This window comes from Camelus ferus, chromosome 3 (assembly GCF_009834535.1).
Source record: "Camelus ferus isolate YT-003-E chromosome 3, BCGSAC_Cfer_1.0, whole genome shotgun sequence".
Taxonomy (NCBI): Eukaryota; Metazoa; Chordata; class Mammalia; order Artiodactyla; family Camelidae; genus Camelus; species Camelus ferus.
Window position 1 is genome coordinate 73,722,827 of NC_045698.1, and position 576,716 is coordinate 74,299,542.

Sequence of the window (576,716 nt, forward strand, 5' to 3'; positions counted from 1 at the left end):
TCTTATTCTTGTTGTTCAAGGAGACAGATGATAATTAAAATGTCAGAGCCCTTCATGCTTCCTTGATCAAGATAACTACTTTACCACAGGTGATAGAAAGGCAAGGAGGAAAATATCTGCTGTGGGGGAAGGTGGGCGATGATTCTGAGAAGGGAGCAAAGCTGGGGAGACCAACACCACTGAGCTCCAGGGAGCGCTGCCTGCAGTTCCAGCAGATCCCAGGTGAGCACTCATTCATAGGGTCTTCAGGGAGCTTCCCACCCCAGCCCTCCTCCCCAAATCCTCATCCCTACCAGCTCAAAGGGAGCCAATTCCCAGCGGATCCGTCCAACAGCTTGCTAATTCTATCCAGTCTCTCCAACTCAGTTAATTCCCAGGTTCAGTGACAGAAGCAGCAGCTGTCATGCTCAGCAGCTGTGTTCTTTGTGTCTCTAGAGCTGCCTCTCCCCCTTCTCTCTCTCCGAGTTAACTGAGTGGATCACATACAACCTTCTAGCAGAAAAAGAGAATAAAGGTCCTGGATAAAATGAGAGAAGAAAGGAGAAATAAACTTGTTGGTGCTTGAAATTGTCAGGTCAGCTGGAGACAATGGAACAAATTCTTTCCCAACCTCCAGGTCCCAGCTTAACACTGAACAGTCTCCTCAACACTCATGAGCTCTCTAGGACAGTCAGTTCCTCTCAAACTTCCTGTGACAGGGAAGTAGCTTTTTAGATTCTGATCTGTTGGGTCTACTGTGCATGACTAGGGAGCAAGCTCGTATCACATGTGACTTTCTCCCAAGCGTAGCGATACCCAGGCTGCCCTAAACCCTGCTCAAGAGACCATGCATGGATGTCAGGGCCGTGACAAGCTGCTCTAAAAATTCCTATACACTGTAAATTTCTGTGTTTATCTCATTGACTAAGCTGCACTGTCCTAGAGGCCTCATGGAGAAAGTGTGATCTGTACAAGGATTTCAGGCATTTTAGTTAGTTTTGTGAATTTTGGGAGAAAGAGTATTTCAGGCAGAGGGAAACGGCCAGAACAAAGGTGGGAGACAGGATGGCTAGAACTGAAGGGATGAGGGTGGATTTAAAAAGATGAGATCTATCAGGTAAGAGATGGTAGTAGGTCATGTTGTATCATGTTGTAGGATTTTGATTTTTTTTTTTTAATCTCTGAGTGAAATGATGTACATTTAGGGTTTAAAAAAAATTAATGGAGGTACCAGGGGTTGAACCCAGGACCTTGTGCATGCTAAGCATGCACTCTACCACTGAGCTATACCTACCCGCCAACCCTGCCTCTGAATTGTAGGATTTTGAACAAAGGGGTGGCATGGTTTGGAAAAAAAAAAAAAAAGGTTTCCTGAAATCAAAACTGAAGTAGATGGAAAAATTGTGAAGAACAACTTGTCACAGAGCCGTTGAAGTGATAATAATGATTTTTCTAGCTACAGTGTTAGGATCAAGGCTAGAGGCAGGGGGAACAGTAGCTGCTACTATGATTCAGGCAAGAGATAATGATGGCTCAGATCAGGGTGTCAAAATTGGAGGACTGACAAGAAGTCCCAAATCAGGTATATTTGAAGATAGAGGATGGGCAGACTGCAAGAGAAAGAGAGGAGCCAGAGATGGTGCATTGTTCTTGGCCTGAGCTACAGGAAGGGTGGAGTTGCCCTCACTGAGTTGGGTTGGGCATCACATGAAGTAGATTTGGTAGAGGAGAATCGGGACTTTAATTTTCAACATATTGAGATCGAAATATCTAAAAGACCTCCAAACAGAGACAAGAAATGCCGAACAGCAGTTGGAGATACAAGTCTGGAGTGTGGGAGGGACATCTGGTCTGGAAATAGAAATGAGGGAGTTGTCAGTATTTCAAGCCATGGGGTTCAATGAGATTAACAATGGAGTAAATTTAGAAAAGGAGGTTCTCCCAAATTAAGAGATCAGGGAGAAGAGGAGGAACGGGTGAAGGAGGGGGAGGATGGCAACCAAGACTGCGGTGATGTGAAAGCCAAGGGAAGAAGGCGGCTGAAGCCAGGGCTCAAGCAAATTGCCAAGCTTCATTTTCCACATCTGCTAAATGGGAATATGAATGCCTCCTGTGAGGTTATCGTGAGGGTTATAAATGAGTTAATCCAGTTAATAAATATGTACTAAGTGTAGTCACTGTACTGGGTACTTAGATTTGAGTAACATATGGTTCCCGACCTCAGGTGGGAGGTTATCTATTTGTAAAACAGCCGGCCCAGTGCCTGACCCCAGAAGGTGCTCAAACAGATCACACGACTGCTCTGGTAAGAGCAGCCCTCGCCCGTGTGTGGCCTACGTGTATTCACACTCTCCTCTGCTTCTTGAGACCAATTAAAATTATTTAGTGCTAATTAGTGAGTACGAGTAAGCAAGGGAATCTTTCCTTTCCCCTCAACTCCAACCATCTCAGTCTAATGCTCGGATGCTCCGCAGAACACACAGATTTCTCTCTCGGTGAGGGAATAAGAAGGGACCACGTCGGGAATCAGTAACTAGCCTCAGCTGGGCTGTCCCCACAGCCTTCCGGGCCTGAGGCCACTCGAGGGAGGCTGGCAGCCCAGTCTCACTGTGTATACAACTCAGCCCAAGCCCCACCTCCCAAGCCTGGAAGGAGGTGAAATAAGGCAAAGGGCAATTTCCAAAGAGGAAAGATATCAACGAAGGGGAGCCCGAAGCACGTGGCCTGGAAACCAGGCCCAGGGAGGGGCTACAGCGCGTTCACGGCATGCACCTTCTCAGAAAGTGCACATGGGTTTATGAGCTAAGACTCACTTTTATTTCCCCACAAGCCAAGCAGCTGCCTCCTTCACCTGTTCGCTTGGCTACTTCAGCAGCCGCGGCCTCCCCTCTACAGGCTGGAGCTGACACCAGGGCTCCACGGGCCAGGTAGCCAAGGTAGCCAGAGGCCCCTGGAGCCCAGGAGGCCTCCCTGAGGACCATCCCAGGACCACGGCTGCAGGCAGGCAGTGCGGGGCGAGCTCCCCCGATGTGCCCTGCCCTCCCCCCCCCCCACCCCCGCCTTCTGCTGAGGGAGGCTCCTCAGGTGGCCTTTTTCTTCATGACTGTGGGTGACATTGCACAGGGGCTCCAGTTTCTTTCACTGTGTCTTTGTTTCGATCTACCCAAGTCTGCTGAGTTTCTTTTGGGCCTTGTCATGTTAACCAAAACAAATGTAATAATATGCACTTGAAAAGATTCGCATGTCTTGATATTTTAATAAGCTTTTGATTCTACAGGGACCTCTGAGGCTTTTAAAAGTTTAAAGTTAATAAAGAGAGTAAAAGAAAAAAATATGAATTGTTTTTAATTATTATTATACAGGATTAACCAAGCCAGTTGTGTATAATTAGACAGTAGCTACCTTGCGTCATCAAGGCAGTAAATAGGCCCACAGAGGGGCTGCCAGAAGGCTGAGGTGTTTACAAGGCACTGGAGATGTTTTCACCATGCACATAATCCCCATTGCAGTTACTATTGCTTTTATAATGGATGTGTTCATTACAACCAGAGACTAATATGCGTATCCATCATCTTTCTAGCACAGATGACTCTGGAGTGGGGGATGGTAGTGGAGTGCGTGATATAATTGGGAGGTAAAATCATTAAGAGAGCCCATTAGTATGCAGCTTTTTTTGTGTGGTTTTATTTTTGTTGCCATTGCTGAGAGGAATTTAGAGTTAAATAAACAATTGCCAAAAGAGTGATGATGAAGAGATTGCTAAGAAAGTTCTTTTTTTTTTTTTTTTTTCTTTTTTTTTGGTAAATATCTCCAGCAGTGAAAGCAATGGCTCAGGAGGTGTTCTAGGGCTTTGTTATAAACCAGTCTATGACTTTGGGGAATTCATTCACTAACATTTATTGAGTGCTGCCATGTGCTGCCAGGCATTGTTGTAGGTGCTGGGGGACAATAATGAGTAAGAAACACTGGACCTTTCTTTCCAGGTATTCTCAGACAAGGACATCCCTTAGAGTCACCAGGGAAGCTTTTCAAAATATATTCATTGAGATCGCAGTCCAGTGTCAATAGAGCTGGGTAGCATCTCAAGGGTATGACCCTGGGTATACGAATTTTGATAGAGTGTTTCAGTGATTCTGCAAGTTGTTGATTGGCATGGGAGAGAGAGATAATTAAACAATAAAATACGATTAGTGCTATGAAAGGCGAAAGGTTTGTATGCTTTGAGCGTCCAGTCCTGTATTTTTATTATGGGGATAGTAACATCTGTCCTACATGGATATCTAGCTTAGGTCAGGTTACCCAGGAAGTAGACTGAAACGGAGCACATAGGGAGTTTATTGGGGAGTGCTCTCAGGATAAGCCATTTTGGGGAGTGAAATGGCTCAGTCATTATCTCCTCCCAGGCAGGGATGTGACCTGGGGCAAGGCCGCTCTCTCCAGCCCTAGGCTAATTCCTGGAGTGAGTCAGCTGCCAGCTATCAACCACCACCTCCACCCACATTCCTGCTGGCTGGACAAATGAGGCCCTCAGTCCTAAAGTGGGATGGGAGTGGCATGTCACCACCCCCTACAGTATAAAGTTCCTCAAAATACCAACAAAGCTGGAATAAGACTTTTCTCCATGCAGCTTCTCCAGTGCCATCTCTTCCTTGTCTACACTGCAGTAGGCAGATCAACATACGGTTATACACAACAGCAGGAGGGGGGCAAATAGGAAGACACTACAAATGGGAAGAAAAAAACTGACAACTGCATAAAAAGTTGGAATCTCCCCCATTCTCTTGGCTGGACACGTATTACACATCATCCTCATCCTCATCCTCATCCTCAGATCATGTTTACCCATGTTCCTGACGTAGTCAAGCAGTCTGATTAGGTGTCAGTTTTTTAAAGAATTTTACATGTATTTAAAGAGCTATCTCTCATCAAAGCTGCTCCTTCTCTCAGCTCGTTCAGGAATATTTTAAACAACAAGAAATGCTCCATGCAACTTCACTAGGACCTAGAACTCCCTGCTCTGGGAATTGAAACCTGCAAACCAGTTCACCGGGGGAGATTAAGCTAAAACACAAATAGAGCTGGACAAATACTTGAAACTTGAGAACCTAGATGGCAAGTTGGAAATGTAAATTTCAATATAGTGACTTGGCAAACATGGTTTCTAGGACCTGAACTTTGACCACAGGCCATTGCATTGGACAGATATACAAATAGGTATTTGCATAAATACAGGTTTGGATAAAATTTCCATAATTTTCTTCCCTCTGGAGTTGGAGACGGGGCCATCAGAACAACTTGCCAGGACTGGAACCAGACTACTTTGGGGATCTGAAAGGGAAATTAGGAGCTGGGGTAGCCACCAGGATCTGGGGACTAGGAAAAATGAATAATGACAAAATCGTTTAAGAAAAGATAAAAGAAATACTTTGGAGCAGAAATTGCTAGGAGAAATGTTAATGGTCTGCTTTTATTGTGCTGTATAGAAAGTGAAATACTGAGATCCAACAAAGAGTACTCATTCGCATGGGCTAGCTGTTAGGTGTAATAGACGGAATTTAAAAAGAAAAATTTGAGATAGGCATTAGGGAAGAGACTGAACTTCCATGTTCCCAGGGGAAGGGGAGTGCACTCAAGGCATTTAAAACTTGAGGTTGAATTAAACTGTAAGAAATAGTTTCTATTGTCAGCAACAATTCTCTGCTGGCCCACTGGGATGGAGTACATCATCTAACAAGACGTTTTCATTTCTAATTTCTTTAACTCCATGGAAAAGCCTTCCTGAATTCTCCATAACTCTCTGCGGTGTTTACTAAGTGAAATAACTTAGTGCCCTCCACAGCTTTCACTAACTTACTATCCACTTGCTCCTGCAAATCAATAATAAACACATTAAATAACATTGGTCTCCAAACAGACCCCAAATGCACCACACTATTAACCTCCCTCCACTCCAAGAGACCAACCGACACTCTGTTTCCTGCTGCTTAGCTGGTTTTGTAAAAATCTTGTCTTTGATTGCTCCTGCCCAGCTGAAAGAAGAGTCTTAACTCCACTTTTGTTCTTTCCTGTCTAATGCTGCATGACCATCAGGTTGGGGGCCGGCACTCCTGGGCCCAGGGGTTGTGGGTAACACCAGTCGCTTTGATGGGAGGCCCCAAAGATTGAGCAAGGGAGAAAAAGAAGGTAGAAAAAGTTTATTGCTCTTGCTGAAAACTCAATTGCACTGCCATTTTTCAATTCCATTGAGAAATGTCAATGTTCTTTCCCACCGTCTGGCGGAGGCAGATTTGACCAGGTGTCTCCACCCAGAGCGGGTTCTCACAGTTGGGCTGCGTGTGTGTCATAAAGCTAAATAAGGAGCCAGTTCAGTCCGCCACCCCCCTTTGCTTCTGCCGGCCAGACACACTCCCCCATATGACAGTCTTATAAATAGCTATAAGCAGCTGGTCCTCCTCTCACCTCCTGACTCCATCAGATTCCCCCACCAGAAGCCCCTGACAGTCATGCAGCTGGGAGCTCCCCCTTTCCCTTCTTCTCCACCCCCCACCTCTGACACGTGGCCACCACCTCAGCTATGTCCATTACAACAATTCAGAGTTTGGCTTGTGCAGGAGAAGGGCTCAAGGAGGTGGGGGATGGATTTGACCACTGAAGCAAGCTGTCACCCAACGAAACGAGGGGATGGAAGGTTGGGAGACACCGCAGTGAGACACCAGACAGCCCACAGTATAGGAGCCAGATGGCTGACCCAGCAAAAATCCCAGGAATCATTCTGAAGTGAGTCAAATGTTATAAATATCTCTGGCACTCTGCTATGCCTCTCTCTATATGTCCATATTCAAGAACAGTTTTTGGACAAATAAATATAAGATAAAATGCATTATTATTTACTTCTACAAAGTACCAAGAATGTATTCAGAGTTTAAAAGAGGGTAGGATTTAGGATAAGGAAAATACATGAAAGAATTAGAGATTTGGAAGCCAATATGTAATAAGGAGGTAATATAATAGAAGTGTTATTTTCTTCCTAAATACTATTACTTTTTAATGAAAACTCAGGCTTTATTTTATAGGATGTCAGAGCTGCAGGGATGGCCAAAGAGGTCTAGTCATTTTACAGGAATTAATTGAGTGCCACTATGTGCCGGGCACAGGGCATGCAGACATATCTCCTAGCCTTGATCAGCCCCTGGGCTGGTGATAGCCAGACAGGTAGAGGGCCAGTGGATGATGTAGAAGATGGAGCGGCCAATTTTGCTTTTGGTAAAGAGAGTTGGCAAAGTATCCACAGAGGACATAGTACAGTCGAGGCTGTAGAGAGAGCAGGAGTTCGGGCAGGAGGCTGTGCATTTCCAGCAGGTTTAGGAAAATGGGGAGTGAATCCACCACTGCACAGAGTACCTGATGGGGACTGGCTCACATGCACTGGGGTGGAGACCGTCACCATCGGAAGAGGATCCCAAATGTGTGAAAATGAAGTCTTTGGACAAAGTGTATGGTAATCACAAGTTAACGCTGAGATTACAGATCCTGACTGTCACCTGAAGAATCCCTCCACCTTCTGGTTCACCTCCTGTAGGCTAACCTGAACGTTTACATCTCTCAGAGTTTAAATCTCCCATCAAGGAGCCATCCTTGAATCATGGCCTCATCAAGATGGTCTTCCCCAAAACTCACACATTCACTGGAAGCGCATAGGCGCGCCTCCACTGAGGGACCCTTGGTGGAGTGAACAAAAGTTCTGGCCCAGCTGGTGCTGGACCTGGGCTCCCTCGGGGGTTAACACACGCCAGGTTGTCACGTGCTGTGGGGAGCGCTCCCAGCCCTTCCATGTACCTTCTAGTAGCACCGGGTATCTGCCCTTCGCATCGCCGTTGTTGTCACTATTTGATTATGAGTGCTGTCTGGTCCTTCCTCCCAGAGGACAGTCGCCAGGATGGCTTTCCTCCCTGCTGGGTCTCCTGCCTGGCACACACTAGATGTTCAAGAAGTAACTATTTCTTGAAGTTTTACAAGGGCAAGTATTTACTGAGAAGTTTATATTTCATCTTCCATAACCACTTGTGAGATAAACAGTATTCATCCATCCCATCTTACAGATGAGGACACGGAGACTCAAAGGATGAGGTCACCTGCCAAACCCTAACGAGTGGCTGAGCTGGGATTGGAACTCTGGAAGTCTGACTCTAGAGCCCATGCTCTACCAGCTTGCATGGCCTGGGAGAGGCCACAGAGAGGGCCTGGTGGCAGAAAAGGAAGGCAGCGTGGCCTAGAGGCAGGGAGGTAGAGAAAGCAGTCGATAAGCAGTGGGAGGCAGGGGGCAGGATGGAAATCCTTTCTTCCTATTAGGCTCAAGGGACCCAGATTTCCGGCTTTGTCACTAGCTCACTTCCATCTCAGCTGTTTAGAGAGCATTTTAGTCAGTGAATGAGGCTGTTCATCCTCAGCAGACGCTGCCCACCCACCCGGCTGCCCTCCCCAGCTATGCACTGCTGAATTCAAGCTGCTGCCTGCTTCCTCGGGTGTCCCCTCAGCAGCAGGTCCCTTCCAGTTCCCCATACAGCCTCCCTTGCTGTCACTCCTGACCTACGCCCTGTTCTTGGGCGCTTCTCCACAACAAGTGAGAGGCCAGACGGCTGTCAGTTCAAGGGTCACCTAGTTCCTGGGAAATACAGGAGATGACACTAAGACTGCCACCACGAAAAACTGTGCTCTACGCTGGAATTAGACACAACATTGTAAAATGATTATAAATCAATAAAAAAAAACAGTTAAAAACAAAAAGACTGTCATCACATGCTTGAATCTGAAGTGTCCCCTAACCTCCCTGAGACTGGGATTTACATGGTCTCCTGCAAGCCTGACTCCTTGTCTGTTTCAAGGCTATTTCATTACCTGCAAGTCTTAATCTGATGCCAAGTAGACAATATTTTGTCCTGTCCTGAAAGTCGAGCCGGCTTCCTCAGAGTAGTTTTCTTAAATAAACTGAACCCTGACCTCTGCTAAGTGCTCTTCATTTATTGCCTCATTTCATCCTCACATTAGCTGGTGAGTAGGTGTTAGTATCTCATGTTTATAGATGAAGGAACCAAGGCTCAGAGTGATGAAGGCACTTACTCAATGTCACCAGGGAGGGAACAGTGGAGCTGGGATCAGAACCCAGATCTTTCTAAATGACAACTAGGGTTCTATGGGCTAACAGCCCATCATGGCTGCCAGGATATTATGTGTGTAAGTTTTTCTATTTTGGGCTCTTGAAAATAAGATTTTTGAGCAGTCAAACTATTACCTGAAGTATTGTATGGAGTCAATGTGAAGATTTCTTTCTTAATCAATAATTTGATGGTTTAAAAATTTTTTTAAAGAAAATGAGCAGCCAGATTAAAAGTCACATCTTGATCTGTAGTTCCAATTCTAGGAGGCCTAATCCTTATCGTCTTAGAGCAAAATACAATGGGGAAAAGGGTGCAGGGTGTAGCATTGTCTTAATGGTTTCATTTGGAGATGAAATTTTTTTGAACAACAGCTTTTGTCTAAAAAATTAAATGTGACAAGAAATTAATCTATATTGTGATCTAATTATTTTTTAGAATTATGAGAAAAATGTAAGGTGTCTCAACTATTTAATTTTGAAAAGTGTCTATGGAAATTAACTTTTATTACCTTTCATAAAAATTTTGGTTTTTTTTTTTTTGCCATCCTTAAATGGCATTTTCTACTGTCACCAATGCTGCTACTGTTGTCAGGGAAGGTCACCAGCATAGAAGGTAGGGTTTCTTATAAAGTCTCACATTAAAGAACATGTAGATACGATGATCTATGCGTGTCCAAGTATAATTGATCAAATTCATGCATCAGGATGTGGGGGCCAATCAAAGACTCAGCCATTTTCACGACTTCCTTTACGTCCCTGAAGGATCAACTGTTAAGCTGGAAGGAACCCCAAACGTGGGGAGCTTCCCTGTGAGGTGTTAAAAGCAGTATCAATCTGACTTTTGAAAACTGGACTAAAGTAATACCAATAATAATAAAGTGGTTAATAGGGATGGAATTAGTTAACATAATTAAAAATATTTGAATTAGGAAAGAAATCACAATTGTGACATTTAATAAACCACAGATGTTTTGGAGATGTTAAGTCCCACCTATCTTTCCCAAAATTTGTCCCCCAATTGCAGGATTCAGTGACTCAGATTCTGAATATGCAAGATGACCTTCAGGGGAAAAAGGCATGGGATCCAGAAGACACCAATCAAACTCAAGCGTGTACTCTGGGAAGGAATTTGCCCCAATCATCTACTCTCAGGGAAAGTGGGTTTTCACAGCATTTGGTAGAGAACAAGTCACAGGTGAAGTACACGAAGTTCTGCTGAGGGGAAGACTGAGGGGAAAATAATGAGAAAGGGGAAACTGCGGGCCCCCCCAACAAGAGAAGGTCTACAGTGGTGGAGGAACCCTCAGGGCTGCAGGAAGGAGCTCCAGAGGTGGGAAAAGTCTTTTTACTCACATAATAATTCTGGAGGCCCCCCAGTCTTGTGCCATCCTAACCTCAGTGCTAGTACCTGGGTATCTGTAATCTCAAACATCCGTTCTCCTGAATACCACCTTTAAGCCCCAGAGAAACTTGTGTTCACTTCTCTTGTCTTAGACCCTCAATACACTTGGCAACCACATCCACATGCCAAGCAAGTCTGCAGCTAAGGTGGGAGCTGCAGGGTATGGACCCTGCCTCAGAGTACAGGGAGGATTTCATCAGCAGAAGTGCTTAGGTTAGAGAAATGACAAATTAATTAATTTGTCAAATTCTTCCTTTCACAAAGTTTGAGGCATATATCCAGAGAAAACTCTAATTCAAAGATACACGCACCCCAATGTTCACAAAAGCACTATTTACAATAGCCAAGACATGGAAGCAACCTAAGTGTCCATCAACACTTGACTGGATAAAGCAGACGTGATGTGTACACACACACACACACACACACACACACACACACACACAATGGAATACTACTCAGCCATTGAAAAGAATGAAATAAAGCCATTAACGTGGATGGACCTAGAGACTATCATACTAAGTGAATTAAGTCAGACAGAGAAAGACAAATATCATATGATATCACTTATATGTGTAATCTTAAAAAAATGACACAAATGAACTTATTTATAAAACAGAATCAGACTCACAGACATAGAAAACAAACTTATGGTTACCAAAGGGGAAAGTGGCAGAGGGGTAAATTAGGATTTTAGGATTAGCAGATACCAACTACTATATACAAAATAGATAAACAACAGAGTCATACTGTATATCACAGGGAACTATATTCAATAGCTTGCAATAACCTATAATGAAAAAGAATATATGTATATGCATAACCAAAACACTATGCTGTACAACAGAAACTAACACAACATTGTAAATCAACTAAAAAAAAAAAAAAAAAAAAAAACACAAAGCTTGAATGCAATGGATTCTTACATAACAAAGTACCATTTCCCAGCAGTGCCAAGTGTCCATTTACTTGCTTCTCTTCTTTTTCCAACTGGGGATTCCAAGAGTACTCACTCACTAACATGGCATTTATAACATTTACACATGGCTGCTAATGTGTGTCATTCTGAAATTTGTATATAGACATAGGTCTTCACATAACCTGAGTGAAGTATGATACATTACAGCTAGATGGACACTTAATAATGGACTACATTAGGTTTTTTTCTTAATATTAAAAAAAATTTTATTGACATGTAGTTGATTTAGCATTAGTTTTTTACTCCAAAATTTTTTTAACAAAAATATATGTTAAGATCTTATATTTCAAAAGTTAAGTTAAAATCTAGCCTTTAAATAAAATATATTTAAAATTTAAAAATTTTAATAGATTTTGACTATTTTAAAAGAAAAATACTTTTTATTATAAAAAATACATAACATAAAATTTACCATCTTAATCATTTTTAAGGGTACAGTACAATATTGCTATCTCCATCTGTTTTGTTGTACAACTGATCTCTAGAAATTTTTCATCTTGAAAAACTGAATCTCTGTGCCCACTGAACAATAACACTCCCTTTTACCCTCTCCCCAGCCCCTGGCAACCACCATTCTACTTTTTGCTAAAGGAAAAATTGTTTTGAAAATATGACAATTTTAACTTCTTTCATTTTTAAGCTTTAGTTTCATTTATATTTTTATAAAAATAAATTCAAAAAATAAATAAATAAAAATAAATTCAAGTTGTACATACTTTAATACAATTGAATCTTAATACTTTAATTCTTTAAGCATTACTTTCAATAGAGTACATATTATATGAAAAAATCTTGACCATAACATCTTAATCAGTGATTTTGTTGAAATGAAGGCAAAAAAATAAGTTTTATGGAATAAATATATGATCTTTTTTGAATTATGTATGTCTTTATTATTTATTCAACTATCTCCAGCTCATCAACAGTACTCGGGAATCTGCAATAACGATTAATTCAGTAGTTTTTGATATTTTGCCAACTTCACATCATATAAAGGCTATAATTTTACTCATCTTTTTCAATTTTGTCTCTATGAAATATGTTTTTCAAGGAAGGAAAATAGAACATGTTTTGTTTAACAGTTTATTAGCTTTAAATATTTAGACATATGGTATGTGGGCCTCTATTTGTACTCTTGTCTGGCCCCCAAAATATCAGCCTGCCTGATTGCAATTGCATGTGTAATTATCTGTCTTCACCATGTTACCACAAATTTTGAAGGGGCAATTATTTGTTGTGTTTATCACTCTATCTCCAGTGTTTGGTATAAACCTGGTGTACGGTTGATCCTCCTAGAAATGTGTTGAATTACATTGAAGTCACCTTCATTGATGACACCTTATTGAGCTACTGAGTGTGAGCCATTGAATTAAAAATTCACATAGGTACATACTAAGTGCTGCGGACAGTGAGTCTTGCTAAATCCCAGAACCCATCTGAAATACAGGGATAATAAAATTACCTACCTCTCAGGGTTGTTGTGAAGATTAAAAAGATAATGCACATAAGGCACTTAGCCCAGGGCTGGCGCAGGGTAGCCACCCAGTAAACGGTGGCGGTAGAACAAACGGTAGTTTTATGAGAGTGGTGGTGGTCCTGGCAGTGGTCGTAGTGAGAGTTGCACTGGTAGTGATGGTGACTTCCTGATGTGGAAGTTCAGGAACAAACTGTGTATAGGCTCAGATGGTTAGGAAAGACATCATGAAGGAGAACATAGAGGTTTTAGAGAGTTGACGGTACTTCAAAGAATGTATTCTTGAAAAGATGTGTCAAGGAGTCTGAGCTGGATAAAAGTGAATTGAAGACAGGTAAAGCGGAGGAGTGCATAAATCAGTAGATGAAAGCAGCTGGAAAGGGGACAGGGTGACCTCGCTGAATGGTTATTGTTCACAATAGAACTGGCTTGTAGAGAAAGAAGGTCAGGGGCTTACAGTCAAGGAGTAGAGGCAAGAAGCAAAGAGGACTGACTCTGAACGCTCTTGCCAGCCTTGAGGTTTACTGGATGGGAAAAGGTTAAGAGCCACAGTGCAAAAGAGCTTCAGGAGATGCAAAACTAGGGGGAAAGATACAAGTTTCAATGAAGGCAACAAGTTAAAAGGAACACCCTGAGAAAAGATTACAGACCTGGTTTTCTGGAATACGGCAATTCCAGAGAGCAAGGCAGAAGTACTGACAGTGTCACATTGAGGACTGGGTCAGGAACAAGGAAGAAAACATGTGATGGAGCATTTCAGTGGGATACGAAGAATACATCAGCCCAGTCCTGTCACCAAATGTGTGTGAATTTCCATGTGACTCAACTTTCTGTGCCCATCTCTTCACTTAAAAGCTAAACTCAGTAATACTTGTTCGGTGTAAAAGTGAAAAACTGTTTTAACATATAAATATTTGGAGGCTTGAAAAAGTAAAAACTGCTTTAAAAATATAAGGTGTGATGACGATACTCATTTTTCAAGTCAGATTGGGTTCTCAGTTCAAATAGTTCAAATACACTAGTGTTGTAAACACATAGATATAGACGGGACACTGGCTTCAACTACTTGATGGGTTTCTGTGAGTCAACACAAGTGATCCTTTGCATTGGTGGTAACAATAACCTCAACCATTGGCATGTTGCAAGTCAAGCTGGAGGAATAGGTACACAAAGAAAGAAGAGAACAGACTAGGAGACAAAGAAGCAATGCCAGCCATCTGGATGTCTCCTTGAAGCCAGAGAACAGGTGTGGCGAGAGGAGCCCTCCATAGACACGGTTCCCACTGCCCCACTGGAGCCTCGGCTCCATTACATTACATGCCGCACAACTCAGCAGTCTTGAGTTGGGAAACAAAGAAGAACTTAGCAGGATACACATTAAATTAGCAGTATGGAAGAACTTGAGTCATATTTGAGTAGAACAGTGATATTGCCTCTCTGGCTCTAGCAATATTTTTTCCCCAAAGCTTGGCTGTGTATAGCTTTAGTCATACATCTCTCCAGAAAGTTGTAATCCACTGTAGTTTCTCACGTGTTAATATATCACATTGAGTGTAGACAGACTGGGCATTTAATTATCTGAGGGTTGCTGTACTTTCATTGCTTCTTGAGTAATAAATGGAATTCTGTACTAAAGTGTGAGGTACTTACAGCTTCTCTGAGACACCAGGGACTCTTCCTTAAGTTGCCCAGGGATTCAGGTATTCACATGTACCCCAGGAGGGTAAGTGAAGCAATTATCGGGAGATTTCAGGAAAACCACTGACTCACCTTAATTATCTGGATGTAAGTAAAACCCAGTTTCAACAAACTTGAAGACACTGTCCTAATTACTCTGAATATTGAATACTGTTTACAAGAAGTGACTCATCATGTGGTCATTACATCTCTGTTGTATAGGCTGTTATTATTGTAACGGTGTCTGTGATCATTAGACTTAACCTGCTTGAATTACCTAGAAAATGGCCTTAAATTATCACTTCATTTTTGCAAAAGTATGTAATCTACCTTGAGTAGAGACAAGCAGAAAATGCCCCTATCAGTAATGTACTTGGATTTGCAGACCATGAACTCTGCCACAGTCAGATGATGCTTCTTACAAAAGCATTGATTCTGAGTTCACTGAAATGAAGGCAGCAATGGGTTTAGGCTCCCTGTCCTACTCAGTTTTGCGTTCGGGGATCTTGTTTAGATCAGTTTGCACATGGTGTAGTTCAGTTGTTTCTGAATATTGCCTTTCCTTAGCCTGACCCCTCATGTGGGCTGGTTATGTGAGCTGCTTCATTTGCCAAGGTCTTCACTCCCTGGCCCTGTTTAGGCAATACTGCAGGAGGGTATGAGGTCTTGTAACCATACATTTTCACACCGTTATAAAGGCTTAAAGTATTACAAGGCCACAAGAAGTTAAGCCTCATCAAGAAATGGAAGAGCAACACACCAAAGTATTACCTGAAGGCTTGGCAGAGTGTCTTACATGCAGAGGGTGCGTGAATATTTACTAAGTAAGTGAGAACATGGTGTGCCCCGTATTCAAACAGCTGCCATAGAGCTATCTAAAAAATCGTTTCATACATGATTATAATTTTGACCCAACTTTTACCACTATTACAGTTTGATCCAACTTTCCTTTTCAACTTTAAATCTGTATTTTCTACTACCCAATTGACATCAGCATCTTAAGGCACCAAAGGCAGCTCAAAACCAACATTCTGAAAGGCCAGTGGTAGGCAGCCCCCAAAATGATTCCCAGTGACCCTGCCCCCTGGTATTCACACCCTGTGTAATCCCCTCCACTGAGCAGGCTGAACTTGGTGACTCATCCTAACAACTCGGATGGAGCCAAAGTTCTGGGATGTTCACTGTAAGGCTAGGTTCCCTGAAGACTCTGGCATTTGTCTGGATGGCCTCTCTTGCTCTCTCACCCTCTCCACCTCTCCCTTGTTCTCTCACTCAGAGCCCTGGCTCTGGGGGAAGCGAGCTGCCCTCTTGTGAGCAGCCCTGTGGAGAGGCCCATGCAGCAACCACTTGATGTCTTGGTCAACAACCATGAGGGTCTGTGGCCTGCCACAGCCACATGAGTGAGTTCGGAAGTGGGTTCCAACAGCCACATGAGTGAGCTTAGACACGGATCCTCCCTCAGTCAAGCCTCGAGATGCTTGTAGCCCTGCTGACACCTTGATTGCAGCCTTGTGACAGACCCTAAGTCACAGATAGCCAGCTAAGCCAGGCATGGATTCCTAACCTATAATATCTATAAGATAATAAATGTTTATGGTTTTAAGCTGCTAAGTTTGGGGGTAATTTGTTACACAGCACAGATGACTAACACAGCCAGTCCTGTATTTTCTAGTATATTAGAACAATCTGATAAATGGTATCCTTGCTCTACACTCTACTTTTTCCAACCACAAATCCAGTCACACTCACCTTACTAAAAATATTTTATGGGCCATTATTGCTCCAAAAGAAAAATTCTGGAAGTCTAGCACAGAACATCCTAGGTCCTTTGTAATCTGGCATTTACCCGCAGCTTTCTCTGACTCCTAAGTGTCTCTGCACCAACAACACCAAATTACTTGCAATTCCCAAGCACCTTACGTATTTTTATGTTCCTCAGTCCTGCACTGGCCATTCTCTCTGCCTGGAATGCCCTCCCCACCTCACCACTTACCCTCCTGGAGAACTGCTACCCATTCTACAGGCTCCAGGCCCCAAGCTTCCTCTCTGCAGAGTGTTCTCCATTCCAGGCAACGTGAGGCACTTCCTCATAGTGTCCCCATAACTCTCTGCTCCCACTACACCATTCTCTCTCTCTGAATACACCGTGGGTTTCTCACAGTTAGAAAACGTGATTCTGAAAGCATGATCATTAAAACAAAGGACTGAGAGCCAAACTGACTGGGTTCAAAATCCTGACCCTACCTCTTGACTTAGCTGCAAGCCTTGGACAAATTTTTTAACCTAAATCTCTATATCCTAATCTGTAAAATGAAGATAATAATGGAACCTACCTATTGAGTTGTTCTATAGTGAAATGAGATAGGGAAAGTCGCTGAGCATAGTGCCTCATGGTATTAAGAGTTCAATCCATATTATTATTGTTTACGTCCATAGTCACAGAGACTAGCTGATCGTAAAACGTCAATGAAAGTTTCATGATTCTTTGAGAATTATTTGCATTTCTATGGGGGACAAAGATTGTTAAAGAAATAAATGTTACAATGGTAGAATTTCAGGCATTATGGACATCTGTTTTGCCTCCTCCTACGGTTGGTCCTGGATATCAATAAGAAAATAGATAATAAATTAGCAGGTAGCAGAGAGAAAAGGATTCATTTATTCACTGAGAACTATTTGTCAAGAGTCTGGAAATGAGAAGATTTTTCCTATTAATGTGAAGTGATTGTAGTTTAAGGAAAAAGAAACAATTTCCATTTTTTTGGAAAGAAAAAGTGCCAGGGAATCAATCTGAGAAGTCCACAGGCTTTGACAAGCTCTTTCAAACACCAGGATACAGTAGAAGGGGCCTGGGCTGAGGAGTCTGGAGACCTGGGTTCTAGATTCAACTCTGCATTTACCAGTAGTGCCTCAGGGTGGGGCACGCCCATGCTATCTGTAAATGGAGGTGGTATTTCCCATTCTTCCTAAGTCACAGCACTCTAGGGAGGAGCATATGAGATCATGCATATGGAGACAATGTTTGAAAGTTTAAGAAAACAGAAATGTACGATGTGTATACTTCTGTGGTTTCCTATTTAAATAAGAAATAGTCAAGCACGTGTAAGGACAGGAATGAACGACATAATTGATTCTGCTTATGTAAATGTGGTGTTTTTCTTATACACTTTCCAAAAAAGTCAAAGGAAGTCATAAGACTAAAAGTCATTTTAAGGAACTTTTGTTTTTTAATTGGAGTAAAAGTGATTTTTCTTTTTTGGAACTAACAGAACACGACTTAAAAAAAAAAAAAAAGAAAGAAAGAAGCCCTGATGGGTCCAATATTTAACACAAAGGAACTCAACATTGAGAGCCAGCAACTAGCTTCTCTACTCAATGCTTGAGTTCTCGCAGATGACCTTGGGTCAGGTAGATCAGCTCCTAAATATTAGTAAGTCTCTGTATTTCTCAGGGTCTATTGGAACTTGGTCACGGTTACTTAACAACTTGTCTTGAAAGGGCCAACACATCTGATCTCCTTCAAATCCATTGTTGTAAGTAAGTATTTGAAAACTCCAAATGCAAAAGATGACTCTAGGTAAACTAGCTAAGCATGATTTTCCTTAAAGAGTGATTCTTTCCAATGGAAAAAAAAAAAAAAAAAAAGAAAAATGAAGGAAAATGGTAGACAACACCATGGTCTACATACTTAACAGGGGTTCCAATTCCAGAGGTTTCTCCTTTGATTATCTCTCAGAGATCAAAATCACTCTTCACCATTTGAAACAAAAGTAAATGAAAGTTTGCATTGCTAAGAACCCCTGTGGAAATAAGGCGAAATAAGACAAGGCCTTTAGACCTGTGAGAAAAATCAATCTGATGGAAAATTGACAAACTTGTTTAACGTGAGGCACAAGAGCTGAGGGCTGACCCCAGAGACCTCCACTGAGACACCCGTGAAGTTCCCGTCAGTTGCCTTAATCCATTCAATTACACAACAGCATCTCAAAGGGAACCTTTTTTTTTTTTAAACCAAACATCACTTTAAATTAACTTTTTTGCCATTGTGCTTTAAATTCCAATTTCTTTCTCTTCATTCTCTCCTCTACACTAAATTATTAAAATCACCAACTGCTCTACAATCAAAAATATTTCAGAAAGCAGTGATGCCAAATTTGGATTGACTAAAGTGAAATCAGACAGAAGGAAAGATATTTTGAACACTTCCACGCTTGGTGCATTGTTTAAGGATACAGCAACAAGTAATTAAAATTGACTACTTGGCTTTTCTTCACGGAACCAATGCTAAGCTTCGTGTTTGGCCCCATTACAGCCTAATTCAGACCAGGGAGGCATCTGAGTGAAGTGAAACACATTAATATATTTATAAATAGGCTGATTTTTTTTCTTCAACTCTAACTTGTTCCTTTTTTAATATATTTATAAGCCACGGTAAGATGATAAAATAAGTAAAATTACATTTTGATTGGAAAGCCAAATAGGAAAGTCAGAATGAAAAGACGAGGTCTTTTGCAATTAGAGAAAGGAAGAGGTCTTTGATTGCTTTTGAAGAACAGATTTTACTCACATGTCACTTCAGTGGACTTGCATGTGCAGCCAGCCATCGCAATTCTGACCTGTACACTTTTCATTTACCATCATTTCCTGACTACACACTTCCACAAATAAAAGAGGATAGACAATCTCACAGAGGAAGCAGAATTGCATTTCGCCTTCACACACAGATCACACACACTAGTGATGCAAAATTGGTCTCTGTTCTCAACAAATTTATGGAATAGGGAGTCCCTTAAAGTTCTTTCATAAAAGGGCCCTGTATTCCAGATAGCACGGGACAGATAAAAATAGGTGAATCCCAAACTGACAATTAGGTTTTGTTTAAAAAGAAAAAAAAGGGTGTACTTATTTAACTGGAAATAAATTCATATTTTTTTTTCCTATGAAAAAACAGTATTTACAACAGTGGTGGTGGTTACATGGCTAAACATATGGCAGCTTATTAACTCCTAATGTGGTTCCCTAGGATGCCAAAGACGAGTGCAATGAAAGGAAACTGCACTGCTGTAAATGTGAACCATTTCAGATATGAGTTTCATATTTAAAAAAAAAAATCTGCACTAAATTTCAGAGTATAGAAACCACTTTCAAATAGCACCTCGTTTGACCCAATGAGATCAAAGGCTTATTGATCTTAGTTGTTATAAATGAGGAAACCAGGCTCGGTGAGGCCCAGGGACTCACTACAGATCACGTGGTTAGGAAGTGGTGGTTCCAGGACCCAGAGCCTCCTGATGCAAGAGCCCGTGTTCTTCCTTCTACTTGAGACAGTCCCGGGAGATCTCCGAGGGTAATAGAAGCAATTGCATCAAAACATTGAGTTGTATTTAAAATTAGAAGTAAACTCTTCACCTAGAATGTTCCCGTGCTCCTGGTATATTTGATTTATTCCTCGAGACTTCAAAGAGTAAATATACCTTGGGGAAGAATGAATTTATCCTGAGGCAGGCTTTCTGGCTGTGGGTGAGCAGCTGGTTAACCGCATATTACTTGGTTTACTAGTTCTTAGTTCCATTTCTAGATAATGACAGTCTTCAAAAAATGTTCCCCTCCAGTGTTCAGGTTTGGAAATCAACATAATTAATTAGAAAAGAGAGAAAGGAGCTGCTGCGAAAATAAAAGGAAATGCTTGTGAAGACTGTTTGGTTTGGACAGGGGTCATCTAAATTTTTTGTTTGTTTCTTAAATGAAGGAGTAAAAAAAAAAAAAAATCTCGAGTCAGTTATCCCGGCAATAGCTATACAAAGATTGCATATTTTATCAAAAACTTTATGCAAAAGAAAATCAGACATAGTAGCTTTTCTTTCTTTCCTAAGGGACAAAAAGTGTCACCAAATGAGTGACACTTGTAAATACTGATTTTAAAATTAGAACGTCTAAATCCTAGTCCTGTGCTGAAGATAAGGAAACAAAGATATTTAGCCCACAAATTGCTAGGCTAAGTATCAGAAGTGAATCTGTTTTGAGAAATGCGGCTCTCCCGCTATTTTTGAGTTCACAATACATCTTCTGTATGAAGACTTGCTCTTGCCCCCTCCACCCAATTCCATTTCACTTATAATACACACGTAGTTTATTACTGTACCATGCAATAGTGACATACTGCTTTTACTTTGTAAGTAGAATATTGCACTTTCCCACATGTGACCAAGCTGCAAGCTTTTGTTAGCCCTCGTGGGAAATTTGTGATGGTGTGAAGTGAACTCCTGTCACCACTCAATGGATTGCAAACATAGTGTAGTTCTTGCTAAAGACCTGGATCATATCTTGAAAGATTGCACCGATCAAATCAATACCTTCAACAAGACTTGTTGTAGCCAGCCTCATTTCAATGTGTGAAATGGATAGAGTGTGCTTAAGAACATAGAGCTGGCTATCTCCTTCCATTGTACTCCTTCTAGCTAATCCTTTGGCATGGATTTTTATAAGTATTAAAAAACCAAGGTAAGTATACCCAAACACTAATATTGGCACTCTGTGAAAAGAGAATGTTTTGGAATTTCACAGACCTAGATTCAAAGCCAAGCTCTGTTGCTAAGTAGCCATGGAAACTTGGGCAAGTTTCCTAACCCTCTGGAGCCTTGGTTTCCTTTTCTGCAAAATGGAGGTGATGGTGTCTGCATCACAGGCTTGAGTAGTACCAGGCACAAAGCAGTACCCCCATGTGCTAATTTACTTCCCTTTCTTCCCTACTAGGCACCATTCTCCTGTTTGCTCCCTGATTCACCCACTTATCATCTCTATATTACCCCACTCTTGAGTATTTCTGTACATTTATAGGTGTTCATGCATGTGTGGATTTATGCCTTTATATTCATGCCATTGAATATTGAGCCAAATAGTGATTTTTCCCCCCCATATTACCTTCAGGAATTTCAAAATAAGTTTCTTTTTAATATTACATAACATAAGCCATTTTCAATTTTTAATAGTTATTTTTATTTCTAATTGGTCCAATCAATAAAAAGAAATATTCCTTTAAAAAAATGGAATTCCTGGCCCCCAAATATGTAAAAGGGACTTGTATTAAAAAGGAGTGTCTAAATGAGTTCTATTTACTTGAAGCTTATCTGACAACAAGCTGAAAAATTAAGCATATAATAAAGGGCGTACATTACAACATTACTTACATATTAAAGAAAATACTGAATTCTGAATGGGAGAAATTTAAAGTAAAATACTAGAAGAGCTATTAGAGTAAGGAAAGAGAGCACGATCTTACTGAGGGCCACACACTCCATTTTCACATGAATTTGCCCTCAGGATACATCAGGAGGAACAAAGGCAGGTGAAGAACAAGACAGATCTCGTTGGAAAGAATCCTGGCAATATGGCCTTAGAATGGGTCAACAGTTCTTTGCTTAAGCCAGGACTTTAGAACACAACTATTTCAGAAAGTAGGGACAAACATTAGCATGTGGAAAGCAGCCACGTTTGAACACCTAGCACCAAAATTCAGAGTGTTTGCCCGGGGCCTTCATCCCAGTACTTTACGCTTCGTCCTTTAGCAAGTGGACCTTAGGAGCTGCATCCAAGGGACCCTCTCAGGAGAGACTTTTGCTTCTTAAGCTATTTATCCTTGAGGCAGAATAATATTTTTGAAGTTTTAATCAATCAATCTTAATCAACCCTTTCAAGCAGCTGGGCCACCTCAGGGTCATTGCTTCAAGGGAAGGATGCTACAAGAGGGTGAAAACCAAAATCGTGTCCCCAGATTTTGTTGTCTGTAAGCCGGAGCCCCAGTGTCCTGAGATGAAGTGACAGCAAGTTTGAGAGCTGAGGATTCGAGTGGTAAAATGTAGAAATGTGTCCATCCCCTCCTTTAACTCCTCAGACTAGAAAAATTTCCCTGGGCTGGAAAAGATGGAAGAAAGACAGGAAGAAAGAAAGACAGGAAGAAAGAAAGACAGGAAGAAAGACAGGAAGGAAGGAAGGAAGGAAGGAAGGAAGGAAGGAAGGAAGGAAGGAAGGAAGGAAGAAAGAAAGAAAGAAAGAAAGAAAGAAAGAAAGAAAGAAAGAAAAATTTTAAAATAAAAATAAATTAATTAATTTAAAAAGAGAGACAGGAAGGAATCATAAGAATAGAGATGATGGTGGCTCCTGGGTAGAAGGGTCTTTGGTCCCTGCCTCCTGGGCTGAGCCCTGTGCAAGCAGGAAAACCCGAGGCACTTTCCAAAATCGAAGACCGGAGGGCAGCTGTGCCTTTATCCAAGGAGTGAAATGGCTGTGCAGTGAATCTCCGTAGACAGGGCAGGACCTACAAAGGTCTTGCAGAGATTTTCATGTCCTGACACTTGGCATGAAAAGAGCAAAATGATGACTCCGACCACAAGCTTGCCCCGAGAAGCAGAGAGAGAGAGATTGACCTCAGGTGAACAGGAGCAAAAGGGTGATAGACTACCAAACAGAAACCTGAGTGGCAGGCACGCCAAGTACCAAGTGTCCCTTCTCACCCTCTTTCTGCACAGCCCCTCTGTGCCTTCAGATGCCGCCCTAGAGGGAAAGGCAGGGTGGAAATTTAGAGACAGAGGGTAACTTTCCTCCACCTCAGCAGAGCCAGGGCTTAATATAAAATTAACCAGAGGTAAAGAAAAGTAAACTACGATGACTCCTGCATACCTGACTTGAGATGTGCAGTCTTATCAAAACCTAATAAAAAAAAAAGTCAAGAGATGAAACTGGATAGATAGCCTGCCGGAGAGAGAAAGCAGGTGGGGGGCGGGTAGCCGGAACATGGTTGGGACGAGAACGTCTCCGAGGGTCAGAAGAGCATCCCTTCCACTCCCTTCACGACTCTGACTTACAGTTCTGTTTAAGTTTTGCAGCTGAGAGAAGAGAAGGCATGTCAGAGGGAATTGGGGCTTTAATACTGCGCACTGCAGTTAGTTCTTGAAGCGAGCGTCTCTGCAGAGGTGCTTATAGATGAAGCGCAGCTCCCACCTCCCAGCGCCTCGCATTCAGGAACTTCAGTCAGCACACAGCCCTTTCACATTTGTTCCAAAGGTTCCCCTTACACCTGAGGGTGAAGCTCTGGGTTTTTCAACTGTTCAAATGCTGAGTTTGGAGACAGGCACGGAGTTTCCATTCCAGAGCAGTAGCGCTGGAAAATGGAGCCCGGGGCACATCAAGGCTTCCTGGCCAGGTCCTGGGTGGTGCCGGCGCCTCCGCAAGGCAGCCTCCGAGGAGCTGCGGACTCAGACCCTCCACCCTGGGCCAGAAAGAGCCTGAGTCCACAGAGGAGGCTGCGTGCATTAAAACAATGAACAGCTAAGCCGAGAAGACTTCGGGTCACCTCATCACAATAAAGCGGGCTTTATTTTACAATCCGGCGTGGGTGTCGGTCACTCACGCTGAAGGAAGCTGACGGATGAGCCATCTATATCCCAGGAAGGAAACAGCACTGGCTGAATTTTAAGCAAAAACCTTGGACCGACAAAAACAAATACGTTAAGGGCTGGCCAAGGGCAAGTCAATAAATAAAAAAGGGAAAGACAGGCTCCCTGGTGTGGCTGCCAGAGGTTGAGATTGATTACTTTGCATGTGTTATAGGAGAAGTTGCATGTAATGCACTTCATATTTTGCCTTCTAATCACACCATTTCGGGCTCACAGTGGAGTGCTCAGGTCCCCCAGGGCACTCTGCCAGGCCTGCCAGATACGGGGAATTTATTCTCTCTGGGTACCTGCCTGTAATTTGTGGTCACAATGAAATCACTTGTACGGTCTCAGGATTCCTCTCAGGGTGTGGGCAGGAAGATGATAAGAGCATTTCCTGGGGCTGCAGAGTCCTCTTAAGCCTGAAAGAGAGGGCCTCAGAAGGTGCAGATCTACCTGGTAATATTTCAGTGACACCAGGAAGGCTATTGGCCTGCCTCCTGCAGTTGCTCCCAGGTGCTCAGAACTCTTCTAAATAAATACAAACTTTCTTCCCACTGTTAGATAGAAAGAATTTCATAATAAGGTGTAAATGACTGATATAAGATTCTTCCCCAAGGATGGGTTTTGAGAAAAGGAAAATAAGAGGGAACATGGAGTTATTATGGGTCGCAGGAGCAGTGCCTTGAGGAAAGGAAGAAACACTGTGTTGGCAGCAATGATGAAAAATGGGAAAAGCGAGGTTGCCAAAAGTTGATCACTTCACAGTTTTCCAGAGGGCAAGTCTTAGCCAAAAGTAATGAAATGGCTTAGCTGAGCTAGGTGGAGGTGTCATTTAGAATAACCTACCAGTTGAGAGATCTTGTATGTTCCACATTATTAACATTGAGGTAGGTAGAACTCCCACTAGAACACCCTACACACACTTGGCCTTCTCCAGCTCTGGCTTTCTGGGTCATGCAGCCTTTGAGTGAAACAGAGTCCTGCTATCTGTCCAGCAGAGCGCACTGCAGCGCCCGGAGGGCAGTGGTCAGAAACCATCAGAATCCCCTTGGGCCCTTCACAAATGAGGGCCCCAGGGTGTCCTTGATCAAGAAGTCTTTTCATTACAAATACCTCAGTGCTTCCTAAGCTAAGTTATGAATTTGACATAACCTCACTAGAAGTACTAAGACTTCTTTTCTGGACCTAAATTACCTGTTTTTAGAGGGCAGGGGGCATTAGAGACCAGCCCTAGTAGGTATTAGAACATAATAAATTAAGCCTCAGTATTGAAAACGCGTGGCAATGCCATGTAAAAAGACAGACCTTGGGAACAGGAAAGAAAGTACAGAAGAATGAAATCTGTATAGAATATAGTACGTGATAGAGACTTTTTATACAGGATGTTGGGACAACCAAGTATCATGTGTAAAAGGATAAAATTGGATCCATACTTCACACTATACATACAGCAAAACTAATGATTTAAATGTACAAAGTGAAACCATAAAAGTACTAGCAGGAAACATGGGAGAATTCTTTTATAATCTTGGTATAGAACAGACCTTTTTAACTATGACTAAAAATTTAGATTCCATTAAAAAAAGAGATTGATAAATTCAGCCACATTTAAAAAAAAAAAAAAGCCTTTTCCATGCAAAGTAACATCAAGTCAAAGAGAAAAAATAATTGCAACTCCTATGCAGACAACGTGCTAAATTCTCTATATAAAGAGCTCCTAGAAAAGAAAAACCGGCTAACAACCCAAAATAGAAAAATGAACAAATGACATGAGCTGACAGTTTGTAGAAAAAGAAACACGAATGTAAGACTTACATCAAGATTATCAGTGTTACTCATTACAAGAGAAAAGCAAATTAAAACTATACAGAGATGCTATTTTCCCTACAAGACTGACAAAAATCGCAAAGTAGGACAACACATGCTGTTGGTGAGGCAGGAAGAGAGAAGCTCTCGTTCGCTGCTGGTCAGCGTGCAAAATAGTCAATTCCAGAGGTAGATAATTTGGCAATAACCTTCAAAATAACAATGCGTCTGACAGACCTCTGTTTTCAGCCATGATAGAGTAAGAAAAACCATGTTTACTTTCACGTCTTAAACAACAACAGCAACAAAAAGGAAGAAATATTTGAAGCAAAAGTTTTCAGACATAAGACAACATGCAGCTCAGGACAATTCTGATGGTTAATTTTATGTGTCAACCAGACTGGGCCATGGGTGCCCAGATACGCAGTCAAACATTATTCTGGGTGTGTCAGTTTCTGGATGGGATTAGCATCTGATTGATAGACTCAGTCAGGCAGCTTGCCCTCCCTAGTGGGGTGGGCCTCATTCAATCAGTATTGAAGAGCCCAAGAAGAATCAAAATGCTGACCCTCCTGTAGGGGTGAGGGAATTCCTCTTTATTGGCTGCCTTCAAGATGCAATGTTAGTTTGGGTTTTTTTTTTCTTTCCTGTTTTCAGACACAAACTGAAACTTTGGCTCTTCCTGGATCTCGAGTCTGCAGACTAGAATTATACCGTCCTGGTTCTCAGGTACTTTGTCTTAGACCAAAACTACATATTCAGCTCTGCTGGGGCTCTAGTTTGCTGACTACAGATCATGGGACATGTCAGTCTCCATAACTGCATGAGTCAATTCCTTATAATAAATCTCTTATATATATTCTGTTGGTTCTGTTTTTTTCTGGAGAACCCTGACTAATACAACGGTGAACCCTGAAAGAAGAAAAACAAGTCAGGTGGTTGTTAAGGTTGCCACAGCCTAGTGCCTGGAGAGAGTCCTCAGGTTCCCCCAGTGACGGGGATCCCCAAGAGCCCACAACGTTGCTAAGTTGAGGAGACAGAGTTCAGAATTCTCAGAGGACAGGGAGGCTAGAATCCACAGGGCACAGTACCCGAGACGTGAGAGCTCACAGGGTGTTCAGAGCCGGCAGTGTTCCCCTTGGGGCTTTGCTAAGGTAAGGACTCTTTTGATCCATGAATTGGTCCCAGTTCTAGGCTCTAATGGTGGGAGCATCTTTACAAATTATGATCCTTGACCTCAAAAGACCTATCTTCTACACAACAGGACCTCGAAGCCCCAGCTCACTACTTCATTTGGTGCATAACTTAAGAACGACCTACTCTGAAGGAAAACTTGGCTGCATTGGACTCAGTGGAAGGCACGTGTTTGTTTCCAGCATGGTGCCTCTCTAAGAGCCGTTCAGAGGCTATTTTAACCATCTGCTATTTTCACCTGATGTAGACTTCATCTCTGTGCAAAATGCAAATCAAATGAAATGGCAAGAGTGCTGGGGTTTGCGTCCGGAGGCTTGTTGCAGGCTTTTAGTCTGTCATATGACCTCTCTCGGTTTTCTCTCATCTTTATAAAAGGAAATCGCTCCACTTTGTGATCTCTAAAGCCCTTCGAGTTCTAGAATTCTATGAAAATTTCTGATAATACATCACAGTCACAAAGAATTTACAATGCTCCAAGATAGGGAATAATTGCACTAGTTCTAAAATATATAGTAATGCTATTTAATTTTACAATGAGATTTAATTAACTCTCCTTTCCCGCCGTCAAAAGCCTCGGTGGAATAATTGTCTTTGCAAATCGTGCAGAGCTTTGGTGTCCTGATTGGACACTCCAGATACCCAATTTGCTCTCAGAGCAGCAGGAAAAACCTTGGAAAGCAGCAATGCTTTATGCCCTGGAGAAAAAGACAGTGTAGTTGCCACAGGAAAGCCACCTCCACCCTCCTCTCCGCAGCCCCGGAAAACCTGTGGTACCAGCAGCCGGCTAGGTGCCATGAGAAGGATTTAGCCCAATGGATAAATTTTGTTCCTCAGCTGCCTTGAGCAGGTGGATCTGTCTGAAGCAAATGTTAGGAATTGGACTTTTTCATATAGCCTTGTTGAAATAACCAGTGCCCCTAGGCCCCCAGAGCCACCAGGGAACGTCTGACTTAACCACAGTTTTACTCATCTTTCAGCTGAGGCAGACCTTCAAACATAAACCTGAGTCGTCCGGGGCACCGGGGGGATTTGTGACCCTCCCTGGAGGCGGTTGGCTCCAAACCTCGGGAATGTGTTATATGAAAAAATAAATGCCTTTTTTTTTTTTAACCATCTGTGAATGAAAAACATTCTTCATATGTTTAACTGTTTCAAATTGCCATATGTCACACAACGCGTGCACACTCGCACCACGCACCACGCATGCCTGTTCGGGGGCTGGGATCGAGCCGGTGCTAGAGACTTGGGGCCCCTCTTCCGAGCCTCTGCTTTTTCTTTCAAGGAGGCTCTGGTAAAAAGCTTCCCGGTTTGCACCCACCCAGAAATAGCACAATTTAAATCTTAGTGGGGGTGCTGTGGCTGGCTTTTCTGGAATTTCAACCATCTGCTGCAATTCTCCCCTCCCCTTTCAACCATTCACTTAAACTGCCCCCATGCTGCCCCAGAATCATAAACATCTGAGGACTAAAACCATGGCAGAATAGGGTAAGGCACTTTTCGTTGCTTTATTTTATAAGGGGGATGGGTGGGTAGAGAGAAAGGGACAAGGAAGATACTAGAGGACCTTCTGAATTCAACTGTCCCTCGTTAAGTGAACAAGAGGACTAATTAGCGTCTTTCAAAGATTGTTTGCTTGTTTGCTTGAATTAAGTTTTCTGGAAAAACTAATAAACCAGAGCTTTTCTTATTGTTTTAAGTTCATCACTCATCCCTCAAAGCTGTTAAGGGATAATGGCAAAATCCTTAACAGTGCCTTTTGCAGGTTCTGTTTCGGTCTGATTCCACCATGATGATTAAAGGCGGTCAGTGAGCACGGTGGTGACCCATGGAAGCCACGATTCTCTAAATCTAAACAGAAACCTTCTCATGAAGCACCTTTTAAATTGACTCACAGGTATTGCCAAATACATCCTTTGATAGTAAGCAGTGGGTCCTGAGGTTTGCCTACCTGTATCAACCCCCTTCCTGACTTAGTGGCACAAATGTTTCTTTGCCCCAGAGGGTTGACACTGTTCCATTTCCCCTGGATAGAGTTTTTATTTAGTTGTGATCATGTGACCCAATTCTGGACAAATAGATGTAAGAGGCTCAGAACTTCTGGAAAAAGCTGTTCTGGAAGGCAGGTAATGTTCACTAATATCTGGTTCTCCTTTACTTCTGGGTATATGGAAAATTGTCCCTCCCTACCCTCTAGAAGTGACACAGGGCCATGGTAGAGTTCCGGCCAATGAAATCTAAGAGCAAGTCACTTCAGGCCAAAAGATTTAACAGCAGCCTTCACTTCCCTTGCCATCACAAAATCTGAAGTTCTCTTTAAGATGAGAACCTCAATCAGTCTGGGTCCATTATGGTGAATGGACCAGCAAAGCTGTGCAAGACCTGGAGCATGAGCAAGCAATGTACTTTTATCATTTTTAAGCCGCTAAGATTTGGAGGTGATTTGTTACTGCAGTGCAATCTATTTCATCATGACTGATACAGGTCTTCTCGCTCTTGTGAAACAGACATAAGATGCAAGAAGGAAGAGCTTCTTTTCCCACCCTGGAGACCACTTTGTAAGAATATGACACTTGGGGCTGCTGCTGCCATCTTGCAACCATGAGGTGCTGGTGGTGGATCCATTCATTTCGGAGGAAGATGCCAGCACATTAAGACAAAAAGAAACCGGCCCCTTGACAACATCATTGAACCACAGAATGAAACTGGAAGAGTCTGTCACCAGACTTCTAATGTGAGACAAGAAACCTCTCATCCTTATGCCACTTTCAGTCAGATATTCTCTTATTTGCAGCCAAAAGCATCCTAACTGATACACTACAGAAGAGCTTATCTGTCTCTCTCCTTTCTGTATCTTTTTTGGTCTCCATCTGTCCAGCCATCCATATATCCATCCATTCTTTCCTGTAACCATCAGATATAACACTTATTTTTCAGGCCATGACAACCATGGGAACTGAAACATAGCAAAAGACCCCCATGGTTTTAACTAAAACCATACACAGATTCCCTGAAACTCTGGATCCACCAAATCACCCCAGTGATCACTGTGCTGGTCTTATTACTGACCACCTCCAGGAGTCCACACTGACTCTTAAGGTATTGCTGGAAAGCTGAGGGTTGTCTGGGCTACAGGGTCTCTTTCTTGACTACTTTCCATTTTTACATTTTGTCCTTGTACAAACATGTTTCCTGTATATAAGTGCTATGCTGGGCACTACTATGACTTCACGGAACAAAACATAGTGACTGCCATGGAAGAGAGACAGGCTGAGTGGGCAGAGAGGGGAGACAGACAAATCGATGGGCCAGCTGAATACAGGCCTGGGATCTGCAGATCCCCTGCAGCTTCTCCCCATGTTCTCTCTCTCGCTTTTTGGGGGGATAATTAGGTCTATTTATTTAATTATTTTTTAATGGCGGTAATGGGGATTGAACCCAGGACCTCGTGTATGCTGACCATGTACTCTACCACTTGAGCTATGCCCTCCCCACCGCCATGTTCTCTTCTGGATCAGTCTGCCTACCACATCTGTGTCCAATGCTGGTCACTCATGTTAGCACGCTGTGCCTGTCCTGTGTGCTCCAAACCTTCACAGCCAGGGATCCGTCAGGCCCTGAAAGGGCTTTGCTCTTTGAGGTCTAGACTGATGCCCAGAGGTGGGTGAGGCTTTTCTTTCATTCTCCACTTGCCACATTGCAGCCCTGCTTTTCCCACCTCTAACCAGTGGCTGCTTCAGGACAGTCCCTTACCTGCGAGGTGGCTTCCTTAGCATCCACTGGAAGGCAGTCTTCATCTCCATTCTGCAATGCCTGGCTCTGGGACCAAAGATCCCATCAGAGCTTGAACTGGAATGAGTTCTCTAGAAGCAGACACTCAGATGGACTTTGGGGTACTAGATGGCTTTTTTAAGAGAATAGTGGCTGTGAACAAAAGGCAGAGAAGGCAGGATTAGGTGGAGGAAGAAGCAAAACTATGATGCAGGACTAACCAATCTCGGGCAACCCAGTACACCGTTTAGGGCCGCCACGGCCAGGCCTGCGCCCTGCTCCACCTCACAGTCACAAATGAGAGGTGCTCCAGGGAGAGTGCGGCCTGGAGTGAGGCCGGCTCTGCAGCTGAGGAGGCCGCCACCCAGCTGGCAGCTGGAGCTCTGTCTGCTGAGCCCCTGCCGCTGGGCGGCAAGTCCTTCCCTGGAGGGGATCTGGGGGACACAGCTCTCCCCAGATGACTCAGACTGCACGCAACAGGGCTGTGGCCTTGCACAGGGCCCGAGGCAGGCGTGGGACCTCCTCCACAGTGTGCTTCGCGGCTCGTGGGTTCTACAAAGTGAGCCCTTCATTTTCCCATCATAGAAGGAGGGGGAAGCTGGTGGGAGGACCCAAAGAATAACTGTGTGTAAGTTAGGCAGGAAAAGGAAACAAAGCACTGCAACAACCTGAGGAGGAAAAAAACTGGAACCTTGGCCCTCTCCAGACGCCCTCTCTCATTGTCTCTTTTCCAGCCTGAGACCCAGTAAAAGCATCTAGGCTAGGAATTTCCTTAAAGTGTCCTGGACAAGAACCAGAGATGTCTGCATGGACTTTTCTTCCGGATTTCTGCCAGAAATATTCAACCAAATGATGGCTGCTCTTCCTTGTATTTGGAAATCCAAATAGGTAAGGAGAAATCTCTTATCTTGTTCTGCAAACTCAAGCCCTAGGAATTCCACCACCGGCTGCATTTCCTACCCCCTCCCCAGCCACCTTGTGCTCACCCCGCACTGACCATCCTTCAGGGAACTGACAAGTGTGTCCCTTTGACGTGACCAGCCATGCAAATGTTGTGAGATCACTTCCTATAAGTCTACAACATGGCATGTTTAAAAGTTCAGAGCAATTTAAAGTGCAAGTATTACTCTGAAAATGCTCCCTAATTAATAAATGTTCTACATTTTTATGTGGGAATGTTTAATATTTAATTTTTCAATAATTTTATCATTTATAATTTATTAAATTTATTTTGTGGCTTGTATTTATTAAAAATTGATATACTTCCTATTTCTTTTACTTCAATGTTAGATTATTTTTATGCAAAATTAAAAGAACGGGTGTTTTTAAGTCACATATGACTTTTTTTTCTTAAAGCCTCAGTCGCAGTGTATTAAGATTCCAATATCCTAGGGCTCCCTTATGATACCTCTCCCGGCATTTTCTCAATGACTATTGCATTTGTGTAGGTCAAGGGATCAGAAGCCCTTTGGAAGTTGCCTGAGATATTCAACTTTTTTCTCCGATGAGCTGGGAGTAGAGGTTATTGCGGTGCTAAATTTCATGGTGTTGGAATGGTACGGACTTGGAGCCACAGTGGTCTACCTGCCCCTGAAAATTCAGACCCTGTGTCAAAATGGGTTGAGACAAGATTGCCGGCCTTCAGAGCTTGACAGGTCAAGTGCGTTGGTTTCCAGTCAGGCAAAACAACAGAAGGGAGGGGCTGGCAGAGAATACTAGGCATGGAGTTGGTGTTAAATACCCTAGCCATTCAAAACTAAATATTTTCAAAGAAACAAAACATGTGTGAAGTCAAGGATTGAAGGATTAGGAAACAAAATGATTTCCTCGATGCTAAAACTGTTTGCTGATTCTTTTTGACTAAGAAATCCTGCAATTTGCTTTCTCTCCCTTATGCCAAACAACCTACAAACACTCAACAGCTTTAACCAGGAAGGAGGCAACAGGCTGATAATCCCAAAAGAATGGACAGAGCCTCCGAAGTTCCTCTGTAACGCCAGGAAGACCATCGAAGTTTAGATAAAACCCCAAGACCCCAACCCCAAGATGGATCCACACTAAGGCACTAGCCTGTGCTGACTCCCCTCTGCCTGGCAAAGCAATAAAGCTGCTCTTTTCTATCCCCCCAAAACTCTGCCTCTGAGTCTCAACCTGTTTTCGGGGTACAGAGGCTGCTTTGGTGGCAACAGGATCTGGATTCTGTAAGTTTGCAGCCTCTTCAAGAGAACATTGAGACTTTGAACAGAAATCTGCATATTGGGCTGCAAGTCCTCGGAGGTGGAGGGAGGGCCATTGTTCACGGTCTCCTTCCTACACTGTGGATTTTAGGCAAGCTCAGGTTACGATTAAGGTCAGGAGCCCACATGTGCATTAAGTGGAGGAGGTTCAGTGCACACAGGTTTATTGAGCATTTTCTGTGAGAGGCACCCATGAGGTCAGATAGAAAGAGAGGCTCAAGGGGTGAGAGGGCATTTCAGTGAACTTTGGCCTCTTGAACAACAGATGGGAAGCATGACCTCTGCCGCTCTGTAAGTCACCAAAATTCTACCACAAAGGCCTATGAAACTGGGCTGTAGAATGGCTGTGAGATGCTGGCTTAAAAAATACGATATAAAATCGTTAATGTCAAAATCTGCCACTCATCACATTTGACATTTTTAATGACAGCTTGTGAATGTGTCTTCTCACCCCTGTTAGAACCGAGGGCAGAGTCCACCTCTGTTGTATCTTTCTTTCCCTGTATCCCATGCAGTGCTTTGCTCATGGGAACTCCCATAAAGACCAGCCAAATGAATTCGTGTTTCTACCCAGAACATCTCTAGCTTGTAAGCCACAGGACGATAGGATGGATGCATTTTTCTTTTTTTTTAATTAAAAAAAATTTTGGGGGGGGTAATTAGGGTTTGTTTGTTTATTTATTTATTTATATGAAGTTGCTGAGGATCGAACCCAGGCCTCGTGCATGCTAAGCACACGCTCTACCACTGAGCTATATACCCTCCCTCCTCATTTTTCATCAGTGTGTTTTTCCAAGGAGCCTAGAAGAGTGCTTTGCATTGAAGGTGCTGAATAAATGATGGTTCAGTTGAAGAGAAACCTCTTTTTCTGATCCAGGCCTCCCCTTGTGCCCTTCTCCCAACCTGGCAACGCTGAGTTGGGGCTCCTTTAGTGCCAAACACAGCTCCCTCCTGTAATGTAGCTGCTGAGCGTCTGTAGCATTTTGATATAATGCATTAAAACATTTCCTCAGCCAAGTGTTTAACACAACATGAAATATTTTCCTATGCTAATGTTTCTTTTATTGAGTTTTTTACAAAAAAAAAATTATCACACATTCTACAGATATTCAGCAACACTTACTCAACTGAAACACAAAATAAAATTACAGAAACACCAAATACAGACATTCTCTCAAATTAACTGGAAGGAACTGATTGTTCGTGGGGAATAAACTCCACGATGTAAACTGTGGCATGGCCCCTGCCTAGGACTCTCTTTTGTCAACCGCCACGTTGGTGGGGCACTTTCCAGGTGGGTCAGCTCACCTGTCCCTTCATCCGCTGGCCCAGCAGTCAGGAGGGAGAGACCGAGCATTCCAAGATGAAGCTCCTTAAGACGGCTTATACCGTCGCACCAAGGGTCACAAAGCAGGCAGATGCTGCACATCGTACAGCCCAAGATGAAGGGAAGTGAGGAGGATACGTCGACTCGGCAAGAGCTACCGAGAGTTGTGAGAAACACTCCCGGCCAGAAGACAGTGGAAGTGGCCTCACCCAGGGGAAGGATCAAGGTCTGGGAAAAGGTGCCATGGAGATGTCAGAGGAGAGCAGATAGTAAAGGTCAGAGTGTGGAGGTGAGAGCGTGAGCAGGAGGAGGTGTAGGGAGGGTGGCAGGTAGAAATCAGTGAGGGGAGGTCATGTGGGGCTCCTCTGTTCTGGGAAGGGAGGCCACAGCTTGTGGACGGCGCTTAGGGAAGCCTTAGAGGAGTGGAACCACCAAAAGCTCGATTGTTACACTTCCATTCACAACTCCGAATCACCAGTTTGGTCCCCCTGTGAGTTTAGAGGTAAAGAGCCAAGAAGCCTAGCCCCTGGCTGGTCGGGTTAATAGCACACATGCCTACATGCATCATTTCTGAAACTTGAAATCACCCACGGATTCCTCATGATGACTATTTTTGCTCCTAGTTGACAGATAAGGAGACCAAGCACCACAAAGTTTAAGTATCTTGTGGAATGGTTGCACTCCACAGAGAGAGGGGGACCCAGGACTGGAGTCCAGGTCCTCTGGCTACTCACCCACTGGTTTCCTTTCTATCTCTGTTCAAATTTCACCCTCTCAGTGAAAGCAATCACCATTTATAAGGAGGAACCCTCCCTCCACATCAGCACCCCCTCACCCCCTTTTCCTTCTCTAACACTTATCATCATCAGAAATCCTAATAATTACTTGTCTGTTTGTTTATTGATCGTGCTCCCCCCCCCCCCCCCGCTACAGTGTAAGCTCGGTGCAAGCAGGATTTGTCTGTTACACTCAGCGCGGTAGACTCCAAACCTAGAACTGTGCGCAGCATGTTACCCTGGCCTAATCCTACTGGAAATATGTGGACCAGGACTTCTGAATCATCCAGGGATTCTTGCTCAGATGCCTGGGGTCAGGCCTGTGATGCTCACGTGGCTGTTCTGGGGACCACTTGCACGACATCTGATTTTCCTTTAGCTCTGATTTGGTGGTGGGTGGAGATGCTGAAGAGGGCAAGGCAAGGCCAGAACAGAGGGGAATAACTAAAAGGAATCTCTTGTAGGTCGTTTTCTATCCTAAGTAATTCCTCTTTGAGCTCATGTGCATCTTGAATGTGTGATATTTCTAAATGGAAATTAAGAACTAGGTACTTAGCTAACTTCTATCCCATAGCACTCTGATAAGCCACTAAGCCTTGTATGCATCCAGTCCCCCTCGTGAGCGCTCTTGCTGCATTGCTGTTGAAAACTTGGCTCAATTCGTAAGCCTACCTTAAAAACAGAAAAGCCTCAAAGGCTGCAGCTGAAGGAACCAACTCTCTCAAACAGGGATTTTCTTTAGGGTCTGTTTGGCAAACACGTATGTTTCTTACTCTGAGGCAGGCCATGTCAGCAGTTTAATTTAAAACATCAAATGAGAAACAATCTGTCTGGTATAACCTTTTGCCGGTGAAATGAACAGCCTCTGAGCCAGCTCCCAGAGAACACTCTCATTATCCTGGTCTCCGTGACATGGGACATATTGTCTCTTTTCTTGACTTGACCTTAACACATCACTGATGCAAAACATATTTCTGGTTTGAAAAATAGTCATCTAGAAAATAAAACCATTTTATCGTCTCAGCTACAGTTCTGAGCCTCAGCACTATTGAAAATGTGTTTTATTTGTTTGATTTGTACCACTGACTGGTTCTAGCCTCTTAAAAAATTAGGGAAATATTTGTGAGCAGAGAGGTACCCTGCAAAAATTTATTCTTTCCATTCAGAACAGAAGGTCAACAGACTAAGATCAATGGGAATATGGACTCTTTGATTCTGGTCACACAATGTTCTTGGAAACTGAGGGATAAAAGGAGTTTCGTTTAGAAGTAAAGACTCCGGATGAAACTAAAGAAGAAATATATACACGCTCCCTATCTGTTTAAAGTAGCAAAAATGTGATCCACATCATGGAGAGTTTCAGTGGAATGGGGGGAGGAAAATTAGGGACCATTTAATTTAATGAGGTACTTTCAGAGACGAGGAAATTGTGGCCTGGTCAGGAGACTTACTCAAAAATATGTAGCTTTAGCAGACAGAGGCAGGACTAGAATTCAGGTCTCTTGGTTTGCGACTAGTGATCTCTCACATGACCTGCTTTCTTCCCCGATAAAAGTCCTATACACTAGATGCACTTGTCCTAATTGGTGTATTACTTACACGAGAGCCTCACTGCAACTACACCTGTTAGGATTAGCATCAACTAATACTGACAGTGGCTAGAGCAAGATCAACATTTATATTTCACTCATTGAAAAGAAGTCCAGTGGTAGACAGACCTGGTATAGCGACTCCACAGAAATCAGGGACCCACTGTATTTCTGACTTTCCCCCCCACCCTTCTATTGTCAATTTATGACCTAAGATGGATGCTGAAATTCCGACTACATGCTGGAAGCTGTGAAGAAAGACAGAGGGCAAAGGGGCTCTCTTCTGCTGTCTCTTTCTCTTTCAAGAAGACGTCACAAATTTCCGTCCAATCACTGCTGCTTATATCTCACTAGCCAGAACTTACATTGCTATAAAGGACTTCACGTCAAATCTGGGTTCTATTCCTGAGGACGAAAGAGAGCACGAGGATTGGCGACAAGCTGTCCCTGCCACTGTACAAAGCATATGTGTATCACGGAAAGCACTCCTCGGTCACGCCTAAACTCAGCCCTTTGAAAACCAGTACATTTGAAGTTACGGTTCTGGGAGCAGTAGAGCAGCCTGTATTGGACCAACCCTCCCACAGATAACAATTCAACTCTATGAAGAAACAAAAACAAAAAACCTCTTGAAGTCACTGGAGAACAACCAAAGTAGGCAGTTATTAAAGGAAATTCAACCATTTAAGGAAAGGAAGCACATTCATTGCATGAGATCCACTTTAAGGTAGCTTTTCCCCTGAGGGGACTCCTCAGTCTATGTGGTACCAGGACAGAAAGCTGCTGAATACAGACCTGAAGAGTCAGGGAAGAGCAAACAGATGGGAAATTGAATGGTAAATCCTGGAAATGAACAAGACCCATCAGTTTATAGGCAGATGTAAACTCTACACCAAGTCCTGGTTGACTCCTGTTCTGTGCAGGCAGCGGGGAGACTATAAAGAGTCCAGTAAAGCAACACTTGGAAGGCTGAAAAGATTAAAAAGATATTTCAGCTCTGCCAACACAAGCAAGAAAGAGTTTAAGTCGCTCCAAGTTAGAGGGGCTTGGCTATTATTTTTTCAAATAATTTTCACCTCTCTTCCTTTTTCCCTCTTTGTCTGGGATTCAAATCACATATATTAGGCTATTTGTACTACATGCCACTCAGACTTTGTTCTGTTTTCCCCCCAGCTTTTGTTCTCTCCATTCTTCACACTAGATCATATCTATTGCTATATATTCACGTCCACTGACTCTTCTGCCAGCTCACATTTGCTCTTAAATCCATGTTCAATAAATTTTCTATTTCAGAGGTTGTACTTTTCAGTTCTAGAATTTCCATTTTTTAAATTCAATTTCTATTTCTCTGTTGAGAGTCCCCATCTGTCCACTCATTATGACCATTTTTTTTCTCTAAAGACTTGGGCATATTTATAATAGTTTCTTTAAAGTCCTTGTCTGCTAATTCCAATATCTGGCTCATATCAGGTCTATTTCAACTGACTGAGCTTTTTCTTGAATATGAGTCAGATTTTCCTTTTCCTTCACATATCTATTAGCTTTTGATTATACAAAGGACATTGTAGATCGTATGTTGCAGAGATTCTGGCTTCTGTTATCTTCCTCTTTGACTTTTTACTTTTTTCCATTAGGTAGTTATGGACTATTGGCCGATATCTTTGAACTTATAGAGCCTTGGTTACAGAGAAACACAAATCTCTTTGTTAGAGAGAAAACATAAATCACCAATAGCAGGATTGAACAGGGGTATCATTACTGACCTTACAAACACTAAAAAAGTTACAGGGAATTATAAACAACTTTATGCCAATATTCTATAGCTCAGATGTAATGAAAAATGCCCTTTGTGTTATCCTGATACAAGAACAAATTTCACTGGGGAATTCTTTTAACCATTCAAGAAAGAAAGAATACCAGTTTTACATACTCTTTCAGAAAATAGAAGGACATTAAGAGGCTAGAGTATAGCAGAAGAAAATAAATGAAAGAATCTATATGATCCTATCAACTTCAAGAAATGCTCAAAAAAAGTTCTTTAAGATGAAGAAAAATGATATTAGAAAAAGCAATAGGCATGAATAGTTATTAAAATATTAAGAAGGACATTTGACAAAATTCAACATCCATTTGTAATAAATGCACTTAGCAAAAATATAAGTGAATCTTTTCAGTCTTATGCTGGGCATCTACAAAACCCTAAAGCTAAGAGCACACTTAATTGTGAAAGATTAAATGCTTTTCCCTAAGATCAGGAACAAGGAGGTAAGTTCTCACCATGTATATGCAATATTGTGCCGGAGTTCACAAGCCAGTGCAATAAATCAAGTAAAAGAAATAAAAGGCATAAAGATTGGAAAGAAATAAGAATTATCCTTATAACTGCAGATTTTTTTGGATTAAAAAATCCTAGGAATCTGTAAAACAACTACTAAGAACTAATAAGTGAATTTAGCAAGGTTGCTGGATACAAAGACAATGTATAAAAATAAGTAGCATTTCTATATACTAGTAGCAAACAATTCAAAAATGAAAAAAATATAGTAGCATCAAAATGTGATATACATAGGAATAAATTAATAAAAGCAGTACAAGACCTCTACTCAAAGCTATTCTGAGTTGCTGAGAGTAATCACTGAAGACTGTAATAAATAGAGAAATACACTATGTTAATAGACTAGAAGACTCAATATTGTTAAGATGTCAATTATCCTCAAATTTATCCAGACATTGAAACAAAAGCCCAATTAAATTTCTAATGGGCCCCTAAAACGGCTAAATTTGAAAGACTGACAATATCAAATGTCGATGAGGATGTGTAATAATTGAAACTCTCATTCACTGGTACTGGTAGTGGTGGAAAATGGTATAACCCTTTTAGAAAACAGTTTGAAAGTTTTCTTATAAGGTCTATGTCTATACACATACCCTATGACTCAGCACTGCCACCCCTAGCAATTCCACTCCTAGAAATATATCCCATAAAAAGAGTTACAAAAATGTTTATAGCTCCTTATAATAGTCAAAAACATTCTAAATGTCTATTAATAGGATAAATAAATTGTGCCACATGAATCACTACTCAGCAACGATTGATACACATAGCAGGATGAATCTCAAAAATGATCATCTGAGGGAAAGACATTAGACACAAAGAAAATGCACTGTATGATTCCACTTATAAGATGCTCAATAACAGGAAAAAATAGTTTGTGATAGAAATCAGAACAGTGATTGCGGTGGGGTGAGGGGATTGGGGAAACTTCTGGGGTGGTAAACACATACGTATTTGTATATGTATACACACACACACACACATACGCTGTAGAGCTGGTCTTATATATATTATATAGCTTGTTTGAGGTGCCTGTTACAAAAGTCTACATATTTGTCAAAATGCAAAGAACAGTACCTTAATATGTGTGCATTTCATTTTAGGTAAATTATACCTCAGTTGAAAAAAATGTTACTTTTGAAAACATGATTTCCCATCACTTGGGTATCTTGTTTTGTTCTAAGCAGGTATAGTAAAAGCTCTCCTATCAAACGTGGTAAGGATAGTTAGATAGTTAGTTGGTTATTTAAAATCATTAAAAAAATATATGGATACATATTTTTCAATGTTTTATTTTTAGTATAAACACAGACACACACATATATGTAATCTTTTGATGTTTAGCCAAGGCCTTTTTTCTTTGAGCTATGTTCTACATTGTCATTATTGAATAAACCATCTCTATAACATATCATCCAAGATTTCTAGTTTTAACTTCTTTAAAAAGAAATAAGAAATTAAATTCATTTTTGAGCAATCTAAATGCTAAGTGCTTCGAGGTTTTTATAATTTTGTCCACATTCTACATCTTGTGTGCCCTATAGCTGACCTGAAAGATTGTGTGCTCTCGTTTCATCTGAATTTCCAAAGCATTTGACTTTGTTTCTATAGCAGAAAAGTGACAACTTTCTTTTTCCCATTCTTATTTCATTGGTTTACGTGATATTTAATTTAATTACATCATCACAGTAACCATACAATTTTTCACTGAAGCACTGCTCAGATCCCTGTAACGTCTCATTTAAATCCAAGATAATGGCCTCCTTCCACACAAAAAGATGTAATAAAGTCATAGGAAGATAAAGGGCTAAAGTTACAGGAAGAGGACGGGAAAGAAAGTGTTGTCTTTACAATCAATAAACCTCTTAAAGGGTCCCTCACCTTCCTTGCCCCCTTTGCACAGCTTTTGCCCCTAGAGCTGTGATCCACAGTGAAACCGTGGCAGTCCTCTCAGTCCTTTCCTGCCTATGTTCTTTCTTCCCTCCGAAATGGGAAGGCAAAGGTTGGTTTAAAGGTCTCTACAACCATTATTTCTGAGGTGGTCAATAAACACATAAAATGGTACCCAGCTTTTTTAATATTCTGGAGAATACAGACTAAACCATGATAAGATACCACAACAGGGCAATCGGAAGCAAATAGGTGATCAATAAGAACTTCCGTATTTTGCTGGTGGAAATGTGAATTGGTTCAACACCTTTGGAAAATGGTGTAGCATCACCTAATAAAACTGAAGATGTGCAGATAGTGGCAGATAGTGGCAGATAGTGGCACTTCCTCTCCTAAGTATGTAGGCAGGAGATGTGTGCTTGTGTGCACGTGACACCTGTATGAGAATGCTGCTGGCAGCTGAATTTTTAAGTGTCCCAAACTGGAAACAAACCAAATGCTTTTCAATAGTAGAATGGCATTTCCACACAACAAAATAGATGGATCCTACAAGCAGTGTCAAGTGAAAAAAGGAAGTTGCCAAACAATACACACAGTATGACTCTTTCATGCAACATTCAAAACCAAACGAAACCGAACTGCATTTTAAAGGATGCCTATAGGTAGTAGCCAAAAATAAAAGCAAAAAAATTATTCCTCTCAAGGCCAGGAGAGGGATTGTATTTGAAAGGAGGGAGACACTTGGGCTTTGGAAGGGGAATTTGGGGTGGGGGCTTCTCGGGCAGAAGTGCTGCTCTGTTTCTTGACTTAAGTGGTGTTTGCTTTGCAATTTTTTGCAACTGCGTGTATATGTGTTATATGATTTTCTCTGTAATATTCACAACAAAATGTTTTAGAACACGGAGTGTTCTGCATAATTCATTTAATTCTCTCTGCCACCACCATCTCCTCACCTCCCCCCAAATTCCATGTTTGGGGATCACTTTCAAACGTATCACGAATCCTTGGAGGCATGAAGATTCTGATCACTTATTTTCTTGGACTCCTTGGTTAATTATAAGAATGAAGTATATTAGGAAGAAATGGGGACAGAAACAGTCAATGGCAGCCACAGGAAAAAGTAAGGAAGTGGACTAAACATCCATTAGTGTACATTGGAGCAAATTTGGTCATCTAAACTATCTAATAACGAGGGACGCCAGTAACTTAATTTACACATTAAACCCAATTATTTAAGTTATCTATGAGTGTCCCTCCCAGTATTTGCCTTCATGAACCCTGACTAGTAATCCATCTTTTGATTTGGAATCAAAGAAACCCTAATAAAAGCTTCATTGAAATCCAATTATCAACATGTCTTTTTTTCCACTTATGCCGATAAGTGACTCAGTTGCAAGATGCTGCTGAAATTACAGTAGGACCATTTGTTAACAAAATCAAGCTTGCTGAGCATTCTCCATTCATTTTGGTATTATTTACAAAATCACCCTAGTTAGTAGCCACCCAGGCCCATCAAGGTAGCATCTATTTTTTAAAATGACATTCCTTTTAAAAAAGCCCTTCTTTAGTCATTAATTTTTCATTTTCCATTATGTTAATCACTGAAAACTCCAAGGAAGAAAGAAGACTAAATAGATTGCATTCAGTAGACATCATTTATGATTGTGTGGTACACGTGAGCACGTGAGCGTACACACATACACATGCACACGCAAACCCACACACAGACACGCCATTGGGAGATTTCAGGCTGGAGAAGAGAGCTCAGTGAGTGCCCGCTGGCCTGGCCTAGCTATGCATTCTCACTCCACTTGACAGTGATACTCTCATCTCCAGATCTCCCAAGTTATGCCAAACTGTAGAAAAAGCACAAGAAACCTCCATCCGTCACGTGGTGAATAAAAGAGCTGAAGTGAACACTTGCCCTTTGGCTGTTTCTCTTTTCTCGGGCTGATGGCATCCAAACACAGTTTTATTAGCCAAGCAAAATCATAGGAAAGGGGATGTTCTTTAGGAGATGATTTTAGTTTTCCGAAGTTTATTTCCTGGAAATAAACGGTTGCATTTTAGGGACTGAAGAAGATACATTACTACATTTGTATCTACTAACTATCTCAAGAAACTGGGATTAATTTGAATAAGCATAATGCTTAACAGGAAACAATCTAATACCCACCAGTGATAGTATGGGTAGGTAAATTGTGGTTTATTCATATAACGAAATGGATAGACTTGACTCTAACTGACTGTTCATGTCAACTAAAGATTATCTCATTATCAGACAAGTCTCTGTATTACTAAAAGGTTTTGATATCAGATTTGTCTGTGTAATTAAAAATGAAGTGACAATGAAAGGGCCCCCCACTGCTTTACAAAACAGTGCAGCAGTCTTTTGATTCCTGTGATAATGACATGACAGATACGCCACCAGAATTCTCACAGCTGTCTCTGTGCCACATACTATTTCACTTAAAATTCCAATGATGGTCAGCTAGAAACCAGGGAGGCATGCAGTGCTAAGCGTCCAGCACAGGAGAGGAGAAGGGTGAGACTGGCATGTTCTCTCACTCTGCCATCTGCTTAGACATGGGATTGCGTCAGCTCTGCTTCACACAGAGCTGACCTCCACTGCCGAAGGGTGGGGAACCCTGCATCTAGGTTTAGCAATCTCGGATAATCAATCAATTTAAACAAGGTATAAAACTCTTTCTCTTAAAATTCAACAAACTATTTGAAACAAAGTAATTTCTTACATATGCATATATTATGAAGCATATTAGTAAAACAAACACTGGAGAAACCACTCTTCAACTCACGAAGTGGAACCTACAGATTCAGTTGAAACCCTCCATGTGGTCCCACGCCTGCCCACCCAAGGGTAACCACTGTTCTGAAACTGCGCTATTGTTACCTGTTCCTTTTTTCCATTTTTATTAATACACTATGTCCCTAAATAATAGCTTCTTTAATTTTGCTTGTTTTCACTTGATTCCAGGATAGAACACGCTCCTGGCTGTCTTCCAACCTCTTAGTTTCCTCAGTTTCTTTAAAGTTTCCTTCCTGTCCCTGCCTTCCAATTTTGCAGTGACCAAAGATACAGTCCTTAGACTTCATTTTCTACCTAAAGTAATGGATGATGGCCACAGATGATGATTTCAGACAGGCTCGTGATTTTAAGTGCCATTTGTATACCTCTCCTGAGAACTGGACTCCTATATTCCACAACATACTCAACACACTCACTTGAATGTCTAATGAGCATCTCAAAATTAACTCATCCAAAACTGAGCCTTTGATATTCTCCTCCAAAATCTTTTTTCTTCTCTGTTAACAAATGGACACTCCATTACATCTTTAAACACTGTCTTTCCCTTATCCTATTTTTTCTTGTGCAAGATTAGATAGACATGTTGGAAGGTCTCATATTACGTCTCACGTGTCTTAATCTCTCAGTCATCCATATGGATATTATCCACACAAAATAAAAAGGCTGCACATGGAAAGAGCCTAAATGTCCATCAACAGATAACTAGATAAAGAAGTCATGGTATATTTATACAATGGAATACTACTCAATCATCAAAAAGAATAAAAATGCCATTTGTAGCAACAAGAATGGACCTGGAAAATGTCATTCTAAGTGAAGTAAGCCAGAAAGAGAAAGAAAAATACCATATGATATCACTTATATGTGGAATCTTAAAAAAAAAAAAAAACTTATTTACAAAACAGAAACAGACTTCACAGACACAGAAAACAAACTTATGGTTACCAGGTGGGGAAGGAAGTGGGAAGGGATAAATTGGGAGTTCTAGATTTGCAGATACTAACTAATATACATAAAATAGAAAGACAAGTTTATACTGTATAGCACAGGGAACTACATTCAATATCTTGCACTAACTTATGGTGAAAAAGAATATGAAAATGAATGATGTTCCTATATAACAGAATAATTGTGCTGTACACCAGAAACTGATGTAACATTGTAAACTGACTATACTTCAATAAATATATGTATATAAAAAGAAAAAAGGCTGTTTTTTTTTCAATTTTCCATTTACTTTACTCATCTTTCAGTTTATCTCTATAGCTGAATCTGTTCTACCAAAGCCTTTCCATTTTAATTTTCAATTATTGTATTTTTCATTTCTAAAAATTCTAGTTCTTTTGGTAGATCCTTTTTTATTTTTCTTACATATATTATAAATAATTTTTAATATTTTGACTAGTTCAAGCATTTATTCTAAATTTATGTATCTTAACATTTAATATTGATGTGTTTGAGGATGTGGGTCTATGATTTGTTTTTTTTCTGTTGACTTGAACTAACACTGGCTTATTCCCGTTGTTCTTTGTGATCTAGATTGTGAATTTATATTTGCTAGCACTCTTTGTGGGGTTTGAGGCCTGGGATGATTTTTGTCTGCTTTTGTCATGCAATGAGAACTCCAGAAATTAATCCTTTAAAAAAAATACAACAATAAGCAACACAGACTATGCAAATAGTAATGTGGATTCAGATAAACCCATGTGAATGATGGTCGGTGGTCATTAGTTTCCAGGAGAACCTTTTAAAAAAACAACCCATGAACAGGCAAGCCTGAAAACGGTAATTTTTCTTACTGTCTGCCTTCCAGTTTTTGTTCTGCTTTGTTCTATTTTAGTTCACTCTTTGTAAAAGGATATTGCTTTTCAGGGATCCTGGTTTCAGGTGAGGAGGACTGTGACTCGATGCTCCCAGCACAGAACTGGCCCAAGTTCTGTACACATTCTCTAGGCCATAGTAATCAATACAGTGTGCCACATTCTGGTAGTTTCCATGCTTACCTTTCTAGAGACAGAAGTTTAGCTTGCATCAGGATCACCTGCAAGATTTTCTAAAACACAGATTGCTGGGGCTTATTTTTTGAGTTTCTGATTTAGTAGTCTTAATGTGGGGTCCAAGAATTTGTACTTCTAACAAGTTTCCAGGTGATGCTGATGGGTTTGGTGACCACACTTTGAGATCCACTCTTCTAGACCAAGTGTCAGTAAACATCTGTAAAGCGCTAGACAGTAAATATTTTTGATTTCACGGACCGCATGGCATTTTTCACAACCACCGAACTCTGCTGTTGCAGCATGAAAGCGGCCATAAAGAATCTGTAAACAAATGTGTATGACTGTGTTCCAACAAAGCTTTATTTACAAAAATATACATCTGGCCATGTTTAGCCTGGGGCCATACTTTAGCGAACCCCCTGCTCTAGACTGATGTTCCCACTGTTTCTGGCCATGAGAGGTTTCTTTCGCTTTCTTACAGGCACATCCAGTCATTAAAAAGGGTTTTAAAAAATTGCAATGAAAATTTTTACATATTACATAGCAGAAAATCCTTCAGGGTATTCATTTCACCATATTTCCACAAATAAAAGTCTTGTGTTTAAATTCCTCCTTGTTGAAGGAATTTAGGGAAAGACTTCTCTAGTGGATCTGTTCTTTCCTACTTTTCTTTCCTGTTTTTTTCAGTTAGCCATGAAACGTTTATGAATAGCCCTTGTTTTTTCTCTAGAACCTTTTTCTACCAACTGCCTCTAAGGGACGTATCCTCCTCTAACGCGCTGAACTTGCCTTGCTGTCTCATCTGCTCGTGACTTTGCATGTTTTTCCATTTTCCAGGCTGCTCTCCCTTCCTTCCCCACAGTGTTTCATAAACTCCTGCTACTCCTTCAACCCTCACTGAAACATCCTCCTCAGTGAGGTCCTTCCTTCCCAAACCTGCTACTCTGTCCTACGTGTTCCTTAAAATTATGCCTATTATTACCTCTCTTCTGTTCCACTGCTATGGTTAATTTTTAAGAACCTTTCCTTGCTAGGCTTTGAGCAACATGCAGATGGGAACGAGTTTTATTTATTTTAAATGCCCAGTGCCTGGCACAGGTTTTTTACTCAATACATTTATTTGTTAACTTTTGAAAAATTGAATAAATGGCTAAGCAAATGAGTAAGTGTTTAAGGAATAGTATTTTAAACAAACCACTTGCTTAAACCCTTGACGTTTTCATCTTATCTCAGTACTCACTGGCCAAACAAGAACCTCCTAAACCCAGTCTTGTTTATTATTTTGGGTTAGTCAAACCTACATAAAGTCCGTAGTGAAACACAAGCACACAGACCATTGCGCGCATCACACCCAGCCAGCAACAGCGAGGCCATTTATTGTCTCTAAAATAAAACAAAAGACATTTTGTTTTGTTTCTCTTTTATTGCAACCCATTGCAAGGTCAAAAGATTCACAGAAATATAGAAACTACAAACTGGATGAATTTCCTTTATCCACTCAAAAAGACATTAAAGATAAAGGACCAGAATTTTCCACTACAGCAATATATTTCATAGTCTTTATTCTGAAAATACTGTTGACATTTCGGAGAGGATAAAAAGCCCTGCATTAAACATGTTCACATACATTTATGACATTCTAAGCAAAAAACAAAAAACAAAAAAACCCCAACAAAAAACAAAAAAAAAAAACTCTATATTGCCCAGAAAAATCATTTGAAGCCTTATTTCAAAGCATCTAATGAGGACACATTCAACAACCATCACAGGATCATTCAAGGTGATGCTTTTTCTGGTTGTTTATTGAGATTAATGCTTTGAGGCTGGATATGTAGATTCCTACAAATATACCAAAGCAGTTTTCCAGGTTATGATGCATCAGGCTTTCTGGATTAGTCAACATCTTAAAGAATAAGTGCAAGTCCCGCCCCACCCCCACCCCCCAAGCTGAAGCATGTTATAGTGCTGTACTTTAGATTCAAACAACGCAACATTAAAAAAATCAATTACACACTTCTGAAACCATCTGACAACCAAACTGTAACACTCCAAGGATTATTACAACTTTGAACTGAAACGGCACCATCTCTATTGTCGACGGCTCTCCCTTCTTTTGTCTTTTTTTAACTATTTAAAATATAGTGTGACATATATAAAAATTAAACTTTTGCTATTCACTCAAGCTACTTTTACTATACATATTGTCTTATAAATTAGTTTTGGATTAAAAACCAGTTAAAATATCGTGGATGAAGATACTTTTCAGTGGTGGGGAAATGAATACGAAGACGATACAGCTTGCTATGTAAGAAGAACTACAGTTTATTAACAGTAAACAGCTTGTTTTCTTACACAAATTTTATTCCCTTCAAATTAAATTAGTAACCCATTTAGTGATGGAAAAATACTCTTGGTGCTTAGTGACTAGATTTTCCAAACTGATTGGGATTAAAAGCCAAAGACATGCCACGTCGGAAACATGTTGACATAATCAAAGGAAATAGTTGTTTACAAAAAAAAAGAGTTATTATAAATAAGTGAATGGCATTTGAATGTAAAGCTATTTTTTGTTTGTTTGTTTCTTACAGCTTGAAGCATTCATTTTAGCAGTATTGGGAATTACATAAAGTGAAACTGAAATCTTAGTGTATCTGTTAAAGGCCAAGAAACAGTTTATGTCCAAAATGGGGAAGAATAAATAGCTAACTCACAAGTCAGGGTTTTGTATATCTAGCTCTACTGTGAAAGATAATCACTCTTTAGCTTAAAAAGGCTCCCTGCTGTCTTGATTATAAATCTTGACATAGGGAAGGTTATTTGAGCCTGAGTCCCTACTATGAATTAATTGTAAAGATGTGTGAAATCAAAACATATATTCATTTACTAATAGATATTGTCTAAACTGAAGACTGGAAATCTTTAATTAAACAAAGAAATGCTTATTTCTCACAAGTGTAAACAGAATCTTAATGAAAAGATTTTCTAATATTTCTTCTTAACTCATACATTAACCAGCAATAGATCTTTGCAACAGCATAAGAACTATTCAAAATATGATAACATGCATATATCCAAAAAACCTGTTCTAAAGCCCAAAGCAATGCAAAAAAAACCAAAAAACAAAAAACAAAACAGTAGGAAGATTGTCTACTTATATCTCACTTATTAATCTTCTATCAATTTGACTAGCCTCAAATCTCAGAAATGTATTTTCATAATTACCAAAATTAAGAAAAGTAATTAAATGATCTGTTGGTTTTTTAAAAATAATTGCACACTATTCATTACATTGGTGGCTTTAATGTCGATAATGTTAAGATTAGCTCCAAATATCATTAAAATATATCTGGACCAGTTACCATCCATGAAATAAAAACTAACACAATGTTAACATGTAACTCAAAATACTTAGTACTCAACCAAATTTTACAGAGTAATGAATAATTAACTTTTGTGAGCTGGGTCAGGGAGCTCAGAGTGTTGTCTCCATATGAAAACTTCACAAAAGGCTTTATTCTCTCTAGTCCCTAAGCCACCCATTGGACAGCAGGTCAGCCACCTGTGGGTACAGTGAGACAGGCAGAGCCATGGTGGATGACATGTCTCTCAGTGGCCTGGAAGAAGGCCCCTCTGTCAGAAAATGATCTAGAAAGAACGTGCCGTGAGGTGTGTGTATGAGAGAGTATGAGAACCAACATGTATGTGTGTGCTTTGAAATTTTGAAAAGTACTGGTTTCCAGGCTTCTAATTAGTGCAACATCGCTCCTGTTCTGGTCGTCACCAGTAGACATGCACAATCCTTTCCGGTGAAAAGAGAAGGCAGCTGCTGCCTTCATCTGGGGGCATCTCTGGTGGCAGTAATCAGAAGCTCAAAAGAATGGTTCCAATTTTTTTTGATTTTACAGTAAAAAAAAATTTCTTTTCCAGAGAAATAAGCCTTTGAACTAAGAAACTAAAGGTCTGTGTCTTTCAAAATTTTTAATTTTGAAGAAAAAACCCAGCTCACCTGGGAACAAACATCAGTTGCGCTTATGCTATGCAATATGCAAACGGGACACAAACACACACGCTTGGGTACACATGTAGACACAGGACACTTTAAACCTAAGAGATCACCCAACCCAAATCTATGATTCCTCTCCACCCTCCTGGGTGACCCGAGGGGACCAAAGAGTGGGCAGGGGTGTTAGGAGGAGGCGGCAGACATGTTGGGGGTCCAGCCCATCTGATAGGCTCTCTCCAAGGTCCTCTTGCAGTCCTGCAGGACGGTGCTGAAGGTGATGTGGGGGTACTGCTGCACCAGCTGCTCCACCGTCACTTCGCTGACCTAGAACAAAGAAGAGCCACTGTCATGCACGGGGACCACTGAAAGCACCAGCCGCCCACGCCCACTGGTGTGACACACTAGCGCTGGGAACCCTTGCCTCATTCCTTCTCAGCAGAGGGAGCAAGTGTTTTGTGAGAAGACAGTGTCACTTTCTGTCTGACCTCCCTGATTTGCTAAGTACTACATTCACCCTTAGGGATTTTTAAAAATACACATGATATCAAGAAATCAAATGTGTTTTCTAGACGCCTAAATGACTGTGACTTGTCAAGATCTTAACAATGCCCATTGAAAATCTAGTGCTTGGGAGGTAAGGCAGCAGTAAGACAGCATTCTAACGTGCAACTGACTTCATCATCAACCTGACAGCTTGTTTAGGACAAAACTAGTTTGGTGGAGAGGATACACAGGATTCTGGACAGAAGTGTTAGGGAAAATGTTTATTTTTCTTCCCTTTAAATGTTAAGGTATTGCAAACTTCAATTCCCTTTGTGAAAAGGGCTGAAATGTGAGGAATCAATAATTAAAACATACATGGCTGGCAGGTCAGGGATGGCCCCAATAGACCTTCACCATCAAAGATACCACCTTGATTCTTGATTAGACAAGGCAATCAGACAGGCCTAATTAAAACTAACACCTTTACAATTGCTGTGCTGTGAAGGGATTAATTTGTCAATTATTTTTAAGCTGATTGCAGCTCATATCACAGAAGTAGACAGCTTCCTTCATCCTTTAGATAAATAAATGATTAATCTAAGAACCACAACTTTTAGGTGGCTTTATTTAAAATCGTTATTGAACAGTTGGGCATTTTCAAATACATCAATATTTCATTTATACTGAGTAAGCTGGTCTGAAAGAAGATCCTGGTGATACACATTTTTGTTCTCCCCCTCCTGGTCTGTCCATTATTGAAAAAGATCAAGACCACCAGGAAAAATGGAAACCAACATCAAACCCTTGCTGTTTGCATGAAAGCCTGCTTGGAAGTATGACGACCATGACATTCAGTCGTCTGCACTTTTCTGAAATAACATGTTGTTTTCTGGGTGATGTGGTAAACTACATTACATATAATCTTTTTGTTAAATTTAGAATTGATATTTCAATACTACATTGATGATCATCTTTGTCAGAATTTCTATTCAAGCCTTAAAGTCAACTTTCATTCCAAATTCAACCAAGCCATGCAGTTAATTCTTTTTGTGATACAGACACAATGTATAACACTTTGTTCTCAAAAACACAAAGAAAATCACTTTTAATAAAAAAGAGATGGTCATGCATCATCTAGCCAGGCCTCTCTTTCTCTACTATATTTTTGATACTATCAAGTCACTTGACCTCATTGCAGGTTATCAAGCTGTCCAAGTTCCTTCTGGCCTCAGGATCTTTGCACATGCTGTTCTCTTTATGTGGAATACTTTTAAGTCTACTTTCCTCTTAAAGTCTCCTTCTCATGTCCACTTCCACATCCAGAACCTGATTTCTTGGTTCTTAGTTCAATGTCATTTACCCAGGGAACTTTGATCATTGCCCTCACCCTGCTCCCCTCCCCAAATTAGGTAAGGCTTCCAGATTATTCACTCTTCCAACATAGCCTACTGTTCCTTCATGGTACCTTCAAAGTTAGTTTACAGTTTTGTTTAAAGTCTACTCTTGCTCCAGTGTAAGATCCACAAGAGCCACAACAATTTTTGTATTCATGAGCCAGGCCTACTTATCAGTGAATGAATGGGAAAATAACAACAAACTACAAATAAGAAATAGAAACTCAAGAGCAAGGCAAAGCCAGACACTAACACACAAATCACAAAGGCCATTTCCTAAGGAACTCATATTCAGCTCAGGAATTCCCTTCTTCAGGAAGCCTTCCCTCAGCAAGCCTATCTCCCCAGGAGGCTGGGCTAGGTACCCCTTCTCTGGGCACCCATGGCAGGCACCTGCAAGGCTTGTCTCTTATTTAAGCACTCTCACACTGCATTCTAATCATCTCTTTACTCTCTCTTACACTGAACCAAAGCCTGGGGACCAAAGTCTGCCTTTTATCGTTAAGGCTGTCGAGCTGTGTCAAACTAGAGAGGAAACACACCAACTGTGGTTCATACCATGGACTTTAGAGTCAACCAAGAACAGGTTTGAATCCTGGTTTCACTTCTTTTATATTTGGTTTCCTCAACTGTCAAGTACTTACATTATAGGACTGTCATAAGGATTACATGCTATGCCTAACACTGTGACTGACATAAAAAGGTCCCCAGATGGTACCTCTTATTAGTATAGCTGGTGCTCAATAAATGGTCATTTATTGAGTTAGCACTTTATTAGGGTGACCAGTTCTCTCAATGTTGTTCCACGTCTGAGATATTTCAGAAATAAACTTGATAACATTAGTTGTAATATTCAAAATAAAATAATCACAGGATAAGAAGTAACCTTGAAAACATACTTCATATACAAAAAGAATCTATTCTATCTTATGCTTTCTGGAGGAGATTCCAGAACTTTTCTTAGTAACACAGTCCAGGGTTTAAATATCCAGAAAACCCTCCATTTTCTCTACCTGATGTGCCCCAGGCTGTGGTTAGGTTACCTTTCTCCCTCCTGCAATGAACAAACCCCCCAAAAATGCAGGTCTCACTAAAGGAGAGCTATACTCATTTGGTCAGAGGACTTTCACCAAATCTGCAAAGAACTGCAAAGGGAGTAAAGGCGGTCCAAATCACTTAGAATTCAAGGAAAAACTAACTGGAAATAGATGAAAAATGGAGGGAGAAGAGAAAACATTTAAACCCACCATAAAGATGGGGACTGTCTTCTACAATACATCTTTTCTAATCTACACATGGGCCTGTACAAAATTTTATACCAAGGGTTGACAGGCATTTTGTTTTAGAGGTCCAATTTTTTAAAATAGAAAATATCGCTATATGATAACTGTTCTGCCAAGGAGAGATAAAATTCACCTTAAGCAAACTTGATACATGAAGATATGGATTTATGAAGTATATAAATTAGGGGATTATTGTTCACATTAGCAAAGACTTTCACGGTAGGGTTAATTCAAGTTGTCAGCTCTCCTGATGTGTTTTATATATCCTTTGATTTATCAAAATTTAATTTACCTATTTCTGTTGCATGAAGAAAGGTGCACCTGTAGTTGCGAATTTAGAGTGTGTTAGATCTCTGGCTTTCATAGGTTATAGGCAAGGATACGCAGTAATTTGGCTTTGTATAGCTGTATGAGAAATGTTACAGGTAATCCTCTGTGGAGATAATGTGGCTTCTAAGCAGTCTTTGCTAACTGTGTTCTGTAAATTCTAGAAAACAAAGCAGGAGGGAAAATGCAAATATTCCATTTTTGAGCTTTGTTGGGTAGAAGCTATTCAGGGGAACTACATGTGCTCCCACCAGGGAAGGTTCTATCTTTTACTTATACAGTCTCCTGGCGATATAGTGTGGCGAATTTTATACTCAAGTTATTTTCATTTACTCCTCAGAAGTATAAATTATGCTTACCTCTTTGTATAGACTCCATAAGCGCTTTGGTGCCTTAGAGAAAAAGTTAGGTGGAAGACACCAGGAGGGTCCAAATCATTTTAAATCATTACGCCTACATACATGTTTCTGCAGACATTTTGTCATGCACAACTCCACTTGTTAGAATGAAAAGAATCATTCTCTGTTCCAACTCATAAAATGCATGTAATATAAAAAAGGAACATAAAGATGAATTTTTTATAATTTCCCCATGATCCCTGGTTTTCTGTATTCAATTTCTTTTTCTCTTGCTGAAAACTATCAATGGCAATTCCTATATTACATGTAAGATTTGAAAAATGCCATGTATCTTCCTAAGAAATACGCAGTGGTGTCATTTGAAGAAATTACTGTGATTAAAGGGGGAAAAAAAGCATGTACTACAGGTTTTTTTTTTAATATAAGAAAGATTGGATTTTATAGTTCTCTCCAAAGGCTGCATAACCGTAATTTACATTTTCAAAATTATTATAACTCTTTTCCAGGTAGTAGCAATTTGTCTGGTATTTTAATCTATTTTGAGTTAACATTTATTAGCACTTTTAGAGAACACGAGGCAAACTGCTACGCTAATTAAGGTAAGTCGCATCATAGTTTCATCCTACTGTTGCTGCTACTATGGGTGAGGAGAGAACCTTCAGAGTTCCTGAGATTCAGTTTAACCAGTTTATCTAGACCATCACCTTCACCTTGTTCCTTCACCTCCTTATTGACACTTTCCCCAGAAAATTCCAGAAAGCATAAACCTAGACTGAAATGATCTCCCCAATGATACCTATTATTCAAAAATATCATTTCTAATGAAATATGCTGAAGAAACCATTTATATTAAGTAATTCTTATATTCTCTTTGATTCATGTTAAAAACAGAACATGTTTCTTATGTGGGGGGAAATCTTTGACACTTGAGTGTATTAAAATCACTTTTAAGAATATAATGAACCACTTAAAATTATTTTTTGAAGGGGTGGGCGGAGAGGTGGTTAGGTTTATTTATTTTTTGGTGAAGGTACTGGGGATTGAATCCAGGACCTCCTGCTTGCTAGATATGCACTCTACCACTGAACTATACCCTCCCCAGCTAAAATCATTGTTTAATGGAGAAAGTTTCCCTGCAAAAAGTGAACACTATTTAAAATACCACAAACAATAAATGTATTGCATTATTCTTAGACTGTAAGTTCCTTGACAGCAAGGAGTATTTTAGTCCTTGTTTTCAGTCCTACACACACTGGCTGGCATATTCTCGCCCCACTAAAATATAAGCTTATGAGACAGGAGTTTCTGTTGTTTCTGTTCACTGCCAAACCCCCAGCAGCTAGAGAATGCCTGGCACATAGTAAGTACTCAATAAACATTTGTTGGGTATACTAATATAGTAGTTGTTCAATGAGTGTGTATTGAGTAAACAGAAAGGCACCCACTAGTATTGCATCAGAGATCATGGAGACAAGCTCACCTTGTTCCAGACTGTTCAGCTACAGCGCCGGCATTCTCTAACATCTTGACATTAAGGCAGCTCCAAACTCCTTTAATCCTATGATGTTCATATCCAAGGTGATTCTTTGTGCTACTCTCCTTTGCATCTGACATCACCGGTGCCTCTTTCCAGATACACCTTGCCTGGGCTTTCCAATAATTTTGCACAGAAGACCAAAGCAGTTCATGATGGTGGATCGACAATTTTTGCTGGGTCATGAGGCTGTTGGTACTCAGGGAAGGACCAGTCAATCCTTCAGATTAATTGATGGTGGCCCTCCTACTGGAGATCAGGGACACACTACACTGGGTGGGTAACACTGAGAAACATGCTAATGGTCACTGCACATGTGCTGGTTTCCAAAACTTTGCAAAAACCCACATGGTTCAGAAGATTTCATACTTCAGCTTGCAGCATCAGTGCCCTGCTCAGTGTGGCAGACCCAGGAGGGCCCCATGAAGATTCTGAAATTCTGTGACATTTAAGGTCCCCTCTGATATCACCGTTTCCTGGTGACAGAAGAGGAACTGTGGACAGATCTCCTGACTCAGAACAATGCTATGTCCACCCTCTGATTTCTTGGGCTTCAGCAATTCTATACGTCTTCACTGCCACCTGGGGTGCTTTGTGTGTGTGTGTGTGTGTGGCTTGTTGTCACAGTGGTATCTGGCATTTGTTGTCCAAGGGAGCATGGAGACAATACTGCAATGGATGGTATAGTCCCAGACACGGAAAAATTCTCCAACTCCAACTGCCTCGTGCTCTCCACTGAGAAACACTGTACTTATCAGTATTAGGCCCTTATGTGGGCGAGGATAACTCAAACACATTCTATTTTCTTCAGCATGATTTATTTTGGCAAAATACTTGAAAATCGTTTGTTAATTTTTCATCCTAATGACCAAAATAAATGTATGCCCCCATTCCGGTCAGGATGGAGGAGGAGGGAAAGGGAAACATATTCAGTGAACGTCTGCTATTTTCCAAGCATCAATACTCCCAGTTACAGATAAACTGTGGCTCAGATAGAATTAGTGTTTCACCCGGAAGCCGGGATTTGAATCCAGGACCCCCAAACATGAGTGTTCTCTTCACTGGGCCACACCACCTTGCACACAGTGTCAGACTGGGGCTTAGTTGATCACCCACCCAGTAAAATGTTCACTGACATTCCTTTTCCTTCTAATATTACACAATGATCGCACTCTACAGATAAATACATTTCAAAGTCCTTTACACTCTTCAGAATGGCTGCTCTATGGGAATGTAAATGATCATGGATCTCACTTGGCCTGACGAACATGTTGTTGTGAAATCCTGGTTGTGTGAAGACTCTGAAACCTGAGGAAACAGGATGGAGCTGATGAGGGGCCTTGTGCCAGGGCCAATTGCCCCATGCCATCAACTGGCATTGCTCTCTCTCCAGTCTCTTGCTCTTTAAAACATTTTCTTTGTCCCAAAAGTAGACTACTCGGCCAGCATGACAGATACGAACCCCACCCTCTTGGAGTAGGGATGATGGACAATTACAACAACAACAGCAAAGCCAGAGAAGAGCTTTCAAAGAAAAGTACAGGCTGCTGTGGACGGAAGAACTGAGTAGGTACCAACCTCCTCCAAGGGGTTAGAAAGGGCTTTCCAAAAAAACTGATATTTACATGGACTCCTGAAGGATAATGAGGCATCAGCCTGGATACCACGTGTACTAAATACACACATATTATTCAGGGGAGAAAGGAAACCTGCTCATGAGCTAGAATTAAACAACCACCTTGTCCTTTACTTTGCAAGCTTTGTAAGGAAGGCAACGTTCCTCCAGTTTATCTAACAAACTCAAGTGTACAACCAAAGAAAGTTCTTGCTTCAAACAGCACTGCTTAGAGGGGGAGGTGCACAGAGGACCCCCAACCCCCGCCCCGATCCCAGCTTTCTGCAGGTGGGGAAAGTAAGGAGGCCACAGTACATCTGTGAAGGTGTCGCAAGCAACACAGTCAACTCCTGCCTCCTAATTCAAGGCTCCTGCCTCCACGCTGGTCTGTCACTCTTCACAGGCTCCCTGGGCATGTCACTCACTGCTAACGGCCCCAGGGGCTGACTCCTGGCAGCCCAGAGGCAGAGTGTTGTCTCTCGGGCAAGACGCCTCTGGAGCCTGCCCCCCTTTGAGCTTCTGGGCCCCCTAGGAAGCTGTGCTGGCTCTCGCTGGGCCCTGGCACTCACCGGGTGCCAGCAGCAGTTGGCACGGACAATGCCGATTCAAATGAGACTGGACTGCTCTTTCAGCAAACGCCCGCTGGTCCCGAGATGGGCACATATTAAAATGGACAAAATCAGGGTGATGTGAATTTAGTAATACCTCAAATTTGCATGTAAATGAGGTGAGCCATCTAAGTGCAGTTTAAAATATTTTAAATAGGACACTAAGAAGAGAATAAAAGAGCAACAGTACACTGATTTTTCCAGGACCCTGCATGGCCGACAACACGCACCGGGGTGGATTTGTACGGTTCTATTTCCCTCCCTTTGCGCAGGACTTCTCACATCCCGGTCTGGTGACATCCTGCCTATTTCCCTGTGGTCAGAGTAGCGAGGTCCTGGACATCAGGAATGTGGCGCCACTTTTACAATCTCTCACCTCACCTCTTTGCCTTCAGCTGACGGAGGAGGACGCGGCAGTAGCCCTTCAGGCAGAAACGGGCTGCAGGCAGAGCCCCAGCCAAGGGAGAGGCCGGTGAGGGCTGGGGAGTGATCTGGGTGCCAGCGCCCTACTCCTTTTCTCTCCTCTGTGGGCAGCTTCCCACTGTGTGTGCCTTTCCTTCCCACTTTCCTTCTCAGTCAAACCACGAACTGCACAGTGACACATACGTAACAAACGCTTGATGTGGGATGAATTAAACTGTGTCTGCAACCAAGAATACAACCAAGGCACAGTGGTTCTTGGCCCACTGCTCATTAGAATCACCCGGGGAGATTTTAAAACTCTCAGTGCCCAGACCAGAGCTCAGACTCAGTGGATCCCAATCTTGCAGGAGGGGGGCCCAGGCATTAGTATTTTTTTAAAGCTCCCAGGGGCCTTTGAAGTGCAGCTCAGGTCGACTAAAGAGCTCCAAGGGGTCACAGGCGGTTTCTGCACTTGTGGATCTGAAGCTGTGATCTAAACTACGATCATTTAAAGGTAATAAGCGCCCCCGTCACCTCCGTGCCACCTTCCACGTTAAACTCTGGTCAGGTGCTCTGGAGGGAAGACATTGTTGCTCCTATAACTTATTAGCCCATCTTGTTTCAAATATTCATCACTGCCTGAAACAAAAGGTATATTCTTTGAGTGTGGTAAAAACAGACTGGTTTCCTGTCCTTGGGCATTGGTCTTCCATCTCCGGTTGGGTGTAGCCAAAGGAGGCAGCCACTTGACCCTCCTAACAGCTAACGGAGAGCCCCCTAAACCCAGTCCACACAAGGACCTGGTGTTTCCTCAAGGGCCACTTACAAAGTGGGAGGAGAGGGCACACATGACTAAGTATATCATATAATTTTAAGAAGAAAATGATTGTTATTGGGCCCAAAAGGCACCTGCTAAATATGAGAGCCAGTCGATGACAGGCCTCCCATCATGCACTGCTGTCTCCTGCATGAACCTCATACCAGTAGCCCAAGGTGTATTTTTTTTTAATACAGAGGTAAGAAATATTACTCTTGGGTGGCAAAAAACTCATCTAAAAATCCCAAAGCATAGAAAGAGACAGATACTGAGAATGCAATGAACCTGACAGAGGCTGGCTCATAAATTCAGTCAACTTTGTCAAATGCAGTCATCCCATTTCAGAATCTGCCATGATTGGAAGTGCTCTGCTCTGTCAATATCACAACAGGCCTGGCTTCATGCTGTCTCTTTTTCATGAAATGTGGGTTGCCTGTTAACACTAGCATTGCTTCTATTCACTTGAATTAGCACGGTGAGAAAGCTGCAAAGAATCAGGGAGGATGGGGATCACAGAAACGCCTGCAGTCTTAAGTGAGAACTGGGCTTGCCAACCTGAAGCCTCTAATTAGAGATTAGTGTGACAGGAGTCCAACAACTAGACTGTCAGAAAAGTTAGTGACATTTTCATTCCCTGTTTCACCCAGCAATCCTCCACCCAGAAGGATGTTTCAAGCCAAGTGGAAGCTCCAGGCACGCAGTGCTGCATAGGGCATTCTGTGGCCACAAGCCAACGGCTGTAGAACTGGCCCATCGTGTAAGCCTGTGCATTTTGTGTATGGATTTGCAGATGCAGCGCAGGTAAGGACCCAAACTGACATGTGTGGGACACCAGGATGGAGAAAGCCACTTGAGGAGTTTTGGTGGCGCTCTAAATGATTCAGCAAAAGACTATTTGAGGAAAACCTGGGCCCTAATAAGATAATTAATGTTGTCACTAAGTGAGTGGTAAGTGTAATGTATTTATGGAAAATGTCTGCATGTTTCTAAATTAAACTTACAAAGTTAAGCTAAAAAACACAGTCAAAGGAGAAAACTCTCAGAACAAAGAATTATATTTTCTTTCGTGCTTAGTGTCTTTCATGGTTTCAGTTTTTATTGTCTTACATAAAGCCAAAGGGCAGTGGTAATCACCAGCAGACACCTTTCTAAAACTGAATTTCCTAAGGTAGATATTTATGGATTTAACCTGTTTCCTAAAACAAGTTTATTATCAGCAAAAATTTATTCTGCATAAAAGTGATCTGTAAATCTGTAGATTAAGAAACCTGAAAACAAGTGATATTTTTGGCTTTCAGAAGAGACACCTGACATAAACCAGAGCATTTCAGGGTTAGGCTATGAAGGAAGCTTAGCCTGGTCACACAGCAGGTACCTAACTCTGTCCTTGACTGTCCTGAACCCTGGGGCTTTCGGTTACACTAAGAATTCTCCTAGCTACCAGAAACTGGTATTAAATCCAAGGCGCCATCTTCCTTACTCATTTATTTCTTTCCCTCTGTCTAGACACTTTTTGTAAACTATCAAATTATTACGAGGCAGTGGGATCTAACTATTTTCAAACTTGCTTTTGGCTGTATAATACTTCTGCAAACCGAAGTAATAAATAAATAAACAAACCAAAGAAATAAACCAACTAAATAAAGCAATAAAAGTGGGGTGGCTCTGAATGAAGTTAGGTGCAAGGACCAGGCACCCTGGCCTCTGAGGCACTCTGTCATTCCCAGAGGCTCTTGGGGCCACAGAATATAATGAGAAAACACAATCCATCTATCCATCATCCATCATCCAATACACATTTGTTTAGCATCCATTATGTACCAGCCACTGTGGTGGGGCCTGACAATATAATACAGAAGAGAAACCCGTGGAGCTAACATTCTAATGAAGAGGAGAGTCATGGGGATAGGTAGGTAAGAATTCACCACCACAAAATAACTAATCCTCTCAACAGCCTATGACATAGGTTATTTCCACCTTATAGATGAGGAAATGGAGGCACAGAGAAGCAGTAGGGGAGATGGAGATAGAAAAGCCAGGGGCCTGGTGACACTGAGAACAAGAGAAAAAGGCCTTCTCACAAAGGAGGGAGAGGGCACCATGCGGGTGCAGCAAGTTGTGGTCCAAGAAGTAGAAACTGGATTTGGTGACACAGGTCACTGGTGGCTTTGAAAAGAAGAGAATCAGTGTTGAGAATGCAAATAGACCGTATGGAGTGGTGAAAATTAAGGACAACTATTCATAGTCAATCTTTTTCAGGAATTTAAGAGTCAAGTGACAGAAAGAACTGTAGAGGAGCATAGCTGAAAGTAGTGTAGGACCAAAGTGAGGTTCTTTATGTAGCAGAAATAGAATTTGGGGTGCCATTTGGAAAATTAATTTGCAGTCTTACAGCATCACAGCTGCCCATCTGCTTGTCTGTCTTCCCCAGCAGGCTGCAGGCTCCACGCCGTAGAAACTCTATCTTGTCCACTGTTCTTTTTGACCTGTCACTCATCATAGTTACTGAAACATAGTAAGGAGCTCAAGAGAGAATTCTTGATTAAATGGATAAATTATATGAGAAAAATTGGGATTGTGGGGGAGGAATGTGAGGTTTCCTCTTGAAAAACTACTCTCCAAACAGTTTTCACGAGACCCAGCACGGCAGGCCCGGGAAACCTTCCGCTGACTGGCTGGGCCTCACAGGCAGGCCCGGCTGTTCCTTCCCGGGCCACCCTTTCTCTACTCTGTGAAGTCAGGTGCTTAGGACTTCTGGGATCTAATCTGAGCTCCATTAAGAAATATCTGTTACCTTTGCTATTTCTGAAATAGAAAAATAATATGATCCTGCAACCTAATTCTTTCTTATAATTACTTAAGCCAAATCAAAGTTCCAAGGAGATTATTTACTGCAAAGCAGTGATGCTCCAGGGTGCCTTTAGGCAAACTCCAGCATAACATCCTATTCACCCTACAGCATGTGGGGAATAGTAGGTCCTCTCCTTCCTCCTTTAAAAAAAAAAAAAAAAAAAACCCACAACAATTTCACTATACATCAATTCCAGAACAGAAGTCTGCAAAACAGAAGCAGCTCCCTGCATATTCCCTTAAAAGGTTCCAGGGAGACACTGCTTTTCCCGAAGAGACAAACCAGCCTGGACACTGACTGGCTATCTGACTTGCCAGGTCTTCACTCTCTCTATTTGCAAGAAAGGACTGAGCCCTGCCAGTCTCTAGGCTTCTTCTTCCTCTGTAAGTTTGACTGTAACTTAAAGGGCCCTAACTATTAAAAAAATAAGCTTTTAGAGACAAAGTTGTCCCAAGTCCCACAGGTAGTAAAGTGAAGGGTGCAGAATGTCAAAACCCAGCAGTCTGACACTAGTGCCCACCAACTTAACCTCTGTCAGAAAGCTCCAAGCCAGTGTTTCTTGCTCTAATACTTAAATACAGGAAAGGCCTCTCAGTTAGCACTCCGTAGAAGTGGAGGTGAAGAGGGCTGGAGGAAGAGGAGATGGGAGCTTGGCTAAAACGAGGTTGAGAGATAACCTCTGAATTTCAGCTGATGTGTTTTTTTCCCTGTTTCAATTACCAGGAATAATCAGGAGAGGGTTGTAAAAATGTGTTTTAAAGTGTTCCTGTGTGGAAATCACCGCAAGAAAGTGTTTTATCAGCAAAAGGAACAAGATGCTGATACTTCAACTGAAGGACTTAAGTTCAGATTTTAGAGCCCCAGCCACACTCTCTCCCCATTTTTCATCTGCCTTTTCTTCTGCAGCGCAGGGCACTGCGGGCTGTTGGGGTAACAAGATGTCTCCCACGACCCATAGGGCTACACAATCTGATGGAGTCAGACCACTTCTGCCTTACTAGGAGGCAACGGTTTGTTGGTTTTTTTTCACGTTATTTTCTTTGATAAGGCATAGATTTGCAATCTTCAGTTTTGGCTCTGGGCAGTCTGGAAACAGCTGTGGATACATGGCAGGGAGAAGGGAGTCCCTGCAGGTACACACTTTGTTTCATGGCTGAATTGCTACCCAAACAGTCCTGGAAACAGTGCCCCACAAATTATTTTTCCTTTAAACTGATTTTTCCAGTTAGTTCTGTATATTAGTTACAGAGTCCTGTATTATTTTCCCCACAGGGCTTTCCTGCTTGTGATTCCTAAACAAGCTGATAAAAACTCCATTTTCTCCACAGAAATATTTAGGTTGTTGAGGTTTTCTCTTACCATAATTACTTCCTGAAAAATGCAGCGGTCAATTTTTCATGAATATTTTTACATTAAATTGGGCACACCAAACTTGGCCCTTGATATTTTAAGGTTGCAACGCAGATTCCTGGCTTTAAAGAGCTGACTGGTTTCCATTACTCGCTCTCCGTATTGGCTTCTCATTGATTTGATTAAATCTCTCTACCATTTAAATGAGGAACTCTGTGTGAAAACAAGGATTTCTTATGACCTGAAGAAATCATTTCTTATTAAAAGAAATCATCTGTTTCACTCCTCCACTAAGTACTTCAGGAATTAGGGCAGGTGGGGAGAAAGGTCTTGGCAGTGGCAGTTTGATGAGAAATGAATTAATTTGATTATTTCCATGGTGTGCATCAATACTAGTCAGCCTCCACGGAGGGCCCCCGGCCTGAAGGCAGCTGGATAATCAATAGGATCACACAGAGGCCTCTCCTCCCCCACCAGCCTCTCTGATCTTCTCTCGGCTGGCTCTTCACGCCTGTGTAATTCTAATTTATGTCAACTAGAAATCAAAGAAATTCCAAGAGGCTTTGGTCATAGGACATTGGGGTGGACCTTTCAAAATCTATTTATGTCTATTCCTTAAGTAATGTGGCCTCCACGGACCTCCTGGCGCCTCCATGGGCCAAGGAGAGGCAGCCTCACAGTGGAAGGGCTGCTACCCGCGCCGGGCACAGGCAGAGGAGCGCGGTTAGGTAAACTGAGGAATCCTTTCTCCTTCCTATCTACGACTCTGCAGGAACATATGAACTAATAAGCATTTTAAGCAAAAGGCTTTGCCAAGAGTGGCTCCCTCAATAACGCTCTTTAATGATACCCCAGACGCTGGCATTTTCAAATCAAATGAACAGTGTGTAAAATTAGTTCTGCATGAAGTTAAAAAAAAAAAAGTGAAAGGGAGCTTTTAAAAGCTCCAGCATTTCTTCATCCAACTGCTTTTCACAAGGGTTTGGCATTTGAGAATTGCTACATTTATGATGTTATTCGCTGCTCATAATTCAGGCCCTCTGTCTCAAAACTTCTGTATTAACACACGCTGCAGAGGTTTCCACCGCGGCATTTTATCACGGAGGTTATCCAAGCCAGCCAGGCTGCCTCTGGCCAGGTCTGGTTTCTCAGCCAATCCCATGCCACCGGGCTCCCTCCCTCCTCATCTACCTTGTTACCCCAAACATTTTTCATTAATCTTGAACACTGCATTTCCATTTGCCCTCCAGCTTTCCCAGGATTCTTTTTGGTCCTTTTTAGTTTTGTTCTCCATCCAAACTGCCTTGTAACAAGTGAGGAAAATATCACATTATTAGAAGAAACAGAGCTGTATAGAATCTAGAATTCACTGAAGTTGTGAAAATGATTTCTATGACCAAAGCCACCGACTGTCTATAATCGTGGAAAGCAGGACAAACATACTGCACTTATTAGAGAGTCCCGTTGGTTATACAAGTCGTTTTAACTAAATCACCAAATAAATGTGTGTTAAGTTGATAGGTGATTTCGGGTCAACTCTAATTCCCAAGGTCAAGTAAGCCTTTGAACAGTCTTTAAGAATATAAGTTCACCCCAATTCATCAAAGCCGTCTCACACAGCGTTTTCTCCTCTTGGTTCTTACAATGCACTCAAGTTTAGAAGATTAAGTGGCGTCGGCTTCAAAACCCAAAGTAATGCCTCTAACGTGCTTATCCATCCAGCCATCAGAAAAGCTACTCAAACAGGGGCTTCTTAATGCGCTTCCTAATTTTACAAGTGCTCGGGGAATGCTGCATTTGTCCAACGGCTGGAGGACTCCTTCCTTGGAGTCATCAATGTTGTAACCAAATTTACTACTGTTTAGCTTAGACACTGTCTGCTAATCTAAGTACATGTTGCTTTCATCTGCAAAGAATACACATAATGTTTCTCATCTAGTCTTTGTTTACCTAATGAAAGAGAGAGAAATAGCGGAAAAACATTTTTCTTCCTACAACGAATACAATGCACTTTATTTTTTATAATTCCTCAAAAGCTCCAGGAAGGAAAAAAGCAGAAGTTTGATAAAGTATAGCTTCCAAATCAAAGATGAGTGGCCCCAAATGAAACCAACTGCATGTGAAAGAAAATATAACTAGCCTTCGGTATTTCTGAGGACCCCAGGATCACAGAATATGAGCCCTGGGACAGACAGATAACACAAACCCCATCTCCCCCCAGTGCAGAAATCCCACTGACAACATGCCTGCCATGGGGCTTAGCTGTGTAGACCACTCAGGTCTCTTGCCTCCTCCTTTGGCTCCAGTTGGTGTGCAGAAAGGAGAGCTCCAGTTAAGTTTTTAGTGGTTAGCAGATTGGGTTAAAGCACAGTGAGAAGAGAGACAGCCCCAAACTAATCTTGTTCTTTAATTCTCTGTTGGCACAGATGATCAGACTCAGACAGACAGGGCTCTCGGTCTCCATATCCTCATCATAATTTCACTGTTTTTCATGTTTCTGTTCTTCTATTCTTTCTGCATTATTTTTCTCACTTCTTTTTGTGTGTGTGTCCCTACCTATTTGAATTGTCTTCTCTTCAACACAGCCTTTTCTCCCACTGCAAGTCTTCCTTCAGCCTCTTACCTCTGAGTCAGTGAGTTGATTCCAAGTAGAAAGTGTCCCACAGAGGCATTAGTTTTCCCTTGTAAAGTGTGTTGAAAATGAAATTACTGATATCTTTGTATAGAAAACAATAATCCCCACTCTAAATTTCAGTGAGGAAAAAGCATAAGGGCAGTATCTTCTCTAATCTGACTTTATTTTTCCCTCTTTTTAAAAATTTCCTTTCAAAAGGGGATAGTAGGCCATACAGTTTTTTCCCATTTGGAAATTCAAATATCAAAACACCAGTTAATATAATGATGCTAATGGTGAGAATAATCAAACACTGAGCATTTTATATATAACAAGCATTATTCTAAGGGCTTGGTATGTGTTCACTCATTTAAATGCTCACAACAATTCTACAAGACAGGTTCGATGGTCATCCTCAGTTTACAAATGAGTAATGGGCCCTGAGAGGTTAAGTGGCTGCCCAAGATGACACAACCACGTCAGAACCCAGATCTGAACCTGAACCCTGGATCCAAAGTCCGTGCCTTCAACTACCAACCTCTTTTCTTTCTTTGAATCTTGATAGAAATTAAAAATCTGGAGATGGATAGCATAATACAAATGTCAAATAGCTACTCACACTAGATTTCCATCCAATTAAATCAACAGGCAGGCTTTTGAGTTACACGGCTTTACTTGCACTTTGTGTGTGGCTTGGAAACTTTTTCCATCCTCATGGAACCCCTGTGCTTGGCCCTGATATGCCTTAAATCTGAGGACGGCTGGGCTGGGCCGCCCTGCAGCAGGCTGTGGTCGGACTGCCTGGTGCAAGAGCCAGTGGACCCTCAGAGTAGCTGGCTGGTTGGAGAAAGGACTCCGAGGCCACCTGAGGAAATGGCTAAAACCCTCAGGGACACTGTTCATCACAACAGCCTTCTTATCTCATTTTGGACTAATCTGCATTTAGGTAGAAAAGGATCCTTTCCTTAACTTAAAATTAGCAAAATGCTGCTCAGCAAATATGTCTGGAATAATCTCCTGCACTAACTGGAATACAAATTTCTACAGTTCATCCCTGAAAGTGGAGCTGACCTCAACAAATCTAAGGAGTATGAACTAGAAATACAGTGCATTTGAGAATGGCTGTAGGTACACAGACACATTTTGAACGCACACAATTTGGGGTCCCTACTTAGCTGGTGCTCATGTAGCAGCTCCTTCTGGCAGAAGCTGAGGGGCTCTGCTCTCACTGTTTAGTGTTTCCAGAACACTGCCTACTGAAGCCCCTTTCACTTGTTTTAAAAAGAAGTCATTTTAAAGTGACAGGGTTAGTAGCAGTGTTAGGTTAGTTAGTGAAATTTCACGGAGACTTGCCACCCCTGAGTCTCAGCGCTGTTGCTTAGTAACAAAGTCAGTCAGCTTTCTAGGCTGGGCTGACAATATGTAATAGAATCTCTCTAAACATAACTAACTGGCAAAGGCCTAGAAGTTGGGATCTTAAAGCACTTGGAGAAAAGAACTAGGTCAACCAACAAAAATGACAAAGCACACACAGAATTTGGGCCGTTCTTCTTATTTGCTTCCAGATTCACTACATGTAGAAAACGAATGTCCTTTGAGAGGCATATATATTAGTTTCACCCTCTTTCGCTAGATTTGTGCCTAATCACCATTTGCAAAAGTGGCACACATGTATAAACTATTACAAGACGCCAGTACTTTCTGAGCAAGTATCTGAGGTAGGCCTTTTCCAAGGAAGCACCTCCACGCCTGGAGACAGCCCCCAGGGCCCAGTGCCCTAGACGTGAAGGTCTGGGGTAGAGCCTTGGATGAGTGGTCTTGGGCCAGTGCCTGGTCTTTCTGGGCCTCCATTTTGTCCCCAACAGAACAAATGACTATTTCCTAGATTTGTTACAAGGGAAACACAAAAGTGACAAGGGGGAAAGCACTTCTCTAATGCCTGGTTATCAACACAGATTTTTATCATCTTCCTTCCTAGTCTTCAAAGGGCCCCAATATTAAATGCAGCACAATTTCTCAAACTCATGCTTATGTCTCTGGCCAGCTCCACAGACTCTCAGTGGGGTCTCTGGGACTGTTTCTCATCATCTGCAAAAAGTGGCATCTGAAGTGTGGAGGGAGGCAAATTCCCACAAAATACCCCTCACTGGCCCTTTCTTGCCCCAAATGTCCAGAACACATAGATGTTGAGCACTGAAATCGCATACTCTGGACTGTGACCAAGCACTGTGGCACTGTTCTTTCTACTTACTTACTTATTGTGGGCAACTTGGAATCCAGAACAGAATTTTACTGTAAGACCGCGCACGTGCCATGCAAACCTTTTTAACTGTGGTCCACGGACTTACGGAGAGGTGGCCAAAATCCCAGTTGACTGTGTGTATGATTGCTTTTCTTTCCGTATAAGCACAAAAGTCATTTTTCAATAGAAAAATTTAAACAATGATGTCAGATTAGTTTAGAAAACTGGGCATCATGTAATGCATAGCTGTAATAGCATATCCGTATATCCACACATCTATGCATGTGTGTATACACACGTATATACGGGGAGAGAGAAAGAATATAATAACAAGCATGACGCATAGAAAACAAACTTGATAGGCAACTTACTTTATCGCATCTCATGAGCCCCAAATATCTTAGAGACTTGCTGTTCTGCGCAATCAGGGTGGCTCCTTGGTCTGTAATTTCTTTACACCATCCAACGTCCACAGTCTCTATTGTCAGGCTGTACCGCCCGATGGCTATCAGCGCTGCAAGGCGGGGCAGAGAGGAAGGAGAGCAAGCATGAATGTTAGCAGCGCAAGGGATCTCTATCTTATCATGGCTACTTCTCTCATTTCCTCACTGAATTTCTTCCTGCAATGTTGTGTGTAAATGAATGTTTTGTAAACTAAATTCAATTTAAAACACTTCAGGAGAGACTGTCCTATGACAAACCCTTTCACAAAGTGAATAATCCCTCCATAATTCCCTTTCATTGGCACACAATCTTTTATCGGTTTTACTCATTACAAGGTTACCTGTTCTTCCAACCATTCATATCTGCAGGGGGAATAAATTAAAATGAATTACACATACAACGTTAGAGGAAACTCCAAGTAGTAATTACATTTTACTCAAGATAACTTTAATAGTTTTTAAAAGGAAAAACCCACGTAAACACCATTTCGAGGTGTGTTCTACTGTGTGTGAATTTCTTTACCAATTGGCGTATTTTCTTTCCATCTGTTCATGCTCTGTAAAATGTAAGAGTATATAATATTTTTCACGTGAGCCCTTCTTGGGACTGCTAGGAATTAACAGTACATTATACATTCAGTTGAATTTAATTGGTGCTCTGTGAGAGCGCAGTAAAGGGAATGCACTTGTTACAGTGAATTTCCTCACCGTACCAGAAGCCGTCCTACTGTCCTACTATTAACATATGAAATGAAGCCTGTCATGTGAAGAGGACGACAGTATCTCTAGCCTTGACTGTTGAGCGTTGTACCGACGTGCACTGCCTATCACTGCAAAGCTCCATGACCCATCACCCTGTCAGAGCGACTCGTCGGTGAATGTGGCTCTTTGCTACAGACTTCTGATTTAATAGACGTGCACATCTCTCCATAAGTGGAGCAGAAAAACAGATTTCAATACCTCCAGCCAGAAAAAGTTTATGGTGCATTGGTTTGTAAATGAAAACCCTGAAAACAATGCCACAAATATTAAAAAGAATAAATAATTGTTTGCTAATTATTTCCTCATTCTAAGATAGGATGAGTTGATTTCTATGACGTTCAAGCTGGATGATATTTTCCAATTGACTAGATTGAGAAGAGCAGAATGAATTACTTAACTTATGCAAATAAATGTTGCCTCTTACAGCTCTCAGAAAAAAAATACTCTTCCTAATTACCTCAATTTTTTTAAACTGTAAAACTCATGCCCATGCGTTCAAGGATCAAAACACTCCTAAGTAGCCAGATGTTTAAAGTTTATAAAAACAAAAATCATGATCCCAGTGTTTCTTTCCCACTGAAAATGCTTTCATAAAGGAAGGAAAAAAAAAATCGTGTAAGTTCCTCATGCTACCAATTTGTTGACGCTGTCATCTGTGTGCATGCTATTTTGGTGTTCAGTTTTCCCAGGAGGCAGGGCAGGGCAGGGGAGATCTGCCAGAGTTTTGCTGAGCGGTCTGAGTGTCATATTTTCGTGTAGTAGAAGCAATATTCCAGGTTAATCCCATTGGTGTTCCTGACCTAAGAAAACTGTTGTTACCTCTGGCATTGTCACACATTTCGTTGGTTATGATATCCTGAGGATCTCTTATGATAAAAGAAATAGAAGGCACATCAGAAAAATTCCTTTCAAAACAGTGTTCAAACTGTGATATCAAAAGATGGGGCACAAGATGCAAGATGGCCTCAGGTCGGTAGATTATATACTTTTCTTGAGGTTTGAGGCTAGAATGCGACAGTCCTGTGCTAGCCAGAGAAGGGTAAACCAAATGACCTGAGGGGTTTTCAGAGGCTGTTTTATAAGCAAATGAAGAGGTAACAACTATTGATTCCAGGTGCTAAAATCACTAGTGTTTGATATTGTCCTTTTCTTTCTTCTTTCTTTCTTGTCCAAATTAAATAGTAAATAATATAACCAAAGATAAATTAAGGTATTCAGTTTTTGTTTTGCCGTAATTCTATTTACTGAAGTAAGAAATACATTTTATTTTCCCTTAACTCATTCATTTATTCAAAAGAGCACTCATTCTACAACATTTTCTCCAATACTTTTTGACTATCCATGTGCTAGGCTCTGGGCTAAGAATTTTAGGTGCATTATCTCATTTAATGCTCACAGCAACCTTAGGAAGTCTTACTGTTAGTTCCATTTTAAAGATCAGGAAACTGAGTTTCAGAATTCTGGGAAAGAACAGTTGTCCCCAGATCACAAGACAGTAAGTGGGCGAGTGGATAGTTAAGCTGAGCACCGGCTCTCAGCCCTAGCTGTACATCAGATCGATGAAACTGGAATCACAGGGCCAGGCACCTGGCAGTTCTAGTACACTGCACCGCCAGCATATGGGACTGCGGTGTGACACGCCGAGCCCGTGCTGGGTCCCGGGGATAGAAAGATTCACAGGGAGGACAGTTCAGTGGGGCTGCAGGGTAGGGGAAGGGAGGGTTGGGTGGAAATGAAGACCAACCAAGTCAACAGTTACAACACAATGGAGTCATCCTCCATCTCTCCCCATTCCTTAAGTCCTTCTCACTTTTCAGATATCAAGGCCAAGTCCGCTTCTCAAAACCGATCACCCTGTCACTGACTGCCATTGGAAATGGTATTATTTATTTCTTTATATACATTTCTGTGGCTCACTTTTCCCATTAGAATGATGCCTCCTATTCACTGCTGCAACCCCCACGTCTAGCACGTACCTGGTACAGAGTCAGTTCTTACAAATATTAGTTGAACACACCAATGATGATAAGGTGATTAGGTCTGTTATTAGAGGCATGCCAAGGGGCATGGGAGCCCCTCACTCTTCAGGGGAGGAGAGAGATCATGGGAGCCCTCATGAAACAGTTGAACTAGGTCTTGAAGGATGAGTAAGGATTCTACAGAAAAACAAAGCTGGGAGAACAAGGAATGTCAGGCTAAGGAAGTAGCAGGTGTCAGGGTAAAGAGATGTGAAGGGACAGGGGAACTGCAGGTCATTCTGTGTGGTTGAATGTTGCTGAAATAAAAGCAAGTACAAGGAAGAGGTAGATTTAGTCCAGAAATATTTATCCAATGATTAGTAGCACTGGTAGGTATAAGAGACACAAAGACATGAAGCTTATATTCTAGACAGAGAGACAGATGTGAAACAAACACAAAGGTACATATAATTCTATCTTGTAACAAGTGCTCTGAAGGAAATGGAATGATCACTGTAAGAATGACATTCAGATGGCACCAGGGAGAGTCTTTTGGTGAAGTTACTTTTCATCCCTCTAATAGCCCTGCAAAAACAATACCCATTATAGAGGTAAGAAAACTGAGGTTAGGTACCTCACCAAGCCCCCATCCCTAATAAGTGGTAGAACTAGGGCACAAACTGAAATAGTTTGGCTCCAAGGCCAGGGCTCACTCTACCACAGCAGCAGCACCTCGGGAGGCAGAGGAGCCTGTGTGTGTCAGAATGTGTTTCCCTTCACCACCATTCAGAACTTAAACTTCACAGCTTACAGGCAGCCAAGTATTTACCCTGTGACCATAAAACAGGGACCAACAGAATCTTTAAATTCCAAAATATATACTGAGTAATTTACCTCTCTCTGACTACATCCTACCTTTGGGTATTTTTTTTTTCATTATTTTTCAGGAGCCAGCTGTGAAACCAGTACTGTGGGCTAGTCTCAGATTCATCTCCAGCCTCATTACTTAGCAGTTGTCTGACCTCAGGATGACATTTAACTCTCCTGAGTCTCGGCTTCGTGGCCAGCCCAATGGGGAGGCCGACGACATGTTCTGCCTACTTCAGCAGGGTTGGTCTGAGGTTCACATGAGACAATACATGTTAGGGAGTTTGCACTACATAAATGTAATGATTCATTTGACACTTTCCCAAACCATGCTACAGTGGTGCAGTTGATATAAAATGAAAAGACTTGAAAGAGTTTTGAAAAATAAAAAGCTCTGGGCAAATGAGAGTATTACATAAGTACTTAGTCAAGATGTCACTGCCAGAGTTCTTGAACTGTCTGTCCATTGTTGATCATGAACTTGTAGACTGCACCCGAGATGATCGGGCTGTAAGGCGAATGTATGATTTTAGTACCTTCATGAGGGGCTGTTGACACATTACAATGGTGTTTATTGAGCCCTGAAAGAGGATAAATTATGCAAGACAAATTCCTAATCCCGATGCAATTTTAGTACACTTTTTAATGTGAGTAACTAACACAGTTAAATTTTTAAAAGTTACACCAGTTCAAAGCTGTAATTCAGCAACTTATATGATGATCAAGGATACACATTCACTCACAATGGGCACTTTCGTTGGCATGTTGAGTGACGCACAGACATGAACAAATATGTACTTAATTTTGACTAAGAAATTCCATTTCTAGAAATCTCTCCTGAAAATATACTTCTGATTATAAAATTACACATATGCAAGTTTAGTCACTAAAGCATTGCAAAATGATGGATACAGCCTAGTGTCCATACAGAGGACAGTGGTTAAATAAACTATGCTAGTCCTCACAACTGAATACTATGCAGCTATAAAACATGAATGGGGAAAGATTATGAGGAACTTCCAAGTCATTCAGTAAAAAAGACAAGGTATAAAAGAATTTATATGGCATGCTACCACCCTACAAAAGATAAACAATTTAAAAAAACATATGAATCTGCTCATCTGTGACAAAGGAATATGGAGGAAGATAAACCAGAAACTACAGAGACTGCTTCCCCATAGGTGGTTGGTGGGAAAGGGGAGGAGAGATGAGGGGACGTGATGTGAGGCTGGGGGTGTGAGGAGCTGCAGACACTTCTTGGACGACCCTCCTTGGATACAGCTTTGACTCTCTGAATCATAGTAAACCTCAAATTAAAAGTTAAAATCAACCAGGATGGGGAAACCCAAGTGGATATAAACAGTAACAAATGGACCTATCTGTGTTACACGTGAACTGCAGGACCCTGACAAATAATATAGTCACACTCAAGGGGATGAGAATTAAGTAGTGTCACTTCGGAAAAGATTATTTTGACCAGATATTGTAAAGTGAAAACCAAAAAAAGAACCATCAGCAAATACTGCACTCTAGTTAGTAAATCTACTTTTCAGGGGTATGAGTGAGCACACCCCTTATGTGTAATCTAGGATGATAAATAATGAGAGACAGTCTTTACATTGTTAGAGAAAGAAGTTACAGATAAGCAAAGGGCAGCAGCTTATAATGAACCTTGTGGTACTGAATTGGAACCAAAGACATTAGAATGAACTGATGGTCTTTCACACACAGATATACATACAGATAAATACATATAGAAACAACTAATGAATATGATGTATGCACATGCGTGGGTGGCTGAGTATACAGACATACATTTCCTAGCTTTTTCTGCTGAGGGACTAGGAGCAATGAGATCCCAGTAGCAATGACCTACTAGCACCCAGATCTTGGTTTCTAAATATCATCCTCCCATAAAATAAATAAAAGGAATCAGGGCTTCTTATAAAAACGGTTGGTTCTAGAACTGAGGCAGGGAAAATAGAAGATGAGTGGGATATTTTGTGATCTTAGAAAAAAGAAGTGCTTAAAGAAGAGTGAGGGCAGATCAGAAGGACAGAGGATCTGATTAGAAGGAGCTGCCCACGGCCACAGGTGGAACAATGTGAGCAGCAAAATAAACAATGACAGTATTGGATCATAATTCAGAAAGTTGAATAAGCAGCCACACATTTATACTGATACAAATAAACGACCAAAGAAGGGCAGCTCTTCCTTACATAATAATTCCAATTAATAAATGTATAAGAAATGAGGGAAATACAAAAAACATCATCAGGTGAAGACCACAGTAATAACTGTTGCAGGCAAGATCCACCAATGATACCTATCAACTATCAAAAACTGTAAGTTTACAATGAAGAGACCCAGCAGACACCACCTTACCCAAATGACCCAGGTTAACATTACAAGTAATAACATACATGGAGATAATATAACACCTGATCACTTTGGCAGTATTCTTGCCAAAATGAATAATCTCGATCTACTCACAAGAAAACATCACACAGACCCAAAGAGAGAAACATTCTATAAACGAATTCACCGGTTCTCACCAAAAGGGTCAAGGTAATGGAATGTAAGAAAAGAATGAGGAACTGCCACAGACTGGAGGAGCCTAAGGAGACATCACAGCAAAATACAACGTGGGATCCTGGACTGGATCCTGGAATAGGCAAGGAAATTAGGGAGAAACACTGGTGAAATTCAAATAAGATTTGTAGCTTAATCTTACTGTTTAAATATTAATTTCCTAGTTTGATAATTGTACTAGCTTACTACCGTAAATATAAGTTGCCAGCATTAGATGTAGCTGGGTGGAGAGTATACAGAAATGCTCTACTATTTTTGCAACTTTTCTGTAATTCTAAAATTGTTAGAAAACAAGAGGAAAAGCATGAATAAGCTAACAATAGATAACAAGTGAATGAACTAAGTAGAGGACTAAAATTTTCCAAGTGAAAGCAGGTATTATTTTCACACTAAGATCTGATATATAAATGTTAGGACTAAAAATACATTTTTTTCCTCCTAGGAGGAAGATTAGTCACATGAGTGCATTAACAAGTGACCTGCATGTGCCATTTTGTCCTTTCCAGTTCTGTCGTCTGCTACGGATCTATGTACCTGTAATAAAATCAGAAGAAATGCCCTAGTGCTTGAAAGAATTAGGCTTACAATTTAACAGTAGGATTAACATCTTTCATGTAATACTTGGATAAAAGTCATTTGCAAAGAAACTTCTTGGCACGGATACAAAGAGCTACATATGAAAAACGTTCTTCTTTGTGGAAGGCACAGAAACTCAAAAAACAAAGAAGCGACACCTTCAGAGACATCTGTTGTTTGAGATGGTCCCTGCGAAGGCTCCCTCCACCCCGCAGGGACTGCAGCAGTGCTTCCCAGCCCTGGCCGTTCAGGAGTATCACAGGTGCCTAGAGAAAGTACCGATGCCCGAGTCCCACCCCTGGAGGTTCTGATTCAGGAGAAGCTACAAAAGCTCCTGTGATCCCAATGTGCAGTCAGGGCCGAGAACCACTGGAACAGAACGACTTACAACTTGGGCAAAGTCAGTCAAGTAAAAACAAAAAACCTCATTTTTAAGGATATAAATAGCTTACGTATTCTAATATTTTAAAACAACTTTGCCTCTCAAACAGGTGTGACTTCTTGTACATGATCCAATACTTTTAGTCCCTTTATTTCTAATTTATAGCCTTCCTTCCATGTTTATACATTATTATGTTCCTCCCTTTATTATGCAGTAAACCCAATGGTGACTACACTTTATAATATTTTTCCAAGTTGTCCTTTTTTGTAAATATTTTCCTTTACTTCATTGCACTTATTTCTATTTCTAATGCAGCACTTATCAGAGTTTGTTTCATATTAGAATTATTTATCAACATGCCTCTCTTCCCACTAGATTGTAAAGTCTTTGAAGCCCCGAATGTAGAGACTGCTTTTCTAGGGTCCCTGACTCTCTGAAAATCAGTTCACTTTTTTGTTTTTACAGTTTTAATATATTTTTTGGAAGTATAACATATATGCAGAAAATTGCACAAATCCTCAGGGCACAACTTGATGAATTGACAAAGTTAACACAGCTGTGTAACAGCAGCCGGACTGAGAAACAGAGCAAGACCAACCCCTAAAGCGCCCTCGTCCCCTAGTCCAGTCACTACCCCTCCCCAAAAGGATAACTACTATCCTGACTTCCAACCACACAGATTAGTTTTCTTGTTTTTGAACTTCATACAGAGTCAAACACCCGGCACACTTGTTTCTGGTTTGCCAGCTGTCCATTATGTTCACGGGATTCATCTATATCGCTGTGCGTACTGGTAGCTCGTTCATTCTCAATGATGAAAAGTATTCCATTCTATTATGGATGGACATTGGGGCTCTCTCCACTTTTTGGCTATTAGGTACAATGCTGCTATGAATATTAGCATGCACATCTCTGTGTGAATATATATTCTCACTTCATTTGGGTAAACACCTAAGAGTGGGATTTCTGGGTCATATGGTTAGGTACACACTTAACTTCCCAAGAAACTGCCAAAATGTTTTCAAAAGTGGCTATACCATCTTACATTCCCACTAGAAATATATGAAAGTTTCAATGTCTCCACATCCTTGCCAATACTTGGTGATGTCTGCCTCTTTGACTATAGCCATTCTAGTGGGTGTGAAGTGGTACCTCATCACGGCTTTTAATTTTCATTTCCCTAAGGACTAATGATTTTGTATGTCTTTTCATGGAGTCATACACTTTTTAAAAATCCTAGCTTAGGGCCTTGATCCTTGCAAGTATGCAGTAAATATCTATTAAGTTAAATTGATGAAGAGGAAAAGCACACAGATAATTTTTCTATTATTAGACTATAGCAGAGAATAGCATTCTATACAAGAGATAACTTTCCACGTAATTTGAAGAAAAGCACCAGTAAAATAAACTTAGTCTATCCTCTGGAGACAGAAAAGTCTTAAAGTTTCTTAAAATAAGAAAGTAAATTCAGGGGAAAAATAACATTACAGAGAACTTTCCAAGTGCTCATTTACTTGTGGAAATTTCAGACTGTGGAGTACGCTTTATTTAGGAACTCTGAATCTCTGAAAATCAAGTGAAAAATAAATCTAATATGCAAATTGTCCAACCAATGGTGGATACTATTAGAGTGGAAACTTTAATTGTGCTAGAATTTTCAAGATGCAGCACACAGGGCATTCATTTTCCACAACTCAGCTCACCAGGTTCAGAAAAGCAGCACGTGAGTGTTGTCTGACTCACAAAGGGAGCAAGCTGGCTGTGGCCCCTGACCTTTCAGGGAAGAGGCTCTCCTGCCCTATACATCCTGAAATGGAAATGCAAGCATTATTTATAGGCTGTGTCTGCTCTCCTTCCTACAAGATAAACAAGTTGTTGGAACAGTAAGAGTTCAAGTGAAGGAATTTTTTTATATAAAAGTCTTTTAATGCATCAGGAGCAAGGATAAGTATCCCCCCCCCACTTTATCCATTCTTAATTATATTTATTTTAATAGTAGAAAGACATAATTATGATTGGGTAGGTAGAATCCATTTCTGAATATGTGACTTCCAAAAGTGTAATGAACAAGGGGTGCATTTAGAACTAACCCTCACCCAACAGGAATCTGATCCACTGCTCTGATTTCCAGAGGTGCTGTGTTTGGTGGTAACCAATCCTTTGAATGGAATGGTCGGGTCCCCTGACAATCTCCTTATTAAATTTAAGAATTAAAGACGAGGAAGAAAAAAAGCCTTACCACTCTAACATTAGCTGAGAACCTAAAGTCCGTGGTTCAATGATTCTTTTTCATCCAGCCTGCATAAATGCATACAGTACTTATCAAAGAATTATGCATCCTTTTCAAAATCCTAACATTATATTAGGTTTCCTCACTTTATGAGAAGTGAATTCTGGGCCTAAATATGTTCGTTCGTAGATATGGAAAAGTACATTAGTGTCTCTGTCATCTAGCTGTCTTGGCCACCTTTCTGAAATGAATTTTCCAGACCACTGTGAGGAAACAGCAACAGTTTCAGGCAGGCATCAGATACCGACATCCCTCTGCCCCAGTGTGCAGGGTAGGATGCAATTTCAGCAACTGTCACTTAAGGAATTCCAAAGTTGGTGACAACACATGTGTTGTCGAACTGCTCAGTAAACATTGTACAAGTATCATAATATCGAAGGGAAGGGAAACAAAAGGAGAGAAGAATGCGTGTGGATGTCAGCGGAGTGAATATCCGACCTTTCTTTCTTTCAACAAATACTGACTGAGTACCTAGTCTGCACCAGGGAATGTTTCCAGAGCAGTGGATAGACATCAAATCCCTGCCCTTGTGGAGCTTGTATTATGAATACAAATAAATAGTTAGAATATATACTATTTTGGGTGGTAATGCTTTGAAGAAAAATAAAGCGGGGACCAGGGTTAGAAGGACTACAATTTTAATTAAGGTGGACAGGGAAGGCCTCACAGAAAAAGTGACATTTGAACAAAGATCTAAAGGGGCAGAGGAAAAAGGCATGCGGACATCTAAGAGAAAAGCATTCTGTGCAGAGCAAACCTAGTGCCAAGGCCATGAGGTGGGAAGGCTGCTGGCTTGTTCTAGAATGAGCAAAGGAGCAAGAGGCCAAGTAGCAGACTTGAGATCAGGGAATTGATGGAAAGGGGGTGGACAAAATCATCTCCCGGTCAATGTAACGACATTGGCTGCCTCTCTAAACGAAACGGGAATACACTGGAGAATTTGGAGCAGAAGGGTGGTATGAGCTAACTTAAATTTCCAAAGGACTTCTCCAGCTTCTGGATTGAGAACAGACTGTACAGAGGCGAGAACAGACTGTACAGAGGTGAGAACAGAAGCAGGGACACCAATGAGAAGGCCACTGCAACTATCCAGACAAGGAGTGACAGTGGCTGGGCCCAAGGTTACATAATAGGGATGGAGAGAAGGAGCTGAATTCTGAATAGATTGTAAAGATGAGGACCCACAGTACTGGCTGATGGACTGCATATGGAGTAAAGGAAAGAGTCAAGAAGGTGAAGAGAAAAAAAAATCTCTTTTTGGCACTTAAGAGTTGAAAGAAATTTCCTACATGGGACTTTATATGGCTGCTTTTGGCATCCTCGTGTACGTAGGTGTCCTTGTCCTGGTAGGGATTGACTGGTTTCTTCTACTGGCTATAAACTCCACTGAGAAGAGCAAAGCCCACCTTTTTCATTTTATCACCATTGTCCAGCATAGGCCCTTTACTTGTTAGTACTCAACATATGTTCATTTAAATATGTGCATCTTAGGTAACACAGTTACAAGTGCTTAGGGAAAAAACTCAGAAAGGTGCCTGTTTTGTATTCTCTAGAGTTCATAGTATCCTTTTACTCTAAAAATATTGATTGAGTCGCTACAGTATTTCAATCACTGCGATGACTGTAGGGATCTTTGGGGAGATTATAGGTAATGCACCTTTTTCCTTAGATGTTTATCCATTTAAAAAATGTTCAACACTAGGCATGTTGTACATTGACAAATGATTAAAAACCAGTTTTTAAAAAGGGGCTACTGGACAGATCACTTAATTCTACCAGAGTGAAGAGAAGAACTTGACATTTCCTACAGTGCCATTTCTCTCCAACCCAGTGCTCCTGGGCAAACACACACACTTACTGGTGCCAAATTTCGATATCTAAAATCATGTGAAATCATGTGAAAAGAGCAAAAAGCTATTTGCAAACTAAAACTAAACCCAGAAAGTTGAGCTCAGTTATTCCTCCCTGACTGTAACCAGAACAGCTGTAACTCAGGGACTGTTGTCCGGCATGTGAACTAGTTTAGATCCTGGTAATAATTCTTGTTTATGGGCATTTTTTGGCCATAGAAGGACAAAATGAGTAAAAATACAAAATTCAAAGTATTTCAATTTGAGATTTTCAAGTTGAGTGCAGAACTAGAATAAAATGCAGAGAACACTAAACTTTATTCTTTTTGTTTTTGAGGGAGAAGGGAGAGTCCCAGTCCTGGGTCCTCCCACCTGGGAGCTTGAGCCATGCATGCAGGTGCACATGCTCATGTGTGCAACAGACACAGACACAGACGTGCAAACACACGTTGATTCCCAGGGCTTAGCCCACAGGTAGGCTTACCTGGAAGCTAATGGAAGTTAAGCTTCAGGGTCTATCATTTACATGGACCTTTACAAAGGCCTGGGTCCTGGAAATGTATTCACATGGTAATCTATTTTTGTAAAATCTGTTAAAGCAAGTTGTTTTCTGTTCCTTTTCTTAAAGAGAAATCCCAAATTGTATAAACCTCAGGCCCTGAAAGATCCTGAATTTGTCCCTGACCCAACCAAGAACGTTCTGATTCTATGGCTTTGGGGGTGGATACCAGGAGGCTGTATCTTTCCCTTCTCCTTTTCTTTCTTTCTTTCTTTTTTTTTTAAATGTCACCAAGTGATTTTGATACACAACCAGGATTGGAAATCACTGACGAAGGACTACAGACTGATCAGTTTAATGAGTCCCTGACATCTACGTAGTATTTCTTTCTGGAGCTTTGCCACCATTGATTGGGACATAAACCATATAACACTATGTAGTTTGGAAAAAGCTGACAATTGGCAACATTCACTTCCAGGCTGCAGTGATGAATCACATAACCCTCTGTGCCGAGTAATTAACTATCCATTTGTATGTACTAGCTGTAGTGATAGAGTTCTTTTCAACAAGGAAGGAAGGGAATTTGGACATAGCATTAACAGTTGTTAATACCAAGCAAATAGAGTAAATTGGATTTATTAAAACGAGTATGTGTGTGGATTTTTTTCCCTAGGAGTTGATATAATTTGTCTAGCTTTCTAATTATAACTGGGACAGAAAATGGCTGAACCCAAAGACCTCTCACGGTATCTAATAAACTTTTACTTACAGGGAGAACATTTCTTGGGCTGGAGAATGACAAATAATTTACTAAGCTTTTCCTGAAAGATAGCTAAAGGTGTTTCACCTATATCTAGCTGATGAATTAGCTTTAGCTAATAATCAGTGTCATGAGACAGGGAAGAAGCAGCCTGTAATTACTTTGAAAGGAATGAAGGAACAGATCTGATAAAGAAACTAAATCAGCTAATTCCTCTAGAGGCATACTGAGTGAGAGAGAAGCTTACTTTACTGCAAGTTTAAAGTGAGGCAAAGACAGGGGCAGCAGTAGTTTTTACCAGCCTGACATCCATCCATTCATTCCCACCTTCTGGTAGCAAACCTTCAATTTGCCTTTCCTGTAGGGACTCTACACCTTCATCTCCTTTCCTGGGGACTTTTGTAGTCAAAGGTTCCCTCCCTTATGCAGGCTGCCAGTGGGCATGTGTCCCAAACCTGACGAAGTACATTCACCGGCAGATACCTGATATCTGAGTTCTGCCTGGAATGACTTAAGAAGAGAAACAGCTGAAGACAGTGCATCTTGGGGGATGTTCCCTAAAGAGACTCTTATTAGTCCTGGCTCCCTAGAGACCCCCTGTTCTTGTCTTTCCCAAGGCCTACCTTATTTACTGTTTATTTTTGATTCTGGGAGATAAAATTTGAGCCCTTAAATGTCTAAAAGAATTTTTATCTTATTTTCACAATTAATAGTTGGCAAAGTGTAGAATTCTAGATCGAAAACCACCTTTCCTTAGTTTTGAAGGTAGTGCTTTATTACCTTCTAGTTTCACATATTGCTCCACCTCAGCTTTATTGAGATATACTTGACATATAACACTGTATAAATTTAAGGAAGGTATATAACATGTTGATTTGATACCCTTATATATTGTAAAATGATTACTGACAATATTGCTTTTAAGAGATTTGGAGCCACTCTTATCTCTGATCTGTCGCATAAATCCTGTCTTCTTTCTTGGGTAACTTTCAGAATTTCCTTTTCATCCTTGGCAATATAAAATCTCATGATGGTCTGCCTTCATGTTGATCTATTTTTATGCATGGTGCTGGGCATTTGGTGGGCCCATTCAACCTGGAAACTCGTGCTCTTCTTTCTTTCAGAGCAGCCTGCTTTCCTTGTCTCTGGGAGTAAGTACTGAAGGTTTCTGATGTTTTCTTCTGCTATCTGCATTGCCTCTGTTTCCTCTTAGCCTCATTTTTCTGTTTGTTTTCATCTCTCTCTTTCATGTTAGAAGGTTTTTTGAAATGTCTGGTCACTTAAGGATTTTTTTAAACATTTTTTTATTGAGTTATAATCATTTTACAATGTTGTGTCAAATTGCAGTGAAGAGCACAATTTTTCAGTTATACATGAACATACATATATTCATTGTCACATGTTTTTCTCTGTGAGCTACTATAAGATCTTGTATGTATTTCCCTGTGCTATACATGACCATGATACTGTGGGTTTCTAGCATATCTGTTGCCTCTGAGGGCTGAGCCTTGCAGGAGTTCTGCCGGCCAACGAGCTCACTGGCAACCAGCTCACCGGTCATGCAGCCCCTCTCTGAAAGCACTTAGGTTCTGAGTTCCTCTGCTTTGTTAAGACAGTTAGCACTCCCCCTTCTGACTTCTATTTTCTAAAAACGTGTTGACATCTCTCATCCTCTCTTATCTCCTTTCCTATTTTCTTTTGTGTGTGTGTGTTTTTTTAAGTCCCTTTAATGTCATTTTAGCAAGATTTTAGGAGGGAGAGAAGATAAATGCATGTGGTCCATCAGCCATTTCAATTGGTAAGAAAGAACATAGGAAATCTATGGTCTTTCATAATTGTTCCTAGTTTTAGGCATTCATTAAACATTGCCTTTTTAGGCTTGAATGAAATACATAATTAATGGAAAGGTCAGTCTCTTTACGTGTGTATGGGTTACATGCCCAGTCTATTAAAAGCAAAAATTAAAGGCTGACTAAAAGCAGGACAACTTAGCATCAAGGGTGAACAGTATATCCTGGAAAATATAAGTAAACCTAATAATTAATAAGAATACCTTTCAAGTTATTCCTGATTCTGCCACTATTATTCTGCTCTATATTTTATATTACTCTGCTCTATATTTAGGTTTATCTATGTGGGTGAATGGATTATTTTAGAGATCTACTGGGATATACTCTAACAATTTTATCAACGGGTGTAATATATTTGCTATTGAGCAAAATATTTGAAATCAAATCCCAGATGCTTGAAAATTCTCCAAATATTCTCAAGGAGTAGTTTCTATAATTTAAATCTTTCCTTCATAACATATTTGAAACACTTTTTCTGACTTCACCATAACCTCAATACACTAAATATTTTTATTTCAAGATATTTGAAAATAAACAAGTAAACATCTGGCATTTTATGCAGAAGGGTATTTTCAGCAGAGACTATTTTTGCTAAAATAAGTATATCAACATGACTTGATCCGGTGTGATTTTTAGTAAAAGAATTCAACTCAATTTAATTGCAGCAAATCTTGATGAAATAGTATTGTGCTTCCATTTAATTCATTCCATCATCTATCCACAATATATGTAATAGTCATTAAATTCAGCCAACTATTTTTCAGGTCCAGAGAGAGATGTCTTCAAGAAAATAGACTATGATTGGCAGTTCCCTCAAATCACTAATATCATAAATATTTATGTATACAGTTATAAACAAACTGTTATTAGTTTAAGAAATGCAATTTATCCTTAGAGATAATAGCTTTGAAAGTTGAAAAGCGGAATTTAAACATTTTAGTTCTCTGGAATTTTATGCTTTCAACCAAAACAAATTGTTCCAACTAAAGAATATCATATAATGTAGTTCTCTATCTACTAATTATCAAAGTTTATTTTTTAAGATATGCGTATAGCATATAGTAACCACTATGTCCTTAAAAATTATTTGTGTGCGCTAAATACATTACTTGGAAGAACTGTTTTGACACCAAGAAATGAAAGATTTAAAATAAAATTGCATTTCCAAAAGCTTCTATTAAGTCCTTCACATTTATTGAAGATTCTTATAAAATCTACTGGAGTTCAGGTGATGATCTCTTTTGAAGATGAACCCTATAAAAGGAGAATTGCACCCATAGAGAACTAACAAAGTGCAGCATAGTCAATTTCTAAAACATATTTATTAGATGCTAAAGAGAGTAAGCCTCTCCAAAGAAAGCCTTACATCTCAGGTGATTAGATTTGTGGAGCTACTGTCTTCTAATAATGAAGGACTTATCAACTGCAAAATATTTTCAATCATTACACTCAGAGTATATTATGACATCCATGAATATAAGCTATTTTCATACTATAATGCAGATGGTACTGTCTGTTTTAGTACCTTTTATAAGCATCACATAATATCTGTATTCCTCAGTATATTATAATATTATAATACTAATATTATATTAACCCAGATAAATCACTATCTCATTTTTGATATTATGGGAAAAGAATGAATTCCATGTAAGTGAAATAAACAGGCAGCAAAACTTACTACTTCACTCTGTAGGTGAATTAAGGTGAAGCTACCATTATTGTGGGTCAAAAATGATTAAACATTGGCAATTTCACATGGTCTGACTTACATACCAAAAGTCTCTTATTTTAACTATTTTGGATGGAAAGAGTTCTGGCAACTTTTGTATACTTTTTAAACAGCATTCATCAGACCTAGCAAAACTTTTCCTTGATCATTATGATTTTACTCTACTGTAATCAGAAGCTGGGCTCCAAGCTGTAGGAGTTTTTACTAAGTCCAAGTGCCTACAGGGCCTTGTAGACAAAGTAAGTGAGCAAAGCTGTTATATTACATTATTCGGACACACACACACTTTGTTTGCATATTACACACTGAAATATTCTTCTCCTCCATAAAAAATGCACTTGCGCTCGCTCTTTCTAGACCACTCAGCCCTCTAAACCTGCCTTCCTGTTTCTCACTTCTGATGGAGACTCAGATGCAACCAGTATTTTGTTCAGTTTTTTTTTTTTTTTTAAATCCAGACAGTAGATAAATGGCAACCAACATGAAGTTTCAGTGTTGAGGAGACAATGGGGATGGGTGGGGACTGCAGATATTGAAACACCCTCCCTAAAAGTGGGGACAATGGCAAACCAGATACCACAGTTTGCCATCAATATACTGCAGTTGATCTAAAGTCCCAAGAAATAATGCCTTTTAGGAATGTGGATTCAGTGCTTCCAGGTCTTCAATTCTTCAAGAGACTTGAAATCAGTTTTTTAAAATACGAATCCCCTGATACTTAAGTGCTAGCCACTGGAAAAACAAACAAACAAAAATAAAAATACTGTGTAGAGCAACAGATTGGGAGTGAAACAAAACATGTTTGTGAGATAAATACAGCCCATAAAGCACTAGTTACGAATCTCTGCTCTAATTGTTCCCACATTATGCTGTGTGGTTTTAAGTCTTTCTATGTATTTCTCTTACTTGTTGTCATAGCTATTTTTCAGTGGCTCCAGGTTGTGGGACAGCTTGAGAAATCAGATAATCTCATTTGTCACAAAAATATAAAAAGTTGGGTTCTGCAGGAGCAAAGGATAAGAGGTTTCTTTGAAAACATTTACATTTACTTCATTGATTCTAACATGACATCATGGAGTTGGAGAGGGTTGTGTTGGGAGAAATATTTACTACTGGTACAGTACTAGTGTGACTAGAACCACAGGGACCGGCAAGAAGAGCAGGTGTCACTCATTATGACCCCTCAACAGCATCCCCTTTGCAGGGGAGGAGTTAGCAGTCCAAATCATTAACACTGTAAGCTTTCAAAAAGCTAAACAAGGATTATCCTCCAGTACCTAGGCAAGGCAGGGGTATCTCAGAGGTTTTCTTCCTTTCATAAAGTAAAGCTGCCATCCGAAGATGATGTGCTCTTACAGACCATCTAAAAATAACTTTTCACTTTCTTCTCATCTGCCTTATTTATTTTTTTAAAAGTTCCTATTATGGAAATTTAAAAACAAAAATACAAGAGATTTTATGCATGTACTTTGTGGTATCTATTTTAATTGCCCAGTTTCTTTTTTTTTTTTAATAACTTGCAGGCTTTTTGGTTTGTGTTCTAGCTGAAGTTGGTGGATAATTGATCTCCAGACAATTGAAATTTTACTATAGTTTGTATAATAAAAATCATCATTCACAGTACTGACTGAATAAAAAGTGAAGAGAACAGAAATGTGTATTTTATCTCAGTAATTTATGAGACTGAAGAACTTTCCTGGTGTATTTCATCAACCTCTATATAATAAAAATGGAAACCATTAAAGTCACTTTGATTTTGTCTTTGTAACTGTAACTTGATTTGTAATCTTAAGCTTCAACAAAAAGATTTAAACAACATACTTCTGGAAAATATTTCGTATTTCACAGATCTTACAGTGAGACATTTCCCCCTACATTTACTTTACTTTAGATTTTCAATTTAAGCAATTTTAACTTTCCTTGATGTCATTTTGAAAATAGTTAATTGAGGCATATTTATAGTGGGAGTAGTCAATCATATAATAATTATTGAAAATTTTATTTATTGAGTATCTTCAGCGTACTCTAAACACAGTATCTTATCCTCACTGTAACGCTGCACAGTACTGGCTTGAACCACATGAAATTGTTGTCTTTCTGGACCGAGTATCAGCAATTGCAAATGACTCAACCCAGTAAGTAATATTAGCACAAGCCTATGCTACCGAAGAGAACACTGAGCAGATCGAAGTGGAACAGCTTAACCAAGGTCATGGAGCTGGTAAACAGCAAAGCTAGGATTCACACCCAGGTCGACCTGGCCCCAAAGCCTGCATTTTGTATTAATATAAGAGCTGTGGAGGGGGCATGTGATGGTAGGTGAAGACAGAACAAGGGAAAAAAGGTGGGAGACTCCCTTAACTTCTTGTAAGAGTTTTATAATTTGCTTGGGGAGACAATAATAATCAAAATTAACCAGGAGAAATAGAAACCATCATACCACAAAGTACAAAATGATGGGACATTAGCTTTCACACCATGATCTGAGCTTTACTGTTAAAACTTCAGAAGCAATTTTTCTCTGTCCCTTTTCACCCCCCAGAACTGGTTTTCTTGAGGCCATCAAGGCACCATGTCACAAGTTGGTGGGAGGGAAGCCTTGTTCATATGATCTAAGGACTACAAGGGCAGCTTTCTCGAATACACCTATAATCACATATTTATAAGAATAAAATTTTGACTTTGATGTATGTACAATTCACCACACAAGAATGAACTTCTAAAACATTAATGACCCCAAGCCGAGACCCCTCCCAAAAGTTCCATGTTGCATTTTTTGCATCTGAGGCCTCACCTAGATGCTCCACAGGTGTTCAAAAGCCACACGTCCAAAAATAAACTCACCATTCTTGATTCCAAAACAGTTATTCCTCTGATTTCCTATAAGGTGATGGCATCAATGAGTTGCCCAGATGAGAGCCAGAACAGTCATCCTTTACTCCTCCTCTTCCTTGGCCTTCATATTCAACCAGTAACTTACTACTGATTCTGTCTCCTAAACAGATCTTCAACCTCCCCTAGTGTCTGCATCCCCCTTGCCTCTGTGCTAGTTTGGACTCTCATCATCTCTTGTTGACCAATGATCCGGTCAACTGGTTCCCGCCTCCAGTCTTGCCCCACTTCAGTCTAGCCCGAGCAGAAAGAAAGCTTTCTAGTTTCCAGTCATATCAAGTATATTTCAAAGATGAAAAAAACCCAACATTATTTACTTACATAGCCTAGTTTAGGGCTTGAACCCAAAAGCAGGGACATAAAAAAACACCCCAAATTTTTGGCAGTTAAGTAACCCCCACTGAAAACAAAGTTGGGCCTATAAACTTAAGTTCCTAATGGAAAATTTATACATGACAATTACTAAATATAATAACAAAAACCAGGCAAAAGTACAGTTCTTCTAAATAAAGTTACTAGAGGATCAAAGGCACAAAACAGTAACAACCACCGTAGTGCTTCTGTATTACGAGTCTGAGAGCATGCTGAGTTGCTCTCAGACTTTTCATTCTCTAAGCAACAGTCCAGCAGATGGCTAAAGAACCCTGAACTCTGCTGAAGTCCCCCCAGGTACTTCATCAACTCCAGGGGTGGGGCAGAAGGAGGAGGAGGGTGAAGGAGGAAGCAGGGGGAAGAGGGAAGGGAAATTACAGGCAAGTTGAATTCCTGGTTTCATGCTTCCAACTCAAACGGGGCTGCTCAACTCTTTTTTTGCTAAATATACTGTGGTTCTTCATAAAACTTAATTGTAAAAGGGTAACAATGCTTTAAATAGTAATTTAAATGTTAGTGCTCTATAGTCTAAAGTTTTAGAGTAAATGAAAAATACTTTAATTCAAAGGGTAGCAACTAATAATGTAAAAATAGCTTTTATCTAAATAATCATTAACACACTACCAATCCCTCTTGTATAAATATGAAATGCTCTATTTTGTATCATCTTAAGGATTTCCTGTTTACAAAATATTTCTAAAAGGAGCTTATCCCAAACTCAAGATTTTATCTGATATTATTGGTTTTTTTTCCAGAGTATCAGATATTATTGTGATCAATTTCTTTTGCTTTGATTTCTCATATAATCATATAATCTAATTGTTAATGAGCATTTATACCCTTCAAACAAGGTATGTGGAATACCTGGTCAGATTTCTGTTAATATTTGTTTAGTATTTATGAAAGAATGTATAATTAGCACTTACTATCTGCTGTGAAATTGAGATCTTAGAGTACATCAAACACACATTTGCAGACATTTGTAGGTAAATATAAGCAGTAACAGGTAAATCTGAATATACAATCAACATACGTGATGGACATATATGCCTACATCATATACACTCAACATGCAACATATGTACATACATATAACAGATGTACATACATCTCCTCTCTTTGGATATATAGTTGAGGCTATAACTTACCTGCACTAAAAGATTGCTTTCAAGCCTTTGCCCATCTGGAATTATTTTCATAGTGCAATTTCATATCATATTATTTGGGTGGAAACTTGCCTTTTAATACATTCTATGTATTTTATATTTTCACTGGGCCTCACCTGCCTCAGGCAGCTTGTGGCCTCCTATGGTAATTTGTAGGTCTACCTTTATGCCTCTGAGCAACATTTCTTGAGAATGAAGTATGGGACTGCAGTCAAACTAAGTAGGAATATAAGGGCATGACCATGATGGGAACCTATCTAACATTATGCCCAAATGAACTGAAAGGAAAAGAAGTAGACTGCATGCCTAGAGCGAACCTTTTTTCCTTGGTGAGTTCAGCAAATCTGGTTAAATTCCTTAGATCCAAAAGTACATTTTGATCTTTTCTTGGAAACTAGACGACAGACCAATCAAACAGTGAGAATAATTTCTACTAATACATGTTTTTTGGAAAGGATGATCCTTAAACATCACAGGTATTCAAGATACATTACATTTAGTACATACATCTAGAATTTACTACTCTAAGCTTCATATACTAAAGCATAATGGATAAAAACTATTTTAAATAAAGGTAAAATAAAAGATAAAGCAAGATCCACCAAAGCACCTACCAAAGAGACCATGCATAACATCACAATAACAAAAGGAATGACAGGTTACGAACATGTGCTGTTAACATGGTGTTCAGTTCTTTTATATACATTTACTCAGTTAATCCTCATCTTATTCTTGTGCTGTAAATGCTATTTGTGTCATCTAAATGAGAAGGCTACATTTCAGATGAGGCTGAACGACTTAAGGACAACAGTTAATAAGAGGTAGGGACAGGACTGGAGCCCAGATCTGTCAACTGTCCCAGACTCCAACATCTCCCCTCCGACCACTGATAATTAGATACAACTCATAAAGGAAAGAAGGCAACAGGATTCCAGTGGGGAGATCATGCCTAATAAATGTAAATAAAATAAAAGGAACATGACTAATAATGTAAATTGTTATGAATAGAAACTAAAGTAGCCAAAGAGATTCAAAGGCAACTAAGGACTTTCATTTTTTAAACAGTCTGAACAAGAAAACAAAGAATCTACACAGTCATAAACATTATGCAATATTCGGGTTGCTCATAATACTACTGTTACATTAAACTTAATTTTCTTTTAATTAGGCATATCTGTAAGATAGTTTCCATTCTGCATGGAAAGTAATGTGATACTAGAATGCAAGGGCAGACATTTCCTAGTCAGACTTAGAAATATAGTCAACTTTTGAATTACAATTAGTATCTTGGTAAAATAGATAAAACTCCCATGACATATACAGTAATTCTTTGATGAATGGAGCAAAATATTAATAGCTAATTTGCACCTTCCTACCCTGTTGTCCTCTACCTCTCCTTGACCATATCATCCATTTGCACTTCATACATTTACCTTGTAAAGATCTATGAAGTGTGACTACAGTGTAATGAATAAGGAATAGTCTCAAAAGATGACTAATTTGAAGGAGATAACAGTAATCTAAATAGGAAAGTTCTAGTATGTTGATTAAAGATCAGTTACATTACCTTATAGTGCACCTCTGGGCACTGCTACATTTGGGAATTTCACATGCAACAGCCACAAAACTCATACAAGCTCAGCACTCAATGCTGTAATCTCAGCACAGTGTCAAATCAGAATAGCTGCAAACTCCAAGTCAAAGCAAAACAAACAAACAAACAAGAGGGAATCAACAAAGCAAACAAATAACCAATAGGATTCTACTTGGTATCTCCTTTACCTAGTAATATGCTAACAACTAATTCTCACGTATTTTGGTTATTTAGTTATGGTTAGATTTATCTGCTAATTTCACCAATATTCAAATACTGTCTTCAGCATGCAGAAAAATCCACTCATTTATGCAACAAATGATTATAAGTATCCACTAGGTTCCAGACACAGTTCTTAGGCGCTGGAAAATGAAAGAATGGGTTGAGTGGGAGACAGATTAAAAAATATATGATTTTAAAGGCAAAATGTCTATATATTCAAATTTAAAGAAATCTTGGACTCATTTGAGAAAACAATAAATATAAAAAATGAGATATATGACCAAAAATCTGTATGCGATTAATTCCCTATAGAGAATCATGGGTTCAAAGACAGGAAGAATCTCATGTGCGCTGGAATAATTAAAAAAGACTTTGTAGAAATGGGCTGGGGGCTGAATCATTAAGCATAAATGCGCTGATAAGTGAAGAGAGGGCATTCTGGACAGTGGGTAGGGGAAGCAAAGGCTCTGGAGTGGGAATGCACATGGTAGGATGGAGTTCAACAAGGATATCAGTGAGCACATGAATCTACGAAGAGGAACAGTGGGTACCAAGGTGGTAATGCAGACTGGGCTCTCCCTGCAAAGGTCCTAAATGCTAGTTTGGGAAGCTGAACTGTACTGAAAGCCCCTGACAGCCTTATATGTATGGATCTGGGACAGTGTTCTCCTGCTGAAATCGTTCTTTCTGCTGTGCCAACACACGCTTCCGCTGACTGCAGCACAGCAAGTGGCCACAGCGATAGATTCTGTCCCATGTTAATGATGATTAACCAAACCCATGATGATCTCACTTGTAAACGTAAATGAACATAAATAGATATTTAGATTGAATTATATTGAGATTCTGGGGAAAACACGAACAAAACTGAACAGAATTCTAAACTGTGGATCAACGTAGATTAAGTAAAAACACAGTGAAGGGAGTATTCAGTCAGACCATTTCGAAGACTCATTATCAACTCCTTTAAGTGGATCCTGAGTACTTCAGAAAGAACAATTGCACCAAGCTTCCATGGAAAGAACCACAATTTGTGCACAGTGTCTCAAGACTGTCAAATTAGTTTCAAATAATGATACCAACTGTATGTGAACAATGTTTATTGCTCAGTGGCTACACATAACTTGCATATTCTTTAGACTAAAAGAGCTTCAAACCGTAATTAGCTGCCTTGCCTAATGAGCACATGGAACTTTAGGAAGGTGGTTGAATGAAACTGTCTTCGAAATCCTTAAACGACGATGGGAATGATGGAAATACAAAGAAGAGCTATTAGTCCTGCAGACCTCGGAAACGTTTCCCTCCTGAACTAAAACATTTTTCCAGCCTATCCTGCATCATAAGCTTAAGCAGCACAATCTTACTTTCCTCACTAATTAGCGCCTATTTGCCTCAGGGATTGTTTAAGAAAACATAATACAGATGGCAGCATCTCCTTCACATCCTTGTCCAATGAATTCTGAGACTTTAAATACACTACAAATCTTGAATGCAGAGACAAAAGGGGTGAGTGGGAGGGCTGCATACAAAGATGGGGGAGGCCGTTAAAGTTGACCAACGTTAGGGTAACTGTCCCTAAAGAACCTCCTTCAGAATTCAGTAAACCTCACACTCAGGCACTGGGACCAGACAAAGCTGTCCTCTACTTCAAGGAGGTTTAAATGTTTCAGGGATAAAAGTAAATCTTCAGAAAGTTAAACAAATATGTTTATATTTACCTTATTATTATTAAAGCTAGATGGCTTAATATATGGGCAATATATTGGTTGCATTCTAAGAATCCACTTATTTGGAAAAGCAAAGTTACTGAATTCTTCATACATTAAACTAAAGCCACCTCACCATAAACCACTGAAAGCAGCTCAGAATCGCCAGTATGATTTGCTCACAGTATGGGATGGGGGTTGTAGGGAGAGACGTTCCAGAGTAGGAGCCTGGCCAAGGGGGTACAGGGGACAAACTACTCAAATAATTCAAGAAAAGAACTCTGAAGGAAGGAAGGAAGTAATGGAATTGGGCTTGACTCTTTTGAAAACTAAGAAAGAAGCAAATGAAGTAAATTAAAAATCTTTCATTCTTAAAAACTTAATCAATGACAAATGACAACTATATTACGACTTCCACTTTACAGAAAGAAGGCTGACAAAATTTTAAGGCTAACTGTTTTACTCTTCAGAAGTACGAAATGAGAAACCGCGTGAAGTAGAGAGTCCCACTAAACGTATCCATCTAAAACCCACAGCAAAGATCAGACTGGATGGTGCAACAATGTAAGTGTTCATTATCCAGGAACGAGCCAGGGATTCCTGGCAGCCAGGGTGTTCACAGACCTAGATAATAGTAATAAAACAAGAAGAAGATGTATGGAGTGTAAGAATTGGAAGGAGACAAAAAAATATAAGATTAGTTACTTAAAAAATGCAAGAGACAAACTGACAAACTATTAAAAATACTAAGAAAGTTCAGTAAGATGGCCAGTTACAAGATCCATAAAACCAACTGCACTTCAATACAGTAACAACAATCAGAATTTAAAAGAGGGAAGAGATCCTATGGACAAAAGTTACACATACACAAAATCACATTATATAGGAATATACCTAACAAAACATGAAATGGCTTTGTGGAGAAAATTATAAAACTTTATTAAATGGCATAAAAGAAGGCCAGAAATGGAGAGTTGTACCTAACTTATCGATGGAAAAATTCAACGCTATAAAATAGATCATCTTTTTTTTTTTTATTTTCAGAAAAATCTATACATCCAGTGCAAGCCCGCCAAAAATCAACATAGTTTTTAAATAAACTGTAAGAAATTGATTGTAAAATTCATATGGAAGAATACTGTGTAAGAATGAGGAAGACAATTTTGAAAAAGAATTAAGGGGGATTAAATCTACTAGATTTCCTGTCAAAATATAAAGTTATAATATCTAAGACTAAAGTACTGAGGACAGAACAGACAACAGACAGAAGAGGATCCAGAAACAGGCCCCTAAAAATATGGAACTTCTATCTATGAGACAAATGTCATATGAAATCAGAGGGGAAAAGGTGTCAATAAATGATACAGAGACAACTTATGATCATTACATAAAAATATGTAGATCCCAACCTCACATGTAAAAAAATAAATTTCAGGTCAATTAGAGATATAAATGAAAGAAAACCAAAATAATTACAATACTTCAGGAGAATATCTTTTTGACTTTGGGTTGAGGAGGGCTTACTGAATAATAGAAAACAGAAAAAAAAATAACAGAAAATAGAAAATGGTGTTCATTCTGTGCCAAGCACTCTGCATGCATTAACTCACACACCTCACAACAACCTGTGAGATAGGCAGTACTATTATCCTCGTGTTATGGCTGAGGAAACGAAGGCATCGAAAGGCTGTGGAAGTTGTCTAAGATTTCAGGGTCAGTAAGTGGCAGAGCTGGGATTCGAATCCCAACTCTCAAGGCCTAAAACAGATAAAGAACACACTGATAAATATGGCCCTGTAAAATTCAATCGCTTTAAAGACAATCATATTTTAAGCTAAGGTAAATAAGTGGCAGACGGAGAGAAAATATTTGCAGCATGTAACAAAGAATTGGTATCAAGAATATATTTTAAAAAACTTGACAGAAGTCTATAAAAGTAGAAAAATGAACAATGGCTACAAATAGAGAAGAAATCAAACTGGCTGATAAATATGTAAAAATACTCATCTTCACTACTAATTGAGAAAATGCAAATTAAAATGTCACCGAAAGGATGTTTCTTATTGGGCAGAAGAGCAAATACAAAGGTTCGATAACACAAGGTGTTGGGGAGAATTAGCAAAATGATCACTCTTATACTGTTGAGGGAGTTATAAATCTGTGCGGCCACTTTGGAGGGCAATTTGGAAACATGAATTTAACTGAAAACGAGTGTAACTTAGGATGCAGACATGCTGGATCATAAGTGCTCACTTCGTGGAGTGCTTGCTATATGCTGAGCCTGTAACTCAGCACCTCATATACACACTCACCTAATCCTTACAACAACTCTATGATGACGAGAAGGAAGCTCAGATTGCTTAGGTAAGTCCTCCAAGGTCCCACAGCAACTAAGTCGAGAGCTGGGATTTTTAACCAGCAAAATATATTGCTTTGCTGCACACAAGGAGGTCCAGTGAGTAATTTGTAATAGTTAAAAGTGAAAAAGAGCTTAATGCTCATTATCAGAAGAGATGAATACAACATGGCAGATTCATTTTATGAGATTCACAAAGGGGTTAAAAGAATGTGCTAGAGCTATAGATATCAATACAGATGAATCTCAAAAGAATATTGTTACTATTGTATGGGTACATTCATACTAATATGTATAGAAACGGTCTGAAAGGAGTACATCTGTCACAGTGTTTTCCACTAGAGAAGATGAGTGTGAGCTGAAAGGAATTTCAGTTTTATCTGTGACATACACATTTTTAAATGATAAAGTATTTATATATTATTGATGCAATTAAAATATAACAATAAGAAAGTTCACAATTTGGTGCCCAAAAGAACTGGGTTCAGATTTTAGCTTTGCCACTTATTTCCATACTTGGCCAAGGAAACTAATGTTGTAAAGAGGTGTCGTAGAAAGACTCTGGGAAGATTTTAGGACTGATGTCTAGGTGGGGACTGGAGACTGTCTTTGAGGGAGTTTCAGTGGCTTGACTAGGGTAGGAAATAGCTATCACAAGATCATAAATGGTTTGAAAGATGAGGCCACGTTTTGAATCATAACTGTAATCAGATTTTTACACAGTAATCTTACAGTAAAAACTGAATTACTGGAGACTTTAGCAGGATGTGTGTTTGTGTGGGAGGGTAAGGGTGGAAGGAATTTTAGGAAGCTGGTATGGACTGTGATATTGACTGCCGAGAGAGTAGCCGTGAAGGACAAAGAGAAGATGTTGTTTCTGTGGAACTGACAGATGGAAGAGAGGACTGTTTTGTTGCCTTTGTTATATTCTGAGTAGGGATGAGGAGTTGTAGAAATGGTGTCAGGTCTCGGAGTAGGGCAGACAGGGTGGGGCGAGAGAAGCACATGTGCAGCAGCAAAGAAAAGAAGATCCATAAAGGGCCGGAGGTGATACTGATGCTGGTGATGATCACAATGATGATGGTGTTATCTTGTAAGCTCCCTGGATCCCCTTGGAACACTACTTGGGTACAAAAGGTTTAGAGCTTCCCTGAGAAATCTTTGATTCTTAAGAGAAGCACATTCACTAACTGATTACCAAACTGCATCCTGGAGACTAGGGGTGTGGGTCGGAAGGGAGGAAAGGCCACATTCTAACCCTCAGACTCCGCCCACTTTTTGTCTAAGGACAGCATTCAGGGCTTAGCTTCATATACTCAGCACGGGAGGATGCTATTTGCTAAGAGCAATGGTATCACAGCTCGTTCTGCACATACTGACAGCGGTGGGTAGAAATTCAAATCCAATTTAGGGCCAAGCCAGGGCAATTTTAGGGCTGCTAAAAAACAGAACGAGAACATGTGCTACACAAAGGAAATGGATGTATTTGGATGAGTGTATGTAAAAAGAAAAAAAAAAGGGAAAAATACAGGGAAAGACCTCAGATTTCATTCCATGAAGTTAGTTTCTTTTTGTTTTTGTTTTTAACAAGAGACACTTCACACAATGACATGAGTATAACATGCAACTGGGAGTCCACCATTCTACAGGAATATATTATTATAAATTTCGTAGAAAATCTAAATGTAAAACCAATAAAATATTTCTTGTCAAATCCAGTTTTTCTCTAAACCCTACAAATAGTTCATTGAAACCAGGATAGTGTTTCTAATTAGAGAGTATACTCAATTTAAGGTGGACTGATGAGGTTCAGAGTCAGGGGGGAAGACTCCACTTTACATTTGCTGCTCACACTCCTTCTTTGAAAAGTGAATTTGCATTCAAAATGTATTAAGAATGAACATGTTGCGAGGGGAGAGCATAGCTCAGTGGTAGAGCATGTGCTTAGCATGCTCGAGGGCCTGGGTTCATTCTCTGGTACCTCCATGAAATAAATTAATAAATAAATATAATTACCTCCCCTTCCCCAACAACAACAACAACAACAACAACAACAATAACAAAAAGAATCAACATACTGCAAGTAAGGCTGCAATAGCCCTACTGGAAACATTCAAATAATGGAATTGGATGCCCTCACTGCTGAGAGGTAAAGGGGATTATGGCCAAGAAAAATTTCCTCCAACCGACTGAAGCTTAGGCATCTAAGTCTGTATCTTTTTCAGGTACACAGCTGCAGAGGATATTTTCTGGCTGCTTCCTAATTATTCACCATCCTACTTCCCTTGTCCTAGAAACACTCAGATTTTCCTTTAAGAATCAATGCATGCCCACATTCTTAGCTGTACTTAGGTTGGATTGAACCCATCTTCAACTTTGGAGTCGGACTCTGAAGAGCTTAACTAAACCTGTGGATACCACCCACCTGGCCACTGTGGTAAGTGGACATCTGACACATGGCAGTCCCACCAGAGTAAACCCCAGGACTTTGTGGGAATGCTGGGACACAGATTCTTTCTTTCCTCAGGATGGCCTTTATGAGGTATTGGGTCTGTAACTACTATAGCCCTTTTTGCTACCGTAAGGCGGTTCAGACTAAGGACAACAGCAATAGACTGAGGGAGGCCAGGCGGAAAGAACTGCAGAAAAATATAACTGGAGCCTGAGAACATGAGCTGCTGGTCCAAACTTTTCGTGTAGCTAGAATGACCTCGTCAGGTCCATGAGCCAATCAAACCCACCACTCCTTTTTTGTTTAAATCAATCAATCAAGTTGGGGTTTTTATTAATTACAACCAAGATTCCTAACTGACAATATTCCATTCGTTTGATTAGTGTTTTTTTAAAGTAAACATGGATAGAACACTGAACTACATTTTAGTCTTTGATGGAGAGGCTAATAAACTATCTTTTGTGTAGAGAAAAACTAGTTTCTTACTATAATTGAGATTTTAAAATATATTATTTGCTTAGACCCAAGCATCCCTTCATTATTTTTGGAACTTCCTAAAATTTAAGCCATATGGAATCTGGAGGGGGATGTTTGAATTCTAAATGAAGAGCCTCAACCATTACAAGCTGCATAAAACATAAGTAAAACATTTTTGCCAAATTTTTTTATTTGTATACCCTATTTTAGATCTGGGAATCTGACACTAAAAATGGTCTCAGATTTAATGTTGATTTGTATTCAATGCCAACAATAAAAAAAAAAAAAGAACCCTAGTTAATATGTCTTTGGTGTTTTTATTTTAGAGAACTGCTATTTCATAAGAGCGGTTTCCCAGATTGGGTAGGGGCTGGGGTGGGGGAATGGTTTATTCTTTATATGTGAAGAAAAATTTTTCCACCAATAGTCTGGAAAAGATATGCAACAGTCTTTTCTGCAAGAACTTATGAAAGTAATGAGATTTTTTCCCCTCCTTAGCTTCTAAGAAATTTACAGTGAGCCACATTGTTCTTGTGTAATCTAGTCTTGGGACATAATTTTAGAATCTGAAGGTACCTTTTTGCATGTAAAAATAAAAGTAATTTTGGTACTTATAATAAATCAATAGCTAAACAGGAGAGCTGTGTTTACTCTAGCCTTGTCTGCTGCCTTGTTCAACTGCTAGAACCAAATACCTTAATCCAAACTTGACTTCCCAAACATTTCATCGTTATTGCTAGTTCTCGCTGTCTCCCATCTGTGTTCAATCAGGCTGACATCCACTGGTTCAAAGAACTTTACACATCTGCCAGCAGACAAAGGATGCTTGGTGCCAGATATCCAAGCTCACCCATAGGCACCTCTGGACTTCTCACCTCGTTGTTTTGCAGCTATTTTCCCCTCACTATATAAAAGCTCATTTAATACTTTCTTTCTCAGACAATAGATTTTTCTGGTGGTGGGGCAGCCTTATAAGAACCTAAACTGGTCAATAAAAGTTTCTCCGTGTAGAGCAGATCTCACCTGTGCCCCACTGGGTGGTGGAGATGGTGCAGTAAACACAAAGTCCAGATCCCAGGTATTATGTCCATATTTATTCAATAAAGACTAGGTGGTTTGGGACTATAATAATCAATCCCTTGTTTTCACAAGGTTTTATAAAATGTAAACCACCTAAACATGTTTTAAGGTCATGTTTTTAAAGTCTAAGACAAAAGGTACCACAGAGATTGGGAAGGTGCTTAGTTGAGGCTAAAGTCACTGTGAGAATCACACCTGATCCACAGCCTAGGTGAGCCCAGAGTGGGTGAGCCACTCCAGGCTCTTTTCTGACGTAATTTTCCTTAAAGCTGCATCACTTCCTGCTTACTTTTTTTTTTTAAATGTAGTTTCATGAGATAAAAATGACACCAAATAAAGAGATTTGAGAATATACAATTTCTGACAAGACTGATGTTTCCTCCAATAAATTCAATAATAAATAGACATTATGTTTAATCATTTTAAAAGAAGTCAGGTCTAAAATTTGCTATTTTTATTCCAGAGCACAGGCTAAACAAACATCTTTTTTTCTTTCTTATATAAGAAAATAAACTTCATAAATAAGCTATCCCATTTCCCCCGGCTGCTGGGCATAAAATGTGCCATTTAACTGAAAAATATTTTACCTCTTCCATTTATTCTGTTTATTTCCCACAAAATAATGTACATCTCTCACCTGCAGAAGAGATTGAATGAGAAACTGCCTCAAACATACATGGTTAAAGAAGTTTGTTTTCTGAATTAAAAATCCTCCGAATGAGATACCGTTTTCTTAACAGGCCAGAAATTTAGTCTTTGAGCATGATCAAAGGTGTGTCACTAAGGCATAGCAACTCTGGGTCTAAGAATTTTATTTAGGATTTCCTATTTCACAGTCTGTCAGGGCATTTCTATCCTTTCCCAAGGGCACTTTAAAGAAACAAGTAAAAGTTTCTTGAATACATAAACCTTCAATATATTTAACCCTGTTAACTTGTAAATATTAGTAGATTATGACCCCTACGACCACCACGACCATTACAGGTATGATTACTGGGTGCTGACAGAAACTGTCAGCTTCCTGGAACAGAACAGATACAGTGTGAGGGAAGCTTCCCTATTTTCTTTTCCTAAATTCTAAAATTCCTGAGGGTTTAAAATACTCTTGTGAGGATGCTGGTAAAACCACAGCTGAAAATCCAGAGAATGAGCATTCTATAAAGTCTAAGAACGAAATAATATCAAAAGCTTTAGAAAGCTGTGGAGTTTTTTTTTTTTTTTAAAGAAGGTGAAAGATGAAAGGAAAACCTGCACAAGTAGCATACCAAGAAACAGATGGTCTTTTTAAAAAATGAACCAAGAGTGTGCCTTCCACAAGCGTGCTTCTTAATTGTAGCATACTGAGCGCTCTTATGCAGATTATTTCAATTGCTAAGCGCAGAGCCGAATAAACAGGGTTAGCTCATTGACATTAAATGACACAGTGTACTTGGAGCTCATCTACTATTTAGTCTGTAAACACCTGATATGCAAAATCTCATGAAGAAACTAGTGCCAAGACGGTTTAAGATTAACCAATGTTCAGTGAAGACTTAAAAGCTTGGCTTTCATTTTGCGAAAGATGCTCCCTTTCATATTTAATCAATGAACTCGGTTCCGTTTTAAGCACTCGATTTAGAATGTATGATTTTTGTTTCATTTTGGCTTATTCCAAAATGAGCTCAAGGAAGCTTAGAAATTAAGAGGGGGAGGGGGCAGGAAAAAATAAGAACTTATATGAGTTAAACAGAACATTTCACAAGAAAAATTCAGAAAGAAGTAGATTGTTGACTTCACCTCCACAGAGCAGACTGAGAAATAATGATTTAAATGTTTATTTAGCACAGGATCATAGAAACATTAATGATGACTCTCAGTTAAGAGGTCTTCCCCCTCCTCACTTGGTTTGCCAGCTTAATGTCCCCTTACTCCTTGTTGAGGAAGCATTTCAAGTGAGGCTAGAGGCAGATCTACTGACACTCGGGAAAGCAAGCTGCTCCCACAGCTCCCTGGTGGCACAATATCCCGAGTAATGTAGGGGTCTGCTCTGAAGAATGGGAGGCAGATCTCCCGTGTTGGGGAAGCCCTCACAGCGGCAAAACCAGAAGTGGTTCAGAGAGTCTGCACACAGCTGCTCTCCAGTCTTCTCAGATGGCTGTCTCCCAGACAAGGGGCCCCTTTCAGGGCTGGGAGAGGACTTTCTGGCACATCTAGGAGAGGTGCTGAGATTACAGTACCCTGTCACTCAGGCATCAGGTTTTTTCAAGGACTTTGGATCAATATCTTCTCATTAATTTGAGTACTGACTTTTCAAACTGATCTTTTTTTGTGTAGATAAAAACTTTGTGTAGCTTATATGAACTCTTTTTTGGGGGGGGGGTGTAGGTAATTAAGTTTATTTATTTATTTTTAACAGAGGTACTGGGATTGAACCCAGGACCTCCTGCATATTAAGTACATACTCTACCACTAATCTATACCCTACCCCCAAGCTTATATGAACTCTTACTTTATTCTTGCTCTCACTGATCACAGTAACTAAGTAAGTTCTGAATACTAAAGCTGGAAACTAGAATATGCAGAAGTTTGCAATCACATATTTTATTGCTGGTCTATGTATACTTTAAAAAATAAAACGCACTGGAAATCTATATATATATATATATATTTACTATATCTATACTTAGATTTGAAACAGTTACATTACTGACGTATATCTCTGTAAATGATATAAATAAAATCCTAGTGCTCCATTGAGTTCTGGGAGGCAAGATGCTTTCATTAGACTTTAAGCTCCTCAAGGATGAGGATGTGTCCTGTTCCTTTGTTGACTTCCACGCTTAGCCTTGCTGAGTAACTATACCAAGCAATCTTTGTTCAGCCCTCCCCTAGATTTTGTCTCCTGATCAGGGAAGTCATTCATGAGCTCTTGTTTTTGTTCTGCTTATATTTCAGACTTGACCCCCTCTCTGCTGGCATTACTCATGGATTGTACGTTGTTTGGGGGTTGGGGGTGTATTACAGAACCTGGCATTTGGTAACTTAATTTTCAAGCAGCATCTCTACTTTATGTTGCACTACAGTGAAACTTTGTTTACTTTGCAACAAATACTACTTGTATCATGTTGTTCTTTTTATACACAGAGAAACAGATTTTCACTGAGTCAGAAAGAAAAAAAAACAGGTAAAGGTACTGACTAAATGGAGATTGGATTTCTTGTTTTGGCTACTACGTAACAAGTAATTGGGACTATAATGCTGGCGGTCTTGACTGCTCTCTTGCTCTCACATCCATATTTGCTCCATTAGCAAGTCCTGTTGGCTCTGCCTTCCATCGATCCAGAATTAGTGCTTCTCCCCCACCTCCTCTGCTACCACTCGGGTCCATGGCCAACTTCCTCTCCCACCTGGATTACTGATGATTCCAACAGCCTTCTAACCGGTCCCTCTTCATCTGCCTTTGTCTCCCTAGAAACCATTCTCATGAACAGCCAAAAGGATCCTTTTAAAATGAATCAGCTCAAGTCCCTCCTTCTTGCCCAAGCTGTCTGTGGAGCCTCACCCCATTCAGAGTAACGTCATCAAGGCTTTAATGTTCTGGACCCCTTTGCTTCCGGTCTGATCTCTTTCTGCTTTTGATTTTGCTCACTGACTCCAGTCACACTGCCCTCTTCACGTATCTACCAACAAATGCATCATCCTCCCAACTCATCCCAGACATGCTCCCTTCACCCAGATATGCTGGATTCTCCCTCCCCTGAATCGTCATGGCTTACACTCTCACCTCCCTCAGATCTTTCAGAGTTCCCTTCTCAGTGAGATCTTCCCTCACTCCCTTTTACTACTTCCCACCCTACCCATCTCCCCGGCCCATCTGATTTGTCTTCACTTATCAGCTGATTCTATTTATTTACTTGCACCAGAAGGTACACCCCCTGAGGGCAAGGGTTTTGCTTGTTTTCTTCACTGCTTTTTCTCCAGCACCTAGTTATAAGCTGGGGTACAAGGCTCAAGAAATACTTACAGAAAAAATGAACTGAATGATGGCTACACAGAATTGAATGATGGCAACCAAGCAAATTTGTAAGATCTAGTTTTATGGCACAGTTTGCAGAACATATACTTAAAACTTAAGCCAAAATAGCCAAGTTATTTTGTTTTGTGACTCTTTTTCAGCCATGAGGTATTTCAAAATGACGTATTAGTTCTTTTTTTTTAACAAATTGGCAAATTGAGAACCAAAGTGACTAGGCCTGGAGCATTTATATCTGAACTGTGTATGTGAATCTTACTCTATGGCCCACAAGTCTCAGAAGCACTGAGCTTATCACTTAATCAGCAAAAACTATGGTGACGACAAAGAGTTAACATAACTTTTAGGTGAATACGAATTAGTACAAAGGATTGGGACAACCTAGCTCAATATGAACTGAGAAGATTTTTTGGATGATCAACTTTAAGGGACAATGAAGTGATCTTTGGGATATTAATAAATCCACACCCCAGATCCTGAGGTAAACTTTTCAGAAAAATTGAATGACTTCCATACAGCACCTTTTCAAAATCTAGCAGAAACCAAATTTACATCAATGTCAAAGGAGAGTGAATCTTTCTCCGGGAAGTGCCTAATCCTGCAATAAACCTGTTGAAGAGACAGGTTTAATGTTCACCAAGGCTAAGTGTTTAAGAGGTCTCCATGGTATAATTTATCACTACTAAAAGTTTCTGCTTTCCTTTAAAAGCCTTGGAAATTGCTCCCCAATCCCACCAGGAACTAAGTTGCTCATGTCAGGACCACAGTTTACAATTTGTTTCTATATTCATAGCACTTCTTCATTTATTCCTTGTTGAAAAAATATATGCTATTATATACACTACAAAGCCACAGGATGTAGTCACATGAAAATTCAAAGGATAAAATATTTAGAAACTAACACCGCTTGACTATAATAAACAGTAAAAACATGGCACAACAATTTGAATAGAAGATTTCAGATTAAAATGGGAATGAGGGAGGTGGTCACTGAATTTTTATTTCCAACCTAGTCAAAAGTTAATTAGTCACACACTTAGCATAGCAGAATAATCTGTGAGGTTTATTCAGAAATTCTGTTAAGGCTGAACATCCCTGACTTCATTTCATCATACTAGCTATAAAAGAAAATGTGTGCTAAATTTACCACATGCCATAGTGTTCAAAATTAATGTTGCAGGAATCTAAAGAGAACATTTTTATATTTACACGCCAAATATATAAAAAGAATAAATAAAGACTCAGTTGGCAAAGACTTATTTTCCTTTTATTTTGCTTTAAAAACAAACCAATTTAAAAATTGTATAAGTCTATATGCACACACATGTTATCTGATGTCAGGGTCCATTTTCAGGGAGATACCCATTTATGGCAATACTATTTATTAGTAGTCACAAGAAGACTGGTAAGCTCTGAGGAGCTCTCTACCATTAATGATAAACTGGAGCCTTTCTCAGATTTCATCTTTGGGAGGGTTTCAGTGTAAAGTGTTAGGAGGACATTTGGTGCTAGTTTAAAAAAATTCTGAACATTCAGTCCTAACGTTTGATGAAAATTTCAGATTTTTGCCAGGGAGTGCTTGCTTTTAAAAACTGAGTTAGATTTGCTTCCCACCTCCCTCATCTCCATTTTATGCACTACATAGGATGCAGAGGGCAGCAGCTGGTTACAGATATTCCCATATTCACATACGTCTCCACACAGTCCACAGTTTCATACACAGTATTAAGATATCAGTAACACAAAACTGGGTATCACTTAGCTCTTCTGCTAGATTTTTCATAGCAGAAAGCACTGCAATTGAAAAGGAGAAAGCGGCACGGCAAAGGGCAAGGCATGGCAGGAGGCATGGCATGAAGGAGGAGGCTGGGCACAGAGAGGAATGCTGACAACGGAGACAGCAAGCCAAAACTGTCCTCCTTCTTCTGCAGAATACAATACAACTCTTCATGGAACTTGAGGAGTTCGATCCAAGCCGGCTGTCATTATGGATACTGAAAACCAGGAACTGGCAGTGAGGGCTGCCAGGGTGAACAGCCTGATACTCATGTGTCTTCAGTGGTAAGCCGTCAAGGGGCCCCAGGACCAACACTGCATCACGCCTGTGATCCTGGCCATGAAGCAGGGCGACTGACAGGTAAAATCGGAAGAGAAGCATTTGATAAAAGAAACCAAGCTTGGGCTGAGGACAGTCAAGACCTAGGATAGGGGAGGGAGATACTCCCTCCTCAATCTACACATAAAGGAGACCTCTCCTCATTTATGCATGGGCCTCCCGTCCCCAAAGTTGAAAAATTTGATTTCTCTCTCCTTTTCTGCTATCGCTGCTGCTCCTCCCTCCACTTCTTGCTTTCTAGGGAAGATAAAATCACATAACTCAGACGTGATTTGGCTCAGATTTACTGAGTCCTGATTCAATTCAATTTCAGTACCTATGGAGCACCTGCTGAATACAAAGCTCACATTTCTTGTGACCACACAGGTAGGACAGAACTGCTGGGAACCCAAAGCTCGAAGCAGAGACCTGGGCATCGCCAGGCAGATTCTGAGACAAAATGCCTTGGCTTACACAGAAACCAAGGGATGGCAGAAAAGTCAGAGCAAGTCCAGTGAGACTTGCTTTCCCTTAGTGTATGGCATACTTTATTTCCAAAATGGATTGAGGTCAGACAGAACTACCACAAGGCACACTGAATCTCTGAATGTGGAAAGTTTGCAATGTGTGCTGTGGGCACTAGAGTTACTAATATGTATGAAAGTCCACGGGACTATTTCACCATGTAATACATTACAATGTCTGAAAAATCAATGTCCTAAGGCACAGAAAGATGAATACAGAGCTTTTCAATTATCTTTTTCTTTTCCTGAAAAATATTTCTCCTTTCAAACAGATTCAAAAGGCAATATGATATTGTTTTCATTTTGGTTAAGAAGATGTTGAGTCTATGCAAGGATCTCAACCAGTTCAATCCCACTGGGGAATGGCCCACTGGGCAAAAGATGGTATAGACCCTGAAAACACAGTAGGTTAATAACGCTCTCCCTGAGAGCTCAGTGAATGAGGATGAGATAGCTTCATCAGTTCACTTGTCTGTTTAACAGTCTAGCTGCACCCAACTTGTTTAAGATTGGCACTGTCTTATTTTTTTTTAACTGATGTCTTCTGTCAGTAAGCACATGGATCACAGTATTGTTTTAAAATAAAATTTCCTGTCACACTCACATCTTGGGAAATATAACAGAAGCAATCCTAAAAGCCCAGTTTCTTCATATTCAGTCAAATAAGAAACCTGAGTCAGTTTAATATAAGAGGCAGAAACCTAACTTTCAATCTCAGTTACCCAAAGGCACAAGGTCACCGCCACCTTTGAAAAAATAGACCTGCACATAAATGATGTGATATCAAGAAGAGCCTTGGAGACTTTCCAATTTCTTGGGGGGGGGGGAAGGAATATTCTAATGGGACACAGAGCATTCCTTCTGTGTTTCGGAAGGTTTGTATTGTATTAGAGTGCCCAAGCACTCCTTACTGGTGTTAACAGGGTGTGCAGAGAAGGCTTGGTGGGCTTGTAGACTGGCAGAGTCTTTTTTCCCAATCATATTTTATCAAAGGCCAATAAATAATGAAATCCAAAGCAGAGCAGCAACAGGCATGCACATGTGTTGGCAGTGGGAGGAGAAGAAGGAAGTTGTCTCAATGGAGTCTAACCGGTGCTAGTGCACAAAAGAGGTTCGGTAAATATTCGTTAAAACAATAAATGGCCAGTCATTTCAGGGCAGTACAGACTGGATTGCTCCGAAGTCCCATGGTATGTTTACCCCAAATACTCTCAGCTTGTGCTTTCCTCTGGTGGTCTATTACAGCCCTTTCATCGTTGTTTTGGTCTTGGTGAGTAGGCCCCTGGAACCAGGGAGAGGCTGGGCTGTTTGAGCCATGAGAAAGTGGAGATTTATGGAGCCTCTGGTCCCTCCTGTTTCTTGGCTGATTCATGTCATCTTAACTCCCAGGTACTTCCCAATTATATTTCCACAGCTGCCTGGCACAGTGACTGAGAGTGTCTGCTCCCAGCCAGCCTCCAAAGCCCTGCACCTAGTGCTCCCTGTCAGAAAATGCACCGTCAACAGCTCAGCACTCCACTCCAGAGATGATGCCTCTTTTTCAGAATTTTATATTATGGCTACAGTGAAAGAAAATGCACTTTTTTTTAAGCCAGAAAGAGTTAAGGTTCTTCCCTACAACACTAAGGTACTTGATATGCTACATTTATTTCCAAGGACACAGGATTCTTAATATCCATTCTTTCATTGATTCATTCAACAAAAATTTATTGAGCGCCTCCCCTGTGGGAAGCACTGCCCTTGACATCGGGGTCTAACAATGAATAAGACAGATAAATTCTCTTCCTCAATGGTGGTAATGTTCCAGGGTAGAGTCAAACAAACATATAAACAAATAAAGGGACAATAGTAAATAAAGATGAGATAGTGATAAGTGCGCTGAAGAAAATGAAACAGGGTGAGGTGATGGGGATGAGGGGCCAGGACTAGGGGCTATTTTAGATGGAAAAACCAGATAAGTTCTACCTGAGGAAGTGACAGCAGAGCTCAGGGAAACCTGACTTTTGAGAGAGTGTCCCTTAGAGAATTCAGTGTGTAGCCTTCAGCAGGAAATGCCAAAACTATGAAGAAAGTACATAAAATATCTTTTTGTCTGCATTTATGTGGTTTAGGTTCCACTAAAAGCTAAGCTTCATGGCTGAGAGCCATAGGCATCTCTAATCGGGTACAAGGAGTCTTATTAGAGAAATATTTATTACATGTAACTGGGTAAAATACTCCAGATGGTATCTGGGCATTTGCATAGAGCTTCACGTCAAATTAACAGTCATTAATTAAGGTTTAGAGTATTCAGAATCAGCTGGCTTGAAAAAAGATAAGTAAGTAGTCAGGCCAGGACTTCACCCTCTATAAAACTTTCAAGCAGATAACGTTTAGCCTTGAGGTTGCTCTCTTCTCCTTCTAGAATTCTCTTTTTTATCATGTTCACCACCATTGTACCTGGGGTTTATGTACTTTACAGTTTAGCAATTCTGGATTTAACCAAGTAAGTGAAAAGATCTGCCCTGAAAAGAATCTGAGGAACCCCCCTCTTAACCTAAAAGCAATTTCACCAGATGATCTGATTTAAATGGAGTAAACCATCCATCACAATATTCTTGAGACCAATTTAAGAATTCAACAAAATTTCTTGTGCCTAATAACACCCTTGCTTAGCTGCAGAGGAAAGCTATGGAGATAATATGTGAAATAGAGCAATTTTGAAATCTTTGCATTTTCTGATTTGTGTTATGGTATAATACAATGAAAAAATTGCTTTTGACCCTGTCAAGTGGAACCTTAAGGACAAAGATTTTATCGTTCCTTTTCCTGGAAAATTGATGCAAAGATTCAATTTACTTTGGAGTGTCCAAGTGCTTCAGCAACTAAAGGGAAGAAAAAAGATTGATTTTTCATATGGATGTTATGTAATTAAGTTCTAATTTGATAAAAGAGCTAATCAAAAAGTGGTGACCATTCTAAAATGTTCCCCAGTGGCAAACAATTACTTGTAATGCTTTTAGAAAGAAAAACTCTCAAGTATGTTTCCTTTATGTAAGTCAGGTGTTGTGTTTCCATACTAATGTTCTCACCCTTCTTTAAAGAAAAAAAATATACATATATATATATATATATATATATATATCCAGCGTTTGTACACTCCTCTTACGTTTCTATGTATTTTGAGCTTGCCACATACAGTCTCATGTTGCAGATTTGGATGAAGATCTCTGTAGCCAATGCTATCGGTGCTGTCCCACATCCTTTCTATAATCACTGTTTCTGAAAAGGTCAACAGTTAGTTTCCTTCTGCAAGCACCCGTGATTCTGCTGAGAGTCCTCCCTGTCCCCAGAGCACACCTGGGTGGCACACGGTACTGCTTGGAAATGCCACGGAATTAACTGCCCAGAAGCAGCCCTTGGCCAATGACAGAAAGGCAATAGTTGATAAATACCCCGGTTTCTTTTCTCCTTGGGGAGACAGCTCAGAGGCATGTTCCATGTCATCTTCCAGAGACCCCCCAAGTGGGACTGAGCCCTAGTTGCCCACTGTAGTAATGTATTCATAAACACAAAGCTGTAAAAGCTTTCTTTTCCTGCCCCTTTTTCCATCCCCACCCCACCTCCTTGAGACAACCTCGGCAATAACTACGTGTATTCAAATCCTTGCCTCAGAGTCTACTCTTGGGAGTTACAACCTAAAGTAATCTATATCTCAAATATGCAAAGAGGCTAGTAATGATAAAGGACTGCTCCAGTGCAAAACTTTCTTGCATTTCTTATAAAACCTAATTCAGTGCTTTGTACACAAAAAGTGGCATTAATCATGAAGACAGCATCTATCAGCAACTGAGCACGTCCTCTATGTCACTCACTGTGTCCGATTTTATATCCTACTGACTCTCTCCACTACCTTGTGAGGGAGACACTATTGAAGGCATAGACTTTATTTCACTGCTTACTGTTCATGTGAACTAAAATGGTCCTAATTTTTTTTGAAGCAGAATTAAATATTACCACAACTATCCCCTCTCCCTGCCTCCCTTCATATTATTACCTTTGGAATGATAACAATACTAATGCTAAGAATAAAGGAGAGACATTTACTTCTTTACATAGCACACACAGGCTAGTTATTATGCCATCCTAATTTCACTGTTAAGCCTCAGCTCCTAGAATAGTACCTAAAACATATCAGACACTCATTAAATACCTGTTGCATAAATCCAATTTTACAGACGATGTAATAGTGATTTAGAAAGGTAAGTTACTGGCCAATGGTTCTGCTGTAAGTGGCAGAGCTGATTCTGGAGTTCAGGCTCGTACTCCCACACCATACCAGAAGATGATTTAGATGAGGAAGAGTGGGGAGTCTACTTAATATTTATTTGTTTGGGCTTATAGGGAGATTAAGCAACATGTGGGGGTTGCTGACATAATTGTTGTCACACCAAAAAAAATCTGCATTACTCACATATTCATTTACTGATTATGTTAGTTTTACTCCTTCTGGCCACCTGCATCCTTTCCTGCTCTTTCGCCTTGCAGCTCCTGAATAAGTAAGTTCTGTGTCTGCTGGTATACGGGTGAGAGTATTCCAGTGTTTAATTTGGTGATTAATGTGCACCATCATCTCTGGTAAATGTCCTGCTTGTCTAATAGCCATTTCTTAGGTCAAAGGAAGCAGGATAACCAGCTTGTCTGTGCCACGTAAAGAAATAAATGACTCCCCTTTATTATTATCATCATTATTATCATCATCAGATAGATAATAATATTGAGGGAAGCAGATAGAGGGGGTAGTAATGGCAATATTTTTTCCACTTCAAAATAAATTAGGAACCTTTAGTATTTAAGAAAAGATTTTTTTCAACACTAATGTATATTTTTGAGCAATCTATACCTGACATCTCCAGTAAGTTAATGATTTTGCTTTAGCCCATCAACTGGAAACCTATTTATTTTTGTTGGACCACTGACTTGAATTTTGTTTAAATACAAAAGCACAAGAAAATAACTGATTAAACATATCAATAAAACAAAGTGATAAATGATGTACTTAAAAGCAATAACTGTAAATTACACAGGTGAACAAACAATTTTAAAAAACATGCTAAACTTGAAACCATCTCTGGACTGGGTCTTTAGTGGTTATTAAAATGATGTCTCTAAAGTCCACTGACTTTTTATAAAAAACACCAAATAGAAAAATAAATGCTAAGTCAATTTCTCTTCAAATATTTAAAATGTTAATGGTTAATCTATTTTCGTGAATTAGCCATGACAAGAGTGACATGTTGTAAGTAATAAACGGCCTCTAATAATAACTGTAACTACACTACATAACAGCAATATTTAAATGATGGCTCAGAGTCACTCCACATGCTGTCGGCAATTAGCCATGTGAGAAAAAAAGGCAATAGTAACTTTTACTGCAGAGTTAGTTACCCAAGATTTTGCAGAAGAGCAAGCGAGTACTTAAGACTCTTTAGAAAGCTTTAAAGTCTTTGATTCTTGAGCATCCCATCTGCCCAATAGCTAAGAACAATCACTTCCTTTTATATAAAAGATTATGAGCCAAATGTGAAAACCAAAACGTACAGAAAGGAATTTCTCCAGTTAATAAGCTCTTATAAGACTTTAACTGTAAACACATAATGATTCTCTAGTAAATAAAACTGGATATAAAAGAGCATATTATCTATCACAAGGTTATGTCTTTCACTAACATAGTAATTTTCTTCTGAAGAAAAGTTTCTGTAATTTCAAAGAAGTATTCTTTCTAGGGAGAAAAAAATCCTCAGTTTTTTTTTTCTAAATTATGATAATAAATTGACACCCAACATACCAACTCTTTTTTCTTGACACATGCTGATTGGTATTCTACATGTATTCTAAGAAGTTAAGGAGCAAGATTAAAAGGGATTGCACACAACCTTTTTTTCCCACCATCATATAAGCAATTACTCTGTTAAATTCACCTGTACTTATAATTGACCTCATTTGGCATGTCGATATTAAATATCCAAATATTTTAAGGATGGGAGATACTATAAAATGATTAATATCTTATCATCCATCTACAGAGCCTTTCAAAATATTAAGGCTACTTTGAGAAAAGAAGTTCTTGCATAGTTCCTCTCAACCATAACAAAGGAAATTCTAAACAATAATTAAGATGAGAAAATATGATTGCTCTTCAAGTACCAGTGTAGGAAACGTGGGTCTATCTTCAAATCTGGTAAAGAGAAGCAGCATGTAGAAACACATAAAGAGAAAATAGGGCTCCTCTGGGGCCCGCTCATACGCTAAGGAAAGCTTTTCACTAAGATTAAAGAGGCAGTGGGAAAAAAAAAAGCCTTTGACTAGCTTTGCAGGAAAATACATATACAGTAGCAATCCATCACACCCTTAGTTGTGAAACATTTATTCTTTTAAACCTTTGTTTACTTAAGAGAGTTTAGTTCTAGGATTCGTTCTAAGAGGCAAAAAGCTACTTTGATTTTTTGAAAGTCAGCAAAGATGACCTCTCCAAAATACTTGCTAGATATTTCTTTTAAAGAGGCTATAATGCATTTAGAAATAATACTGCATTTTTATTTTACATACAGAAACTCAACAATTACTATTACTTCCAAATGACCTTATATACTCAGATTTAGGAAGGCATGTAGTTTGTACACTTCGTTCACTGATCAATGGCTTCAAATTTTTATTTTATGGGAAGGACAGAGTCTGAAGAGACAGAAGTAGCGGTTTTAACAGGATTCATTCCTAACATATTCCTATAGAGCAAAAGGCATGTATTCCTGATCTTCCCAGCAAGGTTCTTTCATCTGTGATGTAGCTGTGGGTCCGCCTATGATTATACAATCATCGCTGCAAGTGCATGCAGCCGTTTGTAGAAAACGTGCTCTTAAAACAGAAGTTATATGTTTCCTAATTACCTCTCTGGAAGAAGAATTTCTTGCTAAAGCAGATTTTTTCCCTCCCCAAACGTACACTGACACTAGAAAAAAGAAAACAATCTCCTTGCACAGGACTGAATAATCTAAGGCTCTCTGTCCTGCACTGCCATTTTACCATTTACCTTTCTTTACATAGTTCAGTAGAGGGGAAATAACACAAGGCAATGAAAGGTGAAATCTCTCTCTACCTCAAAGGAACTTGCCATATTGGTGGTCAAAAGAAACTCACCGTCAATATTGAAAACTGTTCAGACTCAACAGACACAATAGGGAAAGTCTTCAGGGGAAAATTCATTTTTAAATGGCTTGTCCTTTTATTTCCTTTCGGGTAGGGTGGAGGATACGGAGCCAAGTGCCTTTGAAAGCCTAAATCTAATCATTCTGTGGTTTCCAATTTTTCCTGATGTGTCTTTTCCTACTCTAGTCTCATTACTTAAAACAAGCCACATTTGTTTGGCATTATTACATCTGATAAATTAACCTAAATGCTCTAAAATTACTTTTACTACTACTTAGTGGGAAAACACATTAAATGATTATAAAAAACAATATTTAACTATGATGGGGTATATAAGTGTATGCTAGCAAAAATAAAAATATTTTAAATATTTTTTCCTGATTTTTAGAGTTTCTGAAGCTTCAGCAGATTTTCTCAGATTTTACTCTCAACCTAAGCTGTTTTTATTGAAAATACAAACATAGTATAAAAGGCAAAAATAGGAGCTAGAATCAAATACAAATGAAACACAATGGTTCCAAGAAACACTTGCTGATGTAATTACAGGACGCCATAATGCTTCCAGATTTCTGTGGGAGGAATCAAAGAGAAAGGCTGCAGGAAGTGATATGCTCCATCTCCTCTCCGATCTGTGTATACAAAGGCAAAATGTTTCTGTGGTGACCACCCCAAAGAGGACAAAGTCTAGGGTGGGGAAAGGATGGGAGCTAGTGGACGTGAAATTTTTTCCCCTATTTCCCTACATTTCCACACCTATAAAGTCTGGATTTATATGTATTCATCCTGAAAATAATGCTTGAACTACTTCATGTAAATTCCAGAAGAAAATCCAATCCATCAGCAAAGTCTGTTTCTTCTACCACAAAAATATAACTTGAATCCATTCACTCTTGTCCATCTCCATGGTCACCATCATTTGTCCTTGGACCACAGCAACAGTACAGCCATTTTTCTACACACTGCCCCCACCCCCAATCCATTCTGTGCACAGCAGCCAAGGTAAATTAAAAAACAAACAAACAAACAAACAAAACGTATTTCTGATCACATTTCTCAGCATAATACTCTTGAATGGCTTCCCACTGCATTCAGAAAAAAAGCTAAGTACATGGCATACATAGCACAGTCTACACATCCATCTACCTTCTTCTTGTGTTTCCTCCCTGTCATTCAGGTTGTACTGGTCTTTCATCAGTTCTTTCAACCCACCAAGCTCTCCCTCTGTGGGGCCTGTAGACTGTTGTTTGCTCAGTTTCTCTATCAAGTCTTCTAGTGCCTAGCTTCTTCTCACCTTTCAGGCTGGGGCTGAGATATTTCCTTCTAAGAGTAGCCTCCTCTGCTAATTCTGTGTCAAGCTGGACCCCTATCCTCTTCTGTTCTGTTCCATCACAGACTCCTGTAAATTCCCTTAAGAACTATTTTATTACGTGGTATATGTTCATCTCATTATAGACCACTCTCCAACCAGTATACAAACCCCAAGTGGTAAGAGTGATTATGTGTGCTTATTCTAGGCTGCCGCCCCAGTACCTAGGACAGTGTCTGGCACTGTCACTTAGTAAGCATTTGTTAAATGAATAAACACGAAAGGATGAAGTGAGGTGAACAGAAAACCTAGCAGAACCCTAAAGTTCCTCTATATTTTACTGCACAGAATTATCTATTCATATCTAATTATGTCCTACAATACAAATGGTTACTACATGCTTATCAATGAACGGTGACTACCTTATTAATAAATGCTGGAAAGCTATATCCTTTTTGAGAGGGGGAAGCTTTATCTATACTAGTTTGTCAATGTTTTCTACCTTGACATTTTCAAGAATTTTCAAGGCTGTACAAGCATCTTTTGGAATTTAGCTCTAGTTATCATTTTGTAGTGCTGGGTAAAAAGTAAATAAGGACATTTTTCCTTGGGACTATATATACAGCCTTTGTGAACAACCACTTTTGGTTGAGCTGGGCAGTTGGTTGAACTGAGCAGAATAGTAAAGCCCAAGTAAGTGACAGATAGATATTTCTGAGACTCTGCCAGTTAACACATCAAAACAGACCAGGAGCAGTGCTGGCCTCAAGGGGAGTTACTTGATATTGCTTCTGCTATGAAATGTCTAAGAAACCAAGACCTCTATAGCATTGTTGAGCTATTCATATCAAATATTTTTTTAATTGGGTAATTTAAAGAGGAATTTCATGGCAGATTTATTTCTACTCCTTGCAAATATGACTTCATTCTGCCATTTCTAGTTCAAAACAGACAGAACCTCTAGAACAGTATGTTTAATTTCTGTTAAGATTTAAAGGCACCTAAGTCATGGAATTTTAGATAAACATTAATCCATGTGCTCACTCCACATGATAAGTCAGTCACATGTTCACATTTTACACTCATTAGAAACATAAATTTAAATAAGGTATTTATCAATGCCAATTCTATTCGAGTAATTATCACTCAGTGTTATACTTCTTTCTTTCTTTGCCCAACTTCTTGATATACAGGTGCTTCTCAAATTAATGAGCCTCAGAATCACTGGATAAGTTATTTAAAAGTGCAGATTCCTGGATCCTACCTGTAGATTATGATTCTACAGGTCTGAGGTGGGGTCCAGGAATCTGCATTTTTAACAAATTCTGCAGGTGATCTGGATGCTGACTGAAAGGTACACACATGCTGAAGGACACTGGTCCAGTCTTTTCTCCTTAGCAGAAGGACTTTTACCTTGTACTTTCTAACGTCTCCATCAGTACTGCGCACAGTATCCGACACCTTGTAGACATCAATAAATTCTCACTGACTGAATCATTCATGAAAAGAGAAAAGTTTATTTGATGACTTTATGAAACATCTAATGGATGTGGTATATCTTTTGAACAGTAATATTAGTTAATATTAGTTTCTTTTTTTTAAGAGACTACATTTAAAGAATATGTTTATGTTTAAAACTTTGTATGAATACAATGAAATTGGATATTTTAATGACCTCCATGTGGCTAGCAGCAGGTGGAATTACTGTGAAGAATAGAAAAGTACTCTTTATTATTTGATCTATTTTATGCAATTCCATTAAATGGTTTGAAATAAAGTGCTGACCATTGTCTACTGAACTCTCAACCCCAAATATATTTAATAAAACAAATTTGATTTGTTTTAAAAGTATTATCATATCTCAAATCATTGAACTAAAACAGTCTTCTTCTCCTTTAGCATATGGTAAAAGATTTTTAAGAATCAAAAGAAATCTTAAAATGTTTGAATTGAACATGACTGATTTCAAAATAAGATATATCTATTAAAGTAAGTTTAAAGAGAAACCGGAAAGAATAGCAGACGGGGAAAACTCATAAACTACCTCTAAAACAGTGTTTAAAATCCAAATTACTTCTAAGCCTGAAAAATCTATCACACCAAAAGCAAGAAGGCTATTAAGGAATATACAGAATGTCAACTTCAATGTTGATTGCGGATATAAACCAGGAATTCTAGGAATTGAGTATAAGGTCATGGTTATTATGAAAGTTGCAAATAGAGACACAAGTTTGAAGAGAAAGAACTGAATGGTATCAGAAGACAAGAAGAGGCAGCAATCCAAAGAAAGGACAGAATTCAGAGTCAGGAGGTACACAAGCTAGATGTAAAGCAATGTGATCTTGACCAAGCCACTCTAAAGAAGTCTGTTTTCTTATCTGAGGGGTGAAATGATACTGAATTATCAGCTTATTCTGACAACATACTATCATCTATGTTAAGAGTGTCTTGTAAATAGGTGACTGTTGTTGTTGGATTACCATTACAAAGGCACAGAAATAGAGTCAATTGGTAAAGAATGAGATGGAACTTGTAAGATATCTACATTTGCCATTCTATTCAATTCCACCAGTTTGTACAAAATTCACCCCCTTACTGATCACTCTGCACACACAGTCTGGGAAGCTGCATCACAACTATCAACCTACCAACAATAAACAGTCACTTAAATTACATCTAAGATAATGTGACTTCATAGGCTTCTCAAATATTCCTTACATCAAGTTACTTGGAATGCAGGGAAATGAAAATCTAAACCCCTTTTCATCTTCCTAATTATTTCAAATATATAAGGAATCTGTGCTAACTATACAGACTTTAAATAGTACCCCACCCCCCCAAATAGGGTCACAATATAGTCACTGACATGTATCCAATTCTATTTTCTTACTTTTTACCAGTTTGCCTTTGACAAATTCTGCTTGTGGGTTTTCATCTTAACTTGCTATTCCTCCTTTTGCAAAGTGTGAAGTAGTGTTAAAAGTTAAAAATCTGTGATTTATTCCAGGATACATTTCTCTCGAACTGTCCAATTTTGACCATTACATTTATTTCCATTTAAGAAACTCTAAAAAAAAAAAAGAAGATAGGAATTGGAGGAGAGAAGGAAAGGATGTGAACTCTTATCCCACATAATCAGCTTCATATGAGAATTATATAAAGGAGGGATCTGGATTCTTAAGATAAGATGAGGACTGTGGCTACTCTCAAATGCAAAGGACTGTTACTGTGCTCCCATGTGACACAGATTCAAGGGGTCTAAGCCTGTCTTTGGACATCACGGGTGCTACATTGTGAGACTTGAAAAATTTCGTATTTCTTTGCGGTATCTGCAATTCTCTCTATAATTGACTCAGATTTGCTTCACCTCTTTTACTTTCCATGACAAATCTTGGCTTTGGGAAAAGGATTATTTTCATTATAGAATAATAATAATCTAAAAGTGAAGTTTGAGCAAAAATGCCATCTCCAATGACGTATTTGACTACCTATATTGCACTGCAGATTTCAAAGAGAACAATTCTAGTTAATCATTTCTTATTGTCATCCAATATATTAAATGAGCATTTTACATAAACAAATCTTTTTCTTAGTTTCCAAATAGTCAATATGACAGGATAAACAGACATGATATTGTGAAACTCAAAACATACTTTTAAATTATTATCCCTACATTAACGTTATTGAAAAGTTCAGTTAAGCCTTAAACCTTTTTTGAAGGAGGATAACTTTGCCAAAGGTGTTTTTTTTTCCTTTTCAAACTAGGCATATACAGTGTTAAAGGTTGTTATCTTTCTTTCCTATTTTGTTTTCTTAATTTCATTTTCTTCTTATTCTTTCACTACACTCTCTTTATTTTGCAGACGGGCTCTAGTTAGCATATCTGAAATGTAACCCCAAATGTCCTTTTTGGAGGCGGAGAGGGGAATCCCGGCCGCTGCAATATGACTGCATTTCAGATGGGCTCCTGACTTGAGCAGTCTTAAGAGGTGGACTCTCTTACTACGTATTGTATTTCCTATAAAATTATGGAAACATAAAATCATGTTAAAAAATAGGTGCCAAATGTTGGCCTAAAACATAGTACTGTCATGACTGGAAATAAAACGTGTTCTGAAAATCTGGACGTCAAGTCTTGTGGTCTGTGAAATTTATTCCAAGGAGGTTATCGTTGTTCTCTGTCTACAGAAAAGAATGGTCAGTAGATCAACAAGATGTCTTTTGTCCTACTGTACTTTGTACATACAAGGTGCTGTTAAAATAAAAAGTGGAATTTTTATGTATGACTTACAGGTCTATTTCCTTACAGAAGATGCAAAGCATGCTTACATCAGACTCTTTGTTTGCTATGTAGGAAAAGCAGCCTTCAAAAATCAAGGACTCTTAAAAATTGATTTGAAAGTAATTGCTGTCCTTTTCACATTGGCAGGAAACCATAGTAAAGGATATAAATATTACTGACTTGCCTTAGCTTTTCTGTAAAAACCAAACTAAAGCAAACAAAACAATGCTCTTGATTTTCAGAAGAGGCATACACACCCACATATCTCTCTCTCTATGTACACACACACACACATAAACATGTGCATGCGCGTGCACACATCTCATCTCAAAAAATTGTGAAACATGTTTTAAAAAAGGTTGTCAGTGGTAATAGAACACTTTGCACAGTGATTGTTAGAGATCTTTAAGAAAGAAGGTGAATGTGCTCTCAGAGTTTGCCTTAAAAACATTTTATACCCTACTACTTTAAAAGGAATGAGAAAATAAAAGGTATATCAAACAGAATTACATACACCATTGTTTTCTACAACCCTTTTGCAAAATGTAAACATGTAAGCTGGCGTAAAGGGTCACTTTCCGTTTACTAAGCCAAGCAAGATCATTAGGTAACACATCCGAACTGAAATGCCAGCACCAGTTTGTCCAATAGGTTCACAAGATCTCATTCTACAAATCAGGCAGAACAGGGGAAGCAGCAATGGAGGGGAAGCTAAGATTGTATCACCGTAGCAACCAGGGCGGGGGTGGGGAGGGAGGCGCAGCACCACATGCCACCTGCTAATCAATTAGAAGAACTGTTTGCAAGCTCAAGAAATCCTGGAGAATCAAAGTGGGGCTGTAGATACCACTCTAGTTAAGAGTCAAGTAACACACAGAAACGTAATTGGGAATTCTCTTCTGAACTCATAACACTCAATCATAATGTTAACACCCATATATTAATAATACTGTAGCTCATGCCAGCCACTTTGCTGTATGCCATCTGCTCCAAAGAAGTCTTATTTCTTTATGTTATTATGTAAGTAGGATAGCTGTTAAAAAAAGTTACACTGATATTTTCCTTTTAGTTTGCATTAATCGCACTACTGGATGAGTTTGAAAATGAACTTGATTTTTCAATTGCCATATTTTTAATCTCTCATTAAGGCATTCTGTAGCTTCAATGTCTATGTAACTGTCTACACTCTTAAATTTATTCAGATTGTTAACACTGAAAAAGCCAAAGTATAAATGCTTCCCTAAGATTTGTTTTATGTAGCAAGATTATTCAACCTATTGTTGAATGGGGTCAAAGAAGCTTGTAAGTCATTTAATTCACTATTTATTTCTTCTAAAATTATTCCCAGAGGCTGTGAATCCTCTTAAGCATGTTGCTTTTCTTTTGCCTTCTGGCTAACTCCTCCTCCTCCCCTTGCGCCACCTTCTACCTTGGCAGATCTAACAAGTATGCCTTTGTCCTACTTTCTTGAATTTGAAACTATTGATGACTCTACATTAGAAGGATGACTGATGTGTTACACAAAGGCCCCGATGTAGGTGAAGTCTGGAGATGTGCTAAGCAGCCCATTATTTTCACAGTACAGTGATCTGCCTGTGGAATTCTCTGAAAACATATCCAAGGGACAAGACATCAGAGCCTCCATTCCTATTTTGTGTTGACTTTTGACCTAACATTGGACCAGTAAATCCCATGTGTAAATAGGAGGCTGGGTGGCAAGACCACTTTCCTAAATATTTACAGTGGTAAACTCATCAGGTTATAAATTACAAGAGAAACAAGATGATTACCTTTACCCACCATGAATTTGTATTTAAAACTTCTTTTTGTATTACATTAAGCAGGCTAGCAGGAGTTTAACTAGCAGTATAAAGAAAATCAAAAAGGAACCAAAATTAGATTAAACAATTCATCACTGAAAATAACCATGGAAAAGAAAAACAGCTGAGAAAAAAAACACATTGGCCAATGTTAGCATAGGAAAATGTTCCTTAAATTTAAAAAAAGTCACAATAAAACTTGGGTAACAGTAAGTCCTATCATTAAACAAAAATGCCATGTTCTCATTTATAAGCACGAAAGAGTGTGAATTAACTTAGTGATAAAAAATTATACAGGGCATGTGAAACATCCAATCATCATTTGAAGGTAAATAGGCTGAGATACTCAGTCACCAACCGGTGGAGCAGGGATGCAAATCAGCCCCATCTTATTCAGTCCATTGTGTGCAGTGATCCTCTGAGAGTGGAATAAAGGGCTCAGAAGCCAGTGTCAGACTGTGATTTTTGTCATCTGGGAAACTCCACTTAACAGCTCTGAATATCATTAAAAGCCTGTGAGACCGTCATTCAAGGGCGGCTGCTGTAGGCTGACGTGGGAGCTTTCAAAATGCACACACAGAAAGACAGCTCACGGTTACAGATCTTTTTGTAGAGTAAGTCCAGTGGCCAAAATACTGAAAAGTTTACTCTGACCTTCAGCGGCACTTCTGGTCTGTCTCTCTTCAACATGAGATGAACTTTTATCATCAGGCAATAATACTGTAAGCTCCTTGAAGGTAGAAAACGTGCCTATATTTCCTTCTAGCCTGTGGCACCTTGTGTATTTCTAAGCAAATGGCAGGTGTGCAATCAATAGATGTTGAATTGAATTACAGCATGAGATCACATACTTCTCCCCATCAGCAGAACCCCACACACCGCTCACTGGCAATATTGAGATTACAGGGGTCACTGGCAGCTCTCTGCCTAATGGTGTGCTGACTGACAGAGTAGAAAATCAAATCAAGAAGGCCAGCATGACCTTTGAGTCGGGCAGACAGGGTGCGCACTCACTGTAGCAACAAGGTCAAGATCAAAGTGACGAATGTCCAACCTTCCAGTCCATGGCTAGAGACCTGGACTGACCACGTCTGGTTATCTGCGCAATTTCATCAGCATCACTTGTGAGTAATACTTTAGCTAATAGTAAACAATGAGACAGGAGCACAAATAACCCAATCCCAGACTGCGGTAAATTTACCAGGTTGAAGAAACGCACTTGACAACAGGCTTCTTGTGGATTATGCGAGCCTGCCGATCAGACATGAAAACAACTGCTTTATGGTGACCCGAAATGGGATTAACGTAAGCCGGATGAGTGTAAGAAATTCTTTAAAGAACCCAGTGAAGCACCATTCAAAATGATACGGCCAAGCTGTTTAAAAAAAAAAAAAGTCCTGAGAAAACAGAGAAGCTGAGATGAATCTGGTTATCAGTAATCAAGAAATAGGACAGGTCATACTGAGAAAAACTATGTGGGAAAATATGATTCTAGGCGTCAAAGTCACTAGCTTCTATGAATCTACAGTGGAAAGGGTTATTAGTCACTTATCTGTCTTTTAGCCACATCAGTCTTCAGAACTAGTAGCACTGTCTTTAAATACTAAAGATGAAAATAAATATACTGTATGTAAATATGCATCTAAGTGATTTTTACGTTTAAAAATAACTTCACTTTCAGCTATTGAAACGTTCCTTTAATTCTAAGAGAGAGCATTGGTAGGTGACTGAGGCACTGCAATTTACATCTGCTTAGTGGTGATCTATTAGTCTGATCTCCAGAGGGCTTCAACTTGATTTTCTCCATATGTTACCCATATGTTATATTACCATAAACATATCTTCTAGAAAACAGCCATATGCTTCACTTCTATACCTGAATAATAGTGGCCCTTCTTTATCCTCTGGTTATCTCTTCTGTGGATTTTGAAATATTTATAGGAATTATATATGAAACAAGCTCTTTTAAAATCAGTTGAATGGAATCCCTATTATTCATAATGTTACACCTCTAGGATCTAAATACTTCTTTTCTCTAATACTGAAATTCTCAAGCTCGAATATCAGGACAGAATTACTATTTACATTTGAGTCCAACAGAATTTACCCTGAATTTTGATGCATCATCCCAACCAATGTTCCTAAGTATGCTCTGGAAGTGGAGGATTTTCTCCTACTGATGAATGAGTCATGGATAATCATCATCAACCTCGTGATATCAACAACAGTTTATGGTTACTGAGTCCAGATGATGCGCCAGGTATTGTGCTATGGGACACTGTGTGTCATTTTTAATTTAACCTACAAGTAAAATGCAGGTAAAAATGTAGCAGTGATGTTTAAAGCTACATTATTTTCAGGTTGAATTCACTGTAATCCTTCCTCAGTTATCACAATGGTGATTTTATACTTTTCAGACCCTGACAAGCCTGGTGCTTCCAGGGCATATAACATGACAAAAAGTAAATAAGTAATCTGACTTTCTGCTTGCTTTTTGTCTTTTTCTCTCCATCATCTCTCTTCTTCTAGCCTTCTAACTACCAGAACCTCCACAGATCAGAAAGGGCTATGATGATCTGGTTTCAGTGAATGCCTCTGGGTGGATGACTGTAGCCATAAAGTATTAGTGTGTATATCATTTCTTATTTCAGCTCGCTTTAAAGTAGGGAATTCAGAGCCAGTTTCTACCCTCAATAAATTTTGGGGATCTCACCCTGTTTCCAGTATTTCCTATCATGTAAAATTGTTTAGAATAATTCTGTTCATATACAATCTGAATTACTTCACTCTCTTGCTATAGCACACCTTTTCAAAATCCAGTAACCTCTCATTGTCTTCAGAGGTTTCTACCAGCCGATTCCATGTAGCTCTGTGTTTCCCCTTCTCAAAGCCAGCAGATAAGGCCTTGGAAGAGAAGGGCAGGAGGGCTCAACCACCCTAGACCAGACTAACGCAAACCTTACTCACCATGTTTCACCTATTTCATGCTCCATCCCTATCATGGATAGTACTGAGAGTTACATCCAGATGGAAACCAGTTAGGAGGTAGTAAGAGTAATAGCAGTGAACATTGATTTAATGCTTCCTATGCATTAGGTACTGTCACTAGTCACTTTACAAACAGTATCCCATTTAATTCTCATAAGCCTATGAAGTAGGAAATAGTATTATTCTCACTTACCAGATAATGAAACTGAGGCTTAGATACATTCAATAACTTGCTCAAGATTACAAAGCTAGTAAGTGGCAGAGCTGTCATTTGAACCCAGGCAATCTGTCTCTGTAACACATGCTGCTGTTCCCTATAAAATGAATTTTTATAATGAATTTAATTTATTCATATGCTGAGTCCTTACTATGTTTTAGGCACTGTATAATACAAAGAACAGTAAGGCATGGATTCAACCCTCAAGTAACTGTTTTGGAGGAGAGGGTCATACAGCTGAACAGGGCAAAGTGAGATAACCGGCTACAGGCAGGGTGATAAGATGCACAGGGCAGGGAGGAGCGAACACACCTGAGAGAGCCAGAAAGGCTTGCTAAGTAGGGCTGCTGATGCTTAAGGGGCATCTTAAAAATGGAAAGACATTGGTGGGCAAAGATAGGGTCTCTTCTGCAAATATTTGGTAACACATGGAGATAGGAGGTAGCAATGCCTGTTTGAAAAAATGGATTATCATTGTGGCAATCATTTACAATATACATGTCAAATAATCATGCTGTATTCATTACACTTATCCAGTGCTTTATGTCAAGTGTATCTCAGTAAAACCGGGGGAAAAATGGAGTAGTTGGAGGGTATACGCAGCAGACTAGCATGAGCTTCTCTGGATGAGTAGGGGAGCCTTTCAGGGAAAGAACTTAAATGCTAAGCAGTTAGGCTGTTTTCTGTTGACAAAGGGTTTTAAAGTGAGAAAGCACACAATGGGATTTGCATTTTAAAAAGCAGGGGTTCTCAAACCTGGCTGCACATTAGAATCATCAGGGGATCCTTTAAAGAAATATTGGACCCTGAACCCACTGCTGGAGAATCAAATTCAATTAATCTGAGAGAGAGCCTGGGCATGAGTATTTTTAAAAGCTCCCTCAGTGACTCCAATATGCAGCCTAGGTTGAGAGCCACAGCTTCTCGCCTTCTAGTGTCTAATTTGTGAAATTTAAAAATGAACTTTTATTAAACATCTGCCACACAAGCAGCAAAGCATAATCACCAATTTAGAAGATTTCACCTAAGATATGATTCTAAACAATGTCTCAAACAAAATTATTGCTAAATCAAGTGAAAAATTTAAAAAACAATTTTTGCTTGTGATTACATGCCAAAGGTTAAGAATTTCCTGGCAAGACACGTGCCAGAACGCTCAGGGGTTAAGTTACAGTACAAGATGATGAAACAGTGGGGGAAATCATGACATCTAAAGGTGTAAAAAGACGATCAACTGCTCACCTTAAAAAGAAACCACAAAACGCTCTTTTCCTAAAATTCCACAATTCTCTATCAATGCATCTTAGATGACAATAGTTAAAAATCAATTGTATCCTTACACTATACTACAGAATCACGGCTGAACTTGGCCCCAGGAACTGCAGAACATTCTCAGCCGGGTTACATAACGGCAGTACCCGCAGTAGTGAGTTATTCCAGCTCTCGGGTAGAATGACGGACGCTCCACAGTTTGTTTGGATGTGAAGCCACTAGGGACCTGGCTGTAAAGCACGTATTTTTATAGACACCTCAGCTAATGTAAAAGTCCTAATGCAAACTTTAGTGCTTGGGAACATTAAAGAGGTTTGGGATGCTTCCCCAGAGAGTTTTAGTTCCATTAACACAAGACTTGGTGGCTGAGGACGGATATAATCTTGATCCCATGTTAGAGATTCAGAAAGAGAAACTCTCCACTGTCTTCAAGTTAGCACTCACATTTCAAAAGATAAGAAGAACCTTTCAGTATCAGGAGGACTAAAGAATTCAAGTGGAACCTAATTCAGCATCTTACACACCCCCCTTCCCCCAGCAGAGCTGAAGTGGCCGAATATAGCTAAATTATTTCAGCTGTTAGAAGAGAGGAAGACAGATTTTGTATGCCTCATTCAATGAGTGCCATGATGGAAAGTTCTGTTATTGAATTACTAGTTCTTGGCCCCTGAGCTCTGACTGTTGGCTCTCACATGGCTAAAGGTTGCAGCTGAAAATGCACATTAAAATGTCTGCTGCCAACTGAAAGGTGCCATGGTGGTCACCACCCCTGGAAGCCACTGCACACAGATGCTCCGGTGTGGACCTTCTACCACCTGGCACAAGGCTAAAGTCTGGATACAGGCAACACCAGCAAATCTACGGAGCTCCCATGATTGTTCTCAGAGTGCCTAACATCCCTCACTAGGCCCTTCCCCACCACCATGGTCCTTCAAGTCATACAAGGTGGGCTCTAAAGAAAATACAAGGTTTTGACATCTTGGAGAGTTCAGAGAAGAGGTGGAGGGGTCTCCAAAGACACACAAGGCTTCCCAGAGGCAAGTCCCCCAGCAATTCTTTACTACCAGCCACTCATCCCGCTCCAGAAAATAGCCACTGGGCCAAGTATACTTCCACAACATTTCCTTAGCCATCCCTTTCTCTCCAGCCCCAGTTTCACGGTCCTGGTTTGGAACCGCATCACTTTTTTTTTTTTTTTAATCAATCTAGTCCAATCATTTTAGTTGTTCTTCTTGTCTTCTGTACATCTTCTGCATCTCTCCCCTACACCAGTAGTCAGTAAACTATGGCCAAGGGCCAGATCCTGCCTGCTGCCTGTTTCTGTCCAGAGAGTTTAATCAGAACACGGCCACACTTATTCACTTATGTATTATCAATGGTTGCTTTCATGCCACAATAGTGAAAGAGACTGTATGGCCCACAAAACCTAAATTATTTGCAACCTGGCCCTTTATAGAAAAAGTTCTCCAACTGCACCATTGCCAGGATGCTTTTGATCAAAAGTCTAAATCTGATCACACTGCTTTCACGCTTAAAAGACTTTTGTGGTGACATTTGGTGGTGAGGGATCAAACTGCAGTTCCCAAATGGTATTTCTGACCACATTAAATAAACTCTTGATCTTGAAGGTGCCTTGCATATGAAGGCCAACTGTATCTTCTGTGCCTACACTGCGTGTTTTGCATATTATGACCCTCATCTGAAGGATTTCTATTCACCCTCCAGGTTCAGTTCAAATGTCATCCTCACCACATAGCTTTTCTTAACTCCTGTCAATGGCCAGATCGTCTCTATACACCTTCTTTATTTCCACAGCACTTTATTTTCTATTTTGTATTTATAACCGCAGGTATTACCTATCTGCAGATCTGGTTGCCTTGCTAAATTATAAGGAATTGGCTTAAATACACCAGGGTTAAACTTCCAAATAAACATAATGGAGATTTTATGCCCTTATTGATATTGAGATTACTGTTATTTCAAAATGCTTTGAGAATTTCTCTTAAAGTCTGTTTTCAGAGTCATTTTATGTTCACACCAGAGATAGTCTTAACAGTTTGCAGGCACATCTTTCAAGTTAAATAAAAAATCACTCTGTGGTTTCATCACTGAGCTTATTCTAAAGGAGTTCTAATCCTTTCCAAAAATTAAATCTGGCCATAAAGAAAATTTTACCAATGATGGTAGTTGTTAAATAATTTATAGCAGTCTTTGAATGTAATTGTAAAGAGATAAACTTCATAAATATGTTGAGCAATAACAGTCATCTTGAAAGAAATAAATACTTCTGTTAGGCTATTAACTTTGATGGGTATGCTACATGGTCTAGAATGTATTTTTTGTTTAATTAATTAAATGACACTGGGTAAAAGATGGAATACTCAACAAATGGTTAACCCCATTTTAAAAAATGAATTCAGGTGGAAAATATATAAGTAAAAAAACCTTTCTCAGAACTTTTAGGAGAAAATGATCTTAATTTTGAAAAGAGAAGGCCTCTAAAAGCAAAATAGAAGGAAAAAAAACAAAGCACAAAATGATAAATCCAACTACATTAAAAAAAGAAACTTGTTCATGAAGATACCACAGACAAAGTGAAGTCAAGCCATAGATTTGGGGAAGATATTTGCAAAGCATATTACTGACAAAAGATTAACATTTGGATCGTTGAAGAATGTCTACGAATCAATAAGATAAAACAATCTCCTAAACAAACAAAAAAGCTATATAGAGGTAGTCCAAAATAAGATAAAACTTGAAGGTCCAATAAACATACCTAAAAATTCTTTACTTCATCAGAAATCAGGTAAATACAAATTAAAGCCATAATAAGATATCATTTCACACTGATCAGATTGGCAAACATTAAAAAGTCTGGCAACACCAAGTGTTGGCAGGGATGTTGAGCAATGAGAAATCTTACACCTGATGGTGGGAGTGTAAATTAACACAACTTTGGAGAGCAAATTGGCAACATCTAGTAAAGTTGAAGATGCATTCCTACATTTATTCTTAGACACAAAGAGATATATACAAGGATATTCAGTGCAGCACTGTTTGTAATAGAAAAGAGAAGAATCACCTAAATGTCTTTCAATTGGGAAATGAATAATTAAATTGGGACTGTTTATAGAATGGCAAAAACGAATTAATTAGGATACACAGACCAATGTGGATAAATCTCAAAAGCATAATGCTGAACAACAACAAAGAAAGTGAGAAGCATAAAATATATATAGCAAAAAAACACTTATGTAAAAATTTAAAACCTCCAAAGGAATGATCTATATCGTTTAGAGATACATACAAATGAAGCAAAAGCATTGAGATGTGTGTGGGAATGATAAATAGCAGTATCAGGAGAGTGGTTACTTTGGGACAGGAAAGATAGAAATGCAATCAGGGGCTTTAATTGTCTCCATATTTATTTTTTTAAACCAAGGCGTACTGATGTTGGTATACTCTTCTCCATGCTTTTCTGAATACCTAGCATTTTCATAATTTAAAAAGTCAATCACTTTGAAGACAATTCTTTTGGAAGGAAGTTGCCAGAACATGCACCTCCACAATAATAAATCTAACAGCCAGATGTATTCCAGTACCTGACAGCCAACTGGTGAGATTTTAAACTACTCAGACAGTCTTATCAGTTCTAGAATTAGAATTTACCTTAAAGTCTGGCCCATCTAGCCCTCTCCCATTTACAAGTAAGGAAACAGTGGGGATAACTTGATCACTCAGTGCTGTCAGATTGGCAAGTAATAGGGCTAGAACAGTTGCACAGCTGGGTCCGTATCCAGGCTGCTACAACCCCCGACACGGAGAGTAATCAAATGGGCGTTCTCAAGCACAATGTTCAACATTCTCGCACTGTTACTTTTATCAGTCTTACTTAATCTTGAATCACAAATAAGTATCTGGAAACTTTCACTAGGGATAGAAGCCCCTGGATATATTTTGGATTTGATATGACTCTGTGTTGTGAGAGGCCTTGTAATTATTTAGCAGATGAAAACAGTAAGGTACAGAACAGTGTACATGATGCAGCACCACTGTGTAAAAAATGAAGGGAAACAAGAATATTGTATTTGTTTGGCTTGCATATGCAGAAAAACATCTGTACTGGATAAATTAGAAGTGTTAGCTGTTAGCAAGAGTGGGTACCGGGTACAGTACCAGGATTGGGAGGGTGATTTTTCACTATATACCTTTTTATAGCTCCTCTTATTTTGAAAGGTACATTATTTTTCTCATCTTTGTCTCTCAATGAACTCCAGTCCTGGCCTATTATCAAGCCAATTCAACAGTTTTCATGGGCTGATCAGAAAATGATGGTTTATGGTCAGGGCCTGACAGGTGGAGTACAATGGCCATTACCTTGGCATTGCTTATGGGCCCCACTTTCAAGGGCTGAGCTTCTTACATACCAAAATTCTGGATTTAGCTCCCAACCTGAAATGCCTCATGCCTATTGCTCTCTGCCTATAAGCTCCTATAGGTCTTAAGTTTTTCTCATAAGGTTACCATCTTAACAAAATTTTCCTTAAGAATATGAGGCTATAGAGAAATAAACCTTCAGAAAGCAGGGAGCTTTGCCTGGGCTGTACAATGCTTAGTTTCCTTTGGATGTCTGAAGTACACCCACCAGTCCACATAGCAACCTTCCCACACCTTGACACCTAGGGTGCTTACTGACGCTCACTATCCTTTCTTAGGTTTGCCTGACCCTGATCCCAACCCTGCGCTGTTGATTCTCACCAGGGCATGCATCTACTTTCAGCTCCTTTCCCCTCTCTTTTCAACTCTCTCAACCTGTTGACCTTCTAAAGTGTGGCATTCTCACTGACCATTTTTCTGTTATTGTTTCCACCAATCAGGTGGAAGCTACTTCTTCCTTAACTTAGAATTTGGGTCTTGTTCTACAGTGCCTTTCTCTAGAAGATAGCTTTAAGAAAATCATGGCAGTCAAGAGAACTCCAGCCTGCAGATCTAAGGCTCCAGGTTGGATGAAGAGCAACTTGTCTGGTCCTTGACTTGTTCAGCTCTGAGATGAGCAGTTGAGTAGACATTATCTGTAAGGTTCCTCATGGAGCTAAAATTCCGTGATCCTCCTTTCCCTTTTATTCTCTCCTACCTCTTTCCAGCTCTATTCCTTCTTTCACCTAAACATTTCCAACATACTCTGAACAGAACAGATGTGTTTAGACACATGCATCCATGATTTAATCTCACAGAAATATATCAGAGAAGACTAAAAAGCTTGAAAACATAAAGGAACAAATGGGAATTGCTGCCTGCCAACATTCCTCATGGGAAAAAGACATTTTCTTTCTAGAGAGAAAAATCTCTCTCGAGGTACTATGTTTAAAGAAAAAGGCTCCATTTTCTCCAAAGGACATTGTCGTATAAAATCTTCCTTAAGACTATGAGATAATAGAGATATAAACCTTTGGAGTCTTTTATTTTAACTTTAACATAGATCATCCATTCATTTAGTCACCCACTAAGACATATTCTGAGCACATAATCAGGTAAGTAATTAACTGATTTGTATTTTCAATCATCACTGCATCTTGTGGCTGAAGCCAGAAATCTGGGAGTCACCCCAGAGTCCTCCCTTTCCTTGACCACATATCCAGCCAACCACCAAATCCTGAGAACTCAAACTCCAGAACCGATCTTCAGCCATCCACTTCTCTGCTCCTCTTCTGCCTCCTTGCCATGTCTTGCCTAAACATGTCGTGCCAAAAATAGCCTTGTGGTGGCCTCTTTGCACTCTGGCTGTTCTCCAACTTCCTCTCTGCAATGTGACCAGAGCAATCCTTTTCAACTCCACAAACCTGGCTGTGCCACTCCCCAGGGAACACTCTTCAATGTCATATCCATGGCTTTTGAATCAAATCCACATGCCTTCCCTTGCCTTCAGGGCATAGAGAATTTGGTCCTGTCTACCCATCCATCATCAACTAGTATGTGAGCCTCAGCAAGTTATAGGCTCTCTCTTTACATTATAAATTTTATGCTATAAAATACAGCTAAGATGTAGAACTTGCCTGTAAAATGCTTATGATAGTTCTTGGTACATAACAAATGCTCAATGAGTGTTAACTATTTGAATATCTAATAGTCAATGGAGACTCATAGAGCATCTACTCTGTGTATCACACTAAGCTAGGCACTTCAAAAAACAAATGAATTCTTTCTAATACTTCTCCCAACATATACCCTTTTCTTACTGCTATGTTAACAAGGGGATTACTAAATTTACATTCACTTTTAATAAAAGTTATAAAAATACATAATATAAAGTCTTACACTTGGGTTAAAATATCAAGAGCACCAAAAATGGCTTAAGGCATTTCTCAGTTAATGTGAAAAGGCCTTAAAGATTTTAGCATCCAAGAGAAAAGAGCACAATGGTTTCCATACAACTTCCCTATCCCAATGTACACACAGAAAAAAACTAAAGAAATCTTAGACACTGATACTATGTACATCTAAAACAAAAGAAGTCACATGCTGCACCTGTCAGATAATAATTGGTTTTACTCTAGGCACCATATTTTAATAGTGATGTTAACACGTGAATTAAGGCCCTATTTAGGGCAAATAGGAAGGTAAGGGGCCTGCTAACAATGTTATATATAAATAGTTAAGGGAACTGGTCATTAGCCTTGGGAAGAAAAGACCTGGAAGAGAGGATGGATAAGATAGTTCACATATTTGAAAAGACTTTATAGAAAACACATTATATATGTCCTGATGACATATATAATGGGCCCAAAGTACAGAAGTCACAAGAAAGAAGACTCCAATTCTCATTATTAGAACTATTCAAAAATACGGTAACATACTTGGGACAGTAACAAATGCCTCTTACAGGCAGTTTTTAAAGTACCAGCTCAATTATCATCCTCTAAGAACCATGTGGAAAGAATTTCCTTTTTGGATAAGAATGGAGTCTAGGTCAGAATGGCTAACATTCACTAAGCACTTAGTAATATGGTATGAGCTTTATGAAATTACTTATTTAATTTTCACTACAACTCTGTAAGAGAGACATTACCATTTTTTCTGATGAGGAAACTGATACAAGTTCAGGGACTTGCTCACCGAGCAACAGAAAAGAGCCGAACAGGAGTCAAATCCAGGCTGCGTGATGTCCGAATCTGGACTCTCAGCCTTCACATTAACCAACTTCTAAGCAGGCTGATTTCTGAACCTCCTCCACCTCTCATTTCCATGTTTCCATCTCTCACAACTTTCTGCAATCACTTGCTGACTGGCATCCCATAGGCCTGTAATTTCCTGTTCCTAAGATTTGTTAGAAAAGGAAATTTCTCGGAAATAGATGAATCATTTCCAGGAGATGTACAGGAATGCATACGTAAGGAGAGAGAGCTGGAGCACAAGGGGAATAGTCTCTGCAAACCTTCCAAGAAAACATCTCTGTAACCAAAAAGAACCCTGCATGAGATCCCTCCACTCATTCAGAAAGAGAATTTCTGAGGTGGTTTCAGATATACAATCAATTAAAATAGACACTACCTAACAAAAAGATCTGAGGGGAAAATCAATAGGTATAGCAACTTTTACAAATATCTTTTTGCCATTAGATTAAAAAATGATAAATGCAGGAAGTTAATAAGACTGCTAGTATTCTGAAAACAGAATAACCACCCCACAATATTCCTTATAAGGAGAATTTTATACAGTAAAATGTTCTAGAATAATTTGAGATCCATATAAAACTGGGGTGGATAAATAAGATAATGGTAAAGAGCAGAACTCCCCACAGAATGCACACCAGATAGTCTGTTCTGGTAAAAACTTTTGGGTGTATTACTCTGCTTAAATGACTCATACGGCCTCATCTGGCACAATTTTGCAGTGATAGTAAAAAATACAATTTGCTCATTTAGAACATGTTTTAGAGCTGGGTGAGAAATAATTTCTCTAAATTGAATATTTAGGAACCAATTACAACCCCAAATCTGCTATTAACCTCAAAATAGGTAATTGCAAGTTTGTGTCTAAATCCATTTGTCATAATAGAGCAAATTAAGAATCACATGATGGACGTGATTAATGTGAGACAGTTATCACGAGCACCATGAGCCCAAACTAATAACAACATCAAAGTGAGATTCCAAATGTGATGCAGCTATGAAGGCAAAACTAATTTTCCAATTATAATAGCCACATCCAAGAAAGCTGATGTTTTCTTGTGTGATAGTCACGGCTGGGCATCTGGAGGATGGCCGGCCACTAATATCCTAATAAATGGTGGGCACACATTGGAAAGGTTGTCATCATGGGCCAGCTGAACAAAGTTGCTGCTTCTGTCATCATAATGGACTGGCCGGGCAGCAAGTCAGAGGAGCTAGAAAAAAGTCAGTCTCATTACCAGTTCGGGCTCAGGGCTCAATGTGCCTAAAAACTGGGATTCCTACTACATAAAGACATTTTCAGTGCATATGGGTAATACTCCTTCTTTACTCTGGTGTAACATTTCTTCCCTATTTTTCTGTTGATAGAATACCAGAAGTCTTGGAAAATACTTGTTAGTGTCACAACAAGAGCTTGCTTTAGGCAATAGTCACCTTGCCGTTAAGACAGCAAGCTGCCAATTCTAGGAGAACAGGGGCTTTAGCTGATGTCACTTGATACCTGGGGAGAACAATCACTCTGGCAGGCGCTGGGAGGCCTGGTACTGCCAGGTGAACAGTACAGGGAAAGGCAATGACCCTGCCCTTCTAGACTGAGTGCCAGAGATCACTGAGAAGGTCTTTTTCATCTTCACATCCCTGGCACCGAGCATAGTACCTGGAGTGGATAGCCAAGAAACAAAGGACAGTTTAACAGAGAGTTAAGTAAAACAGGCTTAGAATCTTGGCTCTGCCAATGACTAGCTTATGAGACCCTGGGCAACTTATTTCAGCTAAGTCTCAATTTCTCTCTGCAAAAATGAAAAACAGTTGTGGGGATTAAACAGTGTATTAAAGCATTTAGCACACAGTTGTGCTAAAAAAAATGGCAGTTTATTGCAGTTTATTGCATCAAATACGTTTTAATGATGAAAGCTGCCTAGGAAGTGTGAGGTAAGGGAAAAGAGAAAAAGTCCAAGATAGTCATTTTTCATAGATCAAAGGCAGCAACAAAAGTTCTCTGCACGGCACTCTATGAGGTGAATACAAACAACCTTTACTTGTCCAAAGTAGTTTCTTTAATCTAATTGGCTTTTTATAATTTTTCATACAATGGTTCAAAGAGAAAGTCTGTCCCAAAACAATAAATTCTTATGAGAATAAATACTAATTAGAATTAATATTTCTTGCCTCATTTTAACTCAACAAATTTCTTAAAATCTTGACTATTTTAAAACTTGTAGAACCTCGAGGACAGGAATGCACACACTTTTTTTTTTTTTAAAAAAACAAACTCCTTTTTAACTTTTAGTCATTGGTTTAAGTATGAACATCTGCCAATTCAGGGGTAGAAACATAAAATAATATGAAAACAAATATACGTATGTACATGTATGACTGAAACATTATGCTGTACACCAGAAATTGACACATTATAACTGTACTTCAATAAAAAATAAAATAAAAATAATTGATGGCTTCTCTCTTTCAAGCATTTTTATATTTACTCTTTGTATTCTTCTATAATGACCTTTCTCTGGTTTTCTCTCTTTTGATAGGACAAAAATTGGATTTTTTTTTTTTTGCATTACTAACAGTCTTAAAATTAAAGTAGATATTTTAGGTGTTGGCAGTTTTCCACATCTGCCTCCAACATTACTGAAACTATCTTAGTACCATCCCTGAGGAATAAATAACTAATTAGTTATTTGAGACTCCAGTCACAGAGTTGGTTAGAAATGATGAGTATTTTAATATAATCATTTCTTACTGAAGGGTTAAATTTGAAAGACAGAAACTGTTAGGCCTTTGAAGATCTCTTCAAATTATAGTTTTCTGATGTGTGTTGAATATTGGGTTCACAAGTGCGTTTGTATTATTTTAATATACCATCAACTAGCTCAGGTAATCAAATGATGTTTTCAGTGGTTCTGTTTAAAATATTGGCATGTTTCCAAAACCTGAAGTAAGTAATCAGAGATGAAAGCAAGTTTATTTGAACAATTTACATGGTATAAGTGACACCTTATATACCTTATATATTCTGACTAACTTATATTGTACACGTGATTGTGTATGTGAATACAATTTGGCCTAAAGAAGTCTAGCTTTTTTTTAGAACAGTCAATAAGTTAATTTGACTTTCATGATGCAAAATATTCAAATATTCAATGCAAGGGAAAATCCATACAGACACATCTTGTGATCTGTGATTACAGCCTCCTAAAAAACACTAGTTCAGTTCCACAGCACGAAGTTCCACCTCATCAGACGCAGGCTGGACAGAAGGTCACGAAACATGAACTGTCACTCCTGACTTATGTCTGTGCTCTGTTAACACACATGCTGCTTCTCTCTCCTCCTTAACACTATCATCGCCCCATGGCAACACATCCTCTTCTATTTTGTCTTCTTCCACTTCAAAACTTCACTGTTCCTCCAGGACCAGCTTTCCTTCTTTACTCTCACTAAATATTCCTCTTTTCTCAAAAGTTAGATAGATGTATGTCTATGGATTCAACTATTACTTATGTGTGGTGAACACTGACATGTTTCTTTATGGAATGTTAAAATGCAAGGAATTGCAGGACTCTTATTTTACGTATAAGAAAATGGAAGCTGGAAGCCATGAAATTGCTTGACTAAACTTACCTTGTTGGCGGCAGGGAGGGCACTGACTGGAACACTGGTCCCTGCAATTCCATTTGTCTGCTCTCTACCATCCAATACTGCATCCATTTCTACCCTTGGTGCATCATTTGGTCTCTTGTATCTCTACCTTCTTACTGGACATTACACTTCAAATGTCCACCATCAGATTCTTCACCTTCTCTCTCAAGCCAGCTCCTACGACACCTTTTTTTTTCTTTGACTAATGACATCTCATTCTCTAAGTTATCCTAGCATAAAGTCTTAAAATCACCTCCCTTTTATCTTCTAAATAGAATCAGTAGCAGATTTTTGGTATGGATATAAAATACAAATGTACTCATCTTTCAAGGACAAATCTAAACACTGTCTCTTCAACCAACCCTTCCAAGGTCATCAATTCATACTGATTTCTCTTTTCTCTGAAATCACAGAACATTGATTGGGACTACCAATTATGCTGACAGTTAATCATATATCTTATATCTTACTATGTCACTAATTATCAAATTTTAAATTTTTAAAATAATTCTCATAAAACCTAGAAAAGTTTATGCATATAGTAGGTACTCAATAAATTCTCATTGTGTTGACTCATATTTCTTGTAACTTATTAGCTGAAATAGCTCTAAAACATGAATAAGATGCTTGCATGTATTTTCTGATAGTTTTGAATATTAAAAGATAAAAACTGAGTGTTGAAAAAATATTCCTCTTAGAAGAGCATCTCATGTAATATAGTATTTCCAAATGAGAAGAAAGGTAAATAGGTATGCACATAATAAAATGAATATAAAATAACCCTATCAAGTATTATGGATATGACCGACATGTGGCCATTTAAGTAATGCTTTTCCTGACATATATATAAAACACACAGAAATAGTATAAAGTAGCAACAGTTTCAAGTGGTCAGTGCTGTCTCAGGAAAGATCAGTTTAGCAAGTAGCTAAGCTATGCCTATGCACTGAACAGCAGTCCACTGGCCCATAGTGCAAGGGAGGGCGCACTGTTACAGAGTGCAGGGGTCCTCAAAAGGAAAACATCCTATTTCAATTTTGCACGTCTAACTTACGGAATCATTAGTAGGCAAACACAGCTGATTTTAATTGTTCCACTGGTACACAGGGAGAATGACAATCTCAAAAGCAAAGTGAAGAATTCTTTTCCCCCTCCTAATTAGTCAAAGAAAGTTGACATACCATGGCATATTCATGAGGCTACAGGAGAGGAAACAGATTTTAAAAGGAGAGATGAATGAAACGATAGTAGATGGAGAGAAAGTGGTTTTGATCACAGATGACTAGAAATGAAGGAAAATTGAGATAAATTAATATTAGAAAGCTGAAATGGTCAGGACAAAATTAAGAAATGTAAAAAGCAGAAAAGAAATGGAAGAAGGTTAATTATAAGAAAACTGACTTTCTCATTTTTAGTATTATCTGTAAAATTAGGCTCAAGGAATTTTAGATTGCTCAATTACTGCTCCAATACAAAAAGTGACTTATTTAATGCCAGAGATTTACTTCAAAATCCACACAGGAAATTCAGTCTCATTAATTATCTGACATATCAGATATGTTAAGTGTGGAACATGTAATGCATTTATTTTGAAAATCAACTCTCAATTTTACCCAACCTCAAGGAAACAAAATTATTCTTTCAAATAATAAAATAAGTTTTAGAAGAACTGCTAAAAACTAGTAAACTATAAGGAATTTCATTTTTTATTACATTTGGTGATATTTAAAAATTGTTTCCAACAAATAATAGAATAATTTATATGAACAAAATTAATGCATTAATCAGGAGGAAGTACTGGTCCAAAGGAACCATAAATTCAATACATACCACAAAATCATTCTCCCTCTTACCTAAATAGCAATTGGTCTTAAGAAAAAAATTAAGAGTGAATAATATCAGTAGCATGGGTCTGTGATTTTTTTAAAAACTAGTAACTAAGAAAGATCACAAAGATGCTTCACTTTACCACAGACTGATTCTGAAAACCTCTCTAATGTTGATTTTGCAATCAGAGTAGAGGCAGCTCAGCGCTATTGCAGCTCCCTGTGACAAAAGTCTCCAAAGGAGATGAATGAGATCATCCTATTGATAAGGTTGCGATCGATCTGAAGGAGACCTTTTTTAAATTAGCAAAATGTTGCAGCACTTTAGGAAGTGTCATCAACAGCCTTTCTCCATGAAAAATGCACTGGCTTATGGAAAACTAAGTTTTTAAATTAAAAATCTCTCATAACAAAAGATGTGCTGCTACACTTATTTTTCCCCAATTCATTATTATTTCAGAGACAGATTTTCCAGGTAGCCTACGCTTATATCTGGGTTTGCAATAGCCCACCTACCAAAGAAATTTTAAAGCAAGTTGTGTCCCCTAATTAAAATCAATCTATATGGCTAAAAGTGTCAAAAGAGAGGTTTCTCAAAATGTTAATAGATGTCAACCTTAAATAAAATTCCAACCCTATCAAGATGAAAATATTTTTAGAAATACCTGAAAAGCCTCAACTTAAAAATCAATGAACTCTTGAATCAATCTGAAGAAGGAAAAACCAACCCTTTAGCTTTCTTGGGAAGAAGACAGTGGACAGAGAAAGAGGGCTTAGATTGTGAAGGGGTTGCCATTAAACTACCAAAAACTTAACCATCATGTGGAAAGAGAAGTCAGTTTTTTTCTTTTTCAAGTAAAAATTATATGGAAACTCTTCCAGATACACACACACAAGATGGATGGATGGATGGATGGATGGACAGATGGACAGACAGACACAGATATTTTATTAATACATTTAGAAAAGCAATTCTCAAAGTGGAAATCTGCTGCAGAATTATCTGGGGTACTTCTCAAAAATTCAGATTCCTGGAGGTATATTCAAATTCCTCTGTGGGTATAGTAAGGAATCTGCAATTTTGCTGTGCTCCCCATGTGATTATTCTGCACAGTAAGGTTTAGGAACTACTGCTGAAGAAGGACTTGGTTGGCCACTTTGCTTGTGTACAGTATGGTGCTGATAATCTCTGGCTTTCTTTCCAAAGGCATAATGTATAGTGATCAGAGGTCAGGTAGACCGAAGGCTCCAAGTCTCTTCTTCCCTTTACAATCTAACTTTGGGCAAGTGACATAAACTCTCTAAGATCTGTACACTTCATCTTGAAAGTAAGGATTTTAGTATCACGTACAGGTGCTCCGGGATTAAAGAAAATTTACACTGAGTCTGGCACACAGGAGGCTCTCAAAGATAGTATTATTAGTTCAGTCCCCACAGTGACAATTAACTTGTTCTGCAGCTGGTCCACAAATTGTTCAAAACAGTAGCCAAGAAAAGAAACAGACTATTCTGGGGTGATGTGCTCCTAACTCTCCAAGACAAGGTGAGCTGATGAAACTCTGAGAAGTTTTACCAATTCTTCACCAAATTAATTTTGGGGGAGAGACTGGCTATTTGACAGTTGAGGAGAAAGTCAAGAAAAGCACTGAAAAGACATAGTTCCAAAACAAAGGTAATTTTTAGAGTCTCTCTGTGCCTAATCTAGGCACCCATAGGATTGGAAAGGTAGCAAATGAATTTGCATACATTTCACATTTAAAATTAAGATATAATTTGTCACCTTCAGAACTGTGAGACTGATTCTTTTAATTTTAAATTTACATGGTTTCACTGCTTTGCTTAACATAGTCATTTCTTGATTATTAGTTTCTTTCCTTTGGGCTTTCTCAACCTTCTAGCGTCACTGATTAAGATCCTTGTACCAGAGCGTACAGCTAAGAGGACAAAGGGCATTAGGGCTTTAGAAGTAATACAGGTGAGGAAAATGGGGATAGAGACCCAGGAAGAGCGGGTGTAAACAACATCTGGTTCCACCAACTGCTCCGCTAGACTCAGCCAATTAGTGCGATCAGGAAGTAACACGCTAATAAACAGTTCTAACACTGGAAAGGAGAGAACGGAAACAAGATTTCTTCGTTGGTTAGAAAATGTGGCTTCAGGCCAAATTACAAAAAATAATCACTCAGGAAGAAGAGAATCTTAATGCCTATTTGGAAGGTACATTTAAGAAACCCATTACTTGAAAAGTACTATAATTCAAGCTGATATTAGTGAAGAAAATGGTGCTTGTCATCTCTCAGAGCTTCAAACAGAGTTTAATGCGTTGACTATATCTGACCCCTCAATTTGGGGCACATTCCTGTTTTCCACCTAACATAACTATATAGCCCTCTGCCCACATCAGCTCAGGTATAACCTAAACACAGCACAAGCGCACACTTATGTACATGTATAACAAAAGCTAACACTTCTGAATGTATTTTAACTACAGAGAATATAGTTAGCAAATATTCATAATTGTGGTAGAAATGTCCTGGTGATTCAGTTGGATTGAGGAAAAACCAAAAATGTTTTAAAATGTACCCCCATTCTCATTTTTTTGAGCAGCCGTAAGGTGACCTAGCTGATTCCAGTGGGTGATGGACATCAAGGTATCCTTAAACAGCAGTTTGTGAACAAGGCATCCTGTGCAGGGCATGAAGCCCTGTGTGCACGTACTAAACTCCTAACCTTTGATGTGGTAGGGAAAGGAGCTAAACTGAACTAGTACTACGGCCACGTCATACAGGTGGAGAGCATAATTACCTCCCTTATGATTATGAGTCAACTATGGTACATGGAGATGAAGTGGCTTAAAAAAAAGTGAATCATGAGTAAAGAAGATAGCCCAGATCCTGTTTTTTGTCAGTTGTTCTCAGCACAAAGAGATATTGAACTGTTCCTGCATATTTTATGTAAGTTTAACTATCTCCTTTCCTTTCAGAGGCCATCATCCTTTCCCCTTATTTAGTTTTAAGACTCCTATTGACTAAAATACAATCTTTACTCTCACAACAAAAGATATACTGTACAGACCTCAGAGTTATCTATAGTTCAATGAGCTCAAAAGCTGACAATCGACAGCTAATGTATCTTTTTCTATCTCCTCTGGTGAAGAAAGAACAGCCTAATTATTCATCCTTCTGTAGTTGGGCCAGGTACAAGTTAACTTGTCCTTAAAAAGCACCGAAACGCATATGACTTAGCTGTTTAATGCAGAGATACCTACTGCGTGCTCCTCTCTCCTACGGCCTCACTTTAAAAAAACTCATCCATTTCCTCTTTAGTTTTATTTCAAACTGATGTCATACAACTAGAGTTCGGTAAAAACAATATGACAAATTAGAAATTAGAATTTACAGGAAACCACATGTTCTTTATTTTACTTAAAAATGTGAGTTGTAGCATGTTTGCATTTTGTACACCTCACAAAATACATCATTAGAAGCTCCTTCTTCATCCACAAATGAAAAGTTACCGGAGTTTCTCAGTCCTTCAATCGCTCCCTTTCAAGGGCCACTGCTTCTGCCCCAACTGTGACTCGTCCATCAGCAGCCTACGTACGATACAACCTAATGGAGGCTTTGGAATCACTCAAGCTCTGGCCTCCCTTCTTTGAGGAATGATGCAAAAGCTCTAAAGCGAACACTCCAATGGATGCTTCTGGTTTAGCCCCAAACAGCAGTCTCTTTTTCTAGTCCTTGTCTCTTCCTAGATCACGTGGCTGCCAGCTAAAACCCTGTGACCCATTTCCCCTACATTAGACAGGCCTGTGCTTTCTCCTAAATTCAAACAACATTGAAAATTACCTAGAAAACAATCCTGTCATGATGCTAAGAAATAAGAAAATGAAGGAAAAGCTGCATCAGGTTCTAAATTGCAGGGCTTACGGCACATCTTTCAAAATTCTGCGTCCTCAGTTTTATGAATGAGGGTGGGGTCAACACGTTTTCTTAAAATAAATTCTGTCATATTAGAGTTAAAAATGTCAAGGATGGTCAAGGTTCTGTGGAAATTAGTGGAGACATGAAGATCAGGTGCTTTGGCGTCAGGAAGTGACTTGAATGTGGTCTCCATGGTAACAGCCTTGGTGCTTACATCAAAGGGACTTCTCTTACAGGCACAATAGCCCATGATATTTCTGATGAGTGCATGGGCCATGGAATTGTTCTCTTCTAAGGTGGGGGCCCTCTGCATTCAGGGCTGACCGATAACTTGAGTTTAGATGCTGATGGGTAAAATTCTCTTTGCAGAACCCTAGGTCTAGCGGAGTACAAAGACCACTTTACATAAAGAGGAGTGATCAGGAATCCTTTAGAAGAACCTCAGGTATTTTCAACTTACTTTTATTCAGTTACACAGAAAATTAAAGTGTTCTGAGTCATGATCTTTATTTAATATGCAGGGCTGCTGAATAATCACACACACTCACTCACACGCACACAAGCAGCTCTTTGTTACCGAGGTAGATTTTATTTCTGTAAGCATTTTGTGATGTGCCTCACCTGCCTTTCACCTGGTTCTAATCAACTTCATACCCTCTTTTACTCACTCATCAAATTCACTAGTTTATTTGCTTGGTACGTTTCAATGATCACACTGTGAAAAGCATGCTAATCGCCCCATCGTCTAATCGCCCCATCGTACGTTATATTTTAATAGGACTAGCTTTTATTATGCAAAAAGGTTCACATGCCCAGTGTACAAAGTTTTGTTATAATGGTTCTTATAACATGGGGACTATGTCTTCCTTTTTTTTTTTTTTTTACTGAAAACATCAGTTTCAGGTCCCTTCCAACATGGTCTTAATTAACACAAACTAGAGCTTAAAGTGGTTTGTTGAAGTTGTGGCCAGCAATGGCCTCTGAGTTCCCTGCTTCTTTTATGCTTTTTTTTTTTTCGGTCTTTGGAACTAACATGGTTTCACAAAGGCAAGAAAAGCTCTGGGAGGTTTATTCAGCACTTTGTAATAAAATCCATACTTACTGCAGGGAATGTTTCAGTAGATCTGTTCTCAATGACTAAAATTAATCTATGTACTTTCCTTCTCACGTGACACACAAGTCCCAGGGCCTTATTCTGCTGTGGAAACTGATATTCAGATTAATCAAGAACAGGAATAATATGGGCAGAAGGCAAATTTGGAGAACTTTGTGGTTCCTGTTGGTTCTTGATTCCCTTTTATTTTTGCTCCTTTGGATCCATTGCTCTTCATGTGGGCCAGAGCTCATTTATTTACCCATGGTTCTGGGACTCGACTTGTCCTCACTGAGGCTCCTGACATGCACAGCTGCTCATTCTTCTATCCTCATCCTAAAAGTAACTCCCAAAGGGTTCTGATAGACTGAAAATACAAATACAGCAATACACTGGTCTTGGGTCTGACAGGTTGACAACAACTGGAAAAAACTCTAACACTGTAACATTTATTTAATAACTACTAGTGGCCTCCTCTGTGCCAGGTACTGTGCTAGGAAATAGGGTTACAAATATTTGTAAGTCACACTGCCTGACCGCAGGAGTTTCCAATCTAAAGGGAAGGAAAGCCAGTAAGTATTTATTCTCAGCAGAGTGTGATGCAGGTTACTGGAGAGTATGCATGCGCAGGAAGTTAGGGGAGTACAGAAAAGAGGCAGGTGGCTGGGTGCCAGCCAAATTTCCTTGAGAAGGTGAAGTCTGAACTGAGCACAAAGTAGACAGTAACAACCAGCCTGGCTGCAAAGAAGTGGAGGCTCAAGTTGGGGAGGAGCACTAGGGCAAAAAAGGCAACGCAAGCAAGAGGCACAGACATGGGATCTTCGAGTGCAGTCAACCTCTGGTAATCAAGGGAACGGTGGTGGGGTGTAGACACCAAGACTGGGGCAAGGACGGGGGAAGTCATCAGAGATGATGCAAACTCACAGGTAAGTTAAAATCAGTCAAAACCTGGCACACTGTGGATTAAATGGAACTCATGTCAAATGGTTTTCCTGATAAACATTTCTCTCCTGAAAGACACCTGGTTTGAGAATGCCTCATTTGGCTGTGAGAATGCCAATCTCAGCTGCACAATTTTCTCAGGTAAACTTTTTAACTTCAAGTGTTCCTGGGTGAGGACATGGTAATAGATGGGGGGAACAAAGGACAGGAGACGGGTTCTCAGAATCTGGGTAAGAAAAGATCAAGATTTTTACAATGATGACTTTTATTCATTAATTCCTTATAGTAAATGTGATCCATAAGAGAGTGAAATGCCTTTGGAATAAATAAAGGGAACACAATAAATGTTCACTCTAGATCTGTTAAATATAATTTTGTTGTCTAATTCTTTAAAAATGGATAGTGATTTAAAATGTAAAATAAAATATGTAAGTTTCTATTTGGAAAGTTCTGGAAATGAATAATGATGATGGCTGCACAATACTGTGAATATACTTAACACCACTGAATTGTACGCTTAAAACTGTCAAAATGACAAATGTTATGCATATTTTACCAAAAAATTAAAAATTTTATTAACATTATGTATTTTATATATATACACACACATACACAGTTGACCCTTGAACAACAATGAATTTCAACTGTGTGGGTCCACTTATACGTGGATTTTTTTCAGTAAATACACACTACAGTACTTCATGATCCCTGGCTGGTTGGTTGAATTCGGGGATGCAGAACCACGGACATGGAAGGCCAACTATAAAGTTACATAGATTTTCAACTGTGAAGAAGGTCAATGCCTCTAATCTCTGTGCTGGTCAAGGGTCAACCGTATAAGTTAGGATTTATAGTACAAAACTCTTTGCGTAGGGTAAAACACCAGTAAAGGCATTATTTAATAATTCATGCTTTTACTGTGAGTACTAACATTCCACTATCTAAATAGCTACCAGTTATTGACCATCTACTCTGTCAGTTCTCCTCCACGACAATACAACACATGCCCTTTCATATGGGTATTACTCCCATTTTACAGATGAGGAATATAAACTACTAGGAGAAGAAATATCACATGTAAAAACTGAAAGACTATTAACACAGAAAATATTGCTACTACCTTTCATGCCAAATGGGACTTTAAAATGTTTTCTTATATTCTTAAATGCATCTTAGATGTCTGTGGGCCAGTTTGTATGAAACTAATAACAGCAAGTGTTAGGTTTTTTTTTTTAATGAACAACTTTCCATTTTATTTTAAAGAAACTAATCGAACCATAAGCTACTTCATAAATTAGAATGGAGAAGTGGATATCAATAAATTTACATAGCTGATAAAATTCTTGTAACAACTTTAGTAATTTCAAGATCTACATAGAAGTCCTCATTGATATGCCTGAGTTTGGCAAAAGTATAATATTTTATAGAGAAGGTAGTTATTTTAAACAATGCCTGCCACCCAGTAACCTAATTTTAAAAAGCTATCTGAATAATTTCATGGTATAAAATCCATCCTCCTTTAGGGAGGTTTTTATCTGTAACAGAAAATTACGTGTTCATGATGAGGAGAAAAAAAAAACACGTAAAATATTTGGAAGAAGTAATCACATACTATCAAAGAATAAAGTATTTTCTTATTATTTGTAGGATTCTATAATACTGATCTTTTACTAAACTACACATATTTTCAAGTCCCTGGAATACTTGAAGGAACTGGGAGTGAGAAGCCCGTGGCCCTGGTACAGGCACCCCCATCCTCCCAATGATTGAGAGCTTGCTGTGGGCCAGGCACTCTTCTTCGGCACTGATGAACAAAATAGACGCAGTCCCTTGCTTCCAAAATGGGGAATGAAAAATTAAACAGAAACAACATATAGGTATAAATTATAAGTCCCAGATAAGAAATGTACAAGGTGCAAGACTAAACATAAGGGGCAGGATCTAATTTGCCACTAATTTCAATAAGCTGAGAGCGAAGGCTTTGAAGTCAGAAAAATTGGATTTCAATCCTGGCTTCTCTAGTTAGTGGTTGGGTTACTTAAACAGCTGTGCAACTGAGCATTTCTAAGCTTCAGGTTTCTTATCTGTAAAGTGAGGACAGCACTACTGTTTTTTGAGGGGTATAGTAAGAGAGGTAAAGTATGGAAAACTCCTAGTAGTACCAATTGCACACCTAGTAGGTACCATCATTACTATAAGACCTCCAATTTATTATAAAAATACAAAAACTGAGCATGAAACACATTGACTCTTGGAGCATAGAAAACCATATTACTAATCTCTGACATTCTGTTGTTATCTTTAGCATACTCAAATTTTGGGGATGCAAATCAACAATTTTATTATTTGAAAACTGACTGTAGGGTCTCTATCACAGAAAGTAAAGTGTGGGAAGTAGATTCTTTTCTAGTTAATGAGGTTAATCAGATAATTCAGAACATCTAAAATCCTGGATAAATGCTTAAGTTTGTCTTCCTTTGCCAGTACAAAAGGAGATCTAGCACATTTATCACCTAGGCAAATGTCCAAATAAACAAAGTTTGAGGAATGTAAATAAAGTGGAATAGGTTTTATGTCAGTAAGAACTTTTTAAGATTTATTATGGACCCAATCTAATAGAGACAGGTGAATTCACCACACAGCTTCCAATACATAGGGAGGACCTGGCATCAAGCAAAGGTTCCCATTTTCTTTATGCAAATGGATGATTTTGCCCAAAGAGATCACTCTCATATGAGCTTTCATGTGGTGAGCTGGCAGATTTGTCGCTGCCTTATATGATCAAACAACAACAATAAAAATCACAGGGGATGCAGCGTATGGGCAAAGCACAATTAGAGCCATGAATAATTCTCAGGTATAAAAATTATTACTTAGCAAATAAACATTATGAAATTACTGATTATCCGTTCCTTTCAAAAAAATTACCCAAAGTGAAGAGTACTTAAATGTAATACAAATATCAAATGTAATACAAATATCCTAACTGGATCCTAACTGCATGTGATAACAATCCTGAGCCAAGAAGCTGTACCCAACTCTCCTATTTTAAATGAAGAATCGTAATAAAAATAATAGTTCCCATTAAACGTTGCCCCATTGTCATTAGCACGCAGTGAAGACTTCATATCCAATGGATAGCTTTACATTGAAGGCTATTTATAGGAAGCTGATAACTAAGACCCCAAAGACCTCAATCTGCATAAAAAGGAGGCAAGGCTACATTCACTCAGGTATACAAATGGCAACCTTACAGACAAAAGCTCTAAGAACTCATAATCTCTTCTTTTCGGATTTTGTCAGGGATGGCTGGCTAATTGGAGGAACTCATGAAAGTTCCTTACAATCCAATTAGCACTTCAGTGCAATTAAGTGGTAGAGGCTTCCCTATTCTGCAGAGACTGGCTTTGATCTTGCAGTGAAAAGTGTCCTTCCTTAAAGCTGCGGTTTTGATTTTTTTCTCAGTAATTAGTGCTAATTGTAAACCCAAGCCTGACCTGCTATAAACAGAGTGTTTTACCGCATTTGACACTAGGACCTTAAATCAGTGTTCTCTTTTGTCTATATTGTACTTGCTTATTAGAAGTCTGGCTATTTTGCTCATTATCTGATGCACAATGGATAAGTACATACTAAAGTCAGCTGAAACAAATGCCTTGATCTTAAGAGCTTGTGTGGGTATTTTCACTGATGTCTTTTAAGCCCAGTTACCATAAAAGTAGTTGATTGAATTTCACTTAAGGAATATACTGTAGTTTTTCCACACAAAGAATGACTATTCAGAAGCAATTTCTAAAGAGGTTTAGTGACCCTTGTATGTTTGGAAAATAAAAACAAAAGATGAAAATAGTCTTTTCATAGGAGCAAACATAAAGAACTGCATAAATCAACTGCAGTAGTCTGCTGAAAAATACCTATTATAACAATGTCTGTTAAATCAACTCATTGTTTAGCTTCATAAAAATGAATTAAAATATAAGCCTGTTAGTGAATAGGCCAGTAAGATATCTCTATATGGAAATAAGATGCTGCAAAATATAAAATCCCATTCCTTCTCTAAGGGGTAGATAAGACCTTTTGAAATTAGCACACATTTTCTATGCAAATGCAAAGCAGCTGGATATTAGATTGGACCCTTCTCCTTCAAATATGGTTTTAAGCATACCCCATATTCCATTACTTAGTAAATGGTTTCCTCAAAGGAAAAAAGAAAATGAAGCTAGGCCCAGCCGAAGTTGTATCATTAGATATTCTGAATAAGGGCCAATTTACTGATCTTGAAGTAGACGTAGTCTAGTGTACAGACATATAATTAATTACTAGAAGGAAAATATCTATCTTAATACATTTTACACTAAAAATATGATAACACCAATTAGCACTCCTGAGAAAGCTATTTTGGTGATTTTTTTTCCCCTTATGGAATAAGGCAAGAATCTAGAAATAGTATTTTCTTTAAAGGACAATATGACTAAACATGATGAAAGCAAACAAAAGGCAAGATGGACTGTTAGAAATTGTCCCTTATTTCAAGACTTCTACATTTATTTTAATTGTTTAAAAACCCAAACTTTTGCATGCATATAATGTAGAAATCAAATAGTAAAAAAAGGCCTGTCAAAAACTTAGGGGTACTTGCCCATGCCCTCCCCTCCTCCTTTCCAGAGGAAATGACTTTCAAGTCTTTCAACCATTGCTTAGGCTCCTTGGCTCCACATTTTAAAATCAGCTATGACTCTAGTGAGATGGCTCACAGGGATAGGCCCTCTCTGCATTTGGAGCTCATCAGGGGAAGAGGCTAGAGGCTCGAGGCTAGAGGCTCACGTTCAGTACTACCAGACTTTCACGTGTGCTTTCAGTGTGGTACCTCACACTCCTCAGTCCCGGTAGCCTCCAAGTCCTGAGACTCTCTGGTCTTCCCCAGGACATCATCTCCTGCCTGGATGGAAGTGGTGAGGTCATCTGATCAGGAACAGTGGAGATGATCAGAAAGTCTAGTTGCAGCTTGTACACATTTTCAAGCAATCCCTGTTTTCATACCCTCAACCTTCTATTACTCTGTGACCTCCCATTCCTGAGATCTTTCTGGGAGGCAAGTTGGTTAGTTGTTTTTTGGTACTCTCAACTTGCAAGCATTTTTGTCTGACCTCCCTTCTCTCTACTAAACCACTTACCATTCCTTTAAAAAATTTATTGTGGTAAAACATATATTAAAACTTGGCCATTTTAACTACTTTTAAAGGCTCTGTTCAGCAGCAACAATTACACTCACCAGATTGTACAGTCATCAATATGATTTCCAGAACCTTTTCGTTACTCTAATCATTTATCATTCTTCCATCTGCTTTCTAACTTCACAGGCTGTGTTTTTGGCCTATGGTGGGTAATTCCCTACTTTAATCATAATCGAACTTTATGTTTGTGTTTCTTTTTTCCTAGTTGTGGGATGATTTTCAACAGAAGGGTACAGAAATGTTTTTATTCTGTCATCGTAAAACCTAAATTCCCATCTCCTTATTTTAAAGATGGGACAACTCTTGCCTGGAAAAAATAAGCAATTTGCTCTGGGTACCAACTGATTTGCCTAATTATCCAATGAGACACTTTCCATCAGCTAGACTACTCATACCATTATTGGGGTCCTCGTGAGTTTAGATCATTTTGGGGGGTTACACAAAAAACTGTGTATACCAATGAGATTGAGAATTATGTTTCTATAGAAATTATCAGAACAGTAACTGTTGGACAGTTGATGCTTAGGGAGCTAGATCTTCCTAAATTCCTATGGTAACAGAAACTAGGAAATTGAGTAATAAAATTAAATCTCTGGAACTTCTTGGATGTGCAAGTATGAAGAACTGGCTGACCAATGTTGACAGCTAAACTTATCACCTCCCAGAACTGGCAGATTTTATTTTAGGGCCTGTTTAATACAGAATTTTCAATATTTTACTGAGCATGCATCCCAAAGTAGATGTAGATAACACCTTAGATATCTAGTAATAAAATAGTGAAAATGATAAAATAACGTTTTCTGTACTTAGAGATGGCTTTTTACATTATGAATCCTCACTTTATATATTCCATGTATCGCTGTGGCCTCCTGTTTTAAAGTGAAACAAACTGTTTTAATATCAGGTATTATTTGCTTTAATGGTGAACTGGGGGAAAAAAGAGCCTTAATGGGATATGCTAACTTAAATAGCATGGTAAGATTTAAACCTATGGTTTGAATGTCACTAAAGGAAAGGAGGAGAGAAAGAGGATGAATAATAAGGGCAACATCAAAACAATAAGGTCCTTCTGTATAGCACAGGGAACTATAGTCAATATCTTGTAATGACCTATAATGAAAAAATATGAAAAGGAATATATATATGTATAACTGAATCACTATGCCATACAGCAGAAATTAACACAACATTGTAAATTGACTATACTTCAATTAAAAACAAAAAAAAATAGAAGGGCAACATCAAAGAAATAGAACAACTATGCTTTGAGGCAGGTACCCTTGTTACCCCTACTTTATAGACGAAAGAGCCAAGGCTCAGAAAAGTTAAGTAACTTGCCTCTAATATCACACAACTATAGGTGCTAGAGCTACATTTTGAGCCCAAATCCAGTGCTCTCAACAGATCAGCTATGTGGGCAGATGAAAGATTTCCCAACAACTCAAAAACAAAGTTTAGTTATGTGAATAAAGTAAATTAGAGTAAGCACAAGATATTACAGTACACTGATCACGGTAAGGGCAGGGCAATTTCTTCTCATCTGAAAGGCAACTTAGTCTCTTCTTTTAGAGTAGACACATCTGTTACTCTTGATAAACTATTCATAAATATGGAAAACACTGGACGAGACACACTAAATTATGCCCATGAAAATGTAGTTGAAAAATTTGTTTTTACTTTTTAAGCGAATGTGATGTATAGTTACAAAAGCCCACTGAACTACAACAAAATTCTTTTAACACAAAGCTTATTTTCCACATTAACAATTTGTTCAAGAATCTAGAAACAATTAAAAATGGTCTCTGTGCAAGCATGGAGAAGGAAAGCCACAGTAAAGGCCCTGGGTATCTTCTTTACTGGAAAGCCTTTGTCCCTTCCCTTGGAGTCTGGTGATTCTTATTTTAGGTACAAATCTAACAAGCTAGTTTTTCTGTTTTTTTCCCCTGTAGTCCAAACCACATCAAAAGCAATAAACAGAAAAGGGTGAGACATTGCTAAAGGAAGAAATAGACGAACATCAAAACATCAAGAAAGGACAACAATGAACTTCTAATAAATTACTCGAGAAAGATAATGGTTTAGGTGAGAAATTGTCAAACCACAGCCTGCAAGCCAAATTCAACCATTGTCAATGACAACGTTTTATTGGCAATCAGCTATGCTCATTCACTAAATTTTACTCATGGCTGCTTTCCTAAGGCAGTCGCAGAGTTGAGTAGCAGTGACAGAGACTCCATGGCCTGCAAAACTTAAAATATTTACCATCTGTCCCTTTCCAGACTAAGTTTGTCAACCCTGTGGTATAGGTCAGTAACAGCATGGATCAATAGCTTTCCACACCTCACTAGGCCCTGGGAGCACAACACATCTGAATTACTCAGAAATCATTGGCTTATCTTTAGCGTATTTCAGTATAGACTGTAATAAAGCATTGAAGGATATAGTGCATTTCAGAACGTTCTCCAGGAAAAAAAGATGATTTTTAAACTAATACAGTTCAAACATTTCAGTTCACCAGAAAACTGATTATAAAGACCACCCCCAAAAATGACATGTTTCTAAAGGAAAATCTAATGTTTCAAAAAAAAAAAAAAGAAAGAAAACTATTCAGAAGTTGAAATCTTAGAATTATTCACTGGCACAAGCAGGTGAACAAAATGAAACCATTTCAGATGCACTTGCTAACGTATTTTTTCCCCTTAAGATCAAAGTTTGTGTTCTAATTTCCTTCAGGTGATGCCTAGTCTCAGGGCTCGAGAAGCCTCGTGTTCCCCAAACTGAGCACGTGGGAAACATTGATATCAGACAAGTGAATTGGCATTTTTTGAAGAACCACTGCTGTAATTTAAACTCCTCCTTGATCTTCCCCCAAAGCATGCTAGAGAACCTAATTTCCATAAAACTTTCTAACCCAATTTGAACAGTATAATGTGGACAGTGGGGAATAAATGGGTTTGATCAATTATGAATTTATATGATATGTTAGTAAGCTATTCAGGCTAAGTCTTACAATTCAGTATTTTGAACACTAATGCCATGCTACATAATTTTAAAATGGTGCATTTCAGAAAAACCTCACTAGGGCATATTTGCATATTTGGAAATCTAATTAACCCAAGCATATCTTAAAGCTTTTAAGAGAGAACATACAATAACATTTTTGTCAGCTGAATGTTTGCTGGAGGCTATGTAAGGATTTTATCATCTGGTGTAATTTAACCCTTCAGCTCCCAATTTTTACATACTGCTGTCGGATGTGGGAGTTGGTGTGGACAGAGGGACACTTCCCCTCTCTCTGGGCCTGTGACCCTGGGGCTTGTCATGAACAAGAGGACTCCGGCCACTTCACCAACACCATCAGGTACCTGTGATGACTCTGCTACCCCACCCAAATCCAAAACTGTTTCTTCTCCCCTGCTGTGAGCTGCCTTTCTTGCAGGAACAGTTGAATTAGATGAAAAAAAAAAAAACCAAAACTCCCACATTGCATAGATAAGCAAAACAAAACATCTTTCTTATATCTTTTGTTAGGGAAATATTTCAAAAGGAGGCAGGAGCTCAATGAGGGACACTGCCTGACCCACTTCCCCAGCTGCTACCTCCTCTGCCCTTAGTGGGGCTTTCCTCTTCCCACTGCCAAGAAGGAGAGAGCAGAAAGGAGATCCGATCTTTGGATCCACCTGCTCGCTACTAAAAGGCAACACTGATTCCAGCAGGCATCACTCTCTCTGCATGCCTGGTTGTGGAGACTGACCCATGGCCAAAGCCTCATTGCTCTGAGATTTTTCCTTTTCAGTTTTGTCCGTTTACCTCGTACAGTGAAAAAAAAAAAAGCACCACTGTCCTTGTTACAGCACCTCCCCGTGGAATGCTGCAAAAACGGAGGCTCAGAATTGCAAAACACAACTTGCACTATCATGGCCCTCACCTGTTCTGCCAAGTTTCCTGTGGACGCTCCCGCTAGAGAAGTGGAGAGGAAAATGTAGCTCTGGAAGAAATGGAAGTCACTTACATCAGCACCAGTTAAGTAGGAAACTGGATTTATGAGGAATCCTGATATGTCCAATAGATTCTAATGACACTGAGTTAGAAATTTCAGAAAATACAGTGAAAAAAAAAATCACGAACTTAATTTGCAGCAATATACATTCAGTTCTGCAGTAAGCCTTGTTTTGAAATTGCAAATTTGTTCCAACAGAACTGATATATTAGGGAACAATTTGAGCATAATGCAAATTTCACGTTTGCTTATGCCAAGTTCTTGGTGAGAAACACTAGGTGAGCGCAGAAAACTGCACCCAGCTGAACTGAATTGTGGAGAAATTTACAGAACACACATCTCAGACTTCTCATTTCGCTTCCTCTGTTATAACTCAGTTATGAGTCGTATTCAGGCCTATCTCCCGTCACAACTTTCCATCAGGTTTCAGATCACCTTCTTCTACCACTCTGCCCTCTGACTTGACTTCCACAAGTAAACTCCAGGTCTATTTTAAGGTACATTGCCACATTTTTTTTGTAGCATCAATGTAGTACTGTAGTATTGTTATGTATCCCTTAACTATTCAAGAGGCATAAAACTGTGCTACCATTTTTATTAAGTTCCCAATGTTTTAAAATTTCGTGTGTCCCTGATGAAGTTTTTGAGAGTTTGCCCCTAATCCCATTTTTTCCTCTAAGCTACAATTTTCTGTGTAGCATGATGAATTTAGAAACATGGATGTCACCTTAGAACAGAACTGACTGTAAATCAGATTTCATTGTTTTATTAAAGATCAAAGAAAGGGCAGAGGACAGAATCAATAACGTTTTAGTTGACAAAATGAAACAAATGCTTTTATGTGTCTTTCTAGGTAGAAACAATCAGTTCATATGATAGTCCTCCCGGCATTTTAGAGCACAATGGACTCCCTTCTCACCATACCCCAATTCAGCTCAGATGTCATCTCCTTCAGCAAACCCTTTAAAATCTCCAATCCCCCCCACCAAAAAAAATACTAGGCTGTATTAGATACATCCACTATGTCTGGTGTGTTTCCAAGCTGCCTGCACATTATACTGCAATTCTGCTTACTTATTATTCTCATTCACCAGACTGTGAGCTCTTTAGAGCCGTCTTTGCACCTGTATTTGGATTCTAAGCATGTTTTAGTCTCTAGCATTGGGGAGATGCCCAGTGTTTGTGAAGGAAGAATAAAGGAGTGTCCAGTTATTAGTAGCACTCATGGCCTTGAGCAGTGATCTCAGCAGACACTGAGTGCACAGAGCAGGCACTCAGCAGACATTGCTGAATAAATGAAACAAAAGGAAACAGAATAAAGAAGTGTACTTGTTTAAAGATAGGAAAACAGTGAGCAAAGTCATCTCCTGACATTGTCAAATAAAGCCTTAATATTAGTAACTTAAATTTATCTTATTTATAGATGAGTAAGAAAGGAAGATGACTATGACATTTTATAACCATGATAGAACTGTTCCATTCCTTAAGAGGTTGTCTGGCTCAGTTCTACCATCAAGCAGGTCAACTCTTAAGCCTTCCAACCAAGTGGGTGTTCATTTCATTTTAAACACCTTCAAAGACTGTATTATGTCTCTTGGGAACTTTAGACAATGCTTATTGACATTTTATAATCAAGAAATCCCTTCCAACGTAGAAGCAAGCTCTCCCTTGCAACTTTAAACAAATTTTCTTCAGTTCTTCCTGCCGTAGGGATAGAGAACTGGTCTGCCTTCCTAAGATAAACCTCTGCGTACTCTAAGACAGTTATTAAGTCATCTCTTAGCTTTCTATTTTCCCGGCTAAGCAAGCAAACTCCTTTAATCTTCCCCCCACACGACCTATTTTACATCCCATTAAGCATTTCTGTTGTTCTTCTACAGACCTTTTCCAATTTTCACACTTCCTTTTAAAAGGTGGAAATTCACAGTCAACAAAATAGTTCAATAAAAGCTTTTACAACACCAAACATAACAAAGGATTATTTCCTTACTCCCTAAATCCTGGTACCACATGCAGTTTACAGCATGATTTGCTAACAGCCAACAAGCTCTTACCACCTCTCCTTGCCTGTCAGTCCTCATGTACTCCCCGAAAGCATGGTGTTTGAGGAGGCCTGGCCCCCACACTCTGGGGCCACTTGTTCAGAGGTGCCCCAAGCACACGCTACACCCTCCGTTCTGCTCTCACCAGCTGCCTCCACTAAGGCCTCGGGGCAAGGGCATGGAGCAGGCTCCAGGTGGGCCACGTCTTAATTTTCTGCAATTTTGTCCACAAAGGAGCTAAACGTGCCTTTGGCAAGAGCAAACCTGGCCCCTGTGATCTTGCTGTAGGGTGGGCCACACTCTGCTGACTCACCTTGCGCTCACAGTCTTTTTATCGTCCTCTCTGTGCTTAGACAACCTTCCTCTCTCTGCTGACAGTATAGTTTGCTTTTCTCTCTAGGATATAACCTTGAATCGGTTCCATATTTTTGAAATGTGATTTATATAATTTATTAAGATCATTTTAAATTCTAGTTCTAGTTTTGCAAGCATTTGTAACCCCTGTGAGCTTAGTGTAATCTCCAGACTCAATCAGTATGCCTTTTATTCGGTCACCCAGGAAATAATGAAAATGCAGAACGGAATCTAACACCGGCACCAGGACTGAATCCTTAAGATCTTCAATTAACAGGCCCTTATAGCTTACAATATGGACTTTAGAGGGTAATCTCCTAAAAAAAAATTTTTTTAAAGCATGTTTACCTAATTGTGATTCTCTTGGGGTCTCCTTGGACAAAATCTTATTTATTGTTAAAGGGCAGTAATTTATGGGGAGGAATTAAAGGTAATAGTAAATTGATAATGACTATCTATTGCTTTCCTTCAGCTTGTATGGGTTAATATTTCATCACAGAAGGATATTATACCACTTTGGGTAGATTTGCTGTTTACAAAATAGGATAATAAAATTATAACCAAGGTTTTATAATGAAGATCTTTTTGTACTGGTTATTGTCACTGTGGAATTTAAAAATAAATCAGTGTCTAATTAATTAACTATTTAAAATGTAGAGTGTAAAAAGATATCTAAGTTAATATAAGAAACTAAAGATAGAGACAATCTGGGTAACTGACAGTGGTACTGTCATGAGATCAAGTCGCTGAATGAGTCAACAAAATACTGAGTAACTGCAGAGAGAGCCGAAAACCAGTGAAAAGTAACCAAAATTGCATTCAGCTAAAACGATTATTACCTTCTAAAGTTCAAACTAGATACCCTATTTATACAGTTAAAAAAAGGGTAAAGCAATTATGTCTTAATAGGTGTAAAGACTTTCTTCTTTGGTAGTTTTTAACTGGATAAGTAAATTTAATTTCCACTCAAGAAGATTTGATCCTAGAGCAATTTCCATCAGATAACATTCATGTCATTGTTGCCACAATATTCAAAAGATACAAAAAACAGACCTAGAGGCAATTAACAATAATGTTCTTAAGCAGTAGTATTCAGTCAATCAAAAACATTTTTTGACTGAAAATTCTCTTTCTCGATTATTTACTAATTTCTTTTAGTTCTGAGTTCAGCTATTTTAGACTACTAGGTTGTTTTGTACAATTGTTTGTTAGATGTTTACAAAGCTGCATGCACAGAAATGGGTCAAGGGAGAATTACAAAAAATTATCTCACTAGACTCAGATTTATGGAATGTTTGATAAAGGGATATCTGCTGTTAACAGAAAAAAGAAAATATCAAAAAAAGAAAAGAAAATCTCAGCTGTGATGCTCAGCAAAGTTAGTGAACTGACCTTGGAATTGTATAAACACACAATTCTCCCCCATTTAGTTTTCTGCTGGCATATACACTCTGTCTGCATACAATGTTAATGCATCATTTATTTATATCAAAAGCCTGCCCTAGACAATCGTCCTAAAAATATAGTAAGATAACAGTCTTTGTTCTGGGAGTAAAAGAACTTGAGAAAGTTCTCATTCTTAAAATAAGCTATTTTATAAAAATCAATTCTCAGATATTCAGTGTCTAGTCATTGAGCTATGGATTGCCTATAAATGTGCTCAAATAAATCTCCTCTTCCTTCATTTTTTTCAGCTCTGACTGCTCGTTAGCACATCCAGGACAAGACAGGCTGGGTGACGCAAATCTATCAATTTAGAAGCCTTGACAAAACTCATGGAAATTCATTTCCCTACAGTAATCTTATTTTTCATTACAGTTCTTAAAATATGTTTAATTAATAGGATTACGTCCAAGGTCAAGTAAACAGATCCCATAAAAAAATATAATACACAATTTTAATTCTAATACATCATCAGCTTATAATGCATTCTTATTAAATACTACCTGATATTTTTTATTTTATGTAATATTCAAGATTGAAGATGTAGGTGAAACCTTTTAAAATTAATATGTTTAAAATTTTGTTTTGGAACAATCTATTCCATTACAGAGAACTTGAAAAAAATGTGTCATTGCCTGAGATTTGGATATTTTTTTATTATGGTAGTTTTCATCAAGCATTAGGAATAGTGGAATTTGATTTATGAATTGAAATGGATAAGATAAACTTACTGTTTTCTTTGGTAATACACAAACAATTCTGGAAATCAAAAGAAAAAAGGATGAATGGACTCTGAATCAATCTAGATGTGAATTTGACAGTTCATTTTTGTTACAGTGACAATTGAAGTTTTTGAAATAACAAGCTTATAAATGATACTGAAGATCCCATTTATAAGGTTCAATGAGGACCTTGCTCTTACTCTTACTAGACTGTTCTGATTTTCCTAGCTCAGTTAAATCTGCTTTTTCAGAAAAGAAACTTAAGGATGATTGACCTAATACAGGCAACAGAGTTTTATGGGGGAAATGTTTAATATCCCAACATGAAGATAATTACATCAACAGTGGGCACGTTGTAAAATGGTTGTATAATATCAAAATGAATATAACTATTAGTTTACACCAACTCTTTGTTTTATAATACATTTAACAAATGCAGACATAATTAACAGGAAATTCAACAGAAGGTCAGAACAGTTATATTGTATGTTTGAATGCCAGTGGCGGTGAACAAATTCTATATCTTTTAAATATTTGAGTATGAATAGGTATTATGTTTATAAACAAATAAAAAGGTGTTAATATTAAAAAACAAAAAAGTTTAAAAAGCCAAATACAATTGTGAGAAGATGGGAAGATTTCTGCTAGCATTCTCCAAAGGGTCATAAATCTCCAGATGTTATATATGATACAAGCTGACTTCTCTCAGGGCTGATATACAGCCACTTGTGACTTCATTTTAAAGGTCTATCTTATCTTCGCTGGTTACAAGTATAAAGAACATTTTTAAGTATTAAGGCAGCAGAAGAAGCTAGCACTCTCTATCTGTAATTTTTCTTCTCATTCCCTTAAACTAACAATTATTTCTTTCTTTTTCCTTTTTTTAAAAATTGAAGTATAGTCAGTTTACAATGCTGTGTCAATTTCTGGTGTACAGCATAATATTAAAGTTGATATAAGAATATCTGAAATACAGGGGAAAAGATATTTGAATTTCTCATGCTTATTTGAAGCTAATACAGAACATTCAGCCGACAAAGAGTTATTGGGTAAATTGTTAATTTTATGCAGTACTAGATACTGGACAAAAATGAAGGAAAAAAGACCTACCCTCTCTTTCTCAGGGCTCATGATGTACAAACTCAAAGACTAGTGGCGGTGACACCGATGTCAGGGATCTGAGGGCAGGAGGGGTCTGCCCATGATTTCCTGTAACTGTAAAGTCTGGGTTTCAGTTTGACTATTTGGAGACACCTGTTCCAGACAACAATGAAGAAACAGCGATGGAAGATAAGATGTGAGTAGAAAGATTTTTTATTTAAAGATTTTTTTATTTAAAAAAAATAAGCTTTAATGACATTTTTTTTTCTCTTACTTTTTGAGATATTTCACGTTATAGCAAGCAATTGGAGAGATTACATAAAGGATAAGACAGTAAAAGAGATCATGGAACAGACTTCAATATAAATAAATAGTGTTTAAACTGAAGTCTTAAGCTATAACATCTAGAGATAAAACACAATTGATTTTAGTCTTGCTGGGGAAATTATAAGTATTAGAATACACTAGGAGAATGAGAGACATTTTAAATTCACATTCACCTCCATTCCCTTCCCTCTTTCCAAGCTCATTATCACTGGGACTGACTAAGGGGGCCGGAAATTTCAAGGATATTTGCTACTTAAGTACCAAACTAAAAAATTTTAAAAATGCTTATCCTTCGCCACTATTATAGGACAAAGAACATATAGTTGGGTGTAGGCAGGCTAAGTCTTACTCGTGTATTATACTAAATTATTCATCAGAGATAATTCTTGCTAAGCGGGTTTACAAAGAATCATAATATACTGTTTAGTAAAAATGAGGTTTACTAAACTGGGCATATCCCAAGTATCTTTTAAAAATGAGAAGCAACTGTGGTTATTTCTGAATTATCATTTAGTTTATTTATGGGTTTTTGGGGGGTTTTTTGGGTAATTTTCTGTGTTTTCCAAATGATAAGGAATACACACACGCACAATTTAATGAGTGCCCTACTACAATGCTGAGAGCTTTAAATTTATTACTCTAAATTTTCAACGATCCTACAAGGGAGATGTTATTACCCCTGGTTTACAGATTTGAAAAAACTGAGGCTCAGAGAAGGTTAGTCTTGCTTAAGTTCACACATAGATAATTAAGTGTCAGAGGTCAGTTTTTTTTTTTTAAGAAAATATACTACAGAACAGAGATGAACTGCTTGCTCATTATTGTGTTGTGAGGGGCATTTAGAGGCCTTGGATATAGACTTGACAATACTTGATAGCCACCATCTGAGAGTGTTCACCTGCCCTGCACGGTCATCCCATGGATCCGAGTCAGGGAAACATGGTTAATGAATTCTACATGGACACACACATGTGCATTTCTCTGGGCAGGACGTTCATACCTTTCATCAGCTAATGATCAGATAAAGTGCTTGTTCAAGAGAGAAAGCTAGCATAGAGATTGTTCTTTCAAGAAACTTAATGGCGGGGAGGTATAGCTCAAGTTGTAGAGCGCATGCTTAGCATGCACAAGGTCCTGGGTTCAATCCTCCATCAAAAAACTAAATAAAAATTACCCACCCCAGCCAAAAAAAAAAAAAAAAAAAAAAAAGAAACTTAACTAATATGCCTTGTATGGTTGGATTCATTTAAGACAGCGGGCTTAGGGGAAGGGCTGGAGGATGAGGGCATGCATGCCAGGAGGTACAGAGGCAGGCTGGGGAAGCTGGCTGGGAACCCACGCTTGAGAGGGGAAGAAAGGTGGAAGGCTGGGATTCTCAAGCTTCAGCATGATCAGAATCACCTAGAGGGCTTGTTAAAACACATTGCTGAGCCCCATCCCCAGAGTTTCTGATCCAGTATGGCTGTGGTGGGACCTGAGAATCTGCATTTCTGACATGTTTTCAGGTAATGCTGATGCTGCTGGATAGGGAACCCATAAGGGTTGAGGCATAGGCTCTGGGGCCCAGTGGAATTTAAATCCTTGGTCTACTGCTTACTGGGCTCATTGACAAGTTACTTAACCTCTCTCCACATCAGTTTTCCAATCCATAAAGTGGGGATTAATGACATTAAATGGGATAATGCATGTAAAGGGCTTATTCCAGTACATGACACATTAAGATATATAATAAAGTTACACACACACACACACACACACTTGGATTAAACAAATTACGTAATACTGAAACAACTCCCATAGGGTAAGACGATATGTTAAGTCAAAGCCAGTTGGGTATAATATAGTTCTACATGTCTTTCAGATAAATAAACCCTTTTCAAATTATTGAGTCAAGCTAATCATATCACTGCTATTTCCTTAAATTTGCAGCATTTCAATCACAGCAGGCCCATCAATGCTAAGGGGAATCCATGGTAACCACACAAAGTAAACATCCACCTACCCATTAGTGCCAGCAATTATTTGGCATTTTGTTATGTTAGTTAAACTGTGTAATGGTGTGTGAGAAATCAGTTTCTGCTTCCTTGACCCTTTGGAAAGCTGGTTTCCAACCCAGCATGCCTTGCTAAGACTCCAGAGTCTGACAGCTGTGACTTCAGGCACTGATTCTCTCAAAGCCTCTTCTGGAAATAAGGCAGCAAACATTGTGGTCTCCTCGAAAAGAGTAAGACTCTATTATAGGGGCTTGATTATTGATAATGGCCACTTCTATTTTGGGACTAACAGCTAACTAAGGACTTTTATTGTTCATTTTAATAAGTATGCATCATGAACCCTGAACTATCCTTCAGAGAACATTAATTTCAGATGCAAGTGACACACAAGAACACAATGAAAGGATTATTTTCATGCCTTTAGATTTCAAGAGATATATCCTGTTTACTTATACTGAAGATGTACAAAGAAAAAGATTAGAAAATTAAGAAATAACCTCTTTAACAAGAACAGTTTTAAATATAAATGCATTTCATGCTTTTGCAAATCCTTAACCTTACTTCTAAAGATGTTACAGACCTAAAACTACACAGAAATTTTACTTAATGAAATAATACTTTTTAAACTCTACAGATATTTACTATATCTCCTCAGTAAAATATTCTGGAAGAGATATGAAAGTGAGTAAGTGCTTGACTGTCACTAGGGGATGGATAATTCAAAGAAGAGATGAGACACGATGGTGAGAGGAAAAGGGAAGGCATTTGGGGTGTGGGCAAGGAAGGTCCCAGAGACTGGACTGAGGGTGAGAATGAGAAGCCCAGCCTGGCTGGAGGAGGAGTTCAGGCTGGAGAGAAGTAGGAGAGAAGGGTGAAAATGAATCCTATGGATCTGATTATCCTGTTCACAGCCAAAGGCCTTCTTAGCCAGAATCCTGATGTCATCATATCATTTTTTTTTCTTTACTGTTTCTGCACCTCGGTGCTGGGCACAGATACACCTCAGAAGATTCTGACCAGGAGCCATGGGTCAGTGCTCTTCTCTGTCTGCACTGGGAGAGAGTTGGCTAAAGGAGTAACCCCTTGCTTGAAGCAGAACAGCAAGAGCAGGGGCGGAAGGCTGCTGAGTCAGGGCAGGGACAGGTGACTAAATAGGTCACCCCTCACATATTCTACTGGGCTTTAAGTGTCCCACTGGTCTTATGAACACAGGCTCCACTCCAGCCAGAGAAAGTACGTTCTCTTTAAAGAAATTTGGGTTGGCAGTGGCAGCTTCGATTTTAAAGCATAATACAATACGGCAGGAGGACAGGGGACATTATACAAGAACAACATTCTCCTTGCTATTCCTGCCAGCATGTGCAAGGGAGAAAGGCCACTGAATAAACATAGTAAGTAAAAAACAAATATTCTAGAGCCACACTCAGATGACTTTTTCACTCCACCATGTTGGCTGACCTCTTCCACTACTTACCTTCACTGCAGCCAAAAACACAATGCCTCCATACGGATAAAGCTGCGCTTGCATCTATTCTAACTTTATTACAGAAATACACACAAAGAGATTTCAACCAAATCTGATTACAAAAATGTTAAACACGATGGCTTGTTCACTGTGCAACATTTCTAATATAATTTTAGAGCAATACAGAGTGGAGTCCTAACTAAAATGATAGCTTACTGAGGAGAGTTCATGTAATATTCTCTAGGTGAAAAAAAAGACAAGGATGAACCCCGAGCACAAGGATAATATTCATTTGAAAATACGTACTGTCCACTTAAAGTCAGAGAGATCCTCATCTTTAGCTGGTAGGCAGGTAATACATAAACGAATTTTCTTTCATTTGCAAACACAAAAGCTTAAAAGGATATTTGTACTTTAAGGTACAGGAGGGCATACTTTACAGAATTATAGTACTGGGCCATCAATACTGACCTTATCTATACAAAAGAGTTTTATATTAGGATGTCAAGGAAATGTACCAGGGTTCATATAAAAACAAATCCTTCAACATCCAGTTAACACAACCACGAAGTGAGTACTCTTTCACTCAATGCATTGATGAGTATAATGCATGGCAATGAACTTGCCATGAAAACAACACTTTTGTTTCAGAATGAAACTTTCCTCTGCCGAGAGCCAGAGGAAAAAACGCATCCATTTATTCAGGGTGCTACACTGGCTACACTTCATTTATGCAGATTTTAGGTTAATTGATAGGACTCACGGACAAGGGTTCTATAAACCATTTTACTGAGCATACACCCTGATTATAATGTCATGTTAAGAAATGGAGTGCAATCTGTCTTCGTGTCATATTTAATAGATTTCTAGTAAATAGCCCACAAGTGCTCCTTCTAACAGGTGATGAATTATATTAATACCCTGTTGTACTTCCGTAATTAAGGGTCTGGCAGGATTTCCATTATAATCAAGACTCTGAGGGAGGGAACAAAAGGAGTGGCTTTCATGTTTCCCAGTCCTGACCACAGGGCTCCTCATGCTCCATCACCACTTGGGGCCATTGGGGACACACCTATGAGACCGGGCTCAGAAAAAATTTGGGGGGAGGGTAGAGTGTGTACTTAGCATGCACGGGGTCCTGGGTTCAATTCTCACTCAGTACCTCCATTAAAAGAAAAACAACTGATAATAAGTAAATAAATAGACCTAATTCCCTCCCCGCAAGGAAAAACAAAAACAAAAACAAAAAAAGTTTGGGAAGTTGGCTGTTTAATTATTAGCAACCTCCGTTTTTATCAAGTCGTTTCCTTTCTTTTCCTAGCTTACTTGCCGTTTCTCTCAGCCTCTGCTTCTCCCTTTTCTTACTCATGGAAATTCCATTCCCCTTCATCAGGAGCAGACCTGATGACTTCTCTTTGATGTTATTTCCTTTCCCAGCCTTGGTTCTTGTCCTCCTGTTTGTTCTGGAAGGCATCTGGCTGCCCTGTATCTGAGCTGCACAGGGTCAGTGTTCTTTCCGTTTTGAATAACAATGAATTAACTTCATAAACAAAACCAATACGAAGATGGTAAAGGGAGAAGGGAATACGGTTGATGGGGAACCTCTCTCCACACAGTAAACAGGAATTTACTAGAAAATTCAGAGGTAAAAACTACAGCCTCTAAGGTCCACCCCAAAGTAGTGTCTCTAACAGTAAGAATGTCAGAACAGTGAAGCCAGAAGAGGGCAGAGTCCGGGTGGGGCTGGAAGCTGACGCCTTGCATGTTCCCCAAGTTATTTTGATTGGATGCATCACACCCGACCATCATTAGCACATATGGACATGGAAGAGACTGGGCAGCGCAGGGAATAACAGAAGTCGAGGGGAGGACAGGAAAAAGAGGAAGATGCGATGATAAAGAAGGTGGAGGGGTGCTCTGGATTGGTTTAACCAGCTTTGAAGTGAACAAAAAAAATTGAGGACCTAAAGAGACTAAATGAAGTAGCCAATCCTGACCCTCATACATCAGTGATTTTTAGAAATCTTGCTATTTCTATCACAGGCAGACCGCATGGTCTCGTGAACAAACACAGCCTTTGGGGTTTGTACAGGAGAGGCTTCGGATTCTCAGCTTCTCCCTTATGAATTGGTTTCATCAAATTGGACAAATCACCAGGAGACAATAATATCAACTTCCCAGAGCTATTATGAAGGCACACTTGGATATTTAAAACATTTGCAAAAAGTGACAGATACATTTCCATCTCCTATTACGAATTTTCAGGCTCTTAAATTTTGTAAATGTGTAACATAAATTGTACTTAATTATTATTTTTACAAAATTCAGACATAGTATATTAACTATTAACAAGAGAGCACATATTGTTGGAATGGCAATATTAACAAAGGTCTACTCCCTCATCCTGTCAGGTCCTCAGAGGTACTCCAGATCTAGTTCTGGGGTAGAGGAAGCCAGTCACACAACTTGTGCCCAGTGCCCAGATGCCCAGGATTTCCTGGTACCCACCTGCTATAACACACACTGCATCCTTCTAACGACCTTTCCCTTTGTTTAAACTTGAGCAAGGTTTTGTTTCTTGCACCAAGGTAGCCTAAACAGCTGAGTTAAAGTTAAATAAAAATCAAAAATTGTTATCATGCCATCTAACTTCCTTCCTACTTGTTTTGCAATGGAATTATATGACCACAGAGGAGGAAATCATTTGTTATGCTTTTAAGATGGAAAATACTGAGAAGTATTATTCAGAAAATTTGTATTCATTTTAGCACACAATAAGGATATTGTGCACAGAATCCCTATATACGCATTTTGGGGCAGAAGGAAGCAAGTATTTTTGTTGCTGAAGTTACATATACTTTTCCAGAGTAAAAACTGTATGCTCACCTTTTGTAGAAAATCAGAATGAATTAGTATGGTGTATACGATAACCCACTATGTCATTGTGCCAGAAGTTTGACCAATTCCTTTTCATGGAGGTTTGAAAATGTCAAGTTCATTTTTAAACCCATGGCTAGTTTCATCTACTTTAAACCAAAAGTGACAAAATAGGAATTGACTGGGGGGAAAATTCTGCAATCCACTGTTCTTAATATTTGATAATCCATGTGAAGCAGGTTTACCACAAACTGCTGTGACAGAACAAAGATGACAGATAAACTCCTGTGACCAAATTAATTGGAAATAGATGCCTCAGTCTTGTGATCCTACTTCAGTTTTGAATTATATGCACCTTCAGAGTATGCCACGTCTAAGGATGATTAGTCCTTGTACCGCTGGCATCGGGCTGATATGGCATGTTGCCAAGTGTCTCAAGAGAAAGCTGAAAAGTTCAGTGGAGGTGGTGCAGACTGTGTAGCTATTCCAGGACTACCTCGGAGAACATTCCGGCTTTTCTGTTGAAAGCTTGTCAGAGTTTGATAGCTATTCTCTTTGTGACTGTGATGTGTGTTTTCAGCCTGCCCTAAGTGGACCTTCTTAAATTGGTCTCTGTTTCTCACGTTCTGCCATACTGCTAAGAAACGTAATAAAAAAAGTAACTTCAGGCATTTTATCAGGCCCTTTATATCCACATATTTTCCCCACCTTTATTATGATTTATACATGTCAGCATGATCCAGTATTAAACTATGGCAACTAGTTCCAAAGAGAACTCTTAAGTGTTTTCCACTTGCCTGAAAACAGTAACACTGTGCATGAGGTACATGGTCAGTCATCTATAAATTTGCAGCCAAAATGCAGCCTAATATTAAACACCACCCAAAATATTATTATTTAAATGATTAAGTATCATACAAATTGCTAATTATAAACACATCATACTTTCTCTTGGATTTGCTTAAAAATAATTCAGGGTGTGGGGAAAGAGCAGAGAAGGTGAGAGTATAAATGAAGCAAATTTAGCCCTTGGTAATTGTTGAAGTTGGGTAATGTGTATTTAGTGTTTCAATACTGTTTTTGGTAGAGACTTTAGTTAATGTTTGAAATTTTCTACGATAAAAACATTTTAAAAACACAAAACCTAGCAACTGTAGAAGGTTATAATATTATCTAGTGTGGCTGAAATAAATTTACTTTTCAGAATAGAAATATAATCTACTAAATCATCAGTATTGTATCTACTTTACACAGTAACCATAACAAATTTATGAGATAAAATATATCTGTAGCTGGAGTAAATATTTCAATGTCTAATATAGATATATGTTCTTTATACTGATAAATCTACCTCCTGTCTTGTCAGACCAACCATAACTAAGATAATACACTGAAACCTGAAACAAACAATTATTTTAATAGAGAGGTTTTTGGTTGGCATGTTTAACTTCTCATCACAAAGGATGTCAGTGCTCTCAAATTAACCTTTTTTAATGCTAAGAAAAAAATAAGATTAAACACAAAGAAAAAAGCAGTTTATTCAAAGGTTAGAACAGCATAACGTAAGCTAACACTAATTTAGCTATATTTATCATTTTACTCTCAATGTGAATAAGGTTGCTGTAACTATTACTATTTACATTAAAAGAACTCAAATCTCAGTATCTTAACATGATAGCATTTTGAACATAACAGGAATACACACTGAAATCAAGTAAACTGTTTAAAAGAGGCCTAAATCACTTAGAATAGTCTATTAAATTAAGCTTTATTGGAATTATTTTGACAACTTGATAACTATTCTCATTAAAAAGTAAAACATATATTAACACACTAAAGTTTCTAGCTAATAGAGTGACAATTACAAATGTGCAGCCCTATTTATAATGATAATTTTGAAAACTATCAGTCACACAAAACTGAAAAATGTATTCCAAGAATCACACTTGAGGATGGAATTATCTAATAAAGATATAATTTTAACCTTATTGGAAGTTCAGTTGTGGGAAAACTATGTTTATATGGTCGAGCAATATTTTTTCTAATTAAAAGCTACTAAATTTTCCAAAAGTCTATGCAAATTTATTGACATCTTAAGTTGAAAATTACTAATAAACTCTGGCCCCAAAAGTCACATAACTGAAACTTTGATATAGTTTTTAGCAATAGCATTCATAAAACGATGACTGGAAATGATCTGCTCCTTTGAGAAGAAAGAAATGGGGAAACAGAGAAGTGGGAATTTAAAATACATTATAGTTCATACACTTTAGAAATTTTGTCTGTACAATACTTGGTTATTTGGAAAAAAAGCATCATTAAGAGAAAGATATTTTCTAAGTGTTATATAAAAGTCCCAAACCACATAAATAATACTGATGTTCAGCTATTCATATATGCTATTACTTAATTTTTTAACCAAAGCACATCTTTTCTTAGAAAGAAAAAGATATCAGATTCATAATGGTCAGGCAGGTAAGTAAAATTTTTTTGCTCCAAGTGCTAAAACTTATCCTGAAAAAAGCAGGATTTTCATTGCAAAAGAAAAACAACAATCAATTACAAAATGAAACCTGTTATAAGTCAGGTGCTTTGTATAAGTTCTTTCATGTCTTCCTACCTAAATTCTTCTCTTTTTTTTCAGGTGATAAAAAAGGCTCATGTAAATTTAGGAGCTCAAGACACACGCCTAATAAGACAATAGTGTGACTTGGCCAGATGTCTGCTCATGCTCTTTGCACACTGTGTATCCAGAAAATAAAACCTGTCTTTAGTGGGCATCTTATTGTTTTTGACTAGTGTCTACAATAAAGATGTGCAAAGCCAAGAAATTTAACACGATTTAGCACATGTTGAACAGATGCTCTGCAACCATGGCTGGGTATGAGAAAATTGGAAGATGGATTTCAGTGTCCCTAGGAATGAATGAGAAGCTCTGGTCAGGCCAAGCAATGACTAAATCTATACTTATTTTGATGATAAAAACAATGTTTTGATAGTATTTAATTCATCATGATGTATTAGGTAAAACTGAATTGATGCTGATGGTAGATGATCAATATTGGCTAAAAGGGAACACTGTTGGATTTATTTTTTGTACATAATATGTTTGAAAGCAAACAAAAAATCTACAAATGGTAATTGAAAATCACAAATACAACACGAATATCAACAGGTTTACTTTCATGCACAGGGCCAATTTTAATATATTTCTTCTTTTTCTAAAAGAAAAATAATTAAAAAAATAAAGATCAAATGACAAAAAAAATCCAGAAGTCCTCTTCGTAATTCATGCTGTATGTAATACAGCTACAACATCCTGAATTCTGTGATTAGTCTGAAACTCAGTAATTCTACACCCAGGAGTCTAGCAAGATATCACCTTTCAACTCATTACCACTTTTTTCTACTGCAGAAACAGATTAGTCTGAGAACTTACTGGTCAAACACTTTTCCTCTACTTTTGCAATTTTAAAAAAATTCAATCATTTTCTCTTGAAGATGTCATACAGGGTGCTAACGCTTTCATAAGCACAATCAACACCTTGAGAGCACTGAAAAATTAGTATGAGTTGAATATATAGGCTGTTACAAATAGTCCTTTTCTAAGTATTTTAGTTTTGGGGGTGGTATTCTTGCAGATAACCAAAGAAATGGTTTTATAAAAAATAGAGCAGTGCATTTAAATTAAAGATCATTCACTATATATGAATGAAATATCAAACACAAATGACCAGTACTACTGATAATAGACTAAATTTAGATGTTTTATTTTTAAATGTAAATATTTTGCTTAAATGGACTAAAAGAATAAAATTTCCTCAACTAGCTGCAGTGCTAAGTTTGAATTTTTTGATCCATTAATTAAATGTAAAAATGAAAAACAGCTTGATGATCTGATCTTTTGCTCAGCATAATGTAGGTAACTGCCCACCTGGAATTTAAGCCCGGAAGTGAAGTACCCTCTTAAAAACAACCTGATTTTACCCTTACAGCAAACATCAACTTTCAGAATGAGGCCAGGACCAAACCTGAGACTAACTGGCTAAAATCTTCTGTTTATATTTGATGAAGCCTGATTTTATACCTCAAGCTTGCCTTATTAATGGACATTTTTAAAAAGTGATAATATTAATAGGCATGTGAAACTAAGACTTCCTGAAGATGAATTAAAATGTACACGACTGTAGATAACTAAGCCAAGAACACAATATCAGCTGTTCTTCTCGGCTCCTTCTACCTGTCTTCAAACATGGGGTCTTGTTTTCTAAAAGCCTTCGGTTTCTCTAACATGACTACACAGTTTCTGAAAGTACAGACGAGACTATAAAGGAAGTTCAAGGAAGAAGGCTGAGGCTTCATGGTTACTAGTCCAGGAGGCCTGGGAAGTGTCATGGAAAGCAAATGTCATGCACGTAGAAGATGTAAATTTTTTAATACATATTTTTTTTCATTTGAAAGAGGATAATGTTTTCTGGAGCAATGATACCAAAATCTAATTAATCATAAAACTCACCAGAGAAACATTAAATAACATCAACAAAAAGCTACAGTGCTCCACTGGCCACCCCGACACCCCCTCTCCACCCCTGCCAAGAATCAGACTTTAATAGGTCTGATATAAGGATGGTAATTTGTACTCCCCCAGATACCTTCCCACAAAGCTACCCAGAATATTTGAAGGCAGTACCAGAACTGGATGAACTCATCTCAATCTGATCTTTAGAATCATCACCCAGTCCCCAGCTTCCACAGGGGTCCTGGTTTCACTGGTCTCGGGTGGAGCCTGGCACTGGTATCTTAGAAACATCCCCAGGTGATCCTAGCTAAGGTGCTGTCACAGCTCTGCATCATGGGCCTTAGTTCAGTGCTTTCCCGCTAAGCATAGTCTTTCAAAACTGGATCTGATTTCTGTGCTTCAGAGCAAAGGCCACATGCCATTGTCATTACCAGAAGATGTTACCTGAGCTCTTACTCTGCACAAGCTATAGCACTGAGTGAAGACACACACACAACATGGGGGTATATATCCTAACCAGTGATGAAGACACATTACAGATAAGATTAAAAAATTAAACTCCAGGATGACAAATGTGCTATGTAACCTTCATCCACTTCCCCAGAAATAACCTGAAGGCTGCTCTTTCAGATTGAAATTTCTCCTACTACTTTATCTCTTTCAGATTTTGGTATATAGATATTGCTTATACTGGGAGAAAAACAATTCTGCATGGTTTATCTGCTATTTTACAATATCCTGCCATCAGCTTGGAAAATGAGGAGTCAACATAATTTATTTTCAGGGGCACCTTATATAAAACACCCTTTAACATATTCAAGCAAATCATTCCATTGCTTGGGGTAGGGAGCTTTAATCATGATATTTAATGAAATAAAAACTAAGTCAGAATTTCTTTCAAATGAAGTAAGAGAAGTGATGAAATATGACTTTTCCTGTTTACATCTAAAAATAGTGAGATAAAAATTATACACACACACACACACAGTGACTTTTAAAAATATAAACTGGAGCAGGTATATAACCATGTAGGCAAGTATATGACCATGCAATGCTCGGATTTTCCTTATGACAAACAAGAACTAGGAGGAATGAGGTATAAATCATCTCTCTATATACAGTAGAGTGATCAGTAGATTTAGTCAGACCAGGAAGAAACTAACTTTCTATTATGGAAATGGAACGTATCACAAATATCCTGCACTAACATGATAAGTATAGTATTAAATACAGAGCACAGTGAAACTTTCCAATATCACACATCAGACAAGAATACTTTGTCTCCTTGAGAGTGGAACTAGAATCCAAAAACTGTTGGCCTTGAGAAAGATGTATAAACAAAGCTATGACTCTTCCAATTTCTATCTTTTTTTAATGTTAAAAACCTTGTCATTATTAAGCAGATTTTCCTTTGTTCTTCCACATGATGAAAAAGGTAACTGATGGCACTTGTGCCATTGAAACAGAAAGAATTACTCATGTCAGTTCTAAGGGTTCTTTGGGGGACAAATTTTTAATTTTTTTCTATCATGGATAGTTTCCAACATACACTGGGAGGTGGGGGGAGTCAGTGTTTCATCAAGCCATTATCCAGCATCTGAATAATTTGGATTTTGGTTTCTTTTTCAAAGCACAGCTTTTGTACTTTTTTCATTTCTAAAATGTTTTTCTCTTATGTCTTTAATATAAGCTTGCCTGGACAAAAAAAGATTCTTTTAGCCTGACATGGTAAGGTGAAGAAGTGATGATTTCTTGTCCATGTGTATTTCTGATGTGTGATCTGTGGCCCTATGAAAAGAAATCATCAGGTAAGTAATTAGAGATGCAAAGATATACTAAACCCCCATTTGCAAATATGTTCTAAACAAGTTATTAAACACATGTAGTTTTTCTGACGTTTTTGATATATCAGGAAAGTTCAATGTCAGTGCAGTCTCCACGTTGACATTCACTTGGCTAAGCAATAAACAGTCTCTGCAGATCCTTTTGAAATATCTCAAAGCTAAGGCCTGCATGAATGGGGACATTTCTTATATTTTCCTTTAACTATTTAACCTAATATATACTCTAATATATATTTTTCCTAGGGTGTTCCATTTTTACATGTAATATCTTCTTTTAGTACAAAGTTTATGTTGAAAAAGTAAGTATATGTTATTGTTCTTTAGGAATCTTCCATTAAATCATATTCCTGTGTATCAATGGTGATATCCCAAATAGTTAAGATATAGCAATCCTAAAACAAAATGTGGTGGTAAACCAAAACTTATATCTGATAATGCTTCAGCCAGCCAATTTGTAGGTAGAGCCCATCCTACCAGATCAAGCTCACTTCAGACTAACATCCTTTAGCTCAAAGAGTGTCCGTTCCTTTCAGTGTCCTAGTCAGGGCTGTGGTGCAAAGTTCAAAGAGGAAGAATTAGCTGGTAGAGATTTTCAAAATTATGTTAAAACTACTCTAAAATTGTTATGATTAATTCTACATACTTTAAAATAAATTTTAAAGGTAAAAATTAATAACCAAGAAGGTTTGGAAGAGACAGAATAACACTGATTCATAAATAGAATAAACACTGATTCATAAAGCTGGATTTTTTTTCTCACTGTTCAAGGAGGTTTCAAAATTATTTCCAATAAAGGCTAGTGACATGGCATCACAAAAATTGTTTTTAAAAAGAAAACCCTCCATTTTGATGACAAATAATTCCAAATGTTAGACAAAAACAAAATGAAATAGTGTGTTTTCTTACTATTGTATTATGTCGGAAGAATTTGTGGTGGGGCAAAATCTTTGTGTGTGTGTGTATTAGCCTCCCTCCTTTTGAGGCCACAGATAATTCATTTATGAACCCTTTACCTTCAGGTTCAAGATAGCATTTAAAATTGAATATTTAAAAAATTAAACGTAAAAGACAACAAGCATACTATAAAACATTTACATATTCCTACAATGTTAGATATGTTTAAAGAAAAATGTTTTTTAATAGAAAAGGAGGCAAACTAACCTATGCTGTTAGAAGTAATGATACTGGTCACACTTGGGGTAGGGCAATGACTAAAAGGGTCATGGGGGTGAGGACTCTTGGGCACTGGAAATGTTTCTTGATCTGGATGCTGGTTATATGATGTATTCAGTTTGTGAAGATTCACTGACCTTACAATATATGTGCACTTTAAACTATACTTAAATAAGAGGTTTTCTAAAAAGTAGAAAATGAATTAAAATGGTATTAGACCATTTTCACACTATCACTGCAGCATTATGCTATTTCTGAATTTTATATGTTAGTAAATATTTTCACATATGTATATAAGATATATACAAGTGGATCTTCTAATTTCAATGGTGTACAAGGTCAATTATTTCCTATTTAACCTGATTTACTTTAAATACATGTACCTTTGAGGAATTAGGAATAATTTTGAATGTGACAGCCTCCATTAACAGTAAAGATGGCTAAATAAACTCTTTCGTATAGGACAGTTAAACTATATCAGGTGAATTAAAAAAAAAAAAAACAAGGATATATTACTCTTCAATTCCAGTAGGCTTTATTTCCCTTACTTTAAGGAAAAAAAAAAAAAAGACATCCCTGAAGAGTTTGTATATGTATGTATCAATGGAACCAAAAGCTTAATGAATTCAAATTTCTGAGGGCTTTTATAAATTATTCAAGATCTTTAAAATAGTTATTTTTGAAAAATGATATGAGCTGTATAGTAAGAAATTCAAGTAGTCTGGTCTCATTTAAGTTTAATTTAATAATATTATCAAATAAAAATAAATAATATTAAATAAATTAAATAAATAAGTAGTATTAAATCAACGAGCATTTAAATTAATTCTGTTAAACCTAATAAAATGCATAAAACTGCTATTCTAAAAGAAGGTGAAAGTTCTGGACAAGGAATATGGAAATAAAAAAAAATGCAGACATGGAAAAATGCAGACATTAAAGGAGTCAAAAATCTGAATCTGCAGTTGATGAAATACAGTGGGGTGGCTGAGTCTGGAAGAGACAGCTCACAACAACAAATTTACTTGTTTAGCTACAGGTAGACACCAGGCAGAAGAAGCTATTTAATTTTACACTTAGCTTATGACCAAAAAGTCGACAACTTGAACCAGGTTGAAATGCTCATAAGTCACTACAAATTCCAAACATTCTCTTATTTGCCATGCCTGATTTTCACGTTTGTTCATATAATACTGCTTACTTTGTTTTGCCCAGTTTTCCTGTTCAAATTCTTCCTTCCTTCTTTCACCAGCTGGTAATCTTCATCCTCTCTGAAATCTTCCCCGAGTACACCCTAGCTCTCAATGATCTTTTTCCTTCTCTGAATTCCTTTGACACTAAGGACTTATTTCTTACATAAGAAGTGTTTTGTGAATGAAACTCTCATTGTTTTCTGATGGGAAAAGTAGAGGAAGCACAAATCCTGCCTATTACATTTTCTCACTGAATCTTTACCACAGTCCGATTCACAGATGAAGAAATTGAGACTCAGAGAGACTAAATAATTTCCTTTCTTCACATAGATATTAAGAAGCAAGACTGGGTTCTGAACATGAGACTGCTTGACTTCAAAGTATGAAAGCCTCTGCTTTCAAATAGATGGTGATTTTTGGAAGACAGAAAGAATTATATTTCACCATGATACTTCTAGGAAAAGAACTGCATTACTAACTTCACTACTCCTAGCACATTACCTGAGACAGATGTAGATGTAAAATATTAGAAGGAAGATAAAGAATTTGCACATGTTCATACATACTGCTAGTGGCAGAACAGGGACTAGAAACTGTCTCCTGACTCCTCTGCACCATGCTCCACTGAACACGCACGACATAGAGTGTTCAAGGATGAAAGATTATACCTAAGCCAGCAGCATATCATAGTGGAAAGGATACCAGATTTAGGGTCGAAGAGATGTGGGTTTAAATCCTTTCTCTACGATTAATTTGTATCCTTAGGCAACATTTGCAAATATTCTGAGTATATTTCCTTACCAGTACAATAATAATAATACAGATATTGAGGGTCTATAATGTGAGGACTAAGGGATCCAGTGTATGTTAAAAAAACAAAAGACTCAGAGCTAGTCTCTCTGCCCCTTCCCAACTTATATGTAACAGTGAAATGCTGAACTCTGATATTCTACTGATATCTCATCATTTTCAGGTTTACATCATAAAGCATAGCCCAGAAATTGGACGCACATCCTCTACACAGGATCCACTCCACATGGACTTCCGTGACCCTTCCAGGCATCCAAATGACAGAACAGCACTCCTTGCTATTTATTACCCAAGAGTATTAAGGAGATGGCATCTTGAAAACAACTTCAAGAATTCATTATCATATCAAATAATACAGGTTTCATTACAAGAGGGCAAAGAGTTATGAAGGAGATGGTTTCCTTTCTATTTCCGTCTGATTTGTTCCTATCTATCTTCCAAGATGTCAGATGAAGAGTCTGCTTTATTTATAAATGATACTACAGCTGAGAACAAAGGATGAGATTATAAAAGGAAAGAAAAAGCCTCAGAAAGATGAAGAAGGAGGTAAACTTAAGGCCTATTAACTAGATGGATTAATTAACACCCTGAGTCACCAAGGCAATAAAATAAATAAAATCCATTTTCAGTGACTGGTTGCATGTTTGTCAGAAAGAAAGAAAAACAGAAGTCACATTGACATCCATTTATCTCATATTTCACTCACACAGAAGGAATTTAAAGGAGTTTCCCATTAAAGATGGTTAATCTAGAGCCACACTCTCCAATACAGCAGCCACTAGCCACTGTAGCTATTAGCGCACATAGCTATGGAGTACTTGAAACATGGATAGTCTGATTTGTGATGTGCTGTAAATGTGAAATATACACCAGATTTCAAAGACTTCCTATTAAAAAAAAAGGAATGTAAAACATCTCGGTAGTAATATTTTTAACTGATTGCATGATGCAATGATAATACTTTGGATACATTTTATTAAATAAAGTACATTATTAAAAGAAATTTCACCAGTTCCTTTTCACTTTTTTTCCCAATACACTACCAGAAAACTTTAAATTACCTATGTAGCTCACATTTGTGGCTTGTATTACATTTGTATTAGATAGGGCTGACCTAGAATGAGAATCAAAGATGTCTGATATTCAGGCAAGTGACAATACCTGAGAAATACTCCCTTCAACTCAAACAAGAGGGGTTGAACTTCATTAAGAATTCCATTTGCAAACTGTTTCTTGAGTCATAGATGTTGGTGTAATTTTATATAGTAGGTATTTAGCATGTTACCTTGCTACCTGAAACGTTTTTGCTCTTTAAGATTATGATCTACAGAGATAAGATTTAAAGAACTTTAAATATATAATTATTTAATTCTAAATATATATTATAAATATAAATTATAAATATATCAATATAAATTTTAAATATATAGCTTGACACAGATGTCACTCATCAGTTATACACATATACATATAAAATGTTTGAGGTCAGAAAGGCAAAGACAAAAACCCTGAGAAAACTGAGATTTGTCATTTCTTTCCTGAATGACTCCAGTAGCTTTCTTGTTATTGGTCTCTTCGCTGATCTCTTCTCAGCGCAACTCATCCTCCACACCACTGCTAGAGCTCTGCTTTGGAAGATAAATTTGATTTTGTCACTTTTCTCCTCAAACACCTCCAATAACTCTCAACATTTATAGCATAGAGTCTAAATTCTTCAGAGTTAGAGCTTGCCAACATCTCACTCCAAACTAGCTTTCCACTCTCATCTCTGAGAATTCTCCACCGCAGGCAAATGCCTCGCCCTCCCAATCATGCCATCTTACTCACAGCTCTGCTGCCCCCTATCTCCCTCCTTGTCTGCTGGCGATCTCTCCCTGCCTCCAGTGATACCCCCAGGTGACCTGGGCTGGCCTTTTCTATACTCTCCAGGCACCTAGTATATGGATATCATCACATCTTCCACTCACCACGCTATACTGTACGGGTATATTGCCCCAATCAAGACCAGTTTGAGAGGGAGCAGGATGAAGATAAGAACCTTGATATTTCACCTCTGTGTCCCAAGTACCTGGCAAGGTGAAAAATTTGAACTAGGTGTTCAATAAATATTTATTGGTGGAAAGAATTATGTTTTTCTCCTCCAACATCTTAGGCACTAGCCACACAACACTCACGTTTCTGAAACATCCAGCACATCCCTACAACCCTACCACTCCACACCAGCTTGGAATGCTTTTCTTTTCTTTTTCTTTCTGTTTTTTTTTTTTTCTTTTGGTTTGCCTGTTTTGTTTTTTGGAGAGGGATATAATTAGGTCTATTTATTTACTTATTTAGTTAATTAGTTATTTAATTGGAGGTACTAGGGATTGAACCCAGGACCTCGTGCATTCTAGGCACCCACTCTACCACTGAGCTATACCTTTTCCCTCTGGAATGCTTTTCTTTTTGAAGTTGGTTTACTCTTCTTGGTTTTAGTTCTATCAGAATAATACAGGTTTATTGTTCAAAAAAAAGCTCAATGCTACAACCAGCAGTCTCATGCTATATATTTCCTCATTTCCAAACCTTACTTCCTGAAATCAACCACTTCCAACTCCTATAGGTGTTTCTTTTTATTCTTCCCTTCATTTGCATATTTTTCAGGACTTGCTTTCAGGGAAGACATAGGCAAAAGAAGGCAGGTCTATCTCAATCTTCAAGCTCACTAAAATATTTTGCAGAGTACTTTACACATAATAGATACTCAATAAACACTTGTTGGTTGATTAAATGAGTGGGTAAGTGAATATTCATGGTCCATGGTGCTTGAGCACAAACTCCTCAACAGTTTGAACAGAGATGCATTCATATACCACAGTCAATGCAAAGAAACAAGTTAAAATGGGATGTCAATTAAGAAGTAAGAAGGAGATAATGAAAGGCAAGACAAGGCGCGTGGAAACCAGGAAATTCGTCAAACCCAAAAGGTGAGGGTAATCCCATAATAGAGGTTATGTGAATGAGATTTAGATTCAGATAAATTTAGATTTGCCTTCTAGCTGAATAACCTTGGGCAAATTAGAGGACTTTCCTGGGTTTCAGTTTTCTTATCTCTAAAACGGGGTGACACTCCCTGCCTTCTAGATTTGCTATAGTAAGTGTATGGTATGCTCTATAAATGGAAGCAGCTTTATTACTATAGTGTATGTATAAAGGAATAATAATAACAATAACAACGTCACCCTGACAGCTCTAAAGATGAGACTGACTTCTGGTTTAACCAGAAGCTTCTTACACACTTACTGCTGAGGCTTCACCAGGCTAGGGTGCAAACAGAAAGAAGTGGTTACACTTAGTAAGAGAGAGTATGTAGGGTAGACATGAGAACAGATTCCTTCCAGCAGCACCATAAAGGCAGAATTCTACTTACATCTAATATTAATCACCTCTTTCATCTGCTTGTTTCGGAGAGTATACCAGGAAAAATAGTCTCTTCTTCGGACGGAACACTCAGAAGCACAATAACAATATTTCAGAAATGACAATGGATGTGTGATTACTGCTAAAATTTAATACAAATGCTTGATGGAAAAGTAAATTTCATAACATCCTATACTAATGTAATCCATATGCTGAATAAAAACTCTATCTTCAACTTTCTATTAAGATAGATATGTCAGAATCTCAAGACAATAAAATCTCACTAGAGGGTATCATATACCAGAACCTTAAATTGCTCTCAGCATCTCCATGATGATTCAGTGCATTAATGATAAGTGATTGGTTAAAAGCATTTAAATCAACCTCATGTTCTTGAAATTTTCCGTGAACAAAAACAATATCCACTTAGAAAGATCTTGCAAAAATGATTTTGTTGTAAAGAAAAAGAGAAACACAGCACAATAAATTATCTCAAAGCATTTGGCTAATGAAGTAACATCATCTACTAGGTGGAATATAACACAAGCCCTTGAATCACAAAGTGCTCATAGGTGATGGGCAATCAAAACACCTGTGCTCGCCTCCATTTACCATGGACACATGGAACTGGGAAATAGCTGATGCACACAATCATTAAACTGACTTGCAAATATAAATCCTCAAAGCAACTAACAATATTAGAATGTTGTCCCCACAGCTCTAAATAACCTAACAGTAGAAGGAAGAAAAATTCTCTATATGGTAGGAGACTTCGTTAGTTTTGCAATACCTTTATATATAACAACAGTAACTATTTACTAGTTGTGATCCAATTTAGAGAAAAGAAAACCCCAAACAGAGAAATAAGGATGGAATATGTGGATGTTTTTATGTTTTTAATGAAAGCATGACAAGTCAAAACCAAGTGTCCAAAATGGAACTATTTTCTAATTAAAAGACTTTATCATTACAAATTTTTAAAGTTAATGCTCATTATAATAACAAAAGTAGATTTAAAGTAATCTGAATTTAAATATTTGAGTAAATTAAAAATATATTTCTTTCAACTTAATTTTTTGGCTGAAGTCACAGAAGAGAAATCAGTTTCTTGGGGTTAGCTCTCGTATGTCCTAAGTAAAAAGAAAAACAAACTACAAACAAACAAAATTATTCTCTTTCTGAATGAGAATTTGACTTTTGATTAACTTTTTAGATGGTGTTCTCTTAAAATGGTACATTAACCATGTTGCTGGGCAACACTGTTTACAGTATCAATGACCCTAATGACCCCCAGTTGGTAGATAGCATCTGTCTGGTTTGAGAGAACTATAAATACCTGATGAGGACACCACTGCTTAGATTCCCTGAGTACACTCATTCCCATAACTAGACATGTAACTTTTAGGGATGCTAGATGCAATGCCTATTGACTGTTTCAAGAGATATTAGTTCTCGGAGGTCTGAAGATCCTAAGCCAGGGCAGCATCCACACCCATGCTACGTGGATCTCATCTTCCCGTACTTGAGCTTTCATCTGCCGTGTGAAAGAAGATGATTCCCTGACTGCTGGGTGAGCAGCGGCCAGGGCTTCTGCAAGATCACCTACAGAAGAGGACTGCCTGGCGCTGCCCTCTGGCTAGCTGGGTTCTCAGCCTTCCTCCATCTGAGCAGACTGCGCCAAGGGTAGCCTACGATGGCTGAATGTCTAAATGTTTAGTTGAATCTAATGAGACTGCATAGTAGGCGAGGCACCTTAACGTTTAACTTTCAGTATTTCTTTTGGTTTTAGGTCTATATATAACCCAGGATAAACAACATATTGCTCAAAGCATGAACAAATTATTTTTAATTTATTCATTCATTCAAGAATATTTTAGAAGGTTCATTGTAGCTGCTTCGTGATAGATTGTAAGGTAAGAAGACAAATATGGAATACAAGTCAGTGGCTAGTTATCAGTGCAGTTATCGGTGGAGCTAGCTCTTTTTGAGATATATTTCTAGGCTAGAGTTGACCTGGCTTATTAATGGATGTTGATGAGAAGTATGAAGAAAAGTGAGACATCAGGAACATCTAAGTTTTGGCTGGAGTTACCGGGTGAACAGTGATGCCATTACCAGTAGTGGTAACAAAGAAGTGGTAGACATAGTGGTGAAGAGTAAACAGCCTTCCACTCTGCATTTAGATGAACCCACTGAAAAGTAAGTACATACATAATCCCATGGGGGAAATGATGCTTTGAGAATAGGGATAATAAGGATCCAGTTTTATAATCAGCATTACATACTTAATTCCTTTTACGGGAAGCAGGAACGAATAAAGAAGAAAAAGTGGGGAAGGCAGAACACATCTTTAAGTGTGCAGCACATCATGTGTTAAATTGAAACAACCCCAAAGTTCAACTTCCTTCACTGTTCAAGGAGAAAATCCTTTACTATGTACTTCAGGATAAAGGATTTGCAACTATATGGTGCTTGAGAAATATGCTATTGCTGTAATTTAACTCACTGTATGTGGGCTTCAAGATGCACAGTGGCATTCCAAACCAACTTTTAAAGAAAATTGCATGGAATTTTCAAGACATCAGGAGTGTTCTTAAAAGTTATGCACAGAAAACTGATTTTTGATAGTTATGAATTACATTTAGTGCAGCCAGATTGCAGGGAACGCTCTTTTTGCCTCAGTATGGTTAGAATTACTGTTGACAAAGTTTTAATTTAAATTTTTAAGGATTTAAATGGAAGAATATAGGTCACTGAATTTTCATTCACTGGGTAAGTATTACTAGTGGCAGAAAGCAAGCTTTGTTAGGAGGGTCCAATTTTTGCCCTGGAGTCCATCTTTTCTATAGTAGTAGGGAACTGAGTATGTGTTAGCGAGAATAATTTGGCTCTCAGTCAGTCAATCAGTGGACTGAACACGCACAGTTAGAAACCTGCCCGGTGTAGAACAGAAGCTCAGTTCAGAAAATACTAAATGCATTTGTGAGACAGACTCAAGTCCACAGAAATCATATATTACAAATCACAAGCGGGAAGGGATTCGATCTTTCCTAGCAGGTTGTAGATTTAGATAGATTTGTAATAGTCCAAAAATACACGACACAGCTCCCAAGTCTAATTCTAAAAATTTCAACTGGTTTCCTAAAGTTGCAAAAAAAAAAAAAAAAAAAAGACGTAAATGTTTGTAGAGCCCACTGCATGTAAAACTGTTTTATGGAGCCTTGCGATAGATCAGGAAACCTTAAGAAGTTACAGTAGGTGTCTAATTTAAATGTTATATCTTCAAATAAATAACTTAAAAGTATATGCTCTGTAGGCTATTAAAAAGATCATCTTGAAAAAAATTAAAAATAATAATTATATTTTTTCATAAATCTGAGAAAACAGAGTAGATTTCAAACCAACATTCTATTTAACAAAAAGATGAATTATGAGCTACGTCAGAAAAGCAGCATAAGTATTAAAAGGCTTTTACCACATAATTTGCCTTTCCGCATACTTTTTGTGTATGGGGGAATGTCTTTCTTCAGGTTTGTGTTGTGTGTGGGGCCCTATTTATCCTCAGTACCCCCAGCTTCAGAATCAGTGTTTTCCCCTACAGATTGATGAATGTGATGGATAATATTGAAAAGTGCAGGACATACTTGTGCACATTTTGAATTTGCTCTAGCCCCCAAGTACTGTAGAAGTAAAAGATCATGACGGAAATTTGGGGGGGATATACCCATGGTGAGTGGAGGACTGGCCCTCATAATAATACATCCATAAGCGTGTAAATAATATTGGTATACCATACCACACCAAAGGCTATGACAATGAAGCCGCCACAAATTATGTGCACAATTCAGCATGCCTGCTAAACTCATCTCTTCCTGCCACTCAAGAAAATATTATCAGAATCCAAGTGAGTGAAAAGAAGAAATCACTGAATCTGTTCTAATTTATAATCTTTTAGAAAGAAAATCGTTTTGAAACCTTGATTGCAAGGTGTGTTGTAACGGCAAAGTTGAAAACGAATGCTTTAGAGGATTTCACCCAATTTCTTATGTAAACCAGAGCAGAAGGTATGATTCTCAAAAAAAGCCAAGTACATTTGCCTCAACATAAAATAGGACTGATTGAATTTCAAACTCTTCATTTATTTTGTAGAACTGAAATGTTATGTTCCTTATTGCTTTTCAAAATTGGCTTGAATCTTATTTATACCACATATATGCTATTATAATATATAATTGTTATCATCCATATATATATAAAACAGTTGTCCTTCCTTATCTGTGGGGAATACATTCCAAGACCCCCAGAGGACGCCTGAAACCTTGGATACCACTGAACCCCGTGTATACTATGCTTTCTCCTATACATACATGCCTATGGATAAAGTTTAGTTTCCAAATTAGGCACAGTAGAAGATTATTCAAATTGCGAGCACCATTACTTTTGCAACTTTGGGGTCATTATTAAATAAAATAGGGGTTAGATGAACACAAGCATTGTGATACCACAACAATCAGTCCATTAACTGAGGGGGCTACTAAGTGACTAATGGGTGGGTTGAGTATGCAGCCTGGATACATAGGGTAAAAGGATGATTTGCCTCGCAGGTAGGATGAAGCCAGATGGAGTGAGATTTCATCATGCTACTCAGAAAGGCACATAATTTAAAACTTATGAATTGTTTATTTCTGGAGTTTTCTGTTTAATATTTTCAGACCACAGTTGACCATGGGTAATTGAAATCATGAATAAGGGGGGGACCACTGTAATCTTACTCATTCAAAAGAAGTTTTGTGACGGGGGAGGGTATAGCTCAGTGGAAAAGCACGTGCTTAGCATGCACAAGGTACTGGGGATTGAACCCAGTACCTCCATTAAATAAACAAACAAACAAACAAACAACCTAATTACTACCCCCCAAAAAAAGATTGGGGTTATTATAGGATACAAATAACTTAAAATTTCAAATATATTCTCAAGTATGTTCAGAAACTGTCATTCTAGATGGTTCTGTCTTAGTTATACGCTGCTTCCTGCATGACTGTCTCATCCTCAGTACCCCAGAGAAACATCCCTGGACTTCACATCTCCAAATCTGACCTTCCAAGGCTGACTTCGAAGAGATTCTCAAAGAGAGGGTGGGAAAGGGGCTGGGTCCTATGAGGGCAGTATTGTGATTTTTAAATCTAAAAGAACAGAGGAATCCTTTATGACAGGAAATAAAATATCTTCAAAGCAAAACTGCTTTCTTGGAGAAGATCCTAGAGCCATATGTGAGGAAAGCAGAAAGAGGAAAGCAGAAAGAAAGAAAAAATAAATAAATAAATAAAAACCCAGGGAAATGTAACCTAAGAAAGAGATAGAGATGATTAAAACATATATTACAAGTATCAATCATTAAATAGTGCTTGGCTAGTTTTCCACATATTTTTCTGCTCCTAAGAATTATTTATCATAAAAAGTATTTTGACAAGCAAAATTTACATTATATCAGTACGAAGGTAGTTCATTTTAAGAAGATATATATATATATATATATATATATATATATATATATATATATATATATATATATGTAAGAAAGTATCATAACTCCCTGAAGACAGAGTTTTCTTTTGTTTGCTTCTTATTTCTAATTTTTAAAATCTCCTTTTCTCTGCCCACACTCAGTCATTCTTAATGAAAGACAAGTTGCTTTCGGGCATTTGGCTTACACGGCATCAGAGGCGCACGGGCTGGATCAACCACGTCAAACTCAACACAATTGTTTGAGAAGTTGAAAAGTTCAAACTATTTACTTAATGTCATGCAGATAAACGCAAGAAAATGAACACACTTGACAGATAAATTCTAATTGACTGAGTCTTAAAAAGCCAAGGGAATGTTTTAGGATAAGGGTTAAAATGAATAGTTTAATATTTAAGTTACAAGTAAGCCTGATTTATTTAATTAGGAAATTAAATTAACCGAACTACCTTTTTGCCTCAGGAGAAAGTCCCATTTAATATCTATCTTAAAGTGAAATCATAATGAGAATCTGTTCGATTCTCTTACTCCCAAAGATGTGAGATGAAGGGAATATTAACTCTTTATTTCACATATAAGATCAACATATTGGATTTGATGAGTTTGGGCATCAAATGTTCTAGAAGAACGGTGTCCTTTTTGTACCAAGGACATACAGCAGTTTTCTACTCTTAAGCAGGCCATTGACTGACAGTTCTAGTTCTTAACTATACTTCGAAGAAGTTGAACTAAAGCAGCATTGTTCAAACAGCTGGTCTTTCTAGTAAGTGATGGAATCACTTTAGTGAAAGTCCAACAAGCACTTTAAATACAAAATGTATTTTTCACTGTAGGACAAGGAAGTTCGAAATCCCCTGAATGAGATTAAGTAACACATACAGTTTGGACACTTTTCTACTTATTTCCAAATGGGTCCAAGGGGACCAATTTTAGTAGTTACTTAAAACAAATGCAGAAAATCTGAGACAAACAAAATCAGAAGGAATTCCTCAGGAAGTGGATGGGTAGCCAAAACGTAAAACTACTTCTCTTTCCCAAGTTCTACCCCTAATTTCTCCAAAAGCAGAAAATGTCAGTAAAATTAAGAGAGTGTTGGATATAGGCACACCTCGGAGATGTATCAGGTTCGGTTTCAGATCACTATAATGAAGTGAATACTGCACTAAAGAGAGTCACACGAACTTTTTTTTTGTTTCAGTGCATATAGAAGTTATGTTTATACTATATATGGTCTATCAAGTGTGCAATAGCATTATATCTTTAAAAAACAATGTATATAACTTAAAATACACTTTATTACTAAAAAATGCTAAACATCGTCTGAGCCTTCAGTGAGTCATAGCAGTAACATCAAAGATTACTGATCACAGATCATCATAAGAAATATAATAATAATGAAAAAGTTTCAAATATTATGAAAATTACCAAAATGTGACATAGAGACACAAAGTGAGCAAATGTTGGTGGGGAAAACGGCACTGACAGACCTGCTTGGTAAATGGTTGCCACAAACCTTCAATTTGGAAAAACCGCAATATCTACAAATGGCAATAAAGCTAAGGTCAATAAAACAAGGTATGCTTGTGCAAGGAACTAGAAGTTTCTAGTGCTTTGGGAATCCCTAAATGAGGATTCTTTAAAACCAGGTGGGGAGGCGGATGTTGCTGAGTTGTAATGGAAAGGTTAGACTTGTGATGAGATCTAAAATAGCTTCTAAGCTGGAGGACTAATAGGCAGAAAATACAGTGATAAAGGATTCAGAGTACAGAGCAGACTTAGAAGATAAAGTTTTTTTTTAAAAAGCTTAATTCATTTAAAGAACCAAAGTTCTTTAGAAAAACAGCAGATACCACGTCTCCAACATGAAATGTACAAGATTAGTTTGGTAAATCTCGACACAACCAGTCTGTGTCAAAAGGACATAAGGCCTGAAGAAGCCCCTACTACCAAAGACAGGACAATCTGAGTATCCACAGAAAAATAACTGCCATGGATTATTGACTTTATAATGAAAATTAAACCAAAACAACAACAACTCCTTATTGGTCACCTATGGAGGATAGTGGAAACCAAATTAATATTTTGAAAACTAGTAAGTAAAGAGAAAGAATCATGTATTATTCCTTCCTTACCTATATAAATTTAATTCAAATAAACCAAGAAGTCAATAAAGGAAAGCTGCTCTTAATATAAGGAAGGCCTGCTAATGAATAAAAAGAGAAAGAATGTCTGGTAAGGCTTAATCCTACCAGTGGTAGTGGATACAATAATGTGAGCCTAATTAGTGAGAAACATACAGTAAAATCGATTACTTCAATGTTTAATTTATATTTTGCTGTGTTACTATCAGTTTCTAAAGGAAAACTTGGCAGATGTTTATTTTGTTTTGAGCCCCCCCCCAACCAAATAAATCAGATGCCAAGTGTCTTGAGTAGGCTAATTAACCAGTAAATAGTGAAGGAGATTTAGTCAAACACACAGCTCGGGAGGGCAAAATTATCTTAAGGAGAAAGTAAGGCCCTAAGAGAGCACTTGTAGGTGAAGGAGATAAGGCTTAAGGCTTTGGAAGGAAGAGATGCAGCCCTTGGGGCCTTACCCCCTTTCTGCTCCTACTCTTCAGGAGATCTCAGCAAATGAGGAGCACTGAAGTTTAAGAGCATAAAGGAGGCAGGCAGCCCAGCCATGCTGAGGGTTCGGTTTTGACATCCCAGAGAACGTTCTTAGAAGAGGCTCTCCTAAGGGAAGAAACGTAATGGGCAACTGAGGTAGATGATGACACTGAGGCCCCGGGAACTTCTGAGCTCAGGTTTAAGGAAGACTAACTTTAAAGAAGAGAATAATTGCTTATGTTTTTGAGACTGGTACACTGTGCAACTCTAGAAATGTTTTCTGTACTTTAAAAAACAGCTATGAAGTCATGTCATTTAGTATTAGCTAAAATGGCTTTTAGAGGACCGTTTACACGAAGTACTCATTTCTATATAAAAATCAGAGAAATTTAAGAATTGATGTGCACATCATCCAGTAAACAATTTGGACTGGGGAGATTATAGTTCCAGTTTCACTGATTAATTAAAACTTGTCTGGGCTCAATTTTCTCATCTCTTCAAAAAGAGGAATAATATTTCTACTTCCTTTGTAAGTTTTTTGTAAGAATTTAGAAAGAGAGCATAAGAAAAAATGTTAACTCATGAAGAATTATATATGGTTCTGAAATTACTAAGAAAACATTTGTAGAAGACAGGAACACACACTGATTATCAATGAGTATCTCTACCTCCCAGCTACGGAATGTTTACTCAGAGTGCCACTGACATATGGTGTCAGCACAACAGAGTTACAGGGTATAAGCACGTTAAACCTATTTAAATTCTATAACTAAATAATTAGATCTCATGGGGTAGCTGCCTTGTGACATTGTTTTTTTATATACAGATGGACAAACATGGTATCATGGGATTCAGTTATATTTTTTAAGCTTCAACAACTGGGAAAATCCAACGAAGCTTTCTAGTAATAAATACTGCTAAGCACATCACTGACCTATGAGTGATTATCAAAGAGACTGATTTAATATTGAGGCTATTACATACTGTTACTCACAAACTATGTGAGCATTCTTGGCCTCAGTCTCCACATCTGTAAACTTGAATATTAACAGTACCCATCTAAAGTGGGCCATTAAGGGGCTTAAATGAATAATGCCCACAGAAAAAGCTCCATTCATGTTAACTATTCTATTATTATTATTATTATGAAAATTTACATTCGACTTCTTTCAGTTGAACTGAGTACTTGATTAGTAGTTAGAACCCAAAGTAGTGTTTCCTTTTATATATGTTATGTGAAGTTGTTACCATGGGAATGGTGAATAAGACAGGAAAAGTTGAGATGAAAGTTGGAACTTACCCTGAATTTTCAACTAGAATATTTTCATAAGGTTTCTTCAAAATTTGCCCGTGTGTGCACGTAATCACTTTGGATGATTTCTGTTCTTTCTTTAGATTAACCAACGCATACAAACTCATCCTTTCAGACACCTGTTCTTGCTCTGAGCCTGTCCTCGGGCTCTCCTACCTCAAATGCCCTTCCTTCTCATCTCGGTCCTCCCATCCCTCTTCCACCAAAAATCCTTTCCCAAAGAGTTCAATCACTCATGATACTGTCCTCCTGAGCCCTGACATCTCATAGAGCCCATCTTTCTTATTTGACACCATCATACTGCCTAATAGATTGGAAAACATTTTCAACTGCTTTTATCTTCTTTCTCCAAGTACTTCTCACCCATCTCTGTATTCTCCACAGCACAGAGCCAGCACACATACAGGAAACATTTGCTGAATGAAACAAAAATGGAACAAGTCCAGCATACATCCCAGGATTAAAAAGAAATTTAAACGTTATATAGGTCAATTCCTTACACAGTACTTCTATCTTTCCACATTCTTTTTAAGAGATTATCTCAGTTTGCATAACTCTTGTAATAGAGAGCTCACTACTACTCAAGACATCTATTTTCAAGAAATTTTAAAAATTAGGAAATTGTTTCTTTTGTGGGCTACTGGAAATCTAGTATTATTGTAGTTATCTTGGTGTTCACTGCAGTCTCTTTTAGATCTACTCATCACCAATAAAATACTGATCATGATCAATAATGACTATTTATACCACAGCATAGTTCAAGGAAAACAGGTCCCTAGTCTGAATACTCAAGGGTACTAAGCAATGAGGGTTAAAAACAGGAACTCTGAAAAATAACTTCTTATGTGAGTTGAGACAAATCCCTTTTATCTATAATAGGACTCTGTCAAAAGATTGATGTTAAAAACAGTTAAAATTAAAATCAAATACTATATTTTAGAAATGCTAAAACTAATTGAGAAAAGGAAAGTGGGAATGTTAATATTTGTTATTAATTCTGTTAAGTATAGAAATTTAGTATTCAGTTATAAAAATTAATAAGTTAATTTGGAGCAACAACATTAATGTATTTGGAGGTATAAGAAAGTTCAGGGGCAAGCACAGTAATCAGTTCACTAGCCTTTTAAATGTAGGTGAGAAGATTTCTTAATTGGAAAAAACTCTATATGAAACTAGAGTTGGGCTTTGAACTGATTATGGGAGACTTTTCTTGCAGAAATGTTTTAAGAAGTGATTCTCAATAGATTTGAAATGTGGTCACTTAGGGCAAGTCTACTATGATAAGCATTGTTAAGGTTTAGTCTTTTATTTCAGGGTTATACACCTGCAGTCTTAGGATGACCTAGGAAATAGGGAAGAAAGTCAACAACTTCTTTACTGTTGAGCAGAAAAAAAAAAGCATTTAGAAAAAATTATAATTAAATTCCAAATTTCTGGTGAAAAATCATGACCAACACTGAAAAGAAAGAAAAAAGAGAACTCACTAAAAGTACAACAGTAGACATATAAATCTAGTAGTGAGGAACTCCAGGAATGAAATAAAGAATTACAAGTGGATAAAAATAACTTTTAGGATGGACACATAAGCAAGGGAAATTTGCAACAATAGAAGATTTAGCAATTTAGTACTATTTTGTTAGAGACAATAAAAGCTATCTATATTTAAATGATAGAAAGGAGAGAAAGCGTGAATAATCAACAGTAAACAATAAGACATTCTTTTTGACTTGCAAATGTATTTTCTAAAGTTCTTCTCTGTCACTTTACAACTATTAGAGTTATTCCTGGTGACAAAAGGAGCTGAATCTTACCCAGCAATCTGGGAGCAGTTTGAAATACAATTTGAAAATGAAACAAACATTAAAGGGAAAAAAAGAGAGAGAATTTACTTTTAAATGGAACATCACTGTATGTGATGCATATCTAATAATATGAAAAGTAAGATGATATAATAAAAAGCAAAAGTATTTTTGGTATAAGATGCTTTTCTTGAATAATTTCAGTGTTGGTTTGGCAAGAAAAGAAAAAAAAAAAAAAAAAAGAAAGAAACACCCTTGACACTGGTGTAACCCAGAATGCCTGTGGGGATTTCTTTTTGTTTCTTCGGTGTGCTTACTCTGATAATGTAGCCCGGATCCCATTTTGGATTAACTCATAGCTAAAGAGGCCTGGTATCCCAATAAGAGGTAGTGAACATACAACCTATAAATCTTTCAATAGCGTTAGAAGGTCAAAAAGGCTGGGTGAAGCATGGGTTAGGCCAAAGCAAAGATTAATGTCAGAAGGCACTCCCTACCATTCTTCTTGTCTGGAAGGAGACACATTACCTTTTTTTTTCCCCCTTTTTTTTTCTTCCCTCTTTTTTTTTTTTAATAAGCAGGCTAGCCCTGTCCTCTGGATATCACCAAAACGAAAGCTCCAGGACGGTAGAAACGACTTGCTCTGCATGTAGCACAGAACCAGCACGTAGTAGGTGCTGAAACAATATGTGTTGACAGAATGAATATATTTCATGTCGGTCGTGTGGCAGGCCAACTGAAATGACATCTCACATGATAACCTCAGGAACAGTGACCTCCTTGTCTTGGAAGACCTTTTGCCCAAAGCAACCCAAAAGCTTTCATGGCAAGCTTTGTTTTGGAGTTAGGTTTCAAAGTCCCAGATCAGGCATAAGAGCACTGGTAAGCAGAGCAAGGGGCAGCCAAGGACCGAGGACCGTCCTGGGAGCGCAGCCCCAGGGCCCGTGGGAGAGGCAGAGGGCGAGGTGGAGCCGCCCAGAGTGAGCCTGTGGCTTGTCAGTGATCTTGTAGGCCCCAAACATCATGTCAGTAGTTGAGTGTTTACAGTCCTCTTTAGTTAGAGGTTATCTGACAACTTGAGATGGGGAGCAAAAAGATATCCCTTCGAGTGTATTTTAAGGGCCCTTGGGAGTGCTAAAGTCAAAGGAATTGTGATAACAGCCCAGGAGGAAACCTGGGTCCTTTTTGTAACTGCTCCCTGACCCAGGGTCACACGGGTAACCCTCACTATGGAGACACTAACGGAGATCAGAGCTTTATTCTTCCATCCCATTTATTACATCACATGTTCTGTGCCTTGCAGCCCGAGTGAGACTGGCTCTGACCTCTGTAGGCTTGAATGATACAAGCTGATTTCTACTCCTTGTCTTCCTTTTAATCCTAAGGATACACTTTTCCAAAGGAGGAGAATTTTCAACAGAAAAGTGAAGGTGAACAGAAAGGTAGATTGGAAATTATCAGTTGACACATGATTGTAAGAACAAAGAAAAGCTTAAGGGGAGATGAGAGAAAATTATCTAAACAAAAATGAAGGTAACATAGAGAAGAGACAGGGAAGAAACCTAAGACAGGGAGGCAAATTTAAAATTTTAAACTTTTTGCTGCGTCTTTCTTTTTATTTCCTCCTAATAAAAATCTTGTTCAGATAGACAGCTTAGGTATGGAAGTCAGCTAGGCAGGTAGACTAACGCAGGTCAAATTTCTAGATAATGACTCCCACAAACAGAAAGCCACACTTGGAGGAGAAGGAGGCTTGATTCTTCTTCAAAGAGATAATTCTGTGATTATGAGAACTGCCAATTATTGAGTATCCACTACACCACCAGGCATGACACAGATGTTTTACGTTCACTTTCTCTACCTTTTATGGTATATATCATCACGTACTTAACAGATGACAAAACTAGGAGGTTAAGTAAAGAGGTCTGCTCAAGGTCACAAAGGAAAGAAGAGGCAACACTGGAATTCTAACCTAACTCTCCAACTCCTAAGTTTGAGCCTTTTTCCTTGAGACAGACTAAAGCATTTATTTCTTTAGTGATAGAATAGTGACAATATTAAATTTCTCTTTAGTGAGCAACTTCCCAAGACTGTGTTTTCCATTTAGCTGTGCCTGAATTATTGATTTGTTTATAATTGCTATCTTTTACCATAAAGATCTATGTTCAATTTGGGAAATAAGAAGCCTATTAGGATGATAGTTTTCTTCATGAAAACTGTATCATGTATCAATTAAAATGAACATAACTTCATAGCAGCCTGGCCAGGTGTTGCTCAGTACCATAATACCACATTCAACATCTGTGAGAATCTTGACAAAAATTACAAATGATATGCCAGGCGAGCTGCTCTTTCTGAATCCATGCATTCTGTAAAAACCATTAAAAATCTCAATATTCTGTACACAAAGCAGGGCCAAACACAGCACCAGAGACAGAGGAGATGAGGAGGAGACTAGCTGGAATTCGAGTAAAGCAATCAGAAGCAGAATTAGGGAGTCGTCTCTTGAAGGATGAAATCCTCCAGTATCAGGTGTACATCAGATTTTATAATTTCTAAGTTGCCTCAGTAATCAAAAAGTCCTACAGAATGTGTCTCTAGTTATCCAGTTAAAGAAGGAAAGAAGCATTTGCTTTTCCTTCTTAAAATTTATAATCAACACAGGACAAGGGATCACGGACAGCCTCCCCAGCAGAGCAGTTCTTTCCAAGAACAATGCTGTTTCTCTGGTTACAATGAATAATCCTTCTTGCTGTCCTTTTGACAAAAATTGTTCACATGTTATTGGCATGGCACCAGGGGAAAAAAGATGAGCTTACGTTCAGTAATTTCTTTCAATTTTATAATCAAGTAGCAATTATAGTACAATCTCATACACTCTTGGCATTTCCCCCTCGTCCTCAGTTATGCCCCAACATTTTGAAGAACAAACCAACATGTGACACACAGAGACTTTCACTATAAATCCTTTGAATATCTGAAATCTCAGGAAAGAAGGAAGAGAGGGGTGGGGCAGACAGAGAGCCTGAAACCTGGAGGGAATGAGGTACGAAAAAACTGTGATGGATTTTTCATTACTGTGGAGGAGGTAAGCCCTCAAAATCTTCACTTCGCATTCCTCTCAGCTGGACTTGATCAGTGGTTCTCAACTTCGGCTGACATTAATGTCACTTATGCAGGTTTTATGGCCTGGGTCCCACCTCCTAGAAATTCTGATGTAATTAGTCTTGTGTAAAGTTCGAGCATTATCATTATGCCTTAGAAACTCACCACATGATCCTAATGTGCAGAGAGGGTTGAGAACCACTGACCTAAATAATTCAGAGATATGAATAAACGCAAACCACATGAGTGGAGTTTTAACATAGTTTTCACCTCACTGAGAGAAAAAACATCCTAAAATCTCACAACACCAGAACATGAGAAAATCGCTAAACAACAGAAATAAATAATAACAGTAAACAATAGCAACAATGACAACAAAAGCCTCTTTCAAGACCTTCCTTCTGAGGAAAGGAAAGACGGTGAAAGAATCTTGCTTGAATCTTTGCTCTGTCCCCCTCCTGCAGGAAAGCAAATTTTCTCAGCAGTATACATTGTGCTGATCTTTAGAATGGGTACCAGTACACACAGGAGCATGAAGTCAAATACTATTTCCCCAATTTACAAATGAGGAAACAGCCTCAGAGATGTGAGGGAACTTCCCTAATGTCAAAGAACAAAGAACAAAGACAGAACTTGATCCCAGATCTGTCCCAAGTGCAAAGCTTTTTGTCTTTTCCATACCTTCTGGAACATTTCTTTGCACTGGCTAACTTAACAGGTACTAGAACAGAGTGTATAATTTTCGTAACGTTTTCCATTGCAGGACATTGAAGAGTTCATTCTAAGGAACTTAATCTATAGCTCTCCTGGTAATTAGCAATCTGACGTTGACAGCAAACAGGTGAAAGGGAGAAATATAAAATGAGGTTGGAACAGCAGGAAGGGGACTAATGATAAAGGACCTTGAATGCCAAGTGAAAAGCTGGAATGAATGAATGTACTACTAGTTAATTAACAAATCCACAGGTACTGAGGATATGCCCTGTTTTTCTCTAAGGCCTAGACAACAGGGAGATATCGGAGGTTTTAGAGCTGTATCTAAGTGGTGATATAATACGTCAAACCAAAAAACAAACTACAAGGGAAAAAAAATATATCAAGACACTCCTTTCTCATGATATAATTAGAAGAAAATCAACAACCCAGAAATATTATGGATAAATCCATGCAAGACATTTACCATTCTCAAAAAATAAACTCTGAAAAGAAATTAGGGTTATTTTTAAGCCAAATCTTTTCTATGTTATTTTTGATTTTTTATTATAGCTTTGGTAGAGTTTTAACAAAGGATGAATTTGGCAGCTAATAAAATACAACTCTTCCACCCAAGGCAGATGGTTAGTATGACATCCTAGGTATTGGAGTCATTTATTAGCATGTGTCAGAGTTAACAATAAAAACTTAATGGATTATTAGTTTCCTTCAAGGTAGAAAGTATATTCTCCAATTTAAACAAATAAATTAAAAAATCAGAAAACAGAAAAGGAAACCATGTTAGTTTCCATAAGCCAAATATCTGGTTAAAACTCTATATTTAGATTAAATATGCAAATTATTAGGAAAAATATATAAAGCAGAACAAAAAAAGAAAGACTAAGTTATTATCCTTCATTACTCCAACAGGATGATTTCATACTTTCCATGTTTTTATAAAACAACTTGTATTTCTCCACTTTAAAGGGATATTTAAAATCAAGATAATTTAAAATCTTACAAACAAATGTATATCGTTTACTTCCTATATATTTATACTTCCTATTGTAATTTCCCAATGCTTTAAAGAATTTAAAGCATTAACAAGATTGGCATTTCGAATGTCAGCAGGAATGCATTTTACATGACCTTAAATTAAGCAAATCAACTCAATGTAATAATTTCTTTAGTTATATTTATTATATCAAATATTTAATTATCCCGATATTCATTTTCATTGTACAGCAACTTTAGCCGCACTTCTTAATCCTATGTGAATGTGCATATGCGCATATGTGTGTATGATTAAGTGCGGTAATACACTGATATACATACGTTCTTTTTACTCTGGTTCTTATTCTCATGATTTCTTGATTTGGGGGGTATGATCAGAGTTAGTACAAGAAAAGATAAATAGTCTCTATGACTCTATGAGATAGTAGCTTTTGATTTCTTTTAAAAAAGCTTTCAAAGATTCTGTACCTCTGAATTCTTGAAAATGATTAGGATAATGGCTCATTACATACCATAATCTGTGATTTTACAGGACACCAAATACAGCTCTTTCAGGTTTTGTCCTTCCTTGGCGATGACCTCCACACACCTGAAATACACAAAAAGTGGTGAGTTACACTAGTGGGTTTCAAGTTAAATCAGCCAAAGTTTGGCCGTGATTGTAACGGGAAGAGGTCAGCATCAGACGAACACCACAGCTCTCTTCTTTCAACAAACCTCTTTCAAGGTGCTTCAGGGAAAGGTATTATATTCCCTGCTTTAAACTCAAGTGCTCTAATACCCACACAACTTTAATTAAATACATTTAGGACTAGTGCAGCTTTTAAAACCAAAGTGATGAAAAAGAGAGATTCTTTTAAGAGTAATGTTATATTTGGTAATAAAAAACTAGTAAACATGGGCTACATAATGAACATATATCATTTACATAATAAAATAACTATAATGAAACTGTAGAATATAGATGAATGGTCATTATAAGTGGATGCTAATGTTGCTCACGGTTCAATTATTAATGATAGAGCTTGATAACACTACAATACATATTTTTGTGAAGTTTTATTCAACATAAAAATAGGTTTTACAAATGTATAACATATTGATTAAAGAGCAAAGAAAAATCTGTACATGTAAGAACTTTAAAATCTCTTACTTTAAAACGTGTTATTCTTAATGTTTTAAATGAAGTGTTGCATACACAGGGACCATTTTGACAAAAGAGATATAGATACGTAAGATTTAAAGTCCTCCCTAGTTTCATTTAAGTTAAAAGGTTTTTGACTGGCACACTCTGCTCTAACAGCCATAGTGGAAAAGGTAGTACACAATTGAATGAACTTTAAAAAGAATGATTAACAATGCTATCCATTTGGTGTCTCAGTCCCCTATAATATCAGAAAAACCTATGGAGTCATACTGACACATAGGCATATGCATCCTTCAATGCAGTCTCTGTTTTAATCTTTATAAATAATAGTTAAGTAAAAGGGTAAAAGCAAAAAGAGTCGTTAACCTTTTCTAGGAAGTAAGGATCAAGTAATTTGATACCTATGTGTATAATCCATCAAAAAATTAGTGAGTATCCATCTCTGTCTTTCAGATATTTTATTTGCTGTCTGGATTATTTGTAGGTATCTTCATAAAATGTCAGGGAATTTTATACAATTTTACTTCACATAATTCATTACTGAAGGTTAAATTAGTTTAGAGAAGACATATTTTTCTTTTAAAAATATTTTATAGAATATTGTTCTAATGGAATGATAAACATTTCTAAGTTCCTCAGAATAACTGAATAAACATTCTTTTGGGGGTATTTTTTAAAAAAAGATTTATGATAAAAATGGATAAGCACTTTCATGACTACAACAGACAACTTAAAACAGTAACAATGTAATTATGATTGATACAGTTCATTATAAAGGGAAATTTTTAAACTTAATTCCATATCATTTGGCTTCAATGTTAAATTTGAATAAACTCATAAAAAAGGAAAAATAAAAGCAGAAATGAAACATTACAGGCAACAACCATGTTTTATAAACTTTAAAAACTAATTTTCACATGCTAAGAATAAAAATAAAGTCCCCAGATGATTACAGTATCATAGTATTTTTTTAAGTCTACTTTTGGACATATCAAAGAGTCATAGCTGACTGTTCTCCATCACCTACCAAAAAAGCTAGCAGCAACTGCCATTTTGTATTACCACCACAAAATGAAGTAAATTAGTGCAAAAATAATGTTCATATCATTTATTTTGGTCTCATGGTCTTTTCAAAGTACCTGCTTCTATATATGATTATGGAAAAACTCTAAACAAATACAATATCCTATTTGTGTCCCTGCCACTCGATTCTGTATCAGATATGCTGCAAGTACATGTGAACATTAAAGACACACACAGCAGACTACAGACAGCAAATAACACAAATTGATTTCACTGTACAAGCCAGATCAAATGCTATTTCATAGGCAACAAGAACTGGTATTCACATAAAATAAGATAATCAATCACTGGATGGAAACTGTCCTAAAACTGATGAAAGGCCATGAGCGTCAGGTTCCTCCCTACATGACAGAGAACAGTTATTATGAATAGATATCACAAATGTATTTAGCTTATTCAAGAGGCAAAAGCCAAGAGATAACACATGATTCAGAAATAAACAGTCTATATCTTTTAGACATAAAAAGAGAAATATAAAAGAAAAGCACTTTGCTTTGACAAAAGACCACCTTGGATTTTTGCTCTGTTTTTGAAAGCTCAGTTACATGAAGTTTTCTGAATACTTCTAACTACCCTGTAATCACAGCCAATGTGCTGTAAGTTATGCACAACATAGAACTATTCCTCAAATAAGAATTCATTGAAGAAAAAACCCCATTCTTTGGAATAATTTTAGCAAAATTTCACTTTTTAAAATTTAAATATCATCTCATTCACAGATGTGATATTTGAGGAGGGAAGCCCCAAGTTCTGTGAACATGGACTGAAATTCAGTATCATATTAATACACCAAATTGAGTGGTTCAAATACCGAGGTAAAACAGCTATCACCTTCAGAGTTGAAAATGAAAGTGGTTTGTATTATCCTGTTACTGCAAATTGGTGCAAATGGAACCCCACCTCAGGTCCCTCACTAGTGTCTGAAACCCTTTGATTAGTGTAGGTCTAGTTTCCCAGGCGGCTTGCACTGATAGCAGGCCATGATGAGAGACCATGGCTGGTGACTGTCCTCTCCTCGTGAAACTTTGGAGTGCATTCTAGAGTATATTTACAGGAAGTACTCTAACACAACACAATGCTGTGGACCACAGTGACTGTAAATAATTCTCTCTGTTTTAAGAGTCTTGGCTGTAGTCATGACCTAGTGTATTACCATCAGAGCATTTCCCAGTTTGCTGCATACACTGTATGCAGGCAACAAACAAGATGATAAAACTTACTAATTATTTAAACTTTTTGACTACAGGTATAAATTTTTACAGAGTATTTAAAAAGGGTACCAAAAAAAGAGAGAAATGTCTGCAAAGTCATAGTCTATAAGTGAGAAGGAAAATAAAAGAACAAAAGACCACATTTAAAACCTTTTCTTCTATAGCCCCTCTCCTACTCACAGATACAGAATATGAGAATATTCATTAATCTCAATGATAAATTATAGCTTTGTCCCCAGGGGCAGGCCATGAGTCTGTAAACTCAGAATCCAGGATTTACATTTTTTCCATTCATTCCCCTACCCCATTCCCACCATCCCTAAGGATAAAGCTCAGAAAACCATATGACCAACATTCTCTATGGGTCAGTACATTCAAAGATTTCCTATTTCATGCATGACAACCTAAGGATTATAAAACTGAGGAAAAGAACAATATTCTTAGGGAAAGTAATAATCTATAAGATTATCAAGAACACATTCATAATATAGGAATATGGCATAGTGGGAAAACACAGAGGAATATCAAGTATTGTTAAAGCAGCCTGTGAACATCAAACACAAGCCTTCTAAACCATCTTCCCGAGTTCTGACAAACAAGGGGAGACATGTCTTAACAAGAGGGTGAGAAGAATAAGAAGACATACATTCTAGTCTCACCTCCCTGAAACCACAGAACCACCACCTATCTTCTTCAGAGCCACACATCATAATTCTTTATAAAAAATGAGGGCCTAGATGAAAAATTTCTCCAATCAAATGTCCTAGGTTCAATTAAATAGATTTTAGTTCATTCTGAATTGCCTCCCCTCAGATTATTTTCTTGCTTTTATGTTTTGGCAGGATTCTAAAGAGAATGAAAAAAAAATTGCAACCATTGTAAATTCTTGAGTAACAACTGTTGAGTACATATATATAAACTCCTTTAGAATACTGAAAAGGGCCAGAAAACCTGCTCCAAAATACCCAAAGCATCCAGAATTATTTTTTGTAATAATGTGATTTTATGCTCACTTGCTTTTGATAATGTTCTAAAATGCACCTGAAACATTTGACGAAATATGAAAAGCAACAAAAAGGTTACTTTTCTGAGTAATATAGGATTTTTTTTTTTTAAAGAAGAGAAGGCATTGCTTAGTTTCAATGGAGGGAAAATCTGTCTCCTTAGCAATAGATTCCTAATCACCTGATTTATGTGAAGGGTAAAGGTTAATGAATTAAGCTGTGTAAGCTTCAAAACTATCAAAGGAATTCAAAAGAGCCTTGAATTATGGAAAACAATGGGCCATTCTACATACATACCAAATTTTTATGTTTTTTTGTCTCTTACTCAAAAGCTGGAACATGGCATTAGTGACAATTGAAAAGAACTAATGAGGAAATATGACTACATTGCTTGCAAGAGGAGTGTCCTAGGAGACCTTGTTACAGTTTGTGATGTGCTTCAAACCCAAAAGAAGCTAATTGGAGCTGCCAGACACTGGTTTGCAAATCTCACTTTAAAGGACAGGCTCAATCACCTTAGAGGTGTGAAAAGAAATGTCCCCATTAGAGATGCATTAGTATGTGGCTTGGTGAATTTCTAAATAAACTTTAGGATGTTCTTTCCTAAGTCACTTTTACATTTGAGTAACAGATATATCTTCAAGCAGAAGAAAAAAATGTAACAAGACAAAAACAACCCTATAGATTTAAAACAAAAAGTATGAATAGTGCTGTAAAGTAACTGGCAAATAAGTGCAACTTGGAGATAGGTATATTTAAGGTTGAATAAACACGTAGATCAAACCTTAAGACTCCTGAAATGCAAACACATCACAAAAGTGATCTATTTGGGGGTTTCAGAAATAGAACTTCATTTTCATCGGTTCTTGAAACCAGACAAGCCAACAAGCCACCCTGTGTTATACAGATTTTAAGTGGTTAAAAGCACAAGAGGCCACAACACACACACACACACACAAATGAAAAACACACACGAATAAAAAGGGTCTACAAGATGTAAAGAGAGCAAGAGAGCAAACTTGGCCCAATTCTGTGCTACGAAAGCTCACCCCGACTAACTCATATACAGGTCATTTAAATGATAGCAGAGGTCACCAAAATACAATTTGGCATCTTACAGAAAGAATAATGATACTTGATTGATTTTTTCTAAAGCCTCAAATTGAGTTTTACTGAAGAATAATCCAATCTCAGTGCAGCAAATGAATGGGCATGATTTACAGGTATACCCTGCTTTCAGAAAGTGCACTATACAAAAGATTTCCATGCACAAAAAAAGGATAAATTTACAGATAAGCTTTTATAAGATGAGTCAATTCAAGAATTTACTAATAGTACCTTTCTCCTTAAAAATCCCTTAGACAAATGAAATAATGTTTCCTTTTTGAACATTCCATTCATAGGTACCTTTTCTAGTAACATGACACCTTAACCTCACATAGCATGCAATGTTTTTTTTTTAATCTTTAACTTAAACAAATGTACATCATGACAAATGAAAGACTATTTTGCAAAAGTGACACGTGGCATCAAAGTGAGATGTTGAGCGCCCCCTGTATTTTATGGTACAATTTCTTGTCAATGTTCTTCTACTCTATCCTTTTAACAGCACAGTAGCAAATACACATTTAAGTCAAATTTTCATGTAAACTGAAGATAATGTCATAGAAGAGATGTTCCCTGTAAGAGAGATTTTTTTTTTGAGGGTTGATTTGCAGTTAAAATGCTAAAGCGTTTGCTCGAAGCATGTTCTTAATATACCACAGAGGCAAAGACTAGGAGTGACACGCAAAATGTCACCAGCTCCACCAGTTACAACAATTATCTCGGGACAGTCATTAAGTTCTCACTTACCAAATGTTATTCTCTGGAAAGCCAATATCTGATTAGTGAATCTAAGATCAATTTAGGCATTTGCTACTTAAACAGCAGAGAACTGATGCCCACTTTGTCACACAGAGCTACCGAAAGGTTACAAAATGGGAAGAGCAGTTTGTTTATGTTTAATGAGACGTACCACAATAAGCAGCCTATAAATTATTGAAACTTCAGTTCTATGAGTTTGCATCTTTGCCAGCAGAGGTGCTACGCCTTTGAGGTAGGCGGAGCAGATGTTGTCATTTGCTGATTCTTCCTGGACCACCCTTTCTCTGAAGTCTCCAGTATTAGACAGGTTTCCCAACTGGAGAGGAGGCAGGAGTCAGCATTGAGAAAGGAGTAATATAATGGCAAAATAATTGTTCTAACATATTTAAGAGTGACCATCACAAACCAGCTCTTACGGAAAGATTTAGTTTCTTCATTTATATAGCAAAACATGTTTTAATTTAATTTGAATGTTTCTTAGAGAACTTCACAAATGTTTTTCAGATACAATAAAGCCTACAATATTTCTTTAAATGCACATTTTCTTTAAGTTACTAAGAAACAAAATGGTTAAACATTTTTCCAAAGCAAGGAGGCGGGGGAGAGGAAACCAAACTAACAAATTTGGATAAACTTGGCTCTGGCTTTAATATTTCAGATCCATTTGTCCAAAAATCTTGTTTTTAATTTTAGCCATTGTTCCATCCTTTTACCGCAGATACACCAAAGCATTATATAACAACTTGAGCTAACTTTTTCTAAGCATTGCCTCAGAATGTGCAAGAGGCAGAAAAAGGATTCTAAGCTTTTACTTGTTTAGTTATTTATTTCAACAATGTTTTATTAAGTGCAAACTATGTGTTAAAAATGTTAAAAGATCTAATCAGAAAGTCATGTTATTATAAAATGATGGACATAATACTTCTAACCTTGATAGATCAACTACTATTTATTTTTGCTGCTATGGCTGATATGAATGCTTATACCCAGAAGCAGAAAAACCATACCACTATCTCTATATCTACCGAAAATCAACTGAAAAGATTTATATTTCTGGACTGAAGGAAATGCTGGAAAGAAAGAGAAGAGAAAAATTTAAGGTTAAGACTTCCTCATTCAGCAGTTTAGTCATTTCTCAGTGTGAAAAAAAATGTAGCTACTTTGAAATAGGAAAAGTTAACAAATCTCCTTCTGTTAAGGTTTTTGGGGCTCCATCAATTTATAGCCAATATCTCTGGGTGAATCCAGGCACTGCACAATGTTGATACAGCTAAGACTCATGCTATCTTTATGGTATTCTGGCATATTTTAAGATAGAGGGTGGAAGAGAAGATTTTATTATCCTACATGTAACAAAAATTTACTGCGTAGAAGCAAAAGCCCAGACCCTTAAAAAAAAAAAAAACACCAGGAATATAAAAACATATAAAACTCTGGTCCAGTCCAGTGAACTGGGATTCATCAGAGGCTATTCCTTTTCTGAAAAAAAATCAAGCGAAATTCTTACAAGTTCCAACCCCTACACCCTTCTGCAATAATATATAAGAACTTTAATGGTAAAGCTGGAAATATTTCACAGACATTTGTTAGGCTTCCAAATAGCTCAAATGAAATTTAGATGGAATATTAAACATATAATTAATAATAATCTCCCTGCCCATTCCCCACCCCCCTGACCCTTACTGCTTTAAGCATTGGTGAGAAAGTCTCAAATCAACAGACATCGTATCTTTTAAGCTCACCTTTAATTTAAAATGGATAAGTGGAAATTATTTTAGTGGACTATAAAAGCATACAGAAGATGAGATTTCAGGCATCATTTAGGAAAGAGTTAAGTACTTCCTTACCAGAAGACACCACAAGTTGGCTTTGTAGTGACTAATTGCCTCTTTAACCTCTGTACTCTGGGAGCTGGCCTATGCATCAATCCCAGTTTTGTGATAGAGCCAAGGACTGATGTTCAACAGAGACCTCCCGTGACCCGTGTAGCCAAGGAGTTAACTCAGACAAGATGCTGACAAAAGGTTTCCTTCTCATTTGGGAAGGCACAGAATCTCTTTTTGGATAAGCCAAATTCTCAGAAGACTATAAAACACAGCAGGTAAAGACGACTGATAAAAGTCAAAAGAATGGTTTCACTTTTAGGGAACAATGATTCTGAATGTCCTATTGAACCGCTCAAAATTTTGTTTGAGAAAAAGATTTTAGCAAAATGGGAAAAATATGTATATTTATTTATTTTAAAATGCAATGAAGAGGGCACCTAATTTGTTAGCTTTGAAAGCTTATAATTAGATAGTGGTAATAAGACACAAAGAAAGCAGGTCAACATTCTCCATTCCAAATGCTTCCCACATACTTCTAGCATTCATACTCAGAAAACCTGCACTTTGTCATTAATTTTTAAGCTTAGCAGATTTCTGGCCTGATCAAAAGCCCATAAAATAATTTTTACAGGTGATTTTAACTAGAAATTATATTAAAAAAAACAAATCCAGCAATTGGGAAAAAGAATAATGAAGGATTCTTACTAGTTTCTAAAAAAGAAGGTATAAGGAAGGAGTTCTAGATAAGGGAATGGGAAAAGTGTAGGCAGTGGGAGTAAAGTAATCCACATATTCCAGAAAGGAGAAAGATCACATGGGCTTGAATGAAGACAAGGACACTACATAAATCTGACTTTACTGACGCTTAGCTAGGTTGAACTCTGAACTGTTTGAGGCTTAAAGATCATCGTTGCTGAATTCATAATACCTCCTTCCAAAGCTCTCAGACTGCCACTGCTGTATTCCTATTTTCTCACAAATCATTACATATTAATGTTCATGTCAGAGGTGAAATAATCTTTGCTCTAACATTTATAGGAAAGAGAGGCAGCAGGTCATGTTTAGTTGTTTTGGTACGTTATGTTTTACACAGAGAAAGAACTTTTTACTTAAAAAAAAAGAAGTAACATTGACACTTCTCTAAAAGAAAGGAAAAAACATTTCATATATTTCTACAAATGGCAATAAGGGGCATTAACTGAGAATTCTCTTATGAAAAGTATGCATTTTTTTAAATCCCAAAGGAAAAATGATAGCTGATTTCAGTTAATTTTTATTTATCTCAACAATAGAGAAACCAAAGTCCTCCACACTTTCTTTTCAAATAATATTCAAGGAAATGCAATACAATGTGATTTTCAAATTCCAGGGAAAGGCTATTGAACTTTACTTAGTTTTACCAGGTCAGTTCAATGATTCCAGACATTTTAAAGTCCATTTATCTGTAAAATACACATCTAGGGGATTCTTTCTTAATGCTTTAATTTATCCATCAATGAAAAGAATTGATTATGAACAATTTAATTTATATTCAAAGTAGTATGTAGTATATATATGCACATGTATGTAAATACATTTATAACTATAATTCCATTTATAAATATAATTCTTAACAAATACTTTTTCCCAATCAACAAATATCTAATTGTCATAAAGCAATAAATTATCTCAATAAACAAATAATTGTTGTAAATGCACTCAATAAAGGAATTTGAGCAGCTTAGTCCCTGAAATGCCATAATCACTAAAATCCAGTTTGCTTTGTCTGGACTAGTCCTCGGTCTATTCCCTACAAAGAGAAAACACATCTCTTTGTTCTTGGGGAGAGCGGTGGAAAGCTAATGAAACCAGTGCTAAGACTGATAGAAACCATAGGGGGGAAGCATTACCTATTTTCTCCTTGCAGAAAGTTGCAAAAGCAAGACAGTAAGTAAGCCTGGAGAAGGAAGACAGCACATTTCACTATCTGTTTCAGACAGCAGGTACCTTACGGGCAACATCATGTCTGACAGGCAGAAGGAACAAGCCACACTCCCAGCCCCAGTACTCAGCTTTATGTTATTTGAAAAGGTAACTTAAAATGAACAGCACATCTCTGGCAGATTCTTAAATGCTCTGTGGTTGATTATTATAGTTACTGTTCTGTCTGCATAATCAACAAACCGTGTAGCAAAATGGAGGAACAGTATTAATATTTCTGCTCTACACTGAAAACACTTCTCTCAAGTACCTAAGTGAATAAAGAAATACATTCTGGTATTCTGAGGAGGAAGCAGGATTGAGAGTTGAGGAGAGACAGTTTATTGTTTTCAAAAGCTGTTAGGGGAATAAAGAGGCGAGAGCAATGCTACGTGTTTGAAAGGGACGTCAGGTAAATGTGCTTGGAGTCAATTGATCAGTTTTGTGTTTCTTTGGGTCCTGAAGGTATCAAGACTTCTGCCCTGATAATGACAGAATTTTATTAAAAAAAAAAAAGTTAGAGAACAAATTCCTTTTTGTGATCTGTTATTGAAAGGTAAGTACATGCTTACTTCGTTTAGTCCATTGGGCAAAATTTGGGGCTTTGAGAAAATTAATGGCAATTTAATGACATATTACACTTCAAAAAAGGTGAAAAAATATAAAGGGTAATAGTACAAGTAAGTCAGTGCATGTGATATATACTCAGGGATGCATTAGTTGAAATAGTGACTTGATTTAAGGTTGTGCAAAGAATATTGTAAGGAGGAAAAAGGAGAAAAACAATATATACAATACATAATATCTACAAAACATAAATGTTACTATTCATAACATATACAACAATATATTCATATATTTAATTACTAAGGAGCCTAAATTTATTTTGTCTGTTTACTTATGTCCAGTCTTATTCCCCTAGAACTACATACAAAATTATAAAATAAGTATTTGAGAGAGGCAAAGGGGTTGGAAAATATGGATAGAGAAATAATAAAATCAGGGATATACTCACCCTGAAGAGATTCATATGATTCACCCTGAAAAGCTTCTACAAGTGGAATAAGATTTTGGAATAAGCTTTCAAGGAACCAAAGTAAAGAGGGAAGCATGATGATTTATAAGCTCACAATATCAATGAGTTAAAAATCTGATGTTCAAAAGAAGCTACAAAAAGACTAGATAGGCTCACTGTATTTTTGGGGAAAGGCTGAACTTTCAAGAAAGTATTAAAATATTCTGTATCATTGAGAAAAATGTCTCCCATTTCTTAATACCACTGTGGACTTAATTAATATGGAAATGGCCTCTCAGAAAAGTTAAAAATTTATAAGTATATGGCACATGGTTAATAACATAATGTAATAATAAAATAGATGATATTTAGCTATAGCAACATTTTACTAAATTTTAATGTTTCATATACAAAATTAATCAGTTATTGGTCATGGAAATATGTTTCAGACTGTCAAAGGTGTGTATGTCTATGTGTGTGTGTGTAAGACACAGTCCTGGGGTTGGGAATGTAATTCAACTTCTCTAAGTCTTTTCTGTAAAATGGAAACTACAGTATCTACCTCCAAGGATTTTGTAAAGGTTACATTTCATAATGTTTGCAAAGGTACTTTTAGTTATTCAACAAATATTTACTAACCCTTACTGTGCCCCTAACTATCTGGATACAAAGATGGATAAGACAAGTCTCTTCCCAAAGCGAATTCACAATCTTGCCAACTTTAATATCCTCCACACAAATAAGACAGGGTTATTTAGAACAGAATAGAATTTCCTAAAGTACATTTTTTAGAAAACTAGCACTTTGAGGTTTTAATAGTTGACATACACAAGAAGGAAATGTATGTTCTAATAAGTACATGTTAAATCAAATCAAAATTCTTCCTCAGTGAAAAAAAGAATGTAAAATACATAGGACAGCACCTGGCACAGAATAAGCAATTAAGTGTTAATTATTATTATTTAGGCCCTAGCACATAATGTGGCACATTAACAAATGCCTGTAGTAGGCTGAATAATGGTCCCCAAACACATCAGGTCCTAATCCATGCAACCTATACGTGTTACTTTATATGTACTTTCTAGATTTTTACAGGTGTGATTAAATGAAAGATTCTGAGATGGGGAGATTATCCTAGATAAGTTTTCTTAAAAGAAAGAGGCAGAGGAAGATTTGACACAGACGGAGAGGAGACAGCAATACTACCCCAGAAGCAGAGACTAGAGTGGTGTGGCCACAAGCCAAGGAATGTTGGTAGCCACCAGAAGCCGGAAAGGAAAGAAATGTCTTCTTCCCTCCAGAGGGAGACTGACACCTTGATTTTGGCCTAGTGAAACTGACTTTGGACAACTGACCTCTACAACTCTGAGAGAATAAATATTTGTTGTTTTTAAGCTACCAAGTTTGTGGTAATTTGTTACAGTAGCCACAGGAAGTGAATAGAGCCTCTAATAAATGTTATGAAACTAATCACTGGATTACACATGTGGCACCAAGGAATTTGATTTATAAAGGTAACAAGCTAATTGCAATTAAGATGACATAATTAGATAAGACTAAACTTTAAGTTGTGAAAAGGGACAAAAAAAGAAAACTTTGAAGAATCTTACATGATATCTTCAGCCTGAATTAGAATAAAGCCCACAAAGTTATATCTTCTAAACTTTTTTAGAATAAACATTCATTTCTGCAGAACATTTTATTATGGAAAATTTCAAGCATACCAAAAAATTGAAGGAATGGTGAAAAGCCATTATTCACCACCTAGATTCTATAATTAACGCTTTTATATACCTGCTTTATCTCAGATGTATCCATCTATTTCTCTTTCCATCCAGGTATCTAAATATTCATTTATCTTATTTTTAAGTGCATTTCAAAGTAAGTTCAGACATCAGTACATTTCACTGCTAAATGTTTTAGCATACACATCATTAATCGGAGTTCAGTGTTTATTTAATAGTTCTTTTTTTTTTAAAGAAAGATTTACCTACTTGAAATGTACAAATCTTAAATGTAGTCAGGTTTAACAAATGCACATATGTGTCTACCTGGAACCCCTACCAGATCTAGACTATGCCCGGCACTCCAAGTGCCCTCATGTCCCCTTCCAGTCAATGCCCACATCCACCCACAAAGGCAACTACCATGGTAGATGTTTTGTTATTTTGTTTCATTTTACCATAGCTTAGTTTTGTCTGTTCACAAAAACAGAATTATATAACATGTACTCTTTTGTGTAAGACTTTTTTTTAACTCAGTGAGTGTTTGAGATTCATCTATATTGTTTCATATTTCACTAGTTTTCCTGATTGTACCTTTCAATTGCCAAGAGGTATTCCATTATATGAATATGGTGCAGTTTCTTTTTACATTCTTCTCTTGAAGGGCTCACGAATTGTTTGCAGTTTGAGGAAAATCATGAACAACACTGCTAGGAACATTCTTACACAATCTTTTTGTGGACACATGCTTTCATTTCTCATGAGTAAAAACCTAGGAGTAGGATTGCTAAGTCACAGAGTATTAGTAGTAGATGTGTAGTAGATGAATGAATCTTCCAAGTTGTTATACTATTTTGCATTCTCATCAACACTTACGAGAATTGCAGCTTCTTCAATCCTCACCAAAGCTGATGTTATCAGGCTTTTTAGCCATACAAGTGATACGTAGTGAAGATCAGTTCAACACCAAAAAAAATTCAAAGATCCCATCATATTAATCATTCTACTCTTTCCATCTTTCAAGAAAATACACAGTAACAAATGATAACTGAAAACTCATCAGCATTTTAAAATTTATCTGTATATTTCCAGAATTTTTTAGTGCACATGATATAAAAGTACACATATATGATATAATTTATTCATTAAACAGACAATTCCTGCTGCAGAGTCTCTGCAATAGCTTCCTGGCCCCAATGCAATATTCCATGTACTACTTCTTTGGGATATCCTCATGGGATAGCTAATTCTACTTCTTTTATTATTTGTATTCCAAGCAACCTAACTACCCAGCAATAACCAGGAAACTTCAGGAAAGGTATCTCAGTCATTTCACATTGCCCTCAACAATACACATCACTTTCCACATTATCTCTCATGAATCTGATAAAAGTTAAATACCAATTCAAAATCAGCCCCAAACTATGATCTCCTCTATAAGCATTAAGCTTCTCACTTAAAATTCCTATCCCAGTTGAATACTTGGTGGAAGACATTGCATTATGTTGTGACTTAAAAGGTAGACTGCTTATCCAATAACAAAGAGCATTTTTTAAAATGTGTTGCCAGAAACTGAATTAGGACTCTGGCATTAGTGAGCAAACAGTCAAACTGGGTACCATGGACCTTTCAACAGAGCTTTCTTCAATCTGGGGGAAAAAATAATGTAATTTCCTGTCTTTGATTGTTACTAACAATTTAAGTGAATTGCCTAATTTTAAGTAACATGCAGTTTACTGATTTTCATATATTGCACAAAAAATAAAGGCCTTCACTAAAACATGCTGAAAATCATGGAAGGTGTAAATGAACATAAAGAGGCTTAGTACTGCTGAAGAGACAAGGTCAATGTTTTTTTTAGTCGTAAGTAAACGCAGAACAACAACAACAACAACAAAAAGAAAATTTAACCTGACAGTTTATCTTTCTTCATTGTAAATTTCATTTTTGTCTCACATAAAATGATTCACCTATGATCTAGATGATTTGTTCTAAGCAACCAAACATCTGGTATTTAAAGAACTCTTTGTAAATATGGCTTCCAAAAAGGATCAAGGAAAGAAATAGTCACATCTTTTAAAGCGTTCAGTTATAGCTCAAGACATACAAAAGTTTATGAACAGCCATATGGTTCCAAGCACTGTATAGCTTTCTATATTTGAGAATACTGATTAGATCTAAAGGATCCTTTGATAAATAAGATAAGAATATAAAAGTATTAATAACTTTAGACATATTACTATAAATCTCACAAACTGAAGTCTGGTATTCAATGAGAAAAAAAGATATTATGCCTTTATTTCATAAATACATAAAAATATGTTAAGAATTCTATAACCATTATATTATTTTTTAAAAGATTAATTTTAAAAAATGGAAACCACTGAGAAATAACTGCAAAGTTATTAACTGTATGAAAGCTTTTAAAAGTCATTTTTATACTTTTAGAATATTATTCAATTATGGCAGTAACTTTTAAAACATTCAGTCTAATTCTTTTTAAAGTAAACTTTAAACACTGATTAGAATCAATGTCTATAAATCCCTACAAAGGGAGAATAATGCATGTTTATCACAAAAATTAATACAGAGTCCAAATCTATGAGTTTGGAAATCTCTCTTAATAGCTAGTACAACCAATGTCAAACATTAATTATAAAGAGACATTCAGAATTATTAGGGAAAGAAAAAAGTTTTAATGGCCAGCAGGTTATGAATTTATACAAATTGGGTACAGCCACATTTGTTCTTGAGGCTAGCTTCCAACATCCATGCCCAGTCACCCTGAGTCTGGTCTTCAGCCAAACACCTAATTCCTCTATGCTTGGAATCTTAAATTTTATTGGCTTATTCAGGCCAGATTAAGGTGTGTAGAGGCCATGAAGTCCTATTAAAAAATATGGTTCCTCTTCCACCTGTAATTTCAAAATCCCCTGAACTGTACAATTTATGAAAGGAAGACCAAAGTCGAATTTTAGTTTTTTTCAGGCTGTTTACACTTTCCTTGTTGGAGTGTTACACTAGGCATGTGTTTGGTTTACTTAACGGTAGTCTAGCAGAATACCTGACTTTGTACCAACCGACTGCTACTTCACCAGAAACACTCTATGTCCCTGTTTTATAGGCCAAGATGATCTTGCCACTTTTGTTTTTGTTCAAATTTTGTCCCCTGTCTATGTCTTTCAATTCAGTTTGAAACTCTAGATATTGACTTCTGGCCACAAAATTCTATGTAAGTTCTATCTTATCTGACTGGGTCCCCTAAATAGAATTATTACATAATGGTTTCTCAAAACAACAGACGTTTCATGTACTTAGACCTCAACCAGAGTCACAAATAGGCATCCTCGTCATAGTCTGTGTTCCTGAGTCAGTATTTTATTTTGGTTTTTTTCCTCTTAATTTTTTTCGGGGGAGGGAAGGTAATTAGGTCTTTTTAATTTTAATGGAGGTACCGGGGATTGAACCCAGGACCTCATGCATGCTAAGCACGCACTCTACCACTGAGCTATACCCTCCCCCACTGAGTCAGTGTTTTAAATAAGCATATGAATAAAATTCCTTTAGGTCAGATATGTACTCTCCAGTTCTAACAGTCCCCCACTATTCTCTAAGATTGCATTTCTCCCACTTTACTCATTGACATTCTATATTTGGCCTTTATATGCATTTAAGTTTGCAACCCCTGAAAATACCATGTACATCACATCCACCTAGTCACATCTTCTTGGGTTTAAAATCCTTAATTCAGACCCAAGTAGTGGACTCTTCTCAGACTGACAGTAGCTCTTGACTCCTAGTTTTCCCTCCCTTTGTTGTGACCATTGTATGAAGTATATGTCATCATCATGACCTGACTTCCAGTCTGGCCTGATGTGGGGCCTATGTTTTACTCATCTTTGATAAGATGCTCAAGATGGGTTTGTTGAATGACTGAGTGAAGGACTGGTTCATGCTGATGAGACAAGTCATGCTGTTGCATATACTTAGAATTCTGAATTAAAATAGCAAGTGCACCACTTATATTAAGCATTTGTCAACAATGCAGAACCTTATTTTTAGGCACAAGGAATGGATTTCTTGCAGTTATAAAGAGAAACATCTACATAAAACCCGCCTAATAAAAACGATGAAGAAGATGAACTAACAAAATACAGAGGAATTTAAAAGGAGAATAACTGTTCATGAAGACAGGCAGAGTTAAAATATAAATAACAGGATAACAAGATGTAATGAAAACACTGGATTCTGCTGAATTCCCCTCAGTACACATATCTCCTACAATAGATAAGCCAAACTGAATAAGAAGACATTACAATATTCATTCTCATGTAAGCAAAAGAAACAACAAAAACTAATAATTCTTTTGAAAATGCTATGGCTACTGAAAATTATAAACTGTCATTAATTTTAAGGAACTCGTATTTCTTGATGTTGCAAAAGAAATATTTACCTAAGGGAAGTAGATTTATTTTCTATGAAAAGTTTCATAGCAGGAAAAGGAAAATATCACAATTTGTCAATGTGAGAGTAAATATCAGAGTAAAAAAAATAAATGTGAGTTGTGTAAGGTACTATTTTCAAAGAAAGCAGATGTGGTAAACAACATAGCTCAAAAGTACTTTTTACTTAAAATATATACCCTTTAACATTTATTTGCTTTTAGAATTAAGACAGTATGTTTACTGCAGGAGTCTGGTATACACCTAACTCTTTTTAGTATAATTTAGAAATGTCACTGTCTTCAAGAGGTAGAATAGCAGGGTGCTCTGGAGCATAGACTCAGCAGTCTCAGTGCCAGGGAACAGACCAAATCCAGGCTGGGGAACCTCAGCTACTTACTTAGCTTCCCTGTGCCTCACTTTTATTATCTGTACAGTGGGTATAATAAGAACATCTACTTCAGAGGACTTTTGTAAGAATCAAAATAAATGTTAGATGCAAAATATTTAGAATACTGCCTTGCACATTTCAAATGCAACATATCATAGCTATTATCACTTTATTTAAAATTTCCATTATCTCTAGACAATCTGTACCTCCTGATTTAATATATTAAGACATATCTAGCACTACCTATGTAGTATATTGCCTCCAAACCAGGAAACTAAATTTAATCCAGACTCTAATTTATCAATTTATAGGCAATAAAGGTGGGCAGGTAGGAAAACATATTGAATGGCAGCATAAGAAGACAATCAGTTAAATCCAGGATATAAGGAATTTTATAAGACAAATGATTCACATTCTTTAACAAATGAATAATATGCAAAAGAAGGAGAGTGGTATTATTCAATTAAAAGAGACCAAATGCAATATGTGACCTAGTTTGGATCCTAATTCAAATAAATGAGCTGAAAATAGACTTTAAGAAATTAATATTGTGCTTGTTCATTGTAATAACAGCATTCTATATGTGCATTTAAAAAAATCTTCATCTGTTAGAGATAACTGAAGTATTTACAAATGGTAATTTGTCCAGAACTTAATTTAAAATATTCCAGTGGAAAAAAGTTGAGGGGAATCAATCAATGAATTGATTTCATTTCATTTGCCATAACTGTTGAGCAATTACAATGGCAAAATGCTGGTAACTGTTGAGTTCAGGTGATGGGTACACAAGAGTTCATTATATGACTCACTCTGTAATTATGTGTGTTTGAAATGTTCCACAATAAACATAAATTTTAAAAATTCATTATCTTGTGGATTTTACACATGTGTTTGCCCTCAAATCTGTTTATGCCAATCATATCTGATGTTCTGATTTTGCAATTTAATTAAATGCTGTAATAAATAAAGTGTAAAAGTGAAAAAAGACAATTATTTTTATAAAACTAAATTAAATGCTTGCATATAGCTGATAAAAGAAACTCACTGAAAAACACTTTTGAATTAGGTATGAGATGATTTTAGAAGTTTAGGGGAATCAAAAATCTTTTACAACCATAATAGTATGAGACTGGAAATCAATAACAAGAGAAAAAAAAAAGCAAAAAAACCCACAAACAATTGGATCTAAACAATATGCTACTAAACAACCAATGGGTCACTAAAGAAGTCTTAAGAGGAAATCAAAAGATATTTTTAGACAAATGAGAATGAAAACACAAAAATCCAAAATCTATGGGATGCAGCAAAAGTAGTTCTAAGAGAAAACTTTATAGCAATACAAGCCTACCTCAGGAAACAAACAAACAAAAATCTCAAATAATCTAATCTTACACCAAAAGAAACTAGGAACAACAAACAAACCCCCAAATTACTAGGTGGAAAATAATAATAAAGATCAGATCAGAAATAAACGAAATAGAGACTAAAAAAAACAATGGAAAAGATCAATGAAACTAAGAGCTGGCTTTTTAAAAAGATAAACAGAATTGATAAGTTTTTAGCCAAACTCATCAAGAACAAAAGAGGGAGGACCCAAACAAATAAAATCAGAAATGAAAGAAGAGAAGTTACAACTGATAGCACAGAAATACAAAGGATCAGAAGAAATTATTATGAGCAAATACATGCCAATAAAATGACAACCTATGAATAATGGATAAATTCCTAAAAATGTACTATCACCCAAGACTGAACCAGGAAGAAACAGAAAATATCAACAGATTGAATCAGTAATGAAACTGAATCAGTAATGAAAAACTCTGAACAAACAAGGTCCAGGACTAGATGGCTTCACAGGTGAATTCTACCAATGCCTATCCTTTCCAAAGTATTCCAAAAAAAAAAAAAAAAACAAAAAACAAAAACCAAAAACACCAAACAAAAAAATCCCCGAAAACTGAAGAGGAAATGCTTTCAAACTAATTTTATAAGGCCAGCATAACAACAATACCACAACTAGACAAAGACACCACAAAAAAACAAAAACAAAAAAAGAGAGAATCACAGGCCAATATCCCTGATGAACACTGGGAACTGAACCCAGGGCCTTGTGCTTGTTAAACATGTGCTCTACCACTGAGCTATATCCTATCCCCCAACTATTTAGATTAATTGATCAATTCACAACATAAGATTAAAGTGGTATAAACTGAGACAGTGCTATGATGTTTTACAGTTTGAATAATGAAAATCATATGGCCCAACTATGGCCTCAATAAATCTAATCTAGAAGCTAGGGGTCTTTCCAAATTGCAAAAAGCCGTGTTTTGCATTTGACCAAAGACAAAATATACAGTAAAATGTACTGATATCAACTAAACCTAGTAAATACTATAGCTGACAATTTATTTATTTATATTATCCCTACTTAACAAAAGAATTGGCAATCACTTGAAATAAAAGAAAATGTTCATTTTTGCTAATTATAAGACAGTAGGATGACTTCGAACTTTAAAAGGAAAAACAATGCTTAAAACAGGCTTCCTTCCTAAAACCAAGTTATGTAAAATATTCAAAATCACTATCATGAAGTCCCAGAATTAAGTATCTTTTTTGTTAAAAATGATCATTCCTCATTAATATAGTCAAATACCAACACTGGCATAATTCTGAGTTTGATTCGTACATTTTTGAGACAATAGTACAATCACAAAAAGCTTCCCAAAATCCTGATCTATGTGTTCTAATAAATTGAAATAGACCAAAAAAATTGATCTCAATAAAAAATATTTTGTATAGATTTGATTTAAATACAACCCCAATCTCAAAGCTGTTGGAAAACATAAAGCAACAAATCAGCATAAAAATGAATATATAATTAGCCTCAAAAGCCCCGTGCCAGAATTCCTCATCATCATAAATTTTAAAATGACATTGTTTGATAGTTTATTTAAAAACAGCAGAAAAGTTGAAGCATATTACTTTGTATCTTGGGAAATTAGAGAAGTTTATATTATAGTTCCTCTAAACCAAACTTTCAAAATAATAAGAATTAAATATTTAGGTATAGTAAAATCTTGCATTATAAGTAAGCAGGTAGAAATCAGACAATGTCTCTTCAAAACTCAGTGGACTGTCTGACGGCTACCTAGGAGCCAACCCAAATATAGTCACCACTATGAGCCCCCAATCATTTGGAGCTTCAACTCTCACCCTAAGAGCAGCTTATTTACAAGAAGATAACTGAGGACTTAGCTGTCAACTTTCATACCTTGCTGAGGGGAAATGTGGCAGCAACATAAATTTGCAAAACCACTCTGGAGTATAGTCTGGTATTATTCACTCCTTTATTTGTATACTAATGGACCATCATATGTACCTGGGGATACACTGGATCCCAGTAATAGAGGATGAACAAAACTAAGAAAGCTTTCAATGAATATGTCCTGTGACCTAGAAATTCTATTATTGCAAACACAAATAGGATAGGTTATGTAAATTACAGTATCCAGATACAGGTATGTAATAGGGTGATAGATTTTTCCCTTGATGTGTAAAGATTTCAAGAGATACTGTTGAATTAAAAAAGAAAGTCACAGGACGTACTGTACAGCAGAGGGAACTATATTCAGTATCTTGTAATAACCTATAATGGAAAAGAATCTGAAAAAAGAATATATATATGTATATATATAATTGAATCGCTTTGCTGTACACCTGAAACTAACACACTGTAAATCAACTATACTTCAATAAAATTTTTTTAAACTTATCTCAAAAAAAGTCACAAAGCAGCATGACAATATGATCCTTTCTACACAATTATTTTATATTTCTTACATATTCTTAAATCAGTTTGGATTCAGTATTTTTCTTTCATAATAATAAGTTAATGTCAAATGGTCTGTAGGAATAAGGACATCTGAGATTTTGTGGGCATGAGGTTTTTACCATGAACATTGCCTAAGAGACATTAAATATGTAAGAATACAAAGGCAGAGCACAAGCTTGGTAATGTAGGAGTGATATGGCTTAGATATTTCAAACTACAAAACAGCTAGAAAAAATTGTAATGTATCAATAAATGTGAAGCATTGTATCACAGGATTTGGATTCTGAGACCTTGGCTTCAATCTGGTTTCATCTTGTTATATATGACCATGGACCAAGTTATTTAACCTCTGTGGTCTACTGCCTTAATAATAACATGGAGGTGATGACTTCATAGAGTTATTGTAATGATAAAATGGTGTAATATACATACAGTGCTTTTTATTCATAAATGCTCAATTATTATTTTAATTTCTAGCTATTATTAAATACTTCTGAGTAGCAAATATACATTTGTAAACTATTTTAAGATTTATTTTTCTTTAGTATTTTATATTAAAACTCTCAACATGAGAATGTTTCGTGCTCTAACAAAGGAGGCCCCTGTTTAATCAACTTTCATGACTGGGTGCTAAGGATGTCTCATGCCATGGTGCTGATACAGTGCTGTGCCCAGAAACAGAACTTAGCGTATAGAAATTCATGGATTCATGCACTCTACAATGAACTCCTAGAAAAACATCTATGAAACAATCTTTGCCATCATTTACAGTATGAAAATGGATACCTGTTCTATGATCTTTGGAAATGTCATCAATTTAGGCACATCTTAGAATACAATGTTACCAATGATTTACACCTTCTGAGATCTTTTCTCAACAATACAATTTTAAGACTTTTTCTGTCTACACACTTAACTCTTACAGGAAATTACAAACTGCCCACCTAACTACTGGCACTTGGAAAGTGAATTATGGATAGCTGCAAGAGACAGAATGAGCAGCAAGGGCTTTAGAGACATACCTGGTAATCTGATCTTGCTCCTAAATATCCAGTAAGGAATGGATGTCTATCAAAAAACACAGGGAAGCTATCTACCACCCAAAAGCATTTTGTAAATGCCTTCAAAACCATCAGTCTATTCAAAGACGTTAGATACATGAAAATGAAATGAAAAATTTAGGCAAAAAAGTGTTTGATATAAGGTAAGATAAACATAACATGTCTCACAATAAATTTAAAATCTAGTTTTTTTTTTTTTTCACAAAGGCCTAAGCCTTCTGTATTAAACTATCAAAATTTCCCATCAGAAATTAATTCCCCAAAAATGCTTTAAAGTGAACAGAATTTCAATGCCAATCATACCTTTGCATTATGAAATTTAAAGATTTAACAATGACATATCTCAAATGTGATAGAAGAAATCAATAGTATGATTTTTAAGTAAGAATTTACAGTTAGATTCCCATAGTTCTAAAATGTAGTTTTTAAATCAAAAACACATTTTTCACATCTTTCTCATTTAAGGGTCCCAAAGACCTATAAATTTTTAACTCCATCTCCCCAAGCTCTATAAATTCTCTTTTTGTAGACTTTCTGATGTGTGGATTTGATCTATATACAATTCAGCTAAAAATTAAATGCACAATCTTCAAAAACTCTAAATCTTTCACAGTTGTGCAGTTGAAGATGAAAGAACTTGTATACAAATGTTAAAAAGTATATAAACCTTCCTACGTAAGATGGAAAACAAGAGGCTCAGTACTTTTTCTTAAATCCATCCTAAGAGATTTTATTAAAATAGTATGCTCTCTCAGCAATCCCAATACAACAGATACTGCACTGGAAACAAAAAGGTTCCACTGTCAGACTAAAAGTCAATAATAATTTTACCACTATGAAAAGTAAGTATTAGCTGGTACTTACAAAAAAACTTTTGAAATTACAGGTCTGTTATCTCAGTTTATACTTAAAAACTCCAAGTAAGGTGGTTTTACCTTCATTTGATGAGTGAGGGGAATGAGTTATAGAAACATTAAGTCTGGGGCAAACAATATTATATGTTGAGATAGTTAGCAATGAGTTAGTAACACAATGAGACCACGTTACTAGCTCATAGATCTAGGATCTCTAGGCTAGAAAATGAAATAATAAAAGTAGCTAACATTAGTGAGCACTCAATAGCTGGTAATTTGCTAAATATTTACTTATTTAATTCTATGAAATACAACTCCATTCCATTTTACCGTCTCCGTTTTAAAATGCAGAATAATGGCTCAGTCTGATAGTTAAATATAGTAATTGAGGTCAGCATGATTACAGTTACAAAGTTCATGCTTTTTCCTTAGAGAAAAAACTTAAAGATAGAAATAATTCAGAAGCTAAGATAAGCATTCCTTCCCTACTTGTCTACATGGATGCTTTCTTATATGAGAACTGGGGAGGGGAATGAACTCAAAACACAGTAAATTTGGGCCAGTCTGCAGATTCTTAGTATTCTGACATTCCTATACTTCTTCCTAACCTTGAACTCAGAGCCCAATGCCTTGAGGCACTTCTGCAGAAGTTGCTCCTGGAGGCTAAAGCAAACTAGAAGGCAGATTTTAGAAAGAGGAACACTGTGACTATATTTGATGATTATTTAGTTGAATATGTCTGTGGATTGATTGAAAACAGCCCAGAACATCATTTCCCCAGAGTGTAGAGACTTTCTATACAAAGAAAAAAGACTTCACTCAAACCAGTTGGAAAAACACTGCAACGTGGAACCCTCAGGTCCCTGGGTCACAATATGTACGAGTACGGAAAAAGCTCTAAGCCGTATTGCAGAACAAAGGCCTGTCTCACTTGCCTTGACCAAGTATTTCTCAAGTGTAAGACCTATTAATATTCTAGGGAACAACTTCTGATATTTCAGACTTGATTCTGAAAATTATGAGTATGAAACACACTGGACCTTTCTCTTAGGATAATTACTACATAGTGAAATCTTTAGGGCATTATCCACAAGGTACAGACCTGTACTGCATTATTCTGAAGGTACAGACAAGAAATAGCTCCAGGGCAGATGAGACTAAATGGTGTAATCTCTGGATATTAGACCTGGCAGGGTCCAAAGGGGGCTTATCATCCCTTCATTTACGTATGAAGAAGCAAGAGCCCAGAGGGACTGAGATCCTGCTCCAAGATGCTAGGACCTTAGAAAGTGGCTGCATTGCTAATGAGTGACGGCCTCTCCTCACCTGGATAGGCCATGGTGTCTAAGCAGCTTGGCAAGTCAGAAGTACCCCCATCCACCACCTCCTGGCAGTCTCTGCTGGTCTGGCCCAGGGCCAACAGGTAGAAGGCTAGGGTAGCAGCTGTGGGCACCAGGGACTACCACTGCCTTAGGATGCTGTTCTGCCTTCTTGCTTTGCTGTTTTGTTTTCCAAAGGAGCCACCCTAAACATCACGATCAGGTTGCAATTTTGAACATGAAATGTTTGCAGTGGGAATATCGAACAGGTGTCTGACACCTTAAGACATTTGTTTCTAAGCTAAAATACCCATAATTTCACCTCAAGTACTGTATTGACAGCATTTATAACACTCAAGAGTATTTCTAAATTTTATAAGAATAATTTGGGGGAAAAATTAAGTACTTTACATCATATCTATACAGGGAATGATTTTTAAAGGGGTTTTCCAGGAGAAATAAATATATACATAGCTTGGAATTTGGTAGGAAATTCTAAGTTTCTATATGTATAGTAATACTGTGCTAAGTATATATCTATATTTTATCTAAATATATATCTCTGTACCCACGTGTGTATATATAGAGATATAATAGCTAAAAAGTATATTGATTGGTATTAGTAAATTCTGCTTCATGAATTTTTCAGTTAAATGGAAAAGAGAGATTTTATTAGAGTTGATTGAGTAACTATATTATTTAAGAAATTAATCTGCCTTGCATTATCAATGGTAGAGGTACAGTGAGATCTTGTGGATGTTCCTCTGCTTTTCAGCCAGTCCATTACTTGATAGCCTTTGCTTTCAGCCACCCATCCCTAATATGAGTGTGGGACATGGAGCACTTCTGATAACACTTTTCACCAGGTAAAAAGTGTTACATGCCGGCGAGTTCAGTAATCCCTTACTTAGTAGTACTTTATCTAGCCACTAGTCCCTCACCATTTAGTTATACTTCTGAAAATCCTTTTCAGAAATCTATCTTTCCAAAGTCTCACTCATCACAGAAAGCAATGACCTCTAACCTCTACATTTAAATCTCTAAATTCCACCATCACTCTCTCAAAGACACAGTTTTCCTTGGTTTTAACTTTTCTCATTCCATCCCTGCCTCCACACCTTATGCCTCCCTTCTCAATGTAAGCCCAACTGCCCAGACTCCTTTCTCTCCCACCCTACATGCATTCATTAAACCAGTCTGAACGACACCACCAAAAGTGGAGGTGAGCAAAAGACACAATGAGTCCTCATTCTTGTGATAGTCCACATTCCGGAGGCTCCGCCCCACAGACCCAGGGTGAGGCAAGTTGAGAATCACAAACCTACATCCAGACATCCTCAGAGCAAGATGGTCGTTCTTAATTAATAGTTTTAAAAACTTGCTTATTTTCTATTTATCTCTTACTCATGCTTTTACAACAAGTAATCCACATCTAAATTAACACCGTTGAGATTATTTATGTCTTTGGCAAAAAAACCCAAACAAACAAAACAAAGGTGTGGGGGGGAGATCAATCAAATGAGGAAGGAGCTCATTCCTGAGAACCAGCCTTTCCTGTGCACTGATCAGACCCCAGCCACAGGCTGCCCTTTCTCAGCCCTCTGAACCATAGCCCCAAAACTCCAAACAGTTTGAACCTGACAACCCTTTTTTTCCCAGTTGAGTTATTTTTATAATTTTGATATGTAAAGGCATTGAATGAATAGTTGGGTTCATGAAGTTTCCCTCCGTGAGACTCATTTTCGTTATGTCACCATTTCCCCTAACTGGGCCATGACAGAACACACTAGTACCAATTCCTAGTCTCCACAGTTGTTACTCTCTAAGCACAGCATATGAACTGATATCCAGGTCAAGACATTCTCAGTATTTTCACAGATAAATATTTAATTAAAGTCACGACTTTCATTGTTGCAGGTGTGAGCTTCCTTCAGTCATTTAAGCTCTCTAGGCTTCATTTTTCCTAATTTAAAAAAAAAAAAAGGCCAGGGGAAACACTACTTATGCATAAAACACTTTGAGCTCCCCAGATGAAAGCCCGAATATGTAAGTGTGATGCGTGTTTATTGCCTCTTCCCTGATGAAAAGTGGCAGCCTTCTGCTTGAAATGGGATTAGAAATTCTGACTATAACAGACAAGAGAGAAGCACAAATGAGTAACAAGCAGTCAGAATAAATAAAATTGAAAAGATGGAGAGCACTCTTTTTACAAAAGAAACATCAGTTGTGAAACGAGTGGTTTAATTTGGTATGCTTTCCACTTTTAAAGAATTGGGCTCAACTGCATGTATAATGAGCTACAAGCAGAAGGTACATTCAGTAGTACATGAATAAAAAATGACCTTTTCATTTGCTCTTCCGTAGCTTGGCATTCCTATATTATTAAAATATAATGTATTAAAGATTAAGTAAGCATATTAGCATATAGACATCATCCTTAGGTGGCCATGGATACGAGGGCTATCCAACATGAAGCCAGAAATTCATCTATATAAAATTCATATTTTTCATAGGGTAGATATCAATGAAAAAGAACACAAACTTTTCTAATAACAAAGTCAGCTATTCATGGAAAAGACAGGAATGAGGAGAGGATCACTAAAGAGAGTCACAAATAATCACAAGCTATTCAGTAGCTGAATTCTACACTATAGGAGACATTAAATAGATAAACTCCTGAGCTTAATGAAACTTAATATTCTCCATCTAGGATTTAAAATACTATGGCAATTGTCATAACAACATTTCTGGGGATGATAAACCAATTAAAAATATTTTTCTTGTATTTATCCCTTTCTCTGGCTTATTTTTCTTTTTCATTTTTCTTTTTGACATGTAATACATAAATTTACAGTATAGTAAGAGAATGCACAAAGAAATAATTGCAAAGACATAAATGACTTAAAATTATCAAATTTCCAAAGGATGGGACCTTCTTGTCACCTCATTACAATGTAAGCAATAAAGGTTCGTAACAGAAAATTTGGAATTAGGAAAGTGAAATGAGAAAAAAGAAAAATAATCCTATGAGTCCAATGCAGTCACTAGTCACATATTGCTCTTTTCAGTTAATACATCAAGAAGCATTTTATACTCAGAGCATGTGTGTTTCTTTTCTATTTAAAGTTCATTTTTCCTTTCAAAAAACTGTTCTATCATAGCAGAAAGATGACATTCCCCAGAAGTTTGTCATTTGTCCCACAGTATTCCTCAATGGCTTGACAAATGATGGTGATGGTCTTAGCCCTCCAAGAAAAGTAGATGCCATAGTGCACTGGTGTCTAAACTTAGAGAGGGTCCAGAATTTTTCCTAGTCAACTATCTAAGAATTAAGCCTCATATCTCAGTTAGATGAAAGCCTGAGGTGAGATGAAGTATAAAGTAAAAGCTATTCAGTAACCTTAGCTTAACTTGGTTTTTAAAGACTTAAACTGTCAATCTCTCTCTCTCTCTCTTCCACTCTCTGGGCCCCTCAGCCTACTGCTGTTAATGTGTAAAGAAAAAGAAGCCTAGCCTTGAACTACTATTCCTAATTTTTCAGATTCACTATTGAAGGATCTGTGTGTGTACCTATAAGTACATACTGGAGAGAAATTCCTTCATATTATGCATTCGTTAAAATAAATAAAATTTCTTCTTATGTGTAAGAAATTAGATAAGATGGAAATCACATAAAGAGAAAGATTAAATTGAAATTCTGGGGGGAAAAGCCAACTTTTACTTTTAAAATAATATAACATCAAAAGACACGTATAATAGTTACATCTTTCTGGTTTTTTCTGTCATTCTCTTGGATGAAAGATAATAGTGCTTTTTTTATAACAGTTTGCTATGAACAAAATTTATCATCTACTGATGCATCATTTCTCAATTTATTTTTCAAATTATCTCTCAGAAATAAATGGCAATAACAAAGACACATTAAAATGACACTAAGAAGAGCTTTTTATAGTTTTAATTATTTTTTCCTTTTTGGTAATAAAAATGATGTGGTATGTTTGCTTGCACTATGTATTGAGAAGCAATGATACTGTTTAAAGATTCATAATTGTGGCAATAATTTTTACTTGATATCTTAAAGATGAACGAGATGCTGCTGGCCCTAATATCATGGCCCTGTTTATGAATATACATTGCAGGCACACCTATATTTATGTCAATCACTCACTGTGCTTCTTATTCTATTCTGAGGTATTCTGTATAGAGACAATATTCTTTTATGAGTCCATCAAGTTTCACTTTCTGAGAAGTAATTTCACAATTTGTAATGTAGACAATGAGCACTCATTTCCCCATTTGTCTTGGGATTTGAGTTCAGTCTAGTGTGTGAAGTAAAAACTGAAGAATTGAACCGAAAATCCAAAGCACATGACCCTGGCAGTGAATCATGTGTGCAGCCAGCCCTGCTACAGCCATGGAGGTGGGGGGGCATCGGAGGGGGCCCAGCAGGGCCTGACGGGGCTCTCAAGGGCATCCCTTCTTCTGAGTCACTGTCATCGGGACCTAGTTCCCACCTTAGCACTCCGGAAACAATTTTGTGCTCATAGAAAAATTGAGAAGCCTCTCTGGGAAAAACTCATGAAAATCAAATTCCTATATAATGATAATTTGTTGATTTAGAATGACACAATGCTGTAATGTAAGCTAGATCTCGGGCCTTGTCAGATTAGTGCATTCTCACCCACACAGAAACTTCCAGTACACAGTTTGCATCATGGACAGATTTAGACCTAAAGGGCTCGATAAATTTATCTCAGGGTAAATCCTAGGCTTAACCTGTTCAGAGAAGTCTTCCTTCCTACAGCTTCCTTCTGTCGGAGGTTCTCAACTGGGCTGCTTCTTTTTAATTTTAACTTTTTTTAACATAATTTTAATTTTAAACATTGATTTACTTTTAGATAGGCATTACGTTTAGACGATACAACAGTAAGAGAGTGAAAATGAAGTCTACTTCCCTATTCTATCCCTAGGTACCCAGTTTCTTTCCCTGGAGGCCAGCTACCCACTAGCAATTTCTTGAGTAGCCTTCCACAGATAATCTACGATTTACAAATATATGCCATATGTGTGTGTGTATGTGTAAACATATATGTGTATCTTATCTATATATACATACACATATACATATGTATATGTGTATATATACAATTTGTCTCCCTATAAATAACATATGAGTATCCATGCTGTTTTGGCATTTTACTTTCAAACTTTCCATATATAGAACATTTTGGTTTTAAAATATACATTGGACATACAAATAACACATACAGTAAATATTTGTAAATATTATTTCACACATGTGGGAGCTTATCTGTTAGATAAATACCTTGAAATGGAATTCTGGGTCAAAAAGTACACACATTTTTAATTTGTAAAGTATTGCCAATTTTGCATATTTTATAATGGTTAAAACCTGGAGTTCAAAAACACAACATGGCAATTAACTCCTTGCATGTTGTGACTAAGGAATAATTTACTACGAATTTTTACAGAGGGAAGGACAATTCAAATTGAATAAATTCTGCTTCTACCTACCCTCTTATTCTCAAAGCTAACAATTCAAGGTGTAGGACTGACTACTGAATCCTAGAAAATAAGCCGTCAATTACATGAAGTAAGCTGCCTGCTGGATAGATGTGAAAGCAAGAAAAATAACTGGACCGAACATGAAAGAAAAAATTTTCAACTTGGAGTTTAAGAGGGTTCCCTTTTCTAGTAACCTTGAAGTTTCAGGGCAAAAGTCCTCTCATGCAAGAGAAGATAAGGAAAAAGAGAAAAAAAGTGAGAAAAGTGGGGGAAAAAAAAAAAACTATAAGGACTGACTTGCACTGGAAATCCTAAGGTTACCAATAGAGCTTCATGTGAGGAAGGAATGGTTGTCAAAGGAAATACCAAGGATACCGGGGAAGCAAGGTTTCATAAGAGCAATGGGGACTACTGAAGATCAAGCTTCTGGCATGAATTTTCACTGATACATTCCCTATGAGAACTTCTTCCAAATGCTAAGGAGGAGAGGAGAGGAAGAAAAACTGGGCAGACTTAGATTATGAAATATTAGACTCCAAGCCCAAAATGTCTTTATTGAGGACAAGAGAGCTATCATGACATTGATTACAAGGAAGGTTATGAAATCTTAAAAGATCATTCACAGTCTGCTAACTAATATTGTTATTAACTAGGTCACTATGCTGGGCTAAAGAAAAGAACATTTTCAATATCAAAGATAAAATAATCAGCAATGTTAATTTATGTAACATAGAAAGGAAATACATATATTATCTTTTAAATTTTTTTTTAACTAAAAAAGTTTGGGATATATCTTTGGCATGGCCTCATGCATGTATAAGACCCCCACTGCCTTATTGCAAGCCAAAATAAAAGGATCGATCTTAATAATTATAATTGCCATTCTGAAGTGACTTCAAACAACTCATATAATTCTAGAGAACTATAATACAATCTTTAAAATTACCTATATATTAATTTTCTTGAATAAAGCAGAATATAAAATAGGTTTTAGGAGTATAATTTGCATCTAATATTTAAGGACATTATCAAAATATTAAAGTGCTCTTTTCATCATGTATCATTTTGAAAGGCAAACAATTACAATTTTCCTCCATTTTATTATCTTTTTTACAAACTTGCATTTTTTTTACAAGGCTATCACTTATTTTGTAATTACAGTGTTTACCTGATTGCAATTTAAGAATTTCTCACTTTTATTCTCAATTATTCAAAACACCACAAATAAGACTTAACAATATGAGTTTCTGATTAGTATATGAAAATAAATGAGATAACTATATCTGAAATTAAACAAAGCATTTCTATCTTGAAAATGAGCACTGAGCATTTAAACATAAAAGCTAAATCACAATTTGAAGCAAAAATATATTTTACAAATGAAATTATTCAGTTTATCTTCTGAAAATAAATTATTAATTTTCTTCTTATGTCTACAATAAAGCAAGGTCAGAGTATCATATAACCCTGAATCTACACTATGTTTTAAATAGATGTCCTAAAAGACATGATCTAGACTGTATCTCATATTTGTTGAATGAATATTCTAAAAGAAATGTGATGGATATCATTAATAATTTACATAACAGAGAAAAGTTTCTACCATTATCATAACAATATGGATTTTTTTATGTACTAACTATACAGTATATTTGAGTCATGTAAAATAGGTAACATCTATTTCATATCATTTTATCGTTATATGTGTTCTTCTTTAATCTTCTTTCTGGGAACATATCTATCATTGTGTTCCTATCAGTACGCATTGAACCTCATAAATATTAGGAGTTCAATCAATGATCATTCAGTGAATACTGAATGAATTAATTGACCATAACACTCAATTTTCAGTTAAAACACGCTAAAGCACTCCTCAAATAACCAGTAAAATGAGGAAAATTACTATTATACATGACTATAAAACAAAAACTTTCGTTTCCTTTTTATAAAGGAATAATTACATTCACTAGACTGTTAGTTTCTGTCATCCTCACGGTCCAGATTGCATGAGCCCCTTCCAAGGCCAAGGGGCTGTTCTAGCCTTGTAGTTGCACGGTCATAAGCTTTCATAAATTTTTCATAAGATATTTTTAACAGCCATTAAGACTATTGCACATTTAGAACCGATTTTTTAAATCTGTAATTTTGGGTTTGATTTCTTAAGGCGCAGAGGGAAAGTAATCAAAGAGGCAGGCTGCACCAACTTGGACCTGCTCCTCCCTAGTTTCCTACTACTCTGAGTATTCCTCGACACAAGGACTGAAACTAAACCAACATTTGGGTAGGTAACAAGAATTTAGTTTACATTTATAAATGTCTGTCATTTCTTGTTGCAAAATCAAAATATGGCCAATTTTAAGTTACAGGCGAGCACAGTATCTTGAAATCCAGTTTATCATCAAACAAATCATGTGGTGAGATTTCAATTAGGTATCAGCACATTTTCTCAAGTTGCAGGGGTTTTTTTCTGGTAATTATGCCTAGACATTTATTGACAGTTAACGGCTGCTCTACTACTTCACTTATTTGACTTCATGTGTTGACATTTCACATTTACTCATATTTTCGGACAGCCTAAGGTACGTGAAAAACAGACACTCTGATGTTACTTTTTCAAATCTTTGTTTCATTCAGCATGTAAAACATCATAAAGCTGTTGTTTCTGCCTGTGTGATCTGACGTGTCTCAGTAATAAAATGTGCAGCAATTACAATACACATATTACATTCAAGTTTCAGTTAAATATTTTGACATACTTATTCTACCAAAATATCAAGTCAGCTATCATGAAAGCACCATGAAATACCTTGAGTCAATGATGTTTTTGTTAAAGCTAGCAAAAAAAAAGTTCTCTCTACACCAACAAAATATAAATACTCCTAATTGCTAACAGACTTTTTTTGACAAGTGTTAACCCAAAATGAATGTTTACAACCTATGTTGAGTAATGGACGCCTGGAAAATAGCATTTACAATGGAAACACTGACACAGTTTTAACCGAAAAAAAAACACCAAACTTACGTATCAGTGCTAGCTTAATGGGGTGATTAGAATACTCTTGGCCTTGGAACGATGTAAGAAAACATTTAAAGAACATCTGATTCCACTGAAAACAAGATCATACGATTTTTGTTAAAACAAATGCCTGAAGGTGTGACACACACACATACCCCAGCCATGGTCTACAGAAAGAAATATTTTCAGCCTTTTCATAGGACATTTTGTATTTTGGGGGCAGAAGCTAAAAGAAATAAGAAAAACTATAGGGAGAACATGCCCTAAAATTTACAAGTGAAGCATGTTTACTGCAACTATAACATCATTTGCTTTTCCTTCTTGTGTTATGCTATATCTACGTTAATCAAGTAATTTTGTATTTTAAAAGGTAGATGGTAAAGACTTAAGAGAATAGGACTTAATTTAACAGTTTGACTTATGCTAAGGTTATTCCAGAATGCTTATTTTATTTTGAAAATAGGAACATTAAGGACATACCTTTTATAAGTCAAAGAAGATAAGGAATTCGTGAGATGTCTGTGTGCAAAGAAAAATAAAGGAAAGATAATTTTTAAAGGATAAATTTGTATCACCTCTGTTACTGGGTTTTTGTGTATATGCATCATGCCAACAGTAGGTATAAACAGTAGGTACCAACAGAAAATAAGGACGCATAGGAAAAAGTTGCAAAGGAAATTCTCCTCATTGAAAAGCTAGATTCTACAACCTGTAAGTCAGAAAATCACAGAGGTAGACTAAACTTCCTGCTGATCCACTGAGAAAAGAAAGATTATTTTATTTTTCCTGCTCCTTCCTCTCTCCCCGCCCCAGTGGTTAGTGTCAGTAAAGAAAGCTGTCTTACTTTCCTTGGTTTCAAAGGGTGTCATGCCCCACGCAGCTGGAGGAAGAAATGAGAGCTGATGACTCCATACATGTTTCTTTCTAATTTCAAAACCTTCCTCATGCAGATGCCTGAAACCAAGCTCTACAGTGCTGATAAATGATTTCTTTTCACTTTATACTCAAGACTGCCAGATACAATTATTTTAAAGCTAGACAGCACTCCAGTGGTCAAATAACAAAACTAATCTGTAGAATATTCTTACCAAGAGAATTAATTACCATCTAAGTTAGTTGCTTGATTCTTCCTCTATCGCTGTCCTAAAATATTTCTTTGGACACATGGCATACCTTTCAAATTAAAATAACATGGATTAAAACAGCAGATTAAGTAGAAGTCTGTCTCCGTATAAGAGATCTGTGACTGAATCTATCAGTGTTGGAAATCTCATCATAAATTACCACGTTCACTCTGTCATTCCATTATATCCAATTAGGCCCTGCAAAGCCAAATTCTGCAAAAGACTCAATAACATATCTAATCTTAAGGCTCTGATCAGGTTAACGATGGTTTCTTTGGGATTGCGTTCATCTTCACATGGTGGGATTGTCTTTAAAAACCAGTTAGGTTCAGAGACGTTAACTTTCAAAGATACTTTTAACAGTTCTTCCCTATTACTAAAAATCTTCTCATTCATGCTAGTAAATGCAAAGTGCTTTTCATGATAGCATGAAGAGAGAAACTGCCACAAAATGAAAATTGAATAACTATACTGTTTTCAAGTCACCAAACAGGGTTTATTTAACAAGGGTCTACTTTATCACTACTAATGCCTTCAATGCATCTCACAAGATGCACCTGCTTTTCCTACTGTCGTTTCAATTGCATAAATCAAAACAGTACTCGTTAGTGTAAACTCATTAGGGTAAACCAAACCTCAATTGCAAGAATCTCAGCAGTTCTCAAAACATAGATATAAAGATATCCAAGTTAATGCCACTTAATTAAAAATATATAGTTTGCTTTGGACAGTTTTTACTAACCCCAGTCCTTATTATCCAGACCTGTGAGATTAAGATAATTTAGGGCTGAAAAGTTCCAGAGTGCAGCAGAGCATAAAGGTCTTCTAAAATAGAGAGGCCCAAATCCAGAATACCCACTACCATATAACTACCACTGCGAAATGCAATCTTAATTTGCAGCAGGATTTTAAGGAAACTCTTTGGTGTAAATAAAAGTGAATTCTTAAAAAAAAAAAAAGGAATTCAGTAATTTTGCAGATGAAGCAGATAAGGCATTGCCACAACACTTTCCTTTTAAAACCAACCAAATGCAGTTTTTTAATGAGGAAAGAGCTCTCTGAGCTAATCAGAATCCAAAGCACCTTGAAATCAAATTTAACAAAATAAAAGATCAATTTGTGAAAACATTAATGTTACAGAGATACAAATGGCCCTACCAGCCCTAGATGGCTCCCCTGGGACCACCTCAGCTGTCTCACTGAAACTTCCGAAGTGTAGCTCTTGGCTTGGCTGCCAAACCATGCATTTTAATATCCTGTTTCCAAAGTAGGAAGACACGTACTACGATTTTTATGATTCCACTGTACTCGACCTGTCTGTATGAAGTTTGTAGGTTAAAGACAATGGAGCAAAACCTCTAACAGGAGGTACCTGCATCAGGACTCAGTAACATATGAAAAACAAAACTCCATTTGTGTCATGTATCTCATGTGTAGGCCTGAAATTAGACAGGAAACTTCAACACATCTCTAGTTGTGAGGATGACTGGATTTCTCTTTGTGCCAATCTTAATCCAGATCCAAACAGACACCAACCTGATTCCAAGTCACCTCCCTTATCCACAGCACCTGTAGGCAGGCAGGTGGTGAGAGTCATTCTGTCCTCTCCTAAACTTGCCCTGATGTCACAGAGTAAGTAGCTCTGCACCCTCCTTTCTAAGCCTAATCTCTGCAGTCCTTCTGTGACATTGTGATGTATAATAAGGAACCCATATTTTTCTTCCTCCTTTATTTCTGGCAAACCATATTTGGTCTTCCTCCCTTATATCTGGCAAAGAACTCCTAAAATCCTTAGAAGTTACAAAGTGGTGGAAGATATAAATGTGTCTTTTGCTATGTTATAAGGTAAATTTTGGACCCCATCTAAGGAAAAGGCTGATTGCCTGGAGAACTAGCCCTGTCATCAGAGGATTAGAAATTTCTGTCCCCACTTCTTCCTTCCACCACCTCCGGGAAGGGAGAGAAGCTGAAGATTTAAGCAATGGTACCTATGTAAGGACGCCTCCATGAAAACCCGAAAGGATGGTGTTCATAGAGCTTCTGGGCTGGTGAACACATGGAGATTTGTGGAAAGTGTGTGTCCATTCAGAGCATAGCAGCTTCTCCCCCTCTCCCATACCGTGCCCTAGGCATCTCTTCCATTTGGATGTTCCTGAGTTATAGCTTTTCATAATAAGTAAAATGTTTCTCTGAGTTCTGTGAGCCAATCTAACAAATTAACCCAGTGAGGGGGGGTCATTGGAACATCCAATAAGTAGCCAGTCATTCAGAAGCACAGGTGACAGCCTGGGCTTGTACTTGGCATGTAAAGTGGAGGGCAGTCTTGTGGGACCACATCCTTCACTTTGGAATCTGATGCTATCTCTGGGTAGTGTCAGAGCTGAGTTGAATTACAGGACACCCAGATGGTACCAGAGCTTATTTGTTGGTGTTGGAAAAATCTCCACATGTTGGAATCAGTGATAGGAATTCTTATCTCCCTCACTCCAAACCTGACCATTTTTCCCTTGGTATTACTCTTTCCCAGCCTCAGTCAGCCTCTCTCTGTAGCTCCCTCTGTGTTTCTCCATGCTCAAGTTTCTTGAAATTTAAAAGGAATTTCCCTTATTTTGTTTTACCCTGAAGTCATTATCACATTTTTCCCTTTCCCTTCAGGAATACAGGCCAAATCACTTAAACTTGCTGCCCTTTCTGTCTCATCTTTCATTTACTTATTGGTACATTATAATCCAGATACTACCCTATACATTTTAGACTACAACTCCAGCAAAACTGCCCAAGTCACAGAATATCCTAAATCTAAAGTCTAGCTCAGGATCTCACCTTAAACAGCTTCCATAGTATCTGGTTTTGCCAAACACCCTATTCCTTAAGCCATCTTCTCTCTGGCAGCATCAGACTGGTTCTCCCCCTATCTTCCCAACTGCTTCCTGGTTTCTTAACATGTGTTGAAAGTGTTTCCTCTACTCCCTTGAATGGGGTAATCACCCCTATTCCAAGTGATGGATATATCACTTTTCCTGAATGACTCTCAAATGCATCCTAGGCCTTGGTCTTTGTCCCCAATCTTTACACCTGCCACATTTGTCTAAACAGACTTTAACTGAGATTCAACACGTCTAAAACAAGTCGTCATCTAGATCCCCCTCATAACTTATTTTACCTAACTAAATGTAGGAGCGCTCACTTGACAAAATGTACAGCTAAGGAAGAACACGAAAAAAATTCTTACTAATACCTCCAAACCCTCACAATATATTGCATAAATGAGTGAGTTATTACTACAAATTTAAGTATGAGCAATAGCTAATCAGGAACAGTTACAATGTCATGATCTGCAGAAGCTCCTAGAGAGGATGACAAGGAAGTCCTCAGTCATATCTTGATCTTAACCACTAACAACACTTTCTAACTCATTCCTCATTGACTCTTTTGCATTAGAAACATTTCAGGTGTCTAGAGGCACACTAAGGGGCACTCAACCCTCTTTCAACATGAAATATGTTACTTTTAGCAGAAAAATGCTATAGAGTTAAACAAATAAAAAAGACCACACCTAAAGTGAAAAAGATAAAGGCGTATGAGACCACATCCATAAAATTATTGAAATACATGTGTTTATTTTATGATAACTTTTTTCATTTACACATATTTTTGCTTCAAGAAGAACACTTTTAAGTTCTATGCCAAGTTACAAAACTTAGAAATGCCAGTAAAGCTGTATTTTAATGCTTCTTCATAGCAATAGCTGGTTAAATGGCAGAGTAAAAAGGACAAAATAAAAAATGAAAAACTCTGTGTCTATACTCCTAAATTGAGTAAAACCATATCTAGAGGGAAACTACGCTTAATGGATAAATACTGAACTGCACTGGTTCTGAAATTCAGAGCTAAAGTGGGTATAAGGGGGGGGAAGAAAACAGTATTTTATATATCTATTAACATCTTGCTTACTTTCTAAAATATCTGTTAAGACCTGAGACACACATAAAAGGAAAGAAAATGTTAATGAATTTAATTGCTAACAATTACAAGGTATTATCTACAAGGCCCTAAATTGAAGTCGGAATCTACCATAAGAAATAGTACACGTGAGGAAAGAAATGATAATCAAAATTTTAAAACAAAGAAGTAATTAACCATTTCTATCTGGAAGGTTCAGCAGATGAAGATGAGAAAACAATATACAAGGCTTTAGAGCATAAACTAGTTTCCCTGAAAATCCAACATGTTAAGGTCCTTATTATGGAAAGCATTCTGTGGTATATTTATAAAGCATTTACTTGGAATAACAGAAATAAATTCTTACTGAGGATTAGGTCAATATCATGAACCCAGGGTCCAAGAGTTTTTAGCTAGGGAAGAAGTAAGAAAAAAAAAAAAAAAAAAAGGAGGGGAGGGAGTGACACTATTATCGTTTAATGGTATTGGAAAAATTGTTTAGTATGAAAAATTGTTTACAATACATATCTTATAATGTCATTGCATGAACAGATCATGCAAAATCAAGTAGATATAATCCTTTTTGAATATATATATATGTATAGCTAAATCACCTTGCTGTACGCCAGAAATTAATGTAATATTGTACATCAACTATACATCTAAAAATAAATAAACAAATAAATCCTTTCCATGCTAGAAGAGGGGTAGAATAGTGAAAGCTATATGGTTGCTCATTCATTCATTCTTTTTTTTGTGTGTGACACACTTGATTTCATTGGATAATTAGCTGAAAATATTGGTCACTGGTGCACAATTCAGGTAGTTTTAAGCTAGTCATTCTTCATTCAACATTTACCTTTCACCCATTAACTGCCAGATTTTGTGCTAAGTCATAATGAAGACAGCGCCTCTCCCCACAAAAACAAATAGTGAGCAACCTGGTGAGTGTGATCAGAGGTGTGTGTGGTGCTATGGAAACCTAGAGAGATGTACCTAACCCAGCAGGTCTCTTGTTTAATGTGAAAGAAACGCAATTAGAACTAGGTTTGGATAAAATGCCAAGAGCCTGGGCTCCACATAAGAGAAACATGCATACAGGAATAACTGGAAGCAGGGACACTGAACTCCTACTTTCTCGGTGTTTCTTTCCTCTTCTTTCTATCCGCTGGCTTCACTCTCAGAATCATTTTCTCCACAACTCAGAACCAAGGCTGAGGAAGCTCTGGGTTCACACTTTCCCAGGCTTTGCCTTGGACTGGTGAGCTTGAACTTTTTTTTTTTTTCCCCACATCTGATCCAGAAGAATCACTAAACAAGCCGTGTCAGGAACACTACCTTAGAGGTCTGAAGCCAAAAACATTTGACATCTGAGAAGATGATGAAATGTGAACAGCAAAGGTCAAATGTTAGTACTGGTTCAGCAGGAGCTGGACTTCCTGGGCAAGCTTATGAGAAGCTGGGCGCTTCCTAATGAAGCTGGTGGGAAATTTTTACTGAGTACTTTGTCTGTGTTGCTGAAAATAATTTGTGTAATGATGGGGCAAAGTGATCCTGAAACTCTCTCCACAAGGGTCCTTTTTAGAATTTTGGACACATTTCTGAAATAGGAAGTCTCAAGATATAAACGCTGACTCCTGATTAAAAATAAAAATATAAGTAACGTATTTGATGTTTGATGTGATGGAAGCCACGGGGTGGAGTTTTGATGCTGTTAAAGACAAGACATTCCTCACCTAAATTTCAATCCTCGGCATTATACGAGGACCAGGGAAAGTCATTAGAGAAAAATAAAATGTCCTCAGGCTCAGAAATTCCATCATTATTAACCTCTGCTTGAAAAAGTTAAATGTGTAATTATAGGCTCACTGGGAAAACATAACCAACGTGGTTATAAAAAATTGTATGGTTATTTTGTGGGTGCGAGCAATGAGGTTTTAAGGATTATCTCACAGGGGGTTTAGAAGTGGCAAACTCGCGTTGTATTTCTGGTTGCATAAAGCAGGCTAGTCTCTTGTTTACTACCCGGCAATTGCAATGGGCCTCATTTACACAACAATTACTTAGAAGTAACTCCTTTGAAAGGCATTGTGTGATTAATTGACTTGGCTTCAGGAATGCAATGTTGTTTCTACATTGTTGTTCACTTCAACCTAATGCCCCCTAGAGCACAGATCCAATTAAGAAACAAGGCAGGGAGGCAGATATTAAGCGCACTATTTCTATATCACACAGCACTTTTGTACAGGATTGAACACCACCACCTACTGTCTGCAGGCACTTGATTTATTCAGTGCATCCCTCTGACACTGGGGGTATGGGTGATGGAAATGAATAGAATTTAAAGTAAATATCTTAGAGGAAAATTAAAACCTGATAAATTTAACTTATTAAGAGGCACTTTAAAAAATAAAAGCCAAACTACAGCTAAAACTTGATCTCATAATAATACAAAGGTTAATGAACTGGTCTATGGATTATTACAGTATACAGTGAGAGCAGAATTTTCCTCTGCAATTAGCTCTCTCTAACCAAACTGGCATAGGGAAACAATCCTTAAGTTTTGACAAGGATTTGCATTTCCCATTCTTTTAAGGAGAAATCATCCATAGTAGAAGCAAGATCTGGAAACAGCAGAGTCACAAACCAAATGCTCCTGTGTACACAGCCTCTGTATTTTGAGAAGTTAGGGCCCTGCCCACTAAGACTGCTTCTCTAACATAAAAGGTGTGGGACTGTAACAAATAGGGTCTCCTTATATGTTCAGGCTGTACTCAAGTGGACAAATAATGTCCAAGTCACTCCTCTGGCCCCCCTCCACCTGAACCCACGCAGGTCCCCTTTTCTTTTTCCCGTCTTCAAGGAACTTTCCATTCTGCCTACTTAGCTAAACCCCCGCACCCTCTGGGCTGCAAGTTCATCAAGAAGAAAAGGCTTAAGCCCAACTCTCAATGCTACACACAGCTTGAGGGAAAAAGGCTTCCTGGTAGAGCAGATCTCCAACGCTGTTACCAGCACATGGCCCCAGTGGGTGAGAAACTGGACTCAGGAAGCACACAGGCTCGACTGCGATTCCACCTCTGTCCCTACTGTCCCTACTACCCAACCTCTGGAAAGTTACTCAGTGTCTCAGAGCCAGTTATGTATTTACGTATAAGGACAAATGTAAAATAAGAAGGGTCATAGAGGGTTTCTCAAAGTCCCCTCAGGTACCCAAACACTAATGCTGTAATGTAGAAAGAGCAGCAATTCAACCAGGGACTATAGGCTCAGATTGCCTGGTTCATACCTCAGCTCCGTCACTTCCCAGCAATAAATGCCTGGTTTCTCATCTCTAAAACGGTGATACACCTCACAGCATTGTTATGAAAGTTAAATTACTCAGTATTATTAGTAAGTGCCTAGAATAATGCCCTACTCATATCAAACATTCAATATATGGTAGCTGTTCTCATGTCACTCTAAAAATTTCCATCCACAGATGGGGGTACAGGAGCCACCTGACATGCTGCCTCTGGTTCAGAGTGGATAACATTTCACATAGGAGCAATCTCTTCTACTTATTTCAAGTTCTCTTACTTCCTGGAAATATTCCTTTTTAATTTGCAATGTGCACAAGAACATGAACCACAGTGATACTCCAGAGTGATTCACAAGTTCCTTTTTGCAAAACATCAAAGAAAAATAATAATAATAATGAAAACAAAAAAATTGTAATGAGTTTTGTAATTGTTTTGTCTCCAGTCCCTTTTACGGAGTTTACTTCCCAACCTCTGATGAACAGATTGAACTATGCTGTGATCACATCACCTTTGGCCAAAGGTAATAAGAAAAGATTGTGAACTAAAGTGAAAACAACTGGATTCTTGCAATACCTGAGCATATGCTAAGCCTTTCAGTAGTATCTCAATAATGAAATTTGTTATTTAAAGAAATGTTGTCAATCAGCTACCTGTATTTGTTCAGGAAGGTAACATTATGCATCAGTATTGCGGAAATTTTATATAATTAATGCATTATTTCATCCTTGTCCATGACTGAAAGGACAGAAAAATACAAGGAAAAGCAATAAAAAATACAACTTCCAAATAATCATATTTAAGAAGATATAAAATAAGAAAAATCTTAAAAAATATTTTTATTGAAGTATAGTCGATTTACAGTATGTTAATTTCTGGTGTATAGCACAGTGATTCATTTATACATATATAATACTCCTTTTCAATTATTTTTCATTATAGGCCATTACAAGGTATTGAACATAGTTCCCTGTGCTATACAGTATGACCTTTTTAACTATTTTATATATAGTAGTTAGTATTTACAAATCCTGACCTCCCAATTTATCCCTCCCTGCCCCCCTCCCCACTGATAACCACACCTTTGTTTCCTCTGCCTGTGAGTCTCTGTTTTATAAATAAGTTCGTGTCCTTTTTTTTTTTTTGAAAAATCTTTAAATGGTGGAAACATTCACTTAATGACTATTTTTGGAAGAGGAAAATAAAGCAAGAAACACTAGACCCCTCTCCATGGCTTTTCTCACACACACACAGAGCTAAAATAGCAACTATTTTGATCATGCATATAGGAATAAACATTTTCCATTTAATGCCTAGCTCGATGTATACTCACAAAACATTGCTTTCTAGGATTTTCCCACCTGTGAAACAAAGCATTGGTCTCAGAGTTTATGAAACCATTAACTATAGATAGTTTAAAGTATACGGGAAATGTAAATGTTCTCATTAAATATAATTAAACATGCCTGAAAATACGTATGGCATAAATGTACCAAAACAGAGCAGGCACTGTAGACAGGGACCTGGGTCTTGAATCCTGACCAGGTCTCCAGTTTGGGCAGCAGCGCTTAGCATCATTAGTATGAAGGATCTGTTCGACCCCTCAGCTAGGAAAGGGGGAAAAAAGCAACTTTTAAAATGAAAAATAGTTTCAGACTGATTTTCATAAGAAAGGTGAGAAACTCACTGTTTAATCGTTTCTACTTAGCAAAGAATTTATCTTTCATATTCTTATAAAGTGGCTTTCTTCTGTGTTATCAATAAAAACTAACACTGACCTTCCTCTTGGAAGGTTAAACTTCCAGCTTCTGTTTGAAACGCTAGAGTGCCTTTTCTCAGAAGAAACGCTACATATACGTGCCGGGAGCAATGAAAAAGAATACACCATCTCTCCAACCCTTCATTAGTCAGAGAATCTTGGCAACAGCAATGCTACTTGTATATGGTCTCTGCATGAAAAACTGTTTTCAAAGGTAACCTTGCCAAGGGCTATGTCTTGGCAAAAAGAAGCAAACTTTACTTTTCTACCAATCAGTTTGCTCTGCCTGAGAAACAGGTGTTAAGGTATGAAATGGAGCTCGGAGCAGTTGCAAATGAAAACTCACCCAAAATAAGTTTCATCTGGAACCCCCCCCCCCCCCACAACTCTGAGATAATAAGCCTGCAGGGCCGACATGTTTTTGCAAAATGCAAATCATGAAAACTGGTTAAGGGATTAAATGCTCTTTTGCAAAAATGACCATGGAGATTATAATCATTAATTAAAATCATGTAAATAATTTTCTGAAAGAACTCTCCCTTTTTATCTCATAGGTTTCAAACAGCCTAATGGTAAAAAGGTTTAGTCTCAGAAGAGATTCTCTAATTAAAACTAGAAATCTGGTATAATTAATAAGTGTCACTCTGCAATCTCAACCACTTAGTAAAGGCAGAGAAATCAAATGCTGATGTTTTACAAAAACTACAATAAAATCTCCAAGAAAATGAAATTTTCAGAGTCTGTGTCCTATCTATACAATAGGTGTCCCAGATGGGACTAGGAACTTGTTAAGTGGATAAATATTTTAACACTTACAATTCCTATATGCCAGTTTTATTCATTTTTCTTTTCTCTTCAGAGTTTCAGCTTGACCCACAAGTCAGCTTTCAGTGATTTAATTTGGGCTTACCTTTTTGTATTTTCTGAGCCCCTTGATTTGCTCAACCCCTGGCCCCTCATTATTATCTCCACCCAGAGGTGAACTCCAGCAAGAGACAAGAGAAGCACAAACATATCAGTTACAAATGTTGATTACACTGTCTTGCGTAGTTCCTCCATCCTCCTTCCCTGCACTAGATGTGCCAACTCTGTGACAGCTCTACTGTTGACAAGTTTAATTTATCTCCCAAGTGACAGCTCACACAACAAGGGGAATCGGGTTTTCAGGAACTAAGTTTCTGGTCTACGGCTTGGTCTGAAGCTAGGCACACGCAGTTGTTGCTATCAGGCAACAACACAGCCAGGGTTATCAAAAACCTGAGCCTCATCATTTGCTGGTGGACTCTCCTCCCTTTTCAATAGCCCCTGACTTCTCCTGGGAATCTATGGAGTTCTAGAAATAGACTCTATCCCTGGCTCCAGGAATAGGCCCCTGAGCCTTGGCTAAGCCAGACAGTGCCTTCTCTACTTCCACCCCTGGATTAAGCTCCCACAGTCCAGGCAGCGTGCTCTCAAGACTCCTTGAGCTCTGCAGAGCACCCCCCAGATGCTCTTTCCTGCTCTGGCCCAGGTGCTATGCAGATTTGGGCCGCGCTGCTACCACCAGAGAGGTCAGCCAGTGGGAAAAGCCCTCTATACACTGAAGACAATAAAGTCAGGAAAATTTCAGAGAATGGGGCTGGAGCTGCCGGACTAAGGACACTCTGAAGCCCACCTAGCTTCTGGGCCTCTGTTTACACTAGCTAATAAAGTCTCTGAATGAGTGTGAGTGGTCGTTTTTGCTTGTAACACAAAGAATCCAAATGAATATAAATGTATACAAGGTATTCAACTCAATTACATGGAAAATTACAAGACGGTGTCTCAGAAATGACATGTGTGGCTCAGATCCCCCTTCAAGCAAGGACGTTCTGCCAAGTATGGGGTAGGGCAGCCTCAGCCGCTGACCTGGGCTGTAGGGTTAGCCTCGCTGCAAAGAGCCCCTTCACCCAAGCAGCAGCTTGCAACAGTGGCTGAGCAAGGGGCAGACACAAAGACCCATCCATTTCAGCCCTAAGCAAGACACCTGGACAGGCAATGCCAGCTCCAGAACTCGCTAGAGGGCTGGCCAAGGCCTTGATGGGCAAGCATCACGGTTTAAGTTTTCCCTCCGCCCGATCCTCCCTTCACACTTCCTTTCTCAGTAGTTGATTCCTAATAAGCGTCTTAGATCCCAACCTCCATCCCTGTGTCTGCTGCCAAAGAACCCAACAGTATCAACTTTCACATTATAACATGTTATAACAAAATAAGAAAACAGAAGAATAGAGATATATGTGAAAAATCCTCACTAAATTCCTATAAACAAAATGCACAACCTAGATTTTCTTCTGCCTCACCCACTCATCTGCTTTCCCAACCTTTCTTGAATAATACACTTTCCTTCAGCCACAGACAGAAGTCTTGGAAGAGGAGGAAGGGATTATTTAACAAACTGGAGTAATACAATTAAGTAAGCTGGGAACCTATTTAAAAGAGACAAGGATTGTGAGAAAAATGATCGTTCCCAAGAGTCAGTTTTGCTTTTTTCAAAGTCACTTTGAATGTTGCAACAACTTTTTTCTCATTACTGCCTTTTTAAAAAATTTTTATTCAAGGGGATTTTCTGTATAATCCAGGTAAGGTTTAAGTATTTAGGTGATGGGAAATAGATGTTCTCAATCAAAATTTGCTGTGAAGAGAATTTTTTTTTATGTGAATCCCGTTTCTTAATGAACTGCCATTGTAAAGTTGGAGATCAACTGAACAATAAAAAGTTCTCACCTGGGAATGCAGGTTTTCTTCAACACTAATATAAAGGTATAAATAACTTTGATAAAACAGTATTTTAGGGATTCTATTCTCATTGTCTCATCACAACAATTCTCGCTCTAATCATCAAAGACATTCACACCCCCAAATCCACGGACACTGATTCATCCCTTTCTGCTGACCTCTCCAAAACACTGTCATTCCCTAGACAATTCTCTTCCCTTTGACTCTACCACATAACACTCTTTTAGTTTTACCCTCACTTTTCTGCCTCTCTTCTGTACTTTCCAGGCTCATTCTCTCCTACCTGGTTATTAAAGACATCCCTTAACTCTTGCTCCAAGGCCCAAGGCCCTCTCCGCTTCTTACTCTATAAGCAATCCCTGGTGTTCACAACCATACACATGGTTCTAAAGCAGCATCTCTCCACAGATTACTAATACACAGATACAATCCACTTACACAGATCACTCACAGAATATTTCAGATGAAAGCCTCAAAGTCACCTCCAGGTCACATGGCAAAAACTGAACTCTTGGCAGCCCTTCTCCCAGGCTGCCTATCTCAGACAATGGTACTCTTACTACTGATCTTGTACTAAAAAACCCAAATCGAATAGTCTTAGTGAAATCGCCTGCTTCCTCACTGTCTCCCCACATCCAAATCCATCATCAAGTCCTGTTGGTTCTGCCTCCAAAATTTCCACATGTCATGATAAATTCTTTTTATTTATTTTTTCAACCACTGAAATGTAAAACTGTCTTTAGCTCGTGGGCCATACAAATACAGGTGGTGCACCAGACTTGACCCACAGGCTGAAGTTTGATGACCTGAGTCTTATAAGAATCAAACTGCATGCCTTACTAAGTCTGTACTACAGGAGGGTATTTTAAGGGGTTCTTGACTATCTGGTTCCATTTTATTTTGTGGGTTGTTACACAGTAACAACATTCATACACATACTTGCTTTTTTTTTTGTTGTTGTTGTTGTTATACTAAAATAATCAATGCATTGTCTTGTTCCACCAAGTTTTGGGTTTTTTTCTGCTTATTTGGGGAGGGGGGCTCTGCTTCTCTTCTCTTGCCACCTTGATTAAAATGAAGACTATCACAATATGACGTTAACAAAGCAAACTATTAAAACCAAACAAAGCCTTCCATGTACAACCACTCATTTGTGTGAATCAAGATTTTTCTCTGCAATGTGCAACCTGAACAGATACAGAAATAGACTGAAGTTGAGGCCAATACTGTATTGCAACTGCTGTGCAAAACACATAATTTAAAACTAAAAGCAATAATAACAAAAGTACTTAAAGCCCCTTTGCTTTTTGAATTATTTAAGTAATTATAATATACATTTGAACATGTATGACAAAATTATAGTTTAAAAAATTACGTTTCTCTGTTCTCTACGTAGGCATTCTGTATACAATTTCACTTGGAAAAGGAGATCTGTTTTGACTTTATTTTTCCTTTAATATGCCACTCACTTTGGCATTTTACTGCATGTTCTTGTTATTATCTGCCACTTTGCTGTTTGTTTTATAGGAACCTTGCTTCTTCTATAGCCAGGCTGTTAGATATGCTCCTTAAGGCCAGGCATCAGACCTTATGTCTTTTCTCCCACTCTTTATGCTACATCTCCCACTCCTTACTCACAAAACATATATCCTGTATACTCCCCTAAAGCAGGGTTCAGCCCATATCAGGCCTCCAAGAAATGGACTGCTGCTTATAAAACTGAATCTTTAACTTATTCTGTGAACTCCTTAAATCTCCATTTGCTTAAAATACATTACAGTTAAACTGAGGTTCAGGTAAGAATTCTCATAAATATTTAATAAACTCTAATCCTTACATTACATTGCAGGTTAGAATAATGTCTGGTAGTAAAATAAAATATTTAGTTTTAATAACAGTAAAGAATAATCCATAACGTGTTTGGTTAATTTATGTGTCAAATTCCTCTGTCTAGAAAACACAATGTCCCTCCTCTGTTTATGTTCTGGTGTTAGCTTTGGCACTGTCCTATAATCTGAGAAAAATTACGACTTCAGATAATCAAGTATTTTTTAGTTCCATATTACTTTATATATTAAAATTTATTTGAAAGCACCAACAAACATTAACTAGTATCTTTGCTGGGATTAGAGATCAGAGTATCTCCACAAAGCCTCCAGCTCGTACATGTGCACCATATCTGGACTTTTCTAATGACCTGTCACATGCCAAGGAAAAGTGAACAGAGGCCAGATGAGACCAACCCTTGGCCTTGAGAAACTAGAGGGTGAGGCTGGAGCTGAGAGGGTCTATATTTATACAAATAAGAAATTCACAAAATTTGGAGTTGTTTTCTCTTCATTGCCAAGATATGTTTACAGGTCTTGTTAAAGACGTTCCTGAAATGAGTACACAAACAGGTCTTTTCAATTAAATACATGAGGGATGAGTGTTTACCAAAGGGAAGAGAATGAACACAAGCAGAAAGTACTGGATTTGTGCATACTGTCAAGTTGCGTTATTATTTTAGAAAATTTGATTATTTTTGTTTTATTTTGAAGAAATGATGATGATGTGAAGGACTAATTACAGTATGCTCTCTTCAATTCCCAAATTAAATAAATAGATAATCAATCTGTGAGATAATTACCCAGAGAATCAGCAATAGAGAGGAGAAAAAAAAAAAAACATTCGTAAACCACTTACTTAGACAAACAGTGAAATATTTAATTAAATATTTAACCTTACACATACACAGACTTCTTCACACCTCTTCACGCCTCCCTCCTCCCTACCCCCTAATACCATGTATCATACACACTTCCAAGTATACTTCTACGGAAAGTCAATTAAAATTCAATTTTTATAATTTAATAAAAGTGGGAAATATTTCCTTATTGAAAAACAAAATCCCTTTTTTCTACGTTTTCCATGCCATAATATACTCTTATGATAACAATTCTGCTAAAAATCTTAATCTACTTTTAAAAGGTAAAATGCAATAGCTTAGGGACTGGAACTACTGCCCCTTGAGTTTTATAAGAAAATTCAGTCCTGCAACACCTTTCTCCCCTTCTCCCAATCTTGTCAACAATTTGCTAAGGAAAATCAAAACTTTATAAGGAAGCAAAGCTGAATCCACTGATGCGGAACGTTAAAACAATTACTAAAGAAAATTTCCTTTTAATTTTTAATAAGAAACTCCATCATGAAATGTATCCAAAAGCTAAAAAACTAATGTGTACGGCTAGATACTCTGCAAGAGTCACCAATGAAAAAATATTACAGCAGACAGTGTTTAGCATCTTACTGTCTTAGAAGAATTTTCTTTACTACCCATTTAAGTTCACAGTCTTGACAATTTTAACATCTTTTGATTTAGTAATTTCACTGCATTTATATTGGCAAAGATTATATGCAGACCTGAATGAGAGTTAAGTGGGTAGATCTGTGTAAGGGTAAGGATAACAGAATAAGATTTAAAATTTTTAACTCAGTAGGGTGTCTCTGTTTTATTCAATGCCTAACTTTATTTCAAGATGTAAGAAAACATCTGATAATGTGGGAAAAAACAGCATGATTTTAAAAATCAAAGCCATTAAGTACTTCGAAAGCCACAGATTCAGGATGCTGGAGCCAGAACCCATGTGCATGTACTATAATCCTTAATCTTAGATGTCCACATTCTCCTCCTCTGTAGTTCCTCTATCAATGTTCCAAAGCAGCAGCATAAAGTCTATGCTTTAAACATCAAAATTTGTACTTGCACCTTGTATGCTCTTGGCAGCTTGCAAAGTTAAGAGCCTTGGGCTCTTAAACTAAAAATGATTACTAGCGCACAGATATTAAACACAATCTGTGGCACTTAGCAGTGTGTGCTACTTCAGTCATTATTTTGTGCAAATTAAGCTCCCTGCAACCGGTTAGTTAGTTAATCAAGAAGTAAGGGCAAAAACACGAGGGAAAAGCTCTTCTGCACAAACAAGTTACAAAAATCATCTTTCTGATAAAATGGATAAAATTAATTATGTACCTCTGTGTCTCTTATATCCAGAAACTTGTTCAAACCCTGGTAAACTTGGTAATTCTATAAGGGAGAGGCTACTATTATACAATCAAGTTTCCTTAATACAAATGCCAGCAGTACATGTATACAACACTGTGAAAACAGTATTTGCTATTTGGAAAAAGAAAAAAAATCCAGGAAACCTCTCCCTACTCACTCATTCTATTTCTCTCCTATATCTTTAAAGATTACCAAAACTATTTCTAAATCCCATTCTGGTTATACACACAATAAACATTTAGAAATTTCTCATTCATGAATAAAGATGTGTCTGTGGTTAAATACCACAAACAAAAGCTGCCAATGTGCTCCTACTGTTTTATGGGAGAAGGTCTTTTCATAATTGAAAATACATTACTTTTAAAATCTGTAAGGGCTCTCATATTCTGTTCTAAAAACGTTACTGTCTAAACCATTTCTGAGGACTAATTATTACATGATTTACTATGAGGGGAAACCTTATGGAAGCTGAAACAAAAATAAAAATGATTTTAAAAGCCTAAATTTTGAAAAGCTCATAACGAAATTGATAGAAACAAGGGTACAAAAAAATAAACCAGTGAGTGACCTTCTATGAAAAATCAACTTAATATTTATCTTGGCATGCCTTTTTCTTATGCATTTTATCAGAACATTTTAAAATTGGTAGGGAACCAATGCTAGCATCCATCACACCAAGGGAAAAAAACTTGCTTCTCTGGCCAAATACGATAAGTGATATATTTAGCTTTTCTATTTTACATATCAGTGAGTCCCTTTTAGAAAGCAAATGTGTCATTTATGACATTCATTTCAAAATCATAACATGTCATATGTTTCCATTTAGGGGCAGGAGGACATGTATTTTTATTCCTATTAAGCATTTTATATGCGCTCAGAATCCCACTTTTGAAGATCTCTAAGCAACTTTTATAAATACCATCAGATGGCAAAGTTGTTTACCTACAATATGAAAATGAAGAAAGAACTGGGAACAGAAATCAGTGGGAACCTCAGACACTTACTCACTTAATATGTGGTATTTATTTAACCTTTACCATACTGTTAGGATGGAGAAGAGGAGATGGTATTTATGCCCATTATGTGGGAAAACTCAAGCTACATAAAATTTAAATAAATTACTTTAGCAAGCTATTTAACAAAGAAATTGGAGAACTGAAGTCTCCTTCAGCTTTAACCCTACCTACTACACAGAATGAATCAATCAAGTAGCTATTTAAATTAAGAAGATGCTATTTAATAGCTAACTGATTTGATCATTTCCTGACAACTGAGATCATTTTTCTGTTCGACAAATCTTAGTATTTGTTGGGTTAGGAACCTTTATGTACAATTGATCACTGTTAATATCAGGCCAGAGGTAATAAATAGCAAATGTAGTTACATTTTATTCACAATAAGGGCTGATATGATGATAAATGGAATCATTCATAGAGTTTTCACCTTGAAGTCAGATGCCAGAACAAAATGACACAAATCCAATTGTTTGAAAAGCACTAAGAATTTTATGAAAAGAACTGTCTTCTTAGAAATAAGAAAAACTGATAAATCAATTTCCCAGACAGGTAGAATCAATGCTGAACGTGGACATGCTGTCTATGCCCAAACGTTACTTTAAAAAATATAGATAAAATCATTGTTTACAAGTTTAAAATTCTTAAGAGCTGAAAATGCTCTGGGTCTGTTTAAGCCATATGATTACCATATCAATCTAGTTATCTTCCCACATACAGATTCAGTGTTTTAAAAATGGTTACGCTTGTTAGCAATTCCATAAAGTTAAAGAGTCCAAAAAACATGATCAATGACTGCAACACAAAATATCCTATCTGAACTTGTTTACAAATGTTAGTTATCCTTTGCATATGCATAATTTATTTAGGCATGGAGAGCCCACAAATGCAGCGCCTACAAAATGATTTTTCAGCTCGGTAAGAAACCATTAATTCATTATCAATAACACAGCTCCTGTGCAAATGGAAAATACGGTGTTTTCCAGACATGAGCAGGAATAGCTTCTAATTTAGACAGTTACCCACCTAGGACAACCTTTCTGTTACAAGGTCCATTTTCTCCAGAATGTCTTTGGAGGCAGCTCAAAATTAATATCAAATTTATGGGCAAAATTTTGTCCCCAAGGCCCACCAGAAATGTGCATATGTTATGTGATAGCAAGCAAGGGAGAGTGGAGTAGGAGACAGAGAAAAAGAACACAGTCAAGCTTTCTTGTATCCACATATGGGTCCAGATTTGGAACTCAGATTATCCAGGAGTAACCTCTTAGAAGAGCAAGTCTGGCATCAGGCAGACAGCAAACAAGGTATGTTTCCCTTATTTTGGAGGTGGGGGTTCAGGCAGCACCAACACGGTGCCTGGACAGTCAGTCAGTACAGAAAGTGAAAGATCAGGAAGTAAGGAGCTGTCTGAGCAACCAGGAGGCAGTGTGAAGTTCCAGGTTAGAGAGGGCAGGCCCTGTGACAACTGCTGAAAGGCCGGCAGAAGCACGCCAAACCTGAGAGATCTGTTTTGAGTTTCACGCTGGAAGTTAAAGATCCCCGTGAGAGGTATAGGAGAAAGAAAGCCAACCTCCAGTGTGTCAGCAATTAGAGAGTGACACGGATTAAATGTTCCTCTATGGAATATTCAGCCAGTTCACTGACTGGTCAAGGAGAATCAAAGTATATACATTATTTGCATAAAACCCTACCCAGAGGAAAGTGAGACACAGCTTTAAGATGTTTGTTTCTTAACACAAAGAACTAATCAACTCGCCTTTGCAAGACTGGCTTTTTGTGACATTCCGATCCCAGGTTAAAGACGCTGTATTCAGAGGTGCTGTCCCTGACCACCCAACATCTCTCTGCATCACATCATGCTACTCTAATTCTCCAAATAACATTTTCTACTATCTCATACGTTCCTTACTTATTTATCTACCCACAACTCCTAAAACAAAAGCTCATGAGAGCAGGTAACTTGCTTATCTTACCAACCTCCAGATCTCCCAGACACTCAGTAAACTCTTAGCAGACACTACACGAATATTTGTTGAATGAAGAAACTGACAAGTATATGGTCAGGTGAATGAAAACATGAATAGTGAAATTTACTTCAGTAAAACCTCAATAAATATTTGATGATTGATTGTACTCTTTGAAGACCAGAAGTTTAATCCAAACTACTACGTACTACAGACAAGATTCTCATTAACTATCTATAAAAGTTCATGATGATATAGCAGATGTATTTTTTTAAATCAAGGATTTGATCTCTGAGCATTCACCTACTGTCCATTTTAATTCAGAAATATCCTGCCACAGAAACCAGTATTTAAAAAAAAATATCTCTCAAACAGAATGCTGCCAAACATTCCAAATGGAAGAAAATAACTTCCTAAAAAATACATAGAGGGAGTTAAAGATTATAAACATGAATATGTAAAGGATGCAGCATTATTCAAAGAATAAATTGCCCAGTTACCTATACTCTTAAATACTTCACTCAAGGAAATGCTAAGAGTAGCATCAGATCATAAGAGAGACAGCAAAGACTCATCGTGCTTACTTGACAGTTATCAGCTTCTCCCTGATACTTCCTTTGCCACTGACACCAAATTTAACAGCCTCACTGGAGTAAAGCTTTCCCATCAGGAATCCACCAAGATATGCCCGACACCCTGAATTGGCAATACTAGAAACAGAGTTTTAAAAACAACTCTAATGGAGTTGATAAATGGTCAAACTAACCCAAACAAAAACGAAATATACAATAGTTTGTTGTGTGATATGAATAGACACTGGCATACTTATTAGTTACTTTTTGGTACATAGAACAGCTTTCATCCTCTTAACTGATACTCTGTTATCCAAAATTTTTTCCATGTCTACAGTGGTATGATAAGTCAAAACATCAAAATATAACCATTTTCTCAGTTACTTTATAAAGAGTAGGTTAGGCCTGGTAAGGGTTTACTGCTTGTATTGCAATGTATTAATGTTTTAGAAGACTGTTCACCTGTGGATAATCTATATTAGAGACTAATTTAAGAATCCCAATTATCTCAAGGACCCTAGCATTTTAGTCAGCACACCATTCATAGCATGATTTTTATATCTATATTCACTACTAGCATTCTAAATGTAACCACTAATAGGGAAATTAATTACTTATATATCAGAGTATTATTTGCATATCATACAACTTCTTAAAGTTTTTTAAAGTATCTCTGGATTTTCCTTATCAAGAAAACATTTCATTCAATGAAGCCATCATTTTGAACCACCAGAAATTATTTTTTAATTTTTACTATGAAAAACCTCAAATAAGCAGAAAAAGTAGAGGAAATTGTATAATGAACATTCATATTCATGTACACACTCCCATAGGTCAACAATGATCAATTCACGGCCAATCTTCAGTCATCTATGTGTTGACCTACTTCTCCCCTCCCAGCTTCAAATTGTTTTTAAGAGAATCTCAAAAATTATGTATCTCAAAATATATTTTTGCATCTCAAGACATACATTATACTTGTATCTCAAAATATATTTCTAATAGATCCTCAGATTTTAGATACTTAAATAATTCAGACTATTATTATGGTTTTATTAACCTGTTCACACTCTACTGGGAGCCTGGTTATATAACACAGAACTAAAATATGCTTTAAAATGACTCCTAGGAGGCTCTTCTTGATAATTTGTAATATCAACAGCCATTTTAATACAGCTAAAATAAGTCTTTATTCCTGGCTTCTTCAGGTACCTTCTGGCAGACCCTGATTACAGAATTTTTATTCTGCTTTTAAGAATAAAATTTAGAAAGGAAAAGCAAGTTATAATGTCATAGTTTTAATCAATCACTAGAGCTTAATTTTTCTTCCTTTCTTTGCTTTCAAGGCGAAAATACTCATAAGAAGATCAATTCATTCTTGGAATGTAGATGTAGGGAGACAAATTTAGACATTTCACTACAAATACAGATGGAGCTGTAAACATAAAAGATCAGAACATCAGAAATTCCATAGCAAAAATCTGTGGTAAATTACCACCGCTTTCAGAGGGAAGACATTTTGTGGGGGAGAAAACAGTGAATGTCTACACTGCTTTCGAGCTTAAAGAGTTTGTTCTTCAAGTCTTTGATGTGAATTTCGGAGAGCTACCAAATAAAAGGGTAAGGTTGTGTCATTTTTACATCAGCCACTTGTTTCTGGGCAGGCTAGGAGGAGAGGCATTCAAGAACCTCTTCAGAACTTTGCTTTCAAAGTTTAATTATGAATGGAATAGCATAGCAGGAAGACAGGGAAATTCAATGTGTGTACATAGACCTCTGTCCACAGGCCAAGATTTTATTTCCAAAAGGACACAGGGCCTTCTCAATGAACAATGCCATGGTTAGCTCATCATACCCACAGAGGGCTTGTGCCAGGACATTTAAGCCTTTCGATGTTCCACTATTCATTACTCCCTGATGCTTGCCAAGGACCAGACTGAGCCCATTCAGTATAAACTTAGTGCTGGGCCCAATCAAAGGAGTTCAAGGAAAACATGAACAAGTGTTTTGTATGCAGAATCCAGCCGCTGGCAGTGTCTATTAATATAACGCTGTTCCCAGCTAATTCTTCTCATTTAGAAAATGGCTTTTGAACTAAACTGAGTTACCTCTCTGCTGTATTTTAACATTAACTGACACAAAAAGGAGAAAATGTTTGTAATTAGTCACTTTAAAATATACTTTGTGATAGTAATTTTCCAAGCAATGTTCTCCCACACTTTGCAATGGCACATGGGCAGGGAAACTGGACAACAAGTGCCAACTTTTAATCATCACCTATACTCATCTGTTGCTTTTATTTTAGTTAACAGAACAGTTTCAAAACTGCTAAAAATATAGAATTGAATGTACAAAGGATGCTACCTCAGTTGGGAGAAATGGTAAGGATATTCTCTACAAAAATTTAAAAACAGACATCATAGAAACAAAAAACCCTTGAGAAAGTGATGTATTTGACAGAGATCTGTGTGAATAGGTTGACAGGTTCCCAGGGCAGCTGTGCTCCCGCTCCTGGGCTGGGGTGCTCATTCAGTGCGGAATGTGAGTGGCTGGGGCTCAAATGAGATGAGTTGATTCAGTCCCGGAAGCTTGTCCTTAAGGAATGAGGATTAATTACAGCTTTTCCCCCTCAAGCCCCGAAATGCGTGGCCATTACAAACTAAAGAGTTTCTGTCTCCAAAGAGTGAGATTCATAAAAATGGAATATGGAGAGATACAGGTTGCATCAGAGATGCTGATTCCCACCAAAACAAACTCACAAGTGACCTGTATTATTTTTAAACACTAAAATTACTGAAATTTAGTGCCAAATCAGGAAAATAATTTATTACAAGTTTTAGTTTCCATCTGCTGTCTTTATTTCCAGCAAATTTTTAGAACTGAGGAAACAAAACCATGAGTGTGGTGATTAAAGAGACACAATTAGACATAGCTGAGTTCTAATCCTGATTTTACCACTCACTGGGACCTTGGACAAATTATTTAATCTTTCTTAGCCACAGGTTTCTTATTTGTAGAATGGAAATAATGCCTACATTGTTGCTTTGAATTTAGAATGTATATGGTGTTGGGATAACTTTCCATTCCAGATTAGTCCACCCTTCTGATCAGAAATGCTCCAGTCCAAAGCTACTGCTTACTGCTCGCCCTGGTTTTGCTCTCATTTAAGTTCACCATGGTACATATGGAACCAACAACAAAAACCACAAAACAAAAAACCTTCATGAGAAGACACTTCTGCAAACACAGCACAGGCATAATTTTCATCATGTGTTGCTAAAGTTTAACCATCCAAAGAATTCCTGGCAGAAGAAATATTTAAATCACATCGTTTATAAGATTGGAAATCTTGTAACAAAGCAATTTTCTCATGACATTTTTTTTCTGCTAATATTATTTACTATTCTAAACACTGTAAAGTCAGAGTTGAGAGACTAAATAAAAGAGGTAATAAAGACTGGTAGGAAAAGGTGATAAACTTTACCACAATGAAGCCAATCAGAGGGGGAAGAAAAGATATTTGTCCTCGGAATTACTGAGTAGTTTGCAAGTATGTGTAACATCTTGTGGAGCTGTAGACCTGTTTAATTTTTCCGTTGTTAAAGGTTTTATTTTATGTGAGCCAGTTAATCTGCCTTTACCGTGCAGTTAATCTGTCCTTACTCTGCTTAAAACCATCAGCTACGAATTCACTTGGATAGAATTTGGAAAGCAATTAGAGCAAAAAAGACCCATTTCATCAGCTTTATACAATTATGCAGAAGGTAACCTGTATTCAGTAATTCAATTTCTAAAACTTCAGAAAACTTCCTGCAGCTTACGGTTTTAAGCTGCAGCCATTTTTCCTTTCCAGTAGCACGAGGGGCTTTCAAATTCAAACAGCGTTCCTTAGAAAAATGCACAAGGTTGGGCCATCGCCTCTGCTTCAAACACATTACATTTGCTGTTTTTGTCTTCTTGTTGTTCTTTAAATGATCATTTGGTCAGTGGATCCTACCAGCTAATATTTTCATTGTAAAATTTCACTATAAAACACTAGTAACCTAATTTAAGAAAAATAAAATATAGCATTGGTCAGCAGGGGTTTGCAGGTGCCAAAAATAAAGAAAGTTTTGTGAGAAAAGATTAATTTTGAGCTTTTATGTCATGTCATTTATTTTATCAGGCAGTCTCATACTCTTCCAGTAAAACTTTTTATTTTTCAACTGTTTCAGGGCAAATAAGATATTTTCTCTTTCATTTACCACGACACTTACATCTCTTTCAGTTTGAGGTAAGAGACATTTTGGAAGCCAGTAGGGCTCCTATTTTTTAGTTAAAAGGATAATAGGTCTCTTCTGCAGTTTTTGTATTGACTATATTTATTTTACTTCTAAAAAGTTGCCCTTCATTCATTCACCCTTCTTCTCAGTTCACAGCTAAGTCACTCTTATGTTTTTTGTTGATTTCCCCTCTCTGCCCTCAGCTGCTATCCTCTTCCTGCTTCTACAGAGCAAACTGCGCCAGACACTTCGCCTTATGCTGGACATTCTCAAATTTTCTTCATCAATTTTATTCTCTCCCGTACCCAAATATTAATTTTAGATGAAATTGCATTTCTAAATGTTATTTTCATTAGAAAGATTACCTACAATAAAATAAATTAATCAATCCTCTAAGACTTCTCCTGAATTTATAGAAGATCACACAAAGATATAGTCTCAAAATGTCCATTTCAACCAGTAATACTTACTGTCTCCTACCAGAGAGATCTCAGTGCATCCCTGATGCAGAAGAGCAAAAGCTTAAAATATAGCCTCTTTCCTCCAAGAAACTTCTTATTTTAGTCGGAAGAGTAAGACTTACATGAGAAAGTTAAATTAAAACAGATATAAAGGGTAAGGGCTTCATTCAATGAGTATAACAAATGATTCATAGTTTTGTGACAAAGCAAGTGTCACAAAACAGTATGCATAGGATGTTCCCATTTCTATTAAACATGTATTTGGCTCTCTATTAAAAATGATCGGAAAGATATATACAGAGGACTCTGAGGGGTAGAAAGAACTTTACCTTCTTCACACAACTGGGACATGTTTGATTTTTTAAATGTATGAATCAACAAAGAACTAATGATAAACAAAATGGATTCAGATGAATGAATGCCTCTTGGAAAAGGCAGAACTGGTGTGGACCCTGAAGAATGGGCAGCGAAAGCACAAAGCAGTGTGGAGGAAAAGCTGTTGGCACTTGCAAAAGACTGTAACTGTGCCAATTTGGCTTCAGGAAATGATTCAGGTAAAACTGTAGTAGAAAAGTCTGGCTGTTGTAAACTGGTGAAGGCTTTGACATAATGTTGTTATTAAGCCATTAGATCTTGCATATGTTTCTCAAAGTTGCTCGGAACTATAAAGAAAGTAAAGGAGAAAACAGAGCTTTCTTTGGATACAAACCCAAGTTATAAACACAAATAGGAAAAACACGGGAAAAAAATTTAACATGCTAGAAAAGAAAGGGAGCTACATTTAACTCTTTATTATCTATGTATGTAGATTATCAGCTTCATTTCTTATCCTAGACAAAATTATAAGATTCTTCCTTAAAGGAGAACAGGAGATAAGCTTTGCTTTCAACATTTTTGCCAATATAAGTTACTTCTGAAGCCAACAATTACAAAGACAAGAAAGAGACTTTAAGCTTTTTTAGAGTTTATATTCTATTAGAAAAGAGGCCAGTAAAGCAAGAAAAACTTAATACTCCCCCCATTTATTTACTACAGAATATGCATCAAAGAGTAAAAGTGATGGTGACAGAGAAGGAACAGGAAGAAGAGCCTGATACTTAACAATTTGCAAATTAATTTTATGTATTATTTTATTGGAACTTTGCCAGAAAGTGAGGGATTAATCTTATATGAAATAGTGGAAAAATGAGGCCCACAGAAGTGAAGTGATTGATTTACTCCAGGTCACTCAAGCAGTAAGTAATAAGCTGGGCCTGAAAGCCAGTTCCTCTAAGTTTAGGGCCCTTTCTGTCACACCGCAGCACCAATCCCACCACAACATATGGCCGGGGAAAACCGAAGGTATAGAATTACCAAAGCAGGACAGGATTCTACTTCTCCTAAATACGAACACAAAATACAATTTAAATGATGGACAGTAACAAGCATTGACAAAAATGTGGGGAAATGGGGGGCCTCATACATTGCTGGTGGGACTGTCAAATGGTACAACAAGTTTGGAAAAGAGTCAAGAGTTCCTCAAAATATACCTAAAGTTACCATATGACCCAGCTATTCCACTTCCAGATAGATGGATAAACAGACAAATAGATAGATGGATAGAATGAAAGGGGAAATATATATATAATATATTAAAATATATATAATATATAAAACTATATATATAAATAAATAAATATATATATAATTTCCAGAGAAAATGAAAACCTATGCCCATATAAAAATTTACATACAAATGTTCATAACAGCATTATTCGTAACAGCCCAAAAGTAGAACCAATTCAAATGTCCATCAACTAAAAAAGGATAGACAAAATGTGGTTATACATCCATTCAATGGAATGTCATTTGGCAATAAAAAGGAATGAAGCACAAATAAATGCTACAACGTGGAAGAGCTTTGAAAACACTGTAAAGTGAAAGAAGCCAGATGCAAAGGGCACATATTATATTATTCTATTGACATGAAATGTCCAGCATAGGCAAATCTGTAGAGACAGAAAGTAGGCTGGTAGTTTCCAGGGGCAGGGGTGAGGGAGTAATGGGGAGTAACAGCCTACTGGTTTCAGGGCTTCTTTTTGGGCTGATGAAAATATCCTATAATTAGATTGTGGTGATGGCTGTACAACTGTATGAATATAGTAAATACTTCCTTAAGATGGTGAATTTCATGGTATGTGACATATCTCAATAAAGCTGCTATTTTAAAAAGAGGTTAAAAATGAAAAGAAATAGACATATTAAAAAATAGAAAATATTACAAAAATAAATTATATAGAATTTCTTTCCTAACAACCTTTGAATTTTAAATAACAACTGTGAAAAGTATATTATTTGGTAGCTTTTATTAATTAAGTGAGATAAAGAAATGAAAGTTTTTAAAGTATCATTAGGCATTGTTTTATAATTTAGTTTCCTTTGCAGCTGAAAAATATCATTTCACCAGGCTCTCTCAAAACTTTATTCTTTTCACTCCATAAGTCTTAAAGCCATTAGAAATAAAAAGGTGAATTACAGAATTCAAACTGCCTTTACAAAGGCACTTCATTTGAATGGAATATGCAGACAGATAAGGCCAAAGATATTTTTTGAAGGGATATGTGACACATACATTAATATACTTTTTGGGAGCCACAAGGACTTTGACAGGTAAGGATGGGGCACCCATTTCCTTAGGGTTGACTCATGTAAGCCCTTCCCACATCTTCCTTCTGCTCATCTCTCTCTGACGTCATGTATCTTTCTAATGGATGTCTGCTAAAAACCACTCTTATTTTAATCCTGTTTTTATTGAAATTGAATTAATTATATCCTAGGCAAAATTTTTTTCCTAAGCCTATATTCCTCTTTGTCTCTCTAAAACTTGAGAATCTATACTATAAAACATAAATAACATTCTCCTTTTTCATTTGATTCAACACATGTGCTTATCCCTCTTGAGACGTATGGTGTAGAGGTAAGAGCAGAACAGGGAACCAGACTTCCTGGGTCCTAATCCTAGTTCTTCTGCTCATGAGCTGTAGTTCTGCGGAGCCAAAGTAAGTCACTTGACCTCTCCTGGGCCAGATTTCTCATCTTGCTTCTTTGCAAGCTTGTGTGAAGATTAAATGAATTCATATATATAAAGTACTTTGATCAGTGCCATGTATATAATATAACATAAACACAGCTTAAGAGTTAGGTAATTTGTTAGTAACAAAAACAGGAACAATCTGCAGTCCCTTCCTTTATCTGCAGCTCGCACTAGGATCAGTGCAACCTAAGCCAGCTGGGCCTCCAGGCCCACAGAGTACAGGACAAGGAGCAGGACCGCTGCCTCTGTTCCTAGCCTGCCCACTCCACTGAAACCACCCTGTGGGTGCACATCAGGGAGAAGAAGGGGTGTTGAGTCCATCACTACAGAGAGATATAATACACACCAAGGATAATCCTGTCTGTAAATGAGTTATTTTAATTCCCAGTGTTCCTTTTTACTATCTACTTACTGTCTCCGTTTTCTGTTCTGTTCCTGATTTATGAGTCCTTTCTAAGTATATCTTTCTTCCTCTAAAACTACATGTGGCTGTCAGTCATTCATTGCTGTACTGCTTAAGAAAGGTCACTTGGAATGCAAAGTGGGAATCAATCTTACAGAAATTCACCTAGAATCTTGGGTACGTGCTTCCTCTCTCTCTCTCTCTGTCTCTCTCTCTCTCTGTCTCTCTCTCTCTCTCTCACTCTCTCTCTCTCTCTGTCTCTCTCTCTCTCTCTCTCTCTCTCACTCTCTCTCTCTCTCTCTCTCTCTCTCTCTCTCTCTCACACACACACACACACACACACACACACACAAATAATAATAATGAAAATGTCTGGAGTCCTTATGTTGAAAAAATAAGAATACAAGTGTTCATTTTATTCATAATGTTGATATCCAGAATATTGACTCCTTCCCCAATATACAATCTTAGTTTTCTGAATAGAAAGAAGGAAATGGAAAAGATAATGGACTAGAAAAAGAGTTTAACATTTTTGTTTTTCAGAGCTAGTCCAGTTCTGAAACAGAACAAGCTTTGGGAAAGTACTTAACACCTTGGAAACTCCATTCCTTTGATGCAGTAGAGAGGAGCGACCTAGGGTTGTATGGGGACCAAGAGAGGTCATCAAGAAAGGTGGCTCTCTGCTTTAGTTCCCACGTATAGTCCAGCAGCAAGTGTTTTTAGCTCTAGCCTTAAAATATATACTAATCTCCACTCCTATCATGCAGGTCCAGGCCACAATCATATCTTACTTAAGCTATGATAATAACACCAACTAATTTCTCTGCTTCTATCCTTTTCCTGGTACTGTCTATTCACTACTATCAGTAGGCATGGTTATTTTAAACCATAAATGAGATGCCATTCTTTCACACAAAACTTTCTAACAGCTTCTTACCACATTGGGAACTCCATTCGCATGACCTCAAGGCCCCATAAAATCTGCCTGCTGGCTAGCACCCAACCTTATTTTTGACCCCTCTATCCTTCACTGACTTTGGTCTGGCTTTCCTGCCCACCTTTCTGTCTCTCAAACACACCAATGTGGTCCTGCTTCAAGGACTTTGAACTTGCTATTTCCTCAGTGATTCACAAGGCTCCTCCTTGACCTCATCAAGTCTCTGCTCCAGTGCCAGCTCCTCAGTGAGGCAGACCTTCACCATCCTATAGAAATCTGCAAGTAATAACCCCCAGGCCCATGACCTACTCCCAACATTCACTTAAGCTGTTATACTTTTCTTACCTCTATCAGATGTAAAGAATATTTTTACTTGTTCATTATCCATCCTTCCTACTGGAAGGTAACTCCACAGAGGGAGGGTCTGTCTTTTTGCTCACTGTTGTAACTGTAGTGCCAAGAATAGGGAGCTCAGCAAAGATTCACTGAATAAATAAATAAACAATCAGATGAACCTCAGTGAAACTGCTTGGAAAACTATGAAATATTATGAGCTCTTTGGATATAGGAATCATCTTCATACACTTAGGGCTGAGCATCTAGTAAGTTTGAAGAATGAACTCATGAATGAAGGCACCAAGTTAAGTTTGAAGGATGGAAAGATGGATTCATGAATGAACGAAGTTGTTGTGTTTAAGGATAATCAGGTTAGGCTAGAGCTATATATTTGAATAAAGATACGGGTAACTATTACTAAAGATTTTTTAAAAATTTCCTTTGGCTTTTCTATTGTTAAAAAGATAATTTGTTAATCCTCTCCATTCTTTCAGCACTAAGTAGAACATTCCTTAGATATCCTGGATCTGTGTCCTTACTTAAGACAAACTGGAGAAAAGCACCCCATTAGATCTGGTTCCCTGGTGAATCAAAAGATTCACACCCTTAGACAAAGACCTATTTGGAAGTGAAAAAGAAAAAGCAAGCAGGAAACATGCGGGGTTTGGAAAAGGAAGGACAAACAGTGATGGAGAGGATAGAATACTGGCCAGTGCTCCACTCCCAGGATTCCCATACAGGCAGTCCTATGATCTTTCATTATTTTACTACACAAGCTTAATATAAACAAAGTATAGCAATACAAGAGCAATATATGATTAAGATTTTTTGTGATATTTTTATAGTAATACTAGATTTTATCTGAATCACTGACATATCAAATACATTAAGTCCAAAGAAGATGAGGAGAGGATGCGCGAAGGTGGGAGGCAGAATATATCCACTCTGTTTAAAATCAGAGAAAGAATTCTTTTTCTTTATAATGAAGATTTTCCTTTAAAAGTCTGTCATATGACAGAGTCAAATGCCTTTATTCTTTTCTAGCTTATGGGTCAATAAAGTGATTAACACCATAGTTTACAGACACTGAAGTATGGTTGTTGCCCCTCACCCAAGTTCTGGATGGGATGCGTTTGCCCAAGCTCACTGTGGCTCTTGGATCAGGCTAGCAAAGTTCTCTGGACTCTGCCAGCTCTCACCCTCATGCACTTGCTTTAAAATGGGTATGAGAAAACCCACTGGATTCAAGAACACCCAAGCAGAACCTGAAGCATAATTTTGAATTAATCTCTTATCCTCTCTCCGAGTTTAATTTGAAGCAGATTCTTCAGTAACGCAAGCTATTTATCTATAACAACACTTGAAATGGATTAAAATATGTATTTCCAAATATAGAATTTCTGATATTTCTTAACTGGATATTAATAGAAATGATTACAGTGTATTATAGTTATGCCATTCAAAAAAGACAAAGAAATGGATGAATTAATACATGTACCATAAACAAAACTGCTACTTGGCTGTAAGAATTAGATTTTAATTAGTGGGCCCTTTCTTTAGTTTGTAATTAAGTTTACTGCTTGAAAGAGGTTTCCTATTTAGAGCCCTAATTTCCACACAGAGGGCAAGAAGGCTTTAAATGATTTCAATTTTCAAATGCTGAGTAATAGAGAATTTTTTCAAATTATTCTTTATTTTCATATTTAATAATTTGTTACTTTTGATGAGAATCATCATTTGTCAGTCCTACTGCATGTGCTTTCTTTCCTTTTAGTACACTGGCATGCTTTACAAAAAAAGCAGATTTGTGCCTGAAAAAATCATAGTATCGTTTCCTGTACCTTAATTTTTTTTAGAAGAAAAACCCCCACACACTTTAATTAGAATGGCATTTTATGTGTTTCCTTGATTCTAATTAGTGGTTCAAATAAAATATCCTAATCGTTATTAAACCTAGGTCGAAGCCTCCTTCTCCCTCTCACCAACACACCGAAAAGCCCGTATTACCAGTATCAAGTCTCTTTCACCAGGACAATGGCAACAAGAAATCTTCAACAAGTGTTGGCCTGACCCTTTTTCTTTTTCTACAGATCCAGCTGAGCAGCAAAAACTGCTTGAAATTCAGCAATCACATTTCTCACTGTTCCAGAATGACCTATTTCGCACTAGAATGAACCAGTGAATTCATACATATAAATAACTATCTGCAGACGCTGCTTTTCAAACTATGAACAGGAATAAGCAAAAAAAAAAAAAAAAAAAAAGTGGGGGTAGCAGTAGTTAAAAATCGCGATTTGACTGAATTGGTATTTTTCAACTGTTTGATATGACAATTAGAAACAAAGCAGGTCTACATAACTTGGCTATCAATGCTACATTTGAAGTCTTAGAAATTGTCAATAAATAATATTCATGATAGTGCAAGCTAAACTATGTTAACTTTTTCTTAAAACATATATCATCATGTTTTCATTATATATTTATTTAAGCTATCTTTTCTAGAGAACTAAGAAAAAACATGTTAACATATTTTTAAGCAGAATATGCCTACACATTAGCTGCAGTATCCTTCGCCCACAAGTATTTATTGAATGCTGCTGTGTACCAGATCTAATATGCTATATCCTGCAAACAGTGTTGTAAGACCTGATCTCTCAGAAAGTTTTCCCCATTCTTACGATCGTACAGTCAGTACATAAGATCATACACACCAGCTTTCTCCTCTAGAATATGGGATCATGCTTTATTCCTTTCTATATTCCCAGAGACTAACAAAATCCTATCACATAATGAACTCTCAATGAATATTTGCCAAATGGATTCATTACTCAGTTCTAGCCCTTGAAAAACTTACAGAAGTTCAAGCAGTGTTGACAGAGAACCCACTACGTGGCTCACTAAATTAGAGCTCTCTGTCATAAGCCTAGGGCACTCTCGCATATCTTGAATGGACCAAAAGATTCTGACTTCAGACTTGGATTTTAAATAAATTCAATCCAGGTTAAAGATTTGTTTTACTACTATAACAGTAAAATTTCAATGGATTCTGGAACTTCTACTTCCAGCCATAATGAGAACAGGAACAAGATTCACCCACCTACCTCAGAAAATCACTAAACTAGACAACATTTATAAAACACCAGTATTCAGATATTGAACAACAGGCAATGCAGGAAAGTGATCTCTGAGAGCTGGGAAACAAACAAGTGAGCTCTACACATCAAAGACTCAGTGCTTAGGAACCTTCCAGAGCTTTCTATATTTAAAAACTTGCTTTCAACATATCAAAGAGGATGAAATATAAATTGGGGTAAAATATGTGAATCAATCCAATAAAATATATGAGAAATATTGGCAAGTGGAAAGAAAAAAGTACTTCTGAGATGTCTGTCTCAGAGGCAGGAATACTGCTGGAGGACTCTCACAACAGACACTGAGACACCATCAAAAACTGATGAGTCTCTGAGAAATGTCACCTTAAGAGTACCCTCCTCACATTAAAATGATCCAATTCTAGGGATGCCTATTTTAAAATCCTCCTTTCTTGGAGGAAAGGAGGACCTGGAAAGTTTGTCCCCAGAATCTCTAAACAACGTGTCCTTCTGCCTTGAAATAATCCCTGAACACTATACCTGAAATAGCCATTCTAGGAATGTAGCCATGTAAGCTCTTCTTCAGAAAATTGGTTTTACAAAAGAAAGAGTATAACAGAATTAAGGCATAAATAATTAAGAAATACACATTTTGATTTCTCTCATTTTTTGGAACTTTTACAAATAGAAGAAGTTTTTAATTATTAATTTATGAGTCATTTAAACAATAATTCTTTATATATCTTTATCAGTTATAGAAACAGACCTGTGGCAATATCTATCTGGGTTACACAGCAGCGTTGTACATGATGGTCGTAAAGCTAATCTTTGTTATCTATTATCTATAATAAATAAACAGAAAACAGCCTCCAGGATTTTATACACCATTTTGTGAATATAACACACTATATTCATATAACAGATTTTACATACTCCAATTCCTAGAACTTCACCATTGTTTATGGATTTAATGTGCATAGTGACAATCTGTTTACAATTCCTAAAGTGCTTTTGATTTGCTAGTATCTTAGTGAACACATTTCATTCAATTCTCTGTAAGTTGTTGTCTCTGGTTTCCAAATTACTATAAATCCAGTATGACATCAAGCATAAATCATCATTTATATTAATTGAGTGTCATTGTTATTGAAAGATAATTAGGTACACATCACTAAATGTCTGATGGAAACAAATTAGGCAAGAAAATAATTTTATAGCCAGTAATAAGAAATAAAGTTGTTGTATGTTCAGTTGCCCCACATTCTTTGTTTGTGATGCTGTAGGATACTAAGTGACTTTTATATTCTTATCTGTGGCCATTTGTTTTTCAAACTGTGTATATCAGAAAGACATTCAAATGGGCAAAATTTACCCTGATACTGAATGAAGCACACAAATGCTTGGCACACTGCAAAATGTTTCAAGCTTGGTTGGTTTTTCAATGCCTGAAAAGGGAATTAGAGATAAGCCACTGAATGCTAATCACACTGTTGCATCTACTTGCCACATTTAAATTCTTCAGGTGAACATATTTATCACTGACTTGTGATGCTACATCATTTTTAAATATTGCTCTCAAGCTGCTGGATAGAATTTCATGTCCTAAGTCCAGAAAACCAAGGTAAATGACAAACATGTTGCAGATTTCTTTTCTTACGTGGAATATTAACAGAGTGCCTCTAATCCTATATAGAAATGTTGTCCAAAAAACACAGCCATTTCAATACGGTGTGCACTCTTTTAAATGTATACAAGAGCACAATCCCCAAGCAATTTTTTAAATGAATGCATCAATCACCTGACAATTGAGCAAATTTAAGACATACTAGGAAAAACTGAGGAATAATTAATTAGGAAATACAAGCCCAGGTGCAATAACCTAATAGAACAGTAGTGCTGAAGTTATACAAACAAAAATGTTCATCCCTTCAAAGTATCCACGGTAAAATAAGCAACTTGTTACTTAGGGGAAAAAAACTAAAATAAAAACAGAAGAAGCATGGGCTTTATTCCTTGATTTTGAAACCTAAGTTAGTTATTTAAATGTGAGAATTTAGTGTGTGTATGTTGAAAATATATGTATAGTAAATTAATTTTTTTCTTTAAAATGCACATACTATCATATATATAAACATTGCCTTAATTTCTAGAACTGGCCTCAGTTTTCAGACTCATTTCTATGTAAATGCCATAAGTATGGTGGGGACTAGGGTGAACTGGAAAACACAGGCCCACCCAGAGGTGGTAGCCAATATTCAGCTCAAGCTGTTGGAGGAGAAGTGGGAAAGCAGACACAGTATTTCCACATCTTCCAATTTTTTTTGGAAAAAAGAAAATCTCCCAATTTTTAAATTTTTGCAACTAATTCAATGTTGAAAAGTTATTCCTTTGAGTAGTTTTACAAAATGCCCCATATAGGATAAAGAAGATGTGGTATATGTGTGTGTGTAAGAGTGTGTGTGTGTGTGTGTGTGTGTGTGTGTAATGGAATATTACTCAGCCATAAAAAGAATAAAATAATGCCATTCGCAGCAACATGGATGGACTTAGAGATTATCATACTAAGTAAAGTAAGTCAGAGAAAGACAAATATCATATGATATCACTTACATGCAAAATCTGAAAAAAGATACAAATTGTATTTACAAACCAGAATAGACTTATGGACATAGAAAACAAACTTGGTTACCAAAGGGGAAAATTGGGGGAGGGATAAAGTAGGAGTTTTGGATAACAGATACACACTACTATGTATAAAATAGATAAACAACAAGGACCTACTGTATAGCATAGGGAACTATATTCAATTTCTTATAATAACCAATAATGGAAAAGAATATGAAAGCATATGTATATGTACGCATATATATGTATAACTAAATCACTTTGCTGTACAGCTGAAACTAACATTGCAAATCAACTACACTTCAATGTCCCATATATACAGACCATGTCATTAATGAGCAACGGAGCAAGATGAAAAGGAGCAATTAGAGCCATAAGAGATAGAGAGAAGGTACCAAGATAGCATCTTATCTGGCCCGCTGCCTTCTGACAGGTAAGATATTTGTCTAGTTGCTGAGGCAACTAAATCTCAGAGAGATTAAAATGAACTTGTTCACTATCACATGGAAATTAAATAACATAACACAGGTTGATCACTTTCCACAACTGTTTTTTGTTTGTTTTTAAGCTAAATAAGTATTGGCTTAGAAATTTTACTGAGTAAGTACTGGATTGAGAATAAAAAAACAAAAAGATATAAAAGAAATTTTGAAATGAAGATGACAGTGAACAAAATCTCCCTAGAAAGAATGTAGTAAACCAGAAAGATAACAGAAAGAAGTGAAAGAAGTCCTGAAGTCAAGGAAGCATATAATACGGAATACAATAAGGCCCTAGGCCTGATATCACAAAATGACTCCAGAAGGGAGGTCTTGAAGAAAGACAGGGAAGCAAAACAGGAAGTGAGTGCCAAACCAAGTCAGGCAATGAGAGATTAACAATAATCTACAAAGGGATAAAGAATATCATCAATACAAATTGGATAATTAAAAATAGTAAAAATAAATAAATAAAGGTTAAGATAAAGAATAATGGGGTAAAAAAAATGCATGACATTTTTCAAGAAAGTTATGGGCATAAAAAAACCTTATCACTCTAAAAAGTGACTGAGACAGATCCACCCTGGAATGAACACCCAGGTTTTCAATTCCCAGTGTGGGCAACACCCCTGAAGCCTCAGCTTCAGTCGGGTTGCGGTGGTGATTCTCTGTACTTTGTCAGGTAAGTGACCCTGCAACCCCAAAGAGGGATGGGAGGCACACAAAAATAATAAAGTGGATCAAAACAATCATCTGTATACATTTGCTAGGGTTAAGAATGTTTTGTTTGATATTTAGGGTATTTGAAACATTTAAGAGAATCTGACACATCAGGAAATCTGATATTTTAGGCTTGTGATGTTTATTTAAAATATTTAAAAGAAGTTGACTGATAGCTGACTAATAAAACTTGAGATTTTAACTTGAAATATTTAAGGATAGTTTAATTGACTAAGTTCACACAGTGTTTGAAACTGATTGACATTAGGTTTTCAATTTGTTAAGTTGTGCTTATGTGTTCAAGAAGATTTCTGTAAGGTTTTCTTGCTAAAAGCTTAAAGTGTTTTGGAAAATTAAGTATATTGGGGGTTGTAGCTTGAATTGTCTAAAGGATTTCAATTAATCAAGTTTGAAAATGGTATGAAATATTTAGGAGAATTTAGTCTGTCAAGTTTATAAGCTAATTGATTATTAATCAAGGAACAAATTAAAGTGAGTGTTTAAATGTAACTTAAAATTACTAGCTTTAAAAATGACAAGATTTTATATTCAATACCCTATAATAGCCTATAATGAAAAAGAATATGAAAAGGAAAAAAATATATACATATGTATAACTGAATCACTATGCTGTTCACCAGAAATTAACACAACACTGTAAATTGGTCATATTTCAATAAATAAATAAATAAAGCCAATGAATGAATTTTTAAAAAATGACAAGGTTTGTAAATAGACCTTAAAGGTTTATAAAAACTCAGCTTTAAGATTGTAAACTTAAAAAAAATGAGTATTAATTAAAAACACAAGGAAATGTGAGTATTCCTTTCAAATATAAAAGATCTTCAAAGATGAAAAGCCCTATGACTCTATGGAGTTGACATTAATTTCTCCAATCAAGAAGGCTTTCTTTTGCAATACCGTGACATAATAGGTATTATGTCATTAATAGGTATTCCATGAAGAAAACGGGGCTGTAGTTGGGAGAAAAAAAAAAAAAAAAAAAAGCTCGGGAAGGAGCTACTAACTACATCCCCCTCTTGGAAATTTCTAGTGTGTGTATATTATTAAAGGTTTGAGAAGCCTTGCAATAAAGAAATGTTTCACTTTTTTTTTCTTTTTGAATATAGGAATTTATTTAAGGCTTATTAACATCTGCAGAATTGCAGAAGGTGCTCCATGGAACATACTTTGGGAAACTCCACATTACATACTTGTGGAATACTCCCTTAAGAACTCTTCTTTGTTACAACACTGCACCAGAAAGAATGAAAAATCAGTTATAGGGAACCTGTTTCCATTATTTGTTAGTATCACACAACAGCTGGCAGGTAGGCAGCCTCAATGAAATGGATAGTCTGGCTCACGAGATGTTCATGTATTCTCAGAGTCCAAAACCACTGTTTATGCTTTCCTGAGGATCTCTTTAATCCCCATCCATATACATAATTTTCACTACTACCTATACTTGATGGCTCCTAACTCTTTATCTGCAGTATTGACTTCCATCTTAAGATTCAGACCAAATTTTCTAGGTACCTAAGAGACATCTCTGTTTGGGTAACCAATTTAAACTTCAAATTCAACATGTCCAAAACTGAGTTCATTCTTTGCCACCCCAAATCTGTTCATACTTCAATTTTCCAAAATTTAGTAACAGCATCCCAACTACTCAGATGCCTAAGCCAAAAACTAAAGTATATTTGAGTCCCTCATCTCCCTCAGCCTTTATATCACTAAGACCTATACACATCCTTAATAACTCTCAACTTCATCCATTCCTTTCCATTCTGCTTTTCACTACTGATGTTCAGGATGTCATAATTTTTCCAGACCACTGCAATAGTCTTCTATTAGGTTGCTCTGCTTCTGATCTCCCTGTAATCCACTGTATGTGGTGAGGTTTTTTGTTTGTTTTTCAGTATAAAACATTTAATACCTTCCCATCATCTATATATGACAATTTCCTAAATTCTTAGCATGATATCCATGGTTCCTCACACTATTTACCTCTCTAAACCCCTCCCTCACTATGGCCTCCGCACTTTCCCTGTGTTTTAGACACCTCTAACTTCTTGCACTTCCTAGTATAAGACATGACCCCTCAAATCTCTCTATAAACTATGTTGTTTTCTCAATTTGGAATGCCTTTACTGTTCTCTTCTTCCAAAAAACTAACTCATCCATTAAGATTCAAGTGAAATGTCACCTTCTCCAGGGGGCCTCCCCACTACTTCCCTTCCTGTGCTGAGTCACTGCACTTTATTCATAACACACAAAAGGCACTCATTTCAAATCACTGCAATTATTTGCTTTATACAGTTGTCTTGCTCACTATGATTGAGGTGGCATGCATTATTTTCTAGTTTTTTCTTTTAATTTCAGTTCTCTAGTAGTGTACTTAAATTAAGTCAATACTTCTTAAAATAAAATTTTAAAATCCTAAGTTTGTAACTTGACCATTTCCTTCCTTGCCTTATTCCAATCCTCTCAGAAACTCCAGCAGAAATAAATGCCCATCTCACACCCTCGTCTTCTCACACAAGTGATATTTTTTTCCAACGGTAAGCCATAAATGTTCCCTTCTATCTTCCACAACCAAGCACAAAATATACTGAAGTTTCAAATATCTTAATTTTAACATAGTCTCTTTTGGTCACAAATCCACATGCCTGAAGGATGTGAGAATCTGAAGGGCCTGGGCTGATTCTGCTGACAGCATCAGAGACCTCAGTCTCTCTTCCTCTAGGGAGAATATTGATTCAATTCAACAAATATTTACTGAGAAATCACTATAGTAAAAGTCACCCGGTTAGGAGAGATGCAGTCCCACTAGGAAGATAACAGTTTTCCCCTACCTGGCAAAAATGACTCATGACAGCTAGCCTTCCATTCATTTGGACTCTATTTAAACACCCTAGGACTTAACAGTACATTTTACTATCTACGAGAAATCTTTCCTAGTCATTTTCTGTGATTTGTTCTTTGTGTTTAAATATAACTTAGGCATTCGGTTAGAACACAGTATATAAGGTTTTATTCGTTAATATGTTTCCTTCTTCCTGTTTCTCAACTTCTCCAAGGCTCCAGGTTTTTCCTTGCCTTGGGAGCGGGAGCACTGCTTCCTGTTTTACTTCTGTTGCTGCTGATAGAACCTAGTGCAGTGCTCTGCATACATTACAAACTCAAAAACCACATGGTCTCTAAAAGGCAATATTCCAAGATGATAATTTCCTGATTCATGTATTAATATCTTTCATCTAACAATTCATTGAGTTAACCCACTTTTTGTAACCAAGTTACTAGAAAGTCAGGCTCAGATAAAAGCAAAAGAGGATGTCAGTACCTCATTAAAAATATAAATAAATGTGAGAGAATATGCCATTCCGATAGCCTCTTATCACTCTTGTTAAGTGCCCAGGGTGAGGACTGCAGAGGGTCAGCTGGGAAGCTCCCACCTGACCCTGGCGTGGATAATCATGTCCCGAGGTTGTGCAAGGGGAATGCCACTAGTCCCAAATCAACAAGTTCATTCTATTCATAGCCTGGAATAAATTAGGCACTTCAGAGAATGGAAACTGCTGTTCTCCCCAGGAGGAACCAGGGCTATATGAGCAGGTCAGTGTACCTGCCTTGGGCATGTCAGGTGCCCAGCCAGCTGTGAAGTTCTTCCTAGCCTAGCTCAGTTGGAAGCAGCATAATAGGGCCCATTGTTAACACTGAGAAAATCAGGAGCCTCAACTTGAGGAAGAATGTATTTCCCATCTCTCCAAAACACAATGAAGAAAGTTCTGGAATGCAGACCTTTAGAATAAGTGAAATTGTAGCATTCCTATTTTTGTCAGAAAATAAAATAAGTATATCTAATATTTCATTGAGGAGTTGGCTATATAGGAACTTGTTACATGAATTACACACTTTGCAGAAGTGTCTATGTAATGAAAACGTGAGCCAGCACGGTCTACTCATTTTAGATTTATTTAGTCACCCTACATTACAACAATAACAATTCCTCATCATTTCTCTATGTTTTCAAATAATTCTGGAGAAGAAGATTTAATAAAAATTAACCTGTGACTGGATTTCCATGGCATAGAACTTAAAGGAATTCAGAATGTGGCCAACACGTAGCGGTGGCTGACGGGTCGCCCACTGGCTCCAGGCACAGCTTGATCAAGCCCTGGACTGAGCCTTGCTTCATACTGTTCATTCACCATTGAGCTGCTGCAGTGTTAACATACGCTGCATTTGTGCTATTAGTGTTGTCTTTACAATTAACATTCATCTACTCTTTGTCCCATTATAAAAGCTAAGTGCTAGGTGAAGGGAAATTTTACTTGAGAGCTGCACCTTAACTTCATTACGAGGAATACAAACTCCCTCTGAAAAGGAGGAGGACAGAAAGTTTCCCTCTTCCATCTCCTTAGCCTTTTGGAGCAAAGAGGTTAGTCCAAAAGCTAAATAAAACTAGCTTAAATCAATCAGATAGCAAACCATGACTCACTATCCAAATTTGTTGAAAAAGGTGGCTTATATCAAGATGGAAGTTCTATGAACAACCCTGTCGTGTTTAATCCCACCTTTCTAAAGAGATGGTGTTTCAGATTTAACCACTGCTATAATAACTGAGGTATTTTATGGAAGAAAATAAAGTCATTTTAACTGCCATGACATAGGCAAAGAAGACCTCTGTGTACTGAATGTGTATATGTATGCTATTAATAATTATGATCATTAAGTTCTGATATCATGGAGAAAAAAAAACTTACTACTTTATTGTCTGATCCAAAAGTTTCACTGATGCATCTTTGGTGCCTAGAACAGTGCCTGGCAGCATAGTAGGTCTTCAAATATTGACTGATTGACAGAATGAATGAGTCTATATTTTTCACCATGTTTATTATTTCTGTATATTAATCAAAAGCTCAAAAGAATAAAGAGGTTTCCGATTTAGCCCAGCACCATTAAATAATTTCTAAATGAATTGGCTACAGCATTAAGAAAATTTTAGTTTTTTGGCAATGGAATATATAAAATGATGATGGACTGACATATACATATGCTCTCCCACATATGCAAAGGCTGAACAAAAAGGGAAAAGAAGAAACATTTCTAAGTTTAACAGAAAGATCTTATGCATATTTTAATATAACTGTTCATTATACAAAAGACAATGGCTACATAAATCCAATGGACACAAAAATGTGGTTATAATTAAAATGTTTTCTTCATCTCATTTTTAAAGAGATTGAAAAGTGACACTTTATTACCCTGTATTTCTATATTCTAACCTAAACATTTTACATGTTACTTGGATAAGTAATACTCTAATTCCATGCACTGAAAGAGGGTGGAATCAAATTAATACATACTAAAACATCTTTGAAGGGTAATGAAATATTATTCTCCAAGTTATAAGTCAAATGTTGATAGTATATTTGGCCTGCAGAATAAAAATACCAACGGTAGCAATAGTAAACCTTATAAAGGGCTTATTATGTACCAAGTGGGCACTACCTATAAAATACTTAGGTAATTTTATATAATTTGTATAACTTCTAAAATAAAATACCAATATACATACATATACAAACACACACAAATACACATATATTTGATCCTCACAAAAATCCTATGAGGTATGTAAGGTATATACCATCATTTCCACTACAAACATGAGGAAACTGAGGCACACAGAAGTGAAATAACTTGCTAATAAGTCATATAACTAATAAGTAAAAAAGCCAGTATTCAAATTCAGACCATCTGGCCCCTGAGTTCCTGTTCTTAAACACTATGCTGTATTTCATCCAGAAATAGATTTTAATTTTTTGTGAAAGTATCATAAATTAAGTGCATTGTTAGAAAATGTAAAGATAAGTACTTGCAGGGTCTCTAATAAATCCACTTAGGAATTTCCCTTAAAATGTGCACCTACTTGGTATTACCACAAATGGGAGGCACATGCATTCAGGAGGAAAGAAACAGAAATAACCTCTAGGGAGAAATATCTAAAATTAGAAAATCTACAGTATAGGATTTAAAGCTATATGCCAATTCCATATAAAAACAAGACCTTTGAGTACCACATACTCAAAGTCAGTGAGGCTAACACAAATGACTCTCAGTGGTGTCTAGTACATTACTTGTCGGCAAAAAGGCTTTACGGAAGATGCCCAGGAGGAGCTGCCCAGACAGCACTAATCCAGCTTCTTCCCATGGTGTGCTCTCATTCCTCCAGCCTTTCAGAGAAGCATGTGCAGGGCAACAGCAAGCTCCCACGGTTACGCCTGATTGTTGGCGGGGCTATCACACTCACTAGCCTAACACTTCGTTCACTAGGGCATCTGCTTCTAAGACTGCCAACACATGACCTTAATCTGGGCTGTGGGATACCAGCATTATTATTTCTCATCTTCTAGTCTGATTTTTACTATTTATTCTTTTGCTGCATATACGATTTCCTACTTCATCACACTGGACCTTTAGGAAAAGGGTGCTTTTGCTGTGGTGCTGCTTGTTGTGTACATGTGCTTGGTCGAGGTTTTTGGTTTTTTTTTAACTGCCAACACAGTGGCAAAACCTTCCAAAGGAAAGTCAAGTTTTATGTAGAAATTATTCAAATATCTCTATTTTTAATACAGGTTTCTCCTGGGAGAAGTGCATTAGTCTGTTAATTTCTCTTACCCTTCTCTCTTTTTTTTTTTTCCCTCAGCAAAGGCAAAGCTCCAAAAGTAATATCAGACACTCTTAAAAATAATTGAGGGAGGCTTCCTAAAGATTAGCAATCACGTGTGTATGCCAATTACTAAAGACAAACCTTAAAATCAACATCACTATGGGCACTGAAACATATTCAGCTACTATCTTTACATTTCCTTTGATAACTTTAATGTAAACAAATTACATTCTGGTGTTTCTGTAGTATTGAAGTTTTAGTAAAGACATATCACTGAATCTTTTCCTTGGAGCTTACTTTCTAGAATGAAAGAAAAAAACATCAGTCTGAATGAGAGCAAAACCAAGTTTCAACCTATTTCAGCACACCTCAAACTGTAGTCTCATTGTCACCTTTCATTAGCTGATGCTCCCTATTCGTGTGTCTCTTCTACATACCAATCAGGAAAAATAAATCACTGCAAAACATAGGATTTCCTAGATCCTGCTATTGGGTAGAGGAGAAGCAAAACCAAGAACCTGTACTTTGAAATGGTCAGTCAAAATCAGTATCTTCACATAAAAAACACATCACACTATTCTTAGAAAGCCGCTCAAAATGAATCCAAATTCCTGTGTACCTCTCGGTCTATGAGTTCCCCTCCTAAGGTCCAATGACAGAGCACTTACCAACTGGTACTCTCTTTGAAACTATATTAAACCATGCACTAAGTCTGAGTCAGTGACTGGCAATTTATTTGAGGTAAAGAATCCCTTCACATCCGTGATGTTAACATTACTAAACCGCCTTAACAAAGTAAGATAAACATTAGATTTCTTATGCTTACTTTAGTCTATAGTTTTAAAATTTTGGCCAACTTCACCAAATAAGTCTTACAAATTTCTCTTAAACCTTGTAAATTTCAGGTCATCCAGAGGTTAAGCTAAGCTGATAAGGAAAAATGTATTTATATTCCTGAAATAAATACATATTAATCATGACAATTTCCTTGGATATGAGATATGTCAGAAAATAGCCAAAGTGATGGAGGAAAAATTAATTTTGGTCCCATTCATGTAAATTTCTAGGTCTTTGACCTTGGTATATTTCTTAACTCCTCTGGGCCTCAGTTTCTTCATGTGTAAAATAAGAAGGCTGGCCCGGATAAACTATGGTTCTTTAAAAATTTTAAACTCCAAAACTTAAGCAAATTTATCTGAGTTTTAAAGAACAAACATAATTACAGGTACTTAGGCCCTGGAAAGACTAAATTGGCCTATTACAACAATATGCAAAGGTACTGGAAACACTGCACTTTGGCTCAAAATGTGATTCTACTTTAATAAGAGTGCTACCCAGCTAGTAAGCAAATACCTGTACATTGAAAATATTTTTACAGCAAGCATAAACAGTTTGACAGTAATTTGTATCATTCTCACGGGAAAATAACTTCTCCAATCTCATCTTTCTAGTCTATGTAGCAGTGCCAATTTATAGGCATATAAAATTCGAAATCTCTTCTGTGCATCAATTATAACTTACGCAGCTCCCTGAGCAGCATTTTAAAAGCAGAGAAGTGCAAACAATATTCTGCTTGCTGACATAGTAAAAAATTTAGCTAACATAGCTTTAGAACTTCACAATTTAACTGCAATCAAATATCCCCTTTTCGAGAACAGAAAACGACTAGGGCAATATCCTAAGTATAAAATTCCACATCCAACTAAATCATTCCTGAAATTATCTAACTAATTACCCAAGGAAAAGGGATATAGGTTGGAAATAATATTTTCTTTGTTATCAACGTACTAGAAGCTATAAAATCCTACATTTTATTTTTTTAAAAAAGGAATGCATTTAAAATCACAGATGTAATATCTACTTGACACATAAGAAAAAAATGTAAAGCATCTTAAACATTAAATCCTTATCTATTTGTACTATACAGAAAGATAACAAGATTAATGTACATAAAATAAACTTAATGAACTTGAAAGTTTAGTGAGAGTTCCAGAAAAATAAATAAAAGTAGGTCAGGGACAAAACTAAACAAAATTGAAAAAGACTTAAACATCAATTAGAATTTAACTTAGACAGATATAAGACTTCTTGAATGAGATACTCAGAATTTATATCCATATCTATGAGTAACTATAAGAGTCTTTGGGAGGGGAGTAGGTAATAGAATTTTATGAAACCTTTTTAAAATGGCAGACAGTTTCGATCAATGGTGATAGCTTTGTTTGGCTATGCCAATGGGTATTTTGGCTGATATTTGCATATAATTTTCATTGTGTAACCAGAACTATGTTACAGTTTGTGTGTGGGAGGGAGGGGATCCTTTTTAAGCTGGATGAGTTTATGGTATTATCATTTAAATAATATCCAACCCCAGAAAGAACTAGAAAACCTTTGCTTAATCCGTGTATGTTCTTCCATTTTCCTGAGAAATGCAACCAAGTGAAACACAAAACCTGTATAGTCTCATAGTCCAAAGAGCCCAAAATAGTCAACAAACATTCTGAAAGCCCACAAGTGTAAAAATCCTATTTCTCAACTCCTTAATTTTAGATTGCTCTGATGGAATGGGGCTTTTGAGAATTTTCTCTAGAGCAATCATGTACAGTTATGAGAGGTGCAGAGGTAAGGAGTTTCTGGTCAGCTGTAGACCAGAGATAGTCCTAGAGTACACTGTTAATAGCACATGGCTTAACTAAAATAGAGAACATAATTTAGCCTCTAAGTCGATCAGTTTAAAAATCAAGTAGAAAAAAAATGGGCCCTAGGTTAGAACTTGGCATATGAGATATCAGCCCAAGTGCACATTTTCTCAGAAACTATTTTGGAGGTTTTGTAGGTAAAACTAGATAAATTTCACTTACTTCTCTATCTTTTCATTAAGATTCAGTTTCTTTTGTTAAACCACTAAGCAGTTTTTAAAAATCTATTTTGCTAAAGTAATAAACCTGAAAATTCTACCCAATTCAAATTAGACTATTTTTACTTTAGATAAAAATTGATTTTATTAACATTCTAGACAGTGAAGACCCTACAAGAAACTGTCAGTTTGTATTTTTACCATAGTCACAGTTTTATTTTATATATATGTGTATATATCATTAATTCTTAGAGCAAACATATAGCATGGGAGAGCTGAAGGCCTATTTTCTTGAAAAAGGAGAGACAAAAAAGCTTACTGTCTTTAAAGCTATCAAGGCATAATATTTTAGAGAACCAAATTTAGTCTATTCCTTAGCTCACTAAAAGATGCAATTAGAGAAAAAAAAGTCAGTGGTCACTGAAGAGAATATTACAAACGTCACATAGATTCCATTTAAAGTCACCAGAAGCCTTTGGGTGCCTAAAATCTTCAAATCAATACAATTTTAGTCCTGTCTTTGCTTCTCTGTACTATGCTTTGCTGCTGCTGCTGCTGTTGTTGTTGTTGTTGTTGTTGTTGTTGTTGTTGTTGTTGTTGGGCTTTTGCCATTAGGAATAAGGAGAAAGATAAAAAATTTATGGAGTCATTTTTGGCTAAGAAAGTAATTACAAATTTGGAAGATTCATACATTTATGTCTTCATAGAAGTAGCTTTCAAATTGTCTATCATCCTCACTACAGCTCAAATTGAGGCTATGATGAGTCCACAGCGATAAATGCGGATATTCAGTTACAAAGATGACTAATAAAGTGCTGTCATTGTCCTGTCCGCAACACACTATGAAGGAAAACAGTGTAGAAAAGCAGGCACAAGAGGGTTGTGTATCTCGATTTCCTTTTCAAACTGCCATCAAAGCTTGCTCTACTCATATAAGTAAAATGCAGAGTCAGCAGAACTAAGAGGGCTTTGGGTTTCAAAGGTTATTGACACACAATGCTCATTCCCCTGGAGAAAGAGAGATGCTTAGTGTTAGGAAGATGATGAGGAAAGAGGTGCTTAGAAACATAAGAAACTGGGAAAGAGAAAATTATATAGCAGGCTATTGTTTAAAGAAAAAAAAAAAACAATCAAAACATTATTTAATAGGCTTTTAAAATTCTATGTCAAAAAACTATGTGTAGTATAACACGAACTAAAGATCACAGTTTTTAGCGTTTTTAAAAATCTTCTTCCCTAATGCCAATTCCTTTCAATGGAATCAATCTAATAAAAAAATAAACATGGGGATTAAAAACTGATTTTTAAATATGCTATGTATAAATTCATCCAAACATTGAAAAAGGTTTGAGTAGTAAGCCCCCCTGAGATTTTTAAATCAGAATTGCAACTTTCCATGAAACAATATTTTTTTTCTGCTTTCTCCACTTATTTACCATTAAGAATTTCTCCATAACCTTCCATTAACTAGAAAATCTGATCATCATCCAGTGGTAATTTTTTGCTTTCACTGGATATTTTGTCTGTTTTGTATGTTTAGAGTTTTCTGCTCTTCATTTTTGGTGTTGTTTCCTCTAATACTAACATTCAGTTGCACTACTGGATATTCTTTAGTCAACTAGCCTGGGTCAGCTTCAGTGCTAAAAATACTATTACAGCTAGAAAGAAGGCCATGAAATAGATGAAAAGTGAAAGAGTTAATATACCGACAATAATATATTTACCTTACTATACCATGCCCTGGGCACACAGAAACCCTATGATAAAAACAACAACCAAGAAAGCTTCCTTTAACACAACACTTCTGATGACTTGTCATAATAACTGATTAAATTACCAAAATCAACGAGAGTCTACAAAGGAGAGTTAAAAATTATGTGAAGACACATAGCACAATTTTTTCAAGCACTTTAAAATTTTAATGAGATATAGATCGTGCAACACTAGCTACAGAAAGCAACTGGGATACACCGGGGAGTACAGCTACCAACGTATATTTCTGCAGATAATGCCAACTGTAAGGAAAATAATTTTTTCAATATTATATATAATTTCAGCAGAAGCATCTGGATATTTAAATATTTGCAGTATAAAAACAAGCTCAACCAAGTTCAATTATTACATTTATGTTCATAGTATTGTAGAACTTCGTTTCCCCATCTAGCTATTTAAATGGAATTTCCTGGTTGATTTGATTTTTAAGTAGATGTGCTACCAATTGCTACTGAGAATTGCATTCTCAGAGAATTGCATCCAACAGATAGACTTAAAAATGCACTCCAGTCTTTACTGTTAGCAGAAAATCTGAGTTTAAGTATTTTCTTTTAACTGTAAGCAATCAATCTACCTATACTGCATCCTCACAGAGCACGAGTTAAGAAAGAGAAAACCAAAAGAAAGGGTCTTTTAGTACTGTCTTTCCACGAAGCAGGATTTTACCAATTTGTTCTGTGGTTGTATAGGCTGTCAGGTATTATGAAATCAATGCAATGTATTCACTAGTTGTCAGTCACAGGATGACAGTATTGTAAATTAAGGGGATGCATCTTCAAGCAGAGTTGCATACACATATTTCTAAGGAATCCATTTGCAGTCTGATTTATGCTCTTAAAATAGACAATCTACCACTATATGTTGAAAAGTCTCACAGGTGTGAAATTGTCTAATTGAATATCATTTTCCTTTATAATCAAGGTAGGCTCCCATTTAGCTTCAATCACTTTGCAGTTTTAACCTTAATATTTTCTATACAGTGAAAAGAAGTCAAAAAACTTCATGAATAGTTTTGAATAACAATACTTATTTAAATATATCTCTACTGAGATGAAAATTACTGAATAAAAATATGTCACGGTAGTTGCATAACTTCTGAAAATATATTAATAGCATTCCTTAAAGCAGTAATTCATTATCATGATAGATTGCTAAAATCTATTCTAAAACCTAACTAGAACAAAGATTTTTCAAAATAAATGAAAGTGATTATTGGCTGGTAAACTAGGATCTTTTAAATTTTAAATAATATTAAATTACCATTTTTTTGGATAGGTTTTTTAAGAGACTGTCACATAGTATTTTATCTAAATAAACAATGCCTTTTATTCACATAGCTTATAAATCTAATAATTTAATAAAAATGACCAATGTAAGAATCAACACAAGCTCTGTTAAGTCTATGTAAACAATTCTATTTTTCATAATTTTTAAAATTAAAATAACATTTCAATAGAAAAATTATTTTAAAGGAAGGATAATTATACATAAACTATTTGAATTTTTCATGTTCCCTTTCAGACTTTGTCATAATTTTTATATAATCATGAACATGCAGCAAATATAACTGACTTACTTTTAATATATAATTTTAATTATAGGTGAGAAAAGAAACATTAAAAAGGTTTTGTAAAGTAAAAACTGAGACTTGGAATAGGAAAGAAATGAGAGGAAGGAAAATTTCTCTCTCTCATATACACATGTGAAATTGCCATTCTAATGTAAGAATCACAAACCTTAAAATCAGCAGAAAATCAAGAAGCTATAGGTGGGAGTGGGAAAAGAATGTTCATAAATATTTGGATACAGTCATATAATTTGGGGGGATGCCCTAAACTACAATGAAATGATTATGTGTAATGTCATTATTAGGCCTATGGATGGGCTGTCAAGGGATGAGATCACATGTGGATTCCATGTATATGGATAAGGAACAAAATGTTATCTGTTCAAGATTTTACTCTAGGTGGTAAAATGTAAAAACCTAGAACAAGTTCATTGGTGAAGACTGCTTTTCTGCATGCTGAAAATTTCTCCAAACAATTATTTTCTATTGCTGCCTTACAAGCACATTTATCAACTTCTAAGGCTTAAATTGTTAAATAAAGTCCACTTTAACATCCTACTGTATTTTTTTTAACTTTATATAGACTGTCAATTGTATTCCAACTACAAAGTAAGATGTATGTGCTCAAAGACGGCCACAACCATGTTAGCCAGGCATGCTGAGGAGGAGAGCTCTTACACATTCAGTTAATAGCTCCATGTTGCTGTGACCCAACCTAAAAGACTGACTTTAAAGTTACAGCCCTCTTTTTGAATATATTTCTCATTTAGATTTTGTTTTCAAAAAATGAAGGCAGGTAGAATAAGTAATATTTTTTCACAATTCCGGATATTTTAAGTCTTTTTAAACCTTCAAATTTTAGCAAAACAGCCAAACTCAAGTGACATACTATCCACATAAATCTCTCTGCAGTTCTTGACTCTGTTACTGAAATAACCTATGTCAAGCGAGAATAGGAACAATTTTGCAGGTTTAGATCTTCACCTGTTTTATGTCTATTCTGACACAAACTTCTTGGTTCAGGTTGTTTCTGACACTGGTAAATTATCACTTCCTGGTTACATTAAAAGGTTCTTTGAGCATCTAATGAATCTTAAATAATAGATGTGTTTCCTTCACTATTCGCCATTGGAAGTTCCGAATTCTATTATAAATAAATCCATGACTATTTGGTAATATTTTGCTTTAAGAGTGATTTGTGAAAGATTTGCAAGCAGCCCCAAAATTCAGGTATCAAAATCACCAATGAAGAGACCCCCACGAGTCTTCATTAATAGGATGACTATAAATGATTTAAAATTGTGGTGAGGCAGATGCTCCTATGGAAAGAAAATTTACATGGGCATTATTGGTTTTAATAATGAGAATCCACACCTTTGAAGGAAAATCCTAATAAAACATTCCATTAGGAAAAACAGTGGAGGGAGAGGATACCCTCCTTACAAGCTAATCACCACTGTGAATTCTCTTATATTCTCAGAGCAGCAAGAGACTACAATTTCATGAAAATATAAATCCTTACTACAGACGGAATTTAGAACACTGACTGGTCAGTAAAAAAGAAATAATGTTACAGTATTTGTTATAATTATGAATGCTAATTATTATATAGCTATCGTAATTATGGTTCCATTATAACCTCTAATTTTCTCCTATAATATCTAAAATTATCTCAATAAATGTCAAGGCTGAATTTTAGAATTTTTTTTCATGAAATCATTTTAGTTATTTGGAGTAACTGGCACACACATTTACACATACAATCATACCCAAATTAGTATTCTACTAGGATAACGTATGTTTTTCCAAAGAGAATTATTTTATATTAACTTTTGACTGAAGGTAGTCCCTTTTAAGAAATGTAGAGGTGTAAACAATTTACACACAGCTCTGAAAATTCAAAATTATCTCACATATAGTTAACAATAATCACTACAGACTGAAATCTGTGTACTGTTATTAAAGTTAGATACAAAACAGTGAAAGACCCTAATTAATTAATACACTAACGTTTACTTCTTATTAATGGATATTAATCAAAATGAACAATTTACCTGGGAATATTATTTGTGTGTGTTTTTCATAAATGAATATACTTTTGTGCTTCATATAATATGTTGTGTTTATAACAAATATTCAGGAGCTATATAAATAATGTTTTTTCTTTAAGAATTACTTCAGAGGGAGTTCCTTTTTGTAAGTGATTTGATTGGCAAGGTTAAGAAGTTGACATTTCAGTAGCCTTTCATTCAGATAAACAATGATTTACCAAATACATTTACCCTCATTATTACTTCATTTTAACAAACACTTTATTTAACTATTTAACAATAATGGTCTTTCAGTACGAAAAATAATCTGATTCCCCAGGGCATCCTGCATAAACATCACCAAAAACCATTTCAGTTTACTTTGTTGGACCTCACCCACATGCCTTAATTCCAAATAGGAATATAACATCTCCATTTGGATGTCTTGGATTAGTCTACCTCAAACTTTGCACTTAAACATGGAACCAAAAGAAAGGAATATCGTATGCACAAAGAGGTTGCCTGCAGTATTGTTAGCAGTGGGAAAAACTAGAAATAACTTTAATAAATTTTCCCTTCAAAGAGGGAAATGTAAATGATGAAGTACACTGTGGTAAGTATCCCCTCAGACACATTTGGCAGCAGTCTAGTCATGAATATGATCACTCTGAAGATACCAGAGGAACATGGAGGCAAGCACTGGTGAAACTGTACAAGCACTAGGATTACAATTTAAAAAGCACAATTAAAAAAGGGTTGGGGGAAAACATTAAAAACTATGAAATTTTTCAAGAAACTTATTTTCCCATAAACTATCTCCTTTCTGAATTATCCTCTTTCTGTCTGTCCATGTCTAAAATCTTTTACTTTAAGTTTGGTTCTTTCTTTGAGGTCATCAGCTAAGTACTATGCCTCGGGGAAGTGGCCACTACTTAGATCTGAGTACACTATATTTTAATATGTCATAATAGTTTGTTTTCAATTCTGCCAATTTAGTCTTATTTACTAATAGCAATAATAAGTTATTTGAAATTACAAGAGAAATCTAAGTTTCTATTTTATTCCTTCATCCATTCATTTTTTTCATGTTACACATTCATTCACAGTACAAATGAATAGCCCATTCTGGAGAATGAATTTTAAGTTCCCTGAGGGCGGTGCCAGCCACAGTGTCAGGAATCCAGACAGCATGCAGAGATTTGTTGGAAGAAGGAAGAAAGAAAGAAATGGAGGGGTGAGAGGAAAGGAAGGCAAAGGGGGTGGTCTATGTAGCAAGTGAAAGGGAAAGAAAAGGAAGAGCAAAAGAAGAAAGAAGAAAAGAGAGATAAAATGCTTGGGTTTTGGAGTCAAACACCTCAGCCTGAATTCTGCCTACTCTCACTAGGCAGAAATCTTGAATGCATTTAAATTTTTATGTTCCTTTTTTCCTCATCAACTATAATGAGAGTCAAATGAGTTGGCATCAGTAAAAGGTTTAGTAAAAATCCAACACATAGTAGGTACTCAAGAAATACTGGCTGCTCTATTAATGCCTCAATACACTTTGAAGAATATGTGTTTTTAAATCACTTCTAATGTTCTAACACTACAAACTTAAGCACTGCCAGTAAAGTAAGGCTGAACATTGGCTGCCCCTTTTAGCTGTTTGGAAAACATATAACCATTATTTAGAAAAGCCCAAAGGTCTAACTTCATTTTTTCCAAAAATGGCAAAAAACAATAAATAGCAATTCTTAAGATAAGTTCAATGGCAAACAACTCTAGTATTTGTTACATGACCATAATAGTTCACTCAGGGAAATTATATGGAAGGAAAAAAAAAAAAACCCTTGTGTTTCATCTCAAAATTAGAGTTGGAAGCAAATATACGAACATATTATGCAGTAATAAATATAGAAAATGTATCAGGGGAGTCAGAAAGCGAATCCTTTTTGTTTGTTTGTTTTAAGAAATCATTTTATAATGAAAATAACCCCCTCCTAAACTTATGTTTAATTTTATAATTTAACACATCAGGTTTTCTTAAACTGGGACATACTTGTATGTCTACCCATAAATTTAAAAATAACAGATAGATGCAATTTCAGAAAATGACAAATAAAAAATGCAACTAATTTTTCCCTCAAACCACACACTGCACTGTAGCCACTCTTTCTAAGATAATAGCAGAGTTCTCTCCCCAAGGAGTGCCTGGCACAGCACAGTGGAGAAAAGAAAAGCACAACAGTATCCGCAGACGCACCATAGAAGACTAACATTGTGACAAGAGTAAATACTGGAAGTTATCCATGAAGGAGCAGATTTTAAAATCATATAGATGGGTAAGATGCATACTGAACTGATCTATCCACTGATTTCCAATCCTAATTTCAATAGCCTCTGGGCTTCTGAAGTCACCCACAGGTGGGCGGCTTCTTCCACAGAAATCCTCAGATCATGATTCCTTACCCTCCACTTCTGCTACACATTAAGCCTCCACTGCATTTCCTTTTCTTTCTCTTCTTTATTGACAAAAAAAAAAAAAAGCTGCTATGAATCTAGTAAAGTGTTCCATGAAGTTATATTTTAATAATCACAGCATTATCTAAATGCAGTTTTTTGTTATTACATATTTAGATAGAAAATATTACTATTTTGTTTTACTTCTATTTCCTAATGTACAAAATAATGTCTTGTGATCAGAAACTTACAGACTTAAAAAGATGAGCTACCACCTAATGTATTCCATATATTCAATAGCCACTTCAGAATTTCATTAGAGAGGGACCCTGGGGGTGTCAATCAGATGGGAGAAGTGTCTATGGAAATCATCTTACCAGAGTGTTTATATAACTGGCTCATAGCTTTTACATGCTATCTGATCATTTAGCAAGATTTGGAGAGAGAAAGCTCGTGGTGGTTCTGAGGGGAGCTAAGACCCCCACAAACTACTACTTGATACAGCTTCTTCATGTTTAAAGATGATGGTTTCAATGAGGAGTAGGAGTGAAGGTGGGAGTCAAGAGAATACTTACTCACAGTGTACTATTTTTGTTCCTGGTAATTTTACCCTGACATTCAAAAGGGTAAGAATTACGCGAGCATCTGGATCTTGGTGAGAAAATGGACTTGACCAACTTCACGCATCCTTGAGATTCAAACCATGTTTGCAAGAGACTCAGTCCTCTGCTAATGCCTTAAGCATTCATCAGAAGTGATGTGAACAAATCTAAATTTTTGTACTGTCTAGTCTCCTTCACAATTCTTTATACCCTTAAAAACTTCTTTCAGACTAAACAGCAAGGAACTTAGGCTACGTGGAACCGTGAGAAAACCAAAGATAGGAAAGAGGTAAAAAGATCTTTAATTTAAAAGGTGACATTTGCATTTGGCATTTCCTTTTCTTCTCAGTTTTGGATTTGGGGTTTATGGGGTTCTGGGGTTGAAAAATAAGATAGTTATTTCCTTTCTAATCAATCATTCTAATCTTTATAATAAGTTGAACATCTATGATCTCTCAGAAAAATAAATATTTTACATGAATATTTTAGGAGGCGGCAGGATGGAGGCAAAGAAGTTCTAAAATTTTAATTCACCTCTTCCCCTCAAACCATTATGTTGTCAATGCTGCCAACAAGGTTCTTTGTAGGCACGGCAAGGATAAGGGGTATTTCAATCATCAGTGAGCAACAGCAGTTGCTATTTCAAAATAGGGGAGAAAAACGTAAGATTTTTTTTCAGAAGAAAAATATTTTGTTGTCATCTCTAAATGCGTATGTGTGTATATATATATATATATGTGCTGTGTATAAATAAAAGAAAAAATACTGCAGCTAAGTTAAATCTCTTAGACTTGGAAATGGAAAGACCCTCTTTTATCTATTTATGAGTTTAACTCCGGAACTAATTCAAATTGCTGTTGGCTAATGTTTCTTGAATCATTCATTTCCTCTGAATAAGTTTCATTCATTCTCACAAAAAGGAAAATGGGCTTTTAAGCTTGCTAAATGTTAAAAAAAAAAAATTATTCATATATCAGATCCAAAACCACTAAGTTGCAGCGATAGCAAGTTTCAGTAACATGTTTCTTGGTATGCTGTAATCAAGTTTAAACAATGGTATTTCTTGTCCTAAAGTGGGTTGTGGATATAAGAACTGGGTTTTTCTTGCCCAGCCAAGCAATATGGAATGAAGGACTGTGGTCAAAGGAGTAGCTACAAGAACCACTGTAGCCCATCTACGCAAACACACACAATGTTGTACTTAGTAATACTTCGCTCACGTAAAAAAATATATATGCTAATACACAAAACTGACCCCTCGGAAGAAAATTTTATAATGATACTAAATATGCAGTCTGAATAGAGCCCAACCTACTGAAAACTTAGAGAGCTTGATAATCCCAGAAGTTTCTGTTAGTGGTTATTAGGAGCGTAGTCTAAACTCAGAGGGAACCTCAAGTTTCTAAATTAGTCTGAAAAAAATTACTTTGATCATTCTACTTTTTCTTAATAGAGCCCAAAAAGAAAATTCAATGAATCCAGGATTGTTGTGTTATTTTGAAATCAAGTTTTAACTTATTATTTTAAAACTATAGCTTAAAATTATATATATATATGTATATGTATGTATGTATAAAGAAAGAAAAGGTAACATTTACTTTATATTCCAAGAAACTCATTTTCATGATCAGATAACATCATCCAACCTTTTACATAAAAAAATAATAAAAATTAAAAACTAGAGTCACCAGAAATTCCATATTAACCTGTAATATTGCAAAAGTTGCCATTTATTGAAATTCTCTATGAACTAAATACATCTCCTCTAAGATGAAAATCATAACGTTAAATCATGAAATATGGAAAAATCATGAAATCTCTCATTTTTAAAGAAGGATAATTATATTCAGTATAATTTCTTATAAGTTTACTTTATTTCATTCTAACTCTATGGAAATTGGTTATCTGCACATGATATATAGCACATGTTAGCAACCTAAGGCTGTTTTTTTTTTGTGGCAGGAGGGTATGAAGGTTAGCCACCACTTCCTTTTTCTTTTTTTTTTTTTTTAATTGAAGAAGTCAGTTTACAATGTTGTGTTAGTTTCTGGTGTATAGCATAGTGATTCAGTTATACATATATACTCTTTTTCATATTCCTTTTCATTATAGGCTAGTACAAGAAATTGAATATGGTTCCCTGTGCTATACAATAGGACCTTGTTGTTCATCTATTTTATCTATAGTAGTTAGTATCTGCAAATCCCGAATTCTCAATTTATCCCTCCTCCCCTTTCCCCCTGGTAACCGTAAGTTTGTGTTCTATGTCTGTGGCCACTGCTCTCTCTTTTGCTTTACTTGGAAAAGCCTCCTCTCTGCTCTTTGCCTCCACATCAGGACATGTGGCTCCTAATCTCCCTATCACCCACATTCACAAAATCAGGACCATCACCCATAACTTCTGTGTTTTTAAAACCTGACAGGACTTTCTGCTGGTAACCATGCATGAAAGTAAAGTGGCATGCCTCTTCTATAAAAGCTGCCATAGATGATAACTGCACACTGATGAGAGTATTTAATTATTCCAGAGCTTATCACTGCCTGACAATTATCTGCTTCAGAAAATGTACTATACTTGTGAATTATCCATTTCTAGTGAAAGTCATGAAATCAGTTTGATAACCAAAATTTCTGGATAGATATCTACCCCTCCTCCTCAAAAAAATCGTCTAACATGACCACTTATACATTTATTTCATACAATGTCTGTTGAACAATGTGAAACTTCAAACAGAGGGAAAAAGAAGAGTGTCACAGTTAACTTTAGGTCCAGTTAAAATTGGATGAGTTGCTAAGAAATATACTATCTACGCCTAGACTACTGGGCAAAACAGACTAAGTTTTAAAAAAAACCCACAGCTATTAAAATAATTATAACTGCTTACTACTTGAATTTTAAGTTACCATCTTATTTTTCTAGAATCTTTGTGACTATTTTTGTCACTTCCCATAAAAGTTCTCAGGACAAGGGTGTTTATAATACAAAGATAAAGATCCAAAATCAAAAGGACAACAAGACTATTGGCAAGATAATGTATTATTAAGGAACTTGTCCAAAGTTATTTTAAAAAAAGACTCGAGCTAGTTAAGGGAAAGGGTCTTATGGGCAAAAATGAAAACAGGTCAAGCAAAGAGAATATGGTTCAGATTGTAAACATCAAGATTACTGACATTTATAGAAAACCTTTACTTCTTTCCAGTCTTCTCTGTCTCCCTGATATGTCTGGCTAATTTTTCTTTGGCTTTATTCTAAATACACATTATGCACACAGCTTAAATATAGGGAATAAAAGAGAAAATTTAAAACTCTCAATTTTTTTGTCTAACAGTAATTTTGGTAAAAGATTTTGTGTGGGCCTTTGGATTGTATGGGATTTTATGCTTTTCTCCCATTCCAACATGTAGAGTAACTGGGCTTGACATCAAACAGAAAAGTAAACAGCTCCTCTTGAATTGCAAAGGTAAACCAGAGGAATCGAGTGCGGAGAAGGGGCAAAGAGAAGTTAGAGCTAGTCACAAATAAAGTTTTATTCGTTCTCTCTCTCACTCATGGCCTTTACACTGAGGAAGTAATGAGTCATTCATGCATTTATTATTTTTTTATTCATTCATTATTACTGCTTATTTAGTGACTAGTATGTGCCAGGTGACAAGGAGACACCAGAAAGACAAATTTGATTAAGACTCAGTCCCTGCATTCAGAGAACTCAAAAGTGCATGGAAAAAAAGCCACAAAATTCTATGATAGCTGCTTTATGGATACAGTATGGAAAAGAGCCTTCTAGAACAGGTAGGCAGAGGAGATCAGGTTGTCTATCTAAAAGGGGAAAAAAACCTGGGGACAAGTTTTAAGGCAAGGGCCATATAAGAGTCAGACTGTGAGGTAAGAAGCATCTCAGATTTACTAATTCACTGGGAACGAGCATTTCTCTCTTTTCAAGGGACATTCATCAAGGAGTGAACTTGGGGTTTTCACATGATCAATTTAGAAATCTTCAATACTTAGATTAAATTATTTGACTAAAAGAATACGGAAGCTTCCAGGCATAAACAGGCAATGGAAGAATTAAGATCGCATCGTACTTTGTGTGTATGTGTGTGTGTGTATGTGTGTGTGTGTGTGTATGTGTGTGGTGGACAAAGTGCAGAGGGGAGAGGCACGTGCGGTGATTCAGTGTGTCAGTAACTGAGAATATTCCTGACAAGAAAACACTAAATAAGAAACAAATTATGTCCATGTGGCACCTGATATACAGCATTTTCTAATTTTTGAATTCATAGAATTATTGAGTCTATACTGTCATCTACAAATTTGTATTTATGGAATCTGATAGCTGTCTTCTTCCATCCTAGGTTCCTGGCACTTTCAGATTCAATTTCAATCAACATTTTTAGAGTTTTCATAACTAGGAGGCTGAGATCTGCTGGAGGAGATACAACAATCATGTGGACTGGTGCCACTATAAATTTATGGTTTCCAAGCTCTCAAAACCACTCAGCAATTTGACATTCTGCAGGTCAGCTCCCTCTGCCACTTCCCACAGTAGCTCTTCCAAACTTTAGTTCCTGTCCCAAGGGCCCTACTCAGTTCCCCCCTGCCTCAGGCTTTTATTTCAGAACTTATTGGCTTCGAAGAACAATTAGGGGTCATCAAGAAAGTACTCATTCAACTTCTATTACTTCACAAACTGCTACAAATGTTTAATCAGCATCCATCCTCCATTCTCAGAGCTAACGGATATCTATGTCTCCTTCTCAAGGTTAATTCCTCTTGACATTCCCTCATTCCTAACCATGTCTCCTGAATTCCTCTCAGACCTCCCGCCATGATTTTCTCCATCCTCTCACTTAGATCTCTCTCCATCTCTTATCTCCTTTGCCTCAGTCTCTCAACAAGTTCAAGTCTCATCCACCTTAAAAGTAGGCAAAACTCCTCAATCTACTATAATCTGGCTTTTGCTGCCCCTGCCCCCTAGCACTTTGCTAAAGCAGCTCTCCCTAAAGTCAGCCAGACCCTCCCAAATGGTAAATCCAAAGGCCTTTCCTCTGTCTCCAACTTCCTATCTCTAAGGCATCTGACATCTCCTTCTTGAAATTTTCTCTTCCTTTGGTTTCAAGTAACAACTACTTGGCCTATTTTTCTGATTCCTCTTTTTCATTTTCTCTGGACTTTCTCTCTACCCATCCTTTATCCCTTTATCTGCGGTGTTTGTTGAGGCTACATCTGGGGCCCTATACTATAGTAATCTTAGAACAGCACGTCCCCACCCAAGGCTTTAATGGCCATCAAATACTACTGACATCTCCCCAAACTTAGCTCAGATTTCTCTTCCAAGTTCTACCCTCTAGATTCAATAGTGATGTAGATATAAACTCAAGGTTATCCCAGAAAATTCAAGATTACTTACCTTGCTCAATGAATGGCACCACCCAATTATATCTACAAGAAGCACTAACCATCCCTTTTCTCACTTCCGACATCAAATCAGATGACAAGACTCATTAGTTCCACCCACTAATTTTTAAGCTTATTCCCCCTAATACTTTCTCCCTATTCCTGCCTTAAGTCTAGGTATCACCATCTGTTAACCAGAACACCCAAATTTTCTCCCCTCATCAATTTTCCTGAACCCTGATCTTGAACTTCTGTTTGTCCTAACATGGAAATGTGATGCTGTCACTGCTCTAGAGTTTTCTTCAGGATGAGCTCTGTCTACCTCTTGTATTTCATCTTCTAGCTTTTATGCTGTAGTAATAATGAACTAACGATCTCTATTCTTCCAGATGTGGTGTTCCCTCCTCTGGCCTACTTCTGTCTACCCAGAGTGGCATATTCATCTGGCAGAATGGCTCAACTATTGACAAAGTTCCTCTCAGCTTCCAGGTCACAGGTCCAGTGTCCCTCCCTTCTCAGTGTAAGCAATCCTTGGATTGCTTCCCTTGACCTCCAACCCCTGACACACACGCCGACCTGGCAGTTTTCCACACTCCTTTTCCTTTTGCCAAGACGACTGCTGTGAATGTAGTCCTTCCCACACTACATGCTGATTTGTTGAATGTCTATCTCCCTGTTATCCTGTGAATGAGGCCAGGGCAGGTTTTCTTTGCTTTGTAATCCCAGAGTCCCAAATCATGCTCAAGCCATTGTGGGAACCAGTCAGTATTTTCTCAATGAAAAAAGGACACGTCTTTTCTCTTTCCAGTCACTTTTATCTGTCCACACACCTACATGAATTCTCTTTTTAAAAACAGATCTGATCGGGTGACTATTCTAATTAACCTGACAGCAATGAGAAACCACTGAAGGAATTTCTAAATATCTCAAGATGGCATCCAAGTCACTACAAGACCTACATGAACCTTGTTTGCTCCACTGCAATCACATTCCACTCTTTCACCCTCAAATCAGACATTTCAGCAATACCAGACTGTCTTTTTATGCCTCTAGGCCTGCACACGTGTACTACGTTCCTCCAGGGTCCATGTGGGAAAATTCCCCTCATCCTTCAAGACGTGATGTCTATATGAAAGCACCAAGTGTCTGGGCATCTCCCCTCCATGAAACACTTCTGACCTCACCATTCATCCCAAAGCTGAGTTGATTCACCTGCCCTCTGGTGTACCTTTAACATAGCTCTCTATATTTTCCATTTACCTCACGCACTTTAATTATTTGTTTAAAAGTTTGCTTCTCCTACCAGAATGTCAGCTCATTCAGAGCTGGAGCTGTTACATTTACCTTTAAGTCTCTGACACATGAAAACCTATGTTTCAAGTGCTAGCGGGATGAGTAAGAACACAAGCATGTATATATAGGAAAATACAAACATATTCTCACTTTAGTCGGCACTAATTTGTCTATACTTAAAATACTCTCTCCGCCTATTCTTATTGTTTTTGTACTGGCACTTTAGAAACTATAAGAAGCTACATTCTAATTATAAGTATTTTGAATTCAATGTTTTGCTTCCCCTGTAATCTTTTTTGCAAACAGCAACTTTTCAAAGACTGTTTTGGGAATTTTTTCCCAATCTACTTCCAGCAAAAGGAGATTCTTAAAAGGTGTTTAATGAGCTAAATCTGTACAGACCCAAAATGATACAGTAAATAGCAAATCAGTTGGGCTTGAATTTCCAGATGTTCCTTATTATTTCTTTAAATCACCTCAAAGCAGCAGTACTCTGGCATTCACAAGAGCACTTCTGCCCAAAAATGCTGTCTGTTTATAAATATATATCAATTTGTTAACGGATTTGTCCCCTGGAGCCTACATAAGTAATACTAATAATAATACTAATCATCTTATTTAAAAGCTAATTGGATATAAGGAAAACAGTAAGAAAAAATGCTGATGAGAAATTGGACAAGATTTCTTTTAAACTGTAAAAAGTCCTTACATGATAAATTTCAATGGTTAAAGAAGAAATTTATGACATTACAGGTACCATTGTGCAGAATTATTCGGCTATTAAATATATTCATCAATAAATGAACATAGATCACTAATGTGTTTTACCAGAAGAACAGCATTCACATAGACATGAAAAGAACATGTTATGAATGTATTTATTCATTGCTGCAGTATTTTATAAAGAATGGGAAGTACCACCTCCAGGTAACTCTTCTCGCCTAGACTTTCTACAACAGACATTCACTCACAGTGGAATACACAGCCTTCTGACTATACCCTGCTCTCTCCTGCCTCTGCTTTTACTAACATCTGCATCTAAATTACTCCCATCTTCATTTCTGTATGTGAATATCTGAGTATATTTTGAAGCCCAGAAAACTCTAACAAAGTCACATCCAATAAACCTTTGTTGAGCTTCTTAACCGAAATGAACTGTTCTTCATTCCTCTGACCTTGCTTTTTTTTCATTAAAAAAAAAAGTGAGGCTGCTTTCTTAGAGGGATACTCCTGCCTGTGGTGCCTCTGCAATTTATCTCCATGTGAATGTGGGAGAAGACTCCATTCTGGCAGGAAAAATACAACTCACAGTCTTTAATTCTTTAACTTATGTCCCAGGAAGCTGGTAAGGAGACCTTGATTTTTTAAATATCTGAGCTAATGGAAAAAACAAAAAACTTATGACTGAAAAATTATAGAGAGATGTTATAACATCTCTTTATCTGTGGGTTTTTAAAAAATCTAGCAACGCATGTCTCTAAGATGGCAGTAGAACAAGGATGTATATCCCCTGGAAGCCTCTCTGGTTCTACAAGTTCTTTGGTATTTCCGACACACTCAGACCAAATTAAAAAGAATAAAACATTAAATAAAAGGGGTTTTTTTTTCTAATTTGAACCATTTCTCAAACAAAGGAAGAAACTCTACTACATTAGATTAATGTAATCTAGTGTATTAGATTATACCCTAATGCCCTCAAAGAGTTAATGCACATGCTATTAAGGAAAGTGATTCTTAAAAAAGTGTTTAATAAGCTAATCCTATATGAACCCAAAATGATACAATAAATGTTAAATCATCTGGGCTTAAGTTTAATGTACTTTTATGGACCAATATAAATATACCAGAATTACTTCTAACATAAAAAGGCCCTCATTTAATCATTTGTCAACTGGAGAAAGCAATTTCCCACAGCTAAAATTATTTTAAAATCTGATATAAGAATAAAATTATATTAAAATGCAATACTACATGAATTTGGCAACTTGCCAAGGATAGACATGGACTTTTGCAGATTACTCTTTCAAAGATATACCAAGGAATCCAACATTTCTAATCATTTGATAGTCAACTGCTGTAGGCAAAAAACTGTACCTATTAATTCCATACTGCCAATATATTTTAAACTAGTTCATAAAAATTGCTCATGCAGTATGTCTAATAGATTTTGCATACTTTTTCTTATCAGAAACTTTTTAACACATATAATCTGAAATTCTCAGACTAAATTAAATCATAATAGGAATGAAACTGACAAAATCTTTTAGTTGGCCTATTTTACCTGGAGAAACTAGCAAAACGGAGCTCATGACTCTGAATCTCCATATGTATTAAAAATAAACATGTTTAATATTTAAGTAATTTAGTTAAACTCCCAGACAAAAATTCACAAACTTTTCATATTTAGAAATGCAAATGTGATTCAGAAACACAATAACATTTTAAACACATTGTTTTAAAATTATGCATTTTCAATCCAAACCCACCAGAACCAACAAATTAATAGCATTAAATAGAGAAAACAGTGGCTTCACCATCAGTTTCACAAAAGTTTTTTTTTTCCAGTAGTAAAATAGGACCCAATTTTTCCTGAATTTTGATAAATTCTAATTTATGGCACTTGCCAATGATAAATTGAGAAACATAATTTGTGATTTAAAAGTAAGCATGAAATTTGACAGATCATTTTCTGACACTGTCATTGTGCATTAAGATGTACTTGTAGGATAAATACATTGAGAACAAAACAACTTAATAAAAGCAAATGAGTAGGGATTATGTGGCAACAAGCAGACTTTCATTTTTTTAAGGATGCCAGCATCTCAGATCCCCTCTCAACTGTTAGAGGTAGACAGAACTTTAAAGTTCGTATAATCCAACTTCAGATAAGTCAAGACAAGTTCCACTTTATCTTCCCATCAAATCAGCTTACTTAAAAACTTCCCTAATTAAATACATACTAATTGTATTAAACAAATACTAACTCATCAATTTCCTTAATTCTCCCACTAACTTTCATTTACTATAATACGAAAGTTAAGAAGTGTCTTACAGTGTTTATTACTGTGAGAAGTCAAGGACCTGAAAGAAGTTGTATTTTTAGATGCAGTTCAGCAAATAAGTAAACTGACTTATCAGATAAAGAGAATTATGCTTAAAAACAAACAAACAAACAAACAAAAACAGAGAGGTCAGTTTTAGAGAGTTATTTAAAATCAGAAGGTTAGATGCCTCAGTTAGTTTCCAAAGGGCATTTTTAAAGGACAGAGAATGAATCCTTATAGAAGAATATAGCACTACACCTCCATTGCTTTAAAAAAAAAAAAAAAAAAAAGATTTACCAATTGGAGACAATCACTATCAACACTGAGAGAGAGAGATGCACAAAGGTAGTAGTAAGCATAAGCTACTAAGCCTCTTATCACCAAAGCAACCAGAATCTTAGAATCTGAATTAAATTGTCACTTCTTTGGCACAAAAAAAGGGGATTTACAAATCCCATTTAAATGAGGATTATTTTAATTCACGTCCTCTAAGGTAACTCAAGTTACTTTCTGTTTCCTTACCACTGTAGTCAGACAGAGTAACAGGAGTTTCCCTCTCTCAGTGCAGCTCCTGGAATACCACAACCCACCCTCCAGTCCATGTGGCTGGGACAAGCCACCTTACTGCCCAAGAAAAGGAATCTCAGGAAAACAATAATCAAGCCCTTCTCCGAGTTTCATAAAACCAGGCTTTTGAGATGCAATAACCTGGTTCTTAAGCTTCAAAGGCATAAAGACTTAACTTATATGGTTCATGCCATCAACCAAAGATCTGGAAAACTACTGGAGAGTCAGTCATTCCTCCCACCCCAAGACTGTAATTTCTCCACAAGAAGATGAAGCATGATGAAGGATCCAGCATGAACTGGGAGCAGAACAAATGTCTGGTAACAAAACAACATCCTCCCCTCTCATCTGCAACGCCCTCTCTCTTCTATCAACTGAAAGTACTGTGCCTAGAGAAAATTGGCAGGAATATAATTTTGATAACCTTTCTTCACAGAAAAATGAAAACCACTGACATTCTTACCTTCCAAAAATAAAATGCAAACATTCATAATTTATCAAATTATATTTTTCATTTCTGTTTTATGGAGATAATTTTTTACAGACATCCTTTGTTTGGCATTATCAAATTATTTACATCTTTTGAAGGCTTATTCTATTTTTTTCATAGTGTATATATGCCTTTATGTAGTTTTTAATCAATCTGCAATTATTGTGCTGTTATTTTAAAGATTTTTTTGCTCTTTTTTTAAAAACAACTTTCCTTAAAATAAAATCTATGACCACGGTTTTTATTTTCCTTGAAAGGACATTCTGTTTTGTTTATTATGTGCTTTCTTGAAATTTAATTGAATTTTTAAAGGAAATATAAAATTATTTAGCAATTCAAATTCAAATAAACATAAAGTGTTTTCAGTTTTAAATGATTAGGATTTATTGGTGTAATGATAGTGAATCCAACAGACACATTAATTGTAATATTTTTTATTTAAATCACTAATACTAAGACATTATTTGACATAGAGCCACTTTCCTATAAAATAATCACTGAAACTTCTGATTAAAAATGAGAAGAAAAAAGATGGAGAAAAATAGTACAGTTTTACCTCTAGTTGGAGGAGCACTTTTAAAATAAGAGATTTCTTTTAAACACACAAATAAAGTAATTTGACACAAATAACAGATAAATGAAAAATAAAAGATGCAAATAAGAGCTTGAAATTAGCCCTGATGCCACCTAAAAGTATTAATATATATCTTAGAAAATGAAAGCACTTGATTTGCTTTCAAATTTAAAAGTGATATGACGTTTTTGTGAAATTGGGAAACATTTTTATACAATAAATATAAATCTCAATTCACAGAATTATTTATGTAAGAAATACTTTTTCATTTTTGTATAGGACTCTGTAATTATTCTCTGAAGTAAGCCATTGAGAGAAAAGCAAATGAATTCACTTTTATGTCTGAAATTCTTATAGAAAATAGTGCTGAATCTCCCTTGCCTTAAGTATATTCTTTATTTTTTTAACATTTTTTTATTGAGTTATAGTCATTTTACAATGTTGTATCAAATCGAGTGTAGAGCACAATTTTTCAGTTATACATGAACATACATATATTCATTGTCACATTTTTTTTTCACTGTGAGCTACCACAAGATCTTGAATATATTTCCCTGTGCTATATAGTATAATAAATATATTCTTTATAATTTAAAGAAAATCAATATCAAGATCAAGAAGTTCAAGACTGATCTGAGGAAATTATCCAAAATGTAGCACAGACAGATAAAGAGAACAAAAATATAAAGGAAGGATTAGGAGACACTGAGTAGGCGATAGGTAGGAGGAAACAACAGACACAGATTCAGAATTCCAGAATTCCACAGAGCAGATGGAAAAGTGAAAATTTTCAATTAGACAATGGCAAAGATTTTTGAGAAGTGATGAAAACCAATCCTCAGATCTAAAGAGTCCAATAAATTATAAGCACAATAATAAAAATAAATACATACCTTGATACAACATTATGAAACCACATGATACCAAAGGCAAAGAAGAGATGTTAAAACCTGCAATAAAGCAAAGACTGATGCCCATAAAAGGAAGAGTGATTAGATGTACAGTGACTTCTTAACAACAAAGGCTGCCAAGAGAGTAAAATAATATCTTCACTGCGTTGAAAGAAAATAACTTGTAAATCAGAATTCCATACTCAGCCAAACTGTCTTCCAAAAGAACAAAGACAAAATAAAGACATACTCTGTTCAAAAGAACAAAAACTGAAAGAGTCTCTTATTAAAGAAATTCTAAAGATACCATGGAGGAGGAAGGAAAATGATCCCAGATGCAAGGAGAGAAATGCAAGAAGAAATGGTAAGCAAAAATACTGGTAAACAGATGGGTAAATCTAAATAAACACCAATTGTACAAAACAATAATTCTGGTGGCAGAAGGAAAAGGTAAGTTTGACCAAAGAGTACATATTGATTAACTTTTATACTTTGCTAAGTATGCATATTAAAATAGGGTAACCATTAAAAAAGCAAACATGGAGCATATAATTTTAAAAGAGTGAAAAAAATAAATGTCAGTGAATCCAAAGGAAGGTAAGAGTGAAGATGGGGGTAAGGTTAGGAGAGTAAAATAAATAAAAACATAATAACTTGGTCAAAAAATCCAATATGTTGGAAGTCACATATACGTAAAATGGATTAAACTCTGCAGCTAAAGTATTTAAAAGAAAGCCAATGTATTGTATTACTCTCAGACAAAAGATACTTGAAATCAAAAGCATTAACAGAGAAAAAGAGGGTCATAACAGGATAACAAAACATTCTCAACAGAAAAATTCTAAGCTTGTAAGAACCTAGTAACAGAGCCTAAAGCAAAAAGAGTTACACAGCAATAGATAAGAAAGAAAACTGTCATCATTTACAAATGTTGTGATTGTCTATGTAGAAAACTCCAAAGAATCTGCAGATAAATTAACAAGAGAGGATAACAAAGTTCCTGGATGCAAAAATCAACATTAAAAGTCACTGTATTTCTATATACCAGAAAACTTAAAAAAAAAAAAAAAACTACTTATAATAGTAATACCATATCTAGGAATGATTAACAAAATATGTACTAGCTCTTGATGAGGAAAATTATAAAATCTTACTGTAAGACATAAAAAGATCAAAATAAATGGAAAAGCATGCTATCTAATCCAGAAAATGCAAATTAAAACTACCATGATATTTCTTTTTAAACTTCACTATTGTGTGCAATAATTAAGAAACTGGTCTTACAAGCATTTGTGAGAATTTGGGACAAAAGGGCTCTCATCTACTTCTGTTTTGAGTATAAAGTATTTGGCCAGTTTGGAAAACAGTTTGGCGTTCCATTGGGAAGTAGAACAGGCACAATCCTACATGTAATTCCTCTGACCCATTCTAGGTATAGGCCCTCAAGAAATTTTTGTATTTGTGCCTAGGAGACATGTATAGGTATATTTATATGAGCAGCACTGCTCATAATAGCCCCAAACTGGAAACAATCCAAATATACTATAAAATAAAGTAGATAAATAAATTATTTTCATTTAATCAAATCCTAAACAACAGCAAACTCCAATTCCATGCAAGATGGATGGATCCCCCAAATTAACTTTGAGTGAAAGAATCAAATTATAGAGAAATACATATAGTATGAGTTCATCTATATAAAGAACTAAAAATAGGCAAAACTAAATTATTCATATAGGATTACATATATAGGTCATAAAATCTATGATAAAATGTGCCAGACTAACAGCATGATGAGGAGGACTCTGAAAAGTTGAATATCTGCATCCAAAGGTGACAGATTAGTATCTCAAGGAGGTCTCAAAGGGCAAAACAGGTCAAGTGATTTCACTAGTATATGTAATTTGGATGACTACCACCAAGCAGCAGCTGGTGCCACAGATCCTGGAGAAAATACAGAACACTGGATTATATGATAATAGGTCACAACAATATCATTACTGTTTTTATCTATGAAGTACTAACAATGTGTCAGTCCCTGTGCTAAGACATTATCACTCTTCATGACTCATAAGCAAAGCAGGAGTTTCTCACTTCACTCATGGTAAAATTAAGTCTCAGATCAATCTGTCAAGGACACATTGTACATAGTACATAATAGGGTTCTACTTATGTGACTTCAACGCCTGTTCTCTCCCCACCACTGTTTTGTGGCACGTTCCATAGAGCAGTCTGTAGGATGACAGTGAATTATAGACATATCATATCTCATTCAACTACCAGTATCTCCCTGAGGGTAAGATCTATATCTGATTCATTGTCCTTCAAAGTAAACGTTCAATAAAGAATATCTGAATTGTACATGGAATAAACACTTTAATTTCTCTAGCCTTTTCTCATACATGATCTCATTTAAATCTTCTACCAAATTGTCTGGGGGAAATGTGTAGGAGGCATACTGAAATAAAGCACTGCTGAGTTAGATTATCTAGGCTCAAATTCAACCATGCCACCACCATGCTAAACCGATCTGTGCCTCGGGGTAATGTACACACCACAGGCTTTTACAGAGGAGAAGGAGACTTTTATTAGCCAAAATAGCACAACTAAATAAGTGATTAACCATTAATTATCATTACATATAAACATTAAGAGATACTGTCATTTGTAAAATGTCTTAGCTACAAAATTTTTTCCTTCAAAGACAGTTCTTGACCGGCATTCAGTTTCTCATTACTCTGATGCCTCAGCCATCTGAATTACTTAAATATGAGGAGACCTTACGTTTAAGTTTCCTTAGTCTCCACTTTGAAGTATGTTGAACATGTGTAAAGCATAATGAAAGAGCTCGGCTGTAGTCCTAGCTTCATTTACTACCCTTGACACATGGGTCTCCTTGGACAGTCCATGATGGTGGCTGCAGTTTGACATTCCAAATACCAACCCTAGCACCACAGCCCGTACTCTGTACTTTTGGGAAGTCACATTCATTCCTTCTCATATTAAGTCCAAATTCATTATCCATTAATTTATGATGAATAGAAACTAATAGCCCTAACTTTAAGATATCCCACTTTCTCTAAATGTTTTCTTATGTACTATATGACTTGTGTTTAAAGAAATACTCCTTTTTGCCTTGATTATTTCTCTCTTGTTACCTAAACCCAATGCATGAGAGAGAGAAAACCGATGGCAGAGAACTCTTGGGAGACTTCCCCTGATCCTACGCACCTTAACTTTAAACTTGGATATGGTTAGGAATCTGACGCTTATTTGTTTGTTTTTAACTTTTCATTTTGAAAAAGTTCAAGCATGCTGAAAAGATGAAAGGGTAGAATGTATATCTATGAACGTTTCACCAAGACTTAACAATTGTTAACATTTTGCCCCATTTCTTGTACTGTTCTCTCAATATACTTTTTTCTTTGCAGATTTAAAAGTAAGTTTCAAACATCATAATATTATCTATAAAAAGTTCAACATACATCTCCTAAGAACTAGGACATTCTCCTATTAAATCATAGTATCACTATCGCACTCAAGAAATTTAACTTCGATATAATCATTTTTTTCTTACACAGGCTATCCCCACTAGTCCCAATCATGTTCTTAGTACATTTTTTTTCAATCCAGGATCCAATGAAGGATCATACTTTACATTTAATTATCATTTTCCTTTAATTTTTACTCATGCCTTTTGTCACAGCAAGATTTTTTAAGAAAGAGTCTTTCTTAAAATATCTTTTATTCTTGATTTGTTTGATTACTGCTTTGTGATTAAGTTCAGATTAAGCATTTTTGTAAATACTGTAGCAGATGCTGTAATTCCCACAGGATCACATCTGAAGGCACAGTGTCCATTTTTGCCATTATTTGCAGATATGATTGATCACTTGATTAAGGTAATATCTTTTAGATTTCAATATCGTGAAGGGGTAACTTCTGTCCTTCACAATTAATAATCTTTGAGGTTACGAAGCTATCTTTTCCCCAACAACTTTCACACAATGATTTTAGCATCATCGATGAATTTGACAACCTTAGTTTTTATGTGGGCCCCTCATTTCTCATGGTTGCTATACTAACCAATCTGCCCTTCTCAGAATGCCTATTCAAGGAACATACCATAAGGTTCTTTTGCGAAGCCTATATAGTTTTAACATAACAGTCTGCTGAACTCTTCAGTGTAAAGAGTCCCTTTTCTTCCCCTTCTAAATCTTTTGAGCTTTCTTTGCGTAAGAGCTTCAAATATAGTATTTTATATAGTACTTGCCTCATCACCAATATTGGACAAACTCTAGTCTGCTTGCCTTACATTCTATAAAAAGAAAAAAAGTCATAAAAACACAAGCAGAACTAAACTAAGCCCATCAAACTGGAGCCCATCTGTCTCAATGGCTAGTAAAGAAAAATCTCTTTGCTGTACAAAATTACTGGACAATCTGTCAATCAAACTCTTAGCTTGTCTCCTAAAAGATTTGTAGCAGGTTATCTGTCATATCTCCAGCATTCTGTATTTGCTGTGGATCTTATTTTATCAGCTCTAATGAAGCAAGCTACACAGGAAGGTGAGATGAGGTTTCTATGAAAATCTTAATTCCCAAATCAGAAGTCAAGAAAGCAATCCCAGGAAGAGTAAAGTTATCTGTAGATATCTGAAAGAAACTTGGCTAAGACAGATAATTATGATAGTGGAACTTTTTGAGAAAGTAACTGTGACCTAGGCTCAAATGTTACCCCTAAAAATCAAAACTGATCTTTCTATTATGCAAAATGGAAAAGCAATTTAAATAAGGACACCTATGTTTCCACTTACATTTTTTTCCTCTGTGAAAAACCTGGCAGATTTTTAAAGTAAGTGATCTAGGGATGAGCTATATGAATTAATGTTTCCAGTAATGAATACAATATGCTCCAACGACATTCTTTATTCTCAGGAACTTAAATATCAAAGGTGAAAAAAAAAAAGTTTGACTTAAATGATGCATTCTTGCACAGGGAAGCCTAAACGGCCAGCAGAAACCACAGTGAGTAAGGAAATCTAGTCTCAATTTTGACACTGTGATCAGTTTTTTCATCTATGAAAAAAGAGATTAAACTTGATGAGCTCTAAAGATTTTATATTCACAGTCATCTATGAACCTGAATAGATAGGGGACTAAGGTATAAAAACTTAAGCAGACACTAAAATAAAATAACTCCTTGCATTCCCCCAAAAGATTTACCCAGAAGCACAAGATTTAAAGAGGCACTAAAAATACTTATGAAGATCGTTAATAGTTTGGTACAATACTTTAGAAAATATAAATTAATGCAAAAATCCAGGATGAACAAAATGTCAAAATTTTAAACAAAGACAATCATTGTTGTTTGTTTTTTTATGACCTTGTTTGTGCAACAGGAACTCTCATTTCTAATCAGCTCCCAGTTCATGAGGCTGTTGCCCATCGGGAAGGCTTATAAGGGTCAAGCACAGTGTCCAACAGATTGGGCAATATGATTTATATATAGTCATACTTTTTTACAGAACTTTTATTATTTTTTCTACTTTATACAAAATACAAAAGGATATTTTGATAAATGTACATAGGGACACACATTTTAAAATATTTTTCTGAGGCTCTAATATGACTCAGTAGGGCACTGGATTTAAGGATTCATTCTTTCAATGGGTGAAACACCAAAATGTTGAAAAATAAATGCCTCTCTCTATTTCAGGAGCTTTCAGTGTCAGAGAAATGAAGAGTTGATTTTACAAAGAAGTAAAATGAAACACAAAATACCACAGAGAGAAAACAAAAATCCTGAAATTCAGGGAGATCAGAGCTTCCTCTGTTGGGGGAAAGAAAATTTGGAAAAGTCCCCTGGAAGTAGTATACAGTACCAGATTTAGTAAACGAAAAAACAAACATTGCATGAGATATAGTCATACTAAAAAGTATTTGTTGTTTTTAATCTGAAATTCAAATTGAACTGGGCATCTTGTACTTTATTTGGCAATCCTAAAGTGCTAGGTAGCATATAAGCTGAATCTTGAAATATGAATCTAAATTAAAAATTCCTAGGGGGAGGGTATAACTTAAGTGGTAGAGCACATGCTTAGCATGTACGAGGTCTTGGGTTCAATCCCCAGTACCTCCTCCAAAAAATAAATACATAAATAAGTAAACATAATTATATCCCCCTCAAAAATTAAAAAATAAATAAAATTTAAAAACCCTCCTACTTTACTATTTTGAAATTACTAGTCAACATATAGGAAGCATTATGACACAGGGTATTGAACTGAATTCAAATATAATTGTGGCACCATCTAGCTGAATAATACTGAATAAGTTATTTCTGTGAACTTCAGTTTTTCCACTCAATACATACATTGAAGAGTTGGTAGGCTCAAGAAGCCTAATTTCTCAAGATGCTTTCTGAAGTGTAAGTATTAGTGAAATACAAATTTAAAACAAGGCATTGTTTTATTGTGGAAACCAACATGTACACTGCTGCTCTAATAGGTGGTAAGCCACTTGATTCACGGACCATGGCAACTGTGACTAAGAGTTAGGAAATTTCACTGAAAAAATATTCAAAGACTAGCTTGCCTTCTTGAACACAAAATTTTGTTTGAAGTCAGGACCATCCTCTGATAAAGGGTAAAATTCACAAGAACACTCAATTCTACTATTGTAAGGACTGTCTACAGATGATTAATGATTGTATAAAAATGTGTTTAAAACAGTTTTTAAAAATCCAGAATGCTCAAACACCTTTGATACTGACAGTCAACTTGTAATATTGTCCTCCTTCAGGCAGTGTTTCCTTCTCTAAGCTGTGCAGGAACTCCCACATATCCCGGGGGCCCAGAGTCAAATCTGTTACTGGCACATGAGGTCTACTTGACTGTGCTCCACCTTCCACCAAGCCAGAGATTTGAACACTCAATGTGGAAGAGACGACTAACTTCAAAATGGAAGGATGGGAGACAGACAAGAGAACGGAATAATAAAGCAATAGAACTAAGAAAATTCAAGGGACAAAAGAAGAAGAAAATGGTACGGAAAGGATTATAGACAATCTCAAAGATGAAATGAGAGAGCAACAGGAAAAAAAAATAGATACAAAAAAAGAAGCCAAAGGACAATGATAAAGAATATGAAAAAAGAAAAGGGGGGTGGGGGGGCGGTAAAAAGAGGAAATATGGAGATTTACCCAGTCATTACCCCTGAGCAGACCAACCAACATGAGAGAAATCAGGCAGCACCATAATGCTCCCAGGCTGCTCTGAGTACACAAGAAGCCAAAGACTGGAGTCAAGAAACTGGGATTTCCATAAATTTAAGTAACAGATCAGAGATAAACAAGAAGTCAGGCCTCCCTTCAGACTTAATAACATAAACAACTTAAATTTGCCACTTTCTTCTAAGTAGCTGCCAGTAAATTAATTTAATAAATTAATATTCATGGTAAACTAACTGAATCATTTGTAACAAAGTAGGGCAATAAATTCCACATAGACAGAAACATTCAAATACATACATATACACATTTTAAAGGTGTCTTCAAGTGAAGTTTCTCAGACTAAAAAAATGAGATACATAAAGAAGGTTTTTACAGTTGTTTGTTGTTTCCAATTAGAGATAGAGTAATACGAATTTTAGTGCTGGCTTCTAGAATTAACCCAGGTAGCTTGGCCTGTCTGCATTTGAACAGTGAAGCAAATCCTGACTAGTAGACCCCAGAAATGTTCTGTGAGAATTCATCCTGATTTTTGTTTCAAGTGTGCCTTCCTAATTTCCCTACTTCCTCGTCTGTAAACTGATCATTTATAAATAAACATCTACATACTACTGAAGTTCACATATAAATTTGTCCTAAAATAAATTCTAATTTAGAACAAAAAATAAAAATAAAACTTCCTTAACAAATCCATCTTGCAATATTCTCAGGTTATTTTTAATTATAATTATTATCTTTCTCTGCATTGTTTTTTAAATCCTGTTTATGGCATATTAAAATTACACAATTCCGAGAGACTGCCTGGAAAGCTAGAGAATTACAAATAAAGAAGCGACCTTTTGCCACATAAGGGACACCGATTAAAACTTAATTTCAATTTTATAGGAGCCGCTTATATATAGTTCTGATTAGCTGCATACAATCTTATCTGTCATAAACTATTAAAACTTAGGGTAATACTTGTTATGACTCTAATAAGGAATTTTTTGCTTCTTTCTCTTCTATTATAATAAGCATCATACCAAGCTACAGTTATTCATTCATAAATCTGTCTTTTCCCTTATTGATGCCTATGAGCAACGTAGGACAAAAGATCACATTATTTACCTTTTTGTGCCCAGCACCTCACATAATACCAAAATACATTAGGTGTTCAGCATATATGTGTATGTGTGTGGGGGTGGGGTGTGTGTGTGTGTATGTGTGTGTATTTGAATTCATACAAGTAACTGAGAGGACAAAATTCTTTATGAGATATAAAATGTAAATATATTCAACCTAGGGACAAAATCTATGTACTTGATAGCAGTAATTTCTGGAGAAATGTATATTAATGTGATTCTAGTTATAAAATCCTACTTGTATATCCTAGACATATTTCTACTAAGTACAAAAAAAGAACAGTTGTGTTTTTCACAACTTGGGGATTTAAAAATTTTCTGAAGTAGAGAAAGTATCAAAGCTTGCTGATAGCTTAGCATCTGACTCTGAATCAATCCCTATTGTTTGTTTTCCCTTACTTAGAGAAATTATAAATGTGCTGTTATAAAAACACTTGATATAAAAAAGTTTTCATCTGTTCATAAAACAGATTTTAAGAATCATTTTATGATCCTACCTAAAATGGAGTGTTTCTTTAAATATACTTCTAGCTTTACATATCAAACAAAATAAATAAATAAATAAATAACAGCAGCACTTCTGCTCTAATCTGAAGTTCCAAGAATATTAATTTGATTCTAACGCACATGTTAGCTCTTTTGCATGGCAAATAGACACCAAAAAAAAAAAAAAAAGAAGAAGAAAGAAAAGAAAATTAAAATAGTGGGGACCAGTATAACTAGTCACACAAAAGATTAAACTAACAATCTTTTAAAATCAAATTCTATTACTTTATTTCTAATCATTCTTGAAATAACCTATGTCATTCAAATTAAAGAACAAAAGTTTCAATAGATCTTATATAATGAATCGAAACATAGCAGTTAGATCTAGCTGTTAGATATGCAAACATCCACCATCTGATAATATGCATCATGTAGTATTCGATTTTTCACTTCATGTGCTCCTATGAATGGTACTGAACAAACTGGGGAAAAAAGAGTAAGCTAAGGACAACATACAAATGTGAGATAATTAAGGGAATTTTTTAAAATAAATAAATGAAGGGGGAAAGGCTTCTTTCCAAAAGATTTTTCCATCCCAAATAATTCATTTTGTGGTGTAACATAGAGTCATTAAAATACATTCTGTCAAATATTCTAAAATTCTAAATCACTGCCATAAAGTATGTTTTATATAGATCTTATTATGGAAATATGCCAAGGTATCTCTTTCTAAGAGAAAATGCCACAAAACCCAGTGCAACATTTTTTATTTGAAAGATGATGTTTGCTGTGTTCTATGAAGTTTTAGGAACAGTCTAGTCAGTTCAATAACCAATGAGTTCAACTTCAATTTTTCTTTAAAAAGAACCCTAGGAAGTATAGCTGAATTATTAGTTTTAGTGCACTATTTACAAAATAAATTATATAATGACAGTTTGAGAAGAGCCACATTTGAATATGGCTACCTAAAAAAAAGATAAAAGAAACTCTGAAAGCCAATAAATTCATACTTGATAAGAATTTTTAAAAAGTATAACTCAGTTTAGCTTTAAATGTTCAATATTAAGTAAAATGGATGTACCAATTACTTCTGCAAATCACCCTTCAACCTAATAAACCAGACACAGATAACTTTCCAATAATACATGTTGCCATTTTGTTTCAATTAATATATCTGCTTTTCAAAAAAAAGGCTGTGAAGGTGGAAAAAGTTTACAAGAAAAGCAAAAAGTAGATTTTTAAAATTAAGCTTTAAGGACTATAACTTGCCTCTTGACAGTACAGAAAATATAATCAAATATTTGAAAACAAGGCAATAAAAGGAAATTAAAGGCAAAAATCTTAGAAAAGAGAGGGTAAATTATTTTCAGATGGTATGAAGCCTAACTGTAAGATCCAAGAGAATCAACAATAAAACTATTAGAAACTATATAAAGTCAGAAAAATGGTCAATTACAAAATTTATATACAAAAGTATACTTAAAAGATACAAAAAGCACACACTCATTTACCAATAATAACCAGTTAAAATATTAAATTGATACCATTCACTATAGCAATGACTGAATGCGTGAAACTAACTTTAATATGAAATATATAGGAACTATAACAAGAAAACTATAAATCTCAAAAAAGAGGGGCTCAGGCAAATAGAAAGTGCTATGTTTTATAATATTTGAAGATATCAAATTTCCTCAAATAAACTGTAAAGCAGTAACAACCAACTTCTAATGGTGTGTGTGTGTGTGTGTGTGTGCGCAAGCATGTAGGTTGTCAAAGTTGGTGGCATTATTCAAACATTAGTAAGTAGAGAGACGAGGGGAGAAACAGCAAAGCCAGGGACTGTTCCAAGGCGACATACAGACCAAGAATTAAAGATTATAAAATAAAAATTTGATATCTAGAGGTCAGGAAAAAAGTCACTGTGTAGAAAACTGGAATGTCTCAGCTCCAGTTTGACTTAGAGCAAAGGAGGCTTACTAAGGAGACTAATGTAATCAACCATGACATATTCGAATTTGGGAGTTCAAAACACTAGCTTCTAAGAGCAAAAACAAGAAAAGAGAGCCATAATAAGTCTACTCAGTTCTACATCTTCTCTTGGTTATGGAAGATACTGAAAAGGGCAAATACAGCTATGGGGACTTTCAAGGGCCTGAAGGAATACACGGAACCTTAATGGAACAAGGGAAAAGTTCCCTAGCAAGTAAGTGGTGATATTTCAATTAGTAATCCCATCTTTTTAAAAAAGGACACAAGTGAACTTAACTACAAAACAAACAGGCTCACAGGCATAGAGAATAAACTTACAGTTACCAGGGGGTAAATGGGGTGTGAAGGGATAAAATGGGAATTCAAAATTTGCACCTCTTGAGGAGTGATGGGAATGTTAGCTATCTTGATTGTGGTCGTGGTTTCATTGGTGTACACATCTATCAAGATTCATCAAATTGTACATCTGAAATACGCGTAGTTTACTGTATAGGAACCAGACCATAATAAAGGTGTTTTAAAAAAAGGTAATCTAAGCCAGACAAACTCAACTTTCCCACCTCCTTTTTCTTGATTCAAAACACTAAAGCAAAGGATTACTCAGGAAGACAACGCTTCAGATTTGCAAAAATCTGGTGATACGTGATACATCCTGCACAGAGTATAAAGACATATTGAGGGGGGAGGGTACAGCTCAAGTGGTAGAGTGCATGCTTAGATGCACAAGGTCCTAGGTTCAATCCCCAGTACCTCGATTAAAAAATAATTAAATAAATAAACCTAATTACCTCCCCCAGCCTTCCCCAAAAAAGATACATTGAGAAGTATTCAGACTTTTCATAAGGGATGAAATTAAAACAAAGATTTCATTTTCAATCATACTTTTTTAACTTATACTAAATCCATGATATTAAAAATCCTTAAATACTATATGAAGATTTAAAACTGAAAATAACACTGATAAATGAACTTAGATCCCAGGATTATTTTCTCATTAGAATAGTAAAAGTTTATAGATTTTTCCTACGTATAAAATTAAAAATGATGGTAGTGAGAATTTTAGTTAAATAGTATATTCCTATTAGTCACTGAAGAAAGTTAGAAAGCCTAAATCACAACAGGTTATTTTATTTTGTCAGATGACTAAAAATAAAACGGTCAACCAGTGACTTAAAGTGCCTATCTCCACTCATTATGGTGACCAAGTTTTGGCGTGGTCCAGATCCTAAAATGTATGATGAGACACAGTGAAAGGATGTACAATTAATATAAGTTACTTGCAATAATCTCTTCTCCGCAGCACCAAAGGCCTTTAATAGGGTAAGTGTACTATAATACCAGATTAGATTTATATATCTTAGAAAACGGGTTACACGCTGATGAACAGCATTAAATTGACATAATGGCTCTTAGTGGTTATAAATGCAGCTTTTTCCTACTTTAATTGGCAATGACTAGACTGACCTTTTCTCCATAATTGTAACTACAGTACAGTAATTAGACAAACCACTACTTACTTCTGAAATAAAGAGGAGAGGAAGAACGTGCTGTCACTGGCTTTGAGAACACAGTAAAATTGGGTTGGCATTCTATTGGGGAAAAATGAGCCACCGATAAGAAAAATAGCTTTTCATAAATTATGTTCTATGTTTAGTTTAATATCCAAACTAAAGACAAAAATCCCAGAGGAAAGTCCTTGTCATATACTTAGAGTCAGTTTCCCTACTTGAGGACAAAAACCAGTCCTGAAAACAAGCCTGAGTTAAAAGAAAGAAAAAGAATTAAGATGTTATTTGGGACAGATGGAGGGAGGGTTGGAGCAGAGAGGTTTACTCCCAAAGATCTAAAAATAATGATGATAAAATCCTTAATTGTGGTCCTGCAGGCATGTATTCCTCAGGCAGCACAATTCCGCAGGGAGGTAAGATCCTTGACAGGGGCCTTGAGGAAGAGTCAGCGGCCAGTGAACACAGAGGACTCCTAGCTGAGGCTGTGAAGGGAGCCAATTCCCTGACCTCAAAGCAAATACCCTTTTTCCACCCTGTTTCTGGATTTCAGGTGAAGGTCAGTAAGCCTCTAAGCCTTTTAGCCTCTTCAGTGGGAAACACTAGGTCCCTGAAGGAGAGGTGGGAGGAGATTTCTTTTTCAGGAGCCAAGACTGGGCATGAGTGATCGGGTCTCTGCGAGGCTCTGGGGAGAGAATCATGGCACACTGAAAGGAAAAAAAAAAAGCAAACTCAACCAGCAGGAGAGTTCTTATCACAAGTTGCTACCTACCAGCATCCCAAAGCGTCCACAGAGGTCAGACTGTCTCCCACCAACTGCGGTAGTTAGCAAACAGTCGCACCACGGGGTGATGAAGAATCAGCTCAGGATCCAGATTTATTTTCTCATTTGGACATGGGAAACTTACTCATTCCCCAATATGTAAAATAGAATATAATTGCAATAGACATTTTAGTTGAACAATAATCCCTGTTAGTCACTGAAAATAAGTTAGAAAATCTGAGAACCAGGGCCACCCTTCATCAGCTAGAGCAAAGAAATTTCATCTATAAAGAGCAGTTTAAGGAAGTCATTGTACAATATGTAAAATCTAGGTTATATAAAAGTACAATGTACAGTAATTATAAACTATCTACTTAGGCAAATTAGAGAACATTAATTCCCTCAATTATAGGAATAGCAAACAGGGTTTCAGAATGTGCTCAACGAAGTTAAAAGGGGTGAGTAGAAATGATGAAAATGAAAAATGACAAAAGTATTATACAGTAATCCAGAAATCTCTTGACTATGTTAGAAGCAAGTGCTGCTAACTAGCAACTCCATGAAGATAGGGAACACAAAGGTCCTGCTCACTGCCCTACCCCAAATTTACCTGGTAAGTGAATAAATTATAAATAAATGAAATCACACTCAGTAATGTTTTCTCACAAATTCTTGGATCACACAAGCAACTACTTCTCCTAAGGCTTATCAGACACAAAACAGAGACTTGTGAATACTGCTTCTCTACAGAGTTCACTTGGGATAGAAAATTGTATTTTACTTATGTGACACTGAGCGGCTTACTTCATTTCTTGTGCCTTGGTTCCTTCATTTGCAAAATAGGAATAATAACAGTATCTACCTTACAGCGTTATTAGAAATTTACTATATGTAAAGCACTTAGAACAGAGGCTGCCAGAGTCAATGCTTTGTAACCGTTAGTGGTTTCTGTTGTTATTCTGTAATGAGATGCAGAGAGATTTTTAAAATCCTATGGCTACTTTCTTATTAGCCTCTCCCCGCCCCTAGGAGGCAGAGAACTATTTCTTATTCAACTATATATTGACAGTATTAAGCAAAGTGCCTGGCATATAATAAATGATTCAAAAAAAAAAAAAAAGAATACAAATTATATTGAATCAAACACTAATATTATAATATTACAGTGTTCTCATTTAGATCAAAAAAAAAGTCAGCTAGGCCCTATTATGATTCAAAGCATGAATTTCCTATACAATAAATCCAAATGTGACAAGCATCTCCTTCTAACATTTGATAATATCCAATTAAGAGACAGTTATAACGAAAGAGCTTAAAATGTTTCATTTTTGCCAGAGCTCATCACAAAGTCAACCTTTTTTCCTCGATAGTCTTCCTTACCATTTACACATCATTCAGGAACTAAACTCTCAGTCCTTTAAATGTTTTCCTGTGACAGCAATGGCAAAGACAACAGATAAGAAGGTTCACCTGACAATCAAATATTGGGAAACAGGCTAAGATATCAACAATACAGGACATTAAAGCACTTTAAAAAATCTGTACTGAAGGTGTGGAGAACTACACATTTGCTCAAAATGTGTTCAGTATCACAAGCACACTTGCGTGCAAAGATTAATATGTTAGAACTCTAAGGAAGAGTGGATTTGTTTTACTGTAAAATTTTCCACCCAACTTCTATAATTCATCTTGAAATATTTCTCTTTGGTTTCAGAAAAATAAGCTCTCACTTGCTACCTTGATGCAACATGCTGGTTCATCAAAACCCTGACAATAAACCGTTTTCCCAGAGTTTCCCTTCTAACATTTGTAAGCAGTAAGCAATAGGTAAGAGTGAGCTTTCCACTGGGCACCTGAAAATAAGACTGTCCTCTGAATTAAACTATAAAGTTAATCCAAAATAGAACAAATGAGCAAAGATAACAGCCAAAATAGCTCCCAGGCCAAAGCAAGAATCTGACATCACATCATCATCACAATGATCCACAGAGAGGCATCAATCGGATAAAATGGTGACCAGATAATTTACCATCCAACCATGACATCAGGCCAGACACAAACCAGGACTGTGCTGCACCAACTGACACATACAATCACCCTAAATCACAGAGGAGTAGGTCCTGCTGGAAAATGAGAATATAAAGCAGGAGAGCAAACTTCGGCATTGCTGTTCCAAATAGTATAATGGAACCCTGTTTCATGAATATAACACTCATTTGGTAGTTAATAATGTTTTAGCCCATGTCTGTTCTCATGATGTAGTTTCGTGTGGTTGTTTAACTTGACTGTGTAACTGTTCATTTACTTATGCCTTACTTCTTCTGGTATACGGTGGGTCTTTTTGATCACTGGGATACGTGTCTCATTTGTCTTTTCAAACCCCACATTCCAGCACTGTGTACTATAAACTGTGGACAGAAGTCAAGTGCTCAGTGACTGACAGTAATCATAATAATTGTAATTACAATCAGTATGTGTTGAGTAGTTAACTACGTGCCAGAAACTAAGTACTTACTATGTATAATTGCATTTAAATCAGATATAAACTTTATGAAGTAAGTATTACTGCTGCCTTCATTATAGAGATCAGAAAATAAGAGAGGGAAGGCAAGTAACCCGCCCAGTGAGGAATGGGTAGGAAGTAGCAGAGCCAGGATTCAAATCCAGACTGTCTGGCTCTGGCTCATAACTACTGTGCTATACTGTCCCTTTGTGGAAAAGGCATGTGCCTAAATAATTTATTACACTTTTTTTGCTATTAAATATTAAAGTCACTTCTAAATGCTCCAAAATAGTTGCTGATTGCATCCACAGTTGGCATAGGTTTGGAGAAACGGATACTCTTTTCCAGGGATATCAACTTACATATTGATACAATATTCTATAGGGAATTAAGCATGATGTATTAAAGTTTAGACATATTAAGCCTTTAGATACAGAAATTCAATTCAAAAGAATTTAACCCTAAGTGGACAAAAATAAAAGTACACAAAGCTACAGGTATAATAATGTTCATCATACAGTTATTTATAAGAGTAAAAATAGGAAATAATTGGAATGTCTATCAATAAGAGATTGGGTAAGTAAAATGTGCTAAACCCTGCCATAAATCCACAAGAAATGGTGACATCGATGTATATCTATTAAAAAAAATAAATCCAAAATACACTGTTGATACAAAGAAAGGCTGCAAAATAGTACACACAGTGTAATTCCAAAAGGAGGTGGGGGGAGGACTCGCACATATGTTCATATCTAAAAAGCTGTTCACCAAAATGTCAACAAGGAAAATGTCTAGATAGTGAGATTTTAGGTAGTCTCCATGTTTTTTTTTTAATATTTAATAAAAACCTCCTTCTGTGAGTATTGTTGTTTTGCCAAAGGAGCATAAAAGAAATACAAGACAGCACAAATCCAGAGATACTCCAGTCCATTGTAGGCCATGAAAGAAAACAAGTGTTAGTGGCAAATAAGTGGCAAGTAATGAAAAGTGAGGAAGAAACTCAGCAAAGTGGGACCCAGCAACCTGGGAGCCAAGGGGAGGCAGCACCAAGCTCCACCTGCACCACGAGCAAGTGGCGGGAACCCGGACAAGTCACAGATGACCTTTGAGCCTCAGTTTCAAAACAGCAAAATGAATGAATGGAGGTTGTTCTTGGATATTCTTTTCAATCCTCAATCCCAAGGGCCTGTGGTTAAAAGTTTCAGAAAGTGCAAGTAGAAACACATAACCCCTCAATCCCGTGCCAGTCACGGAGGATTGTGTTGCAGTTTATTAGTAGACACGTTAGTCAGTTTGTACTAGATGTGAAACACCAAAGCCTAGAGAATGAGAACAGCAATGAAAACCCATAAACACACTCGGGCACTCGTTATTGGAAACAGGGTTATTCCTCAGGGAGTGGAACAGTACACTCACCTAAGGAAGGAGTCCATGGGAGACCCCCTCGCTATCTCAATAAAAGCTCATTTCCAAACAGTTGACAGTTCTCTTGTAACATTTCACTTTTACACAGATAAAAAAGTACAATATGATCCATCTGACATTGTGGTCTTTATATTCTTCCTGACAAAAATCTATGAAAAAGAATCAGGTGAGACTTTGATGTTGCATTCCACTGTTATTCAAATATATCGATAATCAAATCTGGAGAGGTGCCAATAAAAAGGGAATAAACATCATTAACATTTTAATAAACCTGCAAGCCACAGGGCTGGGAAAACAGAGCAAGACAGAGCAAAGGGAAATCAGCATGTGCAGTGCCTTCCCTCCAGCGGTTTGCCCCTGGCATTCCATTGTATCCTCCCCACATCAGCCGCTCCAGGGAGACGGCTCTGTATTTGAAAGCCTCTCATAGACCTACCCAAGCTCTAAAGTTTAGGGGATGTGTTGGAGTCTTTTTTTTTTTAACTGAGAATAAATAACCCGATTTTTAAAATACTTTCAGAAAGTGCTGATCTTTTAGTTATAAGAAGCATTTTAGATGAGAGGTAGTCAGAGCGTGATTTAATACGTTAAATAAATAGAGACACAGATGACAGATGAAGGAAAAAGTCGTAAAAAGATGGGAAGAAAAGAAAAAAAAAGAAGTACATATACGCAATAGATGAAGAGCCAACAGCTTATAGGTAGAAGACTGAATTAAATGTCCTTTGAAACTACTGCCAAATTAGATTCTGTGACTTCTGTAATATATCAAACTCAGAATCACATATATACTCAAAGTAAACAGTTAATTTCCTTAACTTTTAAGTCATTGTATTTTTCTCACCTTAACTAGAAATTAGAAATTGAAAGCCCTGCTTCCTGGGATATTTGAATTTCATTTAATCTCCTTATTTATCATGTGTGTATTTGTGTATGTACATAATTGTTAAAGTATATTTTGAAAAGTATAACTCATTAAAATATACTTGGATGAAAACTTCCAGTGAAAACCGTTTCACAAGTATAAAACAGCTATACATTAAGGGATTTTACTTTATGGAAACATAAGTAGGGACCACTGTTTTTTTGGGTTTTTTTTTAAATCTCTACATAAGAATCTGAAAACACTTTACCCATTTAATCTGAAAATAAAGAGACGTTCATAAAAATATACAATAATGGGTCCACTCTGTCTTATTTTCTTCAGATAATTTGTGAACACTTCAGTGTTACCATACATTAAGCAATATGTAACCTTCAAGAATATGCTAGTGTCTTTAAAATGTTTGATTTAAGACCTTTGCTGTCAATTTGCAGGAAACCATGAGGCTGCAATGGTGATAAAACATCGATGATGGATGGTACCACCCCAGCCACCATTCTAATAATGAACTAATGATTCATACTCAAGGTGCTTTTGAAACATGATTAAGCCTCCAAACATTTCACTATGGTAGGTTCTCATTATCCCAATCTTGTAAAACAGAACTTAGATAAGTTTATCAAGATTATATACTGAACAGCTCAATGATAAAGTTTGGAACAACAACAAAAACAATACAAAGGACCCCAGACTCCCATAGTCCTCTGCAAGCCCTGTTCATTAGTATTGCAGAGAAGCCTTTCAGGGTAATTTATTTCATTGTTCTGAATCTAACTGACCTTCTCTGGTAGCCACTGGCAAGTGTTTGCCAAAATGTCACTGACCAAAAAATTCCTTACAATGCCATGTATTATAAAATGAATATGTCAAGAATTGGATGAAAATGTCATCAGTGACACTGACAACAATAAAAGAAAATATTCTACAGATTTAAGGAATGGAAGAAGATTCAAGTTAAAAGGGAAAAAAATTACCTGAGAAAATGTCATCAATGACTATATCAACAAAAGAGTAAAACAGACCACAGCTTTAAGTAGGGAAAGAAGACACAAGCTAAAGGGGGGAAAGATTCCTGAGAATCAAAACACTCTGTAATGGATCAGAAAAGGGAAAAAGACTCCTATTACAAATGCCTGTGGGAAAACTATGACCTCTCATTTAGAGAGAGTCCTGTTGTTCCTGGGGGAGGCAGGGTGGGGAGATGGAGGCAACATGGTGAGAGCTCTTCAGAGCTGAATCCCAAAGTCACTGGTCTTCCTATTTGCATGTCAAGATGAATGACATAATTTGTGAATGTCAAAAGCTGTCGTAGCAAATTAAATAGAAATTGAAAAAAATTTCCTATATGTTGCCCTTAAAATATAAAGTTAAAAGTTGTTGCTTTTCCCACTCTGAAGTCTTTGGAAATAAGTTTTGCTTACAAATACTTAAAACAACCCAGTTGGGTGTGTCTACTTTTTTGAAATTAAAGAAAAAAAAAGGGACTTCACTAAGAAAATTACTTTTACACTAGGACTTGGGATATTTATTTTAAATGGATTCTTAAAATAAATGATCACAGCTTATTACTGATGATTAGAATATATTCTTGGTATATTCTGGAATTTTCATCTGTATATTATTGGCTCTTTTGAATGACAGCTTTACTAGGAATTTCAAAATAACATGTGTACACTTTTGATTACCTGCTTTGAGGACGATCTGTTTTGAAGATGAACCATAGTCCAGGTTTAACTGTAGGCAGTTAACTAAGTACTTACAGGACGCCATCCTTCCAACAATGAAGTGAAATCAATGCCAATACGAGTGGTAAAAATACAGAGGTGCATGTTGGGATTTCCTGCTGCCTTGGATTACTACCCTATACGTATTCTTCCTCATACTTACTCCCAAGCCTGTCAGTGTGGATCACTATAAAGTCTAAATTCTTTACCAAATAGAGTGTGTGCACATACAACCTAGTTAGAGGATTGAAATGTAGTATACAAGTAACAGTGACAAGTTAGTAAAGATAAATGTAACTATTCAAATTAAACATTAGAAAAATACTGTCAGCGGGGAAAGGATCACAAGTGAAATATATGTGCATACAATAAGCAACATGAGTGCAGTACTGTGAAGTTATTGTGACAAGGTCCCAGCTACATTTTCAAAATAGGAGACGACCATTAAGTGTCTGTGTGGCTGTCTGAACGTCTGTCAGGGCCTGCCTGGTGATACTTTATATTTCTCCCTCTCTAACAAGCTTCACTGTTAGGTCGTACTTGGAGACGGATGGCTGCCAAGAGCCATTACCAAAAAAGGAAGAAAAAAAAAAAGAAAGAAAGCTCCTCTATAACATAATGATCTCTCGGTACTAGGGATAAACTTATGAAAAAAAAATCTTGGAAACAAAAAGAAGATGGACATCTATGTAAAGATATAAATTATTAAACAGTTCTAATTCCAATAATACTATAATATCCAAAATATGAACTGTAAGTAAAGTAATACATATTTCTTTGCAGACAGTTATCCCACAAATGTTTATAAATCTGTGCAGAAAAAAATGTTATAGAAAACTCCTTTTTCTCTCAAATTCATTACTAAATTTAATGAAGAAAGCCAGGGCATTGTCTTGACATATTTTGTCATCCCCTTTCCAAATAAACTGCTGCCACAAGAAAATCATGTTTCTCCAGGGTTTTTCTCCCCTCATCTTCATTCAGTTTTTTTTTGATCCAGTAAGGTTTACATGTTGTCAGACTAAAATTGTATTCACGTCCCTCACACATAAACCACCATTCTGTTAAGAAAGAGAATTCAGTGAATTCGGTGTGTGCCTCTTTAACTCTTTAATTACATTTATAAACCATTTCTAAAGGTTATGTCTACATTTATTAAATGAATTTGACTATTTTGACTTATTTTGATTTGCTCTATTTCTTGACCAACCTGAACAGCTCACTTTCTTTTTCTTTTACCTTGAACATAAGCTTATGGTTACTAGGTTTGACTGCCATCTAATCAATCAACATACATTTACTGAGTTTCTGGTTAGGAGTCCAGGATTATGAAAAAGTCAAAATTTCCAGATCCAGTTTTAATTCCTATGCTGTTATGAACGTCGCACTCTAAGAAATTCATAATCCATCAGAATGTAAGTTAAAGCTAAAAGAAAAAAATGCAACCTACTCTCTCTCCTCTCCCCAAACACAAAATAATATTTTCCAGATATATATTCACACAAAACAAAATATTCATCCCTCTGTCTGTAATACAATAAAATATCAAAATACTAAAAAATACACTGGTAATTTGCTAGTGGAGAAAAAAGATTACTCAAAACCAAAACCAGGAATCCAGTCTAAATTCAACTTAAAAGAGAAACAAGTGGAAACTGTATTTCCCAAATTAAATGACTTCGCAAAATACCATAATAAATCATGGAGGAAATGCTCCCAGGCTTTGTTTAACAGGCAATAAAACCCCGAGGCAGGTCTGATTAGTGTGCTGCTATGGCAAATGGCAAGATGAGCGACGATACACATGTCAGAGTCACCTACTAGTCTTAACTGGTTCACTGATGTATGGTTTTTAAGGGGATAGTTAAAATTAAAAAAAAAAAAGCATTTCAAAAATGAAGAGTCCCACTTCTATCTGTGGAATATTTTGTGCAATATTTGTTATAGGCATTAGTACCATTATTGCCTATATGCCATAGAAGTTATGTGTTTACAAGACTTACTATTAGAAAACATAGATATTGAAGGCAAACGTAACAGTGATTAAGCCTCAGCCACAACTCTTCTAAAGGATGGTCTCCTTTCCATTTCTTCCTCACTTGACAACAGAGTAGAAAAGGATCTATTCTGAATAATATGAAACCCCAAAACTGTTTTAAATATACGTAAAATCAAGGCCTTATATTTACATATTTTAAAATTTGTATACACACAGTTTCTTTCAAACTTAAGGCCCTTCCTTATGAGACCAGAAGAGCTGTCTTTTTTTCCCCACACAGTTCTTAGGTGAATACTCAAGATTAAATAGTAACACTAGAACTGCAAATAGATGTTATTTTATTGTAATTTTTATTTTAATCAGTGATATTTATTTTATTATGCTATTTACCTAGCACTTATATTCAATAGGCTCCACTGGTAAGTTTAACTGCTTATTGAAACCAACTGTATTTTCAAACTCAGAATAAGCTGTTGGAGGCAGTTTGATAGATGGGACTGAGGTCAAGGAGGTTTGCATTCAATCCTGACTGCACTTACTAGCTGTGATTGCAAGCTAGATACTTAACCTCGCTGAACCTTATTTACCTCACCTATAAAACAGGGCTTAATGATATCTACATCACAGATTTGATGCGATAAATAGAATAACAAAACACTCTTGGCACTTTGCCTAACTTAATATAAAATTCTCAATATAGAGCAGCTACAAAGCCAGTGTCTCAGTCATCAATTACTGAATAAAAAACCACACCAGAACTTCGTAACTTGAAAAAAAGAGCTCTTAAGTTGCTCACAACTCCATTGACCGGGAACTGGGCTCAGCTGAGCAGTTCTGCTGGTTTCACTCATCCAGCCTGCAGGAATCCAAAGGCTTGACTAAGGCTGGATAGTCTAAGGGGGCCTCACTTGCAAGTCTGACAGTTGGCCCTGGCTGTTGGCTAGACCTCTGTTTCCACATGGTCTCTCATCCTCAGAGAGACTACTCGGGGCTTCTTCAGGTGGGGCAGCATTCCAGGAAAGGCAAGAACAAAAATTGCCAGGCCTCTTGAAGCCAAAGCTTGGAAGTCCCACAACATAATTCCCACTATACCCTACGGGTTAGAGCAAGTCATGAAGCCAACCAAGGTGCAAGAGGATAGAGAAACAGATGCCACCTCTTGATGTAAGGATAGGCAACGTCCCACTGCACAAAGGTATGCATATAAGGGTGGGAAAATGTATGGCTATAACTTAAAATCTTCTAAAATCTACAAAATAATGACAACCTTTTTTGGCACCTATGCTATCTTTCAACTAAAAATAATGGCAGAATTAACATTCTGAAGGCCAAAAAGAAATACCAGCTTGAGTTTTCCCCAAACTAAACTAACGTTGTTTTGCTTTTTCAATGACAGATTTCAAAAGAAGACCAATCCAGGCCTAGTGATTGACAGCATCATTCAGGTTTCTGTCTCTTTTCCTGTGTTCTAAGAATCCTCAACACTTTTTAATTTACTCTAATCGATATATTTATTTTCATCTGATTTGATATTTTTACCTTCAACAAGTAGCTTTCTAACTGAACATTCCACAACAAATAACATCACCAAGAAATTAGGATCAATAGGGAGCACCTCTAGAAACCATGAAATTTTATAGAAGTAAAGAAAAAATGTATCATTCTAAAAAGTAAATATACTTTTGTTATTCTCCATGAGAATGATCACTAGAGAAAAAAAATTAGTTTTGTGATGTAGCTAATAGGCCAGCCTTAGAGATCTATTCACATTGACTTAAGAAGAAATAAAATTTTTAAAAATTAAAGAAAATTATTTTTGTATCTACTAACAAACAAAAAGCAGAATGCCAAAACAAAACCTGAAATTTAATTCATTGTATCAAATTTAATTTTAATGAATATCTTTCAAAATTTCTTGTCATAGCCACAGAACGTCACAAAATGACAACTACTACCAAGACATCCTTTAACATGTGTGTCTTTAAAAGATTCATTCCGAGAGCCTTAAATATAAAGTCCTTAATACAATGCAATACAATACAATCTGCTTGCTTTGGATAATTTCATGGGGCAGGATATTCCACTAAACATACTGCATGATGAAAACTGCTCCCTAAGGAAGGAGAGAGATGAAAAGAAGACCTATGTGCAGTTCGGCAATATGGTGAACAGAGAAGCAAGCAGTTTGGGGAATGACTAATTCCCCCACTAGTGACATTTCTACATTTTCCAATGAAGAACTGATTTCTAAACTTGCCTTTTTTTTCAGCTGAGGATCTGTTACAACATTGCTTCCTAAAGGAACAGTTGGAAACTCAAGTAGTTTTCAATTTTAGACAAATTGGTGCTGCCAAAATTATAATACTCAATAACAGAAAACTTCAATTACATGAGGTATGCCTAATCTGGCTTTAAGACATTTAAAAATCCTGAGAATGGTATGAGAAGCCATATGAGAAGCCAAATACACTTCTGCCTAGAGAAAATGCCCACAAGCCAGTGCCATCTTTGGTGGTTAGGTATCTCTCCTCCTATGTGCGCAAGCCTCCTTAGTGTGCATTATTGGAACCAGATAATTCTACTTGATAATTAGAGATTAAAGATAACTCCATTGTACAGTTCCCCAAAAGGTAATCTACTCAACTTATTTTTAAAGGAAATCTTGTATGTGTCTAAAGTACTCTTATTTTGCTTTAATTATTCCAAAGTCCTACATGGGTGACAGACATATTATATAGGTTCCTATGGAATAGTTATCACTTTGGAAAAATAGTGACAATTCTAACATTCTTGAATTATATTGCTTACTAATCTTAACTGCCACGATTTCAAAAGACAGTTCCAAAGTGCATCTTGAACAAACAGAAAAGCAATTAGCCTAAATTAATTGCTTTGCTGATGTGATTTGCAGTAGGTATGCTTGGTGGTTTTGCAACTCCTGCCAGTGCTTTCACAAGCCAATGTTCTGATGATTTTTTAGCCTATTTTTGCACCAGAGCAATTAACCAGATAATTGTTCTAATGTGAACCTGGCCTTAATCAGTATGTTTAGGTTTATAGTAGCAATTAACCAAATATTAAACATACTTTAGAGAGCAGCACTTAAAAGTGCTACAAGAAGAATTAAGAAAAAATCTGCAACTTTTTTTTTCTCACATAGCCATACTTTTCTCACCAAGAAACAGAAAAAAGCTGGAACTGTCTCCTCTGCCTCTTTTCAAATAATATGCAGTATCATTACAAATGAAAAGCAAATGAAGTTTCTGGTTCTTCATGTAAAAGCATTTCAAAGACTATATTAAAAAGGCAGAAGCCAAAGATTCAACATTAAAACCTATGTGTATTGTTCAAAAAACGAGGCTATGGCTTTCAGGTAAAAAGCGTGCAATACATAAAGCAAGCTCTATCTGAATCCAGACAATGACATTAACTCCTCACTTTATTAAAGTATCAACTTTATTCAGAAATAAATAAATCTGAAAGAAAGAGGGAATTTGAACCAATTGCCTGGATTTCAGCCAGCATTGAGGCCAAATTTTAAAACAGACTTATCATCCTACAAAAGCAGCATTTATAATTCTCTCAAGACACAGGTATTAAATGACTTCTATGCAAGGTGCCAGGGGCTGAGGTTGGGGCAGAGGGCCAACGATGAAGACACAGGATTCCTTACAAGGAGAGAGATTCCTAAACAAAATATTACACAGCCACAGAGTGATCTATGCCACCAGCGGACTGATGTGCTGTGGATTCAGCTAGACAGTAACGTGATGCAGCACTTCATTACAACCACCGTTATTATTTCATCTTTCCTCTAAATATAAAGGAATTCACATTCATTTTAAGGGAAATTATTAGTGGGGCAACTATAATTGTTAATGAAACTAGCCGGCTTTTTTCAACTTCAGTAAAGGAGTTATTTTATACTACTTTAAATTGAATATGTTATCAGTTGAGGAATGATATACATAAAACCCTTCCGTCTTCATGAACCAAAAGGGTTCAAGCCGAAAGTACTCTGTCATTCTTCATGTCTTCATGTCGTCTTTTCTAATTTCTGAAAGGACTGTCACACAGAAAATAGCCCAGGCACATACATGTCAGATCTGCCATTTTTAATTATTACCAATCAAGTTCTAGCAATTTCTCCTCTGGTTAAACATGTGTGTACCTATCTTCTAAAATATTTCTTCATGCCACTGTTCATAAAATATTTTAGGCTGAAGCAAAATCTCCTGCACTAAATTAATAACTAATCACAGGAGATATTTATCATCTCCAGCCTTTTACAAGAAAATTGTCAGATTTAATCACCTTTCTCATATTTTCACTATTTACTGGGCTTCATTTATCACACATTTTAAAAATTTGACAACAGTGAGTTATTTTAATTACCATTTCTCGTTGGAGATTAAGAACAAGACAACTCCTTGGGGGAAGCAAAGGTAGGTGGGATAAATTTCATAAATTTGTCCAGTCAATAAACTATCATCATTTTCATCAATAAATGAAGATTTTGTTCATTGTTGGCAATTTTAAGATGGGTTTGAGGTTAGGAAGCCTCCAAATTCATGGGTGTAGAGTGCTGCATTCATCATCATATAAACTATGTCCCATTCTTTCCCATAATTTGATCATGAATTCTGATTTCATAACACATAAAACATACTTTTTTTAATCCCACAAACTAAATGCTTAACATAATCTTTATATTGTCCAAAAAACAAAAAGCAGCAGCAGCATTTAGAGTAGCACATCCAGGAATACCAATAATTTGATTCTATAAAAGCTCTGTTAATGATTATCATTTGCAGAAATGTTCACTTATGCACTATTGCTCACTAGGAACCACAGACAAGGCAGATATTGAAAACTACCATTATATGTTAGAACTATCATAAAAATTCATAGCATTCTATACGACAAAATAACGTGAACATGAAGAATCAATAAGACAGACTTATCCACAGCAAATCCAGTTTCCAGCCCATCTCCAGAACTGGAGTTAAAGATCAGGGCAGGTTGAAATAGATGAGATATAGATAATCTCATAAAGATTTTCCTTTCAAGTGATTTTACTAGTTTAGATACTCCAGTGTTATAATCAATTAATATTGCCTGTAAGATGATATTTCATCATCAGAAGCACTGAAAGAACCAGTATCAGAACTGATATCCAATATCAGTATGTGCCAAACCATGAAAAAGTTCCCTTAATTTGAATACACTAAGAATTTCATCTGAGGATAATTGTACAAATCATTTCATCAGAGAAACTTCTCCTTCTATAGAAAAGTATCATCAACTATTTGAAGAATCACATATACAAGGAGAACTGTACAGATTTGTTATGGCAGTCATTTCTAACCAAAGGTACTGAAACCTTCAATGAAGTTAACTTCCTTCTTTTTAACTCAGTAATAACTTATTCAAAGTATGTACCCAGTATTCTCCTTTACTCTGCAATGGTTAAGTATTTGTTAGAACTGACAGAGAGCATTTATAGATAACAAAATATTTATAAAAATAAATTATCATCACATGCTTAAATAAATATCTATTCAAAAAATCATTTGTTAAATTCTTTTTGATATCAAGTATGAGCTAGATGTGGTAAAAGACACAAAAATGGTCTTTATTTTATGTTTCCTCAAGGAACTTAATAAGAAATAAAGAGTATTTATAAATGGGGTTGTTGGGGGAAAAACTGCTTTTTATCACAAACTTAGATGTTTTGACAATCTACAGCTCCTTGTGTGCAATAAGATACCCAAATCCTGTCACCTCTCAGATACCTCGTAAGGAAAAGAGAAGCAACAATCCCAATGACATTCAGAGTGACCAAGCATAGTCTGAGGTAGGGTGACCTTACAGTTTATCATCCAAGCAGGACACTGTGGAACACACAAGGGAGCAGCACAAATGCTATACCTGACAGAATTCCAAAACAACAGGAATGGGTTGGGACTGTCCTGAGCAAATCGGGACATTAGGTCTGAGGCAGAATAAGGCACTGGGAGAAAGTAAGCCCCTCGTGGTCAGAGCTTAGACTTTGAAGACACAGAAAAATGGGTTCCAGTCTTGGTTCCACCACTTACCAGCTGTGAGTGGTCTAACCTCTCTGGACCTTAATTCCTTCATTTGAAAATGGGGTTAATTGCTTCCTCAGGGTTTTTCTAAAGATGAAATGAAACACTGTGTGTAAACATTTAGCACAGTGTATGGCACAGACTGTAGTAAATGGTAGCTGTTATTAGCTGCTGTTATTATCCTTGGTCAAAAACAAAAGAGAAAATATATGCTCTGACCTTGGTAGCATACAAAAAGCAATCATGCTTTTAAAAAGAGGGTCTAATGGTAGAAAGACACCAAAGACAACATTTTTGTAGCTGGTTTGGGGGCCTGAATAGTAGTTAATCCAATATCATACTATTCTTCTAGGGATGGTCTTACAAATAAATGCGAATATAAAAGAGAGTATCAAAAATATGCCAACCCCAAACAAGTGTCAACAGCTCAGAAAGACTCCATTCAGTCCCTATAACTCTTCCAGAATTCAGTAAAATATATTTATTCTTTCTACAAAAATATGAATAAATATCATAGAACATACTCAAAACTATGTAGTAAAGTACAGAAATAACTAGAATTCAGTTTTACTAACACTCTACCTAACCAACCCAGCCACATCATTTGGCACCAGAAGCATGCAGACTGACTGCTCCGCGTTCTCTATGGGCAGGAGTGGGCTGCTATAAATCCCACCACCGAGCTGCTTCAATGGGCAGCATGATTTTTGCTGCCTCTTTATTTACAAGTTTTCATGCTTTTATAGAAGCAAATTGTTCAAACTTCACACTCAGTACTCCAAGGTGAAACGTATTCCTCTCCTCCAGACCACTTAACTTTAATAGAAAACAAAATATTCTCAAACTCAAATTCAACTCTGCCTCCTGGATTTAATGGATAGGTTTGTTCCCCTTGGGCAATCTTTAAACCTCAGTCTCTAGGAGAATTAAGTAATATTGGGGGATTGAAATGAAATAAAACTCTAAGTCCACTGTGACATGACATTCACAGGAAGATAGTAGATTATCCACCCAGTCCTCGAACACTTATAAATACAATATATAGCATGTGTTCACAAAACAATTCTTGGAAATAAAACACAATGGGCACTCAGCAAATATTTTATATCACCAACACCTGCTCAAATCCTCTCTGAACTTTATTTCTAAATGTCACCGTTTTTTATTGAATCAACGGAAATTTGAAAGAAGAAACAGAATAAACATCCAGAGAAGATCAAGGGAATTAGAAAAATCTTTATAGAAGCCTCATTGAGTTTTACATGAGCCAGGGTGCTGTCAGTCTCCCTGAAAGGGGTGGTGGAGTAATCCGTCACTCTACAACTTCAACCTGAGTATACCTAAAAGACTAAAAAGGGCTACATGCCGAAAAAGAGAAGACAGAAAAGAGTCTTAAGATTTTTCTTAATATTATAAACAGAGGAATCATGAATCAAATACTAAGCACTGCAAATAAATTCATTTTAAACCATCGGCTTGAAGTTGGAGGCAGTTTAGTAAACCAGTTCAACTCTCTTTATTACTCAGGAAACATTTTATGACACTCTTGTTTGAACACTAAGTGGGAGTGAGTTCTCCGTTTTGGAAGGCAGTCAGTGATAACGAAGGTTTTAACTTATTGTAAGCTCAGTTCTCTCTCCCTCTGTAACTTCTACCTGTTAGCCAAAGTTCTGAGGCCTGAAATAATGAAGAACTAATTTAGGTAAACTAATTAACTCTATTATCTGTTAACATATTTTATCAGACTCAATTTAAAAGACCCATTTGATTTAAAATAAGAAAATTTTACCTAAAAATCTCTACATTCTGGATTTTATTAAAGGCAAATTCAATCTGTAGACTGGGTGGGCACAGGCAGACAATATAAAAGAAGAGATCATGCTTGGTGGGAATAGTGGAGAAATTGGAGAACAGCCAAAGAAAAAAGCCCATTACTCATCCTGGAAGGATTGCTGACATGAGAAAATGTGGGTCCAATGTTGCTAGATGTGCAGCTTTCCCAAGAGAAGGACCAAATTTAGAATTTTTATGTGAACTTCCCCAATTTTTTAAAAGTTGGCAACTAATTCAATTTTTAAAATATTGCATAGGCCAAACAAAACTGCTTTTTGGACTAGACTCAACTATGGCCCACCAGTTTGCAATTTCAAAATGATGTTATTTAAAGTTTTATTTAAAGGGAAAATATTTATAGTTACTATTCTCAACACTAATACACATAAAGTAAAATAGAAACATACTGTAAATGTTAGTCTATACTTGAAAGAAACTGGTCACAATAGTCTAAGATTTAAAATTCTTCAAATTTTAGAGGGTCCACTGATGCAACAGCCCCCTTTATACAAATAAAAGATTCACACAGCAAATTAACTCCTTAAACAAAGTGTCCTTTGTTATCAATGTTCAACACATTTAATACACTCATTGTTTTAAACTGCAAATTCAGAGTAAATCTCTAGCTAGGCAAGTTCAACTAGTTGGCAACATAATTTGCTTTAACAACCAGCCTGGCTTTTGTTACATTTTGTGACTTTAGCTGACAGATGCTAGAGAATCTTTCACTTCTCTTGTATTGTTGTCCTCTACTGTTTTCCTAATTCATGAGCAAGCAAGGTCAACTGTCAATCAAAGAATTATATGTTAGATGGTGGATATATAGATCATATGATCAAACTTTATTGTTAGAGCTAATGTTAAAAATTGAAAATGAGATTAATTTCCTCTTTGATAGCCCATTTAAATATTAAGAATAGCTTTTGTAAAGATCGATTAAAATCAATTAGATTTCATTTAATTCTTCTGGGGAAAAAAAAAAACCAAATAGCCATTATAGCATATCACCATTCAGACTGAGAACCATATCAGCTTTTTACATACAAAGCACACTGCTTCTACACTCTATACCAAACATACAAAAACGATGAAGAACAAATTGAATGTGAAATAACAAGAGATTTATATCAAATGCAAATAAACATTCCAATAAACTTATAGTCAGAGAGAGTGGAGGAGATGTAATAACCAGATGTTTAATTTAAATCATTGATAGAAATAGTCAGTGTCTTCTTTTCATAAACCACTTGGATTTTATTTGTATTTAAAAGCAATCGTAAATGTCAAATGACTACTAGATCATCCTTATGAATACAAGAAAATACCATGCCTTTTAACTCTCTAAACAAAAAGTGCTTTCACAAAAACAAAGGTAAAGAACAGCATGTCTTAGTCACACAGATCAATTCAAGAACCACAAAATGCTAAAAGGTACCATGAGCTTAACAATAAAGACCTTCAATTACTACGTATTTTTAACTTTGAACTTGAAGAAAAAAGCTTATTGATAAAAACTTTTAAAATCCAGGATAAATCTTATGCCTAAAGATATGAGAAAAGTATCAAAGTTTATCTTCATATAAGTAGTCCTTTATTAAAGCTAGCAACATTAAACATAGATCCCTTTCACAGGTATTACATACAAAATGTATCTAAAGGTTCTATTATATCTTTACTACGAAAGAAAATAATGAGATTAGTTTTAAAAAAACTAAGAATGTTACATATAAATGTCAACTGTGTGTGCATCCCAGCTATGAAATGGAAAATTGACTCATTAGCCATTTGCTTTTTCTTGTTTGTCCCCATCCAGTTTTTACTGCAGCAAAGATGGAAAAACACACCCAATCAGAAAAGCCAAAGAAAAGTCAAACAAATGGCCTAAAATTTAATAGGAATAGTATGACCTTCTGCTGAACAAAAGATGTTGAAAGGTTTAAATGAGAACACGTGTAAAGTGCCTATCAATTTCCTGGGTAATAAAGGTTACTTTCCCTCCCCTCTATCCTTACAAGGCTCACTATTATCTCACTCATTAAGTCTTATGTCACCTAAAGAGAGCAACCTTTGGGAGCGGCAGGGACTCAGTGCCCCATGTCTGAGACACAGCATCAGGTATTTAGTAGGGGGTTAATAAATGCTTTCTGATTTACTAGAGGATAATAATAATGAACAAATGTAAAACAGACGCTAATTGATAGGCTAAATGCATTAGTGCATTCCAGTGCCCTCTATATGAAAGGTTACTAACCCATCTTGGCTAAGTGCTGAAATTATAATTAAGTCTTACGGGAAGGCCTCGATTTATACCAATATAATTACAAATATTACTTAGCTTAGTGATAGAGTATGGCAAGAACAATGAGCTGAGTAATTTAGACGATACTGCAAAGTGGGTTTTAATGTCTGAAATTTCTAATACAGTACACAGGATAAGTGCAAGCAGTGTAATTAAAACCTAAGAGAGTCTGATCTTTAAAACTCTACTGCTCAACCTCATTAAAATGCATGTTTTCTCAATTAATCCAAACTTTTCCATTAAAAACATAAAAATACACTTTCATTCCCTGCAAATAAATCTCTACAGTACATGTATTTAGGATCAAATACCAAATAACCATTAATAGTTAAGTAGGAAAAAGACGATTGAAATAGCAAGAGATTCGAGCACATGAAGCCTAACAAAGGGAAGGAAAAGCAAGGTAAGGGCTGCCCACTTTTTCACACACAGTTACAGCTAAATAAGCACTTGAAGAGCTCAGAGATGAGGAATCCCTGAGTACCTTTGTGTAAATGATACAGACCTAAGCAAAATGTTTATTTAGGAGATAATCCTTATAATCATATATGGACTGCATCATATTTACCTCTGTAGGCTCCATGTACTGACTTAGGGACATAGAAAATTGCTGTGGAATGAAAGGCAATCATTTTCATAATCACTTTGTGGCAGAATAGTTTTCTGCTTTCAATTCAATGCATTACTAAGACATTTACCTCAATATTAAGGTAAATACCTAAAAACAAAGGATAATATTTTTAATGTACTTTATTTGATTAGTTGTTATGAAAAACACTTAAAAGACTATTTTTAAGTTGTCACATAATTGACTATGCAGAAGAATGCTGATTACAGAGAATTTGATTTTTTCAAATTTTCATAAGTTTCCTTTAGATTTTGAAATGCCTCACACAGTGACTATTACTAAAAAGCAATAAATACCTTTAATAAATGCTGATTGTGCATCTATTCTGAATGAGTAAATTTTTCAAGAAAAATTTTACTAAGAAAGAGCCAAGTTGAAAGCTATCACATAATTTAAAGAGTAATGCAGGGTAATTTATAAAAATGTCACTAGAATTTACCATACTTGGGGAAAATGGAGTCTATATGATTTTATTTTTAAAGTATGTAAAAAAAATTAAAAGTGAAGGGGGGAAGTGTCAAATTTTGAGCATTATCTGACACAAACTTAAATTACTGCTCCAATTTGTGGAAAATACTTAAATCTAAATAGGTTCTAATTTTAGCTGAAATAGTGCTTTCTATTTTGAAAGCAAAATATTTTTGATGGCCTATCTTTAAAAAAAATTTATTCTTGAAAAGTTACTGGGCAAGAGTCTTCTCTCATGTTTATATTTAAGACCCTATGTAAACTAACCAGCAGCAACAGAGCAGTGCTGCTCTGTAGTTGTTTTCATTAGAAAGAGGTCTACTTTCAAAGGTTCTTGCTTTTTTCCCTCTCTTCTTTTTTAGAGAAAATTGGTTTATCATTGCTCATCTAAAAACTACCCATTTTGCACATTTTTACACTATATATCTAACTTTCCATCATGTGACTTTTACTTTCAGAACAAATCACATGTATACAGAAAATAAAATGTCACCCTTGAGAAGGGATCTGAATGCATAATGTTTCAAATAGTTTCTCAGAATCATTTTCCTTGATAAGTGAACAGTAGCATCTACAACAGAAATTATGAAAATATTATAGTGACTAACAATACATTCTGGATGGGTGACAAGAAAAAAATTCAACATATTACTGTTGCTATAACTGTTTAGGCAAATATTTAAATCTTAGCACATAAAGTCATCTATGTGGTTTTCAAAACTTAAACATGTCTATATAAAAAAGAATGGCTACATCAAATTTTCCTTAAAGTTGACATGCCCTGTTATAAAGATAATCAGTACTTGGTACAAAGAACACATGTTCCTCTAGAAAAGTGTTTTTAAGGTGTTACAATGGTTACCTGTCATTTATGATCCAGTTCAGGCAGAGATTGAGAGAGCTAAGATTTTTGCACCTCTTGACAATTTCCATCACAGTTTCATTATCCAGTTCAGTGATATGACGTAGGTCCAAGCTGGAAAGGTTTCTTAGCTAATGAGATAAATAAAATGAAAGATGAGAAAGATAAATGCTACATTCATTCTCAAAAATTAGAAGTATAATTTATTATAGAGTATCACTGTATAATAGATAATAGTCTAGAATCATTTAATTAAACTAAATGTTTAAATAATATTTTAATACTAAATTAGTAATGAGGGCAGAAATCTACGGTGAATGTACAAAAGGCAACAAACATTAAAATCAAACAGATTTTATTGAGGCATCATAAAAATCAAAAGTTATCAATCTAGTAGGTGGGGAAGCTGTAAAGTATATCACATTTATTTGATAGGATTATCCTCTTTAACATTGTTCAATTTCAGATATTTATCTTCATGATTATAATGCCATTTTTGTACAGGTTTTCTCATTGTTTAAAAAAAAATAAAATATGAGTAAGTGTTTAATTCAGAGAAGTTTTGGTGATATTTTATCAATGTACACCAAACTGTATTATCATGGATTGTGGGTTTTGCTGTGTGAAAAACAATACAAAACACTGTTTAAGAAGTAAAGATTTTCTCCATGTACCACTTTCCCCGTTTCTTCATTTTCTCTAATTCATTCTCTACTTCATGTTTCCTGTCTTCCCCTGATGTTTAGACTCCAAGGAAAATTAATAATATCATTAACACAAAAATGGTAGGATATTAATTATCCTCTTCAAATAAACTACATTTTAAATGAGGTATTTTTGCTTAATAACATGCAAAGAATTAATTTGTAACACCCCCGCCAAAGATGTCTATGCCCTAACATGCTACCTTATATGTCAAAAGAGACTTTGCAAATGTGATTAGTTATGGATTTTGAGATGAGCAGACTACCCTGTATTATCAGGGTGAGCCCATCTAGTCACATGAACCCTTAGAAGCAGAGAAACTTTCCCAGCTAAAGTCAGAGCGATGTGATGGAAGAAGACACAGGGATATTTGAATTGTCAAAGGGACTGAACCTGCCTTTTTTGGCTTTGTGTTGGAGGAAGAGGGCCAGGAGCCAAGGAGGCAGGCAGCCTCTAGAGATGACAGCCAGTAAGAAACAGGGACTCCACACCTACAACTTTAAGGGATCGAATTTCCTCAAAAACCTGAAAGAGCAAGAAAACAGATTTTCTTCTCGATCTTCCAGAAAGGAACACAAGCCAGCCAACACCTTGATTTTAGCCTAGTGAAACCTGTGTTGAACTTCTGACTAATAAATGATGAGATAACAAATTTGTGCTGTTTTAAGCTGCTAGGTGTGTGGTAATTTGTTACAGGAGCAATAGAAAACTAGTACATGGTGTTTCCAGCGCCATCTGGGAGCTCTCCCAGGACAAGCCAGGCTTCTCTAGGCCAACGTCAAATCCTTCTGTTGGGGACAAGGTGAGTCACACAGGAAGCTGACTGGAAGGTGTAACCTAACTGCCAAGGGCCTCAGAGCAGGAGCCCGCTGAGTCCCACCTGAGGGTCATGTGAGCTTTGACCCCAAGAGAGGATAAGACACTGGCATTTCCGCTGCTGTAGGACCAGAGGGAAAGAAATACTTTAAAGCAGCACCATCCCAGAGAACTTTCTGCAGTGATGGAAATGTTCTCTATCTCTGCTGTCAAATAAAGTCATCACGTCACATGTGGCTACTGGGCACTTGAAACATTACTAGGGTGAGAAAGGACCTGAGTTTTTTAATCTTATTTAGTTTAGTTTACATTTAATTTTTATATCTGCATGCAGCTAGTGGCTACAGTGTTGGACAGGGCAGCTCTACAGAACTGAGTCTGCCAGGCAGCACTCAAACCCTCCTTCCCACCTCAGCTCACAGAGGGGGTCCAGGCAGAGTCACCACTCACTGCTCCGTGATGCATGCAGGCTGCAGAGCTATGGAGAGAAACAGAGCGGAGAGAGGGAAACTACAAAGAGGTCCACAACAGTAGGAAGTTCTTTCTAATTGAGACTGCAAGCTCCTGTTACTAAGGGCTGAATTCTGAGCATTCAGAATAAGATTTAGGAAAACCTCTCTGCAATAGGCCTCTGTGGTCAGATGTTCAAAGAAGTCGCCGTCATTGTGAGGCTCAGGACAACAAAGGAGAACCGAGGCAGGACCGGGAAAAAGAACTGGGTTCTGACAAAGCTCCCACTCAAGTTACCATGGTCTGAGGGCTTTACCAAGTGCCACCACAGGGTCGGTACTTGGCAACCAAAGCACACTGTAGGGGAACAGACTCACCTTTCTTAAAAAATTAAGACAAAAATAAAACAAACAAAGTCCAGACTGCTCTGGCTATCTCAGGAGCTCCATAGAGCTGCCCAGTCAGAACCGAGGCTGACTCCATTTCCCCTTCCTCAAGGGTCTCCTCACTCCTCAGATACCTATAGCCAACACCACATGCAGGCCCAGCAGGGGGCAGCCTGGGTTCTAACTCTATACCCCAAACATGGCCCCTGATCACTATCCTTTACTTCTCACCATAAATAAGGTAGGCTAGCATTAGACAAAACAACAAGGACAAAAATATATTGAAGCACCTAAAGAAACAATAATCACAAAAAATATGTAAATTACAAAATACATAGCAAAATAAGTTTCTATAATCTTTCAGACATCGCTAAAATGATTTAAAGTACCCAAGGGCTGATGCAATGTTCCTTGCTATGCTTTCTTCCCTCCCAAATCCTGACATATCTCCATGTGGTTGGCATGGAAACTGAAGTCATCCAGAGTACTGGCTGGGCTTGGAGCAAAGTGCAAGGCTGTGAGGCCAGTGCCAACATCTTTTATGAAGGAGCAGGAGACTTCAGGAGTCCAGAAGAAGACAGCAATAAAATGGGAGAGACAATGGTAATGCCAAATGGTACAGGTCCCAAAGTCTCAATACTCTGTTAATAGTACTTGTTATTTTCACAAGTGTTGGAAAAGCAAGGGTCTGGAAGAAGCTGTGGAAAGTGCAGAGGATCTTGCCTCCACTTCCTGACTCTGAGAAAATAAACATGTATGATAGGTAGAATTCTAAAATTCTAGCCCCACGGACCCACATCCTAGTATAATTCCTGACCCTTGAGTGTGGGCAGGACTTGTGAATACAATGGAATATCCTACTTATAAGGAAAACTAAAGGATTTTCGTAGCTATAATTTAAGATTCCTGACCAGCTGACATGGAATTAATCAAAAGACAATATCCTGGATGGGCCTGACCCAACCATTCAACTCCTTATAAGGCATCTAGAAGTCAGAGAGATATTCCTGCTGGCCTCGAAGAAGTAAGCGTACATGGTGTGAGTGGGACTGCAAAAGGCCCTGTGAGAAGTCCACTTGGCTAAGACCATCAAGAGGCCTCTAGGAGCTGAGGGCAGTTCCCGGCTAATGGCCAGCAAGAAAGTGGGGACCTCAGTCCTGAAACTACAAGGAATTGAATTCTTCTAACAACCAAATTAGCTTGTAAAAGGATCTAAACTCTAGAAAGAAATGCAACTCCAACCAACATCTTGATTGTGTCCTTGTGAGACCCCAGGCAAAAGCCAACTGCAATGTCTGGATCCTGACGTGGATATAGTAAGATGATAAATGCATGTTGTTTTAAGATGCTAAGTTTGTGGTAATTTGTTGTGCAGCAATAGAAAATTAATACAGAAAGGCCGTAGGGGTCTGTGTATACCTAAAGAGAAGCTCACAACAGAGGGACATGCTTGGACCATTCAGCCTTCTCTTCATATGTATCTTCAGCAGCCAAGAAAATACTTCATGGGAAGACAAGCACCTTTGATGCAGTCACTCTTGTTAGCACCACACTGGGGAGCTAAATTTCTCAAACTAATCCTCACTCACGGAAAGACGAGTTTAATGGAGATGCTTCGTGAAATGCTGGCATAGTCCCTGAGCCCTGAGTATAATGGCATATACTCAATTCATACTCTGTGAACAGCCACGTTTCCTATACATATCTTAATACCACAAGGTAACTGTCTTTTCACTTTCACTAAACTTTTATTTTTCACAAGATTTTGCATCAGAGCTAAAGAAGGGGCTAAAATGATTTCACTGGTCAAGTTTTCTCAGTCCTGACAAAGCAAAGAACTTGTACATGTCAAGGATCAGAATCACTGTTAAATTTGATATTCCTCTTATTCATGTTCCCCCAGTAATGTACCCTATATTCCTATTTTCTATATAAAAATCACCATTTTCTTAAACCACATTATTTCTACAGTTCGCTTTCTTTACAGAGTATTTTTGATCCCAATACCCTAAATTCTTCATCACTGGTAGAAATGTACTTCTCTGGGAACATGTAAAGAATCAAATAGACTCTGTGAGTTGCAGGTCCTAGACAGCTTGCTGGCCTCACGTCCTGACAGCAGCCTTATGTCTGTACCACCACAAAATCAGAAATATGTGAAATGGACCCATAGCGCTGCTTGAAAATACTCTAAAGCAAGACTAGTAAATCTATGAATCTTAAGGATGAATTTTGTTATCTCTAACCATATGCATGTGAACTGTTAAGTATCGAGACACACACAGCATCACTTTATTTTCCCAATCATCCTTTATTATAATTGCTAGGAAGATGTAAAATCATAAAAATTCTATCCAGCCATGTAAATATCTTCTATACATACATATTTTGGGGTCTAGTACAGCTTCTGCTAAAAAGTTTCTATGTGAATTATTACATATCTCTTAGCTTCCTTCAATGTAAAATACCTCTTCATCACAGCACTCTGAATGTACTTAATACCACTGAATTGTACACTTAAAAATGGTTAAAAAGGTAAATCTTATGTGATGTACATTTTACCACAATAAAAAAATTACTTCCTTGGCCAGGATATAGTGGGAGATACAATAAAGTTCTGCAGTAAAGAAAACTTTAAACTATTTGTGCCAATTCAAGTCCCTCACATTAGGGAAGATAACTGAGGACCAAAGAGGTTTGAATAACTTATTTAAGTGCTAAGAATCGGGAGAAAGAAGATGGCAAATCTAAACTATTTTACAGACTTAGAAAAATCCAAAGATACCTTCTAAAACTAATGGAATAGCAAGAAGTAACAATTCCAGAAACTAGTTCCATGTGATAAAACTCTCATTCTAGTTGACTGACTCCAGAGCTTTTAGAAATCCTGCATCCAGACCCATTCCTCAGGGCAAGGTTGGTCAGATGATGACACTGGGTCACCTGTGGCTGATGCTGCCCTGTATTTATTGTCCATAAATGGAGCATTTTCACTCTTTCAGTAGAGCACAAACTCACATGAGGAAACAGCTTTACTTTGGCTCTCACATGCCAGCGTTCTATTGAGACTTGAAGAGTGTTTTACCCTCTGATTCAATTAAGGTTCATTTTTTCACGAGCTGACAGTCACTCAGTATGCTTGAGTGGCCTTCCCTGTGACCGTACTGGCCAGTTCAAGCTTGAAATATGACAGTATCCAAAGGCAGGTCCAGGAGGCTAATTCCTTGTAACTGGCATCATTACAGGACACGTACTGAGCACCTCCACGGGAAGTGGCATTTTTATTCAGAACTCCACAAACAGCTCTGTCAAATCCATCATCTTCTTTCCCTTGCTATGGGAATTTCATAATAGTGCCCTCCAGTGTTTCATAAAAACCTACCTAAAATAATCCTTCATAGTCTGAAACAAATAATTACATTTAGGAAACTGACATTTTAATTAAACTTACTTTCCCTACAAATTCACAGGTAGTCTTGGGTTATACAAATCACAGAGGACTTGACTAAGGAAAGCCATACAACCAAGATCTTATAAATGCTTCACCTCAATTTTTAAACATTCAGTAAGGTATTTTAAAAGAAACCCAAGTAAGAAAGTAGAATGTCGGTAATCAACTTTCAGTTTAATACTGCTTTTATTGGGAAAGTTATTACATATAGCCAATTCAGGTTAAAGGCTAAAATTAGTCAGTGACTGGTATGGCTGTGTATGTACTTAAGTATAAAATGAGACACTAAAATGTTACCTAGGAAACACAGACTTGGAGGATTATAAAAAGACCTCAAATGGCTTCCAAATTTTCTTAAGACTCTGGAAAAATTAAAAATGAAACAAAACCCTCAAAATCAATTGTGCAGGTTGACTACAGTGGATGAAACAACGTAAGAGGACACACAGTACCTTGGCAAAGACAGCAGGGATGTTCCACTGTTTCAGACAAACAAGGATAATTTACGTGAAGCCAGTTAGAGGTGATAGTTTTTGAAAAGAATAAAAACTTCTGTATAGTTAAATGTGTTCAAATGTCAACTAGCACCTAGATTACTTCTTGCCAGCCCTGCCTTCACTGGAACTAGGGTTCAGAGCAATCGGTTGTAATCTTTAGGGAGCAAAAGTCATTGGTTAAGGCTGCTGGGGCGACAGATCGGCAACACACACTCATCTACCAATCACGTGTCAGGCTGCCAGAATGGAGATCACGGGAGAGATCAAACGCACGGGGACACAGAAGGGCCAGAGAAAGGCATTTATAAGAAGACTGAGGAGAGCCATCTATTAAGGACAGAGAGGCGGACACAAGAGAAAGGGGGGAGGCTGCAGCACAAGCTGTGAAAGGCAAAACTAGAAATACTAGTAACTAGTAAAGAAACTGAGATGGCTGGGAATGGAAAGGGGCCGAGAGGGAGGGAATTCCTGTCCCCTAGCACAGGAAATCCTCGACACCTTGACAGGTTCTCTTACCTACATTTAGAGAAGAACCTGGTTGGACAACAGAGAGGACAAGGAGCATCCCTTCTGCTCACCAACTAGGCTGAACCTCAGCCTGGCCAAGGCTGGCACTGGAGTGTGGAAAGAGTAGTAACAGATAGATAAGTCACATTCAGGACATCAGGCAAATCCTTCCCGGCACCTCACAGAACTGAGAACCACAGGGTGGAACTGAAAGCTTTTAAATAGCCTCAGAGCCTGGCAGACACAATAAAAATTTCTAACCATGAAATAGGACTTGCAGGGTCTTGAATTCTTATCAGACCCACAGTAGCTACCATGTTAATTCTCTGGCACCTTCTCAATGGGTTCTTTCCAACCACTGTCTTCTTAATCACACTGGGCTGCTGTCTCTTTGCTTTACTTCCAAATCCAAGGCCTGGTTGGTTCTGCCATTCTCCTACCAGATCTGACATCTTGCACCACTTTCTTCTCATTCCGTTTTGCTTTCTAGGACACTTTACTGCACTGTGTCTCCTCAGAGCTGTCCCTTCTAACCCCTTCTTGCCACATTACCAGCCAGACAGCAATTCCTTAAATAACTTTGAACAGACCTCCCACCTTCTTTGAAATCTCTAGGGAACAAAAACATTTCAACTGTAGAAAGGAATCCCAGAGTCTGCGTGTCCAGGCCCTTCATTTTCCATCCCTTTCATTCCCCAACATCTCTTAAGACAGCTCAAAGCTCTTTCCCCAGGTTTTGAGGAGCTGTTCTCACTGTGCTCAGAGAGCTGTACTCATTATGTAAGACTGATCTCACTTCTTGATTACTTCAGAGCGGAAAAATTAGTGAGTCTTAGAAACATAATGTACTTAATACAAATTATTAACCAGGCAGTCACCAACATAACCATGCCCTTTAGACAGAAATCAATTGCAACAGCTACCAAGGGATCAGGGGAGCAACTTCTCCTTCCTACTACCTGGGAGTCCCCTCTTTGTCGTCCCCATCACTATACCTTCCCTCTCCTGTTTCCCTCCTCCTCTCCAACCAGCTCTTCCTGGGCTGTGTTGCTTAGGACCGATTTTTCACTGCAAACATTTGACATCTAATGCTTGGGCTGATCTAAATCTAGGTCTCCAGTGCAGTAGTTGTGTTGTGCTTTCATTCATTCATTCACGCGTATTTAAATGTTTCCTGAGCACTGGCTCTCTACCTAACCTTGGCTGCCCATTAGGATCATATGGGGAACCTTTAAAAAAATACTAATGAGCAGGTCCCATCCTTAGAGGTTCTGATTTAATTGGTTTGGGGTAAGACCCGCCATTCTTATTTCTGAAAATGATATCCAGCTGACCTCAGCCTGAAAAAGAAAACACTTCCTTAGTGCAGAGCGATTGATATTTAAATCCAGTTACTGAAAGTGTAAAAATAATTTATAAAGCTCCTCTTCAATCACTAAAAAAAGAATGCAGAAGATATTACTCATATAGTCAGTAACTATTTATTGGGTATCCATTACATGCCAGAAAATATTCCATCTGCTAAGAATAGTGCAGTGAACAAAACAGACAAAAATCCCTGTCGGTAGGGTGCTAGTTGGAAGGGGGCGGTAGAAAAAAGTAAGTAATAGAATAAGTAAGCAAATTATATAGTATGTTAAAGGTGTTAAGTACTACAGAGAAAAAACAAAGCAAGACAAGGCAGATGGAAAACAGGAGCAGGAAGGAAGACGGAGTGCCATTTTAAATAGGCAGTCAAGAATGCTCTCATTGGAAAGATACGAGCAGAAGTTTGAAGGAGGTGAGGGAGCAAATAAAACGATGCTCATGTCTGAGGCGAGAATTACTGTAAAGGCCCTGAGATGGGAACAGGCCGAGTGTTTGGAGGATTAGTAAGGAGCCAGAGGTATTGGAGCAGAGTGAATAGAAGGAAAACTAATCGGAGACAAGGCCAAAGAGATGAGTAAAGAAGGGAAGACTGTACAAGGCCTTGTAGGCCAAAGTAAGGATTTTTGCTTTTGCTCTGAGGAATCTGGAAATTTGGTGAGTTTTAAGCAGATGTGTAACATGATCTAACTTACATTTTTAAATGATTATTCTAGCTTCTGTGTGGGTCTAGACTAGAGAAAAAGGTAGAAAGAAGCAGAGAGAGGCTATACTGAATTAATCCAGTCAAACAGTAACAGTGACTTGGACCACAGTGATAGTAGCTGGTAGTGGTATGAAGTGTTCAGATTCTGGATATATTTGAAATTAGAATCAACAGAATTTTTTGACAACTTAATTATGGAGCACGAGAGAAAAAGAAGAATCAAGGATGATTCCAAGGTTTTTTGTTTGAGCAACTGGAAGGCATTACTGCAGTTAACTAAGATGCTTTGGGGACAGGTCGGGAGAGAGTTTGATATTGAATATACTATGTCTGAGATGCCTGTTAGATATCAAAGGAGAGATGTTAAATAAATGTGGGATTCATCAGCACAGAGCACATTTACACTTCTAAACTTAAAATATAAAAGTATTAATTATACATAAATGTACTAAATTTATTAAGTTGGCTAGGTACAATCATAGTCACCTTACAATTCATAGTTAAAAAATTATTGATTAATTGATTAAATTACTTTGCAGGCATACACATACATAGTAATTAAAAATAATATATAATAGGCCAGCATGATTCTAAAAACAAAACAAAACAAAACAAAAATGAACAGCAGTAGTGTCCCAAGCCACCTGGGGTAGTTATAAGGCTGGCTTCATTTCCTATCAAAGCGTAATTCAGCCTTCACAGCTCCAGTACACATCTCTGTCAAATTCCCCAGGATACCCACAGTGAGAGACTCTGCCCTCTGTATACCCGCCGATGTTGCTTATTCTCCCATCACAGTCTTAAACACGCTGCTCCATAATTCAATCTAATTAAGTATATGTTTCTCCCAAAAGAGTCAAAGGTAAACTACCGCAGGTCAGGGACCACGCCTTATTTACTTTTGTGTCACCAGCACCTCACACAGTACTAGGTGCAGCAAATGCAATTATTAAATGCTGATTGCTGAATGAGTACATCTGAAATCAGGATCAAAACTTTAAAGATAATTTCATTGATTTAAGTTTCCATAAACTAGGTCTCTGTTCTTTTAACTGTATCAAATGCAGGATATACAACTCTGAAGATATATGTTTCTAAAAGTGATATATTTGAATATTAAATAATAAAAAGCATTAAATAACTTTAAAAAACCCAACATTCTCATTCCACACAATTAAAGGTCATTTTAGAACAAGAAGCATAATCAGTTCTCTATTTTCATATTTGTTCTTAAAACAAAGAATTTAAAAAAAAAAAAAAAGCCTCTGTAAGTTTTCAGAGTTTTGATGTGTGTGGAAGGAATTTTGAGTAGTTCACCAAAAATTTTAATCACTGTCTTCTGCTGCAGAAATGTGCATTTGTTAATTGGATTCCTGCTTCTTCATATACCAATTCAGAATGGATGCTCCACTCCCCTCTTTCACTCTGGCAGGCAGCACAGTCTCTAATTGACTTTTTTCCTGGGACTTTTCTTTCCACCAAATCCCTTTCTTTTCTCCATAGAAGCTTTCTAGAGCTCATAACAAACTACAAACAGCACTTAGAGTTAGCAGCACTAAGCAGCCCTGTCACTTTTTTTTTACCCAGCAGGAGCTAAGAAACAGAATTTCTCTTCAATTAAAAAAAAAATATTCACACTGTTTAACTTAAATATGAAAAAAAATCAAAGTTTAAATAAATTAAGGGTAAATTTAGTCAAATGTGAGCAAGCAAGGAGCAATTACTTCATCTAATTGGAATGGCTGTGCACTTCTCTTTCATTTCCTCATAGTAAGTTCACAGATCTACTAAAAAAAAAAAAAAAAAGACAGTTCATGGAATTTTGAACCCATTTCAGTCACTTGCATCCACATATCACACTTCAGTGTGTCAGAAGTTTTGGAAATATATTCCGAGTAAGTTTTACAACCTTATTTTTACAAGTAGTAAGATAACTGAAATGCCATTAGCCCAAGACAAAAGCTTGTCATATCTAAGCCAAGCGACCTGTACACTGGCCTCCTGATCTTACACTATTAAAGCCAAACAGTCAAATTACTCCATTCTTTACTTCTAAATGTATAAAACTGAAAACAAAGAAATGACATTAATGATTTTTAATTTTAAAAAATTCTGGCATATATTTTTATTTTCTGGCATTCATAAAATGTTACAGAAATGGTGTACCTACTTCTCTAAAAGGAAATGTCTTTCCTTCTGGTTTAGAATATGCAATTGATTTCTTTCTTTCTGGTTTAGAATATTCATCTTCACATGGAAGATCTCACAGCCTTACACTCTCATTTCTGGGATTCAGTCTAAAGTCAAAATTCAGAGTGAAAAATGCCCAAAAGTTAATTTCAGAAATTAGTCTTTCTAATCTGTGACCAGGAAGTGTTTAGAGAGTGTGAGCCAAAAAGCCCTGAGACACAATGATAACCACTAGCTGAGCCACTTCCCATTTCCTGGCCTCCCATACACCAGAAAAAGATTTACTAACACATGGAGAAACATCAGGGCCCGTCAACAGGTATATGCAGCTTCTCTCTGGGGCTCACCCCATAGGTCGGGGGCACCCTGAGTCATCCCGGAAGAAAACACCCAAACTAGGCATCCATCAGCAGCTTTCTCTCCTCTCAACCTCCAAGACATTTTCATGAGAAGAAACATTCCAAAACGTATATATAACTCTTCCTCCTACCTTCCCCACTGAAGTCCCCAAATAAAGCCCCAAATATCCCTTCCAGTTGGAAGACAAATTTGATATTAACAACCTAAAAATCAATCACACCACTCCTACTAGTGAGAAAGAAAAACATCAGGATGCACATTTGGAAAAAACACTATTTCTTTCACAATCTTCATTTCTGGCATTGTACTTGATTTAATTATTCATGGTATTATCCAAGTCCTCCAATCACCTATGATATTGAAAGAATGAACACTTTTCAGGGGAGGAAAATATTGGAAGACTTAAACTTTATAAAAAGCATGTAAGGATTTATACTCCAAATCCAAATCAGGAACTCTCCAAACTCTGAATCAGATCCCATTTGTTTTATTTAATTTTACCTTCATTCTACAACAACAGTTCCAAGAAGCAACAGTATTTGGTTTACAATATATTTAAATTTGGAACTGACAAACCACACTCAGTGCTAAGAACTGGAAGTTAATGATCTAAAATTCTGGGTTGATGACCGTGCTATAGGCTAGTAATCAATGAGAAATTGCATCCAGGAAGATCTTTATGAAGTTTTCCTTTATATTAAATAATGTAGTGCATGAAATTACATTATCATTAAAGTAGATAATGCAAAGTTTTTGAAAATGAAGTGCATAAATTATATAATTTTGATTTATATATTAAAGCACTACTTTCTGATACAGAGAACTATCCTGTTTTCTCAACCAATTCTGTACATCTGTGAGTTAAAGAGCTTCAACCAATTGAGATGAAACTTTAAATAACAATATTAGTGCACATCTAACTTTAAATATCAAAATTTATGATTTACTTTAATATTATGTACTTTCAGTCACTTATCCCTTTTCACATTAACAAAAAGAATGACCAAGATTTTTGAAAATTAAAAAATAAACATAAGTACTGACATGATAGCACATTATATTTTAATTGTGAGTCAAAACTATCCAAGATATAACTTAAATTAACTGGTAACTCAATAACTAATTCAACTAATTATCAATAACTCAAATAATTAATTCACAACAATTCACTTATTTAGTCTAATATTTTTCTTTACAGTTGCATCTGTGAATTTACGTTATACATTACAGCACTGAGAAACATTTAAATTCTACTCTTTCTAGAAGCGTGTATAAAAACTATCTTTCTAATTAAGCAGCTAGCCCTCTATCCTTTTTTTGGGACTCACTATCGCCTTGTAGCTTCATAATTCTTAACTGTCACATAGCTAGCTGCCTTGGTCTCTCTAGTTATAGCTTATCTAGATCCAGGACAGAAGTATGGCTAGTGATAGTCTAAGGAATGGTCAAGTCTAATTTAAATGTTATATTACATGCAATTCTCTGCTTTGTGCTTTCAACCCCATTGTTACAAGACTCTGATGGGAAATAAACAGGAGTTCTATTCTCTTAGATGTACTCTCATGTAAGAAACTTAGAATGACGCCAAAAAGGAATATGTATTAGGGTCTCACTAGGAAAACAGAAACCACTAGAAGCATTTATTAAACTACATAAAGAGAATTTCATTAAGGAAAGTGGTTATTCTGATCAAATAGAAGCTGAGAAGACAAAGTGGACAGCTAATGTAATGTAAGTAAGAGGCCATGAGCATCCCAAGGCTAGAGAGACAAAAAGAAGGCAGTGTTATTGCAACCCACAGGCTATGGTCTTCCAACACCAGCTAGAGTGGAAGGAGATCTGTCCAGGAATGGAACCGTGGAGGACATAAAGCTGTTGCCAGAAAGAGAGAGAGAGAGAGAGAGAGAGAGAGAGAGAGAGAGAGAGAGAGAGAGAAATACCATAGCTTCTCCCTACCCTTGGCCTTCCTGCCTCCCACTAAATGCAGCCTGCAGAATGAAGCCCCCTATAATACAGAAGAGAATGCTTAGACAGAAGATAGGATTTGAGGGTAAACAGACTTAGGACTAGCACAAAGCCAAAAAAAAAAAAAAAAAAAGAGAGAGAGAGAGAGAGAGAGGGGAAGGGGGAGCCACCTTCCAGCAATGAAAAGTAGTCAGTCTAATGGGAATTCATTATCACAAGCCAGAAGTGGGAATAACTACCAGAGTAGTCCGGCACCTGGCCTGAGAAACCCAGGGTGCTAATGAACTTTGTTTCTTCTTTGAGCCAGATGAAAGCTGTAAAAGTATCCTGAGCTGCTTTCTGCTTTCTCAGGCACAGGGGCATTGTTTCCTTTTTAAAGATCCAAGATTGATAGCCAATCACATGCTGAAAAAGTACCTCTGATCAAACATAATAACCAAGCATTTCCACCAGTGAATATAACAGAGAAAGCTCCAGTGGGAAGCTTTTTCTAAGAAAAAAATGTTGATGGCCAATCATCCCACTGGGATACCATCAATTGAAAGGAAGTCTACAGTACAGGAAGAAGCTCTGTTCCTGATGGTTTTGTAAATACACTGTGATCAACAGCTTTTGTGTAAATACCCATGATACCTCCCGGCTGCAGAGCAAACATATGAGGAGCTCAACTGCCTTTAGTCAATGGACGCTATTGGACTCTATTATCGGGCCAGTGTGTCTGGAGAAGAGGGAGTTCAGAACCAAACTTTATTCCAAAAATTATTATGAAAAATAATGAGTAACAATATGTAGGCCCAAATTCTGGTTAAATATTGACAGTCTAAGCTAAAATTTCAGAACACACAGCCCTACTGTCGCACAGGTAACTCTGGACTAATAGAGTTACCATGGAAATGAATTCCTTATTTTCAAAGAATGTGACTACAATAAAGATACAATATAATTTATCTTCCCCTCAGTATCCAGGAGCCCCTTGGGTCATCATTATGAACATCGCACAATGTTAAACAAAATTGTAAAGAAAAATCTGATTATTCGGATTCTGTATGATTAGTGATTGACTCTGTGGGTGTGCACTGTGTTTAAGTCTGTGTGTAAATGAATATATAATATGTACATATGTAGGCACTTCCCTGTGGCTGACAAGACCTGCCCAGGTACAGTGACAATACTGCTTAAATAAGACAGTTGATTAATTGGTAATAAAACACTAGTAAATATTTTATAAATGTTCAAAACTACTGAGCGAATGTAACTGTCAATGCTTTTAATCAATTGAATTTTTTTAATTAATTGAACTCTAACTCTGTAATTCTCTATAAATGTTTATTTTAAATTAATAAATGAGATCTCCCTACTTTTCTCCCTCAGTAGTATACTTCCTCATTAAGTTACATTATAACTTATTCTCATTAAGCCCTAAATCTGGTTTCCCTAATTCAGGTAGTTTGTTCCGTCAATTTAGAGATGGTAGCTCATCCGTACCTGGTATCACTATTTATGTATAAACCACAAGATTGAATGAGGTAGATTCACACAGATCCTTAAATAAAATTTTCGTCGCAAAACAGTTTGAATCAATCTGAAAGTCTAAAAGAGTATGAAAGCAGTATCCTAATGTCTTTCTTGGATAAAGACTGACCTCATGTGTTAGAGATCAGATAAATGAAGTTGAAATTCTTTTTACAGGAATATTTGCAACAAAAACCACAATATATAAACAATAAGTCTGTGACAAAAAATCAAGGAGTGAACTGAGGATAACATAAGCAAAGTAAAATAATACTTAAAGTATAAAGCCAAGATCCAAGAAAAGCCCTTTCAAAAAATGGCCAACTTTCCTCATTTTATATTTATATATTTATATTAAAGCCTGAAGCAATCACTTTATCTAAGGATAGATGCAACAAAGAAATTCATTTGTTCATTTTACTTGTTAGAACTTTCACAAAATGAGTCATTTGAAAGATGAATTCATTTATTTTACTAATGTCACACTGAAACATCCTGCTTTTGTAGTTGCTAAAATGAAAATGTAGCACAAATACATGTTACGAGAGTAGGAGTAACAGAGTGATAAAACAGAAAAAGAGTAGTCTCACTGAACAGGTATTACTGACTTAACAGAATTAAAAACAATAAATGTGATCAATTGCTATAGCTTATGTAGACCTTGCCTATAATAATTTAGAAAAATAAAAATCAAAGTCACTAATTTGTGCAATAACAATAAGGTACAAAAGTATATTCTTTGGATTCAGTGTACTGCTATGGGTTTTTTTTTAATAATTTTATTAAAAATAGTATTTTAGCTGTTCAGTGTGTCAAAGGGTAAAAAAATAAAACCAAACCATGAAGAGCAAACAGTTATTAATCTTAACATTCAGCATTGGCACTCAGGTACAAAGGAGGATCATAAAGTTTTTTTACTAAGATTTATTTTCATGAAAATTAATTTACATTTTTATTTTAATGAAAGAATGTGAGTGGATTAGGACTAAAGAGTTATAAGGAGCTTTTATACATAATGATGAATGTTTTTCTAATTATTTTATTTATTTATATTATTTTTCATATGCTTCTTTAGTGTGTACCAAGCACTCTTCCTTTACAACTCTAGAGGTTGGCAGATGCTCTTATTACCCCCACTTTACAGATGAGAAAACTGAGGCTAAGAGAGTAGGTGATTTTCCTAAGATCATACAATCAGCAATCCTAGCTTTGATGACAGCAGTAAATGGTTTGCTGTCTATTGCAAACTTCTAAGAAAAAATCTATTAATGGATCACTAGACCTAGACAATCATCCTCTATATTCTCAACACCTGGTTTTTGGCTAAACTCTAATTCCTGGAAAGTTCAAAAGAACCAAAAACATGGTCATCCTGTATAAACACCTCTTCATACAACTCATAGTACTGTTCATACTCACTAGGAAATATTTCAGAGCTGAATAAATTTAAGAACCACATATTTTCTACATCTCAAGATATCACTCAAGTACCTATAATTAACCAGGAACAAACGAAATGATAAGCTATAACTTAGCAGCAATATCACTCCTAAAGTAGCAAACTTATATGTTGTTCCTTTAGAATAAGACATTCTAAACTGAAATTTAAAAGGCAAGAAAGTTCATCTTCCATTTCTAGTCTCTGAATAAACATGAAAAGGAAGACGAAAATTGAATTAGCTGCATGAATGAACATGCTTTCAGTTACTTATGTTAAACTGACTGAAAAAAAATCAATTTTGTTTTTCTTTAGAAAATATTTCACATTTTCAACCATAAGCACTTCTAAAATATGTGTTTTTTAAAAAGTTCTTAAATATGATTACAGTCCAAGGAAATATCTGAAATTTGGGCTTTTAGCTGTTACCTTCCCCTCTAACCTCTGTTTAAAAACAAACACAAACAAACATAAAAAAACCCTCAACCAAACCATACCTGACATAGCCCAAGAATTCAGTCTTTGTTTATAAACTGAATAACTGAAGCAACAGTAAGATCTAAGACGGCATCAGAATTAATATTATTAATTAATAAACACTCACAAATTTAAAATTTATCAAGTCTAAAAAGGAAATACATCTACCCCTAAGTTATAACAAATATGATTTTTTATATAGCATATAATAAAAATAAACTTGTCAAAAACTCTTCACCACTTTCCTTAATAGCCATTTAAAATAATATCTTCCTACCTACTGGTTGAAATCACTTGAACTGATGTAAGTCAGTTCCCAATGGATCGTGGCATTAAATTCATGAACCCACAGCATTTCTGAGGTTTGCACTCCAACTATATATAAAAATAACATGCCACTTTGACATTTCAGACTCCTCTGGCCTATCTGTTCAACTGATTTTAAATTAATATATGTTAATATATAATTATTAATTATTATCCTGAGCATTTTCTATGTTATTATTATTGCATCCTTAAAAAGTATGATACTGAATTGAATGATTTTATCGTGTCATATTAATATCAACATTTTAAACTTTTCAACCCCTTAAAAGCTTTTATATTATTATGGAAATTTTCAAATATATAAACAAAAGTAATGAGAATCATATAATGAACCTCCATGTCCTATAAACCACCTCAGTTATCTATACTTCACTATTTTTGTTGTCTTTATTGGCCTACCACTTTTCTTTTTCCTTTTTATCCCCTTTGTAATACTTTAATACAAATTCCTAACATTGTGTCTTTTCACTAGCAAATACTCAAGTAGTATCCCTTACTGATAAAGTTTTTAAAATATAACAAATATTTGGTAGAATTCACCAGTGAAGCTATCTGGGAATGAAATATTATTGGAAGGAAGGTTTTTAACTACAAATGTAATTTCTTTAGGAGATAAAGGAGTATTTAGGAAAGCTATTTCTTCTTGAGTTAGCTTTTGTAGTTTGTATCTTTCAAATAAATTTTCCATTTCACCTAACTTGCTGAATTTAGAGGCACAAAGATAGCCATAATATTCCCTTGTTATCCTTTTAGTATCTGTAGAATCTGTAGTTATGTCACTCCTGAGTCATGATATTGGCAATTTCCCTTTCTCTTTTAATCAGCCTGAGTAGAGATTTATTTATTTTTTATCAAAGAACCAGTTTTTGCTTTCATTAATTTTTTGTTTTCCATTTCATTGATATCTACTTTATTATCTCCTTTCCTCTGCTTACTTTGAGTTTAAGTTGCCCTTTTTTCCTCAAGTTTCATAAGGTAGAAGCTAAGGTCATTGATTTGCGACTCTTCTTTTACAGATGTTTAGAGCTATTTAAAGTGAGTGTGTTAGCAGCATCACACTAAATCTGATGTGTGGTGTTTTCAAACACAGTTCAAAATACTTTCTAATTTTAATTTCTCTTTTGAGCTCTTCTTTACTTATGGGTTATTTAGGATTGGATGAGCAAGGGAGAGCATCCACTGATCTCTGGGGTTCTCTATGCAATGCTTTCCATTCTGGTACTCTGTCCTCCGAAATCTGGCTGTCTTGGTCTCCCTGGACTTTCTGTTCTGTCTCAACTCAGATGGTCTGCTGAGTTTTGCCTGGGTTCCTCCTCCAGGTACTATGAGTAGAAACTCTTTCAGTGCACTAGGTGAAGGCAAGCATACGGCTCCTCTTGTTTCTCATATCTCAGGAACCACTGTCCTTGGTTGTCTGATATCTAGTGTCTTCAAGACCATTGTTTCATGTATTTATCATCTTTTTTTTGTTTGTTTGTTTCAGGGAAGACAGTAAATCTGATCCTTATTACTCCATCTGAACTGGAAGAAGAAATCTGGTTTGGTTTTGTTTTTTTATAAATCATTAAAAACTCATGACTTTATATATTTGATTTGTTTTAATCCATTGTAGCCATTTTCCTTTTTGATGCTCAAAGTATCCCAGCTTAGGCAAGTGGGAGGCACTTTGCGTTGGCTTTTGGGTCCTTTGATATGTTCCTAGTAGTCCTTTAGTGGCAAATGATATTTAAGCACTACAGTCTAGATGCTATGATTTAACTATATATTTGCATTTGGTGAACTTTATTTTGAAAAGTAGGAAGGAGAGCAAGAGTGCAAGATAGAAATATTTTGCACTTAGAAATAGGTAAACTGCAGTGAAAAGAACACACCTGTGTTGGAGGACACTCAATTCTGCCAGATACAAATCATTAACATTCTCAACTGTTAAAGAGAGAGCTAAAAAGTTCTTATCATTGCTTCCTAAATATGGATCTCTACATTTCCAAACCCACTCCAGTACAGTTGACTTTATCTTCTCAACCTGTGTGCATCCAGCCTTAGCTATTTCTGGAGTCTCATTTACATAGTCATAACAGCTAACTAGGAAGGTCTCCTACTCCAATACTGTTTGGTATTAGCAGAGTCTATCTGAAGACTAATGGTGTGTCATCAATAAATATTGCAAAGTCACAGTCCAGCCAAGACTGAGAGCATCAAAATAAAGTCCAAGAGACCACAGTAATAGAATATCGGTATTTTTCCATTTATTCCCAATTTTCTGTCTTCTTGCCCTTGATTTAACCAACGAAGGTGTCACAAATCCCCAATTTTCCCTTCTAAATTACTAAAGACTTGACATTCCTTACTTTCAGTGACAGACCCTCATGGTCCCTTCCAGGTCAATGACTCTTAACTTCAGAGATTGGTATGGGTGTAAGAAACTCTCAAGACAGACCATCTAATACAGGGACATCTCTTCATAGACAGGAAACTAAGGCACAGAGATTTTATGGCACTTGCTTCCATTAGCCAACTTAGAGCCAGAGACTTAGTAAATTAGTAAGTTGGAGAGATTTTCTAAATCATATAAAATTAAATATATTTAGACTGATAGCTCTCAATACTCTGTATCTTATATCTCCCTAATCATTTATTCAAAAATTATATACCATGATAATTATTTAGAACTGTGCACCATGATGATAATAAGGGTAACACAACTTTCTAGGAGCATTTATACATTTACAAACATTTTCTGAATGTAAATTACATTTTGTGTAATGTCAGTATAAAAACACTGTAAGAATGCAAATTTTTTTAAAAAAGCTTTTATTTTACTAAAACTTGAGTCTACTTTTGGTTTTCAAGAGATAAAACAATGAAAACAGCTTTGCAAAAGTTATGCCTGTGTAAAATGCTACCTTGCCTTTACCTGAATCCATGAAACTAAGCAATACTATACCACAAGCCAGTCTTCTTATCAAAACAAAGGCTGTGCTGAGCAACAAAGATGGTCCTCACAATGCTGTGGACCAGCTTTGATATGAATCCAGGAGACTCTGACTGCTGACAGGCCAAACTACCAATCCTGGTATTTAATCTTCAGAATAATCTCAGCAAATTAAGCCTTCCAAAGCAGACATTTGCTATAGCTGCTATTTTGTCACAGAGAGTAATTCTGATCTTTTAAGTACCAGTGTACCATAAATTTCTGGCCATCTCAAAATGCTCAGGGAAGCACTTACTGATCTAATAAGTCTTGTTTTGTCTTTAATGAGTACAATTTCGAGTGATCGTAAAAATCCCACATATGGTCATTATAACACTTGTTGTGCACAATCTGTTCATCCAAAGGCATTTCTACTCTACACTATAAACAGCATTAGATGTGACTGGAAAAACATTCATCTACCAAAATGTTCAGGCCAAGGTTATGGAAAATGAATAAAAAATTATGGTTACATATGGTCTCAGTTACATGGAGACGTTTTGATAGAGCAATAATAAAGAAAAACATGTCTCTCCTCTGTTAGCTCTAGGTTCTGATCCTCAAAATACAATTAAAGCTGATCAGTCATTTAAGATAGAACAATCACAGGCTCTGTTTCAGATATACTAGACGAGGACAGTGACTTGATATGTTTTTCTCAAAGTGTGCTCTGATTCTGAGGCAATTTAGATATTGGAGAACCTATTTTAATATTAGTAGCTAAAGTTTACTTAGCACTTACTGTGATCTTGATAGCGAGGCAAGCACCTTGCATATATTACTTCAATTAATACCCTGAAAAATAATTTTCCTGCTTCGCAGAGCCAAGATTCAAACCTGAGCTGCCAACAGAGCCCAGGCTCCTACCCACTGTGCCTCATTGCCATAGCCCGAGGCAACTCGTAAACATTTGCTCTTTCCCCAGGAGGAAAGAAAAACATTATTTGCCACTAAATTGTAAGCCTCAGGAGACCTGAGGAGACCAAGTCTAAGGAGACTAGGGATCTTACCTGTTTTATTTCTGCCTTGTGCTGCTAACCCATCAGTTTTCTAATAGTAGTGAAATGAAGGAAGGTCTAATACGAAGGTTTCTCAGTTATTAAACGGAAAAGGTAAGACAACACCCATAGTACTTAGGAGACTACGTACTATATGATACAGTTAAAATGTATACAGTGACAAATTTCAGATAATACACAGGCAAATTTTACAGTAGCCAGTTTTCCAAAACATGTATGTAAGAGTTAGCTCCTAATTGTTTTAGAGTTCTGAAAAGCAGCAGAGATGATGCATAAGGGTAAGAGATTACAAAGGAATGGGCATTTTCATTATTGCTGAAGTATGAGATTTCCTATATTTTGTATATAAGTAAACTCTCTGAACTATAAAGTTAATTTTTTATATACATTCCCTTCTCTTTTCACCTTACACATTCAGCTTAATCATATGCACTGATCATAGTCACTTCTTAAAAGCCAAATGCTCAGAAATCTAAAGATATATGACCAGTGAAAACTTTATAATCAAAATATCTTCTAACACAATACATTAATATCAAAATAATTCCTGTCACTTACATCAATTTCCTTAAGGTATGTATGTGTGTGTGTGTGTGTGTGTGTGTGTGTTTATATATATATAGATATATGTATATATCTATATATATATAAATAGTCATTAGCAAATGAAAAAGCAAAAAGTAAGTCTCTTGTTTAAATGAGTGTCCCATTTCAGAAAGCATAGATATTGTATTGTTGCCTTACTTTTAACTTTAGCAAATGCTACGTACACTTCTATAAAGATCTGACTATTCCTCATTCAAGTGTGTTTACCCCTGCTAGGGCAGTGATAAAAAATGATACTCAGAAACACTAAGGAGATGTAGCCATGGTACCCACCTTGGTTAGATGAATGACTCCTTTAGAAGTAACTGAACAACCCATGAAGCCAACATACTGAAGTTCAGGACAGTGCTCAGCAAATGCTTTCACAGACTGATCTGTCACCTAGGGAAGAAGCGTGAACAAAGTCAGTCAACCTGGCATTACAGTGAGTTTAAGGATTTGGCTACTGCAAATTCCCTCAGCTTTACCTTGCATCATTAATACTTCCCTTTCCAACGGATCATTTGAATCTGTATACAGACCTGCTGCAATGTCTCCTGTGGTTTTTTTTTTTTTTTTAAATCCTTCCTCGACTCCAGGTCCTCTTTTATCACCCAATGTTTGATTACTTCTTTAAAGAAAATGTCTCAGAGATGTAAAGCAATCTACCTCTACTTCTTCATCTCTCTCAATATATATTTGTATTGACATAATTCACACACATCAAAAGGAACAGTCCAGTGGTTTAGTATATTTACAAGTCTGTACAACTATCACCAATATCTAATTCCAGAACATGTGCATCACCCCCTCAAAAATCCCCATGCCCAGGAGCAGTCATTCCCCTATTCCAACCCCTGGCAGCTTTCTATCACTATGGGTTTGCCTAGTCTGGACCTTTTTTACACTTGAAATTGTACAATTGATCCCTGAAGTACAGCAATGGTCTCTTTATAAGGTTTCTCTCTACAAGTGTTTCTTCCAAGAAATCTGGTTTGCCCTACACTGCTTCAGATTCTTCTGATGTGGATGGTGTGATGGTTAATTTTATGTGCCAACGTGACTACGCCAAGAGGTTATCAAATATTTGATTAAACGTTTTTCTGGATATGTCTGTGAGGGCATTTCCAGAAGAGATTTACATCTGAAGCAGGGGACAGAGTAAAGTAGACTGCCCTTACCAAGGCGACCGCTCAATCTTAGTCACAGCCAATCTGCTGAAGGTCTGAATGGAACCAAAAGGCTGAGTAAAGGAAAATTTGCTCTCCCTCTCCCACTTTCTCTCTCTCTCTGCCCATCTTCAAGTTGAGACCTTCAGTTTCCTACCTTCAGCCTCAAACTTGGACTAGAACTTACACCATCAGCCTTCCTGGTTCCCATGCTTCTAGACTCAGACTGTGGAACAATACCATCAGCTTTCCTGTGTCTCCAGATTGTCAATTGCAGATTTAGGGACTTCTCAGTATCCCAAATTATGTGAGCCAACTCCTTATGATAATCTGTTTTACAAACACACACACCCCGCATACTAATTCTGAGTCTCTGAAGAACTCTAACTAATGGAATACATATTAGAAGATATTAAAATCCCCTGAGGAGTTTATTAAAAACTCAGAGCCAAAAGCAGTGAGGCCCATGAATCTGTATTTTTAACAATCCCCTGGGGTGACTCTTAGGGATGTGAAAACTTGAGATCCCAGTGCTACAAAGAAGTTACACTGACAGCTTTTGGCATTTCTACATAGCCCTGTTTTAAACAAAAGGCAGAATGAAACTCCCTTTTTGTCTTCCCCACCTCCCAAAACTTTCCATATATAAAGTTATCTTCTTACAATTGTGTGAAAATTTTCTTAACTGTTCCACAAAGTTGTAGCTTATAAAAGAAAGTCCAAATATTCTCTGTCATAGGCTTAATTTCAGATTCACTTTCCTCACCGTCAAGATGAAATCAACAAGTTAAACACCATTGCTCATTTTCAAACAGCAGTCACTTACATCTCCTTTGCATTAACTTTCATATGGGTGACTCTTACTTTGTATATTCCTTATCTATTCTGAATAGATATTGGAAAATAAAGGTATGTGGGTAGCATTAATTCTGAAACAACACAAGAACACTTTCCTAAAATAATGAAACCAACAGCATCCATGGTACATCTGATAAAAGATTAATTCTGCCTTCAAAAGTAAAGTATGCTTCAGCATATTAAGACCAAGGGTGCCATTGATAAATTAAAAATGGGCCTTCCTGACACTCAGCTTTCTAAAACATTATGTTAGCAAAGAATATTTAAGGTACTAAAATTGTCTGAAACTTCAGGGAAACCCATCTCTATTAAAAAAAGGTAGGGGGTACGAAAGCTGAATACCCTGCCTAATCTCACTCTAACATCAAGCCTTTCCTAGGTCCATCTTCAAGGGGGGAAAAGGGGAATTCAGATAAAGATGAAGGACACAAGAAAGCTCAGGTACAAGGTGTTGCAGCTTTCCGAGAGAAGAAAAAATGTATTAAAATTTGTTTGGTGGGTCTTTCTCTTTCAGCTCAAGCAATCAGAGTAAGAGAGCTCAGAGAAGCCTCCAGCATCAACAGAGTCCTGAAAACCAAGCAAGACCAGAGCAAGTCCTTGGAGTATGGAAACACTCCTAGTAGGCTTGGAAGTGTGTTAGGAGACTTAGTAAAAGGCCTTGAAGATTTGAGTGGGGTCCAGCTCTATTCCCAAGGATAGAAGATCAGCTAGGATTTGGGGGTGAAACAAGTATAGATTGCCGGAGGCAAGTACCTGTGAGTGTCAACTTCTTGGGGACCTCTTTTCAAACCCCAGGTGGACCACTTACTAGCTGTGTGATTTTGAGCAAGTCATCTCACCTCTTTATACTTTGTCCCTTTTACAATAGAGAGGAAATAACAGTATCTACCTCACAGGGTGAAATATGAGGGTAAATAATGCATGTAAAATGTTTTAAACAGTGCCTGCATGTTGCAACTGGTCAATGCATTTTAGCTATTATTATCATAATCATCCCAGGTTCCCCTTTCTTCTGTAGTCTAATTCTTAGCCATGACTGCGGGGTTGACATGTGAAAGAAAATAATCATAAAAATAATGTAGTTATTGGTTTGTAAATAGAATCTATTTTTAGACAAACTATGGTTACCAAAGGGGAAAGGGCAGGGGAGGGACAAATTAGGAGTTCGGGATTAACAGACACACATTAGTATATATAAAATAGATAAACAACAAGGACCTACTGTATAAACACAGGGAACTATATTTAATTTCTTGTAATAACATAATGGAAAAGAATCTGAAAAGAAACTATATATATATGTATGTGTGTGTGTGTGTATATATATATATCTGAATCACTTTGCTGTGCATCTGAAACTAACATTGTAAATCAACTTCCCTTCAATAAAAAAATTTTTTAAATAGTGTAGTTAAAGCATGCTAGTTTACTAAAGCATCCTAGTTACTCCAAAAGATCAGATCATAATTTGGAGGCTCTAGTCATTAGGCTAACCCGTGGGATGGAAGTGAGGGAGAAGTGTATGGAAGTTTATTATTGATCCATTATGGTAAAAAGAATGCCACTTTCTTAAGGTTCTCATCCTGACTGCACATCAGAATCACCTGAAGAGCTTTTGGATTTAATGTCTAGGTGGAGATCTGCATCAATTTTATTTTCAAAACTCCCCCAGGAAATTCCAATATGCAGCCTGGGTTATAAATAAGTTCTAGGGCCTTCCATCAAAGTGTGGTCCTCAGACCAGCAGCATTAGCATGAGCCTGGAGTTTGTTAAAAATGCAAAACCTGAGATCCCACCATAGAACTACTGAATCCTAATCTGCAGTTTAACAAGATCCCCAGGTGATACTTATGCATCTTAAAGCTTGAGAAATACTCCTGAAGGAACAAAGTACTATGTCATCTTCTTGGGCTGAGAAGAAGCAAAAACTGGAGAGCTATGTCATACCCCAAACACTATGGAGAATTTTTTAAACAGCTTTATCGGCATATAATTTATAAACCATAGAATTCATCCATTTCATATAGGTCACTGAACTTAAACAGCTGTGCAACCAACACCATGATCCAGTTTTAGAATACTTCCATTTTCCCTTTTTATGCCCGTGGGCAATCAGTAACAGCTCCCACCCCGAGACAACCATTGATCTGCTTTACATATCTATATTTTGCCTCTGCTAGAAATTTCATATAAATAGAATTCTATCCTAAGTAGTCTTTTGTGTCTAGCTTCTTTCCCTAGTGCAATGCTTTTGAGGTTCATCCTTGCTGTTACATATCAGTAGTTGGCTCATTTTATTGCTGAGTAGAATTCCATGGTATGACTATACTACATTTCGTTTATCTGTTCACCAGTTGATAAACATTTTAATTGTTTCCAAATTGGGGCTTTGATAAATAATGCTGTTGTGATCATTCACACACAAGTCTTTGTATAGATATATAGTTCACTTCTCTTTAGTAAATATCTAGGAGTTGAATTACTGAATCATATGAGAAGTGTAAGTTTAATGTTTCCCATTTTTTAAAAGCTGGGTTGTTTTGTTATTAAGTTGTAAGCGTTTTTTTGAATACAAGTCCTTTATCAGACATTTGTTTCACAAATATTTTCTTCCATTCTGTGCCTTGTCTTTTCACCTTCTTAATGGTGGCTTAGCTCTAACATTTAGGTCTATGGTTCCCCTGGAGTTAATTTTTGTGAATAAGGTGAAATGTTCATTTTTTTTTGCATATGAATATCCAATTGTCCCAGTGCCATTTGTTGAAAAGGCCGCATACTATGGAGGAATTTTAAAGCTCTAACCTGGCATGGTTTGATTTAAAGAATCATACTTACAAATTGTGGGAAAACCAGGAAGTACAGAAGAATTAGTATGCAAACAGAAACGTGGCTCAGGATTTGGAAAAGAGCATTGGAAAATTAAGGGAGACTTTGATCATTTAGTCAAGGCTGTGACAGAAAAAAGAAGATGAACCTCATATTCAACAGTGTCATCTCTTCACATGGCAGAGGTAGAGAAGACCATCTCCTTAAGCCAGCATCCATCTCTACGCCAACCTACACTTTTACAGCGGCATGGAAAGGATGTAGATGCACTTAGTGTTACAATGAGGAAAAGCATCAGTGGTAAGGAATGTCTGTTGTGCCTTTAGAGTCACAAGAACCATGAAAAGCCTCAATGATATAAACACGCACAAAGATTCTAATAGAGTTTCCATTTGCGAATCTTAAGGGGGCCTTCTCTAGTTACTAAACCTGAAGCAAATGAAAGGCAGAAACACAGGGGGCAAAGGGAAAAGGAAGATATTGGCTCTCATAAGCTCTTGAGAGCTGTACTCAATCAGAAATCCTTTGAGGGTGGTTTCTTTTGAGATCAAATGTGGGCACAAGAGAGAAACCTCTCCAGGAGGTAGAAATAATAAGCCTAGAAAATTCTAAAACAGGGGCAAACGTAATAGCCACTGTGGTAGAAATGGCCATACATGACTAAAATATTCTTGGCTAGAAGAAAGGGAAAGAGCAGAAGGCAAGCAGGACAGGGTCACTAATTTTGCTTGAAGAGTTACTGTTATCAGTGTGATTTTTTTTTTTTTTTTTGAATTGCTGAACCTGGAGATTCAGTCTCTGGACACAGCTCACCTTGTCAAAGCTTGGGGTACTAAGAACCAAAGAATTTAAGAGGGAGTAGATAATAAAAACAGCTAGATAATACAAATGGCTATATTCGCTAAAGCCTTACTGTGTGCCAAGCTAAGTCCTCTCTATGTATCATGTGGGATCCTCATAATAGCCTTGAGAGGCAACATTCTCCCCATTTAATAGGTGATTAAAATAAGCCTATTAGAAACTTCCCCCAAATCAAACCACTACCCGGTGGCAAACCAGGGCTTTAAACTTTGGTCTTTTGGGTTTTGAAACCCAGGCTCTTTAGCTTATATAAATTGTGATTCATTTCATGGGGCTAATCTCACTCAAATGCAAAAGCAAATTCAAGACCCTTCCTTTAGCCCCAGAGAAGCAAAGTGGCAGAGATCAAGGCACAATGGATCTACTTTTTAAAGAATTTTCTAAGAAAAGTGTTATCCTTGATGACTTTTTTCATCTCCTAAGGGTGTGGTGCCAATGCTGTGATAGTCGTATATGTGCTGAGAACCATCCCCAAAGAGGACAGCATAGGAGAGGGTTGGGGTAATCTAATTCAGAGATGTTGAAGAAGTTGGATTAATGGTAGGGAATTATAAAACCACAGAAGTAGACACTGATAATTCACAAAAGCACTTTCATCTACAAAGGATTAAAAGAGAAGAAAATAAGGAGAGAAGTTTTTACATAAATTTCACGACTCTAAATAAAGAGATGCAATTTATTCTTATTTTAAGACAAAGTTTTCTTGGAAGATGGGAGAAGAGATCTATCTATATCAGAATAAGACTGATTCAATGAAAAGGGTTTTGTAAACTGTGCTGAAAGATTAATTTGGGGGCATGATTGCTAGCATATCTGGGGAGGAAAGGAATTTGTAGTATTAATTCTAAAAAGGTGGAACAATCTTTGGACATTTTTATATTGCTGGCATTAAAGAATTGTTGTGTAACCTTACATGAGTATACTAAATAATGTAAAAGTATTTCATGACCTTGCTCAGGGAAAAAAGTTTTCTCTATACTTCACCCCAAACCTACTAATTCAAAACCCAGAAATATATACTGTTAGTAAGTTCTTGTAAAGATTCTTAAGGAATCAATCCAGAAACAGTCCCATAACAATCATGATTAACCCTCTAAATATTAGTACCGAAGATGGCCCTGGGTATACAATGGGCTTATCTCTTTGCCATCTCTACTGACACCAGAGACAGCCATGGCCCAGATATGTCATCCTTCTCCTGGACATTTTCTATAGCCTGCACACTGGACCTCTTTCTGTCACTCTTGACCCCACAAATCTATTCTCCACTCATGAAGCCACAGTGATCTTCTAAAATGTGCAAATCAGATCATGTCACTCTGCTATTCAAAGTTCTCCAATTACTCTAAGAATAAAATTCAAATTGCTTCTATAACCTGTAAGGCCTTGCAGAATCTGACTCCTTAACTTTATCATCCCAGCACCCCTTCCGTTTGTTCGCCATGGTCATGGTCTCCCCATCTGTCCCATTCACTACTCTAACCTCAGTGCTTGGCACAGGGCCCGGCACACAAGATCTCTAAAAATAAAAATGAATGAAGGAAAGAAGTACTGTCTTGATGCATGTTAACGGCTTATTGTTTCAATATCGAAAACAATCATTTTTAATGCTAAGAAAATGTGAACGCTGATCTTACTGGTTCCAAGTGGCATAAAAAAGCAGTGGCTAAGAATGAGATAAACAGCTTCATGAAGCAAAGGACAGGATTATCAAAGAAAGCAACAGCAGCACTTTGATCCTGCAACAGACTGGAAGCCTAATGTGAGGAACTTAGCAGGTGACTGCCAAATCTCACTGAGGACCTCAGAACCAATTGTAGGCTATCCTTCCACCTCCAAGAAAAAAGAAAAGAGATCAAGGGCATAATGAGTCTACTTCCTAGGGAATTTTCCAGGAGGAATGATAATCTCCCATTACTTTTTTTCATCTCTTACAGCTGGACTGGTCAGTGGGCCCACGGGGTACCCTCATCTTCTAAATGCAAAATGAAGGCTAGGTTCTAACTGAGCTTTTATAATCAAAGGGCAAAAACATTCCCATGTGTTCCAGTCCAGTGAGATTCACCAGACTAGAAAAGCCTATGATTCCGGGCAGAAGTCACCTGGAATAGGGTTTGGCTGTCTGAGTGTCCCCTCTGCCGTGATAACCACTTGGATGGGTTATTGATTTAGGAAAGCAGAAGAGAAGTGACCCCAGAAGTGAATGGCAAGAATCAGCAATATCTTCAAAAATAAAAAAGGACACTTATAGTGTGTCTATTTTACTCAGAGTTGCTCAGTCTTTAAATCTCTTTAAGTCAATAAATATTTGAGTTCCTACTGTATGCACCACACATCATGTTAAGTTCTAAATGCAGTACAAAGATGCGGTGCAGTCCCAGCCTCTGGGAGCAGAGGCGGCAGGCTGAGGTGTAAACAGGTCTAGCTGCCACAACTACCAGCGAGATCCCTGGGAATGTTTCAGTACACTGCATCCCAGTTTAGTTTAGTTCAGTTTCCCAAGACCTTCTGACTAGATCTGAAACCAAGCTTGAATTGGTAACCAAGTTATAGAGGGTAGGAAGCCTGGCAGAATGGTTATGACTTAATATTGAGGGAATCCATTTTATAGGTAACAGGAGAAATACAGGGATTAAAGGACTATAAGATGCCTGTGAGTTCCAGCATACTTCAGGCCCATAACTGATGGAGCCATTCATTAAAGGCTCTCAGGGAAGAGAGATAAAGGGAAAGTTGTACTTCAAAGTCAAGCAGGTATACCCAGGACCAGCGAATGGGATATCCCTGCCTCACAGAGGCTGCCAGGACCATGCCCCTGAGTGAATAGTCAGATACCACAACAAGGGGTAGCTCAGGCCTAGCCACACGCCAGAGTCAGTAAGCATCCACGTCTAACAGCAGACAAAGAGTATGTGAAGTAGTATGATGATAAAAATCCCAAGTGATGAAACTTTACTTAGATACAAAGTAAATATACATTATACTTAAAGGAGCTTTAAAAATGGAACACAATAAAATTTCTCCATTTATTTAGTCAAGTCTTTAAAATCTATGAAAAATTATTTCTTCTTCATTTTCATCTTCCTTTATTTTTCTGTATTACATTTGTCAAGAGTGTACTGTGTATACTTACAATTAATGCACTGGGAAGCCTTCTCCTTTGACATCATATAACAAAAACACAAAACAAATTGGTACTGGTCATATAAAAGGAAATAGCTAAATATGGAGACAAAACACTTGATACAGATTTGCTGTATCAACCATTTCAGTAAGAACTTCATCACTATGCTCTTCATGTAATAAAAACTTCATATCATTAGTAAATTTTTTAAAGGAATAGTATTTAAACATTAATAGTTTTCTTTTAAACCATGTCAGATGACAATATCTACTTAGCAAATATTACATGCCAAGTACCGTGCTACATACAGTGATTCAGACAGACTGCCCTCAAGGAGCTTACAATCTAATGAAAAGATCAGCTGTTAAACATTCATTACAAGTATGGTCACCATTTTAATATGATCATTTGCAGGAGTCAACAAACTATTACTTTCTATATATGCCATACTTACATAGTTCACATAGAAAGGAGCCAAAAATATGACTAAAAATTATACTCAATTGTTAGAGATAAGATTTTCTCAAACATTTTAAGCTACTATATGCATGATATCATTCTATGCCTAATATCATTTCAGTAGCAAGCTGAAAAATATATATATGTATGTATATATATCTCACTCTTATGTATAAGAAAAACGGATTATTTAAGAACCCATTTACTAATACAGCTTTGACTTTTGTCATGATAGAACTATTTCATTAAGTAAATCAGAAGCACAAAGCAATAAAATTTATTAAGAAAAATTTCAAAAATGTACAAAAGTAAACCAAACAGTAAAATAAACCTCCATTTACCAATCATAATAGCTTCAATAATTACTAACTCATAGCCAACATTGTTTAACCAATAGTCCCATCTACTTCTAAAACACCACATTTATCAGTAAATATTTCAGTATATCTCTAAAAGATAGGCTCTTTTAAAAATCATAGCCATACTACCCTCATCATTCCAGCAAATGTTCATGTGAGACTTAATAAGAAAAATGAACTATGTATTGTTTTTATGGAGATAATAATCCACAGTAATTTTAAAATCTCATTTAAAATTTACCACAATTTTATAAAAACTGACCCTTTGTCAACAAGGGCATTGAGATTCATAACTAATCATTTTCTAAAAGTCTAAAATTCCATTAGTGTCCAATGAAAATCTGATCATTTGATTGCTTATTTGACCTTGCCTGATTTTTGCTCATTCTGTCTTGCTTAATGTTAGTCTGGGTTTAGAAAAGTCAGATTGGCTGATAAAAAGATTTATAAGTTATGCATTAAAGTATCCTGAAAGGGAAAGACACTGGCCCAGAACTGATGGCATAGATATTCGTCCCTATTAAAAAGATCTATGGTAAGTTAGATATGACTCAACCACTTCCCTTCAATTTGCTGACCAAGTTTCTTGGACTAATATTGCTTTATTTTATTGAAATTCAATATTTGGCTAATCTAAATGAAACAGAATAATTAGCCTATTCTGCATCTGTTCACTGTTTAAGTAATGAAAGTAGCAATCAAAAAGTAATCTACTAATGTAACAGTCATTGCTGTATTTAGCAATAATATTTACAAAGCATTTCTAGCACACATATGCAACTGTCCACTCACTCACTTAGATAAACAGGCAGGTACAATTTCTATTTTAAAAACGAAGAAAAGAGCAGTTAAAGCAACCCACCCAAGGGTGCATGTGAGGCTAGTGCTCTTTTCGTTACAACATTCTCAATAATGTACTTAAAATACAACTAAAGAATCTACTTGCACACTAAATTTGAGATAAGTAATTAAGTAATAAGTAAATACAATTCTTAATAAAGTAGTTGCTTCACAAACATTCAGTTAATTCTTTGGTCATATCACAGAAAAAAGATGTTTTAATCCTCTGTAAGTGAAATCTCTTCCATTATGTCAAACTTTATTTAATTTCTAAATAAAAATTTTAAATTAAAAGAGATGGTTAGTTTGAGGATTCATTCAAAAAGGATAAAAAGAAATTCATAAGAGTATGACTGAAGGCTAAATTAAATCCACCAGATCACTTACCAAAATTTGTGTGGATGCATCATGTTTATGTAAGACAACAGGAAAAAAAACATAGCAGTAGTACACACAGTTCTGAATTGTGAATCATCTAACTTTGAATGACATTTCATCACAAAGGGTGAAATGAACTTAAGTCTCGGAAGGCTAGCACACAAACAACAGTGGAAGAACTCTGAATAGCAGAAGAGCTAGTTAGTATTTCAAAAGGCATGCTAAAATTCACAAAGCAAGGGAAAAGCACCATGATAAAGGTGATTTACTTGGACTTCCAAACCAACTGTGGCTCTCTCCTCACTTATGTGATTGGGCATTCTCTGCTTCCTTCCTCATCTTCTGCCTGACACCTCTTCCTCTCCAAGACATGTGCTGTCCTCTCCCCTTTCCTGCGTTTCCATCTGTTACCTCTTCTCTCTGGTTCTTTCCCCTTTCCTTTTCCTCATGTCTCTTCTGAACCTTTTATGCCCACTGTCACACCTTTTCTAACTGGCTGGTCATAATATGAAATAAAAGCAATTAAAATATAATTATTGTACTAATTTCAAATCAGTGATATTAAACTTTTTATTTATCTCAAAAAGAAATGTAAGATTACACGAGTCTATGAAATCACTGGACTCAGATGGCCCAGGTTGCAATCTAGCTCTACATCTTACTAGCTGTGTGACCTTAAAGAAGTTACTTATCTTCCAAAAACTGTGAAAATGAGACACAAACCTAATGGGGTTCTTGTGAGCATTCCAAGAGAACTCTCATGTGCTGCGCACATACCATGCAAAGTGCTTAGTAAAGATTAGCCACTACTCAATGCATACACTTCCTTTCCTCAATTCCTTCAAGCTGGCATTCTGAACATTATTGTATAAGATTAACTTTTATTCCTATCATTATATGTGATAGACTATAAATTAGCATTTAATAATAATCTCTGTTATGATATGTCCCACCTACCTACCACCAAGCCACTAGAAATAAAAATGACAAGACATAAACTGTTCTGTTCTATACTTGTTCACCAGGCTGAAGTTATGTATCAGGGAAAAATGCAAGTTAAATGAGACTTACGGTTGGTAAAATATCAGTAACAAGTTTAACTGTACACAACAAGTTTACCTGTACTTTGTAATGTATTTTAAATTATAGATAATAAAAGGAAGTAATCCAAGTAGCTTTATTTTCTAAGGGTATATTAATTCTATTTTTAATGTTCTAAGTTGACGAATTATTTTACTCTAACAGCACTTGGATATGACAGCACCTTCTTATTGTTGTTAAAGCTTTTGAAAAACACAACAAAGTATACACACCAAAATCAGGCTTTATAATGCTCCTAAATATACAATGTCTTAGGTAATAAGTAGAATAGAAAAGTTTCTTCCTTGTGATTATGAGGAATTTAACTCATAAATACATGAGTAGATGTGATTTATAAGTATAGTATTCCATAACAACAAAGAACCACCTCCTCCCTGAGAGGTTGATGCACAACATGTAAAAAGAAAATATGCAAAAAATGAATAGAAGCAAGAGCACAACCTTCAAAAAAGTCATCTCTGTTTGTGAAAATATTTCAGATTAGGCTTTAATATTTTAACAAGAGAAAATGCTTCCCAGGATGAATAAAATCTAACCAAGGTATAAAGTCCCAACAATCTGTGTTTTAATCATAAATGAAAGCCAATAATCACCTGCTTAAAAAAAAGCGTACAAATACCCTAATGTATGAATATAGAACATTTTTTACATATTCATGTTTAACATTCTTTAAACAAGAAAACCTATCAAAAAACAAAACCTAAAATTAGGTTATACATTTTTCATCATGTCAGACAAATACATTCACAGCTCACTAAATGTTCTTTCTTACATTTCAAACAGCTTATAACACCTCATCTCCTTTAATAAGGTTCCCACAATAACTGGAAGAAAGACGGCAAGTCCATCATCCACCTCAACCTAGTCCACTTGGTCCACGCACTCAAACTTCACAAAAGAAGCCATGATAAGTGACAAGAATGTGAAGAGGGAATTTTCATTGTCAAATTTGGCAGAGGGAAAAAAAATGTTGCATAAATCTGTTTCATTTTTTAAATTAGAAGCTCAAAAAGGGCAGAGGTCATGTTGTACAATGTCAAGACACAGATTCATCTTTTCAGGAATAGGGGTCAAAGGAGATTTTTAAGTATTTTCAGAACATTCTCCAGAAGTCCAAGTTAACGTGTACCTTCACAGGGCCTGACAGATAGTAGGTGCTCAATAAACATTTATTGAATGCATGAACGAATGAAACAAATCTAGGAAAGGCAGGTACTGGAAAAACCGTATCACTGAGGAAGAAATGACAAATACACTGCAGAATTTCTACTTTTAAGAAAAAGTCAGTATTTGAGTGCCTATTTGCCAGGCACTGTGCTAGATGAGTTTTACTTACATTTATTTAAACTACATTATAAAGGTTTCCATATTTTAACCCAGAAAGAGACTTTTTGGGGACTTCTGAGCAAAAGGTAGCAGAGAAACAGACAAATTTGTGACCAGGATGCTCACTGCAGCACTATTTACAGTAATGAAAAAACAGAGACCTCCCAAATGTATTAAAATAAGATAACGGTTAGATGACGGTGTGTATTTTTGATAGACTTCTATGTGGCCATGAAAGATCATATTTCCTTAAAACATTTAATGAAGTCAGAAAATACAGTGTAATTTAAAAAGCAGGATAGGCAATTATTAGGAGTATAAACATCATCCTATTAAGTATATACACAGAGTGAAAAAACTGAGAAGATACAATGTTAACTACCTCTTGGTAACAGGATTATATAAGTGAGATTTTAATTTTCTTTATGTTTTTCTTACTTTCCAAAGTTCCATATCAATATTTTTTATACTCTTATAGTCACAGAAAACAAATGCTAAAAAAAGGAAAAGAAAATGGGAGAAGGCTTTTTAAGATTTATTATTTTATTTTAACCTAAATAATCTTCATGTAAGTTAAGAAAAATTTAAGAAACAAAATGTAAATTTTCTTAGAATTTAGAAAAATAGAAAATAAATTATTTTAACCTATAAAATATTAAATATGAATTACTACCATACTTCTACCTGGCCTTTATTCTTCCAAAATAACTTCTGCAAACCATGCAATAAGAAGAAAATATACTATAAAACAGCATGCATCTATGTTCTCTTTGCTTGGGTTGGCCAAAAACAACAGTGCTTAAAAATCTGTTTATATATTTTCCCTACATATTGAAAAAAATGCAAAATTTAAAAAAATCATTAAAAAACATAAAGAACACTAAATAGTCAATTAACTAGTTTAGAACCAAAATACAAATCAGAAATTTAAAACATCAAATCACCGCTCTAACATATAACTGGATTACAAAACAAGACATACAGTTAGAACTCAGTATTAAAAGGTACTTTAAATGTACACAAATGTGAGATGCTCAGTGGAGAAATGTATTCCAGGAATTCGCAAAGCCAGCTGCTTCAGCAACACGGTGATAATGCACTTGGACTACACAACTTCTCACCTGTGTTTTGTCTGAAAACAATGATCAAATATATCCCAGGCCTCACTTGCGTGGAGCTATAAAATAGGGTCATGTTTGCTTTTAGTGACCTAATTACGGAGCTAGAATTCCCCACTAGCCTGACTGATGGAAATCAGAATCTCAAAATTTTCTCCATAGTCTTTTTTGAGATGCCCAAGGTAGTACCTCATTCCTGTCCAAATGCTCATCTGATAGTTGTCCCACAAAGTGTTGATTTGTTTCACCCTGCCTGTTTCAGTTCCTCTTTCCTCTGAGTGTGTTGCAGCAGAGTCACTCAGTAGAGCTTAAGGCTTTTCCTATCTCTCACGATGGCTCCAGAGTCATGGCGTGATCAACCGCAGTTGCCACAGCTTCTAGTCCTGCGAGTGCCAGAGCACTGCAGACAGGAAACCAATGGCCTGATTTGGCACCAAACCTCACCAGGAGCCTCCAGAGCCTTTCACTTGGTGCCCACCACCTCACAATGTCTGTCTCTCCATATACCGATTCTTCAGTTTCTGGCCATCTCCCTCCAACCATAGGAATTAAAACCAAATACCAGGGTTTGAACAAGGAATAGATGCCACACAACTTTCACCTTTCCTTACTCCCCTACCACAAACCTCTCCCTCTTCCTCATGCTTTCAAAGTGTACACATCATGCGATGGAGGTATGTGGTAGAATGTGTGCTTAGCATGCATGAGTTCCTGGGTTCAATCCCCAATACCTCCACTAACAAAATATACACATCAGAAAGTGGAAAACACTATGTGTATAAGCATGTTACATAAAAAGAAATGGGCAGACAGGTATCTCTACCACTTCGGATGGTTAAGACTTGGGTCTGAAATCACAAGGACTAGATCTGAACCACTCATTTCACCTCGCATCAGCTACATACTTAAACTCTACAAATCCTAATACTCTTATCTCAAACAATTACTGTAGTACCTACCCCCCACTGAATTGTGTGAGGACTAAAAAAGGTAATGCATGTAAAGAAATCATATAATACGAGCTCAATACAATTGCTTTCAAATGAATCAGTTAGTTTGGCAAAAGAGAGAAAAGATTTTATGTTAATCTGGGTGAAAAATAAGTTTTCAGAATTTCACAAAGAAAAAAACACTAAAGCATCAAAAGAAACATATCTTTGGTGGGGAGGGTATAGCTCAAGTGGTAGAGACCATGCTTAGCATGCACGAGGTCCTGAGTTCAATCTCTAGTACCTCCATTAGAATAAATAAATAAACCTAATTACCTCCCCTCCAAAATAATAAACAAGTAAATACCCAAGAATTCTATATCCAGCAAAAACATTCTTCAGGAATGAATAGGAAACCAAGACATTCATTCAAAGATGAAGAAAAACTTACAGAACTTGTTGCAGCAGACCTATCCTAAAAAATTTAAGTAGTAGTTCTTGAAACAGGAATGATAAAAGTAGTCGTCTTGGAACATTGGAAAGGAAGAGGAAGAGAAAAAGTAAAAATATGGATTAATATAAAAGACTTTCCTTCTCCTCATGATTTTCTAAATTATATTTGACATCACAACATTCAAGCAGGGATAGGCTGAGAAAAATTTAAAGCCAGATTCAGTCCATTCTAAATCTCCCATTCCTATTCCTTCCCTGCACAACACTGACTGGACATGCTTTATCCCTGTTACTGCTTTAAGAAAGGAGGATTTCAGTCTCTTTCCCTGCTAGGGAGGGTATGAGACAAGCCAGGAATGCAACTGACAGATATAAGACCCCTGAACAGAACTTTTAACCATGGTAAGAAAAAGTGATTAAAAGGAAAGGCTGATTCCTACTTACGGTCTGGCCAAATAACTACTAACTATACTGCTTTACTCTGTACCAACATGTTAATTTACAGAAACATATGTAATCAGCATTAAAAACAGTATCATGCATATTTTATTACAAATTAGGAGAATTCCACATTTAACTTATCCAAACAGTAACAGCTGGTTGGTCCACTATCTCTGTAAGGACACAAACTTGCATAAGAGTGCAACTTACACAGAGCACTGCACCCCTGCATTCAGAAACGCCCTCTATTCTGGCCTGGATTCATAATGCACTACCCCAGGCAAGAAGCCCTGAGAAGCAGTGCAGAGATGAGAACAACAAAACATATGTGACCCATAGTTTCTGAAACATGGTATCAGAGGTCACCTGCCCACAATTAGACATACTAACGAAATATGAGTGCAGGGGAAGTCCCTCTGGAGGCCACCACACTAGGGCAAGGAAACTCCTCTTTCCTTTACCCAAAAGTAAACCTCAAAGACTAAAGAGATTGTAAAAATAGTTAGGAAAAGCTGACAACTCTCCTCTACATCTAGGAAACACATTTTTTGCATGCAAGAAAAAAGTGACCTTATTATTTTTTAAGAATTGTTACATATCCAAGAAGCCATATAAATCTCTTCAAAGGTTTTAAAAAGGTTTAAAAGCCAGGAAATTTAGATGTTTCAGCACCATTAATGCTAACCTTGGCACTGTGACTGCTACCAATCAATTTTTTCCTCTTAGAAAGAATGAATAATTTTGATGAATGCTACTGCAAATTACATACTAAAAACATAATTTTTCATATGAATGGGGCCAATGTCTTTTGGCACACTTGTCAGCATCACAATATAACTGCTAATCTTCAAATACAGTTATTAACAACTTCGGAAAATCATTTAGAAAACCAGTTCTCCTTTTTAAGGTCAATGATTACCACAGTTAATGACCAATTGGCTTTAGCCATCACTGTCCTGACCTTTGCATCATGTTTTAAACTAACAAGACAATAAATAACTATTAATACTGACCTATTTTGAAGGGTGTTTTTCAGTGACCATCTATACTCACTGAAAACAGAATTGTTTTTGTGTTTTATAAAAATCACTCAGTCACTTGCTGATTTTTGCTTGTTTCCTTGCTGTGGTTAGTGTTATTTTACCATAAAAGTAGAAATAAGGGTGGAGGGGGAGGAGACAGAAAAATCAGAGATAAACCCTATTAGCATTTTTAAAAAAATATTAGTTAAACATGTATTAGTTTAGAAGACATAAATGGTACCAAAAGGTATCAGTATTAACATACATAGGTCTATCTCAATTACATAATAACTGCCAAGTATTCTATTATGTAAAAATATAAATTATTTAATCAATCCCATACTGATAGATATTTAAGTTATCTATTGTTTTGTTGTCTATTTTGTTCTGTTATTGCAGACAGTATTTCAATGAATATCCTTGTACATATATTTTGACAAACATGCAAGCATTCCTTAGAGTGCAACTCCTGGGTGAACATGGGTTGTTTTTTTGTTTTGTTTTGTTTTTTTGATTTTGAGAGATTTTGCTACACTGTCTTCCAGAAAGACTCTACTGATTGGTATTCATTAGAGTATTTTTCTTTCATCTTTCCCACCACCAGGAATTAACACACTTATTTTCACCAACCTGCAAAAGAAGGTAAAAAAGAGCACAAGGTTGTTCTCACTTTGAGTCCTTTCATTATTAATAAGGGTGTAAATCTTCTCATCTATTTATTCAAGATGATTGCTCTCAGTTATTATTCTTTTCTTATTTAGTTAGAATGGAAAATCAAGTCTGACTCCTTTAGCGTAGAGTTTGATACATAACAGCTACTCAATAAATGCCTGATCCCTTATCAGATGAATGAATCAAACAACAGTTTAACAGAAGTCTTCCTACAGCCAGACTTTACTGTCCTGATACAATCTAATACCTAGTTTTCAAAATTCACAAGATTCCTTGACAATGAGCCCAAAAGAAGTTGGCAAAACTATAGGACAAGCAGGTTACAAACAAAAGGGTTCACGAGTAAACATGTTATGTAGTTGCTTTCCCATAGCTACACTCAAAGACAATGTTCTACCCTGTTATACACGACACACATTTCTCCGTATTATATAAACCCTTCATAAAGCTAAATAATATTCCACCAATCCTATAAAGCAGGTTTTACTCTTTATATAAATAGTATATTGTATACATCTTTCTACAGTTTGCTTTTATCTTTTCATTCAACATTCTGTTGCTGAGATGTAGACATACTGATACATGTAGATCTACTCCATTAATTTAAGCACTTCCAATTCTCTAATATACAGTGACTTATCAATTATAGTATCAACTTATGTTTAAATTACTACAATGTTGCAATGAACATTCTTGCACGTCTCTGAAAACACGTATAGAAGCCTCTATAACATATGCACATGTATGTATAAATGTACTAGCACTGATACTGCTGAGTCCTCCTGCACAAGTGTTGGAGACGGTACAAAAAAAAACTCATTTCCATTATTGGTGAGAATATAAACTGACATAGGCATTTTGAAAAGCAATTTGGCCTTATTTTTAAAGTTTCTTAATCCGTGCCTATGAATTAATTTATTCCTAAAATTCCTTCCACTCTAATAATTTCATAACTAGGAGATTTTCTTGTTAGGGGATATAAAACTGGCTTAGCTGTAGACTATTCAGGGCAATGAGGCAACAATGGGAAACATGCTAATATATGATTGAACACTTGACAGGGTTAAAAAGTATCATAAGTACAAAACCAAATCAGCAAGCTTTCTGTTAAAACAGAATACCATGTTGATAACAAGTTTTAGAAAAACAGAATTCTGAGAAGAAGGTTTTTAAAACTTCTAAAATTTCTGGAACAAATGAAATTACTAAAAAAACCAGGGAAAGCATGGTAATATATTTGGTGTGGATTCCAGTAATCATTTGCTATCTGAAAGTTGGCAGTGCACATATGCCTGAGAATTTAATATCATTTAAGTATATTATACTACAGAAAGATACATGAAACATGGACTATGTCTTGCCTTAATATGAGGGTAAAAAGTTACAGCAAAAAACTCTAGGCCTTCAAGGGAGCTTCACAGATACCAAATTTCCCTGATGGTAGACAGGCAAATACTATCTCATTCACAAAGCTAGTAACAGGTACTGCTGCTGCTCTTTACATTTCTCATTGGAAAATTCTGAACTTCTCATTATGTATAGCGAATCTGGACCACCATCAGATGAATCCAGTACACCTGTACTCTCAGGAAAGATATAAGCTAATATGAAGATGCTCTGAGGCCTCTGAGTGGAGTCTCTGGATCTTCTTGAGACCTTAGTGAAAGTAGAACACTATGTCAATAAAATATTCTCAGGAAAAACATTCAAAATCGTTACTGCACTTTCAAAACAACTGTAGAAGCTAAAGTAGAAAAGAAAAGCTTTCCCAACCTGTATATGAAATTTCACTTTAAAGACAAGTCATATGAATTATAGAAAGGACATTTGACTCTAAGGAAAAAATTTTTTTTAAATCTTCACTTCTATGCCTCAGCAGGTTTTCTATCATGGTAATCCTTGTATTTAAACATGTGGAATGGTTCTTTGAAGATTGCCTTCAAATAATTCATACTTTCTAAATATATCACTTTAAATCTTTACTAATATTGCTGTATTTGTTAAAGCATAACATAAGATGCCACCTTGCCACTCAAAGTCCTCTGGATTGCAGAAGCACTATCTCACCATTTAATGGCTTCTTCAGTGTCATATGGCTTTCCCATACCACTTATAAATTCTATTCCTCTCTCTCTCTTTGTTCTTTTTACAAGATGAAATGAATGAAGTAGGTCAGGTTTTGCCACCAGCTAACGCTCATCCTCCTTGATTCTAACACCCAGCTACTGTTGAGATTAGATCCAGCAATAATTTAAGAAATAATTAGGCAAATAATTAAAAATTTGTGAAGAAGTACCCACATAAAAGTAATAATAAACATGAAATCCCTTTTCCTACAATATAGGTATCCTTAGGTAAATTCGTGTTTTGAATTCATGAAAAAATCACTTAAGGCATGAATATGTATTATAGAATCTAGAACTTCAAATGTAAAGAACTTTCAAGGTGCATTATAATAAACTTAATGGTGAAATGGTTCTTAAATGAAAAAACTGTGCTTCCAAGAAAAAAAGAAGTAAAAAATTCAAAAAATTTTGCAACATATTTAAGTAGATTTCCTCATTTGACCTCAAATTGGCTAAATCATATATTCTCTGGTGTTTCAGAGGAGACAAGACACAATTACCAATTTCCAAAACTCTGACTATACATAGCCTTCATCTTTAATTCATACCCACCTAGAGAGAAAACTCTGTCCGCCCTTGTCTTCACTACTTAAATCACTGATGTGACTAAGTTTGATGACCCATTAAGGATTTAAAATAATCATCAAGACATCCTAAAGACATCACTTATTCCCAAGGGATGAATTGAACACTGAGAGAAAATGGCAATCATAAACGCCTCTAATTTCTCCACCATTAATTCTGTAACATTAAAGAGTGACAGATTTCCTACTTAATTGTATTCCATGGAAAGACAATATGTTAATTTGTAGAAATAATACTTAATAATTTAAGATAAGCCATAATTTCACAAAAGTACACTTTTACCCCACAGTACAATGGCAAGAATAAAGGACAAGGGACAAACCTACCCTCTACTTTCTCTTATGATAGGTGATAGGGCTGTTAGAAGTATTTCATGATGCCCCTCAGAAAATCATTCAGAAAACATGGATGGACCTAACGGGTGTCATGCTAAGTGAAATGAGTCAGACAGAAAAAGAAAAATACCACATGACTTCAAGTATATGTGGAATCTAAAAAACAAACTGAACGAACATAAAACCAGACTCATAAATACAGAGAACAAACTGATGGTTGCCAGAGGAGAGATGGGGTGAAGAAAGGGCAAAATAGGTGAAGGCAATTAAGAGGTACAAACTTCCAGTTAGAAAATAAGTAAGTCATGGGGATGTAATGTACAGCTTAGGAAATATAATAAATAATATTGTAATAATTTTATATGATGACAGATGGTAACTAGACTTAATTGTGATAATTTCATAATGTATAAAAATACTGAATCACTATGTTATACACCTGAAAGTAACATAATATTTTAAATCAATTATACTTCAATTTTAAAAAAGAAAACTATTCAGCATCAGTGCTTATGTTAATCCTAATGTTCTCCTCCTCCTCAAATTGGCTACATATGTTCTACTTGGTCACAGATTTATTGCAGCAGGGCACTGTGCAACCTGCACACTAAATATGTTGCTTTATACACACATTTATGATATTAGAAGTAATTTTGTGGGCTTTAGTGAGTGTACAAAGGACTTGCACAATGTAATGAAAAAATGTTGAGTATCACCTCTGTCAAAGAGATTATTTAATCAACGCTGAAGAAAAGTTTATATACATGTATCTCAATACTCATTTGTCATTTATTCTGACATACTGAAATATATTTTTTTCCAAAATTACAAAAAAACATTAAGACTGAAGATAATTGTGGCATAATTACTTTATAAATAAAAATAAGTTATGTTCTAGGGTCCTGAAGGCTTAACATGCAGCATATCTTAACATACATACACTCCAAAATGGATTTTAACTTTTTCATTTGGTTGTTCCTAAAACCTTTTCTTTGTATTGTTTTATAAATTCATAAATTCAGAACCCAACATGATTTTTAATATATGCTCATTAATCCCTACATTTAGGCAGACTCAAAGGTAAATTCATAAAAGAGAAAGAATAGGTTTGAGGTATTTTTTTTAAGCAATTCAATAACTGACTTTTAATTCAGTAGCAAAAGGTTTTCCTGGTTGTTGGGAATATAACAGAACTAGGTTGTGTTCATCCTTAGCCTCAACCTCAAGGAATCATGAGTTTGTGTCCATGGAAAGACAGACCAGGTGCATAACCTGTTTTGGTTCCAGCTTCTAGGATGTCATTTCTAACATGTGAGACTTACCGGATTATTTCCATATTTCCATTGTTATTTTCATACATCATATTATTTTGATTTGGTTGAAAATCAGATAGTGGGGATCTTAAAATAGAAAATAATGCAATTTCTTTCCAAGGTTTTTATATGCAACACATCACTTTTTCTCTAAAGCCTCTTTCTAATAAGGCAACCTTACACAAATTACTTAGAAAAACTCACATTTAACGATGTTACCAAAAATAGATTTCAAACTTTTTATATGGTTATTGGAGAGGGGCAGAAAATAACACCTAAAACACAAAGCTGTTGTGGTGATGAAGTGAGACTCTAACGTAAATGTGCTTAGAAAAAGCGAGGCACACGATAAGCATGAAAAAAATTTTAGCCAAAACTCTGAATACAGGTTTCTCTGTTGACTCTAAAAATAGACAGCTCTCTGCCCTTAGATAAGCCACTCTAGGCCTGTTTTTTCATCTGTAAAACCTCACTCCTGGATTCCAATCCTTCCAGTTAGAAAAGTCTCTTTCTCAAAGGACCAGTCTAGCAGAAAATCTGAGAGAGCATCTGGTTCCTATCTCATATAAATATTACAAGTAACCTTTCAGTACCATTCTTTACCTCTGCCCTATCACAGGTACTCAAAAAACATCTGTTCTTATATAAGTAAGAGTAAAATTAGAAATAAAAATGGAGCTACTGATGAAGCTACTCTGTTCCTGCCTACTGGATTTCCCTATCCGGCCAAGCGTCTTCCTAGGTAAAGTCCACCCAAAAAAGTGCTAAGAAGCCATGAGAAAAGGGTCAAGATCATCAAGACTGGGAACAGATTAAGATCTAGAATGAAGCCAACTCTGCAAATCACAAATGAGGCCTAGATCACTAGGGAATAGAGCTGTATTATTAACCCAAGACTTGAGGCAAAGCTCAAGAGTCAAGAAGGCTCAGGAAAGCCATCTCGCCTGGCAGGTATTTTGTACAGTCTTCCATTTAGGTTATTTGTACATATCTCATCTCCTGACTAGATCACAACTTCCTTGGAAGCAAGGATTACTGTCTAATTTACATTTACATCCCCTGCTATGCCTAGCACATTGCAGACATTAATTTAATATTATGCAAATTAATTAAGCATGATGCCTTCTAAAGAAGATCAATGCTTATTTTGACATTCAAACAAAACGTCAGCTAAGTTAAAGTCAAAATATTTATCACTGGGCTAAAGTTTGTCTTTTCTTTATTTTTAGCTTTCACTTTATTAAAATTATATGTGCATCTGGCTTGAATTAGCAAATAACTTCAGAAAGTTTGTTTTTTTTAAAAATAGCAGAATCCTCTCCCCTCAACCCCCACCCTCATTTCCTCCTTCCAAGAAGTAATAAAAATTTTCAGTTCTTTCAGAGGATTGTTTTGGAATTCACTTCCATAGATCTAAATACCATGCTTTTGTTGCTATTTCTTGATTTCAAGTTTTAGGCACTATCTGTTGACTTTTCAATATGAAATAAGGATTGAGCTCTATTTCCTCCACCCAGATCCAACACACACATACAATCTTTCCTACCTAGTCATATCATAATTTTGGTTAGATTCACACTTAGTATTTATATAATTATGACTATGTAAACAATATTCAGAGCTGAGCCATGCCATCAGATATTATTACATCTCTGAGGTTAAAAAATGCCTTGGGGGTTTGTTGTGGTTGTTGTTCTGTATTTTCCTTGTTTAGTTTTCTAAGTATGTATTGTGAACTCAACAGCGAATTCGTTACCAGTGGGTATTTTTCGAAGTTTTGATGCTCTTTAAGACTGTTGGCGGCACTTTGGCATTTTCAGGAATATTTAAATTATTTTTAACAGTGTTTTCAGGTATCAACCTCTTGCCTTACTGAAGAGGATTCTGTTAGGCCTGAGTCACAAATTCTGGGGCTTTATAAGGGTTACAGATATTTCAGATGTTCCAGAACTTTATACTAATCAGATATCACTTAAAACTGTTAAATCGTTTTTAAGTGGTGTGATGCAAACAGCACAAGCTATACAGACGGACAGCCCTGAACAAATTATTAACTTCTTTGAGCCTCAGTTTCCTCAACTATAAAATACTGGCTGTTGGAGTATCATAAGTTGATTTCTGATTTCTCTGCCTACTGGAATAATTTAAGAATAATTTTTAAAAACCTGGATAAAAATTGCCCATAAGCATTTATCTTATTAAGATAGGATATAGAATTAATTGAAACTTAACCAAGGCCCTAGGTGACAAAGGGAAGAATTTTTAGGGCTGGTACAGGGAATAAATAAGCTAGAGTCATTTGGGGCCCAATGGTCAGCAAGAGTAGCAAATGAAGATAATTAAGCATCATTAATAACTGAATACTTACTATTTAGCAGGAACTATCTCCTTTAATCCTCATTTTCAGCTGCTATGAGGTAATTTTGTCCACTTCACAGATGAGACACTAAGGCAGAGTGACAAATACCCTGTTCAAGTTTATAGCTATTTGTGGCAGAGCCAGGACTCAAACTTAGGTATTCTGATGCCAAAGCATGCACATTTGTGCACTCGTCATGCCTTGCTAATGCCTCCCATGAAGATTTAAACAGCAGTTTGATTAGTGAAATGATATTAAATTGTTCACAGATATATTATAATTTTCTGAAAGAAAGGCCAGTTTGTGCCTGGATTGGGGAACTGGAAACAATCCTATGAGGTTGTGTGTGTTTTGCCCAAGGCTGCAGAAGACACTGTGCTTGCATCCGTCTGCATCTTCTCAGACCAGTCATACCTTGACCTTGAAGACAGAGCTCACTGAGCACGCTGAAGCATGTATGGACTGAACTGTGTACCCCCCAAATTCATATGTGGAAGCCTTAATCCCCAGTGATTGTACCTGGAGATAGGGTCTTTAGGAAGTAATTAAGGTTAAATGAAATCATAAGGCTAAGGGCCCTCATGGGATAGGACTGTGGTCTTACAAGAAGAAAAAGAGACCTCTCTCTCCATCCCCCTCCCCCTCTCCCCCTCCCCCTCTTTCCCTCTCTCCCTCTCTCTTCCCACTATGCAAGGACACAGCAACAGTGGCAAGAAGAGAGCCCTCACCAGAAACTGAACTCTGCCAAACCTTGATCCTGGACTTTTTACCCTCCAGAACTATGAGATAATGAGTAACCTTTATTTAAGCCACCCAGTCTATGGCATTTTGTATGGCAGCCCAAGTGGACCAACAGAGCATGAATTTAGAAGGAATTTAATAATGTTAGCCCTCTCTTCTCCACCTTCCTATCCTTTCATATGTTGGAGGAAAAAACAAGTAGCAAAGAAGCAGTCAGTCGTTGAAAAGAGAAGTCATGTGACATTCCCACAAGAGGTACAGATTCAATCAAAAAGCACAAAACTTCTGTTTACCATTCATTAATCAGATTAAGTGGAATAGTGTAAAGAAAAAGAGTTGGAATCAGAAAACCTGGGCTCTGGGGAGGCTTGGGCCCTTATCTGCAAGATGGCATTGGCCAAGTCATTTAATCTTTCCATTTGCTTAGATATAATCAAGGAAGTCAGGATAGGTGATCTTTAACTTTTTTCTGCTAAAATGCTCTAGAATCCTATAATGTAGGTGGTAGAAAACTGGTTAACAGAAGAGTCTGCTCAGGATATATTCCTAAAGTAGTAACACATCGAGAATTTAAAAGAAATTCCAATGACACAAGTAAGATCCCAGTAACCAAGAGAAAACTGAAAATAATAAAAAAAACTGTGATATGCTATATCCAGAGCCTACACATTTCCAAGGCAGTCTATAGATCATCATGAAAGCAATTACATAATTTACATTTAAATAACAAATTTCTGTGATTTAAAAGTGGCAAGTTTCCCCCCCCAACAATAAGTCCTTGGCTGCTGTCAGCTATTTTCACGGCATAATTTGAATTGGAGAAAAGAAAGCACAAACAATGTTTTTTCAAGCTGTGAGAATCAAGAATTGAAGAGATTTGATCCAGGAGGGAGTTAGGTTCAAAGCAAGTATGCCAGTTTAAAGAAAATACAATACAATCTATCAAAAATGCTTGTCAATATTTAATATATGGGTTTGTGGAAATCCTTGACTTAAAAGTTTCTGAATAACAAAAACTGCGAAACTCATTTTACCATGGAAAATCAGAAGTAAGAATAGTTCTCAAAGAATTCAGAGGATTCTAATAAAAAAAAATTTTAAAAAAGATCCCCAATGTAGCTGTATTACAGCAGACATGGCCTGGAACTGAAACCGGTCCCAGGTTTACATTGTTGGCTTGCCATTCACTGGCTGTGTCCTTCTGTCCAACAAACTCGACCTCTCTGAGCCTTACAGTTTCCTCCACACAATGTTAGAAATGAATATGATTAATACATGGGAAAGGGCTTTGTAAAAATGCCGTTGCTAAAAAAATGAAAGCTTATAAGAAGTCCAAAGGCATGTTCAATTTCTCAGTGTCAAAGATATGATAATATGAGATGTAAGAATGCAAAGCAAAGCAAAATAAAAGGTAAAAAAGAATTCCCAGAGCAAATGAAGCATATAAGGATACAGAGAGTACCTTAAAAGAAAATTTTTCCAATAGCTAGTAAAACAAAAAATTAAATAGCAGAAGGCAATGGAATAAAATACCACTTTTAAATTTACCAACTTGAGACTACTAGTTTTTTAACCTAGGCTAAGATGAAACTTGCTTTGTAGTTACCTATAAGGTAGTATATTTTCCTGTTCCTATCAAGATGGTAAACTTCCTACACCACTGGCTTTCTCCACAAAAATCAATCCTGGAGAAACTATAGCTTAGTGAGGGAAGTAGTTGCAAGGAACAGAGAAAAGAGAAGAGAAGAGGAGAGGAGAGGAGAAGATAGGAGAAGAGGAGAGAAGAGAGGAAAAGAGGAGAGAAGAGGAGAGAGGAGAGGAGAGGAGAAGAGGAGAGGAGAGGAGAGGAGAGAAAAGAAGAGAAGAGAAGAGAAGAGAAGAGAAGAGAAGAGAAGAGAAGAGAAGAGAAGAGAGAGACAAACAACAACAAACTATGCATGTTGGAGGCAGTGTGCTGCAGCCTTGGGGGAGCAGATTGTTGGAAAACTTTCCAGTGCTACTCTTGCCTCTCCATTGAGATAAACAAAGCATACATCTTTACCGCACCATAGAAATTAGGCAGCAGAGGTCTGGGTGTTAATGTCAACAGGGTAACACGAGGCAGCTTTAAAGCTTTTGGGAGGTGAGAGTGAAACCCTTAAGTAGAGAAGAGACAATGAGTGATCAACAGGAAGTTAGTGGTGCCTGGAGTTCAAGGTCAGATTAACGACCAGAGATTGGCCTTTAGCTCTTCCCAACTCATGTTAAGAGACAGAGGGCCAGGTCCTGGGAACAAGATAAGATCTAGAAATCTAGATGCTTAGACAACTATGAAGAACACCCACAATTAAATGAAGACACAAATCTAAGCATACATTGGCTTCTCTTTCTGATAGGTGTGACAAAAGTATGGGAGATAAGAATTGAAGGAGAGGGCAAAGCATGTCAGGCAACACCATCTCTACAAGCAGGGAGGGACAGAGTGTGTTCTCCCATACACCCAGATTTCTCCTGATTACTCCAATCAGGCCCACAAAAAGAGAGACAACTAACCAGAAATTATAACTGCTGCTGCTGTCTTGAAGCTCACCAAAGGAAACTGAATCATGTTCATGGAAATTTAAGCAAGAGGGAGTGGCCACCAGGGGGCACCAAACCACAGCCAAGACCAGGATAGATTTCCGGGCTCAGCCGAATGCCAAAAAATCTGGCTGGTAAACTACACAGATTTGCTCTAGTCATTCCATCAATAATGATATCACACATTCTTGCACTTACACAATTAGAAATTTGGGCTCCTTTTATTGTCTTTTGGAGTTTTATTTATCTGCTGAAGCAGAATTGTAAGAATTGATGTACCAATCATTTAAAATAAACATGGTATAACAAAAGCAATAAGGAGAGATGTCAGCATATGAAGCATGAATAAGAAATCACTAAAAAATAATTTTAAATATTGGTATAAAAATATAATAGCTATAATAAAAAAAATACAACAGAGGAAATACACAACAGGATGGATACAGCTACAAGGATGAATTATTGATTTAGAAAATCACACTGGAGATCTTTCCTAAAGGCAACAGGGAAGAATAAGATATAACAATATGAAAGAGAAGCCAACAGATGGAAGCAGATATGTGAACATCCAGATAACAGGAGTCTCAGGAAAAATGGTGGGGAGAGGAAAACAGAAAGAGAGACAAAGTACATCTTTGAAGGGATAATTAAAATATATGTTTCAGAACAAAGGAAAGATGAAATGTCTCAGAATGAAAGGGGTCTCTAACAGGACAGATAAGGAAAACTCTATACCATGGCACATCATGGATAAATTTTAGATTGAAAAAAGATAAAATTCTTAAAGTTTTCAGAAAGAAAGCAGATAAACTTTGGAACAACACAAGCTACAATATAGTAACATTTTAAGGTGTTGAAGAAAAGTAACTTTGACTCTAAAACTTCCTATCAAACCAAACTGTTTCTCAAAGGCAAGGGCAGAATAAAAATTACTCAGGCATACATGGGTACAGAAGGTTTGTGTCACAAAGGCCCAAACTAAAAATATTCTTAGAGTAGGTACTCAAATAAAAAAAGAGAACGAACCAGGAAGACAATGCAAAGGTACAGGATATAAGGATTACCAAGTATCATTTTTTCTAATATCGTATCTGTTAATGTCTTACAAACTAAGTAAACTAAACGCAAACTAAAACAAAGAAAGGGAAAAAAAAAAAAAGAATACATACAACAACTGAGAACCAAAACTCTAAACAAGAACAAGAAGCAAAGAAATAATACCAATAAGAAGCAGCTAGGAAATAAAAATAAAAATCAACAAAGTACCAAATAAAAAGCAGTATGAGAGATGAAAACAAAGGTTGATTTTCTAAGACTAAGAATATTAACAAATATTGACAAACCTTTTACCAAAGGCAGGGGAGACGCGGAGAGATGAACAGGGAAGAAAAATACAGAATGAAAAGGGAAAGTATTAAATGTTAAACAGATTTTTAAAGTGTCAAAACAAATACAGGCTTATAGTTGAAAATCAAGATAAAACTGATAAATTTCTATAAAAATGTAACTTGCCAGAATTGGCAAAAGAAGACATACAGACCTCGAATATGCTAAAGAACATGAAATAATTTGGAACAGTAGTCAAAACTTTCCTCTCAAAAAGCTCAAGGCCCACAAGCAGTTTTAATAAATTTTTAAGAAACATTAATGGCTTTATAATATAGATTGTGCATGTATTATATTATGGGAAGAGTGTGAAATTTCCCAGCTCATTTTAGAAGATGAATGTAATCTTGATTCCAAAACCAGAAATTATAAGAAAAGAAAATATGGGTTTCATTTATGAATGAAATGAAAAGAAAAAATAGAAACAACCTCCAAATAAAATATTAGCTAACTGAATATGTTACATTCAAAATGATAATACATAATGATGCCATGAGGTGTTTTGCAACGCAAAGATGGTTCAATATCATAGTATGATTAGCTCAATTAATGCAAGAAAAGTACATGATGTTTATTATCTACTCATAATTTTTTAAAGCTTTAACAAATTAAAAATAGAAGAGAACATCCTTAAGTTGGTATAAGCTATACAGGGGTACTGTTCCATTTGAACTTAGCTAATACCTGCTAGTGGAACTTAGTAACAAAATTAATCCAAATAAATTTTCAGTTTTCAATTTTCCTCACTATTTTAGCTCTCACTATTCACTTCCCAAAATTGATGAACCATATATAACCAACTAACTGAGATCATCTTGCTCCACTAACTAACTATCTGAATTCAGGTTATCTTGGATAGCAAAGAATACCTGTAGCAAAAATCTACATGAAACATTATATTCAATGTACAATCTTATTTTATTTACGATCAGGAACAGAAGAAAGGAGATTACTCCCATCACCACTCTTAAATACAGTTTTTGAGGTACTGGTCAAAATAAAATGGAAAAGAAAATTTGTGAAGATTGGAAAGAAAGGAGAAAAAAATCATTATTTTTAAATGATATAAATACCCACTTAGGAAAAAACAACAAATTTTTTTAAAGTTCAGAATAAGAGAGTTCAGCAAGGTTGTCAGAAAAATTAAAGGGTTCTTATCGTAGAGTCCAGAAACCCTAAATGATACATAAATTTGGATGGGAAAATAAATAACATTTTTATATTCAGTAACTTTTATTTACTTTCCCTAACCTTTATTACATTTTACTGTTACTTTCCTCTATTTAGCACTTACTTTAATAAGGAATATAGGCAACAAACCACAGTAGTTGTCAGCAATAGAAATGATAGTTGTTTCCATATTGCATTAAAATTGTTGCACATCTTGACATAGCATTAACGTTCATTGCTATTTCAAAATTATGAGTTGTTAGCCAATATTATTATTTAATACATTAACATAAATCTATGTATTTTCATATATTTTTTAACATTATCCTGAGAAAGTTTCCATAGACTTCACCATATTGCTAAAGTGTCCATGATACTTAACTCTTCAAAAATCGTAATTAGGAAAAAGAAGAAATAATCTTCATTTGAACAAACTACTCAATATAGAAAGAAAATTTCAGTATTTAATGTGGAGTCTGTGTTTGTTTGAAAGAATCTCTATACTTTTTTTCAATTAACTCCTTTTTTTTCAATTAACTAAATGGTCCCAACTAAGTAAGAAAAACAAAATGTACTCTTGTCCCACTTTGGTCTCCACATTTTAAAAGTTACCAGAAACATTCCAAAAGCTAGGTGCTCTGCCTCAAAGATAAGAAAAATAAGGAGAACCAATGGAACTGAAATTATATAAATGCAAAGAAAGAACAAAATAAAATGTTTGGTCAACTTTATGAATCCTTATACAAAGTAAGATAACAAGATGGTCCCTGTCTCTATGCTAGCTCTTTGTTTTAAATTTATAAGCTACAGGGATATAGATTTAAAATGAAAATTAAGTGATTTCAGTTCAAAATAAGATAAAATTTTCTTTCACTCAAGTGAATTAGGAAGTATTCAAGATTTTCATCTGGAAGTTTTTCTAAATAGATCTTCATTTGTTGAAAAAAGTTCAAAGCTGAGTGAAAGAGATGGAAACAGCTCTCTAAGCCTTGCCAATTTAGAGGGCACTGACCCATGACAGTAACTTTAGTAAGACAAATCTTAATGTGAAAGTATCAATTATAACTATCCTAATTCCAATGAAAGATGAATAAACCAGCCAATTATTCTCTGCACCCCTAGTTTACATTTTCTAATGTTATAGAACATTAGCAAACTTAAAACACTATACAGAATTCTAACAATAGCTGAAAAATATGTTTTCAACTTTTGTTGACCCTGTCATAGGGTCAGAGCCATATTTATTTTATCCATGATCACTGGTTTGCTCTATATTTTAAAACTATTATACAAATTTATATTGTCAAGAACACAAAACTCTATTTAGAAAGTGCAACAGAATAATTCAGAATTCTGTTTTAATCAATGATTGCTCTACATTAAAAGATTTTTTTCTGTTTACATGTTTGGTCACTGATAATTTCATTGTCCCTTTATCTGCTTTGATGATATGACTAAGCTAAGGCAGCTGTTCCCTTATTTCTTGAAATTCTGATTTTTCGGTCATTATACCTAATCAGAGAAAAGAGCAACAAAAAAACTCTTTGTTCTCATCTTCTGGAAAGGAATTTCAGTTTGACATTTAAAGATATTAATACAATTCTTAAATGTAGACAATTGGACCCAATTAACCCTACTTTCCAATGATAGAGACCAAAAGCCATCATAGCCAAAACTATTTACTCCTCTCAACTACTCCCATTTATTAAATCTAGAGTATGTTCAACCCAATTTGTTGATTTAATGAACAAAATCAACACATACTAAAAAGATCCTATTTGTGAATCCCTAATGCTCAACTGTATTTTGTCAACCTCTATATCAATCATTAAGAGATAATCAATCATCGTTCTCAGGGCTCACATATACAGTAACATGCTTACTTCCACTAGGACTTATGGAACTTGTTATTATTAAATATCTTAATAATCTCTGAAAAAGAATATTTAATCATCCTAAAGTCAGGTTCTGTTTTCCTTTTTGTTTGACCAGCTTTTTTCCAAACCAGAGCACCCCAAACTTTAATGTGCATACATGTTACATCTTGTTAAAATGCAAATTCTGATTTGGTGAGTCTGAGATCATACATTTCTTTAAAAAACTTTTAAGTAATGTCTATATATTGCTGATCCTTATATTATACTCTGAGTAGCAAGATCCAAAACTGCAAGTGAGTTTAACTTCTACGGAAATGCAATATGGTTCTCTTCATATACAGAGATACTTAGTTGTCCTTTAGCTTTCTCTTACATAGGTAAACTAATTCCAATTCTTTCAAGTTTCCTAACTTGAGAATGTTATATATGAGGGAGTGTGGTAGAGCTGAGATATAGATAAATATGAGAATGTTTTCAAGGTTTAAAAACACAAAACAAAATTTGCCTGAAATCTTACACTGTAGCTTTAAGTAAGGTGCAACAATTAAAGGAACTATATCACTAACTTCAATGTTTGAATACTGGGAAATAATTTTTAACAGCATTAATGATTGGGAAATACAGATTTATTACATAGCACAGTAAGCTGCAAGTAAAGTTCCCACAAAAAATTATTTTAAAAAATCATTTTTTTACTATTAATGGTATTTAACATTAAGATATTAGTGAAATTTTCTAAAGACTAGCATAATATTTCCAGGATTCTCCAATAACAAATATCATTAAAAATTATTTAGAGAATCATTAAAAATCTAGCTGACATTAGAAAACCAGTTTCCCTAAAAAAAAGAAAACTTGAATTAAGTAAAACTAATACTATTATCAATACCTTTCATATTTGACATTATATAATCTAGAAATGTTTGCATCTAGATATCCAAAGTTTTTCTAGGAAATTCTTCACAATGTTTACATCTAATCTTAATTTTTCTGGCTTGGTATGAGCTATAAGTTTGTTAGACAAAACTTGCAAACGCCACCTTGAAAAAAATTTTAAGTTTGGAAATGTATTTTCTAAAATGCTTACCCTTACTATTATTCCAAAATGTTTAGATTTACACACATAAATCTAAATGTTTGAGATTCTTTTTCTCCAGTAGACTTCTCAGGTAATATATAACAGAAAAATCTAACATTTCTGAAAGAGCTATGCACAGGATTTTCCAAACATAGCAAAGGCAATTATTTCCAAGACATACTTTAGAACACATTAATAAAATAAACCAGATTTTTTCTACTAGACTGAAAGTCAAAAAACTCCACTATGAATTGATGTAAAGCCACAAAATATTTAACTTTTACTTCATATAGAAATTAATAAATATAAGTGGTTGGAAATTCTTAATTATGTGAATCGTCAATGTTCAACATACACACTGTAAGATTCAGGCTGTTACTTAATCCTACCCCTACTAGCAGTACTGTAACCTTGGTAAAATTATTATATTTTAGTATTAATTTCCACTTTTATAAAAATAGAGAAAATTGCTGCCCTTGCTAATGATTTAGTCAATAAATATTTTGTGCCTAGTCTGGGGCAGGCACTGTGCTAGTGAGCAAAACAACTACCTGTCACAATACTTGTAACCTAACCAAAAGACAAACGTAATATACAGGTGGATTAATAAATAAAATAAGCCCTATGAAGATGAAGTTAGATAATAAGAGGATAAAAAAAAAGACTTAGGCTGCTCTATCAGACAGGGTTAGATTAGGGAAGACCTATATGAGAAAATACTATTTGAGTGGAGACCTATCTCTAGGATGTATGAAAAACCAAAGATCATGCCCTTCTTGTTTCAAATATATTTTCTAAATTTTACTATACAAAAGTCAACTTTTATTTATCCATTACAGTGATAAGTAGGGATGGCATAAAAACTATATGCCAAAGATAATTCCCAACTATATGCCAAAGGTAATTTGGGTTCTTAGTTTGATAACTGCTAACAAGGTGCAGAGCCAGCTAATTTAAATTGTTGTGTGCCCCAGGCATGTTTCACCCTCTGGCAGAATTAGTAATGAGACAGAAAAACTAGAGGTTTACTGGTAGGCAGCTAACAGGGGTAAACATGGGAGAGGGGAAGAATAAAGGGAAATAAAGGGTATAGATGATCGATAAACTGCTCATGAATAAATCATAAGTAAATGACATTTCTATTTTCATTTTATTCCAAAGAGGCAACAATTTTAATGGAGTGGGGTGTGTGTCTATGCACACAGGCATGTATGTGCCATGGCTTTTACACCTAACTTCACCTAGCACTTTCTCCTTTTTACTTTCAAAGTATTTTATCTCAAAGTATAACATTTAAAGGCAAATCTGTAACTATGAAACGACTCTGGTTCAACGTTATCAGAAAAGGGCCAGAACTTTAGATTATATAAACTCTCATGTTTTTCTTCTGAGATGCATCAGCCACTTGGCACAATACTTCAGTCACCGCAGAAAGCCTGATTCCTCACTCCTTCCCTGATAAACTGTTCAGTCAGAACTATGTTGAATTCACTTTTATGTATCAAACTAAAAAGTTAGAATTCAACCCCTGAAAAAAATGTCATAGAGGGAAGAAACTCACTTTCTTTAACGATATATAAACACTATTCACAAGAGGTTGATATCAATTATTCCATGTTATAACTCTATAGGTTTTTAACTTAAGGACTTTAAAATTGATGATACAAAATGACTTATCTTGTAGTGTATTCTTTCTTATACTGTTATGAAAGCCTTCAATCTTTAACATACATGACTACTGAGACCATTATCTAAAGATAATACAAGACAAGAATAATCTGAAGAATTTAATAAGAAGAATGTACAGAGAAGGGCCAACTCCATCAAACTTAGTTATATTGAACACTGATGAAGAAACATGTGAATTTCTTTTTTTTTTATTGACTTTATTTTTTAAGAACAGTTTCAGGTTCAGAGCAAAACTGAGGGGAAGGTATTGATATTTCCCATATATTTCCTACCCCCACAAAAGCATAATAGCCTTCCCTATTATCAACCTCCCCAATCAGACTGACACATTTGTTACATCTAATGAACCTACATCGACACATCACATCACCCAAAGTCCATATTGTACATTATGGCTCACCGTTGGTATTGTAGTACATTCTGTGGGTTTGGACAATGTATAATGACATGTATCCATCACTATGGCATTATGGTGTGTCACACATAGTATTTTACTGTCCTCTGTGCTCTGCCTATTCATCCCCTTTGAATTCTTTCATTTTTATGTATTCTTCATACCAATATTAGCCCCTCATAAAGCTGGTGCACAAAAGAAGAATCTTGATTCTCTACAATGTAGCAATCTGAAGTGAGGCAAGAATATGAAAATATGGGTATTGGATCTTCTCCTCTCCCTCACTGTCCCTCTACCACCACCCAGACAAACATCTCCCAAAAAAAGAGAACCATGTATTATTCATCTTTGAATCTCCAGCACCTAAAACAATACTGTCACAAAACAGATACTCAAATAATAAAGAATGTTAACTGAAATCTTTTAGATGAGTCTTCCCCACCAAATTACTTTATGACTTTATTGCTGAAAATACCAAATAAAACTTCAGTACTGTCCTTTAATGCATGTCCCCCTACTATTACTACAAATATCAGTGTAGAGCAGTATGGCTGTAGCTCCCTCAGTAAGAGGCTAGGCAGGTACTGGGGGGGGGGGGAAGCAGCAAGAGCAAACATCCAAAGCTAAATGACTTCTTCAATAACTTGGAAACTAAGTTTTCACATAGATCAAAAAACATTAGATAAGTAAACAATCCCCAGGCATCTAGAAGACACCCATGGGGAGGTAAAAGGCATACCACCACGTAGGGTTCTAAAAACAGTAGAAGCTCTTATGAATAAAAAGGGTACCTTAGACACTAAAACACTCTCAGTGTCTGCTGACATCCTACAAAGAAGGGACGGTCTCCTCTACACTCCACCCCCGAGGGGGGCTGAGAAGAGGGTGTTTGCCTAGCATATTTCCAAATGTAGCTAATTCATGCATTTAACAGTCTGTACAATGAAAAGGAGTAGAGCTTTAGATTGTTTTAAAAAAACCACATGTTTCAAAGGAAATTCATTGATTATCATCAAAAAAACAGAGGATTCATTAGGCATTAACCGAGAATAAATGCCATTTAAAAATCTACTCTCTCAGTATTAAGTTCATATAAAGGTCTATATTAACAATATTTTATTAAATAATGTCTCCCAAATCCCACTCTAATATTATCAGAAGGACACTTTTCACAGAACTAGAACAAATAATCCTAAAATTTATATGGAATCACAAAAGACCCAGAATTGCCAAAGCATTACTGAAGAAAAGGAAGGAAGCTGGAGGAATAATCCTGCCAGACTTCAGACAATATTACAGAGCTACAGTAATAAAAACAACATGGTACTGGCACAAAAACAGACATATGGATCAGTGGAACAGAATAGAGAGCCCAGAAATAAATGCACAAACTTTTGATCAATTAATCTTTGACAAAGGAGGCAAGAACATACAATGGAGTAAAGACAGTCTCTTCAGCAAATGGTGTTGGGAAAACTGGACAGCTGCATGTAAATCAATAAATATTGCTAATTATCACAGAAACGCAAGTCAAAACTACAGTGAGGTATCACTTCACACCAATCAGAATGGCCATCATTCAAAAGTCCACAAACAATAAATGCTGGAGAGGCTGTGGAGAAAAGGACACCCTCCTACACTGTTGGTGGGAAAGCAGTTTTCCGCAGCCATAATGGAAAACAGTATAGAGATTCTTCAAAAGACTAAAAATAGGCTTACCATATAATCCAGCAATCCCACTCCTGGGCTTAAGGTTCCAGAGGGAACCTTAATTCAAAAAGATACATGCACCCCAGTGTTCACAGCAGCACTATTTACAATAGCCAAGACACAGGAACAACCTAAATGTCCATCAACAGATGAATGGATAAAGAAGCTGTGGTGTATTTATACAATGGGATACTACTCAGCCATAAAAAATAATAAAATAATACCATTTGCAGCAACATGGATGAACCTGGAGAATGTCATTCTAAGTAAGCCAGAAAGAGAAAGAAAAAATACCATATATCACTTACATGTGGAATTAAAAAAAAAAAAGACAAATGAACTTATTTACAAAACAGAAGCAGACTCACAGATGTAGAAAACAAACTTACAGTTACTGGAGGGGAAGGGGGTGGGAAGGGATAAATTGGGAGTTGGAGATTTGCAGACATGAACTACTATATATAAAACAGATAAACAACAAGTTTCTGCTGTATAGCATAGGGAACTATATTCAATATCTTGTAGTAACTTATGGTGAAAAAAGAATATGAAAATGAATATATGTATGTTCCTACATGACTGAAGCATTGTGCTGTGCACCAGAAACTGGCACAACACTGTAAACTGACTATACTTCAATATTAAATGCCTACAAAAAAGATTACATAAAAATAAAGAATAATAGATTGCTGAAACTCACCCCCAAAAGTCTGTCCTATTCTTAGTAAGCATCCTTCTCTGGCTCCCTGCCCTTTTCTCTCTCCCTACCCCTTCTCTCCCCTCACCCCCTGAGGTATACATGCAGGCATCTCCCTTCCAAATAATTACATTAAAGCAAGCACTAGAAATGATGAAGAGAAATGATTTGGTGAATAAGGACAATGTAAAAATAAGAAAGAACAGAATAGCAAGGATAGAAAATATTTAATGAAAATCAGTACCTATACCTAAAGACATCATGGTAGATGTCACAACACGTGATAGTCTCACTTTCCCTAGCGAACTTGTGAAATAAACCACTCAAATTGGAGCTGTCTTCCCTTTCTGTTAAAAGATCTATCGTCTCTATTCATCCCACAAATGTCCAAGTGACATTCATGTGTGGCAGATTCTTCTTCCCTCACTTTACACCCAGTATCTGTTTGCGATGGGGGAAAAAAAAGCTACAAGCTAAATAGGGAACATTCATTTCATCCATTCATTTATATTTATTCATCACATTTTTATCAAGCACCTTCTAAATTCTGGGCCCTAAACTCAGGCTAGAGATCACTGCTGAGGGAAGGAATGCTGAAATTAAGGAGAAGGGTTGCTCCAAATCCAAGACTTATTTCATGAAATTAGTGGGCTCTCTTAATGCTTTTTCTGTTCTTCCTCTACTATTCAGTAATCTAGTAGAAAGTAGGGGAACACACACACACACACACACACACACACAGAACAAAGGAGGTTAAGATAGTTGGTGAGTCCCTGACACCTGGCAAAGCCACAAGAGTTGTCTTTATGCATTAGAACACAGATTCAAACTCTGGAGAGAAAAGAAAAAATGGGAAGGTGCTACAACCCACACACTATGAAGGAGTGTATCCCTAATCCCTAATGTGAAGAAAACTATTTTTATAGCCAACTTCTTGAGAACATATTTGTGGACTGGTACCTTGTTTATGAGTTGGGGATATACCTACCAATAGATTACAAACTATAAAACAACATGCTTAGAGATACTCAGTAATAAATGCAAGGTTTCGCACCATGTATCTATTTGCGACATCTTAATATTTCATGTAGATCCTTTCACTCAGCTGGAAAAATCCTTCCAAAGTACTTAGTAAGAGAACTAGACAGCAAACATAAGTAAAAACTTTTCAGAGATCTCCAGAACAGAGATTTCTGCTCCCCACCACCACTTATTACCTATGTGACCTTGAGCAAATTAATCTGTGTCTCAGTTTCTTCACCTATAAGATGTGGCTAGTAATAGTATGGGGTCATTGTGAGAATTAAAGGATATGTTGCCATAAAATGTGGTATATAAAAAACAACCAACACGTTAGCTATGATTTTTGTAACAAATTACCCCACACTTTCCCAATAACAGGGTTTCTGATTTCCCTTAGGATAAAATCGATATTCTCTTTGTAAGAAAACTATTACATATATAACTGGTCACCCAACTGTATAAAGCCACATTATGAATAGTTATTTTTTACTCATATGTGTGTACATGTATATAAAAATAAAATAATCCATATAAAATATGACAGGAAAAGTAAGCAAAATTAACATGAAGTACTTTCTGGGTTTTAGAATTTCTGCATCTACTCTCTTTTTAAACTGAGATATAATTGACATATAACATTATATTAGTTTCAGGTATACAACATAATAATTTAATATTTGCATATACTGTGAAATGATCACAGTGAATAGAATGGTAGATTTTTTTCTCCTGTGATGAGAGCTTCTAAGATCTAATCACTTAGAAATTTTTAAATATACAATCCAGTATTGTACTATAGTCACCATGCTGTATACTACATCCCACGGCTTTTTATAACCAGAAGTTTCTACTCTTTGACCACCTTTACCCATTTCACCCACAGCCACTCCCCTCTCCCACCACAGGTAACACCAATCTGTTCTTGTATCTATGAGTTGGCTGGGTATTTTTTTAGATTCCACATATAAGTGAGATCATAAGATATTTGTCTTTCTCTGTGTGACTTCTTTCATTTAACATAGTGCCATCCATGTTGTCACAAATGGCAAGATTTCCTTATTTTTATGGCTGAATAGTCCACTGCATTTATATATAGACCATATTTTCTTTATTCATTCATCCATCCACAGACACTTGGGTTGCTGGCCATTTGTACCATTTGTATGTCTTTAGCAAAAATCTATTCAGATCCTCTACCTATCTTTTAGTTGGATTTTTAAAATACTGAGTTGTATGAGTTCTTTATATATTTTAGATATTAACCCCTTATGAGATAAAATGATTTGCAAATATTTTTTCCCATTCAATAGGGTGCCTTTTCATGTTATTGATGGTTTTCTCAGCTGTGGAGAAGCTTTTTAGTTTAACTTAGTCCCATTTGTTCATTTTTGTTTTGGTTGCCTTTGTTTTGGGTGTCAAATCCAAAAAAAAATCATTATCAAGACCAGTGTCAAGGAGCTTACTGCCTACGATTTCTCCTAGAAGTTTTATGGTTTCAGGTCATATATCCAAGTCTTTAATCCATTTTGAGTTAATTTTTGTGTATTGTGTAAGATAGGGGTACAGTTTCATTTTTTAACATGTGGCTGTTCAGTTTTCCCAACACCATTTATTCAAGTGACTGTCCTTTCCCCATTTTATATTCTTGGCTCCTTTGTCATAAATTAATTGACCATATATTATTATTTCTGGGCTCTTTAAATTCTGTTCAATAGAATTTGTGTCTGTTTTTATGCCAGTACCATATTGTTTTGACTCCTGTGGTTTGTAATATAGTTTGAAGTCAGGAAGCGTGATGCCTACAGTTTTGCTCTTCTTTCTCAAGATACCTAAATTATTCAATTAAAAATAGAATTACAAATGTAGGTATTATTCTTATCCTTATGAAGGATATAAGAAAACTTAAGGAGCAGATAGGTTAAAACAACTGCTCAAGTCCACACAAGGGAAGTGACTGATTCACAATTAAAGTCCAGGTTGTGTAACCCCAAAACCGAGCTCCTCATCAGTATGAACGCTATCTCCACAAATAACCATCAACTTGTTCAGAATTTATATATGTATGCGTTTGTGTGTAATTTAATGACGTTTAGGGTTACTTATCATGAATGCTGAATGAAATGCACATGTGTACCTCACAAAGTAGATGACAAGGACACCTATTTCACCATAAACTACAATGAGAGTCCTGGTTGACTGAGGTAGTACACATGACACAAAATTCCAACAAACCATTTGGTCAAAAAAACCAAGTTAGGTGTTTTGTTGTTTTAGGCTGTGGGATGGGGTAGAGGGAATAATTTAAATCAAAACAGTTATATGAAATCATCTTAAATTTTTAAAAAAACCAATTTTCACCTTCTAGGTGCTAGTTAGCCTTGGCCTATATAGTAAGCCTACACTGACTTACCCTTATTCTCATTGGAGTGTAAATAGTAAACCATGCGTCTCTTCTACCTTCCACTATTGCTGCTAAGGAGATCAACTGTTTTGCTCTTGACAGTAGAGGTGGGAAGAAGAATGAACTAACATCTTTGAAGTGCTACTCTGCATCAAGAACTATAAGGCTCCTACAAAGGCTGTGAGATTAATTCTCACAACTACCACATGGGCAAGGTTTATTATTCCCATTCTGCAGAAGAGACAAAGAAAACAAAGAAAGATTTATGGTTCTTGATTAGAACATCCATACAGTAAAGGACAGAGCCTAAATTTCAACCCCAAACTAACTCTAAACCCTTCTTCCTTCTCAACCAGGGATTCCAGAAGTAGCCACGGCTATGCTCACTGGCCAACATACACCCTCACTTTCTTCTCTGGGTCCAGTCTCCTAACTCAGCACTCCTTCCCATTTACTATACTAGAACGAGTGTGAATGGGGAATCCAGATAAAGGGGAATTTATACACCAAATGTACATTTTTCCCCTTCAAGATAATCAAGACAAAATAATTTGAAGAGCTGTTAAATACAAATTTTTAACACTGTATTAAAACTTGGAAAGAAAAAATAAGAAAGTAAATGGGATCCAATATAAAATTATCTTTCATATGTATTCTTTAGCCAGACACTTGAGGAAATGGATTAAATGAAATGTTTAATGAATTAGCTGGATTGTTTTCATATTTTCTAGCTTTTTAATCCTTTTTTATTTCATTAGTTCATTGTACCACAGAACTTGAGGAAGTGGACACAGAAGTTTATTTTAAATACTTGAATTGCTTTGTTAGACTACGAAAACATTGCTTTCAGAGAAGCTATCAAATGACCTTGATGATCTACACAACATTCATTACAGACTGGTAAACATTTGTGAAAATCCTTGCTGTGATGATTGATTGCTTTTTTCCCTGCTTCAGTTACCTCAAACTAAATTGCCTGTCATTAAAATGATGACTTTTGTCAATGTAGTTTCTTAATCCTTCCTCAATCCTTTCTAGCAATGACAACCTTAGAATAATATATTGTAAGTCTCTATGGATCAATAATGCTCAGTATAAAAACACTGCAATCTACCACCAAGATTTTTATCCCCATATTTATAATGATGTCTGACAAGCTAACTAACAGTAAAATTTCTTATTAAGGAAAAAAAAAGAAAAAGACACCTAACAAACAACTCAAATACAACACTATAAACAGCATATGCCAATCTAAACAAGCTAAGAATTTTGAGTGAAGCTCAATGTTAGCAAAATGCTTTTATCCTAAAGCAGTTAATGACTGAGATGTCATTTGCAGACTACTCAAGAAAAAATTATTATTCAGGTCCCTTACTTAGACATTTTGAAATGATTTATCGGAGGTTATTTACGTGAAAAGGCTTCTCTGCAATGTCAGAAACAGAAAGCTTCCACTAAAAAACCATAAAAGGTAAACCTACATGCATAGTCTGGTTAATTTTTTCCATAGTCAATTAGAAAAGACTTTTTTTTTCATTTATCTTTATTTAGATTGTACCTTAGACATCTTTATATGGAAATTAGCTTATAATTGCACTTAAACACTACAATTTAGGTGTTTTCATTTAAGCCAAGAATTACTTAAAATAAACACCATTATACTAATGAAAACAGAGCCATGACACTGCTTTACAACTGATATTACCTCTTGTATATAAAGAGTTATATTAACTATGCCTTCTCTAAATATCCATGTGTTTCATCATTTATTTAACTCTAATAACCTGAAATCCTTGACAATACTAAACTGGTGGGAAAAAGGTTCAAGAAGCTAGCAGTTCACAATATTTTTCTTCCCAAACTATTTAAATACAGAATGAGAAGAAACAATTTATTTTTACTATTCAGCAACTTGTAAAAAAAAAAACAGATTTTATTGGATTTAGAGAATTGACTCCATATCAACGTATCACTTTACACTTTTGGAGGGGGAGATGTAAATTCCATGCATTCTTTCTCAAGAAACCATTGGAAGAATTAAAACTGAAGAAATAAAACAAAGGAAAATACAGAAACCAGGAAAAGAGATACCTAACACAGAAAAGAGAGAAAAGAAATAAAAATTGAAACAGAAGGGCTTAGGGTTCCAGGCAGAATGTTTCTAATTGAAACATTCACATATACACACACACTAATGTTATCAGCGGTCATAATGAAAAGAGTTTATAGTTCTGAAAGAATTCAGGTAAGAATTAGTAATTGGTACAAAGAAAACTAAGCAAGCGGGGGGAAGTTATTAATTCAAAAACTTCATACAAGGGAAAAAAGTGAACATAGTACATTATATAGCTGTTGGAAGTGTTCACATAATCATAATACTGTCATATAAATATACTGGAAGATGGGAAGAGAAAAGAGGGGAAAAAATGATGGGGGGGGAGGAGGGAAAAGGCTAAATCATTTTCTTTCACAGTAGAAAGACATTATGTAATTAAAATTGAACAGTCAGGAAATGGTAGTATGGACAGGGGGTGGGGATTATAGTAATAAAGTAAAAAGGGGGAAACAACAAAAAGATGAAAGCAGTCATCTCTGTGGCAGAAGACTAAGGAATGGAGAAGGGAGGTACCCATTTTTCATCCTAAGCCTTTTTGACTTTATAAACTATGTACACATACTGTTTTTTGAAAAAATTTTAATTATTGAATGAAATTGAGCTACATAGATCAATGCTGACATTGAACACTTACAAAATCTCAAAAAGGACACTGGGGGGAAAAAAAGGCAAGAAAATTACAGACTGTTAGTTCACTGTTGATAACATTTACATTAAGCTTAAAAACAGGAAACCAAAACAGAGAGGAAGGGTATAGACTTTGTTCCAGACAAACTGGAACTCCTCTATTTACCAGCAATGACAACATGGACAAATGACTTACCAGCTCTTCACCTCCATTTTCTCATGTACAAAACAAGGACAATAGTATCTGATGATGTTATTTTGTGAAGTAAATGAGATAATGCAGATGAAGTGCTTGGTACTTAGTATGTTTTTTTTTTTTATAAATGTGTGTTATTATTATTGCTTTTATTTTTCTTCACTTTCCAATTTTTCTATAATGAATATGTAAATTTTAATAGAAATTTCTTCCCAAAATGTTAAAAAATCTATTGAATTTGTAAATGACATCTATTATTTGATCTATTAGTTGATAATAAAAGAACAGCTTAGCCTTAATTACGCCTGCCCTGTGCTGATCCCACACGCAAATACACAATAAATAAATATTTAAAGAATTATTGGTTTGAACAGGTGCCCCAACCTCCTCCTCTACTTTTACCAGTTACTGACCATTCAGTACTGGCTTAAGCAATGTGTAAGAAGGTATGGGAAATATAAAGATGCAAAATACATGGTTTCTACACTCAAGTAGCTTACTATAATCAAGGCAGGGAAGCAGAGAGGCAAATAAATGCAGTGTGATATGACAAGACATGGCTTTGAAGTCAGGCAGTCTGGAGTTCCAATCCTGGTACTGCCATCTTAAACTCCAAGCTCCAGTCTCCTATGTAAACACTTGGATAATAGAAATTGCCTTGCAGAGTTGCCTAATTAATAAGATAATATCCTTAAAGCAACTACCACATGACACACAGTAGATGCTCAATATTTGCTAACTCTTGGTACTACAAGAATTACTGTAGATAGCACATACCTTCAAGAAAGGGAAAATTTAGGGGAAAAGCCTCTGTACACATCTGTTACTCTGTAAAGCTTTCACAAAAGATGTAAGTAAACGATGTACAAGTTCTTAGTGAAAAAATTTACTTTCAGATAACAGAGACCAGGGATTATTTTTTGGGGAGACACCGGCATTTTAAATATTCTGTTCCAAAGATTCTAAGACTCATATTTTCATATTTTAACATCTTTGAAACAGAATGTATCCAGCAATGATCATATGTCTGTTTCATTGGCAACATTTTTTCTTAGTGGTACATTAAATAATCATGTATCTTAGATTCAGTGAAGTACAGTAGATAGGAATGAAGGAAATTCTGTAGAAAGCAGCAATACCAAAGGCACAGATAGTACTGGAATTTCCAAGCCATGAATGTTGGCATGTACAGTTCAAGTTGGCCAGCAAGCAGTTGTACATAAAGAGGAGTTAGGAAACATTCCATCAGTTTGCTTCCCTGGGTCATTACCATATTAGTTAATTAACTATTGCTTTTTGTGGCAGGATATAAATCTTGGTATGTGGTAGGGTGAATTCACCCATATAGTTCTTCGAAATTATTTGGCTCTTCTTGCCTCTTATGCTATGCTTCAATGTCAATTTTAAAATCAGACTATCTAATGCTGTAAAAAACAATACTAGTTGATTTGATCAGAATTGTATTATTGAACTTACTGGATTTATTTGGGGAGAATTTTTATTCTTATGTACACTTTCCCATTCAAAAGCACAGTACCTTCTCTCCATTTATTTAGACCTTATGTCTTTCAATAAAGTTGTGTAATTTTTTCCACAAAGGCCTTGCACATCTTTTGCTGAATTTAGTCCCTGGTATTTATTGCTGGGGTTTGTTATTGCAAATAGTATTTAAATTACATTCTGTAAATTGATGCAATATTCAGTAATCTCAAGTATACATGGTAAAATGATTAACGTTAATATATTTAATCTTGCTTTTCTGTATGTTTATATGTATTATAATTTAAATTTAACAAAAATATTTCCATGATACACAGAACATTAAAGCTTCAAAAATCCAAATAAAAGATTCATAACACACATACAATTACATTTAAAACAAGTGAAGCAGAGATTTAAATTATTCTGGTAGAACACAGTATCCAAAACCCATACTCATGTATAATATTATACAATACATATAAAATGTTGGATTATTAAATATTTGACTAGTTCCATTTCTGCAACCTTGAAATAAATGATAGGTGTGTTAATGATATCAAAATTATTATTCTTGCTCACTTTAGTGATTTTATTATTGAGTCAACTCTCAGTTGCCCACACCAACAGAAACAAACATTGACACATACAGCAGAAAACTACAGTTAACCAACCCAAGTTGAACGTATACTAAAAAAATAAGGCCTCTCCTAAATTTATAAGTATCCAGAACAGCTGGGTCATCATCTGCTCTCCCTTCCCTTAAGACAACTTCACTGATTACATGAGACAGCTGGTGGCAGAGAATTGGCAGTAAAATGAATCCCAGACAGTTTCCTTAAAATCCAAAATAGACTATACACAGACATTTATTTTTCCAAAATTTCTCTAAACCAGTTCTAAATTGTCCTTATTCTCATTACTTTACCCTTTTCTTAAAGAGTCATTAACAACTAAAAAATAAAATTGATGAAATGAGTTTGGAACCAGTATGCTAACTTCCAAACCTCTGTCTCTTGGGCTCCAAATCTTTAGGCATCCAATTGCCTACTTGAACATTCCTAAGCTACTGTCCTCTGACATCTTAAACATGACCTGTTTATAAGTGCAGTCCACCCCAACTCCCAAAACTATGGTCTCTTTCCAACCGTCCCTATGTCAGGGAGCAGCAGCTCAAGCTAGAACTCAAGCTGGTCTTGAGTACTCCATTCTGAATTACAACATCCAGTTAGTCAACAAGACTTGTTGGCTAACTCTACCTCAATACTCTCCCTTTTCACTCACTGCCACTGCCTTTGTCAGGCACTCATCATCTTTCCTCCACAATTGCAGTAATTTATTTAATTGGTCTTTCTACCCTCATCCTCCACAATATGACTAGAAAAATCTTCCAAAGATGTAAATAGGTACATGTTACTCTCTTGTTCAAAAAATTTTAATGCCTCACCAATGCCTAAGGGATAAAATCCAAAATTCTTAGCATAACATCCAGAGAGCTTCTATGGCCTACATTTTCAGTCAGCCTCATGGTCCATAGTCCCGTTTTCCTAGCCCTGCTCCTCAAATGCCTCCACGCCTCTTCACATAATGCTCCCTTAATCTAAAATCTCTTCTTTATTTTAATTACCACCTGGAAATATTCTTCAATTCTTTGTAAACAAAATAAAGCATTATCATCTCACAAAAACCTTCTCTAAATCCTCACAAAGACAAGCACTGCTCTACACTGTAAGTTTCCTTTGAATCATGCCTTATTACATAGCATGTACAATACTGCATTTTAATTTTCTATTAATATGTCTTTCTCTCCCTAAATAACATTTAATTGGGAAATATCCAGACTTAAAGCATGGTGTATTTATCAGACATCAAAAAATATTTGAATAAACACTGTTATGTTTCCATTAGCTACTTATTAATCTGAAAATACAGTTATCACTGATAGTTTGAAATTAAAATATTTTCTGGTAGAAGTCATTACATCTTACTATGAGGAATTTTCATTATAAAATAAAATACTATATATTAATGTGAGTATATACAAAATTGAAATATTTTACATTAATTTTAAGTGGTCTATTCATTTAAAAAAGGATTGAAGTTTTTCAAATATAAAACAAGGTGTGAAAAAGGTAAATCCAGTAACTGAAAGCTAATTTCAAATATGGATACAAGCATAATATTCCTGGAAAGTAATTCTGGAACACTTATGTTTCCTTTAAGTTTTAATGTACCCACTTGATTCTGAGCATACAACTTTGAGAGACTAATATACAACTTACTAAACAATAAAATATAACTTAAAATTATTCATATTTGAAAATATTCATACTCAAATGTTTAATTAAATCCCCCAAATAAATTATATTTACTACATGGTATATTTTATAATCATAAGATGAAACAACATATGAAAAGTAGACAAAAAGCCATTTGCAGTTAAATTATTCATCTTAAACTGCACAAATTATTTAAGAATACTATCAACAGCAAGGATCTCACTCAGAAGTACTGTATGTCAATCATTAAGAAAAATAATTCAATGCAGACACACATAATATTAAGCAGACTGTCAAATTTATACTTATTTCTAACATACGCATTCAATCACAGAAAGAAAATTATATTTTTCTGATATATGTAAATAAACATCATTTTTTCTGATACTACATATCAATGATTTTTTAAAACTTATGCAATATGTACATTCTTAACGGTACTAAATTGCAAAATATATGATTCAACCAAACCAAAGTTCAAATTTCCGTTTACTCTCTTGTCTGAAATATATACTTTTTATAATTCCAAGAAGTTGTAAGCTCCTTACAAATACTTTGCATTTACAACCTAAGCTAATATTAACACTACTGAGTGATTCTCATTCATTATGAATGTTTTTATGAATTTTTGAGGTGAACTGTCTGGATTCAGAAACACAGATCCCAATGGATGCATTTAACCTTCATCTTACCAATGCCAAATGGTGAATAAAAATCTCTAACTGAAGAAATCAGATTTAACTATAACATTATATATGTATATAAAAATATTTTCTTGACATTTCTTTTATGTATCAATCTATCCTCCCTCCAAAAACCAAAGAAAGAAAAATCAGGAAAATCTTTACTTTGAACTTGGCTGGAAGTGATGCGAAAACTCATCAAACCAACAGGGATGGAAGAAAGTAAAAAAACAAAAATAAAACATTAAATCTAAGACATTGTCAGTCACAAATAAGTCTATTTCTGCCATAAGCCTTGTGATAGGATGACTTACTTCAAACATCCCACAGTTGTCCTTTAAAACCTTCTACTGATGTTATTACATTCAGCCTATCTTTAAAAAAAAAAAAAAAAGGCTATGCTAGGTCTTTATTTTTTAAATTTAGAAGTCTACCTAAAAAGATCAGGTGCCTTTCTTATTTTATTTCCTTAACAATATTTTTCTGTATTTCCAAAAAACATTTTGGTTCATAGTTATTTAGAATGATCTTACTATAATATAGCAACAACTCTAATAAAACATTAAATAGTTTTTATATACATGTGCATTTTTTTAAGTCTTAAGGATAAGCTTACAAAAAACAGTTCAGTTCTCAGTCACTAATCTTTTAAACAAAATGGTTTTCAGATATTCAAGAAGAGGTTTCAAATTAGTTTTAAAATGTGATATTTTACTGCAAAAAAAAATGATCTTTAAGAACTATGGTTCAAATTTGTATACTTTCCCAAATTCTGAAATACAGTATTAGTTAACTGACTTCTCTAACTTTTAAAATAAAAAGTGTTAACATTTAATGAGCATTTACTACGTACCAGGCACTGTTCTAAATTCTAAGTACATTGCATATATAAACAAATTTAGGGGCTGAGCAATTAAGTAAATTGCTCCAGGAGACAAAGTAGAAGAGCCTGAGATCAGAACCCAGGCAGTTTTACTCCAGAGCCAATACTACTCTTTACTATAAGTTTATAGCCTCTCTGTGCCAAGGACTATGCTTGCAACTTGGAATTCAAAGTTCACACAAACAAAACACACAGTCACTGTTTTCAAAGAATTCTTAACTATTTATACATATATAAACCAACAATCCTTCTCATGATAAGCGACCTCCCAGTAACATGATCCAATTGCTAGTAAAACTCAAATCAGTATAACACAATTTTTAAGAGACTCTTCACAAAGGAGATGACATTTGGTTTCAAAGGGTGGGAATGGGAAGGGAAAAAAAAATCTAGAAAGGTATATTAGAAATAGAGTCTAAGGCCCCAGGGAATGCTGTCCTAAGGAATTTAAATTTGACCATGTAGGCAATTGAGAGGGAAAGAAACACTGTCCAGCCAAATGTTTTAGAAAAAAAAAAAAAACTGAATAACTTTTCAGTGCAACTGAAGATAGGTGGAACAAAAAAGAGACTGGAGGCAATAACATTAGTTAGGAAGCTACTAGAATAGTCAAAAAGATGAGGAAGATTCAAGTAGGGCAGCAGTATGGAGAGAAGAAAGAACAAACAGCCATTTTCAAAGTTCAGAGACTGAATTTGATGGGAAAGATGAGAGAGGACTGAGTCTGAAGATTCTAGCTTGAGAGACTAACAAGTGATAACATTATGGATACAGAAAAAAGCAACAGGAGGTGAGGGGAATTGGGATATGATTCATGATTTGAAACAATGTAGTTGACACTCCAAGTCTTAATTTTTATACTAAAAAAAAAAAATCAACTACTTACTTTTATGATACATAAAATACCAATGTAAATTTCTTAAACTTGTTTCTTTTCACCTTATTTACACTATTTTCTTACTAACAATACATCTAATGCTAAGCATGGAATAATTTCTTCTTAGAAAGTATGACCTAAAATAAAAAGATCAACTTCCCTAAAACCCAAGAGCATTGATTTATTTACGGTATATTATTAATGTATGAGGGTTAAGACTTTGATACAGCTGTAGCACTCACTTTGATGTTAGTAGTAGTAGAAGTATCTTAGCTATCTTCTATACCTAGTTTTAATAAAAATATCTTTTTAATATCTGAGTATCGAATGTCATTTCAGACATTATTTGCTTCGCTCTGAGTAATAGTTTATTAATTTTTAATATAGATTAAATATTTTAAATTATTAATTTATTTAATTAATGCCTACTTGAGTTATAAGTATCCATTTCAAATGAAACAAAACATTCAACAGTCTAAAATTATAAAATATATGTAACTATAATACAAAATAGTAATTGGTATTTTTACCACAAGAATTCACTGTTGCTTTTTTACTTCAAATTGTTATTAAATAAGAGAAACAAATAAAGAAATCATTTTCTTAAAAATTAAATCTACATTCAGTAAGACATAGGTAATAACATAGAAGTCACCTAACTGTTCCTCATTTTGATAGTTTCCACGTGAGACAAAAAAAAACTTCTACTTCAATAAATTCATAAATAAACCCAGGGTTAAGACCATTCACTTACTTAAAAGGATAAGTTATAATTCAGTAGCAAAGAGCAAAGTTAAGAAAATTTAAATAGTAAAGATGGTAAAGGTGAATCATTTTATAATCTATAATAATCAAGGCATTCTGGTGAATTTCACAAAGTATAGTTTTTAGACATGAATCCATTCTGTGACAGAATTATATAAGATCTCAGTAGTTAAGGACAATCATTTAACAACAAATTTTTTTTTGCTGAGTTCACAAATTAAAATACATTTGTTTGACCAACAGGTGGTGCTCAATCTCCATTTATAAAGAAAATAAACATTTCTTCAAAGCATTTCCAGTACAATGAAATCATTTTCAAATTTGCGGCAATTTTAAAAACTCAAACATCAGAAACTGCAATGTATAAACATGATTTTAACTGTTTCTACAGCGCAGAGGAAAATTTATTGGTTACCTGCAGAAGAATTTTAAGACTGATACTGCGGAAGAATTTTAAGACTGATACATTTGTTCATAGATTTTGCTAAAAGTTTTTAAAATGTTGCTGAAACATTTCTTTTAAAAATTAACATTGCAAAATGTTAAAAACAACACAGAAGTAAACTTTTAAAAACTATCACAGTGTTCATTATAAATTAAGAAATAACTAAAGTCATTTTATACCAGCTTAACTCATACTTTAGAATTCCTACTAAGTATTTAATACTTTGCTAGAAAGATAGTTTTAAAATCTAACATAAAATAAGATACTTGGGTAAACCAGACTCAGCCTATTTTTGAAAATTCAGGTTTCAATATGACATTATATTCTTTACTTGTAAAGACAGTTTAAGATTCAATCGTCTAGCTGAATTCTAAATGTAAGCTATTCTCACTAAAAGCAATGCTGGTACTTCTTATCTGAACAATTTGAAACAATTTCACTCCTGTATTTCCACAAATATCCAAGTAGGGCTTATATTATACAATTTTAATTTATCTGTTACATGACTAAATTTTTTTTCTTAGGGGAGAAACACACAGTACTATAGAAATTGTGCAAAATATAGCATTATATGATAGAAAATGCCCCAAGACAATAATTTATAGTCTGTTCAAGTTATAGTCTTCTTGCTACTTAATGTGAAGATAAAAAAGGTATACTATAGTATTTCGTTTCTAAATGCCAAAAAAAAAAAAAGGACAGAAGACACTAAAAAAAAAGCCTTTTGTTTAAAATCTGTGCATAGAAAAAGGTATTGCTACTCTACCAGTCAAAGGGAGAGCAATAAAGCAGGATAGAGACAGATTTAAACTAAAATCTAAATAAAACAATTTCAACGGGCTTACAGCTTTACTGGAAACAGCTAAAGCGTTAAGTTCTGCTTTACAAAAATTAAATCCCACTGATTACCAACTCAATAATGTTAAGAAGAAATCAACTCAAATTTAGTCTGTGATATGGGAAACAATGTTGTAATTGTAGAAACTATAAATGAATTTTAAAAAATAGAAATGCTCTAAATCAACACAAAATGCAATGTTCCTTGATAACATACTATCTTCTTCATACAGAATTTTAAAGTATCAGAAGTCTTATTCCCAATTCATTCTATTTAATTTTTAATTCATCTTTGTTTATTCACTGTTAATAACCATTAATTTAAAATCTAATTTAGTTCTTATATTTCTTCAAAATGAAACAAAAAATTTAAAACTTAAAAAAATATATATATATATATATATATATATATATATATATATATTCTTGCAGTTTATAAAATGAGTCTTCCATATCCACACTGAAATCCTGGCTTATTGGCCTAAATAATATTTAAAATTAACCTTCAGTTTTATATAGTTCCAATATTTCATTAAAATACAATATAGCACATTTTCCTTTGTGACTTAACTGCCAATATTGAAATCTAACTTTAATATGAGTAGATATCTGAAATAGTAGTCCCAAATACATGTTGCTGTTCTAAAGCAGTCTGATTTATAACAGTTCTTAAAATTCTTTAATATTGTTAAAGTCACAGAGACAAGATTCTACCAAACCTTTGTTTTTTCTTTTAAACTGATGGCAGAGTTGGTTGTAACTTTATGACATACAGAATAAATTCTCAATTTGCAGCTAGGTAGTTTAAAGCTTCTTAAGCAAATCCCTCTCTTCTATTTTCTCTGTAAATACAAGGTTCTTGCACACCCCACCCAACCCTAGGATACCATCAGAATGTATTTTGTGCATACACAGAGAAGTTTCAAATTGTTTTTTCATATCTACACAAGCAGGTTTACATAACAGAAATACGTACTAGAAAACAAAGACATATTTAATTTTTAGAGGTAGAAAAATGTTTCAAGTCACAACGCAAATGTTATTGAAAAAGGAAAAAAAAAACAGCAGGTAGGCTCATTTCTACATAATCCTTCCTTTTTAGATAAAGATAAATATTTCCTACAGGAAACTCACTGGCTTTTACTTTTCAATAAATAGCTAAAATGAGTATCTATACTTTGAAATGCAAAAATATATAAAAATTAAAATTAAAAAAAAAAAAAAAACAAGGCCAGTCTGCCCCTGTTCATGACTGGCTGCTTGTCCAATGAGACCTGGGTCCCTAGGTATGTAATCCGCTCTGCAGGAGCTGATTGAAGCAGTGCATGTGAAATTCGGAAGGATCCAGGAGGAACTAAATAGCGTGGAACACAATAACACGATAAAATGTCAGTCGAGAATCTGAAAAAAAAGGTAGATGTCATGGAAAAAAATCATTAGATATTTCTTCCTAGAACATCTGAAATGATGGGTAAATGAACGAAAATGTTCAAATTTACGCCCTTCACTTAAAAGTCTCAGAAAATGAATTTCTTAATGCTCAAAAGAAATGTGTTCATTCTCACAGACAATTCTGATTAGTTTTGAGTTTATATAATCTATAATTTTTAAAACCAGAAATAGATGGTCACGTATCAGTGTGTCACATAAAATCTTTAAAATGTATTTTAAAGGAATCACTGGTTCCGCTAATGATTAGATTAAATGATTTATTATTTATTATCTCTAACACAAAAAAATTTTAAGGACTTAACTAAAATAATTTTCAAAAGTTTCATTCAGTTGATACTAAAGAATTCCTTCTACTTGATTTAAAAAATTACAGCAGGGAGGAAAACATATTCAGATCTAAAATGAAGGATGATTTATACAGAGACACATACTCTTTCTACACTTGTTCAGTGGCCCAGTTTAAAGACAAATATATTCATGATTTTGTTTTCATGTACAATTATGGGATTGTACAATAAATGCTTCCAAAAAGAAAGATAATGGTTTTAATTAAGTATGTGGACCAAATGATCTATTGTACTATAGAGCAGTTGTTAAAAATTAATACCTATAAAAGGGCTGTTTCTTTTATATTGATTATCTCCATATGGTGTTTTTTTTCTGTAAAGTATGTTTAACAATGCTCTATACTCAGAAGAGATGTATTCATTCTATGGAGCTCTGTCTAGTTTTATTTTGCTATGGTAGCAAGTTGAGAAAACCTAGAAGGCAACTCCTAGACCTAAAAAGTCATTCATTAGTATAAAATAACTCACTGTACTTATTTACACAAAAAAAAGGCAACAAAGAGAAAGAAAAAAATAAAGATATATATTTCTGCCTACATTTTTATTATCTAGAATTTTTATAATGAGCATCTATATGGAATTGCTTTACATACATAAGAGTAAAGTTCCCCTAGTTCCCCAAAATTGATGACTCAAAATGATTTACAACTAAGGATCAGTTAGTAAAATAAAATGAATATTTTTTTTGGTGACGCTTCTAGGAAATATTTTTTTTTATTGAAGCATGGTTGATTTACAATGTTGTGACAGTCTCTGGTGTACAGCACAGCACAGTGAATCAGTCATATATATGTATGACTGATATATATATATCATATATATATATTCATTATATATATAATGAATATTAAAGAGTATGTATTTCAATATGTTTATAGTTGAAAATAACAGCTTACAATATGATCTGTAACTAGATTATAGAGAGTAAAATGTAGTAAAGTATACATATACATGAACATAATAAAAATTATCAGATCTATTAAAGTTTTTTTCTATTAAATGAAATTGATTCATTGAATAACCACTATAGCATTTTAACTGTAGCATTTTACTGCACTTTTGTCTACTGATTTTAAGAAAAGGTACAGATAAAACTCAGGGATCTCTGAATTCTGTTATTTCCACTACTTATTAATTCTGTGAACTTTGGCTTTAATTTGTTGCTCAGTTTTCTATTACCCAGTTTTAAAAAGGGGGGCACATAATTATATAGATGAATTAAGTAATAAAAGTCTAAAATGAGTTTAACAGCTTTGAAAATGCATATTAATAAAGGAAATTTTAAGAACAAAACAAGTCATCTTTTCACGGAGAACTGTTGGCATCATTTGAATTGTAAAACAATTTTAAACCAGCAACTTTCCTAAATTTCTTTTAGCACACAATTACTACAGCTTGTTTATACTGCAAAATTGTTACATCCTTCTTGTGCAGCACTTTAAGTTATATTTCTAATGGGCAGAAATTTAAATACTACGTTAACTACTATGTGAACACAATGAAAATTAATTGTAGTAAGTTTTGTAGTTTTGTTTTTATTTTCATTACCATAGATATAGCCCTAAGTGAAAAAAAAACACTGGAGAAATAACACTTACTCTTGCATCAACTGTAAATAACAAACTTCATTATTCCTGGAAAATGCGTATCAGTAATCAGTATAAACGGAATAGGTTAATTATTTACTAAGATACATTTTTTTTCTATTTAGGAGAACCATAAAAAATTTGGAATCCGAAAACACATCAATTCTAAGAATGGTAATTTCTATGGATCTATAAGTATCTGTCATTATTTTTAATTCTGCTAATAACAAAATTCAAGTGTTTCTCATTCTTAATGGGAGATATAACTGCTGATATAACAGGATAACTAATTATAAGAATATCTCCTACTAGGACAGGCAATCCAATCATTTCTCAGGTCATGATTGGAATATGACATTTCTCTGAGCCAACCCATCATAAGTATTTCTGAAAAATATGCTACAAATGTGTCCAATCAATAAAGCAGTTGGTCAAGACTAATTTAGCTGAAATACAGATGTCATCAGTGTAACTAAACTGTCACATCCTAGGCAAAACAAAAGGTTACACTAAAATAGAAACAAAGATAGTAGAATGATTATCCCTATATGAATATAAAGTCATCAATAGCCCAAAATACTTCCATGAATAAATCAATACATTGTAACTGAAGAGTAATTTCACTCAAAAGATGGTTGGAGGATCCACTTTTGGTTTAAGGAATAACCATTTCAAACAAAATTCCAAAAATTAAAGTTAGAAATACTGCTTCCAGACTTCACTAAGTCTTAGAAGCCTCCCTAAATGAGTCTTTAGCCTGAGGAAATAATCACTTTCAAATTAACCCTTTTAGAAAAGTGAATTAGCTTATCATTGCCTAGGCCTGAGAGAAGCCTTGAAAAATTAAGATACTTACAAAACATAATGTCTACATATAAAGTCTGAAAAATTTCTCCTAACCAAACAACTATAATTAAGATAATAATTTTCCTCTTCAAACCCTGAAATTTAATTGAACCATTTAAGAAATACATTAAGTATTTTAATTGAAATGTTTTACTACATTTAAGTAATACTTTAAGGAATAGGATGTTTGTATTTTGTAGGCTAGTTTAATACAAAATGTTTTCTCAGACATTGACATGTACCCCTTAAATACACATTAATAGTTTTTTCTATAATGTAATCTATGGAATTCACATATAGATGTACTTCATTTTTAAGAAAAACCTATGGTGAGAGACAAATCAGTGATAATTCATAGTTTAAAATATTTTTAATTTTATTTTTTTAAAAAACCACAGAATTTCTTTAGGCCAAAAAATGTCACAACTGAATTAACTTTTCTTTTAAAAAAAGTGATTTGCATTCACTTTTTAAAATAGAGTACCTAACACATAAAGCTGCAAATACTACCTACCCCTGTAGGAAAATAGATGTGTATGAAATTGTACAACATTACCATTACGTTCAAGTCCATGGTTCAGAGCCAGCTAGTGTTAGCAATAACACAAAATGTTGACGTCTTTATATAAACACTCTTCCAAGGGCTTAGAAAGATGATGAGATTCTCTCGTATTCAAGAAATGCTTCAAAATACAGTCCCTTTACTAACTGTGGTCTCTATGCTACCTGGTATAGGACTCAAATTTAACAGCCATACACTGGACCATAACACATGGCTAAAAACAGACAGCAAAATGACTACCATTAGATGAGCCACCTAGAACACACTTCTAGTACCAGCTCAATTCCATTTGACCAGATCACTTCCCCCAAACACACACACACACATATACACACACACTCCCTAAAACTACCTATTCTTTTTTTTTTTTTTTTTCATATTTTGGTCTTCTAACTTAAGACTAAATACAAAGAAAAGTCAAATTGCTTTATTTCGCTCTGAATTTACAACAGATAAGTTTGCTCAACATAAAATATATGCATTCTGAAAACTGTTTAAATTTTACTTCAACTAAGGACTTCTCCCATCTAAATAAAGAATGTCAAAACTGAAGTAGTTTAACCACAAAAGCAGCTTTTAAAGTTTGGTTCAAGGATTCTTACTCAGGACCTGCTCAGGGTATCTGCGAGGTCAAAACTACTTTAATAATAATACTAACACATTAATTGGTTTTTCCACTCTCGTTCTCTAAATATACATTGAACTTTCTCAGAAACTGTATGACCTATGTTGACATCATCACTCTGAGGAATAATGGAATATATGCCTGTACTTTCAAAACATCTCATTTTTAATTTCAAATGCAAAAACATATCAATAGATATAACAACATAAACAAAAGTTCCTTTGTGTCCTGAATAATTCTTAAGAGTTTAAGTTAACAAGAGGTCCATAAACCAAAGAGACTGAGAACGACTGAAAAGAGGAAATTTGGTCCCCACAAATACTGCTTTTAATGAAGGGGAAAGCATATATTATGTTCCTTCCTTTTTCTCCTTCTTAGCCCCAAGGCATGTATCTCCTCCATTCCTTTTAATTTTACTATAGTTTTAAACCCCAAATAATCTATTAAGAACACTAAATACTTTCAATACAGTTGTCTTAAGTAAATATAAAATATCCAGAACTTCCATGCATTATATATATCTACTACTTTATGCTTCTTGTGTTTTTTAAGTACCAGTATTCAAGGAAAACTTTTTTGTCTTAAACTGAATTATTGATTTTACTTTAGTAACCATATTTCAATAGTGTTATCTATTTTTATTTCATTATAACTTTCAGCAGTTCAACCTAAAAGGTTAAGTTAACATTTATGAGCTAACCTAAGAACATAATTACCACTTATAACTGTTTTCATGAGAAATCATTTCTAGATTCCAATCAAATTCATAAATAAACCTATGGAATACAATCAGTTTTCAGTAAAGAGTTCCTCTAAATAACTGAAACTAAGCTAGCAGTAAACACAAATATACACATTGTTTTAATTTTGCCCTTTGGGTTGCCAAGAACAAAAAACAATTAAAATGAACTTCAGAGAAAGGAAATCTCTTACAAGAATGAAAAGACCTAGGCACCAAGAGAGCTCTTCAACTCCCTCTCTCTCGGTGTTGTTTCTACCTCTCACACTCAATTTCTTTTCTGTTACCTGACATCTCAGCCTTATAAATACTCAGTAAAAAACCATTTCCCTCTCCCTTGGGGAGGAGGTGAGATCTCTTCCTGATCTTTCTTTACAATAAAACTTTTCCATTTGAAATTGATTCTCTACTGTATATCTATAATAAAACTTTTCTATTAAGGAACTGATTCATTTTTTTCAGTTTCTAATTTCCAGGAGAAAACTTTGATTAGTTCTTGGGAAAGGCAAACCTTCTAAGCTTCAATTTCCTCAACTAAAAAAAAGGGGAGATGATAATACCTATCTCTCAAAGCTGTCATAAATCAACAAGTCTTAAAAGATGAGCCTGGTGGAAAAGAGGGGAAAGAGAATTTTGAGCAGGAAGAAGTGAGTGTGAATGGCATATTGAGAAAACCACATGTGGATTCAGCTAAGGCGGAATAGGTTTGTAAGGACATACTAGGAATGAGGCTTGCTAAGCAAAAAGCCAAGAGGGGTACTGCCAACCATTCTACCCAATATATATAAGAGGAAAAACTATTCAATGATTTTGCCCAAGAATGAGAACACAGAAGAAAAACAGATTGAGAAAAAAGGGTAGGTAAGATTATGAGCTCAGGCCAACTGAGTTTTGGCATGCTCAATTTGAACTGAAAATGAAGGTTTATAAAGAGAATAAGACTAAGAGAATTATTCAGCAGTCTCAGTATAAAAGGAATAGGTGAAGTCTGAACTCAAGCAGCTCTTAAATGGTCTTTTCCCAACTGTTCTGACCAATCTCCACAGAAACATCCATGTTTACCTATCCAGATCTAAAACTAATGTTTCTTAAAATAATACTGACTTTTACTATGTAAGCATCTGATTGATTCCATTCCTATAAGAAAAACTGTCAAGATAGGTCCAATAAATTTATATCAAAACCCACTATTGGAGGCTTTACTGACAGAATAATACTGATTTAAGGTACTACTGTAGTAGTCAGAGCAGACTCCTATACCCAAGAGTCATTGCATTTGGATTTTTAAGTCTTATCCATAATTGTTTATGTATATAGAGGAATACACGGATCTGTGTTTTTTTTTTTAAGAGGATCTTTTTCTTTGAGGGTAAATTTTTATCTATTTTCATGAAAAAATATATATTTGTTATTGTTATTATTCTGTGAGCATTTAAATATTAAGAGAAAATGCACTTCCCAGTGCCTCAAGTAGACCTGAAGATTTTATTTGTGATGCTGTGATGAATGAGAAAGAAACTCTGGTAGTTGTGTCTTTCACATAATACTAAAGGATGTAGGTCTCTAAGAGGATTTTTTACTGTTTTTAGGTCTAAAACATTAGGTTCAACAATTTGCTATAATAGAGGTAGTAGAGAGCAGTGGTTAGAAACGTGGATTTTGATGTTATATTGCCCAGATTCTAACCTTGACTCTAACCTTGACTAGCTGTCATCTCTCTGTGCTTCAAGTTTCCTCATCTGAAAAATGGAGATAATAGTACTTATTTCATAGGGATAATGTGAGAATTAGAGTTAAAATATGTATATAGTGCTTCACAGTGTTGGAATCAAATGTTAAATATTATTATTATTTATCTTTGAACAAGTTATCCAACCAGACTCTTCTTTTAAGTGAAGGGGTTTCCACTGTCTGGTTTGTCAAGTATTTTATCATTCTGAGTACAGGGAATAAAGCTGTCATTTTTCCATCATGGTGTCCACAGACTGAGTATAGTTTTAAGGTCTTATATTAAAAAAAGAACTTGAATCTTCATAGTCTCTGTCTTCTCTAATTATCACTCATTAGTATACAAAAATTCCAAAATACCAACACTATTAACTGCCCCATACTATTAAACATATTAATTCACTTTAATGATTATGCCTTCCTCAACACCTGTCATTTTTTGCTACTTATACTTTCTCTTTTTGGTGGCATGCAATGTTTTTAAGTATCCATCATGAAACCCAAAAAGTAATAGTCTGCAAACACTGACCATCAGGTCAAGTACCCCATACCTTTCAATTACCCTTGCATGTATCACCATATATAGCACAGTAATGTTACTGACAGTTATAGTGATGATCTCCAGCCACCAAGAAAAGGCTAATCATCTTAATATATTCTCTTTAACATGATATTTTAGAAAGACTGCCTTTTAAAAAAAGGTTTAAATTGAAATGAGTAACCTTTAGTTATCTAGTCTAAGGTGCTAACTCTTTTGCAATGCAAGTAAAATCCTGTTTTATTATATACCATATCAACCTCTGATTCTGTTTAACATATGTATTTCTATTTGCTGATAGATGATCCTTGCATGAAGGTACTTGGCTGATATGTTGACAATAAGTTCTATTGGACAAAATATTGTGTATAACAAAATCACCTTTAATCTCGGCCCATGGAGGCATCTTCATTGTAATAAAAGTTGCTTCTATTGAGATATGTTGTTATAAAATCTCAAAGAATAAAGAAAAGGCTGACCGTCACAGTTTTCTAAGTATCTCCAGTTTGCTTTGAGTTTTGTCTATGTATGTATGTGGTTTACAATAGAACTATTTCATTTAAGTAGTGTGTTATGGGAGGCAGTAATAAAATATGATTTCTTAAATATCAGATGATCAATGAATACTGCCTTACAAATTCATGTTCTCAGTTCTGTTTTTTCCTATAAACTGACAGAAACACTAGTTTGTTTGTCCCATTTTTACCCCATCTACCTAAGGAAATTCCTTCTACTGCTGTTTCTATCTAGCTTTTCTTTTTAAAAATTTTATCAAACAAAATTAAGGAATGAGAAAGAATATTTTATATTATTAGTAAAAATAACAATGATAGTTGTAGTAAGAATAATAGCAGCAGGAAAAGCAATAATAACAACAACAAATAATGGTGGTTTTCATTTTTTGAGTGCCTAGAATGTATAGGCACTGTGCTAAGCATATTATGTAGATTATCTCATTGCAACAATCCTATGAGGAAAATATTACTACCATTTTATGGTTTAGAAACCCTGTGGTTCAGAGAGGTTAAACAGTTTGCTCAAGATCATATGGCTAGTAAGTGGTGGAACAGAAATTTAAGTCAACTTGGCCTCCTTAACACTACACACAATTCTTGACTCCTGCTAGTATATTCTGCAGTCAAAACAGGTTTTGCTTTTTGGAAATTGTGATAGAAATATTAATCTAATTTGGGGGGAATCTCTCTTGTAGATTATATGTAAGAAATTATTCTACAAAATTGCTTAACTACTCAAAGATTCTAAATGAGCAGAGTGACACCTCTCGATACTACTTAGAACAGCACTAACTTTCGCCTTCATTTCCTCCATCCTTTGCCCTGAATGGATGAGAAAACTACTTTTGCTTGAACAGGAAATAAAGAGGTAACATTAATTTTATAAAAACATAACTGTTCATTAACTGATTTTCAGAAATTAAAAGATGGATAACAAGTTGTTTAGAAGAGACACAGGGAAATGAGCACTCAGAAATACTGTGGGTAAGAGCACAAAGTGACACAACCATTCGTCCTGAAGGGTAATCTGCCAACAGGTAGCAAATTTTAGAAACAAATTCCCTCTGGAGTCCAAAATTCCAATTTTATAATATATTCCAGGAAATATATCCAGGGATAGTTGCAGAAGTAAAAGAAAAAAGAACAAAAAACTGATAAAGCAATAGGTGATCATTTCAGGGATGTTTATAATACTGAAAAGTCAGAAACAATCTAAATATGCAATAATAAGTAATAGTTACATACAGCACAGTACATTAGTACAATGGAATACAAAGTAACTTTAAAAAATAATAGCATAGTCTGTATTCATGACATAGAAAAATAAATCTGAGATAGTGTTGGAAAAGATAACACAAAACAATACTTAATATGAACCAAATTTTTTTGTCTGTTTTTATGGAGGGATTGAGGATTGAATCTAGGACCTCAGGCATGCTAAGCATGCACTTTATCAATGAGCTATCACCCTCCCTCCCAAGCCATTTTTATATTAAAGTAAATACATTTATAATTGACGCCTATATGCTTTATTAAGTCTGAAATAGGGCTGACCAAATTGTTAATAGTAGATTATGTAGCTGCAAGAGCTCTGAAAACACACACTTTAAAAAATACTTTTCTGTACTAAGTTCTAATCAGTATGTATTACTTTCATAATCAGAAGAAGGGGTCATTTTCATGTTTTACATCCCTTAAAAACATAAGAAATAATCCAGGTGCCTGCCAAGATGCACATGCAAAGATATTTAAATAACAAGCAAACATACTTCCCTGACGTGGAGAACTAATATTCTATCAGACTATTTCTTGTTATGGGATAATATTCAAAATATATTAATTAATGAAGCCATATATAAAATACAACTTTCCTTGGAAAATACAAATTATACTTATGTAGAAAAATATTGAGAACATTCACTCAGGTATAAACAGTGATTGCCTTTGAGTAGTAGATTATGGGTAACTTGTCATTTTTGCCATTTGTGTTTTGTGTTTTCCAAGCTTTCTTTAGTGAAGATGTATTGATTTTTTTTTTAATTTAAAAAAGAAATATAAGGATTTGTCACCTCTCATGTTTATGTTTAAGATAACAAATTCTACATCTAATACTTCAAATGAAAACTATTCTATTTAGAATAAGTATTTTAGATGGCTAAAAACACTAAAAAGTTTTTCTAAAATTTGAAGTTGATCTCAAAATGCAAAGTATTAGACTATAAATTAAATATTTAAGGATTTGTAAACAGCAGGTGAATTTCCGTGCATTAAGAGCTACTTTAAAATAATTCTATTGAGTAAAATTCAAGGTCTTCCTAAGCATCAGCTGGATTTTCTGGAATAGGATTTGCTACAGAAGAACACCGTTTGACAATTGCAAGGTCTCACCAAACATTTAGTATCTCTGAGTGTACCACCTTCCTCAATAGCTGCAAAAGGACAGTGAGGTCAAGAAAAAAGCACTTAGCACATTTTCCACTTATTATGACCCTTAAATTATGGTCTACCCATTCCTTTCATACCCAAATATATCCTTATTACAAAATATAAAAGCTATTTTACTCTAAAAAAAATTTTTTAAAAACTCTCTGCTCAAAATTTAACCACTCTTTTTCCACTTAATGATCCCATAAGGCTATCTGTGTACCAAAATGTCACATCAGAAACTGACCACTTAAACTGTGTAGCTTCAATAAATAACCTAACTGTGGTTACAATATAGATAATTTGAAATATTCTAATAAATCACATACATTTAAAAATTACTTTCCATTAGAATTTTGACATATTTTTAATTATTTCAAAAAACCAATTTAGAGATAGCTAGTCAAAAATTAATAAATTACATATGTTAGGAAATTTGTTCAATTTTATTGCAGGACCCTTCTACCACTACCACACTAGACAACCATCATTTAAGCATCATAGTGTGGGATTTATGTTTCTTTGGTTTCAAATAAAAAGCAATGTGTGACTTATAAGCATCACTTACTTACACATGTCCTACATAGCCAAAGGCTGAAAGTCCACCGATTATTTTTCTCCACTATTTGCTGCTGCCACTTGAGACTTAACCTCCTTTCTTCTCCTAGCAAAACTGTTAGCAAAAATTTCTTCAGGTAACTACAGCCACTGCCATTCTGGCTTTGAGTAAGGAACAATTCTGGACCAGCTCAACAAAAGTTAAATTTGGGACTGAAGGAAGAAAGGGAACGAGGGGAAGATAAGCAGTACTGAAATCAGTGCATTTTACCATCAGTTCCCCACGCCAGAAAAGTTTACTTACCTATCTTTTACTCATGTACTTTTTATCACTAACTCTCTTCATGCTCTTCTTAGGAATGCTCCAAGGAAGTCTGAGTGTTCTACCAAATATACACAGAAAATGACTTTCGGTTTCCAGGTTCCCCAAAATCCACCACTGATGTCTTTCCTCGGACTGAGCCCTCCCTTATCTTTTTATTTCTTTCCCAAATCCCTATCTGTATAAACTCTTAGAAAACTTTTTAAAAGATAGAAGACTTGCTCTGATGACGGGAAAAGATAAAGAAATGCTAACACTACTTTGCGTCTTAGTTGAAGTAGAAAGAAATCCTAATGACGAAAAGAATGGGTGGTAAAAGAGGCTAATAGTGAACTATGGAGAGGAAGAGAGATGAAGGCTCCATGCCAGGAAATGTTGCGTGAGCTCTAGGTGTTTCCAATGCAAGAGTTCTGGTCAGACCCATTAGCTTCTAAACTAGAAAACCCATTCTTCAGACCCCCAACATCCACTCCTGTGCCCCCAGCCAGCACTTTAGAGTCACCATGGGAAGGCAGAAATGTATCCTCTGGATCTCTTAAACTAGCACTCTGAAGATGACTTTTTATAAAGGTTGGCTGGATCCATCAACATTATAGTTCATATAAAAGGCTACTATAGGCCAGATTAGGGATCTATTACATAAAACACTCCTAGAAAGAAAAAAGTGTACCTATTCAACTCCTAAAAAAAAAAAAACCCACAACTTTAAAAAATCAACCTTGAAACACTGCTCATTTGTAAGTCATGAACTACCTATACTTCTGTTGCAACCACAGCTAGTATAGCAACATTTCTGTGTAGAAAAACAATTTCCTTTCTTCCTATATATAAAAAAATGGATCTCCTCTTTCTAAACTTAAATATCCTGAGTAACAGATTGCCTGATTGTAGCAGTCCAAGCCATTGCTGGAAGGCAATCCAACAGTAGGATAAGAGTAATTTCACACGTATCTTCTATTTAAGCAGTCACACATGTTACGACACTGTCCAAATGCCAAAGTGTGAGCAAAGAAATTAACTTTTATAAGCCTAAGTTTCAGATGAAGAGCCCCTTAAAACTTAAGGGGAAAAAAGCCTGCTATTCTAATTCTGAATCTGTTACTTCAAAAGTACAGGGTGAGTGGGTGGGGAAGCATAGGTAATGTTTTTATCCTTAAAAATACAACTATGTAAATGTTTTACTACTAAAAATACAAAGGGATGATTTTTACCACATTATTATTTCCAGACCAAGATAATTATTCTATATAACATATTCACAAATGTATTACTTTTCAGGCCCTTCTGATTAAAATCATCCAATAATGACCATTTCTAAGCTAATGCATGGTCATTTCAGTAGCTAAAACATACTGTTTGCTAATTTCACCATAATAAGTTAATGACAGAGACTTTGAGTTCCTGCTTTTAGATCAGACCCAGGTTACTCATGAAATAAAACATGAATTCAATCAATTAAAACTCTAACTGATCATTTTTGTCATATTTTTAAATGAAAGCAAACATTTCACATATAGCCAAATCTCAGCTACTAAAGATCTGACTGCCCAATGTTCATGCTGCTTTTATTTCTCCTTCCAACTCCTACTTTCAGTTTTTCTTCACTTCTTACCCATTGCACAGACAGGAGAACTTTAAGAAATGATTATGCATAAAATTGTTAGAAAGAGGAATTCATCTATTCACTTTCTACTTGATGAATAATCCTTCCAACAATACTGATGTACATATAAGCCCTTCTATTCAGATAAGTACCTGAGATCACAATTCCTCTGGAATAAGTCCCACCTACCACTTACATTTACTTCCAGGCTTGGGCACCTAGAATGGATACATGTTCTTTGGGAGCATATATTGCAATATGAAAACGATAGGCCGAAGTTTCTTCAAAAAGAAGAGACTTAAGGTCTTTTAATTTCAACCCTACCTTCAACCATATAGAAGTCCACCACTGTGTTAGTGAGGGAAGAATTAAAACAGAGAGACCTAACTCTGCCATTCATTTACAGCAAGCTAAAAACTGCAAAATGTACCTTTAGCAGTCATACTAAACTATTCTGCTTATTTACCTTTCAGTAAGAGTTAGATACTAGCAAAAGGATAAAACAGAGATCAGTATCAGGTTCAATGATTGTCTTCAATTACTTACAGTTACATATTATTACATGTCTATTATTTCTTTACTCATTACTAAGATAAGGGTTATTTCACTAACAGCCTCAATGATAATGAAAATAACATATTCTATAAAATATGAAGGTAAATATCATCATTTACAACTCTATATATTTTACTGATTTAATGCCTATCAGCCTTAGTCCCAAGGCATATACATAAAAATCATCTTTGAGCATTCAATTTAATAGTATTCACTTTATTTTACTTTATAACAAAAGATTTACATAGCAGAGATGTAGGAGAACCTAATTTTTTAAATCTGAAAACAAAATTCTTAGTAATATGAGCAGTTATCATCAAGAAAAATATATGCTTTCACAATCAAAATAGAGGATGATGAGAAATGTCATAGTTGGTGACAAAATGTTAAAAATTAGTGAGTCAAATTAACAGATTAGCAGATACAAACTATCATACATAAAATAGATACGCAACAAGGATTTACTGTATAGCACAGGAAATCATATTCAATATCTTCTAATAAACCTATAATGGAAAATACTCTGAAAATATATAACATATATAATAATTTCTTTGCTATACGTCTGAAACTAACACAATATTGTAGATGTACTATCCTTCAACAAAAAGAATTAGTGCATCTGGGTAAAGCGTATGTTAGATACCTGTATTACTCTTGTCACATGTCTATTCTGAAATGGTTTCAAACTAAAGCAATTCAAACACCTAAAATGAAAGCAATAAATACCATATTTGAAACATTTTCTCTAATACAAACAACATTGAAAAAGCAATCAAGCAGCCTTAAACGCTAACATTTTCCCACATTCTTCAGAATATACTTTCTCCTAAAAGGTGGTTAACAGAAAAAAAAAATCTACAATTTCAAATATACTCTTAAAAATAATCATGGATTTTGCGTTGTCTGCCAATATTGGCATGGTATAATCAAGAAGTTTTTGAATTATGCTTACAAAAACTAGATTTGTAAGAGGAAAATAATTCAGTGTAAAACAGCAAATTCCTAAGATTTTCCCAAAGGTGAATTCAGAAAATTAGCATAATAAGGGAAACAATTTATAATTTAATATCCTGTTCATATGGGTGGGCACATGTTGTGCTCTGAATACTATACTGGTATTATTTACTTTAATCCTAAATTTTGTTCTTAGCCTGTATCTTCTTCCACATCACAAACTTAATTTGGATTAATTCAGTGCTCTGAAGTTAAGTGGTCTGCCTATACTACCTAGAAATTAAGCACCAAAAAAAGTAAAAATTAACATTCAGCTTCTGAAATTACTATTTATAAGAGTAATGAAATATGTTTATTTCATTTTGTTATTTTAAAATCAGGCAAGAAAGTCACTGTAGCCTTAAGAAATACTACTACTATATTTGTATAACATTTATACTTTACAATATGCTTTAAAGCCTAAATTCTTACTTTAGTATCATAATAACATTGCACACTAAGTAAGATAAGTATCATAATACCAATTTAATAGGTAAGTTTTATAACCTATCTAATATTAAATTTAAGGCCGTTTATTATCTTATTTTCATATTTTAAAAGTTTTTCCATTTTTATTTATAGTTTCATGAACAAAAAAAACAAGCAACAAATGCCATGTAATATATCATTATGTTTACTATGAGAACTATTTCTAAAACAAATCAAAAATGATTATTTTTGGAAATGATCAACTAACAGGGCTGCAAATGCAGTTCATTAGAAAGTAAGGGGGAAATAATCAAAACTCACAAAAATAATATACAAATAAAATCACTTTATTATTGAAATAAAAAATAATAAACACATTCAAAGAAGAATTTTCATGCATATTTTTCAGAATCTATCTAGAGCTGTGAGATAGGGAGAAAATAAGCTTGAGTGACGTACTCTCACTTTTACTTTTTTTGAATTTGTTGTAAAAATAGGAATATCTTAGTGATATAAAGATTTCATTGTAACTGAATATTTTGTGCTTTTCAATGGTGAGGTGAAAACATGTAATTTTTATGTATAATTTTAATAATATTGCTGTAAATTAATTGTGTTAAATATACTATATTTCAAAATATTTTTTGCTAATGCCAATAAAATGAATTAACACACTACAAATTACCCAAAATGTACATACTTTTAACCAAATCTGGTAATAGTTTTCTTTCACTATTTTTCCTCCAATTACAATACAACCAAAAGACCTTTTATTTTCTCCTCAAAATGTGAACCTTGTCAAAAAAAGAAAATCTCCTTACATTAAGCATATGCTTATTTAACTCAGCACTATAGTCTCATAAAAACTCAAAGAATCCTCCAACACAACTGAAATTATGCTTGCTAATCTATGTCATTGGGTAATTCAATTAGGATATAAATCCAATGTCTCCTAAATATTTTAAAATACATACAGACTACTTAAAAACAAATTAATGTTCTAAATCTACGTAAAACTCAGGTTTGATAGTGTTAGGAAACATCTATCTTTGATATATAGAGTATATCCAATAACTAATCATTTTTAAAACGTCCCAAATGGGCAAAAAACATAAGTAGAGTCTAACTGCAAGCTTGCCCTGCAAACACACACACCTTGCTAATGAGGCTGTCTCAGGACAGTATTTAACAAGGGTCTTCAGTAATGAAACCTTTTTGAAAGAGGTCCACACAAATCTATCTTGAATATGATGTATTATGATTCATGAAAAAATGACATATTATGAATTCGATGAAACTCTATACTTAAGAAAGACTAAGACTCACAAAATCCATTCTGCTTACCTGGCCCTCTAAAAGCTTTAAAGGAGAAAAAAAACTGGTGACATTTAGATAACAAATACTTGCTAGACAAATACATTTTAAAAAGACAAGCAACAACAGAAGAACTATATTTGAAATGTAAATCACTTTCATATGGCAATATCAATTTTAAATTCTAATTTATCATTAAATAACTCCCTACAACAAGAAATTACTTCTGTCATAGATTACAAATTAAACCTAAAAGATACTTAATAGATGACTAATAAAACCCTGTCTTTCAAAATACAAGCATTAGTCATCATTGTATAGAACCTTTTATATAGCAGGCATTCAGAAGTTTATACATATAAATGACAGTTGTCTTTGAATACAAACTGTAAAATTTTTAACATTAAGATATCAAAACAAAAAAGTTAGGAACATGTTCAAATTCAGAAAGCACTTATTTCCTGTGTCAAATGACATCTATTCATTATTAGACAAACTAGATTCAATATAATTTAGCCTTGTCAATCAAGTAGTCATTTTAAAATAGTACAATAAGGTTCTAAATACAATGAACAAATAATAAATTATGTAAAAGCATAACAGCAGAGACCAAAATATAGTTCACATTGGAAATTATGTTGTTGATATTTTAGAGATAAGTAATCACTAAATCACACCAAATTATTAAACTATCAGAGAACTTATAAGTTATTATAAATCCAACTAATGACATAACATATTAGTTTCAATGTAGAGCTAATTTTCTCCACTTTAGCTTTTTAAAAATGTTACCTGTTTGTGTATTTACCCATCACATTTAAAATTCTTTATAAAAATCATTTCAAATTATACATAAGTCTCAATATCTAGTTCTAAGTTATGCTTCTATCAAAATCCATCAAGTTTTAAGTGGAACAGGTACATTGATAAATGTTAATTTCTTTCTTATTAAATTTCCTATTATAAGGTTTTTAAAAATATATGTAAAGTTGACATAGTTCTCCAAAACTTAAACCTATGTATATTCGTTTATTTGTTAAAGTCATACTCCCAAAACCTTGATCATAACTTTTTAAAAAAATGATACAAAGAGCACTTTTAATGATGACACTAATTTTTCTGCAATCTGCTAAAGAATATGCTATAAGTATCTTTGTATAAAAATTAAAACACATTACATTGAAAGCTAACCACCTTAAGTACAATAAGAAAACATTTTCACACATCTTAATATGATAGATTTGTGAAAAAAATTACACTGATAGGCACATAATACTCACAGTCACATTAAAAATACCTAAAAACAAAATGATTAAATATCTATTCCAAGACCTATACAAAATTCCACCTGTCAACCAAATGGTACAGTATTATTTAGTATAAAAGTACAAGCACGTTATAAATCTGGAAATTTAAATACAAAAGCATTTAATGTGTGCTTCTTTGTTATCTATCTATCTATCCATCTACAAATAAATACTCACATAAGGCTTGTTTTTATTGAAAGTGTATTTGCCAAAATAAAAGCTTGAATAGATCACTAAGATAAAATTCAATACATGGTTCTTCCCCCAAATGACTTTTACGAAAAAGTTCATAAAACAATTTAATGCCTGTACATACAGTAAAATAAAAGACTAAGAGATAAAGACTGTAAACATTTTTCCTTTCTAACAAATGAATGTTAGATATCCTAATACAGAGGAAAAAACCCATGCACAAAACAAAAAGATGTACTATATTCTTAATAATTTTCTACTATTAAGTAATATATTTCTACTAGTTAAAAAAAGTAATGAGTTTTCCCAGCATATCATACTCAAAAATAGAACAATACCACATCCAGTAACTTAATGCCTTACCAGCAGGTTTTCACCCTTCCTACGGCTTTGCTAAAACAGCAGGTAGGAATGTACAGACATCAATCAAAAGTATTTATTATATACCTTGTACTGTGCTATGTATTAATATATCTGCAATTATTTCTATTTCGATTTTTAAACAAATCCCAAATAATCCAATACTGCTAAAAAAAATGTATACAGAAAAACATGTCCCTCAACAACCACATGCAAAAAGGCCCTGAAATTTTAGGCAAGAAGTGGAAACTAGTTTTAAGGACTGATAGCATTTAATATCTTTTACTATTTGTATACGATTTTTTTCAAATGTGAAATATTATTTTCATTCTTCCTCATCAAAACTGTGTTTAATAAGCTTTTCTGGCACTGTATGCAACCATCAATAGAAAAGAGAAAACAGCAGCCTAATTTTATAAGCCTGAGAGACTCAGAGTTCCAGTACAAAGAATCACTAGCACACAAGATAAAGATACAATGTGACTGGTCTCAAATAGTGAAACATTTAACATTCCCACCCATGGCATTCAAAATTATAAGCCAAACAAGTGATGATTATGAAAACAATTGTCAAATGTCCATTATATTTATGATAGGGCCACTGCAATTAATAATTTAAAAGCTCTTTTAACTTTACAGCTATAAAAATCACAGTGGAAATTAAATATTCATTTAAAAAGCAAGTTACAGCAAATCCCAAAATCAAGGCCAAACTCAAACATGACTGATTATGCCTGATTTGACACAATTGGAACATTATGCTTTGTCTACTCCCCCTGAAAGACACAAGGTGGGGACAAACAGAGCTGCCTTCCAATAGCTTTATTCTACACATACAGACAACAAAAGGAATATTTTAAATAAGGCATTCCACTTAAATTCTTCTTCCACATAATAGTGTTAAATTTATATAACCAAACTAATTCTTGAAATTTATTATTTTAAGTACAGAATGGGCAGAAATAGCAACACAGAAAAAGAAAAAATTCCCATTAATAGATTTTTTAAAACATTAAGATGTACTTTCTTTGAAATTTTTACAGATATTTAAATTATCAGTGTACATTAAACCTAGAGTAAAACAAAAGCTAAGTATCATATTTCTTGGATTAAAGCAGTCCCAGTATTGTCAGAACAAGAAGCCACCATTAGGGGGAGGTTATATTTAACGAATTTTAGCTCTGCACTGCAATGTAAAAGCATTAACAAATGAAACAACTTGAATTACTTAATATTTTTCAACAGAATTTACTTGAAATAATACGAAGATTTTAATGTTTTCCTCTCTGCATGAAGTAATGAAATAATGTGAAGATTTTAATTTTTTCCTCTTAGTATTAATATTTCCTAAACATTTATAAGTCTTTTGGTTTTAATGCAAACTAATTTTGAAAATAATTATAGACACCCCTAAGAATAATATATTTTAAATAGACAAAAGTCAATAATCTAAAAATAATTACTTTAATTAGATAAAATTATCTCACAGAAAAATTAAGTAATTTAAAATTTGGTAACTTTCACTTTTTAAATTAAACTATTTCTAAATGCATAACTTCTACTAATAGTATTACCAAAAAAACCCAGGAAAATTACCTCTAGAATCTAGCCTAGACACCACCAAAAAGTGAACAGTAGTATTTTTTCAAATATGTGTATCTGAGATGTGTGCAGTGAAAAATAAATTTATCAAATACGATCTAAAATTGTGTCCTAAGGTCCAAAAGTGACCTGTTGGCCTTGAGTATTATTTATACACCATGAAAAACTACTCAATTTTGGTATTTCTCTCTTTTAAAAAAAATTTATTCTCTTACCTCAAAAAGCATTTTCTAAGATGACAATGAGATCCTCCTTTAGAACACTGAGCACTGCATACTTATCTCTCCTTACTACTTTGAACTTATTTCATCTTTTTTAATCCTCAATGTTCTCCTGTTCTTTTACCTTGAGCTTTGTTCCTTTCCTTACCTTCTCTTTTACGCCCTTCTTTGTTTTTGTCTTTTCATATTTCATTCTTTTCTTTAAGCCAGCATCATATGAAGCCAAAGTGGCCTATGTCACCAGGTCTGAGATAGCCATAAAAAATAAATTCTTACTATTTTTAAGGAAGGAATACAAGCTACTTATCATCTGGGAGAGGATGAAGGGATTTTAACCCACCAGACAAGCCTGTCCAATAAAACTCAGACTCGAATCAAGCGATTAGAACTTCTCATGCACACACATAGAGCTCTTGGAAAGCATCCAAAATTTTTTTTTTTTTTTTTTTGGTTTCTTCTCCCTTGTCTAGTAAAAAGGACTAAAAAAATAATTGGACTATAATAATTAAATCATTTTTCACAAGTCTATTGAACACAAAAGTGTTTTAAATAAAATCTTTTAAGCTAGGACTTTAAATGTTTTGACAACTTTTTATTTCATTTAAAGACTTAAATCTGAGGAAAGGCTCATCTCTGTTTTCTGCTTCCCACAATTTCTGCTTCAACTAATAAAAGGATCAGTTACTCAATATGTAATTGCTAGCTTACTCTAGAATGAAAACCCCACATTTTGCAACCAAAAAAATAAATAAATAAAGTAATTCCATAAGCCTGTAAAAACTTGATTTTCAGCATATTATCATATTTGAGTAGGCTACATTCAAACAGTGTTTTAAAACAGATTAGCTTGGTAACAACTTACAAATAATGCTGATTTTAATTTTAGAACAATCATATAAATTTATTTGAAGAAAAAAGCACAGGTTTAATGCCTATATGTAAACAAAACTATAATAAAGAACAAAAGTTAAATAAATGATCACCAACTGGTTCACCTAGCAGGGGTGCCCTAATAATACGTATTTAACAATATATTTAATGAGCAGAATGTTGCCTAACAGTTGCTGCTTACAAAAATATTATTAATTATTATTACTACTACTTATCTATTATATGGCGTGTACGCATTTACACAGTAGTTCAAATCTACAGCAATACTCATATTTAAAATTTTTAATTACTGAATATATTACCAATAAGGCACTAAATTGGAAGAAATTGATATCAAAGTGACTATGGCTAGAGATACAATCACAACTTTAAAATATTTATTCTGCTTTTTCTTTGAGGAGAGAAGAGTGAAGAAGGAGGCGTCTTCCCAAGGGCTGACCAGATTTAGTGCATGTCTTTTATTGGTGCAGATTTTAAAGAATGATCACACTCCACACTTTCTTCATATATGAAGTGGCCTCTGATTTACAGAAATGCAGACTGGTGTTGACTGCTATTATATAAGAGTACATCTGCACAGTACTGTCCTGAAAATGTTCCAGTGCCTCTGTCACACACTAAGTTGTACAATTTATGTGGCTAATGCTGAGAATATTCCAGTCTATTTAGAAAGTGCTTCTTCTGCCTTTCAAATTATAACTTAAAATTCAGAGGCCAAAAAAAAAGGAAAAAAAGCTAAGTGTAAATTTAAAAAATATTAATAAAAATAAAATTTCTGCATTGCAAAAGTGCTACAGGCAAAGGCTAGAGCAAAATAACAAAATGCAAAAAGATATTCAGAACTCCAATTACATACAAGGAACTAGTAACTAATATATAAAAAGTGTTCCAGTAACATAGAAGAGAAAGATCAGCAACTTGGTAGCAAAATGAGCCAAGGATGAATAATCACAGTTAAAGAAATCCAAATGGTTTTTTAAACATATGAAAAGATGCCCAATCAGACTCATAATGGGATAAACACAAATTAAAACTAACTCAGATACCGTTTCTTGCCTATCAATACGGCAAAAATCTAATTGACTGACAACACACTACTGGCAAGGCTATGGGAAACCAGCACTCTCAATCAATTTCCACTGCTTGAAGGCATGCAAAATGATACAGCCCCTAAGGAGGGGAATATGGGAATATCTACCAAAATCATAGATGCCTATACCCCTTGACCTAGCAATCTCACTCTGGTAATCTCTCCCCAAAATACACTTAAATTCATACAAAATGACATATGTTTAACTGACCTAACAATTCTTGTAATAGCAAAAGAGTGAGCACAAACTACGAATGAATGAATATGAATACTACCATGAATGAATGAATTAAACTACTTCCAGTCAACTGCTATATCACAGTTACAGAAGAAAGGGGGGGAAAATGAGAGCAATCTTATGCATGTATTATAAGAGAACTGCGACATGAAACAAAAAAACTATAGTATATATACCAACTTAACTTTTGTGTAAATAGCATACCATTCTGTCTGTAAATACTATCTACGTTTTTTAAGAAAATATAAAAATACATGATTCTATTTTCTCATATTTTTCATAAGAAACAGTGGTTATATATAGGGAGCAAGGAAGAAGATAGAAATGAAAGGAAGCAAGATTTCTTGGTATGTATTTTTTAAAAGAATTTTATTTATAAAACAGTAACCTTTCCAAAAATTAAAATCAAAAGTGTTGACTTGTCAGATATTAGTTGGAAAAAGTACTACCTTAGCTCTCTTAAATCATTTTTAATATTGCCAACAATTATTTAATAGATTTTCTCAAACAGAATGACAAAATCATAAGTATCATACCAATGCCTGTAAAGTCATTAAAAATATTACATGGTAACTTACTATATGCAAGTCTCCTAGAATAAAAGACCAAGCTTCAAAACTGTACTTAATACCAATAAAACACGGTAAGTTTATGTCTAGAAACAGTATACTGTGTATATTGAATGTGACGAATATTGTTCAATGAAAAATAGAAAGGGCTCACCACAGCTAACATCATATTCAATGGTAAAAGACTAAAAGCTTTTCTTCTAAGATCAGGAACCAGGTAAGGATGCCCACTTTTTGCCACTTTTTAAAAATACAGTACTGGAAGTCATAGCCAGAGCAATTAAGTAAGAAAAAGAAATTTAAAATATCCAAATTAGAAAGGAAGAAACAAAATTATCTGTGTTTATAGATTATATGACCTTATATAGAGAGTACCCTAATATTATACCAAAAAAACTACTACAATAAATGAATTCAGAATAGCTGAAGAATACAAAATTGACACTGAAAAATCAGTACTTCTCTATGCTAACAATGAGTAATCTGAAAAGGAAATTTAAAAATAAAACCTATTTATAATAGCACCAAAAGGAATAAAATATTTAGAAATAAATTTAACCAAGGAGTTTTAAGGAAATTACAAAATGATGCTGAAAGAATTAAAGACAACACAAATAAATGGAAAGACACCCCATGTTCATGGATTGGAAGATTTAATATTAAGATGTCAATACTACCCAAAGGGATACACAGGTTTAATGTAATTCCTAACAAAATTCAAACAGTAATTTTTTGCAGAAATAGAAAAATCTACCCCAAAATGCATATAGACTCCCAAGGGACTCTAAATACCAGAAAACCTTGAAAAAGAACAAAGTTGGAGGTCTCATACTTCCTGACTCAAAAACTTACAGTAATCAAAAGTATAGTACTGACATGAAGACAGACATATAAACCAATGGATAGAATAGAGAGCCCATAAATAAATCCTCACATAGATGGTCAAATGATTTTCAACAGAGTGGCAACACCATTCAATGGAGAAAGGACAGTCTTTTTTCAACAAATGGCATTGGGAAAACTGTATATCCTCATGCAGAAGAATGAACCTGGACCCTTCTCTTACATCACAAACAAATATTAACTCAAATTCAATCAAAGATATAAACACAGAATTAAAACTACAAAACTCTTAGAAAAAAACATGGGGGGAAAGCTTCATAACACTGGATTTGGCCATGATTTTTTAAATATGACACCAAAACACAGGCAATAAAAGTAAAAACAGATAAACTGGACTACATCAAAATTTTAAATGTCTGTGCATCAAAGGAAACAATTAACAGAGTTAAAAGGTAACCTACTGAATGGGAGAGAATATTTGTGAATCGTGTATGTGATACAGGATTAATATCCAGAATATATAAAAAAACTCCTATAACTCAACAACAGAAACAAATAACACAATTTAAAAATAAACAAAGGACTCGAATAGATTTCTCCAAGTATATACAAACAGCCAACAAGCACATAAAAGGATGCTCAACATCACTAATCATTAGGGAAATACAAATCAAAATCACAGTAAGATAACATCTCATACCCATTAAGATAGATACCACCAAAAAACAAACAAAAAACAGTGTGGTGAAGGTACGGAGATATTAGAACTCCTGTGCACTGTTGGTAGGAATGAAAACGGTACAGCCACTGTGGAAAACAGTACAGCAGTTCCTCAAAAAGTTAAAAACAGAATGACTACATGACCCAGCAACTTCACTTCTGGTTATATACCCCCCAAAAAAATTGAAAATAGGGGTTTTAAAGAGATATTTGTACACTCATGTTCATAGAAGTATTATTCACAGTAGCTCACACAAAGAAGCAACCCAAGTTTCCTTTGATAAATGAATGGATAAACAAAATGAGGTATATACATACAATGCAACATTATTCAGCCTTAAAGAGGAAGGAAATCCTGACACATGCTACAACATGGACGAACTCTGAGGACATGATACTAAGTGACGTAAGCATAAATCACAGAAAGACAAATATTGTAAGATTCCACTTATATGAGGCAGCTAAAGAAATCAAATTCATAGAGACAGAAAGTAGAATGGTGGCTGCTACGGCCTTGGGGGAGAGGGATGAGCCTTTTTGCTTAATTGGTATAAAGTTTCAGTTTTGTAAAGAGTTCCAGAGAATGGTTGCACAACAGCGTAAATGTACTTAATACTACTGGTCTGTACACTTTAAATGGTTAAGGTGGCAAATTTTATGTTATGTATATTTTACTACAATTAAAACGATTTTTAAGAGGTGAAAGTTGATAGAAGGCACTGCCTTCTCATGCAGTGTCACCAACAAATTCAGTCAAAAAAGAATGATCAACCAATAAGCATCACCTCTATACCAAAACCTAACCAAAGAAGCAGAATGCTTGAATTCTTATCTCAAGGGAGAAACAATATAGAAGAGTAAAATACGGTATCGTGAAATACTCAGCAAGACAAGTTAGGCAAAAACATGATCTTAAGAATGAGTAAAAGACCTAAAGAATAAGTGGGATTTATTTTGGCAGAAGGGAGAGATAGTATTCTAGGAAGGATAAGAATTTTTTAAAAGGTGAAAAATAAGAACAAAAGGAAAGAGAAATATTAATATGGCAGGTTCTACCTACTATCTATAACAGAACTTTTAATCAGTTCTTAACGAGAAAGCAGTACTTTTGAGAGACAGTAAATACCTTACTGATTTGTTTGGAATTGGTTTATAGCTTAATCCTAAGGGCGAGGGGGTGACATCTGACAAGCTTAAGAAGATACTGCAATTCAGATACCGAAATAAAGGGGCTATAACAAAGGAGTTAGCAGTGTGACGAGAGAAGCAAGGAATCAATCAAGACAGTGTAATGATGAGTGGAATACAGAGGATGGAAGGGAGCAAGACAAGCAATGGCTAAAATTTTCAAGTCTATGAGACCAACAAAATCTATCGATTCAAAAATTACTTTTGAGCAACTACTATGTGCCTGGCATCCTTCCAGGCAGAGGATACATCAGTGAATAAGGGAGATAAGCTCCCTACTCCTACTGAGTTTACACTCTAGGAGAGGAGCATGATACACCAACAATAATAAAGAAAAAACAGCTAACACAAGCCAAAGACACAAAAGCAATTATATTAAGGAAAAAGGATAAACGTGACTTCATCAAAATTAAAACTTGCTCTTCAAAGGAGAGGAAAAGGAAAGACACAGACAAGGAGAAAGTAATCACAATGCATTTATTTGACACAAGAACCTGCATCTAAAACTTACAAAGAACTTACAACTTGATAAGAAAACCAAAATATTTTAAAAACAGCGAAAATATCTGTATTGAAAGACACTTCACAAAAATAGAGAGTAATGGATAATATGCACATTAAAAGGTGCTCAACATCATTCAACATCAGGGAAAAACAAATGAAAACCACCATAAGGTACCACCACATATCCACTCAGATTGGTTAAAATATAAAAATGTGACATTACCTCTATTGATGAGGATGTAGTCCAAATGGAGCTATCAAACACTATTAGAAGGAGCATAAAACAGCAGTTTGTAAAACTCTTTGGCAATTACTCACAAAGTGAAATTTAAACAAACACTTACCATATGACCCAGCCAAAACAATCCAAGGCCTTTACTCAAGTCTTTGTCCATTCAAAGACTTGTTCATGAATGTTCATAGCAGCTTTATATGTAATAGTTTAAAAACTGGAAACAACCCAAATGTCTATTATAACAGGTAAATGGATAACAAATTATTGTACATTTATATCTTATACCAAATATCAAATTAAGTACACCATATTCAGCAATAAATATGAATTAATTCTGATACATGCACAACATGTATTTAGGAGTTTTTGTCAACAATCTTTGAACTACAAGTGGATCCAGACTTAAGACTGAAGATGAGAGAGTAAAACACTAGGCAGTCAAAAAGAACAAGTTCCATAAATACATTACAAAAAACACTGAAACAAATGCATCCTAAAGCCTGACCTACCTCTACACAGAGCAGTTATGAGCCAATAATTTCTTACCATTTAATCAAGCTGAGTCAGGTTTTCTGTTACTTGCAATCAAATGAATCACAGATGATACGATGTAGCTCATACTTAATGATTTCAATACTCCCCATTAACTAGTAGAAGAACTTAACTGCTAAAAATGAGAATTCATGGCAAACAAAATGATAGAAACTCAAGAAAAAAACTGATTGCCTGGAATAATAATTGTGCGTAACTGACTAGGAGTAAAAAATATAAAAGCAGTAAGAAATGCAGGCAAAGTTTTGAAAAAACACAAACACTGGAAGTTAAAGTGAATCTTCCAGAAATTCCCCATAAGATGAAAAGGCTCACTGGGCCTTCTCAAATGTATAATGCCACCATAAGTTACTTCTCCCCTTTGCCAAGCTGCTCAATAACAAAATGTTCACCATCAACAGAGATCTGGCAGTAACTTCCTTCCAGGTTTCCTTTAGCCATAAAGAGAAAGAAGTGAAATGGCAGCAGGGAAGTTAATACAAAAAAAGAGGAAGTTAACATTTTATGAATTGCTATTTGCCAAGATGCCTTGTTGGACAATTTACATATGCCCCCTCAATTCATGTAATTTTCTCAATGACCAGACAAAGTAGACAGTATCATCTCTAATTTACACATAAAGAAATCAAATCTCCAAGAAATTTAAATTTAAGTACTTAAGAAGAAATCCACAATTCGTGAACTCGTAATGCTGGAACTGAAATCTGTATCTGTCTGACACAAAAGCTACCTTTCCTCAATCTTTTGATGAGAATAAGCATCAGGTCTGTCACTGTGTGTCCCTTTGTCTGGCCTGTCCAAAAGGAAAGTGCTAGTTATTTCCCACAAGAAAAATAGGCTCCTTAATGATATGACATAACATAAAGTATTCAAAGATTTTTTTAAGTCTTGTTTATTCTTGTCTCTGACTCTAGTTGTTAAACTATTTGATGGTCTCAGAAAACTCCAACAGCAGACATGGTCACTATTTAAAAGAAAAAATAAAAACACCTGGAATGTAGAGAAGACATGTTTGTTGGTTTTTATCAAAATTATTAACAAGATATCTTAAAAAGGATGCATATAAAAATACACTCTTCAAATAGAAAACCACTGAAATTTATGGCTATTATCATTTCTTATTGGGAAAAAAAGGATATGGCCTAAGTGTTCACCAATAATGAAGTTTGCAGAACAGAATATGTGGTATAATTTTTAAAATAAAAACATATGTTCTCAAAAAACTAAAAAGAGAACTAACATATGATCCAAAAATTTCACTGCTAGGTATATATCCAAAGAAAATGAAAACACTAATTTGAAAAGATACATGCACCCCAGTGTTCATAGCAGCATTACTTAACAACAGTCAAGATATGGAAGCAAACTAAGTGCCCATTAACAGATGAATGGATAAAGAAAATACGTTACATATGTGCAATGGAGTATTAGTCAGCCATAAAAAAGAATGAAATTCTGCCATTTCAAATAATGTGGATGGACCTAGAAGGTATTATGCATGGTGAAATAAGACAGAGAAAGACAAATATTCCATGGTATCACTTATATGTATAACCCAAAAAGTAAAACAAATGAACGCATATAACAAAACAGAAACAGACTCACAAATATTTAGACAGCAAACTAGTGTTAAACAGTGTGGACAGGGCCGGGAGGTGGGGTGGGGAGCTATACAGGGATATGCGGTTAAGAGATATAAACTATCATGCATAGAATAAATGGGCAACAAGGATATATTGCATAGCACAGGGAATATAACCATTATTTAAATGCAGTATATCTAGAAAAATACTGAATCACTATGTTGGACACCTGAAACTAATAATACTGTAAATCAACTATACTTCAATTAAAATTTTTAAATAAAATAAAATTTAAAGAAATAAGTAAAAAATAAAATAAAACAAAAACATGCAGATATGTTGGTATATGCATTAAAAGCTTTCACTTTTCATTTTCTGCTTTTGTATACTGCTAGAATTCCGTAAACATGCATAAAAGATTTTGTTATGACAAAGGTTATTTAAGCCTCTTTTCTTATATTTCTTAGTATTCTGTGGAATTTTCCCAAATATTTTTAACTATGGTTAGCTTTCAATATTATTAACAATTTGACAGATAAATGACTGAAGGAAAAATCCTACTATTCCCTTAACATGAAACTACCACTTTTACATAAACTACCTGAGGTAATAGTTTTACTCATTCCACAAATGAGAAAACCACCTCACAGGCACTTGCCTAAGGTCACTTAACTAAGATACAGAAGTGCTATCTAAACCTGTATCTTCCTAATTTAAGCTCCAAAGCACTTTCCATTATACCACAATTGCCTGTTCAAAGAACATGATCTTTTAAAGTCAAAATAAGCTTATACAAGTACTTCAGTTTGTACTGAGGTATACCCCTCCTCTTTCCAAAAAGGAATTGAGATAGCTCATGTAAATATACACTACAGGAGAAAAACAAGTAGAAATTGAGGCAAGGGAAAATAACAGTTAAACAGGCAAGTTGCTGTAATTACACTTTCATGTCTCTCGCCCTGTCTGCAGTTGTGAATAACCACCTGACCAGGACTGTTTGTCCTTAAAACAGCCAGATGCACCATCACAAACCAAAGCTTTGTGCACATGTTCTTAGAGGCAGGCAAGCCTCGCCACGGCCTCCCTGGGTCCCCCTCCCTCTGTGCCCTGTGTGCAGGTGCCAGTGCCATGTGAACAGTCATGTTGCGGGGGCAGAGGGCAGCGAGAGCCTGTGTTGAGGGCACCACTCCCCACATATTTCCCACGTGGCAGATGGACCATGGCTGTAAGGACGAGCCCTGATTGTCCAAATGCATAAATTAAATCTATCCAAAAGGGAAAAAAAAAAAAAAGAAACATTATTCTATAGTAAAGAGAGAAATTCTGAATGTTTTGTCCTATATGAATTACTAATTTGTTTCTTGATTTCTAAGATGCCAAAGAAAAGAGGAAAAGGAGACCAAAACATCTTTTATAAAATTCACAGTAGTCACATATTAAAGGGAAGCAATGGCTCAGAAGTCCAGCTTTCCCTAGTACCAAGCCCAGAGGGAATATATAACTGAGAGTTCTCATGAGGGAGGACTCTGTGTGATACAGATGACAATGTCTTTGTAAATATACTAGTAATAATGAAAACATTAACCCAATGAAATAATGCCAAAACTTAATTCGTTAAATTTAATTCTTCAAGTATTGCTACCCATATACTACCCAAGTACTATTACGGCTCAATGGAACAAATCTTTCTTTAACAGCAAAGTGTCTTCATAAAAAGACTAACAGAACAAGTTATTGTAATGAATATACCATGTTTTATACTATATAATAGCTCTTTCAACTTTAATCTCTGAAATATTTCACCTTAATTAGGTAACTAACTTAGAGGTTATTATCATTAGCAAATAAAATACTTATCTAGATGTCATTATTTTCAAATTCTCACTCTTAAAATGTAGTTTTCAATATATGAAAGACTAAGAGCCCAGGCTCTAAAGCAATGGCTTTGACAGGGGGATGCTACTGTCCTCTCTACAGTGGGCTTTTACATAAACAAATACAAAACAGAAAGAAACTGTTCATTAGTTGATACTCATAGTAAGTGGGCAAGCATAAAAAATTGGGTCTGGAAGCACAGCACTACATATGTGGTTAGTACTCAATAAATGCTTAACAAATGAATGAATGAGTGAATGGTAGACTGGACTTATAAAAAAATTAATTGATTCATATAGCTAATAACCATAAAGGAGCCAAGGAGAATTTACTTTCCAGAATTATACCACTTGTAATGATACCACCATTCATTTCCAAACTTTCAATATCATTTTCTAGGGTAGAAAATGTCATTCCACTCTCTAACCATGCCTCTAAATTTACCTCCTATTCTCCCAAATATCATAAATCAGTATATTCCATGACTTTTTTCCATTAAATTTCTCAATGATTGGTCTACACTGAGAAGAACACAGGAACTATACCATTATACCTTTATAAAACTATTTGACACTTTTAAAAAGCATGCTTCTTCAGGTGTGCCTCACATTATAAAACACTGAATAGGAAGGGAGAGTATAGCTCAAGTGGTAGAGCACATGTGTAGCATGCATGAGGTCCTGGGTTCAATCTCCAGTACCTTCATTAAAGAAAAAAAAATTAAATAAATAAACCTAATTATCTCCCCCTTGCAAAAAAAAAAAAAAACAAACAACAAAACAACATTAAATAAACCTAAGTGGAATGAACTATGTGCAGCTTCTCAAACTACAACCCAAAACACTCTGCCAAGTGAATTTATCAGTGAAGCAATCTCACTAAGATACATTTTAGAGAGCAAGGACAAATCAACACTCAGTGTGGACCTCTTAAGCTCCTTCATAAAGCAAAGAATACATCAATAAAAGAGAACAAAAAAATCATCTCCTTTTTACATTCAAATTACATTAATCTGAAATCATTTCACCACCTTATATTATTTTGTATATATATGCACAAATACATATATACATATGTATGGTGTATTGACATACACACAGACACATGTATAAGCTCTCCACGTAGACTGAAATTCTAAAAATGGAGATTGGTACAAAAATTTATTCTATATTCCACATTCTTATAAAGATGATTGATCATAACTTGTTCAAAGGAAAAGATCTGTGGCAACCAAAGATGTAATGTGCTAATTTGATCTCCAATAATATTTTATTAATTAGCTCACTCAATATTTACAGATCATTATTCATTCTGAGTACTGACCATTCCTAGGTATAATCTACCACATTTCCAAAGAAACAGCAAAAACAAAAAAAGCAAATATAAATATTTGTTTATTTTACAAATACCACATGCTAAAAAATAGAAACTGGAGAAAAATCCACCTACAGTCAAATAAATATTTTGTTTGCTTTGATTTCACCAAAATTTGTGTATCAGATCAATAACAAACTACTGACCAATCTGATTAACTAAGCTGGAAAAAAAAGACATTCATTTTTCTACAAATTAGTAGCCTAAAACACAGTTATTTTTAAAATCAACATAAATATTTAATGTAGTTTCCCCCCACACAAAAAAGCTGTTATTAAATCAACTGTACATCTAGCAAAGAAATTTAGTACAAGCATGTTATCTTTATGAAAAATGACAATGGTTGGATTTATTAAATTATTACTGATACTCTATACTGATAAGTAAAATATAAAGGTCATTTGGTAAGGTTAAAATTCACTTACCTCCATACCAAACTAGTTATTAGATATTCCTGACCAACTACCCTTACCAACTGTAAGAGAAACTTTTCTATCCTGTACAACAAGTCACAAGAATTGCTACAATTGCAGCAAACCAAAACTAAGAAAAGACCTCATTCTCCATATTTATAAATTTAATTTATAAATTGCAGATATAAAATGCAAGGGACCAACACGGAGATATTGTACCCTCAATCTAAAGATCTAAAAAGAACATGAAAATTCAACAGAGAATATCTGAAAAATTAGATTTACTTTTTTTTTAGGAATTTTTTTTTCCTTTTTCAGTTTTATTAGGTAGAATTATTACAGTTTGACTGCACATACACATTATATTGCATGTAAATACATATATTCAGTATACTGCACATTTTTTTTAGTTTACATATATGTACTGACACTGTTTCTAAGAACAGATTAGAGCTTTAGCTTTTTAAACTTACATATAAAAGTTAGATTTAAATAATATCAAGTTTAAGATCAGAAGCATACTTTCCTTAGATTAATTTACTAAATTTGACCCTTCAATAATACATTAAAATATTAAAGTACTACTTATACCATTCATCAATGACCTCTTTAGAAATTTATTTGATTAAAAACAAGTAAAGACTAAATAATTTATTGTTTCAGCATATATACATACATAACAAGTTGGGGGAAATGGTAAACAAAATTCATGATAGTGGTACTTCTGGTTACTTCTGATTACCTCTGAAGGGGAGTCAGAGATGAGAGAAGAAAAGTATTACACAAGTAGATCAAAGTTACTGGTAATACTCTAGTTCTTAGTTCAGACAGGAGGTCTTGAGTGCATGTTAAATAATTTTTAAATAAATTAACTTTTATAAGACAATAAGATCACGCATGGACCAATTACGATAGTATGCCATGAACCAAAGATTATGACTAGTAAAATTTTATGTTGCTGAGGTCTGTTTTGAAAAACTGACATCTACTCACAGAAATTTACCTTCTACAAATGTTTCTTCCTAACATTAATATTAAAATATCAGCAAACTCAAATCCTTTTTGCAAATATTTAGTTTGAAGGGCAGACTGCAGGAATGCCCTCAGAGAACCAAGAGTCAAACCAAAATCATTCTCCTCCTTAAATCAGAGCAATGTGATCATATTGGTTTCAGTCTGCAGTCCTTCAAAGGCAGTTCAGGGCAAGCATGTTAAAAAATGATCAGAAGCAAAAATAAATGAGTCTAATATATTTAGATTGTGTAATGAATCTGTATTAATATTTCTTAACTTTCAAAAGCTTCAAAAATATAGAATCTTAATTTATAAGACATTTTATTCCAAACAAAATTAATCAAATAAAAATTGACATCAATGCAATGGCAGCATTAGAATTCCTAAGTCAAACTATTTTAAATGGAGACCCTACGTAAATATATTTAATGATAAACAAAGTTTATTTCAAAGCCATGTCAGAAATGTCAGTATTTATAAGTATGCTCAAATACATTATTCCAGAATTCCTGAAGCATAAAATATATCTATAGCTAACAGTAGCCTAGAAGCCAAATATTAATTTAATGTGAAGGTAATATAATATGTTTTATATTCTTTTATATATCTAAATATGTAAGTGAAGAAGATTTACATTACCCAAGAGTATCAAAAACAAACAATTACGGGATTTTAGGCAAAGATGAACAGACAAATTATTAGATTAAAAATCAGTTTTAAAATGCTGAGCCACTATGATTCTTTATTCTTCTTACTGGAAAACCAGTAATTTCAAATAAATTCTTATTTCCAGAATTTAAGGACAAATGACTCTTAACTATGCACCTGAATGAAATTCAGCAGTATTTAAAATATCAGAAGTTGAAACAGTGAAATCTACTAGCAGTCAAATATTTGCTCTTAATGTGAAAGAAAACACCATAATGGAAACTTTTGCAAATATGCTTCAATTGTCAATTTATCCACACAGAAAGCTAATTAAAGATAAAAATATCACCTTCTTCTAGGCATTAGTCATATACCTCTAAAAATGAAAAAGCAGGGAAAAGAACCACACATACAAAACCCCAGTGAGATTGTTTCATAAATTTTCTTTCAATTGCCTTGATTAGAAAGGGTTACCTTAAGAGAAAGTATAACAATTTATAATAATAATAATAATAATATAATAATAATAATTTCTCCACTTAGAGGGAAGAGTTAATTGAAGTTTTTGAAATTACTTAGCAAGGCAACTTCCAACATTTTACCATGAGGGTCCTACTATGTGCCAAGCTTAGCACTATCCACTTTGTATCTACCATTAATTATATAAATGTTCTAATTAGTTAGAATTATATGCTTCAAAGAAAGGAATAGTTGGGTGACTTCTAAGCCTGCAGTATACAGTTTTGAAACTTTCCTGTTCATTAGTACTATTTCTAAATATATACTGATAACAAAGTTAGTACAGGTAAGTTTTAATATTTTATTCAACAGAGAATGACTCTATAACTTCTAGATAATTGAAGTAAAAAATTTAAACACCCAAACTGTTCAAGAACTAGGAAGCAAAAATCTTCTGTACTCCAGTTAAGCTTCCATTCTGACTTCTAATTCACTGTACATCAAAGAAAATCAACTTGCCCTGACACATAAGGACTATTCCCTTCAGTGATCAGGCAGGTGTTGAGGCCAGAAAGAGAGCCTATTTTCCACAGCCCTTTACCTTGTTTGATCACTGGTTACTTTTGATCTGACACTGCCCTCTCTCTAGTAATGACTTCCCCCTCATAGACCCTACCTCACATCTGTCAGAAAGAATAAAGGGCATCAAACTGAGACCTGACAACGCCTATGGGCCATGCAATGGGCTGCCAACTGAATGCTCCCCAGCTCCCACAATTTCCAATTCAGTTTCTTTTGTTCTGGTAGGTACAGGGTTAGGGTACCAATGACAGCAGAAAGGATTATGCACCAACTGTGAAACCAAGCCTTCTTGAATGTGTATCTTTTATCTCTGCTTCTTCATCTTCTTAAATGGTGCAAACTTCATGGTGGTTACTATGAAATACATATTCAACAAGTGCAATAGAAAGTTTGTTTAAATCCTTTTCCAGTGGAAAACAAAGGACACAATGTATTGTAATTCAACTATAAAGCTTTAAGGAAAAAGTTTCAAACCCATAGTGTGACATTAGTAAAGGCCAGCTATCAAAGAGCACGTTAATAGTAAATGAAACCACAAAAGTTTTACGAGGACCACTACTTAGTGCCATATACCGTCTAAAATGGAAAGGTCCCCTAAAACAATGCACATATTCAGAAGAGGCAATCATTTCAATTGTTAATTTATAGATTCTCACACTAATTTGGTACTAGTCAGTACTGAAAATAAGTTCTAGTCTTGTTTAAATAATGTGTACAATTAAATAATTAGGTAAACTTTTTAAAAAGGTATTAATAACAATCATTTTAAATGCTAGAAATTAGAAAAATCAGGTCAAATATTTTAAAACCATTTTACTAATAATTTTCCAACTATCATTAAAACATTGCTTGAGTTCTTACACATTCATCAATAAACAACTTTCTCCACACACACATACACAGGTAGACAGTTCATTACCAGGCATGCAATAAAAGAATCTGCAGGAAGCAGGTTTAGAGGCCTTCTAAGTTCACTTTTAAGGTCAAGTCACCATTTAAAAAAAGGAAAATTAGAAGAAGGAAGTGCATGAGCAATAACATATCCATACAAATGTAATGTACCTTTAATATTCAAATACATAAAGACAAATAACTAACCTTAGACATGTACAAATACTGAATTTCAAAGGTGAGAGGTAAGCATTAAGGTGATTACAAGTTGATTCTAATAAATATAGGAGGTTAGTTTCTACAACAGCAAAAGAAAGATATGCCTTGATGGAGAGAAACAGAAAAGGCACTCATGTCTAAAGAATTAACCTGTGACACTGGGCAAATCTATGCACCAGACTGACAGTGATTTATCCCTATGAAAAAGACTATATGTGAAATACTTACTACTCTAACACTAATCAGTAATCAACACAATTATACTCTTCTTTTAAAAAAAAGTCTGTCTTGACTCTGTAATCTAAAAGTATCATAATATTAAGTATACTAGAAAAATGTGCTTATGTTAAATAGACTTTAACATATGAAAAGATGATGCCTACACACACACTTGGATTGACTTTACAGAAGACAGTCATCTAGCTATACTAGAAAAAGACAGCACTTCTAGATTCAAAATATACAACTTAATCCAAAGTTAAACAGTACAGCTGGCTGACTCAATACATGCCCATTTTTCTTTCCCCTTAAGTTTTCCAAATGCCACTTAATCCTCCAAGAAAATGAAGAAATAAACTGCATTATTCTAACAAGATATCTACTTATGCTTCCTTTGGAGTATTCTTTCCCTAATTTTTGTTTCTACAAAACCAGTAGAATATATTTAAAAACAAAAAGATAATAAATGGAACCAATTTATGATATTCAAAACTAAGAATTTTCTAAAAAGTACTAAAAATTTTTTTCAGTGTAATTTCTGTGTGGTATATTATGCTCAAAGCATGCAATATCAATGTTCTAACTAAATTTAAGGACAGATATGCATGATGCATTTTCTTGGTACAAAGCAATCAAGATATATATCAAATATTATATTTAATCTACCTATTCCTAATTGCAACAATAAAAACAAGCTCTTCCAAACAAACTCAACCACAGAGGCAATTTAACTTTCATCTTTTTAAGAATCAAATGATTAAATATGACAAAAGAAAAAGTACCACAATTCTGAGATTGTTGTTGGGGTTACCCGAAAGCAAAAGAAGGAAAATGCACTGTTAGAAGCACTAAAACAACTCAAATATCCTTAATGGGATGTAAACCAAGAAATGGAAGTATCTAACAGGTAATTTGCAATAAAAAAAATTTTAAAGCCACAAGTTTCAACAGTCACTTTTAAGAAATTATTTCCTAAAAACCACTTAATTCTTGAAGAGGACATATGTATTTGGATTTTGCTTCCTGAAACTATCACTGCCATTCTTCTGGTAAGAACACAAATGAAGAAACTTGATACTGCTATAGAATGAAACATATTTCACCAATTCAGTTATTAATGAAAATTGAATCTTATGTGCTAAAAGCTATGCTGTATGTACATATCAAAATATAAATAATCATATTTAAAGTTACTGGCATGTGCCTCATTAAAAATATTCATTTTTAATAGCCTTCTTTTTGGCACAAAAAGAATTTTTTCAGAACAAAACCAAAAGGATTTGAGTATATGATGGTTCATCTTAACAGTCCTTTTCAGAAAATTTACAACTTTTATGTATAAAAAAATTAATTTTTAAGAAGTCTTAAAAACTAATGATGTAATCAAAATTGACAAATATATAGTCAGTTATTAACTACACATTTTAAAAAAGGACAATCTCATCCCCACTTTCAAGGAACTTACATGACTTAACTGAAGCCTTGAAACCTACAACAAATTATCAATGGATTATTAAGAAATAATAAAAGAAGCTGATAGAATATTAGAAAGTAATAAATGTGATAGAATTCTTAAAGAATGTTTGACCGAAAAATAATATTTAGCTCAGCTTGAACACATAGGAAAGCAAGATGACAAGAGAAAATGAAGAGTAAATGAACAAGTTGAGAATATAATGAGAATAAAGACTAGTAACAGACAATCTTTGAAGTTAGCCACTACAGATTTCTGAAATGATGAAAACAGTATTTTAGAAAGAGCATTTCTGGGTTGTGGATGTGATAAATAGTCAGTCAGTCTTTGGAAATGTGTTAGGTCATGACTAAATGCAGTGGCATATATAATATACCTTTATCTTTCACACTGTTTTCCATTAAGTTCTTCACTCATAAGTTTAAAACAATTATAATTTATGAAATGTAAAGTAGATTACATAGTGGTACTGCCTATAATTACATATGATTAAAAAAACTTATTAAAATATCAATAAAGAGGGGTATATACACATGCATATATAAAATTGTGTCCTTTGAGAACTTAAAACTTATGAAATAGCAAACTACTCAATATTATCTTCAAATATTTAAAGTTAACATTAATCTAGTAAACAAACATGGAATTTTATTTTGACTCCCATTCCGAGAATGTACAAATAAAGCTTAACCTAATTCTACCACACTCTCAGAGAATTCAAAACAAAAGGCTAGCATAAAAAGATGCAAATAATTTTATAATATGTAGGCATTCATATGGGCATTTAAATAACAATGAACATAAATATATACCTTCCTCTTTATTTTCTCAGAGTCATATATTCAATAGGAGGAAAATAAAAGATGAGAATAATCACTGAGATACAGTTCCAATTAGAAGGACTGTGATTTATAACTATTTTTCTTTGGGTTACAAATTCTCAATATATTCATTTACATATCATATTACAGTGAGTGATAAACATCTAGATTATATGCTTAAATCAAAAACAGTCAATGAAAACCTGGCAATAGACACTACAAATTTTCTACCCCTAAGAACTCTCCTGAAGTAACTCACTTCTATCATATTTTAGAAACCAAAAACAGTGAAGTAGAACACCCATTAAAGAAAAATACTATACTGATCTTTTCTGCAACCAAAATTTGATGTGGCTCCACAAAATAAGAAGCAATAAAGTAAATGTCAAAATAGTACAGATTTCATCTGGTCTCAACTTCTCAGCTACTAAAAATGAGAAGGTACCCCCCACTCTCTTACCCCAATACTCTCATCCGGGCAACTTCATTTTTAGTCCTTTAATAAGAACTTGAAGAAAGACAACAAAAGAAGACAATATAGGTAATATGAATAAGCAAAATCTACAGCAGTAATGGGAACAGTACTCACCAGACAGGTTGCCTAGATGTACTTCCATGACAAGGTTTTTTTTTATAGTAACTATAAGAAAATGCTAGAAAAGAAGCATCTCATCACCTGGTAGCCAGATTCAACCATAGTTTGTAAAAAAATATATATTCAGAAAGGCACATCTTTAAAAAAAAAAAGGAAAGAAAAAGAGAAGGAAAAATTCTTCTCCCCTTAAGCCTAATCACTAAACTAATAAATGGGATTAAGTCTTGGATATCCTAAGACAATAACAGCTCTGTGATAGGTGGATAAGAAAAATATAAGCCAAAACTTCTCCCTCAATCCAAACAATACACGTCACTTCTTGACTCACAGTCTAGATAGGTAGTTGAAGAAAGTGTGTTCATAAATGACAGGCTTAATGTACTCCCAGCATTCCACTGCCATCTGACCTTATAAAGTTTCTATTTGCTAAGTCTAATGACTTGGCTCTTTATCTCAACTCACAATCTACTGTTGCCAACACTTAAGAACAAAGACTGAGACAGCACTTTCACATTTATGCTTAAGAGATAATTTAATTTGCCCCCAATCTCTTTCTGATTTTTTTAACATGCACTCCTAAAAAAAGTGAACAAGAATTACATTTTTTAAAAAGGATCTAAACTACAGAATATGTAAGTGGAAAATAACACCAGCAAAATAACTGCAACACTAGGAATGACCTACCTACTATAAATTATAAACCCAAAACAAATTGGATATTTTTAGTAATCTACAATTTGATATTTTAAAAAAAATACGTAAATATTATTTGGAGTCTCCTACTTTTAAATGTAACAAATTCTGCATTATTAACACTGGAATATCTATATTAGAATTTTTAATACTAGTCTAGCTTCCTCCTGCAATCCTGTTTGCATTTGAACATCTCCTATCATCAGCTGATAGGCCCCCAAAGTTTCTGAACTAATTTTATTATTAAACTAATATAATTAGTTAAGTAAATATGCTTGATTAAAAAAAATCAATGCATTCCGAAGAAAAATTATTGGATATTATCAAAGTCACTGCCTGCCCTCTACCACACTGGTTCACAAGGGAAGAAAAACACACACACACACACACAGAGACTCACTCTTTATGGTTTTCTATGCCATTCAAATGACAGAATACAATTCAGTTATATTCTTACCAAGATACGTGATAAAAAGATACCTATAGGAGAAAGATACCAACAGATTAAAAAGAGAGAGACTAAGCTCTAACAAAGAATATACTATAAGTAAAAATGAATTCATTCTATAGATTGAAAAATCTTCCCAATAACATTTTAACTTTTTTCAAGTTATTTGCCTGTAAATTAACTTTTGTTTTTAATTAAAGTGGATCTTTCAAATATCACTGTACAAAATAAAACTAATTTTATCAATGGTAAGAATGTATAAGTCAGTGTAATTCTAACAAGAATAAAAGTTGTATTCTAGTTGATCATGTTGTTATAAACAATTGTCCCAGAAAATACTTCTTGAGAACATTAATGACTTTGGCTAGAGAAATCTAGTATATGAAGAATGGCATCATTAATAACTAGGTCTAATAAATGTACTGATTTGAAAACTTAGAAAACTATTGACACTGCATCTTTAACCTATTTTTCAAGCTTTTATTTACATACGTAAATCCATCTTCTTTTTAAAGCATGTTCCCCAAATACGAAGGAATACATTTTTAAAAGTATGTTCAATTCAGTAGCCATTTGTCACTAAAACATTTATTGAATGTCTGTTATCTGCCAACATATGGGTGGATGTGATAAAAAGGTAACTAGATACTTCCCACTCTCAAAGGAGTTGACAATCCTTCAGCAAGATACACCTGTAAACCATAATTTCAGTTATTCATGGAGGGCAATTTGGCGTGATCTAGTAAAAATTTGAAAATGTACCTATCTTAGCTCCCTTTAATTACACTTCTAGATATGGATATTAGAGAAATTCTCACAGATAAGCACAGAAGACTTACACAAAGATTTTACTGCAATGCTGCCTATAATGGTAAAACAATGGAAACAGTAAAAGTATCCCTCAATATGAAATGGATAAACAGGAGATACATACATATATAGGATACTAACAGTTTAAAAGAATGAATTACATATTCATTATGGCTAGATCTCAAAACAACTTTAAAGTAAAAACGCAAATTGTAGACTGACAAACTTTGGCAGACCAGATATTTAACCACATGACATCAGATATAAACTATCTGTCATCATAAACTAAACAACATTATATTGCTGTTCATGGTACCCATTGTGTATTTTAAACTTGTTTTTTTAAGCATTTTAGATCATCATAGTAGTTGCCTCTAGAAAGAGATATGGGATAATAGGGAATACAAGACAAATGAGACAAAGTGTATTTGCTTTATTAATTTAAGAAGAAGAAGCAAATTTAACAAAATGTTAACAACTGCTGATGTGTAGGTGATGGGCCTGAAGACGCTACTCTTTTTATTATTCTGAATTTTTCTTAATTTCCCCAAGTTAAAAAAAAATACAAAACCAAAATAATTTGATCACATTTCACATTTGCTGAAAAATCCCATGCTGTAATCTCAATTACCAAGAGACACACAAATTTGTTACCATGACACTCAAAAAACTTAATAACCTGGTCCCTACCTTCCTTTACAGACCCAACTATAAACACTTCCCTCACCACCCTGCTACAAACCTACTCTTACTTTAACACCCACCACTCACTAAATATTCCACCTATTTTCCTGGTGCCTTGTCTTTGTTAACGTTATTTTTCACAACTGCAATCACTTACCCCTCAAAAATGTTTGTTTGTATCACAATCACCACATCACTATGTATCATTCAAAATCCAGTTCAAATGTCACCTACTGTTTATAGGATTTAGTGATTCCTCCCTAATCCCTCACACAAGTAACTGTTTTGCAAATGGCATTTCCATAGCACTTATCACTAGGAAGGGATATCTCTTCTTTGGCAGTGTAGCTCTTTTTTTAATTCCTTAGTAGTGCCTGGCACATAGTACATATTCAAATGTTAACTGCACTGAATCAACATCTGAAATAGTGTTAAGGAACAGAGTAGAAAGTTAACAGTTCATTAACCCATAACAATTTCCAATAAGTCTACTGCACAAAAATGAAATGGTATTTAGCTTCTGAATCCAAATTTCACAAAAAATACAAAATATTATCTTTCAGCCAAGTAAAAAATTTTGCATAAAGAGCATAATTCTACTAGAGTTAATTATGTTCATATTTGTATAGGACTAAGATCAACATTAAACACTATATTGAAGACAATTTTCCTCTTTGATAATTTTACTAATTTTCCTAGAAAAGATTTCAATGTATCTCCATTGGTGCTAGCAGCTTCCCCCAAAATCAGCTATCATCCTAGCAAAAGGATCTTCTGCTCATGCTAATAATTTACTTCCTCCTTTGATGTCTCATAGCACCTGGCAGTGAGTGTTTTAAGGGGGATAACACTTTTTGGAAATTACTGCTTGGTTCAAAGGCATATGGATTATCTCCATCTGTGATGTACCCACGCAAAGGGCTTGAGTACAAAGGTTTGGGAATCTAACAGATCTGGGTTAGAATCTTGACTTTGACACATACCTGTTGTTATTTAACCTCTCTAGGCTTCAATTTCCTCATCTGTAAAATGGAATAGAAATAAGGTACCTCATACTGTGGTTATGAGAATCAATTATGTAAAACTACATAGTGTCTAGAACATTACAAACACTCAAAGGAGATATCTATTATTAAGTATTTTCAAATATCAACAAATGCCACAAAATCCTGAAATGTAGTATACAATAATAAGATGAAGTTCAGTAACTTTAGATCACCTTCTTTAGAATGCTACATTCATGCATGACTGTTTATTGGAAACTACCACTCTGGGTGTAAGTAAATGCCTCATCAATTATGAGAGCAAAGGGCAATGAAGGCAAATATATATCCTGGGAGATTTTGGAGGCTGAAGTGAGTACTTACAAAATGGAATCCCTCAGAAATGTATATTATTCATGTCTGGGATTACAAGTAAACTCACTTCACAAGGAGTATTTGAGAAATAACAGGAATATAATGGAAGAATTGGGGGTTAATGGGGACCAAATTCCTTAATATATTAATTCTAAGTTGAAAGGTAAAAGAGCCAGAAAATGCAAGCCTTCATATAATGCTGAATTAGTTACTGCTATTCAAGCTGTGATGCAAATATTCACCTTACTTACCCTAGTCGATGATAACATGTCTACCAGTCTATTCACTTAGCTGCTGCAACAACCTCAAATCACAGCAAGCAGTAAAAAAGAATTAAACTGTGGGTAACTAACAGATGAAATCAGAACATAGTAAATGATACCAGGCACTGACACAGCCAATTCAAACTGGTAGACTCCAGAAAGTAAACTCTGATATGGAGAGGAAGAAAAAAAAACTTTTATTAAAGACTTCCTCTGTTTGGGACCATACATTTTGTATTTCACCTCAATCTCATTTAGTCTGATCCACAAAGGAACATGTCTAAGGTAGTATTATATCCTCTCTGTAAACAAGGAAATGAAAGTACAAAAATTAACTTACTCAATCACATGATTAATAAACAGTAGGATTAAGGTATAAATTGAGCTCAATTCAACTCAAACTTAAGTGTTTGCCTCATTCATCCCTTAAAATGCTACCAGCCTGGAAGAAGGAAGCTAGAGAGGTGAATTTAGATCCTACCTCACACATGTAAGCCTCCCAAACAATAATAAAATTAAAAACAGTAAAGAAACAATGATACAAATAAGGTTACAGCAGGAGCCAAAGGACTCTAGAAGATGGCACAGAATTGTAAAACTAGTAAAAATGATTCACCAGGAGTTTGAAAAAATAATGGGTCACAATTATCTGTCAGGAAATCAAGTTCTAACCAGAAAACATTTATAATTTCCCTACACTTTTTAAAATCTATTCATAATACATTACTACTTTGTTGGGTAATTCAGAAATCTATCCTAGTTTCACAACTGTACAGAGTAGGTGTTTAAAAAAAAGACAAATAAACGTAACACATACAGATCTATATCAAATATGTTAACTCCAGGACTTCGCATAGAAGCCATTTTCAAAATGATAAAATTCTAGTACTTTGAAACATCAAGGTGGGTAACAAATGACAGATAACCCATCTGACTCCATTCTACAACCAAATAAAAAGCTGCCCAAAAAGGTTCTGTCCAAAAAGCAGAAAAGCAGAATCTGAAGCGAGGACAGCAAAGAAGCAGAGAGATATACATAATAAAATTTCTAGATCATCAGTAACTATACACACAAACTAAATATGGCTTTAAAATAATTTCGTAGCCAGTACCATACAGAAGTGATATAAATGCTATACCTAAAAGAAGGCAGACAGTTGTGCACAATATACTAGATCCTCACTACTGTTGTATTCCTCAGATCTATTTTTATAGTCTACACAACAGCTTTACAGCAAATGCAAAATACATCCATGTAGGTGCATGGCACTTGTCCCACTCAAAAATGACTAAAACAAAATCTCATTCTCTGGAGGGAAGGTTTTAACATGTAAGTTCACAATTCTTTGTCTCACCATAAATCCTTTGAGTCCTAAAATGTCAAGTCACTGTCCTCACTTTCTCTCTGAATAAAACTCTGTCTGATAAATACAGGAATACTTTCCCTGTTCTAAAGTTTACCTTACTTATGGTGCCACAAATAAGAATGTTCAAATATCTTGCTACTTCATGTAACACAGCAAGTTCACCTTGTAATATTCTAGATACAATACTTCATAGTTTTAAAGAAAATTTCCCATTAAAGCCACCTAAAGAACAAAATTAAAAATAAATCATAAAAACCTGCAGAAACTTTGTACAAGCATTTTATCTTTATAGTTACATCAAGGACACACAAGCTATGTCACTGAAATATACAAAGACAATGCTGCCATCTAAAGGCCAAGATAAAATATGAAAAAATGTATACTTGGTCAAATACTGTCAATGTATATAAAAAAAAAACCAATGTGGTATTTTAAAGTCAGCAAAGTTTATACTTATAAAAAAAACACTATGCTATGATTATTTTTAAGCTATACAATAAAGCTCTAATACTCTTCAGAAAATTCTTTTTGAGATGATTGATAAGAGAATTAGCAAAATAATCTGGCTAATGATCAATATCTGTACAGGTAAAGTTCTGGTGGCATCCTTTCAGACACAATATTCTCCTAAGTATCCCTATTAGTTGCTATTGTAAAATATTTATCCTATTTAATGATGTTTATTATTTCCTGTCTATAATTACATATGCAGTATAATTTTATATATATGTATATATAAATATTATTTGCCTTTAACCAGGCTATTATTGCTACTCACCCTATTTAAAATATTTGTTGTTAAAGGACTAAGAATATTACATCTCAGAGTGAAAAAACCCGAACTACTTAAAACTGTAGCTTTGCAAGTAATTTAAGTATTTCTTATTTCATAAATTCTAAAAATACAAAGTTCCTACAGGAAATTAGTTATCAATAGTTCAATTGTCCAGCAGAAGGAGTTCAAATTATTCTAAATTTTCCTTTCTAAGAAATTAAATTGAAAGAATTTCATTGAATTGAACTTCACTTAAGATTTATCAAAATTACTTACAAATTTGCAATAAAATCAAAATGTTTACTGAGTAACATTACATACTGATTCTCTTAGCATTTAAGTATATAACATCCTTCTAATGGACGGCAATATAGAAGAAATTAGAACATAACTAGAACCTTCAAAACAAAATTAATTCCTTTGGAAAACCACTGACCAAAAAATTAAATGTGTCAAGAAAAAAGCTTCTCTGTGTTTACTCAACAAGAAAACAAATACTAATCACTCAACAAATATTCCCTTTATGTGAGGAATATAAAAATTATAAATTGGGATTACCATCCTTTATCTTGAGTGTAAAGTGGAAGCCAATGGACAACAAATAAAGTCAAGATCTCATAAAAGCTACTAGTTTTTTATGGTTTCCTACAAGTCAGAGTTTATACAAGGCAATTTAAGGACATTATGTCATTTAATCCTCAAAACCACAACCTGCAAAAATACAAATACTAATAACCTCATTTGCAAAAGAGGTTCAGAGATCTTAAGCAACTTTCCCAAAGTCACAATGCAAGTGGATACCAGGATTTAAAAATTCACTCTCTCTGATCCAGAAGATCTTATTCTCTCCATGAGTTCATACTGCCTCAAATGTGATTACTAAATTTGTATTAAATATAAAGAGAAATGGGAAACATTTTTACTATGTAGTTTCAGAGGAAAATATAATTCTATAAATATAATTTTACATGGTAATAAAAGCATTTACTTTTATTTCACAGTGGTTCAATTTTTGTAACTGCAATCTCTTTTTTTAAAAAGCAGTTTCTCATTTGAACTGCTGAAGCTTCTAGAGATTTTCAAAACTTAAATATATAAGATGTATTTATCAAATTTTGTAAAGTAACTCAAGGGCAACAGAAAAGTGTCTTTATTTTGTGGATACCACTAAAAAGCAAGACTTCTTTGTAAATATGCTACATATCCAGGGTCACCTTGCCTACATTTTAATATACAGTATTTTTCAACATTGAGAACACTATTAGTGCCTCCCTAGTGACAACTTTTCTGTTAACCTGTACTATAGACCTTTCAAATAAAAATTAAATGGATTTGGAGTATCATTCAGCCATAAAAAGGAATGAAGCTCTGATACATGCTATAATATGAATGAACTTTGAAAAAATTTTGGCAAGTTAAAGAAGGCAGACATTAAAGACCACATATTATATGATTCCATTTATATGAAAGGTCTAGAACAAGCAAATCCATAGAAAAAGAAAGTAGATTACAGTTGTCAGGGGCTGGAGGAAGGGAGACTGAAGAGTGACAGCTAATGGGCACAGGGTTTCTTTTTGGGGTAATGAAATTGGTATGGAATTAGTGATGATGATTGCACAACTGTATGAATATACTAAAAACCACTTAATTGTACACTTTAAAAAAAGTGAGTTTTATGATATGTCAAGTGTATCTCAATAAAAGAAAACTACATGGCTTTAAATACATTTATATAACACAATACATGTGAAATGAGTTACATACACATGTGCTTAAAATAGAAAACCTACATAACAACCTAAAAACTATAAAACTATAAAAACTACCTAAAAAGTACCAAGATTATCAGCCTCAATTTATTGAATCCCATTTTATACCATACTAAGTGAAAGGCTCTATTTCACAAGTGTGTATCTTCCTGAATATTAAAAATTCCAAACTACCTATAATTACTACAATCACTAAGGTAATCAGAAGGAACGACAACCACATGCTTGTTTGGCAACCAAATTTAATTTTTTCCAATTAATTTTTTCCACTGTCAGAGTTTAGGAAAAAACATACTAGCATATGCAAATGTAGAATTTTTAACACACAAGTAACACAAGCACCTATACAGTTACAAATCAACTTATAAAATCATTATTTTGAGAAGATTCTTGCTTTTAAGTACGATTTGCCTCTAGACCACCAAATGAAAATAAGCAGAGAAAAATTTATAAGCTAAGTTATAAGGAATTCAAGAGTTAGAAACAAAATGAAAAACATGAGGATGATAACAAGTACTTACTAATTTGTTTTCCTGCATGTATATTCTTTGTAATTTCAGACAGCCCTTAGCTATGACGATCATGCCTTCATCTGAGATCTTGTAACACTGGCCGAAATGAATATCTTTCAGTTCTCTGCACTTTGAGCCCAGCTGTAAACAAAGAGATTTGGCTGAACGCTCCGAAAATAACAAAGGTAACATATTTCTAGTGGGATTTCCATACAGTTTTTAAAATAACCATACTGAAGTTAAATAATTGTTTATAAATAGCTTTTAAAATAAAAAAGAATGTAGGCAAACTATAATTTAAAATAGTGTTGGTAAGCCTTTTCACCTTCTACTTATTTCCTTGCTTCAACTGCCTCACACTATATGCCCACCTAGGTGCCTGGATTCCTTAACACTCCAAATTCGTATCTTTATTTCTCCTGAGTCTTTTTATCAGTCATACTATTAGACTGAGTGGGACACAAGTCCAAGGACTAAAACAAAGGTCCAAGAAGTGAGACAAAGGACCAGTGAATGAATGAATATTTAATTAATGAGATTCTACTTCTAGTTCTGACTGCCTCAATGAATCATTTTTCTCCATCAGCTAATTTACTCTGTGAAAGAGAAAAAAGACTCAATATGCTATAGCCAATATTTTGTTGATACTTATTTACACACTTATTGCATAAACTGAAAAAAGAAAAAAGGACTAGTGATTTCCTGATTGAAATCTCAAATGTACCTTAAATAGTTACTGAACAGGTAAAATATTCTCCTTAAAAAACATTAAGTATCACAAAGAACAAATTACATACATTTCTTTTTAAAACCAACACTATAGATGATCAAAGCAAACTATAAGTAAATGTTGTTTTATGAGTATTAGATATGAAGAGAGTCATCTTACAGATAAAATAAGAAGCTTTTGTAAAAACTTATATAGCAAAAATTATCTAAAAAGCTACATAAAAACAATAAAACCCAGTGTTGGCAAAAGTTCAAGTGTGCTGATACACCACTGGTAAGAGTGTAAATTAGTACTAAAAATCCTATTGAAGGGCTACTTAGCATGAATAAAAAAAGTTTATAAAATTTGCCTGAAAATTGTATGACTCAGCTTCTAAATATTTACCAAAAAATTAAAGATGTATGGATAAATGGATAGATACGTAGCAAAGAAAGCATACTAAAATGTTAATTATACAATCTACTTAGTGGATATATTAAAACCCTTTCAAAATTTTCATATATTTAAAATTATTCATAACAGACTATTGGAATAATTAAAGGTGGTAAGATTTAGCTACAAGAAACTAACACAAGGTTTTTTTTTTTAATAGCAAAATACAGAAAATAAGGTTACAAATTATGGTATTTTCATAAAATTGAATATTCTATAGCCATTAAAATTAAACACTTGACAAATAAAAATGAAAACTGTACATGTTTTTATAATACAATTGAATTTTTATAAACAAATCATACATACTTAAATATACATATGTATATAGAAAAGAGATGAAACATACACCAAGGTGTTTACAGTGGTTATTTCTGATTAGCACAATAATGGGTATTGTTCTTTTTCTCTTTTCTGCCTATCAATCTTCTCACATCTTTTAAAAAATAAATACTACTTTCATAATAAAAAAATTTTCAAGTTCTGTTTCAAGTAAAGTAATAATATTATCAGAAAGATAAGCAGTTTCAGTTATTTGTCCAGGGATAGTGATACACCTAGATTACACTATAACCAATTATATATTCCACTAGAAATGTAAACTCCATGAAGACAGAGGTTTGTCTGTTATCTAACATATGCCTGGCGCCCAGTGTCTTAAAGTTAGTTGATATATTTGGTGAATGAATGAAAAGTTGGATTAGAGTTATTCATCATAAAGAGGCCTCTATGAAAAATGAACAAATACAGAAAACCATGATTATGGTCTCATATACCACCATGTTCTACTCAATTCCTCAATTCAAGAGTTCTAAATTGGGAGAAGAGTATAGTTCAAGTGACAGAGTGCATGCTTAGCATGCATGAAGTCCTGGGTTCAATCCCCACTACCTCCTCTAAAAATAAATAAATAAATCTAATTACCTTGCTCCCCTCGACACACACACAAAAAGTTCTAAATTGGGTCCACAGATGGAATTCAGGGATTCAAGGAAAATGGATGAGGAAAAAGGAGTAATTTTCATTTTCTTACTATTCTCTTAATGAACTTTACACTAACCTTCACTTATTAAACAGAAGATCACAGTAATTTAACAGGATGTGTGAGTTTGTAAACAATAGAAATCAAAGATAATTTCATGTAATATTAGTTCTGTTCCAGATACTATGAAATATCATTTTTTGTTCATCAGTATTCATCATGTTCATTACATCTCCCACCAGATCTTATAATGCATTAAAGACTTTGATATATTTCTAGAACAAACATACAATGTCACGTTACTTAGACCTGAGAAAGAGGAATCCAAAGCCAACAGTGAAGAAAGTAGAAGAGCAATTTGATAATCACTACAGAACTTCCAACAAGCTTACATCTGTCTGGCAGTGAGGGTGAGGCTGGTGTTAAAAACATCAGGATTCTTTAAAGTCAACTTAAGAAGCAGTTAACCACTCAGATCACCTCCCCATTACTGCACAGCCTGCCCTTGCCCACTGTCCCACACTACCAAAACACTGGAGCTCTCCGAGGGGAGTAAAATGTAGGGTCTCCGGACTGGGGTATGCCAAGTACAGCTGAGAGCAGAAGCACACTGCTGAAAATGTGGGGATGACATGAAAGTTTATACAGTGAAAATAGAGCAATTAAAAAAATAATAATCCTATAAAATGTTCCAGGATGAAAGGATATGGGGAAGCAAGGGTATACCGCAGTGGTAGAGTGTATGCCTGGCATGCCTGAGGTCCTGGGTTCAATCCTCAGTACCTCCATTAGAAAAATGAATAACCTAATTTGTCCCCCTGCAAAAAAAAAAAAAAGGAAAGAAAGGAAAAAGAAAGGATATGGCTTCCAGACTAAAAGGGCTCACTCATGTCCAGCTAAATGACAAAAAGAAGACCTATGCCAAGGCAAATCATCATAAAATTTCAGAATTGTGGGTATTAAAAAAAAATTTTACAGACTTCATCAACTTCTTAATGACAACACTGAAAGAAACCAGCAGTGCAATGCCATCAAATTCTGAAGGAAAATCATTTCATACCTAGAATTCAATACTCAGGATTCAGACTATGAATTAAGTGTGAGGGTAAATAGAGACATTTTCAGACATGCAAGTTCTCAAAAGATTTCTCATATATTCTCTATCATGAAGCTATTAGAATCCGTGCTTTATAAAACATGAGACTACACCAAAAGAAAGAATACATGACATCTAGGCAACAGGACATCTAATAGAACAGCAAGATGAAGAAAACCTCAAGAATAATGATGAAGGTAAGATACTAATATGACCAGTAATGCAAGAATACTTATATAAAAGAAGTTCAGACCAGACTGAAGCCTTCAGAGTATCCCAGGCAAATCTGCTTTAAGAAGATAAATTTGATGACGTATCTACATACAAATAAATTAAGGCAACCGGGGAAAAGCTTTGGGCTCCATCAGTGTTAAGAATATAAAAACTAAGTAAACTAAATGAGGACAAAAAGACATATTATTAATTCCAATAAACACAAAATTCCTGAGGGAAAAGAAGTAGGTATATAATTATTAAATATAAATACTGAATACTTATTTAATCATAATCATAACAGAATTATCTTGAGACAATGAGGGGCTAAGAGACAGGGCAGGATAAGTGAGCTAAATTTTATCTTCCATAGCAAGGAAACTGCACAGATGGTCTAAAAGGGATAAATCAAGAAAGTACATACAGACATGGACAAGCAATGCTTCTTCTCTACTATTCCTTCCTTCTCCTGGTCTCTGTACTGATTAGTTTGTGTTTAATAAGCTGAACATGTTCAGCTCATCTCTGTCCTTTTTCCCCTTGGAAACAAACTGTCCACAGGGAGCAAGCACCTACTTCTACATTTGCAGGACACTGCTGGTCCAGCCTAGTGGATGATGCTTTGGTTCACTGGTCAAACTCCAGTATTTGAGTTAACAAGCCTATTTAACTCTATTACTAAGCAACATTCTCTAATCTAGCCTTTCTGTATAATAAAGTTGGTATTTTTCCTCTGTCACTATTCTAGTGTCTTATTTGCCAATTTATTCAATCCTGGGCAATAAAAACACTGCAACAATTAGTGCACCAGCCAGGATCACTGAGAAATAGAAGAACAGAATCTGTATAAAAGGAGTGACTGAGGTATCTGGTAGACATCAGTGTCTGTGAAAAGGTTGGTAAAGTATCATGTTAAGATATGTAAGTTATATTGCTGCTGCCAGGAAGAGAGGTTTAAACTGATTACATGGTGTTTTTACCTTAGCAAGTAGTTTTGGTGGCTTTATGTACAAACAAGTGAATTTCCATAGAGGTAGTGGCCAAGTGGGCAGGCATACACGTAAGGACCATGGTGATGGCCTCAACATACATTAGCAGCATAGGACCCCAATATGCCTCAGGGGATAATTACTGTCATTTAGTCTCATTGAAGAAACTGATGTTCTCTTTCAGACACCATCACTGGAGATAACAGGGAAGACTGTATTTGGAAGACGGTATTTGCATCACTGCCTATCTGCACTAATCACTGTTACCCCAAAAAATGTCTTAAAGTTCCTGACTATCCAAACACTGGAGAGTCAATCATTATATCCAGGGTATTACCAGTTATGCTGATGGTGTTCAAATCTCTCTGGACAGACAAAAAGGTAGACAGAGAGAAACAACTTGCCAGAGCAGAAAGCCATTAGAAGAAACCTTCACAGGAACCAGTGCCAGGGTAGGAAACCCTGAAATACAATTGATCTCCATCTGTATCAAGTAATAAGTTTACCTGCATTAATACTTATCTTATTCCAGTGAAAAGTCAGGACACCTAAAGGATCTACAAACCCCTCAAAATTACCTCCATAATACTTTCTACTTTACCAAAGAACATTCTGAAATGTTAACTACTCATCAGGTAAGAATGCCTAGCTCGTTGATGTTGACCAGATACATATCATCACTCACCTTGTTTGGATACAGGAAAACTACTGCGTGAGGGCCCTTCCAGGAAAGAGAGGTTATCAACCTCGTGAAATTTCAGCTCCAACTGCACCTCTCTATTCAGCCTGTCCTTCACTGCTGTTTGCAGCTTGACACTCATGCTAGGTGCAATCCTAACTCTGACTCTTCACCAAGTAAATGGTTTTGGTTAAATAAGACACAGAACCCCAGTATGTCATTTAAGAGGTTCTGAATCTTTATCAAGTCCAGTATCTAGTTCCCTAGGAGAGGTGCAAGTTGAATAGTAACAGAAGCCCTCTTCTAATTCTAATAATGTGCTAAGGGCATCCATCAGTCAACTCTGAAGGAAAGCATTTAATGGAAAGGGTATTTGTAGTCATTTCATCACTTAAATGAAGCCAGCCCATTCATTCATTAATCCATGGTTCATTTTAGCACAACAATAATTAAAACTGCAAACTGTCTAGAGTATATAAATAAAATATAAAAAGGACTGTCTTTGATTTATTCATTTCTTCCTTATAATAATCATTCAAGATTATTCACAATTTTGCTCAAAAGCTCCAAAGATATTTTTCAAATTTTTCTATAAAATATTGGCAGGTGATTTTCCCAGCATCTCAAACTTTAATTAAAATTTTGCACACTAACCTTGAGAATTTACAAAAGAGAATTTGTTTTAACAAGACATCTGTTGTTACTGGGTTATTTTTATAATAAAACAAACACCTTAGGAAGAGTATACTTCAACAGACAAAGTATCTAGATAACTGAAAGCACAGCATGGAACCCACAGGGATAAAAACAAGATTAGGTCTTCTAATATCACACAGAAGCTGCTCAAAACCAATATTAGGAACATAATTTGTAAAACATGACTTATACCACCCTCAACACAAGGAAGTTGTTCCTTCTACTTTCCATTCCCAATCCGTCACCACTGTCACTATTACATACATGCAAAAGAGAACAGTGAAAAAAACCCAATCCATATCTTCTAGTAACTTCACCCAACTATACTAACTGTTCATGTCTGTGAAATCATAAAAATGACAATTTCATAATTTGATTTATTAGCTTCATCATTGTAGTAGAGTAGCACAATGAGATATGGAAGAAAGCAAGGAAAATTTTTCAAATTTTCTACTCATCTGACCCATTTTACGGACTCAAATTTTAATCTTTTTCCAGGATTTATATTAACTTTGCTTTGTTTAAAGAACATTCCATTTAATACAATGAAAATATGCTACATATGCTACCAAAATATGTACCAGTACTGTTTTTTAACTGTATTGGCATGATGTATAATTAAAATTCAGAGTGAATGAAAATTCAGGACACATATGGAATAATCACTTGATCATCTATTATACACTGTAAAGACTTTATTTTTTAGAAAACCAGGAAAAATGCTACATTAGCACAAAAACCAGTTACCTATTATTGTTTCAAGTAAGAAAATATTTTGATTAAAACTTTTGAAACATAACTTTGAAAACATGGGAAGCTATCAAATGTCCATCAATAGGTGAATAGAAAAAATGTGGTTTATATATACAATAAAAATTATTCAGCCATAAAAAGGAATGAAACTGACATATGTTACAACATAGATGAACACTGAAAATATTATGCAAGTGAAATAAGTCAGACACAAAAGAGTTAATAATTAGAAATTAGAATAGAGTCTATGATGGTTACACAATACTGTGAATGTACTTAATGCCACTGAATTGTACAATTAAAAACAGTTAAAATGGTAAAAATTATGTAGATTTCATCACAGTAAAAACAAAAATTTTAAATAGGAAATACCAATAAAACTTGAGGGGAAAAAACAGTCAAGAGGCAGTGAATTGTTCCCAAACCATTTTTTTCTAATTATCATAACATAATTACATTAGATATTAAATAAACTGACTTAAATGAGCAGGAAAAAGAGAGCTCTGGCTATTAAAAAGTAGGCTGCATGTTTTACATTCAATGAAAGCAAGCCATAAAAAACTCCTGATGAAGTTTTGGGTAAGACAACTAAAAATTATAAAATATTGGGAAAATCATATTCTAAAAGACACTGTACTCATACTCCTTCATAAACAACAAGTTTCTATCCCACCTCAATTAAAAAAAAAAACTGAAAATCATAGATGCCACATCTCTGTTATAGTTAAAGCAAAATAAAGTCAAAACTCCAACTAGTCATCTCTAACTCAAGAAAAAGGCCTTGATACTATACAAGATTCACTAATGACTATATATTTATAGTATTTTTTAATTAAAATGTTTACATAATGAGTTTTGTGGGTTTATAATTTAATGTATTTTCAGGTAACTGACCAAATTCCATTCGCAGGCCCATCAGGTAAGAAGGTTTATGCTGATTTATAACAACGCCTACCTATACTTCACTGGGTTGTGGATAAGATTAAAAAAGATAATGCAAATAGAAATGCTTATTGGCACACTGAAAAGCACATAAAAGTGCTAAATAAACATTTCATATCATTATTAATTATTATTAATAGGTAAAGAAGAGAACAATTAGAACACAATTCATTAGGATTCATGTGAAAGGAACTTTTTAGAAGTGCCATAAATTTCCAGAAAGAAGCCTTCTTGACATATGAAGGCTCAATACCTCCAGTTATAGATAAAAAATATTCTCTCTAGTCACTAAAATGGACATTTCAGCTTAAGATCCTGGATATGATCCCACATGACCTGATTTAGAGATCAAGCTAAATTTAAACAAACTATTGTCTCCATACCTTCCCAACTAAGAATCTGGGCAAGTTACTTCCAAAAGATTCAATTTTTCATCCTGAAATACCTCAGTGCTGCTGCAAAGATTAATATGGGTAACAAAATATGACAGCACAAAATACAGTGCCTGTCATATAAAAAGCACCCAAAATATATTCACTTCCCTTTACTAATTGTGATGCTAATTTAGAAACAGAATACTTAAAACATTCTTAACCTACCTAAACATAACATATTTTGATAAAGAAGGCTTTCCAAGATCTTTAGTTTCTCAGTCTCATTATAAACATCAGTTATCATTATAGGGATTAAATGAGCATCATGTCATCTGAAAAGGGGAGGAAATGAGCTAAGCGGATTGAGTATGAGCTCAAGACATCTCGGCATATGAGTGTCAGCCCTATCACTTCTTACTTCACCTCAGATAAATTATACTTACTCATCTATAAAAATGAAATAATACCTATCTCAGAGTGATTGTGAATCAAAAGAGAAATTAAATGAATATATAATTAGAATATGTGAACAGTACCCTGACACAAGGTAGATGCTCATCAAGGTTACATACCTACTCTTTACCTAGTTGACAATAACACTAGAACATGTAAAGATGGATTAGATGAGACTGACATTTTCCTTTACCTTACCCAAATTCAGAATCTAAAAACAAGTAGGTGGCTTTTTTTCCTTTATTGTGATAAAGTACATGTAACATTAAAAGTGCTATTTTAACCATATGTAGGTGTATAATTCAGTGACATTATATGCACAGTGTTGTAAAACCATCACCACTATTTCCAAAATTTTTCATTATCCCAAACAGAAACTCTCTACCCATTCAGCAGCAAAGATCCATTTCCCTAGCTCCGTGAAAACCTTCATTTACATTCTTTCTCTATAAATTTGCCTATAGTAGATAATTTATGTAAGTATCTTATAATATTTGTTCTTTGTGCCTAGCCTATTTAACTTTGCATATGTTTTCAAAGTTCATTCATGTGGTAACATGTACAGCATTCCATTCCATTAAAAGCTGAGTATTTCATTGCACATACATACATTTCATTTATTCATTCATCTCTTAATGGATACTTGGATTGTTTCTACCCCTTGGCTGTTATGAATAATGATGCAATGAAAGTAAAGTGAACAAGCATCTATTTGAGTCACTGTTTTCAATTATTTGGGTTATATATCTAGGAGTTGAATTGCTGGATCATATGATAGTTCTACGTTTAATCTTTTGAGGAATCATCCAACTGTCTTCCACAGCACGTGCAGCATTTTAATTCCCACCACCAGCAATGTATGAAGGTTTAATTTCTCCATATCCAAAGACACACTTTGGTATTTTCTGGTTTTCGCTTTTGTTTGCTTTTTTAATACCCATTAGGGTAAGTGTGAAGCGACATCTCATTGTGACTTTGACTTGCAATTCTCTAATGACTAATGATGATGAGCATGCTTTCATATGCTTGTGGGCCATTGGCATTTTTTCTTTGGATAAATGTCTATTCAGGCATTTTGCCCATTTTTCAAGAGTTATGGGGGGAGTTGCTATTGGGTATATAAGTTCTTTATATATTCTGGATATTAAACTCTAATTAGATATAAAATCTGCAAACATTTTCTCCCATTTTACAAGTTGTCTGTTCACTCTCTTGAGAATGTAACTTGAAAAAAGTTTTTAATCAAGTCCAGTTTATGTTTTTTACTTGTGTTGCCTATTCTTTTGGTGTCATATTTAAGAAACCATTACCAAATTCAAGGCCATGAAGATTTATACCTATACTTTCTTCATAAAATTTCATAGTTTTAGCTCTTAAACTTAGGTCTTTGACCCATTTAGAGTTAATTTCTGTGGATGGTATAAGGTTAAGAGTCCAATGTCATACTTTTACATGTAGATATCACTTTTCCCAGCAACATTTCTTAAAAAGTGTTCTTTCCACCACTGAATGTTCTTGGCACTGTGGAAAAAAAAATCAACTGACCACAGATGTTGAGGGTTTATTTCTGGACTCCAAATTCCACTTTATTGGTCTGTATGTCAATCCTTGTGCTAGCATCACATGGTTTTAATTACTGTACCTTTGCAATAAGTTTTAAAATAAAGAAGTATGAAATCTTCCAACTTTGTTATTTATATACAAGATTGCTGTGGCTATGCTGGGTCCCTTAAAATTCTTTATGAATTTTAAGATAGATTTTTCCATTCCTGCAAAAACTATCTTTGGAGTTTTAGTAGGGTTTGCATCAAATCTGTGGACCACTTTAGGTAGTATTATCTTAACAATATTAAGTCTTCCAGTTCATAAGCTCAGGATGATTTTACATTTATTTAGGTCTTCCTTAGTTTCTTTCAAAAACATTTTATAGTTTTCAGTGTAGAAATCTTGCATCTGCTTAGTTTACTTTACTCCTAAATCTTTTATTCTTATGGATGCGATTATAAATGAAAGTATTCACCTATTTGACCAAACAGTTGCTAGAACTTCCAATACGATGTTGAAAAGAAGTGGCAAACGTTGGGCATCCTTGTTTTTTTCCTAAACTTAGGGGGAAAGTTTTCAGTTATTCACTACTGAGAATGATACCAGCTGTAGTTTATTCACATATGGCCTTTATTATGTTGAGAAAGTACCCTTCTATTCCTAGTTTTATTGGGTGCTTTTATCATGGAAAGGTGTTGGATTTCACCAAATGCATTTTGAGCCAATAAAGATGAGCCAAATAAAATGATTATGCTGGATTTTCTCCATCATTCTGGTAATGTGGAGTATTACATTGATTGACTTCTTATGCTGAGTCACCCTGGCATTCATGGGATAAATCACACTTGGTCACAGTATATAATCCTTTTACATGCTGCTGACTTCTGTTTGCTATATTTTGTTGAGAATTTTTGCACCTATAGTCATTAAGGATATTGGTCTGTAGTTATCTTTTCTTGTAGTGTCTCTTGCTTCAGAAATCAGGGTAATGCTGGCATCACAGAAGTTAGCAAGCACTGCCTTCTTTAAAATATTTGGAAGAGTCTGGGGAGGATTGGTATTAATTCTTCACATGTTAGACCAAATTGTCCAAGGAAGCCAATTCCTGACTTTTCTTTGTTGAGAGGATTTTTGTTACCAATTTACTCTCCTTCCATGTTACAAATATATTTGATTTCCTACTTATTCCTGAGTCAGTTTTTGAAGTTTGTACATTTCTAGGAATTTATCCATTTCATCTAAGCTATCCAGTTTGTGGTGTATACAGTTGTTCATAATTTTCTTGTATAATCCTTTTTATCCTTATATAAAGTTGGTGGTAATGTCTACTCTTGAATTTCTGATTTAGTAAGTTGAGTCTTCTTTTTTTCATAGGCAATCTAAAGATTTGTCATTTTTGTTGGTATTTTCAAAGAAACTAGCTTTGGTTTCATTGATTTTTCTCTATAATTTTTCTTTTTTTTCCTAGTTCCTGTATCTCTGCTCTGATCATTTTTCCTTCTTTCCGTTAGGTTTGGATTTAGTTTGCTCTTCTTTTTCAAGTTTCTCCAAGTGTACAATTAAGTCACTAATTTCAGATTTTTCTTGCTTTATAAACATAAACTTTAGCAGCTATAAATTTCCCTCTGAACACCAATTTTGTTGCAGCCCATAATTTTTGGTATATTGTGTCTTTATTTTCATTCACTTCAAGATATTTTCTAATTCCCCTTGCAATTTCTTCAATGTCCTATTGGTTGTGCAAGAGTGTATTGCTCAACTTCCACATATTTGTGTCTTTCCCAGTTTTCCTTATGTTACTGATTTCTAGATTCATTTCATTATGGTCAAAAAGATACTTGTATGATTTCAATCTTTTCAAATTTATTAAGAGTTATTTTGTGGTCCGAAATATGGTCTAATCCTGAGAATGTTCCATGTGCACTTGAGAAGATCTTCTGTTGTTGAGTGTAGCATACTGTATTCATCTGTTAAGTATAATTGGCTTATAGTATTGCTCAAGTCCTCTGGTTCCTTGATCTTCTGGTTGTTCTCTCCCTTATTGAAAGTGGGGTCCTAAAGCCTCCAACTATTAATGTAGAACTGTCTTTTCTTCCCTTCAAGTCTTTCTATTTTTGCTTCATATATTAGGAGCTCTGTTGTCAGGTCCATATATGTTTATAACTGCTTTATTTTCTGATGAACTGAAACCTTCATCAATATATATAGTGACTTCCATTGTCTCCTGCAACCTTTTTTGACTTAAAATTGATTTTTTTTCTAAAACAGATCTTCCTCAATTTTCAATGGGCTTACAACCTGATAAACCCAGTATAAACTGAAAATATCAGAAGTCAAAAATGCATTAATACACCTAACCTACTGAACAGCATAGGTGAGCCTAGCCTAACTTAAACATGCTCAAGACATGTTATATTAGCCTACAGTTGGGCAAAAACATCTAACATGAAGCCCATTTTATAATAAAAATGTTGAGTGTCTTACATAATTCCACTGAACATTAAAAACCGAATGGTTGTATGGGTACAGGTAAGTTGTAAGGGTATCTGTTGTTTACCCTCATGATTGTGTGGCTGACTGGGAGCTGCAGCTCATTGTCACTGGCCAGTATCATGATAGAGCATCATAACACATATTGCTAACCTGGGAAAAGATCAAAACTCAAAATTTCAAAAGTTTCTACTGAATGTATATAGTTTTCGCACCAGGGTAAAGTTAAAAAAATTTAAGTTGAAGCATCACAAGTTGGGGACTGTCTATATAGCCACTCCATCTCTCTTTGGTTATTAGTATTTGAATGGAATAACTTTTTCTACCCTTTTACTTTCAATCTCATTGTGTCTGTACCTAAAGTGGTTGATTATTTTTTAATCTATTCTGCCAATCTCTGCCTTTATATTAGAGAATTTAATCTATTTGTACTTAAAGTAACTACTGATAAGGAAGGATCTGTTTCTGCCATTTAGGTATTTATTTACTGTATGCCATATTTTTTTGTTGTTCCTTAGCTCCTCTATTACTGCATTTTCTGTACTTAGTACATTTTATGCTGTGTACCATTTGATTCCTTTCCTATTCCATGTGTGTATTTTAGTTATTTTCTTAATGGTTACCAAGGAGATTATAATTAATATCTTAAGCTTATAACAGCCTAATTTGAATAATATCAATCAGTTTCAACAGTATATATACGTTATCCCTATACATCTCTATCCCTCCTACTTTATATGGTTATCATCAGAGATTACACTTTTACACATTATGTGCCCATTAACAAAGATTTATAATTACCATTCTGTACATTAATTTTTAAATTATACAGGAAAAACTGAGGAGTTACAAACCAAAAATACAATAAAACTATTTTTTATATTTACCTATGTAGTTACTTATACTCATATTCTTTTTTTCTTCATAAGGCTTTCAGTTTCCATCTACCATCTTTTTATTTCAACCTGAAGGACTCTTTTTACCATTTCTTGTAGGACATGTCTACTGGTGAAGTTTCTCAGTTTTGGTTTATCTAGAAATATCTTAATGTCACTCTCATTCTTGGTGGACAGTTTTGCCAGATACAGAATTCTTGGTTGACATTTTTTCTTTGAACACTTTAAGTATGTCAGCCAACTGCTTTCTGGCTTCCACAGTTTCTGATGAGAAATTAGTTGTTAATCTTATTGAGGATCCCTTATGTGCTATGATTCACTTCTCTGTTGCTGCTTTCAAGATTCTCATCTTGGTTCTAACTTTAGACTATTATGTGTAAATGTAGGTCTCTCTGAAATTATACTGCTTGGAGTTCATTCAGTTTCTTGGATGTATAGATTCATGTTTTTCACCAAATCTGGGAAGTTTTGGCCATCATTTCATCAAGTATTCTTTCTACCTCTTTCTCTCCCCCCTTTTCTTTCTGGGACTCTCATAATGCAAATGCTGTTCTACTTGATGGTATCCTCAGGTCTCTTTCAGGCTCTGTTTACTTTGCTTCATTTTTTTTTTTCTTTCTGCTCCTCAGACATGATTATTTCATTTGTCCTATTCAGGGTCACTGAGTCTTTCTTCTGCCTGCTCACATTTGATGCTAAATACCTCTTCTAAATTTTTTATATCAGTATTGTACTTTTCAGCTCCAGAATTCCTCTTTAGTTCCTTTTTACAACTTCTAGCTCTTTATTCATATTCCTATTTTGTTCATGCATCATTTTCTTGAATTCCTTTAGTTCTCTGTCCTTGCTTTCCATTGGCTCTGAATATATTTAAGATAATTGATTTAAAATCTTTATCTACTAAGTCCAAAGTTTGCGCTTCCTCAAGAATGGTTTGTCAACTTTTTTTTCATTTGAGTAGGCCATATTTTCCTGTTTCTCTGCATGCCTTGTGATTTTTGTTATTGTTGAAAACTGGACATTCAAATATTACAGTGTATTATAATGTGGTAAAGCAGGAAATCAGATTCTCCTCCTTTCCCAGGGCTTGCATTCTCTACTTATGAAAGATTTGGCTTGTGCTCAGCCAGTGTTTTGACAAATATTTTCTTGAATGCCAAGAACTGAAAAACAAAACAAAAATCAAAAAACACTTCTCCTAGTCTTTGTAGATTGGTTCTGTGCTTTAACACTTAGCCACTACATTTAACACTTTAACACTTGGTCATGTTGTTTACAACCCTGCCTTGACCTTTACTTCCTGCACTAAACCTAGAAAGCCACCAGTAGTGAAAGTTTAAGGTCTTCTCAAGTCTTTCATGAGCATGAGTCTTCCCCTGGACATGCACTTGCCTTTCTAAATTCCCTCATATACAGTGGCACTTCTGATTGCCCTAATTTTCCAAAGAAATGCTCCCTGGCTTTTCCTCTCAAGCTTTAGGTGGCTGACAGCATGACTCAGCCATAATCTTTTACCCCAAGCACCTGCAGCTTTTTGCATTTGCCTTACAATGTCTTCAATCAATGCCCACTGGTTTTCTACCCTGAATGCATTTTGAATTAGGTGAAACAAATATGAATGTCTTACATCATTCCTTTAAGAAGCTCCCAGGCAGGTTAGAATAGACAAACACACTAATTTGTGAATAAAATCTGCTCTGCTCCCTCTGGAAACAGGGACCTGGGTCCCACACTGGGAAAACAGTTGCTGTCTTCAATATAACTGCCAAGTAATACTGGGGAAGGTGTGGGGCACAGACAAGTAAAAATGCCACAAAACTTTCCTACCATTTTAAAATGACTTTTCCTTGCCCTAGTATTTGCTTTGCTGTCAAGCACTATTTTTCTGAGTTCTGGCATATTTGTTCTAACAATTTCTGCTTGTTTTTCAATGTTTCTGTGGAAGAATGGGGTTTGGGAATTTTCTACCCTGCCATTTTGCTGACATTACTCTAAATATTTGTTTTTAAAGATCCAAAAACTCGTAATATATAGCAAGACCAACATTTACTAATGTAACATCTATTATTTTTGTACCATTTTAATCTGAGGAGATGCGTATAAGGACTATTTCCAGAAATTTCTACAGAGATCCATGAATTGGACTGAAGTGTTAAACTACTGAAATCAAATACAAGCAGTCACATTAAAATATGAACTTAATGGACACAATTTCTGAGATTTCTTTGAATACTCTGGCTAATCTGTAATCTCTTGTTTGCTGTCAAGTGTTAGATGGTAATAAAATACAAGAAAAATCAAAACAGCCTATTATTCTTAATTAAATAGCTCTTATCCCCCTGAATACATGACTGTAGTTTTATGAGGTATATATAATAGAAATATGTTTCAATAGTAAAATTATTTGGAGTTCTTTTGTATGGAAATAAAAATATCAGGGTTTCAAGGTTGTAGGTACTTCACAAAGAACAGAGCATTTGGCCAAAAACAGCCTACTAGGTGCTTCACCATAAGTTTGAGAAATATTGTGAGGTAGAATGTAATACTAAATATATTAAATTTTACATCCATTTTTTTTCAGAACTCCAAATAGAAATGCCTTACATAACTGCTTTTATAAACAAAGCTCAAAAAACATATTTAAAAAAAATGTATATGGTATTTGCTAAAGTCAATTAAAATTATAGTAGTTATGATGGAAATATATTTTAAAGATATTATCAATTAAATACATGTATACCATTCTAAAACATTCATCAGTTTTAACTATCAGAAGAGGGGGAAAAATTCAGAATCTTTCAACTTGATCTGTAGAAACAACAATTCAATTAACTGCTATGTTTATGAGTAAAAAAGAAAAAGGACCAGGAAAATTAATCAACTATGAAAGCTTCATCCTAGTCCTTTTGAAACTTTATTATATATTTTTAAGTTGTTAATATACTAAAACTGTAATATCCTCCACAGCAGAGCTTATCAGACATCACTGGGTCACGAAATTAATTTACTGAGAGGGTCAAAATCAACATTTATTTAACACAATAGTATAGAATGGAAAATATCAATTGCATTGTTCATAAGGCTATGTATTATTTCATAAAACTTTCACTTCTTTTTTATGCATATACAAAAGCCATTCTCTTTCTACTACACCACAACACTACTCCATCAGAAGAAAGAGGTTAAAATAAGACACATCCTGCTATAGCACCGTCTTAAGCATAGGAAAATATTACTCTCTGCACTGCAGTGAGGTTCATACTCAATTACTTGAAGAAAATTACTTAAGGATAAAAAAAAGATTTAGATTATTTTACTACTTCTATCAGATTATAACTTTATATATAACTAACTCATAATTTAGAAACCATGAACATCTGAAGCAAACATCTACTCTATCATAAATTAATGGGCTCTAAAAATACCTCACATTCTAGGGAAGATTCACATAATTAGTCTCAAAGTTGTAAATATTAGATAAATTCATAAAACTTAACTGGCATATTAAGTCTTGCTCCTTAAAGAATTTCCTAGTTTCCCTCGATTTCAACCATAAATATGACCTTATTCTTACTAGGAACGCTCTTGGTACTGTGTTCAAGTTGTACTTATTTGTGTTATATCAGATTTAAATATATAACAAATTTAATCCATTTCTAAAGAAATACATAGACTTTTTAAAATGCTTCATCATGAAGTATAACTTGCTGGGAAATTTATATCACAAAAAAAAATCATGCCATGTCTATAAAACGTATGATTTGCCATAAAGATTAATTTGTCTTAACAGACTTAAGAACTTCATAAAATGCTTTGCTAATGAGTAATTCTGTACACAGCAGAACTAGATCACAACATACGTTAAAACAACTAAGACTATTACTGCACAATTAGCCTTTGCAGATTAAATAGGCACCCTTATAAACTGTAGCATTCTTAATACATAAATTGGATTGACTTATCCAGTACTATTTAGGACAGTCTTTCCAAATTCCTTCTAATACTGAGCTTTCAGTTAATTCATATGTAATGTTTAAGCTTAGGGATCTTCATTTTATTTCTGACTTCATCTGAGATCAGATGTGAATCTAAGACTTTATTGATACTCTGCTTTTACTGGGAAGTATTAGGACTACATCTCAATTCTAAATTTAAAAAACAGTTCTGACAAAGTTCTTGAATGGAATTGTGAATTAATTCTTTCCTTCAACAAATGTTTGCCAAGGAAACTGTGAGTAGAGTGGTAAATGTGCCTAGCCTCTGCCCTCATGGAGCAGGCTTCCTTATTCGAGGTCTAGAAGAGTAGTCTATTGGCATGGAAAAGTGGAAAGACAGTACGGGCTTTAGAGAATCTAGGCTTCAAATCCAAGGTCCACATATGCTAAACATTAGGCAAATTTGTTAATCTCTCTAAGCCTTAATCTCTTCCTTTACAAAATGAGTTTAATATCAACTATTCCACAAAGTTATTTCAAAGGTTAAATATAAAAATACCAAAATGTGTCTAGTACAATAGTGAGAACATTACTAAATATTCAAAATATCCACAAACTCTGGACTGGTACAGAGAATCCATTCACTGTCCACTCTGAGACAAAAAACCTTAAATACCATTTCCAAAGAAAGTGAATCAGGAAGGAGGGTATAGCTCTAGTGGTAGAGTGCATACCTAGCATACAGGAGGTCCTGGGTTCAATCTCCAGCAACCTCCAAGAATAAATAAATAAACCTAATTACCGCCCCCCACCAAAAAAAGGAAGTGAATCAAACAGAAAACACATACGATACCATATTTAATCCAATTATTGTGCCAAATATAAGTAATTACCACCTTTTTCTCCATTTTATACTCCTTAACTTGGACTTCTATGTATGCCTTAAAAAAGTTATTTTAAAACATGTGAGCATGCCATCTAGTAACATAAAAGGAGAATTAAAAGTTAATTTTTAAAACCTCATGCTAACCTAAATTTCATACTATTGTTGCCTAAAGCAAAATTTGGTACAAAATTTAAGCAACAAAAGACTAAATTAATAAATGGCTAGTCAAAGAAGTTCAGGCACTTACTACAAGACACAAAAAAAGTTAATTTATCAATTACAGCCATGGCAATCCAGTTCATTAACCCAAATATTCATGGATACATAAAAAAGGATGACTTATTTCAGTCTCTGAACATTACTTTTAACATAACAATGTTTCAAAGTGTTGCTGCAAGAAAACATGTTAATACAAGTAAAACCATTTAATAGATGCTAAAATTTACCTGTTTGAGTCCTTCATCAGTAAGTTTGTCCTGGTTGCCTACATGAACTTTCTGAAGTAAAGGACAGTGAGAGGCAACCGCAATAATAGAGGTGTCAGAAAGCTGTTTACACCTGTAGGCTGTGTACCTAAGAAGTCCAGGACATTTAAATGCTAGAACACATACGCCAGTATCAGACATACTGCGACAGTCAGAAATGTTGATTTCAATTATATTTTGACTTCTTGATGCAATTTTTTCCAATAATTCATCAGTGACCTAAGAGAGGGGGAAAAAAGCAATAAATTTAAACACTGCTAAAAGAAGAAACTTAACTTTCTATTCTTTTATTAAACTGTCCCCGATAATAATTATATTAAAGCATGAAAACCACAATCAAAAAAACTTCTTACTTAATATTAAAGCATAAGAAGAACTGTGATGTAATAAAAAATGTGTTTGGTCTTTGTCTCCAGTTCCTGGAACAGAGCTCCTAAAAACCCTTGAAATTTCCTGAGAAATAGGAATGTCTTTTGTTATTCTTAACAAGCCCCTTTTGACAACACCTGAGTTAATTAAATGACTTAAGTTGGGGCCCCCAGATAGCTTTAACATGGGGGCTGGTCACCAGAAAGAACTAACACCAAGTGAACAGAGAGTGGAAACCTTCAGCTCCATATCTGATTTCCAAGGGAGGGAGCAGAGCTGAAGATTGGGTTATAAAAACTCTTGATTCAAAGGGCATCTGGATTGGTGAATACAAAAAAGTGCTGGGAGGGTGCTGTGCCTGGAGAGGCTATGGAACTCATAGTCTATCCCCCCATAACCTGCCCTACACATCTTTTCCATTTTGCTGGTACTGAGTTATATCCTTTATAATAAACGTAAGTATTTTCCTGAGTTTTGATTATTCTAGCAAATTATCAAACCTGAGGAGGGGGTTGAGGGAACTCCCAAACTTATAGCTGGTCAGTCAGAAGTACAGGTGTCTCCTGGGACTTGTGACTAACATACGAAGTGGGGACGTCTTACGGGACTGAGCCCTTACCCTATGAGGTCTGCACTACCGCTAGGAGTTAGTGCCAGAATTAAACTGAATTACTGGACACCCAGCCGGTGTCAGAGAATTTGTTGTTAGAATAGAGAAACACACATTTGTTGTTAGAAAATACCAAGAGATGATAATATACATGTTAGTTTTCATTACTTTAATTAAACCTTCAAACTCACCAAAAACTCCCCACAAACAAAACTGTATTGAGATTTTTGAGTCTGTTCTGTTTTTAACCCAACAAATAATGTGTATCAGTCAACATGATGTATGAATTTTGACTTTTCACAGTTAATATTAGATGATATCTACCAAAGTATATAAATTTCAATTGCCTTACTACTTCTATGAGAATAAATCACATGTAACTATACCCATAGCTTGGAAAATACATCATTTGGGGTATCAGCATACCAAAGACTACCTACAAAAGTCCACATCAAAAGGCTTTTCTCAGAAGACTCAACGCTAAATTTAAGTAACCTTAAAATTCATCTGGTGAATAACTCACATGGCCATCTCAATTTTTAAACAATTTTTTAAAAACGAACTTTAAAAAAAAAAACAACAACCAACTTCTATACATTCCCTGCCCAATCATGCTTTCAAAAAAAAGAAAGAAAACAGAGTTAACATTATTCAAGTCTTTTGAGTAAAAACAACAGTGAGAGAAAATGCACATGATGAAATTTAGAAAGGAAGAAAGAAAGAACTGGAGTGTTGAGGGGTACTAGGAGTAAAAACCAAGGTTTTATGCTTGCTGAAAACAGCACACCTCTCTCTCTCTTTTTTTTTTTTTTCCTTTTTTCATCTCCAGAACTATCAGCAGAGGGGAAAAGCTATTCTTTTTTTTTTTTTTTTTTTTTGACCTTAACTAGAGAATTTATTAAGAACATCTTCTTTGAGTTCCTTCCTTCACTTCCACAATGTTGTTGCAGAAAACTTTATAACTGTGCAGATTGGTCTCACTTTAAATGCATGGCTACAAATCTCAAATGTCACAAACACTGCCACCCAGAGATGTTCCTACACTTCCCTAGTATGTTTACTTTTGCCCTTTGGAAAAAAAAACAGTTTCATACGTTATCCACTCTCCTCAAATTGCCTGCAATAGCTCATTTCTTTTTTTCTTTTTTTTTTTAACATTTTTTATTGATTTATAATCATTTTACAATGTTGTGTCAAATTCCAGTGTTCAGCACAATTTTTCAGTTATTCATGGACATATACACACTCATTGTCACATTTTTTTCTCTGTGAGTTATCATATCATTTTGTGTATATTTCCCTGTGCTATACAGTGTAGACTATTCTACAATTTTGAAATCCCAGTCTATCCCTTCCCACCCTCCACCCCCCTGGTAACCACAAGTCTGTATTCTCTGTCTGTGAGTCTATTTCTGTCCTTTATTTACGCTTTGTTTTTGTTTGTTTGTTTGTTTTTGTTTTTGTTTTTTAGATTCCACATATGAGCGATCTCATGTGGTATTTTTCTTTCTCTTTCTGGTTTACTTCACTTATAATGACATTCTCCAGGAGCATCCATGTTGCTGCAAATGGCATTATGTTGTCGGTTTTTATGGCTGAGTAGTATTCCATTGTATAAATATACCACCTCTTCTTTATCCAGTCACCTGTTGATGGAAGTTTAGGCTGTTTCCATGTTTTGGCTATTGTAAATAGTGCTGCTATGAACATTGGGGTGCAGGTGTCATCCTGAAGTAGGGTTCCTTCTGGATACAAGCCCAGGAGTGGGATTCCTGGGTCATATGGTAAGTCTATTCCTAGTCTTTTGAGGAATCTCCACACTGTTTTCCATAGTGGCTGCACCAAACTGCATTCCCACCAGCAGTGTAGGAGGGTTCCCCTTTCTCCACAGCCTCTCCAGCATTTGTCATTTGTGGATTTTTGAATGACGGCCGTTCTGACTGGTGTGAGGTGATACCTCATTGTAGTTTTGATTTGCATTTCTCTGATAATTAGTGATACTGAGCATTTTTTCATGTGCTTTTTGATCATTTGTATGTCTTCCTTGGAGAATTGCTTGTTTAGGTTTTCTGCCCATTTTTGGACTGGGTTGTTTATTTTTTTCTTATTGAGTCATATGAGCTGCTTATATATTCTGGAGATCAAGCCTTTGTCGGTTTCACTTGCAAAAATTTTCTCCCATTCCGTAGGTTTTCTTCTTGTTTTATTTCTGGTTTCCTTTGCTGTGCAGAAGCTTGTAAGTTTCATTAGGTCCCATTTGTTTATTCTTGCTTTTATTTCTTCTAGGAGAAAATTTTTTAAATGTATGTCAGATAATGTTTTGCCTATGTTTTCCTCTAGGAGGTTTATTGTATCTTGTCTTATGTTTAAGTCTTTAATCCATTTTGAGTTGATTTTTGTATATGGTGTAAGGGAGTGTTCTAGCTTCATTGTTTTACATGCTGCTGTCCAGTTTTCCCAACACCATTTGCTGAAGAGACTGTCTTTATTCCAATGTATATTCTTGCCTCCTTTGTCAAAGATGAGTTGACCAAAAGTTTGTGGGTTCATTTCTGGGCTCTCTATTCTGTTCCATTGGTCTATATGTCTGTTTTGGTACCAATACCATGCTGTCTTGATGACTGTAGCTCTATAGTATTGTCTGAAGTCTGGGAGAGTTATTCCTCCAGCCTCTTTCTTTCTCTTCAGTAATGCTTTGGCAATTCTAGGTCTTTGATGGTTCCATATGAATTTTATTATGATTTTTCCTAGTTCTGTGAAATATGTCCTGGGTAATTGGATAGGGATTGCATTAAATCTGTAGATTGCCTTGGGCAGTGTGACCATTTTAACAATATTGATTCTTCCAATCCAAGAGCATGGAATATCTTTCCATTTTTTAAAGTCTTCTTTAATTTCCTTCATCAATGGTTTATAGTTTTCTGTGTATAATTCTTTCACCTCCTTGGTTAGATTTATTCCCAGATATTTTATCACTTTGGGTGCTATTTTAAAGGGGATTGTTTCTTTACTTTCTTCTTCTGTTGATTTATCGTTAGTGTAAAGAAATGCAACTGATTTTTGAACGTTAATTTTGTAACCTGCTACCTTGCTGAATTCTTCAATCAGCTCTAGTAGCTTTTGTGTGGACCTTTTAGGGTTTTCTATATATAGTAACATGTCATCAGCATATAATGACACTTTTACCTCTTCTTTTCCAATTTGGATCCCTTTTATTTCTTTCTCTTGCCTGACTGCTGTGGCTAGGACTTCCAGGACTATGTTGAATAGGAGTGGTGATAGTGGGCATCCTTGTCTTGTCCCAGATTTTAGTGGGAAGCTTTGGGAAAAGCTATTCTTAGGCTGAGTTTGTAACAAATAGCTCAGACATCCAAGGGTAATGAAGTAAAGAGCCAGTGGATTACCTCCCATTACCTTTCTCCACTCCACCAGCCACAACTAACTAAATATTCACCATTCCCCCAAACACAAATTTCACAAACTAAGGCAGGTAAATGACTAATTCTATGACTTTTTAACCAATGAGGCAAAAAAAAAAAAAGAGAGAGAATTTATACATAAATGCTTATTTTGCTTAAAGTGTATGTATTAGAAACACACATAATACACCACCAGTGGTATGTTGGAGTTGGCTCATACCAAGGTACAAGAGTCTACAGTCTATTGCATACCGCTTTCCACATCAGTAATATCACTATATTCAGTGACGTCACATTAGTAGCTTGAAATTGGTCATGGTGAGAGTACTTACACCACAGAAACTGGAAAATATTACAGTTCAGGGCTTTTTCTTTGTTCATTTGTTTTTGAAAGCCAATTGTTAAATATTTATCAGCACATCGTTATTTACAATATCACGGAAGGATTTAGAGTGGGTTTATGACTGTAATAAAATTCTATTCTTACTGAATATTTTTATATATTTCCAATGCCAATTACTGTCAACCAAGTTTAAAGGAACAATTTTTTAACATTTTTTTATTGAGTTATAGTCATTTTACAATGTTGTGTCAGATTCCAGTGTACACCACAATTTTTCAGTTATACCTGAACATACATATATTCATTGTCACATTTTTTTCCGCAGTGAGCTACCACAAGGTCTTGTATATATTTCCCTGTGCTATACAGTATAATCTTGTCTATCTACTCTGCATATGCCTGTCAGTATCTATAAATTTTGAACTCCCAGTCTGTCCCTTCCCACCCCTCCACAAAGGAACAATTTAACAAGTCCAAAAAACTGCTTGTAATAAGCTCTATTAACCATCTTCTTTCCTAATATACACCACCATATAAACATATTGGGCAGTGGGGCAGATTGAAAAATTCATCAAAATGAAAAGTAAAACAAAATGTTATCTTATTGCATTCTGCTTCCATTTCTTCATCAAAAAAACAAGAATACTATTATTAAAAGTATAATAATATGATATATTAATAGGGATAATGATAGTTATCAACTCATAAAACTGTTGTATATATAAAGCTCACAGAACATTATGTACATGGCACACCAGCAGCATTATATAAATGTTTGCCATCATTTTCTACTATGAAATAAATATTCACAAAATGACCCCTGCAAAAAGAAAAAGTTTAATAACTTTTTTAAAAGGTAATAAAAAGGGGGGGGGGGGGGCAAAAAGCACTAAGACAAAAAGGATTAAGAAACAACCCAAAATTACCAATCCAAACTGAAAAAAATATCTCCTTTACCATAAAAATCTAGCTTCAACTTGAATTTGAAAAGAAAAAAAAAATACTAAAGAACAGACTTATACAGTCATTTGAACCATTTTGCAAAACTATAACATGAAAGAAGTGATTTCTAAAAAGGAAAAAGATATTTTTTGAGTAGGTTAAATTGATTGTTTCTTCAGAATTAGATTCCGTACCTGCTGACGACTACTAAGATCCAGCTGCTTCCAAAACTGGAAATCTAAACAAAGGTCACGCCAGTACTTGCAAACCAATGATGCAGAAAGGCAACGCTCATCCAGGGATAAATTGGAAAATATCTGTGAATAAAAAGGAACCACATAAAACATGTTAAACATTTTAAAGGCACACAAAGTTTTTTATCAGTAAGAAAAAAATTAATTTTTTCAAAGACAAAATCATCTTAAGTACAAGTGACCATTATTACAAGAGTCATTGTTAGGGACTGTCCTAAAGAGGAAGTATGATGTGTAAGGAGTCAAGAACACAGCTAAGAGAGAAAAAAAACAAACACTTAAATTACTAAAATCATGAATTAAAAAAAAATTATCACCAATTTTATAAAAATAGAAAGAATGGTAAGAAAGTACTATGAACAATTGTATACCAACAAATTAGATAACCCAGCAAAAAAAACTTCTAGAAACAAACTACAAAAAATTGACTCAAGAAGAAATAGAAAATTTGAATAGACCTGTAACAAGTAAAAATATTGAGTAAGTAATCTAAAGACTTCCAACAAAGAAAGGCCAAGGGTCAGATGGCCTCAGCAGTGATGTTTACAAAACAAACACAAATCCTTCTTAAATTCTTCTCAACACTGGAGCTTGAGGGAACTCTTGCTAACTCATTCTATGTGGTTAGCATTACTCTGAAAGCAGAGCCAAAGACATCACAAGAAAACTATAGACCAATGTCCCTTATGAATTTAGAGGCCAAAATCCTAACAAAATACCTTTGACCCTTGAACAATGCAGGGGTTAGGGACACTGACCCCTGTGCAGTCAAAAGCTCCAGTATAACTTATAGTCAACCCTCCCTATATGCAGTTCCACCATATCCATTGTTCTACACCCATGGATTGAACCAACCAAGGATTGTGTAATACTACAGTATTTACTGTTGGAAAAACATCTGTATTTAAGAAGACCAGCAGAGTTCAAACCCACGTTGTTCAAGCAAACTGAAACCAGCAGCATATTAAAAGGATCATACACCATGGCCAAGTGAAATTTATCCCAGGAATGCAAAGATGGTTCATCATGCAAAAATTACTCCATTTAACACACCATATTAATAAACTAAAGATTTAAAAAACCAAATCATCTCAATTAATGCAGGAAAAGCATTTGACAAAATCCAGTACCATTTCTTGATAAAAATACTCAGAAAACTAGGAATAAAAGGAAACTTTCTTAACATGATAGATGGCATGTATAAAAATCCCAATTATCATTATACTTGATGGTGAAAGACTGAATGCTCTCCCTTGAAATAAGGAACAAGACAAAGATTTCTGCTGTCTCCACTTCTATGCAACATTGTACTGGAGATTCTGGCCTGGCAGATTCTGGTAGTTATGCAAGGAAAAGAAAGAAAAGGCATCCAGGTTGGAAAGGAGGAATTAAAATATTCTGTAGTCACAGATACTACAATCTTATATATACAAAGTCCAAAAGAATTTATATACAAAAATTCAGAGCTAGTAAGCAAATATTTCTATAGACTAGCAATGAATAATGAAGTAAGAAAGTACTTCTATTTGTAAAAGCATCAAAAAATTCTTTTTTATAGTTTCCATTTTTTTTTATATTGAGATTTCCCATTTGTTGGGTCAATGTTACCATATTCTCCTATAATTTGAATAATGTTTCCTTCCATTCTTTTAGTATGTTTATGACAGCAGCTTGAAGTTTTTATTTTCTAAGTCTAATATCTGTGTCTACTCAGTTTCTATTAACTGCTTTCTTTCTCACTATAGCTCACATTTTTTTCTGTCTCTTTACATGTCTTACAATTTTTCCTTCAAAACTAGATATTTCATATAACATACTGTAGCAACTCTGGAAGCTGACATACTTTTCAAATTTTTTTTTTTAAACCTTAATCTCCCTGGCCTTAAAGAGTAGGATCTGAGTTCCCTGCAGTTTGGATGTCTCTGCTCAAGTTTTAATTCTTATCCACATTTTTTTAGCCTGGCTTCCTAGAGAGGTCAACTTGTATCTAAATTGCTTAGTTTTCAGCTAGTTATTTGGGCAAAGATATGCTCAAACATCTTAGGCCTGGCTCTTTAACCTGAGCATGTGATGGAGACAGCACATTCAAGGCTTAGCCAATTCTCAAGTCTGCTTTGGCTCTTGCCTTCTGCTGGATACTCTCAAGTCTTCCCTGTCCGTGTACATAGTTTCACAGTAAGCCAAGGATATGTGAAGAGCTTATTATCCCTTTACAGTCCTCTCATTTCCAAGGTCTGCCTATTAAATTGTTGGCTGGTTCCCCACTCATCCCAAATGGCACCACAATCTTGAGACCTGCAAATATGTGGATTTTCCCAATTTTTTTCCTACCAAGCTCATCACTTTTAGTGGACAAATACAAGTTGTTACTCATTGCCCCAAACTAAGTTACCCTAAGACTGCTGGTTTTCCAAACTCTTGATTTTTGCCAAAGGTACCAGAGTAGGGGGCACAGTAGGGGCCTCGTGAAGGAGTGGTGTAGACTTCCACTCTTCTTACCTGAAGTTCTAGTAGTTTTCCTGAGAATAAATGTGTCTCAATTTGTTGTCTGCCTTTGGTCAATTTCCAAAGCCCAAATTAGTTTGGGGTAATTTTTCCTGGTAATTTATATGTTTTTTTTTTTTTTTTTTTTTTTTTTGGTTTGGAAAGGATTCACCAAACTCTTCATAGCCAAAGTTGGAAGTCCCTCTCTTGTGAATATTTTTATGCCCGTCTTCCTCATTTCACAGACGAGAAAATGAAGATTCAGGGAGACTACATCATTTGTTTACAGTTAAGGGACTACATGGTTTTAAAGGGCTAATTTGTCCCTTAACAAGTAGAAGATATATGGAACATGGTCACTGGAACAAAGAAACACCTTGTTTAAAATATGTCTGACTTTGTATAGCACATTCTTTGAACCTTACTCTTCTCTTTTGTGAAAGTGAAGTGATTGTTATAATCAGCAGATAATTGATTATATTTAAGTGGATCTAAATGAGTCTTATTTATTCAGAGGAAAGGAAATTTAATAAGTGGGTAAAGGGAAGATAAAACCAGTACCAGTAAAGACGGATAAAAGTAAAAAAGCAAAATACTAAGCTGAAATATCAAAGCATATTTAATATACTTTGCATATGGTTTGTGGTAGGCAACCTGCAAAATTGCCCTCAGTGACCCCATCTCCTGGATTTACATCTGTGTAATCCTTTCTTCTTGAGTGTAACCTGGATTTACTGACTTACTGCTAATGAACACAATATGGCAGAAGAAATAGGATGTTATTTCTGAGATTAGGTTAAAAAAAACTGTGGCTTTCATTAGGGGTGTTCTTGGTTCTGTTGCTCCTAGGGAGTGAGCTACCACGTTGTGATCAACCCTATGGAGAAGTCCACATGGCATGGCAAGGAATTTAAGCATCTGGCCAACAGCCAATGAGGACCTGAGGCCTGCCAACAACCAAGGGAGTAAGCTTGGGCAAAAGTGCTCAAGCCCCAGTCAAGTAGCTCAAGCTTGATTAAAACCTCCTAAGAGACCTTTGATCAGAGAGACCCAGTTAAGCAACAGAGAGATTCCTAATCCACAGAAAATATGAAATAATAAGTGTTTGTGGTTTTAAACTACGTAATTTGTTAAACAGAAATAGATAACCAACATATGTTTAAATATTCCTGCTCTTGGTTCTATCATTAAAATGCTATCTTACCTATACCCTAACTCCTCAAAAAGGAACTACTCTGCTCCATGCTGTTTTCTTAACTCATTTAACAAACATCTGTGCGCATGTCCCTTGGCTTCTGTGAGAGACTCTAAGACATGAGAGTTGTTAACTGGCTTTAAGATTATATAGTCAAAGGTATTTCTGAATTATTTTTGGATAATTTGAGATTCAAGAGAAAGAGCATTTCAAAGATTGCTTTGAAGAAAGGGAACACAGGTCTATAAAGGATTGACCTGGAACAACATTTTTGTTAAATAAAAAAAGAGAAAAAATGACACTGAAAAAAAATTGAGATGGCACTTGCATCAAGCCAGGAAATTGCTTACTTTAACACAGGACTATTAGCAACAGCTTGAACATGACAGAAGTCTAAGCCAAGTAGGTATTCTAAGGCTGCAGAAGATCCAGGGATCTATCATCTCACAGCTTGATGCTCTTTCATCACTACCTTAATTTATAGGGTTGAAGATGACTTACTCTTTTAATCCAGGTGGTCTAGCCCTGGAAAAGGGAAGAGGAAGCAAAGGACAAGTAGCTGCATTTTATAGTGTAACTTGGAAGTTGTATATATTGCTTCCACTCACATCCTATTACCTAACATTTAGTCACATAGCCACCCCCTACCCATAAGAGAGGCTGAGAAATAGTCTCTAGTTAGGTGGTAATGTGTCTAGCTAGAATATAGTGGGTTCTGTTACTAAAAAGAATATAAGGATAACGAATGTTGGGAAACAGCAGTGACTTCTAGTCGGGACCTGGGTTGAAAAACAAACTTAATATTCTTGATCTTTAGTGGCAGCTGTGGATAATAGAACTAAACTATTAATTAGCAGAAAATGTACAAGTCATATTACTGATATAATGTGAACTAATCACTACCAGGTCAATATCCAAGAATTACTAAGCCTTGAAAGATTCTACTTTTGACCGGGGCATTGGTATGAGGTATCAGAAGATATTTCAGACTAAAGAAACTTTCAGAGAATGCACTGTTGCTTAATACTTGACCATATACATCCCACAGAATATTACAGTACTTAAAAATCAAATATACCAAAACCTACATTTGGCTATTTCATTTCTTGATGAAGAGATCTTGTTATCAGACATTACTACAAAAAGGAGTTAAGGTTTATGAGCATGCAGGTTGTATGCAAGTTACAGAAATACATGAAAAGAAGTAAATCTATGTAGCTATTTCACATTGACTACCTCCTATGTGTCAGTTCAACTCTTTTGGCCTTTTCAATTTTTTTCTCATGTACATCATATTTTGCCTCTTTCTTAAATATTCTACTTAGCATTGTCTGCCAAAAGCTTGAAAGTAAAATGTACTAAATAGTCTGTTGAATAAAGCACCATTTAGAAAAACAGAGACACAAAACATTAATTTCTGGTACTTTTCCAACCATACAGCCAAAGGGAAGTCACAGATTCTAAAACTACTTCCTCATCTACAACTTAAAATAATTTCTCACAATTTAATTATTAAAATTTAAAACACAGCAAACTAATCAAATTCCAACTATTACTACATAGCATGTTAGTCTCTAGCAAAGTCAGACATTCACACAAAAACAAGTTTTATTCCACAGCCAGTCACAGAATTCAATAAAACCCAAGAGTCTTTTTTTTTTTTTTTTTTGAAGTATTTTGGGAGGAAACACTATGAAATGATGGGTCCTTCTGACATATCTCCATTATTCTCTGAGCACTTCCTTGCATTCTGGCACAAAATATTCTAGGCTCATCCTATGCTTTCCTGTTTCAGCCCTGGAATCAGTCATTTCTTCAAGGAACAGACTCTTTTTAGCGGCAAATGGTATGTAGAAGCTAAGATCTGGATACTAAGTATACTCACTGTTATTGGGTATTGCAGCTCGAAGACCATCTCAGAGGGCAGAGTGAGGGACTGCACATGTAACCAATCTCCCATCACTGCTGCTAGCTTCTCCTACCCCATTTAAAGTCATTACAAAATAATGGCTATATTTCCCTGTGCTGGATAATATGTTTGTTGCTTCAAGATTGTTGCTAAGTATAAAATAGGATATTTAATCAAAGGTAAGCAACTTTCTAAGAAACTATTATTTTAGTATTAAATACTTCCATATTTGCCTTCACATATCTTCCCTTACATTCCCTATGATTTATATAACCTGGTATCCCAAGTCGGTAAAGGTTACTCCCTTGACAGCTACTTATTACAAGGCACCAAAATTTATAGACTTCTCAAATGAGAAGAACACAAGTCTTACCTTTTGGTAGCCTGATCTTATTAAGTTAACCAAGATTACTAGGCATTCTTCAACAAAGAAAAATCTTGAACCTGACTTCCTAAGGACACTCCATTTCAGCACTGGCTAAAATCATCCCTAAAACTCCAGAGACATAACTTCTAGAATTTATATGGCACTGGAGCCTTAAGTCAAAGCATTTATGAAATGCTACATGTAACTTAGTTCCTTTTACCCACTAGAAAACTACATTCAAAGCTTTTAAAAGTCACATTACTTTTTTTCTTGAGTCCTATTTCCATTGCTTTTATCCTTGTTTTCATATTTGAAAAAAACAGATCAGGCACATAAGCCTTCCTTCCAAGCATATTTTGCTTATAAAAATTCCTTGATCACTAAAGCAACCTGTGGGTAACAGAGCTGTAAAAGAACAGATTTAATACCTATTGACACAGTCAGAGATGCACACACGGTGAAGCAGTTTTTTAATGGTGGTGATGGATTCTGAGTCTCTGACCTGGTTTCCTTTGGAAAGGAACAGTCTGCTGACAGAGAGCAAAACATCTAAACATACAGCACACAAAGCCTCTAAAATTTAAATGTAGATCTCAAAATACCCAGTTACTTGAATAGCAACTACTTAAAGAAAAATATTCCATTGCTATCACTTGATAAAACTGTTATTGTACTTTCAGTATATAAAAATCTAATTGTGATATCAGTAGGTAAGGTTGCTTAAAGTTATAAAGGCAACAGGTAGCAAAGACTGAAGGTAGCTTATTTGATCCCAAAAAATCCATTAACCAGTCAAAGATCAAATGTAACTGGCTTAAGTACTCAAGAAAATGCTATTCCCAAAGCTGACCTCTGAAGAGCCATTCCCTGCTTCTCAAATTTCTTGTATTTAAAGACACAATTCAACCCTGCACACCCAATTATAAAATTAGCCTCTGACTCATAATGGTTAGAAGTTGGCTGGTATAAGTTTCCCCCTACCTCCGAATTCAGGAATCTCTTTCATAAAATCTCTGAGAGATTATTCAAGCCCTCTTACACCATATACTGAAAAGATCTCTAGACCTGAAAACACTGAGTGGAGTTCCAGCCCAGGATCTGCCATTCACTATGTAAAATGTCTTGGGGTAATCATTTCACTTCTCCAGGCCTGTTCCTTCATGCCTAAGAAGTAGGGAGTGACCAGATGACCTCAAAGGTCTCTTCCTGTTCTGAAGTTACATAATTATGATTTCCAATGAAGCTCACTATTTCAAGAAAGAATTCATTTCATTTTTACACAGCTCCTACAATTAGAAAGGACTTCCTAAATTTTCAGATATTCACATTCTTCAACCTTGAAATTCCACTTCTTGCAATCCACTCTAAGAAAAAAAAAAAAAAAATGACCACACGTGCAAAGAAAACATCTATTAGCATAAATTGGAAAAATCCATTAATAGAGAAATAAATACAGTATGGTATAACACTATGTGATGCTATACAATAGTTTTAAAAAAATGAAGGAAACGATATACTCACCAATAAGGAAAGAACTCCAAATCATACTGTTAATGAAAAAAATGCAGAACTTGTACATTTTGATGCTATTTATGAAAGATGTTATGAAGTTTTACACAGGCTTTCTACAATGATAAAAATATTCTGATCTGCACCGTCCAGTACAGTAGCTACCAGCCACACATGACTACTGATCTCTGAAATGCAGCTATTGTGACTGAGAAATGAATTTTAAATTTAATTTAATTTTAACTACTTTAAATAGCCACATGTGGCTAGAGCCTACTGTATCCCACAGTACAGGTCTAGAAGAACAATCTAAACTGGTAACAGTGGTATAATTACCTCTGTAAATGAAACTAGATGGTAGGGTAGGGGTGAATCAAGGCAGACTTTTGCTCTGCCTACAGTATTTGAATGTTTTAAAGCAAGTAATACTTATAACTTACATAAAAATAAAATTTAAAAAGGTTTTGATATTGAACCAAAAATCTGCCTATGAATCACTATAGAAAGATTTTAGTTTTTGTTCTGCTTTTGCCATACCTAGAAAAAAATAAGCAAGTATGGTAGTTTGAGTCAACTTCCCTAAAAACACCCTTTAAAACACATTTCCTCACTTTCCTCCAAACTCTCTTCCCTTCACATCCCCTTTTTCTGCAACTATAGTAACTTCTGGTACAAAGGATGTAGCAATACAATTATTACTATCGACCCATTATCAAGGCATACTTTCTAATGGGGGTAATAGCTTCGGTAAACACTGAAAACCTTCTATCTCAATTCATTCCAGACAGTCCAACTCACTCTGTGCCGAAAACCACTAGAACCATGAAACCCACACAGAGTATCTTTATCCAAGTTTCTGATACAAGTAACGGAAATCTACATAACATGTCTAAATAATCCAACACAACAAGGGAAGTCCAATGAGTGATTTCCAAATGTTCCTTAAACCAAGTTTTCAACAGTTCCTAGGAAAAATGTGAAAAAGAACAATGTAGCAGACAAAATAAACTTATTCTATAGGAATTGTATTTATTATGAAATCACATCCTTACTCCTTTTTGTTTGTTTTTATATTAAAATGTTCTCCACCTCATGAAATAATGATTTAGGCAGAAAGTAGTAAGTACCTGGTTTTTGTTTTATTTTTAAACAGTCTTACTTGCCAGATAACAAGATAGCAATCAAACCTCTATACCAAATATTTGCTGATATTTAGTTTGTTCACATCATCTACTAATTTAAAGGATTGAAGAAAGTTCCCTCTGCCCTAAAATGCACACCCTGAACATATAGAGGCGGCAATTACTCCTCCAAAAATACACCTCATTTTGATACAAGGAAAAGTTAAGTTTCCCCACTCCTTTACTATATTATTTACAAGAATATTGTATCATAATAAAGATCCAAACACACAGGGTTATAAACATGTAAAAAGTCTAATCAAAATATATTGTTGACAATAACAATTATAATTGATGACAGTTACTTCAGTAACAATAAAAGTAGCCAAATTCTTTTGGTTAGTTTTAAATATCGTCCACACTGAAAATGGAGGTTTATATTTACTAAGCTCCAGAGAGTTGCATGGGTGAGGGTGGGAGAGAAGGGAAAAAATAAGGAAAAAATAACTTTTTAATACTAATTTACTACAAACTGTCACATAATTAAGTTTATCACTAGCACTGACAAAATTGCAAATTTTACTTAGTAGTTGAAAGTGACACAAAGCTCCCACAGGACACCTACCTCTTCTCCATCCATCCCCTCAACAAAAAAAAACTTTTGTCTTCACCTTCTGGTAATCTGTATGCTGTTATGTAAGGGTTAAAATATATAAAGGCAATAAAACATAGCATAATAAAAGAGTTTTCAAGTCAGGCAGGCCTAAATTCCCCAGATCTGCCCATTACTGTCTGTCTGTGACCTTGGGCAAGTCATTCAACCTCTTCAAGCACCACTAGCTTGTAAGCTCCATAAAAGCAAAGACCACTTCTGCCTGACTTAACAACTGAAAGCACTTGGCACTGAAATACCAGTTTCTTCATGTATAAAGTAAGGAGGTGAACAGTATTTCTCTCACAGCATTAACTGAAGGATTAAATGAGATAATATGTATATAAAGCTCTGGCACAGTGCCTGATCATGGTAAATGTTCAATAAAAGTTAACTGTTATTGACATCAACTAGCAGCTATCAAACCTGAAAGTACTGTTCGAAGACTTTCAAACACTAACATACAAAGTAAGTGTAAACTGCTAGTAAGTGTAAACTGCTCAACTTACAAAAAAAAAAAAAAAACTTCACACAAAACCTATGAGTAGTTTCCAAACCACTGGGCTGGGAATCTAATAATAGATGAACCCTGAATTGTGTGCAACAGACCCAAGCTATTAAATGACACTCAGTAGACTCCAAGTTTTTCTACTTCAAAACACAGGCCATGAGCATCCTCCCCATTGGCTTCCCAGTCTCCCCTTTGGACGTCTTGGGCTGTCAGGGAACCCCCTCCTCCGCGCTTAGAGGGAGGAGAGAGAAAACCTAGGCGGAGGCCAGGGTTGGGGGAAAGCGCGCATCCCTGCGCCACTCGCCCAGACCCACCTTGAGCAGGATGGATGGCGGCAGCTGGTTGATGTCTGGGGTTTCGGGGGGTGGCTCCCTGTGACAGTCGCAGGGGTTTTCGGGGGGTTCTTGACAGTCCGAGTCGCCGCATTCGTGCTGCTGCTGCTGCTGCTGCTGCTGCTGCTGCTGCTGCTGCTGCTGCTGGGCGGGCGAGGGGGCGGTGCCCCCCGCTCGGACAGCGTCCCCGCCGGCCTCTGTCGGGGCACCTTCTGAAGTGGGAGAGGAGCGCGAGGGGCAGAGAGGCTGAGGTGGCTGCTCCGGGCCCTGGCAGCAGCCGGCGTCGGGGGGCCGCGGCGGCGAGGCGCCTCCCCCCGCAGGGCCTCCTCCTCCGCCGCCGCCGCTGCCGCCGCCGCAGGCCCCCCCGCCGCAGCGGGGCTGCTTACAGGGGGTGCAGGCGGGGACCCCGGCCCCCTTCCGCTTGCACACCATTTCGGGGGGCGTGGGGGTCTCGGCCGGCGGCGGCCCCCGGAAGAGCTGCAAGGCGGCGGGCGGCCCCAGGAAGCGCACGGGCCCCACGCTGGCCAAGAAGAGGCTCCGGCCCTGCTGTTCCCAGGCGGCGGCCGCGGCCAGCCCCAGCTCTTTGCAGCAGGAGGCCGGCGACGAGGCCGAAGCGGCGGCGGCAGCGGCGGCAGCGGCCGAGGATAGCAGGAAGCGGCGGGCGGCGGCAGCGCAGTCCTCGGCAGCCAGGGCCGCGTAGCGCCGCGCCAGGTGCTGCGAGGAGGCGGCCGCGGCGTAGGCCCCGTCCCGCGGCGACAGCGAGAGCGGCGGCTCCTCCTCTAGGCCGGCGGGGGCGGGCGCGCCGGGACTGTGCACGATGAAGCAGAGCATGCAGGGCCCGCGGAAGAAGCAGTCCCGGCTCCGGGGCGCCGCCGGCTGAGGGGGCGCCTTGGCTGGGGTCCGGCGGGGCAGCCTGAGGAGAGGGCGGCGGCGGCGGCACCAGCTGCAACAGCGAGGCCTCTTCTGGCTCGGGCGGTTACGCGGCTCCTTCGAGAGAAGGTGGCCCATATAGAAGGCCCCGAGGAGGGGGACCGGGACAGGGAAGTAGGGAGGCCCGGAGAGCCGGGCTCCCGGCAGCGGGGCAGGCCTCTCACTGGCTCGACCTCGGGCCCGCGGCGGGGTCGCCCGCCCTGCGCACACACACGCACACACGGGCACACACGCGACGGTGGGGGGTGGGCGTCAGCTGCGGGCCGGCCCGGCGCCCGATGGGGGCTACATGCTTTGCCCCGGGAAGCCGGGAGAACGATGGGCGCGAGCTTTGGGGACGCGACGGAGGGAGCGAGCCTGCCGGCTAGGCGACCAGTCCGAGCCTGGCCCGCCGACTCAGTCAGTCAGTGCAGCGGCAGGGGTAACGCGGGGTCCGGCTGGGACCATTTTAACTGCGGCTCCGCCGGTGGCGCGCGTGCCCGCGACACAGCTCAGAGCCGCAGGAGCGCGCGGCCCGCTCGAGGAGGGGGCGGAGCCGCGGCGGAGGCGCGCTCGGGGTGGGGGCGCGGGCGTCCGGCTGCTCACCCGGGACAGCCTCTAGGCAGGGATTGCTGGGAGGCGGGCCGGCGAGGGTGCTGGGCTCGCGGGGCACGGCGCGCGCCCCTCCCTCCGGTCGCCCAAGGTTTCGCGGAGCCCACGCCCCTGTTGTAGGGCGGGAGGAGACGCTTCCGAGCCAGCTGTGTGACATCCGTTTGCACAGCCGCGCTGACGTCTGTAGGTGTAAGTTCAAGAACTGCCATTGGCCGGGAGCCGCTCGACTCTTTCCCTCACCCCCACCTCCCGACACAGAGACCGGAGCCACCAGGGAAGGGTAAGCCTGGTTCCGCCGGAAGGCCGACCCGGGTCCTCGGCGGCCCCCCGGGTGGAGTGGCGGATGCGCGGCCCTGGGCTGGTGCGGACCCGTGCTCTCCCGTGAGGGGTTAATGAGTAGTGCCGCGCCGCTCCGTTTCGCCACTTGTTTTCATACTTGTTGCTTGAGGCCGACTACTGACTTTCCATAACTTTATGTCAAAATGAAAGTGTATATCAAATTATCCTTACACGCCAGAAAGTTAAACAGCTTCTCAACCTAGTGAGTCACCCAGTATCTCAGGGCGCTAGACTTTATTGCCTGCACCCTCGGAGTCCCCATCTGTCCATCCATCATATACAGTACTTTAAAAATGATTGTGCAGTGCCTGCTATGTGATGAACGGTTCTAGGGGGACTCTGAAGACCCAGGTGAGAAAGAAAAGAGGAAGTATACTTTGCAGACAACCCTTTGGAAGGTTTGACTGTAATGAGACCATAGAGATAAGGCAGTATCTAGAGTGTTACCTGGTGTTGAAGGGTTAGTTTTCACAAGGGAGAAAGCGAATGGCTTCCGCAAGGGAGGAATTGAAGAAGCTGAAGAGAATGAGCGGGTATAAAGGAGGCGCGAAAATGCGAGAAGATCACACAAGACCCCTGAGAAGATGGAATGGTGATGACGCTGGGAGGGATACCGTCTTCACTGTGTCTGGAAGGAAGGAGGAAAGGCTAGATCAAGGATAAATACAGATAGGTGGACATTTCTGACAAGAAACTGAAAGAGTTCTTTTCAAACGGTCTCTGTTTTCCTGTAAGTGGAGCCTGGTTACTTGCTGAAAGGTGGAAGGTGGCCGATTTTTTTTTTTTTTTTTTAAGCTACTTAAGATAACTGAGAGACCTGACTGAGGAAGCAATATTGCAAGATTCAAGGCCTGCCCGCTTAGGGACCACTGTTTAAGCTTATGTGACTTTCCCACCACAGTGGCCCGCCACACCCAGCCTTCACCGACATACCATCAAAATTTTGCTAATAGAGCCCTCTTTGTCAGGAATGACTTATTTTAGATCTGCAAACATTCAGACATCTCCCTTTCTGAGTTTAGTCACAGTAAGATGGGATTCCAAGAAACCTAGAGGCAAAGATTCACGAAAGAGTTTATATATATATATATTTTTTTTCAATGCACTGCCTAAACTACATTTCCCTACAGATATTATCCACACAGCCTTCATCCCTCTGATTTTAGAAGCATCTTCCAGGGCCCCAGAGCTTCACTGGTGAGGAAGGGAAATCCTTCGCATCTCTTCCAGCCTACACTTTGAGCAAAAGGAGAGGGTATTCTAAGCCTTTTTATTACTTTCTGTCAAAATTGTGGACCAATTAGTTTCATATAAATTAAACACACATGACCCAGCAATTCCACTTACAGGTATTTGTTTATCTGAGAAAAAGAAAAGCATATATCCACAAAAAGACTTGTACAAAAATATTAATAGCAGCTTTATTCATGACCAGCAAAATGAACATGAAACCTAGATGTCCATCAGTAGAACAAACTGGTATACTCATTGGATAGAATACTACTAAGCAATTAAAAGGAAGGGAGGAAGGGAGGGAAACAACATGAATGAATCACAAAAACTTAGGCTGATTTATACTGTGGAGTTGGAGCCCTAGAATCTCTACCTGATTTTACCAGGCTCCCCATGTGATTACTACATAGACAGCCTGGCACCATGCAGACCTATTAGAACTACACACAAAATCTAACTACAGCTTCTTGTTTTCAGAGATGAAGCAAGTGACTCTGAGACTTTTGAAGTGGATTCTGAAATTCACAGCACCCGTTCTTATTTCCAGTTCCAGAGCCATTCAGCCACAAGCAGGTGGTTGCTTTTCTCTCTACCACAGCATGTAGCAGAGGCTTTCATATGTTTTAGTAAGGATTAAGTACATTACTAATATTGTCACCAGAGATATAAGGAGTTTAAGAACTCATTACCCTAAATAATAACACTGATACGTATTCTAAATATTCAGGAAACAGAATTATGAGTAAGAGTTATAAATTGCAATTTAGAGACAATTATAGCAGTTTGTTAGAAAAAAGAAAGCAGCCTGAACAACCAGGAGCTGGCCTGTACTATTCACTAGGCCTTGGTGTTACTGGCATTCTTAACTAGGTTTGTGTGTTCTGTTGAACAAAAAACAATATCACAAAACTTCAACATCAGATGTGGCCACTCTGTGACCATAATAAATGAGACAAAATAAGATGCCTTCGTAATGTCTGAACACAGCACTCTCCAAACCACAAAAATGAACATTCTGCCTAATATAAGTGATTACTCTTTCTTAACCAATTACAACCTAAGCCTTGCTCCACTGTTCCTACCTTCTAGATAACAATTATTAAAATATCCAACCATAGAATAACCGCTCCTTCCTGACAGCATCCAATCCAGACCAAAGCCTTGAACTTTCCTCAAAATCACCAACCACAAGCCAAAATCCTATAAGTCTTTTACACCTTCTTACTGAGACTCTCCACATTTCATCACATTGTACTATGTGCCTGTTTGTAACAAGTTAATAAACCCAACATGGTTTGACTATGGATGTGTTCCTGTTGGTTTTTGGCTGGAAAGCATTAACGATCGTAATCAAATGTCACTATCCTATCAAAAATCACTCCCTCCTTATGCTGTTCACCTTAAATTTTATATTGCTGTTTGTCTATTATATCTCAGTTAAAGAAATAAAATTAAATTACACACCCCTTTACTTTTCCTCTTACCTTGCTTTTATTTTCTTTATATCTCATCACGTTTATTTTGTCATTTTTTTTCACTTTCAGTCTCTTCTACTAGAGTGTAAACTCCATGATGACATGGACTCTGTTCAGTTTTTAGGAAGATAATCTGGCAACCTTATAGAAGATGGACTAGAGGAGGAAGAGGCTCTTAGCAGGAAGACCAGTTAAGACTGTTCAGAGGGTCAATGGATGGGCCTTAAAAGCATGAATTAAGGCAATCATGGTGAGGATAATGAAGTAGAAGTGGGATTGAGAAACATCTCTTACATGGAATTTTCAGGATTTAGTAACTTGCTTATGAATTAGGTAGAGGAGGGGATGCTGGATAGGGAAGAAATGAAGAACCCCAAAACAGCAACTTGTATATTCATATAACTTATTTCAACAGATAACATTGTGGTGTAATAATGGATTGTATAATATAAAATATATACATGTTTGAATAAAATTCAAACTTAGGGTAGATATGTGTTATTACATGGTCAGATTCACCCTGAAAGCCAGTATGTAAATTTAAAATATTGAAAATGGTTTAAAAGAAAAGCCTTTTCTTTCTTCTTTGCTGAGGTGAAATGTATGTACACACTTTAAAATTCACATTTGCCTATAAAAACACACCCAAGTATAAACGGCTTTCATGCTTGCAGTTGGGTAATGATGGTTGTTATAAATGGCTAAAACATCCCATGGCACCAGTGATAAAAGTAGAACAGTTAATGTGCCATTGATCCCACTGATTATAAAGGTGCAATGAATGGCCAAGAAGGACACTCTAGGGGCAGAAGACATTGTTTTATGTGTCTGGAAATCATGTAACACCCCAGGCGTTCAATAAATTTAATCCCTTATCAAATTGCGTTTTTGCTGCGATACTGAAAGCCAAAAGCAGAGAAACAACTTAGCTAGCTTTCAGAGAACTCCCTTCAGGAGGTCATCTGTCCTCTTGAATAGTTTGTTTCAGGCCCAAGATAAAAGTTCCGTTTTTACCTTACTGTTCCTTCCTCAGCTCTTCGCATGACTGATTCATGCTCATCTTCCAGGTCTCAGCCCAGGTACCACCTCCTGTCACAAAAGCTCTTCCCTGGTTACCCTGTCACACCACTCTGTTCATTTTCTTCACAGCAGTTATCACAGTTCACTATCACCTCAATCAGAATTAAGCCCTACTTTGTTTACTCTTGAATCACCAGCACATAAAATGGCTCATCAGTTTCATTTTTAAATTTTATTATATTTTATCACTTGCATTTTAAAGGGAATTATTCTGGGTGGGCCTGATATAATCATGTGAAATCTTTGAAAGAAGACCTGAAAGTCAGAATCAGGGAGATTCACAGCAACAGCAGATCCTGTACTCTTGGCCTTGAAGAAGCAAACTCCCATGTTGTGGAGCGCTTTGTGGCAGGAAATGGCTGGTGGCCTCCAAAACTGAGAGTAGCCCCTGGCTGATGGCCAGCAAGAAGGCCAGCCCTCCATCCTATAGAATTCTCAATTCTGCCAACAATGCATCAGCTTGAAAGAAGGCCCTGAACTCCAAGGGAACACAGCCCCGCAGACACCTCGATTTCAGCCCTGTGGGAAATGGAGTAGAGGATGCAGCTGAGCCCACGCCAGAACTTCCAACCTACAGGACTATGAAATAGTGAAAAGGTGTCGTTTTAAATCACTCCACTTGTGGTAGTCTGTTGTTGTGGGAATAGAAAATATATTCACCAAACACAGTCCTGTGGAAACTAAGACTTCATGTAATTTAACAGAAAACAAAAAAAGGCAAAAAATCAATTATCCATAACTCTCCAAAGATTAATTCAAGCTCATGAAAGGAAACAACCAAGAGTTAATACAGAGAATTCACTGTTCTCTCGCTTTTACATAAATTGATGTGATAACTGAGGCAAATGTCAGGGTTTATTTTACTTTTTTTTTGCTTAAGATTCATATATATATATATCTTTCCCTCTACTTAAATGAAATTAATACAACACAAAAATATTCTACCATCATATTCCCTCAACTCCGTCTATGCCCAGCTATCTACTATATTAAAACTGATATTTTCTCATTTTCAACTGGTTAAACAGGGCCTTTAGAAAGAAAGAATATAAAAACGAATATATGTATATTCATGTATGACTGAAGCAGTGTGCTGTACACCAGAAATTGACACAACATTGTAAACTGACTATACTTCAATTTAAAAAAAGTAGAAAGAAGAATTAAGTTACATGATTCCCTAAACAATTTAATGCTTTTCCCTCCTAAATTTAATAACATTTTTGTTTCTTATTATATAATTTTAGAATGTTACAGCTGTGCTCACAATAAACATAGGACAGATAATTATAATTACTTTTAGTGACTCAAATGACAAGCCAATATTCTACATGGTAACAATTTGTGGTATCGGTATAAAAATCAGCCAATTGTCTGTGCTCCAAATTGGTTTGCTCCATTCCCAAATCTGATTACTTGTAGCAAGTTGCCCCTTCCTAACCCATTTCCTATATAATATGGGTTTTATCTCACCTTCCAGAGATAAAAACAATCATACTCCAATACTAGAGAGATTAAAAGAACCATTCAAGGTGTAATCCTTTCTGGGGCAGGTGGGAGACAGAGGAAGGGTGGCAGGTGTGGTGATGCCAGATAACTCACCTCTCCTCTGATCCTCCATCTGATACTGCTGGCTTCATTAATCCCTGGATTATGAGATTTTCTTGCCTCATGTTGCCCCCTTAGCCAAGTGATGAGAGGTTGTTCTTTGTCGCCACTCAGGGAGTGAATATTTCTCTTTGGATATAGAAAGGGATGATAAAGTACTTTTTTAAAGTTATTTTTCCTCTCTAAAATAGAAAGTTAAAGTCATACCTAAGTGTGAATGCAGTGGAAGAAATGTTTTTGGAATCTGTTCTGTTTAACCTCATAAATTACATAAATTCCCTCAAATTTCTGGAAGGACACTTTATCAGTGTATCACCTGTGTTATCTTGAGTAGCTTTGGGTTTCAATTCTGTTCTACTTGCTTTTGAATTATACATTACTGTTTGCTTATCATTTAGTTTTTTGTGTGTTTGTTCAGTTATGCATACAGTATGTTGTGATGCAAATGAATCAAACCTACTTGGAGTCCATTTTTTCCCACTAATTAAATGTTAAGACTAGGATACAGGGATTAAAAATTATATTGTCTATAACTCAATTGTGAAAACAGATGTAAACATAGTCTTCTCTAAAATCTGGTTGTTCAGCAACACTTGCTATTAAGGGTCACTTCCTCCACCCCCACCTAATAATGGGAATGAGAAAATACGGGTGTTAGGGTCTTTTGCTCCCTTCAGGGGAATAGGTCCAAAAAGCTTGAGAACTGCTGTTATAGGAAGCATGCTGTTTATTATGACTTCTTTTCCTTTTACTTTCTACATTCATTTCAATCTTATGTTGGAAGTAAGTGTGTGTGTGTGTGTGTGTATGTGTCTTCTTCCCAATCCCCATTCTTTTGCCAAAAATTTTCCCTAACAAATCAGTATATTTCCTCCTATTTTCTTCCATATTTATAAAAATTGGCATCCCTAAACATCAGTGAGTCAGGTCTAACTTGAATCTTTATTGGGCTACAGATCGAAGGTGTTTACGGCTGACTTACCTACAGGTAACAAAACTGCAGATAGTGATAGGTGCTGTTCCCATGAGCTGTGGATCCAGAGGAACTCTATTTCTAAAATTAATACAGCCGTTTGCCATGTCAACCATTAAAGGATAAATAATATTCTCCCTATGACCAACACTCTACACATTCTTATAAATTAAAAAAAAATGAAAGAAGAAAATTTACTTTGGAAGTGTTAAGGGCACTAAAGTATATTAGAATCTTCACTAAAAAGATTCGTGGAACACAGAGTCATTGGAAAGTGATGAGAATCTATAAAGAACTGCAAGAAAATCTGTTATTTCTAAAGAAACTTTAATTCGAAGGGAAATTAACCCTAAAACATACTTTAAGTTGTATTGCCCATTTTCATGCTATTTCATCTACTTTTATCACCAACCAGCCTCTCCTCACCCCTGAAATGTCTCATTTCTGATTGTGCCTTTCTGTACCAGAATATACCTCAGCAGTATTGAGATATACTTCATAGTCTCTTCTTACAGACGTAGTTTTGGAGAATAGTCTATGAAGAAAATTAATAATGTGCTTTTCAGACACACTATAGGGAATATTTGCTAAGGTCAATTGGAGAATGATTACTCTGAATAGAAATTTTGAAGGGTGGATTAATAGGAACATAATAGTTTCTAAGATAAAACATGAGCATGGAATACATTTACTGTGAAACCACCTTTGACTGTGTTAGGTCTGTAGGTATGTATGTGAAAGAGAAAGTGAGATCAAGAGACTATGTTAGGTCTGTAGGTATGTATGTGAAAGAGAAAGATCAAGAGACAGAGATAAAGCTACTTTTGTATGCTACCATTGATAATAATTTTCGAGAAATACCAAACAATTCCTAACTTTAACTCATTCCCCTCCTTTGGTAGAGAAACTCTAATCCAGACAAGCAAGTAAAAAATTTCAGGACTGAACAATTCTGGCAGGCTTTTGACTAGACTGAGACAGGCATCAGGACTTGGTTTATAATCTCAGCCAAAAGAGAGACAGCTTAAAGGGAAGAAACAAAAAAAAGACAATAAGGAGATGACTTTAATGTTTTGGTGGGGTAGGATATTTCCAATGACATTCAGTTGGAAATATCATTGACTTTCCTGCCCCTGAAACATAGTCCTCAATATCATTGTTCATTAAGAAAATTCAAATTAAACTCATAATGAGATACCACCACACACCTACTTAGAATGGCTAAAATTTAAGATTGGCATAGCAAGTGTTGGCAAGGATGTGGAACAACCAAAACTATAATGAATGTGGAAATGCAAGGTAGTGTAGCCACTTTGGAAAACATGCTGCCAGTTTCTTATAAAATTAAACACACAATTACCATATGATCCAACAATCTTAATCCTAAGTGTTTACCAAAGAGACATGAAAACATATGTTTACACAAAAGCCTGTATGCAAATATTTATAGCAGTTTTGTTCACAACTGTCAAAAACTACACACAAACATTTTCCACTGGTGAACAAACTTTGGTATATCCACACAATAAGACTCAAAGTCTCTAGCATGTGAACGAAGTCAGACTCAAAAGGCTACATTATGTAGGATTCCATGTATACGACTTTCCCCAAAAGTCAAAATTGTAGGGACAGAAAATAGAGCAGTGGTTGCCAGAATCTGGTAGGAGGGAGGGGTTTACTGCAAACAGACAGTATAGAACTTTGGGGGCAGTTAAAAGTATTCTACATCATGGCGATTACATGACTGAATGCATTTGTCAAAACTCATACTAAAAAGGACATATAAATTATATCCTAATAAACCTGAGTTTAAAAGAAAGGAATATAGCACAATAATTTATAAGACATCTAAACTAGACTCTTCAAAAATTCACTGTCATGAAAAGAAAGTAGGGTATCTGAGCTAAATCTAAAGAGACTGAAGAAACAAAAATACCAAATCAAATGTATATCACTAGAATCAGTTTTGGTCTTAAAATAATGTAACAAAACAACTAAGAAAATTGCCTTTGTATAACTGGGGATATTTGAATGTGGACTGGATTTTATTTTTAATTTTTAATTTTTATTATTATTTTTAATTTTTTAAATTTTCTTAGACATTGAAAGAATATTGTGATTTTATAGGAAAATGTCTTTTTTTTTTGCTAAGGAGATGCACACTAAAAGATTTAAGGTGAAATGTCATGGTATGCACAACTTACTTTTAAATGATACTGCAAAAAATATCAGGAGGGAGACGTGAGAAATGCTGATCATTGAAACTAGCTGAAGAATCCATGGGCATGAGTTGCACTCACCTCAGGTCTTTTAAGTGTAGTGATAACACTCTGATCTGTAATATCACTTTTTTATATATACCAAATGCCCATGATGGTTATGAATAAAAGGAAAATTGTAGGCGAATATGTATCACAGGATTCTAGGTTTTTATAATATATGTGTGATTAGTGTATTTACATCTATCCTTATAAACTCCTAAATAGTTTGGTGTGGATATACATCATAATGTTAATAGTGGTACCCACTGGTAAATGATGTGGGGGGAGCAGAATTGGAAGGCCCCAAGTGGAAATTCCAGTTAGTACTTTATACTGAATACTTTATGTGCTTTAAATTACCAAAAAGCTTTTGGATGATTTCTACTTTTCTTGTGGTAAAAGACTGAAGATGGAAAGGAGGTCATCTAAAACCTTATCATTTTCGATCCTTAGTCTCATATCTGTCCAATACACCAAAATTCTTTCCAAAAGACTTTTGACTCTTTCTAAAATCAAATCATCCTTAAATGGATGGATTTCTACACTGAAGTATTCACAATAATGTACTTCCACATTTGAAGGAAATTTCATAGAAGAATTTTGAGAAACAAACATTCTTAGCAATAACAGCATCACTGGAAGAATCTGTGCAGTCCATGGATAACATAGGCAGTTCCCAATCCAATAGAGTAGTCAAAAATTCATTTGTAAACCGTTACTAATCTTGTACTGATGAGAATTTATGAGAGTAGGACCTTGACCTCTTCTATTTGAGAAAGCTGTGGAAATGTCACTAAGGTTTTTACTTGATCAGCAAAACGTTGCTTGAAGTACAACACATTTTCCCCACAGCAACATTGTTGAACATGTTAGTAAGACATGAAGATCGGGTTGAAAAGTGAATTCAACCCAAATGTGACCAAGTTGTAGTACTAACAATAGGCCTCAATAAATATTTGTAGAGTGACAGAGCGAGTGAATGCATGAATCAATACTAAGGACTGGGAAGTTCACTAGATCATGAACTCTGGGAGGAAGGAACTGGTCTTCCTTATTCATATTTGTATCCCTAACACCCTGACACATACTGGTGGTTAGTAAATGTTGAATGAATAATCCAAGAGAGATTCTCACTTTCCCTGCGTGTGCAGCTGGACTTTTACAATGTTTGTCTTAACCCGTTGTTAAAGGATACATCTTTTTAAAAGATAAAATCATGAATCTTGTACAAAAATAAAACAGACATGTGTTAAAGAATGTTTTAACTCAATTACTGAGGAAACTAGAGAAGTGTAAAAGGCCAGTTCTGAAGACAAGACACGAATAGAGGCAATCAGGAGTGCTGAAATGAAATTGTTAATGGATGAAAAAACAGATGGTCAGAATTCACAGGGAAGTTATTAATCGCATCCTCACCAGAAAAAAATAACTTGCATTACCAGCAGTTTACTATAAGTAACAGAGTGGTAAAATTATTCCAAGGCAATGAAAGGTACAAATTAATGACAAAGAGGGGGCTAGACAACACCTCGCATTTCATAGGACACCCTGTAATATTTTTTTCTTTTGCCATTTAAAAATCTTCCACGATTTTTTCTGTACAGTCCCCTCTCCTTTGATAATAATAATTGCAAAGGTTATTCTTAATCATACACAGACAAAGCCTGGTTTTATTAGGTTTGGCCTGATGGTCTATGTAGGTTAAGCAAGGGCAGGAATCAGCAAACTAGCCTGTGGGCCAATTTCAGCCCAAAGCCTAACTTGTACAACCTCCTACAACTTAATAATGGTTTTCACATTTTTAAATGGTTGAAAAAACACCAAAACATGAATAATCTGTTGACATAAAAATTACGTGAAAATCAAATTTCAGTCTCCATAATTAAAAATTCATTGGAATATCGCTACATTCATCATTTACAAATTGCTTGTGGCTGCTTTCTCACCGCAGTGGCAGAGCTGAGAAGCTGCCACAGAGAATACACGACTCACAAAGCAAGACAAGAACTAGGTGAGGAAACTGAGGTATTTGCCTTGGGCACAAAATTTAAGGGGAAAAATTTAACCACACCCTGATCCTGGCCCTGTTGCAAAGCTTAAAATATTTACTACTGACCTTGTATAGAAAAGTTTGTGAGCAAGAGTCTTTAACCATATAAGCTTCCTTGAGTTTGCTATTCAAACTTAGTGCTTAAGCACTAAGCATTAAGGCCATAAAATAAACTTAATGATTGAAAAATTTCATAAAGAATTGTGGATGGGAATCTTAAGACCTTCTATTATTTGCTATCCTGAGGTTAAAAAATCAACTTCACAAAACTCTCTCCACCAGATTTCTTCCGTAGCACCTATAAATTTGGTGACTTCCACTCTTTTTGAGATCCTCAAAACTGGTGAAATTTTCCTGGCTTGCCAGTCAATGACTTTTTTTTTTTTTTATCATTTGTAAGCCTGAATGGCTTTTTCCCTGGGTGGGTGGGCTTGACAAATATTGGCCCCATATGTAAAATCAGCCTTCATTTTCCATAAAAATGACCTATCATAGCGGATTAAAAGGGCATCATTCTCAAATCATAAATTCCAGGCAATTTGTCCAATTGTATCCAGGTATAAAGGCGTATAGATTCTCACTGAATTTATGCAAATAACTACATTATCATGAAAAGCAATCAGACCTAGTAAAAGTTTCTGAATTTGGGGGCATCAGTGAGAAGAAAATACCATGTAAAAGTGTTTTATTTTAGCTCACAAATGGAGTCTATTAGTTGTGTGGGTTATAGTTTGCTTAAGAAGAAAGAGAAATGGCTTCTTGATATTTCCAAAAAATGAAACAATAACACAACCATCAACAATATTCCAAACAAGTGACCACAATATTTTCCCCATCACTCCATTTAGTCCTCTGGAATTAATTTTTGGTTTGCTGGATCTTGGACAGCAGTCTGCTCTCTGGATTAAATAGAGTTCTGGAAATTCTGACTCAGTTTATTGGTAGGGTCTGAAAGTTATCCAAGTGGTATTAACTTAGAAACTTGGGCAAGAGTCTTTGTTTTTCCAAAGGCCAATAGTTTGAAGCACTTGCTATGGTCCATTCCCACTAGTCTCTAAAACTGTCATTTGTTGAAGACACAGACTCTGGGCTGTAACTTATAACAGAGTCCTCAGGCAAGCATCAAATTACAAGGCATATAGGTAGATAGATATAGATATAGACAGATAGACGGATGGCTAACAAAAGACTCAATGGATGTGGTTCATTTATTACTGTAGCCAATAATATCAAAATGAAAGAAAGTAAAATTCTCTATTGGGGTACAATGCATACTATTTCATGAGTTTTGATCTGATTTCCTCTGAGAGTTAACACCTATTACAAACAGCAAGGGCACTGGCAAACCTCTAGGGGCACCCAATAAAGCATACAAACTCTGAAAGTCATCTCAATAACATTTGCTTATACAAACCTAGTCTAGAGAAGGATGAGCATCTCTTCTAATCTGACAACTCTACCCATTCAATTCTTACCATAGGAACATAACAAACAGACCTAATTATTTTTAGCATCTCTCTTTTTATAAAATGAGAAACCAAATCTTTGTGGTCTTCCCAGGGGCCTTTTGGAATTCTCAGAAATACTTTAAGGTGTAAAAGATATCCTGAAATCTTAATTTTATTTTTTCTAAACTTAGGGTTCCGATTTTGAGAAGGCAATTTCAAAAGCGTTGTCAGAGGATATGTGGACACTTAATTAAGATAGGATCACGGGTTACTGAGCAATAATACTTGGTTACTCATTTAATCAAAATGATAATAAAAGATTTAAAAAAGTAAACATATAAGGTAACATGATTGTAAAGAGCCTTAATTCTTTCGAAAATGAACAAAGACTTTGTTCTTTTCTTCTTTAATAAAATTATTCTGATAAGGCCCAGAATCTCTGCCATGTAGGCAAATAATACAGAAGCTAAAGAATGAGTTTTCATATTATAATTGAAGGTTATTAAGTAAGCCAATAAAACTGAGTAATCCTTGCTAAAATTCAACATGTTTTGTACCCTCTTTTCAAACTCAGGTATTATAAAACCAAAGACAATAAAATTCACCTTACAAGTTTTCTCCATTATACTATTTTATATTCTAGAATAAACTGGCCCTTTTCTTAAAAACTATATTAATCCATTTGGGTTTGATGGGAGAAATATTCACATATTCAGGATTAGAAAAGTCTTTCTGGCTTATACATAATTTGGCATAATTTAGCATAATTTTGCTAGCTAGAACAGCCTGTCTTATGACCTATATCTGCTTTAACCATTAAAGAAAAGAATGCATTTAAAAATCAAAATAGAGTAACTGTGGTTCAGGCATTCAAAATGGAGCCATGGCCATTATGGTTGTGGTTTTAGACATGTTCCTGTATGAACATCCACTGAGGACCAGAATTTTCAGAACTACATCAGACTCAAGGACACCACCAGCTGTTCTCAAAACAGTATCTGCTAGCAGCTGCCAGCTGCAACCTTATGGCATCAAGGTTCCCCATTATAACGATGCAACCATTTCGGACCCCAAATAATCCTTGCTAACAAGCACCCTTACTTCTCACCAGCTCCAATCCTAATTCTTGACAAACAAGTTACTGTTTTTAAATCCAGCAGAATGCAATTCAAGTGTTTCTTGTATCTGTGTCTCCCAGGCTGTAGTCCTCAGTTTGGATCAAATAAAACTCTTTTCTATTCCTATTATAGATTGATTTATTGACTATTTCTGTCAATAGGCTGCTATAACAAAATACCATAGACTCGGCAGCTTAAACAACAAACATTTACTTCTCATAGTTCTGTAGGCTATGAAGTCTAAGATCAAGGTGCTGGCAGATTCAGTGTCTGGTGAGAACTCTGCTTCTTGGTTCAGAGGAAGACTGAGTCTGGCTGTGTTCTCACACGGTTAGAAGCTAGCAAGATTGCTCTCTGAAGTCTATTTTGTAAGAAAACTAGTCTCATTCATGAGGGCTCTGCCCTCCTGACCTAGGCATCTCCAAAAAGGCCCCTGCCTCCTAATATCAACACATTGGGGATCAGGTTTCAATATATGAATTTTCAGGGGGATGCAAACAGTCATTCTGTAGCAAGGACAGAGCCCTAAAATTCTTTCAAGGGATGCACAAAGTAAAGACTATCTTCACAATAGTATTAAGACATTATTTGCCCTCTTCATTCTCATTTTCTTACAAGTGTACAGTACAGAGGCTTTACAATGGATCATATGCAGAAGCAGACATGAGAATCCAGCTTTTTTCTGATAAGCCAGACATTTAAGAGATTTCCAAAAACTGTAAAACAATACCATTCTCATAATTTTAGGTTTTAGAAAATACAGTTGTTTTTCATAAAAATATATTTTAATATGCAATGGGTTCATATGATATTACTGCTTTACAATGATCAAAAATACCTAATTTTTACATTTCTCATACAAACAAAAGCTCTTTGGAGTCCTCAACAATGTTTAAATGTAAGGAGCCCAGAGAATCAGGGGAAAAAAAACCAATTATTTTAAAGGAAAAAACCCTACTCTCTTCTTTTTTTGAAAAACAAAAGCACATGCACGATTATATTTCTCTGTGGCTTTTACTCTTATTGTGGTCTTAACCACCCCTAATAATCGTAACTTTTAACAAAGTATTTAACTTCTATTTCACAAAGAAAAATGATGGCATGGGGTGAAGGGATTAACATTTCTTTAAATTTAAAACATGTGAACAGTCAGCTGCCACAGAAAGAAACATTATCTAAACTTAAGCAGATTCTCCTGCAAATACAACTGCCATTGACCCAGCTCTGGGAGATTTTCTTGTCTGGAAGAAAATTGACCCTTAGAACAGCTGCTCATTAGCATCACGAAGCCCAGCAGAACCTTCCACACTTTCCACTGAAGCCCTAAACCTGCCTCTTTTTTGTTAAGTTGGTATATAAAGCTTTACCTCTGGCTACTCAGTGACTTACTCATTACTGAGTGACTTCTGTGAGCATGGTGTAAATAGACCTTGTCTGTTCTCCTATTTATTTACCAGTTAATTCATAGGCCCCCAATGAATTGAACCTAAGTGGATAAAGAAAAAATTTTCCTCCCATCAGGGGTGAATTGTTGAACTGGATGTCATGCACAAGCACTTGAGCAAACTGGCATGTGAACACACATAACACTACTTTCTACAGCAATGCACATCTCTTTTACACTTTCTCAAGATGGAAAAACTTGAGCACATTCATTAACATGACTGAAAGATACAGCCTTTCTGTAGCATATAAAGTAAGATGAAAAGTAGATAAATCTCAAACTTTGCTTCATAATCAATGGCTCAGCATGCTAATTTACCTAGAAAGTATCCTGCATTCAATGACTGTCTATTAATTAACTCAGTTTAATAACAGTCCAAGGTTTCAAGTCACCTAAATATCATGAAAATTATCTTAAAGCTGACATATTTAAAGCCAACATAACAAAACATAATTACTGTTGAAATTAAAAGCTTGTCAGAATACCAAGACATGGAAGCAACCCAAGTGCCTATCAACAGATGAGTGGATTAATAAGCTGTGGTGTATATATACATATATACATGGTGTTTATATATACATACATATAATGGAATATTACTCAACCATAAAAAATGAAATATTGCCATTTGCAGCAACATGGATGGACCTAGAGAATATTATGATTAATGAAATAAGTCAGACAAAGACAAATACTGTATGATGTCAATTATCTGTGGAATCTAAAAAATAATACAAATGAATGTATATACAAAGCAGAAACACACTCACAGATATAGAAAACAAACTTGTGGTTACCAAAGCAGGGAGGGAAGGGAGGAGAGACAAATTAAGGTTACGGCATTAACAGAATCAAAGTGCTATATACAAAATACATAAGCAGCAAAGATATACTCCATAGCACAGGGAATTATACCGATTATCTTGTATAACCTATAATGGAATATAATCTGCAAAAATACTGAATCACTATTTTTTGTACACCTGAAACTAAAACAATATTGTAAATTAACTATACTTCAATAAAATTAATTGATTAATTAAAGCAGCTAGGTAACTGTCCATTTTTTGAAGGGGACAGTAATCACTGGGTAAATGACTAAGTTCTGGTCATTTAAAATTATTTTTTTTATGCAAGTCAACTTGTGGTGCAACATGTGAGTAATACGTTTTCCATTTTGCGAAAAGTGAGATAATTGTATGAAGTTTTTTATTTATTTAAAACAACAGTAGATACTTCAATGTAGTGATTTACATCATTTAAATTTGGTAATATTTCCTATTTTTATTAAGGAGAATTAAAATACTCAATTAAAACTTCAAAGTTACAGTCTTTGGTATTAGTTTTATTTTCACATTTCTCCCATCTCGTGCAATTTTTAACATTGTGGAATTTATTGAAACTTACTACCCATGTCTATTTTAAGCAATTAAAATGTTTCGTCCTGCCAGTGATGGTGACAAAGATTCTTTACCTGACCAAACTTTTTAGTCAGGCCCCTGAACCTTTCCCTAGGTCCAGCCATGAACTTCCCTGTAAAATGTAGTTCTATCAGGAGCCCTGCTAAATCACTTTAACCAGTACACTTCACCCTAGATATCTGATTACCTAGTTATCTGATCAAGATGCTCAACCCCCATCATCCCCCACCATCCCTCAGGTGATGTCTGTTTACCAGGGCCTGTCTTCAGCAAGAATCCTGTTAGGTCAGTTTTTTTGCCAGAATCCTCCTGACTCCTGATGTTTTCTCTTAGTAAGTTCCCATCCACTGACCCCCCCCCCCAACCCTGCTCCTTTGCTATAAATTCCTACTTGCTTATGCTGTATTCAGATCTGAGCCCAGTCTCTCTTTCCCACTGTAAAACCCCACTGAAGTGGACCCTATACCTAACACAATGGATAATAAGTCTGAATAAAGTCTGCCTATCCATCTTTAACAAGTGTCACTGAATTTTTTTTTAAATATGATTTAGAGAAAAACTCTGTGAGGAAAATCACATAATTGATGTTTGTTAACTAAGAAAATACAAAAAAAGAAAGAAGTGATGTGTAACAGGGTGGTATCCTGGAAAAGATTCTCACTAGTCTCATTTTTGAGAGAAAGCAATCAATAAAAATCTGTATTCATCTTAGCTCCTCAATCCCTACTTGAAAGATTTACTGTCTCCAAACAGCTAGAATTTAACTTAAGTTCTCATTTTCCTTTCTCCAAGCTGAGTTTCTAAGAACGTTTGAGGAAGAACCAAAGGTATATGTCAAAGCATAGAACAACAAATTTTTATCATTTTACAATTATTTCTCTCTGACAGGAATTAATGACTCATCCTGGTTATGCCAAAATGTCACAAACAATATACACCATCCCCCCAAATCCTTTCAATGTTTCTCCCATCTTGTAAAAAATCAGTTTTCTCTTTGAAAAATATTTTAAAATATGTTTACTCTTTTTATACATCTGGTAGAAATCTTAAAGAGAGCAAATTTAAGTTGGATATAACAAGATTCTCCCACTTGAGCAGCTAATCAGGAGGAGTTGGGTGGGCAGGAATAAACAATGAGACAGAATAAGAGAAGTGCTGAGGAGTAAGACAAATCCTTTGGAAGGACAGAAAAAAGCATCAGTCAATCCTGATGCAGGAGGGGGAGAGATCTTTTGGGAAGGCTTCACAGAATCCAGGAGTAGAATGGGTTTTTAGAGAATGATAATGACAATGACAACAATTAACATTTGTTAGTTAGGTGCACTTCCATGCTCCTTCGTGGTGGTCTGAGGCTGGAATGAAAGATGACTTTGGAAAGGTAGTTTGAATCCAGGTTATGTAAAATCTTAAATTATACCCTGGGAACCAGCAATAGAATAGATATGCAAACCTGAGCAGAGCTAGACTGGCAAAAACAAAAAACAAAAACAAAAAAACAGACAAAATCACTGTTCTCATCCTAAATTCTATATTCCTCTTTCTTCTCAACTTAATATTTTCATGATCTCTCAGCCATCTCCCACCCATACCTTCCCAGTGAGTTTAGATGTCCTTCAAAAACCCCATTTTCACTAGTAACAATCAGAAAAAATACACACTATTCAACTATATCAACTCTATCCAACTCTATCCAACTATATCAACTCTACTCTTTTATTTAAGAGTAGGAAAAGGGTTATTTGCTGTTTTATGGTGGCTGTTGTTGGTGTTAGAATTTCCTAGGGGAGGTTTCAGTTACCTTTTAGAAAAATATGATTTTTTTAACCCAAAACTCACTCTAGCTTCTTGTTTTCCAAAATTCCCATTTATATTCCACCTTCAGTCAGTACTTCAGTCCGTGGGTACTTTCCCCACTACCAACACTCACGCACACACCCACACAGCTCTTGGATGGTAAGAGTGTATTTTATTGGCTCAAGGTCAGTTGTTCAAATCGCTCAGGTGCAGACAGGATTCATTAACATGTCAATAACTGCTATCTCTTATCTAAAACCTTTCTTGCTAAAAAGGGAAAAGTCAATTTAAATCCAATAATTCTCTGATAGAGCCACCTCCAGATCATTTATAAAGATGTTAAGAAAGATGGATTCTACCACTAATTCTTAAGAAATCACCTCTTCACACTTCTCATTTACCTCCTCCACTTGCTTCCTATCTCCACGGCAACTTTCAGTTTTGGATACACATCCCCATTTCCCTGTCTTATTTCCACAGGGAATTGTTAGGAAAAACTATAACGTCAGCTTTTTTTGCGTCGAAGAATTACAAGAAAGAGTTTTTTTCAGACTGTAAAACACCACCCTTGTACTGTTTTTCCATTTGGTAGTTCTAACTCTTACAGGAGCCACTAGCTTAGTTTCATAGGAAAGTGAAAGTCAAGGTAAATCACTTCTCTGGGAGTCAATATTCGTACCTGTAAAAGTCTGCACCGCAGACCACTTAAACGGCCAATGAGCGATTATGAGAGGCCCAAACATACAGCCTGCGGGTTCCTAATCACTGCTTTTCTGCTCTGGCCCAGCTCACAGGCGCCCCCTCTTAGGTACCACTGACTCCACCACTAGCTGTCTTCGGCCATTGCAGGATTACCACGTCTGGCCAACAGTAGTTAAATTTTCTCCACCATGTCTTCAGAGTTCCCAGGTGTTTTACTCATTTTGTTTTTCTGCCCTAAATCCTTTCATTAATGACTCAGTATAGTACATACGTGCACGCATATGTTTTGTCAATGGAACTTGCAGCTTTTTAGACATGAATCTCTCTGATGTAGTGACTCACACATATCCATTTCAGGGGGGTGATCACATATTGATTCAGTCAACAAATATTCTTGAGCATATACTCTGAGCCAAATACTTCTAAGATATAGTGTTGAACAAAACTGTCTTAATGTACTTGCTCTGAGGGGTTTTACATTCTATCAAATAGAATTTGTGTGCTGGGAGCCAGGGGCTATTTTAGATGAGGTAACATTTGAATAGAGTGAAAAATTCAAATATGTTGAAATCTCTGTGTGGGGGTGAATGGGGAGGGGGTCCAGTAAGTGCAAAGGCCCTGAGGTGAGAGTCCCACAACAGTGTAACTGAATCAGAGTGGCTGAAGGCAGAGCGAAACAGAAATTACCTAGATAGGGAAGGGCAAAAGGACTGTTTCTCCTTTGTTTCTGCATTCCTTCACTTCCTTAATAAGTGCTTATGCCTGCACTTTGGAACTCAGAGAAGGCCTAGGAGACTAAAGCCTTTTTTCTACAAATAAGAAACTGGGGACCCGAAGGGGCTTTTGTACCTAGGAAGGGTCTGCTTGGTTTCAATCCCCCCTTTTCTTTGATATTCCTCAATCCTGAAGGGAACAGGGACGGGACAAGAAAGGGAATAAAGTCTTGGATAGAGAGGTTAAGCATAAACCTGGCAGGGGAACTCTGTTTAAGGGGGGATCAGTTTCAAAAGTTACAATGGTATCTTAGTATCAAGTTACTTAGGTTAGTGATTCTCAATCATGATTTACACATTAGAACCACCTGAGAAACAAATTTCTTTGCCTGCCCCCTCAAAGATTCTGATTTCATTTCTCTGCACCTTCTCCTTCAATTCTTTTTTAAAGTTCCCCGAAGTGATATTAATGTGTAGCCAGGATTGAAAACCACCATATTAGGGAAAGCATATAACAAGACTGTTAGAGGCATAGTCAAGGACAGACAAAGGGTGGGAGCTGTTCGATATCCTCTATTTCCACCAATTTACAGCCCAGCCCCCTGGCCAGCTTTCTTGGATATCAGGACTTGGTTGCTTCTCCTCTGAATGCCTCCCTACGTGCCAAGTCATATTTGGCACTTTTACGTATAGATCAAATTTAACTCTCCCAACCACTCTGTGGGGGTGGATATGATTCCCTCTTCAGCAGGTAAAGGAAATGAGGTTGAGAAGACCACATAAATCAATCACAAATATGCAGTTAATAGGTGGTAGTGACATGAAACTTGAACTCTGTATTCTGTCTCTAACACCCATGTTCTTTCATCTACACCTCAACTTCACAACTGCGAGTCAACACCTGTCATTACATGATGTCATTCTTCATCAGAGAACACCATTTCATGTCTTGAGGCTTTTGGTATTTGAAGCGGAAAGACAGACTAGAGCTTCATGCAAAACTTCCTCAATAATTAATTCCCCAGTGCTGTTAGTATATGCTAAAGCAGATTTCTTACAAGAAGTCAGAGACTGTTAAAGCTGAGAAAGAAGAAATGAACTCCAGAAAATTTTCATGTTTAAGAAGTTCACCCTCACTTTTACAACTAGGCTACCAGGAGGAAAAACTTCATGAAAAAACCCTTTCTGGCCCAGAGTCAGGGAGAGACCACTATTAAGTAGAAGAGAAAGAGTAGATTTAGGGATAGCCTCCTGAAGTATTCCCCAGAGCCTCATCTGGAATTTTCAGCTTCTGTCTCTATTGTCAGGCTGTCAAGAAAAACAATAGAAAGAAAAAAAATCAGGTTATTTTGAAGCCTCACATTTAGAAAAATCCACTAAAGTCTTCAAGAATGTAAAACTGGCAAAGAGGGATGGGGAATACAGCTCAGTGGTAAAGCACATGCTTAGTGTGCACAAGATCCTGGGTTCAATCCCAGTGCCTCTATTAAGGGGAAAAAAATAAACAAAACGGGCAAAGAAAGAATAACTTGTTTTTTAAATTATCCTTAAAATTTTTCCAAAACCCCTAAAATCTTCACAAAAGGCTCCTCAGGGCCTTTAAAGTGAAAATGAAGAAAACAATAGAATTAATTTAAACGCATACAGGCTTATGTCTTTAAGACAATGAGGAAATAAGAATATTTGGGAGGGAAAATTTAAAATCTCCATGAAAACTCTTAAGAAAAGAAAAAAAAATTAAACCACGTGCAAAATAAAGGAAGAAATACCGGTGACATGAAGAAAATTTTAGTGGAAAAAAATGAGTAAATTTATGTAAAAAATCTTCTGAGATATTTGAGGATATGGATTAGACCAACTTGACTTTTTTTTATGCTAGCCTGCTGGAAGGGTAAGAGTACCAGAGTTGTGACAAGAGGAAAAAGTTCACAGAAGTAATTACTTTAGATGAAAGAAAGAGAGAGAGAAAGAAAGAAAAAAAAGCAAGGAAGGAAGGAAGAGAGAAGGGAGAACTCATGCAAGATTTTTAAAAATAATTCTCCAGTATTTGATACAACATTGTAAAATGATTATAAATCAATAAAAAATGTTTAAAAAAAATTCTCCAGTGCCTTGGATAATTGAGATAAACTATTTGAGAGGGTAAAAACAAATACTGGAGAAAGAAAAAGAGTCCTGAAGAAATTAATTTTGCAAAATGTTAGGTTTTCTAAATGTACTGTAATATTAAAGCTCCTATGAGACGAGGTGTACCCCTATCTGGTTATATCAGCTGCTCCCTTTCCTTATACCTCAGGCCCAGGGATTGCAACAGCTCTCCACTTTCCCTAAACCTTACCACATCTTAAATTCTCGTCAAATTAGCCAGGTTAAGGATGCCATCTGTTACAAACAGGGCACTGACAAACACCATCTACACATTTTAATACTTAAAAACAAAACCAAACCCATACATTTCCCACTAACCTTATCTGCAGGAATGCGAAGATTAATTAGATTCCACCAATCGGATGCAACCTCCTGAGACTTGCGTCGGGCCGAGTTATGCAGCGGGTGGGGTGCAGGGCATCCATTTTGCTGTCGTGGATTATTGCAGCGGGAGTGTTTCAGCGAAGCTCATTCAGGGAAGCAGAACCACTTTGAGTACACGGAATGAGGATTTATTATGGGAATTGGATAGTACACAACTGGGAGAAGGGCTGGAGCAGACAAGTGTGAAAACAGGAATGGGAGAGTCAGGGGAAAGACCAGTTGTTCCGGAGCGCTGGCACAGGTGGGCAAGTCCTAAGTGGCGGAAGCCAGGCGCGTGCACCACTTGCATGGGGCCCTGAAGGGCTGGCCTCAGCGGCCACGGACGGCCCTTCCCTCTGCTCAGCCGTCGCCTCCCAGTTACAGCGGAGCCTTTGGCGGTGGGCCTGGGGTTGCTTTGCTGTTGGTCAGAGCAGCCAGTTTCCGCGAACTGCTGAGAACGGGGACACGAGTGAGTACAAACCGGAACCCGCCGGCATCTCGGTGTCTTGTCTCTCACACAGTCTCTAACCGCAGGGACCTTCGGAGAGTGGTGACGGCCGCTTCACCTCTGCTTTCCAAGTCTCTCCGCGCTTTCTCTTTCGGCCAACGCTGGCCCGGAACCATACCACTGTCCTGCCGCCTTTCGGGAAGGTTCCGGGTCTGCACTTCCACTAATGGTCACTAGAGGACAGCAGAGGACGCTGGTCAGACCAACGTGCGGCCAAACCCGGTGCGGCTAAACCCGCGTCACCGCGAGCGGCCGCAGTCTTTGCGGCTCTCCTGACAGACGCTGTGTGGGCTGCAGCGCGGTCCGCGCGCGAGGCCCTGGGGACATGTCTATGAAGTTCTCCCCTGTGGCCCCAGGGTTGTGACCAGTTGTCGGAGCCATTTAAACGTAACTTGGACTGTCATGTAACTCCACCTGGCCTTGCTGGACAGACACAGCAGCTGGAGAGTTCGTGAGCATCAGCCACATTGTTCTTGACAAGGTGAGGAAAAGACCCTAGAATGGGGTGACTGCGTGTGGTCAGCAAGCCTTCCTAGAAGAATATCACGTTCATTTTGTCACGTCTCCCTGCAACTAAATTCGTGCCCTGACTGGAACCTCCCTAAAAACAGGCACCTGAAGATACAGCAGATCCAATCGATTATCAACTAAAGATGATTATTCTTTTCAGAAGAAAAAGAAGTCCTCTATTAGAGGAACAAAGCATGGGTTGCATCAGCTGTAAAATGGAAGGTTTGACTATTTAATCTACCTAGTAAAGAGATTTGGAACAGAAGTAAATTTTGTAGTTTCACCTCTGCATTCTCTCTTTATGTAAAATATTTGATAACTAAAATTAAATATATGCAAGAGTATATAACAAGGTTAAGGTATAAAGAATAAAAGAAAAGGTTCACTCTTTTAAAAGAGTGATTACATTCATTCAGCAAATATAGGAAATACGGATAAAGATGGAAATGCATAAAACATATTCATTGGTTTCTCCACTTTCTTATTATCTTCCAGCCATTTTTTTTTACACTTCTCTTTCTTCTAGCTTAAATTTAAAAGTTTATCCTTTCAACAATACCTTTGCCAATTCTCTAAATTACTGTGCCCTTTTATCTTTTGTCCCATGTCTGGCCAAATCTACCCTGGATAAACTAAACTACCTGCTTTGTTCATGTCTGCATCAGCACAGCTGACATCTATGGGGGAAGTCACACAACAGAGAAGGTTGGCCTCACTATGAGCTCATGATCATTGACCTCCATCCTGCTGGATTTATCTAAGCAGGTCACTGTCTTGTCTCTAAAAGCAATTCCACCCCCTCCCACCACTGCAGGTTACACTTGCTGGCCAGAACAAAGATTCTTCACTGTTATAAAGATTTCTCAGGCCAAGAAGTGAAGAGGCACTGGAGGAGGGACCTCAGCACGCTGGAAACTGCCTATAGCAGGTACATGTGAACTCAGGCGGTGAGGGCATGTGGGATGGGCACCAACCAAGTCTGCTCCGTCTGGGGTGAGTAAGGTGGGAGAATAGCTTGGGGAAAAGGTAGTAATCTGCCCTTTCATATTTTAAGAGTTAAAAATAAAAATGCTGCTTCCTCTGCGGATTATTCTCTATGGTGAAAGGCAGACATGGTTTTGACATCATAAGGAGGCCAAAACCAGAAACTAGTCCCACCCCAGAACTTCTGGCCCAACAGAAACCCTGAGATATGTCTGTGTATAAAAAACTGGAAAGAGGTGGGCACAAAGAGCTTCTCTCCAAGGAGCACAAGGGAGGGACAAACTTGACTGGGACAGCACTGTGGGCCATTCCCTTTTAAGGACAATGTGCCCCTGACAGGGAGCCATGTCAGGATTAAATGAATTGTATGGGCTTAAAAAAAACCTTTATACTTTAAAATAATTTTAGACTTAGAAAACTAAGTTGCAAAAATTGTGCAGACTATTCCCATCACCCTTCATGCAGCTTCCCATAATGTAAACAATAGATTACATAATCATAACAGTTATGAAAACCAGGAAATGAACATTGAAAAAATAAATCAACTAAATTATAGGTCTTACTCAAATGTTGTCAGTTTCCTCACTACTGTCCTTTTTTGAGTCCAGGATCCTATTAAGAATCCCACATTGCATTTAGTTGTCATGCTTCCTTCATCTCCTCTCTGTCACATTTCCTTGGGCCTCCTTGGTCTTTCAGAGTCTTAACACTTTTGAAGAGCACTTACTGGTCAGTTAATTTTTTAGAATGTTCCTCAATTTGGGTTTGTCTGGTATTTGGTATTTTGGTAATGATATGCATGAATAGATGGAAGGTATGCATTTTTGGCAAAAAAAAAAAAACCCACAGAAGTGAAGACACTCTTATCAGTGCATCATATCAGGAGGTACAGTGATCTCTCTCTGCCACATTACTGGAGATGACATTAACCTTGCTCACTTGGTTAAAGTGGTGTCTGCAGCATTTTCCTAACGTGACATTTTGGGTTTTTTTTTTTTTTTTCTTTTCAATTAATAAATATGTTGGAGAGAGTTTCTTTGAGGTTATCCTATTTTTCATTATACCTTGCCCACTAATTTTAGCATCCCTTGATGATTGTCAAACACCAGATTATTAGTGTACAATTTGTCTAACGGTGGTTTGCTATTTCCATCCTTTGTATGAACTGGTTTTCAGTAACCTGTTGGGTTGCAGTGGGGACTATTGATCGGAGTGCAGTTCTCTTCCTGCATAGATATGGAGGCTGGAGTATCCTCCTTTTGACATTTTGGAAATTGTAATGGCCACGAGTATTCTTGGATAGATCTGCAAGAGGATGGAGATTCAAGAAGGAGATAACAGGACTTCCTGCTAATACAGTAGTGAGGAAAATGGAATAATTAAATTAAATTAAAAAGATATTAATCATATTTATACATGATTTTGTGGAGCCGTTTATTCCAGTTAATTAATTTTTATCTGTAATACAGCAATCCCTTTAAATCTGGAGATTTAGGTATGCCTCCATTTATTGAAAGTTTAAAAAATTGTGTTCCATAGGGCCAGTCCATTTATCTGTACCAATTATTTATATTCTGGCTTTCTACTGTCTTTCTTCTACATCTATTGTCTTTTTTCTAAATTATCTGTATCCTTTTTTCCCCTCTACATTGTGTGGATATTTTAAACACATCTCAGTGTCACTGGTTTGTTTTTCTGTAGGGTAAATTTTGCTCCTAATAAATTTGAGGTCCAGCAATGCTACTATCTTCCTCCTAAAATACTTGACTCTGTTCTATTTTTATTTTATTTTCTGATGTCAGTTTTTCTCTGACATTATTAAACATTGTTTTCTAAATCTTTTTTCTATTTACAGGAGTAAACTTCATCCAGAGTATGCTGTTTGTTGCTGGTGTTCACTTTCTTTTTCTCTTGTATCGATATCATTAAAGATTGTCTCTTTTATTCTCAACTTTGAATCAGAATAGTTTATTCAGGATTATTATTTGCCTAAAAATACCATCTATGGCTTCTTATTGATTTACCTTCCTATTTCCCTGGACAGTATTTGAGCCTTCACTTAGAGCTAGAAGACTCGATGTTGTTAGTTTGTGTTTGCTGTTCGTTTATGTAGCTGCCTGTGATGAACAGGGAGAAAGCTATATCTATGGGTCATGGTATTCAGGCAAATTTATCTCTGCTTTCTCTTTCTTCATAATTCTGTTGAAACCCCTGCACCTGCGCCTAAATGAATTCAGATAGTTATGTTTCCTAACCAATTGTGAGAACATGTTACTTTCAGTGTGTTTTTCTGTTGTCTTCAGGATGAGTGAACCACTTTGGAGAACAGTCATTTTGTCATTTTGTCATGTGTGTTTGTGTGTGTGTGTGTGTGTGTGTGTGTGGCTACACTAACATCTCTGCACTCACGTGCTGTTACTTGCCTCTGTCACTTAAGATCGAGAAATTATCCCCATCTCTTCCCCACTTTGTGATGGGTCAAAGAGAACACCTCTCCTGCTTGGTATCTCTTTAAGCTTCTGTCCTGGAAAGTGGGCTCAAGGGCCCCCAAAGACTAGATTCCATGTCTTTTTCCTAGCATACTCCTGTCATCAGTTCTACTACTTTCAAACTGGACAGAATGAAAGAACTATCTTCTAATGTCTTGCCCTACCACTTGTCCTTTTCTCTTTGACTCCTGGCATTTACCTTTACCCTGCACTAAATTGAATTATTCTTCACTCATTCCTTGTGACATTTATAGACAAGATTAGACATGTCCCCTTAGCCCAGTGTTGGTAATATTGTCCTTATACTTAGCTTTTTTATTGTCATAGTTTTTTTTTTTTTTGGTTTTGATGTCTTTTTAATTGATTTGTGAGTGGAATCTTCTGCATAATCCTCATATATTTTCCGAAGAATCAATATAGTTTTTGTAACCTAAAAACAATGAAAAAAGGTAAACCTAGTTGCCATTTTTGTGTATTAAAATTAAATTATAATATCTCCTAATTGATTTTCATTGCATAGGAAATCTCATTACTTTTGTAATCTTCTACAAATTTTACCTAAAAACAACTTCTGAACCTCATAACATATGAAAGTACTCAATGAAAAGTGTTTTATTTTATTTTTGTTTGGTTTTTTGTTTGTTTAATAAAAAAGAACCTCAAAATCCAAGTGAAATAATTCCAAGGGCATAGTTATATGTAATGAACTTAAATGACCACCAGATGTCACTCTTGCTTCATGGTATATTTCAACCAGAGGCTAGAAGAGATACTGTAATGCTGGTTTTCAAGTGGTAAAATATTTTTATCAGCAGGGAAGCCTTATATCCTCTAGTTAGGCAGCAAGGCATAAAGGGGAGTTCATTTTGATAGTAGAAAGACAAAAAAAAATTGCATGGTTTTAACTACCAAAAGAAATAGGTAATTCTTTAGAACATGTGTCACCTAAAGAATGAAGGAAATATCTATCACAGAGGGTTTAACTTGGTCTTAATTATATACTGACTCTATTAAATTGACATACAAAATGGCTACTTCACAGTTTTAATTTATGTCAGTATAATTACAATAAAATTTAAAAGATTATTTTCACAGAAATTCTGGCAGGATAGGATGACGTTTAAGTAAAGTACAAACTAAAAATTACTAAATTATGTTTTGAATTTTCCTGTTAAAGAAACAAAAGTGTTAACTTTTTCAAAGGTCACTTTTTAAAGACAGGTAAGTCCATTTAATTTCATAAATACTATACAAAATTTATCTTAAGGATTTGCTCACTTAAGAAAATTTAATGTCAATACATTAAATTGCATTTCAATTCTAATTCCTAACATTTATTGTGTACTTACTAGATACTGGGCACTATTTAAAATACTTTATATGTTTTAACTAACTTCATTCTCTCAATAAATCTATGAGGTCAATACATACCATTTCTTTTTTGGAATTGAACAGACCAAGTCTCAAAAGAGTTCAATAAACTACCCAAGGTCTGGTTTTGAAACCATGAAATCCAGTTCCAAGATCCACTGCTATGTCATCCAATAAACTTCTATACACCAGTAAACTTAAAAATTTCTAGACATTAAACCACCAAAGAATGTACAATATCTAGCCATTTCAGAGACGTTTTACAAGCTTGGTTATAGATCAGAAAGTTATAGCACCTTAGCTTACAGACTAGGTTATTTTCATGTAGGTCTTCCCTACTCACTTTCAGTTGCTGAGATGCTGACATTTCTACACGGAACAAATTTAAACACTGATCAGCAGCTAGAAGCTGGTAAGACTAGGTTAAGGTGTTGACTGGGATAAGATCTAATCTCAGTCCTTCCCCAAACCATGCTAAAACTGCAGCCAAAGTTTTTTTTCCCCCTCTCAGTTTTATTGGGATATAATTGGCATACAACATTGTATTAGTTCAAAATGTCCAAGATAGTGGTTTGATATATGTATAAACTGCAAAATGATCACCACAGTATGCTTTAGTTAACATCGATCACCTCACATAGCTGAAATTTTTTTTTCTTATGATGAGCACTTTTGAGACCTACTCTCTTAGCAATCTTCAAAAATACATACAGCGTTGTTAACTATAGTCACCACGCTGTGCCTGGACTTGTTTACACTATGTCCCCAGTACTATTTTTATCTTATAGCTAAAAGTTTTTACCTTTTGACCAGAAATAAGGTATACTTTAAAAAGTCAGAAACTCTCAACATGGGGACAAGTTGAGAGGAGAAAACAGCAACACAGTTGTTTTGTAAGGTGGAAAGTGGATGGTTGAGAGTAAACTGACTAGAAGATCAGTTCTTGAGCTAACAGCTGAGAAAGCTGAGAATGAATAAATTCATAATCTTCTCCAGAGTCTTGAAAAGTCTTAGGAACTGTTTGTTCCAGGTACATTTGGAGCTGGTGGTGAAGTGTGTCCGTATACCGGTGTGTGCACTGGGGTCAAGCTATAATAAGGAGTATGGGGTAAATATTGATGAGATGTGGTAAGATTTTAAAATTCCCTCCTCCTCTCCATGCCTCTGGTCAACTGCCTATTGTTCATCCAGGCAGAGCTGGAGATTTATCCCTGGAGAGAGTAAAATGGAATCTCTGTGCAGAGGATGATAGGGAAGAGAATTCATCCACTGTTGAGGAAACATGTGTACAAGGCAAAACAGGGGGAATGAGTGACCATATACATAACCGAATGTTGAATGCAGAGACCTTCATGCCTCATTGGGCTTCTGGTTCAGTCAGCCAGACTCTTGTCCTCCAGTTGTTGCGAGAAGACTCTTAGATATATGACCAGGCTAAGAGGAAACACTGGGACATTGTGCTGTACACCAGAAATGGACACATTGTAATTGACTGTACTTATAGTAAAAGAAGAAAATAGAACTTCTAAAGAAATGGCCAATAAGCACAGGAAAAGATGCTCAACACCACTAGTCATTAGGGGAAATGCTAATCAAAACCACAATGAGATACCACTTCACATGTACTGGAATGGTTGTAATAATTTTCAAAAAACAGTAAATAACAAGTGTTGATGAGAACATCTGCCCCTTGAGAGGTAGGGGACACCAGATGCACACAGCTTGTGTTCTCCTACAACTCCTATAAAAGCCAGCACCTCCAAACCAGACTAGGTAGTCCCTTCCCCTTGAATCTAGGGTGGCTTAAGAGACTTGCTTAACCCATACTCATAGAAACAACGCAGTAGACATGATATTATGGAGCTCCCAAGACTAAATCCTATGAAGCCCCACAGCTTCCACCCAAGTCTTTGGGAACCCAGCTGCATAATGTAAAGAAGCCCAAGCAGCGCTGTGGAAAGGAACTGAGCCTCCCCTCAACATCCCAGCTGGACTCAGAGACAACAGCTAGTACCAACTTGATTGTAAGTGAGCTATCTGGGATGTTGAATTAGAAGTCCCAGTTGAGCCACTCCAGCAAAAGCTGTGTGGAGCAGGGATGGACTGTCTCTACCAAGTCCTGCCCAAATTACAGGTTCTTGAGCAAAATAAACAATGAGTGTGACTATGTTTTCTTTTTGAATCTGTTAATATGCTGAATTGCATGAGTAGGTTTTCTGATGATTTTCTGAATCCTTCTGTTCTTGAAATACACCTTTTTAAAATCTTGATGTAGTCCCACAATTTGGACACTATACTGAGCATAACCATCATCATTCATGGAAAAATAGACTTATCAAGCAAATTATATTGCTAAAAATGCATTAAAGTGTTTAACCTATTTCAGAAAATTTCAGACATATGAGTAGAACATTATTGAATAGCCCAGAAGGACTCCTGACTGGCAAAACTGTAAACACCATTTTTTTTATTTTAAACAATTAGACGTTTCTTTAATTTGGAACCCTTTTTCCAAATAAGCTAGTTTCTCCTATATTTTTTGGCTATTTTGAAGGTTGCGTTTGAAGCTTAGTTTTTTCCATTTTTAAAAAATGATTCAACTTAGGGACTTGATTAATGGCATTCCATTCAGGAAATAACCAAGGCTTCACTAATCTGAAGTAATCAGAAGCAGAATTTTCTCCCTTGCTCTCACTCTGTCTGTCTGTCTTATCTCATTGAATGTTTCACTTAATGAATGTAATCAACTGTTTATGTAAAAATGGAGAAACACAAATGAGCCTTGAAAGGCTTTTGAAAATGAAAAATTAAAAAAAAAGTAACAAGGCAGCCTAGAGGCTTGGGATTGCTCTAGTTTGAAAATGTTATCAAGTGAAAAGATCTTTTTCTGTGTTTCAGATACAACAATATTTAGGAAAGACCCTCCCAGTTACCTTCCACTCTCCAACTCCTACCCCAGCCACACACACACACACACACACACACACACTCACACACACACACACACACACACACACACACACACACGCTCACACTCCCGTACACCTCCCACCCCCTCTGCGGTGCCACTCTTTTACCCAGTTCTCCAAAGCAGTTTTCCTCGGATGGAACTGAGGAACCTCCCCCTTCTTCCACCATCCTACCACCACCACCTTAAGAAACCTACTTTCTAGGAGAAAGAAAAAAGATAGAAAGACCTAGAAGCCATTGCAAATTCCTTTTTTGGGTGCATTTCCATTTCTAAAGTTTTTCAATAAAATTTTCCTCTAAAAGATTGGCTGCTTGGAAAAAGTTACCGAAGTCCCAAACAGTGAGGGACAGGCATTCATCACCAGAAGTGACACTAGCAGAGAGTACAGCTCCCAGCAGGGAAGCTGTCATTATGTAAATGTATGTGCATGACAGCGCTCCGAGGAGGACAAATGACTCATCAGTGACTTCTTAATCAGCCTGTCGCTAGCAATAATAATATAATCACTGGTCACCTAATTAAAAATGAAAGAAATTAGTGCCTTTTCCAAACACTGAGCTTCTAGAATCTCAGGTTATAGACAGTCATTAAGCAGAGAGCCATCAGCTGTTTGCATGTCACATCACAGACAGGCCGACCCTTGTGAGGGGCCCTCTGCTCACATTCGTGATTTGATTATCTTGCCACTCTTCAGTTAATGCATTGATCTGGGTGGTTTGCTGCTATGAGCCCCTGGTCATTTATTCATTCATTCATCATTTCCACCGCAAGCATTTATTGCAGGCTTACTGTATGCTAGGGGATATATCCTGGGGATATAAAGATGAATAGGACACTTTTCCAGCATTTGGAAGGTCTCTTTGTTGGGGAAACATATAAAATTATTTAACTATGATACGATTTGATCAACCCGTAATAAAGAAAAAAAATACATATATGAAGATGCAAGATAGTGGCCCATTGGATAGAACAGATCCATAGATCTTACGGTGCTTTTATTTGGGGCATGTGCCCCTTACATTACCAAGGACTCCACCATATCCTATTCTTTTAAACTGAGTCTGCTTCATTCATTACCTCCCTGGCCCTCGTTAAGCACTTGAGTTTAAGATTCTGGTGTAGAGTGGTGTAGAGATAGATCTAACAAGCAGACATCTGCCATGAGATGTGATACTAAAATTTAAGTATCATTCTTTTAAATGACTTTTAAAGAACATTGTGTGTGGTATGTTAAAAAATTCTTAATCCTTCTCCTCTCAGGTGTGGGGAAAAAAACACCTCACCAGCCACCCGTGCTGTATAGCAGGGGAAATAACCAAAAATTTGAAGCTAATCCATCAGTAGTATCTGAATCTGTTTCCATTTTAGTTGTCTTCATTGCCATCACTGAAGGGGATATTCATTCTCTTTCGGCTCGATGCTCACTCTTTCATTTCTCTTCTCTCTGACCTGCTTCTCTCCAGATAGCTTTGGGGTATGGGAGGGCTTTTTGACTCTGGAATTGTGAGGGGAGATACATCCTCACAGTTGTTGCTGGCCCTCCTGTTGGGCAGCTGCTCGGCTAACCGGACCGGTGACTGGAGTAGAACAGCCAGTCCCTGGCCATTTGGGAAGTATTCAGGCACAGACACCACTGGTGAGTCCACAGTCACAGTCACTTGTTTCTGGCTCCAACATGTCCATTCATGGCAGCCTCTTTCTCCTGATCTCATGCTCCTGCTTATGTATGGCCAGGCCTCTCAGCATTTCTAGGCTGCCCAAGGGCACTGAAAACTTCTGGATTCCCTGAAACTCATGAATAGATTGTTGTGTTAATTGTACTGGGATCAAAGAACATAGTTTGTATGACATCAGTTACCTGAAATTTGCTGCAACTTGCCCTGAGACCTTGTCTGTGATCAATTTTAGTAAACATTCAACATGTAGTTGAGAAGAATATGCTTTTCTAATGGTTAAGTCTATCTGGGCTTTCTATTCCTCGGTAACAAATTAATGCAAATTTAAAGCCTTGCAATAGCCAAGACATGAAAGCAACCTAAATGTTCATCAACAGATGACTGGATAAAGAAGTTGTGGTATATCTATAATGGGATACTGCTCAGCCATTAAAAAAACAATAAAATAATGCCATTTGCAGCAACATGGATGGATCTGATATCATGCAACGTGGTATCATTTACATGTGGAATCTAAAAAAAGGATGCAAATGAACTTATTTACAAAACAGACTCACAGACATAGAAAACAAACTTATGGTGAGGAAGCAGAGGGAGGGATGCAGAAGGATAAATTAGGGGTTCAGGATTTGCAGATACTAACTACTATATATAAAATAGATAAGCAACAAAGTTCTACTGTACAGCACAGGGAACTATATTCTATATCTTACAATAACCTAGAAAGAAAAAGAATATGGTAAGAAATATATATATGTATAAATAAATCACTATGCTGTACACCAGAAATTAACACAACATTGTAAACTGACTATACATCAATAAAAAAGCAAGAGCAAGTTTCAAAATTATGTGTACAGAATTAATTCACTTAAGTCAATTTTATGTAGCTAAAATACAAAAATGCATATAAATGATATATATTAAAAAAATTAGAGTCTTAAAACAACATCGATTTTTAATATCTCACAGTTTCTGTAAGTCAGAAGTCTGGGCATGGGTCCTCAGCTCACGGTCTCACAGACTGAAATCGAGGTATCCACCAGCAGTGTTCTCATCTGCAGCTCAAAGTCTTTTTCCAAGGTCATTCAGATTGTTGGTAGTATTTAGTTCCTTGTAGCTGTAATGCTGCATTTGTCACTTTCTTACTGGCTATTGGCCAGGGTTTGCTCTCAGCTCCTAGAGCCCATTCTGGTCCTAGCCATGTGGGTTCACACATGGTAGGTTACATTTTTAAAGCCAGCAGGAGAGTATCTCTTTCCAGCATGGTAAGATGGAGTTATATATAACATAATGTAATCAAGGATTATCCCATCATATTCAAAGGCTCTGCACACACTCAAAGGGAGAGATTATATAGGATGTGTGTATCAGGGAGTGGGAATGTTGGGGAACACCTTAGAATTCTTCCTACCACAGAACATAAGGGTCTTTATATATGTTGAGTAAACCCAGCTTTTTAACTGTGCTGTTCAAATTTCCTTTACACTTATATTTTTGTCTGCTTGACCTATTTTAATCACTAAGACAGTTATGTTGATTATGAATTTATCTATTTCTTCTTGTAGCTCTTTTTCCTTTTTCTGCTTTATGTATTTTGAGAACATTTTATTAGTTGTACACAGTTTAGAATTATATTGACCCTCTTTAATACTAATAATGGCCTTTGTTGTAAATTCTGTCTTGTTTGGTATTAATACAGAATGCTGAACTTTCATCTTGTTAGTGTTTGCCATGTATATTTATTTTTAATCTTCAGCCACCCTGTATCTTATATTTAGGTGTGTATCAGTTATTTATTGCTGCTTATTATACTGCTCCAAAATTTTGACTTGCTCATGATTCTGTCGTTCAGAAATGTGGGTTGGACTCAGACAAGGGGTTCTTCTGCAGCTCTTGCCTAGGATTATTCATGTGGTTGCAAGTCATCTGGCAATTTGACTGGAGCTGTATGGTTCAAGATGTCCTCACAGGTCTGGTAGTTAGTATCAGCTATTGACAAAACCACTCTTTCCACACAGTCTCTTATCCTCGGGAGAATGAGTGCCTGGGCTTCTTCGTGTGGTTTTGACAGGTTAATTCTGAGGGCAGAAGCTGCAAAGCCTCTTAAGGATCGGACTTGGAACCCTTCTCTAGAACCCCCGCTGTGCTCAGCCATTGGAAGGGAACAGCCAGAGGGTATATGGCCTCAGTGTAAAACTTTTGAGGATCCAGAGACATTTCAATCAATAGTACTGCTCACTATAGGTTCTTTGGGGGGTGAGTCTGAGTGGTGCTCCTTTGTAGCCATCACATAGATATGGTTTAATACAATAATTAAAAATATTTCAGACTTTAGCTATTAGTGAGAAATCTTGTTACTGACTTCTATTTTGTGTTTTCAATCATTGTGTTTTCCTCTAAAATGTATCATACAAAGCACTCAAAACATGAAAGAATAAAGATATACCTATTGGGTATAGAGTCACCTTTAAAAAACCAATTGCCTTAACCAGTGGTCAATTAACTCACACAGACAAAAAATACATTTGTTTCCTGATTTTGGAGGGAAAAAGTACACTTTTCTTCTAAACTACTAGTTCTAAATAGCTATCATTAAAACAATGTAATTATGTAGTAAAGATCTTAAAAGACATTCAAACAACAGTTAACTTCTGCTTATCAACTCTATTTTTCAGCTTAAGGGTATAGTCTGCAGAGTAATATTAATCCTGAATCTCTCCTTTCCGCAGCACAGACCATTGCCTCTCAATATTTGTCTTTTCTTCTTTGATTTTTAGCTGGGCATATGGCTGTCAACTAATGAAGACTAGTTGTGGTTGTGTAAGTTCTGGAAAGTGGGGTAGTGATGAAAAGTGATGTTTGTGACTTCCAGAAGTGTCTGTAAAGAGAAGATGAATGCTCATCTCCTCCTCCTTTTCTCCTTCCTATTGGCTTAATGTAGACAAGAGAACTGGGGCTGGGGCAGCCATTTTGAATTAGCAAGTGATAGCTGCACGAGGTTGATGGAGTGATGAGATAAAAGAAAATGAATGCTGTCATTCCAACTCTAGGTCATAGGTCTGGACATTTAGATGAGAGAAAAATAAAATTCTACCATGCTTAAGCCATTGTTATTTAGGGATTTCTGTTACTAGTTGCTAAAGCTAGGGCTAAATAATCTTGCTTGTATTTGTTTGATTTTGCTCACCATTTTGTCCCCTGTTATAGTACCTGGCAGGAGCCGACTATGAGAGACAGCCACCTGGCAGGATGAAAATGATGGCCCTTCCCCGGCTGTAAAAGTGTGAGTCAAAATTAAGGACAAAACCCATATCTGACACAAAACACACACTCAATAAATATCTGTTGAAAGAATGAATGAATGTAATAGGTGGCCGCCATGTTTTAGAACCCAACATCATACCTGTCTCGATCTGCTCCTTCCCACACTAGTTAGTCATCTCCTACTAATTTTTCAAGGTCCAGCTTAAATGTGACTTTTCTGTCAAGCTTCCTTAGCTTTTCCTGGCGCTGAGTATTGCCTACTTTCCTGGTTCTATATATCTCTGCCTCCCTGACATCTACCTCTGTTATTTTACATTGAAACTTCAGACTTTCTTTGTGTTCTTAATACCCAACATGATGTCTGAAAGGATGGGGGAGAAGTAAGGAAGGAATACTTGCAAACATACAAAAAGTCATATAGGAGTTTTCTCTGATTGATTAGTCAAGGTTCTCCAGAGAAATAGAACCAACAGGGTATGTGTATGTGCATTTTAAGGAACTGGCTTATGCAATTACAGGAGCTGGGAAGTCTGAAATCTGTAAGACAGGCTGGCAGGCTGGAAACCCAGAGAAGAGTGGATGTTGCAGTCTCAAGTCTGAAGGCAATCCACTAGCAGAATTCCTTCTTCTTGAGGGATCTCAGTCTTTCCTCTTAAGGCCTTCAACTCATTGGATGAAGCCCACCCACATTATGGAGGGTAATCTGCTTTACTCAAAGTCTGTTGATTTAACTGTTAATCGTACCTAAAAAATATCTTCACAGCAACATCTAGATTGATGTTTGGCCAAAAACTAGGGTACCATGGCCTAGCCAATCTGACCCCAAAAAATTAACCACAGAATCCATAAAAAGAGGTGAATTCATTTAATAATTTAAAGTTCTAATATTACTATTTAGGTGACCTCTGCCAGGAAAGTTACATTTATTAGCAAGTGTTGTGGTAGGTCATTATGAAACAAGGAAAAAACTACTGATTATGATAAACAGTAGAGAAGGTCCTATAGAAAGCAATTAGAAATATAATCAGATGTGTTTCATAACTTCAAATTCATTATTACTGCTTGCATGGTTAAAGAAAGTTCACTCTCACAGAGCATTTGCTATGTAATAAAAATAAAACCAGCTTATGTGAACCGAGATCTCTGTAGGGAAAACAAAAAGATTGTGCACAACAGCAGTATTCAGTTAAGGTTAAAAGATTTTTGCTACTATTGATCAAGAATTTAAATAACCCAAAGATAGAATACTTCTTTACTCGGGACAGGATGCCCTATTCATAGCCCGGATGAAAACTATATAAAAAGAAGGAAAGGAGGAAGTGGTCCCTAGTATGCATTGATCTAGTAAAATGGTTGCAATGTGCAAGGTTGTAAATTTACCTTCTCTCGTGGTTTGTGCACTAAAGGGTACTCAACTGGCCCAAAAGAATTAATGCAACTTCTAAAAGTAGGCCAACTAATTTATAGGCAATAGCTTACATACCAGGAAAGCTGGATCAATAAGTAATGTATATTTATTTCCAAGAAACCCAGCAGTGCTTTTTCTCATCAAAAAGTGAGCAGGGATGAAGTCAATCAGAATGTGCTATTTTCCTGAGGGTAGAATGAGCACAGGAAACCCCTCTTTCTGAGGCAGGAGATGAATGAAACAGCAGCCACAGAGGCCAAGAGGAAAAGAAGAGCATGTGGCCAGAGAACCTGAGGGAACTTTCTTAGCCCTGCAGAAAGAGGCTAAGAACTGGGGTTGCAATTAAGGCCAACACCAGGAAAGGAAAACCATCCTCTCTGAAATTATAGTTACTAGAATCCCGTTCATCCCTTCTTTTCTTCATTCCATTTTCAGTCCTCCATATACTCAGCTAATTGTTGTATTAGTTTACTCATGGTATCCGTTGTTCCATATCCTGTATTCCATTTAGTATTCTCATATCGTCTCTCTTTTAGTCCATTCTGTACGTAATTATCAGTCTTGTCTGTGGGTTCATCACCAGTTGTGGGTTCTGGCCAGCAGAAGTCCCACCAAAACGGAATGAATTACTCAAGACTCTGTGGAAAAGTCAAGAGAGCGAGAGGGAGTCGGGAGCCAACTCCACGAACCTCTCAAATGCCCCACATTTATTGTATACAATCAAAGGAGAAATCACTGACAGTTGTGTGATGGAATGCAGGAATTTAGGGAAAGACAGGGTGGGATCTAGATTGTAGAGTCTGGCTCAAGGTCAGAAGACCCTTTATGTTTTGGTAAGTCATGTTCGTGTTGACATCAGCGAGTCTTCCAGCTTATCAGGGCGGAATGTATGAGAAGCAGCTGCTTAACATTTTTCTTGGGCTGTGCCTGTCTTAGGTTGCCCCCCTCTGGGGGTCTTACCCGTCATTGGCTTACCAGCCTTCTCACCTCTGAGTCTGCAGCTTTTTATAACTTATTTACCATTCCAGCCCAAGACTCGTTCCTTTGGGGGCCTGCAGTTTACCTTTAGGGAAGTCATGGGAAGAGGGGAGCAAGATACATTCTTATAGATATGTTAAAGCAAACCACCAGCCCAGCCAGTTCCTTGCTTTGGGGATAGAAGACTATCTAACAGCAGGCACGGCCAGCGTTTATAGCCGAAGGCCTGGGTCGTTGCTTTGCAAGGAGCAGAGTGCTATCTGAAACCTCAACTATGCAAGCAAGGCAGTTACTAAGCACATTTGCTCTTCTTTAAGGAGACAAGCGGCTGGGGTCTGTTACAATATGTTAACCCAATCATGGGCTCCCACAGTTGTCTGCTTGGGACAGAGTCCAAATATGTCATTCTCCTGCTCAAAATTCTACAATAAAAGAGACAAGTAAAAATTTTTCTTTTTGTGTAGCCAAATTTTTCATCATTTAAATCTATGTGTTTCCTAAACCTCCTCCTCCTCCTTAAATTCTTTACTCTCTTGGCTTCTCATATGCTTTCTGACTGTTCAGCTGCCTGAAAGTATAAGTCTTTATTTAAAAAACCTCTCAATTAATTATTGATATCTTAGTATACTCACTTCTTTCTCCCTCTGTAGATTTTTTCCAGCTGATCTCATGTTTTCTCATCTCTCCAGTGACCACCTCTAGCTTTGAATTACAGTTCTGTTTACACACTGATTGGGCATTTTCACATGGCTGTCCTTCCACCTTCTCTAACTCAGATGTCCTCACAGGAGATCATTATTCTCTCCGCTTTGGTTAAGAACACTTCCATCATTCTAGGCTAGAAACTGCAGCATTATGTTAACCTTTTTCTTTTCTGATATAGCACAGATCATAGTCACCAATTCCTACTGATTTTATTTTGTAAAATCCTTTAAATCTCCTTCTCCCTGGTTCAGACTCTAGTCATCACTAATTCGAGACAAGACAGTTGCCTCCTGTATTCCATTTAGTATTCCCATATCTTCTCTCTTTTAGTCCATTCTGTATGTAATTATCAGTGTTGTCTGCCTGGGACAGAGTCCAAATATGTCATTCTCCTGCTCAAAATTCTACAATAAGAGAGACAAGTAAAAAGATATAATACTGAGAATTAAAATCATATATAACTGCGAGTAAATGAGAGACTAACACTTTTATAGAAGAATATTATATGCAACTCTATGACAATGCATTTGAAAATCTGGGAGAATTTGATGTTTTCCTAGAAGAATATAAATGATCAAAACTGAATAAAAAACCTGAGTAGATCAATAATCATGAAAGGGAGGCAGAAGATTTACCACTTAAAAAGGTACTAGGTCTAGTGTTAGTTGCTATAAAGAGGGGAAAAAAGGCCCAATGAACATATGCTCTCTACCTATAATGAATTTACAGCCTACTAAAGAAAGTTTTCAAAATCAACTGTAGACAGGTTGATTTAGTAGAGCACGGGTAGGGCCAAGCAAAGCAAGAGAGTGAGACTAGTCAGGTCACTTCCTGTTTTTTTCAAATTAATTTTATACATATATATATTTATATATATATAATATATAATTTTTTTTCCAAATTGAAACAGATTTTTTGGTTTCTATTTTTTGGTATTACTTTTGTACTCTGGAAGCCTCCAGATGGCAGCATTTTACTTTGGAAGAAGGTGTCCAGCGCCAGTGATACCGTCCTGCAATTCTATTCCTAACAGCCCCCAGGAGTCAGACCATTGATAGGAGGAGGGGAGGGGAGACAAGGCGGTAGATGTGTTTCAAATTATTCTGGCCTCTTACACTTTTCTTTTATTCACCATCCACAAAGAACCTCTGTAAATTGGCAGTTCAGGTAAGTAGTTTCTTTACAGTCATTATAGAAACAGGTATTTTATTCTAGCTGCATTCCAGCTAACTAGCTGATTTTTCTATTCCCAACACATCATTTGTGCAGAAACAATTTTTATTTTTCATCTTGGAATCAGGCAGTAAAGAATCGGTATTATAATAGCGATAGTGTCTGCCTTGCTCCAACTGCTGAAACTGTCTCCTTATTTTCTTAGAGCCTTTTCCCCAAACTTCATATCATGTCACTCTTCTTTTCCTAACCATCCAATGGCTTCCCATATTAACTAAAGTAAACCCAAACTCCTTACCTCGACCTGCACACTCTACAGGGTCTGGCCCTCCCCACTTCTGTGGCCTCATCATCTATCATTCTTGCTGCTCACTTTGTTCACCATGGTCTTGCTCTTCCTTAAACACAGTGAGCTTGGTTCACCTCAGGGCCTTTGCACTTCCTGATTGCCTCTGATTTTTGTATAATTCACTTCTTCCTTCAGGTTTCTTCTCAAGTGTCACTTTCTTCAGACAGGACTTCCCTGATCACCATCCCTCTTTCCCTCACCTTATCCTTACTTGCTTTGCTTTTCTTCATTGGAAGAATAATACTCCTACTAAATAATTGTCTGTCTTTCTCAAGCAGAATATAAGTTCTATGGAGGTTTGGAACTTTGTCTTGTTGACTCCTGTCTTCCCAGAACCTGGAAACATGCCTGACTCATATTAGGTGCTCAACAAATGTTGTTGAATGAGTGAAAAAATAAAGTTCAGTCAATCTGATGTCTCTATTCCACCTCTTTTGTATGTGATGTGCCAGTCACCTAGACTGTAGCAGTATACACCTTAATGAGACAGTCTTAGACATTAGTTCATTGAGTTTTTTGACACTTATGATTCTCTATATTGATTATTTCTTAAATAGACATTTGATTATAAAAAGCCTCCCCCATATTGTCACTAAAACAAAAGTGGTCAGGTAAATTGTAGCAGTTAGATATCTTTAGTGTTTATATAATTTAAAAAATCAAAATTAGCATCAAATTAATCTATAATAGAGCTGCTGAATTAATTCTTAAGTGAAGTTAATTCTACTGAGAAGTTATGCAAGTTACCAAAAAGAACTTGTCACCTATGTCGAAAGAATATCTGCATTGCTAATCGTAGATGATAGATTGTCTCCAAAATAGCTCTAAGGCGTAGAATATTCAGGCTGCAAAAAAAAAAAAAAAAAAAAGAGTTTAAATAATTAAGACGTAAATTCAATTATATCTGTTTCCGTTACAGTTTTTTTTTTTTTTTTTTGGTGATAGAGATGTACTGTGTCCTCAGTTTATAAATGGAATTGCATCCAGATGTAAGCAAGTGGAAAGAGAAGTTCCGCAAAGTTCTTGGTAAATAAAATGCAATTCATTAAATATTATTCCTATCAGTATGGCTCTAGTTATACTCACAATATTTGATTCAGTTTTGCAACTACATAGAACCCCAAAATTAAAGTTATAATAATTTTAGTCTATTCTGAAAAATACTAACTCCTTAAAGTCTTTTTTAGTAACAACAAACTATCCTTAAGCTAAAATATATTAAAAATCTTCATCTTTGAAGTGGAATTAGGAATTAAAACAAGTAGAGCTTGTTTTTTCATAGTAACTTACTGACTCTCCCTGTCTGTCATTTTTCTAAATGCTCATTAGTTTAATTCTTAACAGTTATTATAAAAAAATCATTTTGTTTTGATCATTTTCTTCATATTATCATACTATTACTAATGATAATAGCTATATCTATTAACTGTTTACAGTGTACTAGACCCTATACTAGCACATTCAAATTATTTGATTAATACTCATGGGCTAGCCTTGGAATCCAGTCACCATTTATAATAAGTTTCAATGGAAAAATGGGCTCCAATTTTAAAAGTGCTGACATACAAATGAAATTTCTTAACACAATGTATTTATAAGAAGAGAACTCTCTGAATTTGGTGACTGCAACTTCTAATGAACAGAAACCTATGCAGCAAGACAATTTGAGTTAAATCAGAACAACTTTTCTGTGCAGAAGAATATGGAAGCTCTTTCATATTTTATTTCCAAATAGAATTCTTGTCATTTGAAGGTATTACCGCTGACCACATCACTTTCCTGCATATTTGCAAAGCTACAAAGTCTGATGCGTGCATGACTTGCAGTTACTCTCACAATAAGTGCCATCCGTGTGAATTCAATCTGTTGACTTTAGTGTGAAAAAGTAAGTACTTTGGTAGCAATGCCTCTCTACCCTCTATGCTAAAATTCGCCTTTCCCAAATAGCTGCACCATCCCAGATTGCCACAGTTGGCTAGGTATTCTGCTGCTGCTGTGTGTACACATCTACATCGATAGGACTCAGTGAAATCTTGTTCATGTTCTTCAGTTCACTCTTGCCTTGACTCACCACAGGATAGTTCATAATAGGAAAGCCATTTTGATGGAGAACCCCAAATCTCCTCAAAGTGGTATGATAAAATGGCAACTTACTCTTCTGGCATGCCAGGCTGAAATAACGGCCATCTGTGGTTTATCCTGTTCAGTATCTGTTTCCCTACATTGAATTAAAACTATTCTCCATCTTGGGAACCATACTCTCTCATTGCTTCAGCTGATGCCTGTAACTCACCTGGGGCTGAACCTTCCTCTAGAGCCAGCGGTTGGCACATGACAGATGAGAACAATATATGCCCTGGCCGTAGAGACTAGTTCAGAGGTAGACCTGCAACGCAAGGCCAGTCATAGCCGTAAACATTAGTTTAGAGCTTTCTGCTGGAGCCACTGGGAAAGAGAAGCTCCCATTGTTTTCTGGGGTTGCTAAACCTAAGACTTCTAATAGTCATTTTGCCACCACATGAGGCCAGCCTGAGAAAGAGAGAAACATGGGGGTAAGCCAACTTGAAGGTGGAGAATTTACAAACTCCGTTGTTTGAGTACCTAGATCTAGCTTCATCTGAGGCCAGGAGTAAACCTTTAATACTATATTAGCTTAAGTTACATTAGCTTAAATTAGTTGAGTTGGTTTTGCCCTTTTTAACCAAAAGAATCCCAAATAACACAATGGGTATGACCGCAGAACAAATCTCAAGAGCAGTTATGTGGCTGTATTTGTTTTCCCAAGGAAGTAAACAGTTATACTGAAGACTTCAGTTAATATGAAGGAGCCCACAAAATCAAATATTGATGTGTTCCAGAATATCAGTAGGTGTGTTGCAGTTTCCTTGTATTGCATTTTGGAATTCTGCTTTGCCATCCTTTATTCTTTTCATAAAACTGGAGTGGCAGAGAACAATAATTAGGGAAATGCTGGTGCTGTATCATCTTGTCAACTCTATAATCTTGGAACAAATCTTAGTATTTGGTTGAAAAGTATAGTAATTAATAAACAGAAGAGTTCCCATGTGATGAACATACTTTAGAGTTTAGGCTTTGCTCCCAAACATTGTGATCATGGTCAAGTTACCTAAAGGTCTCAGCCACAGTTGCATATATTTAGAATAGGAATAATAATAGTCCTGCCTAATAGGGATTTATTATAAAAAATTAAATAGATTAATTTAGGTAACAAGCTTGGAAGAGTGCTGGACTATAAGTACTCAAACTTCTCTAATTTTAGGCATCACAACCTACGGCCCCAGAAAGGAACCCTGGATTCTCACATCATAACTCCATCCTCATCGTTTTCTCCAGCCACATTTGGACAAGGTCTGACAGCCCAAGTACAAACACAAGACTCTAGGCTAGACCTTAGCATGTTTTCAGTTTCTTGTAGGTTAATGGTTAATATGGAAAAGCAACAGGATATGACGGCTATATCAGGAATGTATTCAGGTTTGAAGAAATTTCCATTTTTATATGTTCACTTAGACCAGTTTGTATGCTATGAAATCAATGAGAAGAGAACTGTGTTGGCAAGAACTCTGCCTAGTTTAAAAAAAAAAAAAAGACATTTTCTTAGATCACATATGCCTTTATACTTTGTTATTTAAAAATTTGTTATTTCCCTTGCAAAGATACGATTACAGCATTACAAGGAAGATATTGTAGTTGCACAATAGCCTTCGTTCAGCTCTCTTGAAGCAAATATTATAGATGTCTAGGGTAAGTACAACCACATGTTCTAATGGGAAATTAAGTGAAGGATGTAACATCTAAAATTGGTCAGAAAATCAGAGAAAGGTTGTTTTTTTTTTTGGCACATTTTCAACCATTCTTTTTTGGCTTGTATTGTACGATAAGAGCTTCTATTATAGAAACAAAATTGTTAGGGAGTGAAAATAACGCATTAAAATAATTTAATGAAGACTTTTTCACTAAGGTAATTGATCTCAGTTTCAAGTAAATAATTACCACATCTCTCAATTTATGGCTGCTTTTAATACTTTTTCTGCCTCCTTCTTTATTGTCAGACTGTCAGCTATCAAATACTACAGTTGTCAGAAAGCCTGAGTCTAGAAGCTACCCCTGTTAATTTCTTGCTTTTAATCTGCAATGGAGAGAGGAGTTAGATGTTCTCTAAAATAAGAGCGAACAGGCTCTAAGTGAGAGTCAATTTTCTCGTGGTGAATTGGGTGATTTGAGCGTATGGGTTTGTGATTTTTCCCCTCTGGGTATTCAAAGGTTGCTTGCTGCTTACTTCTTGTTTTCTCAGCCATGTCCAGATGAGGACATGACCTTTGGCTAAGTTAAGTGCTTTTTTAACTAATTTAAAATTTCAGGGACCTTTTATATAGCTAAGCTCTGAACTTATGCATAATTTACTTTCCCTTGCTCACTATCTTGCTCATGACCTTCCAGTGAGGGTTTTTAATGTCAGGAGGAACAAACCCATATTCTATACTTTGTGTCAGTTGTTCTTCCAAATTGACTCCCTCTTCCTTCTCTAGGCAATCCAAGACAGTCGTTGGCTCTCTCATTGTTTCCTGAAAATACCTTGCTTGCTCTTGCCCATGTGCAATATTTAAACTGTTGTTTTGAGTTAAGGTACATTTTTCTACCTGTCTCAACCCTTTCATGTTTCCTAAATCATCTCATATGTTTCCATGACCCTAATTCTGGCCCACATGAATCACTCCCCATTCTAATTGTCTATAACCACATAGTCTTTTCCATGCCTTTGAGAGCTGATCAAATACCATCACTTACTGTTCTCTATTTGGGAGAATACATGCTTATTATCTCTAAGTATGTTATTATCTGCTCTGAGCAAATGTATGTTCTCTATTCAGTTCGGAGAAGAAAAGAATATTATTAATGTCTCTTTTTATATTCTTCCCATCATCTTGTCTTATGTCTGGTAGAAAGGAAATGACATTCAGTCAGGGATGACAGAGCAGCACAGGAAGGCTAGTGATTAGAGCAAAGTTGTTTGCCTTTCTTTGTACATATCTTTGCTTCTCCTGGCAGAAGCTTTCTTTGTTTAAAGGTGTCTGAATATTGTCATACTACTTAAAGGTTGGTAGGAAAAAGCAATTCTGTGATCACTCATACATGTCTGTGTAGGGCTTTAAAGATCTAGTTGCATATACAAAAGGTGAGAGATGGGGTCCACCTGTGACATAAGATGGTTTCAGGCATTTTTTTTTTCAGTTGGAGAATTTCTTGTTTCAAATCCAGATACATGACTAATACAGCTGTCTAATCACAAATGCTTCATATTTTCAACTATAGAAGAATATATTTTATAATTCTGTTATTCCCACCTCAATCTTTATGTTTTGTCAAAGGGAATCTTTTCTGATATGTTTCTTTTCTGTTCTGAAACCACTCTAATGGAAAATTTGCTCTATTTATTTTTGTACATTCCATATGAAAGTTATTTTATTCCTATTCTAACCACTTGTTAATGAGCCATGTAAATGTCTTGATCTGACCCAAATTCAAATGGTCTTCCATTAATTCTCATGAAATGAATAAAATCATTCCTGGAAGTACAATATGTGTCATTCATTGGGCAAGCCATCAGAGTTTCCACTTAATAATTCATGGAAACAGCAAAAGATTCAGAGGTATCTGGATAATTTGGTTACAACAAGATGCTAACGACAGTAAGGTCAAAAGAGCTTCGTTTCAGCCCAGTTAGTTTTATGCTGATGAAATTTCTGCTCTAAATGTGTACATTGTTGTTTTCTTAGTGTAGGCAGTGATCTCAATGAGCCACCTGCTCTACCAGGAAGGAAGAAAACTGAGTGGCAACCTCATCACTGTGAGTGATGTTTCAAAGTGAAGAGCTCACATTTCTATAGATGCAGGGTCAGTTTATGTCAAACCATAGTTATTTATTTCTAAATAATCTCAGAAACTAAATATATCTTATAATGCTGTGTTCCAATTTGTGTTGACCCAGCACTTTTCTCTTCCTGCTATAGCTAGTTTACAAAATGACACAAGGCATCAACCTGCCATATTTCATTACCTGTACTCCTACACCCTTCCCCAAAGCTTATTATAAAGGACAGTTAATTACAGATCTAACTAACCACACAAAGCTGACACATATAACATATAAAAAGCTTTTTATTGCCAAATAAATGCTTTCTCAGTTGCAATCATATTGAACGGGAAGTGGTGATACCTAAGGATGGCTAATTATAGGTCTGGATTCCCAGTGGATTAAATTGAGGTTGTACCCTGGACTCCACCTCCTATTTCAATGCAGAGGCATTAGGTAAAATTTTACGTACTTATTACAGCTAAAAATTTTCATTTCATTACTCAAAAGGGCAAATAATTAGTATAAACTGCAATTTATATTTAAAATGCATTAAATAACAGGATAAGACTGGCATTTGACATTCTTACAATTTTATACAAAGAGATTTCTGACATTTTATCACTTGTTTCCCACAACTTTCTTATGAATAATGTGTTCCTTCATAAGTTTTCAGTGGAGACTTGAAAGTTTGAAGGGAAAATATCATAAAAGAGGAAAGGTCTGAAAAAAATCTGAAACTTTTTTGTTAAATTTATAAGCAACTTTTAGGATGCTATTATTCTGTGGATGTCTGGTGGGGAATTACTATTTCTAAGTATAATGCTGAGATCATTTATGGTACCACTTCTTACTCTCTAGGTAGTGTCCAAGTGTCCATTTATTCTTTGGCTATAGAAGATTATGGTTCAACAATCATAAAGTAGGCAATCTTATCATAACGTTAATGTTCAGTGTAACCATGTATTAATGACAGCTCTCTCATGGAAAATGTGTATGCCTTGTCAAGAAAAGAATCTAATTGCAAAAGATTATTCTGCAACAGTTTTGAGTGTCCTTTTGACATTAATTATTCTATTAAAGTTTTTATAATTAATTTTTCAATAAGCAATACATGCGCATAGGAGAAGAAGAGTTATAAAAATTACACAATGTGAAAAGTAAGCCTCCTTCTTACTCATCTTTAGGGCAACCACTATATCAACATTTTTTGTATCCTTCTAGAGATATCCTATGCATATATACACATACACATAAGAAACCCACCCACTTTTATACACAAATGGCAGCATAATATATTACATATTTATACCTTGCTTTTTTGTACAAAAGTATATCTTGGAGATCTCTTTATATTCAGCTGTTTTACTGGATTTTATGGTGATATAATATTTCATCCCAGTTCTTAAATACTCAAAGGCCCTCTGAATTTTTATGACATATTTAAAATGAAAATACATTTCTTTTCCGGGTTCTCAAAATACATGATGGATTATTTACCTTTTCTAATTTAGAGTATTTTTGTGTAAGAAACTCAACATAAAATGTTTGCTTATGCAAATAGCATGCAAATAGAGTGTGGTTTCCTTTCTAGTGAAATGACTTCGGATGTGTTATTTTAAACTCTGAATATGAGGTTTTTCATTTGTACAATGTGGTAGTACATCTCAAAGGATTGTTGGAAAGATTAAGTAAACTAGTGAGTATGACACGCTTTAGTTCATTACACGGCACATAGTACAGTATCTAGAACATTGACATCTATATTTGTCTGTATATCTGTGCTTGTATCTGTGTTTACATCTACACATGTCTATTTCAGGTCTACAAGAATACCTACATCTTTACCGTATAAAACTGAAATTATGATGACTGTCTCACCTATAACCACCTCCATGACTCTCTATCCCTTTTCTATTCTCTGTTTTTCTTCATAGCACTTACTGACATGAGTGACATAGCACAATGTGACATTTATTTACCTACCATTTGTTTCCACTAGAATGTATGCTCCAAAGGAGCAAAGACCTTGTCTACCTTATTTATCACCATGTCCTACAGAGTCTAGAATTGTGCCTGACACACATAATAAAACTCAACAAATATTTGCTGAGTGAATGAATAAATTTTCTAAATACTTGTTGAATATCCATATTATATCATACATTGAGCTTGACTCTTCTAATTAAAATGCACATTGAATATTTAGTTTTTATCCTATTAAGTATGATGCATGCTATGTGATAGAATCTTAAGGAAAAAGCAATATGATGTGCATGATGTGCACTATCATAACTTCTGGTCACATAAATAAAATAATTAGTATTGCTAGAATCAGACTGCAGCAGGTGTAAGGAATCTGAGTGATCACGGGTCCAGATTCCCCAAATAAAGAGAATTTAGCCTGAAGGGCAAAGCTTGAATTATAAAAAAATGAGATTTCCTGTCTCAGGTACTTTCTACCATATTAATTTGCCTCTCAAATACCTACTCTGTGTTCAACGCTTCACAAACCGTTGTGGGAATCTAGGGGTATATAACAAGGTCTTTGTCCTCAGGGACCTTATTTGAAAAGACAAGTCTAGCACACGTGAACTGTTAGAGAATACCAGGAGACAGTACCGTTCTAGGGACTACAATATGCAGTAAAGTAATTCAGAGCTAGTCAAGGAGGAGCATCGTGGGGGCCACAGGTCTTTAGCCAGTCCACGAAAAATGACTTAATTTGGAAGGGAAATTTGGGAGAAATATTACAGATGAGCGAAAATATGTGGAGAACATGTAGAAGTGAGCATGAGTGTTGATGAATCAGAGAGAAAGGAAGCAGATGCACATTGCAGAAGTACATGATAGATAAGTGATGAGAAATACTGTTGGACAGGGAAAGTGGGGAAAGTAAAACAAAAGGCTTTCAGGACATTCATTTCTCTGTGATGTGAGAGCTGAGGCTTTTTATTTTAATGGTGAAGGAACTGGAAAGACATGGAAGGATTTAAAAAGAAACTGAAGTGTTAAAAGTGTTATTTAAGGCCAGTAGTTGAGGCGATGGTGTGCTGAATGGTTTAGGTGGGATTTAGGGCAGACGGAGATGTTAGAAGGGAGATATTTTCCTCTTGTACACTTTTGGTGCTTGCAACTCTCCCTTGCAAATCATAAGGACTGGATGCCCTTAACTCCTCTCCATCACTGTCATCAGTCTACTTCCTAATACTACACTCCCTTGAGTAGCTTTAGCAATCACAGCCTTTTCAACATAGTCTTCTCTGTACTTGCCAAATGGCTGACTATACTTTCTCCTTTATGGGCCCACTACAGTTGGGTATGTCATGTCAATTACTATTTATCACCTACTGCCTGGGGTATTTACCAGTGTTACTCTGAACAATATTGTGTGCTTTTTTAGTTCATATGGGGTCTGACTTGTCACTTAATACAGAACCTGATACCAAGTGGGGAAAAAGCTCACTGAATTGTTGCATTCTTCCCCACCTGAAATCCTCCCATTTAGTCACCCACTCCATGGCTGATCCTTGAACCAGATTGGATCCAACCGAAATATTAGACCCTTGCATGTTATTACATGACTAAAACATCTTCCTATTTTGGTTCTCTTACTGCTTTATTTACTAGCATCCTGACCCTTAATCCCTCCATTATCTCTCAGGCTATCAGCCTTCTTCTGGCTTCACTTCCTCCCTTCTGTCAGAGATCCGTGACACATAAACACTCTCCCCTCTTTGGTCCCTTGTTTTTCACTGTGCCATCCATGGAGGAGAATCACTCAACCAGACTGATACGGGATCTATATATATTCATGGCCTCCAACGATTACTGGTCTTCCATGCTGCCTGGAATTTATCCTAATTCTGCTAGTAGCTCTCTTTTCTCCATCATTTTGGTGACTATTTCAAACTTTTATTTTTCTCCTCATATCTTCTACTCCACAGTTACTCTCAAGAAAAGATCTCAACTCCCACTTCGCAGGCAAAATAGAATTAATCAGGCAGAAACTTCTTCAGTCTCCCCCGAGATATCTACCTATTCAATTGCAGTCTATGTCCAGAGCTAATCACTCCATTTCTGCTCATCATTTTTATACTCCTGCCTCTCATCTACTACTTGATCAATTGCAATCTGGTTTCTGCCTGTTGCCCTCACCTTGCCCTGCCACTGAAAGTTATCTTGCTAAGAGCACTTATATTCATGTAGTTGCCAAATTTCCTGTTCAAATTTTAATCTTTTTAATCTCAATTATTCTCCATGTTTGACACTGATAACCCTGCCTTGATTTTTGGTATTTTTTGTACTTTTGGTTTCTGTGATTTGATTTGCTTTAGATTTTTTTTTTTTACTTTCTCTCATCATTTGTCCCTTGTTTACTTCAGGAGCTGCTCTTCTGTATTCTCCTCTCAAATGCACCAGTTCTTGAGCTTCTCTCGTTTTCTCTCTCTTTTCTCTTCTTGATCAACAACATTCTCTGTGTGATGTCATCAAAACTGTGGCTTCAACTATTCCATTGCCACTTTAAACTTCCCTGCTAAACTCAAGAAAATGTAATCAACTGAACATTTCCATTTTAGTATTTCATGGGTACTACAATATCAACTTGTCAAAAACTGAACTCATCCTCTTCCCTAAACTTCTCTCTTTTATTTTTTTACAATTTGCCCACAAGCTTGAGAGTCATCCAGGACTTCATTTTTTCCTCTCTCACTAAATATTGAATCAATATTTAAGTCCAGTCAATTTAAACTCCAAGGTCTGATCAATTTTCTATATATCTTCACTGCCAATGACTCAGTCCTGGTTTGTAGGATTAATTTATTGCTGCAACAGCTTTCCAACCAATCTTCTGATTTCAGTTGCACTTTTCTAAGCTGTCCTTATGTATCATCAGTTTCTGAGAAGCAAAGTGCTCAGTCTCTCTTACGCTTAAAATATTTTATTTGTTCCCCATCTCCTTAAAATAAAATTCAAATCTTTTTGAAATAGCAACACTAAGCTCCTGGTGATTTGGCTCCAGCCTCCCTTTCCACCTTGCTTTTTATTCATTTATTGAGCAAAGAGTATGTACCAAGCACTCTGCTAGGCGATGAAGACACAAAGAGAATAAGATACAGTCTCTGTCCAAAAAAGGATTCACGGTCTAATAGGGTAGAATGATATATAAACAAACATTTTTCAAATAAGGTAACAGAAAGAATACCAGGAGCTTAGCCCAGGCTCATCTCTCTAGTCTAATGTTGTGCCGTTCTCCACCTGGGCACACATACACACATGCAACTGACAGCTCAGAGAGCTGAATCAGGTCACGAGATGCATTAGCTTTCCATGGCTGCTGTAGCAAACTGCCATCAACTTGGTGGCTTAAAACTCACAGATTTATTCTTTACAATTCTAGAGGCCAGAAGTTTAAAACCAGTTTCACTGAAGTCAAGGTGTTAGCAGAGCTGGTTTCTTCTGGAGGTTTTAGGGAAGAATCTGTTTTCTTGTCTTTTCTAGTGTCCAGAAACTTTCTATATTCCTTAGCTCCTAACCCCTTCCTAACATCACTGTCGCCCCTCATTTCTATCTTCTCCTCTCCTACTTCTTTGCTGGAGTCAAATCTCCCTTTGCTCCCTCTTGTAGGGACACTTGGGATGACATTTAGGACCCACTCAGACAATCCAGGATAATCTCCCCATCTCAAGATTTTTCACTTAACCACATCTGCAAGTCCCTTTTGTCATGTAAGGTAACATATTCACAGATTCAGGGATTGGCTTATGGATAGTTTTGGGAGCCATTATTCAGCCTACTGCAGAAGACATTGTGAATAAAACATATTGCCAGCTATATCAGTAAACAAAGAATGCTGTGACCATCAAGTCATCAGCCACTACTGCCACCCCTGGCAGTGAGCCAGAGGGAACTCAGGATGAAGACCAGCAGGCAGCATGGCCTCTGCAGGCAGCCTGGCCTCTGCAGCCATCCCAGACCGTGCACCCTGAGGGAACCCTGGATGTGGAAGAACAGGATACCAGCCCTAGATAGTTAGGTGCATATCAAATAAATGATTCCCGTGAACCCAGACCTTTGCACCTTTCCATACATAGAAAACTGCTGATTTCCTTAACTTGAGATATATGGTTTTCTTCAATTAACAGTAATCTTTTGATGTTCTGAATACCTGGTCTTTGTTGCAAAAACTCATATATCCTGGCTTCTACCTTGCCACTTTGGAACAGCCTCTTAGAGCAATCTGAGATGTTCTGCCCCGGGCTTGAGTCCTCAGGACATCCACTGAATAAAACATAACTCTCAGATTTTAAGTTGTGCATTTTATTTCAGTCAACAACATGTTTGATTTTGCCTACAGAGTAATAATTTTTAAAAAGTTATTTGCTAACAATGAAAAATTTCAAGATATTACATGAAAATCCAGATTTCTGGCTTCTTCTGAGACCTCTCTGGACCTGCATTCCACGTGGCTGCTATAGGCTGGTGATTTTGAAGTGCTCTGCATTCTCCAGGCAGCTCAGCACCCGCCGAATCCCACTGCCTCCACCCAGCTTGCTTTGCTCATTCATACTGACTGCTGGAGTTTGGAACCTCTGTCCTAAAACCTGTGGGGTTTTTTGTTCAGAACTCTCCATCTTTGTAGATGTTCATTCCCCTCTCCTTGGCTTCTTTTTCTCATTCTCCCTTCTCTACATAACCTGAATATTCCTACTTATCTTCTAAGAACAAGTGAAAATGCTTCTTCTCTAGGAAACTTACTTCACATCTCCAGTCCGTGTGAAATGGCACCTCTTACACTGGTATTTTAACATTCAGTCTGTTACATCTGTCACCTTGTTGAAGGCAGAATTTGAGTCTTCTTTCTGTCTTTAGCACATCACCCACAGTAGAAGCTTAATAAATGTTTAATGTTAATAACTGAATGTATATATGTGATAGATGAAACTAGTGACACTATGGATGGCAGCATTTATTGTGAAGTAAAAAGTGCTATTAGGAGAAGAGTTTTCAGCTCTAAAAGAGATGGTTTTAATTTTCCACTACAGGCAGCTTTCTGGGAAAGATAGATGGGACCAGATACTTCTGGATGAGAAAAGATTTGAATTCAAGCAGAATATTGGAGAACTGGGGAAAAACCAGGCCAGATTCAGGGAGAGTGGGAAGCCCTGAAGTAAACCCAGGCCCAGGACTCTTGTTTTGTCCCACAAGACCTGGTCATACTCTGCTTTGCATGAGGGCTAAAGGACAGATCTACAAATAGTAACAAGAGAATGTATGATACCTAGTATTATTTCAATTCTAGTGTAGCTGAAGAGTCTAAAGAGACACAGTTTGAATAATGAAATTGGTAAAATCTTGTGGAAGACTCAAGGGAGATGGAAAGTTTACCTGAATCATGAATTATTCATGCTTCACTGGAGAACAATGAGGCAGAACTTTGGCTTTTATTACTGCTTCTGATGCAGAGTGATTAGTTTTAATTTTAGATGATTGCACATGCTTATGTAACACACTAAATTATATTTGGATATTAACATTTTTGTTTTGACCATTCCAATTTGCAACGATTTACTTGAGGTTGTGGAATTGTTTCTTCCTAATGAATGCATTAGAATTGAATATTAAGATATATGGAAGACTTCTTCCCAGTCTGCATAGTTAATCAAATAAAGTAATTTTCGTCTCTGATTCAGAACCAGAGACAAATGGATCTTTGAACTAAAATTCGATTAAACCGACACAGTCATCTGAAGAACAGAGATACACATGCCCTTTGCTAATATTGATTACAAGGGAACATTCTTGTTTCCTGCTGTTAATAGTAGAAGTACTGGCTATACCATGATTTCGGTCACAAGTTGAGTCTCTAAAGTTGACAAGGTGGTTCAGCTGTTTCCCCACAACCAAGAATATTGGCTAGGCAGTGGTAAATGGAAATAATTTAATATCAGAGTTGTGGACCGTAATAATCACATGAATTTAGCCATTGATTCACTGCTGGAGTTTTGCTGATCAATAGTTACCACAGGGGTTTTAAATCCAGAATGTCTTTGGTTATCTTGCATATTCTACTTCTTTTCAAGTTAGAGGGAAGAGCAGATAAGAATCCCTTATAAAGCTTGTTTTAAAATTCTTGGCACTTTTTTGCATATTAAAGTAGACTCATTTATATTATTACTATCCAGTCCTAAAAAAAAAAAAAATGACCAAAGCAGAGAAAATGACCTTCCTCTGATTCCAGAAATTGTACTGCTATAGGAAAAGTCAAGAGAATGGTGGCAATACTTTAAAAGACAGCTAGGTGAATTATTTTTTCAGTTAACCAAAAGGTATCAGCAGAATTTTAACACTAAAAATCCTGGTTTTAGTGTTAAAGTGATGATACCTTTTAATCTTATGATCAGGACTTAATTTAGGTTCTCAGACAATTAGGAACCAACAACCCTAAATTCTTTAAACCGCTTGTGATCACAGACTGTGCAAACCTTCTTCAGAAAGAAATGAGTCTCCTGATCTGTGTTTTTCAAGAATTCTTGTGATGGCTTGGATTTGAAGAAAAGTTTTAGCTTCTATATTTTGGGATGCAGAAAAATTTTAAATAGCTTAAATTGCAGAAAATTTTCTTTTTTCACCTTGTCATTAAGCATTTTGAATTGAAAATGTATATTTTGTTCAAACAGTGGTTGAAGAAGTAATTATACATCCAAACACATGTTGTCCATGCAGGGATCACCTGTTAACTTGGTTACCATTTTTCCCCCTGAAATAACAGGAGACCCAGACCCTAATATTTGGAGATAATTGTCATAACTGAATTGTATTTTTAATACGAATAGAGGTAAAATTGATTTAGGAAATCTAAGATGTAATATTCTCTCCCAAGTTATAAGGATGAAGGTTCAACCCCACAAACTCTATCAAGAGATATTTCTTAAAAATCCTTTCTGATATAGGACAGGCGACAACCATCTATATTTTCAGGGACAAGAGTGACAAAGAGCAGCTTCTTAGTTGCCTTCAGTCTGGCTCTAGCCACCAGTGACATGGCTGCTTTTTGTAGGTGCTTCCTATCTTGTCATTCCAAGTACATCATCTCATGGCATGGAGTAGAATCTAAATAAAACATTAACAAACAAGACTCGGCAGCATATTAAAAGAATAATAAACCATGACCAAGTGACATTCTATCTAAAACTGCAAGAATAATTCAACATCAGAAAAAGCTATTCATATAATTTATCTTATTAATAAATCAAGATGGAAAATTTACATGATCATCTTCATCTGCTGAAAATGTATTTAATAATGCTCAACATCCATTATTCATAAAGAATCTCTAAATAAAACAGGAGTCAACAGATATGTTTTATCATGTTAAGGAGGAATCCATCTCCACCCTAAAGTGACACCATGTGAATTTAAGATTGTACTGGAAGTGGTCCATAAAGTGACAACCAAGACAAGGATGTCCATAGCTATGTCACATTGTTCCAGAAGTTGTGGTCAACACAATTAGACAAGACCAAGAAACCAAAGGAACAGACACCGATAAAAGGAGGCAGAAGTATTGTTATTTCTAGGTGATAAAATTATGTGCAGGGAAACACAAGAGAATCCACTGAAAAACAATATAAACACTGAGAGGATTCAGTAGGGCATCAGAGTACAAAATTATGCAGAAATAAATATCCTTCACAGAAATAGGTAACAGGGAACACTGAGAAAGCTAACTTACTGGTAGCAACTCAGTAATACCCCTGGGATTTTTCTTTATTATGTTGATACGTCTAGAGGTGAATTACCCGAGCCCATTATTGCGTGTTTGTAGGTTATCAGACTTTTCTTTCTGGTAGCTTTTAGGATTTTCTCTCTGATTTGGATATTCTCCCCTTCACTATAATGAGGTTAGAGGTGCATTAGTTTACTCTCCTCAGGACTTGGTGTGTCCCTTTCGTGTGTGACTTCATGTCTCCTTACAACTGGAGAATCTAAGCCATTTTCTACTTAAATATTGCCTCTCCCCATTCTCTCTGTTCTTAATTCTGAAACCTCAGTTAGATATTTATTGGACATGATCTTTCCATCTTCTATGTCTCTTAATACCTCTTTCATATTTTCTCTCTTTTAATCTTTTAATCTCCAGAACTCTGGAGTTCTCAGTGTCTTTCCTTGATCTCTCTCCCAATGCAATACTTCTTTTTTGGCCATATTTAGTCCATTGTTCAACTTGTGCATTGAGGCTTTTAAAAAGTTTAATTGAGCTTATTTATAGACTTAGACATTTTGAACTATATTTTAAGTGAAATTTTAATGTACTTGAGGTAGAGGAGCACTATTTCACACAACCCAAACTACCGTATTGCCTAGAAGTAAATAAACACTGTTTTAGGTATGACTAAATATGCATGATTGTATTACTTCATGGCTAATATGCCATTTGTTTACCATTTTCCTACTTTTGCTTTCTGAGGTTGTTTCAATTTTTTGCTAATGTAAATAATTTTGAAATGAATATATTTATGCACGAGATTTTTTTTTCATTTTAGATTATTTTCTTAGGGAGGATTGAACCAAAAGTATGCATGGTTTTAATGTTCCCAATGTTCATGGGCAAAATATTCTTTAAAAGAATGAGCCGATAAAATATGATTGATGGCCTATATCGGAGTGACAGACTCCGCCACTTCAGTAGCATTGGGTATTTCAATTTTTGTTTATTTTTTGCTGATTTAAAGAATGAAAACAGTATCTTCTTTTTAAACTTTGCATTCGTCGGATTACTGGTTGGGATTGAACATTTCTCCAAGTTTGGTTACTGGTTGTATTTATTTACTCTTTGGAAGATTGTGTCTTTGTGCACTCTGCACTTCATTTATTAGTCTTACTATTTGTCTTCTTGACGTGCATTCCTCCTTTCAGGATACCGATATAAATCTATTGTCATATTTGTGGCAGTTTTCTTCCTACCCTATGCTTTAAGTAATCTATAAATTGCCATGAATGCATCTATTCTCCTCAAAGCAGAACCAACTCTTAGTTCATTTTAGTCAGCTGAAAACTGAGGGACACATTTTCTCCGTGGAGGTCTTGAAACCAAAGCTCTGATCTCAGCTCGATGCGATTCAAAAATGGCCTGACGTTTACAGTGGTGATGGCCCCAAGGTGAAGCTGCACTGCTGCAGGGTGGGACAAGTAGGGGCTGTCCAACTGAAAGAACTGTGGCCAATACATTATGAAGTTACTACAAGATCAGCACATAAATCCAAGCTAGACTGAATAGCTCACTTCTGAAGGGTATTCGTATAATCATGAAAAATTCCCAAAGGAATTATTGGACATGCTGAATAATCTACCTATAGTTAGATTTCAAAATGTAAACCATGGAAATCCATTTAAAGTGTGGCTGAATCATGTCACTTTTCTAGTAATACAGGCTGAATTATGAAATAAGCAGTTAGTGTAGCTCTATTTTAAGAATGGCTGTGAAGATTCACAGATATGAAAGATCTATTCAAGCAAGTGTTATAAAAATTGTGAATATAATGTTAACCATTTGCAACAACATGGGTGGACCTTGAGGATATGCTAAGCGAAATGAGTCAGATGGAGAAAGGCAAATACCATTTGATTTTGCTCATATGTGAAATATAAGACAAAGCAACCAACTAAAATAAAAACAAATACATGGACACAAAGAACAGATTGGTTGTCATCAGAGGGGAAAGGAGCTCTGGGGAGAGGACAAAATGGGTAAAGGGGGTCAGTTGTATGGTGGTGTTTGGAAACTAGATTTTTGGTGGTGAACACGCTGTAGTGTAGACAGAAGTCAAATTATAATGTTATACACATGAAACATAATGTTATAAGCTAAAGTGACCTCAAGGGAAAAAAACTGTGAATGTAAGTATTCTTAGAGATTAAATAGAGGATGTAATTAGGAAAAGCATATCATATGTAATAATAAGCATTATTCCATTTGGAGCTAATTGACCCCAAAAGGGCCAAACCTGAATCAGTGCCAAATGACTGAAATTGAACTGTCTATGGCCAGCATGGCTGAAAGTATTAATAAAAACAGAAATGGAAGAGTTTTTTTCCCTGAATGGAGATGAAAATTGCATCTTTGTACGTAGGTTTTATTTCCCCATCTCAGTAGAATTGCTTAGGTTTAATCTCAAGGGCAGGGTTCTTTTTGGAAACTATAAATGTAAGTCCAATTGTCTTTGGTGTTCTCACCTTCTGCTCAACTTACAGTGACTCTAAACTAGTCTTTTGCTACTGTACAAGTGCTTCTGCTGTCTGGGGTCTCTCCTTCTGCTCCGAAATCCCCAGTGACCCTCTCCAGACCCCACGTGGTCTCCCTGTCTGAATTCATGGACAATCATCATCAAAAGAAACCAGAACCCCATCCTTGTCCCTTTTATTTCTGAAAGCTAACTGAAGCGATGAATTATATTTCAGACTTCCTACACAGAGCCACAAGATTTATTTTCCACTACTGGGCTGCCTCTTCTCAATAAAAGCAGTTACGCTAATCATGGTAATCAGTTCTTTTCACTAGCAATAAAGCACAGATATCACAGGTTTGAGTTCATTTTTTAAAGAAGCACAATTTAAAACCTTTAGAAAGTTGATGCCTGGAGCTGGGCAGTATAATGACCTCTCTCCTTTCAAATCAACATTAGACCCAGGTTGTATTTCCAAGTGAAGAGGCTGCTGGGCCGGAGAAAGTGACCTTTGCTTGAGTGACTACTCGTTACCTCGTCAGCTTCAGTGCTGCCTGCCATTAGGAAGAACTACCAAGTAATAAGCTATTTACGGCCTGCACTTATCTATCCCCTACAGGGCACTTTCTGGGGAAGAAAAAAAGGCAATTGATTTTCTCTATTCGATGGTCATCATCTTATACTTAGGTCATCTAACTGCCCAGCATTGCTTATATTCATTTCACATGGTGCCTTATATAACAGTGGTGGTGGGTTTTTGTTTTTGTTTTTGACAGACTTAAGAAGCCTAGAGCTTTTGCACAACATAAAATAATACTGAGAGCCATAGAAAAATGAAGTACAGAGACAAGGCAAACGGAAAAGATTTTTCCTGTCCTAAAGGATCTCACTTGAACCAAGCTATAGTATGAACATTTAAATTCTCTCCCCATTTGCTCCAAACATTTTTATTCTGATGAATTAAAAATTTTCTTGAACTCTGGAAAATTCTTTTGGAAAATGTTTTTTCAAAAAGCAAGTTCACATAATGCCTCCAAAGTTAAGTTTTCACATCTGAAAAATAAGGAAGTTCTTTTTACCTCTGACAGATTGTTTTATTTTAAGAAGTAGAGTTCTCCACACCCACAGTTGAGAGTTCTAGCACACTGTAATACACAGGCAAAGTTCTTGATGCCCAGTTGTTCAGAATAGTCCAGTCAGTATTGACCCAACTATAGGGTTTATTGTCCTGAAGACTACAAGACAAACTCTTCAATAGTGGGACATATTAGATCTCACATCCTCTCATACACATTTATAGCTACTGTGCCTTGGAATAACAATTCTTGTGGAAGTACCTGTCATGCCTAAAATCATGTATATTATGTTCAAGTATACCGTGTTTGAATATATACAAGCATGAATGTATTTGAGGCAAAGATACTGAGTTTGTGATTTTTAAAAAAAGTGGCACTAGTCTATGCTAGAAAATTTGACTAACTGTATGTCTTGACTGCCTAGTCAATGTCCTAAGTTTGGTAAATTGTAGTAGTTTGCACCACTTTTACAATTGGAAGGTCCATGTTGCCAACGATGCAGTGCAGCACAGTGGTTTGTATTGTGAAGTTGGTCCTGCCACTTATGTAGCTGTAAGATTAAGGCAAAGTACTGAACTTCTCTAAGTGTCTTTTGTCATTTGTAAAATGGATAAAATAATAGTTCGTGGCTTGTGGGTTATTGATAGGATTAAATAAGGTAACGTGTTTAAAATGCTTATCTCAATGTCTGTCTCATGGTTAATGCTCAATAAATAGTATTGTAGCAGTTACTTAAAATACTTGAGCGGCCTCTCATACCTGTTACCCCCCATTCTACGGGGAGTGGGAGCTTTGCCCCTGGTGCTGGAAGTCTTGCCTCAGTGATAGTCTTCCACCACCAGTGAACTGGGGGGTCAAGCACAGTGTTGGGGTTCACTCACCCAGGCAGCAGTCTCTCTGGCCCATGCTTACCACCTCTGGTCTGCAGACCAGGGGTGAAGAGGGCAATAAAAGGAGCCTGGGTAGGACAGTGCAAGTTCTTACTTGGCTGAATGATGACCTTCCTTCACTGGTCAGGGAGAAGTCTGGTATAGCTGATTTTGTCCCTGGGTGAAGTAGAAAGTTAGACACTCTGAGGGAAGGTCAGGAACTGATGGAGAGCCCAGGGCTTGAGAGGAAAAGGTCTACTTTACTAAAGAGCTATTATATGCCAGCCTCTGTTGTAAGTTTAGAGATATAAGCAAAATAGACACTGTTCCTTCCATCAGAAGACTTCAGAGATTGGTGAGGAAGAAAAAGCAAAAGAAGTGATAGGAATAGAGCCTGACCTAATCAGGAAAATTTTCCCTGAGGAAGTGACATTTGAAATGAGATTGGAAGTTCCAAGAAAACATAGTCTGCTATAGGGATGGCACACAAGGTGATCAGCAGATGTCAGAAACCTGGGGCAGGAGAAAGAATGGTGTCCTCATACCTGAAGAAGGCCATGGTGAATAGAGTGCAGAGAACGAAGGTGAGAGTGTGCAAGATGAACCTGGAGAGGTTGGCAGACTCGGCAGGACATCTTAGGTCAAGCTGATTACTGTACTCCTATCCAAAGAGCACTGGGAAGTCACTGGATGACTCTAATTTAGTGAGAGACTGACATGCTCCAGCATGCAGTTTTACATGCTGCAGGGCAGAGTATCATGGGAGTGGATATTGAAGTCCATGGGGAGGCTGCTGCTGGAGTTCCTGCAAATGAGAGTGCTGTGGACTGTGATGGTCTTCCTCAGGATGCATGACATGCATTAGAGGTGGTGGACAGGAAGGGGCTTTTATCCAGGATGACTCCTAGCTTCCTGGCGTGTGTCATGGTTGAGTGCCATTTACTAAGGTTGGAAGTGAGTGCTTGAGGGAAAATATAGGCTAATTTGGAGCGTACTAATTTGGAGTTAGAAAAGCCTTTGAGACACTGAAGGAGAAGTCTTGCACTGAACAGGGATTCTACCACAGGGCCTTTTCACTTGCTGTTTCTCTGTCTGGAACTTTCTTCCTTCAAGGACCTTCATGGCTTGCTCCCTCATTTTCATCAGGTCTCTGTTCAAATGTCAACTGATTTGAGGAGGGGTTCCTGACCATGTTGTCTAAATTAGCAGCCCCCACCATTGCTTTCTATTATCTAATATAACATGAGGCCCCCAGCCTTCTCTGGCCTCTAGTGCCCTTGAATGGGCAATCCTACCTAATGGTTTCCTGACACTCCTTCATCCATGATGGCTGTTACCTTCCTAGGTTCCCCTGACCCACCATGGCTTCCTCTTGTTCTGAAGCAGTGGCTGTGTCTTCTTCCAAGCCACCAAAGTTGTCCATTTTCTTGATTTTTATTTTGGTAACCTTTCCTCAAGTCCTAAGGTCATGGTTGATCTTCTTGGGGGTTAGAGACAAGGCCTAGTGAATTTGTCAGGTTATATGATATTCCCCAGTTTAACTGGCCACTAAGTAGTCACATAAATGAGAAGATGATGATTCATACCTAGTATTTCCTTCTCTAACTTTCAGGAAAACAATTTTGGGTTTAATTTTTTATCAGAGCAATATATGTAGATAGCAACAAAGAGATCCCGAAAATTTATATGAAGGTGTATAATGAAAATTTATATGAAGGTTTATAATGAATTTATATGAAAGTTTATAACGAATTTATATGAAGGTTTATAATGAAGGTATACAGCCCCACAGAAAGTATATTTTTCCCCACAGAAGCAGCCAACTAAAATTTTGTTTTTAATTTTTTCTGGTGATTATCTCCATGGCAGTAAATATGTTCATAATGCTCTTTTTTGTTTGATCAGTTAGGCTGTGAAAGATGAGGACTTAGATCACTTCTTTTCCTTACCTCATTTCCCACTCCTAATTTTTTGGAGTAGCTATTATTTTAGTTCTTCTATTGGTTACTTTTGAATATTTAAGGATTTATTTATTTAAATTCTAACTCTTGGCTATTTCTCTTTTAAAGTGTTTGTTTATTCAAAGAGTTTTTCTTAACTCCTGCCACGTTGGATGAGAATATTTCCATTACTATCATTATGTAAATATGGTCCATCAAAGAGGAAGAGAGTGTGCTGAGTCCAATGTCATGACCCCTGAGCCACTCAAAGACTAAAGTTTCTATAATGAATATTCCTACATGAATTCTCTTTTCACGTTTTGCATCAAATCCAGCCATAATTTAGTTTGCTTATTTGGACCATGACTTTTCTACTTTTTTCTCCTAAAGCTTCTTACTTTTTCTTCTTGAGGGAGAAAACATTTGCTTTTTTTGAAAAATCATGTTACAAAGACCTATTCCCCTTTTGCTATGCATTGTCTTAGGTCCATTCTGTTTTGCCCAAGGACACTTTTGATGGTTCCATATTTATAGGATTTTTGCTTTATCCGTAAGTTATCTTTTTCTATCTCCTCCATGCTGATTGTTTTTTTCTTTTATATGTCTGTGATCTTGTTTGATTGACTGCTTTGATTGCTCCAAGTAGCTGGCCTGGAGTGCCCGTGTGCTGTTTTTCTCATCTGTTCTTTAGCATAAACAGGATGGCTAATCAGGAGCTCTGCACATACGAGGAGGGATGGGGGCATGAGGCAGAGGTCACTCCAAATGTCAAAATGCAGAAACCTACCCGAATAACTCACCCTCCTCAGGCAGTTCACTACATGCTTAAGAGAAGAATCCCCTGATTTTTGCCTATGAATAACATTAGGGACCTGGACAGAGAGGTAGAGAGGTAGGGGAGGAGGCTGCCCAGTGGAGCTGTTCACGAGATAAGCAGTCCATCAACCCCTCTCTTTTGGTTCCCCTTTGCACCCCTACCTTCCCATAGTCCCTGAGCACTTGCCAGAAAAATCAGCCTTCTCATCTCACTTCCACAGCATGCTTGGAGTTGTCCTGTCTTTGTTTAGTCTGTGAACAAACTCTCCTATTTTATCTCACAGAAATTTCTCAGAATCTTTCCTCCATTGATGTAATATGGGTTTATTCCTCTCCTGTCATGTTTTTGGGGTCTAGGGAGAGAGGGGATATACGTACCTGTTCTAAATTTGCTATTGAACCAGAAACCCAAATCTGTATTTTGAAATATGTAATAAATGTATCATATTTCTATAGAAAGTTAACTGTCTAAGATATTTTGAATATTTTAATAATCGATGTCATTTAGAATTGGAAAGTTTCTTACACTGAATTCAAGCTGAGAAAACCATATTGTATAACCTTCATTGGCCTAGTCTTTCTGGTGAAGTTTTAAATATGGCATTCAGATAAACGCTTCCTATAAAATATAAAATGCTGACTAAGCACATAATGGTAAATGCTCATCAGACCCAGTCTCAGATAAAAGAGAATTTCACAGGAAGCAAAAGGATAGAAGGAGAAGATGGAAGAGGAAAATGAATTCATGAATCAGCTAATAGAACCTCCCGTATGAGAGAAATGAACATCACATTTTCCACAAACATTTAATTTCCATTTGAACGCCACTATTGAGCTTACTAGAATTACTTTAGGGAAATGGTTCCACTTTCTGACTGTAATTAGCTCCAGAAATACTTTCTCAATTTCAGTTTGAGTTTGCCCTTTGCTCTTGTTATGCCGTTCTCCAGATCTCTTCAATCTAAAGTCTTTTTCTCTTAAGTCAGACACTTTTTAAAAAGTATTTTTCTACCTGAAATGTGATTTCTTTAATCTAAATAAATCAGATCTCTTGAACTTTTTCTGGGAGTTTCCTTCTAATATTGGCAGCTTTTTAAAATTTGTTTTTAGAATTTAAAGTTGTCTTAACATTTTATCTCCCAAATTCAATTTTCACATAATGAATAAGTCAATCTTTTATCCAAATACAAAATACCACCCTAACCATTAGGTGGTGAAACCTCTTTCATTACCTTCAAATCATAATTTGGGTGAACATTTCTTTGACAAATGCACACCTTGTATCCAACATGCTTATAATATATCTCTTGAGGTGGACTCCTAAGGTAATTTTGAGAATCATATGCTATTCACTGCCATATATGAACTCTCTCTGTGCTGTTCAATCCATGGATTCTGCAGGTGTTACTTTATTAATAGATAAGACCCACAGCCATTCATGCAAACCCTGAGCCCAATCATTCATTCATTCAATACCAGTTTTGTGCCAGACACTGTACTAGGCACTAAGAAACAAGTGTGAATTAAAAAGGATCTGGTAGGGGAGAAAATTTCATCCATGGTAAGTGCTATGAAGAAAAAGTATGAGATTAATACTGATGGGATGAGGGGTGCTTAGGAAAGTTTGCTTAAGATCAGAGATGCTATATACAAATATATTTATTTGTGTGCAAGTGTGTAAGTGATATTTAAGAAGTATCTGGGACTTTAGCAGCAATATTTTTTTAAAATAACAGCTTAACAGAAATATAATTCACATAACACAATTCACTTAAAAGTGTGCAATTCAATGGTTTTTGGTATGTTGCATTAATTTTTAAAATTGTGGAGATATATATATATATATATTTGCCACTTTATTTCTAATTGTTCAATTCAGTGACATTATCTATATTCACACTGTTGTGGAACCATCACTACTATTTATTTCCAAAATTTTCAGTAACTCTAAATTGAAACTCTGTATCTGTTAACTCCTAATTCCTCCTCCACCATCCTCTGGTAACCTCTACTCTACTTCCTATCTCTATGAATTTGCCTATTTTAGGTACCTCCTATAATTGCAATCATATAGTATTTGTCTTTTTATGTCTGGCTTACTTTACATAGATAATGTGTTCAAAGCTCATCAATGGTAAGATGATTCAAAGCTCAAAATGGTAAGAACTTAATTTTTATAGCTGAATAGTGTTTCATTGTGTATTTGGCCACTACATTTTATTTATTATTTCATCAGGTGATGAACACTTGAGTCATTTCCAGCTTTTGACTATTGTGAATAAGGCTGCAATAAACATTGGCATGTAAATATTTGAGTTCCTGCTTTCAGTTCTTGTGAGTAAATATGTAGGAGTAGAATTGCTGGATCATATGGTAAATTTATGTCTAAATTTTTAAAGAACCACCACTGTTGTCCACAGTGGCTGCACCATTTTATATTCCCATCTGCAATATATGAAGATTCCAGTTTCTCTGCATTCTCACCAACACTTATCTGATTTTTTGATTCTAGCCATCTTACTGGAGGAAAGTGGTATCTCATTGTGATTTTAATTTGCATTTTGTTAACGTCTAATGATATTGAGCATCTTTTTATGTGCTTATTGGTCATTTGTATGTCTTCTTTGGAGAAATGTTTCTCCAGATCCTTTGCCATTTTTAATTAGTTTGTCTTTTTATTCTTGAGTTGTAAGAGTTCAAACGGCAAGTTTTAATATCAAGCTACTGGACAACATTTTGAAAAGAAGCTCTTCTTCATTTCAATAATAAAAGATCCCTATCTATAAATCCTGGGATGTCTATGAAGTCTTCCATTACTGCAAGGACTAATAAGGGGTATTTATTTCCTTGATTTTATTCCTTTAAGTCAAACAATCAATTCTAAAAAAAAAAAAAAGAGAGAGAGAATCGCACTTTAATCCAAAACAATAGTTAAACAGATAAATCTTATTTTTACTCCTACAATTTTGCTATTTCCCTGTACAACAATTTTCCTTGGGCTTTAAAAATTGTTTTGGACTAATGTTTAACTATATCTATTTCCACTTTACATTCCTTTGAATATGGTTAGAATCATTGAGTTGTATAATTACATCATTTATACCACTCCTAGGTCATGGGCAATTTTGATTCATGTCAAGTTAACTCATTGATTAATGTCAAATGCATTCAAGGCTATTAATGAGAAATCATACTTGGAATTTATAAAGCAATTTCTACATACAAAGCACTCTTCTGGTACTAACTAATTATACTTTACAATCTACCTGAAAGATAGATTTATTATTAATATTATTTGTCCTGATGTCAAACTCCATGAGGCACCTACTTGACATAAATGTCTTATGTAATATAAATTAATTGAGAAGAACCTTTGCTTTTCAACTTGCAGGCAACTATTTATCTAGATATCATATCACTAATATCTTGGCAGATGTTTTTTCAAAAGCAATACATCAAAATGTTACTAAAATTTGATAAATTATACCTTGTCTTAGTAGAAGAACCATGAATAAAAATCTGCCTGGTGGCATTTGATTTTAAGATAAAAGGACAGAAGAATGATTCAATTTTTTTCTTTTTTAGTTTGAAAGGTAAATGTCTTGAGAAATGATTAACCAATTTAAAGCATTTTGAATTTCAAGTGGATTATTTGAATACATAACAGTGGAACAAGCTAAATGATTACTTAGGCTAAAGGGAGTGCTAGGAGCCACAGGAATTGAGTTGTAATCCAAATCCTCACACAAATACTTCAGTGATGCTCAGGCAGGTCTCCTGAACTGTTATTTTACTTATACAATCATGGGATCACAGAAAATCAGTTCTATAAACAGATAGTAGTCTGACTGCAGTCCCAATTATCAGTTGTTTGGCCCACACAAAATTTTTTTAAAAATTTGAGCTAGTTTCCAATATTTTTTAAAATGATGAATTACATATAAATTCAGATTTCTAACTTCTCTAAAAAAACCTGGCAATAGTGGTCCACATCTCTGAGTGACATTTGTTTGGGAGTGAGCAGCTGCCCCTCCTGCTAAGCAGAGCAAGGCTATGTCATTTGCCACAACTGGTTCAGGTTACTCATTTATGTCACCTGCCCTGCTTCTGTAGTCATTTCAGTGTGCTCAAAAACAAAAAAGTATGATATTTTAGGGTTTTTTTCCTAAAACATCTGTGGTATCTGTGGCAGAACTCCAAGATAGTCCTAAGATTACTACCCCTGGTGTAGAACCTCCATATAATTCCCCCTCAAGAGTGTGGTCTGAACAGTGAATATGATAGATGTCATTCTCATGATTATGTTATGTTCTATGACGAGATATTATAGATGTAGTTAGGGTCCGTAAAAGGTTGGCTGTGACTTAATCAAAGGCAGATTATCCTAAGTGGGCCAGACCTAATCAGGTGAGCCCTGAATCATCAAGAATCAACAGCAAATACTTTACTGTGGATGTTAAAGAAGAAATCAGTCATGTTGTGAACTGCCTATAGAGAGGAGTGTATCTAGGGGATAAGGTTTTCAGTTTCACAGCTGCAAGAAACTGAATTCTGCCAACAACATGAATGAAATGGGGGAGAGAACCCCAACATCAGATGAGATCCCATCTCTCGTCCACATCTTAATTTCAGCTTGGTGAGCTCCTGAGCAGAGAATCCAGCTAATTCATATCCTGAGTCCTGACCCAGAGAAACTGAGAAAATAAAGGTGTTTTATTTTAAGCTGCGAATTTTGTGGTAATATTTTATACAGCAATAGAAAAGTAACATAGTATCTATGAAGGAATAACAAAAAGGAAACATATTTTAAAATCAAGGAATATGCCAAGAAATTGAACTGTTTAATGTGTGATATATATTTTATTTTAAAAGGTTATGACTATAAAGGGAGAGCATGAGAGAGGTTTTTTTTTTTTTTAGATTGATGGAACTGTTCTGTATCCTGATTGTGATAGTGGTTACACAAATCTATTTATATGTTAAAATCCATAGAACTATACACCCAAAGAGAAAAAGTCCAATTTTACTATCAGATAATTTTTTTAAAAGAATGTAATGACTGAAATGAGAATCTGAGAGATTAAGTATCCCAAGTTTTTAAACAAGAGTTTGTCTTGACTATTGTAGTTTCTTCAAAGAGGCTCAATTGATAGACATTGCTAAAAAAATTAACCTTACTTTCCTCATTTAAAAATTAAACTTGTACCATATTATTATTGCAATAAACTTGTTGATCTGTAACATTTAAAGTCAGTTCTTCAGTTGCTTTAAACCTAAATGTATGTCTTTCCAATTCAAATATTAACACACCAAAAGAAATAACTGCTTTTTTGTTGTCATTGTGCAAATCCTAAGGGCAGTTCTGGTGCTGGGTGGTCTTTTCAATCAGAAATGTTAAGTCTTAATGGGAAAACCTTAAAGGCATTCCCACTAAGGTCATGATGTCTTATAAGGCATCTTGAGACAGCAGAGATATCCTCTATCTCCACATCTTAGTTAGTTTGGAATGCTGTAACAACACAGCATAGACTGAGTGACTTAAACAACATTTATTTCTTACAGCCCTAAAGGCTGGGAAATCCAAGATCAAGAGCAGGCAGATCTGGTGTCTGGTGAGAACCCACTTCCTGGCTTATAGATGGTAGTCTGCTTATTGTATCCTCACGTGGCAGAGGGCAGAGAGCCACAAGTTCTCTGGTGAGTCTCATAAGGCCACTAATCCCATTGATGGGGGCTCCATTCTCACCACCTCATCTAATCCTAATCACCTCCCGAAGGCCTCACCTCCAAATATCATCACATTGTGGGGCAGGGTGTCAACATATGAATTTTAGGGGGACACATTCAGTCCATAACATTCTACTACTATGTGACATTTTTTTTGGAAATGTTAGCCAGTATAATTAGACTACAGAAAATAATCAGAGGTATAAGAAAACAAAGAGAAAAATGAAACAATCTCTATTTGCAGGTTACATGGTAGAATACTTGAAAAATTCTAGAGATTCAATGATGAAACCAACACAAACAGTTAGAGTGCAGCAAGGCAGTGCCATATAAAATTAACATGCAAAAATAAATAGCATTTATATACACAAGTAATAAATAGTTATAAGATAATAACAGGAAAAACCCCATCCACAATAATAGCAATAACTAGAAAATATTTAGGAGTAAACTTACCAAGAAATGTTCAAAACCTACATATTAGTTTCCAATTGCTGTTGTAGCAAACTTCCATAATGTAGTGGCTTAAGCATTACAAATTTATTATCTTACAGTTCTAAAACAACTTTGGATGTTTAATAGAATTCAGCAAATGAATTAATCTGTTGATGTTGGGCACAAGAGTTCTCAGTAAGGAAGAAGGGACAGACAAATATGGAATGTGGGAAGAGATTGGAATTGGAGATATGAGTGTGAAAGTGTATATATGCATATGCATATATCAGTTATCTATTGCTGCTTAACAAATTAGCTTGAAATTTAGCAACTTAAGACAACAAACATTTATTATTCTACAGTTTCTGTGGGTTAGATAACAGGAAATGACTTGGCTGGGTGGTTCTGACTCACTGTCTCTCAGGAGGTTACAATCAAACTGTTGACTAAGGCTGCAGTCATCTTAAAGGTTAAATGAGGCTGGGGGATCATTTTCAAACACACTGATGTGGTTGTTGGCAGAAATCTTCAGTTCTTCACCATGTGGGCCTCTCCAGAGGCTGCTCACAACAAGGCAGCTGACTTCCTCCAGGGAGAGAGAGTAAGAAGAAGGAGAAAAGGAAAGAGAGAAACCAAAATGGAAGCCACAGTGTCTTTAATAACATAGTCTCAGAAGTAGATGTATCATCACTTCCGCCATGCCCCATTGCTTACTTAGACAAAATCTTATACAATGTTGTATGTATACTAGAGTGTCAATGCCAAGAGGCAGGGATCCCTGGGGGCTGTCTTGGAGGCTGGCTATCATAATGCATGTGTATATGTACATGTATGTATGTTTGTGTTTATTTGTGTGTATGTGTATTTATTTGTGGATATACATGCATGCATTTCCTAGCTCTGTCTGCTGAAAGGGCCAAGAAGGAAAGACATACCAAAGCAAAGACGTACAATACAAATAGCAATCAGTATACTAGCATCCAGATTTCAATCTTTAATATCATTCTTACTAAAAATAACTAGGGTTTCTCAAAGAAACAACTGAACCAGGGTTGGGGCAGGGTCGGTGCAAGGCAATAGAGAAACATTGTGTTATTCCAGAAAGTAAAGAAGTACTCAAAAACATGATGGAGGGCATGTTGCAAAGAAATAGATGCCAGCTGAATGGATTTCCACTGGTCAAATCTGGGACAATTTGAACATGTAAATAAAGTAAAATAATGATTTATAAATTATTGAAAAAATATGAACTCATGAATTTTAACTGGTGATGGACAGAAGAATAACTTCTTTTGCTTAAAGTGGAATGACTGGGCCTTTCTGGTAAATGTAGAGGGAGTGCTGGATCTGGGAAATCATCATTTGCAACCATAATGGTAAAGACTGGATTATACAAGAATCACCAATGCACGATAAACCTAGAAGTTTAGTGAAGAACAGGATATTTGCATAGTCTTAAAGTATCTCCCCACAGACTGGTTATTGGTTGCAACTGAGGAAAACACTCAAGTCATTATAGAGTGGAGAAACTGGCAACACTTTAACTAGATGTCAAAATTAGCATCATCCATGAGAGACAGTTGCATGCTGGATGATTCCAAATGACATGCTCCAAGAAGAACACAATGTCTCTGTCCTATGCAATGCTCCACCCAGGAATGCAAAGCCTTAATCTACTTACGGGAAAACATCTGACAAACATAAAAGGAGGAAATTTCTATTTTAAAAAAGTATGTAGAGGGAGAGTATTCTTTTAAAATGTCAATGTTGAAAAAAAAAGGGGAGGGGTGCTGTGAAGATGTTCCAGATTAAAAGAGGCTAAAGAGGCATGACAATTACATGTAATGACCCAACGCTAGATTCAGTCCTGTATTGCAGGAGGAAAAAATGCTGCAAGTCAGGTGGCAGAACTGAGAGACGGGCAGTAGCTTACATCAAAGCAGTGTGGTGGGAAGAGATTGGTCTTTTGTGTCAGCTAGAGACTGGTTTGAATGCTAGATACACCACTCCTAACTGTACAGTTTCTGTGTCATGTAGAAAACCAACTGTGATCACTATGAAACTGTCTACCCTAATGGTATGAAAGATTTAAATAATTTCCCTATGCATGTATCTTACCACCATGGGGTAATTAAGGCCATTACTCCATGTCTGATTTTTTTCAGCTACTCTAATTTTAATGTTTGGTGTTGGCACAGTCAATCAGATTGGCTGTACAGCCCCGCCATTTGATAATTAACTGCCAAAACCAGTTTTGATCATTTTCAGAGTGTTAGATGCCTGCTGAACACAAAATAAGACATGACACCAACTCAGCAAGCTGGTTGTCTTAATGGAAAGTTGTCTTTTCTTGAGTCCTATAACTTCTATTTAGGACATTCTATTAAGGGCATTCTTCAGAAAGATAAACAATATTTCAATAAATACAGAATTGAATTAGAATGTGAGCCACATTCTTTAAGTAATTCCCGGAATTTCTTAGAGTAATGGAACTAATGTTGAAAGAGACTGTATAATTCCCTACCACAATTTTTACCTTTTTAGTAGTTTTTTAGTAAATGCCTTTTTAGTAACAAAGGTAACTCATTAGGAACATGAACAGTCACTATAAGTCAGCACACAGAACAAAACAAAATGAGAGACTCTGGAATTTTCACATAACTGTATCCCATACAGTGACTGTCTTTCCCGCTGAGCCCTTAGAGCAGGTAAGATCACCCTGTGCACCCAAGGTGATTCTGATCTATTCCAACCTGCAAGGCATCTCAGGATTACTTGAAAAGACAGAAATTCATGTGCATATTTTAAAAAATTTATCCTTTTCTTTTGGAAGCAATTAATACATTCACTTCAATAGTCAGATGGTGTAAAAAGCCTTATAGTGTAAAGTCCTCCTTGAACCTTTGCTCCCAAGCCACCCAGTTCCCCTCTCTGGGCAATCAATGGTGAGTTTCTGAATTATCTTTCCAGGCATATTTTGTGCCTACTTTTCTATTTTGCTGAGCCCTAGCTCTTGATAAAATTTAAGAGAGATGAGTTGGATATTTTTGAATACTGAACTAGCCTCAAAAAAGCTGATGTGTGTGCTATTCCTACTGAAGTTTGCAAGATGTGCTGAGCTCTTCAGAGCTCATGTACAGAGCACATATTTGAATATCAACCATGAAGATAATGCTATTCTTGGCCTGGGGTTGAACTAAGAATTTCCGTCTCCCACCATTTCTCATTCTGCTTGTTACAAAAAGAGAGAGGTGAAATTCTCTCACAGCAGGCAAAGCTCTGTCCTCATCAGTAGAAATTCTCATGGACATTGTGGCTTCCAGTTATTCTCTTAATCTCCATACCTCTGATTTTTCCGATTTCGTCATATTTGCAGGGAAGTCTTATAAAAAGGACATGACCCATAATGACAGTTTAAAATAATGTTATGCAAGAAAGGAATCTTAGGTGTGTTTGCTATGTAAATCAGGCAAAAAAAAAAAAAAAAACCCAAACCAAAAAAACCCAAGAAAAAATGTGCAAAGGATATGAACATACATTTCACAGAAAAAAGAAGTTAAAGCAGATCTTAAACATAGAAGATAATGTTAAATCTCATTTATATTAAAAGAAATGCAGATAAGACTTTATTGAAACAGTACTTTTTGTTTACCAGCTTGTTAAAAGTCAATAAGGTTGATAACATTGTGTGGCAATATTAAGGAGATCAACAGACACACTTCTATATTGTAGAGAAATTTAAATTGGTATCATTTTAATGCAGGACAATTTGACGGTATCTACCACATTTACAAATGGATTTTTTTTGACACAGCAATTCCTCTACTAAATATTTAACTTACAGATATGGTCAGGCATATGCAGACTAATACATATACAAAGATATTCATGGCAGCATTGCTTGTTAGAGCAGAAGATGGGAAACAACCTAAATATCGGTAGTAAGCTGGTTAAAAAATGGTAGTCAAGTGATGACACATTCTTAACCTCAGAAAAGAATGAGAATGTTATTTATAAGCTGATATGATAGGATCTCCAAGATTGGTTGAATAAATTTGGTTTTTTCTGTTTTTCTCCTTTCTAGGTTTGCTTAGAGAATGCTGGGAAGAGGGACAGTCAATAATTATTCATCACGTTGAAGTACTCAGAACCAGCAACCGTGAGAAAAAGGGTTTTGATGACCACTGATTTGATTCTGGAACTTTTGCTAGGATAGAAGTTCTCAGTCCTAGTTGCACACTGAAATAATCTGGACCATCTGAAAAAAATGCAGATATCTAGGTTCTACTTGAGAATAACTGAACCAGTTCCTAGGTGTCAATGTGTTATATAATTAATTCCAGATGGTTATAATGCACAGTGCAGTTTCTAGAAGCAATGTATCTCCTAGAGACAATTTGAGACAAGTTAAAAGGCAATTATTAATAAAACATGGAGAATTAGCCAGAGGAATATTAAGCTATGGTATCATAATTTAGAATTAATTATTCAGAAAGGTATCAAATTATCTTTTTCAGGCAGTAACTCATTTCTTTGTTTTCCTTCTCTCCCATGAGTTAATTCAAACAATTGTCCTTATATGCAATTCCACCCCATTTCCTGAGTCCATAACAATGGGAGGCAGTAACAATATTTAGAGTCCTCTGTCATCACTCAGTGACGCTTGTGCTTTTGGCCAAGTTACAAGGATAGTGCCGTCCCTCTTCAACACAGCCTTTGCCTTAAACAATAATTGCAGCTAATGTTCACTGAGTTCTTACTGCTTGCCAGGGTGCTATTCTAAATGCTTTATGATGTATTGAAACTAATGTTCACAACAATGCCGTGAGTTTGCTATTATTATCATGCCTGTTTTATACATGAGAAAATTCAGCCCTAGAGAAGTCAAGTCAGCAAATTGTGGAGCTAGGAGGCCAAGTCCAGCCTCTCTGCCTGTCCCCAGCTCACTCCTCTCCACTGACCCTAGAAAGCCAAAATCCCCTCCTCTTGTGCAGTTGAGCCAACACCCAAATTAACAATGTACGTGTTTACTTCATTAGAAGCAGCCAATGACACTACTAACATTCTTATTTATTAAATCCTCACTATGTGCCATGCACTGTTGTCAAGCACTTTATATGCACTTTTCCATTTGATCCTCATATTAACTCTATTAGCTCGTATGATAATTAGTCTTATTTTTTCACAGGTAATGAAACAATGAGCAGAGAGAGATAAAATAACCAGCCCCAAATCACAGCAGAGCGGGGTAAAGCCTGAACTCACAATCAGGACTCTCTCTCTTTAACACACTATGCTATCTACCTCTTAAGAAAAATGTTAATTATATCAATGTGATTTAGAAATTCTAATAAAGAGTTACAGTTTGAAGTTTTATTTTCCTTCCATATAGACTTTGAAAATATAAAATTCATGGTATGAATTTCTCTATTTCTGGAAACATAAACAAGATCAAAGCAAAGATCTTGGGTGGCAGTTGCCTTACTTGTTAAAAAAAAAAAAAAAGAATCTTAGTAAATTTCTTCAAAGAACCTGTAAACTTGGAGTCAGTGGTGCGCTCTGGACACTCTCACTGACTCACGAAGGCTGATTATGTGCATCTCCTCAAATCTGCTGTCAATGTCATACTGGTAGCTTGAAATCAGCCATGGTAGGTGAATTTACACCACGGAAATTGGCAAATGCTATAAATTAGGACATTTTCCCCCCAAAAGAGCCAGTTGTTAAACATTTATCAGCGTATTACTGTCTAAAGTTATAAAATAGTAACAAGCATCTTATTAATATTTTAGTAATTTAAAATGAAGAAGACATCATTTGGGGAAATTATTGGCATTGTATTTTTTAAATAGGAATTTTGTTTATAGGAAATTGAAGAGGAAAATTCATTCAGTTTTTCAGACATCATCAAGTGTCAAATACTTTATCTATTAACTTAGTTTCACTTTAGAGGAGGTATTGAACGTGGTTTTAACTCTCATTTTTACAGGGGACATATTATCTGGGTCACTGACCAGAAGACTTTGGTAATGATTTCATCTTACAGATTCAAGTACATACTAGAACATTAATTTTCTAACTTCTCTTGCTTTCTTTAGGTTTATATAATTGAATAATAAAACTTCGGATGTTCTGCCTCAAAAGAAGTAAATGTGAAACATCTGGAAACGACTCTGAAAGATGGCTTTAAATTCTTGCCTTTATGAACAGGTACTTGTATGTCTATTATAATCGTGTTGAGTTTTAGAGTGAGTTTCCTCCTTGCTGTTCAATAAAATGGAATGTTTTATCAATTTATGTCACTTTCAAATATTCAGTGTGTTCAGTATATATGCAATTGCTACTGTGTGGGACCCGTTCTTTCTGAATACCTCCTTCAGCACTGCCACCTCACCATCACCCTGTTCCCTGGAGAGCTAGGGCTCATCCAGCTGGGATGTCAGGCTGGAAACTGTCAGTCAACAGCTATCTGATGAAGATACGTCAGTATGCTGACATACGGGGTAACAATTGCATGGGAGAAAGCTGAGGTTCAAGGACATTGAGAGCTGGTTGAAGGAGGGGCTTATAGAGCTAGGGATTCAGAGCCAGGTCCATGAGGTCAGGAGTTAGCAAAGTGATTGTCCAAACACCAGTAGGGGCTCAACTCACCTCACAGTCCAGAGCTTCACAACATGTTTCAAGATGTGTTAAAAAGCCCTAATTCAATGTTATATTCTCCCGTAAGATTGACACCTCCATGCGGGCAGGGTCTTTGTCTAGCTCTTGCTTATATCTCTAGCATCTAGAACTCTGCCTGCCACATAGTGGATGGTCATAAATACTGAGCAATCATAAATATTTGTGGAATGAATGAATGAATGGCTATGGGCTTCATCGTACTGTGAAGTACAGAAACATTTTTTTAAAGAACCTCCCAGCTGGTTGGGTTACCATTTTACTCCTTTAGCACATGTTTTCCTCAAATGTGTAACTAAGCTGCACGCCTCTGCAGGTACAAATGTGGAGGCTCTTAGCAGGATATGAGGGTAGAGTTTTCAGCCCTCTCACATCAAAGGTCACCCAGGGGGACACTCACTCATGCCCAGTTGGAGGGGTTGGTGGTCCTATTCAGTCTTAACCCGCTCAGCGAGACACAGCTGACTCCAAGTTCCTGGAAGACAACTCAGGCAGACGTCTTACTGTTTAGGCTACGTGCTGCTTGGAGAACATAAAAGTCTTTTGTACCAACAGTTGAAATGATCTTGATTAGTAAAGGCAAGTCAAATGGATTTGACTAAGAATTACCCATGGTTTCAGTCTCTACAGTTTTACCCTCTCTAAATCAATGCATGTGGAACCTGTTCCATAATCTGAATCTTTCTTGACCTGCTTCATACTCCATCAAAATTTATTATTTTAATCCACTTCCACCAGTGTCTGCCAGGGAACTGACTAGTTTTCTAAATTATATCGCAGTAAAATGTTCACACCTGATAAGAGCTTTCTTCCCTCTCCAGGCTACACTGGCATTGCAAAGAAGCTGCAGGTAGCTCCAGCTCAAGAGTCAGCCAGTTCAGAATTTCAGGTAGGATCAGTCAATGCAATGAGAGCAGAAACAGGGCTGAGGATAACAAGCAGTTTGGTTTGGAAGCATAAGGTTTTTGATACCCCTTCAAATTATATCCTATAGGAATTGGCTCCTCTGTCTACACAAACAGCAAGCTAGCCATGTCCCCTGCTATAAAACTGACTGAGGAGAGTCTCTTTCTTCTTCGTTGTCAGAGGGAGATATCAATAAGTTGACCAGCAATCACAACTTTTCCAAAACTAAGGAGTTCTCTGGGACACGGCCTTTTAGTTCTTAAGCCAGGAAAGTCCTAGGCAACCATGACAAGTTGGTCATCCTCACAAAGCAGTCACTTCACAAAGTGAAATGACTCTCTAGGTCTTTAAAATTTCTGGAATCAGAAACTTCAGTGTGAATCATGTATATTTTTCACCGAATTGCAGAATTGCATTTGTGAGTTTGTTTGGTTAGGAGGAAGGGAAAAATTGCAGGAAAACAATATTCAGTGTTCTCTCTGTTGTTTGAAACCTAATTATATGGTTGGTGGAAGGCCTAGCCTCTTCCTTCACTTTCTCATTCTTATTCCTCTTTTTATTTTGCTTTTTTTTGTAAGAGCACCAGAGGACACCAGAGGACAGGGGGCGCTGAAGCTTGTGGGAAAACTATTGATTCTGTGAGTTGAGGCTACTTCTGGCATTCTGCCCCTGCTTTTCCCTCACTACCCAGTAGCTCTAACCTATTGACTGATGTGCATCTAGGCTTTCTATCACTAAATTTATGTGTTTTTCTTCTACTTTTTATTTTGCTTGCTTTCCTAGTGTTATTCTCTAATTTTTTGTGTGTGAAAAATAAGAATGATGTCCAACATTTACTTGTAAACTGTGCTATAGACATTGAATATGTTATTTTATCTAATTTTCACAAAACTTTAAGATGGGAAAAATAATTTGTCTCCATTTTACCAGTGAAACAGGTTAAGCAACTTGCCTGAGGTCATAACTGATATATGGCGAAGCTAGGCTGCAAATCTGTGTTATCTGACTCCAGGCTGCTATTCCCCAAGTTTGCCTTAGCTACACTGTCTCTACAGCTTTCCAAGGTTTGAAAGAAACCTAGTGAGACTTCACCACTCTAGGCTGTAATCACCAGGTGGGGCAGGTCTGGATGTTAAAAGACTAACCAGTCTGACTGTCAGGTATTGTATTAAACACACACCTATTTCAATAGCTGGACTTCCTCTTTTTTTCTCTGGCTGTTCCTTCTCAGTCTATTTGCATATTTTGCCTCTAACCAGTCATTGAATGATGGGACTCTTCAAATCGCATTCCTAGCCCTCTGCTCTTCTCAATCTTTTCTCTGTCCTTAGGCCAAATGATCTATGCCCATGCCTCACAAACTCACATCCTTAAACCTTCTCTTCTGAGCTCCCAACCCATACATCCACTGGCTACCTGTCCTCGTCTTGGATGCCCCAAATGCTCCTTATACCAAACATATTCTGAATCAAAGTAAAGGAACTCCTCACTGTGCTCTCTGGCTTGGACTTGGAAGCCTGGTTCTTTCCAGCAGTCTCCGTGTTACAGCCACTATATCATCTGGTTATGCAAGCTGAAAACCCAAGAGAAATCTTCATTATCTCCTCATCTAATCCGTGACAAGTACTATTAGTCTCTCTTGGGCAGTTGATAAAATTTCCTAATCGATCTACCCACATTCATTCTGGCTTTCTTACAATTTTTTTTTAATTGCAGCCAGAGAAATTCTTTTTAAAAAATACATTTGATCATATCAATATGATTTTTCCCCTCCCCAGCTCTTCAGTCTCATCTCATACTAAAATTATCCATCTATGTCAGTCAGGGTTCCAGGAAAAATTAGATGGTATAATCAAGTTGGACAATTTGTGAAGAGTTGAATAAAGATATGGGCAGTGTTAATGGCCTCTGGGGCCAGCAGTAATGAGGTAAGGGGACCACCCAATGCGGGAAGGGGCAAAAGGAGGAAGAATTACCTTAACCAGGAGGTGGTAGCTGTAGGGGAGTACTACTCGGTAGAGGCTGTGGCCTTGGGCAGAGGGATGCAGATAATCCATGACCACCTGATGGGGAGGATTCTTGGGAAATAAATAACCCCACTTACTCTCTTTCTACACTGCAGTCCCATCCCAGGGCTTCTCATTGGTTGCACTCAACTGAATGTTGAATCCAAAAGAGATCACTGTGACAGTGCACCAGCCTCCAGGGGCCAGAGTAGGGCAAAGTAGGTTAAGACCATGGAGGAAGGACAAATGGAAGATGGCCAAGATACTTACTAAATCAGGAAGGATTTTCAAATGCAGGAAGAGTATCAAAGCAAAGCACAGACTACCTCTCACAGCCAGTAAAACCAGTTATAACCTCAAAACTTAAACCTCACATGGCATAACAGTCAACTTGTGTTATGTATAGTTCTAGAACAAGACTTCCCAGGTTTACACAGAGTTCCATTGGCTGTAACTAAGAGTTATACTTGCTTGTACTGTCATCACTAAAACCCCCTTTTACTGGACAGTGGGCCCCTCCTCATACCTGAGTTGGTCAACTCAATTCAGAAATGTTCTCTGTCACTTAACCTGTCCTAACCACTTTGGAGACTATCCTCCCCATCCCCCCACCTTTTTTTTTTTTTTACATTTTTTAAAAACATTCCATGAATGACTGAAAACTTGTGCTGAACACTGGAATTTGACACAACATTGTAAAATGATTATAAATCAATAAAAAATGTTTAAAAAAAAATTCCATTAATTGCCTCCGAAAGATTTCTCCCTTTTTTATCCTAATAAACAAAAGGTCTGTTAGTTTTTTTTAACCTATTACATGTGTGTTGTTATTATCTATTTAAAAACTACAAAAATGTATTTATGTAAACAAAAATGACCATATGAATACATTAACAGTGAGTTGTTTAAGTGAAATTGACATACCTCTAAAAAAATCCACCAGATGTTTCATAAATACCTGTCAGCTATTTAAATTGCAAAGATTCTTATGGGAGATAATTATATGCTTGTGCCGACTACAATATATTTAGAATATTTAGGAAACACTTTTGAGAATTTTACTTTCATTAATTTGGCAGATTAGAAAACTCTCTTACTACAAACACCTAGAAATGCTATACAAGGTAAAAATAAACATTTTTTTTAAATGCATGGATGAGCTCACATAAAACAATGGAAATCCACAAGTGTCAAAAATGAAGAGAGAGAGAAAACCTGAGTGGTGGTGATGCCCACAGGATGCCCTGGGGCATCTGAAGTCCTGAGGACTCTGAGGACCAGGCTATGAAGGGAAACTGAGACTAGGCTTGCGCCCTCAGCAGGTGGGGAATTGGACAGGCACCCCTGCATAAAGCCCAGGCCCTCAAAATTCAGATTTTCTTCTTTTCCTTTCTAGAAAAGAATGCTATAAAATGTTTTTTAAAAATAAAAACTAATATTAGATGTTTTGGGGGGGAGGATATAAAATAATACCAAATTCTGGCTGCGGGAGGGGGAGAGAAGGGACAGTGAAGGAAGCAAATGCGGTGAAGAAAGGTCACATATACGCTTCTGGTATATTTACAATGTTTTACTTCTTGAGGTATGTCCAGCTGAGTTTGTTATATTTTTCTATTTGTGAAATATTTTAGAATGAAAAAACATTTAAAAATGAGGTTACAAAGCAACACGTGTAGTATTTCTGTATATGTGTGTGCACAGGTATGTGTGTAGAATTCTAGAAGGATGTACACTTAAATATAGACTAAATTAAATTGCAGAAGAACTCATACAGTAAGATAACACACAATTTAAAATATGCAACACAATTAATAAACCATGGGGTTGTCATATACAGCATAAGGAATGTGGTCAATGATATTGTAATAACTTTGAATGGGGACAGATGGTTAGACTATTGTGGTGATCATTTAATAATATATGCAACTGTCAATCACTAGATAGTATATCTGAAACTAACATAATATTAAACATCAACTATATTTCAATTAATATTTTAAAAAACAGGCAATACAATACTATTGGTGTTCAAAGATATATAATACAATTACAGAGAAAATATGAGATTGTTAAACATAAAATTAAGTACAGTGGTTACATTTGGGGAAGGCACCCGGGGAGGGCCACACTAGGTGAATTGAATCTTACTGGCAATATATTGTCACTTAAGCTGGTGGTGGTACATGGGTATTAGTTATGTTAATCTTTATTCCCCTTTTTAAATTTCTTAAACATTATAAAACTTTAAAATGAAATATTTTGGTGTTTTAATCTTCTGAATAACAGTTGGTCATTCTTCAGGCCCTGAGGAGGCTGGTGCTCTGATACCTTTAGAGGGTGGCCACCTTTCCCAGAATTGTCTTTTTCATTTTTTTCTAATGCAATGATTTATTTTATCAATAGTACTTACTGAGCTCCAACTATGTCCCAGACCCTGTTCCAGGTGCTGGAGATTCAGCAATGATTAAAACAGAAATTATATTCTAATGCACTGTCAGATTCAGACAGTATCAAGAGAGTCTGGACTCATCTATCTGCTGTTAGTGAGGTTGGTACAGGGTGCTGGAAGGTTCTTTGGGATTCATTTCTGAAAATGCTGTACATCCTCAAATAAACCTAGAAATTGTGATTGGATCCTGTATCAGCATCTGATAAAGTGCACCTATAATTACTACATTTTACACTGTCTGGCTAGACTCATTAGATAGTGGAGGAAAATTGGATTGGAATTAAATTGGATATTATGATGGTATTTTTTATTTATGGGTTGTACTGGAGAGATAGTCTTGATATTACTGTGGTTTAGATTGGCTCTCTTAGAAAACAGAGGAATCTGCTTCAGAACCTGTGAAGTCACCATTCATCTCCCTTGTTCATAAGTGTTGATTATAGTTTGTTTGCATTTCAATTATATCACTAAGTGATTACAAGTATCCTTTTTAGAGGAGTAGAGGGTCAGCCTTTTTTGAAGGATTAAAGTCAATCTACCTGCTTGTCTTGTCCTCTATTGTTACTTCACAAACCACCCAAAATTTAATCCCTTAAAACAATAGTTATTTCATTAAGCTCAAAATCTGCGGGTTAGGAATTTTGGCAGGGCACAGCTAAGTAATTCTTCTGCCCCATGCAGCATTGATTGGGGTCACTCAGTCTTATTCATTTGATGACTGTTTAGATTGGGAGGGTCCAAGAAGGGTTCATTCATCTGTCTGGTGCTTCATTTGTGTTGAATGATGTCCACCGGACTCAGGTGGGACCCTTTCCCTTGCTTGTGGTTTCAGAACCTCCTCCACATCATCTTTCCACAGTGTAGCTGAGCTTCTAACCCGGGGGCTCAGGGCTCTAAGAGAGTGTTTCCCATGGCAGGAAGTGTAAGCTACTGGTCCCTTAAGGCCTGGACCCAAATACTGGCACAGCTCCTGTTCTCGACCCTCCCGGGTGGGTGCCCAACAAGGGTCCTCCTGCCAGGTATCATTCAAGCCGATAGAACAAGACCGAACTCAATCAGAAGTGAAGGAAAGCTTTATTCTTTGATCAAAGAACGGAGCGGTGAGAGCGTAACTCTAGCGCACACGCTGTCCCACAGGCTGTGGGCGGGGCCGTTCTCCTGAGCATGCGCAGCTGCGCTGCTGGGGCTCTGAACGGACCGCAGTGCCCCAGCAGCGTGTCTGCACACGGCCCGCCGCCGCCATCTTGAACTGCACTGTGAGGGCAGCGCTTCTGCACGCAGCCTGCGTGGCTGAGGTGTCACTGAAGCCATTTCTCAGGAGGAACTCTGCTGTGAAGCACCAGGTGCAAAGCCCCTGCAGGTGGCACCCCCTGATCAAGTAAAACTGGGCGAAGCCCAAAGAAGACAACAAAGGTCAGAGTTTAATTTATTACCGAGATTCTATTTTTATTTCCTGGGAATTGTTAATAGTGACAAATCCCTCCTCTGTCTGACGGGCGCTGAGGGGCAAATGTACGTCTTACGTAACTATTTCCTGCTGATGTGGGTGTCCCCATAACCCCGGGTGGAGGAGCAGAGCTTCTCCCCAGCTGCCTTTAGGTCTGCTTGCTTCTCACTGCGTCTTGGCCCTGACGGTTCACATCCCTGCGCGACACCATTTGTCTAACCTTTCAGAGACAAAGGACACCAGACAATTTAAGATACGTGTCCAAATATTAGCAAGCGACTAATGGTCACATGTCAAGTTTTTTCTAAAAATGAAGGTATCTAGGTCTTTTGCCTGTAGGCCAAAGTGTGCCCTGATGTCAAGGCTCACTGCCGTGGCCTGAATATCCCTGGTCACACATTTGTCGTTTTCTGGAAGAGCAGCTTCAGGTCAGAGAGAGGTTCACATGAGTAAAGGGGATCCATTGCCCCAGCCTGTCTCTCCAGAGGTTGGGGCTCGGGGGCCATCTTCACTCTAGTGTGATGTACCCACAGAGTGACCCCTCCAGCAACTTCAGGGCAGAATGGGGACTTAGGGGCACTGTTCCACTTAGGGTCTGCTCCACTTAGGAGAGGGTTGGTCTCACAGGCTGCTGGTTTTCCAGATTTTTAGATATACACAGTGTCCTGGCCACAAGGGATGGAGGGCCAGGTTGTTGGGTGCAGGCAGCACCTGGTTACTATATTCATGAGGGTTTTTCGTGGTTTCTCCTACCTGGAGGGCATATTTGAGTTGTGTCACTTCAAGGTGGCTATGGTGTCACTTCTCTTAGTCGTGAGGAATAGTCTACCATACTGGAGTTCAAACTCAATTAATTTTAACTTATCCCTTGAGGCTAACTGTGTGTAGAGCAGGGCATTTGGAAGCAACTTAATCCAATTTTCAAGTCTCCTGACACAGCTTAGCTAGGACCTATTTCAAGGTCTAATTCGGTTTCTGTACTGCCCAGTAGGGTCTCCAGGCTAAGTGCAAGGTCCATTTTATGCCCAAGGCACTGGTTATTCCCTTTATCACTTGAGACACAAATGTTGGACCATTATTGTTTTGTAGGGAACCCCTGGGAGTATGAACCTGGAGATTATTTCTATTAGTACTGCCTTAGCCACTTCAGCTGCTATTTCAGTTCTAGCAGAGAATGCTTCTATCCACCCAGAAAATGTGTCTATTAGCACCAAGAGATACCTGAAATTGCTCAGAACTCTCAATATGACAGTTAAATCTGTCTATCAGTCTTCCCAGGATAGGTCCCTCTGGTCTGAATGGGCCTTATCTGGGGGCCTCTGGAGGAGTCTGGTGTTAGGGTTGTTCATTGTTTAGATGGGGTGTATGTCAACTATTTGACTGATTACACTTTTTATGCCAGGAGTTATCATGATGTCAAATAACTGATTATATAAGACTTTCCTTCTATAGTGAGTTCCTTGATGAGCTTCCCTCTCATCAAACTTGACATGCTGCAGTTTGGGGAAAGACATATTACCCATGTTTATTAGCCACTCGTGGCCTCCTAGATCTCTACTGAAGCCCCGTTTTCAGTCTTTGTCTAATTCTTCCTTTGTGTCAGCTGGGGAGTAATTGGATAGGTCCGGCCTTTGAGGCATGAGGGGTAGGTGCCAGGTTAGTTGTTCTAGGGCTGCCTTGTTGGCAGTTGTGTCCACCTTGTCTCTTTTATTACCTCCGCATCCTCCTTTTGGTGACCTCTACAATGAATCACTGCCACCTTTTTCAGAAGCTGCACTGCTTCTAAGCTCTTCAGTATGCTTAAGCCATGTTTCACTTGTTTATTCTCCACAGTAAGCTTACCTCTTTCCTTCCAAATAACCCCTGTGTGTATGTGCACGTAGGATGGCATACGCATATCAGGAATCTGTGTAAACACTTAAGATCTTCCCTGGACTGAGCTCTAAGGCTCAGGTGAGGGCTATCAGCTCCAACTTTGGGGCAGAAGTCCCTGGGGGTAGGCTTCTTGCCTCTATTTCTTGGGTCTGGGAGGTCACTGTGTCTCCCACCAGCCTTTTCCTTTCTCTCATAAAACTGCTCTGTTCTGTGAACTATTCCTCTTCAGCATCTGGGAGAAGCTCTCAGATTGGGGTGAATAGAATAGATCGTGTCTATGGTTTCTATACAGTCATGCTCCAGGGGCCGTGTTTCCCTGGGTCGCAAGGTGGCAGGATTTAGCGTGTGCCAGGTTGTATGGTTACATAGCCTGAACTTGAATAGACGTTCTAGGGAACAGCCATTTTGTTTCCTTAGAACTTTTAAAGCCTGAACCTGGTGTGGAGTCCACACAGTGAGTGGCTGACCAAACGTTAACTTCTCAGCCTCCTTGAGCAGGGCTGTAGTAGCTGCTACTGCCCTGAAGCCAGGAGGCTGTCCCTCAGTGGTTTGATTGTTTAGAGAAATAAGCAACCATCTGAGTGAAAGTGTCCAGTTTAGAGCTAATACCCCGAGGACAATTCCCCTTCTCTCATAAATGTAAAGGTCAAAGAGTTTAGCTAAACCTGGGAGGGCCAGGGCAGGGCCTGAAGTAACTGCTTTTTCAGTTCTTGAAAAGCCCCTTCACATTCTGATTCCATTCCAAAGGATCAGCATCCTTTCAGCTTTTCACATAGAGGCCTCCCTATTAGACCATGATCAGGCAAACCCCAGCTATCCCCCCCCAGGAAACCCCCAAGCTGTCTTCTAGTTTTAGGAGGGGTGAGGCTGCAAATGGCTTCTTTCTTTCCTGGGGTAGGCTTCTCTGACCTTCTGTGAGAATGAGCCTAAGTAGTCCAGCCTAGTCTGCGGTATTTGAGCCTCTTTCTTGGACACCTTATATCCTTTATCAACTAGGTAGTTCAGGGTGGTTACAGTATTTTTGTTAGAGGCTTCCTTAGCTGGTGACTAAAATATCATCTACATACTGGAAGATCTTTTAAGTCTTTAGCTATTAAAGTTTTTTCCAAAGATGATGGGGAACTCTATGAACCCTTGGGGCAAGACTGTCCAGAAGTATTGTTCTTTTGGTTGCATATTTGGATCCTGCCACTCAAAAGCAAAAATTTCTTGTGACTCTGGGGCTAATGGAATACAGAAGAAGGTATTTTAAAAATCTAATACAGAATACCAGGACCTGGTAGACAGTAGAGTGGATAGCAGGGTGTCAGGATTAGGGACTACTGAATGTATATCCTCTGTGGCTTCATTGACTGCCCTGAGGTCCTGTACCAGCCAGTATTCCCCACTGGGTTTCTTTACAGGGAGCATGGGGATAGTACATGCTGATTGGCATGGCTTAATAAGGCCTTGGTCAATTAGGCTCTGTATAACAGGGGCAATGCCCAACAAGGCCTCCCAACAGAGAGGGTACTATTTTTTAATTGGGTCATGTATGTCCGAGTTTTAGATGGACTATCATAGGACTGGCTCCTACAGCTCATCCCACGTGTCTCTGGGTCCACACCTTGAGATTTACACTGAGGAGGTCAACTTGCTCGTATGGGGTGGTTTGTCCTCAGCCATTAACATTATCATCTTGTGCCTTTATCTAAGGGGGCACCAACCTCCAGCTTGTCTCCCATTAGGGGATAGTAGCCTCCAATTTATGTAAGATATCTCTTCCTAGCAGGAGTATAGGGCATTCAGGGACATACAGGAAGAAGTGGGTGAGCATGTGTTCATCCAATTTACATTCTAATGGCTCTATGAATGCCCATTCTAGGGCCTTCCCTGATACCATCATACTTGTACAACTCTTGTGACCGGGTTTACCTGGTCTGATGTTCAGAACTGAGTAAGTAACACCAGTGTCAACTAAGAATTTGATAGGCTTTCCCCAATATCTAATGTCAACTGGGGCTCAATGGGGGTCATTTGGAGTGTCAGCTTAGGAGCCCCCTGGCCCCATCATTCTTCACTTATGTGGACCATCTGCCCTTGAGTGGTCAGGATCTGCCATTTCCAACCCCTTCACAGGTGGCAAGGGCATTCTTTCTTCCAGTGTCCCTCTTATTTACATATGGTGCACTGGTTGGGTCCTAGTTTCCTTAGCTTATTATCCCTTGGTGGGGGCCAGGAGTCATTCACTGGAGTTCGGAGTCTCCATGGGCAGTTAGTCTAGATTCCTGAGCCAACCAGTTGATATAGGAGGGCAACAGCCAGTAGGTAGGCTTGCCTCCAGGCCTTTCTATCCTCTGACTTTTCCTCCTCTATATCTCAGTTATTAAACACCTGATAGGCAACCTTGATCAGGTGAGAGGTAGGGGTATCTAGTTCTATTTCCAGTTTCTGAAGTTTACAGATAATGTTGGAGTCATTTTGGGAAATGAAATATGGCCTCAGGATTGCATTCTCTTCCAATGACTCAGGGTCAGTGGTAGTATAGAGTCAGAGGCATTCCCTAAGGAATGCTGAAGGGTTTTCTGTTGGGTCCTGATTGATTTCTTTCATCTAATTCCAATTGACAGGTTTCTTTCTTGCTTCCTGGATTCCCTTTAGGGTCTTTTTTTTTTTAATTAAAGTATAGTCAGTTTATAATGTTGTGTTAATTTATGGTGTACAGTATAATAGTTCAGTCATACATATACATACATATGCATGCATATATTCATTTTCATATTCTTTTCCGTTACAGATTACTACGAGGTATTAAATACTATACAGTATAAACTTGTTGTTACCTATTTTATGTATAGTAGTTAGTATCTGTAAATCTTGAACTACCAATTTATCAGCCTCTGTCTTCCACCCCCTCTCCATTGTCTTGGTGGTCCCAGTTGGGTTCGTTATCTAGGAATACTTGATTCCCTGGTCTGAAATTTGCACAACCTAAATTGTTTCTGTTCTGTCTACTTCCTCTTGGGCTTATCAAAAGACCGTGGCCTTTTCTTCCCCCATTAGGAATACATCAAGGAGGCTCTGGATCTCAGCCCAGGTGGAGTCATGGGTCTGAAAGATTCCCCTAATCATGTTCAGAAACCCTTCTGGTTTTTCCCTCAACTCCTTGATATGATTTCATTTATATAGATCAGAACTGGTAAATGGAACATGTACCTCGATTAGCCCTCCTTCTCCATGGGGGACCTGCCTCAAAAGGAGTACTTTTCCTGGCAAGTTGTTGGACCCTAGCTGGTAATTAGTCCTACTTCATGTATTTGCTGGACTGGGTTCTGGGAGAGGGGGCCCCTTGGGCCTGTGCCCCAAATCAGAATATATGAAGGAAGGGGATAGGGAAGGAGCAGTAGGTGGAGGATTAGGGAGGAGGTCAAGAAGGTCCTCAGGGGGAGGTTCAAGGATTGGTATTACCTCAGTGGAGGAGAGCCCATGTTTCTTTTGAAGGCCTTTGTTCTGATATAAGGCCATAAAAAAACTGGACATAGGGAATTTTATCTTCTGTCTTTTGTCTTCAGCATAGCAGGTCCAATTGTAAAATGGTGGTGTAATTAGAGATTGACAGGCCGAGTTTCTCCATCTCCCAGAGATATTGGGGCTAGGCTGTATTACAAAGGAAGATCAAATGTTTTGGGGTCAGGGGTGATACCAGAAGTACTGTCAGTTCTGCAGGATGCATCTTGACTGGGTGTCCGGCACTGGGGAAAGTCCAGCCAGAGGCAGCAGGCAGACATGTGTGAGTTTCAGTATTGGACCCCCAACTATGCTACAGTATGGCCCCCTCAAGGATGTGGAGTCCAGATTACTCTGGGGATCATGCTGTGTGCGCACCACACTCGGGAATTGTGTTGCTCAACAGAGGTGCTCTGAGTTCAGTGGAAGGCGCCATTGTTCTATTCCAGCAGAGTGAACTAAAGGTCAGAGGCAATCATTCGATGCAAACCTCCCAAAGCCTCCACCATCCTCCCACTGCAGCTGGGGCAAGCCCAGAGCCTATTAGATTGGCACAGGCAAAAAGGCCACAGTCTGTCCCATCTGAATTGCCAGAAATTTTGTTACCTACCCTCCCAAGTCAGTTCCCAACAAGGGTCCTTCTGCCTGCTGAGTCAATAGAATGAGATGGAGTTTGGTTCAGAAGCAAAGGAAAGCTGTATTTTTTGATCAAAGAATGGAGTGGTAGAATCTCAAACTCTAGAATACAAACTCTCCCTGAAAGGCCATGGGTGGGGCTGCTTTACAGGGTTCTTGTCAGCAGGGAGGGGGCAGAGTTCTTGTGGGTAGGGCACAGCTGTGCTGCTCATGGCACTCCAGATCGAAGTGCCAGATGCCACACTTCTGTACACTGTGGTGTGCGCAGATGGAACACTGTGCCCTTCTTGAATTGCAGTGTCACGTGCAGTGCTTCTGAAGTGTTGGGCTCATCCATTTTGCACTAGGAACTCTGGTCTGAAGTGCTGGGTGCAAGGTCTCTGCACGTGGCACCCTGTGTGCAACTGAAACTAGACTAAGTACAAAGGAAAAAAATGTTTAGACTTTATTTTGCTACCCAGATTCTATTTTTATTTCCTGGGACTTGTTAATGTGCTTTGCCAGTGACATCACTCCCAATGTACTCTATCAGCCAGAGCAGTCACAGAACACACCCAGTTCCAAGGGGAGTGGACGTATACTCCCAGACATATACCAAGGACAAGAGTCAATGAATATGTGCCTGTCTTTAATCTTTTCACCATCCTTTCCCACTGTTAGCTAGTGAACCTGGATAAGGATCATTGGTACTCATTGTCAGGGCCCTATACGTAGGCTCAGTGCACTGTCTTAAGCAGAATTCAGTCAAAGCAGAATAGGGTAGAAGGTGACTAAAATACCAAATCTTCTCTTGCAGTGCCTTAACCAGAGAAAAGCTGTATAATGTAACACTGGGCAGCAGTTTAGCCTAATAACTAGAAAAATGACTCAGCAACTTGGAGTTAGGGGTTAGAACCAGTATATCATTCATTCATTCATTCATTTCATTCCATTTAATAAATATTTATTGAAGACCTACTAGATGTCAGTTACAATTAGACACAAGGGTGAGATACTTGTTCTCATAGATCCTATAGTGTGTTGGAGGTTAACAACAAATGGATAAATAATTAAATTATCTACAAAATGTGACAGGGACCAAAAATCTATTGGTGGTCAGGAAGGACTCTCTATGGAATAGACATTTAATCGAATTAACTGAGTGGTACAAAGGAGCCAGGATTGGAAGGAAGCATATTGTAGAAAGAGAGAGGAGT

At 36.4% G+C, this 576,716-nt stretch overlaps 1 protein-coding gene and 1 long non-coding RNA gene across 4 annotated transcripts; one reads left to right on the forward strand and one right to left on the reverse strand.

The window, feature by feature from the left end:
* Positions 1 to 47,248: 47,248 nt before the first annotated feature.
* Positions 47,249 to 486,421, reverse strand: FBXL17 (F-box and leucine rich repeat protein 17). 3 transcript variants are annotated; one of them, XM_032476466.1, is made up of 10 exons: positions 485,140 to 486,410; positions 484,975 to 485,109; positions 474,853 to 474,975; positions 468,937 to 469,194; positions 450,409 to 450,540; positions 349,630 to 349,737; positions 327,609 to 327,739; positions 193,972 to 194,048; positions 68,099 to 68,241; positions 47,249 to 50,172 (listed from the first exon to the last, which is right to left on the reverse strand). In XM_032476466.1, the coding sequence occupies exons 1-10, from the start codon at positions 485,998 to 486,000 to the stop codon at positions 50,032 to 50,034; spliced, it is 2,109 nt and encodes a 702-aa protein (XP_032332357.1). In that variant the 5' UTR covers positions 486,001 to 486,410; the 3' UTR covers positions 47,249 to 50,031. The 3 variants fall into 3 exon arrangements, with proteins under 3 accessions (XP_032332357.1, XP_006195921.3, XP_032332358.1); XM_006195859.3 differs by having other exon boundaries at positions 484,975 to 486,408; XM_032476467.1 differs by lacking the exons at positions 47,249 to 50,172; positions 68,099 to 68,241 and adding an exon at positions 170,287 to 170,773 and having other exon boundaries at positions 484,975 to 486,421.
* On the forward strand, positions 157,952 to 176,058 carry LOC116662649. Its single transcript, XR_004318627.1, has 3 exons — positions 157,952 to 157,999; positions 170,676 to 170,793; positions 174,169 to 176,058. It is a non-coding gene; the product is annotated as an uncharacterized LOC116662649 (long non-coding RNA).
* Positions 486,422 to 576,716: the final 90,295 nt, after the last annotated feature.

Bases quoted from the DNA above. Each gene is read 5' to 3' on its own strand.
- FBXL17 (XM_006195859.3), bottom strand. From the start codon at position 486,000: ATGGGCCACCTTCTCTCGAAGGAGCCGCGTAACCGCCCGAGCCAGAAG. The intron at 469,195-474,852 runs GTACGGAATCTA...CCCCTCTCTTAG, and splicing joins ATCTTAGTAGTCGTCAGCAG to GTCACTGATGAATTATTGGA. The intron at 327,740-349,629 runs GTGGGTACCATG...TTATCTCATTAG, and splicing joins GAGTCATTCATCTAACCAAG to CTAAGAAACCTTTCCAGCTT.